The 576,716-nt window shown below is 39.6% G+C and overlaps 1 protein-coding gene and 4 long non-coding RNA genes across 5 annotated transcripts; 2 read left to right on the top strand and 3 right to left on the bottom strand.

Moving 5' to 3' along the window:
• Positions 1 to 23,240: 23,240 nt before the first annotated feature.
• LOC306802770 lies at positions 23,241 to 27,006 on the top strand. The gene is made up of 3 exons (XR_013774466.1): positions 23,241 to 23,380; positions 26,010 to 26,086; positions 26,981 to 27,006. It is a non-coding gene; the product is annotated as an uncharacterized lncRNA (long non-coding RNA).
• Positions 27,007 to 178,000: 150,994 nt separating this feature from the next.
• Positions 178,001 to 412,084, top strand: LOC306802201. The gene is made up of 2 exons (XR_013774304.1): positions 178,001 to 178,112; positions 412,009 to 412,084. It is a non-coding gene; the product is annotated as an uncharacterized lncRNA (long non-coding RNA).
• Positions 242,476 to 245,377, bottom strand: LOC306802565. The gene is made up of 3 exons (XR_013774403.1): positions 244,980 to 245,377; positions 244,162 to 244,226; positions 242,476 to 242,578 (listed from the first exon to the last, which is right to left on the bottom strand). It is a non-coding gene; the product is annotated as an uncharacterized lncRNA (long non-coding RNA).
• On the bottom strand, positions 287,563 to 293,692 carry LOC306802664. Its single transcript, XR_013774427.1, has 3 exons — positions 292,761 to 293,692; positions 289,405 to 289,498; positions 287,563 to 287,676 (listed from the first exon to the last, which is right to left on the bottom strand). It is a non-coding gene; the product is annotated as an uncharacterized lncRNA (long non-coding RNA).
• A 132,119-nt stretch (positions 412,085 to 544,203) lies between the features above and the next one.
• SUCLG1 (succinate-CoA ligase GDP/ADP-forming subunit alpha) lies at positions 544,204 to 560,144 on the bottom strand. The gene is made up of 9 exons (XM_079306071.1): positions 559,998 to 560,144; positions 551,704 to 551,807; positions 550,755 to 550,871; positions 549,447 to 549,659; positions 549,301 to 549,358; positions 546,886 to 546,972; positions 546,087 to 546,235; positions 545,396 to 545,584; positions 544,204 to 544,458 (listed from the first exon to the last, which is right to left on the bottom strand). The coding sequence occupies exons 1-9, from the start codon at positions 560,047 to 560,049 to the stop codon at positions 544,432 to 544,434; spliced, it is 996 nt and encodes a 331-aa protein (XP_079162197.1). The 5' UTR covers positions 560,050 to 560,144; the 3' UTR covers positions 544,204 to 544,431.
• Between the last annotated feature and the right edge of the window lie 16,572 nt (positions 560,145 to 576,716).

Consider the following 576,716-nt stretch of genomic DNA (forward strand, 5'->3'; position numbering starts at 1 on the left):
TAAAAGACATTCACAGTATAGGGCCAGGTGTGTTTAGAAAAGGGGTCAGCATTTTGTCCTAGATTGGTGTCTCAGTGACAGGAGCACATCACTCAACACCATTGTGCAGTAGGATGTTTCCCTAACCCTCTACAGGGTTTTTTTCTGGGCCTAGAACAATTTAGTTGACTCAAGGAAATTCATACATCAAATCAGCCATGGAATCCCTGTCTGGGAATCTCAACTCTCCATCACTGTGCCAAGAAACCTGGGTTCTCACACTATAAAAAGGTATTTTTTTGCAGAGACCTCTCTGGAGTGATCAGCTCCAGGTGGCAATGTATTCTCTATTTTATCAATAAAGGAATGGGAGGAAATACATTTTTAATTTATCTTTTTGGCTTTTTTTTTCCCCCATTTTTTCATTTACTGTAAAGAGATCTGCAAAATACAAGCTCTGACTGGATTTTGAAATGCCTCATGAATCCCCCCCACTTACCTCCCACCTCTGGTCTTTGATCTCTAAACATCATCTCTAGATGGTTTGCAACAAGCTAAATCCCGCAAGAACAGGGGAAAAAAGTAGGAATATAATGTCTGGTTGTGTTTATCACAGCCCATCAACAGATCAAGGACTTGATTTCAAGCTTTACATAGTGCCAGGGTAGTTTAGGGGCTTGGTAATGTTGACTCCTCAGTGCTCCATATGAAAAAGCTGTTTGGGATGCATTTCATTCACTACATCTTTCCACTGAGATGTTTAAATTTATGGTGATTTGCATTTAATCAGGTTTGCTGATATTTGAGTATATGAGTTTCTTGCTCTGCCATACTGTCTGAATAACATGAAGTTTACTACAGATTTAGAGAATCTGGTTAATTAAATCATTCATATTGCCAAAGAAAAACAACAACAAAGCAGTCTACTATAAAAAAAAAATATAGTGCTACAACAACAACCAAACCAGACAAAGATGATTTTCATGTATTAGTCATAGATAGATATGGTTGTAAATATATATATATATATACACACACATCAAAATCTCAAAAAAGAAAGTGGAAGTTACTCTCAAAGTCCTATTTTCAAAGAAAATAGTGCTTAAATTTTATTGAGAAATCACTTACAAATGTATGCAATACTTTTCACATTTTTTGCATAATCAGAGCTCTTAAAAGTTTAATCAAACCACCACCTTCCTCAAAAATTCATCATAAAAGTATTTAAATTTTAAAACACAATTATCTGTCAAAAGCACTTGAGCACTTCCAAATCCATAATAAGAAATTGTTCAAAAAGTTCTGAGGATGTTCCAATTAACACAATTATTCAGCAAGTGAATGAATAAGTAATACCCCATTTTAGGAAGCCAAAAGTAGTATCAGTACACCATTCCTGGAAATATATATATATTGCTATATGCCATATTTTGATAGTGTGTGTCCATCCCCATGTGCTTTAAGGTCCTTCATTGCAGCTAAGCTATATATATATTAAAGGATTTAAATTGTCTTCTCTTGGTCTAATTCCTGCAGCCATATATCAGTCCTGACTCTGCAAATTCAGTGCATTTCAACTAAAGCTAAATTTTACACGGGGCACTTGTTGTCAATAAAAATACAAGCAATGGTGGGTCCTGCTTAAAAGGCTCTAATATGTCAGCCAGCAGCTTCTGGGGATGACAGCCAATTTCACCCCTGTTTTAACCATTGCAGATAATCACTGAGGCACAAATGAGCCACACAGAGCTGTGATCCCACCCAATGCAGGGACTGTCAAAGAAAAAATGACTGATAGTCACTGCTGGGGAGAGCATTCAGCTCTCTGCACTCCCTGGGGATAATCACCTGTCTTGGGCTCAACACAGGATGTGCCAGCAATGTGTGTTCTGTCCCATCTGCTGACCCGGCTGGGGCAGTGCCCCTGATCTCCTGGCACATATTCTCTGCTAATGGGCCATCTTTAAACCAGCTGGGCAATCATCTTTATCTTCCCACAGCCCATCCTCCCTCCAGGAGATATCTCCTGCTCATGGCCACTGAGTCCCATTGCATGGCTGATAAAATTCCATCATCCCACTGGGAGATGCTCCAGCCAGGGGAGGAGCCAAGCCTTTCCTACCCAGAGAAAAACTGAGATTTGGAACACCAGAGCAGCCTTTCCACTGGATTCCAGAGGAAAGCCAGACCCTTCCACATCATCCCTGGAGCTTCAGAGGAAACTGCACCTTCTCCAGGAGCACTGCTCCAGCTGAGCCACATCTGCCCCTGCAGGAGGATGCAGCACCATGGAATGGGACTGTGCCACCACCCTGACTGACTGACTGTGCCAGCTTGGATTCTGACTCTGGCAGGGTTGGGATTGTTCTGTGTAATACTGCATTTCTATTTTAATTTTCTTAGTAAAGAACTGTTATTGTTAATTCCCATATCTTTGCCTGAGAGCCCCTTAATTTCAAAATTATAATGATAATTTTGAGGGAGGGGGTTTACATTCTCCATTTCAAAGAGAAGCTTCTGCCTTTACTGGCAGATATCTGTTCTTCAAACCAGGACACCAGGTTATGCCAGTGATGGTTTGATAGTTCTACAGTTTCACCTCACTGTGAAAACTCCTCAACAACAGGCAGCCTCACAGAGGAGCAAGTTTTTGTCACTGTTTTCAGGGTCTCCTTCAACAAAGACAGATACTGAAGGAGAATTTTCCTAGGGGACAAATCAGTTGTCCATTCTAAATTTTGCCTTTTATAATTTTTTTCTCTATCCAACAAAATCTGTGTGTTCTCTTTATCATTAAAGAATAATAGAAGGATGAGGGGCCATTGTTTCGCCTAATTCTTTAGCTTAATATTGGTTTGAGAGGCTTTTGTTTTTTTTTGCTTTTCATATGGCAAGGATATGGTATGTGATACTAAACATTTGCTTTTTTCTGACAGACTTTAAGTGAACTTGGATGTGTCACATATAAACTAGAATTAATTGATCAAAACTGTCAGATCCACATAAAAAGCGGTAAGAAATAAACTCAGTTACAGGGATATCATGAAAAATTACATACTATGACCTACATAATATATATTAGCTGCCAAGTAAATTATAACTAACATGAAGACATTTCTTGGGAAACTGGAAATCTGCCATCAAGGGTAAAACTGAAGGTACAAATATTTAATGGGCAAAGAAAATATTAAATACCCCCAAATATTCAATGGAAATATTTGTTTTAATCTTATTTTCTCTTTCCTTAAGAATGAGAGGTAAATCTCCTGCTCCAAGAGTAAGTGAAGGAAATGAACTGTAGAGAAATACTAAATAACCTGGAGGTACCTTATGGAAAAATCTGAATACTGAGTACTGGGATTTTGCCTCTGTCAACAGCAGGGAGCCACTTTACTTTCTAACATAGTATAAAAATGTTCTAATTGCCACAGTACATGGTTGCTGTGTCAACCTAGCAGTGTTATCAGAGCACCAGAGAAAAACTTTGGTGTGTCATGAGGCATTTGAACAAGATGAAAAATTCTATATATGTAAATAAAAGTGTGCTTGTTTAAAAAAAAATAAAAATCTAAAATAAATTTTTGTCTTAGGCCCATATTATTCTATATTTTTAAGCTTAAAACCACTGTATATGTATTCTATCTGATGATAATGTTAATTGAAATATTATTTTGTTAACAGTCATTGTATTAATGTGACAGCACATTACAAGAGTTACAGAATATAATGGACAAATATTGCCACCTTGTCAGCAGGTTTGAGGGTAGGATGTGATGTTAGTTACTCTGCTCTGGACCTGGCTGCATGCTTTGCCCTGATTTAAACTCTCCTGAACTGCTGCCCAGACTTGAGCCAGAATTTTGCACATTAAAATCTGCATCAATCTTACTAATGCAGACAGCACAGCAATACTTTTATTGTACTTTACACAAGTGGAATCATTCACACAGGTCCTGTGTGGCTTGAACAGGGGAGAAGTCCATTTAAAAATTAGCATGTTTAGTCTAGTTGTGTGTCCTTGATAGTCCTGCTGGGGTGGCACATAAAGGATTTGCTGTTAATTATCCAACTGCCTGCTAAAGGCTGCCTAATTCTGCAAAGGCAAAGTGTAATGGCTGCATCAGGAACAAGCTGAGTGAGCTCCCTGCTCCTCCTTGGAACTGGAACAGGGTTAAATTTGGGCACAGGCACAACAGCTCATGTTAGAACCCTCAGAGGGAGCAGCTCAGGAGCTGGGGATGGCCCAGGGTTTCATGTCTGGCAGTCCCCAGCTGGGAGCTCACCCTCTCTGTCCTACACAAAATGATTATTTCAGTGACTTATGAGTCAAATCCCAGCTCTGTGCTTCTCCAACTGCAGCAGCAATAACCAATTTTGTCTAAGAAAGTAGAATTCCAGGTCTTTTTGACTGTCACACTTGCTCCAGATTTAATGCTAGAAATCCTGGCTGCCACAGTTATCCCACTTCCCTCTTTTACATTATTAAAATTTAGCAGTATATCTCTCTGAATTCATCAGATCTATTCAGAACTCAACAAAGGCTCACCAGATTCTCAGCAAATGTATCCTTCCATGCCCAAAAGTGACATACTTGCTGTACATGTATCTACACCACTAGAACTTAAAATTTTACTTTCCTTCATATCACCTTGAATGTGAAATAAGCCTCCAGACCTTCAAAAAAGAGAGAGAAAACTCCATGGATTTATCAGACTGAAAACTAATCCAATCATGTATTATTTTCTCTCCATGCCATTTATTTAAATTAATTTAATTAATTTTTGCCTAATTTAAGGACTGAAAACAGAGATGAAAGGCAATAAGAATTAATCTCTTCCTAGAAATGGGTTTGTGTGCCTATACAAGCAGCAACGAGTATTCTTTCCTACCATGAATATTCATAAGCCCTGAATGTAAAGCAAATGTAAAATGGCTTTAGAAAACAGAGACTAAGATGTTAAATTTTAACATTTTGTGTCTAAATTATTTCCTTATTCCTGACAGCTGATCTGTCCACAAAGAGAAAGAATGGAAGAAAAAATTACTTTATTAACATAGAAGGCAATCACTGTCCCAGGAGGAAGATCTGACTTTAGTGAGGTACCAATGGAACCACCCTTGTCATCTGAAGTTTCCTTCTAGAAAATAAACCTTGTCAGCTCCAATTAGAGCTGAATTGTCACAAATGTTCAGTTTTGCTCACTGCTGAACATCATGTTTGCTGCCCAGCTTTCTACTGAACTCCCAGCCTTGAATGAGCCCCTGAGGAAGTCCAGTCAGTCACCCCAGTTAAAGAATCTTTGGACTATAATAATTATAGAAATAATAATAATAATAATAATAATAATAATAATAATAATAATAATAATAATAATTAGGTAAGTAATTAATTCTATGGGCTAGTCATGTGGAAAACACAAAGAAAGAGGTGAACTTGGCCATCTCAGCAGCTAAGAAGATCTCTTCCTCTTTTCTATCATTCTCTGATTTTTTCTTCTCAGGGAAGGTTCCTAGAGCTCTTTGGTTTTTTTTCTGCCTGTGAAAGAATCCACAGAAATTGAGGTGTGTGTTACATGCCTTTGAGGTGTGAGAGTCATCAGTGGAGCCACCCAGGTTTTGCAGAAAGAACTCTGCTGCCTGCATACCAAGGCATGGTTTAATCAAGCTAGATATTTTAGCAAGACAAAAATTAAAATTTTTCTACTGGAAAAAAAAGATGGATTAAATATTTCCTTGGGAAAGAAAAGGCAAATCCTGATGAATTCTTTAAGAGGCCAGGTACCTCACCTGAGCATCAAATAAGTTAGATGGCCTGAAGAGGAAAGAGTCTCCTATTCACAAGAACAAGTTTTTAACCACTATAATCTCTGCAAGTTACTGCTTTTTAAACACATCTTGATTAGTGGAAAAGGGGCTGTTTCCCTGGCAACAGCATTTATTAGCATGAAGTAAATATAATTGTTGTAGAAAATATTCTAGTGTGTGGAGACAGAGTAACTGGATTTCTTTTGAGGAAGGATATTTAGAGTCAAACTATCTCTCCTGTGATATCAATGTAGTATATTAGGTTCTATTGTAACTTTAATTTTTCCTAATGTATTCTCGGTTACACAGTGTCATGCTGAAACACAGTCACTACTCTACCAAACTGTTAAAAATATAAAAAAAAATGGGAAAAATAAGTATCCCAGTGAAGAATTGTTCAGTAAGGAAGTTAGGGAATCAGACATCATTTACAAAAGGAGAAAATAATAAATTTTAAAATGGCTAAACTGACTGAAATCTTATTTTTACATCCATGTCTGTGGTCTCGAATCTCATTTTTGTGCTGCACATGGGGCACAGGGATAGGAATCATTCACACTAAAGCCAAGGTTCAGCTACAAGATTCTCCATGCCTTTCACAAAATAAAGGGAGGTTTCTGTTTAAGCAAGTGGGGAAGGGAAAATTCCCATTTTTTATTTGCAAAGAAAGTTTAGGACACAGAAAGGCTACACACAGAGAAATTACAGCAACTGTAGAAGGTTAAAGGACACAGGTGGAAGGGGAGAATTAGGAAAATGAGGATAACTGAGCAGGTGGACATTGTGTTTTTTGCCAGGCAGAGTTGGGATCTCTGTGCAGCAGCTCTGCTTTCTGCTGCCCTGCAGTGCCCTGCAGTGCCCTCCTTCCACTGTGCAGAGCACACAGATGTTCTGGATTGAGCAGCTGGTGTTCAGCATCCATGGATCCCATCTGCTGGGAATGGCACTCTGTCTATGCACTGGGGACAAGCGACAGCTCTGCTTAGAATTATTATAACTAGAAAGGTAAAGGTTCTCTTTAACATACATTAAAGAGAAATACTGCTGCAAAAAAGGTATCTGGAGGATGGTTCTGAAACTTCAGAAGAAAGTGTTGGTTGAAGAGATGAGTGTGTTATCCCATCCTGTAATGATACACAATATATGGCAATGCCAGCTGAGCCAGACACAAGATCCAGCAAGAATTTCCAAATCCCTAATTCATCATTGCATTGAACAGCACTTGATCCCAAGAGAGCTGCTTTCCAAAGGGAGACAGGGGTGAACACAGAGGTGTAGCTGATACTAAATAATCCCTGTTTTTCCCCCAGTAGCTCACATTTGTGGAATGTGAAATTATTCCCTGAGGTGAGGGGGATCTCTCATAGCCTTGGATAACCTTGGAATCCAGCAGTGCAGGGCTCAGTGAAATAAAGAGATTTCAGCCAAAGCCCAGTGTGATACTCTGGCAGTGGGCATTAACTCTGGAGATAAACACAGGGAGAATTTAGCAAATCAAACCTGTTTGTAGGCATGGGCAAAACTGGCAGGGTAACAGGGGCTCAGAAGAGGAAAAAAAAAAGCAGAATAAAATTCACAAAAAAATGCTGGTTTTCTTCATGCTAAAAGTACTCAGGAGAAGGGGATGAATGAATTCTTAAATAATCTGGTATTCTGGGATGCAGGGAGAAGGATGGACGACAAAATCTTTTTCTGACTTTAAAGGTGATGCACGACCTGGTGAGGTAGCACATTGATTTTATAAGTCACGATGTTCTTTTGCATTTTTTCAGCTTTTCTTTATTTCATGCAGAAAGCTAAAGGAAATGGATGCACATAAGAGAATTATTTGTCTTGCCTTTTCATCTCTGCTTCCAGCTAAGACATATTAAAATGTACTTCTCTTTTCATTTGAATGAAACTATTAGAAGGATAAATAGGAAGATTTTAATTTCAAAGACAACTTTGCTGAATTAAAACAGTGATGCAGAGAAGCTTTGTTGAAAAATATTTTCATTTTAACACAAATTTTGATCTGAAACAGCCAGGAGTTCCATATTTTTCCATAAAATTACTCAAAAATTAACCTATTAATTGGGACTACTTTGCCAAAATATGTATTTGGGTATAAACATTTAACTCTGAACAAATGTACAGAATTAATTCTGCTTTAAAGGAATTAATTTATATTTTTTAACAATTTTTTTCATACTGTCCTTGTTTTTGAGGTTTCTGTCTTCTTTATTATTCAGTCAAAATGTTCAAAATGTTACTCCATAGTATCATTATCCAGAAAAGGTTGCAAGATGCCTTCATAAGAAATCTGTATTTTGGTAGTATATAATTAAGCTGATTGGAAGTATTGTTCTCAAACTCCAGCTCTTTGAGATGCAGCTTCATGGCTGTTAAATTTACTCCTGAAAAAAAATTGCTTTTAGCTAAAGTGAATTCTTGTCTCAAAAGTTTTATACTGTCTGTGATCTATAGCCTCCCCTGAGGAGGTCCTGGAAGGACCAGGTAAAAAGGGACTTTTATAAATGAAGTAGAAAACTAAGTTTTGATTTAACATAGTTTCTTGAAATAATAAGCATTAGAATAAAGCAGCATTCCAAAAATAAACAATGTTTTGAGCAGCCACATCATCTCAGCCCAAAGCACAGAGTCTGTCTGAGTTAATTAAACAACTGAGCTTCTGCCTAGCACAAGCAGGAGGGAGACATGATTCATCTCATCCCTTCCTGAAAGGCTGCTGGATTTTGGGCAGATGTTTGAAGCAAATCATAGCAGCCACTGTGTCTGAAGAACGCTCAGTCCCTCTCAGACAAGATTAAGCAGTGTTGTTTTGTGTCATTTACATATGTTACTGCTTCTTTCTCATTAAAAATGGATCTTCAAAGGAACTCAAGGTAAAAATATTCACTTTACTATATTCCGTGATCACATGAAACAGCTGAGATCCACAAAAAGGCAGCTCGTGGTGTTTCTGAGAGTTACTTGTGGTCACTGATACTTTCATTTCAGCAGGGAATTTTGTTCCCAGGTGACAGAGTGGTTCTCTGTGTCTGTGGACTTAGAAAGAGTCACAACATGCTCTCCAAAAGCTGACTGGTCTTTGCCACAGAGATGGAAGTTCAAAGAATCAAGTATTATGTACATAAATCATATTTAATGCCTTCATCCATGAGTTGATTACACAGTTGATTTACATCAGCAGTATTTCTGGTTAAATATTTGTTTTCTGTGGAGGAACTAGATACTCAGAGTTCTAAAGCTTTGAGCCTGGTCCACAAAAGACCATGAGAAGGATTTGTTAAATTGAAAAGCAAAACTCTTTCTACTACATCACTCCTGACAACTCCAATCCAAGGAGCCACAGGATGGTTTGGGTGGAAAGACACATCAAGATCATCTCATCCCATCCCATATTTTGGAATAGCAAAATCTGCCTCTTCCACTGAATTTTCCCTGATGATTTTACTGCACTCCAGCACATTTTCACTTCCACTGGCAAAAGTATGAAGCTGAGGATTATTAAACACTATTAATTTCCTCTGTGTAACCTAATGGCTGATGAATCTGTTATAAATAACTTTATCAATACCTAGAATTCAGAGGTTCATCTTCACTGACTGTGTTAGTAATATCTAGTGGGATTTTTTGTCACCATCTCTGGGAAAAATGTGGGATAGGGGAATAGATCTGTGATTGATCACTGCTTTCCTGTGGAATTAATCCCTTGTGAACATTTTATAATGCTTATTTAAAACATGCTCATCAACAGCACTTTTGAATTAACACGATGTAGGCTTTGAAGTGATGATCAGCTCTTCAAAGGAAGGATTGAGTAAAAGTGGTTCAGTTGTTTAGCATTAATCCAATGTCAAACATGGTCTCTGAAAATCATGTGGCAGCATTTGTTCTTTGATTAGATATTTAAACCACAAACATATTTTTTTGCCTCTAGATAACACATAGACATAAGAAGAGCTAAAAGTCATTAACAAACATGTTTTGTATTGGTGTGAGCATGGTTTTCCCTCTGACAGAAGCTGTCACTGAAGCTTCTGACATGAAAGCATCAATCAATAGTTTTCTTTGAAAGAGCATATGTGTGTATTCACTTTGGCTTTGCCTCCTCTGTACTGAAATTTAGGTACTTGGTTTTTGTTACAAGTGACTCATATCCCAACAGGATTAGTATATTCAGGAAAACTTAGAATCAGGCATGAAAACATAACGTAAAAAAGTTCTAAGATTGCTCTAAATGTTATGAAAATAAACTGCTAGGAGGGCATGTTCAGATTTCTTTATGTACATTTTCCATAAATATCATAGCAATTGGAGGCACATAACCTAAAACATATTTATCTACTTTAGTTACCAAAGAAAGTGTTCATAGTGCAATTGAGGCATTAGAAATAGTCACAAATTTTTATGACACTACAATATGTTGAATACTAACAGAATAAATTCACAAATACTCTTCTTAGATGTCTTGGGAGAATAATTCATTAAAATGCAGAAATTGATAGAGGGCTGGCCTTTGTGGTTTTTCCTCCTGTAATTTTTCCTGAGATCCATTAATCCATATTTTGCTATCAGCTCTTTTTGTACTGTTTTTGAGAGGTGCAATGTGCTCACCAGGCCATGGGAATCCAATGATGATGCTTTTCCTAGAAGGCAACTAAATCCTGGGCATCACTTGGAACGAGAGATGGGTCCATGATGCCACAGTTCTCTCTTGCAGGTGATTTTCTGTCTTGCTTCCTTCCCATTTTACCTCCTGCCCAAATGCAGTTTGGTTGGGCAATTCACCCTAACAATGTTTTTGTGGACCACTGAGTGATAGGTAAAATAATCCTCTGAGTAAGAGAGTAGAAAAAAATTCAGCAACTTGTGCTTTGACAAAAAAGAGAAAGAGGAAGAGGGAAAAAAGAAAAGGAAGAGGAAGAGGAAGAGGAAGAGGAAGAGGAAGAGGAAGAGGAAGAGGAAGAGGAAGAGGAAAAGGATTCCCTCATCTTTCTTTTTCTCATAACACAGATGAAAATATTTTGAGCACAAGTTTTGCATTGGGTTTTTTTTCCAATATGACAGGTTTGGTTTTGTACGTCAAAACAGTAGAAAAAATGGAAAAATAATTGTTTTCAAGAGCACAATATTAACAATTAAGAAATAATGCAAATATTTTCCCAGTGAGAAAATAAAGGAAGATGTGAAGAACAAAAACATAAAATTAAAATCCTGCAGCAACATAAACACCTATATTTTCTGTCCCAATACATATATGTATATACACAGAAGAATACACTATTATAATTTCTATTACATTACTGATGAGAGACTGCTTCAAGAAAAATGAGATGTAGGGAAGATTAAACTCTTCCAGTCAAGAATTTGTTCCTGCATTCCTCACTTTTTTCTGATATTGCTGGCAGGAAACTTGGTTTTCTTTGATGATAGGTGCTACATACAGTGGAATATCTACCAGTCCTGTGTAGGAAATCCAACTCATTCACAAGGTATTAAATGATTCCTCTGGAATAAGATCTGTTCCAAAAAAATCTTTTATCACATCAGAGAAACCTCTCAGCTCCATGGATCTTAGAAACTAAAAAACTTTCCATAATTTATTTTCCAGTACCATGAGTGCTAACTTTCTTCAATGTTTGGCTAACCACAGTGATTTACATCAAATTTAGCACTTATTACAATCACTTGGCAAGAAAGCAAAAATTCCAGCACAGCATGCTGATGATTGAAATACAAACAGTAGCTGGTTTGGAAAGCAAAAGCTCAGAAAATGGTGATTGCTTCCATCATGCTCTGATTTTTGCATTCACATGAACGACCATGAGCTGGGAGTTGCTCTGCATAACCCACCCCGAGCCAGCTCTGGCACAGCAAATAAAACATTGAACAATGGACACCCACTCTGCTTTCAGCAGCAGGCAGTTGTCTGCAGTGCACTTGGAAACTTTTCATCTCCCTCTTTAAGGTAAAGATGGCCTTTCCTTTGTTTAAAACGAGCTGGCATGTAATTTGTTGTTGTGCTCGTTAACCCAGGAGGCAGCCAATTCCTGTCATTTCAAATCCATCTCAAACCAAATAAAGCTCAGATGGGATTTTTGTCGTTTGCTGTTGGCAGTTCTGCCTTGCCCACTTATATTGGAGTTTACTTCTGAAATACTGATCCCACCCAATGGTAATTGCTACACCAATGGTAATTGCTACACATTTTTAAGTACATTTCTTATATTCAATATATTGTCAAACTATAATAATTGTATTAGTTACAAGTTAGTGGTTGGTTTATTTAATTTATGTACACTCTGTTTTTTTCTTTCCCTTTTACATCATATTGCAAAATAAATCACAGTGTTACACAGTGCACACTTTTGTCAGAGCAGCACTTGTTCTTATCTCAACATAATAGTTATTTACTAAATCCTTGAAACTGTGGATATGCCATTTGGGTCTACACTCTAAAATTATAGATAACACTTAAAAATAGAGAAATGTAGAAGATATAGAAAGGAAAGATCAGTGGAAGGTAGAGGAAGGTCTTCTGGCTAAGAAAAGGCATAAGTAAAAAGTCAACTCAAAGATTTACTAAAAATCATATTTTTATAGGACAAGGAATCCTTGGGTAGCTGAGAAAATCATATCAATGTTGGGAGACCAAACAAGATGCTGTGGTAATCATATCTGCAGTGGGATTAAACAAGATGATCTCTGATTAATTTCCTTTTTGGAAAAATTAATGTTGCTTGGTTTTTGTTGTTGGTTTGTTTGTTTGTTTGTTTGTTTGTTTTCCTATAATTCTACACAGTTGCAAATTTTCACCTTGAAAATTAATTTCATTGGGAAGATTACACTGTTCTTTCCATACCAAACTAGAAATGTTTGGAGATGGTCGAGTTTTGGGAAAAGAAAAACTCACTGATAAGTTTGTGACATAAACTCTGCTATCAAGTAAAACCAAAGTGGTTTGATCAGTTTGGCAGAAAGCATTCATCCACCACAGACACAACTCAATGAAATAGTTGAGGGTTATTTTATAATGTGATTACAGTGACATTTTCTGTAATGTTTTAGCTGTTGTCAACTATTTAAATGGAAGATTTCCTTCTCTAGTGCACATAATTCTAAGATAATTTCTGTCCAGTTTCAGAGGTAACCTTTTCTTTACAGGAATTGTGGCATATATAACCATGGTGAAAAAGAAATTACCTTCACAGTGATGCACACCACAGTTTCAAGAAGGCTGCATATTTCAGGATGTCAGTAATAAGTCCTGAAGCATCACAAAAGAGCCATTTGTGATGTACTTTGGGTCAGCAGTGATGAAAAGTTATTGCCATTGGATCGTGTTTGACTGCCTGTGTGAGCTGAGTTGATCTAACACAGAGTGGGCAGTGGCAAAATACAAGCCAAGCACCAAGAAATGCTCCTTAAAACAAGAGAAAGAATCCCAGGGGACAGAGGGAGAGGCTCAGGGGAATAAAAATGGATAGACCTTGTAAAATGTGTATTAGTGGGTTTTTTTTGTTTTTGTTGTTTTGTTTTTAGTTAGAGTTGGGATTGAAGAACAAGAGACAGGACTTTTGTGTTTAGACTCAGTTGTTTATTAATTCTTATTTATAATATAGTGAGTGTTACTAACTAAAAGTGAAAAAAATTAGTTGTATTTAGTTAGTAAGAAGGTATTTAAAGGCAAATAGTCCAATTAAAAGCTAACATTTATATTATTTATACTTTTGACATAGTGACTAAACACTTGTGACCCCCAGTGTGGTACTTTTTATTTAACTAAAATCTAAGAAGGAACAAGAAAGAAAAGGAGCCAGTACCTCAGACTTTCTTTCATACTTATTATTGTATTCTAAAACTCCTAATTCCAAACCCTTCACCATGTGATATTACACACTTCTACTCAAACTGCACACCAGTGATTCCAACTCTATTATTTAAATCTGGGAGCCTTCTCCAAGGCCTCAAGTCCAAAGCAGTGTTCCCTTGGGGGTCAGTGCCAGAAAGCAAAGAAAATTCAAAATTCCCAGGTTTCAGAGTTCTAACAGGTGTGGAAAAGTGACACACACTTGGAATAACCAGAGGAATAATTGATTACTTTGGGTCTCTGACTGTAACTCATGTATACCACACATATGTCCCACGAGCTAAGTGCCACAAACAGAGGTATGTGGCTGGGAGAGGAACTCTACAAGAAATTAAGACACTCCACTTTGGTGCTTGATGTAGGAAATTCCCATCTCAATGGATGATTTTGGATTTAAAGGCCTGCTCTAATATCCTGTGTGAAGCCAAATGCATGCAAACAGCAGTGACATGGAGATATGAAGAATGGCATCACAGCATTTATCACCAGGTGTCTAACAGGAAGGGAAGGTCCCCTTCATCCAGCTAAAAAAGGGAAGCAAAATGTCTGTCTGCATAATAAATAGTCTGACTGGAAATGTGACACATCTTTTCAATGAGGGGAGGGTGGCCTCAAAGGCTGTTATTGATGGCATTCTGCAGATTATTATATCACACTCGGGTCCTTACCACTGTGAGCTGTTATTTGCATATGTACAATTCAGAAAAAACATCCCTGAATCAATAATAATTTCAGAACTCTGAAATATATTCACTGATCTCATTCCAAAGCTTTCCTTGGAATACAGATTTATTGCATTATACCATGGACAATTAAACATAGGATGATAGACTTGTCCCCTCATCTATTCATATTATCTAACTGCAAATGTTTTCTTAGCAAATTGCATAAGGAAGATAAGCAACAATGGTTAATCTTACAAACTTTATGTCCTTTTTGTTTTCACACGTGAATAGATGTGCTGTGAGCTGCATTGTTTAGGCAACTGATTTCCTCCTTTCTATCTCTAATCTATAATCAACAGCTTGCAAGCATCAAATGCAGAGGATTTCAATTTGTATTCACTTCAGTGAAAAGTAAATGCAAAGCGCTTCAACAGCAGAATATTACACTTTGCCTAAAAGTAAATAATTACCCAGAGAATCAAATCTTTCAATCACATTTTTTGAAACTTGCATGGCTGGATCAAATATCAGAAAATAATATTTTGAAAAATCAAGAAACAACACATCCAAAGATTTTACTCCAAGTCCAGAAGAAGTTCACCTGATAGTCATAAGACCATGAAGGGTTTTTTTCTCTGGCTGCTGCTGGATTCAGCTGTGGCTGAGGATGTGAGATAACTGGAGAGGCAGCAACTTCATGTGGCTGTCCATTGAATCCCAGAGGTTAATCCAATGCAATTCTACCTGCATTGCTGGTAGACTGCCCTGTGGGTGTGATTTCAGGTTTTGAGACAGACCCATGAGCTGGCTGATCTGAGAAAGAGACTCAACTGAAACTGCATAAAATAAAAAATAATAAATAAGTAAGTAAATAAATAAATAAATATTTAAAAAAGGAAAAACAATCCTAAAAGGTATTGTGAATCTTCATTACTTAACACTAAACCAAGGCTTCATAAATTATGAGGGGCAGGACTAGTGTAATCCATATTATCTTTCCTTCAGAGATGTGCTGCTTGCTCTTCACAGTTCCCTCATCAGCCCTACAAGCTGCTCGAAATGCCTAAATTGGGACTCCTGGTGATTCCAGCTCTTCCCTTCTTCCCAAGAAACAGGCTGAGTGTTGTAGGTACTGGAGCAGGAACACCATTGTCCCTATCCTCTCCATCCAAAATTCCTGATCCTTCCTCGTTCTCCAGGCACCAGCCACAGCCACAAACTGAATTGTCTTCCATGAATTTCATGGAGACTTTCATTTTGCAGCTGCATGATGGAGGTGGCTGGGAGAAGATGGAGACAGACTGGAACTGGACAGAAATGGATCCAGTTCCAACCTGGATAACAAGCTCCTGCAGGCCCTCCTGTATTTCATGACATGCAACACATTTTATCCCAGGGCTCAAATGGGGACAGGAGGATATAGGTATTAACTTGTACAGGGTTTATATTCTGCAAGTGTGAGACTAATTTTATTTGAGAAAAAAAAAATTCATGCTATCACCTACACATCCTTCACTGCCATTGATCAACTTTACTTTTTATGACACAAATCACTTTGTAACCTGCCAACAGCACTTTTTGTAGTCTGTCAAAAGCATTTTTTACTACAATTTTGATGTACTTCCAGCTTTGTAATATTGTTTCCTTCACTTTTTCTATTATATATATTTTTTATAGGTTGCTTGTTTGGAAAAACTTTTGTGCTTGTAACCCTATGAAATGCTGGCCTTGTCAGATCTGTGAAGAAAAATTGTTCTATACCTTGTCTCCTTTCACAACAAGAGTTATGTTAGATATATATAAAGTACTGATTTTCAGCACACACAAACACCAAAAAAAAAGTGAAACCTGTCCTCTTTTATTGACAGGAATTTAGAAAGCAGAATACAGCAGAGAAATTCTGCCTGACTGTAACAAACATGTAGATCTGACCTTTGTCTTTTAAAATGAAAAGGTAGCATTGCACTGTCAGCAAGAGCAACCTATGATTTTTATGCATGTGTAGTTAGATGGGAAGAACTTTCAAAGGAAAAAATAGGATCTGGCAAATTCCTAGGCTGCTGTAACTTTTGAAAGCAAGCATTAAATTATTAAAGATAATGCACTGATACTCACAGATTAATATATATTTTCTCTAAGAAAAAAGGAATATTCCCCTTATTCTACCCTTTAAATAAGACTTCAGAAACATGGAGAGATTTTAATCTCCAGGAGCAGTTGATAACTTGGAAAACTCTTCCCTTATGATTGCAGCAATCAACAATGGCCATGCTGCACTTACCTGGTTGAGAAAAGTATCTTCTGGTGCTGTGTCCAGTCTGTTATTTAATGTGACATCTGCTCCTTTTCCCAGCAGTCAATTTCCTATAAATGGGTGATAAATCAAGGTAAAAAGTACATTTGACAAATGTAATAGTTCTGGGGTGGGGGAGGCAAAAATCAACTCTCCAACATCAAGGCTGTGTGTTTCCATACAAATAAGGATCCAGAAATGTAAATGTGACAATGCCTAAAGAAATATAGTTGTAATTTGTTATTTCAGTCAGCCAGTGCCCAGTTACTCACCAGAGACAAAAAGGGAAAAGCAAAACTAACTCCAGTATTTCTTGAATCCCTATGACCCTTTTGTTTTCCTAACATGAAGCAGTATGAAGATTTCCTTCATCTCTACTCATAAAGATTTCTTGGGGTCATTCTGATAGTCAGCATGAGCAAGATGCAAATGAATTTAGGTTGATAGATGAGTATTTTGGGTAATAACCTTAATTTGTGCTGGGCAATAACCTAACATGTGCTGAATGTGGGCCTTATTACTCAAATCCCAGAAATGACCAGCTCTAGTGATTCTAGTAATTATTCATATTGCAAGACACAGCAAAAAGTTTCTGAACTAAACTTTAGGACAGGTAAACGTTGAAACATTTCAATATTTTAGGACTGTAAGAGTAACTACTTGGAATTTCTTTGCCACACCCGAGAAATAAAAACTTTGTGTTGCCAGTGGTTTTCTACCAGCAATCCACTCATAAAAATCTCCTTTATTGATGTGTCATACTGCCCTCTGCCTACAGCTTTTCACAGCATCATGTTACATCTCTTGCAGCAATCAAAACAAACAGTACAGACTCAGATAAGAAATTAATTCTTTCATTCTCCTTGTATCTAAGATGACAACCAGTGGTGAAATGTTATTCTGTGCATATGGCTCTGAGCCATCCATATGCAAAGGCTAAATTGTTCGAAGGGGAAACGTCCTTGCAAGGTTCAAAGGTCTTTTATGATTTTGCTTTGCCAGCACTGATAGTTTTAAATGGGTTATTAAGTCCTGAAAAGCTCATCTGGATGACAGCTCATACACATTTACGTTTGCTGACAATTTCTGAAAGGAATATGAGAGAGAATAACTTTGTTTCATTAGCATATAACCTCCTTAAGAGAGAGCTCTCAGTGACTTTATAGCAGTAACTGTGATTAATTACAGCTATTGAGAAGATCAATCTGACAGTTAAAATAACATTTGTTTTTCATCCTTTAATATTTCCCTGTGAAGAATTCATCCCAGATATCAGAGCAATGCCATGTATGGGTGTTCTACTCTCCTCTGGGCAAATAGATGTGAAGGTCTGCCTCACAACACTTTGATGACTTTTACTGCCTTAGTCCTTAAGAAAATCCCCAGCAACATGAAAGGTCATGTTTCATTTTTCCTTGAAATATTTATCCTAGGTAGATTTATAATTAAACCTGGCAAATCATGGCTGGCTGTCGTGGGGTTTTTTGTGTGTTTTGTTTTTCTTTTGCTTTGTTTTTCAAGTATTACTAATTCCTTCAACACAAATGAGAACAGGGTAAAACCAAAGAAAAACAAATGATAATTAAAGAAGGATAATTAGATAAATTCCACTGCAGGATGAAAAGACTGAGCCTTCTGAGGAAAATGCAAAATGTGAGCACCCACAGGTCTGCAGATCTGCTATTCCTGGAAGCCCCTGGCACTGCTGTAGTTTGAGCTGCATCTTTAATGTCAGTTCATCACAAAGAATTTCTATCTTTGCCCTGTGACAAAGCCATATAACTATTTTACAAAGAGGAAAATGTCAGAAAACAATTCTGTGACAATTTCTTCTGGAATAGAAAAATGTCGATATATTCCATGGGAGATGTCCTTGTTTAGTTCATTCAGTTAGGCAGCAAATCTTTGCTGTCCTCTACATTGTCCTCCTGGTTTGTTTCTGCAGCTTTTCACTCAGCATGTTTATGAAGACTCACAATGCATCCAGATTTTGTCCTGTGCTTTGGATGAGAATTTTAAATGCACAACTAACACCTCATGTCACCAAAGGGGAGAGGAGGCTCCTGGTGTCCTCTTAGGACAAAGCAATGGGATGCTCTTTTCCACATTTTCCTCCTCCAGTGTAACTCAGAGCAAGAGAAAATTTGGCACAGTGTCAGTGCCCTGGCTAAAGGGGTCAGAATTTTGTTCATCTGCAGCCCAGTGATCCCCCTCTGCTGTGAAAGTTTTCCTGGAAGGTGAAGTATTTTCTAGACCTGAAAGTTGCCTTCTGCAAAGCTCAGAGGTGTTTGCAGATTCCAGGTTAAACAGGATGTAATTGCTGATCATTTGGCATCCACCTCAGCAGCAGGCAGAGTGCGACACGTTCAGGTGACAGACAGCTGGCAGAAAATGGATTTAGAAAGGAATTCCACAGCCCCAAATTGTGAAGGGTTTGTCATTTTCTCATCTGCCATTTCAAAGTTCTGAGGTCTGGCAAAATCTCCATTTGGGGTTCAGGTGAAAAGATTGGAATTCCTCTAATGAGTGGCATTAAAAAGAAATATTTTTCCTTTTTTTCTTCCCTCTTTTCCCAAGCTGAGTAAAAATATATTAGGTTTTATTTTTTGTTTTTTTTTTTTTTTTTTCACTTAATCCTTTAAAATCTTATTGAATAATCAAACAAACACTGTTTTGGTCTCAAAGACAGATTTCTAAATGAGTGGTGTTCTAAAGAGAATCTTTATCCAAAGTGAAGTAATTCCTTTTTTCCAGATCGAAAATACATTACATCCCTTCTCCTGCTAGATCTTCAGGCTGTGGGACATGATTCAGAAAAGCTCTGGAAAGCTCTGAGAGTTGGACTAAGCTTTAATGAGGCTTTAAATGAGTCTTAAGTTATTTGTGAGTGGAGTTCAGAAAACTAAAATCAAAGCATGATTTTCTGTGTCAGGATTTGTCTTTTCCTGCTATATCTTGTTATTTGATCCTTTTATGCCCAAAGCATCCTACATACTTTGGCTCATATGCACTAAATCTTTTAATTCAGACTTCAAGGATTTAATGGAAATTTAAGTGGAATTTAGCCAGACTGTTCAGAAATTTGAAGGATTAAGTCTTTTTCTTATAGCCTACTTCTCTGTATTAGAGCACTACACTTATTTCCTTTTCTTTCCTTTTTTTGTTTTTTTTATACTAATGTTTTTTAAGGATTATGTGGAAAATTGAATGCTTGATAGCCAAATTTCTGTTCCAACTGATGCCTGCATCTACAAAATTTTCTCTAATAATTTACAAAAAGCAGAATGTGGGATTTCAATGTTTTTTATTCTTCTGAATTTCCCAAACCACTTACCTGTGGTTTGACTTCAAACAATACCAGCTTTTCTTCCTTTGAGAGCTATAACCTCCAATGCTTTTAGAACCACCAAACCAGAAACTTGTTTTCCAGTAAATCATTCTTCCCCATCACAGTCTTAGAACCCTTAGCCAACATTTATACTTTCCTTATTTGCCAAATAACATACCATAAACATCAAGAAGATTTAGCAGGACATTGAGGATGACAAAAAAAAAAAATTTGATAAGGGTTTGGCAAATCCATGTTTTCATTTAGACAAATAAAGTCTGGTAGGCACGACTGTGAGGGGCAGGAGAACCAGGTGGCCAAGTAACTTTATGTACATGTGAGACACAAACTCTTGTACAACCCTTCTCACTTTCTTTGATATCTGTGCAGTGCAGGATGCTACATAAAACAGAGCTGAACTCAGAATATTTTGCCCCAGGAATTCAAGACAGAGACTCCACATCTCCAGTCTGCAGTAGGGCCAGAGTCATTGCTGTGAGAGCAGGGTGCTATCATCAACATGAAGGGTTTTGGCTGAAGATCAGTGAGAATTCTGCTTATAATGGACTTGACAGGATCTCAGCAATGTCAAAATGATAGAGCAAGACATCCAAAGATGTGTGAGTACCAATGTCTTCACAGACCTGGATGCTGAGTGCACACTCATAAATAAACAAGAGACTGGAAGTTACCAGCTTCAAGCTTCCTTGACATTTATACCATTTCCCCTCACCTGTGAAACCATTGACATTGCTCTTTTTGTGGTTTCTCTACAGCTCAGCAGTGAGAACACATATCTCAGAAGAGGTGTTCTGGGAGAACAGTTATTTTAATATAGGAACCAACAGGGAAAAAATACTCTCACATTGGAATAGCAGTCAAGGAAAACTTATCAATAACATTGATAATCCAAATAATCTGTGAGTGGAAGTTCTGAAAAAAAAGTTAAAATGAGTAGCTGGGAGAAAATGAAAGTGGATTGAAGTTACTTTAATGAAAGTTTCTAAAAGTTTCTAAGGGTAAATTGTAGTGATAAGGTACTGTTTTTTTTCTTTTCTCTTTTTTTTTTTTTTTTTTTTTTTTTGCTATTAGACAAAAACAGCACTATGATTCTTTTTAATAGGCTTTAGAAACATCTGTTATGATACCAAACAAAAAGGTACTTAATCTTAAATGACACAGTTTTTTTCCATTTAGAATGCAGTTTGCAAAATGAATACTAATCTCTTAGACAATAATAGGCCACCTTTACCTTATTTATTACAGACATATTGTCATTATCAGCTATGCTGAATCAAGGTGACATCATTTGGGGCATAATGATTGCTTGCTGTGTGAAGTAATCAAAGTATATTCCTTTGGAATATTATAAATTGAAGTAAACTCAGAGAAAAGCTCTCTCTCTTTCCTCCCTTCTCCTTTTCACTATGATTAAGTCATGAAGGTTGATGACTTCCAGGAGAGATGGTAGTTGAACAGGATACATTTCTTCCTAGTGTTTGTTATTTTTATTCCTAAAATAACCTATTTGGACCACAGGATTAAATAAAAGCTTTTAGCTAACTCTGTTTTGTTCATGGAAAATATCCATGAGATGTTTGTGATGTGTGGTAGATGTGGCTATCAAAAGAGATCAGGATCCTTTATCTTCTGAGGTCTGGGAAGATTCATTTCACTCAACCTGAGACATTTGCAGAAGCAGTTTGAAGTTATTGATCCCTCACTGCTGTCCAGTGGCTGCTCCAGTGATGTGAAACTCACTCCTCTCTCTCCATTTTCTTTCCCCAAGCAATAACATCTAAAGTTGAAAACAAGCCCAAGCCAGCAATATCTTTCCCTGCATCAAACCCTTTTGATTTTCAAGACTAATATAATTGCTTTCTGTCCACCCAGTAGCACCAGGATCTGCATAAAAAATATCAGTATTAATTAAAATGCTATTCTGAATGATGTAAGACATTTTATGATTTAAATTCCTTCTAAATTTCCCTAGTCTCTGCTCTGGACAGTCCATAAATAAAAATTTACTTTGATCCCTGAACCCCATTTGTATGGATTCATGGACATAGACTTGCTAATGAAATAAATACACAAACTGGCTTTTGGTGTTCAGGGGGTGATTGGTTTAGAGGCAGATTGTCTGTTTATTCAGTCACCCTCAATTGTGTAAGTTAAATCATGGCATAGAAAAGGTTAGGAGTCACTGATATTTTTGCAATGTTGTCTTTACTCTCCTTTCATTGTACTACCTTTTGAAATATCTGATATATAAACACTCCTGAAAGTATCTCCCTCTCAGAAAGAAAAGAAAACATGGTGTTTGAAAAGAATTCTAAAGGACAGGGAGAAAAAAGAAATAGCAAGAAGACCTTTCATATATAAGTATATTTTATAATATATGTGTCTCTGTGTATATATATTTCTCATTCCCTTTTTGCCTTGTTCATGGTAGTTTTATTGGTTTATTAACATATATATGTCAGTACATATGCATGGATGCATTTAGAAAGAGCAGAAGGCCTGCACTGTGCTGCATGTGTCTTTGCTATTACAAAGTGACTGGTACACTCTATTTATTAAAAATCAATATGTCTTTTACAGATACATACCCAAGCCATTGCTGTCTTAATGTTCTGCTTCTAAAGAACAAGACTCTCCCATTCAGACAAAATACAATTTTCTAGCTTGAACTCTTGGACTCTATTTGTTTTTAAAGAGAAGTCATCCATATCAGTAATGGATATGGTGGCAGTTTCTTTAAAATGGAAGAAAAAAAGTCTGTTCTATAGATTTAAGATAAAATTATTAGAGAAGTGCAGGAGTTGTGCACAGTGCACACAAGATTATTTTACTTGTTTAATTTCTAAGTAGGTGTATGTGTGATGATTTAATATAGCATAACTAACTGAAGTGCCCAGAACTGATATGATCCTGAACCTTGCACAGATTACATCATCACTTATAAAAAATAGGTGGATGGACATCGTGCAGGGATCTCCCTTGGGAGCATCTTTGATCAAATATTAGTGCTGCATAAAGGGAGCAGTGCTGCTTTCAGACCCTGCAGAGCTGGCCAGTGAGTCCAATTCACAACTCATTTTTGGATGAGATTTGACACCTTCTATCATGTCTTCTATCAGGGAATAGAAGGTTCAGGTTGGACATCAGGAAGAATTTCTTCATGGAGAGAGTTGCTAAGCATTGGAATGGGCTGCCCAGAGAGTGGTGAAGTCACAAATCCCTTGAGGTGTCCAAGAAATGACTGGGGAAGACATTCAGTGCCATGGTTCTGCTGACAGGGTGGTGTTTGCTCAAAGGTTGGACTTGATGGATTTGATTCTTTCCCAACCAAAATGATTCTGTGATTCTGTGATATGGCATTGGTCCATTAATAGAGTTTCATAAAATGGCCAGTAGCAGACACCTGAAGGCAAGTGTAAGAGCAAAGTAATTGTTCAGAGATACTTTCCTCAAACACTCCAGTTTTCAGCAGTCTGTGTTGCAAAGACATCTTCTAATACATTTTTCTTCCATTCATTTTTCTTTTTTTTTTTTTAATTTTATGAATGCCTTCAGCATCTAAATACTTTAGGCCAAAGAGTTTCTCAGCTTGCATGTATTTTAACATCTGTATATTAAATTAAGATAGCATTTAGCTAAACCTGTCAGGTTTTGAATGGCATTTCCATTATCAACTTGAAGCTCAGGCTGGCAAATTCTTAGGGTTCTGTCATAAAGACACCTTCTTAAAATATGAATTGCAATCTCTTAAAATGTGCAAACTGGATAGGTGGAATACCTCGTTAATTCTGGACTCAGCAATTCCACATGCAATTGGGTTAGTAGTTCACTCATCCCAGTTTACCCATCAACTTCAGTTTGTTATTCATAGGAAAAGTTTCCCAGCACAGCAGGAATCTGGTTGGCAAATGGGGCTGTTCCAGGCTGTCACAAGTTGAGTACTTAAAGGCTGACTGAGTAATTGTTCCCCAGCCTCTGTGCTAAAACCCCCAGCACGCCCTTTGTCAGATTGGAAATTGGGTTGAGGTCTTGGAATTAAAGTAGTTGAAAGAAGATAAATTTTAAGTATTATTTCCAATGCTCAAAGCTTTCCCTACTGCTCTATACCAACACAGCACTCCAACTTCTAAATTTCTGGTGGATTTCTGTCTATCAGGTCACAGAGTTACCTAAGTGGTCTAGAAAGGCAGGAGTGTTACAATACTTGTGCAAAATTATTGGATGTTGATGTGAAGACAATTGAGGAAAGATTCCATCAGTCCACACAACTCTTTGCAATTATATATACAAACTCTCAGGGAGTAATTTTATTTGTATTGCTATTATAAAAACGGGGAAAATACTGTATAGGGGCTTTACAGAGCCAAAATACTGAGATCTGTTTAGTTTTTTGTCCTGACTGAAAATTTTAATTGCCATGAAATAGAAATAGAAAGGCAGCAGGAAGTCATTAACCCTGTGACCAAATAAAGAAATACACCTTTGGGTCCATGAGTTGCTGACAAAGAAAAACACCAACAAAAATTATCCTCCAACCTACAGACTGCTAATAAAATGTACAGCAAAAATAAATTTTTATGCCAGAGGGCTCTTTCCAGTAGCCTAAGCAGCTACAGTAAATTCCCTACATGCTGTTCAGTTAAGTTCAAATCATCTGAATTATTGAATATGACAGAGAAAACCATCCTCATCTTGAAAAGAGCTGCATGCTCCTTGGGGCTGTTGAATTCAGGGAACAAAAGTAGTGCCAGGCCCTTCTGGTGCCATCCCACTGATGTCAGCAAGTTTCCATCAGCATATCTGACAGCAGAATTTAACTCCTCATTTCTATGTAAAAGATGCCTTCATGGTAGGATTAAGAAGCCAGGCCACTGCATGCTGAATTTAAATATGGCAGGCCCCTAAGAACTGACAGTAGACAAAAGAATAATATGTGTATACAAATGAAAGCCTACATTTCAACTTTAAAATTGTTCCTATATATTTAAAAAAATCAAATTAATACTTTAAGAAGATGTCTTTATGTGATCTAAAAAAACTTGAATTTAAGTAAAATTTTAGCAAATTCCTTAAGGCAAAAATAAAATTAAAAAAGATGTGTCAGGATGTAACTATCACACAAATGGAAAATGTGCTGAATAATCACAGAGTTCTGTTATTATGAAACCTTCACTGTACTGAGTGTTTCATGTGTAGCTTTATGTGAGTGATGCTGTATTCAGCCACAGACATGAGAATCAGCTGAGATCAGGGACCAAGGGCAATAATCACTGAATAGATGTTTATAGAGCACATGAATAGATATTTCATAATGGAAAACTCAAACACACCTGGTGACACTCTGCCCTCACATTCCCAGGATCTTGAATCAATCTTTTTACACAGAAAATTTTCAGGAATAATTCCCATTGGAGTTTGGCATGCAGGAAATTCCAGGGGTCACTCTGAGTATTCTGGTTGAGTGCAGCCACCCTGTTTTGAAGGAAAAAGCATTTGGCTGCAGGGGCAGTGAACAATTTTAAAAATTGGATCCTGATGCCAAGGAATGCTCGTGATGAAGTCTAATTGTTGAAATGTTTACATAAGTGCCTGGTTTCCATTTAATCCATCCCTACACTAAGAACCTGTGAGACAGCAATAAAATGCAGAATAAAGAAACATCACAGTTCCTGTTTGGGATCTCATCTGAAGATTGATCTTTGCAACCCTTAACAAGCACAATGCATCTTCACATGGCATACAAAATGCCTGGTTTTGTGACATTCAGGGCTATGCAATCAAAACATAAAAAGGTGGCTTTTTTATTTTTTTTTTTAAGAAAGTTGTTAAGTGGTGCTCCTGAGCCTGGAAATACTCATCAATTTAGCAATGATAATATAGATATATCAGTCACCTCCATAGAGAATACAGAAGAACTGGTCAGGTCAAGCAGTTTTTAACATTTTTATTACCAGAGATTCATGGAAAGACAGAATTTTGGTTTTTAGACCGTAAGAAAAGTGTTTTTATTGACATGCTTTCTCTTGTCTTTCCCTAAGGAAGGTGCCTAGGGCTGTGCTCCTGATGTAGATATTTAATGGAATGTGTGCACTGAGCTTTCTTACCCAAAGTTAAGAAAAGTGAGGAGCAACCTGGAACTGATTTCCATACTATAAATATAAAAGTTTTGATGCCATTAGACTGAAAATAGCTGGCTGACTTTTACATAAGTATAAGAACACTTTCTTGTGTGGTGCATTCAATTGTACCAGAGATGTAAAGTGTATTTGTAAATTACACCAAGTATTTGTTAATGGAGTATGAAAAAAAACTCAAAGTGCTCAAAAGCTTCATGTATACTAGGTGGAAACAATTATGATGACTATTTTATAATGAAAGATCTGAAAATATACTAGATCTAAGGATTTCTTTAAACAAAGCAAATTTTTCTTCAATATTTCATTGGTAATTCTATTTTTAATCTCAATGTCAGTGCAAGTTCTGTGTCAATTTTTTAAAAAAAATTGATATATAGGGTGATGAATTCTTTTGGAAAAGAGGCAATTAGTAATAAATAGCTTGCATTCCATAGTGTGATGCATCAATTTAATGCAGACATGGTTTCTGAGCACATCCTTCAACTGAGAAAAATTTCTATCTTCCACTTGTGCTTCTTAGATATGTTTCAAATACTAAATCATCTATTTTCAGAAACTCTCTGGAAATGTTTCTAATGTATTCCCAAAATTGATTGCAAAAAGGAAAGAGATAGTAATATTTCCAAGGGTATTATTTTGGGGGTTGATCCTTTTCTATGTTTTTCAGTCTTTTATATTGTACATGAATTAAAAATCTATTACTGTGCAATAATGAAGATCAGTGGTGTCACATTATATTTATTTTTAATCACTAAAGAACACTGTTATCTCTTACGTTTGGTGTGAAGGTTTTGATCATCCCAAAGTGCCCTCTCCTGACCCTGAGCATGTTCTTTCTCTGTGATGCCTCACACTCTGTTTGCTTTTTATTCTCAGATTGGCTTTGCCAGCCATTTTTCAAATCTGGGAGCACGTTCTGGAAATTTGGTAAGCAATCTACCTGAAGGAGAAATGCCACCAACAACATAAATTTTGGTTTTGGCAAAGAATCATAGACCCATGGTATAATTTATGATGGAGAGGACCCCAAGAGGTGCCTAATCCAACATTCTGCCCAAAGTCAGCTCAGATCTGAGGTCAGGCCAAGTTTCTTGGGTCTTCTTTTAGTCAGGATGAGGGTGGAGGTTGCAAAAGCTCTTTGGACAACCTGGACTTCTACATGTTCATAAAATAAAAGAAACTTTGCTTGTATCTAGTGTACACCTCTCTTGTTTCAGTTTATGCTGCTGTCTCTTGCCCACCCAGCAGACACTGTGATGGGTCTGACGTGTCTTCTCACTGACTCAGCCTCTACCAGATCCCCCCACACATTTCCTTTCTTCAGGTTTAACAATTCCAGTTTCTTCAGTTTCACTTCATAGGCCACACATTTCAGCCTCCTACCATAATATTATTAAAATATTTTTGAAATGAACACTCCAGAGAGATCTCTTCAGACTACATGCTCACTGTGATATTTTTTAAATAGAAAAATGCATTGTTCTACCCACAGGTGATGTTACTGTGAATAATTCAGAGATGATAACCATCTCTTCTTGTAGATGTTTGAGTGCATCTCATCTGTGCACTCTGAGATCAAGTCTAACTCTACATCCCTCTAGGATTTTCTGGGAGACTCCTTATTTAAGATTGTAAATTCAGTGCACAGAAAGTAAATTTACAATATTGCTGTTATGGGGAAAAGCATTCTCATGTTCACAGCAATTATAGTAATTGCCCTCACTTTACCCTCTTTTAGATTAGATAACCCTCACTCAGAGTCCATGACTTGTCCTTCTCTCATCACACTGAGAATGTGTCCAACTTCCCCTGAAGGGAGCCAAGCTCATCCTAAAGGTTTCCCTCACTGAGCTGAGCATTCTGCCACCCATGGAAAATTAATGTTTGTCTGATTGCTCATCTGCCCACTTTGGTTTGTTGGTAAAATATCACCAGTAAATATTGCTCTCTGTATGCCCCTTGAAAACACAAAAAGTACGTGGAAAAATTCACCCAGTGATCCAATGAATTGAATCTTTCATCCTTTGAGCAAATATAATTGAATTGGCTGTTATGGTGGTAGTGTTCAATTATTGCCTCAGAATTTATTGGCTTATCTTCTTACTAGAGACCTTGAGAGTTGGGCAAGGAGTTCTATCAGTGACTGCCTTTAAGAAAACTGTTGTAGTAACTAGTTTTGGTTAAATTTTAATATTTAATATAATTGTAGGATAAAGGGCATTTTGACCCATTGCCATTGCTGAGCAGCAGCTGAAGCAGCAGTCAGGATGCTCCACACAACCTAAAATGATGGTAGGTAACTACACTCAAGTTATTGACCTTCATCCCTGGTCAATAAATTGGGTCTAGAAAGTTGCTTGTCCCATCCCAAGGTGATATCTCAAGGTGTGACTTTCTTGCACTGGGTGGGTAGAGAGGAAAAAAAATAGAGAAAAACCTTGGCAGGGCAGCTTCAGGGAATTTGTGGTAAGCGTACACCAAAGTCCAGAGCTGGACTTTGCACAAATCTGGCCTCTGATTTTGGTACATCCATTTAAAAGCCCTGCTGGGTAAATGTTGGTGGTGATGGCTGTGGAACTGCAGGAGCTCAGCATGAGGCACCTGAATGCAGCTGGAGGGTGGCAAGAGAGTTTTGTAACCTCAGCTGCACAATCCACTCTCTGTAATATTAATTTAAAGGTAGTCTGGGCATCTTGCAAACCCCAGTCACACACCTGAGCACAAGACAGACAGTTTTCAGAAAGCACCTGCTCCATCCTGCTCTTGCTGCTGATGGCAAGAGTGAGGAGAAATCCAGCCTGTGCACCCAGAGCAGGCTGTGACCTTCACTGAGAAGAGGGAGGTTTCCCTGTGAGGGAAGCAGGGTGTGAAATTGGAGCTACCTGCTGTAATTTTGCAGAATTAAAATGAGATGAGCAGCCAGTGTTCCCAGCCAGCTTCTTGCAGATCAAAGCTGGGCTGCTCCAGCTGACAGGCACAGGGTACTGGAATAGACTCACAAGCTGACATTGCTTTCCTGAGAAATGCCATCCCCTTGCAAAGCTGCTGCCCTTGATAAAATGGATCAGAGGGTCACAGTCCTCTCCCTGCTGAAAGTTTATCACACAGGCAGATGCTCAAGCAAAAGTGTTCAGGGGATTTCGCTTCATCTGACATTCATCTCCTGCCAAATGTCCACTTTGATGTGCCACCTGAGTTGGCATGTGTTTGAAGTCAGAACTGTTTTCTTCTCTTTCTCTTTTTCTTACTTTTTCTCTTTTCTTTCCTTTTCTCTTTCTCTTCCTTTTTCTCTTTCTTTCCTTTCTTTCCTTTCTTCCTTTCCTTTCCTTCCTTTCCTTTCCTGTTCTTTCCTTTCCTTCCTTTCCTTCCTTCCTTTCCTTTCCTTTCCTTTCCTGTTCCTTTCCTTTCCTTTTCCTTTCCTTTCCTTTCCTTTCCTTTCCTTTTCCTTTCCTTTTCCTTTCCTTCTCCTTTCCTTTCCCTTTCCTTTCCTTTCCTTTTCCTTTCCTTTCCTTTCCTTTCCTTTCCTTTCCTTTCCTTCCTTTCCTTTCCTTTCCTTTCCTTTCCTTTCCTTTCCTTTCTTTCCTTTCCTTCCTTTCCTTCCTTTCCTTTCCTTTCCCTTCCTTTCCTTTTCCCTTTTCTTTCCTATCCTTTCCTTCCTTTCCTTTCCTTTCCTTTCCTTTCCTTTCCTTTCCTTTCCCTTTTTTCTTGCCTTTGCCTTTTTTTTTAATTCCTTTTTTTTTTTTTTTCTTTTTCCTTTTTTAAAGTGCACCATACTGTGCTCATTTGATTATTTCATAAGCTTTCTTTTAAACACATTTTGAATCTCTCTGGCTCTCTGGAATTCTCCCAGCCTACTCTTCAGTAGCTGCTGACAGCCAGAGCTGGTGTGACCTGCAGAGCAATGCCTTGTTCCTGTCTGATCCCTGCTCTGGACTCTGCCCAAACCACTGCACAGTGCTGTGTCCCCACATCAGTGCTAGAAGGACTAAAAAGGATAAGTGAAGTTAAACCAAACTTTGAAATCCTTTGTCCCTGTGAATTTGATTCCTGCTGTTGGCTGCACAAGAAGGTGGGAGGCAGGTCCAGGAGGGTTTGTGGCATTCACTGGGTCACTCTGTGCACTCCTCACTGACCTGCTGGTTTTGGCCTGTGCACTGTGTGAGGAAAGGGAGGATTCTTCAGAAGTGCTCAACAACAGGAATCAGTCATAAATGATAAATAATTTGTGATGGTGCAAATCCATGTGGTGTTAACTTTTTGTGTGACTAATGGGGTAAATATATGAGTTACCCAGGAGTCTCCCTCTGCCCTGCCAGCACTTTGTGATGAATTCTGTGCTAACAGGCTATGATGATTTCTCAGTTACCACATGAAGATATATCGCTAGATTATATATTATGTAGACATTAAATCTCACTCTGTTTTGCCCAAATACACACACCATTTGCAGCTATATCTCCATAGTCAAAAATGCTACTTCAATATATCATACAAGCATCACCTGTAATTAAAATTAAAATGGGTAATTTCTTTCTTTTTCTGTGAAGCAATAAATTGTCATTTCTGGTTTGCTTCTGGTGCAAACCCAATCTAAATCAGTGAAAAAATAATCATTAGTAGTCCACATATAATTAGAAATCAGTATTTGTACATTTATTATTTTATTGCTACAACAGTCCAGGAGTGGTCTTGGAGAAATGTGTGGGATCCTACAGCTGATGGGATTTTCCACAGCTCATCTAACTTAGGAATGTATATGAGGACAAGGGGAAATGGTTTTAAACTGCCAGAGGACAGGGTTAGATTGGACATAGGGAAGAAATCCTTCCCTGTGAGGGTGGGGAGGTCCTGACACAGGACCTGGCACAGCTGTGGCTGCCCCTGGATCCCTGGAAATGTCCAGGGACAGGCTGGATGGGGCTTGGAGCACCCTGGGATAGTGGAAAGTGTCCCTGCACAGGGGGTGGAACTGGGTGATCTTCAAGGTTCCTTCCAACCCAAACCTTCTCTTATTCACAAAAGAGTAAAATCATTTAACTTGGTTCATTCCAGCTACAGATAGGAGCCTGAAGTTACCCACCCCATGGCTGACAAGGGGTTTTGTTGCAGTGTGTTCATTTCCTCCTGATAAAGCCTGACAATTCCTCATCTTTGCAGGGTTTTTGAATCGTGCTGAAGTCCTGCCTACAATCCCAGGTCCCTGTCCCTCCTTTTTCCTTCCTGCAGAGTCTGATCCAGGAGGTTCAGCAGGATGCCCAACACTCAGAACTTTGGCCACTACCAGGGCTCTGCTTCAGCAATAATAGCTACATGAGAAAGTGTTACTAAAGTTAAAAAAATAATAATCTAGTTTCCTCCTCACCTGTAGGGACAAACCAGACATCACAGATGAATGCTGCAGCCAGCCAGGTATGAAAAGTATATGGTGAGAGCAGCTCCCATCACTTATCTTCTGAGCACTGATGCTTTCCAAGCAATTACAACTCACATCCTTCCAGCCAGGCATGTGCCCTAACCACTAGACAGAGTCATGATTCTTATTGCTCCTTCCCTGTAGCCTGATGAATCTTTAATTCTTTCATTAAAGCTGGAGCAGCTTCAGCAAGACTTGTCATGGCCTCCCATTTTTGGTGACTAAATTTATTTCCATTAATCTGTTGCTAGCAGCTTTTTTCTGCTTGTGGCTGGCTTGCTTGAAGAAGTTTTTGCTGACATGATTGTGTTGGCTGTTCATTTACCACTCTGTCCTTGGGTACTGGCATCTGATCTGTTGGCCCATTTCATCAAGCTTGAAAGGAGGACAGAAGTTTTGCAGATAATTGAGTACTGGAAAGCATTACAAAGATGGACAGGTGGATAGAGAGGGAAGGATGAATCAGTTTGGCAAAAAGGAGGCAGAGCTCAGCCTTTCCACTCAGCAGTGGGATTGTTTCTTGGTGCAGTCAGGCTGCTGCTGTGCCTTTGCTTCCCTTGTGCAATGATACGACACCCATGGGTGGGGAGAGTCACACTGTGAATTTCAAATTCCAGCAGTTCAGGCTCTGCTCCTTCTGGTGAAAGTAACTCTTTTCCTTCAGAATTGCATGCCCCAGGATCTTACATTATATTATATTGTTGGTTCTTGTTCATCTGCTACTTCTGTCCTGTTTTTACAATGTTTGCATAAAGTCATGGCAATTTAACTTTTTATGACTACTGATAACTATGGTGATTAAGTAAATGTTATTATCACTATGACCTGTAAATGGAAAAGAAAAATCCCAGTTGGATTCTCAGCTCTTGGTTTACCAGTACTTTCCTACTCCTTGGGAAAAATAAAGTCTAAAAATTATTTAAAAGGACATGGAGAACTTGGAAAATTTTGTATTTGTGGTGAGAAATACCCTAAGCAATATTTGGGGGAAAAAAAAACATGCAAGGTTCACATTTGATACCTGGAACTGGATTAAAGAGAAAGAGAGAAAGGAAGCATGCAGGTAGGAAAGCAAACATTGCTTTGAAAAAAGCTATTCAAATACCTCATCTTGGGACAAAATGTTAATAATGTCTGTCCAAATTTTTGTCATGATTTCCCAAATATTTTGAAATGCAAAATGATTTACTTTACTCTTCTCTGTATCTCCCTAAAACAAAAACCTACCTACTCGAGGGAATTAAAAAAAAAACGAACAAAAAAAACCCCAAACACAAAAAAAACCCCAAAAAAACAACAAAAAAAACCCATAAGGAATAAGAGAGATAGTATTACATCTCTTTCAAGATTAGAGGAAAAAAAAGCCCAATTTTCACAGTTGTCACTAAAGGAATCTGTGCAAGACTTGTGTTGCTTGAAATATTCATAAGCAATCCCAAAAAGGGAACAAGTAGAGAAGTGACAAAATTTGCAGATGACAGAAAATGATTCAGGACATTTTAAACTGAAAGACATGCAAGAAATTGCAGCAGGTTTTCCTGATGCTGGGTGATAAAGAGCTGCAATTGCTGATGGAAGACAGTTCTTGTTAACTGAGTAAACAGGACAGAAATTCTCACTGTACATAAAGAGAGACAACTGCTAAATTAACTTTTGCCATTCTGAAAAGGATCAAAGAGTCACTGTTTCTGGTCTCTTCAGAAATCCTGCTCAATAATAAAGAGCTTTTATGAAGGGAAATAGAGCACTGCTGTTAAAAATGATGGAGAATAAAACACAAAAAAACCATTATGGGAAATATTTAAGAGAAATATTTAAATTTGTGCCTGTTTACAAATTCTTTTCTTGACTTTGAAAGAGATAGAATAAAAAAAATAGACAGGTGAGAGCAAATTCATGAAAAAACTTCTCCATAAAGTATTTTGAACAATTTTGCAAATTTAAGCAAGTATTTTGAGACTTTTCAGATGAGAAAAGTGAAGGAGAGTATGACAGAGTCCAACAAAATCATGAGCTTGCTGGACAAAGAGAATGAGGAATGGTCAGCAGAAAATTCTTTCATTATTCACTTTTGAAAACAGAAAAAAACCCAAGTAAGCTGCTCTGAAACTGATAGAAATAATATATTTTTTTTTATCTGGTATGTGATTAAACAGTGGAATTCAATGGGGATTTCAGAAGGTCAGAAATTAAATTGGTTCAAAATCAGACACATTTGTGGGAGACACATTTTTGCTCTTGTGGCAGCTGCTATAAATCCATCCTGCAGCAGAAAAGTGAGGGGCACAGCACTCTGCACACTGCTTTGGTGTTTTGAGAGGTTTTATTTGTCTAACACCTTAGGACCACAAGGATAATTGCAGACCTCAGCTCCTTCACCATTTGTTGATTTAACCAACAGTGTCTAAATTCCTGAAATGCTGCCCCATGTCTTTAAAGGTATTGCTTTCTGCACAGCTATTCATTATTTGTTTTCTTATTTAATGTGTGTGAAAACAGATTTTAAGTGTCAAAGAGACACAGCAGATGCTTTCCAAATCCATTAAACTCCATGCACCAAATTCTGCTTCTCCTGTGATGTCAATGGCCTGGAACAGAAAGTAAACCAGTTTGGAGTAAGTTATTTTCTTTCTATTTCAATAACTTGATCAGGTATGTTGAACTATAAAAAGCTCCCCTGGAAAAAAAAATGTATTCTGGTTTCACTATCTGCTTCTATCCATTTTATCTATCCAAACATATCCTTATCTCATGGAGCCCTGAAAAGCTTTTAAAATGATAGTGATGAGTACTGCAGCTTTCCCTGGCCTGCCCTTTCTGACTGCTTGGGTAGACATTAATCCTGCATTTCAGGAAGTTATAATTCCTGTATTTTGCAAGCAGACCGAAAGTAAATTGACAAATTAAATTCTCCATGTATTTTACAATAGAAAAATGCAATGCCTAGTGAATCCTTGCAATGCCTTAAATCCCTCATAAGTACTTGTAAACTGTGATTTAATACCCTCTTCACTGCCTTTCACTGGTCTGAATGTGTTCAGCTCTTGAATCCCTTCCTACGAAGAGTCCTTCTATTTGGAGAAAGCTGGGAAATTGTTTAGATAAGCAAAGGAGTGCTCACAATGTTGTCTCAGAGAACTTTCTATTCATTTTTGGAAATATTCCAGATTCCAATTTAAAGTAAAGGGCACCAGACTGAGCTCAGAGGGGTAGAGATGGGAAGTAAAAAGACTGATTCAGCTGCAACAACAAATATAAGTTTACCCAAGATTTAGCTTTGGCAAGGTGCTCCAAGCACTTTCCTTAAGCAGTCTAAGGAGGAATGGTTTACTTGAACAAGTTCAAATTATGAAATATCTTAACACTGAGGTTAGTTATTGTATTTACCAGGCACAAACTGATTTAGTAGATGTGGCACATGTTGTGCATGTAATACACTCCAATCACACAGCTTAGTGCTTCCTGTACTGCAGTGAATTTTGCATACAAAAAATGTTCCCCATCACTCTCCTTTCTGTTCTTCCCCTCCATTTCAAACCCCTGCCCTTACAAGATAAATGTTCTGTTACTTCTGTAGTGAGTTAAAGAAGTCCTATCTCTTTTTTTTTTCCTTTTGCTAATGTAAGCAGGAATGCTACAAAATTCATCTTAAATCTGCTTTCTTAGTATTTGCAGTTGCAGCAAATCAACTCTTGGCTTCAAACTTCAAACTCCCTGATAAAGACACACACAGTTGGCTGTGTACAACCATAAACTCCATGTTTTCTAACAGCAGAGGTCTTGGCTAACCTCTTTTTCAACTTTACTCCAAAGGACCAATTAATTTAGATGATTCAGATCTGTGGCTTTCCATTCTCCTTGGATTTAGTAGAACTGTTTTCTAAATTGCAGCCAAACTGCTTTTGTCACTACCTGTGTTTGTCACCATCAGCACCAGGAGCTGGTGCTCCAAGAAAGAAATCCCAGACACCACTAAAATGAATGGATTTGCTTCTCTTCCAAGTAAAAGCAAAGGGAATTTTACTCCAGCACAGCACATCAGAAGTGCTCAGAAGATCATTGAGTTTTGGCCTCTAATTTGGTGTGACCTTCTCTCACTTCTTTCAGCTGTTCTCTAAATCAAATCTCAGCTGGTAATTATTGAATGGCTCAGTCCTTTTATGTTCATTTTTTTCCTCTGTCCTATTTCACAAATGGAATATATTGTTGCCAAATGATGCAGAGCTGTTTGGAGTAAGAGTCTTGGCATTAGCAGTCCTGGCAGTCCTCTTAGATTTGTTTAGTTTCTCTTCTAATTTCTACATCCAATCCCAACTTCACAATTTGCCAACCTAGAAGGCTTAAAAACACTCCAACAAAAAACCCACCTGAGACTGAAATGGTTTGATTTCCTTGATATAATTGTTTTCATTCTGATTTATTCTCCCATTTTGCCTTTTTTTCTCCTAAATTGTGCTGCCTCCACTGTCTCCATGTGCCACCCAGCACATGCTGAGCTAGCAGGGGTACTTTGGCACAACTGTCCTCTTTGCTGTGCCTGAAAATCTTTTCCAGGACAAGAAGGCCATGTTAAATCAGTGGGTCCAGAAGAGTTTAATTCCTCTGACACATTCCTTGAAAAATACATGGCATTGAGATTAAAACCCTGACATCCACCAGGGTCTGATGCTCCCCTGTGGAACTATTGTAGGAGAAAACACTGAGGATGAAAGACCAGGCTGGACAAATCACAGCTCCTGCAGATTTTACTGTACAAGCTGGAAAACCTTTGAAATTGGTCCTGCTTGCAGGGAGGTAGCCTGTTTTAATTGTGTCAAAAAGCACAGTCCAATTATTGCTTTATTAAACCATCTATTTTGAATAGATTGTATCTTACTGGCTGGATTCGGGATTTAAATGTGCATAGTTCTTCTCCAGAAAGCAGGCTATGTAAATAAATAAACAAATGAAGGATTTTGGATTAATACTTTAGAAAATTTGGGGCTAATTCTGAGAGATTTTGAAATGGCCATTTCTATTTATCTGGATGGATATTCAGCTCTGGCAATCCGTACAAGATCTCTGTCAATCTAGGATTTAGCAAGATTAACCTCCTTTCAAACCAAGTTTGTTTTGAGACTGACAGCTCCTTTTAATCTCTTTAAGCTATTACTGCCAGTTAGTAGGAGCTTTCTTGAACAGAAAATAACAGCTTATTTTAATTCTGATTCAGGAAAAGTTAACTCAAGTTCCAGAGAGATCTAACCAGAGTCCTAAAGGTCATTCTGAGCAGAAGTCCTTGGTCATGGCCTTCATACACATTTTATAAATAAATATAGTCTTCCATTTCAATAATGCACCAAAAAATATCAGCATTGAAATCTCAAAAAATGGCATAATACAGTTAAACATTCAAACAAGTCAAGAAATATAAGGAGTAGAATGTATATCAATTACATCCCCTTTTCTTGACATTAACAATTCTCATTGAATTTGGATTTGAATGATATGCATTTGTAAGCATTGGAGTAATTTTCTGAGCACATTTCTGAGCTAAAGGCTGTCCAACTCTTTCTGCTCCATCTGCTGACAAGCTCCTTTAATTTGACTGGTTTTCATTTAGCTTTTCCAAGCAGGAGCAGCCATGGTTAAAGCAAGCTGACATTCCACTGCTCCAGAGAGGACTCTTGAGTCAGGAGACAGGTCAGCAGCTACTGCAAAATCCGTGAATGTTGGACAGCCAGAAATCCAAACAGCAATTCTAATAGTCAGAGCAGATAGGACTTGGCTAAACTCATCTCCATATTTGATGTGTTGCTTTCATGGGAATTTTATTTATGAGTATAGATGTTTTCTATTCTGCTTATTGTTCTCATAGAGGAAGAAAGGAGAAATGAGCTCTCATGTTTGGGCAAGTTTGATTTCTGGTATAACTTCCATTGTCTTTGGTCCTTCATGTGCTTAAGCACAATCTCTGTCTTTAACTCATCTTGTGCCTGTTTCATGCATTTATAAAATTCTCTCATACTGAACTATTTCCTTAAAACCTCTTCCATTAGCTCTCTGAATTCTGACAGACAGCAGCTTTGAAATACAAAGAACAAAATAAGATTTTAAAAGCAGTTTACATGCCATTAATTTTTCCACACAATGAGCAAAAGCTTCTGGACATTTGTAACACCAAATTTCAGAAACCATAATTAAGTTACGCTCAGTGTAGGTTGATTTCTCTCATTCCATCTGACGTAGCAAAAGTTACATCAGATGAAGTCACAGCCTGCAATAGAGACAAAAGAAATGGGAACAGATAATTAAAGAAATAGTTTAAGAAAGACTTTTCTGGCTGACATATGAAGGCTGAGTAATTTCCTTTCTGAAAGAAACATTTTTCAATATTCACACAAATTTCATGTCCACATGTAAAGGTCTAGGTCTGATTGTCTTTCCATTTTTCCTTGCTCTGAACAGTGACTTGATGCTTGGACACTGCTTGGTCTGAACTTCACCTAAACGTTTTGTGAAATGAGTCTCCAGTTCTGCAATGATTGCTATTCTTTGATTCCTGTAAACAGCTGAGTAAGCTAATAAATATGTAAAGGTGATTCAATTAAAAATGGCATTGTAAAGCAGGAAAATCCAGAGTTATATGAATAATTTCACACCCCATGCAAAATTGTCAAATTTTATCAGCTAGCCTTGTGTAAAATGAAAACAGCATTTTTTGACAAGTCAAGAAGCATACATAGGCTAAGAGGCCAATTTGTCCATTCTGCTGTGTAAATACACTTGGGAAGCAGAATTATGGGGGAAAGAAAACAACAAAACAACTTGTAGGTAACTTATATAAATCTTTAATCCAGGATAGGACACATCTTTATGTTGTTTAAATGTTAGATGTGTGAGTCCATGCTAGGAATTGGTTTTCCCAATAAATGGCCCATCACACACTCCATGGATCTTTTACTCAGATTGGGTTTATCTCCCTCTGAGCATTCTCTATTTTGTTTTTTTTTTCTCAAATGGTTATAAAGGGAACACGTGCTAGGTAGCTCAGATGTACTCATCTAACTTTTAGATAAATCTGGGTTAGATTACTTTCTCCCTTCACTCTCTACAAACTGTTTCTGGGTAACTCAGAGTTCATATAGTTGTATTTGGACTGAACAGGAAGATGTTTATTGACAGGGGAAAATAAAAGCCATCACTAATCACATTGCTACTTGCTTTTTTTTGCTTTCTTAATGTGTTTGTGCTCCCCATTTCTGGAGCTTTTTTAATACAGCCCAGCAGTGACATACATATTTTGTGTGTTATTAAATATTATTGTTTCTTTCTTTTTTTCTTTTTTTTTTTTTATTTTTTTATTTTTTTTAAATTTAGATACACTGAGGGATTAAAGCATGAATGAACACTTTCTAAATGCTGGGGGTGTTATCCAAATGCATGTCAATCATACATTGGCAGATGAAAAGAAAAAAATATTGTACAGTTTGATAATGACTAAAATGAAGGAGAATCATTTTTCCTTGACCATACATTAAGCAAGAATAAAGCAGAGGCCTTATTATGAAATAGAAAGTATATGTCCAAGTGTATTAAATTAGAAAAAGGGCTTTTTAACCAAGAAAAAAGCAGAGAGTAAAAATCCATGTTCAAGAAGAAAGACTTGTTGAAGTATAAAAAGGCAATTTGCCAAAAGAATTATGCTTCTGAAGGAAGCAGTGCATGCCAATTTTTAATCCAAAGCAAAATGTCTGTAGCTGAGGTCTTAACTCCTGGAACAAAGGGATTGTATGCTACATAACACTTGTAAAACAAGTAATCTCTGCACATGCCTGTGCAAGAAATGAATGGAACATTCTCAATTTATAAATGAGTAACAGTGAATCCTGAACATTTTTAATTAGTTTGTTCAGTTCCACTACAAGGCAGCCAGAATAGCACAAGGATGGCATGGTAATAAGACCCTGTACTAAAATTAAACCCCAAACCCCAAAGAAACACTGTCTACATTCTTCAGCAGAGTAAACCTGGTATTCTGGACCTCCAAACTTTCACCTAGGTCCTTGGATGCAGCCCTTATTAACAGAGCTAAATATGAATTGGCTCATGTTCTTGAGTAAGAAAGGAGAGGGACAGACACCAGTCCATGGTGTGGATATTTGAAGACAGGTGAGAGAGTTGGGGTTGTTAAACCTCGAGAAAACGAAGCTCCAAGGAAGTGTTAGCACTTTCCAGCACCTAAAGGGGCTACAGGAGAGCTGGAGAGGGATTTTAGAAGGAAATGTAGTGATGGGACAAGGGATAATGGTTTTAAACTGGAAGAAGGCAGGTTTAGATTAAATCTTTAACTTGTGGGATTGGTTGTACATTCTTCAGCCCTGAACCTTCACTGCCTGAATAGACACCAGGTGAATTGTTCAGTGTGTGAGTGGCAGATCTGGTATGGCATGCTCAACACTGGGTGTGGTGTGAGCCTTTGACACTTTAAAAGGAGTCACTTGGTTCCCTACAGCATCACTTGGAGTATTTGGGATTACACAGAATTATCCAATTAGTTTTTAGAGACTGTGCTAAACTGGAAGTGTATCATGGAATCACAGAGTGGTCTGGGCTGGAAGAGACTTTAAGAATCACCTGGTTCCATCACCACCCACCAGATCAAGCTGCTCAGGGCTCCTTCCAACCCTACACACACTGGTTCATTCTGAATCTCAAGGCCAGAGCTTAGAGGATCACAAATCAAACCTTGAAGGTGCTCTGAAATTTGCTGAGTAAAGTGAGGGCACAAACCTCACACAACCAAAAACATTACTCCCTTGCCAAATCTGGAAGAATGTTGTCTCTTCTAAATGAAGTGGCTCAATGTTTTGCTTTGATGGGAGATGCAAAGGCCATTTTTGTACTTGTGAAGAAAACAGCTTAGAGTAAGCTGCCAACTGCAGCCCTTTGGGGTATTTGTTTTGCCAGTAGCAGCTCCATAAAGAGTCTTGGTTTGTCTCCTCTTCACCTCCACAGTGTGAGCTGTTATTGCCAGTCTGAAGATAAACTCAGCTCTGCCTCAGGAGGCTGGAGACTGCACGTGAGATTGGATAAAAGGGGAAGAAATCTCTTTTTGAGACCCATATGTGATTAATCACTGGCTCATATTCCCTCCACTTCTCTATAGATTTGTTGCATAAGACTCCTGACTAATCCCCCTGAAGGGCTGTAATTTGTAACAAAATTGAAGTGAACAATATTATTTAAAAACAAAACAAGTAGCATATAGGAACAGAAGCCAGTAAATTTACACAGGGCAGGTCTTGTGGAAGCAAATTGATAAAAAATTCAATTTGATTAGGTTAATTATACTCAGAAGGGCTTTTCCTGCCTTAAAGAAAATCTGTTTTGGTTCTCTGTAGATATGGATAGTGCTTTATGGAGACTTGTGGATATTGGAATATAGTCACTTTGTGGCTGGCTCTTCTTCTCAATGGCTCAGTCATAGGTGTGGGAAAGCCCTAAAATTAAGCAAAATTCAAAATTCTCTACTTCCAAGGCATAAGCACTTCCCAGTGCCTATTTCTTAGCTTTCAATAAAATAAGAAAATACCAATCTATCAAAACTATAGCATTGCATTCATGACATGCACAGCTGGCTCCCTACAAAGCAACAACATACAGATGAAAGTTCAGACAAAAGTTTTCCATCATTTTAGAATGTACTTCTTACCTAAAAGCTTCTTGTCAAGAAAAAATTCTTGATCACCTGCCTGAGGAAACCCAGGAATCTATTGTTTTAAGCTGACAATCTTTTAACTCTGTAACTCATGTACATGCTCTAGAGGTCACACCCCTGGGAGGGAACATGCCTTGCTCTAATTAGGATGTGTCTCAAGACACATCTCAGCCAAGAGCAGGTTTAAGCATCCCTGGTTCCTTGTAGCTGACATTGCAAAGGAATGTGCATTCAGAAAATAGTTCAGCTGCCTTTGTGACTTCTGATTATATAAAAGTCTTTTGATTAATTTTTTTTTTCCTAAGATTTATGAATAAACAGAAACATTTCTCATTCCTCATTCCCAATCTCTGTATTGTTCTCTTTCAAATGACACATCACACCACTGCATTGGCATTTCTAAAGGTGAAACTGCATTTTCTAGCCTGATTATTTTCTTCACAAGTCATATCCTTTCCAGAAATAAGTTGTTAAAAATGCAATTTACCCATTTATCACAAGTCTTGCATGTGCACCTAGGTCTGTGGTTAGTGATCAGTCCATTCACAGGTTCTGCCTTTACCAGTAGGAATAATACAGCACAAAACTCAGTCTAAATAGTTTTTCCTTCTGCTTGACATAGGTTTTGAATTTTTTTATAAAACATTTTACCCTTCCACAAGCACACAGAAGAATGGAGCAGTGGTGGTTCAGGATTTTTCTTGACAGAGATGACAGCAATTCCCAGACTTAAAACTATGAATTTTTAGAAGTTTATTGTTTTTGGTTTTTTTTCCTGTTTGAAGGATATGTGGGATCCCATCTGATCTCACCTAATGTCTATTTTAATCTCTTCACAGACACTACACAAGCTCATTCTATGTTCTCCTTTACAAGTTCCCCTCTCCCCAAAACTTACTAACAAAAAATGTATTCTATCTCAGTCTTTAATTATTTCATATTTATAAATCCAAATTAAGTTTCTGTGTCTTTGATTACAAGATTGCTCATTTTCCCATTCCTATTTATATTCTGCATTATTGAATGAAGGTAATTAGAACCATGTTATATTGCTAGCAGGATTGTACCAATGATTAGAATGAAGAGTGAGAGTGCATTCCTAATGCTGCTGAAAGTGTATCAACTAAAGGGCCTTCAAATTTTACAAAAGCAAAAACACTGGATATAATTTGTGTTTCATCTTGCTTGTCTAGCCCTAAAACAGGTACTGCCAAGCCAAGAATGGACCCAACCATTCCTCTTGGTTTGTAGCCTTGTTTTTCACAAAGCTTTGGATAATCACGGTGTCTCTTCTGTCAACCCTTTCTGAGCAACATGAATTGAGGAACTGATTTGTGACATCATTCCCCAATTCTTTCCCTAAACTTTTTATTACCCAGGTCCCTGGGACATTTCCAGAGATTACATGTCAGTACCTCTTTTTCCTTTTTCATTTGTAATATATTTTAGACATCAAAATGTACTGTGAGATAAACATAGATTTTTTTTTACCCCCAGAGGTTAATATGAGATACAAAGAAATTAAGGGACCTCTTTATGTCACAAGGGAAATCTGTGGTGCATCTGGGGATTCAGCTTTGAATTCTCAAATTCTAAATTACTGACTGAAAAATGCATCCAAAACTTCCTTACAGCTGGCAGTCTCTCTGTGTTAATGCAAGAGAAGATGAAATGTGGAAGGTGCCAAGGTGGCTTTTAACTCAAATGACTCTTTATCTGTTAAAATTAATCAAATTCTTCTTCAAGTATCCAGACATCAATCAAACTGAATCCAGAGAAAAAACAAAACGAAACAAAACAAAACAAAAAACAATCAATAGGAAAAGTCTTTTATTTTCTGGGGAATATAATAGGATCTAGAGTGGACTATCTGCTATCTTATTCAGAAATGCTTTAAAATATTTAAATTCTATTTGGCTGATTCTGCCAGAGTCTAGGAATTCATTAGTATATAAATATATTTGTGGTCTGCAGGGAATAATATAAAATGGATGGCCACTGCTACCTATGAATAACTTATTTGTCACATTTGAGTCATAACATTTCACAGCCTAATAAGGAAAGATGTGCAGTTTTATGTGTTTAATTTACATATGTAAAACTGAATTGAACATTTCTTTGCATATCCTAGCACGGTAAATAACAGTAGATTTGTGATAACAGCATTAGCTACAGCAGGTTCATGAATTACTGTGTAATGTGTCCCTGTACAATTTCAGTACAGCCCATTTTTCTTCTCCCTCTTTGCTGCTGCTCTAAATTCTTTATCTGGGAAGCTGGAAACTAAATATAGCATTCACTATGGCTTGAACTGGGATGGATAGACTGAAGATGGATTTGAAGATTATATATCTATGATTGCATGAATATTCATGTTTGGAAAAAAAAGAACAAAACAACATATATCTTTGGTTATTCCACCAGAACTGTACATTTTGTGAGCCCTGGGTCACTGCACAGGAAGGAAAGTTCTCATGGGGCAGAAGGAAAGCATCAGGATTAATCCTCTCTTCTCCTCTGCCCCTCAGTGTTTTCCTGGTTTTTGGGATCTTTTCCTAAGAATCCTTCAGAGGACACAGGGGTAGAAAGGAGATTTACCCTTGCAGGACCTTTCTCCACAGCCAGGTGCTCAGGAAGGTTAGGCAAGAGCTGGATGTGATGTTGCCTGCCCTGAGAGGTTCATTTATTTTTTGAGTCCTGTATAAAGTTTCCAAAGAGGTCAGGAAATGAAACATTAAATCCCTTTTCCTAGATCAGATCTCTAACCATTAGGCTAAGATTTTTCTGTATCCTTTATCCACTAGCAGTAGAAGGGCAGAAATTAGGAACTTTCCCTGGGATGGAAAAAATAGAAACTTTAATCTCTTTAATCCCCTCTCAGATCTTTTAAAATATACATGTTTAAATCCATAACAGAGGATGGAATCCAGACTAAGGAAGCAGAGAGTGAATGAATTTATGAACACTCACATTTAGAGTTTCTCAGTTGTTCTATATAAGATATTTTCCAGACCTCTGGACATTTCATGAGGTTTTTTCCCTTTTTTTTTTTTTCTTTTTGTTCTCCTGTTGAGGTACATTGCTCTCTCCTTTCTTATACTGGTCACTTGGGCTTTTACATTTTGGATCCTGTGCCAGAGGCTTCCAGCTTAAGGCTGAGAGTCTGACTCTATTCTGCTGTTGTACATATTCTATAGGTAGTAAAAATGACAGTGCATATGAATTTATCTTTCATTGTCAAGTGCTCACATTGCAGACAGCCTCATGCCACAGTGTGAGCATTTTTTTCAGGGAAATTTCTTGGAAAAATAGGAGAAAGCACATAAAAGTTGAGAATTGAGTGGAAACTTAGATATGATTATTCAGTGCACCCTGAGGTAGCTATGCCCCTTTCCCAGGAATCATACATTGAATTTAACATTTTCTGAGAACAAAATTGGTTGAGAATTTGCAGTCAAAACTTGCTTGCATTTCATAAAAGAATAACCAGATTGATGTGAGTTTTGGTGAACTGCTGGTGAGAAACAGGAAGGTTTTCAATCAACCTTCTGGAAAGAAACTTTGAGGAAGTTTTTACATGGGATTTAATCAGGACTCCCAGTCACACAGGTGAGCAGGGTCCCCACATTGCCATGAGGATTGGGAGCCACCCCCAGAGAATCTGTGCTGGCCAGGTAGAGCAGCAGGGTGAAATCTGTGATGTCCCTGGGACAGAGCTGCCCAAAGAGATCCTGCCATGTTTTTATTGAATTCTGTCACAAATCCTGCCAATTTTAGCCATTTTCTGCTGATTCCTAGGGAGCAGGTGTGACTTCTTTAGCACAAAGGATTGATATTTATTATGTGATTCTTTTTTTTTTTCAGTCTGTTTGTGGGTTTTTTTCGGGAATACTGAGGGATGGTAATTTTCTGAATTTCTTCTGTGAAATATTTACTTCCTTTCTCCCTAGTGTTCCTTTTCCTCATACAAAGAAATCTGGAGTTGAGACTAGCATTTGTAATTTCAGGGATGATTTTTGTTGGACTTTTTGCAAATACCTGTTTTTTGCCATTTTATAATGCACTCTGTCATCAATTACTGGTCTTCACGAAAGAAATAGTCAGAATTAGAGAAATTCTGATGGAAACTGTGGGTTTATATGGAGAAGACATGTTCAAACAGATCCTAGCTAAAACTACCAGAGATTTATAAAAGAAAATGAAATGAACTTGTACTTAATGTTTTAATCCAAATCCTTTGGGATTACAATGAGACCTCCATGGGGAGATATTGCACATCTGCTGAATGGGGATAGGAGGATTTATTCATTCTTCTGCAGCATCTGCTTCTTGCACACATCAGGGAAGATGAAAGTTCATGAGTTTGATCCATTATAGCAAATTCCACTGCTCCACAAAATCAGGACAATTGTATTAATTCCTTCTTTTCCAAAGCACTGTTTCTCAACTGAGATACTAAAACATGAAAGAACAGTGACTGCCACATTCTTAAATGTCAGCTGATAACAAGAACACCTATCAAACAGTAATATGAAGATCCATATCTAATTAATCTGGCAATTATGATGACAAAATAACATAAACAATTAAGTTTTAATTATGTCCATTAAAATATTTTAAATGTAATCTACTTGAATAAGATCATTAGGCTTTAACTGAGATTTTTTAAAGCAGCTGCAAGTTACTAACCCACCCAATTCCAAAGTGTCAATTAGCACAGTTTAGCTACTTTCTTACTGATATTCAAATGGTGTTTGAAATGCCAGCAAAACACTTTAACACTTCTAGATGCCTGATAGGTTAATAAAATGGTAACAGATTGCTTTCTAATGTATAATTTTGAATTAATGGCATTATATCTAAGCTTTCTTCAACAGAAGCAATCTAGTTTTTAATTACATTACAAACGAAAATTTGCAATATTAAGTCTATAATTAAAATCTTAATTGAGTCAGGAAGTCATGACAATAAAAAGGTCGTTGAATAGTGCATTTATTTTATTATTTGTGGTTCCCTATGTTCCCTTCAAAACAGAAATAATATTCATATTATTAATTAAATTCTAAATACATATTATTTGCAATTAATGTGACTCTCTACATTGAATTAAATTTAAGAAGGATCAGGCCATATCTCTACTAAACAAGCATTCAGTGAATCATTTTCCTGGCCCCATATTTCCTAATTTAAGGAACACAGAACATTAACATAGATCAAAATTGCCTGGGCTTGCAAATCCTGATTTTAGGATTCTGTGTCCAGGGAGATAAAGGCAGGAGATCCTCCTGCTCATGGCCTGAATAAGATTTTTGGAAAACAGTATTGATGAACTTGAGACATCATGGAGTTATCCCACCCTTCTTGTTATGGTGCTGGGAGAGGAATAAAATGTTTTCATCATATCACTATTGAATCATTTTTATTTATTGCATTGAGGGAGTGAATGATGCACTAATTTTAGCATGCTAATAAAAATATAGTGCATTACACTCAAATCACAATCCTACACAAATTTTGCTGCAGTAGCAATAGCAGTTATCTCTCTTATATGTTCTTTAAGCAAATAGTTAAGTAAACTTAGTTAAGCAAATAATTAAGTAAAATATTTTAGACATTAATCAGCCTCAATTCTATCTCAAAATTTCTATTTTCCTGTATATGCTGTTTTTAATAGGCTGTCTTTCTCAACAGAAGTTCACAAATTATATATTAAGATACAGCCTGGGAGAACCTCTGCTTGCTAAATTATTTACTTCATCATTTGCTGTTTTGATTTAGTGAGGAAAAACCCACCCTTAATTCCTGTAAGACAATTAGTAGTTTTAGGCTATTCTGTTAAAACATGCTGTAGATGGATAATGCTTGAATATTTGGATTTTAGCCTCAGTGTACATCAGCATGTAGCAACAGGATATTATTTTAATCAGACAGCATGTCCTCTCATCCAATTCATATTTTAATAATCTAGAATTCATCTATGGGACAAATGAATATGAGATTAACCAGAGAACAAAAAGATAAATAAAGCAATAATAAAACACAGAGGTAAGGACATTATGTAAATTGCACTGTTAAATTCATAAATCTGTAGATTTGATTCTTCTTTCATCCATCTTTTTCCCCTTTTGATTTCTTGCTGGTTATGTAATTTGTATAATTTTTCTCTCACTGGGATGCAAATCATGACTCAGCCAGCAAAACAAGAGAAAAGCAGTAGGATTCAACTCCCAGATTATAACAATGCAATTTAGGTGAGTGATAACAAAACTCTACATTTGTTTTGTGGCAGTGAACTTATTCTTCTGTGTAAAGGAAGTGAGAAAGAGGAGTTTAAGCAGCACCAGAAGCAGTTTGGGTTACACAGCAGGAAGAGCTTTTCTTCTGCAGAAAATCCATGGATTAGAACATTATGGGAATTTCTGCAGGCTGTAACTCCATGTTTCTAAGAATAACTTAGACAATTGTTCATCATGAACTTTTATGATTAATTAATCCCACCTCTGTGCCTGAGTGTAGTCAGCACAAAAGGCCTCTTGGAATTCCATCTTGACCCAATTTCTGTGATAAATCATTTTAGAAAGTTTACTTTTTGAAAAAATAATATTTTGCAAGATACTGATATGAGCAAAGACAGTAAAACCTGGTGAAAAAAAAAATGTATGTACTTAAAGTATCATTATCCAAGAATCTGCATCCAAAACAAAGGTGTTTCCAATGTAGAAGAGGAAAAATAATCAAGAAGGGAATCCTTTCTTTGTATCAGTGCCTCAGACAGGGAGCCAGGACAGACAGCTCTTAAAAAGGGGTCAAATGGGCTGAAAATAGTGATTCATCTTTCAGTTACTTATCCATCTATAAAAATTATTGTCAGAAGGATAGCAGGATGTGAAACTTAACCTAAAAAAGAATAATTATGAGAGATCTCAATCATAAAAGTGCTAATCATGAATTAATTATATGATCAGTGGAGACAGCATTTGTATGGGCAGAAAGACAATTTTGAGAAAATGTCTGAACAGTAAGTCATGCCTGTTTTCAATTTGAAAATTCAAGTGATGGAAGATATTAGTGGGGGGAAGGAGAAGTGGTGAAGCTGAATGGTGACATATATTTTTTTTTAATTATTTTTTTTATATATAATGTATATATGTATACACACACACATATTCACCATCTCTGCTGTCTGTGATACTACTCTCTCACAGTGCCACAGAAAATGCATTTTTCCAATTCCTCACCTTCCCAGCTCTGCTTGAATCTTCCCCACTCCATACCTTCTAGGCAGTGTTTTGAGCCTGCTTAGTACAATGACCAGCCAAATTTTGTTTAGGACATTAGAAATACTTTTTCCACCAGTCAAGCATGGCTGGCACCTCAGAATCAGTGAGACTTCTGCCTTTCTAAAGTCAGCTCATGATCTAACCACCACCCAAACTTCCAAAAATGGGCTGCTCAGAAAGCAGATGCTTTGTCTTATTACTTCTTATTATTTTCTCTTGGTGGATCACAAATAAGTGCAGTATACCTGCAGCTAGGGAAGAAGATAGGGAACAAATTATTGACACCAAAAAAAAGCAAAAAACAGGAGAAAAATGCAGAATCTCATTTACTCTTACAAGTAAAAAACAATGAGAAGCAAAATCTGTTTTTCTTTACTATTGAAAATGTAATTTTCTTCTGCTTTTGAAAGATATTAAATAGTTATTTGCCTTCCCTTTACTTTTTGGACCCTCAAACAATCATCTTATTATTTTCACTTCCCTTTCATTTTTACCAGTTTTAGAAACGGATTTAATGACGATTTCAAGATTTTAATCGACTTTCAACTTATTCCAGTTAAAAAAAAATGATTAAAATGCTTCATTAGTCTCTGTGCTGTTTTATAAACAGGAAGATTTGATTTGATAACTTCAGCTTCAACCCAAAATTCATATTGCCAGTGAGATGTAAATTCTCCATTGCACTCAGTCTCAGCTGAGCTGCAGTATGTGTAGTATCCTTACTGACTGTACCTCCAGAACAATGCAGAACAATGATGACAATCCAAATCTCGCACTTGAAATCAAATTGCCTTAATCTTTATTAAAGTGCTAATTATTTGATTCCTGAAGCTGGCAATTAAGTACAGCTTTGAGGATTTCTATGCCAGCTGCAGGTAAACATTCTTCAAAGACTCACCACAGCTCATCAGAAAAAAATCTCCTTAGTGATACTGAACTCTCTGTTGCAGATGTGTCTCAGCATTAGAAATCAATGTATGAAATGAAATGAAATGAAATAGGGTGTTTGTCTTTGAAAGGAATAAATTTTAAAAGAAAGCAAAAAAAAAAATCCTTGGTAGGTACAATCTAAAACTCAAAATATTCAAAGAAAAAAAAGGGATTGAATTGAGTGTTTTGAGATATTTTAATCAATACAAGTCTCTGCATTCCTCCTAATACATTGATTAACATTTACAGTTTTATGTAATGATCTGAATAATGACATTTCTTCATGCCAAATAATCCATCCAATAGTACTTTGAGAAGAAAATATCACATTCCACTTCATTATGACAGTTTTAAAATATTGATTAATTTCTTATTTTTTCTTCAGATGGTTGAGGAAGTTAAAGAAGGAAAACTAAAGTGCAGACAATTTATTAGGAAACTACAAAAAGAAATTTAAAGAATTTTACTATCTACTAGATAATATTATCTATAAAATGATGTAAGGAAAAAAATCCTTGGTGTCATGGTCTCTACTAGTATAAGCAAATCTCTGAATAATCCTGCAATGAAATTGTGCAAGAATACAAAATGAAGCCATGTTGTAAAACAATCTTGAGTGTGGTGCTAGAATGATTTGATGACAGAATTGTGTATTTATCTATCTATTAAACTTCAAGTTTTGAGGAAACAATGGCAATTAGAACTAAAATACACCTTAAGAAATCATCTAGCCTTTTGTCTTCCTCCAAGGACTTCACATCAAGGATTTCTGACTGGTGGCTTGCATTTGATGTCATTGTATATGTTATCATGGAACACCAAAGGATTATCATTCTTTCTCTCTTTCTCTCCACCCCTGCACTTTTATAGCAATAGATATTTTAGGGTATTAGGTGGTACAGGACATGTGGGAGAAATAAAACAGGAACAGAGTGGTGAAGGTACATAATAACCTAAATCAAGTTGTGTGTGTGACTCTGATCATGGAAGAGATTCTCAGAAAGGATCTATATTCCAACACCTACTGTGATTTCCACCTTCATTTCAGGCTGTTGGATGAAAATGAGAATCTTTAATCACATTTAGCAACTGGAAATTTAAGTATAAATCCACCAACATAAAAATTCCTTTTGAAATCTGAGCACCCAGCTTTTTACTGTCTCATATGAAAGTTTAATTTCAAGTACTTTGATTCAAATGCAATACTTTAAAAAAGAGAAAAGGAAAAAAAATTAACTGCATCTCCCCAGGCACATTCAGTAGTTAATTTGACAAGAAAGCCATCCATTATGAGTGATCAAGTGATGAGTTATCTCATCAAAACCCACAATACAAGATTATTCCAATGTTTAATTAGAACAGTAGTAAAGAAGTCAAGCCAACAAAATATTTAACTCATCCTATTGAATCAATTCCTTGGAATTAAACAAAAAAGTCTCACTTTCAGTCTGGCAGTTTAAGATACACAAAGGCATCAACTTTCCAAACAAAACACTCAAATATGTATATTTAATTTAGCAGTCAAGAAAGGTAGCAGTTTTATGAATCCTCATTTGTATTGTTTCATTTCATTTCTCCTGTCTGTGATCAAAATGTGGATATTTTCAAATAAAACCAGAAGGCAACACAATAGAGCTCTGAGACTGAGGCACCAGCCTGGATATACTGATAATAATAATAATGATATCACAGTGAAATTCCACATGCTATACAAATTTCTTGGAAAGATGTGCAGGGAGTTTGGAAGGATCTGTGATTGAGGCAGTTAAACCTCTCTGTGTTTTAAATCTGTGGGGATTTATCCTGGATTACACAGACTGTGTCCATACTTGCTCATAAAACAGTGTGAGGGTTTGGGATCAAGCTCAGATATGTGATAATCTAATTATAATTCATTTTCTAGCACAGTTCATAATCTGGGTTACACAAGGCACATGTGAGCATTTTCTGGGATAACAGGGAAGCATCAGCAGGCAGTGATCCCAAAAAAACCCGATGTGGTTACTGTCACCAAATATTTGAAGAAATACCTAAATCACTCTGAACATAAATTTGGTTTATGCCACACTCTTCAGGGGCAGAGGAGGCAGATTAATTTTCCAGTGCTCATTTTTAAAATGAGTTTATACTGAATTATCTGTATTGATCAGGAGACTTTTCTTACCTGATGATAAAAAGGCAGTAAATCGTCATGTTTGCATACTCTCCTTCCACTTTCCTCCACATTTTTTGCTAGGGATACTTGTGCTGTATTTCAAAACTGATCCTGAACCTCAAACCTGTCCCTGGAACTAACAGATCATAAATTGTTGTTAAACCTTGATTAACCTCCCATTTGGCAGGTTCTATATGAGAGCAAATCCTCACCACTGTGTTTTCCTTTTAATATGATGTGTTCTACCAAGATCTTTGATAGTATGATGGGTCAAACTCATCACTGAAGCTCCACAAATTTACACACCTACACTAAATTTGCTCCACCATATAATACTCTACTTTTAATACAGGAATGTGGTTCTCACTAGTGCTATGTTAAGTGAAACTGAACTGGATCAGCAAAAAAGTAGGTTGTGAATAATAGAAAAACTCTTCTTTAATAGTTGTTGGATGAAAAAAAAACCAGAACAATGTGAACAATATATGACCTGGTGACTTGCACTGGATTGGGAAGAATCATCTCTTTGAGAAATTGAAAAAGTTTAAAAAAATCTAACACAAAAGGATAGTTTTAAAAGAAAAAGTTGAGAAATTAGGAACTAGGACAGTCAGTGGCTCTGCTTCAGCTGAAGTATGGTCTCTAATGACTCCATGACACATAATCAATTATGAGCTTTGTTGTATTACATTTGCAGACAAAGCAAATGTCATCATTTCCATGTCCCCTGAGAATGGGAAGTATTATATTATACACACTCAAGAGTGCAAATGCCAGCAAAATTTGGCCATCCTAATTCACAGGAAATTAATTTCTGTATAGTTCTACTCAGAAACTTTGCCTATCCTATAGTTGTCTCTCATAATGTTTTGTTCTGCAATCTTTGAGAAGTCTGCTGAACTACTGATGTGATCAGAACAGCAAAATCAGATTTTGGAACCTCTCAAATTCTGTTTCTGCAGAATGACTTTCAGTGGCCTATGCCAGCTCTCAACTGACACTTCTTAATACTCTGAGAAATTACATGTTAAAGGGATTTGCAAGCAGGGATTTGCTTTTTCACAGCCCAAACCTACCTCCATAACAGAGATTCAGCTGTTTCATGTCTACCCCAATAATACCTCTGCTGATTTTAATTAAATTTTAACAGAATACACTGGAATGGGGGAGTGCACATTCTACTTTGCCATAGAGAAGCCTGGGCATAAATAAGTAATTAGAGAACTATTAAGGATTTACTCTGGTATCTTCATATTTAGTGAAAATCTGTATTTTTAAAGAATTCCAGAAAGCTGTAGGACTCAATTTTTTCATCAGCCAAGACAGCCAAGTACCATTTTCACAGATCATGTAGTGTGTCTAAATTCCTGATCAATACTCCCCTGTCACTCATTTCTATTCCTGATCAGTCACACGCTGTTAACTTCCTCTTTCCATAACAGAATTTATAGTAAGATATCAGGATTTATATGGTATTAAAGGATAAATAAACATTTGTCCAGAACACCTGGTGGCAAATAATGCACAACTCTGTTGATTCCTGAGACAGCAGAAGTTGTCTTCAGGTCTTCCAGATCTTCTATAAACATTAAGGTTGAGCTACACTGAGAGAGGAATAGGAAACTTTCAACCATGAAGAATGCAGCATTTATTATTTTGGCAATGATTTGTATAATACATAAAACACATATTAATTCTATTATCTAATACATCTAATATCTAATATATATCTAATTATACCCATAAAATGTATAACACTTCATATAAAATGTATAATACTTCATATGTATAATACTTCAGTATTTCATACTTCATAAAATGTATAATACTTTATAATTTGTATAATAATAACAACACTTAATAACACTATCAAACAGGATGGTGAAAAAAGTGACACATGCTTCAAAAGCAGACAGATTTGGATGGCTTGGACTTGAATATTTGTGCATTATTATTTGGGAAGCAGGGGTTGTGATTATCCTCAATTTATATAGAATTCTGATGAATGCAAAAAATCTAATTATGAATTATTAATATTCAAGCAGAAAGTAGCTCATGCTTCCCTGATAGAAAATTATTGACTTTTCTGTGGCAGAAGGCTAGAACATTGAAGAGGGAATTCTGAGTTTAATAACATCTTAAATATTACCATCATTTGCAAGTTATCACCTACCTGCAGAAAGTAATAAGCAGTACTGGAAAAGATGCTTGCATCCAAGCATTTTAAGCATATTGCTCTTCCATTCAAGCCAAAAAGTTTAATTTACAGACTCTTTAGAAATCTAGTAGAATTTCATGGTTCTGTTTCCTGTTCCCATTTAGGAAATTGAGTTACAAATTCTCAGTCTTAATGTAGAGTGCAAGAAAAACAGTCTCTTACTTTTTGAGCAGATGGGAACCTAAGACTGGCCTTTCTTTCTATTAAACTTACCAAATTCTCACACTTGCAAGAAATTTGCAGTACCACAAAATCAGTGTCTGGTTAAAACCACAGTTGAACAGAATAATTTAACTGAATTGAATGATTGAATTAAATGATTGAATTGAATAATTGAATTGAACAATTGAATTGAATAATTGAATTGAATTTGGCTGGTGTGTTTTGTGCAATGGCAATATGGCAGAGGTCTGGCTCAAGGGGCCAATTTTAAGTGCACAAAAGGCCCAGGGTTTGGGATTTCACAGTAGTAAATTGGGCAGCACTGGAATATGGTGGAATGGGCCTAATCTCACCATAAATGAAGTGCAGGAAGATTCATCTAGAAGACACATCCAACCATCAAGCACTGGTCTTGGCATTAATGAGATTTACTTATGCACAAATCAAAATTCCAGAGAAGGGCAAGACTATTGCACAGCTCAGTGCAAGAGTGGCTCCTGAGCTGGAACTGAGCATTCTGAAACTTTAAACCAGGTAGGCGTTTGACTTTCTGCCACCCCCAGAACAAAGCACCTCTTGGAAGAGGCTCTCTGAGCACTGGCCTGTGGCCACCATGAACCACAGGTGAGCCCAGGGCTCCCTTCTCTTCAGAGGAATCTCGTTGAACTCTGACTTGGCAAAGTCAAGAGGTGGCAGTCAGCCTCTTCGTTCTGAAAAATTGGCCCCATGGGTTTTCATCCGTATTTTAATGTCTACACAACTCTTTGAAGAAAGAAGAGGTGAGAAGGGCAGGAAACCTTCTTTTTTTCTAAAGGGTTCTTGTACTTATATCCAAGATTACAACAATAGAAAAGATGAGAGACAGGATGCCCCTGACTGATAAAGCTCTTCCTCTGCTTTAGATGTCTTCCAAGTCATGTAAAAACGAGGCCCACCAATTCTTAATTCTTTGGAACACCTTTTGAACTTATGGTTTTCAGATCATGAACTCTTAGACAAGAAGTGTTGCAACTAGGCTGAAAATTATATTTTGAGGATGTGTATCCTCCCTTTAGCATGACTTATAATGTGAATATATTTCTATTATCTTCTTCTTGAAACTATCTTTTCAGGCACTTTGTTGGCTTGTTGTGGTTTGAATTTTTTAATTGACATTGAATATTTGAATTTCTTGTTTTTCAAAGTTAGTTATACTGTTTTATGAAGCTGCTTATAAATGTTATACGATCTCTGGTCAACACTTAGGAACTTGTTGCAATTTTCTCTCAGCATCCTCCAATTATTGCTATAACATGAATGCAGTCCCGGTGACTGTCTCTGATATCTCTAATTACTCTTTTATTGAGAGCAAGCAGGAAAGCCCCATTTCTGTGATGGAGGAGCTCCATCACTCTCCTGTGATCTGAAGACACACCCTCAGTTGCCCTCTAAACCTGTCCACTGTGAGACTGCCTTTCTGAAAAGCATTCATATATCCATCTTTCTCTGGAACAGAAAATGTACATAAATCAGCTGGGAATCAATTTCCAATCACACTTTTTTCCTGCCTGTTTGTTCATTTTTATTAGAATGGACCTATGTGCTGAAGGAATCTCACAGGGCTTAGTACAAGATATGCCACCAAAAGGTTTTTTTATTGAAATCCATGGCAATGGATATTGATGCCTAGAAGGAAAAAGGAACTATTACATCAGACTTTTTTGGATGTGGTCTTTACCCTCATGCATTTTTGAAGGGACTTATATATCAGGATTTTAAATAACAGTGATTAGACTTTGTTGTTTGCAATCATATGGGCTTATTTTGAAAGACAGCAACTCTAAATTCTATTTTACAGATGTTGAGGACATGATTCCTTCCTCTAGAGACAAAATGTATGTTTAATGGGAGAAGAAAAGAGAGAAGGGTTAGGGAAAAGACAATAAAGTGACATGATCCATGGATGTAGAGAATGAAATGAGATTGTATTGAAACTTAACAAGTGGAAATGCCAAGTTGCATTTGACTTTCCAGAATGGTAAATTTCAATCTTAGAATCAGGTTTCTCAAGTTCCCAGTCTCCTACACAAGCTGGTTTCCTTTCATGGATTGTTCTCCCTGGATACTTCATGTCTGGGGCAGTGTGCTGTGAAAATACCAATTACAAGCTGTTGTTGGACTTGTCTGTTGGAAATACAACATTTTTAATGGAAAATGCTTACTTTAAGATAGTTGTATAAACCATCAGATTTCTTCTACATATGCAAACTGCCCAGCATAATATTGAAGGATTTCTGAATTTCATATGTCAGCCCCAATTTAGACAAGAGGTTTTATCCAGGCCACAGCCAAGGGAACATCTTCTCTATTCTACATTTTTATTATGACATTATCTTCATTATGCATCTAACTGCTGTTGTTGTTGCTCAATTTTATTTCACAAAACAGAGTATGAGTTATGCAAGAGCTTTTACCTTTATCCACATGTGGAAGAATTAATACACATTCCAGCCAAATTCTCCAGGCAACAATTGCAGGTTGCAATAATAACAGTGGGAAATGAGATTGCTTCCCATATCTGCAAATTAGCACATTTTGCAGTAGATACAAGGTTTTACATAATAATTTGTAAAAGCCTCTAGATATTAAGAAGCCTAAAGGGGTAAAATCCTGAACCAATGTTGTTGACATCTTGGAATAAGGATTTCACCTGTTCTGAATAAAACTGGTTTTAATTTAGCTGCAAAACAAGGTAGAGTTCTTGTCATTCTGAGATAACAAAGTGCCAATGACATTTAAGTCCTTCCATTTTTCTTGTTAGAGAGAATTTTATGTATGCTCCACTAATTAAACATTTCCTAAACTACTTAACAGATTTATTCATGCCATTCTTAGAAGTGAACATTGTTTTGGTTTCTTTTAAAATGTGTTGAAACTAAGAGCAATGCTCAGATAATCCTGCTATCTTCAAATCAGCATATTTAATACACATAATTGAGCATTCTCACAGTAAACTTAGTGCACAAAAGTCAACAATCAGAAGAAGAAATCCAAACTCCTCAAACATTCATTTAAGATGTGTTTATTTTGGCATTCCTACCAGGTCTTTTGAAATGAAAAATATTATAATTTTGAATAAGAAAATGTGGCTACATTGTTTTCTAAATGAAATGTTGCATTTGAAGCAGTGGTTCATCATGCAGCAAAATATCCTAAGGCTGGGAAGAAATGTGTATTTGAATTTACATTTCTGCTTAAAGCCTGAATAAGAAATATTTTCTCTGCTTTTGTAAAAAAGGTGGAATGAAGGTAATTACTTGCACTTGAATAAAAAGTATGTACAATAGCTAAAGAACTAGTTTAATATTGAACTTTCAATGCAATTAATTTACTTAAATTTGAATCTAGAGTTAAGATTTTGGTCCCTAAAAGCTGTGAATTGGAGCATCAAACTCTTGAGTGCCTGGCCCTCAAAATGAAACCAAGGATATTCTCTTAGGCATTCTGTTTTTTCACAGAATGTTTTAAAAGTCTTGAGCAAGGAGTTATGGAATGGCAACTTAGCCAACATAAGCTCATGGGGAGCTGAGCAACAGAGAGTACAAAGGGCAGGGAGGTGTGCAAATTCCCTTTTCCTTGCAAATGCAGATTATTATTATTATTATTATTATTATTATTATTATTATTATTATTATTATTATTATTTTCTGTCTTTCAAAAACTTTCCCTATCTCTCCTGCTTTAACAACAGCTGCCTGCTGCAGCCTGCCTTATACTAGCACTGCCTTTTTTTGGTGGACAGCTCACAGCTCAAGAACTGCAGGTGTCTTGAAAGCTTTCACTGTTTCTGCACCTACCAGGACATAAAAAGTGAATAAGATTTTTTGCCAGAACTTCCCAGCCATTTCTGGATTAGGTGTTTATTAATTACAGCAGATTCAATGCAATTTGTTCCTGAATTTTCATGATTCAGCTCTTTCAGTTGCAGATAGATTCATTTTTTGTAGTACTTGATGAAGAGTTTCTGATTCACACACTAAGGACTGAGAGAGTTTTAAGACTTCCACAGCTTTTCAATTAAGAAGAAAAAACATATAGTAACTATGGGTGCAATATATTCATGAAGACTTTTGGTTGTGCCCATATTAGAACAGAACTGAGTCATGTTGGATGACTCTGGAGATTCACAGTTGGCTTGTTTTGGGAGGGAGAAAGGGTACATTACTAGCAAAAGTCTGTAGGAGGCTGTTAACTCCAGACAAAAATCCCTGTGAATAACCATTAATTAGCACCTTGCAAGCAGAAGGGATACCTTAGCCAGCAGAGGCTAAAAAATGAAGGTTTGCTCATGGTTCACATCTGGAATTTTGAAGATTTCAGGTTAGTTCATGTTCCTGTCCCTGACTCCAAGATGGAAATTAAACCACATTTTTTTCCCCACGCTCCATTTCCTCTTTTTTTATAATAAACTTTTTGTTCACTGCTTGCTTGTTCTGTTGGTTTTTTTCTGTCTCTCACAAACTATTTTTCTAGCAAGCTATGGTTTCCTGTAACAATTACCTAATTGGTTCTGCTACAATTTGGTAAATAATCCTTGGACACTGGTTTTACATTCAAACACTGTCCTCATAAAAACATTGCTATTGTGTACCAGAGAGAAATCCATGCTGGACAGAAATTGGAGTGCTGAGTGTCATTAGAGTTCTTTTTGAAAGGAATTCTTTTTTTCCATGCTTTATAATATGATAATTGGTTCAACTGTGTGGAACCACTTTTGGGTCCTGCAAGGTCCACAGAGCCAGATGCCACAGCAAACACTAATCTCTATAATGGGCATAGTTCAGCACTGTATTACAGACAGGTTTACAGGGTTTTTTTCATGTTCATCATGACTGAGATATAAAAGATTAATAATTACAACTGCTGAAAAAAAAAAGGATCATTATGCAAATTTTAACATTGGGTTCCTGGAGGGAAAAACCTTTCCTAACTAAGCACTTCAGAGAAGATAAACAAGGCATTTTTAAAAAGTCCAACTAACAGCCTCATCAAATAATTCTGTGATACCTTCATTGCTGGTATCAGTCCCTGCAGGGAGACAATCTCCTCTGTTTTACATAGTACTGAGTCTTTATAGTTGAAACCTTCCCTTCCATATGATTGTTAATAAGGAGGGGTCATTAGCATATATTTTAATGAAATCAATAGATTATATTTTGTCTAAACAGCTTCATGGACTCTGACCTCCACTGCAGGATTTTTTTTTTTTTTTGATGGCTGTGGATAAAACCAGAATTCGTTATTGGAAGGACTGAGTCCAAAGCCTGCATTAATGTGTTTTCACATGGGGTCAGGCTTAGCAGTGAAAGCTAATGGAACTCTGAGAGCAGGAGATCATTTTCTATTAACTTTCACACTGTGGAAAAAAATCCATCTTTCAAAATATTCAGCAGACATCCAATGTTCCTACTCAGACTTACTCTTTTTGGACTTTTTTTTCCCCCCCACTGTGTGTGCTGCCCAGATGTGTTTTTGCTTAAATAGAAATTTTACAACCAAGAGGACAGAGTAAGATGACTTAATTGCATTTCTAAAATGGCAGGCTCTGTTCTACAGCAGCTCTATCAATCTTGCACAGATTCTTTTTAAAAATGAACCATATTTCAAATTCAAGTTCAGTACAGCCTCACAATTTATTCTTCTTTTACTATTCCTCTATAAAATGAGTTATTCTTAACTATTTTTAGCATATTTAATTCTTAGTTGGAGTGTCATTGAAGTTAACCCAAATCTATAGATGCTATTTCATGTCAAGACCTCACAATAATACCTCCACCTTCTTACAATCAAAGTCTGCACTACTTGCCTAAATACTAACTTTAAAAAGGAAGAATCACCTGTGGTCTGTGGTTCCACTTCAGAATTTCCTTTGGGGTGTTTTATTTAAATCTGCAGGAGAACAGCTCAGCATGCACAGGGTCAGGGTTGTGTTGACCTCCTGATTGAGGGCAGGAATAGTAGAGAAAATTCTCTGTAGGTCTGGCAAAAAGGGAGTTCTTCAGCAGAAAGATTAGTCTTTTGTCCTTACTCCTTTAGGTCTTTGGCTAGAAAGATTATGCTCTCCCTCCAGCTGGTTAAAAAAAAAAAAAAATGTGTGAGAGTAAGAATTTGATGTAGTGTGACAATAATGGCCATAGAAAGTCATTTTTGTACTGGTGGGCTGAGACAGACTAAACTCAGGATGAGCACAAGGCAGCTCTGAGCTGGAATTATTCACACCAGCCTGGTTGAGAGAAGGTTCTGGCTGTGTTTGCCTGCTGCTCCCTCTGCTCAGGGCAGGGTGGGACTTCCAGGGAACCAGCAGCAAGGAAAATCTCAGTTTGGAGCTGGATCCATCCTTGACATCCCTGGACTGAGATATGGTAATCCCTCTGTGCTTTTTCAGCTAAAACCTGGCATGACACAAATATCTCAGTGTGGAATCAAGTCCTGCATCTTTCCCCAAATCCTGAAAATATGGTTGAATCTTTTAAAAAATTTGCACTAAATACAGAGTATAAGTCTCAGAAAATATGCACTTGGCATATTTCATAACCTCACCAACCCAGGTTTTGGTCTCTTAAGCACCTCTTTTGATTTAAGACTTCATTTTGCCATTTTTTTCCTGATCACATCACTGTTTTTGAGCCTGTTTATTAAAAACAACAGAAAAGGTAGAAGCTTTTATATCTGATACGAATTAGAAGTAGGAGTAGTTTAGTTGTCCCTCTTTGTCCACAGTAATTCAGTTCTCCATTTCATTCACTTTTTTCATAATGTATGTACACATTATATCGAGCTTTGAAAGGCATTAGGAAGAAACCTTGTTATTATTCATCTATAACACTATATATATATTTATATATTTATATATATATATATGTGTGTATATATATATATATATCATTTTTCAGGCAAGAAAAACTAGAATTGAGAGCAACTTAGACAATTCATTTTGCACCACTGAGTACAGGCACATAGAGCCTGAGGTTTTCTTTCATTAATATCTCATTTTTTCATGTGTGCATTTGTCTTGACAGTGCAAATTAATGTTCTAACAGTGGTGGGTTCTGATGTATGGCAGGAAAAAATACAAGCAATCAATACAACTTATAAATATTGAAGTGGTACTGTATAGAACAACAGGAAGCACTGGAATAATAAGACCAAGAAGAAAGAGAAACTTATCAATACACAGTGCAAATCCTAATAGTTATCTACAGCATGGTCACCTCGATTTTCCTGTAAGGCTTTATTCCTAGAAAGGTGCCAAATACTCCCCTCCCATTATCTATTGACTTTGCCCATTTACTGATATAACTTCCCCTCTCACCACCTCCTGTCATCCCTCACAGCCCCTTCTGCAGCTTCTGTCAGCATCCTGTGTTACCCTGAGATAATTCTGCATGCCACATCCAACAATTTCTTTGTCATGTCCAGTAGCTTTCTGTGTCCATGTGCCATCCCTGACAGTATGAATAAATTAAGGGAAACAAACCAAGTTATTCCTGATGAGACAAGAGGTGCAGAGCAGCCTGGGAATGGGTCCAATGGCTGGCACAGGCACTTTTCTGCAGACACACACATGATGCATTCTGTGCCTCACAAACCTTGGAGCCATGAAACCTTCCACTCACTCATCCTGCCCTTCCTGGAAAAGCATCTCTCACACCCAAAGTCCAGCCCAGGCAGCCATTTCCAAGCTTCTTAGAAAACAATTTCCTGGTATGTGAATAGGGAAAACCTCTGCTCTGGGCTTAGAAGAAAAAGCAAAGCCTCATAATTCAAAGAGAAATGTCTGATGAGAAGGTCAGTGAACAAAGACAAAAAAAAAAAAAAAAAAAAAAAAAAAAAAAAAAAAAAAAAAAAAAAAAAAAAAAAGATGCAGTTATGTAGTTTTCAGTATTGAAATGAAGTAAGAAATATCTGCTTCCTGCCAGATGCTGACAACCCAGGCTTTAGCCACAAGTTTCTATTGAAGAATTCCTATTTTAAGTGATTTGCTATCAGATCAACTTCAGTCTTTATAACATTTTCTTTCTTTCTTTCTTTCTTTCTTTCTTTCTTTCTTTCTTTCTTTCTTTCTTTCTTTCTTTCTTTCTTTCTTTCTTTCTTTCTTTCTTCTTTCTTTCTTTTTCTTTCTTTCTTTCTTTCTTTCTTTCTTTCTTTCTTTCTTTCTTTCTTTCTTTCTTTCTTTCTTTCTTTCTTTCTTTCTTTTTTTTTTTTTTTTTTTTTTTTTTTTTTTTTTAATGGATATGAACTTGCAGCTCCCACATAAAATCCTTGGAAGCTGCAAACTTGACAACCAACTCCTCTTTCCTGTGTGTTTTAACGAAAACATGAAAAATGAAAAAGTCTTCAGGCTTTTTCAGCAGGAGGAAAATTTAATGACTGATCATTGGCTCTGCAAGGTGATTTCTGCATCACTGCTGAGGATTTCCAATCACATAACTGAAAAACTCACAGCAAAGTCTGACCTGCAGCTTTACAGAGCAGATGGTGTTCTGCCAGGAGATGTTGAGGCTTCTTTCTTTGAGATGCAGGTCTGCTGTCACTCAGAAGCACAGAGATGAGTTGGTGCAGAACATTTTTCCCTGAGACAGCTTCCCAAAAGGTCTCCAAGAGCTCCTTGTCACTCTCAGGGAATTCAGCCTCTTGCTGGAGAGGGTGAGCAAATGCAGCAGATGAGAATATTGCAGCTATAAACTAGAAAATACTATTTCTTTCTTTGCATACTGTAATTTTTATCCAGGAATAATTTGTTTATATTTATATTACATTGAAAAATATCAAATAATATATTTCCTAAAGTTATTCTATTCTACTCTCTTAGAAATAAGCAGTAATTGCATTACCAGCCAGCTTCCAAAGGATTGATGCCAATAATGTAAGCAGCTGTATTTTTACATTTTGTTTAATAAAATTGCTTTTATGTAAAGGTCTGCTATTAAACATTTGATAGCTTCACACAAAAAAAAAATCTGGTACAGAAAGGCAATTATAATTTGAAGAATTATTGCCATAAACTTTAATGTTTTTCAATTGCAATCTATTGTAAGGCAAGAATTTCTTAGAGCAGTTGCATTCAATGTTCCATCGTAAAAAAGAGTAATGGAATAAGAAATACTGTGGGATGTATGGAATTTTATGGCAAAAAGGCAAAACATCCTCAATTTTTTTCTCTCTGCAGTCATCTCTACCTTTAGTCTGATTAGTTGCCATGAAAAAATACCTCAAAAAGTGCCTGTAAGCCCAAACAATTATATACCTGGCTGGATAACTTGCTGATAGAAGCTGAGTATCTAAACATTCTTTATGCCTTGGCCTTGCAGCTAATTCATTTTGCCACTGCTGTCTCTAGGTTTATGTGTTTTAGCTAAACTCTTTTGCTGAAGTATCACAGGAGGTGATTTACCTTTTCCCCTCTTTTGGCATTAGATACTCAGGTAAAAGCAGTTGTGTTTCACTCCTGGGGCACTGAGATCAGGGAAAAACCTACTCTGGATAATTAATTTCATGGAGAACAACACCTTTAATGATCTTGACATCACCAGTATTGCTCAGGTCTTACACAGCACTGAGATAAGGCAGTGCATCAGTTAAATCATTGTGGAACTGGGTTTAGGTTGGTGCTGGGAAGAAATTCTGTAGGGATGCTGAGGTCCTGGCACAGGGTGCCCAGAGAAGATGCAGCTGCTCCTGGATCCCTGGCATTGTCCAGGGCCAGGCTGGATGGGACTTGGAGTGACCTGGGACAGTGGAAAGTGTCCCTAGCTATAGGAGGGGATGGAACAAAATGCTCTTTAAGGTCCCTTCCAACCCAAACTATTCCATGATTCTGTGATTTCCATGCTCTTGTGGCAGTGGGGTTGGACCTATGTGATCTCTGTGGTGTCCCCAACCCAAACCACTCCACAATTCTCTGATTTTAGGAAAGAGGGAGTGAACACCTTGCAGCTGTGCTCTGGGAAAGCAGACAGGTCTGGCTGCTCTGTTCTGTGTTTGAAAGCCCCAAACCACTCACCCTGCAAGCACTGAGGGACAAAGGGTGACTGGACAGGCAGGAAACTCCACAGATTGAGTGAAGTGTTGAGGCACTTTCCAAACCCAGCAATCCCCCAGGGATGCAGAATGGCTCTGTGCTCAGCCAGATTTAAAGCCTTGGTGGCAGGGGCTGACCCCAAGGTGTCACACCTCACCTATTTCTGACCTGCTGACAAAAAGAGCAGCTGGTGACTCCCTCAAAGCAGCTGCTGGGTTGGAAATCACCATCTCAGCCAGCCAAAGGGAGGACTGCTTGCAAAAATCTATTACTGTTATTTAAAAGCTCAAACTAAAAGATCAAACAATCTCCTGTTCTACATCCTTCCAGTGATGGATCACAGACCAAAACCTTCCAGTTATAAAACTTCACCTAAACAATGGCCTAAAAAAGAGGGAAGAAGTGACAAATTTGAAGACCTCTCCTGACTCCAGTGGTGATAAAACTTCAGATCTGCTGTAATTCATCAGCACATTCTTATGTTCAGGCTTGCAGGCTGGCACAGTGAGTCCAGTGCATTTTATTAAATGCAGCAAGTTAAGTGCTGTGCTGGCTCCCAGATTGACACAAATGCCTCTTGAAATGACTGTCATGGTGCTTCTGTTAAAGAAATCAGTGACTAAAGTCACATCAACTGGAGTCTCCAGCATGCAAAAATAAGATTTGGTGTGAGCATGAACATTCTTCTCTTGGGAATTCATTTTCAAATTAAAAAAAAAAAAAGTATATTAATTATAGTTAGAAGATGTTATATTGAAATCAATATCACTGCCTGTTGAAATAGAGACAAATAAAACAAAACCAAACAAATTTAAATTATTTAGGAATTTTGGTGCTGGTGCTGCTGCTGCTAGTTTTTTTTTTACATTTGGACCATCACAATAACTCTTCAAATACAAACCGAAGAGAAGAAATATTATTTTTCTCTTCAGCTGTGCCGAATTTGAGCAACTATTCATTTTAGTTACATACAGATGAGTAAATATTTTCAAGAGCTAATTTATCTGAAGAGGATAAGTTATTCCAACTACTCGCTAAAAAGTAAGGAGAAAATTTATATTAAAAACTTATAATAAATATTAAAAATGTCATGGTGGTTTATGTTGGTGCTGCAAAAATTGTTTAAAAATGAAATTCCATTTAAAACATAAAATAAATGAAAGGGTTAATGCAATATAGAATTTGAAAATAAATATTTGATTTTGAGATGAAAAGCAGTTTTGAGTTTATTTTAATTAACCTGAGGATATTGGTTGTAAGGAAGCCCATTCCACTTTTCTCTCTCTCAAACACACAAAAGAATCCCTTCCCTGTGTCCTGTATTTGGTTTTTACCTCAGGAAAACCTCACTCTGAGCTCTGTAACTGAACACAATGCAGAACAGCAAATGACACAAAAAACAGGGGAGTGATTTGTCTAATAATCCTAAAAGAAGATCTATTTTGAAGGTTCATATAGGTAAAACAGCCTCCAGAAAATCTGAGAATAGTAATTACTCTTGCTAACAGCCCAAAGGTGAATGAATCTGAAGGGATGCAGAGATTAGTGATTTTTCTGCCTCTGTCAAAGATTTTGGTTTAACCATCCTCTTTCCAATTTGAAACATCAGCATTTCCATTGGGATTGGCCACAATATTTGTGAGCTTTAAAAGGAATGGGCAAACAAAACATCAGGGCAGTGATTATCCACTCTTTCCAGATATATTTTCTAATATTTTCTAATACACTTTCCAGAGGGGAAGACTGAGCTGTTCTGTGTTCCCAAGCCTGGCAGAGGGTGATTATATTGCACAGAACATTCCAGGTCACTCAGGAGCTTCTGATCCCTCTTTCCCAGATTGTGTGCTGCTGCTCTAACAGGGGCAGAAGCATCAGCTGATGACTGGCAATGTCTTGTTTCTCTAAATAAATAACCAAATTGACCTTTTATTGGGGATAGCAATGGAAGCTCTCACACTTTACCATCACACTTGCCTGTTTTTCCCAGATGTAAAATCATAAACTTGGCACCACAAGCACCCAGTTTGGAACTCCCTTGAACTCAGTTAAGCTCAATGAACTTGAGCCAAGTTCATGGGTCTGTTTTCCACATATGGCAGATTTGTTTGTTAAATGAGGTTACCCAGCTGGGAGGAATTTCATGACTGACACCCCAATTTTTATATTCATTATATAAGTGATGAGTGTGGAAAGATTAATATGGAGGTATCTTGGCCAAGTCAGCTCAGGCAATGACATACAAGTGAAAAGCAAAGCAGTGTGATCCCTGATCCCTGATTTTCTTGGAACTAACAACTCATCACTGCAGTTCACCTGGGACTTCAAGCGTCAGCACTCTGCAAAACTCAGCATGATTTCAGAAAGGATTGTTTGACTGCAGTCCAAGCAATAATTAGAAGAGATCTGGCTGATTCTCAATCAAAAATGGAGTTTTGGTTCCAAATTGTTTGTCTCTAAGCAGAATAACAAATTTTGGGTTTCAACACACAGACACTTTTTCTTTTTTTTTTACCCTAAATAAATTTCAGCTCTAACAAGGAAGTAACATGAATATTTTTTTGAATGGCTGGAGTGATCTGATAATAATTCTCACAAACACCTCTATTTTCAAATATTGAAATAGTGAACTTTGGGGTTTTTATGAGCCCTATGATTCTGACCTAGCACTATGTGAGGCCTGGGGTGGTGGAGAACCCAGCAGCCAAGGTTAGCTCACCTTTATAAAAAGCTGTGGTAACATTTAAGAGCTTGTTTGCATGTCCCTGGTGTGGTGACCACTTGCAGGCTTTGAGCTGGGGGTCCTTGGCAGGTGATTCCCTTTGCACCTACTGTGCTAAACAACCTCAAGTTTTAGCTTTATTTTTTTTATTCTCCCTCTCTGCAGCTCTCCTGCACACCTGCATTTTAGCTGCTAGCAGCATACAGAACTGTTTTTCAAGATGCTGGACTGAGTTTAGATAATGATTTTAGGCCCAGACACAATTTAGGAATACAGAATATAACACAGAGCATCAGCTAAGAGAGTCTGCTCTGGACTGACCATTCAACCTGCTGTCACAGCAGCCCTTAAATACCTTTTATTTTTTAAATTAAAAATATTGCTGTTTATATGCAACTCTTGGCAGCTTTAATCTGAAGTGCCAGACTCAGCCATAGCATTTTGCAGCATTCAGTGGAATTGTGTGAAATTCAAATCAATAAAAACTGGCATGGTGTGATACATGTGGTGTTTAGTAAACAAAGCAGATGGGATTGACCTGAGTGAAAGCTGTGATCAGCACAAACACACTGAATACAAAATGTGGTGTTGATTTGTGGCACAGCTGAGCTGGATGTGCATTTACCCAGCTACTTTGGGAAGATCTGATAAGTTTTTAATAGTGATCCAGTCTCAGGTCTAAAGCCCAGTGCCCTGTTTGTAAAGTCTTCACATTTTTCCCCATGTCTAAAAAATGAAAATAAAAATGGGGTGCACAGAGATTACTGCTTTGCTCAAAACCTATTAGACTCCCTGCCCTGCTCTTGCCACTTATAAAGTCCCTAAACAGAAAAACAGGGTAGCAGAAACAAATTTTTTAAAGCTAATAAATTGAAGACAGGCTTTTAGCTGGTTTGGGGTAGAAAAGCATTACATCAAAAATTCTGTTTTTGTAACTTTGTCAGATATGGATATCACAGAGAAAACTCCATCAGGTTTATTTGGGTTTTCTCTCTCTGTTTCTCTTTAAAGTAAGCAAAAATATGGAATGTAGATATAGGAGGGAGCAAATCTTTGGCACAAAATTTACAACATTTGGCTAATTAAATGTCTGTCTGTTTTCCCTGATATTAAATTCTAATCCTTGTCATTTAGGAAAAAACAGCTATGGAAAAGGAAAACAGGATTCAGCTCCAGCTTATGGAGATTGGCAGCCTAACACATCTCATGCCTCACAGAGTCCATGGTAGTGTTTATTTCCTATGCAGAGCTGGGACCAAGGGACTTAATGAAGTCTCTGATGGAGGAAAAGTGTTAATTGATGTGCATGGTCAGAAAAGTGTCACTGTACCAGTTTTATAGGTGGGCACTGGTGGCAGAGTAGCCAGGTGTTATCAGCCTATGTTAGGTTAGTAGAAAACTGCTTCCTTCCTCCCAGCTCTAACTCTGAATTATTCAATTTCTGCTAATAAATGCATTATTAACTAAAATATAACCCCAGATGATTCTCCAGGACATTTGCTATGAAATGCTGCTTTAGTTCACATGTACTTGCTAAGCCTGTGAGATTGTCACCTGATGTAAAGATAACATTAAATGCTGCTATGAATTCTGAACAATATATTCCAGACTGTCCTTAAATTGAGGTGGCTAAATATAAGCCCAGTTTGCACATTTTTCTGCTGGGTTTTCTTCTGGATATATATTTTTCCTTTCTAAAAATCAGATTAGCCTTTTTTACATGCCCTCTCAAGCTCTTGCTTAGATAAATTTTTAAGTTCTTAGACTGGTCCAAAATAAGGCTCAGATGTCTTTGGGGGAGATCTAAGAAATGAACTTTAAAACATCTGTGATCTACCACCCCTAGAGCCTTTTAAACTCTGAATTTTACGAGTGATTTTTTTTAAATTTTATGTTCAAGCATAAATAACTTAATCTTGTAAAGATCAAATATCCCACGAATGACTTTAGTATAAAAAGATTTCAAATCATTTACAAACTCATAGGTTTTGATTTAATTAAAGTGTACTTAGCTATCCCAAGTGGAGGCAATATATATTTTTATTATTAGGATATCTGCACTATAAAAAAAGGTGATACTTTATTCTTAGCAATGAAAATTATCTTCCAGCACACAGCTCTCCAGGCTCCAGTGTACACAGAAAATGAAATTTGAATGATTATAATGTTGCCACAGCATGAAATTTAAGAATGGATGGTAAAATCTGAAAATTTTTAAAACTTCTGTCAAATTCTATTTAAATTTGCAAAAATTTACATAAATTCAGGTGAAGAATGTCAGAGATAAAAACAGAGCAGGAAGGAAGATGGAGAGCAGGGGATCTGATCTACCACTACTGTCAGTGAACATCAACAAGACCATGGATATTTCTCCTTATTTTCTTTTTTATCCATTTCTGCCTGATTTGATGAATTCTTCCAGTTCACATTTAGTTTTGTTCATCCATTTCTACCTCAGCCATGATTTTGTGTGGTTTTCCAGAATGGCAGCAGGGGATCACCCTGTGCAGCTGGGGAGATTCAGAAGGAACAGAATCCTCTTGACTGGATGTTATCTGTAAATCTGGGTGTCTCCTGCAGGTTGTTTCTACTCAATCCCCTGGAACAGGAACAAGGATTTGTCACCACTCAGGTCAGCAAAACAGAAGGGAGATTCATTAAAAGATAATGTGGCAGGATGGAGCTAACAGAAAACAAGGGCAAAATTGATGTTGTAAGATATTATCTTATGAGACACAGGAGGTTTTTACAAAACACTCTCTGTTAAGATATTTTACCATCACCTATTTTTGTCTCTGTGCTTTTGAAATCAAGCTCCATTAAGTTTTCATGAATCTTAGGACAAGTGCTGTGTTCTGCCAGGAACTGTTACCTGACAAATGGTGTGTGAAAAAAAATAGAAATCTGGATAGGGATAACTACTTACTACAGCATATCCCAGTTCCTTAATTTATGAGGGCTTTTGGTCCTCTATCCAGAGTTAGCTTCTGCCATCTTTCCAACTCAAATGACTTTTAAAAAATACTTTGAAATCTTAAATGAAGATTTCCCAATCAGGAATAAACTGTTTCTTTCTCAGTCCTACTGACTCTCACCTCACTGTTGTCTTTGGGCTCTTCATCTTGTGACTGGTTTGGACCAGGACCAGATGTCTCTCTGGAAGTTGCTAAACTAGCAAGCAGGTTAAAGGAAAAAAAGGAAAAAAAAAAAAAAAGGAAAAAAAAAAAATAGACACAGTGCTTTTCTAGATTGATTTTCTAACTACTGTATCATAGTAAAAGTCTGGATCTACATTAGCATGAATGAAATATCAGGCAAGGGAAAACAGACTGAATGATTTAATTTTCCAGTTTCTCAGGTGCCTATCCTTTTATTATTTGAAAAATTTGATTATTCTTTCCTCTCATGAGGAAATTGCATAGACAAGTTCACCTGTGCATCAGAGACCAACTCCAAGCCCTGTTGCCAACACAAAAAACTCATTATCCTCTGCCTAAAATCAATTCAGCTCATACAGCCAGGAAAGTTCTGCACTATGAGGAGACAAAAAATGAATTGAACCCTGAAAAAAAAAAAAAATAAAACCCACCATATTATTTTCTTGAAGAGAAGGAGGAATGAGCTGAGAACAGAGCAGGGCATTCAGTTTGGTTATTGTGATAGATGTTAGCTACAGCTGCACCTTCCACTGCTAAAAGACAAACCTGACAGTTCTCTGGCTTGGCTGTGACCTGTTCTCATTATTTCTCTTTAATCTACTATGGTTTTGATGCTATGAGGGTCTTTGCATGTTTCTCTCATGTTGCAATAAAGCAGATGGGATTCAGTTTCTTCATGAAGGAAAAGCTAATTCTTTACTCACATAACTCATTTTTATACAGTCTTTATAGACTTTGTGTTTAATTAGTTAGTATTAAATTCATTGGATAATAACTGGCATTTTGCATTTTCATCAAATCTTCCTATTTGTGGGTTGTTTACATATTTTGTTTCCTGATTCTCATAGGACAGACCTATTGTTTATGCAGGTGCAAACAGTTCTCTTACTAAAATAGGTTATTTTGTTGTTTTTTTCATTCTTCTAATTCCTCCTTATGGGGACTTACAAACTAGTTACTAGCTTAACTAGAGTAGCAGGGCTTAAACCATATTTTATAAGGGCTTTCTTTTATATCTTTACCTGTCTGCAACACTCTCATGACACTGGTTCTCTTTCAACAGCTTTTTCAAATACCCTTCACTCTTCTTCACAAGTTGCCACACTGACATCCTTCTTTACATGAACATCCCTCAGCTCTGCAGCTGCTGGTATCAGAAAGGGAAAAAATAACTCAAAAAAACCCCAAAGATAGGAAGTTCTCTTCATCCCCTTCCTGCTGTGAGAAATGTGATTCTCTTCCACTCTTCTGATGCTCACACAGGGCATCACTCACAGGATTTGCAAAAGGCTGTATGAATGGAAGGAACAATACTACAATAATGAGGCACTTTCTGTGGAAAAATAGGCATAGAAGGTGATATAGCAACTGTTTGTTCCAACAACACAGGGCATGTTTCTTTGGAGTGAAAAAATTAATCATTGGAACACATTACTTGAATCTTCCAGCAATGATCTTTGCTAAACTTAAAGCTGAAAAACTATAGAGACAAATGTGGAAATGTATGTGTATGAAATGCAAATCAGAGTATGGATTGGAAAGATAAATTATTCAGTGAAGAATTACACTTGGAAAGTCTTGGTCTTCTGATTGTTTTGCCCCTCCCTGCTGTATTCAACCTGTGCTTCATGGAGCTGGGAACTACTAGCTAGGAGTCAACAGCAGGTAAATTAGAAAATATGTTATTCATAGTCTTAAACTTGCTAAAAGAGGAACTTTTCTGTGCTGAAAAGTACACAAAGGTGTGCAATTCTCTGTGATTCCAAAACACTGGACATAACAGGCAGGAAATGGCTCCTTTTGCCATCTCAGTTGTTTTCTGAATAATTCCAGCTATTGAAAAAACAGCACAAGCCAACAGATAAACTAAACATTAATCTCAGCCTTTATTCAAAGCAAAAACCTGTCCCTTAGCTGCAGCAGAAAGATTTAAAATACCAAGAGTGGAATCCAGAAATCAAAGGACAGGTGGCATTTTTGCTTTCCACCTTAAGTCCCTTGAGTCTACTAACCCAAGTTAGATGCCATTAGTTCATTTTCCAGCACTAGACAAAAAGGTTTTCCAGCCAGCCAGTAATATGTACATATCTTATAATTTTTATTACTATATCATAGTTAGATTTAGTGGAGCAGCCAAATGCATAAGTCGATGTTTAACACCTCATTGTAGCCTATTTCTGCAGGAAATCTTTCCCCTTTTTTCTCCGCAACATGACAAAAGATTATACAGAAGTTCAAATTCCCCTCTTCCTCCTCTTCCCCCCACTTTATATCCTGAGCATGATGCCACAAGGTCTGGAATTTCCCTTTGCTCATGGGGTCACCTGTCCTGGCTGTGTCTGCTCCCAGCCCCTCCCAGCCTGAAGGGAAATGGGAATGGCTTTGGCTCTGTGTGATCCTGCTCAGCAATAACAAAAACATCTCTGCATCATCAACCCTGTGTTCAGCACAAACCCAAAACACAGCCCCACCTCAGATTAACCCCACCCCTGCCAAAACCAGCACGTGCAGTGAGATGGTTTGGTGGTTGATTTTATTCCCTTGATTTATTTTTTCTCCATGTCACAGTTTTTCAGAGAGATGAGAAAGGATCTCACTGTGCATTGCACACACAAACACAGCCAAGTATTTTGGTTCTTCTCCCAGAACTGAATCCCCAGCACTGCTGTGAAGCAGCTGGGAGCTGGAAGTGCAATCCTGGTACTGGTGCAGCAGGAAGCAGACAAAGCAGCCCATCTTGGGATTTCAGATTCCTGGAGCTGCTCTGAGTAACTCACAATCCAGGGCAGGTTTTTCCCTGCTGAGGGGCTCATTACTGCAGTCACCTTTTCTGTCTTACAAATCTGCAGCTCGTGTATTTCTCCCTGCTTGTCCTTTAGCTCACTCCTGTCTTAATCTCCCTCTTTGTCCCCAGTTTTTTTACATTATTTCTGCTTTATTTTCTTTTTCTCCTTTAAGCCTTCTGAAGAAAAAAAAAGACAATTTGCACTGAAAATAAGTGTTCAATAATTCTATAGGAGAGGGTGTAGCTTGGCACAGGCACTGGGAGGGTCAAGGATTGTAGATGAGTTATCTTCTGCTTAACTGCAGTTTAAGCTCTAAGTGTATTTATATTCATATCTGGTACAACTGGGGAAGGAATACCTCCCATCTCCAGTCAGATAAAATGATAGATGACAGAGATAATGAAATGGTAGTATTAAAATTCAGTTATGTCTATTTATATATTTTAACATAAACATAGACTGGTGCACATGCTGTTTCACAATCTTTATAAAACATCAAATATCTTACATTAAAAATTTAAGAAAAATTATCTTCCATCTGACCTTCATACTCCCACAATCTAGGATGTTACTATGTTTATTATTATTATTATTATTATTGTTATTATTATTATGTTATTTGTAAACTTTGCCTGAGTTTCAAGTGCAGACAATATCTAATTTCTCTTTTCTTGCTGACTTTTGAAAGTGCTTGTTGCTGCACAGATGTGGAAAGCTAACTCAGTATGAACATGTTTGTCAATACATTTCCACATGATCACATTCTCAGTGTCACAGTTGTAAATACACAGCTGTGACAACCTGCACATCCTCAGCCCACAGATGCTGATGGTCATGGCTGGAGAAAGTGGAATTGGAAGAGATGAATGGGACAGGAACGACCCCTGTGACCTCATGCCTTACATGAAGAATCTTTTAAGAATCTATTGTAGAGAAAGAGGAAAAAAAAACAACCCAGTGAGCTGGAACATCCAGAGCCTTTGTTTTCATTCCTGTATTGCAGCTGGCATTCCAGATGCAAATCTGCTGTTTTCATGCTAATATTTGAGATAGCCAACATGCCATCCAGGACAGTGCTTCTATGCCTTGCAATAATGAAAAAAAAACCAAAATATATATATGGCAAATAACATGTTCAAATCCAAATCTAGCAGCTAAAAAATCTGCTTTTCACTTAAAAGTAAAAATCTTCTCAAAGCCAGGAAGAGGCTTCCATGAGAGGTTTTACAATCTAAATAGAAATAAGAGATAGGAAAAAACCTTTTCCAGCCTCCCAAGCTGTTGAATCTCCATTATGTATTTTCTCTGACCTTGACAACTTGAGTCTGGTTTTGCTCAGCTCCCTTTTTTGCTTTGGCTTTTGCACACTGGTCTGTACATGTCCCATGTGTGCCTGCTGCATCTGATAAACCCTTTATCTCAAACCCTTTCATTATCACCATCCCACTGCTCTCTGTGATTAGGTATTCAGAAATTGATTCCCACTTTTGTCCTGCCCATTGCACAAACATCCATTTCCAGCCTATTCAGTTTGCAGTTATGTTTGTTCATGAATTTTCCATGGGGAAAATGCTGGGAAGAAACCACCTTTTTTTCCCACTGTCCCTGATTAAAACCTCCTTTGAGACTTCCCTTTGTCCTGACACTTCTGAGAAATCTTGGTGGAGGTCCTGATGCACAAGAAGTCCAGCCTCCCTTGCAGAACAACAAACCACCAATATTTCCCTATACTTCCCAATCTGTGTCACAGCCATTTGTTTCCTCCAGTCTCCTATAGAGATTAGAATCTGCTTTAGATCCACATTTTAAAAGTTCTTAAAGTCAGGTCCTGGCTGGTGTGAAAGGCCATAAGTGTCACCACAGAAATTATGAGGATGGATAAAAAGGTGTTGCTATCTCACTCTTGGAGGGAGTTAAATCAGGAAGACAGAAAGTAGCACATCAGTGACAGAGCTGCAACTTAGCCCCCATCTTCTGAATTCCAAAATGGGCTTTCTGTTTGAAAACAGCCTTTCCTGCTTACTAAATATGCATTGGAACTGTGCATTGCCTCTCTCTGTGTTATGTAGGGTGTGATTAGTCATGCTGTGGGACTTTCATTGCCATTCCTTTCTGTCAGTGCAGAGGTGTTTCTATTTAACCCATTGCCCATGCTGCCTTTAAGCAAATGGTATTGTTCTGCCACTTTTCAGAGTCCTACATTTATCATTCCAGGAGTCAAAGGCAAAAATAAACAACTTACTCCTTTAATCAATATGATGGTGAATTTTATTTATGCCACAGTTCCCTTCACTCCCCCTGAAGTTCTGTTCATGCTTTCAGAAATGCTGAACTTCTGGGGATTTTTTACACATTTAGCTCTTGACTTTGCAGTGCCCTCACTTCTTTGCTTGTAACAAAGACAGATGTGTGTTGACTTCTGTGAAGCTGCTCAAATTTAGGTGTATGGTCATATTTATGTGTTTATTTTATTTTATTCACAGCTACTAAAGTGTCAATGTGAGCAATGCCAGCAGCTAACTTTGGCTGTCTTGGTCTTACAGTATTTTAGAAAACTATACATAGTGGTAAACTTTAATATTTCCAATTTGCCAATAAGCTAAGCTCATCTGAAGAAGTTTGGATTTGAATTTTATATCATTATAATTGTTAATAGGCATACTATAGGCCTCAAATCATAGAAATCATTTTTTTAATAACAAAAATTTTCTCATTGTCAGTGATGAACTGCATCTGCACTGTGTTATTGTAAGTCCTGCTTAAGATTTATAACATCTGAATGGATGAATTTCATTATGTCTTTTTAATAACAGCACAGATTAGGCAGAAGGCAGCCAGCCAGCCCTTCCTGGTGTAGCTGCTTGGCCACTTCTGTGTGCTCTGAGACCTCACCACTTGATTTTATCTCTGGCAGTACCTATGCCCCATGGAGACTAATCCACACAGAGAGAACCATACCTCTGATTAAGAGGTCTGAAAACACATTTAGATATCTACCTTCAGGGGCTGAATTTATGGAGAACAACAAGTTCTTTGCAAGCTGTGTTTCAATGCCCAGGATGTCACATCCCACTGGCACTCAGCTGGTGCCAACTGGGAGGGTCCATTAAGCTCCCAATGGGGAGTTAAGCACTACCAAAGTGTGAGCTCTTGGAAATGATGCAGCTCAGGAGGGCTGTCCATGTGACAGTGAAAAGTGCACTTTTTTTGGTAATAGCAGGAGTGCTGGCAATTCAGCACTGTCAGTTTTAAACTTGGCTGGTGGTTTGCTGCCTGGTCTGCCTGACCAAGCTCTGACAGATTATAATCATCCTCAGCTGCCTTGGTACCAAACTGGCCATTTTATAGACATTCAGATGTGTCTGTTCTTCCTGAAGGGGTTTCTGCTGCCTGTGGTGATGCAGAGCATTTCTCTCTGGAGTCTGAAATCAGGTGGAAACACTGGGGGCTGAGTGCTTACCCAAACCCTCATAAATTAACTTTATTGCACTTGCTGTAGCTCACTAGTAATGGCTAGGTTGGCTTCCACATCAAACACTTATTCAGGGCATAAAGCAGCTGTAAAGAGAAACTTTGGTCAGCACTTCAGGTACAAACATCTACATCCATCTAATATTAAGTGTTAAGATTCCCACAACAGATATCTAGAAGTGTGGCATTTAATTTCCATTAAATGCAAAATTTCTTCAGTGATCTTAATGTTGCCTCAAATGAGGGAAAAAAAATAGATGAACTGGTTCTTTGATTAACTTTATTTTTAAAAAAATATTTAATCCCATACCAGCTGAGGCTGCTAAAATCTATTGCAAAATTTGTCCAATAGATGTTCAATGCAATATTTTCATTGTTTGGATTTCTGGGATTAATAACACCTATGAAAGGTAGTTGGTTCCACTATTCTCTTTTAAAATCCTGTTCTTACACTATAGTAAATAATCCCAGCTATGTCTTAAGGTATATAATTTTCATAATTTTAAACTGGGCAGTGCAACAGGAAAATCTTTCTTGTGGAGAGTCACCAGCAAAAAAATTTGCCAAAATTATGTAAGCAATTAATCCTATAAAAAAATTTTCAAAAATATGTTAAAGACACTAGAAACACAGATTAAAATCTCCACCCTCAAACTTTTAGACTTGGCTAGGTAAAATTACCAGTTTTATGGTTCATGGTTGCCCACAGTTCAAATTTGATCCAAAATTTGAAGGTTCTAGAGGTTCTTTCCAAACAATAAATAAATGATTCTCTATCTACACCAGGCTCTGCAGCTCTGAGTTGAAGATAGAATATTTCTCAGTCAATGCAAGTCCCCAAACCTGCTCATTTCAGGTCTGTGCACCAACCTCAGCTCATGTTCTGGGAGCAGAACAAGGCTGCCCTCATTGAAGCAGCAGTATTAGTTCAGGAACAGCATTATACTGACATGGCTGCTGCACTTCTACATCAAGAGCTATTTTTTTTTTAACAAGTAACAAACACACTGAAAGCAGCAATTCCAACACATAAACTCTGTAAAAGACTACACTAATTTTATAAAAGAACAAAAAGAACAAATTTTCTGCAACTCATTTTGGACACCACTGATATATATTTCATTGCAGAGATATTGAACTGCTTTATTATAGAATATAATAAAGTGTTTGAACTCTTTTGGTTTATATCAGTATGGGAGGTTTATACCAGCATTTCTCTTTGAGATCCTAATTATTGTTTTCAAAACAGAATTAATCACAGCATCACTAGGATTGGAAAAGACCTCTGAGGTCATAAAGTCCAACCTTCAACCTGGTCAGCCAGACCAGACCCTGAGTGCCACATTTAGTTTTTCCCTGGACATTTCCAGGGACAGTGACTCCACCACCTCCCTGGGCTACCCTTGACAATGCCTGACCACCCTTCTCATGGAGAAATTCTTCCTGATGTTCATGAAACCCTGGCAAGGGTGCCCAGAGCAGCTGTGGCTGCCCCTGGAAATGTCCAAGTTCAGTTTGGACAGGGCTCTGGACAACCTGGTTTAGTGGAAGGTGTCCCTGCCCATAGCAGGGGGTTGGAGCAAGATGGTCTTTAAGGTTCTTCCAACCCAAACCATTCTGTCATTCTGTGATTATATTTTCCAGACACCTTTTTGGACTTTCTTTATTTCAAGTAAATAAGTCCAGACTTATTATGGTTCATATGTTAATTTGAGAAGGGAAATCTGTTCCCCCCAGTCATTTAACCATTGTCATATTGTCATATTGCCTATTTGAGGCTTTGGGTTGGCTGCACATTAAACACTGTGGAGCACAGTTTCCAAGTTCTGAACTTGCCATAAGCAAGAGATGCAACTTCTGTTGCTGCCCCCAAGGGCTATTACAACATCCAGCAAGATGCTGTGGATAAATAATAAGTTTTGCACCACATATGTTAAATTCTACATTATCCTCAAAGGAACTTACTGAATACAAAGTTTATAAAGTCATTAGAGGCATAGCCTATCTAATTCTTTCTTTAAGATATGAAATCTCCTTGATTGACTGAGCATAGAAACTACTTACAGGAAACTCAGCTGTTTAGCCATGATCCTCTGAATGAGTTCTCAGTTTTCAGTATAACAAAGTTTTTAAGCATGTGAATGCCTCCTTAGCTTCAAAGTAATTACTCTTACTTTTCAAGTTATGCACAAAAGCTTAAAAGCTTAAAATCTTTTGTCAGTCACAGTTCATCTCAGAAAGAATAACCATTGTACTGTGCTTTACCTTTGAGACAGTTCTCACAGAAAGCAGAATAAGGTATTATTTCTTTCTCCTTTGCTGCTTGAGCAGATAGTGGAAAAGTTAAGCATATGGCTAACTGCTGTAGCAGAATATAAAGACTTGAAAATACTCCAGCTTAGGACAGAACTCCAACACAACCTTGTTTTCTGTAAGCCATCTGTATTCCTGTAATTGGCTCCTGTTGACCCCTCAGAATGTGTTTTCACACTCTTCTAAGATTTCTATTTGAGTCAGTGGCCATGCTGACCCACTCTGCAGTGAGCATGAGCACATCCCAGGATAGATCCTACAGAGACCCTTGTGGCAGCTCACAGCACTCTGCACACACTGCCAGGTCACTCACACCCCTCTCTGAAAATGTGTCTGAGGAAATGTGGCTGGTTGTGCCCTTGCCATGCTCCAGCTCCCTCCTGAGGGATGCATCTCTGAAATATCTCACGTGAGACTCAACCCTTTTTCATTTTTTTTCATTTTCATCACCCAGCTCTCTGGAAGCACCAGGGAATCTCATGACAAACTTCTCCAAGGGTGAGACTGATCACAGATGTGTTCACAACCAGGATGGGGATCTGCATCAGCCCCAGAGAAAGCTGTCTGGAAAATTCAGTACAGCAACAAAATCCAGAAGCTTTGCTCCTCCATTGACAGCTGTTTATTGAGTTTATAATCAAATGCTCCCTAGGGAGGAGCTCCATGAGCCAACAGTCTTGGCTGAATAAAGGTTTTGTTCACCAAAGAGCTCTGATTTGGTTGGCAAGAAGAAAAGTCAAAGCCAAAATTGGCACTTAGTCAATACTGATCAATAATCATGATCACAGGTCTCCTGAAGTTGGTGTAAGAAGTGAGAAGATGAAACTAAATTTACCCCATAGCAGGGTGTCAGCATTCAGATGGAAATTTTCAGCTATCCCCAAAATTTTGTCCAGCAGTTCCTGATGTGTTTACACCAGCTGATAGGCATGGCTTGTATGCTCATATGTGTTAATTAACATTAACATGGATGGAAAGTCTGACCATCCCAGAGATCTCTGAAGGAATTCCTGCGGCAAAATTGGCCATTATACATAGATAAAAAACTTGTAAATAATCCATAACAAGTATTGCTGCAGGTGCAGGAGGCCTTTAGAACATCACAAACCATTTCCAATGTGCTATGCCCTGGAAGACTACAACTTCCCACTATTGAATCTAAGAGGATAAAAGACTTTTCCAAGTAAAAATCTCACCTTAGGATTTCAGAAAACATTAAATACACACAAGTGTGTATATATTTGCTTTGACACACCAGAGACCATGATCCTAAATTTGGCCAAGCTTGTAAGATTCTTTTTATTCCTTTTAATAGATTTCTAATCTCGTGTGGCTCAGTCTGGCAGGACTTAAAACTGTTACCTTTGATGGTTGGCCTTTAAAATCAATTTTTATATTGTAGTCCATACAAGGCCAGCACTGTCCATGGTACATAAAGTGCCAACAAAGAGATAAATCAATCTAAATGAAGTTCCTTGGGACTAATGCTAATCAAGGTCAGTGAGTTAGAAGTGAAGATTCTATTCGAATATGTGTTAGGGGCTTGTGTACAACTATCAACTGGAAAGGTCCTGCAATGGGTGGAAATCATAGTATTTATTAGAATTATTGCCACATACATTCACAGAAAAAGAATACTTTAGTAAGAAGAGTTGTGGAATGAAGTCACTGGCTGGATAGCGGGTAATCTTGTTTTTTAAATTGAAAATAAAAGATAAAATTCCTGATAATAGGTGTTTAAGACATGTATCTTGCCTTGACTATGACCTGCAGTCATTGCTGGAAACATTAATAAAACACTGGACAAATGTTGAAATTATATATTTCCTCAGCAGAAAGAAAAATGATGAAGGAATGTTCTTGGAGTGAAGAACCAGCTGGACGAGATTAAAGTTTTTAAAGAGCATGAGATTTTAAAAAAGTCTTGCACGGTAAACAGATGAAGTAAAAATGGTTTACAGTAATCACACGAATGGACTCCCTGAAATGATGGAGGTTCTTCTTTTGTTGGAGAAATGCAGACAAATTAATAAGGGAAAACATGTATTGCACCAGAAAAACAATGGTAAAATCTGAAACGAGATCAAAGCACAATGTAAGATTTTCTAAAGTGACTGCTTGTCACTTCTGCAATTTGTTATCTTCCTGTTTCAGCTTCATTTCACCAGACAAAAGGATATTTAATGATTCAAAAAGGGGAAAGAGGCAGTTGCAGAACTGTTTTATACATATGACCTGAAGTTGTAGGGCCGGAATAAGGAAGAGGTTGAGTCTTTGAATAACTGTCTGAATATTTTTGAATATTTTAGAACAAGAAAATTCCAGAAGGATGGGGAGAAAGGTGACAGTCTATGAGACAATGCAGACAGTTGGACTCCTGTGTTTATTGTAAGGCTGGAGACAAAGGACTGAGTGCAAACAATGAGCTGATAAACATAAGGGTACAATTATAATTGCTAAAAGTATAATTACAGCAAAAAAAGAGACAAAACTTAACTGACTAGATCTTGGATCCAGTTACAAAAAGAGCAGTACATTTATTCTGAGAGTCATTTTTTAGATGGGTGTAAGCAAAAAATACATAAGCAGAAGAGATTAGATAAAATTTTTTTTTGAAAATGTGTCTTTGGGAAAGAAGTGGTTGGTTGTGTTTAAAATGTTCTTATGCAAGAAAAAGAGAATAACTAACTTTAAGTGAATTATTAAACAGCAGTAGAAAATGGAAAATGTTAACTTTATACTGCTAAACTTGAGATATTTACAAGTATAACTTCATTTAATCTTGTTGTATTTGCTCCATTTGCAGCCAGCAGAAGTGGACTTTTCTAGAACACAATTCCTTTGAAGACATCCAAATTAGGCAGATGAATTGCACTCAAGTAATGACTACATCATCCCAGGAGTACAAAGAAAATGTAAATGCCTCCCTCATGTGTAGATATCTACACTTTTAGGCATTTCCAGTCGTGTGATATGAATCTCATTGTAAGACTTTATTTAGGGTGGCACAGGAGGGCAGCAGCCACAAGAAACAAAAGCATTGGGTAAGAAAGGATCCTAAAATTACACAACCAGACCCAGATTCAAGCATTGCTATGAAATTGGCAGATAATAATATCAAACATCACCAAGTCGGAAGAGTTTCTCCCTAAGATATGAACCTCAAGCAGAAAAGAAATATTAAGTGTCAAAAAAACCCATAACAATTATGTACACAGAAAATATAAAAAAAACAAAAAGGAAAGTGTACTTCATCAAAAACTTTGTATATTGGTGGAAATGTTCATTTGACTGTTTTTGTTGAGACTAGCAAAATATATCAGTGTCTCCGACAGGAGCTGAGAAACAGCTGGGTAATTGAAAACAAAAAAACAGGTTTTTTTTGTATCTTTGGACCTAATGACTTCCACCATGGCAAAACTATTTAAGGTGGGGCTGGATCTACATTGCATTTTTTTTCTCAGTATCCTTCCCATAGCATCAGTAGATGAGTCACAGCTTCCTAATCAATATTTTGATTTCCAGGTATGTGTAATCTTTCTGTTCCATTCTCTCTCTTCTCCCAAGAAGAGAAGTAAAAGAAGTAAAAGAACCCTTCAGGAGAGAAAATCTGGGAAAAGTGTGTGTAACAGTCAGATCCACACAGTCACACTTTATTTGTATTGTTTTATTGGAAAAAAAAACAGAGATGTACTTAAAATCTTTATAATGGGAAAGTTTTCTTTTGTTTGGATTCCATTAGGCATTTGATGCAAACCAGATTTGGAGCAGAAAATGAATACAAGCAGGACTTAACACCTTGAAAATTGAAGTGTAAGAAACAAATTAATGGATGCCTGTGGAGTGAGTGGCCTTCCTCTGGCAATGAGAACAATTCTGTGCTGCAGTAAGTTAAACCAGATTATTTCTGTGAATAGAACTTTATTGCAAATGTCTTCTCTTGTTTTGTTAGTAAATAGCTTACAATTGGTTGTGATACCCTACAACTATGCTGTGTTTATTATTCATAAGAATTTGCCAAACAGATGCACTTTTAAGTAATTTCCAAGCTCTGAATCACTTGCTAGCTGCTTCTCAGAAGTTGTACTATATCTGGGATTAATGTAATTTATTATACACTGGACTTGGGGTCAAGTCATATTCACAAGTCTGTGTGCATTTTATTATATCGGTTGCTCACACATTTTCCTGAGACTTGATTAGGTGACAAATATTAAAAAAAGAGGAAAGAGGAGAAATGTATAATAAATAATGCAAGTTGCTTTTTAAAATGTCAACAAACCCACAACCTGTTGGATTTAATAGCCTCTCAAGATTCAAGAACCTTTTTGCAAGTGGAAAGCACATGTTCAGATACAGAAAAATAACTAGCAGCACTTTATGAATCAGGTAGACTGGATGTTTTCCTCTTTCCTGCAATGAACTCAGCAACCATGGGAAACTAGAGCCATGTTTGGCTTTGATCTGGGAAAGCATTAGATAGATAAATTTAAAAATCTGCTGTTCAAAAACAAAATGTGCACAAGGAAAGAGATACAAGACACAAGCGTAGAAAATGGAGTGAGGACATGTTCTATAATTTAATTTTGATTTACTACTTTTATTTTGAGGATAAGGTAGATTTTTTTATGGAGCAATAAATTATAGGTCACCCAGGAATGGGTATGGGAGCTGTGGAATCCAACCTGTTGATGACAGACAAGGTGTTCCTTGAAAACCAGAATCTTGACAGGTTTAGCTCTCCCTGGTTCAAAAACTTGCTTTTTCCTCTGTGATTATATTTGCAAAGCTTTGGTTTCCTGCTGCAGCTTCATTTCTACTTTGTTTCAGTAGATGAGGAACTGCCCAACTACAGTGAAGGTGGTGGTGAGGATGTGGAAATTCCAGGTGTTGGGAAAAGCAAATGGAACTGCAGAAACAATACTCTGCACTGTCTTTGGAATGACTCACTGCTCCTGGAGCCACAGCCTGCTCTTCATGTGTCCAGCCTGCACATTTTTAGGTGTTCAGCTTCCCACCTGTCTGCTGCTCCCTTCCCTGGGACAGTGGTCAGTGTGGTGGACAGGGAAAACCACTGCACATGACCCTAAGCAGGGTTTTAAAAATTACACAGAGCTCCTGCTTTCACTGCTTTCATTCTGCTGACTCACCAGACTGAAACAATTGTGTTTTTCTCATTATTCCTATCCTATATTAACTACTAAATAATTTCTGGTCAATTCAAAACCATTTTACTAATACATCAAAGAATTATAACTACATGGATTTGCTCATTCCTTGATCCCTCCAAAGGCAATACAAGCTCCAAATATTTCAGTAGATCACAACAAAGGCTTTTGTGATATGGGATGGTTGAACAATAAAAACTTGTGCTTGTGAAACTGTCATTACTTTCTTCCTCAAAGAAATGATTCAATGATTCAAAGTGCATGGATGGATGGGCCATCTGATTATATTGTCTTCATCAAATCCACCCCAAAGCAAAAAAAAGCTAATGGAGCATATAAAATGAAACTGTAAAGTCACATAAATATAGGCAACATTTCACATAAATGCAAGCAACGTTTCTTTCCCTTTTAAGCCATTAATGTTGAAAACCATAATGTATCAGTTCATAGTTTTCTTCACTACATTCAGAATCAAATCACCTCACTTATTTTGAATGAGGTAAAGTTGCTTTGCTTTTCAGGATGCTCATGGATTATCAAATAAGCTATAGAAGATAAAGTAGATTAGAATAAAAAGTATATCTTGAGTTATAAATACAGTATTTTGACCTAAATGCTGTGAATCTTTTTACAAGCTAAAATTTTAAAAGGTGTACACTTGTGCAAAAAGTATGTCAGAGCATGATAGCATATATAAATTATTTTATATTTTCTTGAAGTAGTAAAAGAAATGTAGTATATGTCTATGGATGGAAACAGCAAATGTTAATGTTAATACTCTTTCAAGAAGTTATTCCAGAAAAAGAGAAAAAAATTAAAGTGGTACACTGTGATTTTCCTATCAGGTTGCATTTTGTATGTGACATATGTGGGTGCCTGGGCATGCATATTAATATGGCACTATGTAGTGCAAGAGCTTTGGTGAACATTCTATTTTGAATGATGATATCCCTGTTTTTAAATCCATTGGAAACCAATCTCTAAATTTTGTTTAAAAGTTGTTGTTCAACTTGTAAATAAATATCTCTTGTTTCAGATTTTTCAGGAGATTGTGTCACTGTTGTAACTGTAAGCTAAGGCTGATCTTCAGATATTAATTTTTTAAATGTTTTTCTTTTTAGTCTTCCTCACCTTTTGTTAGTACAAAACCCATCTCTATAACTAATTTTACTGTAAGAGGGAAGCCATTAATGGGGCAGCTGATGTGTGATTCATTGGAAATATAGACAAGATCATATCCAGCCTTCACCAGGCAACCCCTTGGAAACTTTATATTCCTTTTAGCAGACTGGATGGTTTTAGATATTTTGAGTATCTAAAACAAGATATAAGGTTTCTAAACAAAAATCTTCCACAGGATGCCTCCCACTGTCCCAGGTTGATCCAAGCCCTGTCCAGCCTGGCCTTGGACACTGCCAGGGATCCAGGGGCAGCCACAGCTGCTCTGGCACCCTGTGCCAGGGCTCATCACCCTCACAGGGAACAATTTTCCCCCAAAATCTCATCTAAACCTGTCCTCATGTTTAAAACCATTTGTCCTGTGTCCTGTCCCTCCATCCTTGTCCCCAGTCCATCTCCAGCTCTCCTGGATCCCCTTTGGGCTCTGAGCTCTCCCTGGAGCCTTCTCCTCTCCAGGTGAGCACCAGCAGCTTTCTCAGCCTGACAGCTCTCAGGAATCATGGAAATGTGCATTTGATTCCTAGAAGAAAATAGGAAATAGAAAATGGGCAATATGATGGTGCACCAGGATAAAAGCACTCGGAGCACAGAGGATTATTATTGATTGGGCTTCTTCCATTTGCACGGCCCATGTGAAAGGGCACAATAAACAATGAACATTTCTAAAGACTCCTTGTCACCTTAGGGAAATTATTTGCTTCTTTTGAGTCTAAATTGGTGTACAGATACAGCTATCAGCTTTTCCCATTGAGTGCATTTCTCTTGTGTGTCTTTAGTGCATGACTGGCCCTTGTTAAGTGGTAGCTTAGTGTCATTTCCTAAACAATTCTCTGCTGACTATGAACATACAGAGAAGGAAAAACCCCTGAAATAATGCAAATAAATAGGTAGGGGTGTTTTTTATTCATGAATGTGGTAGATACATTTTGCACATACATTTTAAACTTGTCAGAGATTCCAGTTTCCGTGCTCAGATGTTGTATCAGTGTCCTCAGACATTGCTGTACTGCAGAAATAAGTCACACTCAGATGAATGACTGTGAGGGAGAATATTGCATGAAATAATTCCAAAGGAGGATGTTAAACTTTGCATTTCCTGATGCAAGCAAAGTGATTGTTTGATGAAATGGTATCAGTAGAGCAGGAACCTCCAAGGGCCCCCTCAGCAGCCACAAAAGGAGCTTTAAAAAGACTGCAGTAATTGCCTGCAAAGAACTGTGTGATCATTAACTGTTAACCTGAAACTTCAGTAATGTTTTATTTTACCCATGAGTGCTTTTTTCCTTTTTCAGAGTGAGCTCTGCTATACTGTAAATCTTCCAGAAAAATCCCCTCAACCTTGCTGGTGCTGTGGTATGAAACTCCACCTGCCTCTGAACAAACATGGCCTGGCTGGTTGCTGGCACCAGCAGAAAATATTATCATAAAATCATCACTTATGCAGTGTAATTGGAAGGATTGCCAATAATAATATGGGGGTTTTTTTGCTAAATCATGAGGAGAGAAAAAAAAAGAAGGATGCAATATAATAATTTGGTTTTTAACCTAAGGATGACAAGCATGGGCTTTGCTGTCTCCTTTGCAAAACTTGCAGCAGAAATTCAGATTCCTACACAAAAATGGCCACTAGCAATGCCATGTTATTGAAAATGGTTAAATAAAGTCATCTCCAGTTTGTCTTATTCACTAAAGAGAGGAGGAAGAGTGCTTAATAAAAAAGTTTGTGAGAAATGTAATTTAATTATTTGAACTTAGGTTTCATAGAAAGATGAAATATTAATCCGAATTTGGGGTTGAATTGATACCCAGGATGGCTATTCTGTGTTGTTTTTCTTATTTTGTTTTTTCAGAGAGCTTAAACCTAGGCAGTCATTTCATTCATCTTTTTCCTATAGGACAGAATATCTTTGTCCTCACCATTTCCTAGACCAAATAATCAAGATCCAGTGTTTTTTGATGCCTAAAATGTAACTAGAGCATAATTACACAAACAATTGAAATGCAACAGCTGAGCTAAGGTTCAAAGTCTTCTCTTGTTGCTTTGGGCTCTGAGTTCATGTGTTCTCATAGATGGATTAGGAAGGAGGAAAATAAGGAAAAAAAAGTGTAGGGAAAAAATAGACTACTAATACAATAGATTCAAACATGTACTAAGTGAGAAGGGTGCAGAAACATTTTTGATTGCTGCCATTATCAGAATTATGGAAATGCATCTGCTTATCTCATGCCAGTCTGGGGGTAGCCTGGAAGATGTTCTACTACAGGACAGCACAGAACACTAGTTAATGTAAACCTTTAACTTGCTTTTATTACATTTTTCCCATTGAAAATAAAGTGTTTCACACACACTGGAAGTATTTTATAGTCTGAATTTTCTGCTCTGAAAACCCTTGGTTTTAAGGTCAGAAAGAACTTCTTGGATTGCTGCTCTCCTACAATGTTCATATTAGTCACTCAGCATTTCTCAGAAAATGGATGAAAGAACAAACAGAAATAATCTCATGAATATGCATTTTATAATTAATAATGCATATTTTAAAATAGAAATAGGGCCTAAGCTCCAAAATCTCACCATCAGAACAGACTGAACAGGGGTGTGTTTATTATGTGTGTATATATATATGTTTATGTTTAAATAGAATTTTTATTAAATTTTTCAATATCAAAGAAAAATTATGTCTTCTAATTAAATTTACAAAACTGCACAAACCAATCTGTAGCATTCTGGTCCCTGTTTGCAACAATACTGTTGAAAAATCATTACAGTTAATATATAAAAAGAACCTACACAGCTTGCTAGGTGATAGGTTATAGAAAATCAAAAGCAATAAAATTAAGGTTTTAAAACTCCCTTTTTATTTCTTTTTAAACAATTCAGCTAGTTAGTGATGAAGCCTGTGGAGAAACAGAAAAATAATTTTGTGATTGAGTTACCCAAAATTAGGCTGAATAAAGGTTGTTAAACAATGCTATAGAGAACAATTCCACACTAATGGCAGTGAACTTAGATGATCTCAGATTATCTTTTCCAAAGCTGATTCTTATGGGGCTACTTTTTTAGCTGACATACCCATTAATGGCTTATAAAGGAGAAATAAAGAGAGGGAATACAAAAGGCTATTAATCAAAGAAGTTTCCCCTAATTGGTCAAGGGACCTTTTTACACTAAGAAATACATTAGAGTCTTTACCACCTTCATCATAGTGTTGTGTTACCTATTTTTTCGTTAATGTAAATAATTTATGTGTCTTTGCAGTAGAAAGAAATTTTGAAAAAAGCAATGTAGAAGGTGTTTAATTTGTCATATGCTTTAATGCAATGGGGTTTTTTCTGTTTTTTGGTTTTTGGTTTTGTTTTTTTTTTCTTAATTGTCATGCCTTTTAGGTCCAGTAGGTTTTATTGTGTGATCAGCAAAGTGAGTTAGACCCAAAGCACAGCCCTCACATACAGCCAAGGCACACTTGTGCAACTGGGACCTCACTTACGACTTTAATAGTGCCCAAATATTATCATCCACCACAGGCAAGGGGGTCTGGGCTTTATCTCTGCTGCTGCAGTTAAAGAGGAGACATCTCAGGTGTGAAAAGTAACTGCAGCTATAAAGTCCTAAATGTCTGCAGATGTGCTGCAATGTACAGCAGTTTCATGGCATGGTGGAAATTAAAAAGTGAGAATAAATCACAGTGTGAGCCCCCAAAAAAGAGCTCCTAAAAGCCATGCAGGGCTGGTGTCAGAAGCCCTGGCTCACCATGATATTGCCCTGTAGCCACAGAATATTGCTCCTGAAACATTGCTATTCCATTGGGGTCTGTTTAACACTGGTGCTGCTGTGGCTTCTCCAAACTCTTCTGTGCTGTCCCTGGGAAGCATTCTCTTGTCCTCATCAATAAATGAAGTCACAATGAGAGCTGACGAAGGCAGAGCCTTTGTTCAGTAAAATCCAAGTGCCACTTTGGGTGTGCACTCAGTGCCAGCATGGTTGGTTACCCACTGCAGATGATGGCTCAGGCAGGGACTGCCAGGGGGCCAAGTCATCCTCATCCCTGCCCTGTGGGATGCTCTCCAGCCCCTCTTGAGGCTGATAAATGGATCCCAAATTACTTGACTTGCTGTGAAGAAAGCGAGCTGCAAAATCAGAATGAAGACAAGGGATAAATGTGATCTCCAGTGTATCAAAGGGTTATAAAAATTGCAGACCAAGCTTTTCCACTGTGCTCAGAGCATGCTTCATTTAGATTAACACTGCATGGACTTCAGGTCTCATCTGTTTGCTAAAGGATTTGCAGAGTTCCTTCCCACTGCCATTGCCTTTATTCATACTAATTGCTTTTATTCCAAATACCAACCACTCCAGGGTTTGCTCTAATAACTGGGAATCCGAGACACCCAGCTGAGCATTCACAAATTGAACTAAAGAATAAAAGTCCAAACAGCAATTTTTTCACTGTATTACAGCTGACTCATAACAAACAGTTCATCATAGAATCATCAGAGAATGGTTTGGGCTGGAAGGTTCCTGAAGGACCATCCAGTTCCAGCCTCTCTGTCATGACCAGGGACACCTTCCACAATCCCAAGTTGTTCCAAACCCCATCCAGCCTGGCCTGGAAAACCTGCAGGGATAGGGCAGCTTCTCTGGGAGCCTGTGCCCCCCACCATCCTCACAGTAAGAATGTTCTTCAATCCTTACTCATATTCAGGTGTAAATGTCATAACAACTTGAGTCCTTACACGCTAAAAAACACAGAAATTTTTCCTGTTGACATTTTCCTGCCTTGTGTCTATCCAGAGCCTGTGTCTCCATCATAATGTCCAATCTGTCATTTTACAGAGAAAAAAAATCCCATTTGTGGGACCCTGCAGGAAACCTCTGCTGCAGAGCACACAGATCACTCAGTCCTGTGCAAAGCATTGCCTGCAAACTCTTTCTCATTTTCACAGTTATAAAACAAAAAACGTCTTGTAAAGAGATAATCAAATAAAATAAATGCCCATTGGGAAGAGAGAAAATCATATTTATGTTCTATTGTTTGTGACTTGTACAAATTTACACAAAGCTGTGTATTTTACAGCAAAGTGGTGTTTTCTGTTCTTTGTTCCTGCATACTTCATGTTGATGTTCTCACAAAAGAAACTTCACCACTGAAAGGACCTCAAAAACTTAAGAAAGAGTAGGCAGTAATTTCTATCTTTATTTCTGCCACAAAAGACAAAATAAATTTATGAGACAGCAGACAATAAATTCTCCTTTGGTCTTCTGATATGGGAGCCACATTTTCTGGGTACAGATTGCATTTAGTTATAGAAAATTGTTAAAAAAGACACCAGGTATAATTCACTCAAGAAGCTGAAAACTGCAAGGCAGCATGACACCTTATTCAAAGTGGCAAAAGTGAAGATTTGTGCTCTTTGACAAAACAAAATTGGACCTAAACCCTGAAGTGTGTATTGCCTGTTATTTGAAATTGCCAGTGAGAACCCCGTGATTCCAAAGGAGATTGGACATTGTCCATGGTTGTCTTCCATTGTCTATGGGAGATGATAAGAGGCAGACATTTAAAAGGAGCAGAAGCAGCTCATTTTAGCCATCCTGCCAAAATCAATAGTATTTTAGAGAGCTTCAGAGAGAAACAACTTGTCGTGCCAGCAACTGACACAGTGTGTGTCAAAGAAATTAAACTCTTCTTTTTTTTAGGCTTTGGTGTAATTTAAGGGAAACTGAAGGAGGTATTCTGTGAGCTTTGCAGCCCTAATAGGGATGGAAGTTACCTCTCTGCAGCCTCCTGTTCTGCAAAATTACCCTCAAGGTCAGCAAAACTTTTGCTTGAGTGAAGGGCTGGAATGAATAGTGTGCCTAAACCTGAGCAGAGTGGTTTGAGCACCTTCACCTGGAAAACTGCTCACAGGCACTCAGTGTGAGCTCAGCAGCCCCTTTGCTTTGAAGGCAAGAGAAGTCTCCACCCCACCACAGCCATCCTCAGGTGTGTGTGCTCCAAGGATGCTTGAAAATTGACATCTGTAAGCCCTCAAAACTTAACCATTTCCAGCTTGCATTAGAGTTGTGATTACTCTTGTACCTGTGCACTTTGTCTCACACCTTCCTCTGCCCAGCAGTGCTCCTCTCCACCAGCTGGAATGCAGGGGGGAGTTGGGTAGGATCCAGCATTATCACAAGGGGTCAAAAATTCCCTGCTGGAAAAAATAAAAGTACATAAAAATATGAACTCCCTTTAATCTCCCTTTCTAAGGCCATTACACTTTTGAAACAGCTTTATATTTCTATTAAATGGTCCCAGTGCCTAGAGGGGCTGGAGAGAGCTGGAGAAGGACTTGGGACAAGGGCCTGGAGTGACAACACAGGGGGCAGGGCAGGGTTAGAACAGATTTTAGGAGGAAACTCTTTACTGTGAGTGTTCAGACCCTGGCACAGGGTGCCCAGAGCTGTGGCTGCCCCATCCCTGGAAGTGCCCAAGGCCAGGCTCTGACAAACCTGTGATAGTGGAAGATGTCCCTATCCAAATCATTCTATGATTCCATTAAATCACCTGCAATTAATGAAGGGCTGTGTGATCAGCTTAGCTGCTGAGACCAATATTTGTCTTTCAGGACTAAGATTGAGCTGTTTTGCCTCAACTTGCTAAAAGGGTAAAATTACAGAAACCCTATCACATTCAAAAATGAAACATTAAAAAGTATAGGTTCTTATTTTTGCCCTGAGGGAAAATGATCCATAACAAAGCACAATCCTTAGATTTGGTGATTTCCAGCTGTAAACCTCCCTTGGAGACTTTACAAGGTCTCCCAGCCCAGTACCTGCAATACCCATGGCTCTAAAACATGAAACTGTGCATCCCATTATCCCCACACCTATTCTTCTGAGAAGAAGAGGAAGAAGAATTTATAATCAGCTTTTCCCATAATCAGAGGTTTTGTCACAGAAGGCACCTACTGTATGCAGTCTGATAAATTTCTTAAAAATCACCTATTTCCTTTGTTTCAGCATTCTCTGTTGACTGATGTATCCTGTATTGGTCTCCAGTTGCCCTTCCATTGTGACTCTAAGTAAAACAACAAAACAGAAATGTAAAAATACAGAGTTGACTAATTCTTCAGGTCTGGGATTGGAAAGAATAGCATCATGGCCTGATTTAGCACCCTAACATTAGTTTTTCCTCATAATTCTTCTGATGAAAACACTTCTGCTAAAATAAATATTCCTATGTTCTATTGTAATTTAATTTGTCACAGTAAGTGGGATTTGTTCTACATTCTCTTAATAATTTACCTGGGAAGATTATCTCTGAGTGTAAAGAAGTAAAAATGTTCAAAACCCACTTACCCTGTGAGTAGTTTTTTTTTCTGAGGCATTCATAAATGACAACTAACATGTTTACAAGCATTGCACCATGATAATAATAACAATAAAGCCTAATGCTGTGAGGCTTCTGAAAATGTCATTTTCTTAGAGAAAAGCAATGCTACACCTGGTTTGTCCAGTTATTTTGGAGGGAGGGGACTTTTAGCAGCTTTAATAATCGGATTTAAAGATTTCTAAAATAATCATGTACAATTTCTGGATATTAAATGATACAATGTAAAAAAATCTAATGAAATTCCATTTTTTATCTTATGGGATTTTATTATACAGCTTTTGAATTTACTTCTGCACCTTGCAGGAGGTGATAAATCAGTGTGTCCCAATAACAGCAGCTATTCAGTCACATACATTGTGGCTTCATGACTTCAGAATACTAATTTTGACCACTAGTTTTAAAGTGTCAGATCTCAGGTGATTACTTTCCCCATGTTTATTTTCAGGGTCCTTTATTAGACAGCACTGGATATAAATATAGATATGGCAACAGCTCAGCACAAACTGTGTTAGAAAACCATTTATCTTTGCTTGTTGAAATAGTTTTTGTAGATATCGATTCACATTCATTATTTTCCATACAGATTCCTTTTAATGCAGCTACTTCAACAGCACACAATGAAGTGTGTCCTTACTGGAATCATTTGCATATTTTTTTTAGATCAGTAGTGTATTTAAAATGGAGTTTGTCAGGCTTAGATCTCATTGCATATTTGTTCTTTCATAGTAAAAAGAAAGAAATAATAGGTAAATGAATACATACAATTTGTGAAGCTCCAGTTCTTTGCTCCACAAAAGAAAACCAAGATTCTTGCTGTCATTATGCCCTCACTGTATCTTGTTAGAAGACCACCTGAAGAAAATGCTGAATACACATTGGGCATTTAAAACAGACAAACCCTGATGTGAATGCAGCAGCTGCATTGATTTGGGTGTGATGTACAGAGCTGGTACTGCAGTGGATTTTGAAATGGAAGTTTAATGTTCCAAGCTCTCAGTCATGTCCCAGAAGGTTTTAAACTTCTGTTGGGACCTTCCACAGGCTGCTCAGGTGAGCAAGAAGTTACTTAATGCCTTCATATCATTGATTCTTATCCACTTTAGGGATGTAATTTCTTTTAAAAGGTGAGAATGGAATTGCAGTGAAACATTCATCTGATATCTGACAATTCTGATTAATAATTTTAAGGAAAGTAAATATCCCTTCCTAATTCCCAATGTTGCCTAATGCTAAACAGGGGAAAGTATCTTCTCTCTAATAAAGTCATAACCTCTGAGCACTGAAACACAAGGATTAACAGGTTGATTAACATTGTCCTATCTCATGGAACTGAAAAGCACGGTTTATCCAGGCATGTTTTTATTTCTTAAAAATAAAAATAAATTTTAAAAAAAGGAAAAGATAAGAAAAAATAAATAATTTCTTCCAAAAACAGTCTATCGTGGTGAAATCAAAGAATTAATGGCACGAAGTGTGGTAGCAGTTCTATGTGAAGCTTGTTTTATGCTCTCTTGTTTATTTTGGGATTAACTATTCCCTGAGAGTGTAGTAGAACATGTGTGTAATCTGGGCAAAGTGCAATATTTGGTTTACTGGTGCTCCAGAAGGCATTTCTTTTGTGCTGCTAAATGTTAGCACTGACTCTCCAGTAGGAATTGTGACCTTCCCTGGGGTTGCCTTAATACCTGTCCCAAGCACTGGCCACAACCCAGATCTGCTTTTCTCAGCTTTGTCTAAGGCAATACAGCAAAACAAAAAGGGGTTACTGAGCACCAGTAAAAAAAGTTGTGGAGTCCAGTTTTACTGGCAGTGCTATTCCAGCACAGAGTGCTCCCCTGCACTCCATAAAACATGAAAAACGTGTTTACATTATGCAAACATTTATGTAATTACATAAAACATTACAAATATTCCCACTTCAGGGGAATATGTATAAAATCACAGCAAGATCTCAATCCTAAAACTTTCTAAATGTTATAGTGCTTGCTTATACCTTGATAGCACATTCCTACACTTTTGCCATCAAAATCACATTTTCAAACCTTACTTTTTTTCTTGCATGAAACAGTGCATGTCACTTAGGCATAGTTGAAACTACAGAGGTTTTAAGGATTTGTGTGGTTTCTAGGCAACTAATTAATTTTAAAGAAGTATATTGTTTCTAGGCAACAAATTCCTATTAACTTTGAGGGCAATTGGTTTTGTTGCTGAAAATCAGAGACAGGCATACTTATCTGAAAAGGAAAATAATATCTTCAAGGTATTTAGAGGTATTTAAAATACAATGCTTTGTTGAAACTGAAACATTTCAAAATAGTGGATATTGCTAGAAGGATTGTTTTTATTCCGCTGAGGAGTAAAAGACAAAAATCCAAAACCTTGAAAAATGTTAAAAGCTTCAGCAAGTAAGAATCCCTTAAAACATCAGCTGTAGTTTTCTTGGAGGAAAAACGGCAGATAGCCTGTTACTGATTCACACAAATACTGTTTGCACACACTCTCATATTTGTCTCCAATAAAACTTGGTCACTCTTCCTTCTACACCCCTTCCAGAAGTGTGTGGGGAATGGTGAAAATATCTCCTAAACAATACAGCAAAGAGGGAGTTTTGTTATTGGGATGGATTAAAGGTTTTGACTGAATAAATTACATTGCTGAAAGGAGTTTTAAACTGTACATCACCAGAACAATTTCTTTGACAGTCTAAGTTACCATTTGTGTCAAGGGTAGGTCTGCAGGATAGATTTAGCTGTTCCCACAGAATCCCTTCCCTTTGCAGGAGGAACAGACTGTGCAGCACCAGGAACTTGCTCACAAGTGAGGGAATAAGGACATTTCCCAATACTCTGAGGAGAAAGTTTTCAGGCAGACATCTTTTCAGATTTTTGCAGACAAAGGATTTATTCCTTCAGTTCTGTAGTTACCCTGGCAGTCTGTATTATATTGGTTTGAATTAAGAGCAGTCATAGAATCACAGAACAATTTGGGCTGGAAGGGGCCTGGCTCATAACCATGTTTAAACAGAAGCATTCCTGGGTATGTCAAATGGGTGAGACAGGGAATGGAATTTCATCATGTATTCATAGTTCACATGGGAAAAGTGAGAGAAATGCTGTTCAGAAGGAAATGAGAGGAGCCTGCCAGAAGGCTGGAAAGGGACTTTTTATAAGGGCATGCAGTGATAGGAGAAAGGGGAATGGATACAAACTGAAGGAGGAGAGATCTGGATTAGATGTGTGGGTAATCTACAAGCAAACAAATGTAGCATTTCTTAAATATTGTTAGAACTTGAAAATTTTCAACAAGAAATAATTTAATAGAACTCAATTATTTCTTTAAATAGAGAAGCTCTGTCAAGATCCATCACTCTGGTATCAGTTATTTTTTATTATTAATTATATTTCTTATTTTTATTTATTATTATTCTACTAATAGTATTTTCTTCCAGCTTTCCAAAAATTCAGCTTCACCATTAGCCTCTGATGAGAAGTTTTGGCATTTTATTTGTAAGAAGAAGGAAAGAAAAGAGAACACAGCAAGTTGCATGAATAGAGAAGGAAGAAATAGATATGTTCTTCCAAGTCCAACATCCAGCACTAGGTGTTTACTATGTTAAGCATTAGCAGACAAAAATGTCTTTATTAACATTATTAACACCATGTGTAGAGTTCACAGGATATCTTCCAAATATCTGATCTAAATCTATCCAAGGATAATGTATGCATATCCTGTGCAAAGCCTGCTGGCTTTGAGATTTTTACAATTTAGGTGGAATCAGGCATTTCTGCTTAATTTTTAAGAATTTAGGAAAAGATCAAGCTACACTACACACAAAGCAATATAATTAACTCATAAACTGCAATTTTACTCAGCTAATTAAACCTTCATTAATGAAGCAATCAAATAAAGGTCATAATAAAGATTAAATCCATGAATCAATGTTTTTAAGCTTTTAATTAACCAGAATAATAAAGAAATTACTATATTAATTTTTCATTTAATACTAGAAAAATTGTTCCATTTTTAGCCTTTTCGTGGCATTATGTGGAGTGTCTGGCTTCTTTTTATCTGAGGCTCAGAGTTCATCCTTTCCTACTTGGTGTAGGGAAAAAAAAAAATAAATAAAGAGCCTGGCATCTGTGCAAAGTCAGGCCTAACAGCCTAAAATTTCCTGTCCTTTAACATTTATATAATCTAAAAAGATGTAGATAACTGGCTTTTATTTTTAAAGGAATTTAATAGTGGTGTCACATTTCCACAAAGCCTCTTGTTAAAAACCTCAGGCCAAAAAAATACACATAAGGTTATGACACTTTCGGTTTAAACCCCACACCTTTCATATGAATTCAGTCCTGGTCCAACTAATTGTTTTATTTAGGTGAAGAGACTATTATCTCTCTTTTAAAAGTAAGATAGTGTAGCAAAAGGATTGAGAAATTCAGAGGATGAAAAAACAGGTGAAGGAAGAAACATCTTGTTAAAATCTTCTTTGCAACTCAGGCACCTTTCATAATGTAGCCACCTATATTTGCCTTAAATTGGGAAAAATTGGGAAAGGAGGAGGGGGTGGGATCAGCCTGCTTCTGTTGTGTGAGTTCATCCATGATTTTTACTCTGTGTATGCTTATTAACTTTGATTTCATGTTCTACTGAAATCAAGCTTGCAGACCTGATATGCCTTTTTAAAAATGTTGGGAATAGATTTCTGGGGAAAAAAAAAAAAAAGGAAACATGAAAAGGATGGACTTTGCCTCTTATTTTCAACCAATTTTTTTTTGTACACAAACCAATCCTATCACCCAACAAAACACAAGAATGTTGAATTAGGTAATTAAGTCATTTTTTTTCTATTTAAACACAGTTATTTTGCACATTTGACCCTTTTTTTAGCAAGTATTTCTTATTAACTAAACATTCCATTCATTTCATTACAACATTTTCACAAGCCAAACAAAACTTATTTGCAGAATATATTATCTCATTAATTTCATTTTTTAATACATAGGAGAAATACCTGCAGCAATTAAGGAAATATCACATTTTCTGCAGTTTGGTGTTTGTGTATTGATGGCCTAATTGCATGAGGCTGCTACTTAATGTTTTAATTTTTCTTAAACCCTGGCAATGTGCTCCACGGATTGAAAACTCATTTGAATACAGGAAAGAATCCTTGCATAGAAATGAGTTGGTCAATCCCTTCCACAGCACCAGCTCACAAATATGTGTTGATAATAGAAAAGATCCTGCTTAAATGCTTAGTGCCAGCAGAAACAAAAAGCACCCAGCTTAAGCCATTATTAAGATATAAATAGGCTTGTAAACAATTTAATTGCATAAAAGAGTTGGTTTCCTTGGGACTAGAGCAATTTGCATAATGAACTGCAGCAGTAGCCCTTCAATATTCTCTGTTGATATCAAGTGAGGCTCTCAGCTCTTGCAAAGCTCAGCAATATTTGCTTTCAATCCCTCTGTTCAGTGCAGGAGCCCTGAAATGGGGAGTGTGTCTGAGGAGCAGGGCTTGTGGAATTGTTCTGCACATTTGGTTTCAGGATGGTAACTGGAAAAAACACGTGCTGCTTTCAAATAATATCTTGATAAGAATGATTATCTCTCTTACCAAAACTCAGATGTTGCAAAGAACTTCTCAGTCTACCAGGTCTATTTTTTTTTCCTGAAGCCATGGCTTAGACCTGAAGGTTTCCCTTTTTATGAGCATCATCTCCTAAAGAGCTCTTTACTTTACAGTTATAACTGTGGGTTTGTCCTGTTCAAGGGAATGGATATTATTCCATTATTTAGTTGTCTAAACATAAATGTTTATCTCCATGTTGGATAATCCAAGGAAAATCAAGACATTGGAATGAGACTCAGACAAAGAGTCACAGAATTGGAAGGAGGTCTCTGGCTCAGAACCAGGTCATGAATCCAGGTCAGGTTGTTTAAAGTTTTATCCATTCTGATCTTGAAAATCCCAAAGGGTTTTAATCCCACAACCTTCCTGGACAGCCTCTCACCCTGCTTATTGTGCCTCAGCTCTCTTGCTTGGAAGAAGTTGCAAGTCACAAAATTATATCCTAGAGATATGATAAAACCATGAGATGCACTAAAATATCTGAAATTGTTAATAAGGAAGTAACCATGGTGTTGCTGATGAAGATTTCACCTTATGACAAAGAGGGACTAAAGTTGCAAAGCTGTTCAACTCATCTTTTATCAGCACACTTACCTGCAAAACTTACATATTCCAGAAGCTAGAAAATTAAAAAAATATTAGTCTAACACTATGAAATGCTGGCAGAAAATGGGGAAAAATCCTCTTAAAATAAAAAAAGTCAATTTTTATAATAGATTAGTAAAACCACATATATATTGATATAACACGTATATATTGTTATAATACATTGTTACTTTAGTTCTCAAATAATGATCAAAAATAGTCTTGGAGTGTTCCTTAATTTGGGAGAGTGTTTATGATTGTTATGCTTTGTTGGTTTGGTTTAATTTGATTTTCTTGGGGTTTTTTTTAATCCCAGAACTAGTATGGGTTAAAAAAAATAAAACAAAAACCAAAACCTTATCAGGTTAGGATGTTTTGCAAATAAAAATGTTCCCAGAACTGTACAGCTCTTTTAGCTGGATTTCAGTGCCATCATTGTACCAAAGTCCCCATTTTGATAACCAGGATTCTCTCACCTGAGGTTCAGCATCAGCAATATAATTGCAGCAAATGAAAATATTTACTGAATACATTTTTTATTTGTACATCAGTGTAAACCTTGGACTCCTATATTCCTTTCTAACTATGTCTCTTGGAGGATGGCAGAAAGGGGATTTAGGGGTGGATTAAGGATAAGTCCTTTTCAAATATATTTTTACATGCAGCCTTGGGAAACTCATCCATGAAAAAAGACACCCAAGAGTTATGAGAGGCACCATTAGCTGCAACCCGCATTGCTTTGGTCTTGGCTACCTCTGTTCCATAATTTTCCTTTTGTTCAGAAATATTAATTCTGCTTTCATTTTCTTTTCATAAACTTGAATAGTGAAAAATGACTGATGTAAGGTTAGGTTGGTTTTTGTTTTTTGTTTTTTTTTTGGTTTTTTTTTTTTTTTTTTTTTTTCTTTGTTTGCCTTTTTTCTTTTAATTGCCCTTAATACTTAACCTGGAAAATATTTAGCAAGTGTGATAAATGTTAAACTGATGTTACCTGAATGTCAAGGGCCAGAATCTTTCCTAGGATATATAAAATATTTACTGAAGGTGCACATGGCCAACAATTTGCTGATGCAGCACAGACAATAGTTTTGGGATCTTTGAGCCCATAAGAAACTGGAAAGGACTTAAGGGTGATGACTGCATTAGCATTGCAGATTTCAATTTCACTGTTGTCCTGATACATTTTATTCAATTTCTCGGAATGAATGATGTCATTAACACTGAATTTCTTCCAAAGGAACAACACAAACATATCAACTAAATTCATTTTTAATCCATTTCCCTTCCTACTGTCAGCCAGTATTCTTGGTCAGACACTTTGGAAGATTATTTCCTGGACAGAAAAGGAATGAGAAATGCTATTCTGTCTAAAATTATGTTGCATATAATATTTCTGAAGGATTATAAAATTCATGCTCACAATAGCAGCTGATTGCTCCCTGTATTTTCATTACTTTTCCCTATTTTGATCTATTCATAGTGGCATTGGAGGGAGATTTAAGAATTTTATTTCTGTGTGGCTCTGGAAAGTTAGATAACTACTTTTTCAGCTTGCAAAAAAACCCTGTTATCTACTCCCATACTCTTCTTAAATGGGAAATGCCCATTTATACACAACTCATGGAAAAGATAGCAGCAATATTCATGTGATTAAAGGTTCACACTGCAGTCGTGTATCACTCTCTGTCTGGAAGCTGCTGCTTTATTCTGTCCCCAGCTGCTCCTCACTGTGTCAGGAATTCCTGCACCTTCCAGTTTCCAGCACACTGACTCCTGTGCTGTGTCCCTAGCCAGGTTCAAGCCCTATGATTAAAATTATTCATATGTTTTCAATGCAGGTGTTTTCTGAACCATCTTTCACTATCTGATAGCAGAGTTGCTGCGTGTGTGGCTGTGCTGGAGCACCTGAAGGAACCTCTTGGAGGAAGAAGGGAAAGGGGCTGAGGGTTCATGTGAAGCAGGGTAGAACAGAGCACAGGCATGCAGGACTTCCAGCTGAAACAGCAGCATCCCAAATCTTGGTTCCAGTTGTCCCAGCTTCCTACACAAGAAGAAATTTCAATCCCAGAGGGGAAAAATCTCTTTCTGTGAGAGGACCTTGGACCAACCCCAAGCAAACCCTGAGCCCTGTACATGAGTTTGAGAGGTGGAAGATAATGAACACCTTTTCTTTCATGTTCAAAGTTTCCCTTTATAGGTGGCAGGTTCCTTTTACTCCTATTCCTTTGAAAATTTAAGCTGATTCATTGTTTTCATGCAGACTTGTCCAGGATAATGACAGTGATGATGATGATGATGGAAGTCTTCTGTAGGAGATTAAAGGCATTCCCATTGGGTTGTTAAGAGACAGAGGTTGGGCTTTTCTAAAAGGGTAATATCATTTTGGAAGCAATTTTATCTTCTCACTTCTCAGTCTTGGCAGTGGAATCCACCTTTGGTGTGAGTCTGCTGCTTTACATAAGCAGTAAATCAAGACAACTTTTTAACAGTAGTTTTATTGATAATAAAATACTACATTCTATACTAAAAATAAAATACTGTCCTCACTAAAATATAAAAGAGATCATTTTGAATGAAAACAAAAGCATTTTCAGACTGGTTGAAAGCTAGTAAAACTGATTTTGTTAAATTTTATATTATTCCTTCTCAGCTTGCCTCCATTCAAATAGTGTTTCTGTAATTACAAGGTCGTAGCAATTGTTAAAAGAGGGGGAAATAAAATGGTTTAATTACATCTCTTTTTTCATAATATTAAAGCTATTTAATAAGAAAATGTATATTTTTTCCCCTGTGAGAAAAAAAAAGATTTAATAGAACTTACAAAATTATTGCAGAGATAACAATAGGATGCCATTATTAAATGTATCATTATATGAAAGCTGCATGCAGAACAAAATAAAATGAGATCAATATGACACCTTTTGATTTTTCTGTGTGGGAGTAAGAATTTGTGAGTGGGTTTTAACAGATGCCACATTCCACTGCTCACAGCCCTGCTCACCCCTTTGATATCTGATTGTCCTCTGTAGCACTGAGTGCAGCCTCAGCCCAAGGGGAATTGCAATGCTGGGGGTCTGGGGAGCCACAGGAAAAGCTCCCAAATCCCAAATCTAAATTTCTGTTGACTTAGCAGTCAGAGCTCACTGCTTCTGAAAGATTTTCTGGAAGCTTGGATGGACCTAACTCTTGTAAAATCTTGAATAGCATCTTTGGCTGTTGTGGGAAGATATTACCTAACTTTTTCTCTGAAGTTTTTTTCCTTAAAATCCTATCTTTGTATAAGCAGCCTCAACAAAGTTAGAACTTTTCAGAGGTACAGAACAACACAAAACTGACTGTTGTGTTGGGAGTGATGGAGATAAAGGGATGAGAATTCATAGCAAAAAGTGATTTTCCCTTTGACATTTACCAAATAAGTTTGATTTTTGCCTTTGTTGAATTTCTGAGAAAGAAAGTTTATAAAAATTGGTTTTCTTAGCTCTTTGTTTAACTGTGGCTGTCATTTTCTAGGTGGGTTATTTGACACATTTGGAGATTTTGGTATCTGGAATATTCACAATATACACTGAGGAAAAAGTGAGCATTGAAGAAGCTCAAAACCTCTGACAAGAGAGGCTGAAGAAACCCTAAATATTGAGCAAAGTTATAAAAATTACTTTAGTTCCAGCTCATGTGAGCTCCTGGTTTTGTCACTACAAATCTGGTACTGATGTCAACCATCAGTTTTTTGTGGATAACAATTGTGCTGCTACTGAAAATAGTGTGTGAATAAACTTTTAACTTAAAACTCTTCTGATGTAAAATCAGATGTATTTCTGTGACAGTGTTAAGAGTGATGGTGCTAATGAAAGAATAGAAAATATTAATATTATTTGCAATAATAACAAAGTTTTTTTTCTGTGAAGTTACAAGTCAAATGTTCTTAATTTGTAATCAAAATTATGAAAAGAACTAAGGGAAAAACTGTTCTCACACAGTATCAAAATCTTCAGAAATATAGTAACTTAGAGAAACTGATACATTCTTAAGGGTTATTTAATTAAAATGTTAAAGAAAATAGGAGGAAAAATTGAACTTTATAAGTGGGTTACCAAGGAAACCAGTTCAATATGAAGTTCACAATTTTAGCCTTTAGCATTTGAAGACACAAATGCAGACATACAGAGACATACACCCCTAATTTTAGAGGCTACAGTTATTTTTACATTCTGCCAAAAGCTAGAGTCTTCAAGGATTGATTTCATATGCAATAAAATCAATTTATATTGCTTGAAATGTACTTTTGACATTATATTAAACCACATCAATGCAAATTCATTAGATTGGATAAATGGATCATTTAGCTGTTCCACTAAAGTTTGTAATCTTTTATTTCTTTATAATAAATACAAACACTACAAGAAGTAATTTTCTTCATGGCTGTGTCTTCAATACACAAACAGACAGATAATGGAAATCCTGGTGTCTCTGCAGCAAAGTAGCACAACAGATATTTCATCCATAAGGTTCCCAAAACATTACCTGCATTCAAGGAATTTTAGTCAGGAATTGTTTGAAACACTTATTTTTGCTATTGTAGCCTTCTTTATAAGCCCAGGCAGCATTTAATTCTCATTTAAGCACAGTTTTATTTACCTACCAATTTCTGGAGATCCTTGATGTTAAAAAACACCTTGGAAAGAGCCCCCAGAACTTTGAAGGATATTTTAAAATGCTGAAAAACATCATGGCAAAACCAGCCAGAAACCTCAGTGTCCCCAAAGGTGAGGAGAAAACCACTTCTGTACTACTTAAAGCAAAAGAAAAATGAAATAAAAGAAAATAATCAGGCAGAGGGAGGAGGTGAAAGAAGGAGGAACCTCATGTCCTTACTTCCAGAAGGAAATGAAACAAAAACTGAAAGTAAATTGTGGACAGATGGACTGAGGATGCTGTGGGAGCAGAAACACCTGGGAACATTTTCCACAAAGTCATAAAATCACAGAACCACAGAATGGTTTGGGCTGGAAGGGGCATTAAAGATCACAGAATCCAACCTGCCCACCACAGGCACCCCTTTCCTTTTCTGTACATACTAGAAATAATCTCATCATTACTTATTTAACTCAATAAAACCTTAAAAAAAATTCATCACAGCCCTTGGGATGAGGTCAGCACCAGTCCCACCACCCTGGAGTGCCAAAAACCCCAAATCATTCCTTTTTACCACTGCCCATCTAGAAAGAAGCTCTATGTGCAGGTCCACCCCTCTAATGCTGGGCACAAACCTGGGAGTCAGAGCAGAAATTCTCTTTTCTAGGGCTTTATAGCACTTTTTACTCCCAGAAGTGTTTCAGAAATCTTTACTTTGATATAAAGTCTGATTTTTTTCCCCATATTTCCTGTGCAGTGTATCATCAAGTCTTGTTCTGTCTATCACCTTTTCACATCTTCTCTTCCAGTGCACTACTCTGTACTTGGCAAGTAGATGCACTTTTCACATCTTTTTTTTTTTTATTGCCTTAGAAAACCAGCTAAGACATTTCCACTGTCAGTTGCTTATTTGCTGTATTTTCCCCTTTGTAGTGTAGACAGAACTCTTCAGGTGAAGAGACACAATGTGAAAATCTAAGCAGCAAAAAGACAAGACAGACCTTCAGAGGCACTGCTTGATATTTGTGGCATAAAGAAAGATATGTGTAAAGTTTCTAGTAGGATAAATGGCTAAATTTTCATAAGTGCTGTGTGCTGCCCTGAAATTGTTTCAGTGTTTGGTTTAGATAATTAAATAGCATTGTCTCATTATTAAATTTTGAAATACAGTCCATTAAAAATTAATTTACTAGCCTTTAGCAATGAAATCCAGTTACGGTGCTGCACTGAATAATAGAGACTCTGGCAATAACTAATTAATTAACAGTAAAACAAGTTTCACCAGTTATGCTAAAAATTTATTAACATTTAAGGATGATCACATAGAAGTCACTAATCCAAGATGTCCTCATCCAAGAAGTAACAGTTATGAATTTAGACAGAGTTTTACCATGGTAAGGGCACTATTTTATTCTTTGATAAATGAAACCATCTTCTTATCTTTTGTTGGGTCAGAACATCAAACTGACTGACCCACAGATTTAGAAGCTGCATTCAAGTGAGATGTTCTTTATTTTATATTTATAGTTCTTAATACCATTTCAAGTGTCAGAAGAATATCTTGTGGATCTATTTATGACCTTAGGGCAGAATTCACAGAAATAGTTTAAGTGTACAGCTCCACACAATGACTACAAGTGTAGATTGTGGTTTTAATTCCTTTTCTACAGCAATCTGCTCTGATTTGTTAATTTTATTAGCTCAATAATTTGGTACATATGATTAATTAATTCTTATTTAGCCACTATTAAGTATTAGCAAATCACTAAGGGATTAAAACACCTTTCTGTATGAATGCAGCTCCATCTCCTTCGTTCCTGCTATACTTGCTTCTTTTTCATTTTCTTCAGATTTGTTGTCCACAATTAAAATCTCATGGATTCTCTAATTACTTGAAAAATAATCAGGAATTAATATGTATTAATCAATTGATCAATACATATTAATTTGCTTGGAATGAACTTTGTATCTGTGAATCTACAGCAAAAACAACCCCTTGAAAATTGTAGATTAAAGGTTGACAAAAAGGTAGTTACCACCTTATGCAGGACTGGAGGGAAAATGGAAGAGACAGCAGCATTCCATAAGAAAAAATGAAGGTTTCAAGATGAAAGATTGACAAATGCTTTCTCTATTTTAAACCTGTCTTTTCTTTTCTTTTTATCTAATTTGTTTTCAAATAATAATTCCTAATCAAATAACTCTTAATGTCTTTCTGGTGAGTCAGGAAGTCAATGGCAGACAGCAGAAAAACGTTTCTGTTCTTCTAGAAGAGAGCTGAAATTAGACTCTAATCCCACCATGTAGACTAATCTTACTGCAAAATTAAAGTATAGGAGAAAAATTTTTTAGTGAGAAACTGGATACAAGCAGCAATGAAGAGCTGCATCATCCAGGAATATGAAATGGATTTCTGCTAAATCAGAAATGTGTGTCTTTGCTTTAGTCTATGGAAATACAGGAACTTACAAATTGGAATTCAAGCTTGGATTCCAAGATCTTAATCCAAAATTAGTAATGATACATGCATGATAATAGGTAAAATGAAATAGGGTATTAAGTTAAAAAAATAATTCTATCACAAAATATATTGCTGTGCATCCTTTACCCCTATAAATTCAATTTACTAGTAACCACACTACTGTATTAACTTTAAAATTACTTAAAATATTTTACTGGATTGTTCTTATAATGGGAGGAAAATTAGGTTTGTGCCAGTGCCCAGACAAACACCCTTGCAGGGGGACACACCATGACCTATAGCAGCTGTTGAGTGGGGGAAGGTTTGAGAAATCCTGACACTGATAGAAAGCCAACATCATTACATCACAGGAGACTGACACTTTTAAATCTCTCAGATTAGGCATTCCTATTTCATTTATCTTTTAATCTTTATAATGCACAACAAAACCAAAAGCAAAAAGAAATTTTGGAATTTTAGTTTCTGTATTTGTACCAAAAACCATGCTACTTACTCCAGATTTCAGTGTGAATTCTTGAAGCCAGACACATGTAATACTCTTTTCTCCTAATAGCAATAATTCTAAAAAAATATATATATATCTTCATACTTTTATTCTGGTAAGCAAGGGAGTGCAAAAGTTCTGCTTCACCCTATCAGAAACGTATTTTTTTAACTGTGAAATCGAGAATTTACACTCTGTGCAAAGAAGACATGTTGGGTATTTGCTTAAAAGAGAAAACTCTGGAATAGTGGGGAGGCTGCCTGGCCCACAGGCAGCCAAACTGGCTGCATTCTGGACTCTGATATTTCATGAGAGGGGTCACTGGGGTGAATAAACTTCAAAACTACCAACGTGATTTGTTTTGTACTTTGCTGAATGACAAACCAGGAGAGAACTGATGTATGTGCAGTGTGAATGGTGTCAACAGCAGTACCCAGCTCTGAGAAATTCTTCACCTGGGCATGTAAATTATTTTGTTTTTACAGACCACTCTACCCATGAATGGTTTTGTTTGCAGCAGAGATCCTCATCCTGAAGAAAATAATTGCAGAAATCTGTTTTTTTTCAAAGGTTATTCAGGCAAACCTATTCCAGTGAAATCAAAAAGGACTGTGATGATGAAGGCTGTCAGGGACAGAGCCCCATCCCTGCATTTAATACCAAATGTCTTTCTGTTACTGGCTGGAGGCACTGACACCAGGACAGGCCCATTCCACAATTATTTTCAAAGCTTTTTTTTTATAATATTGCTTTGTCATGGAAAACAACAACCAGTTTCCATCTCATTGTTCTTGCAGTCCTTACTGGACAGTCACAAAGCAAATATTAATCATATTAATGACATTGTACATCACTGAAATGTTAACCTTCAAGCCAATAAATCTGATTCAATGGATTATTTTGGTCCAGGCCTCTGAATTTGAAATGACCTTTCCCTGTCTGAGAAAAATTGACACTGTCCCATTTAAGTCACAGTTTGTCAGCCTGGATGGTCACAGACAATCAGTCAATGCAATTTAGACTGGCATCTATGGAGGCAAAAAGAAAAATAAGTCCCAGAGGATTCAAAGGAAAGCACACAATATAGTCAGGGCAGTGTGGGCTAAGCCATAGCATCTTAAAGAGAAGCCAAAAAAATCACCCAAAATGGAGATGACCCACACAAACAGCCATCAATTTGCTGATGAAACATTTAATGTTTTTAAAAGGGACAAAGATTTTAAAAATTACCCCCATTTTCATTGGGACCCAGTTCATTAATCCAGAGATGGTGAATCTGGACACACATTAAACCATGTCTGAAAAAACTTTCAAATTCTCTTTAGAAAGGGGGAAAATAAAGCAAAGAGGAGGAAGTTTGCTGTTTGATTTCTTTTAGATATTTTTGTTGTCCCTTCTCTTAACAACTGTGAATTAGAAAGTCAGGGAAAGAGAGTTTCATTATGTGCATTGATGAATTCCTACTCTGTCAGTGTAAAAAAATATTTCCTAGAAACCACAAGTGAAATATACCTCTGAAAGAATATCATAAACCAGATTTTCACTTGGATATCTTTGTGATCCTCCTAAAGTTTGTTTCCAGGATTTGAAGTTGGAATCACAAAATCAGAAAATCATAAAAACGTTTTGTTGCATCTCTTAGTTGGATGGACACCTTGTTTTGCAGCTGTTCCCAGAGGCTGAAGCAAGAAACTAGTTTTGGTTTGTTTGGGTTTTTTTTTCCTTTGCATTGAGACTTTTTTTTCTGTTAAAAATGCACAGAAATTTTTGGGGTTTTTTTCAAATAAATTTTGCAATTTAACATTCTCATTAGATTGGGGGGAAAAAAACCCAAACCCAAACAAATGTAAAAACCCTACTCTCTACTGCCATTACACTGGAACCATTAATTGTTTTATAGTGCTTCTTGTATTCTCAGCCAGCATTTTAATTGTAGATTTAAAAATTAAAGAGCCTGAAACTTTTTTGAAGGTAATACTTACTTCTAATGCTCATTTTGCCTGAACAAATAATTCCTTTTGAAACAAAAAAGGCTTAAGCAATGCCTTAACTGGCTCTGTATCTCTGCAGACTGCTTTTCTCAAAGTTCCCAATTGTCATCCACCTTTTGTGAATTTTAACCACATCTTGCAGCAAGATTTGTAGAGAACACACCTATAGTACCTGCTTTTGTGACAAACAGACATCAAGGTTGTAAAAAAGTGAAGGGGAAAGTGAAAATATATCTTAGAGCAGTTATCAAAGTTAACAATTTCTTCTTTAAGCTGAGCAAAAACACCCTTGTTCTTGGCAGAGGGGGATGCTGGGCTCTGGGGCTGCTGGAGTGCAGAGTTCACATAAAGGAGATTTTGTTCTCTTTATTTCTCTACACCCCCAAAACTGCATTTGGGCTGCATGATGTACAGGTTTGAGGGAGGAAAACTGATGGCAGATAATGCAATGTTCCAGTAAATGCTGCAGAAAGCCACTCACCTTTGGATAATAAACTCCTAAAGAAAAGGGAGGATTAGATTACAGCTTCCATTAAAATAGATCAAAGGAGTTATTCTTCATTCACACTAGTAAGATGGAGAAGTCTCAGCACCTGTTTTTCACAAAACCTTCACTAAATCAAAACACTGCAATTTATCACCTTACACAGAAATATAATTTGCTGGTGGAGTTTTGATCTTTGAATTCCAGTGCTTTTTTTTTTCTTACACTCTCCTGCGAAATTCAGTTGTTCTGCAGCAACAGCAATATTGCATAATAAATATGGAACTAAGCAGAAATTCTGTATTGGGTTGTTTGTAACTTTTGTGGGGAGGCTGGAAAATATGTAAAAATTTAGATTAAGTTCCAGATACTGAGAACTCCAATAATCAATGTCTTTTGTTGGAATTTTAGGATCATCTAGAAAGATGAGTACTGGTCACAAAATTTTGATCCAAGATATGGAGATGCTGGACTCTAAATTTAAATCCAGCTCAGTTCTATCATCATTTACAGAAAAAAAACAAACAAACAAACAAACTGTTCCTTTGAGAGTTCTGACATAAATTCTGAAATTTAGGGGTGTTCCATTCTGCTTTAGCACATTCTCATCTTCTTGCTGGAGATAGCCTGGGGGATCCATGTACTGTAAGATCAGAGAATAAAGGAAAACAATCAAGGCCAAGGTATAAAATAGTAAAATAAAGGTTGTGTTGTGTTATTCAAAGGACAAAACAGATGCTCATTCAAACAAAAAGATAATCCACTGGTTGTTGCAGGGGGAAGGATCTTGAGAGCACGACTGAGGGAGTTGTTCTCTTCTGTGCCCATCCTGTGATGCCTTCACCCATTCTGAAAATTATTCCCAGACACATCTTGTTTGTGAGGAGCAAAGCTCAGACCACAGCACATGGCAGGGTACAGGACCAATGAGGCTTTTGAGATAAAAAGTAAATCTGACCTAATATCTGAAAAGTTTCCAGTGCTAATCTGCTCAGGTTTTTATCATTGTGGCAGTCATCTTTTTGTCTGCACTCATTAGTGCTGAGCCAGGATTGCAATCCTCAAAAGTCTTTAGATATTGGAATTTACAAAACAACAACCTCTACAATCTCTGTATGGAGCAGTTTAATGCAGTTTGCAGACCTGAAGAGTCTCTAAAGTCAGGAATTTAATGAGATATGGAGTCTCAGAGCCTGAAATTGCCTGGTGTATTTAAATACTTCAACTGAATAGATTTTAGCTAATCATTCCCACAACCAGAGAAGCCCCCTCTAATGACCATACTATGAATCCTTTCCAGACTTTTTTTCTCCCTCTGTTGTAGCAGAAGAAATAAAAAAACCACCCTGAAAAACCTTACAAAAAGGGAATTAAAAGGTTCTCTGACCTGAACTGCAAGCACAAGAGCAAAAAAGGAACTTTTCTTGAAATATGAATTGTAGATCCTGCTCCCTCAGGTTTCTAAAGGAATTTATATTTAATAGTTATTAGCAAAAGAACTAGAATTTAAAAATCAGAATTGCAGAACCTTGATCTGCAGCTAAATGCTGACACTGACACACCAGAAATTGAAATTCTTGTCTGCTTTTTTCCTGGATTCCTGAGTCTGAACACAGGACTGAGCAGTGACAACTCCTGCATTTTCCCAGCATTAGCAGGAGGAGGGTGGTTTCCATAAGGATTAACCCCTCAATTCCAGATGAAGGTGTTTTGGATTTACATTACACAAATAGGGCAGCATCAAGGCAGCCCAGCTGTAGGGCCAACATTATTGTCACTAGTTTTTCATGAGAGGAACTTCCAGCAGCAGTTTTTTTAAACTCAAGATTGTTTTGTGCAAGTGAATAAAGCATGGAGCAAAAATTGATGGCAGATTAGGCTTCCTTTGGATGCAGAGCAAACACTTTCCTGTGTTTTTCCATCATTAACAGACTTTGAAGGAGGAGGAGACTCAGACACCCAGTTAAGCAAAGGTGGCAATTTAGGAGGTCTGAGGAACACCACCCAAAACTGGAGGTGTTAATGGCTTCTTAGACATTAGGTAGGATTTTCCCAAATCATTCTTTTAGCTCAGGCTTCTGTTTTTCACCAAAAAGGGCATGTCAGGAGCTCGAGTGCTGTGCCAGGCACTGTTTCTGCAGATGAGGAGCCAGCACTCAGGGCCAGATGGTTCCCATGGCTCACAGCCCTCTAGGCAGCACATTCATTAATTCATTACCTTCTGCATCTGCTTTTCCACAAATCATCACTAACACAAAGGTGCTGCCACACTTCTCCAGAGGGAGGAGGCAGAAAACCACATCCATCAACTGGAGAACTTCCTTGGCTTACAAATTGACTAACGTGCCAACACTGAAATTGTGCAGGATGCTATCTACACAGCCAGGAAGGAATTTATAGTGCAAGTTTAGTCATGATAAGGCAGTCTCTTTTTTATTCAAGTAGATACAGCAGGAATGACTAATGACATCCAGAGTGTGGGTTAGATTGTAAAAAGAAAAGGTAATGTGGTAGAAGGCATCTCAGAGATACCTTTAGGTGTCTGTGGATTTTATTGCACTTTTCTAGACAATGATTTTAAACAAGGGGATTAAAATAGACATTATTAGTCAACAGAAGAAACAAATGCTGGACAGAAAAAACATTCAGAGCTGCTTTAGAAGTACAGTGCACTTTTCAGTCTCACTGAGCTTTAGCATGAAAATGATGAATAAATGTAAAGTATTGTTTAATTAATGTGCAACAAACAAAGCACATTACAGCTTTAGACCAATGAAATTTCAGAGCCTTTTCAGATTGGAGATTTGATTTTGGAGTCCCCACTTGGTCCCAAATTTAATCCACCAGGAGCATTCCCTAGGGATGAGACAGTGTTCAAGGGAAGGAAATATCAGCAATAACAGCAACAATTAGCAAGCTAATTCATTAAGAGACATTCTGAACTGGACTGCAAAGGCAATTACAGTGAATTACAGTGAATAACTGCCTTTGAGTCACCTTTACTCTCCAAATGTGCCATGGGGTCATGAGAGCTCATGGCAGAAAGATTAAATTACACTTCATTATAAACCAAGCAGCTGAAGTCTGAGAGCATTTCAGAAGTGAGAATTAGATGTTCACATCACCTGAATCCAGACCTTTTCATCTACTGAGCTGCTTTAGCTCCAATCAAACACAGATAATCAGAACAAGGTGCTCTTGAGGATTTTGATTTCATGTGAGACAAAGGATCTTTTTTATAAAATTGGTTAAACACAAGAAGAGGGATGAGCAATGGGGGTGGATCTCCATCCTTGCAGCTTTTCAGAACTTGTCTGGGAAAAATCCTGAGCAACCTGCTGTTCACAAATGTAATATCACACCTGTGCATTTAGGCAGAAACATACTCATGTAGGAAATAAATATAAACATCTCTAAAATTTCAAGTACATTTTGAAACTTTCTTATTTCATAGATACCTGCTATAAAGAATATAAGGTACCAGCCTTAGAAAGGAATGACACTATAAATTTTTATTAGATGGATCAGAAATATTTTCATGCTGTGGGCAGTGTGGGCTCATAAGAAGCACAGATAACTATCTGCTATAACAAGGAGCATTAACTATGATTAATGAGCTGACTTTGAAAGTCAGACCATCTCCACAATATAATCTTTTCTCCTCTAAGGCAATTTTAAAAGAAACTTTTAAATATTTAAATATTTCAGCAGTCTTCTGAAGTTGGTGCTGTCTGAATGTCTTCAGACATTTCTTTCTAGGCCTAAATTGAAAAAAAAAATATGATCTAATTGTCCCATTACATTATTTGAACAGAAATAGAGTATGTATGTTAATGTAATTACATATTGGGGAAAACTCAGGTGTGGTAAAAACATTGATGATTTTGTTAGCTATATTTAAGCTGATCTTTGGAGGGTTTTTGTTTCGTTTGGTTTTTTTTGTTTTTTGTTGGGTTTTTGGAGGTGTTTTTTTGGTTTGTTTTTTTGTGTGTGTGGTTTTTTCGTTTTGTTTTGTTTGGTTTTTTTGTTTTGTTTTGGTTTGGTTTTTTTGTGGTAAAAAAGGGAAAAGTGTCACTGACTCCTTTAAAGCAGGATTACTGATCTGGTGATTTGAGCACAGCCCAAAGATCAAACAAACCTGGAAGGAACTGCACTGCTCATGAGTGCAGAAAGAGCTGCTGCCCTGCCAGAGCAGGTTAAAATGTCAGGTTTCTTATGTCCCAAATTAATTCCAAAAATGGACTGATGAGAGGGGTCAATCACACCATTGGTGCAGGGCTTGTAGTGCCATTCTCAAATGTGACTTTTGCAACTTTGATCTAGCTCCTCAAAAGTATTCAAGCATTTAACTCTCCCTCAGAAATCTGAATTAAATGGTGTGTTAAACATTCTCTGGTTTATACTTTGCATTAAACTGTTGCTGGATAAAACACAGGAGTGATTAGAGCAGGATTGTCCTCGCCTGCAGTGTGGACATCCAAGAAAATCAGATCCCTCTCACACAAAATGTTCTCAGGGCAAGAGAAGAAATTAACCCACAGGTACTGCCAGTGAACACTCTAATGCTCTAATCATCATATAAAATTATAGACAGATGTGCACATATATGAAAGCTGCTTTTTAGCTGCATTAAAGGAGACATGTATTGCCTTTATAGATATGTGTTACTCAAGCTGTAATAATTTGGATTAATTTCCTCAGGGGATCCAATGAAAACTGCTCTGTGTTCTGTCCTGACAGCACAGTGACAGTTTTATGAGTTCATCCATTATTTATTTCCTTGTCTGATGGCTGTCTGGAAATCCTGCATGGGTGGAATGGCCTCTCTGACAGGGAGTGAGTGATGTGTATTTCAGACCTCCATGAGCTCTACTCAGTTCTGCAATCTGGGTCTTCTCAGGTAATCCCAAATATCTGAGTTACCACCTTGTTACCAGCACAAACAGTGAATATCCTGAGTGTGCCGTAACACACCAGAACCACAACAAAAACCCCACTCAGCATCAACCCCAAACAGTATCTTGCAAAATTATGTAAAAACTGGTTAAATTAAAATTCTTTCAATAAAGAGTTTGCTCACATAGAAAAAAATAATGACCCTGGATGTCCTTGAGGAAGTTTAATTAAAAAGTAAGCTATTTAGGTCATGACCCCCACAATCATCCATATTTGCAAAATGTTTGGGTTTATGCTTTAAATCTGGAAATTTAATGACTTTTTGCTAAGTGCTGATAAACAATAATTGCTGTTCACTCTCAGAGAAGCAGACATTTCAGGGGAGAGCCAAGGAACACAGCGGTATTAAGAATTAAAAGTTAAGAGTATGAGCTGGATCATAATTTTCAGAAAAATGTTCTCTTGTATTTCTTCCTAACATGCAATTTGTGTGTTTTCTGCAGTACTGTGGGACCTTTGCAAATGAAAGATGCCAAAGAAATGAGGGTGATAAAATAGTTACCATTTCACAGTTTCTTACATCTTTTACAGCTTCTTATGTCTATTTAGACAGTTTTGTCAGCCCTTACTGAAATATTCCAACTGGTAAATTCTTGTTCAACATTTTGATTTTGCAAAGAGAAGTTAAACAAAAGAAAAGATTATCAAACCTTTTTAATATTTCATATTGGTCACAGGAGCAGGAAAACAAGGGTGGCCCCAACTGCAAATGTGCAAATCCCTGTGTTTTATTTCCTCAAACTTTTATTTAGTTTTTAAATGAAAACCAGCACCTACAGCAAAGTGCAATACACTCCATGACTTATGCTGTCCATAAAGCCTGTGGGATTTACACTGCCATGGGAAGGAGGCTATTTACATGTTAAAAAGCCATTTATGATACTAATAAAAGTCCACAGGATTTACTTTACAATGTGTGAGAAGCCATTTATGATGTTAAAAGTCAATTTACAATGTCAACAATTGTGTTAGCAGTAAAAATGCAACACGGATAAACAGCATTGATTTTTTTTTTTAATTTGTATTGTTGATATTTCCCTGGCAGTGGTTCATGTCTCCACCACAGAGATTTTCTGGTTTATGCTTTAAATGAGAATGTTAAGACTTAAATGTTTGTTTTCCTTAAGTGAGTTATCTTAGAAAAAAACTGTTTATACAGATGTGTTTGGGATACCTCTGTAATATGGCAGAGATTTCTGACCTGTTAGGCAACTGCTTCTGGCTTTATCAATTTGCTACAGGAACAAAGATGTTCTCAGTCTTTACACACTCATTCACTTGGACATTGAGTCGTTTTGATCTACCAGCAAACTTTGAGTACTCCTTCCAATTTTGATTATCTTTTTTTTTTCTTTATTTCTTGGATGACATAAAATACAAAATACTTGTAGTATTAGTACACTGGCTAAAGAAAAAATAACATTTCTTAAATTTTACTTCAAGGCTCTGAAGACATTTAACCAAAATCTTTACTTATTTATGTTTCTATTACCCAACATCAAACCCACTTGGTAATCACATTAATAATTTCACTTAACTGAGCTGTCATCTATTAGTTCTTACTGTGGTACCAACAACAACTCATTTTTTATTTGTTTAATCAGAATTTTAAAGGATTCTTCTCTCCAGGCTGAGCAGCCTCAACTCTCTCTGCACAGGAGAGGTGTGGGAAATAGAAAAGGTAGAAAACCCTCAGAAAGCTGTGTGGAAGCAAATCTCAGAATGGAATAATGCTGAAAATACAAGGACAAAAAACAATAAGGCTATGAGGTGTGTAGAAATAGGCCTTAGGAAAATGTTAAGCAAGACAGTAGAAATATTTAAGTTAAATAGGTTTATTAGGTTTAATAATGAACTTTTCCCATTTTGTTTAACAATTACAAGCAAACATTGTTCAAAGCAAAATGTAGGTGCAGCTTTAGTAGTTGGCTTAAGCAAACACTTGTCAGCTTTTGGCTAGAAAGTTGTTAAAAGACTTTGTAACAAAGAGAACTTTGGCTGTTGCCATGACAAGGACTTTCACCATCTCCCATGTCTCACTCTGTAAAATCAGCCTGATGATGCTGATGAAATAAAAGCTCTGAAACCTCTGTACCTCTTTCCCATTGTTGCTGAATATATAATGTATATTATCATAATAACATAATAGAATAATAACATAATATCATAATAGAATTTTTTTTTCATAATAGAAAAAAAAATCCAGTTGAAATGGTGCCCCATGAAATGGTGCCCCCTGTGAGGACAGAACTCACCACCTTCAGATTATTCAAGTGATTATGGGTGTTGCAGCTTCTGATCCTTCCTGTGGCCCTGCTCTAAGAAGTTTTTAATTGTTAGTGTAATGAAGGTATTAACAGTCTAATTCAAGAATCCTTAATAGTCTATATCTAATTGCAACAGCAAAAGAAAATATGGAAATGCAGGTAAAGTATTTATTAAGAGAAAAAGTCACAGGAATAGCAGTAACACTGCTAAAATCTGAACATACCTAGTTGCTACTCCTACTTTGGAATTATTCCCACCTCATTTCCTGCTATAATTTGTGTTTCTTATTTTACAAAATGAGTTGTTTCAGCAAAACATCAGTAATATTCTAATTGCTGACATAAAGGACAAATCTGAAATCTTAAATACTGTAAAAGACATGTTTACCTTTTCTCTGAAATAAAGATCTTCACATTTTCTTTTTGGTTACATGTTCTTAGGTTTCTTTTTTAAAAAAAACTCCCCTAAGTTTGTGAAGGAGAAAAAACAGCAGTTTTTTTAATAGCTGTACTTAAGGAGTCTAAGAATTAATTAAGATTTTAAAAGTGCACCACAAGGCCTGAAAAGCTATAAAAAGAAAGGAGTTTTGGATTTAATTGAAACAGAATCCCAAATGTAGTGTCACTCAACAGATAATATATTATATTCAATTAAACACTTTAAATTTTTAAAAACAGAGGTTTCTTCTGCCATAAGAACATCAGCAATTAAAGTCTGCTGGATGTGTTTCAAGCAGAATACAAATCCATGAAATTGGGATGTTTTTTGGTGGTTATAACCAACTCCTAAACACAACAAGCCAGGGAAACAGGAACTAAACATTGTGAACTACACACATGGTTACAGCACATATATTTTTGTGTCCCAAAATAACCTATGAAAAACAACTTGCAAGTAAATTGAGAAAAAAATTAATGTCTAAATATCTGAACTTATCTGTTGGGTTTTCAAGGACAGGTAGGGAGAAGTTGCCAGAGTCAAAAATTAGAAAAATAGTCACCCCTTTTTCATGTGCTCCCATTTTCAATTTTACAATGTGTGTCATTTCCCATTCTGTTCAATTCCTCAAAAAATCAGAAGCCAACACTTGAGGGGAACATGGTGACAGCAGAGAACCTAAAAGAAAACAGCACTCCAGTGCAGGTGACAGCATGACTGGGAATTCAGAAATGTGTTGGCAAAATAAAGCTGGAAGTCATGGCAACTGATCAGATTTGTAGCTTTTATTATTGATTTTAGCAGGATAAAATGACGGTACTGAAATTCAACTTCTACTCTCTGCTTCAACAAAGCATCAAATTCACAGACATCTTGACTTAAATCAAAAGTGACAAGTGATTTTTTTGGGAAGTATGTTTTGGATTATCTCATGCAAGTTGCCTGTAGAGAGGTGCATGTCTACATGTCAGCCCTAGGAAATAATCAGAAGCCCAGCAAGCACAGCAAGCCCCAGATATGAATTTGTGCCTCTAAATAAGAGTAAGGAGAGCAGTAGATCTGTGTTGATCTGCCAAACAGAAGCTCTGAGGATAACAAATCCATCCAGCTCTGAGAAAGGATGGAGAGGATGCCTGACAGAGTGCCTGAGAGTGTTTAGCAAACTGATAAAGGCACATTTTTCTCCCTGGGGCCAACCTGGAACAGCAGCACTTATATCTTAACAGCTGAACTTGCTCCTTTCCCCAAAACACTGTGGTGATGGAAAAACTGCCCTGTAGGAATCTCTCCTGGCCTGTGCTGCCCCTGGGACGTGCTGGGAATGATGGGGTTACACCAGTGAGGAATAAAAACCACAGCAGTGACAAATGACAGGGGCTGGACACTTGCCAGTGAGTGCAGAGAGTTTCAAGAGTTTCATTCTTTGCTCAGTGCACACTGAGCACAGGCCAAGGGATGCTTGGGGAGCAGTGCACAGCACTGAGGAGAGTCCTCAAATATTAACAATATTCTGGAGGAATTGCCATGAGAACCTGCAGAATCTGATCTAGACAATTTCTTCTTCAAACCTCAAGGAATTCCTAAAACTTCAGATGGTTCACTGGGGATTTAAGGGAAAAATAAGACTTTCAGAGCTGCTGCTCATTCTCAATGCTCCATTTTCCCTCCACAGCAAGGGAGGCTCATTCCTCTTTTCCCTTCCTCCACCTCAGTCTTCCCCTTGTCTTATTCAGATCAGCAAAATTCATGTTTTCCTTCTCTGCTCAGAGACACAGAGTGCCTGTGTTCACCTCCCACAGAGCACAACATGAAGTTTACACTGAAGTAGGTATTGACTGTTTTTTTCTATTAAAAAAACACATTTTTCACATCTGTCACCCCTTTAAGACTGTGGTAATTATGTTTCTAATCTGAAAATGTAATTAATCTTTCTCATTTCTTGATCCTTTGGGTTTGATTCTGATTCTGATTTTGCTAGTAACACTTGAAATGCCATAGGAGATTCAAAATTCCAGAGAGAAATATCCACTTTTGTTCAAATAAGATAAGTATAGCATAATCAACCACGTCCTTCAAAGCCATTTCCTGGATTTATAGTAGACACTAAAGTAACTCCAATGATGTTACTGGGGTCATATCACCATCACTATAAAGAAATGAAGCTTCACTGAAGAACTGCATCAGTTTACATCACTGTAGGTTTGCACAGACTCTCAGACTTTATAGTGATGGGGTCATATATGAAAGATGAAGGAAGATAAAGAGGAGGGAAGTATTAATTCAGAATTATGTGCCCTGATCCCATTTTAATTTTTCCTCTACTGTGTTTTGGTAAGTAAAATGTCACTGCATTTGATGTCCCAGTCCCAGATGCTTGAGTACATTCAAAAAATTTATTTTTTTTTCACATTCCATTACTGTACATTCCTGTGATTCAAAAGATGACAGTCAGAATATTTCCATGTTTTTAAACTCAGTTGTGCAGCTTCCCCCACTATGATGAATCTCCCTACACACTCCTTGACTCATTCTGAAAATACAAAAATTATGTCCTAAAAATGGAAATTCGTGGCATTGGGATTTCCCAAAAAACAAAATCTCACATTTAGGTTCAGTTCCTTTCTATTTTTGAGTTCTCTTAATGCCATTTTGCCTCGCTTGAACTTATTTTCCCCCAGTGAATTCCCAGACAATTTCTGAAGGCAAATATCCCAGAAGGATATTTGTGATATTTGTTCACTTAGCCTTCATCCCTCCCTGCAGGGCATTGAGAAAAACCCCCATGGGCAGCAGCCCCAGGTGTTTATTGTGGTGTTACCATGACACACATCAGGAACTGTTCTCTGCAAAGTTCCAAAATTGTCCCTTTTGAAGTTACATCAAAGGCAAGTGAAGCATTACAGTCACAATTTCCCAGTAAATGAAGTTGCAGGGCACTGAGATTCTACTGGGCTGTGTCCTGTCCTAGAATATAAAGTTGCAAAATAATTAGGGAAGGAGTCAGACAATAACAAAAAGGAGACAAAAGTGTGCTGAAACCACGATCTTCTCCTCCCTGGCTCTGGGAAAGCTTCTAAATCTATTAAATTGTGCCATTCTCAGGCTATCCAAGCTGTGAGAGCATTTTCTTGTCTCACAGGGATAAAAACCATTAACTACAGCAAAGTGCTCTGCTTTATAATTAAGGGGATTGTGTGCAATGAGTACCAAGACCAGGGGCTTTGAAGCTGATATTGAAAGATATTTCAGTGTTCAAAAATGCTGAGCAATTTAATTGAAACCTGGGAATTAAGAGCTTTTGGAAATCCCAATATAGAAAAATCCCTAATTCTTCCTTTACAAGTTAATAAAACACAGCCAGAGTAGGAATCACACCATGGAATTTGCCATGACAAGCTTTCCATACCTGAGAATGCAATGTATAAATAGGAATCTAAAATTCCTTGGGCTCTTACTTTCTTCAACTGATTTTAATATCTCTCTTAAATGCTTATGAGTGACAGCAAAAAAATTAAATTTAAAACTTATTGGAAAATAAGATTCAAGGTTTAAGGTTCATTTTTACTGACAAACCTACACCAAACCTCAATGCTGTTGAAAGAGTCTGATCCATTCCTTACAGATTTAATCTATTTCCCATTTGAGGGGCACTAGATATATAAGTTATTTTTTGTATTTATTTAGAGAAAAAAGATCTGCATTAACTTATGGAAAGAATCAAAGTATAAAACTCTGAAAAAGCACATATTTGATTTATTTGTAGTAGAGGCAAAGACACACACAATCTTTGAGAATAACTACAGAGAATGACAAACACTGACCAGAAAAATCACAGCCAAGGATTTATTTTTATTGCTTTATTATAATGCACCAATGTAATGTACTTCTAAAGTGCACACATGTTTGGATTAAATAAGAATATTGTATTCTATGTACAGCAATCTTATTATAATGGATATTTTGTAATCTCAGTAATTTATTCATCCATCCATCATCCATCCATCCATCCATCCATCCATCCATCCATCCATCCATCCATCCATCCATCCATCCATTTCTATGACATCAAAGTAGATTTAATGATAAAAGGAAATAAGCAATGGACATAAATGTTATGAGTTCATTTTCTAGCAATATTCTAATATTATAGCCGTTTATACTGTTTTCCATAGCTTTTAAAATATTTTTTCTATATTTAATAATTAAATTATTTTGAGCATTTCTTGGTAGAAGGGTTGTTTCAGAGTGGCAAACAACACATGATCCACACATACTCTGAACTGTTTTCCTATTATTATATTTTAAGATTTGGGACTTAGACATTAAAAAGTGATGAAACAATCAGCCTATTCACCTCTAAAAAGTATTAACTCATTTCTCAGTGCTTGGCTGGTGCCTGTATATCTGCATTAGCTCATATGATAGCAAATTTAGTGCATAAAGAAGTCCAAACAATTTTATTTAATTTAGGTATGTATTGATGAAATGAAGAACTTAATTTAATCCTAAATTGAATGAAAAGAAACTCAATGTATTTGCCTAAATTATACTATTATGAAGTGCAAAATTGAGTCTAATTTTTTTATATAATTGCTCCTTTTCCTAGGAATCCTTCTTCAAACTGCTGAAGTGATAGCTCAATTGTTTTGCATAGGAAATTTCATTTTGGTTTTTGCTAACTGAAAATACTCAAATATTTCATTTCTACCTACACTTTTAACTTTTCTCAGAAAACTTCCTTATTAAGTTCATTCACAAATGGAAACAAATGAGAATGTTATTTTGATATGAGGAAATTTAAAAGAGAATTATTTACAATGCAAATATTTTCAGGTCTTAATTAAAATATATGGTTTACCATGAAAGAGAATATTTTAAAAAAAAAGAGAAGCATTTTAATTATTTGATGATACCTTTCTTGGAAAAACACAAGCAGAACAATGAGTTCTAAACAAAAAGAAAATTAAAAACATTTTAAAAGTGTTTAATGAGAAAATGCATTCTGTTTTCTTGATAAATCCAAGCATCTGACATTCTTCATAGTCTTATCTACAGCGTCAAATAGATGTAACAATTTTAATGATATCAGAATCTATTTTTTAGGTTTGTAAATCCTAAAATTTTGCAAACCAGACATAAGTTGCTTAAAAACAGTAATTGGAGATTTGTGTCATCTCATGGAAATAAAACATCAGATGGTGATATCCTTGCTGGGGAAAGTGGAGGGAAAGCTCAAATTTCTTTTCTCCATCAATCAGAAAGGAGCTGCTTTTAAATGCCAACTTTTTATTATTTTATTTTTTAAAAATAATCATCCTCATTTGAATGGAATATTTCCATAACGCACAAATGCTTTTGGGCTTTTCAGCTCCATCTGATCAATCTCCTTCTCACTGTTTGGCCCCAGAGTTCTATTATTCAAGCAATCTATCTGTGCACATTTCCCAGTGTGAAGAAGCAATTAATATCTGGTAAGAGCTGCCACCCTTCTTTATTAGAGTGATCCATGGTCCTTTATGAAACACTGGGGCTTAAAGAAACAGATCTCAAAAAACTCCACTGTGTATCCTGAAATATTTGCATCACTGGAAAACATGACCCACTACATTTATTTACCAAGCTTAGTGTCAAAATTGTATTTAAATTGAAGATTAGAAGACTAGGATGGTTTGGTTTGGTTTAGTTTGGTTTGGGTTTGGCTTGGTTTGGTTTGGTTTGGGATTTTTTTTTTTGTTTCATTTTGTTTTGTTTTAAACTGCATTAAATCTATTTATGTTCCTCATCTTAGAAAAAAAAATCTTAAAAGCCTTAAGTGCCAAATTCTTCAAGTCATTGAGAAAGCAGAGCTTTTAATAACTTCCTAATTTTTACTTTATTTCCACAAATATTCTCAGTGGAAATGCCCCACAGTCAGTAGAGCAAGTTCTTCACACATCCTGCTAATGCCTACAGCTCATTATTAATGCAGCTTGGACCCTTTGAGATTCACTGAACTAATCAAAATAATGTTAAAAACTGGCAGTAGGTATTGCCTCTGGACAAAGAACACTGCACACAAATTAGTGTTTACTTAACTTCTGAGACCATCAACAAACAGATTTTCCCATCTTCTTGACACCTCTCCTGGTTTGGGATTTTGGTTTGTTTGTTGTCAGATCACACTGGATAAAGTGAAACTCAGAAAGTCCATGAACAAATCTAGAGTTGGAAATGGCTTCAGAATCTCAAATGCTGGTGAGTGGAAACAACTGAGCCTTCTGCTGGTGGTGATTAATATTTTATTAATAAAACTTTTTAAATTCATATTATTATTTTTATATTAAAAATATTTGATGTGTTTGATGATAGCTCACTATTCCAGATCATATCAGAATATGGGAATCTGAGATTTTGCCTCAGGCAGGGCTGAGCATCCTGTTCCAGTGGGAGCTGTCCCTGCCCATGGGAGGGGAACTGCAGCTGAAGGATCTTTAAGGACTTTTCCAATACAAACCTTTCTGCAATTCTGTGATTTTGTGATTCTATATTTTGTGAAAAAGGCAGGAAAGAGCCTTGTATGTATTGCCTACATCTCTTCACCTGAACACACTGATGTTTCAATAATAGTTATACTCTGTTCTTAAACCTTCTCTTCACCTGAATCAATAATAATTATACTCGTCTTAAACTTTCTCTTCACCTGAACACACTAGTATCAATAGTAGCTATACCCCATTCCTCCTTACACATGCTACCTGCAAGACTATCCCAGCACCTTTTATTCAGAAAAACTGCTGTCCAAAATTTTATTAACAGTTGCAGTCACTGGGCACCTTGTCTGTCTCCTTTGTGCCTTGCAAACAAATGTGAATTTCTGCAATTCATAAAAGGGAATGGACTGTAAAATATGCAAAAATCTTTAATGTGGTGGTTTTTGTTCAATGCTGTGGTGTTTTGTTGCCCTAAGTGCCTGCTGTCCTTGGGAGGAGGCATTGTGGCCATACATTAGAGAGCTGGCTGGGGACTGGGAGAACCTGATTTCAATTCATGGCTTTTCTGGTGCTCTGTGGAGTGACCTTGAACAAATTAATTTCTGTCTTTACTCCCTGGTTTTGCCATCCATTAAAAAAGCCACAGGCACATTCATTGTGACCTATTTATAAAATGCTGTAAGCTGTAAAGTTTTTAAGTGATATTATTATTGATGATGTCATAATATTTTCAATTGCTATAACTGCTGTTGTTATTATTATTTTATTTATTTTATAATGATAACCTGTAACTGAACGGAAAACTAAGAGGCAAGACTAGAAAGATTGTCACTTATTTGAAAATAGCAAACCAACAATTTTTTCCTCTTTTTTTTCCCCCACCATGCTCCCTTGTAAAGTTTCAAACATCAGAGAATTTCAGACTGATGAACACAGAAAGACTAAGGCTGAGAAATTGATAACTTCTGTCTCCAAGGAGAATCATAGAATGATGGGGCTTGGAAGAGACCTTAATGATCATTTAATTCATATACAGCATAATATGTGACAAAACCAAATAAATTTACAAATATTATGTTCTTTGTCAATCACTGCTGCAGTATTAATGGTCTTAAAGGAAAATTGATAAATATAGTGGCTGAACTTGCTCTCTTCTACCAACACAAAATTTGAGTGAGTGAGTGAGTGAGTAGTGAACAGGAGGTGTGTTTTGCATCTAAATTCAGAAAAAACTGTTAGAGCAAGTCATACTTATGCATTTTTAAAACAACAGCTTGAAAGTTTCCCAAGAAGGCCTTTCAGTCATTACAAGCAACTATGAATATTTCAAATATGCAAGAGTAGAAAGCTTTAAAACTGTGTGAGAAATGCCTGCAATTGGTGAACAAGCACCACATTTCTCTGGAGTGGTATCCCAGAAGTTGTTGTAAAGACCCCACAGGGTTTAAAGGTTCTAATTGTGACCAGGTTTAATAAAACTAAACCCACTGAAACCCTTCTGAATCTGCTTTAACTTTTAGCATTCCAGAAAGGCTCAGTGTTTATCCACCATAAATTCACACACCTGAATTCCCCAGGTATATATATATATATATATATATATATATATATATATATATATATATACATGCATACATACATACATACATATATATATATATATATATTCTAGAGCACAAAGAAATCCAGAAGTTTGGGATTCCTGATTCAGTCATGGGATGCTCCAAAGATGCAAGAATCTAGGAGGCAATTCTAGTCAAACTTCCAGGATAGTTATCCAGCTGTCCCAGCTGTCCCAGGGTTAAAGTGAGCTGGGAGGCTTCTTAATATCTCTCAGATGCTGGTCTAGTAAAATGCTTAAATTATTGCAGTCCCGGATTACATTCCCATAGCCAGTGCTCCCCAGTTGTGATACCAGCCCATGGAAAAAATTCCAGCTAGTTCCAATAGTAACACATGGGCTCAGATTTGCACACACCCCCTGTGTCAGCATCACTGGCACCTCTGCACTCAGTGCTGAGTTTAAAAGGGAATGGATAAAAGAAGCTTTTACCATATATAGGTCGATGTAACCTAGTTTAAGTTTTTTTTGATTCCATGAGCTTTACTGGAGTTGCTCTGTGTTAGCTCAGGCAGGAACATGCTGCTCTCATCTTGACATAAAACTGCTTTGGGAAAAGGGATCTCTTTTGGTGACAGGCTGCATTTGCATCTGGCAGCTGTGATTGATATAGTGCTGGCCAGTACATAATATCACAGAGCTGCAAATGCCACATCCTTCAGAGTCACTAATCACCTGAGGTAGCACCACACAGAGGGGTGTATCAAAAATACAAAATACCTCTGCTGGGAATACCTGCTGCAGCCAGGAGCACCTGCTCATACTTTTTAAATCTCTTTCTACTTTTAAAGCCACGGCAAATAAATTTTGCTACTGGAAAAAAAAAAAAAAAAACAAACAAAAATACCCAAACACTGTGAAAGAGTTTTGGCTGTAAGGAGTGAGATCTGTCATGAAAATGGGACATTTGATGTGATGTGATGTGGTGGTTGGGTCAGTGTCCATGGAGATATTGAAAAGATGTGAAGATGGGATGCTTAGGGACATGATTTAGTGTTGGTGCTGGGTTAACTCTTGGACTTGACAACTTTAAAGTTCTTTACCAGCCTAAATGATTCTATGATTCCGTGATTCTATGAATGACAGCAAAAGCAAATATTTACAGGTAATTCTGACTGGTTTATATAAAAGTATTTCTTAATTTCTTGCTCCCTTTCCTGAATTACTGGCCAGGCAACTGGCCAAAGAGAAAAACATCTCTTTTAGCCCCTCTGTTTAGTCTAAGAAATCTCAATAGGCTTCATCCAAAAACTAGACAGGCATCATCTGAAAAGCAGTGTGGATGATGAGCTTGGAGGAATTAGCGCAAATCAGGTCAATTAATACTGTTGTGAACTGCAAAATCTATGGAGATCTGAAGTTCTGTGGGAGATACCCACTGCCTGGAGGCCATGGAGCCAGGCATGGCTCCTGTTACCAAACTCAGACATTTATTAAATATGCCCAGGTCATGTTCTGGGAGCTTTGACAGAGGTTTGGAAGGGAGTGATGCCTTGTGTTTAAATACAACCACAGCTAAATCCAGGAGACTTTTTCCCCTGCCTTGGTTCAGGCTCTAAAGGGGCAGATGCAAGATTTGGTGGGTGTGTGTGAACAGTGAGTATTGCTTTGGTTTGTTTTTTCTTACTTTTTACCCTCCAGCAAATGTGAAGGATAAGCAGTGTTAGAAAAGACATCAGAAATTTTGGCTCAGCACTGGTCCAGATGTCTGCATCCTTGCTCACAATGCAATCAATTGCATCTCTAAAAGACAAGAAACAATGCCCCATCCACTTTGGGGATACTCTAGATGAGAACAAAAAAAGTAAAAAAGAAAAATAAATCATTTGCTGGCAGAGGGTGATTCTATCATTGGGCCAAGTGTTTTTTAAAAGCCTCTGGGACTGTGAGTTTAATTTTGCTGTAAGGCTCCAAATCCAGCAAAGCTATCCCTGGAATCACATTTGTGAGGGCAATTGTCTCAGGATGGCTGGATAGACATTTTGCCTTTCAAGCATATGTCTCTGAAATGGTGGCTGCCACCTGGCAGGCTGTAAAATTTCAGCAAGGGATGGAAAATTTATGATTACTTTTCTTAGCCTGAGGAGGAGACTTTATGATTCACCCTAAGATGCTTTTACTGCTAATATGCAGATCTGGTATCATTTGTGCAGGTTCCATTTCAAAATCCACAAGAATGGGATAAAAATCAGGCCCCAAAAGACTTTTGCATCATAATCTTGCTGGTGGAAGAGAGATATACAACAAATCCCCCAAAGAGACATCTGCATTAATTGTCAGATCAGCTTTCATCACACTTAGTCTGTAAGATGATGAGCTGCTACCAGATGGTGCAGTTGAGGATGATCTTGGTGTCATACAGGTTCTTTCAATCAAATTCACAGGAATCAGCTTTCTGAAAATTAAGCTGGCAAGTTGTGTTAACTTCTGGATGATCAGCATAAAGTCAGTAGAATTCAATCTCCCTTTTCTCCTGTCTGGCCATTCAGGATGACAACTCTCCCCATAGCCAGACTGGGCACACACAGAGTGTGGATTTGAACAAGGAGGTCCTGAAGCTGGAAATTGTAACAACATTCTTTATAGAAGTGTCTCTAGAGTAAGGTGTGGAACTGTTTTTAACACATTTCAGGCTAGTGCAACACTTCTTCACTACTGCCAGGGTTATCTTCTTCCAGCTCTTTTCAGGAGAAGAGGAACACAAGTTTTCACAGATACTACTAGTTTCACAATGAATGTTTCTATTAATTTTTAATTTTGTCACCAAATGAATATTTTCTTCATTTTTTTTCCAGTTTGGTTTGTTTTGGAGACTTTAGGCTGTGAAAGAAGCCTCAATGTCACTAGAAGATCATTGAGCTTTCATAATACAAATATTTGCAGGATTTTTATTTATATATATATATATATATATATACATATATATATACACAGCTATACATATTTATGAACATGTACATATATATATATATGCAAACACATGTATACATGCATACCTGTATATATACACATATATATATATATATATATATATATATATATATATAGCATGGAAACAGCAACTAACATGAAAAAGAATCACATTAACATGTCACCATACATTATAGAATTTTTTCATGGGTTTCATTCCTTCAGATCCTGAGGAATCAATTTCATAAGGTGATTTAATGTACTTATCTGATTTTATTTTTTATTATGCTTCTGCCATTTGTTCTCATATGAATGCCAAGGACTCCAATAAAATTTATTATTATCTTTTTCTTTTAGAAGATCTAGCCCAATCTGATCAAACCAGCAATTGGTTTGACTACATCTGAAAGACAAGATCTGTGAAAAAAATCTCACCCACACTGAGGTGTCTCCAGCTTTTTTGTACAGCCAAGGTTCTGTGGAAGTGGAAGGAAATAAGGTTGTTAAGTGGATATTCCTCTAGAATATTTTAGACTGTGGTAATTTATATTATTTTAGTACTGCATGTAGATATCCACATTTTATCAAAGGAATCTCTTTTCTTCTTTCACCATATGCAAATAAGGCACATGGGCAGGTGGTTCATCTGACCTGTGTTAAACACCTTTTGGGGATGAAGTGACTTTGTCTCTGAAGGTTCCTCTTCCCACAAATATTAGAGGGATAATAAATTACTCCAGTGGTTTATATTTAATCTGATTCTTTCCAGTTTGTTCTGGTAGTCATGGTTATCACCAGGTAAATCCATTTCTAGAAAAAAAAATAGAGTGGCTGTTTAACAGATTGCTGTTTTTACCATATTTTTGTTTTGCATTTTTATTGTAAAACATGCTTTTCCTTCACTTGAAAAACCAGCGACCTTATTATTCCCTCCCCCAAAATTGTTTCCTTTCAAAAGATTTCTATCAAAACTGCTAAAGATTGTAACACTGCTGACAGCAAAGGTACAAGGGATCAGTCAAACACCTTCAAATGATGAAATCACTTTAACTATTCTTTGTTTGTGTGCTGGTTTCCAAAGTCCAGGTTATTCCCCTCCTTCTATTCAAGGACATTTTATGGAGTCAATCAATTTTACTTAAGCATCAGATTTTCCAATTCTGTTTCCACCTTCAAGATTAACTGGCATAATTAAAGTGTGGTTGCTAAGCAAAATGCTGATTACCTTTCTGATGGGTAGAAAGCTCCATCTGGATGTTTCATAGCTTTTATTCATTTTACACAACTGATTTATTTACCTTTAAATAGTACAGAAACACTTTATGTTTATACAGTGTAAAACAATAGCAAATCCTTGCAAACACCCAGATTTTTTTAATCCCTAGATCTAGGAGGAAGGGAAATGGAAATGAACCAGGATAAAACCAGCAAGTACAGATCAGTGAAATACTATGTTAAGAACTTCCAAATTTGCTTAGGGAATAAAGTAAAATCAAACTCAATGGTAGATTTTTTTAAAGTGTCAAACATTGATCTATATCTAAAAACACTGTCATAAATTTGAGTTTGCAAAAAATAAGACTGAAGATCGTCAGTTACGAAAGAAAACAAAGTATAAAAAAATATAAAAATATAATTATTGCATAAGAAAACTATTTTTATCGATATTTAATGTTTGGAATTTTACTGCTGAATTAAATTAAGTAAAATACTATTAAATTAAATTCAGTTTATATAAATCATCATATAGAGGGATGATAATTTAGTGGATATCTACCACAGTGATACCACAGTATCTAGACAGTTACCTCTGGCTGTCTCACAGGTCACTTCTGTAGATGGGATCAAGCTGGTTTCCTTCACATTGTCTTGGCTTCTCCTGCCAGCCAAGGCTAAAAAACTTTTCAAATTCAGATTTTGCTGCTTCCTTATGCTACAGTCTCACTGAATTCCTTGGACTTGCTCCCACTCCATAATTGCTTATGGAAGACAGTTTATGATGTGACTGAAAGGGATAAAACCCGAAGGAAAGGCAATGTAGTTCCCTAATGGAAAGGTATTCTACTGAACACTGGGGAAATCTTTGAAGAGGGACTCCTTCCTCCACAGCCTTAAAGCTCAGATTAATCAAGAATCATCAGGCCTCAAAGATCTGGATACTTGTTGGGTATTAATAAAAACTGAGCACACAAATAAATGGGGGGAAATGCTATTTTTTTTCAGCCATACTTTTGTAGTTGATATTATCATTTTTTTTCTAATATAAAATTGCTTTGTTTTCTTGGCCAATGTTTCCATACTACCTGGAAAGTTACCTGGAAAACTAATTAACACAATGTATTGCACTGCAGGCTTCCTATGCTGTGTAAATTAAGATGATGGTGAACTTCTCACTCCCATCACTGTTCTTACAGTTCTGTTACTAAACCTGCTGCCACTCTCCAAACAAAACATGAAATCTCTTATCTTTCACAGGCCACATTCAAAAGGGTGATGGTTTATTAAACATGTGATTAGAACTCAATTTTCCCAACAAAATCAGATCTTGGTTTAACTGGACACACTTTCCAGGAAAGGTATCTAACCTTATGGATATAAAAATATGGTAATATGAAGTAGTATCTTCACAAAGAGATTTCTCAAAGCCAGTAACAGGGATTGGATACTAAATTGTCCTTGAGTATAAAAGCAAATTTGTGCTTGATTGTCCTCTAGTTCTTTAAAACTCCTCCCTTAGTGATATGAGCAAACTTGAAGAGACTTGTCTCCTGCTTCAGGAGCAACATGAAGCTGGATCCCAAGCTGGCATAAATCAGCACAGCTCTGACAGGTCTCTGTTGATTTATCCCAGCTGAGAAATTGTGTCTCTGCACAGATATCTATTGCTGAGCTGTTGAATGATTAAAATTCACATCCTTATTTAGCTCTCCACCTTTGTCTTGGGTTTGTTTTTCTTCACATCAATCAGATGATTCCTGAAAAGGTATTTTGTACTAATTTATTTCCACCACATGCAGTTCTAAGATTGTCTAAAACTGCAGTAAATGTTTCCTGAGACTGAAAAGGTCTAGAGAGCAAAGCAAAAACATTTTCTTTGCTGGTTTGTTTTTTTCCAATTTGTGCACACAATATTTATTCATTTGAGAGCAGGGGAAAACGTTGCCTGCCAACAGAAAAAGAAAACATTTATTGTTAATGGAACCTGAACGTGCCCATATCACTATATTTCTCTAATTTAAATTAAAGGAACTATATTTGCACTCATCACAGAGGAAATTGTCCATTTTCCATGAAAAGAGATGGTTTAATTATCTTCATATTGGCACAAACCTGCAAAAAAAAGGGACAGAATAGGACTGAAGGACATAGTAGCATGTTTTAAATACTGCCCTTTGCCCCAGACCTAATTAAATTTTTTGTAAACCATCTTTGAACCAAAAGATGCAGATGTTTTCCCCTTGATGAGAATTTGATTGCAAAGTGTTTTTCCTGAACCACATGTGTAGGTCTCTATATAGGAACTCCTCAAAAATGCAGTGAGGCAAACTGTATCCCATTATTGCTATTAATTATTTTTATTATTATTAGTGAAATAATACAAGGAGTGCTTTCATTACAAATTATGAGCTCTTCCTCAATAAAAAATAAATAATTAATAAATAAAAAAATAATAATATTAAAAAAATCAAACCAGAAGATGAAGATAGAGATAGTGGCATTCAGAGCTGTTGTTTCTAAGAAGAAAAAAAAGAGGAAAAAAGTGATGAAATGGTGTCAAACCCGTAGGTCCACCCAGGAACATGGAGGAGCTGATATTTTACAATTAAGGCTCTAAGCCAGCTACAGTTCAATTAAGTTCCCTTCAATAAAACATCTGCCATTGTGGAATTTGCACAGGCATCCTGCTTCAAATAAATATACTTACTTAAATAGAAATTAGATCAATATAAGTATTTCTTCCTAGATCATGTGCAAGGTGCTGATGATTTTCTTGAATAATTTTCTTCAGTCTGTCTCCTGTGAGTGATTTATAAAGAAAAGTCTCAGAGAAGCTATAATAATTCCTTAGGGTATAAATACAATATCTGTACTCCAACCGGACTGATAGCATGGTGGCAGAAATTTAATGTTTATTTATGTATATGGGAGATTCAATTTAGTATTGGCTCAACTTTTTTATCAATATTTGTATTTTCTTGCCTACTGAAATGTGGGTGATATCAGGACATGCATAAATTCTTCCAAATGAGCTAAAGAAATCTGGTAACTTCCATTGCCTACACATGGAATTATTAAACTATTTTTAAATCCTACCATTCCAATTTTTTAAAACTTAATTGGTTGGAATACAAACAAATGAAAAGCTTGCATAAGGTGAAACTCATCCCTGTGCCTCTGCAGATATTTTAATTATTTACGTGTCATTTCAGAATTTGTGTTTGGGCATTATTCCAATCCCTTCCTTGGGGATTTTCAGGACACCTGTAAGCTGATTATAACCACTATGATTTATTTTTTTTTCCTGCACAACAGGTGATGAGCAGAACCAGGTATATCAGTTCATATAGAAGAGACATGGGTCTGGTTTTCCATCCCTGGAAGTGCCCAAGGTTGGAATGGGGCTTGGAGAAACTTGGGCTAGTGAAGGTGTCCTGTTCCCCAGGAGAGATGGAGCTGGATGGTCTTTAAGATCCTTCCAACCTAAACCCTTCTACACCTTTGTAATTTAATATTCTACCCCTCAAACTGCAGATAAACAGAGAAGAAAAAAAAGGAGGGGGAGGTTACCCCCCATATTATCTGAAACCTTTCAATGACTCTGAAAAATGAGAAGTTATTTTGAATATTTTCAGCATTACCACACATTCCAGTGGTTGATTGAATATGCACCTCTGTGGTTCTGCCCTGCTCTCCTTTTTCTGCAGCTATGAAAGATAAACCTGAAAAGTGTTCTGGCCTTCACTGCTTTTTAAGTTAACCTAGGAGATTGAAGATTTTGTAGTCCAAGCAAACTCAAAAATCTGATTTTTACTCTTTTTTTTTATTATTTTTTTTAATTAGGAGCTTCTCATTTATCTCAAATGACATTTTTGCTGCCTTTAGTATTCTCCTGCATTTTCTAAATGTTTTTCTGTTAGAAGCTTGCCAAGCTTGCTTGTGTCTGCATTAAACCAATCCATCAGCCCTGGCACTCAATCATAGTAAGTGAAACAGAACTTCTACCTGCAGTGTCTCCCTAGAAAGAGCTGCAAAGAAACCTCTTTTCTTTGACTTTTACCACTTCTTGACTGGCCACAGTATATTTGGAGTGAAAACTCTTTAATTTAACTGTTAGTAACAGGAAATAGCCCATCCCCAATGTTGACTTGCTCAAACAGGACTTCTGATGTCCCCATTTAGTTCTCACCTATAATATAAAAAGGCAGATTAAAAAAAAAATCAGACTTTTTCAAATTTGAAAGTGTGTATAAATCCTACTCAAATATTTACAAAAACATTTTTGAAGACCATTGATTAAATGCCCAAACATTGGCATTGCAAAGTTGCTCCATTTTTTGTTTTGATCATGCCTAATTTTGTTTGGTTTCACCTTATTCCATGAGCCCAGTTTTGAAAAACAGAGTTGTCCAGTGGTGTAGTCCTGCAACAGGTTTTTATCAATGGAAATATTAGGGATAATGACATAGAAATACCATAAATTAAGAAACAAGCCCTAGTTCTGGCCACATAACTGGTAAGTTTATTTTTAAAAATAAGAAAATAAACTTCTATAGACCCAACACCTGCTTCAGAAACAACTTCTGACTTAAATATAACTACTGGAAAATCAATTCTAATGATTTCTGAGGTTGTTGTGCTGTTTTTCCTTCTTTCACTCAAAACCAACTTGCATTTACATAAAAAGGCAATATAATTTCCTGGGTTATAAACCACTGTGAGATTGATTTTCACAGAATCAAGGACCAGCTGAGGCTGGAAGGGACCACTGGAGATCATCCAGCCCAGCTAAAATCCAGCCCTGATCCAGGCAGAGTTTTTGGGAGCAGGCTGCTGAGGATCTTATCCTGGTTTAGTTTTGGAGCTGGGACCTTGTCAGGTGTGGGTTGTCAGTATGAAAACCACTCAATACATGAGGTTTTTTTAAAAAGTTGAGGTGAGTGCCTTCAAGAACAGCATTTCTCATAAGCATTTGGAAATGTCAGTGAATACAACTTATCTGTCAAGTTTACAGATTGAGAGTTTTAAATCCAAATAATGCATTAACCACAAGATTTCATCAGTTGATTTGGCTTCTCTGTCACCTCTGCACACTGCTGTAATGTTGCTATTGGCCTAAAAACTCAATATTACTTGGTCACATATTTTTGAGCCCATTGCCTGGCAAGAGAGAACACTGAAAAACTGCCAAAATACAGTTTTCAAGGTGGGAAAAAATGCACTTTCACTGAGGTAATTTAGTTTCATGGGAAAGGATTGTATTAGAAACAAATGAAAATTCAGAGCTGGGGTATCAGCTCTAAATTTGGGTGAGGGAGGGATGTGGCAGATGTGTTCTGGAGGAGGGAGGAAGGCAGGTGGTGCTTTCAGAAAGGGCTGCAGCTGCCATCACATCACTTGTTCTGTCTCACAACACTCCCTTTTTCCTAGGAGCAAAACACACAGGCAATCCCTGCCCTTGTCCTGCTGCCACCCAGCTCTCTCTTCTGCCTCCTCAGGAGCTAAAAACCCTCTCAGCAATGAAAAAGACACAAATCACCTGCCAGTCAGTCCTGTCACCACTCTGGTACCCACAGGTGAATCCACTGTGACCACACTGTCACTGTCCTGGAGGTCACAGCTGATGCAAACCAAAGGGACCTACCTGGTTTATGCCTCCTGAAAATAACGCCCATTCCACCTGTCTATTTACAAACTGAAAGACATGAACAATTACAAACACTCCAAAGATGTCACTGTCCTACCTTGTAACAAGCCCCAGAGTTTATCTGTGTTGATAACAGACTTTTCTCTCTCTCCTGGCTGATTTGCTTGTTAGACCCACTTTTTCAACACTTTCCCTAAAGGTAACACAAAACCTTCCTGAGTTGCTCATGCAAGTTTTGATCATATTTAATAACCAGGATCTATTTTTGAAAGCTGTGTGAGACTATTAGAGAAATCCCAATGGCTTTTCATTGTCCAAGGCATTATTTGCATATTGGGTCAGGCAACAGATCTCAGCAGCTCCATCTCTCTCAGTGAAATATACAGAACTTGAACAAAAAGATGGGATTGGCTTTTTATGTGTGTGATTTTATTTTTCCATCATCAGTAAATGTCAGCTCTGCAAACAGGTGAGATTATGGATATCTGATAAACTGCAATGTGTCTAAAAGGTGCTGGAGGGGTTGGCAGACACAACAGGGGGTTCCTGGATTTTGTCCTCTTCTCCATGTTTGCACTTTCACATAGGGCTCCAATATTTCTATCCTGAAAACCCTGTAAATCACACAGCTCTCCTTTTTAGCTGACAGGTCACACTATTGACTCACATTCAACTTGCCATCAGCCCAAACCCACAGATCTCCTTCTGTGGAGCTGCTCTCCAGCCTCCTGCCTCCAGTTGCAATGTCAAACCAGGATTGCCCCAGCCCAGGTGCAGAATCCAGCCCTCTGGAGGTATCTGTGTTCCTCCCAAACTGTGAAAGGAATCTGTACATGACTAGTTCAAACTGTAATGCTATATAAGGATAGAAACAAAAATGGTTTGGGTTGGAAAGGTCCTTTAAAATTCACCTAGATGAACCCCCTGCAATGTGCAGGGACATCTTTAACTAGATCAGGTTGCACAGAGATCTGTCCTGACTTTGAATGTTTTCAGAGATGAGGATCTGCCACCTTTCTGGGCAACCTGTGCTGGCCTTTCACCACACCTGTTGTAGCAAAACACTCAAACTGAAAGAATGTTGATTCTGTCTAGATATAAAACCACCACCTCTTGTCCAATTTATCTTTTACACACATAAGCTGAAGCAGTCTTTGTGTACCAAATTGCATTCAAAGCCAGTGAGGCAAATGTTCATTAATATCTAGTAAATATTGGTAGTATCCTGTTACATTTTTTAAATGTTTATTTATTATGATTTTATCCTGACAGCTAAATGCCACATTGTCAAGATTTAGTTATGAAGTGGGGAATGATATGATAGTGATGGCAAAGCAAAGCAGAAAACAAGCAACAGGTTTTTTTAACATTTTTTTCTTTTCATTTGAGTTTGTGAGATGTTATTTGAAGTGTGGATTCAACACCAGTGATATATAAGGAGTTTTCTACACAGGAGGGAGTTTTCTAAACTCTTTGCTGATCAAGTCAATGCATTTAATGGAGTTTAGGAGGATTTCAGCTGACCTCAAAGCACAAGGAGTTTTAGCCCCTGAGATAAGATTTTAAATTCCAGTGTTAGCTGCTTGTATGGAGTGACAGAATCTCACCTGTAGAAAAAAAATCCTTTTTGTTTTCTGGAATAAGTCCTTGTATTTCTGCACTCAGGAGATGTTAGAAATCCTCTCTTGAGGAGGGTTGGGAGGTCAAGAACCCATGAGGGGGTAAGGGAGAAAGGGCTATAGCAGGTGACCTGCTCAGCAGCTCTGATATTCTCAGCTGGGAGCATCAGGACATATTTCCCTGCTGTCAACAAGTCAGTGGCAATTTCTGGGGCTAATTAGTGAAATCACTTTAATGGATGACTCTTTAAAATAAGAACCAACATTTCTGAGGCTAATGCAGAAGACAAACATTTCCTGAAAATGTCTTGTCGTGGCTTAAATAAGTTCTAAAATTCTTTATCTATATCTCCTCATACTGTGCACAGGGAATATCTGACTAAGGAAGATCTACAATCCTACGTTTTGGATTTTTGGGGTAAGGTGACATGAATCTCAACCACACTGGTCAGGTGACCAGGGATAAACCAGAGCTTTAGGGTTTAAAACTCAAGTGAAACATTCTAATTAATCATTATGGGACTGAAAGGAGCCCCATATTTTTAGTTTTAAATATTTAAATTTTCAATCCCTTTTCAATGAATTTGAGATGTCGTATTTGTTGACACTTTATCTCACTCCAGCTTCTTTACTTTATCTGTTCCTCATTATTATACTGAAAGGTATGAACCCAAAAAGATTTGACTTAATGTAAAACTTCGTGTCATTAAAACCTGAATGAAGAAAAATTGGGGAAAAAAAAAAAAAGAGTCCAAAGTGCCAGATGAAACTTGCACCAGGATATTCCACATTACCTTTAACTACTCAGGAAATGTAAATGAAAAAGAAGCCAATGAAGGTTGAGAAAACCATGTTTAGAACAGAGCCTAATAGTGCACTGCTGTCATTCATGCAAGTAGAAGTTAAATTTAACTATGCAGATGTAATTTTTGACTAGAGGAATCATTACCTGAACAACAGTGCTATTTCTTGGAGGGAACTTAAAGAATGAGTTTCACCTGAAGCAGCGACAGGAGGTTTTTCTTTCAAAAAGTAAAGCACAGTAAAGAATGCTGGAAGTCAGAGTTTTTACTAGGACTTAGCTGCAGGTGAAAAATGGAATGCAGCTATTGTATTATACAAGGAATCAGCTCCTCCTCTATCCCACTGACTTTCAGGTTTAACAGCAGAGGACAATTCAGAGCAAAAAGGCATTAACTTCATTTGCATTGTGAGTTAATAACAGATGAAGTTCTTGCCAGCCAGACTCTTTCAATGCACTGAGTGAAGCATAGAATTGATTTAGTACGCCCAGTAAAATTAAGTGGACATTTTGCAATGCCTGAATTAATTGCAGGATGTATTTTTGTTTATTACTTCCGAGGGAAACTTCGGTGGTTCTCATTAAATGCATGGATGGATGGATGGGTGGGGGAATGATTGATGATACAGGATCAAATATAGCCAATTATTTTTCCATTTCTTCTAGGCATATTGCTCTATTAAGAACCAGAATATAGCAATAACAATCAAACTTAGCAGAGCCATCCTTATTTGCTCTTTAAGGCTGAAATTCAGCCCTGTGAATGTGCACAGCAAGCAGCCTTTTGCATTTCTCCTTCCTCCCCACAAACACTTGTATTCATTAACAAGAAGCTGACATTTACAATGAGGACAGATTTTCAAAAGTGTTTGCTTTTAGAACTGCAGAATAAGCAATCATATTTTCCAGGGAGTTTGCTCATATTGGTCATTCACAGCAAATCCCACCCTGCTCCAAAGGACTCAGCCCAGCTGCCCACTCAGGCCAAGGAGGAGCTTCCTGCAATCAACAATAGGAGAAGAATTTCATTTCCCTGTTTCAAACCCTTCCTTAAAATTTGTGGTGTGAAAAGGAATAGATTAAAATGGTGGATAAATGTATCTGTTCAATAAGCAGGAAAGGGCTCAGTCAGTGCTTTTTTGTCCTGGTGGGGCTCAGCAGTGACAAGGGGATGGATTCCAGCCCTGAGTCAGGGCTACTCACCACTGTGTTCACCACTGGGCACAGCACTGTTTGGAAAGTTGTTTTGCCATCTAAACAAACAGAATACCTCAAAGGGGAGGAAATTGCTGTCTTGAGTCTGTATCCTCACCCTGGTTAATGTCTGTGGCCTTCCAGCCTCTCCCACTCTGTCTATACCCAACCTTTGATGAAGATCTAAAATGTCATTTTCAAACACCAAAGCCCATTTTTGGCCCTGTCTTTGTACTGTGGTTGAATCATGATCCAGTAATTAATTCTCTCCAGCCCAATTAAGAGCACCCAGAAATCTGTGACTGATTACACTTTGTTTTCCAGTCCTCATTCACCCAGACTAGAATTCAGTTCAAAATTTGGTAACTGGCAACTGCTGCAGCTGTCATTTGAAACTTCAACTTACTTTTGTGTGGATTTCTTTTTAAATTTCACCTTACACCTATATCTAGTTTTTAAAGTTTGCTTTAGCTTTGTGTTCACCTCCTCAGCAAAGGTAAGATTTCCTCTGAGTTGATATTCTTCTCCTGAAAAAAATTTTCCTTCCTCCCAGTAGGTTCCCACTTCCACCTTATAATCACTGTCAAGGATATAACAGTATATACATTCCCAGTGTCTTCATTCTGCCTGAATTTCTCACATTTATGGACTTTAAAAAAAACCACTAGATATTCTGTATTTCTCTCTCAGAACTGATAATCTTGCTTTATATGATTTTAACTTTTTAATTTTATTTTTTATATTCTCCAAGCTAAATCCAAATGGTCATGTACTTTGCATGCACTCACCTTATATATAGGTGTGTCAGAGCTTATAAATATTGTTGTTTTGACACCACCACCCCTAAATTATCTGTAGGATGCTCTGACCACATTTTAAATAGAGATTTCCAGGGCACTGCACATATGTGCAGCATCAACTCCAGCCATGCTCTTGTTTTAGTATCTCATTGTAAATAAGAAATAAATCTGCTTCATCATAGCAGGGTAAAAATGAAGCAACAGAAGGTTTAGTAACATTAGAAACATTTTCTCAGAAGCTAGACCTAGTAAGCTGCAACCCGTACACACTGAGCTGTTTAATCAATTCTGCATTGACTTCACTAGTCAAAACATTTATTTTGAATGTCATTTATGTTTCAATTGATTCATTTTGTTTGATCCTTTTCTAAACTGATCCCGAGTCTTTAAAGATATGAGTTGTTTATAAACATTTATTTAATAACTGGGATGATTAACTTGTAGAGTTTTTCATCTGTTGCATTAGGAGGTTTTATGTTTTCTTTAGCTGTTCATTGATGATTTCTAAGTCTACTGTCACTGATTTTTGCTGTCCAAAAGGAAATGGAAATGTTTTGGTTGAGAGTCTAGACATTCTCATGGGAATCCTTTTGAAGAACAGTGACTTTGAATATCTGTTTTATGAAATGGTGCTGAGAAATCTGTGAAACATTTAGAAGGGGTGAACACAAGTCAGGGGAGGAGTTCAGTGCCCACCTGCTCAGACCAATTACCATGAAACAACCCCAGCAGCAGGACTGTACCCATTGCCAAGCAAAGTGTGTTCCCAGTATAAATATCAGTGTTGGAATGGAAACACAGACAGAATAATGCACTGCAGCCCCTTTCCTGCACAGAGCAGGTGAGGAGGAGGAGCCCAGCCCTGCTAAATCCATCACTGCTGGTGCTGGGAGATGACAAAAGCCAAGTTTTAACTGCATCTGCCTGGGACAGCTGAGTTTGGGGTCTAGTGCCAGGAATTAATTGGAACAAAATGATCATCCAGCTTGTGTCTTGTTTTAAGTACAGCCACACAAAAGTGTGTTTGTGTTCCAGCTACTCCCACGTGCAACGTGAGCAGGTGATGAGGCTGAAACCTGTCAGCACAAAACCAGAATGTGTTTGACATTTGATGGTTGTTTAGCCATAACAGAAGTCCTAGAAGCTGTCGTGGTTTTTTGTGTCATGTATCCAGATAAAATACAACCAATTTCCTTTTCAAATATAACCAAAAACTCATTTTAATTAAAAGGTAATAAAGTTTCTTTGAGATTAAAAAGACAGCCAGTCTCCTGAGAAATATGAAAACTGCGAGGGGAAAAACTTATAACCTGAATATAAGAGAGTTAAAGTTGTGATGTTGAGGTCAGAGCGAAAGCAACTTTAAAATAAGATTCTTGAGACTCACACACATGCTCCATCTCAGGCACCATCTTTTGAACTAAGTCTGCTCTGTGGAATTTCCAGCCTGAATGTCACAATCCTGTGAGCCCCAGAAGTGGGCCTTGGTTTCCAGTTAACAAATCATTTTTTTGACAGCAGAAGGGAATGATCTGATCTCTGCTTTAGAGCTTCCAGTCTTTACAACTGGGAGGCCTCTTGCTCCCCTGAGGAGCTGCAGAGCTGCTGCTCTTTGTGCTCTCTGTGCAGGATCTCAACTTCTCTCTGTGCAGGCAGGAGCTGAACAGAATCTGATTTGGGATGAGTTATGCTCTGGCTCTGCCTACATTTCTGTGTTGTCCATATGACTGAGTCTAAAACAGAGAGCTTAGGTTGTGGCTCTCCAAAATTAGGTAAATAGGATAAATTTAGGGTTTTTTTCCAAAAAGTGAATAGACTGGAACAACCATGGTAATGTCGTCCAAAACTTCTGCTCTTGTTTTGTAGAGACTGAAAACAAACCCCACACAAAAACATTCATTATAACCAGATAGAAAGGAACTTCTTTTCAACTCTCTTATAACTCTCACAAAAACATCAACAGTGCATGAAAAGGTTGCAGAAGATATTGACTTGATCTACTGAGGTTTGTTTTCTAAAAACCTCCCCCAGCAATCAATGTCTGTGCTCTCTGGAAATGCAGCATCAATTCTGACCTTCAATCATGGAGCAAACAGCCTTGATTTTATCAGAAAACCAAGAAACAAATGGATTCAATATTATCTGCTAGAAATTTTCTCTTTGACATGAGAATATATTAGGCTAACACAGGGTTTGGTAGCTGCAACACTTCATCATTTTTTGTTTGGGAAGTAACAGAAGAGAAGGTAAAGTTGCATTATTACATGGCAGAAATTATTACATGGCTGTCATTTAGATGTGACAGGCTTCAGCCTGTGCCAGCTTCTTTCCCTTTCTCAAGCCAGATTTTCCCAGTGTCTGCAGCCTATTTAATATATTAGTGATGGAGCAAATATTGCTGCTGAAGAAATCACCCAACCATAGGAACATCTGCATGAAAAATTCATGTGCCTACACAAGTGCATGACAGTCTCTAATAGGAATCCATATCCCCTAATGCTGGAATCAGGTGCATTGCTAACAAGCTGCAGGTGGAGACATGAAGAAATTAATTACAAGGCCCTTGATAATTGTTCAGACTTCATCTTAAATACCTTGGTGAATCTGTCATTTTTTGGTAATTTACTTTTTGTTGGATACACTGATCACAATAAAGAGCCTCTTCTCTTATCTCCCTCCAAGGCATGTGATGGACACAAAGCTGTCCATGAAGAAAAGGAAAATGGAACACTGAAAAGAAAAATGCAGATTGAGGTTAGGAGATAAAAGCTGTGAGAAGAAGAAAAATATAAAAAAGAAAAGGCACAGAGATGTGATAGGGAGGGAAGAAGCAGGAATCTAATTTTGGGGGGATGGAAATCTGCCAGCAGGGATATGGTGGGACATACATGTCACACTAGAGATGTTACCCTGTGCAAAGAGTCAGTGCCACTAAGTTTAAGAAGGGGAGCAAGTAAACAAAGACTCAAGCTCCACCACACAGCAGAGCTTAGATTTTCTGATAGCCCAAAATCAAATCCCAGCTCTGAAATTTTTATTTTATTTTTTTTAATTCTCATACCACAACACAACATTGCTGTTTTACCTCCTGTGGGACAGATAAAAGGTGCATTGCCAGATCCAACCAGTGAAGTAGCTGCAGATCTCGCATTTCTCCCTCTTTGTCCCAGCCTGATGTCTGTGTCCTTGATTGCTTCTCTGCAGGGGAGTCTGATGATCCCCTTTCCTTGAAGGATGTGAAAGTGGAGTGGCACAGAGCACTGCACCCTGCAGAGCACAGCAGTGTGGAGAGGTCCCTGCTGCTTTAAAGGAGGCAGTGTCTGCCCCTGCTCCCTGCTCAGCCTGGCACAGCCCAGCCTGGGGCACAGCAGATCCTCCCCTGAGCTGTGTCCAAGCACAGCAAACACAGGCAGCCCCTCCCTGAATGTCTCTCACCTCCAGCAGATTTAAATTCGTGTGCCCCCTTTCCTGAAGCATCCCAGAGCCTCCACTGCTGTGCTCAGTGCATCTGCTTTGGGATCCAGCTGCTGGGAAAGCACAGATTTCCTGCACATCCCACAGTCTCAGGGATGCTGTTCTCTCCATTTGCTTGGGATTAGCCAGGATTCATCTCCTACCAGAGCTGAGATTCGTCTCAGCAAATCTGTGTGCCTGGCATCTCATTTTGGGTTCCCTCTGTGTTTAACAGAGCTATTCAGGACATGATTCAGCTCACCTATCTTGGATGTTGTTTGGGGTTTATGTGATTAGTCAACTTCTGCTGGTGTTCATCTGTTAACTGGTGCTTGATGTCTGGCATGGTCCAACCACTCAGCCAGGGGACACCAAAATTCAGCTGGGGTATTTGATATGAATGTGACAAATTATTCCTGCAGTTCACCTCCATAAAACCATGCTCGAGTCAATGGAGCTTAGAATTTCAGACAGGAACAGCAGCTCATGGGGTTTTTGAGCTTTCACTCTGCTGAGGGGTTCCTCTCTTGTCACATTCTTCTGCCAACAAGCTTTGACTTTATTGCACACTTCAAAAAAAACCCAAACAAAACCCCTTCAACATAATTTAACTGGACAAAAAATAGACAGATGGAACCCTGAGTTTTCTGCCCCTCTTGATGTGAAGAAAGAAGGAGTCCTCTTGCCCAGTCCAAATGATGTTTGCAAACTGCTGCATTGAACTAATGGATGATGACACAATTTCCTTGTTGTCTGATGAACCTTTATATCAATCATTTTCTGTGAACTGCCCTCAGATGTGGATTCTCCTTTGGTACAAAGCCCTGAGGAGAAGCAGAGCTGCTGAGCTGCAGCCCCTTGCACCAGCCAGCAGCTTCACCTGGGAAGTTTTCCTCTTAAACAAACTGGAAATGCCCATGGAAATCTTCCCGAACGCTGCTTTCTACAACTACCTTGAAAGTTTCTGTCTATTTGAGTTAGAGAAAACAGATTTAACATCCAGTATCTGATTTTGTTTGTTTTCTGGTGATTCGTTTTTTCCATAGTCATTTGGTTGTAGGGCCAATAAAAATATATTTCGCCTCAAAAAGTGTGACTGCAGAAACTGTTGCAGGTTCCTCTAAGTCAATATTCCATAAACCTCTTTGTAAAATGGATTATGAACACTGGCAGAGAAGAAAGTGGGCAACTGCTTTCTTTACTATTTATATATTAAATTTTACTATCTGATGACCATGTGAAGCCTTTGGGGATTACTGCAATAAAGCACTTTTATTTTACTTTGCTACAGTTAGTATTGGATTCAGTTTATGAACTGATATTACCTGCTTCAGATGCAATTGAGAGAATGCATGCAGAGAAAAAATATGTTTTTGCAAGGAAGATATTAGATAAATATTGTATCTTTGTCTTTGTAGTCTGGTTTCCGTAGCAACTTGAAGTTGCACTATCATTTGATCAGCTCTTGACTGGAAAGCAAAACATTACTTTGGTCCAGAAAAGAAAAATAAAGAGTTATTACCATCTTCAGTAAAACATAGCATGGTCTCCTTGGAAACAGCACCATCAAAACCAGAGAGCATGCACTTATGCTGAAAAATCAGCATGGATCCTGAAGTTCTGAAATATGTGAAAGGGGAGAGAAGGTGGGGAAGGACTAGGAAAAAAGAGCATTTTATAAAAACTTGGGGAAGGACTAGGAAAAAGAGCATTTTATAAAAACTAGCAGTGGACTGAGATGGGAGTGGGATGGCACAGAAATCAGATGTGCCCCAAGGGACAGCTCCCATTTCTTGTTTTCTGCTGGAGTAATTGCTCCCTTTTTTAACTGAAAGCTTTTGGGTCAGGATTATTGAAAATGAAGCTGCATATTCACATGTCTCAGTTTTCTACATACTGAGGGAATGGAGTTCTTTCATATGTAAATCTGATTTCAAGAAAGATGGTAAACTCAGTGAATATAGAGTTAAAATACATTGGAAAATATTCTTTTCTCCACTTAGTGCTTATCCATTTTTGATGAAGTCTTCAGAGCCAGATTAATAGATTAATTTGATAAAAAGGACTGTGTCAGAAAAACCTTTTCCTTGGAAATCTCTGTGCTAAGAGAGGTCCCAAAATATTCCTTATTTGATAATGTGCAAACTTTTGCAGTGAAAAGGACATTTCAAATTCAGAAAGCAGCTTCCACAGCCATTGGGTAATTGTGCAAAACATTTTGCGTGTTTCTGGTTTTCTGGCCTATGTTACTTGAAGCACACCAGTCCTACAACTCTTAGGAATATTTAAAATCAAACAAACTGGACAGAAAATCACGATCTTCCAAACATGCCAGGCAATGAACTTGTTTCTATGGCATCACAAATTATCACTAGACATGATCATAACTTCATTTATACTTCCCAGTCCTCTGCCAATGAAGGAAAATTCCTGGCAAATCAGTATTGCACTTGCTCACTCTCTTTCTCTTTTTGTCCATCTCATTTTCTCCTAAATGCTGACAAGGCCCAATTCATGGAACAGATAATGTTGAAGCTTTGCTAAATGCATGACAGTTGTAATGGTTATTTACAACATTTTACTTCTGAATTCAGATGAGCAGTTCTGGAGCTAATCTCTGATATTTTGCATTCATCATGAGCTGATGCTTCCTAGGTATTCAATCAGGATGTGATTTACATTCACAATGATTTTCTATAAATGTTGAACTTCTGTGACTGACACTGGAATACTTTCTCTGAACCTGAAAATAGACAATTCATGCTTAAAAACAGTGAATAGAAATTTAAAGTCAACAGCAACCATTAAAAATTATAATTTTTCCAATTTCCAGAGAAGAATATCTGCAAGTATATGAAATTTGGCTTGATTGTGCTATTACACACAGCACCAAGGAAGGGGGCTCTTGTGTACTTACAGAGAAGTATCAGATATTCAAACCTTAATTTCCCTCCAAGGCAGGCCAGTTCAGTGTCTTGATTTATTTCCTCCTTTCCCTTCCCCATCTCCTCCCCACCCTGCTATACAAACCCAGTGCATTATTCTCTTGTTACAAAGGAATTAACCCTGGACATAGAAGACAAGAACATGCTGTTTAAAAAATCAGCCAATGCCTACAGTGTTTCTTTCCCAGCAAATCTTTCTTTCTTTAGATGTGGCAAAAACACACTCATTTAGCCAAAACACCTTTCTTTACTCTCCTCTTTCCCTCAGCTTCTGGTAAACACTGAAACTTTGCTTTGGTGATAACAATCATCATCTTTAGCATCCCAGGGAGATAACACTGCCACTCAGACTCTAATAAATGGGTTAAAGCAATACTTTTTGTCAGTTTATAGGACCTGGATTCATTAAGAATAAATTACTTTTTTAATTAAAGATTTTTTTTTTTTATTACCTAATGAATGAATTTAAAATGTAAACTGCTGATTGAAAAAGGAAAATGGACATCAGCCAAGACTGTGAATTTCAGGATATAGGAAAAAAATTGATGAGACTCAGCCACACATTGCATTGACCTTCTCCAATTTGAGCAGGTAGTTAGCATGTTTAAAGAGAATGGTACATTAACATAATCTGAATTATCATTATTAAAATGCTGCTTCAGGTGTAATTAGTATTTTATTATCATTACAGTCATGACTTAATTTCTGTCCTAGACAGATTTCATCGAGTGTTACTTCTCTCCTGTCTTCATGAGCTGTGAGTTCAATAACAACTAACAGTGAAAGCTGGCACAGTTGTCTCACAAATGAAAAGATCTCTGAGTCAGATGGAGCTCTCCCAGGAATTTATTCCCCAATCCAATCTGCCTGCACTGCCCTGTGATTCTGAGATTCTTCCCTAAGTGCTCAGGACAGTCTCACCAAAGTGTTCCTGCATTTGGAAGAGCAGAAATTCTGAGAAATTCTCTGAAATTGCTGTGCTGGTGATCAGCCCCACGAGCCTCCTGCACCCCAGAGTCACCTGCAGCAAGGAACATTTCACTTAAATACAACAAACCTGTTCTTACAGATTGCCTTTGTTCATGGTTTTACACCCTCATGCCATTTTTACACTCCCCCTCTCTGGTGTTGCACTTTAATCTCACCCCAAGTTTTCACTCTCAAGTTTTTCTCTCAAGGTCAGAGATTCTCACCCAAACTGTGAGAGGCTCATCCTCACACTCCTCATGTGCTGTATCACTGCCAGATTTATTAGTGTTTCATATCATGAGCTTGGTGTTTTGGGTGATAATTAAAACCACAACTTCCCTGGGGATTTATTCTTGGCTTTGTTTTCATGTTTTCCCAGAGCTCTGCTTGTGCAAGTCCTCAGGAGCCACCACTGGGCACCCACCCAGAGCACCACTTATCTTGGTAAATCCATATTCTAGGCTTTTCTTTATCTTGCCTAAAAATCCCAACACATCTCTTCTAGAAAATCACCCTATTCTCACATAAAAAATCACCATACTAAAAGGTAAACTGTTACCCTGGCGAATTATCTCCTCCATTTAACTTTTGCCCATATTTTTAATATGTACCTGTTTAGCTTTTACTTCCAGTAACTTGATGTAATGATTGGTTTATTCTGTTTTATGTGCTGGGTGTTTTTTCTAGATAAAAAAATCACTTTGCCTGATGGAGCCAGTGATAGGCTGTGAATTGATCACTTCTTTATCTTCTCTTATATAAATGACTTTTATATTATATTTCATGATCTAGAAGGAAAAGAAGGAAAAAGTAAACAACATGTACATATATATATACACATATGCACACTTTCAATTTTTGCTGATTTTTTCAAAATTCTTTCCATTTACAGGTGGGTTGTTTGTTTGGTTTTTTTTTTATTATTAGTCTTTAAAGTATTTAACCAGTAGGATTTACCAAGATCAGTATGACAAAAGCTGAATGGCAATTCTTGTTGTTCCTAACCTGCTTTTATTTGCTTATCATTTGCTAAGGCATTTCAAGCAAGGTGTTACTTGATTGTCCTCTCTGAACTCAAGAGGATGGGTTTATCCTACTGAGGTTATAGGTTGTGATGTGCAATCATTAAGAATTTATGAAGGTTTCTAATAATATTCTTTAGGTTGGTATCCCAAGATCTTTCTGAAACTTTCACCTTTCTAAATTTTTCCAAGTTCCTTCTCTGCCTCAGGATCTTTTTCCTTTCTTAAAATTTTTGAGCAAACAGAATTATTTCTTTCTCCTTAAGCAAGAAGAAGTGAAAGAAGGGAATCTCTCCTGTTGAAAATTAAAGTGCCTAGAACTTGTTTGAAGAGCCCTGTATGCTTAACATTTGAGGATGAAAAACCAGTTTGTCAGAGAGAAAATTTAAAAGCTTCCTTCTTCCAGAACAGGCTGAATGACATTTGAGGCACTAGAATTTATAAAACTCCAAAATAAAACTTTTCCATTGCCTATTCTGAGTTTCTGCCTTCTTTTGATATATATCTGACTGTGAGCACTTTTAAATCAATCTGAAATTTCTTTTTTTCTTTCTTTCTTTTAAATCTTATTAAACTGCACAGAGAAGCATCATATTTGAGCTGCTGACTGTTAAAGCAGTCAGCTGCCATGATGAGTAGCTGACTGCTTTAAAAAGTCAGGATTTTCAAACCTCTCTGGTCTCTCTGGTGCTGCCATGTGGTGAGACCAGATGAGAGTAACAGCATTCAATGCACAAGGAAACATTCACAAGGTTTGTTGGGGTTTTTTTTGTTGTTTTTTTGGTGGGTTTTTTTTTTTTTTTTTTTTTTTTTTTTTTAATGAGTCTTTTCATCCATTCAGCCCTTGGCTCTGGAAGTTCCTTCACAGGATAGTTCCTAATCCAGAGGATCTTTGCTCTGCCTGGATCTAATGGAAGATGCTCCTGCTCATGGCAAGGGGCTGGATCTGGGTGATCTTTAAGGTCCCTTCCATCCTAACCTGTGGTTCTGTGATTCTACAGCTCCAGGGGAAGCACCAGAGATGGTACAGAGGAAAAACAATGGATCAGAGCAAAGTCTGCACATCCCAAAACCCTATTTCCATCAGCAACTTGTAGTTAATTCCTAGAGAAAAACCAATTATTGGGGCTGTGCCCAAAATTATTGCCCAAAACCCTCTCAGCTTCCAGCAACACTCTACATGGACACCTTGAGCAGCTTGTGTTGTTCTTTATAGCTGTAAACCACAAAACTACATTTTTTTATTATAAAATTATCCCTTAAGTATCTTCCTTCCACTAAATTGTCCCAGCATCTCTAGAATCCTGGGCACTATTATTGTGCATAGCACTTTGTGACAGATTTACACAGCTCAATCACAGACTATGTGGAGAAGCAGCTTCCCTCCGCTCCAGCTGAGTCTTCTCAACTCTCCCCTTTCTCTGGACACTCATCCCAAGCTCCCAGATTCCTGCCCAGGAGTTTATGAGGTGGCTGCAGAAAGCTGTGCCAGCAGCCCATGGCTCTCAGGCCACAGCAGCTCCAGTTTGTGCCTCTCCCTGGAGAAGCCAGAGTTCACCCTTTGAAGCCAACAGCCCCACCAAGCACTGATTAACAAAACCTGCACCCATGCCAGGAGCTGCAGGTGCCAGCCAGAAATGCAAAAGTGCCTTTGGACCTGTTCCTGACCCTCACTGCCACCCCTGGTCCAGCACAACCACCTAAACCTTAGTCCCTTCCTAAGACATTCTATAAAAGCCACCCATCAATACAATTTGCACTTTTCTCATGACCCTCTGCAACCTCAATTTTGCAATAGTCAGAGCAACCTGTGGAATATCTTATTTATTTCTGCATAATTGTGGGAGATAGTGAACATCCCAAGTGTATTTTATATAAACTGAGACACAGTAATCAAAGTTTCATGCAATTTTGGGTGTCTTTTTTTTTTTTTTACTTTTCTGGGAGGAGCAATAACTTGTCTATTTTTATGTGACTGTATTTCTAATTTACAGCAGAATTTCCTAGAGCTTGAAAAATGTACTTTCTTATAGAAGACTCATAAATCAAAACACTAATAAATAAATATTGCATATACCAGGCAAGCAGCAAGTCTGCAAATCATTTTTTTTTTTGTAAGTGCACAGTAAACCTTACCTTGACAAGGTTGTACAGGTGAAGTGTCACAGAGATTTGTAGGAAAAAAAGTATGCTGGCATATGCAGAATTTGAGATTGAAGTTTCATGTCCCAGTGCTCTCAGACAATTTTGCAGGGTGCTCTCATGGTAAATAAGGCAAATCTTCCCAAGGAGGAGTGGGGGATCAGATCAGGGGTATTTTTCATCCCTCTTAGTGCCAGGGAAGCTGCACCTGAGATACAGGTCTGGTTTTTGGGCTCATCACTTCCAAAGGGATGTGGAGGGAGAGGTTTGAGCAAGGGGTGAGGGAGCTGGGTCCTGTCCTCTGGGAGAGGAGACACCAAGGAGGTGATTTAAAGTCAACCTGAGCTACTGCAAGGGTATTGCAAAATAAAAAACAAAAGGCTGTTTTTTCCCATTACTTGCAATGGCAGTGAATCCTTGAATTTTGGGCAAACCCTTCCTATCAAGGGGGTGATGCAGCACTGATCAGGTTTCCCACAGGTGCTTTTGGAGATCTTTGGAGTCCCTTGGAGTCTCTTGGAGTCTCTTGGAGGTTTCTGGGCTGAGTCAGACAAAGGCAAGGCTGACCTGATCTGCTGATGGTGCTGCTTCAAGCAGGAGTGGACTGAGTGACCTGTGGAAGTTTCTTCCAACCAACATCTCTGTGAATCCCTGAGGAAATCCTTGATTTCTTAGCTGGGGCTGTTGCATGGTTCTGTATCTACAGTGAATTTAGCATGAGGCATTATGTTTTCATAGGGCTTTGCTGTAATGCACCAAAGCAGCAGGTAGTGAAATACCAGTGCAAAGAGTTTTTTTGTCACACTCTGCTTTTGTGGAGATATCAGCTGTAAAAATACTCTTTCCTCTGTCTCCACATTCCCACCTGCCTCTACCCAGCCTCTTTCAGTCCTTTGAAATTTTCTTCTTAGGATGAAGACACTTCCACAAGCAAATAATATTCAGTGCTCTCCTTTGGGGAATATAATTGTTATTGCTCACACTTACTTTACAAACAGCTGAGTGAAGAGCCACATAAAATCCAGGCAATTTACAAGGCAAAATAAATAGGATTTGCAGGTGCAGTTTAATTTACTGACTGAAAACAAAATATCACGTTGGAATAACTTGTTTGGGAGTAGGAAAAGGAAAGTTAGAAAATATGAACCCTGGTGCCACTGCAATTTGGGTGTTTCTGCAACATAGAACAGAGGGGAGTTTGTGCAATTTATTTTTTAATTAATGGGACAGGGCAACAGGAGAAAAATCACAACAACCTGATCTGTTTTGATAAGAAAATGGATAATTAATGACTGATGAAACTAAAGATATGGGACAAAATCTGACAAAGAAAAAAAAAAAAAAGAGCAACATCCACTGAAAGTTTTTTATTTTTTCTTACTCATAGCAGCAATTTGGTATCACTCCTCCTAAAACCACAACTACAGCTGATGGAAAAGTTCCTTTAATGACTTTTATTTAGCATTCCCCAGAACTGTCTCTCAAGCCAGCAGTATTTATGAGGGCACAGTTTCAAACCCTAATAAATTAATCAGGGAAGAACCTCTGGGTATGGCAGCTGTATTTTTCAAGGACTTGTATAATGAGTCCACCAACTCCTCTGGCCAGAAATCTGAACTGAATGGACAAATTCCAGGTGGTATGAAACTGCCTAAGTTAATACAAAAACTAAGGTGCCCCATTTGCATCCTAGACTTTTTATTCTTCTATAAAAAAAATCTACCAGAACATCTGCTTATCTTTGTAATATACTCTTAGGGCTATGAAACAGAGAATGCATGTGAATTAAATAAAGTGGAGAAGAACATTTATTTTATTAAATAAAAACACCTATGAGACTCTTTTTCTATGTCTCTCTCTCTTTTTAAATTTTCCTCTAGATCCACACTGTTTAGGTAATTCTAAAAAGAGGCACTGACAAATTGCTGGGATAAAAGTGCATGCATAGGTGAATTCAAGTCACTATTTACTAAGAAAGAAAACTACCTAATTTACCTTAATTTACCTTTAAATTAGGATAATATCCATCAATTCTATATCAATGCTTTCAGCAGATCTGCATATCTGTGCAAAGATGTATACAAAATTGCAAAGGTTTCCATCAATGTTGACTAATTTATTTTTTTTTTTTAAGCTCATTTTTCCATCTTTCTTTCAGCTGAGAAGCAAAAAGAAAATAATGGAACAGCACAAGACTGTATTACCCCAAAATCTGTACTGGAAGGCAGAACTAGTTCTCATGAGGGAAGGTTACAGAAATAGAATAATAAAGGCAGGGTGAACTTCCCAGTTTGCAGCCATCTGACCAGCTCCTGATCACTGAACAATCAATTTATTCACAAGATGCAATGGTTCCTGCAGACTTAGTGCAGCCTTCAGGCTGAGCTCAGATTGAGGTGCTTAGTCCAAAAAATGGATGTTGAGTCAGAGAGGCAGAGCTGGTTGATCTTTATTTATTCCAGGAGTGTGTAGGTGTCTCCTGCTGACCCATTGTCCTAACTCTGCACAAGGTGAGAGTCAGTGCCATGAGTTTAATTCCAGGCCTAAACTTGGGCCAATCCTCAGATCTGGCAGGTGGTGGGCTCAGAAGTGAGAGACATGGTTCTACAGTTTTTTATTTCTTCTCATGGAGACCAAGATGAGGCATTTCAGCAGCTTTTCCAACAGAAGAAAACTTTAAACAGACAAAGGAGCTGCAAAATGTTCCTGCTTCCCATAAATTATAAGTAATTATGGATTAAAAATATTTTTAGAGCAAAGATTTTTGTCTTTTTTTCTGAACCACTTGATGCATCTCTGGTGCTGTGCTGTAATGGAGTGAAATGAGCACTTCTGGAAAGAGCCAAACAAAGCTGCTGATGATTCTCAGGAGTAATTTAACAACCCAGTCTTCATTCTCTGAGATTCCTCTGTTCACTGATGAAAATCAACAAAATGACCTTTTCCAGCCAGCAGCCAATCTGAATTGCTACATTTCTGTTTGCTCCAAATGTTTCTGTCTCTCTGCATTGTGGTGACATTGTTTGCTGAGGATAAGCTAGTTCTTTCTAGATACAAAAGTGGCTTGTATTAAAAAAACTTGTGGATTATGTAGGATCAGAACTTTATTATATTGCCTACTTGCAGTGCAATGAAGACACTGAAATAAAGCAGTGCTGAACTGCATAAACAATTTCAACAATTTTAATAAAATCAGCTAATTATGTCGGTGTGCTATAAATAAATACTTAGCATTTAACAAGATGTAATAAGGAACAATTATGGAATGAGAAAAAGAACAGGATTTATTTTGAACTGATATTCTCCTTACAATAGGCAGTGTAAAAGATTTACAGATTTTTTTAGTTCTTTGTTTCTTTCTCACAAAACCAAAGGAAATTCCTTCTACCACCTTCAAAATAAACTTTTAGAGTGGAGTTGCAATTCTCGTTCAGCATCCATGAAGTTCTTCTCTCCAATTTAAACATAGGACTAAGGTATACAAATAAACAATATAAAACATATGAAAGCTTATTTAAAAACATAATAAAGCTTATAAAAACTAATATCCATTTCTCCCTCACTTCCAGAGGTGATCATGACATCGTCCCACAGAATGGACTCAGATTTGCTGTGGAAAAAAACCTGTACCATCTCTTCTTGTTGCCTTTTTTATTTTCTTTCCAAGTAATTTTTCAAGATTCTTTCCAACCAAATGCCTGGAAAATGATCTTCAGAAGTCAAAAACCCTCAGTGCAACTTTCAATTTCAAAACAATCCTTTTTTTTTCTTTTTTTTATCTGCCCATGGTGGTTTCCTTAACAGCACCAAGGAAGGAGGGAGATGCTCAGCTTGAGTTTGCACCTGGAAAATTCTGGTTGCCCCAGGATAAACTCAGAGCCCAGCTACCCTTCAGCAGAGTGCTGCTACTGGAACTGCAGGGAGGAGTTACTGGAATTTTCAATGCCATGAAAAATGCTCATGAGTGTGGGAACGGGGGGTTTCTGGACAGTCGCTGGACAGACTCAGGAGCTTATTATTTTCTGTTTTTCAGGGTTGTATTTTATTATAGGGCATGGGTACAAGAGAGCTTAGAGATTAGAGGTAAGAAGAGAGAGATAAGAGAGAAGAGGAGGAGAGGAGGAGTGGGAGGAGAAGAGAGAAGGAGAAGAGAGCGAGATTTGCCATTTGCAGTACAATAAATATTATTCCATAATGAATATTCTAAGTTCCAATAACCAATCTAATACAATATACTAATTTCCTAATATTTGCATGCAACCTCTAGGAACAACTTAATTGCCATGTTTTATGGCTTTACCCTTATCTTCAGATCTTTCCTGCCAGGCTTGGGACAGGATGTCTGCTGGTTCTTTGGCATGTATGGTATTTGGTATTATTTAAACAAAGGAAGAGGCCTCAAACCTTAACATAACTATTTTCAGCATGTATGTCAAATACTGCTAACATCTCTATTTCATCTATTGTTTCAGAACTACTTGCTAGGCATTCATAAGTCTTTGCTATTCCTTCACCAACACATGGGAGTGCCAAGAATTGCAGTGATGCTCCTACAAGGGGTCAGTGAGGTGTCAGAGCAGGTTGGGTTTGGGGAAATGTTCTCTGCTCTCACCATTTTCCAGCTCCCCAGCTGGTTTGGTCCTTCCAAGCAGACTTCAATGCCCTGGATAAAGCTCTATCATCAGGCAGCCCTGAGGTTACTCTTTCCTCTCACTCTCCCATCCAGCAGCACTGATTTAATCTCAGGGACACATCCCATCACACCTGCAGCAGGGTTCTGCCTCTGGCTGTGGATGGTGAGCACATTTCTGGCTGCAGCAAGGGGAGGGTGCCTGACCCAGCTGGGCTGAGATGACAAAATCCCCACAGCAAAGAAATCAAAGTGGTGGGAATCAGACTCCAGTGCCCCTGTGCCTCTCCTGTTTGTCACCTTGAGCTCTGTGTCACTGCTGGGCTGTCCCAGAGCTGCTCACAGGGGTTTGGGGGACAGGCTGAGCAAACTCTGGACAGCTCTGGAAACACCACTTGGCTTTCCCCTGAAGTGAGCCTTCCCTTAGTGGGGATGTGATGGATGCTGAGAACAGGACTGTCCCAGGCCAGCCTTTCCTGTCTGGGGGTGCCAGCATGCCCCCAGATGAGTCTCAGCAGTAACAGCACTGTTCAGTGATGCTTCACATCCACACAGGCTCCTCTTCCTCCCTAGAGCAGATTTGGCTTCCAAGTCTGCAAAATCTGATATGATTGAGTCAAAGAAAGCTCTGTAAACACCAGGGGGCTGTTCCAGGTCATTCAGACTTGGCCACATCATGAATCTCGTGTTTTGCTCCTCCAGAGAAGTCAGACTATTCATTTCATTAGTCACTTGTGTGCCACACTGGCTTGCTCTCACATTTTCTGTTTCAGCCATCTAAATATCCCTTTCCTACAGGACTAATGAAAGGCTGTGAAGGTTTTGTATTATCCAGTCATTCAGCAGTCTTGTCACTCTCCTGATGTCTCCCTTGCCAGAATGAAGGTAGTCCCTGCTGAAAGAGATGGGATTGTTTACTGTGGACTGCAGTTAATTGAGTGGCTCTGCTCTCCACTCTGCCTGAAAAAAACAACAGCATCTCACTTTGCTCTACCAGAATACAATCACTGAGAATTTCAGGCAGGAGGGAGGTGGACAAGTAGGAAAATGTGACCATGAACAAACAATTTCCAAGGGTAGAAATTCTTTCCTTCTGCCTCATTAAACCTCACCCATGATTTGCACCCCTTAAACACAAGAATTGCCATTTGAGGACAGAGCAATGGCCCATCCAAAGCATCCTCATAACCTGGCCAGAATGCTTCAAGGAGGAATGCAAAACCCCATCACACACTTAATTGGACAATAATGCACCACAGGGAGACTTCTGACTGACTTCAGCTGGGGATCAGGCCATTCTCTGAAATATGAGGACAGACACTCCTTGTATTTTTTCATTGCAGCCACTGTGTTACTGCAGCTGTTCCTTGCCATGGAAATAATTTTTATTGCTTTCAGTTGGACAAAACAGGTTTCCTCTTATGCACTCATGCTTTAAAAACAGCCACCTTGTGTCACATTAGGTTTCTCTCCTGGATCCTCTTATGCTTTTTTGCTGGTGCGTTTTGTTAGCATTTGAAATGTGGGGTTAAAAATTTGAGCCATTCATGCCCCAGGTTGTTTTTTGTCATCTGAATCCTTAAAAAAAAATCAGGAACAAACTGCCCTTGTTGAAATAAAAAGGAGAGTAAAAGCAAAAGAAACAGATAAATGAAAGCAAATCTAAAGAAATGCAGAATTAGTCACATATAGTGCTAAAAGAAAGGATAAAATTAAATACTGATATAGTATGTGGTCAAAAATTTGCAGGCTTTTGATGTGACTTCAGACTCAATTCTTGCAGCTACACTCTTGCAGATATCAGATATCAGTGATGCTGCAGCAACTAATCAGAAGAAATTACTACATGTCATATACAAATAAAGAGCCCTCCTGTGACATCATCCCCACCCTGAATCCAGCAGCTCTGAAAATGAACTTTAGTTCTCATATAATGTTTTGAACTTCCAGTGCTTTCCCTCACAGGCATTGTTTAAGCCTTCCAGTGTTTAAAAAAAAAAAAACTGTGGTGATAAAAAACCATGCAAACAGCCAAAACAGATCAGCCTGAGGTTGCAGCAACTGCACAAAACCACAGAGAGCAGGACAGTGGCTGCAGCACAGGGACCCTGATTTGTCTTGCCCTTCAAGGGCTAAAGATCTAATTGTCTCACCTGAAAACAAAACCTCAGTATTTTGGCAATAACTGTGTCCACATCTACACCTGTATTTGGATGTACAGGCATGGAGAGAGCCTGCAATAGCAGTTCTGTGAAAACATTTAGGGTATACATGAAATTCCATCGGTTAAAACATTAATAATATTTTGAACCCACTTTCTTTCAGGATCTACAAGGGACTAAGACTTCAAAATTATTTAAAAATAGTATTCAACTTTACTAGCATGCCTAGGTATCAGGCATCAACATTTTAGGCTTAATTCCTAAAATACAATGTTTAAACATCAAACTAAAGTAGAATTTTGGACCACAGATCTAATTGCATTCAGGAAGTCTTGCATTTATGTTTAGCAACTTCTCCTGTGTCATCCTCTTTGCAATCTGGGGTTCAAGAATGAAAAACTCTTTCTAAAGTGTGTCTGCTTAAAGGTTATACACTGGATTTGAGGCTGAAATAAATGCCATCATGCTTTGGGAGTCTTCAAAATGAATCGTTTTCCCTTTGGGAAATTATTTTAACTGCTTTTAACCTCCTCACTGTTTTATTGGCAACTACTTATAGATTAATCTCTTGCCTTGTCTTTGTATACAAAATTACAGGGAATCCACACACAAATATAATCTGGGATAACCCATCTCCTTGCTGTCTTTTTTTTTTTTTTTTTTTTTTTTTTTATTCATGGAACTTCACACATTTTTTCAGCTTCAGATTAGTCCAGGTGGAGCCTTGTCCCTCTGTAGCCCCCTGTGTCCTCCAAATGAGGCAAAAACTGGGGGCTAGAATGATCTTGACCTATTGTATTTATAAATGTACCTTCAAATCATACATTCAAATCAATTCACCAAGATTAAAAAAAAAATAATTGCACCCTTTGTATTTATGATTTCTTACACATCCTATCAACTTGGATCTATCAACACTTAGAATCCAAGCCACCTTTTAGCATTTTTCCCTGCCCTAAAAGCTGTATCAGGACCAAAAAGGCACAAAAGAAAGTTGTGGTGGGCTGCAGTTGCCTTCTATCAACACCAAACCCTCAGGAATGAGCATCATTTACACTTTTCCTCTCTGCCAGCTTCCCTGTTTATGCAACTGCTCAGCTGGAGCTGCAGCAGGAACTTGATGCCCCCAGTGAGAAACAAAAAAAACCAAAAAAACCAGATCACATGTCTGAGTGTCTGGTCAGGCAAATGTGTTATTTCTGAGGTGTGAGAGCTGGAAGGGACAGCAGCAATAATCTGTTCTGACATCCTTTATTACAGAGAAATAAAGATCAGGCAGACATCACCCTTTACTTAGACATTGCTGCCCTGAGCATCTTCTGCTTGAGCTAGAACAGACTGCCAGAAATTGCTTCTTTTTAAAGGCATGGCCAAAGCCTTTTGGTGGCAATTGGAGTTTGTGTAGTGGTGGCTGAGATTAACCAGAAGCATGTCAAGCTTTGCATTTACACATGTGAGAGTGCATTTGTGTATTTTTCTGACAAATGCTAATATTTCTTGAGGGGGATAGGAAATAATCTGAGCAGGCAAGTCTGCATTCCCTTTTTGGAGCTCAAAGAGGCTCTCCAGGGGCTTGGTGAATCCCCCACAGATTCCTTTGCTCTAAGGAACTTTTAAATAAAAGTGTTCTTTTGGAATCACTGGTCCATTTCCCATCACAACAACAGAAGAAAACATTTTAAAAACTGCTGTTCCTCGAGAGAATTTTGTTGTACAAGGCATTAGTATCTCAGTATAGTTGGTCAAATAAACATATCAATATGATCCTTTTTTTTTCTCTCAAATACCATTTCATACAATTTTTCCACTATTTTTACACATTAAAATACATAACAGCAGCAAAAATAATCACTTTTTCATTTTTCAAGACTAGCTAGAGACTAACTTTACAAATCAGTCTGAATGTGATAATGGTGGGATTATATTCAACATCACTACAAAATGGCAACAATGAAATATTTAGCTTGCAAGCAGGATTTTGTCAACCAAAGCTCCTGAGAGCTATGAAGGTACTACATCCCTCTTGATTTCAATGAGATTTGTCATCAGACTCATTTTTGGGCACTGAACATGAGCAACCCAGGAGATCCCATTACTTCTAGTAGGATTTGTTCCTCTCAATTAGGTATATTTAAAATAATTCCAACTCTCATCCTTCAGAATTGTGGCACATGTGACCTACTTCAATGCTGAGGAGCAAAGGAAGGTTTCAATTTTTGAAGTACAGGATTTGAGACACCAGACCTGAGGCAGGGCTGTGGTGCTGCCTTGCAGATAATCCAAAATTCACCCTCCTGGCACTGAATTTACCTGAAATGCCATTTCTAATCCATTTGTCACTGGGCAGTGGGAAGACAATTTTAATCTGCAACACCCTAATTACCTCCTGGCTGCTTTCACTCCCACCTCAGCTGCTTCTCATAGGACAGGAAAATTCTGAATAGCCATGAGGATCTACTGACTCTTCATTTTTAATGTTTCTTTATGAACTTTAAGATATTTTTGAAAATTTTTGAAGGCCTTAAAGCAAGCCCTCATGCACTTCCCAGCTCCCTGTTATGCTGTATTTCAGCAAAAATGCCCCAGCTCACTGTGCCTCCCACTGATGTTTCTGCAGATGAATTCTCTCAATTCTCCTTCACTTGTCCTTAGGCTCCTACCATGCACTTAAATAGTAAAATTCCCATTTTACTGGGAAGGATCTGAATCACAGAAAAGTGTAAGGATATTCTGAAAATCTGCACAAGGCAGCGGGTTCAGCTCCCTATTTCTGAGATCTAAGCAATGGGGCTGAATTAATCAAGATGAGGAGCAGGTCTGGGCACTGAGAGAAGCCAAAGCCTTTCTGAGTGATGGGGGCACAGGAGGATTAGCTTGGCTTGGCATCAGAGACTGTCAGGGAGCCATTAATCTCCTGGAGATCCCCTGAAAGGACATCCCACCCCACATTAGAACAGCAGATGGCTTTCAAAATACATTCCTGGGCTGCAGAAAAGAAAGAAATCAGGCAGAGGCTCCTGGTCTCATTAGCACCATTTTTAGTAGAAGAAGCCCCTGCTGTACCCCTAGAATTATTTTCATTAACTTCACAATGTGTGAAGCTGGATATTGGAAGGGAGAATGCTGATTTGTTTGGCTGACAAAAGGTCTGTCAGTGGAAGAAAAAAATAATAAAAAGAATACAAAATATTCCTGATAACTGAAAATATTTGATCATGGTCACTTCATAGGATGAATTCATGCTGAAACATTTAGACAATTGAACCAGTCTGTTTGGTTTTTTCATATGTAAAACAAGTATAAGACAAGGCCATATAACCCTATGTAAAAGAATTGATGAATTGATGAATAGGAAAAGAATTGATGCTGTCACCATCATAGTTTCAAACTAATACCTCAAATTTGTAGTTGCCTCTATGGATATCTATTTATCAGCATTTATTTTCAGAACCAAAATTAACTTGAAACACCATTAGTGTTACAGTATGTCTTATGTTTTTTTGTATTTCAGCCCACCATAACAACTCAGTCATTTCTTGCTGGATAAAAGCAGAGATTCCCTCTGGTATTTGTGCATTCTGCTGCAGCAGTTCTATTGCAGCCATGCTTTATTTATTTGATTAGCAGTTCTTCATGGCCCCATGGCACTGGGCATTGCACAAGGGACAGCAAACCACCCAAGAGGGCTTTCTAAAATAAAATCCATTATCAAATCTAACCCCTACCCTTTGTTTGTTCCTGTTTTTTTGGGTTTTTTTTTTTAAATAAGCCTGTCTTAGATTTCACAAAAACTGCTGAATACAGAAATTTTATTGAACTTTTTTTTTAATGTTTCATCTGATATCTTCAACAAAATGTCAGAAGATGCCTGGTCAGCTCTTCTTGACACATTCTGTTGGGTGGGTGAGGCAGACTGAAGTGCTGGCTTAGTAGGAAAGTTGGATTCTTAATTTGATTTTTGTATCCTTGTGCCCATAATAAAAGGCTCTGGATTTGACTAGGTACTGTCACTTATCTGAAATGGGCTCATCTCCACTCCACAGCAGCTCAGCCTAGAGAGAAATCTGCAGCTCACTGGAGGCAGCATGCAATCTGCTGTCAAGAAAAATGTAAGAAATAAACCCTTGGTATTAAATAATGCAATTTGCTGTCAAGAAAGATGTAAGAAATAAATCCTTGGTATTTAATAATTAAAATCTATTAATATTTTCAGAGAAACATATGAAAATAGCACTGATTCATAATGGCTATGTGAGATGTATATGTCTTTTTGGAATTTTCCTCAAGGGATTATCTTTAGCTCAACTTGGTCAAGTTGTGTACAGAATTTATTCTGCTGGTTGGCACAGTACACAGAACTTTAAGATTTATAGTGGAGCAGGAGGAAGTAGGGTCCCTTCCAATGCAAACTATTCCATGATTCTATGATTTGTATGTATGAGGAAAGACAAAATGATGCCTGGTGTGCATTTTCTGTCAAACTGAGGTGGAACTGGAAAGATTTGAAAACTCTGCAAAAAAACAGACACCCTTTTGCAGGATGTCACCTGTTGGAGTCAGTGAGTTGGGGGTCTCTGAATTCTTCAGAGAGAAATCAGAATGCAGGGAATTAATTAAAGCCTGTGGATGGGTTGAGGTATATTAAGCCACTCACACATAAAGTAGAAGTTTAAATTTATGGGTAAGATTTAGTGTAAGTTTAAGTTTTTGGAAAAGTAAGTCATTAAGTTTTAGTATGAGCTCTAATGCTTTTAGTGAGTAAAAGGTTTAAATACCAAAGTGGAAGTGTGAGTTCTAGTGAGGGTTGAAAAACATCCTGATGTTTTCAGTGGAGGCTGCAGGACTGTGGTTGTAGACAGTGCTTAGACACAACAGAGCTGTAGTAAGAATATTGCTCAAATTTTTCAGATAGAACAAGATAAGTTGTTTATGTAGTGGATACATAACCTGGCGTGCTAAGAAACTGGAATTCCAATAGATTAAGGAGTGGTTGTCTGAGTTTGTGTCTTAGCCTGTTGGGAAGAGTCTGTATAAGAGTTGGTATTGGGGAGAGTTAGTACTTTTCTGCTTTTCCTGTCATTGCTTTTTGCTTTTGTTTGCCCTCAACACACAAGGAGAAGACAGGAGCTGCCTCAGCAGCATCATCTTCCTGGGACCTTTTAAAAGAGCAGCTTCTGCTTCTGTCTGGGACTTTATACCAAAACTTAGCATGAACTTTAATGCCTGTGACTGTGCCTTTGAGACTGATGTGCTTCTTCAATAAACAACATTTTAGCAACTACTAGCTGCTTTGCTTATTTAAGATAACCTGATGAAATTGGTGCCTAGAGCACTGGAGGTGACTAACCTCACCTCACCAAAGGTTTTGTTGGGAGCATCCTGCAGAGGTTTGCACTGCTCTGGCTTGCTCTGTGATGGGCTAAGGACAGGCTGTGCAGATCCAGCCCAGCCTGGCAGGGTGACAGCAGGAGCAGTGGCACAGCCAAGCTCTGCATCATTCTGCTCATCCCAGAGCCTGGGGGCTCTGCTGCTGCACAGGAGCTGCAGAAAGCTGGGAAGGGTTTCCCTGAAGAGCTGCTCTCTAGGGAATTGGGAACTCTCTGCCTTCACCCCTCTGCCTCTGACAGCAGCAGGAGCACAAGCCTGACTGCCTGAGGGTTTTTCTCTTCCACTTCACTTTTCTGCTGTTTTCTCCCACTTTTCCCTTTTTGCATCAAGCCCACCAGGGTGCCTTCTCTTCTGCTGCACATCAATATTACTCTGCCTGAAATAGGCACTCTCAAGTCCAATTCTGTTGTTTCTATTTTAAGGAAAGAGGCTTTTATTTATTTATTTATTTTTTCTCCACTTAGGCTTTAATTTCAGTCCTTCATAAATTTTGGCTACTGGAAGAAATATTAACTTTCAGGTTCTGGAATGAGGAAAACTTTGAGGTTTTCCAGAAAAGCTGCATGCTATTTTTTTTTGCATTTCCAGCAGTAATTACACTATCTATGGCACACCTTTCCACCATGTGACTCTAACAGAGTATGAACGTGTATTTTACATCCTAAAAGACACCAAAACCATTTCTTTCCTGTTTCCTAGGATACAGCCACACAATCCTTTTCAGTTAAGCAGTGAGCAGTTTAGTTCCCATTATGCTAAAATGATAACCATAATTCAGAAAGTCCTCCCTGGAAGAATTACATCACTTTCAGAAAACAATGCATTGAAGAATATAATATATAATTACCTTTTTCAGAAAGAAAATGTTTTTTTATTGGTTTTTTTTTTTTTCTTCTTCTCTCCTTTTCCAACTCAGGAGAACTTCCAGAACATTTTCAGCAAAACATGTTGGTCTGTTGAAACTAACACATTTGACTGGGTTCTGTCAGCTTTTATGACATTTTTTAGACAAAGAAAAGAGACTTCCAAACCTTCCTGATCTTTTCATGACCACAGTTATTGTGCTGGGTACAAAGCACAATGGCTTTTTTACCCATTTTTTTTTTTTTTCCACTGGAAATCTGGCCTTAGCCTCAAATCACAGTCTGCACTTCCACAAAAAAAAAAAAAAAAAAAAAAAAAAGAGGTCAGGGAAAAGAAATCCTCAACCTAACCCATAGGTTTCAGTCAGAAAACAAATTTTCCAAAACCATTGAAGGCAGGGTGGAAATAAATCAGAATCCTTTATTTCTCGCTAAAGAAAACATTTGTACTCCAATAAACTTTGCCCAGGAACATTGCAATGATTAGGGCAATACATTACAGCAAGTAATAGAAACTGTTTTCTACTGGATTATCATGAAAGGCAGACAGTGCTAAATCTAAGATAACCATAATTTTCCAGAAAGGAAGAGTAATAGACGCTATGGAGGGAAAGAAATCACCTTTTTTTTTTTTTTTTCCCCTGAAATTCTTTGCCTGGTGATGTCTCCATGGTCTTGGAGCATCCTCTGCTGTCTCACAACTCTAAACCCCACTCATGGCACCAGGACTGTGTCTTTCTAATAAAGAGAAAAGCCTTTTGTGCTGCTACTAAAGTGCCTGCTCCCCACTGTAAAGGCACAAAGGTTCTATCAGCCCAGATTCAGAGTAGCCACAAACCAGTTCTTCATCCTGGAAAAAATCCAGTTTTCCATCTCCACAATCCAGCCAAGAAAAGGACTAACAGGATTTCAGGTTAGGATATTGAAAAAGGTCTTTTGAACTTGCAAAACTTAACTGGTTTTTCTCTACTTCCTCTTTTTTTTACTATTTTTCCTTCCTCCAGATTTACTTTCCAGCTCAGCACTTTTTTTTTCCCCTCTGACAAAAAATGTTCATCATGTTCCAGCATGAGTTGCCAATCATATGTACCATCAAAAAAGGAAGATTGGCAGGCACATTTCCTCACCTGATTCATGTCTGGCCACCTGGTTTTTTTTTAGGTTTCCAGGTGAGTTTTAAACCTATGCATTTCTGATGAGTCATCATCTCTTTGAAGAGGAGAATCTAAATCAGAATTGTCAATATTCCCAAATGCAGGAGACATAAAATTGCCAGTGTTCCATTAAAATGAAGGTAACACTGTATTTTACAGTGCCCAAACTTCCTCCCACTTCCAATCCAGGTTTACCAAGTATTCAGGAAAAATATTCTTGAACCAAATTAATGATGTGATATGTTTATCATGCAGGTATGAGAAAAGAATATGCAATTAGCTTTTCATTGTCTTTTTCAAGTCAATTCTGAAAGAACTGAAAGTTGCATATTCTTTTTGTCCATTTTTGTCCTTATTTTTTTATTTCTGTGTTCTTGGTCCCACAAATTGGTTTAGTTTGACTTTTTTTTTTTTTTTTTACCCACACTTCACTGTTGGCCCTGCTGTCTCCTGCCCACAAAAAGCTACTGTGTGTATCTACTTCTCTTCCTTTAGGATCCTTATCAAGTCTGACTTTTACAACATAAATAATTAGCCTGAAGGTAGCTGATTCTTTCAGGAGACATGTCATCCCACACACTTTATTGTTGCTAATTTCATTTGCATAGTGATCAGAGAATTGCCAAGGCTGTCACAGAACTGGCTGATGTCAAAACATCATGGCAAATACCAGTCTGGATAAATTGCTAGTGATAATTTAGGTGTTCTGGGAGGGGTTTCTGGATGAAGGAAAGGGTGTCCCCACTTGCTTCTGATGAGCTTCAAATGCTTAGGAGAATTCACAAAGTGGAAATCATGGCTAAGGGCTCAGAAAGAACAATTTATATGCTCAGAACTGATGCAGTGTGGAGGGTTAGGATTTAAGATTTTAGAAACAGAGATAGCTTAGCAGTGACAATTCTTTATAAGGGAATAACTTCACCCACATTTGGAAACATTCAACAGCTGACTCAAGAAACCTGTCAAAACAAAACAAAACAAAACAAAAAAAAAAAACAAAACAAAAAATAAAAGGGGGGGAAATACCATTATGTCTTTGCCTTATCACTGACTGATTTGTTCACTAGACCATGCCATCTTTTCCACATTAAGTCATTCCCTTTTCTTTCACAACAATCATTCAGCATTAATCATGATTAGACATCACTCTGGAAAGGTTAGAAACCAGCCTCACTGGGAATGCAAATGGAATTTCTCCTAAAAAATGGTATTTACTCCATAGGAGAGGGAGAGGGAGAAGAGGCTGTAAACTCCAAGAGTTTTTATTGATATTAAGTGAAACCACTTATGTGAGCAGTTTGTTGTGTTCCAGCTAAGAGTGAGAACCTGTCTAAAGCAAAGGAACCAAGTCCATCCTGAGACTTCATACATGGGTCAAACCACCAGGGGATGCTAAATTTATTGCAAGTAGCAAGAAGAAGAAATAGAAAGGAAAAAATAATTTTTAAAATTTTTTTTCCAGCCAATTATTTGCTCATTCTCTCACTGTGAGAGGCCAGGGCCCCCAATAACAAAGGTGAGAAATGATCCAGAGGCTGAGTGGTGTCTGAGTTGGCCAACACTGACAGGCTGAGTCTGCCAGCAAAGCTTTTAGGTTAAAAACCATCAGGAAAAGAAGTGACTGTCTCACTGGTTTTCTTTCTCATGCATACAAATCACCACTACTGCAGAATTTAGAGCTGTCAATCCAAGATCTTCCTTGTTCAACAAAGCCACAGCAATCAATAGGAGCGCTCACAAAGCAGAGGTGCAATCCTTTGGTGGGAGGGAATTAAGGAATGAAAGTAATTTATCCTGGAAACCAGCCAAGTGAAATGTGGGTGTTGTCAAAGGGTGGTTTAGGCTCTAACCCACTTTTCAGGGCCCTCAGGGGCTGCTTGGAAGAGCTTTTAGGACACTGAGCCTGGTATCACAGGGGACTGTTCCATCATCACTTTCTCAAATTCCATCTCCTCCTCAGGATTATTTTTTGCAGATCATTATTACCAATTGCAATTTTTGCAATATTCTCTTTTCATCTGACATTGGTAGACTTTCTTCTATTCACCAGCTTAAAGCTCTTCCTTGGTAAGCTTGTACCCATTTTGTAAAATTTCAGTGTTCTCCATTAATTTAAATAAGCTGTACTTTACTTTTCTTTATGACCTAATGTTTATTCACATCAAATAAAAAAACAAAACAAAAAAAAACAACCTGATCCAATTGACTGCTGTTTTGCTTACATCTCTCTCTGGCCAAAATTCAGGGTAACAAAGATTAGAACTTACCTAAAGCTGGGCTGGTGATAAAAGCTTTCAAAAATAAGGGCTTTTCTTAAGACAAATGAAAAACTCACCAGAATTTCTACTGACTGCTGTGTCTAGCATGTTCTTTTGTATCATAGCACTTCTGAGTTTTATTTCAGTGGCACAAGGGAAATGGCTTTGTAAGGAACCTGGCCCTTACATAAACAAAACCATCTTAAACCAATTAAAATAAATGTCATGAGTTTTCTGCTGCAATTATTTCAGGTGCTTTGTTTCCATATGCAAACTCAACTACTAATCAGCTACTCATTAATCTTAACTATCTTTGTATGTCATCTCCATGCATCTTAAACAGATGAATAAACAAGCTAAATTGAAATGCAATGGGTTTAGGTTATCTACTTCTTGGAAAAATTTAATGAAATTTAATTTAGTGCACTAGTTGCACATGTGGAAATAAATGAGTGTAGAGGGCAAGAAGTTCACATAAAACTGTTACACCTAAACTCACTCATTATCAGCCCGAATTTGCAAATGTAACTTTTGTTACTCAGCTCCAATAAATCTATCATTGTTGGTACAGCCATGACAGATGAAATTGTCCTCTGAGCAGAAGGATGTGAATATAAGAGGATTTCCATTATCTCCTGCAGCTCAACAATTGCTGCTCTGTTCACTGCTCCACTTCTAAATCAGCCAAGTCCATCCATAGAGGGGACTTTGCTTCCTCAGGTCTTTTTTTAACTCCTGAGATCAGACCTGCAGAGGAAGGGAAATCATAAATGAAAGTAAAAAATGTCCCTGTCTCTGCTCCCTCTTGTGGTATCAACTTTTCAGATCACAAGGGGAAAAAAGCAAAGTGCAACAGAAGAATTACAGCAGCAATCCAAGGGTTTCTTTAGATGTTCATTTTCCTGATCCTTTGTCTCTCTGATGTCTTAGGGTGGAACTGATGGGGTTTTTTTTCTTCTCTAGTTTCCTTTCTATTCACTTGCATGTGCCACAGGGTTAAAAGCTATGCACCTCTGCTTTTTGTGAAATTAGCTGTGAGTCATGGGGGCACGGCAGCCTTGGCAAACAGAGAGTGCATTCAGGACAAAAAGCAAATACAGCTGTAAAGGACAGCCAGTGGAGAAAATCAAGGAGAAATTACACTGCTTTAAAATCAGGAAAAATAAAGTGCATTTAAAATCAGGAATGCGAATTAGAAAATCCATCTGGACTCAAATCTCTGCAAGTTTAAGGTTGGAAAAGCCCTCTAAGGTGATGGAGCTCAACCATTAACCCAGCACTGAAACAAACATGTTGCTTTGTGCCACATCTCCATGATTTTCAAACACTTCCAGTCATAGTGATCCCACCACTTCCTTGGGCAGCATGTTCCCCAATTCCACTGTAGAATTTTTCCCTAATATTCAAAATAACCCTCTCCTGGCATAACTTGAGGCTGTGTATGTAAGTACAGAGGAAATATTTTCCCTCCACCACAGCCACAATGTCCTCACATTCCCTCCTCATGCACTGCAGGACTAACTGGCTCTGCACTTTATCCAGATTAAACCAGCACAGTGACACTGGTGCCACTGGGACCCAGAGGATCCAGCCCATCCATTCCCAAAGCCAGCAGGGCTTTCATGACCCTCCCATCCAGCCTCCTAATTGATCTTCACGTGCCTCACATTAGCAACAAACCACCTGGAAACTCCCTTGGAAAGCAAACCCAGACATTAAAATTCAGCTGCAATGTGCTTGAGTGGGGATATCAGAAGGATTTAGACTATATCCAGTTTAGATTGTAACTTTTGATACAGTGCCTTTGGGAAATATATGTAAAGCTGTTAATATTTTAAAGGTTAAATAAGGTACATTGTATTGCTTGAAAGTACTGAAATAAAAAAACCCAGCCAAACCCAAACTGCCTGTGGCTGCTGCATGTCTTATCAGTTACTTATTCCTTCCATAACATGCAAAAGGAATTGTTGAAAGCAGCTGACACTGCCAACCTCGTGCTAATTAAAAGAGATTTTAGAAAATAAATTGCAGCATGGTGGCTTGGTGAGTAAATTGGTTTGCAGTTTGAAAATAATAAAATAAATAAAATAAAATAAAGCAAAAAAAAAAAAAAATCCAGAAAATTGAGTAAAAGGAGGCAAAAGAGTTTATCTACCTAGAGGATAGGAAGAGAAAAAGTCACCATTAATAATCTGATTAGCTTGACCAGTCTGGCTGCTCTGACCTGTCCTCTGCAGAAGTGCTGCATCACTGAGGACAAATGCAGAGCTTTGGTGATTGAATTAAAGAAAATTGCATCACTATTATAGTGGCAAACCACTTAAGGCAAATGATTTTACAGTTTCCTAATGCATTTTATTTTCTCTGACAGGCAAGATAAGATTGCTTTTTCCATGATATATGGCACATGAAAGTGTTTTTAGCTGCAGCATTTACACATTTTGGGCAGCTTCTCTCTCTTTCACTTGAGCAGAGATGCTGTCACAGACTCTGATTATCCCAGGCCATGTTCTGAAGGAAATGGTCTGCAGGACAGAAAGTGTTTGAAATGCTTTGGTCCATAAATCCAAGGCATGAAACCTGGACTCTTGGATGTCAAGGGAAGGATTTTCTAAAAAAATCCTTTAATATTTAGAGCCTCAGATTAATGCTGCTGTCCTGGAGCCAGCAAGACTCCCACTGTTCACTTCAATGGGAGCAAGCAGCAGCGTTAGGTGTGACTGAAGCTTTGCTCACTCCAGATTATTTTTTATCATCATTGCTGGATGAGGAGCAAAGCTGCTGGGTGGGCACAGGGAATTCCATGGTGGATGCATCCTGGTGCTCAGTCCCTGTGCAGAGCAAGGACACAGCACAGGGCACAGCCAGCCCCAGGCTTGGTTTCCAAGCTGTCCTTGGTGGGGCAGAGTGGCAGGAGAACTGCAGAGCACACCCAGGGCATGTCCACAAGACTGTTTCTGCTGTTTTAATCAGCTAAAAATGAGCTTCAACAATTATCTTATAGATCTTTGTCTGGATTTGTAGGATGTTCCTCACCTGGGAATAGAGGGGGTTTGCCTGGTGATTTCTGATTCTAAAAAAAGTAGTTATATGTTCACTTTTTGCTACTGGGAAAAGTGATTGTTTTGTGCATATTTTTTAATGTAGTAATTTTTACTTGAAAAAAAAAAATCCATTTCCCCTTTTATTCCCTTCCCTTTTAATCTTCTGTGTTCTATAAATACTGATGAAAACTCTAAACTGTTCAAACAAATACATTGTCATTTGAGGAAAAGAGATTTACCATTGTCATAATGTATTATTTGCATGATAATTTATTTCTAATGATTATGTATTATTTTAGTAACAGCAATAACAATACTAGAAGACTTTCAGCCAAACTAAAAACACTCTTGATTACTCAAGTTTAACACTTGCACTTCTGCATTTCTGGTATTATGTGTTAAATATGATTCTGTGTTCTTTCTTTCCAGCTAAAGGAGGGGATTCTTGATGATTATACTGTGATTCTTGGTGAACCAAGAAAGAAAAAAAAAAATAAAAAAAACCAAACCAAGAGCTGATAGCCAGAGTGCTGAATGAGCTGAACTCCTGAAGGTCTTTGGGTTTTTTTTAAGTGAAGAAATGTTAAGGACTTGGGCATCATTATGGCCTTTTGGGTTTGAGCTTCCCTTTTTGCTGTTCTCAGTTCCACAGATCCAGTATGTGCACAACTCCTGAGCCTTCATTTACACTGTGACAACTGTGGTCAGGGTAAGGGGAAAAGAGAGAGAAGCCACCAAGGTGAAGTATGAAGAAATAATGACCTGAAAAGTCAGTGCAACATTACCTGTGTAATAAGAGAATTTAACAGAGAAGCATTTATAATTCTTTCCACATGATTTTACATCATTTCCATGTCCAAAACATTCTTTAAAACTATTTAGGAGTCCTGGAACAAGGTGTTTTCCACACCAAAGTCCGTGGGAAGTAAAGAGAACAATTCAGGGTCAATCCCAAACCAAGCTAGAGCCACTTTCTAAGTTGAATGGAAATGGCATAAGAAAAAAAGAGTTAGAGTAAAATAAATAAATAAATAAATAAATAAATTTGTACAAATTGGCTCCAGACCAATTTAAAAGGAGTCCAGCCTCATGCATCCTTAAACACCTGGAGAATAATGGGCACTTTTAGATTGAATTGGAGATGTGCACACTGCCAGTGCAAATCACAAGCTGGATGCCAAGTTTCCCACAGAATCTTATGTTAACTCGAATAATACTAAGAAAAAAAAAGTTGACTGAACTGCAAGAAATTGTCAGGAATAGTCAGAGCCTTCACCCCAGGTAAAGGATAAGTACAAATTCTCCTCTGTGGCACTTGTAAGTAATTAGAGACATTCTGGGGGTAGTCAAGCAGTGACATTTGCCGAGACCATTGGGATCCTGCACCTTTTCTGTTGAGCACTGAGAAACTTTATTTCTAAAAGCTCATTATTGCAGAGCATTCAGAACTATGGGGCAGCACTTAGATAACAGATTTCTTACCTGCTGTGCAGGCTCTGCAAACCAAAGTCTCAAAATCTGTATTTGGTCTAGTATTTGGTCTAGTAGTAAATACAGGGAGTGCAAGTAGAAAACAACCAAAGGAAGTGCATTGCAGATTAGTTTTTGCTTGATTTCTGGGAAAAAGAAATACTTCATAACATTGAAAATGTCCTGAAAGTTCCTTGGTGTTTGCAGAATTATAATTGACTTTTTAAAGTGGTGTTGTTAACTAAAGAAATAGCTTGGCAGGGGGAGATTTTATCTACATTAACATCAAAATAAAATCGTGCAATTCCATAATTCTTAAATATATATATATATATGTTCTTGAAAAAAAGCACAAAAGAAAAGAGTGAAAGGAAAAATATAAATAACTCAAGCTCTTTTTTTTTTTCTTTGGAATATTTCAGTAAGTTAAATATGTCTGAATTTCCTCTAGTTACCACAAGTTACTCTCACACTGCATCAGAATTTTCTTTTATTAAAATTCTGTTTATATCACCATTTTCTATTGGTAACAGCTCTAAGCAATGTTTCAAAAGGCAGGGTTTTTTCAATATAAAATCTTAAATTTATTTTTAAAACTTTCTCTTTTTTTTGGTAAAAAATATTTGGAAAGTAAGATAATAGTGTTTTGTGACCCAGAGACTCCTTGCATTTTGTTATGTGGTTCTGCTTTAAGCATGCTCAGCAGACAGAATCAACAGTGCTGGACTGTTCGCCTGTTTCAGGTGAATAAAAGCACCTTTTATTCAAACAATAGCAAACAGCTCCCTGGTGATAACATTGTTCTTCATCTTCTGCTCAATCCAGAGCTATTTGCCTGAAATGCGAAGTTTTCCTAATATTTAATTACATTTTAGCAAAATTCATCATTTTTATTCTAATATTTGGAAAATTTACTTTTAGAAACACAATTATTAAGTTATGAATAGACTTATTCTTTTTTCTGTAGAACATGAACTGATTATGGCAATGATATGAGTTACCATATTTCTCAAATAGTTTTTTTTTTGAGAGCTCTTACTGTAGGAGTTAAGGTTTTTCTATATTATTTCCCCCTTTTATGTTGGAATTTCTCCAGTGTATTTTGGGTGGCTTTCTCTGATACACAACAAAAAAAATGCAATGCAAAAAATGCAAGAAAATCTTTTTGTTGCTCCCCTAGATAACAACAATTGATAATTTCACCCTAAATTTTGATTTAAAAGCTGTATGTATTTTTAATTATTGCTATTTAACAAGTTCACTTCCCCTGCACTTTCAGTCTTGGAAAGTTTAGTGAAAGGAATCTTTCACTGGAAAACATAAATTTGAAATGTAACTTTATAGACTCCATATCAGGACTCTGTATCCTGAATAAAAGCCATTCCTGCTGCCAGCCCCTGGCAGTGCTCAGGCTGGAGGATTCATCCTCTGATTAAATCCTGTTTGATGGGATGTTTCACCATGTCACCAACAGCCCCTTTAGTTTAGGCAGGTAAAAAATCAGTGAATCAAGAACAGGGAAATCAAGGGAACAGAGCATTCCTAGGGGCAAATCCACCCTCCCAACCAACCAACAACAATAACCAAACCAATCAAACAAGCAAAAAACCAAAACAAATAAACAAACACAATAACAAAACTAAGCAAACAAGCAAAAACCTAATAAACAAACAAACAAAACAATGACAAAACCAAACGAGCCAAACCTACACAGATAAACAAATAAAACCAATAGCAAAGGCAATAAAACAAGCAAAAACAAAACAAATTTTTAGAAACCAAAGGAAGAAGCACAAAAACAAACAAACAAAAAAAAATCCAACCAACCAAAACCCCAAAAACAACCACCCAAAAAACAACCAACCAAACCACCCCTTCAAAAAAAAAAAAAAAAACAAAAACAAAAACAGAACAAAACAAAACAAAACAAACCCACCCCCCCCAAAAAAAAAACAAACAAAAAAAAACAAACAAAAAAAAAAAGAAAAAACCCAAAATTTACTCCTTGAAAGGTATTTCTTTCCAGAACTTGGGGTTTAATGCTGAGGAGTTAACAGTTTTGAGGACAAAATTTCAGCAGGTCAAAATATGCAGAGCATCACTGGAAGAATCTGTGTTAGAAGAGGGTTCAAACCTGTTTGCCTTCTCCTGAAGCAAAGCTGTCTTCTCCTAAAAAGAATGGTATCACTGAAATTAAAAAAAAAAAAAAAAAAAAAAAAAAAAAAAAAAAAAAGCTGAAACTTTTCAGGCTTATTTTTTAAATTATCCAATCCCTTCCTCTCTCATCCTCCCACCAGAAGCCTTTTCTCAAACTCCTTGCAGAGGTGATGCCCCTTAATGAGCCTCCTTTTCCTCTGCATGTACCTGGCCAGGTGAAGAGCCATTTCCTCACTAATAAATTCCATCCCAAGTGAGGTCTGTGGGCAATTGCTTTGTTACTTTGTGCCCTGGGCAGGTAATTTTGTACATTTCTGGGTATTACAGAGGAATATTGCACAATTTCTGCAGACTGAGCCTTGATGCAGGTTTTTCCTGCAGTTTTCCCTAGCACAGAGGTGCATAATGAAATCCCTGGTAAGCACAGTAATCCACAGCCCCAGCTATCACCACAGCCCCATTTATCACCACTGCTGCTGCTTTCAGGCTTCTTTTTTAATACCAGAAGTTGATGGCTTCCATATTTCTGAAATGTGTTTAAAGCTGAGAATAAATTCACCTGAAAGAAGAGAAGGAAGAAAAAACAGCACAAAGTTAAAGGAAAATAAAAGAAGGCAGCAACTCTGCCAAGGCTGTAAGTGGGCAGTGGTAATTATCCAGCTTTAATTTAGCCTCAAGCCTGTAATTCTCTGGAAAGATCCCTAGAAATCCATAGGAAATAGGACTGTTCCTGCTCATAGGTTAAGGAACACTGTGATTAGAAATGCAAATGCAGTTTGGATGGAAATCACCATCTCACCTTGCCTGACACTCTCAGCTCTTTCCAAAGGTTCCAAAGACCTGCAAAAAGAAGTTTTAGTCAAGGAACTACTCAGCTGGAAACAAGAATGGTTCCTTAACACTTCACTACTGATTATTGCCTGCTGGGATGCTGGTACTGAAGGAGCCTGAAGTGCCCTTAGTCTTTGGATATTAGCAGTTTCCTGAATTGTTTCTAGCATCTGCTAGAATTTAAAGTGTTCCCAAACCCATTCTTTATTGCCCTGGTGTGCTGGCTACCTAGAAGCCAAAAATGCAGCTATTGTGACTTAAACAAGTACCAGTCATCTTTGATCCTGAGCATTTCCAAAGTGCCAGAGTGCAAAACAGTTTTGTCCCCAGTATTTGCCTTTCTAAAAAAATTAAAAAAAAAAATAGCAGTGATAATGTATCCCTTTCAAAAATAATTAGCCATGTGGGAAATTGATGGTTTCTATATTTAAGTTTTTGAATCAAACCCGTTGTGATTTGCAGAGAGCAGAACATTACACGTTCTGGTAGCTGGATAATAGGATCTGTACACTGGGGACTTCTCTGCCTGTGCCTATGCACAGATGTTCTTGTGGAAGGAAACACAGGGGGGATAAAAATCATCTGTTTCACAGGAACACCACAAAATTAATGGGCACAAAGACCTCAAAAACAATGCTGCTAGCTCAAGATAATGACCCATTGACAAAACCACATTTTGGGAGATAAAAAGTGATAACTTATAGTATCTCTGTCCAGGATTAGAATGTCCTTGGTTCTGTTCCCAGGGATGACTCTGGCCTGCTGAATGATTGTCAGTCACTTTGCAGCTCTATGTCCCAGTTCCCAATTCTACAAATTATTCTAGTTCTTTGTAACACACTCATACAGATCTGCTGATAAAGTTCTTTTATTCTTGGTAATAATTGCAGAGTTTGCATTACCATCTTGTGCATGCACGAATTTGCACACACCTCCCTGAATGGCAAGTGTTTATCTAGCACTGAGTCTAGTAGCTTCCCCTGAATGTTTTGCCATGTCTCCCTGTTGATCTGCCTCTGTCATTATCTCACTTTTTTATTCATGAGGACCTAGTTCTGAAAACTGTTATTCTGGTTTTTAAGTGTTAGATAACGGACATCCAAAATTCTGGCTTTACTTTTAATTTCAGCATTAGGGATTGGAGCAGCTGTCACTGGGGAGAGGCTGAGAGAGCTGGGGCTGCTTGACCTGGAGGAATCAGGGCTCAGAGGGATCTTCTCAAAGCAATAAAGTAATTACCAGTGATGCTCAGAGATGGGGGGCAGGCACTGGTCATGTTGGTCACTGGGGGGACACTGCTCTGGAAATAGTGACAGCAAGAACTGTGAGATCTTGTGAAATGCAGCCCCTGACACGAGCAGAATGACACAAGTTCTGATTGCCTGGCTCCCACTGAAGTTTCTTTAAGTGGTTGAAAAGCAATAAATTGCTTTAGTGATGTGCAGAGAGGATCAGCATGGATCCAGCCCTTTTTATTGCACAGGAAGTCATTATAAGATCCCACACCTCTCATTTTCTTAAATCCAATGCCAATTTTGGTGTGTTTGTGTGGGGTTGTGTTGAATCAGTATGTACATTGACAGTGCAATTCCTTGCACCTCATGGAGTTGAAAACTGAGAAATTTAAAGAATATCGGTGTGTGCTTCTAATACATATTTTTTTACATTTGTATAATTATGTAATTTTTATCTTCCACACTCTAAACTTGAAAGAAGTATTTGGAGCAATATAAATCTTCTGGCCCTTTTTTCTTTCCTAGATTCTCTTTTAAATGAATGAGATTTTTTGATGGAAAATAAGCTGCATGTACAGAAAGTTAAGCTAAATGCTTGCTGTGTATAATGTGATTAGGAGAACACAATTCTACTATTTCTATATAAATTCACCTTAAATGGGAAGAAAAGCCTCTGGATTCTGTAATAACCTTCATGAACAAACTAAACCAGCCAGCACCTGTTGATCTGTCCTCAAAGACAGATTTGCTCCCTTATAATCCCCCTGTTTAATTCATTATAGTCAGAAATATGGCACACACAAAATTCAAGAGAACATCCACAAAACCAACATGCAAACCTTCCAAGAGTGTTTTATTTCCCTTTCCCTTGTTTAGCCTAAGCCTTTCCTGCCTCACTGCAGGGCTGACTTTTTCAGCCTGTCCTGTCAGGAGTAATTGCACAGCTTTAAAGGATTTGCAGAAGATTTGACACCACTATATTAGATCTGATGATAAACATCACACCCAGACCTTACTTCCATATAGCCAAATAAACAAGATCATAAAGACCATTTTGCATTCTTCCCACCTGGCTCACTTCCCCATGTTTGAGTTATTGCTGTGCTCTGTGTTTGCTTTAGTTTAGGCAGTCAGGCAAGGATTATATGCCTCAGTGCAAGACATTTGAATTTCTTTATATTTACCTGGGTGGGTGTCACTGTTACAAATAAGAGTTTTTCTGTCTGGAGAAAGCTGATCCCAGCCCTAATGAGGGAAGGGAAAGGCTGTGCAGGGATGGTTATCAGTGAATCAGAGCATCCTCACAGGGGTGATTATCAGTGTGTCCTCTGATGCTCCTTCTCCTATTTCTACTGGGCAGTTTTCACAGAGGTTATACAGTCAAATAAAGTTTTGGTTTTCCAGGAAGGGGATTAATTTATCCATCTTAGAAGACAAGTTCTCTGGCCTGTGTCCACAGCTGGTGGGCACACAGGAGCAGCAAGGGGGATCCCCACAGTCTGAATAATCAGATTTGGTTTTTGTGTTTTGTATTGATTCATGAATGTGTCCCAGTCTGAGATGAGGGGTGCAGGGAGGGTCTAATGACCACATCTACATTTGATTGCCCAAGACAGAACATTGAAGCTGATCCTTTTCTGTCTGGGTTGTGGAAGTGCTCATTAGCCAGAGCTGTAGCTGGAGGCATTGAGCATGGAATTCAGGAGGATAACCCCAATCAGCCAGGCAGGATTGTAAGAAAAAGCAATAAACATCTCATATAAACACTCATGTCTGGGCAACACAAGGCAAACCCTCCTGGGGATGTGTGGGCAAGCTGGGTTTGTTCTGCAGGTGTACCAATTCAAATCAGCTCTGATTTACCTTTCTGTGTTACAGGCTGCAAGTCATCACTGTTCCTGGCAAGCTGGGATCAGTTTCAGCTGGGTTGCTTTATCAGATGAGATCTGATAAGGACTCCTGGCCTTGGAAAGATGGAGTGCAGGGGAAAGATTAAACAAACATTCAGTGAAGAGGTGTGACCAAGACTGTAGTTTAAATCATGGCATAAATCAATTTTTGTGTTTGTCTTTGTGGCCTTAGATCATTGTGCTCCTACTGAATTTTTAAACCACAACCCCCCCCAAAAAAAAAAAAATTAAGAGAGAAAGTCTTTTGCAAGTGGTATACTGCAAAAAACAATGTGTAACAAGGGGAAGAGCCATAAGCAGCTGCTTGGAAGCTGGTTTAAAACTTAATCCACTAAATTTACCTTTTATTTCTATTGCCATAACTATCAAGCCCACACTGTGCTTCTGATAAAAATGCTCTAAACTTCCTTTAAAAAATTTTCCAGAGTGCCTGTTTTATTTTTTGCATGAATAGTTATAGCAGCATAAATCCTAAATAACAGGAGATGCTCAAAGCTACCATCTACCAAACTTAACAACCCATGCTAATTGTTACTTTGAAGCCACCTTCTTGACTTTCTGGAAAAATGGCACATAAAATGGGCAGGAAATAACTTTTATTGTCTTTCACACATCTGTAAAACATGCATGTGTGATGGAGACCAGCAATTAGATGTTCTTAAGAGGAGGGCAGTGTCACTCTTTGCTGGGGTGAAAATCTTCCAAGCATAACTCAACTTTGATCCATCACTGACAAAGAAAACTGCACATTCATGGGGGAATTTGGATGCCTGGATGTTGCTGCAGTGAGAAGAGGCACAACTGTGCTCAAGGTGTGGAATTTTGGAGCTGCAGTTCCAGTGTGGGCATCACATTGCAGCAGGCACCCATCCCTATGGCAGTCCCTCTTCCCTCTGCACTCAAGGATTAGCATCCAGGAATTCAGCACCAGTATCTTTGAAAAAAACAAAAAAAAACAAGGATAAAATGGATAAATATTTTACTTATTAGGCTCTTAACTGGTTGTGGTTTTTTGATTTCTTCCTGGTTTTATCTGCTTTATCTTAAATATAAGCAATGAAATGGATTAAAAGAAAATCAGCCATCCTCACCTCAGTTACATCTAGAAACCAGAGGCAGACTCTTTAAAGATCTTCACTTCTTTATTTATATTTTTTATCTGTTTTTGGTTAGTTTTGTTGGGTTTTTATTGGTTTTTTTTTTTTTTTCTTTTGACATCTGCAGTTGGAAAACCAGAGTGGATACACATTTGTGGAAAATGAGCTTCTTGTCATTTAAGCTGCAAATATGTATCTTCATTACAATTTTTAATAATTCTTTTTTTTTTTTTATTTCAAGCTTTTCATAAAAAAACAAACTAAAACAGCATTAAATTTCAAAACAGCAAATGAACCTGTTCAATTTTAGTTCCAAAAGGCCTTGTGGAGGTATTTCCAGTTTGACAAACACTTGTGGAGAATGAAACCTGTGACTCAGGAGTTTCTGCTTCTGGAGAAAAGCAGTATTTCATTGTGAACAGCTTTTGATGGTGAAATTTCTCCATGGGCCTCAATCCAGAGCTAAAAATTTCCAGATGTGATCCCTTACTCTGCAACAAACAAATTAAAATTTTTCATGCCTCAATCAAAACTAAGTTTTCAGGGTCCATTCCAATGAAAATGCAAATTGGGATATAGAACTTATTATTTATTCTTATTTCCTCCATCAGGAAAACCACTAAGGCAACTCAGCCTGATGTTTGTCCTGTCTCACAAACTTTTATCACAGCATTTCCTCTTTTTCTGTGTTTATCACATTCTGCTGGCCCATGGCTGTGTTTTGAGGAGCTGATTCACCCAGCCCTGAGCAGGCAGCTCAGCTCAGCCTTTCTGTTATCCACAGTCCCATGAAGGACTTCCATTTTCTTCTTCTGTACTTGATTTTTATTCTGTGATTCACGAAAAAAAAAAAAAACCAAACACAAAAAACCAAAAAAGCCAAACAAAAAAAAAAAAAAAAAAAAAAAAAAAAAAAAAAAAAAATAAAAAAAAAAAAAAAAAAAAAGAAAGAAAAAAAAAGTGGCATTTGAAACACATTTTAGAAGCTAAGGATTAGCAAAATGCCACATTCTCTCAAAGTGTAAAGGAATTTTCAAATGAGGTTTGAAAAATAATGAAGTGGATGAAGTGGGTTTTCTAATATTAATTTGGAAATGAATGAAACTATCCTTTAATTTGTGTTCTCCTGGGCTGGAAGTTGCCAGAAGAGATCAGGGCTCCTCTCTGCACACTACAACACTGGCACAGAATATGAAATTTTTTGTCTTAAAAGATTGGTTCACAGCTTTAACAGGAAAAGGCAACTGGTTAAGAACTCTTGAATCAGAATGCAATCAGCCAGGAAAGGTAATGAGGGAGAGAAAAGAAATATCAGTACCTCCACCTTGGATGGGGTGGAGGAAAAAGGAATAAATGCCTAAAATTTATCCACAAGGTCTCAAGTGGTTTTTAGACATCCTGTGGATCAGAGCAGCACTGCAATTAGAAAATAATCCTTTCTTTGACTGCAGTGGAAAGCTATAGAAAAAGCCATTTCTTTTATCAGACTTTCTGGAAAAAAGTCTCTAGAATTGAAGAAAAATAAAGCAGGAAATATTGGGATTATTGGGATAAGATCAGTTTTCTCTCATTTTTTTTCTTTTTTCTTAACCAATGCTAAGTTATTTTACTTCTTTCAACAGTTAAAAAGCAAAGACACTTTTAGAATTCTTTTTTTATCTTTTATGAAGATAACCATTAATTTAAAAATGTTAAAAAATGACCTCCCCAAAAGCTAGCTTCATTACATTAAGACTGATTAACTGAAGTATAAGAAATTTTTTATAACTTTTAGTCTGATTTTTTGTTTGACTTCATTTATCTCACAGCCCATACAATCTCAGCTTTGTTTTCTTTTCCCAATGCTTTATGCTTTTCTGAAAAAAGTAGTTGAGAAATGCACTCCCTCTTCATCTGAAGTAATCATGAGATGTAAAGGAAAACTTTGCTGATTTGTTTGGAGTATTTTTTCTTACTTTGTTACTTTGCTTGCTTTGTTGATTTTTGCACTCACAGAATTATAATTCTTGGTTATAATCTTATGGCATACTTATAATTTCAATATATAAACTCCAACTTGTGGCTGCTGATTCCTGTTATTTCTCTGTTTGGTACAATTGAAATATTTAAATGAAAAAAGGCAGGGGAAAGGCCCAGCAGAGTTAATTTGTTCTTTATTATGATATTTAATTATACACCAAAATCAATTCACTTCTTGATCTTAAATTAGAAGTGCTAGACTTCAACTAATTTAGCTTTATGTTTAAATTTTCCTCAGCTACACAAATTATCTCTAAGAACTCCCAACTGAAGAGTTTTTTCCCCAGTTTGAGATACTACTATTAGAATAATAATGATTAAGATAATAATAATAATTCGAATATTAATTATTCTCTTTTTTTCAAAACCTGTATGGATTTTTCAAATTTTCAGAACTATGACAGAAGTCCTGGTTCATGTCTGTGTTAGCAGCAGGAGAAACCAGCTGTAGTTATTGATTACTTTGGTAATAGAGTGTAGTCCCCAAAGGTAACAGCAAGAGAAGCCCTAAAAACATCCTCAACAGAGAATAAAAGCTGCTGGAGTTGTATTGGAAATGATAAAAATTGGTTTTCACAGACAAAGTGGGGTGTGCTCCAGGGTCTGTGCCCGATTATGGTTTATTAATTTAACAATTAATAATGGATATCCATCTTGCTAAATGGCTTATATATATCTCTATTATTGATTGTGAATCCATTAACAATGCCAAGAGCAGAGAGGTGTGGAGGCAAGCTAAAGTTTTCTCTTTGTCCTTTTAAATTCACTGCTTTGAAAGCTTTTCTGGGCACAGAGACAGATCTTTTTTAGATCAGAAGGAGCAGTTTTGTGCCTTTTTGGGCCAAAAAGAACATTTGTGTTTCTCTGGAGCAGGAGGAGAGGTTTGGTTCAGAGAGCAGCACAGGTTTTCAGGAATGCTCTCCACTGGAATGATCCTGTTCTGAGTCATCAGCTCTGCAGGAGCAGAGTAACTGGGCAAGCCCTGAGTCCTTCTGGAGGAGCAGTTATGGGACACAAGCAAAGAAAACCTTCAAAAGGCAGCAGGAGGAAGGCTGAGCCCAGCCCAGGGCTCTGCTTGTGCAAGCACCAGATGTCTGCAGGATAATTTTTGATCCACTATAGAGTCTAGTGATACTTTCCAACAATATTATTCCATCTCTGAAACTACTTACTTACTTCCCAGAGCTTCTCAAATCAAGATGTTTAAAGGTTCTAATTCTTCTGTTTGGAGGAGAAGAAATAGTCACTGGGGAACGTGTCAAAAATGGGATTGCACTGAGGTTAGTGCTGTCTTCTAAAGCAGCACTGGAATTCTGCCCTGTCTGGCAGTTCCTGAGACAAGTCTGGAAATAGTTTCATGCCAGGATCAGCAACAGCCCAGGGCAGAAGGGAGGGGAAATGCACCTATCCCAATCCAGCAGGTGACCCTTGGGTGGTGATAGCAAACATTTATTCACATAACATATTCCTGGTGTACTGACCTCACCAAATGACAGCCAGGGGGACAAGAAAGCTGGAAAAGTGAGCTCACAGGGATCTCAGGAGGAACAAAAGGTCCATTTAAAGGCTTGCTTCTGGAATGACTTGCAATAGTCCATAGGGATGAGAAAAGATCAGGAGACAATCTGAACAGCACTCAGGAGTGTGTCCTCAGCAAAGAGCAGCTGCACCCTGGCTGTGGATCCCAGCACAGAGTCACCCCAGGAGGAGCTGATCCTTCCCTTTGTATGGCAGCTGTGAGAGCAACACTGGAGTTTTGGGCTGGAAGAGAAGAGTTTGGGAGGTCACACTGAGAGAAAGTCCTTGACCTGTGGGACTGAGTGCAGCAAAGAGCTACTGAGCTTCTTGCTGAGGCTGGCTTGGGGTGCAGATGTCCAAACCCAGGGCTGGAGCTGCCAGGCCAGTGCAGACTGGCTTTGGAAGACAATTAGGAATGTGCCAGGGCTTAGAATTGATACCATGTGGCTGTGTAAGGTCTCCAAGGTCTGTTTTTCAAGTTCTGCACACAGACAGGCAGGTTCTACCCAGAAATGTGGAGGAATCCCAGAATGGTTTGAGATGGAAGGGACCTTAAAGTTCATCCAGTTCCAGCCCCTGCCAGCCCCCAGAGGAGAAAACACAGATGATGGCTCAAGGATCATTGTCCAGCACTGCATTCTAACAGCAGCCTTTGGAAGGGAAAATGCTTTCACCTCCCAGCAGTATTTGGAATATCCTTTGCTTCATTCCAAGCCTTCACACCAGAATCCATCAGCTGCTGCTTGTGGAGATGATTCCATGGATCCCTTCTAACCTTCATGATCAAACTTTTATAATGCTGCACACACTCAACACACATTCCCTTATCCTACCTTTGTCACTGAATCATCCTGGTTAAATGTAAAGTTTTTTAAGAGCTGAAATAGCAGCTTTGTGTGCAACATTATTGCTTAAAGATTTACCTCCCTCAGGAAGTCAAAGCACTAACATGTTCAAAGTTATAATTTTTCCTTTTTGACCATATTTTTTGAGGTGTTTTCTGATGTATTGAATGATTTGCAACTGCTTAGGTGGATTTCACCTAAGGTTTTTGAAGGGGAAAAAGCACTACATGAAACTCAGTAACAAAGTTTATCTTCAATTGATTTAATTACCTAGATATTGCCCTGCATGAAAATATCAACAAGAAAAGGCAAGAGTGAAGTGTCATCAGCCCCTGAGACAGCATGAGGTCACAAATTATCCTTGTTGTCCTTTGAATAAATGATATGACATTTTTCATGGATCACTAACTTTCCTATAGACTGAAAAGAGGATTTTATGAAGGGACTTGGGTTCTGCATGTCTAGAAGGCTGATTATGTAAAAATGGTGACAGATGTTATAAAAACAGTAGGAAATGTGATCAATGTGTCAAAGCCAAACCACAAAGGGCATGAAGTGTTTTTTTGGCTGTCACACCCTTTCAATATGTGATGGCAAGTGCTTGGATTTTTTTGCTGGTGTTGATAAACATCCCTCATGCTGAAATAAAACTGCTGTTAAAAAAAAAATATATGCAAGTTCACTCTTTGAACTGGAAATATTCAACAAATTCTGTTTTTATGAAGCACATTTTTACAAATATGCATTTTTTTTTCTAAAAGAAAAAAAGAAATGAATCCTAATAAAATTGAACACTCCTCACAGCCAACCTAAAATAAAAATAACTGAGAGCTGCCACAGTGAGTTTCCTGTTGCATCAACCTCCAACATATTTGTGCAGGAGGGGGAACCACTGAGACCAAACAAACTCACACTTCACACTGAGAAGTTTTGTGAGTCCTGCCAGTCTCTGTGGGCTGGGGCTCAGAGGATGCACAGACCAAGAGCAGATTCCAGCTGATGGCTGTGACAAAATGCACATTGCAAGGGTGTGCAAAGCAGGCAGTTCCCAGCATAAACTGCTAATCCCTCTGGAAGGAATGGCACTCTTTTGGCATTAGGCCTCATCCATTGTTAATGAAGAGGAGAAACAATTAAATGGGGAAAGGGGACTATTAGAATAACACTTAATTGTGACAAGTTGATGAAGTGTCCCACCAGCTAATCAATACAGCTTCTGGGAGCCTAACAGCCTTATCAATTTTACTGATGTCTGCATATCTGCTAATTTTAATTTCCTGGGCTACATTTACAGAGTACCAAGGGAGAACTTTTGATTTTGCAAATGAGCTGGGACAAAGGAGAACCCAGCTGACAAGAATAGCAAAAAATACTTGGTGATTATGAAAACCATTTGTATCATCCTGGTTCTTGCCCCAGAGGGTGTCTGGCACTGCCCAGGCTCCCAGGGCAGTGTCACAGCACAGGGACAGAGCTCCAGGAGGGTTTGGACAATGCTCTGGGACAGGTTTGGGGTTGTCTCATGCAGGGCAAAGACTTGGACTCAACCCTTGTGGGTCCCTTCCAACCCAGAACATTCTGTGACACTTCTGCTCCTGGTAAGGTTGTACCTTTCTTTGTTTCTTGTGAATCTAGATCAAAGCTGAGTGGGAGATTTGATCTGTGGTTTACTCTTTTAAAAATAGCCTGGTGCTATTTTATAACTACAAGTCAAGCTGTGTGTTGGCCACATCAATTATCAGAGGAAAAATAAGAAGCTGGAGACACACAACGAGAAACTTGATGCTCAGTTTCCTTCAGCACCACCTGTCTCCATGAAAAACCATCTTCCAATGCTACCTCTTGTTTCCACATTATCAGACACATGAGGTGTCATTTGGTAAAACTGCAAAGCATTTAATGAAGCTACATTTAGTTGTATTGTTAGATGTGGATCTTCATCAGTTCTGCTTCTCACTCAGTCTGGCTACAGCCCTGGACTGAAATTTAATAGTAAAATTGTTTTTTGTGTAGGTGAGCAGCAGATACAGTTAATAAAAATGTTATTGATGCAGGATCCATTTAAGCCAGAAAAAGAATCAAGTGGACATTACCTGAGAATTCATATTTGTTTGCCTGTGAGATGTTAGAGCAGGATAGGCATAATAAACAAACTTTTATTCTCTAGTCTTATTTTACCAAAGCTCTCTGAAAAACAAAACAGCAACTACCACAATGTGTTAGTGGTAACTATTGCAGATTTTTTTGGGAAAGCATAGGAATGATTATGAAAGTTTTTAGGCCAGATTGAATCACCCTGTATGTGGCAGACACCCAGGTCTAGCATTAGCTTTATGTGGTATTTGATAATTCTGTGATGAGACCACAAAAATCAACTTCATCATGTATTCTGAAAACTTTCCATAAGAAATCTTAAATCTACTTCAAGATCAGAATTTCCCATTTTCACAATTTCCCAGCCATGTTTTCTGCTGTATCTCTAAATGCACAAAATGTCCAGCTTGACAGTAGAACTGAAATAATCTGAGTCAGGTCCAAGAATGACAAATCATCCTTCAGTTTTCAGTAAAAGTGGTGTTGATGAAGGCAAAACTATTTTTATTGAACAACCTCTCCAAACTGTGATTTTATTTTATATTGATCACAGTTGTAGTTTTTCTTACATTTTCTGTGAGTTGAGGTTTGTTCCTCTGTGTTCCATGGGTATTAATAAATTCTGTCCTGTGGGATCTAACAGCATGAGCATCCACCACATTGGGAATATTTTCCTTGTTCCTCAATAGGGAAATTTTCTCAAATTGTCTAAGTTAATTAAGCTAAATCAGGGACTAAAAAGGTTGTTTCTCACCTGTGCTTAGGTTGACTTTTGCCTCTGTCTCAGAGCAGAAAAGAGGTTGATATGCTCAAAACACTTTTTTTTTTCCAGTTTTATGGAAAAACATGACTTCTCTTTACATATCTACACATTCTTGGGTTTAATTTAATTCATTGCAAGGCCTTTTGGAACAAATGGAAAAAATATTGAGGATATAGTCAAATAAAAATGTTAAAGAATGCAGCAATTCATCAAAAGTTGTTTCTGGATTAAAGTGGGGTATGTCTTGCTAAGGACTGATAGGTAAAGTTGTCATTACTTTTGCTTGTGCGAGGATTTCCAAAAGAAATTTCATACAATTGTCCAACAGTGTGAAGAAGAAAAAAAGTTTGTTAATTTATTTCAGTGCACAGCTCTAATATACCTGTTGATTGATTTTTACACTCACCAAGCAGAATAGGAATAGAGATGGAGAAACACTGTGAAAATAGGAGAAATCTGGTGATGCTTGAAGTGAAAGGAGGAAAATACATTTCTATAACCCACAAGAGAACTTGTTTCCATGGCCATCACTAAAATTACTTTCTAAAATCAGTCCTTTTACAAGAGGAATTATGAAATAATTTAATAAAAGGGAGAAATCTGGGAGGAAAATAATTTCCTAGGATTTAAAATACTCAGAGTTGCTACAACTTTGTAGTCTTGGCATATAAGCCAAATGAATGCCAGGAGTGATCTAAGAGATCCCTGCTGTGGTCCCATTTCCTGCCCTTTTCCCATTCCCTCCTTTTGACTTTATTCTCTTTCAACTTCCTCTGCAGCAGCTCTGGTACTCACCTGACCTTCAATGAGCCTTTTCTGTCCACTTGCTGGGCAGAAAACTAGGCCACCAAGGGAAAAAAAAAAAAAAAAGAGAGAGAAAGAGAAAAGGAAAAAAAAAATTAGGGGGAAAAAAACCAACCCAAAACAAACCCAGAAATAGTTTTCTGCTGGTTTAGTATATTCACTTTCTGAAGATTTTAGAAATTCAAGTCTTTGGTATCCTGCTCTAAAGCTTCCAGCACACAGGTAAGGTAACTGGTATTTTTACCCCTTGAGCATTATGATATCTGTTTTTTTTCATATGTCTTTTGGAGTCACCATAAAATTCTCAGCACACATTTGGAGAATGTGCAAATGGAAACACATACAAGCTAAAAAGGAAAAGTGGACAAAATGAAGAAAAGGAGTGAAATTGATGGGGGGGGTGGGGAAGAGCACTTGAAGACAAATACAGGGAGGGAAATGGAAATGACTTCTGAACATTCATTTTGTTTGGAAATATCAGAAAAGACATATGACATCTGTGAGCTTTAAACCTTTAAGCTTGGAAAGATGCCTGGGTTCACCTGGGGAGCAGCCTGAACAAATGTCATTGCAGCTGGGAGAGGTGAGAGAAGGAAAAACAAATGGGCTGGAGTCTGCAAAGGAACTTCTCACACAGCTCCTGCACTAAGATGTTAGAAATGGATGGGATTTTAAAGGGAAGGCAAGGACTGATTTGAAGCATTCAAAATGAAACACAAATGGAGAAAACCAGATATTTTTGTAGTAGTCTGGTAGTCTGGCAGCTTATTCCATCAGTGGTTATGTACTCTGTGATTCCCCTATATTTATGCAGAAAATAAATCACAGCCTGGGGTTGGGAAGAATGAGTTTTTCCTTAAGTGGCTGGTTAAAAGTCTACATTGCCAAACAATGAAAACTGTGTGACAATACCTACTTTTCATGATGCCCCACTGACAAGCACTGCATGTAAATCCCATTTTCTGACTGTGAAATCCAATCTTTTTCCCCTGGATTGACCTTGCTAGTTCCCTGATTTCCCTCCTTCCCAACACAATGGGGTTTCAGTGTAATGTACTTTTTAGGTTCTTGATTAAATTGAACCTGTTTTCTACAGGACCTGTGGGTTCATGTTCCCTCAAACAATTGATTCAGGAAATATCAAATTGTATTCTTTGCCATCTTACATTTTCTTCCCTTTGAAGAGAGAAATGTGTATTTAATTAATTTCATGGATTTAATATATCACCTGTGTTCAGTGCCTTGCTTTTCCTTTACCACTCCTTTCTGTGTCCTCTACCAAAGGTGGGTGTTAGGGCTGCTGATACAAACTTTTTCTTTGGCCAAATGATTCTTTCAAGTTTCCTCACTGATCATGAGTAAGGTGGCAATAAATGCAGATTTCATCAACTATGCCTTGTCTTTTCACATCAAATTCCACATATAAATGTATGCAATGAACTCTAGATGTTGACTCCATATTTTTGTTATTCCCTTCCTATCTTCATCAGCTTAGGTGGGATTTTTGCTTGGATTGTTTTTTTTTTGTTTTATTTTGGTTTTGGTTTGGTTTTTTTTTGTTTTTTTTTTTTTGGGGGGGGGTGGAAATTTCCTCTGAGGATTCACCTGACTGAAAGGCTTGCAGCACTCTCCCTCCTAACCTGTCAGTCTGGCAATTGTTTATGAGCTTTGGGAATGGCCTTTCTTTCAAATTCCTGGTGCACAAAAGTCTCTCAGGGATGCCAGAGCTTATTTACAATGACAAAATAAGTAGCACTATCTAGATAGATAAACAAACTCTTTTTTTCTTTTTCTTTTTCTTTTTCTTTTTTTGTTTTCTTTTTTTTTTTGCTAGGAACTCAAATCAGGACTTCCAAGAAATTATCCCCCAAAGGTAAAATAGAGTTTTATTGCCAATTAGGAAGGGAACTGTATCAATTCTCTACAGTTAACCACTTGCTCCAGATTGCTCCAGACCATCTGGAGGGTTTTTTGGTGAACATTTTGCAAAGGTTATTTGGCAAAACATTTCCCTTTGCTTGGTTTTCAGGGCACTCAGCTGTGCCCTTGTGCCACAGCAGCTCCCAGCAAGGAAACATTAAGTCACACACCAGTGCCCTACTGGGCATTAAAGCCTTTTTGATAATTTCTCTTCTGGAGTCCTGAGTCTGTGTGGCTACATCAAAACTTTTCATAGCCAAAGACACGGGTTTAATTACCATTTAATTAGTGCTCTTAGGAAATGCCTGACAAGGACAGGTGAAAGGGGCCAGAGATTATAGCTAATATGTGGTAAGAGCAAAGCTACCTCCTCCTGGGAGGAGAGGAATGAGCAGATGGGCCATGTCACTTGTCTTTAGGAAAGAGAGAAAGTCCTGGCCTGGTTTATTGACACATACAGAAAAAAAAAAAAAAATACACAAAATTCTGCAGCCATGCTTTATTTACTTCTTCCAATTTCCATTTTCCCAGACAGAAATTCATGTGGCAGTGATGCCATGAACTCAGGCTGGTCTGTGCAGTTTTCAGCCTTGCTTTCCAAACTCATGTCTGAGCTGAGCCCTGACAGAGCTTCCCAAGCACATTTCTCATAAAATCACCAACAGATCAGTTAGAAGTCTGTGATAAGCTGGGAGTCCCTGTAGTTTTCTTCTCTTCCCCCCATGGATGCTTTTTGTAAGCCCACATTGGGTATTTTGACTGAAAAATTAGTTGTCTATAAATAAAATAAAGGACTGTATCAAGTCAAGGAGCTCCCCTGATGCTACTTGCTTCATTAACACTCTTCCCTGGTCTCCAGTGGATGTTCAAGTTTTCCTTGGGGACAATAAACACCTCTCCAATCTGTTTTTCACCTCCCATTTTTTAATTTATTTACTGTTTTCTGGTGAGCCTAAAATGTGCTATCAAGCTTCACATTGCATTTAATTTCTTTCCAAGGTGCTTTTCTCTGTTGGATCCCCTGTAACACTGTCAGGGCTTTGTTTTGAGGTTAGTACTTTCTTAGCTGAACTGATTCCTTCTGGGGTAGAATAAATTGCACCACGAGCCTTTTTAGCAATGAGTACTGAAGTGTCTGTTGTGTTTGTCACTCCATACCTGCCCCCTCTGCAAGAAAACACAGGTTTTTTCCTGTTTTTGACTTTTTTAAGGGAGAGATTTTTATTTCAGTTTTGTTGGCAGCTCAAAGTAGGCAAGGGGCACAGACACAGTGGAAACTGGTTCTCTTAAAAGCTCAGGAAAAAGATGAAGCATGATAACAGTTTCAACTATGAACACATAGGTAAAAACAAAAAATAAATTAAAAAAAAAAATTAAAAACAAAAAGACTACAACAGATGCATCTGAAAAATCCAGCAAAGGTTCTGAGTTACTTTAGCAAAGTCTGGGTGTGTTGGCAACTCAGAAGCAGCAATAACCCAGCTCCTGTCCTGCTCTGTGGGTTTCAGATGACAATTTTCTTTGTGCATTATGACAGGGCTAATTTTAGAGGATGTGGAAGAGTCCTCTACAGAGAGAAGGTTTAAACTTGAAATTTTGGCAGCCTGGCCTTAAGAGGCACATACAAATCAAATTCCAGCTGGAGTCAAAGACAATGGGATCAAATGGAGAAGTGGATGGCACTCTGCTTGACTTAAAATTTCAAAAATGTATCAGCAATAGGATTAGGGATGAGTCACTGTCCGTGTTCTTCACAGTAATTACAAAACAGCCCAGCTAAACTCTGTTACTCCCATTGTGTTTCCCTATTCTTTATAGCATTGTAGGTGGATGATTTCCACAAATGAGTTGCTAAATGTATATTAGAATGGTGTTACAAACTTCATTTACAATTTCCTTCATTGGTCTCCATGTGTTTAATAAATATTTAGAGAGCAAAACCCTTCTGTGGTAGCAAACCTGTGGGACTTACTTCAAATATAAATAGTTTTCAAGGCTTGTAAATGCACATTTCCACACCATGCATCCACTTCCATAGGTGGCAGTGGTTTAGCCATGCAGTGTTTTGCCTTTTTTCTGAATTTGGGGAGCATCAGAGCTCTGCTTTCCATGTGCTGCAGGGACACAGATGATGTGACATTTTAATATCCACAGGCAAGGCTGGCTTAGTTGGTTATAGCCCAGCTGGTGACCCAGACTGGGGTTCAGTTGCCTAAAGCTGGATTTCTAATGCTCTCTGAGCTGCCCTCAGGTCCTACAGAAGAAAGTTGTCCTTAAGGTCACTTGAAAGTTTGAAAGATGCCCAAAGAATAAAAAAAGTGCAGTAGGTGTGGGCAACTAAAAGATGCAATAAGGAACTCAATGGAAATCTAATAAATGTTGGGAAATGGGATTTAGAGAATGATGAATATTTGAAATTCAGTTCTTTTTTGATCAATTGTTGAAATTCAGTTTTTTTCTTTAGAGGAGCCTGAATAATCTTCTGGCTGCATTGATTACAGTTTCTGTCTCATCCCCATGAGACAGAAGATACAGGAGACCTGTACTCTCCTGGAAAATAGAGGGAATATTTTGGGGAATAAAAAGTGTCACCAGCTACCATTAATTGGTACAGTTGGGAAAATAAACACATGCTTCCCTGGTTTGCTTAAAAAAAGTCTTCACTGTAACTTCAATTAGCACTTCAACACTCCTGAAAAAAGTGTACATGAAGTGTCCTGATTTTTTCATTACAGAATCAACAATATCTTCTTTCAGATCATTCCTTTCATCAAGGACTTCAAAGCCCTTAATGAAAACATATTTTGTTTGTTTACTTTGCATAATGGATCACAGCACAGTAATGCCTGAGCTGACTGATATGCATCCACAAAATTCAGCTTCTTGTTTTGGCCTTAGTAGCCCAAATACATTACATCTGGTTCTGGGTTAGCCTCAGTCAAAGGCTGACTGTACCCACATTTGGAATAAAAAAATGAGGAGATGGCAAAATGCTGAAAATATATTAAAAAAAAAAAAAAAAACAAAAAAAACCCAAAACCAAACCAACCAACAGAAAAAGCTTGCTAAATAGTTAATGCAAAATTATACATTTATTTATAGTGGAGAATAGCAGAGAAGCAAGCAGAAAGAATCCTGACATCTGTATCATTTTGACTTGCTTGCTACCATTTTACAGCAAGTTTTTCCCTTAAGAACATTTATTCAAGAGAGTTTATGATTAATTCATATACACTGGTTGCAGACAGCATGTGTCTGGAGGAAGATGCCATTGCATTTAATTATTATTATTTTTTTCTCAAGTCTTTTAGTCAGTTTAGTTGACTTGAGCTCACTGGCTGAAGACATATAAATATAGTTGTGCAGAGACAATCAGCTGGGAAGTCCCTCATGAAGATATAAAACACAATGAAGATTTGTTGGGAGTCAGTTTCTCAGGTCTAACCACATTCCCTGGAATATCTGGTGTGTCCACAAGCACCTCAACCATCAGCAATATTTATCTATACATGTTACAAAAGTCATTTTACATTTTTTAGTTCCCATGTTTTCAAATCCTCTCTCCATTGGGAAACTGAGGTGGGAAATGAAGGTGAGGAAGAGCCAGGACTTTTGTCTGTGATTATTTCCAGCCCCTTCTAAAGGAATACAGACCTGGGGGTGCAATGTCTGTGCCTGTGGTGGGGAGGGGTGAAAAGAGCATGCCATGAATGAAAATGCACTTTTCATTTTCAACTTACCCAAAACTCGAGTTTGTTTGGGTTCAAAGAACACAACCCCTGCTTACAATTTGGGCTGGTGCAGCTGAAATGTGACATTCCCTACTGGCAACAACAGCACTCCTTACAGGAGTGGAAATACCCAGTTATGCTTCTGACTTGGAAATTAGACCTCAGCACTCTGCTGGAATCATTTTAAGTGACCCAGGTCTCCAAAAATCCTCTGTACAAAATGTTGCTCTGCTGAAGGAATTTCTCTTTCAAGCTTGCCCACTCATATCCCTAAGCCAATAGGAAATGAAAACTGATTATTTTCCCTTGGAATCACATGTGCTCTGCTCATTTTCTGCAATAATATAATTCAGAATAAAATAAGGGGAGGGATATAAATTTTCATTGACCACATTAAATTGAACAATGTACATACTTCTGTGGTGTTAGTTTTCATTACAAAAGAAATTGAACTGCAGAAGATGGTTATTTGAAGCTCCATAGGTTTTTCTGCCCCATAAGCTGCAAAGGATGTGTTTGAATGTATTCATCCTTTATATGTTTATATGCTTATCTATTTTTTAATATATGTACATGTGCAAACATAGACACACAAATAAATGTGCTGCATTTATGAGAAACACAGACTCTTGATATTTCACTAGCTGGGAAGATGCACGTGTTTAGTTTTTGTGTATTTCCCCCCATGTTTTTAATTTGTTGCAATTTTTCACTATATTCTAGTCAGATCCTTGGGTGTGGGGAGAGGCAGAAAAGAGAGGAAGGGAAGCAATAAATAAAAATATACACTGAGTCTCCTAATTAAGATTTATTTAATCCAGCTACAAAACAGTATTTAGCATCCTGATGGGAGCAGATTGCTTTCACATTTGATGTGATTTCCCATTTTTAAATAAGAAAAGTGGCACTGTATTAGACCTGAACCATTGCTGCAGTGCTGGGATATTTGGGATTTCAGAGCATGCAGCTTCTTCAGGGGCTGGTGCCAGCCCCAGGGAAGGACCTGCAGCAGGCAGGGATGGGCTACCAAAAGCAGCTTTCACCTGCTGGGTGGATCTTTCTGAAGTATCATGACAGGCAATAAAATGTCAAATGGGATCTGCTGCTCTGGGTCTGAAAAAGTCAGCACCCAGAAATAAGAGCAAGATGGGTCACCTCCACCTGTTATAAGTCAGAGACCTTTTACCACCTGTAGATGTTTGGGATTCAGTTTCTTCTAATCACACTTAGCATTCCCTAGGGAATACTGGGAAGAAATTGGGAAGATATTGGAAAGAAATAAATATTGGGAAGAATATCCTAATATTTATTTAGATATTTGGAAGAAATTCTTTCCTGTGAGGGTGGTGAGGCACTGGCAGAGGTGGCCCAGAGAAGCTGTGGATGCCAAATCCCTGAGGTCAAGGCCAGGTTGGGTGGAGGAACCAGGTCTAGTGGAAACTGTCCCTGCCCATGGCAGGGGGGTGGGAATGGAGGGTATTTATTTCCCCTTCCAACACAGACCATTCAGCTGCACTTTTACATCATATTAAACCCATCCTTGCTAATACCTATCACAGTGATTCTTTAAGTGATCCAAATCACCCACTCACAACCACTAAGCACTTTTTGTTTTCTAAAACCTGTACCAAGAACCCCCCAAGCTCTCTGTATAGGTCAAGCAGAGGAAAAAGTGTTCTGCAAGTTCATAATCTCAAGGCAATCTCAATTAAAAATTTCTGCAGCCTTTCACTATTCCATTACCAGTGTTTTCCAAGGAAAGAATCCCTGTGACCAGGAAGCCTTGATGCAGAGGTATATTAACTGGGAGGTTTAATACATTTTTGACAAAGCTCAGCAGAATTAATTCCACCAGTACCAAGGAATGAAATAAGAAACATAATGATGCTGTTTAAAATGCCAAAGAGCTCTAGGTTAAAAATATGAACATAAGGCCTGATTCAAAGTCATGAATTTAATAGAAAGAGTCATGATGAATGCAGTGATTCTGGAAGAAAGCCCCAGAAGAACAAAGCTCCACCATACACTGAGCTACAGGCCAGCCCTCTGCACATCTCCAGCACATGAACCAATTTCCAGCCAGGCTGCCTGGGCCACTGCCAGGCTGCACATTGCCCTGAGAGCAGGATGAGTCACTTGGAGCATCTGTCTCTGTTTGACCTTTGGGACATAAAAACATCTGGAGGGCTTTGGGGCTGCACAGAGCCCAGGAGTTTTGGTGTGGAAAGGGCTTTTGAGGCTGAGTGAGGCAGAGCTGTGAGCTGTGTGTGCTGGTTGTGTCCTGCAGGCACAGGGCATGGGAAGAGCATCCTGCCCAGGCTGTGCCAAGCTGTCTCACAGGATGCCACAAGCTCCTTCCATGCTAACTCAGTGTGCTCCCATTTCAGGCCCAGACACTCCTGCTGAAATGTGAATCAAGTCCACTACCAAACCCTGTAAAAACTAGGAAATCCCTTGTTCTGAGATTTGTCATAAAGTTGGGATGCAATTAAAAAGTGAAATATTGAACTGTTTCATTGATAGGGAGCAATCTATAGCTGATAACTTATCCACAGAGTTATCACATCTATGAATCACATCTAAAATATTTAGAAACTTTTTTAGCTTTTCTAAACCACAGTCCTAAAAATATCCTCCCAATTCTGTTAATAGAATATGTGGGCTTATTAGAATAATGTAACCAGCAGGAATAGAAAGTAGTTTTGTGATCATATAATGGGTATTTCATATCTGTACCAAATTCCACACTCTCTCTATTTCCCTCCACCTCCTCCTCTGAGCAAAAGAAAAAAAATCAAAACAGAACAAAACAAAACAAAAAAAAAAGAAAAAAAGAAGAAAAAAAAAAACAAGCAAGAAAAAAAAAGACACAAATAAAAGGAATATATTTCCCTAACTGCTACTAATTTCAGTGATTAGGTCTTCAGCTGCTGCTTTTTCATTCAGTGAGCTTTCATGTGCTGAATTTTACCTTTTTTGTTTGTTTATCTGTTTTACCTTTCTACCAATTTTTACTGCCTTTTACATCTTCCAGGACTTTTAGGGGCACAGACTGTCCTATTTCTGCCTAGAAAAAAGTACTTCTTCTGCTTGAAAAAATACTAGATAGTTGTTTATTTTGGACCTCATCTCCTTCCCCCAAAATTGTGACAAAAACATCTGTCATGACCTGAAGTATTACCCAACATAGAGGTGTGTGGAAATCATGACCATGATTTCATAACACAGCATTTCAAAGCAGACATGGACAATGAGGATTCTGTGCACTGAATTTCTCTATTTTAATACAGATTACTGCAAATTTGTAGCCCAGAGAGGTATCTAACCATCCCAGAAGCAAGCAAAACCCAACAATGGGTCCAGAAGGAAATAAATCCATGGATAGAATCCCTCCAAAGAGAATCCATGGCACAGTCTGGAGTCACACAGGTGTCCCCAGTGATGTCCAAGATCCTAAAGAAAGCTCATGTGGAGAATTCAACTTGTTTAGGTAAAGAGTGCATACAGCACAGAGCCCTCACAGAGAGAAATTTCATTTTTGATAAAAATTGACCCCTTTTTATACCATAGAGACATCACAGGGTGAAGGACACCATCACTTCAAGCAACCACTATGCTCTGTAATTTCATATTTCACCTGTAATAGCCAACACATGATGCTTCCTTTTCTTTCAGATCCACTGGATTTTCTCAATTTCCACTTTTTCAGACAATAAGTTGTCACTACAGATTCTTGGGTTTGTGTTTATTGGCAATACTTCCAGATGTCCAGCTTCCAGATAGCCCAGCTGTGCTTCAAAGAGGCTCAGCAGCTCTTCCCAAGGATGTTTCTGGTTTCCAAACTGGGTTTCCAGACACTCAGCTCATTGGCTGCCAGACCTTTCTCTGATCAGGAATTGTCCCTTCTAAGCAGGCTACTCACATAAGAGTTGACCACACAAGAACAAAACAAAACAAAACAAAATAAAAAAAAAGGAAAAATATTATTGATCTGGTTTTTTTCTCTCTCTTACTTTCCAGCATTTTGAAAAATGTTTTTTTCAAAATGTCCTGTGAGAACCAAACTTACCTAAGAAGGCCTTTATCCTCTAAGGATTTGCCAGCCTCAAATGTGTGTTTTTTGAGTGATAAGAGCTAAAGATAGAGGAAAGAGAGTGACAGGAGAAATGCCAGTACCACAGGGAAGAGAGGACATGAGGATCCCCTTTGTGCTGCTCTCCATAAACCCTCACAAATGCAGCACATTTTGAGATTTCTGGGTACACTGAGGTCCATATTCCTCAAAGTCTGCCTGCTCTGCTGTTTGAGGATTTCCTGTCCCACACTTATCCAGATCCAGACTATGCAGCAGCACATCCTTCCTTATGCAAATCATTTAGGAGAGTCTGCACCAAAGGCCTTTATTTCAGAATAAATTTGGTGTCTGCCAAGATCATTTGTGCCATGCATGGCAAAACCCTCTGGGAATCTGATTATGGATTTTCTTTTCCCTTCTGGCAGAGTTCAAAAAGATGGGAACAGAAAATTTGGGGGTTTCAGTTAATTAATTCAATGTTTTCATCATCTGTGGGATGTCTTTCCAAACCTGACACTGCAGAGCATGGCTGAAGCTGGGAACCAGGCAGGGAGAACATGGATTCCATGGAAAATCAGAGTTTTCAAAGCAAGGATAAAACTGAATTCCGAGAAATGGAATTTCCAAGCAGGTGTTGGAAGCATGTTTTAAAGGCTGAATAGTTTGATTAATAGCAATCCAATCTAACCCTATTAACATTATAATTCAGGACTGTTAAGAATAGAGGATCTTGTTAGGAAGATTTTTTTTTTCCAAATGCTTTGTGTAAATTTGCAGATAATCAATTCAACAGCTGTCTTCAGGAACTTAAATACTTAAATAATTTTAAGAACTAGAAATAAAAATGCTAATGACAGAGATATTTGTTTTATTATCCTTAAGTAAAGATGTACTTATGTAATGCAACTTTATGGCTTGTTAGCAAATGTTAATGTATTTTTTAAATCTTGTACTTTTATCTCTATGTTTTTAATAGATTATTTTCAGTGTAACACAGGTAACAGATGATCACTCACAGTCATCTGCTTCCCTGCTTTCCAGTGCTAATAACTGAGAATTACTGAAGCAAAAACATAACTTCCTATTAGCAGACTGTGTTAATGAAGAAGGTCTAAAGCACACATACCACTTAGCTCTTAAATAAATTACAAGCCCTGGGTGTTAAGTGGCTAAATGAGTATTTTTAAACAATATTTGAATAACATCTTTTTTCTACAGCTGCAGGTGTTTACAAAATGCCTGTCTTTTACCTGCATTTTGCACTAATCTCTGAAATAGCATTTTTAAGCAGCTGTTAGTTTTTCTGTCGATAGCTCTTGCTTTGTAATCACCAGTAATGATTCCATGAGATTCCCACTGCATTCCCTCAAGCTATACTGTGCAAGGAGGCAGTTTCCCAACTTATTTTTATTTAAGCAGCATTTCAAGCACAAAGCTTGAGAAGATTTTTCAATGGCATTCATGTGAAGAAAAGGGAAGTTGTTGTTTGAAAGAGATGAAAATTTGTTCATCCCTCACCTACCAACAAAATGAAACAATTCCTGCAGGTGGGCTGAGATTCCCTCCTTTGTACCCAGAGATAAAGTATTAACAAGCTCCTAAAGAATCTGAAAATAGGAAGGAAGGGAAAAACCCCTTTTATGTATGATTGGGGATGTTTAACCTCATCACAATTTATTTAATCATTTCAATGCAACGTTTAGTGCCATGGAAAATTCAAGGATCTTGCACTTTTATTCCAGAATTGTGGCATTTTTCATGTAGCTCCTTGGAAATTAACAATAATGTTAAAGATGCACATTTATTTTCGATGTGAAAGTTGTAAAATTAAATATGAAAGGAATTAGTTGTAGCACTGCAGATTAGTGGAGAGATTTGCCATATCTGCTCACCTTACAAACCCTGAGTCCTCAGAGCTGAAGAGCATCAGAAAAAGCACAGAAATGTGACCCCAAGTGAGTGATACAAAGCACTTAAAAGCCTAGAAGACAGAATAGCTCTGAAGAGCTGAAAACTATTTTCACATGTGTTATTTTTGGTTCAGTGTTCCTGACAGCACCGAAATAAATGTGCCTTAAAAATGAACCTCAGTATAAAACTTTTCTCCTCAAGGAATCAAGCTGTGGGAATGATGGACAAACCTCAGAGAGTTTTGAGTTTTAACTCAGATGTCCAAAAACCAAAAGTATAAGCAAATCCTCCAAATGTCTTTGGAGGTGTAAGAGTATTTATTTATGTGGGTGAGTATCAGTTGCCACCCCTTCCCTGTTGTCTTATTTCCAGCACAGTTTAAGTGCTGAGTTGGTGGAATGAGTTTGGTACAACAGCAGCACACCCAAGTTGAGGAGTTTCTGGAACGTTTTCACACAGCTTGTGCCTGGCACTGGGGTGAAATCTCCTTTTCCAGCTCAGGGCTCTGGCTCTCACTGCATGCCACAAAACACCAGCACCACCCTGCAGGGCACAGACCACTGCTGGGGACACTCACTGAGAGCCAAGCTCCAGCCCACAGCCACCTTTCCATTTGGGATCTCCCAGTGGAGACTTCAGGCAAACTCATAGTTTTACTCACAAGGATCCTATTTTAGGCTTAGTATCATAAAATGAGATTGAAGACAATGCATAAAATGGACTGGAATTACTAGAGCTGCAAGGCCTGAGATACATTTTGTGCCTCCATAAAATTGCTTGGAAATAAACCCAAATTACCCATGGATATCTTCAGGTTTTTATGCTAGAATGAGCCTGACACTTACAGATCTTCTGCTGAAAATATGATTTTATTACCTGATTGAACTTGCCTGTTCTCAAGGAGAAGGATCTGGAAGATGAGATGTTGGCTGAATGAAAAATTGCTGACCTCAGAATAAATTATTCCCAGTTGTTTTCATTCCATCTGAATAAAGGGCAGCAGTATCAGTGTCTCTCTTCATAGTCCAATCACTTTAGTCTTGCTCCTAGTGACACTTGGATGCCTGCTGTCTACCAAAAAAAACCAAGTAGGGTTCCATTGAGTTACACTGGGGAGGAAAAAAATCTGTATTCTAAATCACAACCTCATGCTCAAAAATCTGAATTTACTGACTGCACAAATCTGAATTTATCTCAATATTTTAAAAGGCCATACAGAAAAAAGTCTGTTTTCCAAAGCCATAACCATTAACTATAAGCCAAAAAAGTAAATCTTATACCACTAAAAGAAGCTGAAAGTGAATCAAGGGGGAAGATGTGCAAGACTACATAGGATTTTTAAAAGGATTAGTATTTTACTTTTCATAATTATTATATTTATATTAGGGTGGGGTTTTTTCGCATGAAGTTACAGAACAGACCAAATTAAACATTAAAAATTATACTGAAGTACCAGGCTGTGTTTGTAGGAACAAGGGGATAATTTCTGTATATTTGTGTGACACTGAGAGGTGAAACAAAGAAAAATGTAATATGCAAATTTTTCTGGAGTTATATTATATTTGCATTAGAAGGCAGAGTCAGTGATATCACTGGGTCCATTAGTCATGGCCTGGATAGCAGTAGACATCAATATGAACACAAAACAATCTTTACTTGGTAGTAACACACTTTTTACAAACAAAAATTGTATAAAACAGTGAAAAAATGTCATTTAATTGAGGTGCTCCTTCCTGTGCTTTCTCAAGAGCTCCCTGAGGTGCCCACAGCAGGCAGGATGCTCCTAAATGGTTTTGATGAACAGTTCATGGAACTCCAAGGTGAACAAAATCATCTGAGAGCTGCATGGACGATGGGATGGATGTTCAGGGAAGCCAAGGATGGGCTCATCCCATGAGCTCCTGCCCAGGGAAAGAACTTCAGCCCTCAGGACTCACACCTCATCTTCCCTCTGTGCTGGGAGCAGCTTCCATGAAACAGGATTTAAACAGAACAGCCTGTGCTTCACAGCAGGGGAAAGAGGTGGTGTGACACTGGGGATAATTGTGTCTGATTCTCAGACAGAGGCAGGTGGGTTCAGGTGACTCCTTTTCCACACTGAGAGTGATTATTAAACCTTGAAAACTCTATCTTTGGGCCATTAATGTGTTCCACAATAAAGATTATTCTCCTTTTACATCCCTTTAAAAAAATATAACAGGGAGGAAAACTTTCCTTTTTCTTATCAGACCAAATTTTATAAATTACGGTTGGTTACATTGACATTTTTAAAGTGAATTTTTTGAGCATATACCTCTTATGATTCCTGATTGTGCCATGTGCATTCAAACTGTGACAATTTGGAAAAAAAATCAAATTTAAATGATTTAAGAATAAAAAAGTACACATCAAATTCAATGTTGAAAATGGCCTTTTCTCTACGTTGAGAACCTGCTCTAGAAACAACTACAAACTATTTTTCCTGAATGTTTAATTGATGTGATCCAACACATAAAAGAATCAGAGTAAGATTAATGACTAATTTGAATTTGAAAGGTTTTTTTTTCTTAGTCCAGTTAGTGGATCTGTGTTAAGCAGCTAAAAATATCTGCAAATGGAAACTCGTTAGAAAATTGACAAAAAAGCTCATGGAAGATATTTTAATCTCTCAACAACACCTTCCTCACAATGAACATCTGGAGAGTACTGTAACATATGCTGCATTTAATAGTGAATTATCCCACATGTTTCAAGAAAAGGAGGAATTGTTAAACCTTTCTATTTATTTTGCCAGGCTTTGCATATTTCAATAAAAGCAATTTTTAACATCCTCTCTAGTAAAGTGGCATTTCCTTCCTCCTTCCATCATGAGCATATGATGTTTGCATGTGCCATGTATTTTGTTGAGCCATTCCACACCTTGGATTTTTTCCATCATTATTTTGTTGGTTTAAAAAAGCCTTTTAGTTCCATATGAGGTCAGAGTTGAGCTCCCAGACATCTTTGCTTTCACTTTATTTTCATCTAACCTTCACTTTCATTTGAGGACAGTCATTGCTATGTCTACTCATCGAGAGTATTGTATGATGTAGGTGGGTTTCCCTATGCACAAAACACAAATTTGGATCTGTTCTGTAACATGATGATCCTTTGGCACAACTCTTAGAAATACATGTGTGCTCAACTCTTTTATAATTCTTGCTATTTGTCATTTTGTGGATTTCTACTGACCTGGGTATGATCTTCCTGAAGGAAAACACCCCAGAGAGCACAGCAGAGGGTGTTGGCATTCCTGGTGTTTTCTCTGGGTAGTTCAATCCCCAGCTGACATCAACTGCACCTGAACTCCTATTCAAAGGGAATTTGGGGTGATTGGAGACTTGTCTCTTTTCCAGGAGTAGAAAAAACCCTGCAGTTTGAATTTCAGCCTCCACTAAACCCATTCCTATTCAGAGTAATTTCATTTCCACTGGTGAAATCAAGAGCAGAATTATGCCCAGATTGTCTAGCAAAGAACAGGATGTAATGAAGGCTGGATTTACTTTCAGAAATCCTCTTAGGGTATTGCCATGGGAAAGATAAGGAAAATAATTTAATTTCATGAACGGTTCAGCAGTTGTAAAATCCCATGCTGTGAAACAGAAAGGAGACTTTTGGAGAGAGGTTTCCTTGGGGCAGCCAATGCTGAGGAGCATCTCCCACACCCAGGCACATCTCAGACCAGGGCTGCATCTCACACTGTGCTATTCTGAAATGAAACATGCTCTTCCTTTGACAAAAACATCACCTACACCTGAGAAATTACTCCTTTCTTTCCACAAAGCAATGAAATATTATTTTTGTTACAAAGAGAGGAAAGATTATTTTCTGTGTTTATTCATCATCTGAACCTATAAATTGCAGGTAAACTATATAATTCTGCTTTTTTTTTTCTCCCATATCTCTTGAAGTATATACTTAAATTGCCAGAACAAAATTTATTTCTATTTTAAGCCTGCTTTTGGATTCCATACCTACTCAATTAATTTCCTGCTTTAAGGTATTTTAAATGTATTTTAAAATTAGACAAAAGACAGTGACTATGAACCCTCAAACCAATTTGAGCTTGTATAATGAGCATAAATCATTCTAATAGAGCAATTTAAAATCAATTATGACACCATTATTTTTGAGCTCATTACTGATTTTATAAATAAACCAGTAACCTTTCATCATTATACCATGTAGATGGCTAGACTGCATTGTGTAATGGGTGTCATCTTGCATCCTCAAGGCTGTACAGTTATTTCCTAGGTTATTACAGTATTTGACAACCCTGTGAAGTACAATGCAGAGTAGCACCATGGAAAGTGTGTATCATTTCTCTCAAGTCACAGGGAACAAGGAAGATTTCCCACACTCTCTGTTAAGTCACATTCCTCCTTAGTTAATGAGACACTCATTTCTTTATATTACACTTTCCTGTCTTTCCAGTTAGATTTTTTCATATCATCTGAAGCTTAAGTCTGTGTAGGACATCCCAGCTGAAGACTCTGCTGTCTCATTTGAACTGTTTATTTTTAGGTATTAAATTTGTGCTTCATTCAATCAGCAATTTGCACTGTAAAATGAACATGAACCTAATAAATGTCAGAGCTTTCCCAAAGGTGTAGGTGAGGTGGATAAAGTGATGAAGGTCCAGATTAAAACTGAAGACTCCACTCCCAAGCCAGTACCCCACTAACCTGCATCCCCTCACAACTCTGCTTACAGAAAAAAAAAGGAAAAATTAGGTAAATTTTAATATAATTAGAGTTATATTCTTCAAACATCTTTGTATTTTGGTCTGAAAAAAAATCAAGTTTTCTACCTCTTTGGACCACCCCTATTCATGTAAAAGTGTTGACCTTGAAAACAGCTATTCAGATAGCCAGTTAATTATTGAAATAAGTTGCTTTAATAAACAACTACATGGGTTCAGGCTGCCAAAGGAAATGGGAATGTCATTGACACGAGGATGATGACACATTTCTGAGCAGACACCCAAGGGCAAGCACAGGTTAGAAATGAGGAGACAGAGAATGTGAAATGAGATCCTCCCTGCCAGAAAAGGAGTGAGGTGCTGTACAAGGGGAGGTTGACTCCAGAGGCCCCTCTTGAGATGTGGTGACCCTGCCATACTCTTCATTTTACCTGCCCAGCATGTAATCACAGAGCTCCTCAAAGCAGGTTATGGAAGAAATGCAGAAGCCAGGAGCTGCAAACATGACAGCACCACACCCTGACCTCTGCAAAGCCTGACTGAGGCTGTTCTATGCTGCTAAATAACAGAGTCTGTCCTCTGTCCTTGAAACCCAGTGGTGTCTCACGATGCCTGAACTGTCTTCTCTCCTTTGTGTTGCCTTGTATGGACTGAATACTGATAAATATCTGCAGCCACGCTGTTCTGCAATCATATTTGGGAGAGCACTGCAGACCCAGGCCAAAATCGTGCCAGGGAGCACACAGGTCATTAAGCATTAGGAGCCACCTTGGTCCTGAAGGCAGCTCCTTGGTCCTTGTTCCTTCACTGTGAGTGAGTGACTGCAAATCTTCAGGAGCTCCAGAGCACAAGCACAGCAAGTCAGGTGTGCACACTGGACCATAAATCACAAATGAGCTGGAATGTTCCATCTGTCCCTTTTCAGCAACTGACAGACAGCTACCAAAAAGAAGTGATGGTTTATAAAAATGACAGAGAGAAAGGAAAGCACAGAAGAAAGGAGTGTGGCTGGAGGCCCCTGGGAAGCTCTCAGCTCACCAACACATCCACTGAGGATTGCTGCTGGACTGCTGAAGAGCCAGGCTTTCAGCACCACCCCAACGTGGCATTGGTGGCACTGAAAGACAAGGAGGGGCTTCTTTTACACCTCTCTTTGCATTCCAGGTGGGCACAATGACAATAAATCAGGTGTGCATTTATCCTCACTGTGCCTTCAGAGAGCCAGGTGTGGTGCATCTCCTGGGGCTAGGGCACATCAACTCTGCCTGCCCTGTGCCCACCTATGGGCATTCTTCCTCTTCAGAGCAGTCTAAATCAGGCACAGAAACCCCAGTAACAGAGTGGCACTCATAAGTGCCAGGTGCTTGCAAAAGATACTGAATATCCTTGGGGAGGTCACTGAGATCAGTGGAAGGAATCAGGTGATGGAGCAGGTAGGAGACTTGAACTTTACAAAGGGAAGCTGATTGTTAAGAAAGTCTCAAACAGCAGAGATTGCTTTCAAACCTCAAGCCAAGGTTAGAAACCTTGACATTTCTGCTTGCCATGGCTACAATATAATATATTGCTTTAAATGCAATAAAAGGAGGAGGGTGTGCTACTTGAGCTGAACTACATCCGTGGTGGGGTTGAAGCAAAGATGACCCATCTGTAATGATTTGCAAGACTTGGCATAAGCCTGGTGTCCCATCTGCTCACTCTCCTGCCACTGAAGCTTTTCTAATACAAGGCCCAGTATCATGAGAGGTTGTTGTTAATCTCTAGGAAAATGAAGTGAAAAGTAGCCCTGGTGAAATTCTTGGTCAGCCTAGGACTGGCAGTGTGGGCTTGTGAGTGAGGGTAGAGTGAAATGGCTGGGCTATATGAGTATTTAAGAAAATGTGCTGGAATCAGTTAAATCCAACACATTAAAGATATAAAAAAATGCTGCATAAGCTGATCTGATCAAATGTCCAGGTGTGGAAGAGAGGGACTGCTGCTTAAGGAATAATTTAATAAGGAAGTGCCTGGAGACAATTAGTGGCTATTTGAGCACAGATTCGTTGTACTTCCACCTCCAAAGTAATTTACATCCACAAAACAGAATTCAAGAGAATTTAGGATTCCTGACTGTGTCTGCATCTATCCTGTTTACCAAATGATACACACTCAATGGGGACTTGAATTCCTGTGAATATTTCAAAAGATTTCTCTAAATAAATAAAAATACTATTGTTCCCATCTGTTCAACCATACGCCTACTAACTCCTATTGTATTTTATCTGAAGGATTTCTCTTCTATGACTGGTCAAGAGTGGAATGGAAAACTTCAAGCCAAAGATGTGCTGAAGGTCAGCCTTCATATCATTTTCACCTTCATATTTGTATCTTCATATCAGAATCTTTCATTACTGGCTTGGCTTTCTGTTTAGATTTAACTGGAATGTTTCAATTTGGTTTTAGAAGTGCATGAAATATTTGAAGCTTCAACACTTGAAAGATGCAGTGTGGAAGGGCAGAAGGGAACATGCAGAAAATGCAGGAGGTGTGTTTGAAGTGCCCCAGTGCTCTAACACCACACAACAGCCCTTTACAGCTTTTCTGTGCTTTGTGCTCAGCCTCGTGGTGAAGGAGAGAGCACAATTTATGCTGAGTGCTCCAGCTCTCTGCTGTGCCCTGCACTCTCAGAAATTTTCAGACAATTTCAGAAGAATTATGACACACAGGGCATGAAATTGGAAACAAAAAGCCACAGCTAAATTGTTTGTAAAGTTACTGCTACAGAGGTATAGATCCAAATCTTCTGAAGGCATAAACTGATGGAACTCTTTTCATCTTCAGTGGAGCAATAATCTCACTGGCTCACAGCAAATTATCCTCTCCCCATTTGAAAGGTAGTGCAGCAGCATAATCAAGGCAGCCAAAGCTGCCTAAAACCTGGGATCTTTCTTCAAAAGTGAAGTCAGAGAGTTTCTGAATGCAGCTGCATGTGGGGTATCCCAAACTCCCTCACAAAACTATTTGAGTCACTTACAGCTCAGCATGGGGTGTAAAGAAAGCAGCTAGAAGGACTGAATTCAGTAAGTGCAGGAAGGAAAATTTTAGTTTTAAAAAATATTATTCTCAGCTCCTTAGTGAGTTCCTAAGAGACAAAGTGCTTTGAAGTCTTACATTTCTTCATCTTTATCTCCTCCTCCTCCTCCTCCTCCTTCTCCTTTTATGTACATAGCAGGGTTTGGCTCTGAGCTACAATGTCAAATGAATTTTAGTGCTTTGCAACCAAAGACAGGAAAAGGAAGTTTTTCCTCAGCCTTCTGCAATGCTTTAAACCATCTCCAACTGCCCCATTTCTTTTTAAGACTTACTAATCAGAAAAAGAAGCATTTCTGTGTTTGAAGTACATTCAAAATGGGATGTAGCACAAAGGAACACCTCACTTCAAAAGGCACAGAGCCTTCTGTGAGTGCATCAGGCTCGATGGCCACATGGAGACATTCAGTGTGGTTTGCATTATAGATTTGACAGCTTATTTACTATAATTCCTTAAAACCACTTTTAATGAAGGGTTTTTTGGTATTTCATTAAGCATTATTTACACAGAATAATTGCTAGTTATTTGTTGGCTGTAGTAGTAAAATTTCCTTACCCAAAGATCAAGGATGGGATCATTGCTGTTCCCTGCAGCCAGCCTGAAGTAGGGATTGGTTTTAATGGTAACAGTTGGGGTTATTGGATCCCATCTCCTTCCCATTTTCTTCAGGAGTGAAATATCCAAAGAAAAAAGTTCATTTTTGAGGGAAAAAAAGCCCCATCTTGAATTAATCTATTTGATATCACTGCAATTTTAAACAAGCTCAGACACATGATAAGCTCTGACCTGGTGCTTCTTCCTCTGGCAATTTTCAGTAGTCCATCAGTCACAAGGCAGTGACATTTATTTCCATACCCTGGACATTCAGGGCTGATCCCTAACACATGAGCAGAGAAGAAAGCACCCAACCCAAGATCCTACTCTGTATGTGACACTGAATTTTCTCCTACATCTTCTAGACTTACCTGATCCACAGAAATTGGGGGGAGGATTTTATACAAGCAGGAGACACCCAACTTTTCTCGAGTCTTCAAGCACAGAAGAGTTGAAGCCTGTCTTGGCTTGCAAAGCAGGATATAACCAGCAGTATGTATTCTAACACCATGTGTTAAACCAGCTGGGCAATCATCTTTATCTTCCCACAGCCCATCCTCCCTCCAGGAGATATCTCCTGTTCATGGCCAGTGAGTCCCAGGGCATGACTGATAAAATTCCATCATCCCACTGGGAGATGCTCCAGCCAGGGCAGGAGCCAAGCCTTTCCTACCCAGAGAAAAACTGAGATTTTGGACACCAAGGAACCTTCTTTCCACTGGATTCCAGAGGAAAGCCAGACCCTTCCACATCATCCCTGACCTTCAGAGGAAACTGCACCTTCTCCAGGAGCACTGCTCCAGCTGAACCACATCTGCCCCTGCAGGAGGATGCAGCACCATGGAATGGGACTGTGCCACCACCCTGACTGACTGACTGTGCCAGCTTGGATTCTGACTCTGGCAGGGGTTGGGATTGTTCTGTGTAATACTGCATTTCTATTTTAATTTTCCTAGTAAAGAACTGCTATTCCTATTCCCATACCTTTTCCTGAGAGCCCCTTAATTTCAATATTATAATAATTTAGAGGGAGGGGGTTTACATTCTCCATTTCAGTAAAGGGTCCTGTCTTTCTTAACAAACACCTGTCTTTCAAACCAAGACCAGCCATATTTGTAAAGATTTAGAGGTAATCTTTTCAGAGATTTGCTTTGAGTCCTGAGAGGTTTGTACAGTTTGTACTGAATACTTTTTTGGGTTTTTTGCTTTTTTTTTTTTTTTTGCATTTAAACTGTGACAGCTATGTCAAAGCCAACATGAAGAACTCAGTGCAGATGGCCTTCACATCTGTGAGTGCAATGGAAAAAAATCCACCAAAGGCAGATATTTAATTAGGGCAAATGGTGGGATTATTATTTTGTTGCTCTACAGACTCCCAGTACAATTATTTTGGCACTGACTATGATCGTTGGGAGGAGAGTGATCTAAAGGAATTGTGGGGAAAGTGTCTGAACTCAAAATAACCCAAAAATAACATTAAAGTAGGGAAAAAGTGACAGCCTTCCCTATGGAGTTTTTTTATAACAAAATTTTAAAGTGTCAAAAAAATGAAGAAAAAACAGGTGTATCATTCCAAAATGTACTTCCCATTGTTCACATATTGTTCTCCTTTAATGAGATGTGTATAATATTCAATTCCAGGCACAGAGGCAGTCTATCAGCATAGCAGTAAAAAACAAAACAAAACAAAAAAACAAAAAACAAAAAACAAAAAACAAAAAACAAAACAAAACAACAACAAAAAAAAAAACAAAACAAAAAACCCTAAACTCTGAGTGAAATATATATTTAATATATATTTAATGTATTTTAAAAAAATAGAGTGGCAAATCTAGAAGAACTCAAATTTCACAAATGCTAGAGAAGAACTCACATTGCTCAGACACTATAAAACTTTGTTGTGTGTTTACCTTGCTAGAGGTTCTCTTAAAAATTCAGCTCACAAAGACAGTTATTCTCTTTTTTTAGTTGTCTCTTTATGTCTATCCCTTCATTAAGTGCTCCACACTTAATTCCATTATTTTTTCTATTTTCTTAAAAAACACTCTGATAATCTTTATATCCATTTAAGCTTTTGTGGAGGAGTAATGCATTCTGTCAATGCATCAGCTTCATGGGCAGCAGCATTTAAAAGATATTTATTAGCAACTTCTCTCTCTGGCTTCACCCTTCATTTGTTTCTTACTGCATGAAAAGCTGGATTATATTGAGCACTTCCTCAGTGTAAAGTCTCACATGCCAAGAATAATTTTAACACACCCATTAATGCAATTTATTCCTCATCATATCTTTTTTCTTTTCTTCTCTCTTCTCTTTGATTTTCTTCTTTGCTGCTGTTTGACCTCCCATAAAAGCATTACACTATGGCAGCCTGGATGTCAAATGAAAATAACTAAATTACAACAAAATCAAACTCCTGCCTTAAAGAGCTGATTGTGGAGGCAGAAGGAGGGGGAAAGAAAGTTTAACTGCTTAAGTTAATTACTCACATAGCTGTGCAAATCAAAGGAGTGATGGCTGGACAGCAGAGAGATAAAACTGCAGCTCAGTCACTCAGAACCTCAGATTAGAATTCAAACCAGTCTGGAAACAGGACTTGGCCTCTTTCTTACTGAATTTCCCATGGGCAAAATTTCCTATTAATTCTTTGAAAATAAAATGAGGGGAAGGGAGGGAAGCTGTGTGTGTTTCTTGAGGAGGGTTGGATGACAAAGAGTAAGAAGTGGGGGAAAAGAAAGTTGTGGACACCAAAATGGGGCAGGAACAGCAAAGACTGCTGCATTGCAGGCAATTTGGGAGCCTCTTGCTTTCTGAGTTCTGGCCTGGTGCAGGTTCATTATACAGTCATTCAAACTATTTCTGTGTCAGGTAGATTCAGTGCAGACAACTTTAAACCACAGTAATTTACATCAATTATTTTCTATAGGTTCACATGTACTTTTTTTTTAATGGATACATCCTGTTTCATTATTTTAAATGAAGGAAAATTAAATATTAAAATGGCAGGGCTAGATTTTCAGAAATTTGAAATTTCTTTAACAGTTTTAACAGGTTTGATAGATCTAGGGAGATTTACTGCAGCCCTAAATCTACTTCTATTCTGTATTATAATCTCCTGACAGATGTGCTTAGCAGTACATACACCAGAGTTTTAACAAGTGAGCATTGAAGATTTTACTACCAAAAAAAGAGAGCTTGAATTCAGTAGGATCAAAGTGAAAAGTTAAAATGAAAAGAATGAAATGGAAAAGAGGAAGGGAAATATGAGCTTGTCTGTATGGATTAGCTCCTTAGTCTTGCACCATCTGCTTTGTTGATTTCCTTATGTCTGTATTAGAGCCTGCAACTGTAACACGACAGTGACTGGCAATCCTGGTGCCAAATACCTTTCTAATTTTGAAGGTACGATTTCTATTGAGGTGTAAATTAAACAGCACAAACTTTGAATGTCATAAATTTTTTAAAATAATTTTAAGCAATTAAAAAAAGGTATATTTTGTAGCACCTCTTTCTGTAGCTGCCCTTTGCTTACTCAAATTGTGCTAATTTTTATTTTAACAGTCTCCATGATTCTTTAGCATTAGATTTAAGTCAAGCCTTAACTTTCCTGAGGTGGGGCCTAACACAGAATTAAAAGAGGATGTAGAGTGGCTAATTCTCTGCAGGAGTTTTTTGTCTCAACCAGAGATGGGAATGAGAACTGCAAAACCATCAAGAGCTGATATTCAATGAGAAATAAATAGCTTTAACTTTTATGGCTTCTTTGCTTTAACCCAATTTTATTCCATAATTTACAACACATAACTGATGTTCCCAGTAAGATTATTCAAGTGTTCTGTAGCTGCAGGCATTCAGTGATGCCTTCATGAGGACATATCTGAAAATTGCCCAGGAGCATTCACTTCCTCAAGGCTACTCAGGATAATTTGCTTTCAGGGGTGAATTTGGTGACAGTGACCTACTCATAAAGAAAATCAAGCTGGAAGTCACAGTGCAATTTCAAAGCCCAGCTGTCTCCATACAAAGCAGAAGATCAAAAAACATTCAGGTTGCCGTGTGAATTTATCAAGGCTAAGGAAAGGAGAGATTTGTGTTATGTCTTTATAATTCCTCACTTCTGTTCCTCTGGAACTGAAATGAAAGGAGGATCCTCCATTGTACTTGCCAGGCTCCCTGTGAGGCTCCCACTGGAATCCAGGAGTGTGAAGGGATTTTGAAGGGATTTCAGAGAGGAGTTTCCATGCAGGGTGCCATTCTGCTGAGCAAGAGCTGCCACACAGATCCCTGGCAGAGCCCTGCACTCCAGAAAGGGCAGGATGAGGAGCAGGAGGAAGAGAGAGGAGCCAGCACAGGAGGGACAGAGCTGTGCCAAAGCTGATGGCTTCTCCTTCACTTCTCAGGCTGTTGGTGGTGGAGTGACATCAGAGGATTCTTTAAATACACCCCAACAACACTTGGAATCAGATAGAGGATGTACATTTTATCTCACATCTTCTTGATCCCAAGGAAAGAAATTTTGTAGCTCATTTTTTATCAACAGAGAACTTTTCCTGTCATTTTTCCTCACCCTGTTACTGTGCATGGGAGAAGTTTTGGTAAATATCTCTAAATGCAGCTCCAGAGTGAATCCTGGGGTAGGAACAGTCCAGGCACTCCTCACTTGCACTCAGGATAGTTCTCTCACATAATCTCTAAAGCAACCACTGCCACAAAACACTGAAAAACCCTTGCATGAAGCTCATTTCATTTGTGTGGGTAAGAACCCCAACATCACTGAAAGAAATTCAGTTATTTTCATTGCAACTCATTGACTTTTCAGTGGAGGGAGAGACAAAGTTACATTGTCTTTTCTTAGACTGTAATTTTTTTGTCTTTTCTTTGCTGTAATGAAATGCCTGCAAACAAATGCTGGGTAACAAAAAGAATAAAAGAAAGGAAAGTAGTAAACTTTGGTGGCATAAATTCTAATACTAAAAACTCTGATATTTCCAGAGCTAGCAGACCAGGGTGATAATGTGAGTGGTATTCTTGGCTTGTTGACAGAAGTGTTCAAATGCACTTAGGAACATCAAGATCAGCATCAAAAGGAGAAAAAAATGCAGAAATGGCTTTAAACAACCAAGAGGGCATTGCAGCAATGAATGTTCTCCAATAAAGGACTGCTCTTTATTAAGAGCAGAAATCAGTGAGCAATGAACCAATAAATGAGACAATCCATGAAAAAAAATGAGGAAGTATCTCAAAGAGATGCTGGGCACTCCTGTCAGCTCAGGGAAAAACAGACTCATCACCCTCTTGGGAAGAGATTTCTGTTTCTTCATACTAATGCTCATCCCAGCATCACAGAGGAGCCCATGTGAAAAATCTGATTTCAGTCTCCCAGGGATCTTTGCATGGTATTCAATGGATGTTCAGAAAACTGGGAACAATTAATCTGCTAAGAAAAATTTAAGACACTTTCCTTCTTATTCTTGTGCTCATCCTCTCATATCAAAACACATTTTCAAAGTTTTCCAACAAAATCTTAGCACCAGGTATTGATTTAATGGAACAGTTCTTGAATTTAAAGTGCAGGTAGCTGACACAACAAATATGCCCAGGAAACCTTTAAAAAGAAGAAGAAATAAAAAAAGAAAAAAAAACTGAAATAAAGAAATTAGACCCTAAAGATCTGAAGATTTTGTTATTTTTTTGTTATTTTTGTTATATTCACCACTGCAATGTTCTTGGATTTTATGATTACTAACCACAGGAGTTGGCCAAAGAACCCATTGTATATTCATTTTGTGAAAGCTGGTAATTGAGAGTTATATCAACAAGCAAGGCAAGAAATTGCTATGGATTGTGTCTCAACTGCTGTATAAAGTAATGGAACAAATGCTTTTGTAAGATACTGCTTTTGGAGGAGGATTTAAAAAAAAAAAAAAAAAGAAAAGAAAAGAAAATAATCTATTTCAAATATTGTCCAAAGAAATATTTGTTTAGAGTGAGAAAGAAAGAAAGAAAGAAAGAAAGAAAGAAAGAAAGAAAGAAAGAAAGAAAGAAAGAAAGAAAGAAAGAAAGAAAGAAAGAAAGAAAGAAAGAAAGAAAGAAAGAAAGAAAGAAAGAAAGAAAGAAAGAAAGAAAGAAAGAAAGAAAGAAAGAAAGAAAGAAAGAAAGAAAGAAAGAAAGAAAGAAAGAAAGAATTCCATTTTCTTTTGCAAAATTTTTTATTGCAATCTTCCACGTGCTGTAAGTTCAACTGGAAAAAAGAAATTCCACAGACACATTTGACTCCTCAATATAAATCTTTGATGTGAGAACTGAGATCATCTGCATATATAACTACACATCTTTATTTATATGTCATTTAGTAAAAAGAATAAAAAAGTACTTTGGCTGATTTCTTGGACTAATGTAGTGAGTAGCAACTGCAGTGAGCAAGGCTGAATTGCAACAGTTTATAAATGAATGAGAGAAGTGGATGAACCCAATCAAAGCAAAATGAGGTTAATTGAGATAAATTTGGAGTATTTTGCTTGTGAGAGAAAATTTTTGAGTCATTAAGGAAACTATTTGCTATAAAATTATGAAGACTCTACAGCATTTTGACTACATTTATAATGACTAGCAAGGGCAGATGACTAAGGCTAGAATAAGAACCAGCTCTTTTGGAGTCCTTAAATGTCTTCCTGAAAGAATTATTCTATCTGTTTCAAGCATGGATGAACAAATCTCAGTGCACTGAAAAGGGGCTCTGCAAGAGAGCTGGTTCTCATTACTTAATCCTGGGAAAAACCTGAGTATTCTCAATGCTGTGCAGCACAGAGAATTTGTCATTGCTGAGATACACAAAATCCAGAGCAGCACATGCCCCAGAACGTGAGGGAGGGATTGTTCACCTGTGTGGATGCACCACAAATGGGATCTTTTCTGCTCAAATTCACCTGCAGCCAATTTTCCTTGCTACAATAAGGTATTGTTGTCCTCTGAGTGGTAATTTCCTGTCTGCCCTCTCAAACCCTCTGAAGAGGTGAGGTGCCAAGAAATGGCTGTAAATTTAATTTGTAATGAAAGATGGTTGGACTCAATCATGGGGCTTTGCCTCCTTTATCCTCATGAAAAGTCCATACTTATGCATTGGCTCAAATAAGCTAGAAGTAGAACAGTTTATCTTTGAGTGCATGAGAAATGTGTTTCTGATAAGAGCAGCAGCCCATCTGCTCCAGGGCCATGCAGTGTGACAGAATCTTTAAGGTGGTCTGGTCTCATCTCACTGTCCTTCTCCAGCTGATTGGTGATGTTAGAAACTAAATCCAGCTCCATTCCATTCAGCCTCTGCTGTTCACAAAGCTTTCCCAGACCTAAAACCACTGTTTTCACAACTTTCTGTAGCAAAAATTACATTTAGAAGTTCACTACCTGCTGAGTCAAGAAGTTCTAAAATTAATAGCCTGCTGATTTTACTGAGTCCATTTGTCTTCTTTGCACATTGCCCAGAAACAGGGACATTTGCTCGCACCCTAAATGCCTCCCCACTGCTGAAGTTGCCTTCATTTCTAACAGACATAGCAGCAGTTGTGAGTTTGAGTCCTGTCTCAAAATGCTGATGTTTAAGAAGGTACCAGGACAGCCTGGCAGTGTGTCCATTCCTCAGAGGCTGCAGGAAGACACATTTCACTGACACAACAGTCTGCCAAGATCCTTATTAAAGCCACATATGCATTCACAAAAACTGGGAACCAAGGTGGGACACCAGGGTGTCCTGCTCTGCCTGTCCTGGGGAAACATCACTTCTCATGAGGAACAGCAAGAGGAGGTCTGGGCAGGAAGTTTATTTTGACCAGCTGTGAAGATGTCAAAATACTTAAATTAAAATTTCACTGTGCTCTGAGCCTTATTTTCTGGTGTCTGATTTGGTAACTACTGATTTTCAGAAGAACCGTGCATTCTAAATCATGGTTTGAGATAAAATAAATGCTATGCTTTGTTTCCAAAGTACTAATAATTTCAAAATTGTTCCTTAAATATTCCTTAAATTAGATTTCCCAAATAATCAATTATGTTTTCATCTATTAGTACTTTAGATTTATGATAGAAAAATAGTCCATTACTTATTTCTTGGGGAAATCACAAAGGTTTCTTCATGTTTTTCATGAGAAACACAGATGTAAGTTGGCTGAAAAAACATGAAAAGTCTAATGAGTGATTGGTAGTTCTGCCTTCAATGCTGAGCAGGCAGAAAATGCACCTAATGAAGGAGAAGGCATCTGAAACAGCCACTTTCCACTTTGCATCTTCAAAGGAGCAGGGATTCTTCAGGAAAGAAAACAAACTCAGGAACCCAAGCAGAATTAGTGTGTGATCATACTGAAAGGCTCCTTCATAATGCAGTTTCTAATTTCAAATGATTGATTTAGCAATAGAGCCAGTGTGAAATCCATTGACAGGATCATTTGCTTTTTGAAGCCACAATTCCATCAAAATGGAAATTTTTAAAAAAGTTGATTTTCCTTTGACTTTTTTGGTTGGAGGTAAGGGAGAAATATACTTTATCCCATTTTTACTTTTTCAAAGTTGAACTTCTGTATCTTTTTTTTCTATCGTGTGATAATATACAAGACAAAGTACAAGTGACAAAACTGATGGAACAACAAATGTACTTCCACAACAGAATTTCAAAATTATAGAGCATATCATAATTGCATTTTAAAACCTCGTGCAGTTCCAATTTTATATCCTTTACACCATTTTTAAACTTCTCTACATAGATATGTTTCTATATATAAATGAAACAGGAAAAGGGGCTAATTAAAAAGCTCAAAATATTTTGTTGCTTGTTTTGTTTTTAATTCTGTCATGTGACACTGGAAATGCCAAATTATTGGGAGATGTCACCCAGGGCCTTCGTATTAATTTTTTTGTAACAATAATTGGTGGCAAACATTACTGTGGCCAGCCTAAATAAAAGGCCCTGGGCAGGGACACCTTCCACTTTCCCAGGCTGATCCAAGCCCCATCCAACCTGGCCTTGGACACTCCCAGGGATGGGGCAATCCCTCATTAGCTGCCAGCCAAAAAATTCAACCCTTTTGTTCAGTCAGATTATTCTTCTCCAGACTCTTTACATATATTCATTATATAAAGTTTTTTTTTTTTTTTTTTTTTTTTTTTTTTTTGTGTGTGTGTGTGTTTAAAATGGCAGAATATAGGAAATACATCACTTTTCATGCAGGGGGCAGGGGATTCCATACTTTCACTTTATTTATGTTCAACACTATTCTCACAGCAACTGCTGCTCTCTGCAAGACATGGGAATTGTCAGGATTGCAATAAAAGCAGCTTCACTGCTGCTAATGCTGCTGTTTTGGGCTGTTCACTGGTGTCAGTGCTAATCTTATTTCACAGAAAATCAGCCAAATCTTGTCTAGTGCTAAAGACTCAATCATATTTATCACCTACAAGACACAGCCCCAATATTTATCCCAAAAATGTGGGAGCACATTGTCACAAAGCTACAGGCACAGGGACAATGCAAGGTTTATATATATAAGAGTTTTTGGGGTTTTTTTCTCCTTCTTTACAGAACACTCAAAACAACAATACAAAACAATGACAAATCTCATCTATGTAAATATATTTATGCAAGTATATCTGTCTGTTCATTATTTCATTGCATCCAGCATTATCAAACTTCATCATTTCCTCTGTGTTGGCTGTAGACCTATATTATTTTGCAAGAGATTTTGCAAAATAAATATGCAAATATACTTCACTAAAAAGGAAGGCAGCAAACTTTAGCTACTTGGTTACAGCCTTTGACACTCTTTAGAAATGAGTGATACTAACTGCTCTAATATACGTAAATATATCCTTATCTCTTTCTTTAATATTCATAATATTTTATCTCATTCATCTGTCTCATCTCTATTCTGCATAGATCACACATTTTAATGATAATACACCATGAATCATCTGTGGTGGTCCCCCTTTTCTGCTCTCCCCCAGGACCCTTCACTGACCCCATTTCTGCCTCTGAGGAAACTGATTTACATCTGGAGCAACTGCTGACCCCACTGGAGTTCAGGCTTTTAGCACAACCCAAGTGCTGGTTTATCTTTATATCTGGGGCAGTAATTTCAAACAATGGCTTCACAAACAGCTGGCTCATCTCTGCAGGGCAGACAGCTGGAAATGGAAACCATTAGTGCTGAGGGGGGAAAGATAAGTTATTCACATGCAGATAAAGCCCTTGCAATTTCAGCTCCTTGACTGAGACTCTCACCTAGCCTTGACCTTTCCTCCTGGAGGATCAATTCCATTTGGATAACAAAGGAAGGAACAGAAACTCTTAATGCCAAATTTAACAATTCCAATGTTCTTGATTTATTTAAATTAGTGAACATTTCTTCAAAGACCCTACTTTGCCCTATGAATTTCACTAAGTTACAGCCAGCAGCCAGAATAAGAACCAAGTCCTTTGATTAGAGTTTTTTGTTTGCATTAAATCTCAGAGACCAGAAGAACATTTCATGACAACTGCAGAGGATGTTCAGAATCTAACAGAAGTAAACCAAATATTCCAGGGTTTTAATTGATAAGAATAAACATCTTAAAAAAGAAAAGGAGATAAATGCATGAAAAGATGTAGGTAGTCTATGGAATTTATATTCACTTTTATCATGGCATACACAAGTGGTATTGCACTTTTTTAGCTTACCAAGAGCACCTTAGCAGCAGACTGGTTTAGGCACCATACCCCATTCTGGGTCTCTTTTCTCAGTGTTTAATCTTTCTGCCTCTCAGGCAACACTTCAGATTCCTGGAAGAATCAATTTGCCAGGCTATAAATATGTGAGTGGTCTGCTAGGTAGGATGGCTCCCAGTTGAGAACACAAAGCCAAAGGAGTAAAGAGAGAAGGAAATGAGGGCAAGAGATGGACTGAACAATAAGGTACATTTTAGACTTGACATGAGTGGGAGAAGATATGCTTTTCTTTGCTCATAAATGAAAAGGAAATACTATTTTTATTTGCCTTGCATTGATGGTACAAAAATTACTCTTTTCTAATTTCTTCAGTATCCTCTCCTTCTTGTTTGCCAACACTTAATTACATTAACATCTTCTAATGAAAGCAGGCTGTCATCCACAAAGTAAAAATGGCCACTGAGTATCATAATTTGCACTATTTAAAAAAGAGATCCTGTGGGAATATCTTCTCTCAAATATGTTGCTCCTGAAAGTCTGAATAAAAGGTCCAGAACTGGATGTGTGCATGTGCATGAACACATATTAACTCACACACCCCAGCATACATGTACCCATTATCTAACCAATGCCTCTAATGTTTTTCTTCAGATGGTTTGCACAAAAGATTCTCAAGGAGGACTTGATGCCTCCAAAGGGTCTTGAATGGCTTAATGTCTTTAAAATTTCATTTTATTTCCCTTAGGACTGGTAAAGAAATAGCAAGATTGAAGAATATAGAAAGAAATAGCAAGATTAGGTGAAATAGCAAGAGCCCAAAGGTGGGCTCAAAACACCTGTAGGTGCTTAGGAACATGGTTCAGTGTTAGTTACTGGTTGGACTGGATGATCTTAGAGCTCTTTTCCTCAATCATTCAGTGCTTCTCTGGACAGAGATTTGAGTATAGGTGGTTTTGGAAATATCCATTCCTCCAACACCACCCCCATTTATACTGTGCCCTCAGAAACCACAGTTACTCCTTTCATGTGGCACTTTCCAACAGACCTGTAGGAGCTGGAGGAAAGACCTCACAAACCAGGGCAGCAAAGCAGCATCTCTGCTCCCATCCCACCAGGGAAGAGACAAGTGCTGGAGTAAATGGGAATACAGCCCCCAACAATTCCTTCTTCCCCTTCTTCACCCCCTTTAACTGCAGCGGCTGCAGGGCTGCTTTTTCTCAGGGTTCTTATTTCTCCTCTGCCTCTTAAAGCACAATTCTGGTTAATATAAAACCTCTCAGCACAGTCTCCAAGCTGGTGCTGCCCTTTGTAGTTCCATCTGCTGTGGTGCCTTTTTCCCCCCTGCTAATATTGGCTGGCCCAACTACAAAGGTCAATGAGCAAATAGAGGAGCTTTCCTCACCTCAGGCAGAAGAGCTCATGCATTAAAACCCAGAGCACTGGGGTTCAGTGTCTGCTGTCTGGCAGTTCAGCCACAAGCACATCAGAACACCTGAACCTCTTCCTCTGCAGAGATGGCTTTAAATAATGATATATTCCTCTCTTCAAAGTCTCAAGGCCAAAGTCTATTCCTCTTAAATTCGGTGTCAAGGATTCTATTGATTTAAAGGGATTGCTTTTCAGCCATCAAACTAGAAATATATGCCTTTACTGACAGGAAGAAATATAGGGTAGGATAGAAACAGGAAGGGGAAGGATCCAGGATTTTAGCCATTCAGTAATGTGTGCTGGATCCACCTTTGTTATTTGAATGTCAGAGAAATGTTGTTTATTCCTTAAAGTGCAAACCCCCTCAAGGTGAAGTCCAAGAATGTCTAAAATTATAATTTCGCTTGACTGTAGGAAGCTTCTTCCCATTTCATTTTTTCAATAATAAAGAAGCTGTAGTATTCAACTTAGGCACAAATTTATTGGTTTTGTTCTAAAACCTTGTCTAGGTGTTTTAAACAGAGAGAATAAACCAGAGGTGGAATTAAATAGAGATTGAATAAAATAATAGATTCAAGTGATACTTTTGAATACATATACAGAAGTTTTGTGTGTCTTAAATGTATACAAGAATTTTAACCCTGAGTTTAATGAGACTGCTTGATTCAATAAATTAGTGCGAAAAAGATTGTGCAGAATCAGATTCTCAGTCTGAATTCTGTGAGGCAAGGACTTGTCCTCACAATGCTTGTCTGCGTAAAGGCTAACAGTATTTGAGTATTATATAAATAATAATTCACCACAAAGATTAACTGACTCCCATTAAGGATCCCACTTGATATTCAACAGGCAACTGACATTTGGTGGTGGTGAATTTAAAACACTTGAGATAAAATCAATTTGCTACTTGCAAAACTTTAATTTCTATTGCCCCTAAAAAAGGTCCACCAAATTCTTGCAATGTGGTCAACTATGAGGATGAGGTTTGCTCATGGAGGGAATTTCCATAAAGACTGATTTTGGTCAGTAATGTAACTTATTAATTACCTCTGATTTCAGTATACTTTATTTGTCTAAGTGAGCATTGCATATTTGGTAAGAATGCTGAGGTGGAAACAAAAGGATGGAGCAGGTTAAAAAACTTTAACCACTAGAGATTAAGGAATAGTATGACCAATTTCCTATCTGTGCTGAAAATATCCTTCCTTTTTCTTATAATTCTTCTGTTTTATACTCCAAGATTGAAGGTCTGGAGGAATTGATCAGTCTGAGTTCAAATGCAGTTGGAACATTTTCCTTTGTGCTTATCTTAGTCACAAGCCAGTTGATAAATCACAAATTTAGAGACAACCCTAAAATCTGATGCAGAAGCTGGTGTGACAGAAAAAAAATGCATTGTGATTCTCTCTCAGGGCATAACTTTTTCTCTGGGTCAGTGTTTGAGCCACTCTCCAGCCTTACAGTGACAGTTCTGCTTTGTACAAGAAAAAAGGTTTCTTCATTTAGAGTGCCCTAAATTTAGCCTAAGTTAAGACTAAATTATGTTGAAACAGGGAACAAAAAGTGCTGAGTGACACATTGCTATAATATTTTGGTGACACAGAGCATAGATAACCTTTTTATACAGACAATAATGTCCACACCTTGAGGATTTCATGCTGAGGAGCTTTGGGCTACAATCCCACAGGGACAATTTTATAGAGGAGTTCATCTTTTGCATTGTCAAGGAGCTATCCCATTTAGTGAAATTTCTTTTCCTATTATAATTCACATTATTTGTTCCTAATTAAATTATTTCCTGTAAATATTTACTTCCTGTCCAGCTTGACTAAATGTGGACATCATCCATTCTCTCCCTTGAGTCTTCTAGTCCAACGTGCAGACACCTGAACCAAAAAACATCTCCTCAAATTAACTCAGCAGCACAATACAGGTGCTGAGAGGCCTAAAGATAGACCCAAACTGATCATGTGTGATTACAGGCAATGCTCTGACACAAACCTTTCAAGTGTTGTACCAAGAAAGACAGGCTGGAAATAGGAGGGTAATTAGGCTCTTTCTTTAGCATGAGCAGTTTTCTGCAGTGCTGGAGTAATTGCAGCCCTGCTGTGAAAAACAGAAACTTTCTCTGAAGGCAGAAAAAGGCTTTGGAAATTGTAGCCATTCAAGAGATCACTGGGTCTCTATTTCTGTTGAATTTTTAGGAATATAAGCAAATATAAGTTTTAGGCAAGCTTGCAAAAATTAATACAGTCTCTGAGATTTGCAAATATTGCTCAGATTTATTCCCCCATCGGGGTTTTTTACAAGCAGTTATATAGTGTTAAGACTTACAGTTTGCACAACAATTATGGCATGCTAAGAACCACTAGGAGGTTTCTCCCAGAAAGTTACACAGGAACAAAACCAATCCCAGAGTCTCTGAAATTCATGAGATTCAGCCAGACTGAAGTATTTCTACAATTCCATGAGTTTGGACAACACTGGTTTGCTTCATCTCACACAACTTTAGGGAGCTAAACATTAGCAATGAAAGTTACTCATTCAGAGATTGCTCAGATGACAAGATGTCTATTCCTACAAGAGCAACTGTCTCTCCTCATTGGTTACTGAGAGATTTAAGAATTCTTTGCCCAGAGAGGTTGTGGACACTCCATCCCTGGAAGTGTTCCAGGCCAGGCTGGATGGGGCTCTGAGCAACCTGGGATAGTGAAAGGTGTCCCTGCCCATGGCAGGGGTAGGAATCAAATGATCTTTAAGTTCCTTTCCAACACAAACCATTCTGTGATTCTATGATTTTAACTTTCTATTTTTAGTAAAAAAATATCCCACAAATAAAAGCCCACAGGGTATGTCCTAAAACACCACTGGTCAATATTGAAGAAAGCATCCTAAATGAAAGAAAAGAGGGGCAAAGTATAATATATTTAAACTCCAGTGTTTGCAGATGTCACAGGTAAAACTGAAGAATCCAGGTGTGTCTTAAAATCACATCTCTAGAGTTAATAACCTGAATTTAATTGATAAAATTGATTGCTTTGATAAAAGAAAAGCAATGGAAGCAGAGTGATCTGAATTTTTTCAGATCAAAATTAGGACTCCATATATTTACTAAATGATTAAAAAATATTCCCTTTGAAAAAAATACCTAGTATATAAAACAATAGTCTTGAAACAAGGCCCTGAAAATAAGCAAATGTGGCTTATGTGTATATATTAGTATAATTTTATGCTCCATTTCCAACATGGATATTACAATAATATTTCACACAAATTATAGGTCAATTTTCACAGAGATGCTGCCCTAAAGGTGCATGAAATTGCATTAGGAGGGGAAATTCACATCATACTTGGCAATCACAATTGAACAGAAAAGTAATGTTTTAGTAACATCACAGCTTTGAAAGTGATGGTGGGTTTCATGATGTAAAACTAATGTTCCACCAGAATGCACCAGCTGTAATTAAAATGGTTTGCATTGTTCCTCACTCTATGAAACCTGCTATGAATGACAACACAGGCATCTGCCTTACCAGGGCTTATGCAGTTTTGTTATATTCTAATTTTCCATGCCAAAACACTTCTTCCTATGCTATTCCCCATGACCTCGTAGCTTTTCTCATCAGTATAGAAACTTTAAAATAATTGTAGTTCATTCCTTTCTTGAGGTTTGGCTGTTGTAGCTGGGGGAAAAAAAAAATTAAAAAAGAGAGAGAAACAAAGACCAAAACAAGCCAAATTCCCAGATTGCTGGCCCATGGAATGGACAGTGAGTCCTTCCAAAGCCCAGATCCACCTGGCCAGAATCCCTGTGCTCCATGCTTCTTGTCCTCTGACTCCAGGATTCCAGATGGGCTTAATTAGTGAGAAACATTAGTCCCAAGGACTGAGATAGAATTAAGAGCAAATGACTTCTGGCTCAATTTCTTGATTTTTTTTTTTTTTTTAACCCAGAATACATATTTCTGGGCAGCTGATCTATACTGACACTTTTTATACTCCTTTTGTCAAGAAAATTTTCCTCCACAGTTTGTTATTGTTTGGTAGATGCCATAAAGAGCAGCTAGCACCTGATTTTTTCCCTGTAGTAGATTTATCCTTATATTTGTCTTCTTACTATTTTCCAACTGATCTCCAAAGGCCTGTTTAGTTAAAGTCTATATAATTAACAGGTCCAATGAATGAAGAAGGGGAAATTCCTGGGCTTTGTGGCTCAATAGCTGATAGAATTTTTATCACCTAGTTTTCTATGTGATTCAGTTTATCTAATAAAAATCTAATATTAAAAAAAAAAAAAAAAAATCCTTGAATTCCTTAGAGGGCAATTTGAACATAATTCAGAAAAAGAGCAATTATACTCACCTACATGGTCTCAGTGAAATGAGAGGTGTGATTTTGTTCAAAAAGTAATTGCCTGATGTAAATGGACTTCCCAGTAAATGCCACCCACACCCCCAATTCTGTGTTTCAGAAAGCTACTGGCATGCAAAGCACAGGAAGTCTGACTAAGAGATTTCATGTCCCCAGATAACATCCACATGAACATAGTTAATTATTATTTCAATACTCTCAGCCAGAACCTGGATTTTCAGATGGCACCATCTTCCCCTTCTATCCCAGGGGTGCTACTATTACAAATTTAGAAAACAGATAACTAATAAAATGTTGATATCAGTTTCAGGAGTGTGATTTATGCACAGCTGTATAGTCTTATCTCAACTGAAACCAATTTTTAATGCACTATGTAGGTCACCTCTGAATTGCCATTACCAGACTGACTTCTGTGAGATGTTGTGGATAGAAGGGGCTCTCCTTGGAATGGGACAATCTTTCCACTGGTGATAGACTGTTGCTTTGGCTCCCTAGGAAGAAATTATGTGAAAAAATTCTCTTCAGGTCTCTTTAAGAGGCAAGTGATGTTAATCTTTTTTTCTTCAGACATGGAAAATGATAGTTTTCTACTAAATGCTATGTAAAAGAACACAAATGAAGGAATTCATGCATCAATATTTGAAGTCTCATTAACATCTTCCCTCCTCCAGAAAAGAGGTGCAACTTTACATAGCAAAACGTGCAACAACCAGATGCAACACTACTAAAAAGTGTTATGTGCATTTTGTGTCCCTGGGTTTGGAGAAATCCTTGGAATACTGAAATAAATGTATTTTTCTTTCTCATTAATTTTATAAAAGGAGTCCCACTATGTTTCAGAATAGTCTTTATGCTCAGTGCTTTCCAAAACAGTGTCCTACTCCTCTACTCTATAATTTTTAAAAAATGGATTATTTCCTTGTTTCTTTTCTTATTTAAAGAACACCCTATAGACTATGAGAGCTACTTCACATAGGAAAAATTCCCATGCTTATAACTAAGACAAGCAGAAAGCAAACCCTTCATTACATGTTCTTCAATATGGTTTACTTTGATCTTTCATTTATGAGGGAACAGAACACAGCTTGGCAGGTCATCTATTCCTTCATCTGTACCATAGCTCAATCACATTTACTTTTTTTTTTTTTTTTTTTGACAGATTTTTACAGACATTTTGTTTGCCATAGCTCAATTAAAAACTTACTGGCAGATTCCACAGCCTGAGAGCTTCTGTCAGACCTGCTTCTTCACACCTAATAAAGATGCCAGGAAAGCCTCTGGGCAATATTGCTGTCCTAGTAGCTGAATGCCCTGAATCAAAGAAGAGGAAAACCTGCTCCTGGCTGGATCCACAGGACAGCCTGGAATCACCTTTCTTTGTATGGATCTGCATTTTGTCTCACAGCAGAAGTTGTTGTTGATCCCCTGTGGGCTGCAAAATGGGAATTTGGATCTCATAACAAGGGTTGAGTTGTTCATGCTGATGGACAAATAAGAGAACTATTCAATCTGACTTGTGACACATTTAAGAAGTGGAGCCTGTTACCTGTTTACTCTGACTGTGGTCACTGCATCAAGAATGTATTATTGTCTTTTTTTATTTGCCCAGAGAAGTTGTGGCTGTCCCATCCCTGGAGGTGTTCAAGGCCAGGTTGGATGGGGCTTGGAGCAACATGAACTAGTGGGGGAAGAAATGAGATAATCTTAAAAGTTCCCTTCTAACCCAGGCCATTCTGTGATTCTATGATTGTCAGTAAGGCTTTTTTTAAAATGCAGATCTTCATAAGTATCCCTGAACTTTTTATCCTTAGATTGACAACCCTCTTTTTTTTTCTTTTCATTTTCCTCTCATTTATATATCCATATCTATCTCTATCATCTATATCTATATCTATATCTATATCTATATCTATATCTATATCTATATCTATATCTATATCTATATCTATATCTATATCTTCTAACGTTTATGTGGATGATGTTCTCAGATATTCACAGAAAGGCACTGATACAGATCTCTAACAGACAAAGCATGCCACCATGTCCAGAAAAAGAATCACAGGTTTGAATTATCTAAGATCAAGAGCTGGTTTAAGTAAACTGGGGCAAACACAGACTTGAAAAAGACACTTCTTAGAAGCATAGAATGGTTTGGGTTGGAAGGGACCTTAGAGATCACCTAACTCCAGCTGCATATAGAAAATAACTGATGATTTCTTCCTATTAGTGTTTGCTAGTAATTTAGAACCCCAGAATCAGGGAATGACTCCTGGCACAGAACAGGACAACCCCAAGAATCCCACCATGTGCATGAGAGCCTTGTCCAAATGCTTCTTGAACTCTCTTAGGTTTGTGCTGTGACCTCTGCCCTGAGGAACCCAGGTTTCAGTGCCCAGCCACCTTCTGGGTGAAGAATTTTTCCTAATATCTAATCTAAACCACACAAGCAGTTCTCCTGTATGGTAATTTCCTGTTCTTCACCAAGCTTGGGACTCACATTGGCACTGATTTCACAATCTGAACTGCATTGCACTGGACACTACAGGAATACTGTGCTTGACAAATGATGAACTTAAACTTCACAACGATGCTATTTTGGTCCTGACCAGAGCAGTAGGTATTGAAAAACTGTCTGCTGTGATTTGTTTCAGGAGATATCCTGCCCAGTATTCTAAACCTGCACTGTGAGTTTTATTGTAGAATTTGTCCAGATGTTTATATCCCTTCAGACAGGCAGCTTGCTCCTCATGTAATGTAAGGACATTGCATAAATGTTCCACTCTGTACTCACCATGAAAATATAGATGTGCCAGCAGATGTAACCTCCTAACTCACTCTGCAAGGGCTGAGCTTTATTATTTTTTAGAATAAATGAAATTATACATTAATTCACTGAGAGAAAAAAAATAGTTGTTTTATGGACAAGACTTCAAGTGGGACAGTTGAGCCCCAGCTCAGCTGTATTATGGTGCAGTCCCAGCTGTATCAGGATGCCAGTGGCAAAAGTTCCTTTGCCCATCAGGACAAGGGAAGAAATGTAGTAATCTTTCAGCCTCCAGTCCTTCAGGCATGGATTATTCTGCTCACTGTTCAAGTATAGATAAATATGTGAAACAAGTATTCACTGATTATGTATTTTATTTGGGGTATTCCCTTATTCCCTGTGTATGGGCAATATCACCTGAAAGTTCTCATGAAGTTAGGAAGTCAATGAAACAGAAGCTGGCAATATCATGACACTATGAAGCAGAATTCAGTTTTTCTGCTGAACTGAAGGAAAATCTCAAACAGCACTTAACTGTTTGCTAATTAGTGGCTTATTTTAACAGTTAAAAACCAGTTTTGTGCAGCAGAAGTCACTGCATTTTAAATGTTCCATAAAAACGCTAAAATTCTTGCCTTATCAAAACGAAAAAAAGTCTTAAATTTTGCTCCTTTATTAAAGTTTAGGCAGACCAGACCCACAGCCTTTCCAGTGAGGCACCCTGTCACAGATCAGGGTGGCCAGCAGGACCTGTCTTTCCCAAGCGCACGCTGTGAAAGAGGCTTGTCCTGTGAGAGCTGCGTGATGACACTTGAGATGATCTGCTCCGTGGGGAAGCTGCTGCCTACTCTAGCACTACAAAGCTGTCTGTGCTGCTTTCATGCACTGCAAAGAACATCTCGGTGTAGCTGCACTCCTTGGAGGGGCTGCTCACCAGGAACTTGCAGGAGCGGGAGCAGGGCAGCATGGCCAGGCGCCGGCGCGGCCACTGCGGCAAGCGCAGCCAGGCGGAATACAGCAGGCTCTGCACCCAGCTGGAGATGTACTCCACGTTTAAGAAGAAGCCTGTGCAGAGGGTTTCTAGGACCGGTGATCCGTGATCCTGCACCGTCTCGTTGCCCCGGCGATGGACAAAGCACAGGGAATATCCCGTCTCACTCTCCATGGAGCACGTGCACTCCAGCACCACACGGATGTCGGAGCACCGCTCTGGATGCTGTCTCATGGTGTCCTGCTCCAGGATGAACGAGTGGCCGGGGGGTGGCCGCAGGAACACCAGCAGCTGGTAGAAGATTCTGTTCTCAAAGGCGCCCCAGAACTCATGGTTGCCATCCATTCCTCTGTCTGGGTAAATCGCTGGCATGAATGTCCTCCTGGAAAACTCTCGGCTGATATACAGGAGGTCACGCACCAGCTGCTTCAGATTCCTGCACGGCTCAGGCAGTTCCTGCACTGGGATTTGGTTGTATTCAGCCAAAAGCCTGGCACTTTTGCGTGCCCCGTTGAAGGCTTGCTCCCCCTTGTTATCCTTGCTGATGAAGGCAAGCTTCCTTTGCCAGGCCAGCCAGCAGGCCTCAGCGAGCATGGCTGCAGTGGCCCAAAACAGCCAGTTCTTAAACACATATTGGACGAGGGCTCCTTCCAGGGACCTGACCTGCTCAACCTCCTGCCACAGCTGTGTCATCTGCTGGTGAAGGAAGTCCTTGCGCTGCTCCATGCGCTGCGCCATGGCCGGCTCGGCCTGCAGGTCGTGCGTCAGCCTGGGCAGGGAGGCCAGCGTGGCCATGAGGAACCCGATGGCCACAGCCATGGCTGGGACAGCTGGGGAAAGGGGGCAGCAGGGACAAGGAGCATCAGGCAGGGGCAGCAGGACAGGAGCTGCCTGGTGCCGGCTCCCACTGTGAGCTGCTCTCTGCGATGTCACAGCCACCACAGCCGCATCGTGATGTTGACAAGCCCCAGACTCCATCGCCACCCCCGGCTCGGTGGGTTCTGGGCACACCAGCACTGGATGCCAGCAGACCCACAGAGGCTCCCAGGGGGTCCCGTGGCAAAGCAGACAAACCCCCAGTGCCACCAAGAGAGCCCTGAGCTCCTCTGACCCATCGCCTGTGACACAGCCCTGCCCGGCCCTGAGGGGATCAGATCTTTTGCTTTGTCTTTCCCCTCAGGCCCCAACCCTCACCCAGCCCAATCGAGGAACAGAGCAAACATCAGATAAAAATGATTTCACTGACTGACAGAATCAGACAGGAGCCTTGAGATCATATTAAACTTTGATTAAGATGAGCCTGGACTTATGGAAGATAAAATTTAGTGTGTGTTTCTGCAATATCTAATAAATATCGACAACCAGCAGAGACACTGACTTGCCTGTTATCTTTATTACTAAGGCCAAGTTTCCTAGATAAAGGACTTTGTGCAAGAGATAAGACAATGCATTAGTGATGCTGTGGGATGTGGAGATGTGATGTCCAGCTCTGCCTTGAGCTCAAAGGCTGAAGTTCATCTGGCACCTGAAGAGGCCGTGGCACACCCTGCCTGTGCAGAGGGGACAGAGCAGACACAAGGTCTTCCTTTGGTGAATATGGACTGTTCTGGCCAGGTGTACAACAGAGCTTACAAATAAATGTCAGAGGGTCCTGTGGTCCCACGGAGATGGGATTAGTAGTAGTTTCTATTTTTGCTGATGGTTTTGGGCCAGAAAGAAGTAGCTCACACAGACAGACACATGCAGGTGACTGTATCAGCCTGGAGATAACAATATTCACAGTATGTAGAGACATCACAGCTCAGGGACAGAGAATGTGACCTGAGTAAAATCAGTCCTGTGATTTACAGCTGAAAGGTCCTCTGCAGATACAAAATCTGGGGGTGGGAGCTGGGCTCTGCTCCCTGGCAGTCAGTGACAGGATGACAGGACAGAGCCTTAAGCTGCAGCAGGGGAGGTTTAGGTTGGACATCAGAAGGAATTTCACACTGGGATGGCCTGTCCAGGGAGGCGGTGGAGTCACCATTTGTGGAGAGATTTAAGGAAAGACTGGATGTGGCATTCAGTGGTGTTGGGTCATAGGTTGTACTCAAAGATCTCAGAGGTCTTTTCCAATCTGAATGTTTCTGGGATTCTGAGGGGATGATTTGAGTTACAGCATTTACATTAAGTGGAGGCATAGGGCGTTCCCTGTCCAGTTTCCCCTACTGAAGGATGCCTGAGGGCTGTTTCACTGTTTAACCCCTTAGACACAAAAACCTTACTATGATGGTGTTTCTAGCAGGTGCTATTATGTGTCCTGCAGCTCTCAGACTTGGCACCATTAAAAATCCCCTCCTTTCTTTCTTATTTTAATGCTTAATGCAGTTAAGTCTTTTCCCCAGTAGACTCAACAAAATGCAAAACTCATTCCCTTTTTTATTTCTATCTGGTAGATATATATGGATATACTAATATATTGGTATTCATGAAACTGAATTTTATCTGTTCTCACTCCACACCCCTGTCTCTCCTCTTTCCTCCCTCTATCCATATTTATTGCATTAATTTTATCAGTCAACCTGGAATTTTATTGTGTCACCAAAGGAAGAATATTTCATCAGGAGAAGGATGCACCAATCCTTCTTCAGGTTTTTTCCCCATTAAGAAAAAACATTTCCCTGGTAAATGCTTCCTTTTGGAGTGTTTCCAACAAAGGTGTTTCTAGATGCCTGATTTTCAGCTGTTGAGCACACAGTGTCAACACCAGTATTGATATTTACTGGGACATTTTATAGCTTCTGCAGGAAGGGGTTTGTATGTGTCTATTTAAAAAGATATCATTAACATATTTTTTTAATGTCTCAATAGAACTGTATTTATCCTTCTAGACTTGATATTAAGGTAACTGGCCAGTGGATCAAACTCATGAGATAAATTTATGAAATATATAAACATGAAGAAGCAATTTGCCTCACAGAAAATGTGTGTAAGCAGATAAAAGGGTAGGCAAGAGGAAACACCCTCTGCTCTGCCTGAAGCCCTCTGTTGCCATACTCCTTCTTTCCATTTTAAAGCAATATAAATTAGAATTAGGGATGCAGTAACATCTGGTTAGCTGCTATGAAAGTCAGCATTGACCCAACCTTAGAATCTCACCTACAGAATGTGGGAGACATGTCCCAGACTTAGATATCCCAATGTGGCAATAAATGAAGCTCTCCTGATTTTCACAAACTCCAAACCTAGATTGAAAATTGTAATTTTTACAAGTTCTTTTGCCTTTAGCCTTAGTTCACTAATGCTTTATAATTTTGAAACTGCCCTAATTATTATGAATTGCAAACATTTTTTCTCAAATGCACAGGCATTGTTGGTGGAAAATAAAATGCAGGCTAACCCTCAGTTGATTCATAAAGAAGAATCAGAGAAAATAAAGATACATTGCTAAGCCTGGGGAGAGTATCCTGTAAGAGAGATAAAAAAAGAGATCCCTAAAGGGTTTAAAAGAATGAATAAAAAAAGAGTGTTTATGTCACTGCCACAACATGATATGAATGGTGATTTCTTCATGCTCTCCCTCATCTCTCAGAACAGAGCATCTTGTTTGCTTGTTTTTTGGGGTAACTCTGTTCTTCTGGTGATTTTAACCTTATATATACCTGGTTTCAGAAAACCCTGTCAAGACTTTGTCTTGCATTCCTCCCCTTCAGTTTCATGTAAGGATTCATCTGTACAATTTCTTCATAAAAGCTTTTATTTAAGGGAACAGCTCCTACCCCACTGCACTTTTTTTCAAGCAGCAGCTGTGCAAGGCTGGCCTCCTAATTTTATTTAGTTATCTTTATTTTTATGTGAAACATTCACCTAAATAACTCTGTTGGATATTTTTGTGCATCCCTAGGCAACTATTTGCAAAAAAACCCCCAGAATGTAACACTACATCCATTTCTTCCCCTTTCCTGGATTCTAAATTCAGACTTTTCCATTTTAATCTACCTCAGGATATTTTATTACTGTATTTGTTCATGTCTAGGCCACAACTTTTTCTAAGGTATTTAATCACATATATCCTAATGAAATGTGCCAAACTAATGTTTGTTCTCTGGATGGTAGATGTCTAGGATAGATGAAACAAAGCTTCCTGATGGAAACTATCTTCCTGTAATTTGAACCTGTTTTATTAATGTATTCTTAGATATAACTTTAATCTGTCTGTCTGTCTGTCTATCTATCTATCTATCTATCTATCTATCTATCTATCTATCCACACACAAACACAAACTTTTTAATTGCTGTAATGTCCTTTCCCTTCATATTTCTCTTTTCTGATTTAAAAAAAAAATATTTTGCTGCTGGTGCCAGTACTTGAGGAGTTTCCTTCTCCTTCCTAAAAGAAGCTGATTTGCTTTTAAATATCATATTACATTCAGGGCTGGAGTTTAACTAACTTTTAAAGATTGTCTAAGAAATCTGTGTCAAACCGAACAAAAATTGTGGACAACCTATTCTGGCACAGCCACAGCAAGGAAAGAAAATTTACTAGTAAATAACATTTTTGCTCAATATCTTCCTTACAGGTTGTGAACAGCAACTCTCACAGCATTGATCAGTAGACTTTGAATTAATTCTCTTAGAGGAACACTTGTGCTGTCCATGGTCATGAAGGAATGGAAACAAACAGGCCCATTGTGGATGCAGGAAAAGGGAAACCCTCTCTTTCCCCTTGGAACAGTACAGAAATTATTTGGAAAAATATTACATCCTGAAGTTTGGAAGATGTTTTATTCCTATCAATGATAGATTCTTAAAATGTTTATATGCTTTCCTGTTTTCTGTTCACAGATATAGATAGCCATTATCTTCTCTTTCTCTCTCTGTACAATTGTCTCCAGAATATGTCTCTCAACTTTCAGCTTTCCAGAGGAGCTTAATTATGTCTGAGAACTTTTTACCTTTGTGTGTTTGGCTCCCCCAACTCTCTCCAGACTCTGCTTTCCCCATCACAGACACACAGTAATTGCATAATATTGATGTTATTCTGCCGTTTTTCAATTCTAATTTTGTGCTGTCATATTTCAAAATACCAATTTGTTTCTTAACACCTACAGTGTATATGGAATAAGACTGTCCTGTTAGCCAAGCTGTCCAAACTGATTTGCTCCTTTTCAGGCATTTTTGGTGTTTTAATTAGTTTAGTTCCTTACAGTAGATACAAACTTTCTCTCTCTCTTTTTTTTTTTTTTTTTTTTTTTTTTTAATTTACAGTCTCCCTATTTATCACATTCCCTTCTGCCCATTAAATTCTTCCTGGTTTTTTATAATTGAGTCATTAATAGTGTACCTGTTGGATCATGACAGCTTTCCTTTTTGTAGTTGTCATTGTCATTCTATCAGAGTTGACACAGAGTGTGGCTGAGAGTGACCCTGCTCTGAAATTAAAATTAAATGGGGCTGTCTGCTGGATATATAGTTTATTTGAGAATATATATGTTCAAAATAACTAGTGCTAACTCATGATGAATGAGAATGGAAAATAGAAAATCTTCCAAAAGGACATAGGTTGCTTTAACTGTGAATAATGGAAAAAAAAAAGCCATGTGTAGACACAGAAATAGAGAGAACTAAGTGATATTAGCAATGCTGTTATTAATAATTCAAATTGTTAGTCATAAGAACTGGTTATGCAGGATGGCACCATGAAGTACCATGTTGGACAGGCAGAAATGTTGCCCTGAAGAAATTCTAGTCTGGGTTTAATGATAATCTGTTGCCAAAGTTAAATACTGCAGCATGCAGAACAAAACTGTTTTGTGGAAAAAAAATTGTCAATGAAAAAAAAAGCTGAAAGGAAGATACAGGACATTGGAGACTGCCTGAGAGAAAGATGGAAGAAGGGAATGCCAAATGGAGGGAGTCCTAAGGGCTGGAAAAAGAACTAGGGACTGAAGTCCTGTTCTGGGAATATGTCCTGATATCCTTCCTAGCACAAGAAGGAGTATTTGGGAGGAAAATTTGTCCTTGATTTGAGTTATATTTTAATATATTTGATAGTCAAAGATGTATTTTTTCTGCATGCCTGGACTCTGTTTTCCCTGGAAGGAAACATTCCCTCTTCACATAGAGGAAAAATACACAGAAGCAATGGAAAGCTGCAAAATACTAAAAAAAAAAGACAAAACAACACAGGTCCAAGAAGGATAACAGTTCATCCAGACCTTTATAGAGAAGGTCAAGCACATGGAAAAAAAAAATCATAATTAGGTGCTCTGTGGAGGAAAGGAGGAAATGCTTTGGCATCTGAATCCCATAACCTGGAGCCCACACCACAGTCAGCATCAACACTGACCCAGGGAGCTGAAAGGTTTCTTTTTTCTCCCCCATTAACCCAGTTAACTCAGTGTTGATTTCAGAAAACAGTCCTTATTAAGATGAAAATCCAGCTCATTTAAAAATCTAAACTTAAAGATGAAGTTATTTTTTCAAATCCTGAAAATTTAAAAGAAAAAATCTCCTAATATAAAAAGAAAAAAATCACGTCAGTAACTTCATGGAAAGTCTTATTTTATTTTCTCTTTATTCAGATGGAAGTTTTTATGGTTTATGAATAAAAAGGTATAATTTATTGGAAGATACATACATGTGCAGATGTGTGCACACACTTTAACCATTAATTTTATCCTCTTGAGGGAGTTTTGTTGACAAGGGTATAAATTTTACTTTCATGAAACAACTCAACTGATAAGGATGGTTGTGGGGAAATATTAATTAAGTAAGATCAGGTCTTCACACAAACCTATTTTCAATGGAAGAATAGGAATGATTATCCAGTGAAGACTTTTTTCATCACTTATCTCTATGAAATATCTGAAAATTTGTTTAGCTTCAATGCACAAATATTTATTTTGATCTTAATAGTTTTTACACACAGTAGAAGTATGAGTGCTGCTGATTCCTATCCTGGCAATACAATTCACTTTATAGAATGTTATATTAACCAAATTTTGACTTTGAATCAGCATAGAGGGAGGGAATTGTTTGCAGCCATGACCAGGGATATCCTAATATCAAACTCAGTTTTTCATTATTAAAAGAAAATTCATCTAAGAAATCCTAACACACACTCAAGTTTTGCAGTAGGATTTCCTTGGTCTCATTTTCACTGCAAATGCTGAAGAAAAATGAATTGAAACTAAAGACCTACTTTTGTTTTCTGGGTTCCCTTTCGTCTCTATTCTTATTAATGAGATCATGTTTAGCAACAGAAGTTATTGTTAAGGGACAAGTATGATGTCACAGGACAGACACCTGACAAACCAGACTTCTGCTTAAGTAAACTAAAGACTAGGTGCACATAATCTTGATTCTCATATGCTGCTTAAATAAAAGCAGTGCTCCTTCCAGGAAAAAAGGTGAGCAAAGCACAGCTGTTCAGGAGAAAGCAAGAATACAAATTGTGCAAATCACTACAGTATGGCAAAAAGCACTGGGCTGCTACAGAGACATCACTGTGCACCAGCAGAGGATTTGATCTTTAATTCTGTCAGCAAAGTGAATGAATTCAAGAGAATTCTTATTTTCAGCATGTAAGTTCTGCTCTGCACAGACTTAACAAATAGTCTTTGTAACAAGTGTGCATTTCATCCTGATTTCATTTATTCCAGCCATCAGGGAGAACTTGCACATTTGTATCACAAACCTCATATGGAAAATTATATAGATATGTTCAGCAAGATCCATTTCTCCAAACCTGCAGCAGTTAAATTTTAAAAATATTGTCCCACTTTTTTTTTAACTTGCTTGGAAAATAAACTTAGGAGAAATGTGAAGTACTGGAATGTCAGCCTGGGGTCTGCAGAGATGACAGAGTGAATATTTTGGCTTTAGAATCTCCTCCACTAATCCAGCTCTAAAAACTTTGAGCTTCCTGCTTTCTAAGGTTATATCCTGAGCTGTTATTTTCTACCTATCAACCATGAGAGAGCAACAACTTACATTTCCATTATATTAAAAAAGCTGATTTTTTATTTATTTGTGTAATTTGTTTTTAAAAATTTTATTTTTTTTAACTTTTTCTTCACCCTTTTTTTTTTCTTTTTTACCAGAATCTGGAGTTTGACTTTTCACCCAAAACAAAGCAAAAGTCCTTGATCCTTTGCAGAAGTGGCACGTCATTTAACATGTCATTTAACATCTGCTCACTCTGCTCCTCTCTTGTGTATGATCCAGATGCACCCACAGCACTGACTCAGCACAGCCAGGTACATTTATATCAGGTGAGTTCTCCTCTGATCAAATATTGTGTAACCTGAGTCCATTTCAGTTCTGGAGGACACAGGTAAAACAAGCTGAACAATTCCATCACACACTGCTGCTCTCAAGGTAGTTCTGCATGTTGTCAGATGGATAAATAAATATATTTTTGTAACAACGTGGAAAGTGACTTTTCCTTTTAGAACAGAAGGTGCTCACAGAATGTCTACCACAGTTACTGTAAAAAGGTAAAGCTGATGCACATGTGGCACTGGACAGAATATTTCCAGTCTGAGTCCCCTTCCCACTCAGGAAACAATACCTCCCTTTGCAAGAGCAGTGATCTCCTTTGGCACCAGAGTGGCTCCCACTTTTCTCTCAAAGCCAGGCAGGGATGGTGCCACCACTAGTCTGTGCCAGCCCATAGTTAAAATCCCAGGACAGGGAGCTGTGGATTTCACTGAGGCAGTAAACAATTAAAAGCACAACTTCTCCCAGCAAGGACAATGCACCAATACCTGCACAGGCACCATGCTGGACCAAAGACATTTTTCATCCCTCCTGTACCACACTGCTACTAAAAAATTCAAAATTAAGGTAAAAAGATGAAGAATTTCCAGACAAAACCAGAGTAACTCTGGAACCTCACAGCCAGTGCTCCCTTTCTGGGGATGGCAGAGTCAAACTCTTTTACCAACACTGAATTAAATAGCCTTTGAATAAAACATGTGAACAACATCAGGCACAACAACTAAACCCCGTGGGAGTCACTGAATCACTGGGCTACAAAATCCAGCTGCTTTTCCCCTGTATCTCCCACTGTCCTGATGAATCCTGCACTGCTGAGCACAGCAGCCCAGCTCCTGTGTGTGCCTCCACACACAGCCAGACACTCCACAGGCAAGGCTGGGGACAGACACCAGCACTGAAGGAAATATTGATTCCTTATAGCAGTGCTGCTGATTTTCTGCTCTACAATAATCCCTCACACAGGACCCTGGTATGTGTCCAGACTTTCCTCTTATGCTGATTTACTTTTCACATTTCAGCTACAATAAGGGGATCAATGTTTTCCATGTATTTCTTCCCAGCTTCATCAGATTGAATATCTTTTTTTTAATTGGCATTTACAACTAATCTATTGCTCAGAAGCATCAGCCTCTCTCTATATGTGGCTTATTCAAGTGCTTCATACTGACAGAATATGCAAATAACTCATCTAATCTTGTGTCAATCTGGCAGAATTGGACTGCACTCAGTAGCTGATGTATTTAATAGTTGTTTTTGTTTCCTGCATTTCTTATAGGAAGAGATCACAGGACACTAATTGCTATCTGTAAATGTTTAAGAGAGTGACAGTGTATTTGAATAATTCCATTCCATATTGCATTGGTACATTGAATATCCAACCCAGGAAACAAGTCTTGGATCTATGTTCAATCTTTGTTTCCATATTGATGGGTTTTTAACTGTCTCATTCCTTTGTAACTTTAGATCAACCTGTTTACTTATTTATATTCTTTTATATATAAATAATCAAGAGCGAACTGATTATTTATTTCTTTTATAATGCCACTCAAAATATTACTCTCTTGTCCTTGATTTCATGGAACTTCAGGGAAATCTCTTGTTTCTAAAACTTAACTCCATTAATGCTGGTCAAAACTTGCATTTTCGAATAGTTTTTTTTTAAACAGGTAAATTATGTAGACATACTAAGTCATACACATAAATATTTCCATTATAATATTTTTTACATGCTCATTTTTACATGGTCATTGATTTAGAAATGTTGGATGAAAAATTAAAATAATCTACACAAACACACTGAAGACATCAAAATCTAGAAGCAATTTTTCAAAATGAATACTATTCTCAGCACCCATTCTAAATAAACATGCATTGCAATTTTCTGAGTAGAGCAGCATATTTCTCCTGTAATACATTTTTCTATGCTGGCCAATAGGTTTCTGCAAGATGATGTTTTGTAAATAAATTAGAACTTAAAATTATTTTTGACACAACTGTTTATTAAACAAAACTTATGTGCACACTGCAGTACTATAAATTATCTGTATGCTCTTAAATATTACAAGCACTAGCCCATGAGTTAGAATGTTCATTAAATATTTCTTTTGCTATTGTCTTTTGACCTCCTGCTTTCCTCCTGCCTTTTTAAATTACTGAGTGCTTTTAAAACTTGAACACTGTAAAATCCCCCAAGCAAAGATAAGGAAAGTGAATGTTTATTTGGAAGAAGGTGAATGTCAGTATTTATAATAAGGATATTAAAACACTTTAAAAGGGAAGTAATCTCTCACATTCCAGCTGGAAAACAAACTTCTCCCTAAGAAGTAGGTGTAGAAACATTTCCCCATGTTCATTGCCATGTTCATGTTGTTTCCACAGCTTTTATTATGTTTTCCTCACAAGCATCTGGGACTGGCATCAGGTAGTGCCAGAACCATCTACCAAGGAATGTCCTGCAGACCTCATAGTCTGAACCTGTCATATCACCTGCAAAGCAGCTAAATTTCTATGTATTCTTCACACTAATGACAGTAATTTTCAGCATAATATGTCCTTTGAGCTCTCATATATCTGATAAGACTCAAGACAGGTAATTTTGCATTGCAGGACTTTGTTATTCTCCAGTGACAGAGGGGATGGACAGGAAGGCACCAAGAAAAAAACAGGCAAAAATTAGAACTCTCCATTTTTGCTTTGCCATAAGCCTCAAGTGCAGAAGCACCAACTTAATCTCTGTAAGGATTCCTAGCCTTTAACCCATGTTTGGTTTACCCAAATTTATCACATTTATGTGGAAGGGTTTACAACTTTAAAGGGTTTTTTTAAATATAACTCTCATGCTTACATGAACCATTCATGCAATTTGACATCCATTCTTTCAAAAATGTGCTCCAAAGCCTTAATCCTACAAACATGTAAATAATTTATTTATTCCTGAGGGTACACTGCACACAGAGATAGACATTCTCTCCATCAGAAAAATACTAAGGGCCGGATTCCTGCTTTGAATAAATTTTCAATGATTAATTTGTTTTTAAAAATTAAGGGAATGTACTCCCCTGAAAGAGGGAGCCACAGCTATAATCCAGTAGGAGTGGGAAACTGTGGCTTAGTAAGTGATAGGTCCTCATCAGGTGAGCTGCAGTATCTCACTTTTCTGCATTTTTGTCTTTTCCCAAATGCAAAATAAGACCATCCCTAACCCTTAGGCTAATGCATTTTATTTGTGCATGCTGTATACAGGCACTCAAAGACCACAGTCCAGCTGATGAGTCCCAACTCATTAATTTGAGCTAACTTAGTTGAGTCCAAGTTGATGGTGATTTGTGAGGTTCACTGGCATTGAGTTTCTGCTTGGGACAGAAACTCCTGCATAATAGTAAACAGCAATAAATAAAATGTTCACATGTACATGGCTTCATCTGATCTGACCAGATGATTCTGTGGAGTCTCTATCTGAACTAGCTGCCTCAGATCCTCACTGCTATCAGGGAGGGTCCTGTCAGCTGAGTTAAGAGAGATCAGTGTCTCAGTTCCATTCCCACACACAGGCACCTGCAGTGTTTGATATCTGGATGGCTCCCATGTGCCTGTGCTTTCTGTAGCAGCAACCAAGCAGGAATCTTAAAAACCAAAATACCTCTATGTGGGGCAACTCAGTGAAGGCCTGTATGCACCTGTGTCACCAAGGGAAGGGGTCTGTTCCTCCTACACATCCAGTACTGTCTACTGCCAGAGACAGGGCAGTGGATGCAGTGGATCTTTGATCTGACTGGATGGAACCCTTTTTCATTTTCCTGTTAAAATGGCAATGGAATTTATTTTAAGGTTGAGTCGTTACACGTCCCATAATTTTCTATGAATTAATTCTCTGCTGCAATATGTTTATGGGCAGAGTGTCACAGGCAAGGATTTACTGTTCAGAAAAAGTTTACAGCAGGAGCACAGACAGCACAGCACCAGACTAGCAGGGTTTGGGTTGTGAACCAGGCTGCAGTGGAAGTGTCTGCACAGCCCTGCCAGCTGAGACCAATGGCCTGAACCTCCTTAAACATTCCTCCAGCCATTCTCCATCCTGTGCCTTCTGTCCCCACTTCTGGCACAGCACCCACCATGCTTCACTTGTCCCCAGAAATCTGCCACTCAGCCTTGACCACAGTCACAGTCCCTCTGTATCCCTGCTCCAGAGGCTGTGTCCACTGTGTATCCCAGCCCGGGTCCTTCCTGACAGTCTGGGACTTCCCAGAGCTCCTAACTCAGAAAGGGCTTCACATTGCTGGGTCAGGAAGAATCCCCTTCAGCTCTGCCAGTTACACAACATGCAACATTTTCTGATCCTCAGGTTTGTTTTGTCCCCTCTCCTGAGTGGAACAAGCCCTCTGCACAGTTAATTTATCCTGACTCTTTTCCTATCCTGAAAAACACCTTCTATACCCCCTTCTTATTTTGACCCTGTTCCTCTTTATTCTGGGGATGGTTTACTTTTGGGTTTTTTTCCCCAAATACAAGCACTCATATTTGCTCTGCTGATGTTTTTAGTTTATAATTGAAAACTGAGTGCTGTCTCGAGATTTTTCACCACATTTCCAATTGTTGTTTTCTAGTTCTCATTTTAATTTTGCTGCTGCTAGAGCTAAGGCCACATGCAGAGGGACTTTGTTGGAGAATTCAGCTAAGCTTTGTTTTCTCAGATGAGCAATGCTCTTGCTATAAGTGCCTGTCATCACAAGACTTTAGAAAATAGATCATGAAAACAGGGAGTGACTGGGGAAAACTAGAAACAAAATAAGAGTGTAAGTACATGTGCTTCTAGTTTTAGAATTAGAAACTGAGGAAAAGACCTTATATAATACATCAGAAGACTTTTATATAAGTGATTTATTAGGTTTAGTATAAGTGATTTATTTAGTCTATTTTTGTTCCAGTCTTTCAGTGTTATAAATAACAGCAAGATCTCTTTCGAACTGAAACACAACACACATCTTAGTAAGACAGAAACTTTCCCAATTCTCATGTAGGAGAGATGAGGTGCAGCTCAATGTAAGTCATAATTCTGGCACACTGTCAAGTATTCCTCCAAAAATAAGACTTGGAAAAAATAATTTACAGCTTTGGAAGTTAAAGGGTAGTTGCAAGTACAGAGAATGGTGACTTTCTTCCAAAACTCATCCAAATTCCTGGTGTAGTCTCATCACAAGCCCCACAATGCCAGACTCTCAGGTAACATGTCCATTATCATCCAAGCTGCTCCCTGCTTCCTCACCCAGGAGTGGAAGTGTGCTGGATCACCCACAGCCCAGGGACAGTGTGGGAGCACACACAGGAGGAAACAGCATCTCTGATGGAAGAACAACTCCCTGTGCCAGCTGCTCCCTGATGAATATTAGCATTAATGATGCCCCTGTGGGGTATGCAAGGCTGCTTTTTGCTTCCCTGTCTCTCACACGTGCCCACAGTGACAGCTGCTGGCACAGGATAACCTTGTTCAGAGAAGCCTCTTCTTAGAACCAGCACCTGCACTGGTTCTTGCATCTATTCAAAATTATTCCTGCCTGGAAATAGGCAGTTTTTTCCCCCTCATCTCAGGTTATTAACACAACACTTACAATCAATAATGCCCTATAGCCTTTTTTTTTCTATTTTATTTGAAAATTAAGGAATAAAAAAAGGTAATTTCAGAAGATGTTTCTCAGGCATCCCTGAAAGTGTTCAAGGCCAGGTTGGATGGGATTTGGAGCTACCTGGTCTAGTGAAAGTTGCCACTGACCATGGAAGGGGCTTGGAACAAGAAGCTTTTCACAGTCTCTACCAACCCAAACCAGTCTGTGATTCTATGGTTCTGTTCTCACTCTGGACAGTTGTCGGTGATTGATGAGACAGGGCTCATTGTGTGGATGGGAAAAGCCAATTTATTGATTCTACAAATCAGTTCTATATACTTTTCCAACTATAGCTAAAAATAGCAACAATCACACAATTGGTGTTTCTAAGTAACATTACTTAATCAGAACCCTGCAGACAGTTTTTGCACTGACCTACACAGACATATACAGTCTTGCATGGTTTATCTTAAACAAAGCATATCAAGCACACCCTTTGTTTCCTCATTCAGGGTTCTGCCTTGACATGCCAGCTTGTGGCCCACTAGACTTTCCACATCCACTTCAGTCATGAGTTGAGCAGTGCTCAGACCTGCTCTCCAGTTGTATTCCCATATTTCTCCCTTTCTGTTCCACCAGTAAAATTATCTTCATAGATAATTTGTTGATGACTTGTCTATCAATTTCTGAACACATTGTAAAATGCATGGCAAACAAATCATCAAAAGCAGCAATATGGCTAAAACATAAATTCCTCTTTTCACTAAATTCTTAAGTCAGACAGTAAACTAAACCTTCATCCCCTAAGTATGTGCCCAAGCCAGTCTGTATCATCTACAACTCTTAGTTTGGTGACACTATCTCAAAGAACCTGTATGCTAGCGTGGATAAATTGAGAAATGGTCTGACAAATTCATGTAGCAAAAGCTTTTAAAGTCTTTACAGCCATATCTTGGCAATCCTACTTCTGTTCTTGTCTTGGTCATGAGGGTTGGATGCAATTAGGTAAATATTTTTTTCTCTGGGCTTCATTTTCTTGGGAGAAAATTTATATTTGTCTAGACAATCAGGTAACTACTTTGGTCCTGTTGGTGATAAAACACATGCAAACCTTCTCCCTAGGTGAGTCAATTAGCCAGGCCTTGTCACTGTACACTCAATTAAAGATCTTAACATAGAAAATTTTAGAAATTGCCCCTGCACATGCAAATTTTTAAAGCAGTATCACTTTGGGGGAATCAAATTTTATTTGGTTGATTTACTTTTAAAATTTTAGTGTAAATATTAGTGCAAATGTTATTGAGGAGCCACACTCTCCCTTCTTTTGTTTTTTTAATATGTGTGTTTTTCATTATAAACATAAAGGCAACATATAAAGCAAAACAACTTGGGGCAACATAATAAACTCACACTAATCAGAAATAAATTAGAAAATACCTGTGATTAGTAGTAAACAAAGACAGAATGGTGATTTCAAACAATGCATTATCAACTCCCTAAATACTGTAGCATCACCCAGAGTCTGCAGTAACAGGAAAGCCTCATGTTAGAGTAAAGGCTTGGAGAACCATTCCCAAGTAAGATTTCTAAGTTCACTTCAAATGGAATTCTAGCTCTAAGTCCAAATTAGGCAAGTCAAAATAACCTGAGTACAGTTTTGGTGCAGAGAACACCTGGGTTTGTTCAAACACTTCTTGACCAGGTAAGGCCAGGACTTGGCCAGGGCCCAGGCCTAAACTGGAAGAGTCTCCATAATATGTTCCAAAACCTCTCAGTAATAGTAGTTGGGAAAGTTTTTTGAAATAATTCATGTCTTGTAAATAGCCATACAACAATATGTGAAGCTTTGTAAAGTAGCTAGATTTGTAATGTACCCTTAGCTAAGTAGTAACAAAGAAAAAAAGTATTAAATAGCTTACAATTAAACAAACACAAAAATATATAATGCCTTTTCTATGTTTTCACTTAAGAGAAGGAGGGGTTTTGGTTGTTCCTAAGAAAACCAAACTTATTTTGCCCTCGTGTTTCTGGATTATTTTGACATCAGAGGGAAAACCTGAAGCTCAGCCACATTGCTGGACACATGAAAATCTGTCAGGAGGAGCTTCACAGAAAGAATCACAAATACAACTTCTCACAAATCTGGTGGCTATTTTCTGCACTCCAAGCAATTTTTTCAAGCCTGAAACGTGATGGTTGCACTCTGGAAAAGTAATTTTTTTGTAGTTCATTAACAAAGTGAGTTGGCTCAAAAAGACTGTAAAGGTGTCTTGGTGAAAAAAAAAACCCAATGAGGTTGATGGTCTCAAAGAAGATTGTGTTAGCTAAAGAGGAGCAGGCTGAGCGAGTTTCTCATTTTCTCAAGCATATGACAAATGTGTAGAGATTTTTCTTTTTTACTAGTTGCCTTGAAAAAATAAACAAAATATTAGTTGAACTGATAGATTTTTTTCTTTGTTTTCTTAGCAAATTTAAAGTTTAAACACTTTTTTTCCCCAGAAAAAGTTAAATATTTTCTCTTCTTTGGATGTCTTTTGAAAATGAATGTCAATACATTTTCAGATAAAGCCATTTTGAAATACTAATGAAAACACTTCAGTTAAAAATGTCAAAATGAAGACATTTATTTTCCATTCTTTCTTTCTGTGATGATATTTGAAGACAAAAGTAAAATGGGAAATGAACTGTGCTTCCTCAGATTATTTTGTCATTGGCTGACACAAGTTTACACCTTTTTTCTGCCCTTGATTAGAAAGGCTTCTGAGAATGATTTTCCAAAGAGAAGATTATAGAGAAGAATCCAATCAATGTATCTAAGATAATACTTTTTGGTGGGAGCAGAATAGAGAAACTCAAGGAGAATAGAGACCTCTGCTTTGTAGAATGTTTCTAGATGATCACAAGCAAATACTATATAAATGTGATTGCTTAGAAATGGGTATGCTGTAAAAAATTTAACTTCATCTCTAAGCAAATGAAATCTCCTTAGCAGCTTTACCTGTTCAAATTACTTGTTGGTGAGTTAAAACTACAGATTAGGAGCATCAGCATGTACTTTCCAAACTCAAAGGCCATGCTGAGGTGAAATAAGTATCTTCATAACCTGATATTTAGATTTGAAGAGAGTGTGACAAGGAGAAAACAGAACCAAAAGCCTCAAAGGAACAATAGAGCTTGTTTCCAAAAATATTGATCGAAGCGTTGCTGTTTGAAGTCAGCTTGGCTCAGGCAGGTGGATGATGAGCTGAAGGATCGTGCACTGTTTTGACAGGAAGGCAAACATATCAGTTTAAATTTAACAATCCCTCTACTCAAGTTGTCATTTCAAATCTTTCTTATGCCATTGACCTGACGTTAGATCAATAAAATTATGACATTTTATGGCACATCAGTGACATAGCAAAATATTGATTGAAAATCCTAGAGGATGGAAAAATACCAGAAAGCGTATATTACATATCTGGGTTTATTTTTTTTTTTTTTTAATCTTTCTCTATAATAATGATCTCTTCTATACAAAACATGTTAACTGGTTTCATCTTTGCCGTATAACTTCATTTAGTAGTTACTGACATTTTTAGATCAGTTCTGACTGAAGAAACTTTGACTAGCCCTAAAGGAGGCCAGTTAGCTGAACTCATTACTTTTTGTCTGAATATACACATTGAAAAGTATTTGTTCTCCTTGATTGTTTTATTGCAATCTTATTTTCATCTATTATTTCTGTACATAGGAAAACATTATTACAATTTTTCTTGAAGCATAGCTCAATACTGCTCTATACATAAAACTAAATCTTTATGAATGATGCCAGAAGGTGTGTTAAAATGTTGTATTTTTAACAGTAGTCTCAAAATCCAAATGGGAAAAAATAACCTTATTTGAAGACTGACCATAAAACTTCATCTTCCCAAGACAATCTAAACTAGTACAAGTTTAGAAAAGTACACTAAAAAACCAACTTTGTAAGACATAATACCTGGCCCAATATAACTAAAAGTAGATTTTTTGTTTGTTTGTTTGTTTTTTTGGTGAGGTTAAGAAGGTGCTAACAGTAACAGAGATTATGTTTGGTGGAGTCTAAAATTTGGTTTCCATTATCCTGGCCTTTTTGGAATTTGAAAGACTGCAGCAGTGTCCAGATTTTGGACATTGGGGGGGGAGAGGGGGGGCTTTCTATGGCAGCAAGATTCATATTATCTGTGTAATTACCTCATAAGTTACTCTCCCAGGAGTTGGTGGGAAACAACGGGTGCTTAATGGTGTGATTTGCATAACCTATTGTGGACATATGCATTAGAAAAAATTAAACACATTTATAGACAGCACTGGCCACTTGGCCCAACCCATAATTACAGACCCTGGAGTGCCTAGCACAGCTCTAGCCATCTGGTACAATGAATCCCTGCTTGGATCATTGTCCAAATAAAGCAATCTTCCACTTCATGTTGTTTCTAGGAGAGATATTCCCTTAGAGTGCAACATTCCCATCTGCACACTAAGGATCTTCTGAGTGAGGGAATAGTCATTAAAGAACCAATTGTCAGATTGGATTGAGACTGAAATTATGGATTTTTTAATTTTCCTGCAGCTATGCAGAGCTTGACTTGAGCCACTCAAAGTTAACCATATTTCTCCATGGTAACTCTTCTGACCACAACAGCAGGTCATTTTCAGCATAAAAACATCAACTGTGACTCCACAAGAGGCTAAAGCCTAAAATGTGGCAGAGCAATAGAGTATTCCAGGGTATACCACCTTTTTCTCATGCCCAAACTCTTAGAGTTTGCTACTGGCTAGTGCCAGAGACAGAACACATAGATACTGGATCTCACTGACCACGGATGTTCTCAAGATGGATTCGTCCAAATGGCGCCATGGAGGTCAAAAAGTACAGATAACTGAAACTAAATTGAAGTCTTGATTTGAAAAAGCAAGAAGTGCTAATTCAAGGTGTTTCTGTGAGACGTGTGTGTGTTGAAGTGTCTCTGCATAGCTGCATACTCATCATATTCAGATTATTCTTACTATGATTGAATTGCCCTGTTCCTGGTGCAGAACGTTGAACTTGTTGAACCTCACTGGGTTCTTGCAGTCCCACTGCTCAAGCTTGGCCAAGTCCCTCTGGATGTTCCCTTCCTTCACGGGTGTCACCTGCCCAGCTCAGCTGTAAAGGTGCTGGGATGCACTCGATCCCATTCTCTTTGGCATTGATGACACTAAAGAGCTCCAGTCTCATGGCAGAGTCCTGACAGGATGCCCCTCATCCGTCTGCTCCACCCTTACATAGATGACTGATTGTTATGGTGTGTTTTTCCTTAATGGTTTGATCCTGTTCTCCCACGTTGTTGGTTCGATCTAAGTTGTGCCCTCCTACCCAGTTGCCAGTCATATCCTAGGATTCGCCTCTTGTTCAAGAATGTTCCCTGTCCCTCCTCCTACCACTTGTCAGTTCTCCCTTGTCCCAGCCCCCTGCCTGGAAGTCCCCTTTGGAAATCCCCTAACCTTGGACACCTCATTGGTCCATGTGACCTGCTCTCATCCCTTTGTTTTCTTCAGTGATCTGCAAGTTGTAAACCCCACCTTGTGCTCCTCCCCAGCTCTCTTGTTATAGGTCACTGACCCTAAACTCCACCCTCAGTCTGTCCCTTAAAACCCACCGGCTGGCCTGTGTTCTGAGTTCTTCTTTCTGGTCAGCATTTGAGTTAATAAATCCTGAGATTCTCAAGCGAGGCCTACCTTGTCTGTCATCTACACTGATTTGCAGTAACTGGCTGGGGATTCCAGGGTCCTGGGGAATGTTGCCCCTCGTTAATGTGTGCATCAGAGTGTGCATCTCAACAAATGACAGCAGCCCCCTGGCTGTGTCCATCTGGGCAGCTGCTCCTGCACCAAATCCCCTTTCCTTCACAGCCAGGGCTCTGCTGCGTGGAGATCAGGATGCCATGTGGGACTGTGTCGAGAGCCCTGCAGGAGCCTGAGCACAGCAGGGCCTACAGGTCTGGAAGTCCAGGGGGGCTGAGCCCTGTGGGTGTATCCATTTCCAGCCAAATCTGAGTTAGCTCCACTGTTCCAGACATGCTGGGTGTGCTCTTTGTGACAGAGGCACCTTCCAGGGGCCCTTGGTGCTGTGGGGCCACATCAGCAGTGAGGGGCCATTGTGAGTCTGCAGGGTGTCACTGCCCTGACCTGCAGGGATCTCCTCCCAGCAGAGTCACTCTGCTCCCTCACGAGGCAGCAGCTCCATGGAGAGCTGTGCTGCAGAGAGCAGAGATGGCAATGGAGGAGAAGGTGAACTCTTGGGGCAGCAGCCTTGAGCAGGGCACAGCCACAACAAGTTCTGAGAGCCTGAGGACTGCCCTGCGCCCCAGCACACCCAAGGAGACACACACACCATATACAGGAGCCACATTCCTGTACGAGTCTCCTGCTGGCCTCCACTGGGCTCCAGAGGCCCCAGCAGTGGCTGACAGAAGAGCAGGAGTGGGCACATGGCAGGCCTGTGTCAGCTCCCCTGGGCTGGCTGCCGGGGATGTGGTGCCACAGACAAGTGTCAGAGCAGAACCCAGCAGTGTCCTGTGTGCCAAGGGAGAGACAAAGGCTCCCCAGCACATCTGTGCCACTGCCTGCAAATCCTGCAGAGAGTCTGAGCACCCTGTCCCAGAGGGAGCCCCCACAGGAGCTGAACAGGAGCTGACAGGGGCCCATGCAGAGCACACACTGTCAGGGAAGCCAGCCCAATTCTCTAGCACCTGGAGAAAATCCACAGCAATCAGAGGGTGCTGGGCTGGCTGGAAGCAAACTTTCCAACCCAGTGAGGGGCCTTGGCCAAGGAGGAACAAGAGGGGTAAGGAAACTGTCCCCAAGGGCTTGGCCAAGGGAAAAAAATCAATGATAATAAGCAGTCTCAAGAGGAGGTCAAGAGACATCAAGAGCTGTTCTAAAGGGAATGTGGCAGCAATGGAGAGCTGTCCCAAGGAGAAGAGAACAAGAAAGGATTGTGCCAAGAGGAAGACAGCAATGACAAAGAGCTGTCCCAAGGGGGAAAGCACATCCGCTGCAGCCTCTGGGGCAGCCCCTTGGGCGCAATGCAGGAGCAGCACCCTGACCCTGCTGCCCAGGAGGTGCACGGTGTCTCAGCACTCTGGGCCCAAGGCAGCAGCACAGGCAGTCACTGATGTGCCCAGCTGGGCTCTGCCACAGCCGGTGCCACGGGCTCAGAGCAGCAGGTCCTGCCCTGGTCAGAGCTGCCGAGGCACAAGAGGCCATGGCAGCTTCTCCTGCCTTTGGTGAGCAGGTGAGAGCTGCAGGGACAGGCAGGGAACTGCCCCACACAGCCCCTGCAGCCAGCCCAGCCCTTGGCTATGGCCAGGAGCCCGTGGCCTCAGCGGGCAGCGGGTGGGGCAGTGACAGGGTCAGTGCTGCCAGCGCCAGAGACCGAGCATTGGCTAAGGAAGAGTGGAAAGAATCCCTCAACCAAGAGCAGGGCAAGGGCAAGGTGACAGTGAGGAAGAACTGTCCTGAAGGGGAGACAAGAGAGACCAAGACCAGGCCGGACATGGCAGCGTCCCTCTCGCTGCAGGCAGGGCTGGGCTCTGAGCGGGCTGTGCCTGTCCCTGCACGGGCTGTGCTCTGTCCCTGCACAGGCTGTGCCTTGTCCCTGCACGGGGCTCTGAGCGGTCTGTGCCCTGTCCCTGCACGGGCTGTGCCCTGTCCCTGCACAGGCTGTGCCCTGTCCCTGCAGGGGCTCTGAGCGGGCTGTGCCTTGTCCCTGCACGGGTTGTGCTCTGTCCCTGCACAGGCTGTGCCTTGTCCCTGCACGGGCTGTGCCCTGTCCCTGCACAGGCTGTGCCCTGTCCCTGCACGGGGCTCTCAGTGGTCTGTGCCCTGTCCCTGCACGGGGCTCTCAGTGGTCTGTGCCTGTCCCTGCACGGGGCACAGCCTGAGGATCAGTGCCCCGCTGCCAGCACCGGGCCGGGCCCCAGACAGCTCAGCATCCCACGGCAGCAGCACAGGGGGAGAGTCCCAGGGGATGGGAAGCCGGGGTGTGCCATGGATCCAAATCATTTCAGAGCAAAATATGAACAATGCAATACAACATCAGTGTGTGGCTCAAACAGCCACAGCTGGAGTCAGGCAAGCACTCTTGGTAAGTGCACAGAAGAGCTGCAGGGAGCAACCCCAAACTCCTGGTAAATATCAGGATAGACAAGGGAGATTGTGACTGGAGAAGGAGTCCATGTGGAGGGAGAACAGTGTTTCACAGGGACAAATTTCCTTCTAGTCCCTGGAAAGAAGCTAAGCACAGGACACCAAAAGGGCAGCAAAGAATCCAGGAGGAGAGCGTGGACTGCAGGGCAGAATCAAGACCACTCATGAGCCCTGACGCCTCTGACTCTGAAAGAGCAGACTCTGCATGACAACAAATTTGCATAGAAAGCAAGAAACCTGTCTTCAGGGCAGGGAAAACCTTCCATGCAAAGGACCCTCCTCAAGCCTGGGCAGTACTCCCAGCACTCCTCGTTTAAAGCAACACACAGGCCTCCCTGCTGCATCAGCAGAAGATCTAGACCTCGCCTGTTCTGCATTACCATTTCTGACAAAGAGAACAGGGATTCTTCTAGTCTTAAAATGTTCTTTTGGATTTCGAGCAGATCTTCGTCTATGGTCCTTTGCAGCTGCATTAGATTTTGCTTTTGCGACACTAGTGCTGAGACACCTGTCGCTGTACCCGTCGCTCCCAGGCTCAGGAGCACTGTGATGCTAATGGTGGTTATTGGTTCTCGTTTCTGTCGATGGAGGCTTTCTTCTAAGTGGAAGAGCACTTTGTCATCAGAGTGGTACAGGATCCTGGGAACAACAATAACTTTGACACAAAAATCATTAATTTCATCAAAATGTTTAACAGAGACACAAGGAGGGATGCCTGTGGTGTGACAAGCCCATGCACCTGGAACTGCTGGAATGGCCCATAGGTGCTGCTTGGCGAGGGTGACTGAGCCAAGCCATGGCTGTTAACCAATGTTGAATGGTGATTTTGGAGTTGGCTTTGGCATGTTGAGTCACGACGATCATGCTGCTGTACGTGTCGACTGTTAGAGCAAGCTATGCTTTAGGCTTTAGCAGCTGGCATAAGGTGAAGTCTGTTTGCCAGATCTCTGAGGCCTTTAGGCCTCTGGGATTGACACCACAGGACCATAGGGGTGACTTTTGACAGTGGGGACAAATGGCTACTATGTGCTTGGCATCCGATATAGAAATGCTGCACTGCTTAACAAGCGCCTTCACCCCTATGTGAAGTGATTCATGTAATTGATGTGCTTCTTGCAAAGTCCATAGGCCTTTTGCTGCCATGTCATCCTTATCATTGCCTGTTTGATAGAACCCTTTAACTGGGTTGTGGCTGTTGGCATGCACAACTGACACAGTGCCTTGATAAGAGTAGAGTGCTTCTTCAATCATTATAGTGGCGGGTGAGGTGGAAACGCCTGGATTGGACATTGCTTGGCAAAGCTTTGTGACAAACATAGAATCGGTGACAATGTTGAGATGTTCGGTTTGAAACAGGTTGCATGCCAGCACCACTGCTGAGGCTTCTAGTAGCTGAACTGATAAGGATTTGTGTCTCTACTTAATGTACTGCCATTGGTCTTGCTCTTGCCACACAACAGGTGCAGTGGAAGTTGTTGAGGACGCATCAGTGAATACAGTTGGGCCTGGCAGGGGTCGGTTCTTGACCTTCTGTGGGAGGTTGATGTCCACTATGGCTAGTAATTGAGTCCATGGGGGCTTTGCAGCGTGACAAAATTCTCTTGCAAAACCGAACAGGGCCAGGACAAGGCACTCTGAAACTGCCACGGATGATGACGGGATCTGCTTCCGGAAGGGTAAGTATATTTTTGCAGGCTCAAAACCTAGGTGACTTAGGGCAAGTTTTCTGCCTTTCATGATTAGGTTCCCAAGGCATTCCACCCCTGGGGTAAAGGCTCGCAACAGTCTTCCCAGGGCTACCCATTGTACCGGTTTGGCTAGATCAGGAGGTCCTTGCGCTAATACTCTGACTCCCCCTTCTTTTGTGAAGTGCACGTAAAAGTCCAGTGGCAGGCTTGGGTTCCACCTAGAAAGGATTGTGGTGGACAACTGCTGTTCGATGTAGTCGAGCGAGTGGGTAGCTTCTTCTGAGATGGTTTTTTGCTCCCATGGTTGTTTGCCTTTGAGGAGGTCATACAGCGGGGACATGACCTCTGGTAGAATAAGGACAATATTGCGCAACCATTGTAGTAACCCTACTACTTGCTGTGCATCGTGTAATGTCTTGATGTCGCGACGAATCTTGATTGTGGGAGATGACACGTATGAGCCGTTAATTTTCACGCCTAAAAATGTGACTGAAGGACCTTTCTTTATTTTAGCTTCAGCTATCTCGAAGCTGTTGGCTTTTAGGACCTCGGAAACTGCTGTCACAAAGCTGTCCTCTTAGTCGGGAAGAGGAGCAGCTATCAAAATGTTGTCCATGTATTGGATGATGGTAGCTTCGGGGTTTGCTGATCGGACTGGCGCTAGGGCTTGACTTACGACAATTTGGCAGATGGTGGGGGAGTTTACCATCCCTTGGGGAAGGACTTTCCACTGGAACCGAAGGTTGGGTTGCTGTCCATTAGGAAACACAATAGAGACGGCGAACTGTTCTTTGTCTTGCTCGTGCAGGGGTATTGAAAAGAAACAGTCTTTGATATCAATTACTGCACAGGGCTGATTTGCTGGAATAAAGGAGTTGCTGGGTAGTCTTGTCTACACGGGGCCCATTGGTTGAATCTTCTTGTTAACAGCTCGCAAATCATGAAGCAAACGAAAGCCTTCGCCACTGCGTTTAGGTATTACAAACACAAGTGTATTACACAGGGAAATGGATGGTTTGATGAGTCCCTTTTCTGGTACTCGTTGGACCAGTTGAAGGAGGGTGGACATTCGAGGCTCAGGTATGGGCCACTGCTCTACGTACACAGGATCTGATGAGTTCCAAGTTAATCGAATTGGGAGTGGTGGGTATGCTGCAGTGGCCCTCAGGGTAAATTTATCACCCTGCACCTTAGCTGAGATAGGGCATCTTGCCCTAGCAGAGGTGGGACATTTGACAGGACATAAACATAAAGTTCGATGGTCTTTTCAGGCCTTCTTTCTGTATGCAAAGTGATTGCTATTAGCTCCACGCTTTTTTGGGCGATGGAGATTCCTCCAACTCCTCCTACAGTTGAGGCATCTTCTAACTTCCATCTTGGAGGCCAATAAGTCTGTGGGATGACCGTTACGCCAGCACCTGTGTCGACTAGAAAGGGGATGCTGATGACGAGGCCGTCTGATTGGGGATGGTACAGGGAGTTTTTCCAGGGGCCTATCGTGGAATTGTAGAAGTACTATTGACAAATTCCCCATATTATTGGGGGGACGTTGCATTGCACTCCCAGGGCCACCCAGGGGTCTCGTTCCTCGCGTTGCCTTGCTGCACCATGGGCGTAGTTGACTCCTGCAGGGGCATTGGCTGAGCTATGGGATTGGGCATTGGCTTGGCCATGAAGTTGGTTGCTTCCCTGGTGGGCAGCGGGTTCGGAAGGTGCTCTGTCCCAGGATTCACGTAGCTGGGCCGCCGAATATCCCTACTGGGAGGGGGCTGCACATGGCCCATCTGCCACCTCCCCCGCCCGTTTCCCTGCTTCTTGCTTCGGCACTCTCAGGCGATGTGACCCTTCTTGCCACAGGCCCAGCAGGGTCCCCTTGGTCTTAGGTGTGGAGGACCTGTAGGCAATGGTTGACTGTGACCATGATGACTTTGGATGGCCATGACCTCAGCTATGGCAGCACTGACCGCGGCTGGGAGTGGAGCCAGTGCAGCGCTGACTATGGCTTGAACCGGAGCTAGGTTTTCTTCTCTTACGATGTGTTTGATCATTGCCATGAGGCTGGCACCAGGTGGCACTGAGCGTAAGAGTTCCTTGGTGGGCTGGTTGCATTGCTGTTGGAGGCATCCTTCAAGAACGGGGCCCTTCGCCTCTGGTGGGTCGGAGGCATCTACAGCTGCTTGGAGGCGGTTCATGAATTCGGTGAAGCGTTCGCTCTCACTTTGCCTGATGGTTGTCCATGGGGCCGGCTTGGCTACAATCCTGCAGGCAGTACGGATGGCTTCTCTGGCCATTCGGGTTGTGGCGGCAATCTCAGAGGCTCGTAAGCCTTGGGCTTGTGCCTGAGGGCTGACCATTTGTGGGTCACGACACATCAGCCGTAGCAGGCTGGAGTGATGCAGCGGGTGCTGATCCCCGCTAACCTTGGCGAGCATTTTTCCTAAGTTATCTTCCCAATCCTGTTTGAACACAATCATTCCCACCGCATCAAAAATCATGCGGCGCGTCTGTTTAATGTCAAAAGGAAGCATGTTGTCATTGCCGAAAAGGCCATCGATCATGGTGGAGACCATAGCAGAATTTTTTCCTTTTTCGGTAATGGCTTTAACAACGGTCTGTACATCCTTGGGGTTTACTGGGGTGTAGGCCAGTAAATTGTGGAATCGGAATCAGATTCTGTGTTGGATGGGTATTGCTTTGTGTCCTTTTGCTTGCCCCACCACTCGTCCCATGATAGCCTCCAGATCCACCCATACTCACTGTCCGACTCAGAGGAATTTGAAATGGTAAGAGTCTTCTGGGCAGCGGTACTTTTTGGTCAGACTCTGCCCTCTCCCTTTCCCGTGGGTGGGTTCTTTCCCTCCCTTTCTCCGCCTCCCTTCAGGGGAGCTTCTTGCCTTATAATGGCATGTTTTGGGGTGCACTCCCTGATTGGGCTTTGGGATCTCCTCCCTTTTTTCAGCCACACCATCCCCTTCATGATCGTGACTGCGCATGTCCACGGTGGGAAAAGACTCCTCATCCCGCCCCTCTCCCTCTAGCCCGGCGCCATTTTGTGGCACATAGGGTGGTGGCCTATCCCAAACCCTTTCGGGGCCCGCGCTAAGGACACCCTGAGGCTCGCAAATATCATCTCAATTTAGCCAGCACTCTAATTTAGTGGTTAGATCAGGGGTCGAGGTAAGGGACTGGGACCGTGACAGTGAGCGACTGTTAGTTTTAGATAACAAACACAAATCCGCAGAGCAATCACTGGTCTGAGTGGTAGCCCCCACCCCCACTTTTGGCGTGATTTTTAAACAATTTTGAGCTGCTTTCCATGTTTCTTGTTCAAGCAAAGCTTTTTCTAGTGCCTGGGTAACCCTCCCCCAGTTTTTAAGATATTTGCTAGTGCCAGAAACAATAACATTATTAGCAAGGATGTTAGTACATTTTTCCCAGCATCCTGGATGCAGGATGTCCACGGGACGGTCAATGGCACTTAATTTAACAACTGTGTGATCGCGCATTCAAAGTCTTTTAGCTTGCATTCGATTCCCCTCTGCCTATGCAGTTCAGCCACTACCTTGCCCAGCGCGTCCATCTTGGCGGTACGGGAGTGTCGTCCCTGCCAAAGTCTGTCCTGCTGCTCCGGCCGTCTCTCCTCCTCCAGTGGGAATCCCGTTGCCCGCACCCGTGGGTCAGGGGATGTTCCCGGGTTTTGGCACCATTATGTTGCCTGTCAGTAGGCAAGGCGACCTGGTTCAGAGGGAAACTACGGCAAACATACGAGCTGGCCGGACAAAACGCACACAGCACCAATGTGGTGGATGGCAAAATGCATTTATTTCCTGTGAGCACTGGTTTAAGTAACCACAGCTTGCTTACGTGACTTCCTTAAGGCTACAATATACAATATGATTGGTCAACGTCATGGAGAGGATGGGGCCCTGTCTCCTCGTACAGCGCGAGATCTTCCCATCGGCTTTCTGGCTAACCACATCCCACTGATTCCTCTCGATCACATTTTCTTCTCTGAACTTTACTGCTTTCTCCCAGTGGTATGATTGAGACAAAAAGACAGAATGTCAATGCCTGGTTTTATAACCTGACCAACTTTGGCTTCCATAGTAGCTACTTTTTACCTGGCCATCAAGCACAGGCAGATATAGGAGTCAGCAGATTCAGGGAAGTGACCTGGGTCTTATCCTTGTCCCCATTGGTGAGCAGATTCAGTGACCAGGCATGCTTCAGCTCACAACCTTTCTGTCCCTTTCTTCACAGTCTATATTAAACAAAATATGAGCCACACAGTAAAGCTGGAGTGGATTTGAAATTGGGCTGTACAAGTTCACCTAACACTTATAAATCATCTGAAAGGATGCCATTTTTCCTTAGTACTTGACTGTACATTTATCCACAAAATAAATGCACTAACCTCAGGTTGGTTAGAACAAAAATTGCCCTTTTAGAAGGCATATCTCACATTGAATCCTCATTCACAGTTCATGTTTAAAAGCAAGGAATCTTAGTTTTATGTGACTGGCTGGACAGAGAGTACCTTCAAATGGACCATGAGGATATTTTGTCCTGAAACATTTGACTGAAATACTAGTGGGGGGATTTTGAGCAATTGGATGCTGAGGCTGCTCCTGTGGCCATGCCAGAGAATTTTTTCTAATGTACTGAAACATTTAGCAGTGTGAGGACAACATCACATATTTCCCTGTTATACCTTTCCTTTGGCATCTGATTTGGACCACAGAGACACAATAGGGATATAAAGATGAAACTTGTGCCTGACTCATTAGCACAGCCATTTTCATGTTCTGAAAATATATTGTCTCCTGTTTCTTATGGCAGCTGGATGGCTGCCACTAACAAGCAGTTGCTTATGAAAATCGTTTCTCCACATGTTCTTAAAATAGAAAAAGCAAAGTATATGCTGGCAGAGTTTGAATTTCAGACATTCAAATCTCAGGGCAATACTGCAGCTTAGTGAGCAGGACAAGGTACATCTGTAATATACTATAGCCCACATTCTGTCCCACTGGCAATTCATTTTCTACCATGATGCCTTTTCCATTCCAGTTAGTGGTGTGAACAAATAGGAAAAGGGCATCAAGTTATTTACTGGTTGTGACTCAGAAAGCAGAATCAAATTTCACAGCCAGGGAAGGACAAATGGGAAGCTGATAAGGAACAATTTTCTTGGGACTTTGTGCTGAATGATGGTTTCTCCCAGACCCGTCTCTCCTCTGGTCTCACAGATCCATTTATTCCATCTGATTTACCTTACTCTTTTCTCTTCTTACCTTGTCTCTTCAATTTGCACTAAATTCAAGTCTGTGAGATACATTACAGCAGCTGATTCCTTTGTTATTTTTCACTTGAATGGAGAGACCAATGCTGAGCATAGAGGGGGCAAAAGGAGAGAGGTGCTGCTGTACACACACTGTCAGAGCCTGCTACAGCAGAGACAAATCATTTCCCAAGTTAATCAAAACCCTTTGTATTCCATCACCACCCAGAAAAGGTAAATTCAGGAATAATGTAGACCATCTATCCAGAATATTTAAGGATTTCCTGGCCCTCATCCTAGCACAGTCTCAGTAATTCAGTTTTTAACTTGTTGGACACCATGAGATTAGTTATTCTTGAGACACAAGAATAGTTAATATTAATAATAATAACTAATGTGTGTAAAGCTTTCTACAAAAAGATAGCTGCTGTAGAAACAGTACACTGCTCATATATATGCAATCATTATTGCAACTTATTTAATTTGGAAGTAAGAAAATCCATACATGGCAGAGGTTAATTTTACAAGTGTTTGTTGTTGTGGGTTTTTCATTGTTTGTTGTTGTTGTTATTTTGGTTTTGTTTTTTTAATAGAACAGACACCTGAATGTATTTTATCTACTTATTAACTCAGAGATTACAGGTTACATTTAGAATTGAATTATTTCAGTCTCATACAGCTATTAAATAAATCTGATTTGCAGCAGAATATGACTGGAACAGCACACAGTGAACCACATCCATAACTTACAGTGGAGTTCCTTAGGGAATCCTTGTTGCATTTCAAGGCCATTGGCAAAGCTTTGGTGCAGGGAGTATTAAATGCTTTACTTATCATTATTTCTATCTACCAGCCTGTTAACAGATAATTTTGGTGGGAAAATTCATTCTGTAAAATCTTCAGAAGAGGTTTATATATCTTTGCCTATGTTCTAGATATGGGTTTGCACTCTTAAGTACAGCAATATCTGAAAACAAAAGCACATATGGATGGGTACTTCATTCCTTCCTCCACCTCCATATTTGAAACAAGAGTGACACACCAGAAGAAAATAAATTTAAATTCTCTGGTGGAGTGGGCTGTTGCTTTTGGAGAGTGATGAATGTGGTGAGCTGTGACTGAAAATACTACACTGAAAGAAAATGTATCAAAGGCAAGATTTCTTCTCTTTCCCCTACCACTACTTCTAGGACAAGAAATCTTAGTGAAGTTCTTAGGTAATTCAAAATTCTAATATTTAATTTTGTTTTTCCTGTTGTATTTGGGATTTTAATACTAGATTTCAAATCACACACACAAAAAAAAATTATGTCTGAAGATAGCTAAACTTATCTCAAGGTCATCTCTAACACTGTTATCACAATTCACAGAGCCTTTGGAAAGGCTCCTTTTTGGGCTGAACAAACCATAATTTGTCATCTCAAGTTTTACAGCCATCTGTTTGAAGAAGCATTAAATCTACACTATTTTTATCCAGCAACTACAGCATCTATTTTTATTTTGTTATGTTTTACAGGAGCTCTATTGTTAGCTTTTTCAAAGCCTTCTCAAGAGGTTTAAACTTCGGATGACTTTTTATTTTTAACTTCCTGAATTGCTACCTGTTCCTGATTTACCTTCAGTTCTCTATTAGGAAGTGGCTCAATATGTTCAGACTGTTTGATTTCCTTAAATCTTAGAGATGACCTGTTTCCATTTGATACATATTTATGCTGTATTTACATAGAATGTTTGAAATGAAAATTTGGAGCCCAGAATTACATTCCTGTATCACATCACAGCATGCAGCATGGGCAACAATGGATTAGTACATATTCCAGTATATCCCAGTTTTGAGTCTGTGGGTTTGCACTAAGAAACACAGAATGCACATCAACCTTCCACAAAACCTTTATTTTTTCATGACATAAACATCAGAAGGGATAATTCCTTTTAAAGAAACAAATGTCTGCACCAAACACGAGAGCTCACTTGGTTTGTAGAACAGAAGGAGAAGGACAGTCTTCCCTGAAGAGAAGAAGGAGAAAAGGTAACAGGAAAATGAAGCAAATTAATAAATACCAAAATAATTTGCCAGGTGTTGGAAGAATTATGTCTGAAGTATATGAAATAGATAAGTACTTTTAAGTACTTAGTTATAAGTACTCCTTTCTATTCCTTTCCTATTTTAATTTGACTGGAAAAAAACTGTCTTAAGACTGATGATATTTCAGGAATGCTAAAATATACTGGCCCTGAAAAACAGAAAGCAGCTAAGTGTAAAACTCTGAGACTTCTGGTGCATGTCAGGTTTTTAAACAAAATCATAAATAAAATATATGGAATAGATCAACCAGTAAATTAGCATAGAGTGGGGCAGCTGGGTGTAGTGAAAACTACAGTGCCAATAAAGCAAATAACAGTCTTGACATTGATTTCACAGGCAACAATAACTCACCTTAGAGTATAGATACTTCAGACAGTATTTTTTAAAAAAAAAAATGGATGAATTTAAATGAAAAAACTTCTGGTTTGAATTCCCACTCAGCCAACATTGACTTACGATTTGATGAAATAATTCAGATTTGAATTCTAGCATTTTTCTGTCTGAACACTTATAGAGATATGCAAAAGGTGATATAAGCAGTGCAAGGGTTGCTGGCCTGGGCTTTTACTGATTAAACATTAGGTGTGGATTATTTTACTAGATTGATAATCTTAGGTCCTGTGCAGGAGTAACACTTGCACTCAACCCTTGTGGGTCTCTTCCAACTCAGGATACTCCATGATTCTGTGAAACACTGTCTAAAAAAAGCAATTATTTTTATTTAGTGCTAACATGAAAATAAGTAGAAAAGTATCCCCAAAAGGGATGGGCTGGGTGGTCATTTCATTTTGTAGGACATGGCTAAACTCCTGGTAAATAATTCTTCACAACAGGCATTGGTGACCTCGAGGCAGTTCAGCCTCAATTTCTGGAGACCAGCTTAGGCCAGTGTCTACTGAATGTGAAGTTCCAGCCACTCACCTGGCATAGGAAAATTACTGAGGATGCAAAAAGTGGCAGAAACTTTCTTCTGGTGTGATCCAGTGCTCCACTGGACTGTCTTTCTTGACCTGATACAAGCAGTGAGGAATAATCTATATGAGATTGGCTGGACAAGGATTAGAGTTTCAGGGTTAAAAAAAAGGACTGATTTATTTCTGAAAAATTGATTAGAGTCCTGATGTGTTATGTTGTGTTCTGTATTCAACCAACAGCCATGTTTTGGATGTACAATACATATTTATGAGAGTAGTACAAATCTAATAAACTCTTCCTTTCCTTCTCATTATTAGCCACTGCTTTCTCACCCTTTTTAATCAAGGCTCTCAAAACATGGAAGGAGCTCTGTTATGTTGTCTACATTTGTTTTATTTTTCCAATAAAAAGTAAATTACTGTTTTCCTTTTCTGGTCAAAGGTTTGCTTTTTGGTTTTTTTCTGGATTTAATTTGCCATTTCAGTGCTGTCAAATGTTTTGCTATTAAAATAAGTAAAAGAGAGAAAAAGATCAATAGATAGACACATCCTGTGTTGTCTGCCTTGATACCATTTGCCATCCACAAGAATAGAAACTAATTAAAATCTATAATTTGGCTTTGAAGGAAAAAAACCCAAACAAACACAAAACACTCAAAAATCTCACCTGAATTATTATTCTGTTCATAAAAACTCTACTGATAAAACCTACAGTTACCCAGAGCAAATGTTCTATCACCATCTCATTTGCAAATCTGAGCTGGATAATGTCTTAGAAAAGAAGAGAGAAGAAATAATGACAATTTCCACTTCAAGTAATGAAAAGAGGTTTGGGATTTTTTTTTACTCTTAGAGTTCAGACCCCCTTCACTTGCAAAGCAAATAATGCAAAAACCTCCAAGAAGCACAAGACTAGATCAGAGCTCTGCTCTTTTACATCCTGGGCAAACCCAAATTAAAGATTAGAAGTCTTAACTCTGCACTGCTGAATGGAGGCAAAACTAGAAGGTTAGAAATAAGAAAAGATCAAAAAGCAGATCAGGAATAAAGAGCTTATTTGTAGGAATAAGTCCATGTATGGGCTCAGACACAGCAATGCCACACCTCACATGCTGATGTGACAGTAACCCAGGACTAGACTTTAAGGAGCTTGAGGAAGGGTTTTGTGACAGCTGAGTTGCTCCAAGATGCCATGGAGGGAGTGTTAATCTTTATTTCTGGATTGAAGGATTGGCTCCTTTCCAGTGCTGTTTGCTGATCTTTCACTTCCTCCTGTGATTCTCACACTGTATATTAGAGGGTCTCATCCTAAGGACTGACTGGACTTTCCTTCCTTCCTGGCACCATCTTTTAAGTTGCAGTTTGGGGGAAAAATTAATGTTTCCCTCTTTAACTGTGAAAAAAATGGCTTTTTCATCACAAAGATGTCTTTCCAGCATTTAAGGCAGTAGGAGAAAACTTAACTGAAAAAGCCCCTGACTGTCAAATTCTAAAGTGCCAGTTACATAGCAGCTTTATTCATACAATTCTGTCATCCTGCTAAGCACTTTCCAATCTCTATTTCTTTTTTCTCACCTTCTGCAGGCCCATATTAAATCCATTCTGTGTCTCCTGGACTATTGAAAGCCTCTTGGGATGAATTGCAGCATCTCAAAGAGGATGGATGGCAAGTTTTTCCTCTTGGCTCAGCTCACTCTGAACACAAACATGGACACTGGCAAAGGAGGTACCCAGGCCATGGCTACCTTTGGCTGCCCTTTGACAGCCCTGTCTCCCAAACAGCTGCCACTGTCAGTGCCCAAAGCCTTTTGGAGGGGAAATTCTAATTTTAACTGCTCAGGAGTAGTTACATGCTGTCCCAGCATTTCTTGTTTGTGTAATGCCCTCTCTAACTTGGAATAGGAAACACTTGAGGTGTGTCCTTGTTACTGTATGGGACTGTGGAGCTGCAAAAGGACACAGTAACATGACCTCTCTTGCATGGTGCAAGAAAGAGTAATTTATTGAAGAAAGCCATGGCTTTAAATGAAAGAGATTGTGCAAAACAAAATAGAAAAGACTCATTGGTCAGAGAAACAGTACCCCTGGCTTTGTCACAGATCCAACAGGTGTTTATCTTTTGTTATAATTCTTTCTCTTATGTTTACATTAGAGAAAGATCTCTAGCTTGGGAAAAAACCCTGGCTGAGCTTGAGAAATTTAGACTGGGAAAATCCTCAAGATTTTTCCCTGGGCCTGTAACAGCCACATGTCCTAATGTCCCTTACAAGGCTGGATGTGGTGACAGGACACAGTGCAGTGGCACGTGGGATGTTGGTGGCAAAGTCAGATGTTAGGAGTGAACACAAAAGTCACCTTTTGGGCATCAGCCATCCCAAATCAGAGGCTCTGTGGATAGAGGAAAAACTTGAGCACAGCAAACCACTGCAGAGCTCTTTGCTCACATACTCACATGGAATTCAGCACTCTTGCATTCACGCTCCAGTGAGTATGGATAGAACAAACAGAAAGGTAAAGTCTGCAGGCTCAGGGAATAAAGTTCCAAGCTTTATGTTCTTCTCATTTTCTTACAATTTTGTCTTTCCCTGAACTGAGACAGAAAGCTTTCTTCTCTCCTGAGAGGGGGCGGCCCTGCAAGGGGCAGGACATGCAGGAGGTACATTTTGGGAAGAGATTAAAGAATCTACAGCAATTTCAACAATCTGAATCAGACCAAACCTCCCACTGAGTAGCTCTGGCTAGGGAATATAAAGGAGTTTTTGAAGGCAGAGTGGGTGCATGGCTATCAAATGAGATCATAAAGCCAGTGCAGAGAGCCAATATGAGCCAGGATTCAGGTTCAGAACTGGGTAAGAAACAAAGAGACTTCAGTCAATAAAGCACGAGTGCTGGAGTAGCAGGCACCCTCAGGGTTATATTTTGGGAAAAAGCAATTGCAGAGACTGAATAGAAAATAAACTCTGATTTCTGAACACTCACAGGTAGATGATAGCTCAGAGTTTTAGCAGTTGTTTCCATTACAGCCATCTCATGCAAATACAGCAGGTGAATCATTATCATAATCACCCAGTTTGGGATACAATCATCAGTGTGCTGTTCCACGTGAGAAATATTAATTCTCTTTGCCTCTCTCAGTGGTGCCAGATGAAAAACTCCACACTATTTTCTTTATGGGTGACAATAAAATCAATTGGATTCCACAATTGTTCAGAAATAAGGAACTTAAATATTTTAAGAGAAGTTGGTCTAAAATAAGGCCAGGAAAACAACTCTCTCCAACTGTAATTTCCTGCCTGACTGCACAACAATTTTCAACAAACTATCTTTCTCTGTAGATTCAGCTGGAATTCAGCCAGGATGGATGCTATTAGAAAAACACTTTCATCCATCTTTAAAACACTTGACATCAGCCCTATTCAATGACTCTGGTCCATTTGGGTCAGGCAGGTTGGATGAACTCTAGGGAGCATCTTGTGTTCCCCTAAATGAGGGAAACATGGAAGAAAAACTGACTGTGGTGGGTGTAGAACTGACAAAACAAACAGCCAAAACAAACCAGGAGGAATAAGCCTCCCCACTCAAATTCTTGCTTCAGCCCACAGGTTGGAATCTTTCATGGAAGTAGTTCATCTTAATTATTTTTCCCCCATGATAAATGTTAGTCTTGACTACTTTTCCAGTCTTCAATCTCTTTTTCTTGTGAAACCTTAAGGAATGAGGCTTTGAGCACTGCATTCTTCCTCCTTAAAAAAAAAAAAAGAAATAAATAAAAAAAATGAAAAGTATATTGACTTAGTAGCTCTTTTTTCTTTCTTTTCTTTTTCCCACTAGGAATCTTGACAGGACAGATCAATTGAGTCTACTTAAAACCTTTTTATTTCTAACCATATTATTTTCTGTTCAACGTGGTAGAGACAGGTCTCTGGGCTGCAATCTAAAAGCATCAATATACATTTCTGACCCACACAGGTGAAAAAAGCACCATTTTTCTTAAATGAGACATATTCTCTGTCACAGTGCCTAAAAAATTGCATAGTTTTCAAACTGCTTCTTCTAAATTATTGAATAGACACCAAAGAGTAAAGTTGTACAATGTGGAAGAGTTTCCAGCTGTGTTTGTCAAGTAGTTCATTGAATTTTACACAAATGTAACTTCTGCAAAAGGATATTGACAGGAAGATATAAAATAGTTTTGAACATAAACTTCCTCCATCTGGATGTATTGTGAACAAACAGAGGTGATAAACACTGAGGAAAATGTGTTTCCATGTGCAGTTGGTTAGAACTTGAGTTAAAGTTTACTAAATGATGAATATGTCAAACATTTATATAGTCTAAAGGGCAAATTCATAAACATACATAGTTTTGTCTTATAAAACAAATATATATATATAGAAAACAATTATGTTCATATATTTATATGCATAAAAAGAATAAAATATATTTATTTTTTCTTATAGACACTGACACAATCTGTCTGTTTTTTTATTAGTCATATTGTTTGTGGTTTGGGGTTTTGTTTTTGATGGGTTGGTGTTTTTTTATTTGGGTTTGGGGGTTTTTTTGGTTGGTTGGTTGGTTGGTTGGTTGGTATTTTGTTTACATTGGAAATGTTTTCCCATGCTTTCTAGGTGGAATTATAAGAATGCATTTTCTCCTATATTTCAATTAAGATTTTCTGCAGGGTGCAAGTAGACACCCTTTTATTCAGTAACTATTCAATAACTTCCCATGCAGTTCCTTCTTTGAATATGGAATTGAGCACCAAACAGTAAAAAAAACAATTGGAAATCAGTAAAAAATTGGAGGGAAAGCCAGGAAGGGCAAAGCAGGATGAAGTACAAGGAAAATGCAGTGCTGTGTTTAAAATGAAAGTGCAGGGAAATGTTGTTGTACTGATCTGAACAGCAACAACAAACAGGAGAGAACAGGTGACACGGAGTGTGTCATTATAGGACAGAGGCCAAAACAGCTGCATTTTATCATTTTTTTTATCATTGAATATATTTGTGAAAAATGAGTGACCATTTCAGGCAAGCTTTTTCCATACACAGGACTTCAAGAATTTAAATTAAGTGCACACTTTTTAATTAGGGAAACTGTTTTCTTCTTAGTGATAATAAGATTATCAAGCTAATAATTACTTGATCTACAATACAATCTTTGATTGACAGCCTAGTCCAAAGATTTCCTTGAAAAGTGTTCTTTGATGAGAATTCCCATAGGAAACTCTAATATGCCCTGCAGCATTTCCCTACCTGCAGCATAAGGAATAAATACAGTTATATCACTTCTGGAAATAAAATTGTCTACTCTAGTTTGGGAAGTAGTGAAGTTAGAAGGAGATTTAAAATTCTGTTTAGATAAACAGAGAACCAGCAAGAAACACAGGAAATATTAGTGGTGATGGCTATTCCTGAAAAGCCTCAATTAAAAGTATTTCAATCACTTCTTCTTTTAAATTGCAATTGCTTTAACTTTTTTGTCATGTTTTTAGGATGCTGTGAGCTCAAGCTAATTGGGAGGCTCCACAAAAAGAGGAAGATTTGGAAGGATACTCTTGAAAAGAGGCCACTTAATGAAGAGAAAATAAATGCTTTCAAAATTAATCTGGTATATGAAACACCAGACAAATGGATACTAATTTGTGTTTTTCCCACTCAGCCCTGTGCACTTGCTGGGTGTCTATCTTTAATGGACATGACATCCAGGAAAAAACAGCTCCTAATGTTATGAAAATAAGGGACCTTTCATGTGCCTTAATGCTGACAATCAAAATCAGCAATGCTGGAACCCTTAAAAAGCAAAGGATAGCCTGGATTTCTTTATCTAAAGGAAATTTTGGGTCCTTACATCTCTTTGAGACTCTTCTTTCTCACCTTTGGGTCCCAACTACCTCCCATATCATGGGGAAAATAACACACAACTTATCCCACAACTACTTTCTGGCAGTGATGCAGAGGAAGGCTGATTTGGGGAACTTCAAATGTGGTGTTTGTCTGTTTATTGCCATGTGACATTCTGCTAACACCATTCCATTCACATCATTCTAAAAATTAAAAGTTCTTCAAAAGTCAATAGCTAGATACTTTGGACTTCCTTTTCCTTTTCTTCTGTTTTGTTTTGTTTTATTTTATTTTATTTTGGGATTGTTACTCATTGAAACCAGCAGCAGATTAAAGGCAGAATGAGGACTGGTGCTCCTAAAACACAAAGCTAAAAAAGGCACAGAGCATCTGCTTGAGTCCAAACCTGAAGCTGTGCAATTTTTCTCACAAGGCAGAATGATGCCAAAACCACTCATATCAAAGCTATATTTTGGTCAAACAGAACAAGCATTCACCATTTATCAGGAGTTGAGACTAGTAAATTATTTGTCACTCTCTCCAGTGCTCCCTAAGCACTGTCAACTTTCCTTACTTTGCTGTAAAACCTTTCCTTTCTTAAATGATGTTTGAAAGGGCTATAAAGGCAACTTTTTCTTTTTGAAATATAATTGCATATTTTTAATATTTGGTGCATCATTCCAAGCAGTTAAAAAAGTACAGAATCCCAGTTGCTTGCAGGGCCAGTAAGGGGGAAAACAAAGGAAAAAAAAAAAGAGTTGTTAAGTGCTGTTGTGAACAGATAATTTATGTTCTACTTCAAGAACAGATGATAGTTGCATACAGCAGACACACACCTAAGCTGTAAAGAGTGTGAAAGTTAACATACTTACTCAGTTTCACCATAGGAATTGAAGTTACATCATCCATATTCCAGAAAGGTATTTGGGTTATTGAGTTATTTTTATATCACTCTATTTGATCTCATCCCAGCTTATGCTAGATCATTTCAGCCCAGTTTTGGTTAAATGAGTACATTCAAAAACATTTAGGCTTTTGTGACTGACATTTTCAGAGAAGAAAAAGTCTTTTTATCAAAAAGCTCCTCAGCTGGAGAGCAAGAAGAGCGAGAAGAGCTGTTGCTTTCAAGGTTCCAAACTGTATGATATAGAAAATCTCCTACTTCAGTCAAGTAAAATCTGTACCAACTCCAGCTGCAACACCTGCTATTAAAAGCCAGCCTCACTGAGGATGGAAAGTCGATTTTTGGGGAGAGTACACAAAATACAGGGTTCTCTGAGGTCGTTAAGAATGTTTCTCTGATGGCTGTTTCTTGCAACAGTTAGAACTTGGTTTTCTTCAAACCATTGCTGGAATATAGTTAACAGTGGATTTGGGGGAAATCTTCCAGCTATAGAACAATAAAACATGTATTGTGAATGGTCTCCCCTGTGATGGCACTGAAAGATCATTTTTATTGGAAATCACAGCAGCAATTTAAAATTGATTACTTTTTTTTTTGAGCAGAATGAATCATAGCAAATTTCACTGTTCCATCTACAACTCCTTGTGATTCATCCTGCCCAAATTTTAAAAGCTCTCTATGTCTGTTTCTGAGGCAGTCAGTCAGCCTTCCTTTGTGATCAAAAGGGAAATATGGATCTTTTCAGAGCAGAGTTTATCTGACCTATTTTGGATGTTCACTTCTGATTGAGATGAATCAAACCCCAGCTTCCATTAACCACCCTTGCCTGTAACAGGAACACGAGTGAATTGCTCTGATGTTGATACTCACCAAGAAGATTAAGCTAAATATATAACCAAAGTTTGGAGAAGAATCTCTATGAACTCCAAGTGATCTGCAGAGCAGGTCCTAAGGAATGCTAGTCCAAAATGATTCATCAATCCAACACACCAGGAGTTCTCTCCAAGGATTTTGGGTTCTTATGCACTGAACTGTAAAGAATTACTTGCAAAACTATAACACTCTGATTTAATGAGAAAGGAAATAAGGATATTTTTTACTCTCCTCAGTCTTCTATATCTAATGTCATGAAGATCAGGGGAATTGACAAGACTTTTTTCTTTTCCTTTACTCCTTCTCCCTGCATCACAATTCATAAAGGAAGGAAATGCCCAAAAGGGAGATGTGCTATGCTTTGATTAAGTTCACCATGCAAATAATTGAGGAATTAAATCTTTATTTTGTCACTGAGTCACCCAGTGACCTCTTGCAGGGGCAAGTGCTAACCAGAGTTGGTTTGGTGACATCAGAACCTGCCATTTGAAGCTCTGTAAAGAAATGTGCTAATGAGCTTTGGTCAGATGTAACACAAGTTTCAACCACAATATGTTTTTTGGCTGTGTTTATGCTGAATGAAAAATTAATTCAATAGCACAGTTTCTCTACACAAATGTAAGCTACAATGTACCTGGCTAATTGAGAAAATTTAATCACGTCTAAGGGTTAGGTCAATATTATTGAGAAAGTAAAAGATATTTTATTGTCCATATTTAAAAACTTCCTTGTTGCACGGTGTATATACACAGCTGGAAGGTGACAGGAATATTGTCCTAAGAAATAATTAGAGCAAAAAACCAAGCAATCTCTAAGGGCCTGTCAGCAATTAACTAGATGATCATATCACAGTGGCAACGCACCACTAATTTGGACTACTTCCATCCTAATAGGGCAACCAAGGGATTTAAGTGCCAGATAAAAAATCTAACTAGGGAGTATGATCAAGGAGGTTATTAAGTTTTTTTTGGTTTTTTTTCCAAGACACATAGTACAATTAAAAGTGCTAAAAACATTAGTTCTGCACAGGACCTGCATCTTCAAAGGAAAATCAGAGGAGAGTTAAAATGAAATTTCAATGAGGACAACTTCAGATATCAGGGCCCATAAGGGTGAGAAATAATGAGATGTTTATGAGGAGGAGAAAAGTACTGAAAACACTTGTAGACTTATGGGTAATCTAAAGACCTAAAGAATGCAAAGTGTGATGCTACATGAAATGACTGAGCCAGAGGCATGACTGTGACTGCAGCAAGCACAAAAAGGACTGAATCAGACTGTAAACATTCTCAGAGCAATAGAAAATCTTTTAATTAGGAAATCAAATGGATTATTTACTTAAATACTGAAGTCCCTCATGCAGTGATGCTGTTGCAATTTGAACCCATGATAGTCAAGAAATCAGAAAATTGTGGTAAATAAAGAGAAGAGCTGAGTGGAGGAGTTGCTTTGACAGCATTTGAAGCAGTGACTGAGGTTAATACTCACAATGGAGGAGTTGCCTCTCAGCTATGAATTTCTCTCCCAAAACCAGTAACTGGCTCATAGACATAAACAAATTTCATGCAGAGTTAACAGTGCTCACTCTTTGAGTAATAAAAATCTCTTGTTCAACCAAAGTAAATGTTTTCAATACCAAAACTTAACCTTGAGGGTTTGAGCCCACAGGAGGTGGGTATTGAGGCTTGATTTGTTTGTCATGGACAGTTCTCCTTTCCATGAGAGGTCACAGGCTGCATCTGCAAACACTGAACTGCTGCTGCTGCAGGGAACATAAGGACACTGCTGAAATCCCATCTCTGCCTTGTAGGTATTCATCTTGCTCATCACCAGCCTTCTCTTCCCTTTGCAGTCAGGATAAAAATACACATCTCCAGGGTGCACTTCCCCTGAGAAAATCCCTTTGTCTGGTACTAGCAGGGTCTGTTTCCTTCTGCTGAGAAACTGTGTGGGCAAGCCACATGGAGCCTTCCTATTGTGTAAAAACTGACTTTTCTTGTGGGAGTGACCAGTGACAGAAGGAACAGAACAGTGCATGGGGCACCCTGGAGTATCCCAGCCACAGGGGAGGGAGGATTTGCAGGCAGCCCAAACTCAAGGTGAAGTAATACTGCTCACAAAATATGCTGTGGATACCAGCTCTTCATAGGATATTCTGTCAGCCCTGGGAGCAGGGGAAGAAGAGAGGTTGGTCTTTGGTAATTCCCAATAAATTTGGATTTCTTTGCTGTACTAAGGAATTACATAGCCATTCTGAGATTTGTCTGATAAAACCACTATATGATGTTCACAAACAAAATTGACTTCATGGTTGGTTTTTTATACCACCTTCTTGTTGGGAATTGGTGTCTGCTGTCAATACACATCCTTGATATTTTATATGCTAGTGGCTGGGGGTAAAAAAGGAGCATATTTCTCTTTATCTTTGTTATTTTTGTTCTATCCAGTGAAGCTTTCAGCTTCATCAGATGATGTCCACATGCTCTCTCTGTTGTGCTTCCATTATTTACCTGAAGTCCAAACATTCTCTTGCAGTAGATCTTGCTTTTTCTCCCACCCATTTTGCTTCTAATTTGCTTATAATATGGCTTTTTTTTTCCAGCAGTAAAAATAGCTAATGAAAAAAAAATGAAGAGAAGAAACAGTAGAAGCCAAATGATCAGAAAACCCAAGTGTCTCCTGTCTTGCTGAAAGGGAGGGAGGAAGAGTATTCTTTAATCCAAACTTCATAATACTCTGTTACATTCAAGCTGTGAGGTAAATGTTCCCTGATGAGCAATTAGCAAAATATCTGAAACTTGAAATCTTAAATCATACTTGTCTCTGATCTACAGGGTTGAGAAGTGTGTCAGGGCATCAGAAGCTGCAGACATCACCACAATGAGATTTTCTGCTTAACTGTAAAACTTCTTTGAAGAGTTTGATCCCAGGGTTGTGCTGGGAGCCTCCTGAGGAAGCTCATTGCCATCAAGCCAGCACTCCTCAAGGATCTTCAACCCTCTTCACCACACAGAAACTGGCTGATGGAAAGGTCCAGGAGCAAATGCAGTGATGGCATTTTTGTCAGATTTCTGTCTAAAGTGTTCTCAAAAAATGAGAGTCTCTTGCTCATTCTGGGCAATCCACACTGGTGACCAACTGAATTTGTCATCAGCAAAAATTCCCTATTAACTTCATTGTTCCTTTGAGCAAGGAACTTGAGCAGATTGTTTTTCATCTAAGGTGCTCCCTGTGCTCTTTGCAATGATTTTTGTCCTGTGTAGGACAACACAACAAATAGTACAAAGACTCCTGGGGTTATGTTGAGAGTCGAATGAATGGGAAAAAAAATTTTGAAGAATATAACTACACTGCAGCATCCAAAACAACTACAGAACCTCGTTAAAAATTATAAAGAAAATAAGAATTGAGTTGGTTGGGTCACTACAAAGTGAAGCCATTAACCCAAGCAAGTATGAGTTAATTGTTTGAAATTAATGGACTAGTTTCTATCTAAGCATACCTTTCTGAACGAAAATAACCAAGCAATGAGAAAACCACCAAATTAAATAATCAAGCAAGATATAAAACAAGAAAATTAGAATTAGAATTAAGAGATTCTGAGAAAATTAAAGGAAGATTCAAAGCTGACCTAGGTGTATGCACTATCTTTATGCCAACACTAACGTGGTTTTAAAGAGCTGTAAACTCAATCATGTATTCAGAAAACAGAGCTTGTTGCTTGTGCAACAGCTGCTTTCCAAAATGTGTTCCAAGGACTTACAGAGCTAGAGCTAAATAAATTCACAGGCTGCACAAATGGATTGAATTTTGAACTCTAATTGATGCCTCATGGCATTTGGATCTCTTAGAGATAGAAAAAACCCAATATATATAGACCAAGTTGCCACAGCAGTGTTTCTACAAACTACTATTCAGGATGAGATCTCAAAGCAGCTCAGCCACTAGACAGCACCAGAAATTAGGCACAGAAAAAAGAAGTCAAATTATTCAGCTTCCCTTCTATGTAAACCTCACATCTGTTTTCTTTTTTAGGAAAAAAAAACCAATCCACGAATCAATGTTACCCTGATTTAAAAGTACAACTTCCATTGATTGCAGAATACAAATATCTGTATTGATTATTCTACCTCCCAATCCTCCTTACATTTCAAACCTTTTCTGGCTTTGTGTACCTTTCAAACCTGAATACATGTTGACTAATTAGTTGGTCAGAGAAGGAAGTTGCATCTGATCAAAATTTTGTCCTTCTTTTTCCATGCCATTTACCTTTGACCAGACACCTGAATTTTGTACCATTTTGATGAAGGGAACAGGAGAGAACTGCCAGGTTAGGGATCAGGAGAATTCTGACATTCCAAATCATCTTCAAGGAACTGCAATGCAGGTATAAATTTAGTGTTTCTTTCCTCCAAATTAAGTAGAAATCAGGGTGAAAAACTTACTGCCAATTTACAGGATAACTTTGAGATATTATAAAGTGGAATATAATATCTCTACAAACCAGAAATGTGGGAGACTGACATAGTTGTAGGCTGGACAAAAGTCATAGAATAGTCATAGAGTGATTTCAGTTGGAAGAGACCTCAAAGGTTGTCTAGTTCAAACTAGATGATGAGAGTGAGAAGGTACCTTTGAAAATTTGAACATTAAACAACAGTTAAAAGCCATTATTGCTTTTCCTGTCACTCCAAGACCTTGTCCAGAGTCAGTCTCCAGCCTCTTGGAGCATCTTTAGGCTCTGGAAGGAGTCAATGTCCCCTTGGAGCCTTTTCTTCTGCAGATGAGCACCCACAGCTCTCCCAGCCTGTCTCCACAGCAGAGATTCCCCAGCCCTCTGAGCATTTTTGTGGCCTCCTCTGGACTTGCTCCAACAGCCCCATGTCTTTCTTATTTTGGGGACCCCAGATCTGGACACAGCTGTGCAGGTGGGGTCTCACCTGAACAGAGCAGAGGGGCAGAATCCCCTCCCTTCACCTGCCTTGGTTGGTTCCTGGGCTGCCTGTGCACTTTTCTGGGTCCTGCTGAGCTTCTTGTCAGCCAATTTCCATCAAATTTCAATCATACTGATTTAAGTGGTACCTTGCAAGTTATTAATTATATTGTTTTGTTTATACTCGATAAATTATAGCAGCTAATTAAGTCATCAATTTCAGCACTGCTACCTGTCCCTTGTTGCCCTGGGGGTCCTTCTGTTATTTGGGGGAAGTGGAGAGTGCAGGGGGGAAGATGTAGAGAAACAGCACATCCAGGTTTTTGTTGAGCAGCAGTTTATGGGTGCCATAAAAGAAAACTGAATGCTGCATTCAATCTCTCCTCTATCTTTTCTCTTTAGCAGTTTGTCTCTTCTTTCATTATTTAAACTTAAAGCATTTTAAATATCACTGGAAATGGAAACTGTGAATAAAACTCTTCTTACAATTTTTTCATGAGGGAAAAATGCAGTCCTGTTGTACAGAGTTTTCATGGGCAAACCATTATTGCAGGAAGCAAATAGGACTTTAAAAAGACCCAGGTGAAGTGATTCCATCTGTATCAGCTCCACTCAGGACATGGGATCAGAATTAATGTCTATCTTAGATAAAAAAGGGGTTGAATCTGGGCACAAATATTGGGGGAATCCAAGTCCAAAACAGGGATTTTCACACAAGTGCCAACATGATGGAAAGTGTCCAACTGCTTAAACACAGCAAGTCACACAGGGACCTAAATACTGACACCAACATCTTCAATATATCCTCTTCCAGTGCTCCAGCCACCTAAACACCAAATGGGGAAGGAGGCACAGCCTCTGCCTGGCTGGAATGTGATTTATATAAAATATATACATAGAGTTTATGCCACATTATTCAGCCAAGCTGCTAAGTACAGGTTTATTCCTCAGTAGACATAATTTCATTTGCTGGACTTGGAGGCAAAGGAAGGCTTTTATTAGAAAATTATATTGTCTGTAATCCAACATTCTTGTATTGAGAGAAGACAACACACCATAAATCTAAATATATGTGTTTAAGTGTTTTAAAGTAGCAAAAAAATTACAGTCATTTTTCTATTTATCACAACCACGAAAATACATCAGCCAACTGACTCCCACCAAACAAGAATGAAATAGATTTTCCAATTTTTATGCATAAGAACCCTTTACATCCCTTCTTCCCACACTTGTGTAATGATCTGTTCTTTTTTTATTCTTATATTCATTTTTCTCTCCACATAGGCAGATATTCCATGCTTTGAAACATATACTTCTACTAATACTACTGGGCATATAGACCATTAATTAAATTTTATCTTTATGCTTTTTTTTTTTTTTTTTTTTTTTCAAACTGTTGGGCATCTCTCTATGCTCAATATGTAACTTATTTCTCCTCAGGAGAGTATGTGTCTTATTTGCAATGCAGGAAAATAATACAGTACATTCCATTCTTCTCACAGCTGTTCTAAGAGTACAAAACCATCTTCCAATTATTTTCCTGGGCTGAACTCAGTTTTATTTACTCTCCTTCTCTCCCAAAAGAGTTGCAACCACATTTTTATACTGTTTATCCTTTATTTGTTGTCTACCCTGCTGTAATGATGATTGTTTTTCAAGGCATGATGAGAAAAGGAGAAAATTCAGATTGAGATAACCCTGAAAGCTTGATTTGTCTGGAGGAGTTTGTTTTTGGATTCTTTTCCTCAGTCACCAACACTCATCACTCTAAGTTGGATCTACCTTTCCCTACTTTCCTCTAAAACAAAGAACTGAAAAGACTTTCATCTCATAAAGAAATATTTGTCTTTACTTCATGAGCTGTACAGGAAAAGAAATATCCCCAGGAGAGACCCTAAGAGGTGCTCAGTACAGGATGGACACAGCCTTGTGTCCCAGTCCAGCAAACAAACCAGACTGGGACCCATGGAAGTGATGTCAGATAAATCAGCAACATCACTGGGAAATGCAGAGAAGTTCCTGGAAAAGGCTTATTTAGAGTGTGCTGGGCATTTGGGTCTACCAGCTGTTTTATTCCTATTTCTTGAACCTACACTCCTGTGGAGATCATCTGTGCTCAGATTGTTGGTTTAAAAAAAAAGCATTCGAGATGGTTCAGTGCAATATACTGAGCAAATATTTTTCTTAATGAACAATCTGGCAAAAGAGAACGTATTTCTACTGGAAAGAAAGCTCAGTTTTAAAGAATATTTGCAGTAAAAAGTCAGTAAATTATTGTATGATTCTTTTGCAGAAATGTGACCCTTTAGAAAGCATTTTCATGTCTTAGCTTTGAAATATATTATTTATTTTGCTGCTGGAAATAGGATCAAAAGTTTTCAGCCTCGTGCAGACACAAACAAGAGGATTTTCTTTGTATGAGCTCTGTGAAGATTTCAGATTTCTGCATCCAGATTTGAAATGATCTAGGGTTACCCTTTGGTCATGAGAAATAAGCAGTGCATTAGTCAGCTCAGTGGAGGAGTTGACTGCCTTTATAACCCCCATTTCCTTTTTGCCATCCCAGAAAAGGTTATTTGTGCAGCCCCCACGGTAATGACTCTGCCTGACATTTCAAGGCACATCTAGCAAACACCAGCACAGAGACAGAACCCTCTCAGCACAGTTTCAGGCCATTGATTTGTCTCCATCCACAGTAACTAAATTCAATGTCACAAGGATTAATTAATCAATGTTGGTAAACTGGTTGTAGGGTGACATTTGGTTTAGAATGTTTTATTCTAATTGGTTTGTCTCTATACCCGGGTTTCTTTTGAGTTTGTTTGTTTGTTTGTTTGTTTGTTTTTTCTCTTTGTTAAAAGCATGATAGTTTCTGTGTTGTAGTTGAAAAGGAAATAAAAAAACAGGGTCTTAATGCAGTCCTAGTCCTACAAAATCAGTGAAACATTTGTCTTACCCAAAGGACAAGTTCTTATGGAAGTCATACTGAAGTAGAAATGTCCAGATCGTTTTGGGATGAAAAATGTGTGCTGGAAGAGACTATGAGCTATTATGACACAAAATAGAACTGTCCAGGCACTGGGCTCTGAAACACTGCTTGTACAGAGGAAAAAACAACCCCAAAACAACCTAAACTGGAAAATTATTCTTCCCATTGTAAATATACTATAACTGACAAAATTCTCACTGTTTTGATATCCCTTAAAGAAAAGTTTAGTGTCCCAAATTTACAGTGTACCATTAGATGATTTTTTTAAAGTTAGTTACTATCTCAACAGAATCAGAATCACTGGATCACAGTGAGATTTTTGTTTCTCCATTCAGACAAAAGTGTAATGATTTTTCCCTCTCTTGCCTCTGTAATTTAGCATATATCTGACAAAGGTATAAAGTGCTATCGAGGGAGAACAGAATTTTTCACCTATTTTGTTGTAGGTTGTAATGGGTCCACTAAGGACAGGACAATCAACTTTGAGTACAGTAGTAAAGAGAAAAAAGAAACTGAGAGAAATCAATGTTTTCAGGCTTTATTGTGAAAAACTGGAAAAAAATAAACACAGGAGATGATAAGCCCAGGCTGGATGAGGCTCTGAACAATCTGGTCTAGTGGAAGATGCCCCTGCCTTAATGTCTCTTCAGACTCAGACCATCATTCTGTGATAAAATTCCAGGCCAGAGAAGACCAGGGAGACTTTTACCATTCACTTCAGTGAGGTCAAGTACATTCCCAGTGTCCTCTAAAATCTGATGCTGAAGCATCTTACAAGACACATTCATGTAGGGGCTATAACAGAAAATAACCTTTGCAACAGAAAAAGCATCATGATCAAAAGTGCAAAGATATTATTTATTCCTGGAGAACTCTCCCATTCTCTCTTCTTTGTACCAAAGCCAACAAATAAAATCTTGAGAGAAAATAAGAAAAATAAAATTCAAAACCACAGCAGCAGAATACTCTTGAAGAGAAGGAAGCTGCATCACCTCTAGACCAAAACTCCAAGCAAACCTGCATTCCAAAGGGAATGACTGAGGGATTCAGCCATTTCCATAATTTCATAGGGACTGCTGTCCCACCTACCCCATGATCCTCACTTCAGTTGCTCCAGTATTTGTTCAAAAAGCCATGTGTGTAGCTCAGAACAAGACACTACTGAAATTTTTCTGTAAATGGATATTTTAAAGAGTGTGCTACAGACAGTGTGATGAGAGGAGGGTGACACCATTCCCAATGAATTTGACTTTATTTAATTGAGGATCAAATTTAGTCAGGTACTGTGAGGTAGCTCTTGTACAGCCACTGGATGTGGTGCAGCCAACATTTGGGCTAAATAAAAGTGAAACAGTGTCAAGCAACCAATTTAAAAGTTTTATTTATGGCAGCAATGATTAAAACCTTATGACATGTTGAACAGCAGAAAGGCTTTAAACATTTCTGAGCAGCCCATGGATTAAACTCCAAACAGCCCATAGCAGCAGATTCGAGTTCTAACCTCATTACAGACAGGCTGAAAGGTGATTTAAACTTTTAGAAAGAAAGGAAAAAGAGAAGATAGGAAAATAGAAATAAAGAGAACAGATCTGGGTCAGCCCCTTGGGGCCCAACACCATCCCAGTCTGGTTCCTGTGAGGACAGGAGCACTCCTAGCCCCTCAGTTCGGCTCTTTTTCCTCACACAAGCACATTTTTATATTCTCAGACTTCTCAGAAGGGATTGAGGGGCTCAGTATCCAACTTGTTGTTAGAGAAAGTTACCTGAGGTAAGGAAGCTGGTCTCAGAAAATCACTGTCCTGCCTCCCCAAGACCCTCTTTTCACACCACACCAGGTCTGGTTGGAGTGACACCATTCCTGTTCTCTCCTGCTGAGTGTTTGAGGCTTTGGCTCTTTCTAGTTTACATTAACTCTTCCAGCTTGTCACTATCCCACAACCATCATTCTCATTTAATGTTATTTTCATTAAGGGTAGTACAAAACACTCAACCTGAATTCTGTTCTCCTAATGCTGTTGGATCTTCCCATTAGATTTATGCTGAAAGAAGGATTTTTCTTCTTGAAGAAACATATAACATATACATAATAATAATCAAGTCTTGCTTTTTTAGTTCTGACTTATGTTTTTGGCTGTATAGACAAGAAAATAGCAGAAATGTCCTCATAAAACTTTTGTCACACAGTTTTGCTCCCATGTCAAATTGGTATAAAGACTTCACAGTGTATTTTCTGTCTTCTTCCTTTCTTTCCTCTGGAGATGTAATCAATATGAATCAATATAATCCTAGAAAGATTAGTTTAACTATCTTGTTCTTCTCAGCAGTAAAAGTTGGTACAGATTATTTAATCATCTATGACAGCATTTTCTGAGTTATGAGCAAGCAAAACACAAAAACTATTCAAACAGTGAAATGCTCATTGCCTTCCTCTAAGCTGATTGATTGACAACCTGAAATAAGAACTTCCCCAACTTTTCCAGCAGGGGTGGAAAAACTAATGGAAAGAGCCAAGTCAATGTTCTTACAAACTTCAACAATTCCATAGTATGGAGAAAGAAATGAAGGGAGGAGTTCTCCAGAAATTTTTATCTAGTTGTGAATTTCCATTCAACTCTTCATTTCAGCTTTTGGGGGCATTTTCTAACATTCTTAGTACTATCAAAATCTCAGCCAATGCCACTAACATTAATTCAAGGCTTCATAAATTTATTAAAGGGATTTCATGAAGATTTGGTACTTACAGAACTTGGAATTGGATGTGCCTTTCATACCCTTTTATTTTCACATCATTTTTTGTCAGTGAGCTGTGGCTACCATTGGTGCCTAACCTTCATCTAAAAAATGTAGTTCCTGGATCAAGTATTCAGTCTCAGCAGGAGGCACTTCATTAAACTGATTGGTTCTCTTCTCCTTCATCAAACCATGATTGATCCCACTGTAGACCTGGCTTTGTATCCCTAAGAATGGAAAAATTACATATTTTCTGGGGACTGGTGTGATTCAGATGCTCAGAAAGGAAATTCTGATTGAAAGCCACACTCAGACTTTCTGTCTGATGTTTGCTCAGACCAGTGACTTTCTACTACATTATTTGATGACAACACAAATTCCAAGGGATGAGACCCAGCACCCTGAGTGTGTCATTAAAGGGCCAAAGTCACAGACTTTTTTTGCTTACTTAATTATCATGCTAAAATTTGAATTCTTTCCTGTCTTTTTCAGGAAAAATGGTGAATTTTCCACCATAAAATCAGGTAATCTGATGGGCAGGGTAGAACAGCTTGAACCTGTTCACACCAATCCAGAAATCAATCCCAGGCCTTGTAATGAGGAATTGCAAAAACCCTGGGTGACAGCCCTGCCTTCATTTTAATAACTGTGAGTCCTCATTAGCTCAGTCCTCTGCTCCATCTGATCCTCTGCAGGCAGAAACTGCAGAGCTGGTCACAGAATCCAAGCTTGAGTGTAAATTAAGTGAACAGAAGTGACAGAGTCTGAATGCCTGGTATGAACTGACATGGAATTTGTCCATAAAATTAAAGCCTGGTTGCAAATTTCATTTTTTAATTAATTTTTTACTGCTTTTTTTTTTTTTTTTCAGTCCCTAACTGATCACAGTGGCTGGTTTCAGCTCAATTTTCAATAACAGTGAGTGTCTCAGAAATCACCAAAACCAAAGAAACCCAGTAAAGGGAAGGCTTAAGGTCAAGTACTGGTAAGTTTGTACTCTAAGATAACTTGGTGAACTAGTGGATCAAGGAAAAGCCAGAAATCCACAGTAAAGCAGATTACATTAGTTTTGGTGCCCACAGGACTACTGAGTTATTGTGATGCCTGAGTTAGAGTTCTCTAATCAGCTTCCTCTCTAATTGGGTTGCACAACTAATTGGGGAAGCAAGGGCAGGAGCTGAAGCCCAAATCACTCTTTAGGTACAGGGATCTGTCTCCCTGTGCATTAAGGTCTCAACTTCTGCCCCTTTTCTGATGACACCAGCCAGTGCTGCTGCCAATACTCAGGAAAATTAAGGAACAGCATCCCAGTCGTGATGCTCTTTTACTGAAGATATTCTGTGTATTAAGATCACTTGAAGTCTTTAGTGTCTTTTAGTTTTCAATCTGAAGTCCACAGGACTCAATGGAAAATAAAGAAAAAAAGAATTTAATCTTTCTCTCTGAAAAACCTTCTACTTTCAATTATTTTTTTATTTCAAACTGTGACCAGAAAAAAATTCTTCCTCTGAAAGCAGATGTTGAAAAATTCATTTCAGGATTTTTCTTCATATTTCAAGTAAAAAATTATATTCCTAGATGCTTGTTTTGAAGAATACTGACAGAGATTTTGGTGGGTTTTTTGTTTGTTTGTTTGTTTGTTTAGGGGTTTGTTTGTTTGGGGTTTTTGTGGTTTTAGGATTTTTGTGTGTGTTTAATTTGATTTGGTTTATTTGGGTTTTTGTTTGTTTGTTTGTTTGGGGTTTTGGCAACAAAATGAAGACAGAAGATCTTTTTGGACAGCTATCTATTTTGCTAACAGAGTATTTTCCATCAAAAACCAAATCCCATGCCAAATTCCCAACTGGATCTCAGAGAAATCTTTCTGTGGGTGTTGCAGCCATGCTAGCAATATATAAAAGGAGGCAGTGATGTTACACAGTTGGGCAAAGATTTATCACAGGAAAATGAGCCTGTAGGACATGGTTTTCTGTCTGGGTGATATCTGGGTGTGTCTGTAACTGGAATGAGCACTCAGGAGAGATCAGAGCAGAGAAGGTCTCACACAGTTTGTCCCCTTGGTTGTGTCCAGCAAAGTCCTGTCACATGTCTTCATTCTGCATCACTTCTTCCCATCAAAGACATTAAATTATTTCTCATTTTTAGTGAAAATGCTAACAATTGTTTCAGCATAGGCATGTTTGAGTGGACCAAAATGTGAGTCCTTTCCAAATTCCCATTTTAGAAGTCTAATATGCTATGGATAATGAAAGCTCTTGGACAATATAAGTGACTTCATGCTGTTAATTGTAAAATAGTTTTGATAGTGACATACAGCAGAAGGCATGGGTAAAAGGCTACTGAAAATAATATAACTGTAAGGGACTAAATTAAAAGGGTTTTTTTCTTGAAATTTAGTCTCTTGTTTGATTTATTTTGTTCAGTGATACAAAAATCGGCAGGAGAGCATTCAACACTTTAGAAGTAGAAGCTTTCTTCTGAAAACTCTGCAATTTGCATAGTACATTTGAAACCTCAAGCTAGCCAAAGTATAAAACACTGACTCTGAATTTCAATCTGATCACTGTCCTATGGGACATACTCCTTTCTAGAAAAATTTCCAGGGTTGGTTTAGAAATACTCCATTGCATAGGGACACACAAGAGAGGAAAGACCACACACAAATATACACGACTAAAATGACATGCATAAATGAGACCAAAACTCCATGTACACGTGGTTCTGTCAAATTAATGGCAAAGAGGGTGGGAGGATGGAATGTCTGATTTTTACCTGGGGGTTGAATGGACCTGCAAGACACCTCAGGGATTTGATAGCAGGTGTGTGACCAGCAAAACACTCAGAAATGTTGATACAAATCAGTGCCAGCAGCATGGGCAGTGTAGAGGGAAGACACATTACAAAGACATCAGGTAAATAAGGTACCTGTAGCTGCAAGCACTGCTCAGTCTTCTGGGACTGAAATCCCCTGACTAAACATGCACAGGATCATTTTTAGTATCAGCAGCAGGATTATGGCAGTGACTGTGACAGGTTTAGGGAGATTAGAAAGACAGAGCAGACAAAACCAGGTGCCTTGCTGACCCCTTCAGGTAACAGGTTGAAACCTTGAAATGAAATTTAGCTGAAACTGTTCTGTTAATGCTACTGCAGGAGCCATAAATATGCTGAAAGCAATTCAGAAGCTCCCAGTTTCCAAGCTCAGAACAGAGTGCTGTGTTAAAGAAGTCCAGCTCATTCTCTTCCTAAAAGCCAGAATGTCTTGCAAAAACAATCCAAAAGCACATATTGGACAATATGATCACACTTGAAGGGATCCCAGCAATTCTGAGTCTAGAATCTCAGTGAGCTTTTCTGGAGTTTATTTTCTTTTGATCTCCTACTTAAAAAAATGTCCAATTTATATCCCAAACTGGTGTTTTATTGTTATTTAAACTGTAAATCTGCCCCTATAAAATTTGTTCCCATCCTTACTCATCAGCAGACCCAAACTCAAACACATGCCAGCCTTCAAGGATAAAATAATTTATCAAGATAACTTTTCAGAGAGTTGATCTTTGGATTTATGATCAAAAGCTTCACTGACACCATCAGAATTTGTGGAACATCTTCTCCAGTGTATTCTGGGGCCTTTATGCAGCACTGCTTCCTGTAGTGACACACCTGATGGAAAGAACATTCCTTATCTGGATTTTGAGACCTTTTTTGTACACTTAAGGACTAGCTTAGCATTTCAGAATTTTTAAAAATTAATTTCAGTTCATACAGAGAGATTTTTTTTCACCACAGTCCACAGGTCTGTCTCTAAGTTAGCATTTTTCAGGTAGTTGATGGTAGTTAGTGCATAGCTGTTTTTATGGGGATCATGTGTATGGTTGTGATCAGGGCAGGACAATCAATGATTTCTTTTCCTGCACCTGTTCCAGGATCAGTGTTCTGTCAGAACAGAAGACAGGCCTGTGTCTTACTTTGTGGTGTTTATTTAAGTTGTATTTTTCCCTGGATTAATTTTTTTCTCCAAGGACAAAGGGATGCTGCTTAGACTTTCTTCTATTACAGCTTGTAAAAATAAAAATATATAAATCATAGTCTTCTTTCATCTTTAATTTCTGTTCTTTGGCCATTTACAGTTCTTGGTGACATGATGGAAAATGGCAAGGAAAACTTATGCTTGTGTTTAGCTACTTGAATATCTCATTAAACTCAAGAGAATTGTGACAAAACACTGATTTCATGACAAGGAAACTTCTTTATGCCCTGGTCTTGTTGAAACTTTCATTTATAAAATATCCATAAATCTGAGTAAAGCCAGGAGGAGTTTCTCCTGAGGTGTCACTGACTGAAAACTGCATTGTCAGGACACCCAGATTTGTACCTCTTCCATCTCTAATGTGTGTCCTGATCACAGCAGAGAGGAAAGAGTCTTTTGTTTGAGCCCTGGAACCTTTGATTTGAACCTTGGAAGGGGAAAGGTAGAAGGCAACTATTCATAAATGTCACATATCAAGAAGTCTTTTTCTCATTTTTATGCAAAGAAGTAAAAAAACAACAAACCAAAAACCCCAAACTGCTTGAACTGTGTTGGAAAACAATTGTGAGTGACCTTGACCTTGACTCAAGACCCAGGGAGCCCTCACAGACAATCTCTTGCTGTCTTCAGCCAGTCCTCCCCACATATTGACAGGGCTGCAAAAACTTTATTAAGCCTGTCTTGTGAATTCAGAATTACTCAATTAATTAATTTTATTCTAGCAAGATATGTTCTTCCTGAAGATGATTCTGGATGTACAAGTATATGAAGAAAAAAAGAAAGTAATCATGGCTCCCCCTGCTCCCAACTTTGAAAACACTGGAGTTTATAAAGAAAAAAAAAAAAAAAACTAAATATTTTTCCAGTAAGAATAAATATCCATGTGGCAATTTGCAGTCAATGCCTAATTCTCGAAAACCAGTAGAAGGAAAGATTGTTTGAGAAAAGTAATTTTCCAAGTTCACCAATATGAATAAGCAAGTTACTACTGCCTACTATCAGGGTGAATGTGAACCTGTCAAAATAACAAAGCCTTATAGCAGTGCAAATAATGAAGGGAAAACAATAAAATGGCTAAAGCTTGATGGCCTTCACCTGCTTCTTTTCCCTGAGAAAGTGAAAGGAATGGAAAAAATGCAAACAAAATGCAGTTCTGCTGTGATGGAGACATTAAAATCAGACCTTTATTTGCAGTCTGTCTGCACCAGAACTTGCCTTGATATCTGTGACACCTCCTGGTCTGATTCCTGTCACCAAGGCTGCAGGCAGACTGGATATGACATGGCAGAATTTGAATGGGAGATGTTCTCATTCCAGCAGTGAAAGTGAAGGTGTAAATGCCATGGTGGTGCTTTAATGCAGTTTAAACCAGCTCTGTAAAAACGCAGTGGTTAACGAGGAGCCTCGTTCTGTGCAGCACAAGGTGCTGCTGCTCAGCTTTGAAAGCTGCTGGGAGCACACAGCTCTGCCTGTGCTGCTTCATGGCTGGTGTTTGCATGTTATTTATTCCCTTGGCCTTGGGAGTAAGCTGTGCAAGACATAAATTTCACCGTGAAAATGAAAAAGACCCAGCTATTTTCACACTTTCATCGGCTGATCAGAGATCAGACATGCAGCTTGCTGCTGGTGCTGCATTCTGAGCACACAGCTGGCAGGGTCACTCCTGCTTTCTGCAACATGAACATTTGAATCTGTATTTTTTTCCCATTTTTGTCAGAGCACTGTCCCCCACAATCCAGGATTTTCAGTGTGCATGAAGGTGTTTGTGTTCATGTGGTTCAGTGTGTTTGCACCTGTTACATTCAAGGCTTTTGGTTTTTGGTTTTTTATCAGAAATCCTCATTATGATGTAAAGCAAAAGATTGATTAAATTATCCTGAGCTTTTCAAGGCACAAGACCTTTCATCATTGAGAAGTTGTGTGGGAGACCTTCAGGCCAGGTGGGATGTCCTAAAGCATCTCTAATATACTAAAAACTTTGTATTTACATGCAATTCTCAGAATCTTCTGTTTGTACCACACCAAAGCATTCAGAATTAAGGTAAAAACATGTACACAATTTAATAAATTTTCATCAGTAGAGTTGTCTGAACAAGGACAAAAGTTCTTTCTTTTTTGACACTGGAATTTGAAAGCTGATATTTTGACATTGCCACCAACTCCAGTAACATTTTAACTTAAATTGGCAAATTAATCCAAAATTGGAGGGATTAAATAATCTAAAAATGAAACAGTTGAAATAATATAGATCACTTTGGTGGCTGCAAATAATAATATTGTAATATTATTGATATTTTCACTTGTTGCAATACCCATTTTTTTCCTTCCTACTGCCAGCATTTATTCCAGTTATAGCAAGATCTTTTCTACATCTCTTCTCACTGTTGCTCATTTTTCAGCATGGTGAATGAGTGAGGAGCAGATTTTTCACCAGGGTCAAGAATTAATTATGACCATTGTTACATCTGAAAATTAGGAAGCTTCATGTGACATCAGAGACTGCCTGCAAGAAAACCAATGAGAAGCAAAAGCATATAAATTAAAAGTTTTCAGGCAAATTAATTAGCATGGTTCCATAAATTATACTAATGTTTGGGCTTTAGCTTTTTAAGGGCATTGTCTTTTACTGCTTTTTTTTAGATAAATGGTCAGTAGATAATTATCTTTATTTGTTATAAAAAGCTCTTTTGTGCTGGAGAAATTGTTCTACTCTAGGATGAATGGGCAATTCAGAATCACATTAATATTCTCACTCTTGTAAAGTTTCAGACTGGGTTAAGGAGGGTATTGGGGTGGAGATTCAGAAGTTTTTTTGAGTGAGAGAAACTAGATAAAATTTCAACCTACAGAAGTATGCCACAAAAATATGACTGATTTGCAATCTGATGCCAGAGCAAAGCACATAACTGCAGTTCCCTGAATTGAAAATACAAGCTGCTTCTCTTTTACTGGGCATTTATGATGTAGAAGGAACCATCAAGGATGCTACAAAATAGAGTCTGGAACATTTAAGTCATATAAGCCACAGACACAACTGCAAGGAAGTGATTTCTCTGGTGTTTTGGAAGATATATTTTATCTTTCATAACATACTGAAATTATAGTTTGTCCTTCCCTTCCCCTTTGGATGTGTTGCTACGTTTTATATTTCCATGGCTGGGACTTTAAAAGAAAAACAAGCAAATCTCTTAAGAAAATAAGATAATTTCATTACTGTTAAATACCTTTCAAGTTTTTCTATGTATTTTATTAAACAGAAACTTTTGCAAAATTATTACAGAACCCTAGTTCTTACAGGTTCACTGTCTTTGTGCAAATTTCATGCAAATTTCATGCAAATTTCTATTCAAAAACATGTATTTCATGATACCAGCTCACCTTTCAGTAAAGAAAAAAGGAAGTGGGATTAACATTTTTATCTTTGATTACTATCACTAGCAAATAATAGACCCAGTTCAGGCACACAGTTAGAGGCAAATTTTGCCCTGGAGAATTTGCCATCTGTTCAGGCAAGTCTGACAAAACATCAGAGGAATGGGGACTGATCTCCTCGTTTTGTTAGAAAAAAACATAAAAAGATAAAAGTTGCTCCCAAAAGAAATGAAGGGCAAAGAAAGAAATGCATTTCCTAAACTGTCCTCCAGTACCAAAATATAAAATATTCTCTCTACCTGTCTTAACATATGAGATGATAATACAGGGAATATTTCTGTTGATCATGATGATGATAATGTTGATGACAACACTTGGTTTTAAAAATACAATTACAAATTTTGACCTCTGGGGTTAAAGGTGGATTGGATGAGAAGAATATGACACTTTGGAACAGATTTTATCTAAAGATGTAAGTCAGTCTCAGCTAAGGAAGGCTGAGCTGACTAAATTTCAAAATGTGAAAGAATTAACAGCAATGGCTATTATATTTTCAAAAATCTAGGACACTGGCTATTGATCAGCAAGCACATACTGCTCCTTAGAAAATGGAAGAAAAAGGAATTCACCAAGTGTAGACCAATTAAGCTGACCTCAAAAATATGTTAGGGATGAAAAACACATTTTCAAGTGAAAAATTAGTGAAAGACACGAAGGTAAAAGGATTATGGGGTAAAATTGAACTTGAATTTATCAAGTTTAGACCAAGCCAAAAAAACTCTGGGTTTTTTTGTCTGTTTTTATTCTTGTAACAGAAATTATATTCTGCAGACAGGCAGTGCTCTGGCTCTCATCTCTTTGGACTTGAGGAAAGCATTTCATGTAATGAGCCACATGGAGAATTTTCACCAAGACAGAGTGAGATGGAATTGCTAAAAAGCTGTCAGGTGCAAAAGATGCCCTTAAATGCATTTGGGAATGGATCATATGACAGGAGGACCTTCCTGGCTGGAAGCACTCTTCAGATGCACTTTTTGAGGATCAGCACTGGGACCAATTTTACTTGATATTTTCATCAGTGACCCTGACACAAAAAAGTAGGAAATTGATCATTCGGTTTGGCAGTAAGTAAGAAAGTGCTGTCAATAAACTGAGGAGAAAAATGTCAGACAGGAAGAAACAGACCTGCTCAACTACTGGGATAATGGAAATTGAAGAAAATGTAGTCAGGAAAGTGCCAAGAAATGTACAACTACTGAGAAAAATTATTGAAGATCCTGAGAGGTTATTAATGGGACATGATAGAAGATGAGAACAGGAAGCTATAAAAACATTGATATAATATTTTTTTCTTTTTTCTTTTTTCTTTTTCTTTTTTTTTTTTTTAACTGTTGAGATAAGGAATTATTCATTCTGCTATGTGTGACTGTGGTGAAGTGCCAATAGGCATACAACACACAGTTCTGGTCAGGTTATTTGTGAAAAAAAGAGGCAGCATAACTGCAACAAAACCAGGAAAAGGATAATTGGGAAAGGAAGATTTACCACAGGGATTTTGAGAATTATGTGCTCCAGCACATAAAATGAAGATGAAGAGAAGACAGGATTGCCCTTTGTAAGTGACCCTACAAAAATCATCTTTCCTCAAGGGAGGGCAGGTAGGAAGAGACACATGAGAAAAAGTTGAAGTAAACTCTAGAATCATAGAATGTTAATGGGTTGGAATGGACCTTAAGGATCATTTAGTCCCAATTTCCCCTCCCAGCTGAAGAGACACTCTCCCCTTGGGCAGGTTGCCCAAGGCCTTATCCAACCTTGCTTTGACTGGGGCACCCACAACCTCCCTGGACAAGCTGTTCCAGTCTGTCACCACCCTCACAGGAGAGATCTTCTTCCAGATATCTAACCTAAATCTCCCCTCTTTCAATTTGTATCCCTTCCTCCTTGTCTTATGACCTAAATGACTGTGAGAAATTTAGAGAGGAGATTAGGAGAGCACTTCCAAGGATGTGAAGTGAGATGATGAGGTGGTTTCTCAGAAGCAGTGGAAGGATTTACACTGTGTCTGTGAGGGAAAGAGGGGGAATCTCTCTCTCTGTGACAGAGAACAGGATAAAGAATCCTACCCTGTGCCTGGGGTAGGACACCAGCAGGGAGGGACAGGGAAAGAAGGGAGCTGTGTCAGTGCAGGACAAGATCCCATTGTGTGTACCAGGGGAGATGCCAGCCCCTACTCCTGCTACAAAAACAGGCTGGGGAGGGAAAGTTGGAAAATGCAAGTGTAGCCTTGAGAAGCCCTGAGCCATCTCTGCTGGCTCTGAACACAGGGAATGCTTACAGGGAATAGCTCTGTGACTCCAGCATCCCATCAGATCCCTGCTCATCCAGCCAGCACCTCCCAGTGCTTACAGCTGTCCAAAACAGGACTTTTTGCACCAAATTCTCAGTTGTTTGGCTGGATTGGGCACATCTCACTCCAGTGAAGAACATGCCAGGCCAGGATTAAACCTTTGGTGATTCCTTCTGAAAACACAGGCACTGGTTTTCCTGAATGAGACCTGGGAACAGGATGTTTAAGTTGAATTCTCTCATAGGAAATCAGCTTATTACTATGGAGAAAATGTTTTTCTCAGAACTATTTTATTGTTTTTTTTAAAAAAAAACAATCACAAGAAAACAGCAATGCCCCAAAATAAAGAGCTCTGTGAAAATGGCTGTGCCAAATGCTTCTCTGACACATTTAACACCTCTCTAATAATGTTTTTTATAATTGTTTCAGAATGAAAATGTGCAGCATAACAACCTGAAAGTGGTTCATGCATATTCATACCTTCCATGTGTTAACTGCTGGGGAATGTTCTCAGATTGCTTCGCTTTATAAATTGTTACTTATTTACCACGCCAGTTGGCGACTCTGGGGTGGCATATGTGAAACAAATATGCAGTTTCTATTACAGCTAGTTGCAATTTTCCAATGAAACACTATTTAAATTAAGAGGAAAAACAACAACAACAAAAAAAAGGAATCACCGTCACCCATTAATCTGGAAGGCAATGCTTTGTGGAATATCATTTGTTCAGGTTATCCAGCAAAACATGGACAGGGTTTTGCAAGAAGCATTTTCCAAATATGCAGCAAGATGCCATGGGTGATTTCTGGGTGCTCCAGAACAGCTCCACCATGGAGCTGATCCCACATGGATCTAATCTGGAAAAATCCCTGCTGTGGACCAAGAAACTGAGTTAGGGAATTCCACATCTTGTCAAAAGTCACTCCTGGCTCCATAGCAGTACCCTCTTGTTTTACTCTCAAACCTCCCAAAATCTGAGCTGCTGGCTCAGCAACCAAGACCATGCAGCTCTGGCTTCCAACCCTGCTCACATAAAACACAATATGCAAAAGTGATAATATATATACACATCATTACAGAAAATAAAGTCTTTCTGGAAAGCCCACAGTCATTTCCTACCTCTAAAAGCAGATCTGGTTGGGAAAACCTTTCTTCTTTTTCATCCATGAATAAAAATATTTCACCTCAGCTTTACCACATTTATTTTGTCCTAAAATAATTAAAAACCATTAAAATTTCCCCAAAGAAGACTCTGAATTTGAAATACAATCATAAAACAAGCTGCTGCAAATGTTTTTAAGAGCCTGAAAATCTGAAATATGAAATCAGAAATATGAATCAGATTCCTTGGTTCCTTCCTTGGCCAGGTGGTGTAGAACTGATTTTATAGCAGGAAAGGCAAATTCTTTCAAGCATCCAAACCCCTTTGAAAGCAATGGGAAAGCTACCACGTTTCTAATAAGGCCCTCTATTAGCAGAGCTGGTTTTTTTATATATGTGTACACAGACACAGACCAAGAGCAAAACTGTGCACAGAATTTAATGGGATGGACTGTGGGGTAGGTGGTGTTTAAAGTGTCTCCTCTGCAGTCTCTAAATGTGCTGTATCTCTTGCTGTGCAGAATATTCAGCACATAAAAAATAAACTTTCTTCCCTTTTTTGTTCAGATGTTTGCAGGTCACCTTTCCACTCGCTGGGAGAACTGAAACTTTCTTTTTTTCTCCAGTCATGTTCCATCTATCACACTGTACATCGAGAGGGGAGGGAGCAGATGTGTCAGACACAGAAAATGAGAGACAGAACAAAGAGAAATAGGCCCCTGAAGGAAAGAATGAGAGAGGTTCTGAAAGCAGAAACAGAAGAAGTGAGAGAGATAAGGGACCCTAAAATAGACATAAATCAACAGAAAATCAAGTCCCTTGAAACAGAAGATAAAAAATCCCCCTAAAGAGAGAAAGGCAGAATGGGACATCTGTCCATCAGAAGGACATACATGTCTACAAGAATTTTAATATCATTCCAGCCACAATATGAAAATTCATCTGTATCATTAATGAACATCTCACTAATCAGCCATTTCAGGTGCGTAACACAGATTGCAGGATGAACAGACTCTGCTCCAGCTCATCAGCCCTATGGTTCTATGCCCACCTGGGAAAAGAGAAACAAATAATCAATATTAGATGCATGAAGACCTACTAAAGAGCTGATTGGAATAACAGGCTTTGGTTGCTAGATAATATTTGATTTACTGTCTGAAAACCATTTTATCACAGCTCTTCAGACATTCTGCAGTCCACTGCAATTTCATCTATGATAGAATGCACGATTTCCCATAAAGTGACAAGGAGCAACTGAATGAATCCAAACTCAGCTGAAAGGATCATCTAAGGCTGCTGGAAGTGTAAAGGGCACAGGGACAATGACAGTGCCCTGAAACATATGCCTTTTTAATTCAGCCAGATATCCAGGATCATCTGGTGTTTAACCACCTGCAGAGCTGAAACTCAAAAGTGGAGTAAATTTTGGGTGACTGCTGTTCCTTTATCCAGAACCCATTCCAGCTGAAGATTGTTACCAAATTGTGACAGGTCCCTGAGATAGGTGAAAGTGCTCCTCCCCCTCCTTTCACCTTGTTTTTTCATCCAGCCTTAACTTTCTCATAGTTATTTTGGAGTCGATTTTTTTTTTTTTTTTTTAGCTTGTTAAATGGCAGATGAGAGAAGAGACCTGAAGGATAAAGGTGTGTCATTAGGCAGGGCTGAGGAACAGCTGAGAGTAAAAACAGCAAACAGATATTTAAAAACAGAAGAAAAACTGGACCTTCATCTTTTGACATGTTTGTTTTAACTCAAGCTTCCTTCTTTGGTAGGTATCTTGTTATATTACAGAATATATTCTTGACAGAGGTTGGGACTTGGAGGCAGAAGCTGCAGAGTTGTTGAAATGATTGGAAGAATGGCTCAAGCACTGGTTGGCTGCATTGACAGGCAGCTCTAAGCAAATGTATAAATTACTAAATGTCAGTTATCAGTACATTGTAAACCAGGGAAATGATGAACAAATTAATCATGAAATTGAAGCCATTTATTTATTTATTTATTTATTTATTTATTTATTTATTTATTTATCAGTACTGGAAAATTCCTGAATGTCCTTGAAAGAATAGAAACTTGCACTTTATATTCTCTCAGATGTTACATGCCAGACTGTGGTAGAGGAAGGAGGAGGGAGAATAAAGGTCACTTTCAATCTGCTTCTTATTCATAACATTCAGCTTGAAGACCTGGCCGACCTGGCTCTGATGGGCTGTTAAATGGATTGGCCTAGGGCAAGAAAATGAAAGTAAGTGTACTCTAAAAGTTTTGGGAACTTGGATCAGGGATTATTCCATCTGTTTAATGGCAGGACAGACACAATGTGGTTGATGAATGGTGGAAGTGCTTTATATCACTGTGGTGTTAATGACATAATGAAGGTCTTTTAAGAGTGTAAATGTGGTGTTCTATAAATCTGCTCTATACATTTTCCTTCATTTATCAATTATTAAGGGGATTTTCGCCTTCTGTTCTAGAAATTGCTGCAGAGTTACTGCATTGATTTGGGAGGGCTTTTAGCTGCTTTGATGTCTATTATATTTTACCACATTGGTGAGCAGGGTTTATTTCATCACATATTCTGTTTAAAAGGTTTCAATATTGATAAAATCTGGGCAGAAAGGTATGTAATAAATTTTCTTATTTTAATAGGATTATTTCAGAGAACAAAGTGTGAAAAAAAGACTTGTACTAGACTTATACTTGATAATCAGTTTAACCCTTTTGAGGGTGTAACTCCTTGCAATCTGTTTAACAGACAAGAGTGAGAGAAGACACTTACCCCCACATCCTTCAAAAAAGTTTTGTGCTTGTTCCATCTTTCGGCTGCTAAAAGTAATTTGTTGAGAATCTTAATCCTTTGCAATTAATCCTTCCTAAAATAAAAATAAAGTAACAGAGATGGGTGATTTCCTAATCACTGAAGAGTTTTTCTTTTTCTTCATCTTGCCTTTTAATTTCCACCTTCATTTATACAATATTTCATTTTTTTCCTTGCTTCTTTCAGCATTTCCTAGGCAATACTTAATAACAGACGATGCACCAGTCTGAAATGTGCTATAAAGTAAAGATTATATTTGGAGGTTAAAACATGATATGAAAAATGCTGGTAATACTTTTTATAGGCAGACCAAAAGAATGTACAGCAAGCACGTTTAGATGAGTAGTTTAGATTTTGTTGAGTGCTCAACAAAAGTCTGCTCCAACTTAATAACACACAATCAATGCTTTAAAACAGTTTTGTTTTTTTCACAGTCTTTCAGAAGTACCTATTGCTGTGTACATGCAAAACAAATAGTGCAGAAAAAAAATGGAAGCAAGTAATCCTTACAAAAACCATTCTGTTTTAGTCTAGTTTTCTAGTGGAGCAAAGGCTGAGTTCAGTTCCCAGTTCTGACATTTTCTATAATGCCCCTTTTTAAGCCAAAATTCAGCAGCTGTATTTATGATTGAAAAATCAGAGTGTGGGTCAGGCACTGTAATCACACAGCTGAGCTAATGGTTTTGCTGCATAAAAAGGGTTGTGGGCAAACTATTAAAGAGTCACTATGGGTTTGGAATAAGAAGTCAGATGAGATCATTCAAATCAAATCATAGCAAAAAATCCCTTATGAACTAATTCAGAACTTTCCAGGCTTCAAATGTTTTCCTGTAGTTCATTTCTTTATTGAGCTCTTGAAGCTTTCACATCTCAATCAAATAGAAGCCATCTGATTTTCTCATTTCAGTCTCTTTGAGACCACTGTCAGGAAATCCCATGGCAAACAGGATTCAGGCCCCAAAATGGAGATACCACCATGATGGAAAAGTTATTTTTATAATATTACCAACAGACTGGCAGGAAGACAAACTGCAATACAGACAGAAGTTCCAATGTGATTTTCAGTTGGCATTTGCCATCGGGTTCATATGCTTTGGGTGAGTTTGATACAAACTATTCCATTTTTCAATGATTATCTGAAATGAGCCTGGAAATCTCTTGTTCCCTGTTGCTAATTGAGATGGCACAAGACCAATCATCCAGTCCTTGTGTCTAGAGCAATTCTGTACACAGGCCACAGCAGTGTGAGCCTCCATTAAATGTGTCCTGATTTGCTGATTTACCTCACTGATTTGGAAACCCAAAAATGGCACTACTGAGACTGAAAGCTTTCAAAGGGCTTAAGTGAACCAGCAAATCTGTTGCCCAGAGACATTTCATTCCTGCCCTGTTTATCACAGGTAAACACATCCTGCAGCACAAGAGGAGAAAGTCAATAAATCACTTGGAAAATCTCCGAGTGGGGTGTGTAACACAGCTCCCTCTTTACAAACACCAATGGGTACAACATTCATTTTGTCCAATCCCCCAATTTATTAATTGTTTTCTTAGTGAATACACTGGTGGCAATCCCATGTACAAATGCTGAAAGGTGGAAAAAAAGGTGACACATGAGAAGTGCCTAAGGAATCACTTTGCACAGTGAATGATTTATGAAAGGTGTGTCCTCTTGATTCTCAGGTGGGGTGAGAATCCTGGATTACACTTTCTGTGCTCCAACATAGATAAATAAGATACCTTGGTAAGGCTCTATCTACAGAAGGATGAGAGGATTTACTGTTCTGGGACAAGCAATTGAACTTGATTTTTCTCCCAAGGTTTTCCTGATAAACATTCAACCTTTATTATAAAGCCATAATTTTCCTTCAAACCCTTTTTCTAGGCTTTCCGGATTGAAAAGTCCAAAAACTACTGGATTATTCGACTCTTTAGAATATAGATTGTAATTATAAAAGACTCAGGTGTAAGAGGGTGAACATGGAAATTTTGGCTCATAGTATCAAGAAGATACTATGGGTAGGACAGAACATAAAGAGGTGACTGAGATAACCAAATGTCACTGTATAGAGAATAGTTTTTACAGAAACTTCCTGTAGTTACTATACTATAAGGTGATTGTGCAGCAAACATTAAAAAAAGTACTCCAGCTAAATAAAAATAAACAAAAAACAAGAACATGTGGTATCTTCTCAGTGAACCCAGATACCTACTGGGAGAAGCCAAGTGGAGTCATTAGAATTATTTGTTCATCATTATTACTTATAAGGAGGCTCATCATTGTGTCTGTATATTTAGGCCCTGTGGTTTTAGTGCTTGAAAACAGCTGCAAGATTCAGCTGAGTTTTGCAGCAGACCCTGAAAAAATCAGCCCCTGGCAGTAGAACTAGCTGTTTCTAAGAGAAGTTCAAAGAAGCAGTCATTAAGGAAAATGTCAGTTCTAAATTTATTTTCCCTGCTTCTCTCCTCTTTGTCATCTGCTATGAATTGGTCCCCAATGGCTTTGCCATTTTAATTTCATCTGGACACAGATGTGATCATCTTGGAACAAGTCTTTCAGAGCACTGCCTTGGCAAGAACTTCTGCCCATTCAGGACCAGGGAAGAAAAACTGTAATTCCATGATTTATGTGGTTTTCTATCAAGATGAGTGTTTTCTTTATAAAAAGATTTGCAGCACATTCAGTCAAGTATGATGACTTATAAACATCTGAGTAGGTTGCTGGTGTGGGAGAAACACTGGAATCCACAAATATCAGGAGGAAGAAGTCACGACCTGAGTTTAGATTGGGCTCAAGGTATCTCAGTTCATGCTCTTTAATTGCATGGACTTCTAGTTAATGATACCCAAACTAATTAAATTTATTCCTCTATTTATTCAGGCCTCTGAACAAATACAGACATATATTTACATGTCTTTATATTAATAAGTATTGATCAACACATTTGAATGTTGTATCTAAATTTGTTTATCCAAGCACTTCAGAAAATTAGCTCATCAGGGCTCATCTGTCCTGTACTGAGAAATATTTTCTTCAATTCTCAAGGAGCCTTGAACAACAATCTAGATCAGCAAAACCTCAAGAGCCCCTTTGTTTTGAGATGTTCCCACCTGAAGGTTCATTCAAATGTTCTCAGTGTTTAAGATTTACTACGTTAAAAATGCAGATTAGATCTAAGCATGCCTTAATTTAGATCTCTTCCATTCCTGCTTATAATTTGCATTTTAGAGAAAGGCAACAAAATAAGACATAGAGCAATCATAACAAATAACTACATGTCTAATTTTAGGTGACACTAATCTCAATTTTAGTAATATACCTTCTGATTTTGCTGTGATTTACATAGTGTCAATCATCAGGCTGGCTATTGATCCATCACATCCATAAAGATGTTGCAGATTCATTTCTTACTCACAGGATGAAGTTCCTGAGGGACTCACCTCAGATGTGTTTTGCCAAATGAACAGACAAAATAAGTCACTGAGCAGAACAGGACTGAGTTAAAATCCAGAAGTTTCAGGTGTTTGTTTCAGGCTACTGTAAGGATTGCTGCTTCCCACCAAGCTGAGCTTCCTCACACAACTAGAAGAGTTTAATACAGGGTTCAGGGCTTGCATCTTAATATTTTGCAGTCCTCCTAGTAAGGCTGAATATCGAAGTTCCTGTTTCAGAACAGTAACAGTTTGATGGGAACAGTCTGTTAAGATGCAAAAATGATTTGCAAATGTTGTCCTCTGCTCCTCATGCATTTCCAAAGCAACAAGCTGAAAAGGGCTGATAATCATGAAACCACATTAAATGTTCTATGAGATAAGTCAAATATCTTTCAAAAATTCTAATAAATTCTTTTCATAATTTATTAGCATATTCTACCCTGTGGATCTCATTTTTACCTATTAGAGAACTTGTCTAAGATCAGACAAAAGAACTTTTCTGTTCTACTGGCATGCTGAGTGGAATTCATTATTAAACACTCTCCTAGGTTAATCTGATTCAGGAAAAAAATAAAGATGTAAGAGATACTTTTATAAAGATAACTGAAATTAAATAAGTGGAAGAAGAAGCCTACTGGAAGAAAACAGAAGCTTATGAATTTTTATTTTCTTTTTCCCCAAAATTTTTCCTTTGAGGGCAGTGTAGAATTGGTTGATTAAAGTGTCCAGTTGTCAGACTTGAACTATGTAGCATGCAATGCCAGAGTTCTTCATTTTACTTAAGAAAATCAAAAAGTTGAATGGAGCTCATTTCAAAAAAGACCTTTGCATCACTCTAGCCCTTAAGGTTAAGAACATCATTCTAGATCCTGAAATTGTTCAGGCACACAATAAGAGCCCCAGAAATCCTTCCTAGAACCACCTGCACCTCCTACCAGAGTTGAGTAAATCCAAATCCGACTTCTGTATGAATCCAAATGCATCTATAGAATCCATTGAAATAACTGACCCAACCACAGCAAAGGTCAAAGTTTTAGAGATGTGGTCAGAGAGAGATTACATGTGATGTTTCTTTAGGTAGGGAAACCATCAGTGCAAAGGCCACAGCTCTGTCCATTGGGTTGGGATCATGGACTGGGTGTTTACCTGGTGCCCAGGGTCTGTCAGTCCATCCCAGGGTCTGTCAGTCCATCCCAAGGTCAGTCAGTGCCAGGACCACCCTTGGGGCTGGGACAGAGGGTCTCAGGGCTCCTTGGGGGTGTCAGGTGCCCAGAGAGGTTTGGGGATTGGGTGCCCAGGGTTTTATGGCACACTGTTCATGGCAGGGATGGGCTCTGCTCAGGTGTCTCCTGTCCTTCCATGGAGCACAGCCCAGCCAGGGCATCACCATCAGGGTGCCTTGGGCTGCCCCCTTTGTCAGGAGAGCCCCAGGAGCTCCTGGCAGTGGTGCTGCACTGGGGGTGATGATGCTGAGAGCTCCCTGAGAGGGATGCGGTGGGCTCTGGGCTTGTCAGCCTGGTGATGAAGCTCTGGTGGCTGTGACCTCACAGAGGATGGCACAGGGGATCTGGGTTTGTCAGCCTGGTGATGCTCTGGTGGCTGTGACCTCACAGAGGATGGCACAGGGGGTCTGGGTTTGTCAGCCTGGTGATGCTCTGGTGGCTGTGACCTCACAGAGGATGGCACAGGGGGTCTGTCCCAAGGACAGCACCAGGCAGCCCCACTGCAGCTGCACTTGGTGATCGGTGTGCAGGGGAAGGCTGGGGTGAGTGGGGCTCTGGACAGATGTCAGGGGGATTTCTAACCCAGGTGAGGGCTCAGCCCTTCAGAGCAGGGTGAGGTTCTGTCCCTGGGGCTGGGGACAGGGGGAGCTGGGGCTCTGTGCTGGCTCTTGGGCCTGTCCCTGCTTTGCCAAGAGACCCTGGAACCTCCTGCAGTGGGTTTGGATGTGTGCAGAGATGCCCAGACCCCTCTGAGCAGCGGGTAGGGCTGAAGTCTGGGGCTTTGTCAGCTCTGGTGACATTACAGAGAACAGGTGACAGTGGAGCCATCCCAGGGACAGCACCAGGCAACCCCTGCAGCTGGCCTGGGCAGCTGGTGAGGGCACAGGCACAGGGAGGGCTGGATGGAGCAGGACAGATGCCCAGGGGTGTTTCTAACCCTGAGTGAGGGCTGGGCCCCTCAGGGCAGGGCAGGTGCCACTCTGGGCTGGGGGACAGAAGGGCTCAGGGCTCCCAGTGGTGTCAGAGAGGTTTTGGGGATGTGCCAGGTGCCCCTGGCTCCATGGAATGCTCCAGCATGGCAGGGATGGGGCTCAGGAGGCTGCCCAGGTGTCTCTTGCACTTGGATGGCTCAGCCCAGCCAGGGGATGGCACCAGGGTGGCTTGGGCAGGACAGGCCCTGTGCTGTCTGCAGCCAGGGACTGCAGGCCCTTCACCTGCCCACCAGAGCTGCTCATCCCAGAAAGGACAAACCTTTCTGCCCCTCCTGCAGGCCATGGCTGCAGCAACCACGTTCCTGGTGCTGGTGCTGGCCCAGCTGCTGAAGCAGACACAGGACCTGCGGGCTGATGCGGCCGCAGTGCAGCGCCCTGAGCATCTGCTGTACCACGGGGTGAAGAAGCTGCTGCAGGACATCAGGTGGATCAGGTCCCCACAAGAAGCCCCACTCCTCTCTGGCTGGCAGCTCTGTCTCTTCTGGGCCGCTGCAGCACTCATGGTCCTGGAGATCTGCTGGCTGGCCTGGCAAATGAAGTCCACACTTTGCACCTGCCACGAGCAGGACAGCTCTGGCAGCGAGGAGGAGGAGGAGGATGAAGAGAAGGAGCTCAAGGAACACTCCAGAGTCAGGCTGTTCTCTGTGCCCACGCTGCTGCCCGTGCAGGGCCTGTCTGCCATGTGCAGGGATGTGAAGAAGATGACTCTGGACGTGCTCCGTGTGTGCCGAGCGCTCTCCAGGAACACGCTCATGCCCGAGCTGCACCCGGCCGCCGGCAGGAACAGCATCCACGAGTCCTGGAGCATCTCTGAGGACCGAGTCGTGTACCAGCTGCTGGTGCTGCTGCAGCCGCCCCCCAGGCACTCCTTCAGGCTGGAGCAGTTCTGTGGGACGCACCTGCCAGAGAGGAGCTCCGGCGTCCGAGTGGTGCTGGAGTGCCCCTGCCCCAGGGCCACGGGGGCCGCGCCGTGCTTGGCGCACCCCGCGCAGAGCGAGGACACAGCCCAGCCCTCGCCCCTGCTGCAGACCCTGTGCACGGGCTCCTACCTGGACGTGGAGGAAACGGCCTGCTGGGTGCAGAACTTGGTGCAGACAGCCTGGGAGCACCTGCCCCAGTGGCAGCGCTGGCAGCTGACGGTGCTGCCCAGCTCCTGCTCCTGCCGCCTGCTGCTCAGCGGCCCCTCCGAGCTGCAGCTCTGTGCTGTGCTGCTGTTTGCCGTGGAGCAGGGCAGCCCGGGCACCTTCCTGGTCCTGCAGTGACAGTGGCCAGAGCCCCCAGGGCTGCTCTGGGCTGGGGCAGTGGGGAACTGGGAGTAGGCACAGACAGAGAGCTGACCTCAACTGCCCAAAGGGATCTGCTGGACAATGGAACACTGAGCTCAGAACATTAACAGACAGGAGAAGGAAGAGGAATGGGACACATTTGGAGCAAAGGCATTTATCTTCCCAAGTCACCACCACAGGTGATGAAGCCCATCTTTCCTGGAGGTTGGTGAACACCTGCCAGCCCAGGTGAAGACATCTGAACATCTCAGAATCACAGAGTCAATCAAGTTGGAAAAGACCTCTGAGGTCCTTGAGTCCATCCTATGGTCCAACACCACCATGGCACTGTCATGTCCAGTCTTTCTTTAATACCTCCAGGGAGAGTGTTAAGTACCTCAGCCTTTTCCTCACCTTTGGTGACTGCATTTCATCCTGGGTCCAGTAAAGAATGGATGTTTTCCTTGGCCCTCCTATTGCCATCAATAAACTCATAAAACAACTTTATATAATCCTTGACAAATTGGCCAAATAAGTTCTGAGCTTTTGCCTCTCCAATTTCCTTTCTCCATGACCTAACAACCTCCATGAACACTTCCTGAGCTGCCTGCCCCCTTTTTCCTGAGGTGGTTCCGCTGGTGGGCTCACCAGCTATGCCAGAAAGTGAAGTTCTCATCCACACACTCCAGGGCTGCCCCTGCTGTGTTGAGTTTCCAGCAGACATCTGGCAGGTCCCTCCTTCTTCCTTCTTTCCCCCTCTTTATGAACAGATCCTGATGGGATATGGTACAGAATATCCCTTGGGGATGTCTCTGGGGTGCCCCAACCCCAGCCTTGGGGTCAGCTCTGCTGTCTGTGTCTACTCCCAAACACCCAAGAACCCTCTTGTGGTTCCAGCCCCAGCCAGAAATTAAGCACCATGCAGCCACTTGCTCAACACCCTTCTCCTCCCCTCTATCCTGGTGGAGTGGGGAGGAGAATCAAAAGTAAAACTTGCAGGTTTAGAGAATTTTCAAAACTCATCATTTAGAGAAGTATAGTAACTGAAAACGGAGTAAAATACTGGAATGATGTAAATTATAATAGTATTGATAATACAACTGAAAAGAGAAGAAACCCCAAATGTGATGCACAATACAAGTGCTCACTACCTACTGATCAACAGTGCCAGAGCTGCCTTTCTGAACCCAGATCAGGCCCTGTTCCAGATAATTCCCCCAGTTTATATATTGGGCATGCCAGTCTATGGTGTGCAATATTCCTTTGACCAGTTGGAGTAACCTGTCCTGGCTGTGCTTCCCTGCCATTTTGTTTATTTGCATTCTTATTGGTAGAGAATAAGACCAAAGAAAAATCCCAAAAAAACCAATCCCCCATCAAAAAAACCTTAAACTATCAAACAAATAATCCACAAAAAAAACCCCACCAAAAAAATCTCCCGACAAAACATCATTATTGCCATTCTGAATCCAAAACACAGCACTGTACCAGCTACTGAGAAGAAATTAACTCTACTTGAGCTAAAACCAATGCACTGAGCAACAGGTTTTGATTTTTTTTCTATGGTACAAAGAAAAATTCAGGCACCAAAGCCTGCTGGCTAGTTCTAGTAACAGTACAAAAGGTCATTTTTCCAAATGGCTAAACTGCACCCCCAAGCTTTCAGGATTATGTGCTGTGTCATTATTAAGAAAACTCTCATTGCATTAAGAAGCAGTCATTGCTTTTAAAAAGATGGAGACATTCTTTCATTAGAACAAAACAAACCCAAGAAAGTCTTATCACAAAGCAGCATGAATAACAGGTGAAAATAAAGTTTGCAGTTAAAACTGACATTTCTCTGACTTCTGTTTCCACCAGCATCCATCTCACTGAGGTCTGACAGGTGTTTGCATGGTTGCCAAGCCCTTGGGTTAATTCAGTGCATGAAGAACAGTGAGATTAAATTATTTCTGTAAGTGAAATTCTGAAAAATTAATTGGAAAGTTGAATCATTAAATTGTTAAGAACTCTTCCCTGTCCAGGACCTCCCAGGCTCCCTGACCATCCAGAGCCACCGTGGCATTCACACCCACAGTATCTACAGCAGCAGCAGGCAGCTGCAGCCTGGCTGGCTCCCTGCACACACCCCACATCCACAATTCAGGTTTCCTCAGCAGCTCGACCCCAGGCTTCTCACAGCAGAGTCACAAGGGCAGATTCAACAAATTTTTTGATCTGGGTGCAATAACAAAACAATTTGAGCTGGTTGCCTCCAGGGAGGGACCCTGAACTAAGGAAGCACTGGGCTTTTCTACCCTCTCAGACATGGCATGGGGAAAGCCTGGAGCCCTCAGGTGCCTTTCCTGGGCCACAGGTCCCTGTGCCCTTGTCATGCCAAGGGCCAGCAGTCCATGAGCCCTTGCCTGGGTCTCTGCCACCCAGAGCTCAGCCTGCAGCTGGAACTGCAGCTGCACCCTGAGCTGCCTGCACTGAATGTGCTCTGCAGCAGAATCACAGGCTGGTTTGGGTTGGAAGGTCCTTAAAGGTCATCTCATTCCAAATTTATTGCCATGGGCATGGACACTTTCTGCTAGACTCAGTTTTCTCAGAGTCCCACCCAGTTTGGCCTTGAACACTTGCACATATGGAGCATTCACAGCTGCCTGGGCAACCTGTGCCAGGCCTCAGTATAGAATTTTTTTCTAATATCCAATCGAAATCTGCTCTCTTTCAATTTGAACCCATTCCCCTTTATCCTGTCACTACAGGCTCTAGTAAATACTCTTTCCCCATCTTTCCTGTAAGTGCCCTTCAGAACACACTCCTGGACCAACCAGACACCTTCTGCACATTGTGACTCTCTTTCCACTTGCCCTGCTCTTCTCTTCCTCATCCCTAACTAACCTCAGCCCTCCCCTACTCCTAGCCACATAATTTTATCTTTCAACCATTTGTTCTGCCTCTAGCACCTGCCAGACCTTTTACTGAAGTAATGTAACTCACTGAAAAGGCAGAAAAATATCCAGTATTTTCACTTGTATGCCTCCCTTTCACTGAGGTATATTACCTCAGAAAAGTCTCTTCACAACATACAGGCTGAGCAGTGGGAGAGCAGATGAGGGGGGACAGCAAAGATGAGAGTGTGCAGGAAGAAATTGCCTTCTGGAAAAGAAAGGAGAGGTTATTAATTTGTCTCACCATGTCTGGGGAAGCCATGTCCTTAGACTCAATTTGTTCTTGACAATACAAGGAAGGCAGCAGCAGTGCAGAGCCAGGAACAGGGGAGGGGAGAACAGACTGACTCTCCATGCTGGTGTTTAATTTGGAAAACACCACTCTCAGAGGTAGGAAATGGATGGGCAGAGTGAAACATCTCTCATTTGTCATATCAAAGTTTGCTGTACAGTCTTTCTTCTTGCCCAAACTTCACAACAGTCTATGAACATGCTGTCACTCTTTTTTTGGTTGACTTCTTGACTGAACTTTGGCACAAATACCCCAGGAACTTCTTGCTTATAGCCAAGCAAGACTAATGACAACATTTTCCTGCTTAATTCCACCTACAGATGCAGGCTTCAGTCTATACATTTGATTTTAGCCCTGTCCTAGACAGTGAGCCCATTTACACCCCCCAAGCTAAATCTCCCCAGCAATCAGATGTTCAGCAGCTCTGTATGGGTCCCCAGTGGATTTTTATGTGTCACCTTGGCAGTTGGCATATTGTCTCAATCCAGATATCAGACTCAAATTTCTCTGGGATCCAGTTTCCAGAGGAACAGAGACCCACAATTAGTGAGCAGAGTTTATCTTTCTGTGACCTATGTGTAAATAAGAAGCTGTGCCATAGAATCACAGAACCCAGTGGACATCAAACCTCCCCTAACAATGGAGGCAGTTGTTTCAGAAAGTCACAGGATCACAGAAAATCATAAAATCTTAGAATCATAGAATGTTTTGGGCTGGAAGGGATCTCAAAATCATCTAGTTCCAGCCCCACTCCCATGGGTAGGAACACCTTCCCTTAGACCAGGTGGCTCGTATTTCTTGTATTTTTTCCTTCCACAGAAAATATTGTCTACCTTTTCCTGCTCAGTTTTCCTGGCACCCTGTTTTAGTTTCTGTTTTTGTTTTTTGGGGCTGGTTTTTGTTGTTGTTGGTTTGGGGTTTTTTTTGGTTTTTTGGTTTTTTTAGGGTGGGGGGTTGGTTTTTTTTTTTCCTCATGGCATTCTACTATAACTCTGTTCCCCCCGATGTGCTTCACAATAGGTTCTTAGAGCTCTTCACTGGAAAAGACCTCAGACTGCATCTTTTTTTTTTTCTTTAAAACTGACTAAAACCTTGCAGCTCAGTCCAAGGCAGGTAAATATTCTACAGGAGTGTAAGTTTCCCAGTATTTTGACTCACACAGAGATGATATAACAGGCTGTATTTTGAAGCAAGCCTTTTTTTCCCCTCCTGCTGTGATATAAGAAGCTGTTTTGTGAATCTTGTTGCTTACACTGGGAAGATCAGGGCAGAGACAAAAGTGAAGCAGCAAGTTCCCTGGCTGCAGCATCAGTCCTCTGGTAAAGAGCTTTCAACTAAAAATATCTGTGGTATTTTGAACTAGAAGGACTCTCTGTGAAGAAAGCTTGAAATTACTATTCTCACCTCTTCAGCTAAGTGTTTGCTGCTCAGTAGAGAGTTTTTCATATGAGATCATCACCATGGTAGTTATAACAGCCTGGTCAGCAGAGACTGTGAGGTTAATACTTTAAAAGAGCACATTCTTTCATTGTGGTACCTGCTGTGTAACTGTTTTTAAGTTTGCTCCTCTAAGAATGTGCACTGGCAGCCCAGAAAGCCAAATGTGTCCTGATCTGCATCCAAAGCAGGGTGAGCAGGTGGAGGGAGGGGATTCTGCCTCTCTGCTCTGCTCAGGTGAGACACCACCTGCAGAGCTGTTCCAGATCTGGACCTTATACTGGGCCTCCAATATAAGAATGGTGTGGAGCTGTTGGAGTGAGTCCAGAGGAGGCCACAGAGATGCTCTGGAGTCAGGCAAAGAGAGCTGGGGGTGCTCAGATGGAGAGGAGAAGCTCCAGGAGACCTTCCAGTGCCTCAAGAGAGCTGGAGAGGGATTTTGGACAAGGCATGGAGTGAGAGGACAAGGGGGAATGGCCTGAGAGTGACAGAGGGCAGGGCTAGATCAGAGATTGAGAGTAAACTCTTCACTGTGAGGGTGGTGAGGCACTGGGACAAATTTTCCAGAGAGGTTGTGGATGTGCCATTCCTGACAGTGTCCAAGGCAGGTTGGATGGGGTTCTGAGCAGCCTGGGGGAGTGGAAGTGTCCCTGCCCATGGCAGGAGGTTAGAATGAAATGAATTTTAAGCACAAACCAATCTGTGATTCTGTGAGGTTATCATTCTCTGTGTTTAGGATTCCATTATTTCATGATTCCATGATTCTCTGATATAGTTGCCAGCATTGTTTGGGGAAGTTTGATCTTTCTTGGAATCCCTTCCAGATCCGCAAATCTCTCATGAGAGTAAAAAATTGGTTATAATGCATTTTTTGTAAAAACTGAATTCTGGGAAAATTGTGCACTTCTGCCTTCACATAACAAGGAACAACAAAGGGCCTGATATTTTCTGTCTCACTTTGCACCAAAGTTTCTCTAAGTATCTTCTTTAAGTTTGATCTTGGCTTAGTCAGCTGTAAGCCCACAAAAAAAAAAAAAAATGGGGAGCAGAAGGGGTGAAGGAAAGCAAATCCTTATGCCAAACTAGTCTTCTCAAAATTTGCACAAGCATTAATCAGCACATTGCTGCAAAACAGAACAAATAAGAGCATCATGTTCTTTTGAAAGACCAGTTTAAAGGGTTTTGAACTGACTCAGACAAACACATCCCCCAGGGACATCTTTGATTTCCACATTGTTCTCCTGATCACTCAGTGTGTTCCCAGAATGAGAACTTTCACTGTTTGTCTTCTTTTTCTTACTGGGCATGGTACTTAGGCAGAAAATCTGTCAGAAAGAAATAGCTGCATATAAATGTTATTCTAAGTATGGTTTCTGATACTATAGCTCAGCATGTTTGGAATATTGATCACAGCACTTAAATTTGCAATTAAAATGATAATTTCTTTTTTCCACTGATTCTTTGACTAATGTTATGCAAAATGCAGCCTAGGATTGACATAAGGGCAATAAAAACTGCACAGAAAAATCTGTACTGAGCTAATTGTTAAACATATGGTCACATGCCATGGAAGGGGGCAGGCAATATGAACAAGGAGTGAACAGGGACATTGAGTATCTTCATAAAAACTGAGCTTCCATCACTGCTGCTACTTGCATTTTCATTCCTTTCTTCTCTCCTTAATTTCCCCAGAAACTTTTTATTCTTTGCCCAAGTTAGAGGGGCATTTACATTCTCTCACAGTGGTGCAGGGAGCTGCTGACTCCAACACAGAGAAAACTAAAGTTAAAGGAGTTAGAAGTTCAGTCCTTGAGATTTGAGAATATAATTTTTATGGTACACCAACAAAAATACAGATGTTAAATTCAGGGAGATGACATGCAATAACAGCAGGGTCAGTGCTGTGATATGATCATCATGAATTGTCTGCCCTCATAGCTGATTAAAACCTGGATTTATCCCTGGTTTCTTCAGCCTAGGAAGTTTAACTGAAGGTTTTCTGAGTTTGTTCTTTCTTTATATTCTTTCTCTAGAAATTTAGTCATTTCAGTCTCTTGCCAAGAGCAGCTGTGGCTGCCCCATCCCTGGAAGTGTTCCTGGCCAGGTTGGATGGGCTTGGAGCACCCTGGGCTAGTGAAGGGTGTCCCTGCCCATGGCAGGGGTGAGGAAGAAGATGGTCTTTCAGTCCCCTTCCAACCCCAACTGTTCTATCATTTCTGTGATTCTGTGATCTTGGGTGCACATGAAAAATTCTCCTATTTCTATTTAGCATACATGAAACTCACAGTCAGTGAAGCTTATTTTTTTACTTCTACATTTCCCATAATGTTCTTAGTCCTTGTTTGCCCTAATGTAAAAAATCTCCACTTTCTGATTTTAGTGCTTATTCAGAGTTGAAATGTATTGGTGATCAATGTGCTCCAGTCTTCTCCAGTCAATATCTGAGCTATGGGTCACTCTATCAGAACCTTTCATCATTCTTCACAAAATTAATTTTTCTCAGATTGCCTTCCCCATGATACTCCTCAGTTTCTTTATTGCATAATTCACCCAATCTTATTCATTTGCTGCACTGATTTCCCACACCAGTGTTTTAGTTCCCCTCACAACTGTTCTCTCTCTCCCATTATTTGGTCTCTTTAATAAATGATTTCAGAGCATGCATTAATTGTTTCTTTCCATAGCAAGTATAAAAGTATTTTTTAAATAGTCTTCACTGAAAAGATAGATAGGATTTTTTATTCTTGGTTTTCCTCCATTTTCTTTAAAAAAAAGGAAAACAAACCTTTACGGATAACAAATATGTACAATAATTTCCTTACCTAACAAAAAACTTTGAAATCACTTTTGAAAGCCTGTCACATTTTGCTAGTGATTAATATAGTACTATAAATACCTGAAAATGAATAGATACTGCTAATTTTTTAGACAATAAGGTATCTATAATGTTTTCCAATATTTTTTAGTAACTGGAGGCTTCATTATATTATTTAGGTTATTACACCAACACCGCAAATGCATTTAGTCATTATTGATGTTCCACTCATACCTGTCAAAGGACTAGAATTTCATTACTCCCCTCATTTTTCCTAACTACCTTAATCTTTTCTTTAGCTCCATTATTTCCCCAGGTGACCTCACTCTAGGAAACATCAAGGAACACGAGAACAATAGAGAATTGATCATCTACAATTTTTTGTTGATCCTCTGTTTTGTCAACACCATCTCTGCCCACTGAGAGAAATAATCATCAGCCTTGTGCAGTAGGAGGCCTGGGTGAAGCTGGAAATATGAATGAGTGGTAGAAGGAAGCACCAATAAAGTAAATAAGTGGCAAAACTTGAATCATTCCCTATTGACTAAGTTTTTATCTTGGACAAAAAACTACTGATGGAACCAACTCCAGGCTGCCAGGTCTGTCAGGATGATAACGTGGGATACACTGCAATAATTTAATGATTTAAATTTAGCTTGCTGAAGCCAAAACCATCTGGTGCAAAGGACACTTTGGCAGATTGAGTACAGTGAGAATACTGTTCTTCTTGCTGTTATGGTCTGATAACAAAGAAAAAATACACAACCAAAGCCATTAAAAAATCATTTGCAGTCAATCTCCCAACCAAGTTTGAATAATAAGAGGCAGAGCACTAATTATAATTGTATGGAGTTTCCCAGCAGAGACATTGCAAACCAATTGCCACTTGTCTGCTCTCAAGTATTTTCTGTAAATGCATTCATTTGTGGCATCTTTTCATTTATGTGACAATATTACTACATTTTGTTTTCCCTGGCAATTGTTTTATTGCCATCTGGGAGTCATTAGTGAAACACTTTAGAGAAAGTAAGGACATCTCTGAATATGCCCCTGATTTTAGGTCTGGGTTGAAATGGACTCTTAATAAAATAAAATTGTACATTTTGGGAAGATAGACAATCTTAAGATGCTCATCTCATAGGTAGGACTGGAACAGAAAATGAGACAAGACTGCACACACAATACAAAGATATTCAATTTTCATCCCCAACAGGAATATTTTCAAAAGCAAATTTGTTTATTATACAATTATCTCTTTATAGAACTGAGGATTTTTCATGGTTGTTTTTGTGGACACCTGGGTCAGGGCTGCTTGACCATATCCACCCCAAAGCCACTTTTCTGTCTGATTTCCCAAAAATGGTCCCTGACATGGGCAGAATGCTTTTCATTCCTTCTTCTGTAAGACATGACTTTGCACTGATATTAAAGCTAATTTTCTTTGGACAGGCTCCTCTTATAAATTGACTGCAGGCTACGTCACTTTGTCATCCACAAAACTCACATTTATTATCAAATCACTGATGAAAAAGCTTGAATTGTGTCACACTAATAATAATTTCTCATAAAAATACCAGATGAGCACTCCAAAAATGCTACTTTTTTTTCATTAATCAGTTGGCAAACATCAAGATTTTCAAATGCTAAGGAGGACATGGGAGGGCAGGGCCCAGATCACAGAATCACAGAATTGTTATGTTATGAATTGTTATTTCTATACTCTTAACCAGCACCACTGACCCACATCCCCAAGTGCCACATCCAGGTGTTTTTGAGCATCCCCAGGGATGGTGACTCCATCACCTCCCTGAGTAGGCTCTTCCCATTCTTTGCAACACTTTCAGTGAAGAAATGTTTTCTAATACCCAATTTAAACCCTGTCTGGTGTAACCTGAGGCCATTTTCTTAAATACTTGTTCTGATGCCTTCAGCTCTTCACTTTGCTGCATTCTTTCTCAACAACACTTTAGAGATGTGGTAGGTCTGGAAGCTGGAAAGATGCTGCCACCCAACAGCCCCAGAGATAACACAGATGTGAGAGCAGAGAATATGGAGGGAGTGAGAGAGAAAAAAGGGAAAAAAGTAGGATATGGTTAAAGGGAGAAACAAGGCGTAAAAAAAAAAAAAAAAAAAAAAAAAAACAGGAATAGAAAAAGTAAAATATAAAATATTTTACTGCCTCCACAGGAGAATTTAAATCAAAACAATAATGACCATAAAAATGGAAAACAAGAATAAACAATAAGCCAAATCCCTCCTGCTGCAAACTCTTTTACATTAATAATTTAATCTTATTTTTGTAATATATCTCAAGAAAGAATGAAAGAACAGAACTGCAAGGTAATGTCAGCCTGTTTAGCATTATGAAATTAATAACAGCATAAAGGAAGTAAAATAAACTGTACAATAATGAAGTTGAAAGGTCACCCATACTCCATATCCCACAGAACTTTGTGCATCCCATTAGCAGCACTGCTAAATATCTGTGTATGGATGGGTGAGAGATTAAGGCAAAAAACAAAATGTTATACTGCTTTGTCATTTTTTTAAGAAAAGTAGTTTACTTGAATATTGTCAGAAAAAAATAACAATCTGCATAAGGGCATCACAGAGAGCATATGGTTTGCAGATAAGATTTTCTTTTAGAATTACAATCAAGCATGTGTTACTTTATGGCCCAGTTGTACAGGGAGATAAATGAATGTATGTTCTGCATTTCTGTACAGATTTCTACAATAAGAATTAACTTTCCTGCACTCTTTACCTTTTTCTAAAAAAAGAAATTACTCAATTTCCAGGCAGGAATAAACAAACAACTTTTATATATTTGCAGGTAGTTAAAAAAAGGATAAATTAGGCCCTCCAATTATAGTGTTGCAAACATTTTCTTCATTTGATGAATTTGCAAGGATACAAAATACCTGTGTGAACAAATAAACATTGCCTGTATTCAATTAAACCATTGCTTTCTTCATGCTTTAATTACATAATTAATGTGATAAATTAAACTGTTTCTCAGTGAACCATCCAGTCTAAATTTAGAATTTATATTAGTGTACTTTGCTATATGTGCACAAAAAGTAATTTGGTTCATGACATTATCTCTGAATTACTTCCCTGTTTTCATTTCCACTTTAAATGAAAAAGTTAAAAAAAAAAAATAATAGACACTAAAACATAAGTTTTACCTTGCTGTACTTTGAAACAATGGAACATGCAGATGAGTAGAGATGTTTTTATCATGGGCCAATATATTTGCCCCATAAATCTTGGGCTAATGCCCAAAGGAGATCAGAATGAAATGTCCTGACAGTGCAGAATCCCATTTTTTTTCCATTCATGGCTCCATTTAGCAAAACTGAATGAAGTGTCCTTCAACAAGGGCACCAGAATGGCAACAAAATGGTTTTCCTGCAGGATTCTTTCCTGTACATCAGCACACAATGTGCTCTGGGACTTTTTAATGCTTATTTCCATGTCATTCACTTAAACTGCTCAACTCCCTCCTTCAGGAGGATTTAACTAAGAGAGTCAGATTCATGCAAGAAAGCTTCATTAAGAACCAAGCTGCAGATTGCTGAAAGCTGGGAGGGTGCACAAAGGAAATGCTGCTGTGTGCTCACTTTTGTGCTGTATCTGCCCAGGTTCTTGTGTCTAACACTGCCAGAGAGGTCACTGCTCCCAGGTGGGAGATGGGTACAGCACTTCCAGCTCCAGCAGAGAGAGAATTGCTGCCTGTCTCACAGGGCAGATGCATTATTTAACACAACAAGAACAGGCTTTGTGCAACAAAAATCAACCTCAAGTCTCCTCAGACAGAGAGATGCTCTCTCCTTGGGCTTCAGGACTTCAGCAAATGTAAAGCTGCTACTTTATTTAAGGACTTTATTGATGGTACAAACAGAAACTGTTAGACATCCTTCTGGAAACTTGCTCCCTGTAATTTTCCACTTCCCTGCTCAGCAATAAGATGCTATTTGTAGTATCTGCTAAATGCAGAGAATCATAAAATTGATTTGAAAGTGTTGGAAGAGACCTTAAAGATCTTTGGCCATATCTGGCTGAAAGCTGAGACCATCCAACCATTCAAGAGAGCTTGGGGTGAGAATGGACTGTGGAAAATCTCACAGGGTTCCAGAGCTGAAAATCAACACAAATCAACATCTCTGTTGATGTCTTTGTTTCTACAGGATCTCATAACCTCACACAGCAGGTGGCTTTGCCAATCTGCAGAGGTGATAAACTAAGACTAAGGATAAAGAACCACACACATCCATCTCCTTCTCAGAAATTGTGGATTAGTGGGAAACACTCAAAATAAAATTATAGCATAAACACCATTAAGATGAAAGATGTGCATTCCTTGTCACAATGATGTATCCCACTTGTCCACCCCACATTTCCTGACATTTAATAGCACAGAGGAGAATCCTGTGGAAGACAAGGCAGAGCTGGGTGGGGTGAAGGTTTGACAGCTGGATGCTGAAAGAGAAGGTGCAGCATCAAAAAAAGGGGCAGGGGGTGAATAAAGCTACACATGAGAAGGCTATGGGACCATTCACACTCCTGGAGCACCATCTGTTGATCCTACCTGCCCAATTAAATTGCCACTTTATGCCTTGTCTCTCAGGCATTAGATAAAAAGAAGTCACCACTCCTGGAATCTCAGAAGGAAATATCATCCCAGCTGTTCATTAAAACTAACCAAATTATCAGTTATTTTTAATTATATCTGAAAGAATCATTCATTTAAAGGATGAACATTGCATGTAATAATTGCAGGAGGTTTCTTTCTTCTCTCTTTGTCCCAGGAAGATGGGACAATACACGTGGTGTTTCTGTTAATAAAACTGAACCCATATGAAATCTGTAATGAGAAGCATGTGGTGAGGCTTTACAAGTTTTTACTGGCTCTTTGGTACATTTGATTAAATTAATTCAATCTGTACTAAAATTAAGAAGTTCTTGCCATACAGAACCGACTAAAACATCAGAGACAATGTTTCAACAACTTGAAATGAATTCTTACCTTTGTACAACAAAACGTGGAAAAGAAATACAGGGGAAGGAAGAATCAAACAACCTTTACCAAAACCAAAGCTGCAAGAATCTTTCGAGACACTGAAGTCTCATTTCCTCTGAAGCTGAGTGCACATTAAGGACATTTGGTGGATTACACATTGCACATTTGTTAGGGTAATGCCTCAGGAAAATAATTTCCTTTGGGAAGAAAAGTTAAGGTACAAAAGAGGTAGATAACAGCCTGCCCCTGTTTTCAGGAAAATTAGAAGCTAAAGGGCAGATTATGAATGTCCTCTAGAGAAACAGCATAAGAAGCAGATTATATAATCTTGGATGTTTTAGGAGCAGAAGTGCTGTTTCAGAGACTGAATGTTTGGCAAGCCAAACTGAAAACCTTTAGTCAAAAAGCCTGTGTTCACACTGAAATGTTTATGGGAATATCATAGGTCTACTTAAAGAAAGAAAATAGACAAAACACACATGCTCTGTGGCTAAAAATTTATATGAGAGAAATAACACTGTGAGAGTGAAAGAAGTGCTTCACTCTGTATTCAAACTTCAAATTTTCCCCAAAAAATTTAAAACAGTCTGACACTATTTTTCTCTACAGCTCAAGACCATTTATCTTCTGAGTCCCAGATATTTTCTTTCTTCATAATGTGGTGCACTGATGAGATCAAACTCCTGACAGCCTTATGACAGCACACCCTGCTCTCCCCTGATGCCTCAGGTGCCACCAAAGCCTTGTCTAAACAACCCCAAGTTAGGAGTTATAGCAACACCATGTTTTTAACTCTGCAGCAGCAGAAAAATATGAAAATATTTAAATAGTTACTTCAGGATTGTCGAGCCTAGATGAAATACCTGGTTTGGCCCAGTTTAAGCTGACTCACATCCTTAGGTTGCTGCAGTGCCTTTGGTGGCAGCTGGGTATGGGGAACCCTTGGTGCTTCCAGCATCTGATGGTGATTAGATGAGCCTGAACTGGATCCTGAAAGCTTCACTCCATGTGTCCAGGGCTCCTAACTCTGTGGCCAAGGGTATGTACCTGGAGTCAGTGAAAGCAAACCCTCTGTGATCCCCAGAGAGCCTCAGCTGCTCTCCAGCCTCTCTGCACATGGTGTCAGGGGTTCCTTCCTCTGTGTGTGGTTTGCATCCCTCAGTCAAGAGAATTTCTTTCATTTCCTTTCTACTCAGCTGTTACCAGGCAAGAAGAAATACTTGACACAGACTGAAAGCTTTTTATTTGAATTCTTGTGTAACCTTCTCTTTTATCAATTTGTCATTTTGCTGATAAGCCTCTCATGCACCAAGGCATTTATTAGACTCATTATCAGAGAGCTCTCAGATTACTTTGTTGTCATGACAAACCGAGTTGTGCTGTGCCCAGTTTGATGGATAGTTGGATATTTTTATACTCTTCTGGAAGACAGAGCCTAGTGTTTTTGACACTCATGGTCCTTCCTTGATCTGTAAAACAAAGGCCAAGCATGAGTGCAGTGCAGGAAACAGTAACTTCATTGGCATCAAAGAAAAGCACCCAGAACTGAACTGGGCACTACTGAACACAGGTCTAAACCTGAGGGGTTTTAAGTATCTCATCACTTTGTGGCAGGGTAAATTACCTTTAAATTCAGCTGCCCAACAGCTTGATATTCAATCCCTGCAGAGCTACATCTCAACATATGTCTAAGACTGTAAGGAGAACCCAAATGGCAACTTAAACTTTACACCAAAGCTTGGCTTCATCCTGATAAAGGCAAGATCAACACCTGAGCAAGTCCCCTAAACTCCCTTCATGGGAATTTAATAAAGGGTTTTTTAAACACACACTATAGAACTGAGCAGGAAATCTATGTCATCCTCAGTCAGAAACATGATTATTTCCTTATTTCTGCAGATGAATCTCTCCCAAACTCCACACTGATAGCTCAGCTATGCCAAATCTGGTGTGGAGTGATACAAGAGCCAAGGACATGTGAGAGCCAAGGATTTGTTCACTTCATTCTTTTCTTCATTCTCCTGCAATCAAGAACAGCCCTGAGTAGCCAGCTCAGCCTCCTGCTCTGCAAAGATCAGCCCATGGAGAGTGAGAAGTTATCTTTGTTCCTCCAGTTTTCAGGGAACCATAAAAAACATCTTTTATACACAAAGGGAAACATTTAATTCCCCTTCTTATTCATAATTAATTATTTTTTAGCTCAAAGGAAAAATTCATTGAGGGTTTCTATTTTTTCTTATCTTTGTGAGACTCTGTTAGGAATATCTGGGCAAGACCAGTCATTCCATATTTTTTCACATTATCTTAGTCTTTCTGAGGCTCATTTTATACCTCTGTAAAGCTGTGAACCAGTGGGTTTACACTGAATTTATGTCTTTGCCAACCTTTCATTGGTTTAGGAGCTATTCTGATCATAAGTCTATGCATTTAAATTACAAAGCATTTGGGCCAAATTCTATAAAAGACAGGTGATAAAATAAATTTTGTGCTTCAGGGTCATTATTGCTGTCTGTAAAGTTGCAGCCAGCATTGGACAGACAGCAGTGTCTGCTTTCAATTTCCACCCAAGGCCCTCTAATGCTGCTCTGCAGATGCTGTGGAAGCAGTCAGTGAGCACAGGCTGACTAGCAGCTGTCACTGCACCATGTTTCCTTTTTCCAGACATGATTTTGTCATGCTGGACTAAAAAATCCCCTCCTGATATACCCAGGAGTTCATCAGTGTTTGTTTTTGCTGGATCCAAATGCAGGATGAGAGTCTGGAAAAGCTAAGGAAGGAATTGTGGGGAGCAGTGATACAGAAACCTGTCCTAAAGAGTTTGTGTCTGCCAGCTGCAGAATAAGAGCTGGCACAAAAAAGAAATAACCCTAAAACTCATCATACCTTACTTATCTCAACTAACCCTCCCCATTTCTCACACACCTGTCCCTATTTTAAAAGTAAGGCTTCATAGGAATTCTTTTCCAAGCTAAAGTAGTCTTTAATTCAAAATTAAATATTCAGATGCTGCCACCAAACCTTGGCAAAATGTGCTCATGATTATGCCAAAATACTGACATAATAAATGTAGAGTGTCTCATCTCCCTTTCCTTCCTTGTTTCTTCTCTTTAGCTCCCCTGTGCTTTGGGACAAGGTTTTGATATTTAACATGTTCATGTGTGTGATACAGAGCAAATAAACCTAATAAGCACAAAATATATTGAATAGCTATCATTCAATGACTGCATCTGTTATATTATTTGATATAAATATGGAAACTTTCCCTGATGCACTGAAAATTACCCAAATTTCATCTCTTCTGTGTATTTTTATACATTAACTATGCATATAAGTTTTATGTGGTTTTTTTGCCATGTGATATGCACACTCTAGATTTAAACGTGAAAGTTGCTGTGCTTCTAAAACATAATTTCAAATAAACAAATAAATAAATGTGGACTTCACTGGGGGTTTTTGCTGTTGTTTTGGTTTTTTTCCAGTGTCATTAATATCTGTAAACAAAAAAAAATATGATATTACAAATGATCAATGAAGAATGCAGCATAGTTTATAATTAAAGATACACATAGTTTTTATAATTTTGGGGAGGGTATGCCAAAGAAAATAATCCCCCTGGTAGATAACTCCAGGCAATTCAAGTCTCCTTGAAATTGTGGCAAACTAAACAACAGGGTTTTTTACAGATATTATTGAGTGCAAACAATTTGAATAGCACAACATTTGACAAGCATCAGCCCATATTGATTTATTCTTACAGATAACCTTCAGTGCAGCTAATGGATTAGACATTCCTGAAATATGGAGGAACTCAGCATTCACTGATGAGCTGAGTCCATTAATACTAAATAAATTACAGTGTATCAAATGCATAGGGATAATTAATCATGGTATATTTATAGTGTATAAAAAGCTCATGGTGACACTCCGTGGTGACTATTCATAAATACATTTTTAATTTAAGTTAGAGAAGTTATGGGGGTCAAGCCACTATAAAGAAATTACTGCAAACTTTTTTATTATATATAATTTCCAGATAATATTATTTATAATTTGAGCACCAAGGGACTCTGACATGATTCACAATGCTGGGTCATAGATGAATATGTAAAATGCACTCTCAGTCCTAAAGAGTTTACCAATGAATATGGTAAAACATGAAAACATTTATTTTCAGTCCTCAATAGGTACAGGAAATCAGATTAACATGTAAAAAATGCTTTAATTAATCTAAATTACAGCCCATTTTCAGGGAGAAAAAGTGGTATTCATCACTAGAGTTGTTTCTGTTGTCAATAATGATAATACATGGCAGATTTGAGCCTCTAAGTGTTTTACCAACATTAGGTAATAAAGCTGCTATCATCATAAAAATCACTTTCAGGCAGGTGAATATTCATTTTACTCATTACTTAAGGAAAGAAAAAAAAATTGAGTTTGTGGAGGAGGAAATCATTAGAAGAAATGACAATTTAAAAAAAGGTGACTATTAACCCTGTATTAACTATTATGTCATACCTGACAACATCAGGACACAAATCTGATTTAGTGAGATTTAAATATGTGGGCCATCAACTACCCTTTAATATCAGATTCATGAGAAAGTGCCAGAACGCTTTTCTAGTTTAGTTTGGTCATGTTTCAGGGCTTCTTCTGCTGTGTGACTTGATCTAACAAATTATATTATCTCTTCTTGCAAAATTAATTTCTTCAATGGCTCCTTCCAGCCCTTTACAAGAGAGTTTGGTATTAGCTTGTCCCACTTAGAGAGGTGCCTCAACAGAAAAATAAAACAGCAATATGTGCAGGTTGAGGTAAGGGATTAAAACAGGGAGCAGAATAGAAATCATTCCATTCATTCTGTTTTCCAGCATACTATGGGGGAAAAAATAAAGAAACAAAAATAATTAAAAGAAGAAGTAAACATAAAAGGGTCAAATCACCAGATAAATTTTCTACTGATTACAACCTGTATGATTCAGAGAATCAGAGAAATATCAATTATATTTGCTCTTCTTTTGCAGTGATCCTCTCTGCCCTGACATCAGCTAACAAACCTTCTGTTCTTTTACAGTTTCCACAGTTATATGTCCATGTGCTCTTTGATTTGTAGTTTGGTATTTTGCAACAAAGATCAGGTTTGCCAAGCAAGTTTTTAAAAATAATTGTACTTATCCTAAATTTCAATTGCCCTGGACTGGATCAGCTCCATTGGTTTAAATCACATTTCAGGGTGAACTCCATCTATGGGTTAACACATCATTAATACAGGCAGAATTTTCTTAAGCTTTTTATGATTAAATAATTTGAATTAATATGAATGAAACTCAGCATGCCAAGGCCTTGAGGAGGATTCATTTTCCCTTTTTTTTCCCAAGACTTTAAAAGTTTGCCATCTATAAATCTAATAAACACCTCCCATGAAATTGTGATCTGTTTGTTCAGATTAAAAGGTTTTGAGGACAACCAGCTTGAAGAAAAAATTCATTCCTCTGCCTCTTATTTCAAGCCCAAGTGTTTTCCTTGGCTCCATGCAGTGGAACAAATTCAAGATATTCCTCTCTCTGACTGCAGAAAAGGCTTCTTCTACAAATCGGGATGAAAAATTTAATTTAAAAATATCACCAGAGATCATTTCCCTCTTCTCATCATTGTGTCTGCTCATGTAACTGAACTAAAACTCAGAAACATTTAAAGATTTTTACAGGTCATGAACCAAGTATTTGGCTGAGCCAACAAGTGAAACTATTTATATTTTAAATTTCTACTTTCAAAAACACCTACAGTTTTCATTTTTGGTTTGGTTTTTTTCCTATTTCTTCCTTATTCCATAAACAAGCAAAAAGTTAATTGTACTTCAGCTGTGAACCTTCTTCTTGATGCCTGTTTTTGGGAAATATTATCAGGCATCAGATTTCCGGAAAAATCTCAAAATATTCTGTTTTTCATAGTGCCTCAGAGTTAGCAAGGTGCAATTCTCCTTCAAAAAAATACTGTATTTTCTCAGTCTGATTTTATATGAAATTAATCTCTCTACTTCATGAAATTGTTAATGAGAAATGTTAAGTTTGAGTTAGATTTATGAAAATATTGAAATTATTTGAAAATGCAAAGTCAGTTGCTTGAGACATCAATAGGCTGCATTCTGCTGGCTAATTTAAGATAATTAATGTAGCTGTTCGGTAAAAATTCCTATAAAATTCCTATGAAGGTAAATAAGTGGTTTCAAGACATTAATTTCTCTGAGTTTTTCTTTTTTTTAAAGGGCCTTGCAAAATCTAGTAGAGTAGATATAGAAAAGTTATTATGTTTCATTTGGCACGTAAAAAAATAAATTCCTTTGGGTTCTCGAGTCCTTAACTTTCATTTATTCAAACTGTCTGCCACTGAGGAATGGTTTTGAAAGACCACATTGATCACCTCGAGGTTTGGCCAGGGATCTGTTTGTGGAAAAGCATGAGAAAGCAAGTAGTTAGCAAAAGCAATTTTTTCTTTTTCTGAGGCTCTATATTTCACAAGGAAAAGGCTTCAAGGGCTTTCACATCCTCACTTTGGTTGCATCTGAGCAGAGGATGAGTGCAGGAAACTTCTTGAGTGTTCAAAAAGGAAGGTACACCTAAAGGAAAAAGATATTCCCCTTTCTGTGTGGTGGTACAAGGGCAGGACTGCAAAGATGTGCAGGTTTAACACAGATTTCCTGTGTTACAATGGCACCATGTCCTGGTTTGGAGAGCAGGTGTCTTCCAATAAAGGCAGAAGCTTCTGTTTGAAATGGAGAATGTAAACCCCCTCCCTCCAAATTATTATTATTATAATTTTGAAATTAAGGGGCTCTCAGGCAAAGATATGGGAATTAGGAATAACAGTTCTTTACTAGGAAAATTAAAATAGAAATGCAGTATTACAAAGAACAATCCCAAACCCTGCCAGAGTCAGAATCCAAGCTGGCACAGTCAGTCAGTCAGGGTGGTGGCACAGTCCCATTCCATGGTGCTGCATCCTCCTGCAGTGGCAGATGTGGCTCAGCTGGAGCAGTGCTCCTGGAGAAGGTGCAGTTTCCTCTGAAGCTCCAGGGATGATGTGGAAGGGTCTGGCTTTCCTCTGGAATCCAGTGGAAAGGCTGCTCTGGTGTTCCAAATCTCAGTTATCTGGGTAGGAAAGGCTTGGCTCCTGCCCTGGCTGGAGCATCTCCCAGTGGGATGATGGAATTTTATCAGTCATACCCTGGGACTCAGTGGCCATGAACAGGAGATATCTGCTGGAGGGAGGATGGGCTGTGGGAAGATAAAGATGATTGCCCAGCTGGTTTAAAGATGGCCCATTAGCAGAGAATATGTGCCAGGAGATCAGGGGCACTGCCCCACCTGGGTCAGCAGATGGGACAGAACACACATTGTTGGACACATCAACCCAACACACACCAGCACAGCTTTCACTGTGTTAATTGGGAGAATTCAGCAAATCCACATCTCCTTTCTGCTCAGGAATTCTGCTGCTGACCCAGCAAGTCAAACCTGATTGCTGCAGGGTCAGCACAGATTAACCAAAAGATGTCTGGATTTAGCACAAACATTGAGGATTTACATTTTTAAAGGATGTTAAAGTACTTGTTGCTCTTAATAAGCTGCCTAGGCTGCCAGGTTTCCATATGCTCCCCATAAAGAGCTGAATATTCTCATTACCTTCCCTTTCCAGTAATGGACAAACTATAGCATCACTCCCTGGAAAGCCACACAGTTACTTGTTTTGGTGCTGGATTTATTTCAATAAATAAATACCTTCATCTGCTTGTCAGCTCAGGTGCCTTTAACTCTCAGGTCTTACTGCATCCTGGGGATTTTTGGATACATTTTGTGTATCTGATGATTTCAGGCTTCACAAGCAAATTGCAAGGAAGAAGGCAGAAGCAGTAATTCAGAAAGCGTAGCTGAGACGATGCTTTTTCTTCTGAGAAAAGTAAAATCACTTTAAAAAATTCAGTCTTATAAACAACAAAATTACTCATGGACATGTATTGGATCTGGTAAATTGATTTTACTGGGGAAAAATGTGTGAAAGCATTGAAGTTTTGAAAGTGGCAGTTAACTTTTTCTGGAATAAAACTCTCCACTTTAGAAATGCTGAAACAAAACCTTTCACATCAGAAAAGTTGACATTTCCAGAGCCTTCTGAATTCCCAGTTTGCCATGGAATATTTTCATTAAAAATTAATGCCTAATTTGATTTATTTAAGTTATAGAAATTCAACAAAGAGGCTAAAGAAGAATAAATCATGAAAATATGTAGATGATTTCAAGTCAAAAAGCTTAGATTAAGAGATCCATTAGTTGTTTAATGCAGTCACAGGGCTGTTTTACAGCATCAGACCCATAAAACAAGCTCTGCATCCTATGTGGGATAATAAAGCAACCTTCTCTGAGGGTCTTTTCTGAAAAAAAATACAAGTTTCCAGATCCAGTGCATCCTGGAATTTTCAAACATTGACAAGAAGAATGGAAATGTCCCAAACACAGTTAATTTATGTCCCCTCAAGTACCCCACTAGCATGAAAGGATAGGCACTGATATTTTTCAGAGAGCAAAATGCTGCTGAGCCCTTTTATTCAGCACAAGTTCCCCTGTTGAGCAGGAGGGCAGGAAGGGAGAGAGGTCACAGCAAATGAGCCAGCACAGCTTTCCTCTGGGCACTCTGGGCTGCTGAGCTCAGAGCAGCCTCTGTGTCCTCTGAGGAGGGTAAGGGCAGCATGGAAAAACACTGGCTTTTCCCTGGAAAATGCTTAATAATTGGAATAATGTGGAATTTTCTGTCCCAAGAAAAGGTGTGAAAGCTGCTGGAGGAGTAACAGCAATAGTAATTTTAATACCAATACTCAGACTGGTCCAGCATTACATTCACTATCAAGGAATAGTTTAGTTGGATATTACAGGTTGTTACAAATGAGAGGAGGAAGTGAGAACTGTAGTGCAAAGGATGTTTCAAAAGGGAGGCAAGCACATTGATTTTCAAACATTAGTTACTAGATAAACTCACTGTCTTTATTTAGGGTGTACAATATATTCAGTGCTCTGTCAGAAATCTCACAGTCCAGCTGTCAGAAGCATGAAAAAGAAAATATTGTAGAAAGGGAGAAGGAATATTAAATAAATAATTGCCTGCTTTTTGTATTTCAGCTTGTTTTAGGGTACAGTCACCAGCCTGCCCTAATGGGATGGGATGGGATGGGATGGGATGGGATGGGATGGGATGGGATGGGATGGGATGGGATGGGATGGGATGGGATGGGATGGGATGGGATGAATTGCTGCCCTCAATAATTTCCTCATTTCTGCCTTTTGCTATGAGAACATCCTCTCTTTTTCATTAATTATTTTCTAACCTGAATTTTGTACAACAAGTAAATCCTATTAGAATATCTCCTTATTCTCCCCACAATGCAGAATACAGCTATTTAAGCCTGTTCCAATGCCATTGTAATCATTGATCCAACAAGTTCAAAGTCTGACTTTTCTTTTTTCTTAAGCAGATATGCTCAATGTAATGAAATATCTTGTTCTGTAATAACCAGCTGTTATCTTAGTCTTCCTCCCAGTAGAGCTTGTTTCTAATACCAACAAGGGATTTTCCACTAGCTTAATTATTTGATCTCATGATTCTCAAAGTGTTTGGAAGAAAAGCAAAGGGGAAAGTAAGCTGGTGTGTTTATTTTAATGGAAGAAGGAATGTTTTGGAAAACCAAGCTCTGGTGATTTTCTAATTCATTTAATTTTCTGGATGATAGGGTCTCCTTAATTTGACCATCTGTTTATTAGTGTTTGAATATGGATGAAGATGGGAAGGATATGCCTTTTCACACAAGGAAATGGAAGTATGCAGAACCTCTGATGGAAACTTAAGTCACATCCTGAAAAAAAAAAGGAAAACAAACCCAAGAGCAAAAAAAAAACCAAAAAAACAAAACAAAAAAAAAACCATGGCACACTTAACTCTGTTTATTTTGTTTATTCTTTCCTTCAAGCTCTAGACTTTATTCAATCATGCATTTTATTCATGTCCACCCCCACAAAAAAAACCTCAGATTCTCTCTGGAATTAAAAAATTCCTCACTCATGAAGGAAAATGTGTCCCTTCTCTTAAATTCTATAGTTTTGTATCAAATTAGTTATCAGCAAGTGCCCATATCAATCTGAAAATGGGTTAAAAGAAAGCAGATCAATTTTATCTACACCTGGTACATGACCTTTAAATGCTTCATTCCTCCATTGATTACAGATGGGGCCTAGAAAAACTTCTTGCAATAAAATATCTCATTCAAGTCTTGGCTAAATTTAGGAGGAAAACTCAAACACATCTAACACACATCACACCAGTTGCATTGAAAGCTAAATCTGGTTTAGATGTATTAATTATAGCTTTTTTTTTTTTTTTTTCTTTCTATAATTTCATGTTATACCTCATCAACCAAACAGCCAATGTGAGTCTGTGAAGCCTCAAGGAAATTAGTCAGTCCTGCCAGTACATTCTAAATAAATGTCAGACCCAGTGTTTTGAATCAAGCACCATCAAATTCAAAGTAGTTCTTTCAGGTAAGAAGAACAGAAAAGTGCCTCAGTACATCCTGTCTCAGTGTCTCCCTCTTTTTTTCTGGCTCAATCAAGAAGGAAAAGCACAATTAAACACATAATTAGTGATGGACGTTCCATCTTCAACAGGAGCCACAAGCACAAAAGTTGTATTTTAGAATACAGTAAAAAAGACTTTCTGGAGACTATCCAAGATTATTTTAGACAGACATTTTTATAATTAATTTAAAACTGTTAAGGATTCAAAATATTCCAAGACATGGCACAAGAAATTTGCAAGCTTTGTTTTTTTATTAGGTTGTTTTACAGGGATCTGGTAGGCCTTTTTATAAAAATGAGCTCCCAAGACAAAATAGCTGAGCTATTCTTCCCTCCGTGCCTTTTTCATTTTGTGCTTGCATTGTTTATCTACATTGCTTCTCAAACAGCAGTAGCTCACCAATTGCAAATTTTCTGAGATCAGTTTTGAGGGCAATAAATCTTTCCCACTATGAAAACAGGTTTTTCAGTGTTAGCCACCTGCTCCACATAAAAGCAAACCTGTTACTGTGAGGCAGCAGGGTGAGTCTCAATTCCATGAAAACAGAAACATTTGATTTTCTGGTTAAGAATACGAACAAGAATGTGATTCTACTTGGTTTTACAGGTTGTACCTACTCAGTTATTTGGTGCACCTGGAGGATCAGCCTGTCACAAAGCTTTACTTAATACTAGAGATGTGGATTTGTCCTCTCTGAGCATCCCCCTGCACAGACATCACCAAAACATGCAATGAACTGTGCCAAACAGCACAGAAACACCCCCAAAAATGCAAAATAGCACAATATCTGAATTTCAGTCTGGTTTCCAAAGGCAGCTCAAACTGCAGCTCATCTGGTGAGCATCTGGCTTGATGCTCAACTCATGGAAGTTCACAATATTCTGAGCTCAAAGATGCATCAACCCCCCCAAAATGTATGCTGGAAACAATTAGCTTTTGCATTAAACTGGTTTTCTGAAGAGTGAGAGACAAGATAATATCACAGTGCTTTTAAATGAATCCCTTTCTCTAAGTAGCTATGGGCAAAGGTTACAAAATGAGCTGGATTATTAAATTGCAGAAATAGGCAGTTATGTTTTTCTCATTTTAATAAAAATAAAATGGTTGATAGAAACTATTCTTAGGAAAATTGAATAAAACAAATGTTAACCTAATAGAACAGATATATTAGATTATTATTTTAGCCATTTTAATGAATTTAGAAATGGTAATCACATAAGAAAATTCTTGCAGTTGGAGAAAAAAGGTCAAATAGGTAAAAATATTTTGTTTCCACATTTTGTTTAGTTTTACTCATAATTATAAAAGTGCTGTAAAGGGAAGAAAATGAAACACTTCTATAAAGTATTTTTTTTTCATAACTTAAACTATGTTTGTTAATTTACTTCAATTCTCAACATTATGAATACATGGGTCCCCCATAAAAAGGAAAAAGTGCTTAGTTCTAATCTCACTTCAGATATTGAACTACTCACAGTTGACTCAATTCTTAATGATTTAAGAGCAAATCTTCTTTGTATTTTCTCAGATTCAGCTAGTCTTAGGGGCTTAAATAAAAATGACAGAGGGAGAGGATAAAAAATAAAAGGGGAGGAGCACTTAAAAACTTTATTTAGAGCTCATTTAGCACTGAAAATTCAGAATATGAAGTGTTGAACCAGCTGCAGCCATTTATTATATTTCCAGCCATTTATTATATTTCCAGCCTTTTACTTTTCCAGGAGCTCTTCATTTCCTCTCTACCTTTCTGGAAATTTTGGCAATCCTGAAGAGAATGTTAATTTCCACGTTGTGTATTTGTAACATCTGATTTTCTTTTCAGAGCCTGTGAAAAGATGGCAATTCCTGCATGTCAGATATGAAGAGAAACTGTCACCAAATAGATATTTTCTGACATAAGGTCCTGTAAGATTTAATAAAATGGAAAGCACTCAGCAAAAGTGTCCTCTCATGTCCAGATTCCTTCCTGCAATCAGGGAGGGGACACTGTCCCAGGACAGCACACAAATGTTCATGCAGACAGGTAGAAAACAGAGCATGATAAAATCTAATATGAAATAAATTAACTTTTACCGGTCAAAACCAGTACAGTTATGTAAAGAGAATTTGGAATGGCAATGGAAAATTTTATAATAATGAGAAAATGTTCAGTATTTGTGGTTTGTTGTTTGTTTTGGGTTTAGTGGGGGGTTTTTTTTGTGGTTTTTTTTTTTTGTTGTTGTTGTTGGTTTTTTGGTTTTTTGGTTTTTTTTATGAATTTTAACTATGATACCCTTATTCTGTCACTTGCAGACCAAGAACAAACATCTGATCTCTGGGTAATGGCAGCTCTAGATCTGCTCTCTGGAATCCTGAGTGAATTTGTTCAGTAACCAGGCACTAATCTTTCTTGTGTTTTATATTTGGATTTGCCTTTTTAAAAAAAATCTGAATGAGCATTTAGAGGAGGGAAAGGAGGTGAGACTGACATTATTGGCTACATGGAATAAAATCATCCCTGTTCTCTACTGCCCAATTTCAATTTGCACCCTGGAAGCTGAAGGTATTCAGATGTTCTGCCTTTCAATTATGTTGATGAATGCAAAGGATGAGGTGCTACACAGAATTTTCTCTCCTGTTATTAAGATGATGATTTTGGAGTGTCTGCTCCCCAGAGACAGTGCTGCCTAGAGGATGGAGCACTCTCCAGGCTATAACTTACTTGGGCTCAGATTCCAAATTTTGCACTGGCTCACCTTAGATAAGAACATTGCATCTTTCATTTTTGCAATAATTTTATGTAAAATGAGACATCAAAATTTTTCCTACTTCATGGATTTGGACAACTGTACAAATTCCTGAATAAATTTTATTTCCTGATCACTGAGGACTGATCAGGTCTGCAGAGTATTATCCAGGGAAGGGCCATTGCCACCTGTCTTGCTCTCAGGTGTATTTATAACCATGTTTGCCATCAGAGAGATGAGTTTTCAGGATCATATGAAGGTGTGAGTGCTTTCCTTCTCTCACTCAAACACTGGATGATTCATTCTGCTATGTAAATTAACCATTGTGAGAATTCTTTAATCTTGAGCACTTGCCCTAGATTTTCATTTCTAAAACCAGCTCTACACTGACATGAAGAGACTCTTTCATCCAAATCCCTCTTCTGTGGGCGAAGTTTGTGTGCCCAATGTGCAGCAGAACTAGGGCAATCTGGAATAGCCTCTTTCTCCCAATAAACCAGTATTTTTAGTAAACCAATATTTTTATTAGCACAGCACCATGAGGGACAGACATTGATCCTTTTGTGTCTTAAAACACCTTCCCCCAACCTCTCCTCCTTCCTGGGCTCAGCTTCACTCCTGATTTCTCTCCCTCCTGCCCTCCAGCAGCTCAGGGAGGGTGGGAATGGGGCTGGGGTCAGTCCATCCCTCGTTGTTTTTGCTTTTTTCTCCTCAGGCTCTCTGCCTCAGCTCCCATTTTTCTTCCATTCTTCATCTGATAACACACCTCCCCTTGCTTGCCTCTTTAATCTTGACTTTTTGGTCTCATATTCTTCATTATTTATCTCTGGGGGAGGTTTTTTGACACTTCACTAGAAAATTATACTCAGCTAAATAAGAGAATGGAAAAAGGGTTTTTTCCTCTCTGAATGACCATGTAGCTTTCACCACATAGCTGACAAGTGCAATATGACAGCATAATGATCTAATAATATATCATAATTTAGAAAATTTAAATGGATGTAAAATTACTCTCCATAAAAGTAACCTCCTATTAGTAATTACAAAAAGTGTCATTCTCTTAAGAAAAATACACACTTCATTTGCAGAGACTGGCAACAGCTTTTGGAATGTGGATTATGCATGTATATCCTTAATTTAATCTCTTGGACATTTCCAATTTGATTTGTTATTATTATTACTAGTAGTAGTAGTACTACTGTTACTACTATTTATTTGGATATAAACTTTATTGGTGTCTTACTTTATATTTTTATTTTTATATCATGCTTAATTTAGACTCTATATTGTCTCTACTTGCATGAGTAAACAACATATTTCCCTTCCTTTTCTTAGTATCCAGTACCCTTGTTAGGTGTGGTGACTGCAACTACAAATTCCTGATGTCTCTCCTAAGTCCTTGTTAATATTTCAAATATGATCCAACTTCCATAGAAAGTTTTAAATTGGGTTTTATAAGGTGGACCTAAAAGAATTTCAAATAGGTGGACAATGTATTTTGATATACAATAATCATCCTGAATTTTGGCAGGATGCAATTTTGTTTTCTGACTTTTATAACCACTTCATGACACAGGATTCTTATGGACTGAAAAATCTTAATGCTCAGGTTTATCAATAAAAATATTCATATCTCCTATTAGTTTTCATATTCTCTGCCAAATGTTATACTGTCTGTGGTATATTTTCCATTAAGTTCCATTACTGATCTGGTAACAAATCTTCTGTTGCTTTTATAACATTGTTTTGTCCACAATTGATTTTGAGGGCTTGCTTAGAAATATAAAACTCAAATATATGAACCAAAAGACAACCTTCTGGAAATACAAGGCACTGGGCAGAATGAAAAATTAAATTTATTTCTGATCCATGCCTGGCCAAAGGCATGCAAAGGATTCTGCTGGAGACTGGAGACCATCCCCTGTTCTTCTGTCACTTTTCCAGGAATAAAGCTGGTCTGAACTAAGCAGATCTAAGGGAGAACATGCTGATTATGGAACTACTTTTGGTGCTGTGGGAGAAGTCAGTGCAGTGTAAATGCCACTCAAACTACACTAAACACTTCCATGTCTGATGGTACATGTGGTTATTAATTCCCAAGGGTCCTCATCATCTTTCCTGGGTTACTTCTAGGGAAATTAAATTACTTCCTGATACTCAAGGATCCTTTAAGTAAGAGAAGTAAGTTTTCTCCCCTTACATTCATGAAAATAAAAGGCAAGACAAGAAATGGATGGCTGTGACATAATTTTTCATAGAAGTAATATTTCTCATTTTAATTTGAAGTGAAATATGGCATCATCAGAATTACTGGAGCACTAACTCAGTGGTGCAAGCTCAGCACTGCAGTGCTATTTGAGATACCAGGCATCCTGTCCATCTGCAGCTGCTCTCCTGAGAAGCTCCTCTCATTGCTGTGTCCTCTCAGCCCAACACAAATCTGTCAATATTCCAGGGCTCCTGAAATGGCATAAAACACCTATACTGAAAAAAAATAATTGTTGTATATATAACTAGGTTACCTTGTTTAAATTATTTCTATTAAGATGTGTTCTTGTTAGGGCAGGGTGTGCTCCTTCTCTCTCACTCCAGAGTCTTCCTGCCTGGCAAATTCCCACTGCTCCCACCCTGAAGGTTTCTTACCTGTGCTACTAATAATCCTTAACTCTTTTTTAAAAGGTTTACTGTCAATCCCCAGAAGGAACTAAGGAGATATTCTGAACTAATCCCAGAGTGTCTTGTGTTTGTACTGCTCACAGTCTGGAGATGAGATCTCTGTGTAAGAAAAACACAAACCACACCTGTTCCTCCTGAAATCTCGTGCTGGTTTTCCCACAAAATCTGGGTAGTGAGTTTTTATTTTGCCTACTGTTTTCATCTCTTTCACAGTGATCTAATATCATTCTTATTACTACTGTATTTACTGAAATCACCAAGGTAAGCTGATTTATATCATCTGAGGATTTAGCCCATCAGTTCTCCCAAACCGTATATCCAACATACTTTGAAAACTTTAATCCTGCTAATCTGCTGAAAGGAGGATGAAAAAAGATTTCAATTTTAAAAAAAAACAACCCAAGTTCTTATTAATTCCTCAGTGAGGTTAAATGATTTCTGGATTATAGCAACACAAATGAGAGGAATATCTATAAATACTCTTTCAATCAAAAAAAATTATCACTGCAATTCTGAGACCACATTTCATAATTTCTGTGTTCTTGCTTTGTTTTTACTCCTCTCTGTAAACATACATTAAAACTTGAGAAGGAGAAAATTCAATACATACCTTAAAGTAATGATTTCTGAAGACTTTAACACTGTGAGGTCCTGCATGATGCACTGGACCAAAAGTTGTAGCAGGAGATGTGTAGCTCCATCTCCATCTGGTCACACAGTGTGTTTGTCTTCATTCCACTGTGCATTTTCTGGCTGAGTTTGACCCAGACAGGTTTTTTTCCAGGCTCTCCACATCTGTCTGAGCCCCTTCCAGAGCTGCATTAGGCAGCACAGTTGAGATCCATCAGCTTGGCTCTCTCATCCTTTCCCCAGGGTGAAAACTATTCAGCAATTAAGAATTTCAGATGGGAATATATCTATAAAATTAGACTTGCACTTGGCACTTAAAGCACAAAGGAGGGAATGCAATGTGATTTCTCCAAGAATTTATTCCATGTTCCTGTCAGCCTGCAGAGTGAGCCCAGTAAGGACAATGGTCCATGATCAAAGGAATTAATAAATACCTCCCTAGGCAGCTTCAAACCTGATAAAAGATGCTGCAATACATCTCTTGCCACCTGAAAACCTTGAGGGTCTCATTGCACAGCACAGTCTGACCACAGGCAGCCTCTCAGGAGCCAGGGAGCAGAATGAGGCTCAAAAAAAGACATTTTCATCACCCTGCAGTAGCACAGAGCCCATGGTGTGCTGCAGCTTCTCACACCAGTGCTGTCCACAGGAAAGTCCATTTGTATTTCACTCCAGATGAGCCCTTCAAATAGAGCCAGTCTGGACAGACACATCAAATTTGCATTTATTCACTTTATTTTCACATTAATTGTATGTATTTTTAACAGACCATGGTTGCAAATGTATCAAATTCATCTGAAGAAACAGGCCTTTTCTTTTTTCCTTCTTTTTTTTCCCCTCACTCTGAAAATTGAGTGGCAAGAGTGATTTCATGAACTCATTTTTCAGCATTGTCATGCAATTTTGAAAAACAATTTGGAAAATCAATATGAAAAATTACTATCAAAAGCTCAAACTAAGGATAACCAGCCATATCTTCATGGAAAGGAGGGAAAAAAGGTAAATTGGCATCTTAAAAATGCCTTAAAAAAAAAAAAAAAAAGAAAGAAAAAAAGAAGAAAAGCAGTAGGAAAGTTTTTTAGAAATGTATTTTTGCTGTTTTGTTTTGTCAGTAAAATAACAAGTTTTCCCTTCACATTCCCTGCAGTCTCTGCCAGTTCCACATCCCTGTATTTCATTCACAGCCAGTGATTATGTTTACATGGTCTTAAAATGTCGTGACTGAAATGGGAGCCAGTCATGCAGTTAATTTAAAAACTGACAGATTGTATAAACTTTATTAAACAAAAATAAGGTTTGCAACAGCATTGCAGAAGACTTTGTTGCTATGAGCAAGTTGTGCTGAAATACATGGGAATTTTATGTTCCATCAATCTAGTGTTTATTGCTTCAGAATTTTCTTCCTTTCCCTCTTTACCTTTTTTCTCATAAATGATTAACACTAAAACCCAACCAAAAAAAGAGTAATGGTTGCAAAACAAGAACAAAGAAGCCTGATTCAATCAAATTTTACTGCAAAATTTCTTTTGCTCCAAATGCTTTTTGCACTTGATGTGCAAAATTATTGTTTTGACACGCTGGATTTTAGAATTTGAAGCAGAATTTAGCACTTCTCTTTAACTTCTCTTGCTGTTTCTCAGTTCCAAGACAGAGGCTTGGAGGTTTTGGAAACCTGGTTTCTAATAATGGCCCAACCACTAAATTTTACATCACTTTGGGCAAATCACTTATTTGAGGCTGATTTTCCCTTCTCTTTCTTAATCTGCCTTATGCAATCCATTTTAGTGTTTTTCTGTTTAGCAGTGCCTGTTTTAGAGCCCAGGAGTGAATACACACATCTGTGCACTCCACTCCCTTTAGCAGAGACTCTCACAGAGTTTTCCTCCAATCTTTTGACTGCACCTTTGCTGTGCCAGTCCCAACACAGCCTTTTCTTTATGCCCATAAACATTTGGGTATTTTCAGGTATGTAAATATAACCACACTGATACAAACCAGCGTTTGAAACAGCATTTAGCATTTTTCTCACCTTACCCAATACTAATATTCAAAATTAATCATGAGTTTTAACATAAAAAATGTTAATATTAATCTCACTCCAATTTGGAGTGTAATGGGAAGGGGCATAAATGAAAATCAAGTGCAATGATATCCTGGTAGTGCTCTACATCATTTGGAGATATGCTAGAGGGATGTCACCAGAATTCTTTCATTATGAGCTGAGTTCAGTTTCATTAAGGGTTGAGGCAAAACATCTTGTTCAGGCTGAGAGTGGAGAGCATACAAATGGACATTTACCATGCAGAAGCAGTAGGTTATTATTAAATGACAAAGAATCAGCCCAAATAGAACAGGGAAGGGTTTTGAGATAGGCACTATCTGTACCCAGCTCACAGAGAGATGTCTTCCATGCCCCAAATTAGAAAACACATCATAAGGAGAAAAAAGAGGAATTAGATGGAAGAAGTTGCAAACAGCAAAATGGACACAAAGTTGTCTGGACACACATTAGAATGTGGGTGCAAGGTTCTCTGAGCAAACCACAACCTTCCTAAAGTGCTGCTGCAAACACAATCCCCCTCTTATTGTTGCATGTTTTCCAAGCAATACACCACCATAGTGCTCAGCATCATAAACATTTTTATTGCTCCAAGTCCTGGGGAAATCTATGATACCAAAGCCCTGTTTATTGCACTTGGACCTTGTGCATTATGGAATTGCTGCCTCTATTGGTCATAAAACAGCATTCTGGTCACAGAATATATCCCAGCAGCCATCTGATCCTCAGTCTGCTGCACCTTCTTAGGCAGGATTAACACAATTTATCCTTACTCTGCAGAATTCTATTAAAATCAATAATGCAAGCACCTCACTCACCAAGCAGAGTGTGCCTTGTAAAGATTGCCTGCAAAAGCCTTCCATATATTACTCAGTAAGTTGCCTTTATGAAATATACATGTGACCAAATTGCAGACTTAATGTTTTATGTCTCTTTTATCTTCTTGCTGTAAAAAGCAGAGAGAACTGAAGCGTACAAGCAGGCTTCCTGTTTACCTATCAAAAGCTGGAAATACAGGGTATTTATAGGGCTTAAAAGTAAAAAGGTAAATAGAAGTAAAACCTGATAAATCAGGTAAAAAGCCTATATGGATAGATTCAGCTTTTGCAATGTACTCTATTATTAAAAAACTTATTTGGAGAACTATGAAAAGCAGCTAATGGAATCTACCTTTGGTGAGCAAACCAGAATTTAGGATGGAGGAGATTTTGAGAACTCATCCAGATCACCTACACATGCATTCACACGTTCTTTAGAACAGAATATATTTTATTTGTGCTAAAATTGGCACCTTTTTTTCCCAGTCTTCGCTTAAAAATCACTGTTGATAGGGATATTCTCTCAAAAAACAAGTCCAGTGCTTCATTGCCCTTAAAGTTATAAATGCTTTTCTTAATGTTCAGACTAAATAGCCCCTGCTTTAATTTCAGCCTGTTAAAACTTGCACTCTGTGGAGCAGACATGGAGAATTTATGACCTCCTGCTTCTCAGCAACCTCTTCTGCACTGGAAGACAATTCCCATGCTTTCCTTCGGACTTCTGCACCTTAGACTAAGAGAATCCAAATCTTTCAGGCAGGCAATGAGGCAATTAAGAATTCAAGCTCTCAGCAGAGGTGCCTGGAGATTTGGTTATTTTAATTTTCAAAAAAGGAGAATTCCTTTGGAAAAAAATGAGCAACAGGAGGTGTGAGCATCATTCCCAGACAATGATCACTGGAACCAGGGCTCTGAAGGAGCTGGGTGAAGTGTAGACAGCAAAGCCTGAAGAGATTGCTCCTGCTGCCATCCTGCAAATGATGGAAATTTTAGGGTAATCCAGATCTCAAGAGGGAGAGGAGAAAATGGAAAACTGTGGCCTTTGGGTGAATTTTGTCCTTCTCCCTAAGCTTTCCTCCACACTGGGATTTTTCTCTCCAGAGCAGTGCTGTGATTTCTCCTGGCAGCATGAGCTCACAAGGACAGTTTACCCAACTCCCCATCCCTCAAATATTTTAAATGTTTCAGATGGGAGAGAAGCCAAAAACTAAGGGACTTACCTGCTGAGCATAGATACACATACAGACAAAAACTGACATTTGCAGGGCTTATAACCACACATTTTCCTCCTCCCTAAACCCCCAGAATTTGGCTTCACAACCTTGAGCACCATCTACTGGCTTCCCCTCTGCTGACTTTGTGCATCTAAACCTCCAGACATTGTGTTTGTCCCACCAGCACATTGCAGGAATTTGGGGTGGAGAATAAAAGAGCTTGAGACCAGCTCATAAGCTGGACTCTGTTTCTATAAAATGTTTGTCAAACAATTTTGAGTGATTAACAATTTCACAATAATCAAAGCCTCTGTCTGGACAATTTTCAGAGAGATAATAAGGCTTAACTGAGCCAGTGAATTATTTGCTGTGCACAGTTCAACCAGCTGTATGCTGTGCATTGCAGATTCCATCCTTTCTATTTCCTCAGCTCAAGAGACAGTTCTTATGTTAAAATGATTAAATAAAGCCCACATCCCTAAAAATAATAATTAAGCACTAGGGAGCAGTAAACAAGCATAATAAAGTTATTAGTAAACAGTTCATTTCTAGCTCTGTAAGGAAAGGGTGTAGCTCAATTTTCAAGTCTTTTTCAAAATTTACTTTCATTGGAGGGTTTCCAGATTCTCTGTGTTTTTCTTCCAGATAATCACTGACAAGCTAGAGATCATGTCTTGTTTTACTCATCCTGTTGTAGTGTTGGATCCTGCTGTACTGTGTGGATCCTGTTGAATCCACAATTAAAGCATCCTACAGGAATTCCATGGATGAAACCCACAATGGAAACACACAGAGTGAAATAATTCAAGGTGTTCTGAGAGTTTTACCCCAGAGTCTCTCTTCTTGTTGTGCCAAAATCACAGAGGTTTTTCCATGTCTGTTCTTCCATTTCCTTTTTTGACCCTGTAGAGCTCAGAATGGAACCCACTGCTGCAAGATTTCCAAATGAGATGGAAATGCAAGGCAGAAATAGCATCTTTGAATTTTGTCTGTAGTGACACTTCCATGTTCTTACTCTACAGCCTGGATTCAGATGTAAATTGTGTATTTTCTGTGCGGCAAAGCACTTTGAGTTATTCTTCAGCCCTCACTAATTTCTAGAGCTTAAATTCACTTCCAAATCAAAGATGTGAGGAAGGAAAAATTACCACAAAACACTCCTATCTGTCATTTTTATACCTTAGGAAAGGGAAATTACCATAAGATGTATGAATAAAGTTAAGCAATCTATCCATTTCAAAAACATGCTTTGGCAGATTGACTCATGAAACTTGCACAAAACTGATTATTTTTATTTTTACACAGCCCTGCTCAGGCAGACGCTTTGTCAAGCTACGTGCACGACGTAGAGAAACACTGAATTAATTTTTCTGTGATAAAATTATACACACAGCCATAATGGAAAGTTAGTGGGTTTAAGTGTTTGTCAGAGCTTGAGTGTTGGACAGTTCAACATGGAATTAATTAGAATGGAGATATGCAATACATAGATATATAGATATATAGATGATATATATAAATAATTAGATATCTACTTAGATATAGATAAATAGATAGATAAATAGATATAGATAGATAGATATCTATATAGAGATATAGATTAGATCTATAAACATATAGATGATATATAGATATATTGATATATAGATATATAGATTATATATAGATATATAGATATATAGATTATATAGGTATATATATATAGTCAAAACTCAAGATTTCACCCCATTTTAAGTGAAGAAAAAAGAGTAGAGGGAAGCAGACTGTTCATAAAGAATCATAAATAGAAAAAACCTCCAAGATCACCAAGTCTGAGCTTCTGGGATACCACATATTTTCTGTATTGGAATCTTGACTAAAGGTTTCTAAAGAGTAAATAAATTCTTTTCTGCTCCTGAAGAGCCTTAGCCCTTGAAATAGATGATGAATTTAATGTTCCATTAGTGTGATTTGGCATGGTCTCATCTGTGCCTCACAGACCTGGCAGTGGGGCACCAGGAGAAGCTGAACTGCCCCTCCTCTGTCTGACAGACCCCCAGGGACAGAATCTCACAGCTGATAGGGGTTGATGGAAGTCTCCCCACATTTCACCCCTCTTTCAACTTCATAAGCCTGAAAACTCAGTCAGAATTATCACTCACAGTACATTGCTCTTACTTTCACATATCAGACGTGTGTGAGACTTTTTAATCAAACAGCAAATGAAGCTTTGACATCACCCCTGACTCAGCAGTGGGGTGGGATGCAGTGAGGTGTCTGCCATCACCACTAATGGGGTCCCCCCACTGTCTCTAGTGTCTGTATCACCACTAATGGGGTTTGGTGTCTCCCCACTGTCCCTGGTGTCTGCCATCACCACTAATGGGGTTTGGTGTCTCCCCACTGTCCTTGGTGCCAGCTCAGCCCCTTCAATGTTGCTCATGAGTAGAAAGGGCTTGATAGAAAGGGGGAGAAGCAGGAGTGAGGGCAGTGGTTTGGTGCCAGAGGATCCAGCAGGGGATTGTGACACTCCAGGCTGCAGACTGTCCTGTAGCTGAAGCTGGTTCAGTGTCCCCAGCTGTGAGCTGATCCCTGGCAGAGAAGAACAAAAAGCCTTTCCTAGGGCAACCCAGTGTAAGGAAATGATGCAGCCTGAAATTCTTCCCATCACTTCACTTCACCAGCAGCCACGACTGCTCCTTTTCAGACAAATCAGTCTGCTTTGCTGTGCTTTGCTTTGCTTGCCAGCTGAATCTGGAGTGCACAGATCTGCAGCTCAAGCCCAGCAGGATTTACTGTTAGCTCAGTTCTGTTGAAGGGAGAATGTTGTGAATATATCAGGTGAGTTGTTTTTAAAGGTCACAGAAAAATTTGCAGAGTTAAGTTATCTACTCCTTCCTCTCCCTGACCCAAAGGAAAACTACACTTGCATTTGCCAACATCAAAAACATGAGCTGCAGAAATAAAGGTAAAATTGCTTAGCACCAGTTACTTCTCCCAGCACCAACCACCATTGGATGAAACTTGAATTCTCCCCCAGCCCAAAAACACACTGTGCAGTAAGAAATGCAGTTAGAATCATTAAAAGCTAAAAGTGTTTTTGTGTTTGATCCTTTTATTTTCAGAACTACATTCATACAAATCAAACACCTGAAGCAGAAGGCTGGGGTGCAAACATTGCTTTTACCAGAAAGGTTTTTCCCAATGTATCAAAAAAAAAATTCCCAAACCATCACATAATATTCTCAGGTTGGTATTTCCCATTGCAGCAATGTTTTCTCTCTTTCTTCCTCTGGTTTAGTCAGGTCCTTATTAAACACCTGACAATTTCTTGCTGAATCTTACATCTCCCATAAGTAAGAATGAGCATAATTTTTTCTTAGTGCTTGAGCCACTCAAAAGAGCACTTAAAAATGTGTACTTTGAGCTAAAAAGAAGTTTGGAGCTTTTTTTTTCAACTTCTCTAAAATTACTTTGGAAAATAACAAAGACCATTCTTTCAAACAATACAGCTCAGAACTGGTGCAGGAAATTAACTGTTTATTTGTCTCTATTTATAGGAAGCCTCTAAAAATAGGGGTGCATTCTTCCACATTCAGAAATAGGAGAATAGGATGATATCATTCTATCAGTCCTTCAAACAAATGACAGAATGAAAGACCAACCCCAAAATTCCTTTATTGAAATAAAGAGAATCATAAATAACAGGCTGGGAAGGAGGAGTCCAACAGAAAGAAAGGGAATGAAAAATTTTTGCTGTCTCACTGAAAACATGTATGACTCATATCCAAATCTTCCTTTTTTTCCCTGAGTGCCTAACTTCAGCTGGATGAATCCACCCATAAAAGCCACACAGAACAACCACAGAAATCATGGCAAATATCCATAAAGGATCTGTTCTCTGACCCAGAGAAGAGGATCCCTGCCTGTATCTCAGGCTGTGTTTAGTCAGAATGCCTGTGTCAGAGAATTCTCATATCTGTGAAGAGATAAATCATTTATGCATGTCTCTCCACAACTATAAAGAGAGTTTAAGATGATTAGCTCAGTTCTGGATGAATATGGCCAGAACAACTCTACCGGAGGGAGTTGTCACATCTCTGAACAAACCAAAATAAACCCCAGAAAATCACAGCATGTGCAGGGGAATCAGTCCTTGGAGTATGACCTGCTGTGCTGCTCCACAGACCAGTCTGAGCCCCCACACTGCATTTCATCACCCTGCCCTTACAATTCAATGTTCTTTTCTGTAACACCTCAACAGTTTTCTCTCTCCAACCAACATTCACATTCTGCTGGGGAGACCTTGGGGAGTTTTTCCTCCATGTGTGTTCACATCAGATCCACTTTTTGAGAAAGTGTTGGGGGTTTAAAAGACTTTTTTTTTTCTGTATTCAACACTCAAAAGGAGTAAAAAGTCACTGTGACATCCACCAGTTTGTCTTCAGGGCCAGGAAGAGACTGGGTAGGGCAGGGAGGAACCAACAATTTAACACCTCTGCTTCAGTATCTGCCTGTAATAGCCCATTTACAGAAAATGTTAACAGCACTTCCAGGAGGTTCAGGGAGAGGTAAACGAACAGAATAGTGAGGGCTGGGAGATGAAAGCAAAATGTTTTCCTTACAAGAGATATCTATCAGTTGTTCTCAGCCATTACTGCCCCTGTACTGCTTTTTTCTTTCCTTTCTCCACAAGTACCTCGACAAAAAGAGCTTTGTAACAATAAAACCTATCTTCCCAAAGGGGGGGGAAAAAAAAAAACTAACAACAAAACAAATTGATACTCTGGAGAAATATGTTCTCAAAATCCACAGCACAGCTTTAAGATGCCAGTGTGAAGGTGCATCCCTTTGTGCTCAGGAGTGTATCACTCCTTTGTTCTGTAAAGAGGTTGCATTTTTTAATCTCCAGAAGTCAGGAGAATAAAACTAAGCAGAGAAACAGGGCCAGGCTCTGCCATTAGATGCACTTGCCAGAGGTCCCAAGCAAGAGAGTTCTTTAAACTTCATTTTCTGAGACAAACAATGGTAACACTTGATAGTAAACCAAAAATTAACTGCTCTGCAAAAATACTCTGTGGCTTGTGATATCGTTTTAAAAATCATTTTTACTGAGATTCCCTGGAAATAAAAATTAAACTGGGAAATAGACACATTCTTCTCAGTTTAGGGTGAACAAAAATTCTAGAGTGGAACATCTTTCACTGATACTTTTCATACAAAATTATTTGACCAGATGCTGTTCCCCATGATGTCTGACAATCTCTCTTTCATGGCTTAGTTACTTCAGCACCTTGTAGGATTCTCTGGACATGAACATCACCTAGTGAGCAAACACCTGAAATGTAGGATGGAAAACAAAATCTGGCTTTTCACCAGTAATCAGCAAGCAGACAATGCTCCAAACTACAATGTAGGTTAATTATGAATTTAATATTAAGTCAATAAAAGGCTTTTAAGCACTTCTGAATGATAATTAATTCAAAGTTTTAATTTTTAAAAACTGATATTTTTTTACCTCTTTTTATTTAAGAAAAGAATATAATGAGAGCTATCAAGAAACATGAGTACTTTGCACTGAATGGAGATGATAGAAATTTTGAAAAATATGCCCAAATTGACATTGATTAAGTTGGTTGAATCAGGTGTAGAAAACTAAGGTTAGATGAAGAGTTCTTTTACCAAAAAGACACTTAACAAGATGGTCTAAGCATATTTTTGTCTTGGTCTGAGACTTGATATATGATTTACTCCAGCCTGCCTCCTTTTTTATGTTAATCAATGATACATAGCTTTGCACAGGGAATCTGGCATTAATGAAGTTCATTCTGTGTCCACACTAAGTAAGGCAGGATTTAGATTTGCTCATCATGGACTACCAGAAATTCATGTTTGCAATAATACAAAGACATCCAACTAAAAATAGAAGAAATCTGCCAGGCTTTTTACAAAGTGATTATATCTTTGATTTTCACAACCATTAACACATTCTGCTTTTTTCCCACCTAGAGAGAGGCATATGATAGGAAGGAAAATCACCTCTGGGAGGAGAACACATTGTATTTGGGTTAGCTGGTGTCTGTCAATTTGTGGCTTAATTTAGGCATGCAGGTAGTCTAAGTTTGGCTGGTGAATTCCTTGTCATATCTATTTAAAACAGAGTTCCAGGCAAAGATTTCCATCAAAATGTATTTCTTGCTTCATGAGAAGTAGAAAAAGTGCTTAAACTCTAACTGGGTGTTTCAGTTCATCTTCTGCAAATACAAAAGCAGTGGTCTTCAGTTAATAAAAAGGATTCAAAAAAGAAGAATTAAAAGTCAACTAGATTAATCAAAAAAATTTTTTTTCGGGTTTTCTTTTAATTTTCAGTGAACATTGGTGATAAAGTCACTTTATTTGCCCCAGTTTGTAGAAGAGAGCTGTTCTGTATCCTCCCCTTCCTTCCCTTTCACAGGTCCCTACTTGTGTCCCAGCTTTGCCAACACTTTCACACATCCTCAGCTTCTCATGGGTGTCAGACCCTTTTTACCTTCAAAATCAGGGCTAAGCCCAGGCACCAGAGCTCACAGGACAGGGACTCCTTGGGGCAAATTCTCCCTCTCCAAGAACAGCTTCCTGAAATAAAACCCATGCAGGCAAACATAAGCTGTTGAAAGACATTTTTGCTTTTCTTATTGATGTCTCCTCCTTTTTGTCCCCCTCTTTCAGTGCCTGTATTTAATGGTTGGATTTTTTTTTAAGCTAACTTGTTAGAAATAGAGAGTTGATAATCTCAAGACATGGTGATTAGCAAGTGTTCTGTAAATTCTTCCAAGATGTGGAATTAAAGCCTGTCTTTGGAAAAGACATTTAATCTTGTGCTGAAAAGTACACACACAACACTTGAGGACCTCCTTGCCTCCGGAGGGAAGTTGTTTCCATGTTTAATTTCCCTCAGCTCTAAGAAACCAAATCTTATTTCTGGCTGAACTCGCACCATCTGCCCCTGCACATCCACATTTCATCTCCTTTTGCAAGAGCAAGAAGCCTTCTACTATCAGATTTCTTTACTTTCTGTTAACACCTTAGCCTTAACCTTGGCTTCTCCACTAGGAAAGCAATTTAGAATAGAATTTGTATTCCTGAACACCCTGATTTACCATGCTGGGCTTAAGGAGGGTCGTGAGCACTATCTGGATATTTACATTATTTACATTTCCATATGCTTTCAAATATGATCAGCCTGATGGGGAGCTTATATTGATACCATGTGAATTCTGTATTCCTTACACTTGTAAAATCGAGGATATTTGAGTTCAAGACACTTTTCTGGTGGGGAAAAATTTCACCAACTTTATCCACACTCAGGAATTAGTTTTCAAAAAAGTTCTGAGGGACTCTCAGGGCAGGTGTGGCTGCAGGAATGAAAGACATGTAGGGACAGAAAACATCTTCACCAAGGAACTATCCCTCATTGGCTTGTTATGAAAACCATCTTCATGTGCATAAGAGACTACAAAAAAAAGTTATCCTGTAAATACCTAAGCATATTTTATAACCCATATGAGTGTATAAATATATACATATATTTATTAACATGCATTGTGGTCAGGCCTGTTTTGTGACTTCCACACATGAAAAAACAATCCCCTTCTGATTCTTCTCACTGGCATCTATTTGCTTCTCTAACACACTGTCTTTTCATAAAATCTAACACATTAGGATTAGATGACAGATTTGTACACCAGTTTTGGAGCTTGTAGTCATCACTTCCTGGAGAATCTCTGTACTGCCTTTACACCTCTAGGCCAGGTATAGAAAAGAGTCATTACCTGATGTAGAGTCAATGGAAAATGAGTGAATTTCAGCACATGGGTGATTTCTGTGTGAGCAAGGGGCCCAGCTCTGTCAGTCAGCAGCTCCACAGTACCAGCATTGCTATCACAATTTACCATTAACACCACACATCAAACAAGAGCAAATGGACTTGTCTGGCTGAAACAGCACTAGGGTTGTGTCTGCTTGGCTGCTTTAAGGACAGAAACACACCCAGAGTCTTTCTGTGCATTCAAATTTATTATAACTTGCATTGGTTGTTTTCATTTTCAGAGGTAGTGCTCAAGTCAGCCAGGATATTTTTGCCAAAGGCATCCCATTTGTCAGGCCTTCAGTGACCTTTATGTTTTCAAATTAAGTCTCCTTGTAGCTCCTTTCAAGTTTACAATGGCATTCAGCTTAAATAAAACAAAACAGTTTGCAAAATATCAGTTTCAATCTCCCAAGCCCCTGTGCCCTCCATGGTGACAAGTCAATTGATCTGGCAGCTCCAGTTCTCATGGAAGTGGAGATTTATATGGGTGATCAGGGGCACTTCTGGCCTTTAGGTTACTAATGGCCAATAGAAAGAGACATTTTCTTCAGAAGTAACAAAATTCGTGCTTGGTTTTGGATCCCAGAGGTAATGAAGGAAACAAGTTATTTCATTTACAAAGGCTACAGGAACTAAGTCTGTTAGTAAGGACAGATTTGAAGCCTTTATGGTTATCTGTACCAATCTTTCACAAGGTATATAAACATCAGCTGTGACATGGAATTTGATTTTTTCACCCACTGGCTGCAGTTTCTTAACATGTGAAGTAGTTGTTATCATAAGAACAATAAAGACACGTAGCAAAGTGGGGTTTTCTTTTTCTGCCTCATCTTTCAGTGGGAATTCACCAAACCCAATCTGGGAAATGTCACACAATATTACACTCACATTAGGACACAATGGCAAAGGAAAATGGTTTGAATTTCTTTCTATGCTCTTAATGCATTTTATGCACAGAGAGGATGCTTTTCATAAGGGAAAGAGATATGATTAAAAGATTTATTAATTGGTTTGGTTTTGTGCTCCATGTGTGGAGTAAAGGTTTCTTTTGTTAATGTGTCAGATGACAAGAGCATCTCTCTGCTCTCAGGGTGACACTCACACCAGATTCTGCTTGGTTCACCTCCCCAAATACACACAAAATACAAACCCTGATGGTTTGTACTGCCAGCATGACTGGCTGTCAGAGAAATGGGTGCCAAGGGGAAATCCTATATGATGAGATATTGCCACACTCCTCCCTTTGACAAGGACACTTTTCCAGGGATGAGGATGGATTGTCAGGCAGAAAGGAGGAGCAAGAACTGAAAGCCAGACTGTCCCACATCTCCCAGTTCCTGCATCTCCTCATTCAGTCTGAAGGTTTGATTTTCTCTGCAGTGAGGGGAGGTCTCTGCTGCAGATTCTGAGCAGACCAAGGCACTGTGAGCTCTTGGCTTCTGTCTTGAGGCTGCTTCTCCATGCCTGGAATAGCTCATTGAAAACAGCAGCTATTTATTCATTATATACAAACTCACCCACAAAATTTGTGGATTTATATCCTCATGTCAGTGTTAAACTATTATAGGATGGGTATAATCTGTTTATAATCTGATCAGTCCTTGAGAATCTGCCTAACTCCAAACACCCAGGCTCAGCTCTGAGAACCAAGAACAGGAATCTCAAGGCTTTTGTACTAAAACCCAGGATTCAATCCCCCCTGGCAGGAAGGACAAGGAAAAGCACAGAAGAACATGATGGTGCTGCTGAGTTTCCCTGTGGGTCCTGTGGCTGTCTCCAGCCATTCAACTCCTCCATTCATGCTTCACACCCCTATTTTAGAACCATAAATACAAATTAAACTACACTGCTCTCTTCAGTCATACATGGGTGGATGCCCTTCCCCTCAGGTAACATATAAATTGCCTGCTCTGAAGAAAGGTGTTTAAGGTGAACTGGTTTTATTGCTTCTAACCACCTGCCATTATTACACACCTCTTTTCATTTGAAAGCTATAAAAACATCCCGTTTTTCATGCATTCCAGACAAAACCTCTGGCTGGCCCAGCTGGCTGAAAGGAGCCATCTTTCAGTGTGACAGTGTAATAGTGTCTTTTCATCTCAAACAAACAGCTTCTGCCATAGAACTCTGGTGAATTCATAATAACTTCTCTGTGCAGGACTCGAGTCCTTTCAATTCTGCACATCACTGTGGCTAGAACAGTGGATTCTTCAATGTCAGGATTCACAAAGTAGCTCATAGATACTGTTGTCTAATAGATATGGTGCATTCATTCCTCCTGCACATTATTGCCCCGAGATTCTGACAATAATTTATCATTGTTTTAGAGCAGGCTGGCTGGCTGAGTTGGCAGAAACACATGTGCCAATTTTTATATTTGTTCACAAATAAGCACTGTCAGATATGGAGATCTCTGATAGTAAAAGTGCATGTTGGTGACAACTCACAACATGTCAAATGCCTGTTATAACAAAACAGCATTTGAAAAAAGGTTCTCCTCTAAAATTAATTTATAAATCCAGTGCCTATCAGATAGAGGGGTCCATTTCTTTTGACTTCAGAAGACGGTTTCTTTTAAAACACAAATTAGGAGGTCATACCCTTGTCTTCACTTGCAGAAACAGCTGAGATATTAAAGATCTGTCAACCATTAGGAGTGTAAAATATACTCTAAGAAGTGGATTTTATTACACTTCTAATATACAAGAGATGGTTTCATAATTATGCAGACCTGGAAATGGAAATTAAAGAAAATCCCTAAGAGATCACCCAGCATAGCAAATTCTGTCTGAGGCCAAGATTTTGTGTTTGTTAAATTAGTGAGAACATATATTATAATACATTCACCTGCTTTTATACCTATTACAAATCACAGAGATTGCAGAATGGTTGATGTTGGGAGAGATCTCTGGAGACCATCTGGTTCAATTCCCTGCTCAAGCTTTTGAGTATTTCCAGGATGGAGACTCCACAGTCTCCTTTAAACATAAAAAAAATTAGTTTAGCCTGATGGCCAAAATCTTTCATCAGCAAAAAAACAACTTCTGAACATGTTGCTTTAAAGACTGTCATTTCCTGTCTGTGCAGGGGTAAAAAGAGGGTCTCTATGCAGCTGAGAAAGAAAAGTTTCGGAGTTTTTTAATGGTATACAGCACTCTCCCCTGACTCTACCAAGCCTTAATCCAAAGGGATATTTTTTCTGCAGGAATTATGTGGAGGATTCCAATTTCTTGGGATTTTATTGTCCTCATTATGTTGATTCTGTGCAATAAATATTGATTATGTAGAATTTAGAGATAATTCTTTGCAAAGTCCATAATTCCTTCCTAATGTACAGATCATTAGTTATTACAGTGAAATCAGTAAATTTCTATTTGTTTTCTTCCATCCATTGGGTCAGCAAACTCAAAACCTGAGCATGAATGTGAAATATGCATTTTGGGTTGAGTTAGAATGGTTTCTGTTATGAAGAAACAGATTCTCAGATTCTTATTTTGCCTGGGGCAATGATCTTTATTTAACTATACTCTTCAGCTTGGCAAGATGTTACTGCTAAAGAGGAGATGGAGAAGATTCAGAAATAATAAAAAAAAATTGCAAGAATTTTGAGTACCCTTTAATTAAAGAGAGAATGATAAGGATGGCATACTTAAAACAACTGAAGAGCTGATTTCCCTAAGATTTTTATATGATCTAAGCATTATTTTTACTCACTTGTAGCTCTGAACTCTCCCCTAGCACACAAATCCCAAAGTCCAGCCTCTGTTCTCTGCTCCACTGACTCCATTTCCTCATTTCCATGATGGGAATGTGCTTTACAAATAGCTCTGTTTAGCCTTCAGCTAAGACAGCTCCAGCTCACCACAACAGATGCTTTCCTGAGCCAGTGAGGTGAGCTCCCAGCACATTTTTCAGCTGAAGGCATTGTGTTTCAGCTTCATTAAATGAAGTTTAAGTAGCAGGAGAAAAGCCATTCCTGGGCTATTTCATGCTCCATCTAATCTTCAGTGGGCTGATTTTCACCAGCATTGAGGGACAAGGTGAGGAGGAAAGAGGCTGCTGTCACCACAGGCAGCAGGGAATGGGGGTGCAGTCTACCAAAATTACATGGAGTTATCCTAATAAGCCTGCAGGGAAAGCCAAGCCCAAATAAATAAATGAATGGTGTGGAACAGTGACTTAAAACAGCAAAAGTGACTGTGTGTGGCAGAGAGGTTCTGGTACAGTGGCAGCTAATATAAACAGGGAGAGTAAATGCAAATAATATTTAGAGAAAAAGATTTGTGAGTGAAAGAAAGACAAAAAAGGCTGCAAGAACTCTTCTAGCACTGTTGATGCTGATGCTGCTTTAATTATCCTTCTTCTACATGGGATGTTGAACTTTCTAGATGTTCCAAGCAATTTTAATACCAACTTATTCTGAGACAAAATGAGGCAGACACACACTAGCAGGTATCAAACAAGACTGTTTCAAAAAAGAGAATATCACCAAAGAGCACATAAAAGTGAACAAAACCTCCCTTTTCCCCTCTGGGAACTCTGCCTCCTTCAGGATTTTATCTGGGGCCTTTCTGAGCTGAAGGGGTTTGGCAGCATCCAGTGACTGCCCAATGTAACATCTTGAACTTGCTTGGACAACATGCTCTGCTCAAAGAAGAATTTTCATTATTTCCCCTAAAGACTGCCTAGCACAGAGCATCTCCAAGCATATGGGGTGCTAAGAGCAACTAAAACTGAGTGAAAAACAAAAAAAAAAACCAAACAAAAAAATCCACCAAAAAACAAAAATAAAAAATCTACAGTTTTACTCTCCATAGCACCCCTCTCATTTTGAGAGTTAAGTAGCTGATGCTTAAATTTTCAATTTTTTTTCTTCATAACAGAAATAATAGAGGGGTTCTTGAGTGTTGATGCAAAAAATAATTACCTGTGACTATTTAGCCTGATGTTAACAGAGGAGAAAAATTCTCCCAATATGGTCTATGCCAACATTTTCATTTATCATCAAAAAAGACTCCCAGTTTTCATGACTTATCAGCTGATGAGTTTTCCCTCAGGTTTAGTTAAAGCTGACATTTGGGAATAGATCAGCTTGATTAAATTAAAATAATTTTCTTTGTAAATCAGAGGCACTACAACCCTCAAATTTTAGAAAAGTTCAGCAAAAATTTCATTAGCATTTAAGTCAGTGTTGTTTTCAACTGTTTTAACGCCATCAAAAGTCAGGAAAACCACTGGAAAACTAGACTAGGCCACTCTAATATATCTGATGTCCCATTAAAAGAGTAAAGAAATAAATTTCTTTCAGACATAAATTCTGCTCTAGGAGAAGTTTGAATTTGTATAATAGAAATCAGTAATCCTAATATCTGATGTCCCATTAAAAGAGTAAAGAAATAAATTTCTTTCAGACATAAATTCTGCTCTAGGAGAAGTTTGAATTTGTATAATAGAAATCAGTAATCCTAACCAATGTTTCTCCTTAAAGACTCCCTCTATTTTCTAGTAAATCTTGCTGAGTTGATGGAAAGCAAGAACATTTCTGCAATTAGGGCACAAGTGATAATTACATATTTGCAAACATATTTACCTGGAACAATTAACATTAAGAAAGGAATGTGATAAAGCCCTTTAAAAATCAAGAGCACATTGTGGAAGATGAGCAGGAGGTGACACCTCAGTTTCTCACAATACAAAAAAATGTGAAGGATCAAAATGCAATAGAGGAAATGGAATTCAGCTGTGGGATTCACTGGAATAAAGTGCTCTGGAGGTCAATGGATTCATAAAAGGAGTTACATGTGTTCATGAAGGATAATTCATTAGGGTTATTAGGGTGATAAAGGAAAAAAGAAAATATGCAAAAGCTCCTTTTCCTCTGACTTTTTTTCCATGTGAAGTCATATATGCAAAGTGCTAGAATTTTATTACAAGGTTAAATTAGGAAAAGTGGGAACAGGCAGAAATATGGGTTGTGTGGAAAGAGCAATGTGAATTCAAAGGGAAATAAAATGAGGTTCTTAGAGAAGAAGCCTTGGGGAGAAGACTGAAAGACTTGCCATGAAATTGTGACAGGACTCTGAATTTTAACCACTGCTCAACACACACTTGACGTTTTCCTGGCTCTTTGTGTGCTTTGACCTAACAGAACAGTGAGCAAGCTGTGTCAGTCTCTTGTCCCTGAAAGAATCTGCCCCGGGCAATTTTCTGAATATCTGTTAAATTGGCTAGAGGCTTCACATAAAATTCAGAAAACAATACCCTAAATTTAACCTCAAGTTTCTCCTGAAGCTTGTCTCATCCCTGCATATCACAAATTCCCCAATGTAAAAACATCTATTCAGGACACTTACCAAATCTCCTTCCCCCTTTTTCCTAAATCACCGTTAACAATGGGGAACATTCTATGGTGGGGTTTTTTGTTGTTTTGGGGCTTTTTTATGAGAAAAAATAATAACTATTAGCATTTAAAAACAAATTGAAACACATAGCAAGCTTTGGATTTCTGCTTTTCCCAAGGAAAGTGATAACAGTTCTTAACCTGTGACTTGCCTCAGGAAACAAAAACTTATCTGGTTCTGTGATTTCAAACACCAGGACATGATATACAGCTCATAAAACCCAAAGGACACATTTCTGAGAGCTGGAGAATAGAGAAATTGGAGTATGGGGAACACTCTGTCCAGTTCTGGGCTCCCTGGTACAAAAAAAAAATATATATGGGTATTATTATTAAATTACATTAATAGAAAATTTACCTATTTTACAGAATTCTGCTCTAGGAAATAAAATGATCCATTGGCCTATACAAAGTAAATATCAGTTTCTCATGAGATTTTAATTAATAATCCTTCTTTGAGCCTTCTTCTAGGGCCTCTACAGCATGAACAAAGCTGCCAGGCCAGGTGGCAAGAATTGTGAACATTGAGCCCAGAAATCTCCAAGGAGAATATTCTGCCTGCTGAATGAATTAATGGGATCCACAATGTCTTCCCTGCCCTGGATCACCTTTTGCTTTGGTACAGAAACTGAGAGCTGCACAAACTCCTGTCCTGCCCATGTTTGTAGCACCACCTGTGACCTACAAGAGGAACATCGCACATCCTTCCAAATGTACAATAAGGTTTCTGTTTCAGAGCTAGTTCATATCTGTCTGGGACAGGCTGGAATGTTGTAGCTGCATTTGTTAGTTTCTGTCCATTAATAACTTCAACTTTATTTATTTATTTTCTTGAGCTTAGATTTTCCTTTCCAATTTGTTTTAAATTACACAGATTTTGCTTTTACCTCCTTGTCAGTCCATTCACTCATTCTTTGCTGTCTGCTCTGTAATCATCTGTCTCACCAAAACCACATCTAATGCATCAGAACTCACATAAATTACCACAATCCAAACAAAAGGAATGCTGACAGATAAATAATATATTAAACACAGCCAGGACCATTCCTAGAATGCTCATGACCTATAATGACATAAATCAACAATAAAAAACAATTACCAGCCTGCTAGGACCCTTCAACACAAAAGTCTGGCATATTTCTGTCCCTAGACTTTCCACCCAAGGGGAAACAAGACAGAAGCAACACTCCCCACACTTTCTCTTTTCCCAGCACAATGAGTGTGAATCCAAAGTGATTTCTCTGCATCCTTGGGCACTCAGATATTGTTAATGAGACCTCCTTCCTCCAAGCAAACATAAACATCTCCACAGCTTGTGTGTGCCATGAAGGCAAATCTTCCTCAGCTTTCCCTCTCCTTCTGCAGGAGCACTGCTAAAATAAGAAATGACACAGGGAGCTCTCCCTGCAGCCAGGGATTCCTCCTCTCCTGCTATGTTCAGTTTAGATACCACCCTCCCATTTCTGTGTGCATCACAGAACTCAAATGGACAAGCACACAGCCCAAAGCAGTGAAGCTGCCTCTAATCTCAGCAAAGATTTGGCAAAGGGATCACATGCAGAGGCTTACTGGTACATCCTGAACAGGCTTAGGTGACAGAATCCCAGGATAGAGTGCTTGTGAAGGAAAAGACAAAGCAACAACAGAACCTTCATTCCCCTCAGCAATGACTAGTCCTAGAAAGTGAAATAAATCCCTTTGAATAGACTGCATAGAATTCAGAGTAACTCAGAAAATAAAAAAAAGTTCCTCCACTCAAATAAATAAATAGCGTCCCCACATTTCCCAGAGACTGCAACAGATGTTTTCAAAGAGTAGCTAATTTTCTTTGGCCAGGACTTAATTCAATAATGTTGGAAGCCTGAGGGGAATTCCTGGTGCTAGCAAATTAAGATCTTGGTAATTAGCAATGACTGGGCTAAACCACCCTCTGTGATCACTGAAAATGCCTCCTGTAAGAGCCCAGTCCTCCCAACCAGCAGCACCAGGAGGAAATATGGTTGAACAGCAGCTTTGTCATGGAATTGCTTTGTTGCATAAAGTCTAAGGCCTTGAGCAGTCCCCAAACATATGTTGTGGAGAACCTTGCTTGGAGTCTCATTTCCCCCACATCCCATCCCTGAGAGCTGCAGCTGCCAGGCTGGCCAGGCTCCAGCACACCCAGGGCAGAATTCCCCAGGATGAGTTCATGGCAAGGCTCACAGTGAATCCCAGCTCTGGATGGGGTCTCCAGACCATGTTCCCCTTGGTTCTGGAATTTTCTCAGGTGCCTCTTGCAGCTGTGGAAGCAGATGGGAACAACTGGACTGCCCAAACTTTTCAGCCTGTAGTCAAGGCTGGTGATGAAGCAGCTCATAAAAACCTGCCAGGTGGATCTGGCTCGGTGATAAAGTTGCCAATACACCACTGAATAAATAAGACTGAAGCTCCTGCTTTGCTGAGCAGAACGCAGGGATAATGGCATTAAGACTTAAAGGATCCATCTGTTTTGTGGAGAGAAAATTTCAAAGTGTTTCCTGTCCATCCCCCAGTAAAATTCATAATAATTAATGGAGTAGACTCTGAACCATGCAAAAATCTTTATCAGACAAATGGAACTTCAAAGCCGCAGAACATTAGTAAATAAGTCAATTTAATTAAAAATCTGTCTCCAAAATACAATCCCTTTTGATAATAACAGATCACATTTCAACCCATCACATCCAAGTAACTGCAGAAAACTGATTTACAATCAGAAAACTTTTCCTTTCTGTATTACTTCCTCCTTTGCCCAAAGAGATATTTTATATATGAATATATTTTATTTATAATTTCTAAATATATTTTTGAATATAGAAATATGTGATTTATTTTTTACTGGGCATATCCAGATGCCTGCTGATAAAAGTATCCAGTTTCACTTAAATTATTATCTTCAGGAAGCCTGTTTTTTGTCCTATATCCAGGAAAACTGTGCAACATCCCAGTTTCACTTTCTTTTTCAGGAATTACACAGTTCTCCCTTTGACAAGCTAAGTTGTGGTTTTGGTTCTGGCCTATAACTTGAACTCAGGAAGAGTACATGCCATTCTTTGCATTGTAACTTTCAATCACCCTCTGTAAATCCCTAAGGGTTTCTATTTTGGGGGGAATTCTCATGTTCTTTTCAATACACACAAGGGTTTCTGTATCAGAAGGTTGCAGACCATATTGTGGTATCACATGGAATAAAATGCTGGGTTTATTTTGTAGCCAAACCACAAACATTTCTTTATGGTAAAGACTGGGGACAGGTTCTCCAGAAGATTCAAAAGGGAGAATATTTCATTCTCTACTTGATGCCTCATGAAGTGACTTATCCAAAGTCACATAAAAGGTTTGCAGTGGGTCAACCCTCCCATTCCCATTACAATTATGATCCAGGGGTTCTCTGTTCCTGGTGTTTATTTGTGTAGTGTGCCTTTCAGCCCTAATCTGTAAAGCACTATTGCAATATATTGCATCACAGACCATGACTGTACTGTGAACAACAAACTATTGTCAGTAACACCATCTTGTTATTCATTTTTAATCTCCTTAGGCACACCTGGTTTGAGCTTCCTGTTGAATGTCCTGATTTGCTTGAATGCATCAAAAGCAAAAAGACTTTTAAGAAATCTTATGTAAAGTTCAGGAGCAGAACTGGAAACAGCCTGTTAAAATGAATGACTTGTGATAAACAGAAGAATGGGATAAATGAACCTTTTTATCAGCTCCCAGTGTGGCCAAATCTACTCCAGTCTTCAAAGGCATTCAGCATAATTGCTCAGTGTTGTGTGAAATCTCTCCAATGAAACAACTCCTGATACAGGGTGTTATCCCACAGACAGGACATCAAAATGTGTGAGCCCTGGAAATGAGCAAGAAGAGATCCCTGTGGGCTTGTAAGTCATGTCAGGGCTGTCCTGATCAGTGTAGAGCAGAAGAGAGCACAAAACCAGCCACAACTCCTGAGTGGGTTTGTCAGCAGAGGCAGAAGGTGGTGATGCAGACATCCAGCATCATTAATGCCTCTCTCTCCATCAGTCTCATCACTGCTCTGAACTAAAGATGTTCTCAAAGATTGCAAATCCAATGAGGCAATTAATACCTTGCACTGGAGTTTGATTCCTCCTGAATAATTTCTGTCTGAACATATAAATGTAGCAACATTTGAACTTTGGGAATACAAAGTGAATTCTGCTGAAGAGAATGGCAGCAACACCACTGACTTCAGCCAGTAAATACACAAAGAATTCTGATTTCCCTGTTTGGCTGATGCACAGTCCAAATTCCAGTAAAGAACCAAGCAGTGGGGAGTTAAAGCACAACAGCAGACATGAAATCCATGAACCTGTTTGCATTTATAACATTATTAATGTTGCTGTTATGTTGTGTTGGGCCTGGCTGGGACAGAGTTAATTCTTTTCCTAATATCCCATATGGTGCTGTGCTTTGGATTTGTGGCTGGTATCCCACCTGTGGCTCAGCTATTGCCAAACAGAGCTCACAGCTTCCAGACCTTCTCTGTTCTCAGTCTGTCCCCTCAGCAGGTGGGCTGGGCTGGCAGGAGGCTGGGAGGACACAGCTGACCCACACTGATCCCTGGATAAAACATCATGCTCAGCAACAGCACTGGGGAAATCCCTCCAAAAGAGCCACTGTTCAGAGACCTGCTGGTGGGAAGTACTGAGTGTCTGTCTTTGCATCACCTCTTTTTGTCTTTATCTCAACTACCAAGTTGTTTTGGTTTTTTTTCCCTCTTCTGGTTCTCTCCCCCACCTGCTGCAGAGGGCAATGAGCAAAGAGCCAGTGAGTGCTTGGTTGTGTGACAGAGCCCACCACAGCTCTGTAATCCCCTATAACCCAAATCTCAGCTCCTCTAATAATATTTCAAGAATAATAAAAACAGAAAAATCCATCCCAGGCAATTCTGTACCAAACTGGCCACTGACAGAAGCAAGTAACAAAGCTTGAGTGATTACAGAAAGCACATTTTAGGGCAGAACTGGAGCTCTGTAAGATCAGTGACCCAGTCTTCAACATTACATCTCAGTAGGTGCAGATAACAGGATGGAAGAAATCCATACATGGATGGGAGAGTCCCCAAAAATATCCTCCCTTTAAAATGTCTCGGCATAAAGAACAGAAAGTCAATACAGGGAACAATGTGGTTTTGTTCCCTTCCTGGCAGAAGCTAAAACACAATCTTCAAAGTACAGAAATGCCAACACAATCTTTATGCTTGTACACAATTATTTTGGAGAGTGATTTTTAAAAGCATGTAGTGGATGCAGGTGTGCAGCTCCTGACAGATTTTTGCCCCTTAATGCTCCAAATAGCAGCACTCAGAAGAAGCACTCAATAAACATCACAAAATACCTGTTACTGTGCCTTATAGAAGTGTGCTCTCTCCTGACCTGCCTGTTCATTGTGGCAGCTGGATGAGACAGAGGGGAAATAATTTTGCATTTCAAAGCTTTTCTTGCTTCATGTCAGAAATACACACACAGAAAAATATCTCCTCTGGGTACTACAGAAGCTAAGCAGAACTTGAAAGTTGGGAATACAGCAGTCAGCTCTCTTCCCTGGGCCAGAGGATGGGAAGATTCCCACCACTGCTGTGCCCCAAACACCACAGCACTCTGGGCTGGGGCTCTCTGTGAGCAGCAGTGTTGGATCCCAGAAACCTGGGAGTTTTGAGCTTTCTGTGCTTTCTGGCACTCTACCCCCTGCTTTTGATTTGAGACATTGGAGAAGGCTTCCAAATTTGAGTGATGGAGTTAAAATCACGGGTGTGCAGTTAAATAGAAGTGTGTGATTTCACATGGTGAAGGGGTATTATAATATAGTAATAGGGATGAGACAAGATGGAGGATTTTGTCTCTTTCTGTCTTCTTCTTCATGGTTTCAGGCAATAGTTTCTGGTTGCACAGTTAGTTCTGCACTGCAGGTCATAGGTGTTTGCTTATTGGTCTAAAGTATAAATAATATAGGTGCTATTTCTCTATTGGACTGTTTAGCTTTAAGAGTCCTTGTAACTAGCTGGATTTCTCTCCATTTTACTCACTTTTAGCTGGTAGCTGGAAGTGTTGCAGAACACTCTGCACTTTTGGTAAGATTTAATAAACAACCAAACCCAAATATGAGAAAATTCATCTCCTTCATGTTTTCAATCCTGACTCTGAGTGAAGACAGAAGAAAATCAAGACAATCACTAATGAGGTGGTGCAGTTCCCACATTTACACAGATCTGCTGCCCTGGGCTGGTGCAGGTGCTGCAGAGCCCAGCCCATGTTGGAGCCCTCACTGCTGCCTCAGCATCTCCTCTGCACACTCTGCTTTTGGGAATTTGCCTCTCACTGACCAACACACCTTTTAAAGGACCTGGTTCAAGCCAGAGGTCACTGGGACCTCTGAGGGCAGTGGCACCAGAGTCACCCCTGGCACTGGCACCTGCCACCCACAGACTCTGCACACAGAAATAATGCCAAAGATCATCCTTCCCTCCATCATACAAATATCAGGCAGGAAAAGCCAGCAGGAAAATGTGATGGCTTTTGGTGAGTAGTACAAACCTGAGAGACCATCAAAATGAGTTAGCTAAGGTGGTACCTTACACTTTTCATCACAATCACAAAATGATTTCTTTTTAAAATTTATTTGTTTTTCAGCAGCAAATCCTGAGTTGCTGAACTGTGGTTGGTTCCACAACTCTCTTTTCCATCTCTCATCCTGAGTTCCTGCCTAGCAACTTTCTTGGCATTTAGCTACACAGTGAAATCAGATGCCATATGAAAAAATGCTTCATTTTGCCAGTTTTAAACATGTTGTTTTTCAGTTTCATTCAATATAATCTCTCTCACGTTGTGAATCATGGAGGACTTAAATTCCAAATTTCTTTCCTGGATTATTCATTATTTTATACTCTGTTATCAGGGCCTTTCTTTTTCAATCTTAAGAACAAACAAATCCCATCTGTTCTGTTTCTGTCTATGTTCATCATTTCAGAGTTTGTGCTGTTAAATTTTATAGGAAGAAAAGTCTTTTTTTCTATCTCCTGTCTGGAAGAGTGGGAAGCAACACACACTCAGGATGTTCAGCTCTAGAGAATGATCCAAAAAAATATTTTAGGACTGTCTCTACCTGTTGAAATGGATGGCATTAACCTTTTGTGATATGGCAGACTGTGAAATGCAAACTGCATCTGTCAGAATTCTCACAGACCTTAAAAAAATACATCTTCTGAGTGGGGTTTTTGCTTCTATTATGTTTGGGCAGTTTTTTGTTGTGGTATGTTTAGTGGTTTTTACTCTTTCTCAACTCTCCCAAACTCTCTTCCTTAAGTGTTTTATTTACCTTCTATAAAAATGAATCAGCTGATAAGCACAAGGCAACATGAAATATCTTATTCTGCATCATCTGTGGATTGTGTCATTCCCTGAGCCCAAATTCAGAATGACATTTAGAAGATAGTGGCTCTTGAATCCAGATCAGACCAAATTTTGGGGGCCCTGCTGAAATTCTGGGGTAAAAATTATTCAAATTAAGGCTTCAAAGTACTTTTTCAATATCCAACCAAGATTCTAATTAATTTTTAAGTCAAAACACTTAGACCAAAAGCAGCTTCTGAAACCAAGGCAATACATGTTTCTCCCTTCATATCCTGATCCTGGCAAGTTAAGGAACACACTCACTGGGTTTGGAAATTGGCAGTCTGCACCAAAATTCAGGAGCCCTGCCCAGCTGATGCTGCATGAATGTCACAGATTTTGGGATTCTGAAGCAGGACTCTGCCTCTGGATGCCTAAATCCAGTTAAACAAGAAATCTCAGTATCTCTTCATCCCTGATATGTGACAGTTTATCCTGGGACTGGAAGATCATTCCTTTACCACCCCTCCAGAGGCACCATCTGAAGGGTCATGGGCAGCACTGGCAGCAGAGAGCTGAGACTGGAATCCCTGGGAACTGCTTTGGTTTGGGGATGAGTGTGGCATCCCAAAATCCCTTTGGAGGGGGGATAGGGCAGGTATGGAATGAGATTCCTCAGGAATTTCAGTCCCAGAGCTGGCAGGATCAGCTCTGGCAGTTTGCCTGCTGGAGAATCCTGCTTTGTGTTTAAGGAGAGGCTCAGCTCTCACAGGCTGACTGCTCCATTCGGCAAGAGTGAGGGACTAATTACACTGATACCTGCAAACTGGAGGGTGATTCAGAGTGAAGAACAGCAAAAGAGCTGATACAAAGCCTTTGTGAATTAAAACCTGGGCATTTTCCTAACAAATTCTCTGAACAGAGATGGAATATCCAATACAACAGATAAAACCTTCTTCTTCTAAGTGTGTGAGCTTGTTCCCCTCTGGAGTGACATGCCCTGTATGAATTATTCCAGCTGAAAGCCTAAAACACAACTTTCATTTTTGAGGAGATGCTTTTGTAAACTCCATTTAGATCAAAGAGGATTTTCATGCTGGGTTTTTTCCTTTAATTGAGCAGACAAAGCATGTACTAATTAGCTGATTTTACACAACAGAAATTATCCTAATCTTCTGATATTTTGCACAGCTGAATGTCTTTGAGCAAACCCAACAGAACAGAAGAGTGATATAGAGGAGATTAGAATGGGATAAGTCATTGGTATGTACAGATATATAAGACAAAATAAAACTGCATGTAAACTTCATGTACCTGTGCCTTTAGAGTTTCAAATGCATCATTATATGCGGAGAGAATATGGCTTTTTCTGAACAATTCAGAGAAGAAAAAAGTATGCTATTCCTGTAGAATCTTTACCACCTATTCAGAAGATTTCTCCACTCCAAGAAGCAGTGTGAAAATAGCATTTACTATTTAATGTGTCCATTTATTGGTTATATTTGTACATACAGAATTTTAGCTAATAAATTTGATGTACCTGTGAGTGTAAAGTACAACCACTTCAAATTAGTTTGATCGAAGATCAGACATTAGGCTGATAAAAATCCTCTGGCTGCTGGAAGAGGCTGGAGAAGCAAAGATAATAATGACCAGCACCTTACAGCCTTTTTTAGGGCCATTTACATGTAAATAAGGTATTTATAAGCTCACATAGATGTTAGCAGAATCTGAATTTGGAATATTGCTCTCAAATAAACAGTGGGATTTGTGTTTCTGCCTCAGCTTTTTCAAACTGTTTATCTAATATTGTTTGCATTGCACCTCCTGCTGAGATCAATATCTTGTTGTGCTGAGACCCTGTAAAAGTGCTCAGACCAAGGAGTCTGATTATACAGAGTCTATAATCTAAATTGCAAACATCCACGCCACTATTGGGTAGTGTGGAAAAGGCAAAAACTATTTTTGCTCCCTGGTGACACACTGCAGGAATCAGATTTATCCCTTTGCCAGGTTTTAAAAGGAAAGGAATGGTTTGCATTCCTGGATTGGTTCTACTCAAAACTTGCTAGCACAGGTAGTTTGCTTAGTTTGCTTAACTATAAACTTTTTTATTGATAAAAATAGAAATGTCTTTAATCTGACAGACATCCCCCTCCAATCCACCCCAGCATCTCTGACCTGTGCTGGGATAATTCTCTGGTCTCAAACACCCAGGGAGCAGAGTGAGAGCAACAATTGCAGGGATGCATTTGATTTCACCCTGCATTTAGTTTTATTTTTGTTTTCTGAACAATGATTTCATAATCATTTCAACTGCATCCAACTCCAAAGAGCTGAGTTGGATTCTTGTCTCTGATCCATCTTTGGACAAGTTAGTGGAGCATAGGTTTTTAAAACTCTTTTGAAAGATGTTTAATTTCCTAAATTCAGCTGGAGTGAGAAGAAATAAATATGTTTTAAGGTTCTAAGTCCAAACAACACACACAATACAAGGGGTTTGGAGGGCACTCAGGAACTCTGAGTTTCCTTTGAAAAAGCAAGTTATTAGTCTTTCTGACAAACGTGTATCCTTTTCAAGTTATTCAGGATGAAATAAAGCCTTATGAAACTTCAATTCTTAATTAATTATTGCACAAATAATTTTTTCAGCTCAGAAATCAAATTTGCCAGTATCAATGCTAACCACACTCTTCAAAAATTCGAGAGACACTGCTCTTTTAGTAAATGAGTTAAGAGAAAAGTTTTTTGTTTACAGCAAAGTCAAGAGGAACAGGGAGAAAGGGAGGCTTTCCACAACTCTGTTTCTGCCAGGTATAATCACCTGGAGTGAAAGGCTGCTTCTCTGCACATTAATGGGTACCTGAGGAACAAAACCTTTTTTTTTTTTTTTATGTTCCTACTCTTCTGAATCCTACTTTGTTTCATCTACAGCAAAGATATCTTTGAGGAAAGTTGGAGTTTTTGGCAGAAAAGGGAAAAGTTAGATGATTTTGGATTTTTTTTTGGGGGGGGAGGGGGATGCTTTGGGGTTTAGTAGTGTTTGTTTTGGTTTTTTTGTTTTGTTTTGGGGTTTGTTTTGTTCTGTTTTGTTATTTCAAAGTCCCACACTGGAACATGACTGAACAGTGTATCAAATCACAAATGAGATGTGGGAATTGGCTGCAAACCTCAGTGCCTGCCAATGTAAAGGAATAGAGATGGGCACAGAGAATTTATCAATACTGCAGCCCTGTGCCCACACAGCAGCTCCATCCAGAGAGGGACCAAGTTCCCAGTTCTTTCTGCTCCATGTTTTTTAAACACTTAACTCAGAATGTTGAAATAACAATGAGTGAGGAAACTTCAGTCGAGCAAATAATTTGAGCCACTGACTTCCAGTTGGTGTTTCAGCTGAGTTTTGGCAACTTATCCTTTGGCAGAGCTTCCAAATTCAGCAACAGCCAGGCACAGGCACCCTTGGGACTAACTCTAAGCATCAGTTTAGCATTGTTTTTTTGTTGTTCGAGCTATTTTTCTGCTTTATACTTTGCCTTTAACCTGTTTATTTCCCAAGCTGTTTAGAAGCAAATTAGCAGGATATAAACCCTCTCCCACAAGCACAAAGGAATACCCAGACAGAAGCACCCAGGAAAGTGCTTCAAACAATGCAGCAGTAGTGAAACATCTCATAATTTCAGCTGCATTATTATTTTCAGAACAGTGTCTGCACACATCTCTTTTCATCATGCATTCATCAAGTACTGTGTGTAAAATGATCAGATTTCCTCAGGTGAGGTAAGGTGAGGCAGCCAGGCTGAAATCCCAAAAGTGATTTCACTCAGAATTTCACTCAGTTCACTCAGCACCAGTAACATTTCTGTCAGGAAAGTGTTCCCAGCCATTTCACACCCTGCTTGCAGAGCTGTCACTTGTCCCATCTGCACCTTTCCAAGGGAAAGCCAGGATGTTGTGCACCCAGTCTGATACACGAGCCTGCTGAAGTGTGTGATGAAAAGACTTAGCCCTCACTCTAAAAAATCTTCATTTACAGACCTGAAAAATTAATTAATTGACATGCAATTGCATATCAAGGTGGCTGAAGTTAGCATATCATATCATATCATATCATATCATATCATATCATATCATATCATATCATATATATTATATAACCATATAATATATTGCTTATAATATATCTTAATTATTATAATATCTAATTTAAATAATTAATGTATGAGAAATCTAACAAGAGAATAACTTATATCAATACTTTTTTACATATTCTCTGGTAAAATTTCTTTTCTGTACTATACCCCCAGTATATGACAGTGACTGCTTAGTGGAAAGGCCCATCTATGCCAGCAACTTGTCTCTAAGAGTTTTTTATCATTAGTCACTGAGAAAAAAAAAATAATATATATATATATATATATATATACATGCCAAGTAGACATTATATTTTCCCAATCACTACTACTGTCTCAGGCCACAAATATCTGTAGCTCAGAGCCAGGACTGTATTTTATACATGTAACAGGTCTCAATGTTTTTCCTTTAACTAGTTTGTCTACTTTCTGCTTGAACATTTTCCTTTTTAAACCTGATTATCTACATTTTCTGATAAGGAGGTCTCCAGTTTATCATCACAATATACGTTAATAATTCCTTCCTTACCTAAATCTCATTTCTAGATAGCTTTCCATCAGCTTCAGCCCCCCAGATTAGGTTGGAGGCAGGTGCCATGTTCTCCAGTTGAACATAAACCATTGCCTGCTCACAAAGGAGGAAGATATTATTTCTACTTGAAAGGTTTTGATTTGTGGAAATGAATAGTTGCTCTACAAGGGAGGAATAGCTAATTTTCAGAAATTACCTGAGCCTTTACAGATCCAACAGTGCAGGAATTTAACTTCAGTTAAGCCTGCTCTCCTGTCTCACAGGAGGATTTACCTCTGTCAGGAGATTTCCTTTATCCTTCTCTCCACTCTCCATTGGAGAGCTCCCACTCCCTCCTCAGCTATCCCAGTATCTCTGGGCTTCTCCCTCCTCACAGCTACAAAAATCCCCTTAACTTTGGCTGTTCTTGCAATTCTGCAATGGGTGAAAGAAAGCTCAAGTCTTTGAGCTTGAAGGCATCAATGGAGGAGGAGCTTGGGCAAAATAATTGGATGAAATGGCCACTATGGGCTGCACCCATCACCTCTTCAAAACAAAGAATTGAAAGTGGGAGTTGAGCTGTGAGAGGAGGTTACATATTTTATCACATGGAATGGGTAAAGTGTGAATAAACTTTACCAAAGGAGCATCTGCAAGCTCCCAGTGCAAGCTGCTGGTGTTTGCCACTGGTCCCAAGTGCCTGAACTGGGTGGAGCCAGGGGGACCTGGGAGACAGAAACAACCACCTGAGGGACCCCACTGTGCATTTCAAGAAAACTAGATCCCTCATTCTACAGCAACAAAAGAAAGGCTTATAAATTCAGAGTTAAGTCAGGATTCTCATACACCAGAAACAAGTCTGAAAGACCATTAAAGAAAACAGTTATTTCACCAGATCCATCCCTGTGGAAACAGACATGTTTCTGAAAATGTGTGCTCTGAGTCCAAATCAGAAAGATGGTGTTGGTCACTGTGACTGCAAAAATCTACCATCCTCCCTGTGAACACCTGGCAGTTTGTTTTTTGGGAAGGATCACACAGTTTTGGAATTGAGTGTACAACCTCTAGATTAAGGAGAGCCTTGAGAAGAGTGACAGATTTGACCAGAACCACCAGGAAAACACCTGCTAGCACTTCAGGAGATCTGCTGGACCTGTCAGAGGGAACTCTGGGGGAAGCAAATAGAGAGAACACATGCTTGTGATGACAACAGAGTAGAGGGTGAAATATATGAAAATTATCTATTTTCAAATAAAGGGTAAGTGACAGAATAGATAGAGTCACACAGGGTAAACAAGAGTGACATCTCACTCAGGTGGCAAGAAGGGAATCAGGGTAGATCCTCAGGGTAGATATTGCAACAGGAAAACTGGAGGAATAAGGAATAGAAGGGAGCTGCAGGGGAGCCTCATTTGCTTTCATTTAATTTTTTCCCTAAAATAATTTCAATATCCTAGGCATGCTGGAAATTTGGGAGCAGAAAGGCATTCCAATGCCAGGCTACAGATTTCAGAAAGCAGACTTTGCCAGGGTTGGAGTGAGAGAATAAAGCCTTATGTTAAAGCAAACCTTGGATCTAAACCAACATTACCTACACAAGAAGCATCCAGCCAGGATGATAACACTTAACAAAATGTGTTCTGTGAGAAATCACACAGAAAATATCAGCTGGAAATGCATCTGGGACTCTAATAACCCATCTTCAAGTGAGGAAAAAACATCAGGACACAACCTAAGAAATCCCTGATTAACACAAAGGGATGGCTAGGGAACCCAAAAGAGAAGATGGAACCCTTTAAAGGGTTTTAAAATTGTACAGGATTATCCCAAGAGCATTCAGCTGAAGGACTGTACCACAGTTTGGTCTCAGTAAATTCTTGTGTTAGAGCAGCACACTCCCAGGGGAGCACACAAAGTACAAGGAGTGCACAGGACTTACACTCATCTTCAAAAACAGAAAGAAACAGAAAGCCTTAAAAAGCAGTTCAGGCTATATAAGAGAACAAAAACCTTAGAGATGACACTCAACAGAGTTGGCACAGGTCTGAACACAGGGTCTGGGCTAGAAACAAAGCAAAAAATGTTATATGTGAGAGATTATCTGTAAAAAGAAAAGATATCCAAAGAAGAAAGAAAGAGCAGTGAAATTCTGGCAGATAAAATGTGAAAATACAAGTATGGAGGGCTCCCAGAAGGAGTCAATGTAACAAATAAAAGGAGTATTAAAAAAATAAAAATATATATTTTTAAAATAGCAAATTTCCTCAAATACATCAGAAAGTGCACTACTGCCACATCAGATGATTAAAGGACTTTTCATGGTATAAGGCCAGCTGGCAACTAAGAACCAGAGAGCTGCTCATTCACCCTCCCTCCCAGCAGGATGGGGGAAAGGAAAAATGAGAAAACTCCGAAGAAAATATAGTTTAATAATAAAATAAAAAAAAATAAAAAAAAATAAAATAAAATAAAATAAAATAAAATAAAATAAAATAAAATTAAATTAAATTAAATTAAATTAAATTAAATTAAATTAAATTAAATTAAATTAAATTAAATTAAACCATCATAATTAGCAGGAAAATAACATAAAGAGAGAAAAATAAATGAAAAAACAAAAAAATCTCAGTGTTACCAACAGTGTCTTCAGAACAAATCCAAAGCACAGCCCCTAAGATAAAGTAAATTAATTTTATACCAGCACAGGAACAAAAATGCAAAATTCAGGAAAGGATATGAAAATAAAGAAAATATTTTTATTAGTATTCACAGTAGGACAAGATGCACAGATTTCAATGTTCTCACTCTTAACTTTTTGAAACTTTTGAAGTGCCTTCAAAAGATGTAATAATGGAATGGCAACGTGAATGGTAACACATCTCTAGAATTGTTAAAGGTAACCATCATGAAATGCACAAAAATTATAGCTATTCACCAATAATTCCTTCAAAATCTCAAGGATGAGCAAGATATTTTGCTGCAATTACCAGAGTGAAGTTTCTTTTTTTTTTTTTTTTCGCTAGAAGACTGAAAAAAAATAGAGAAAAAACAACACCAAAAAAAAGAAAACAATTCTGAAAAAGTTTTGAAGAGACACTTAAGGAATAAGTGAAATTACTGGAAACTGTAGGAAGGAATAGGTCAAGTGGACCTTTGTTTAAATGTGATACACTTTGAAACAGTCACTGTGGCATTTGCAAATTGAAGCTCTGCCCTACAAACCTTTAGGAATTTCTTAAATGGGATCAACAAATTTGTGCATAACAAAAGGTATTTTTGGATTATGAAAAGCTCTTTGGGAAAGTCACTCATCAAATGCCTCTAATGAAGCAGCAAACAGAACTGAGAGAAAAGGTTAAATTATAAAATAAAAACATAGTGAGCAGGTGTAAGTTGTGGTCACAAGTGGAGTTCTGCAATGTTTAAACTTGTGCTATTTAGCTTATTCCTAAAGAACAGAGAAGGAGGAAGTGATGACATGATGAAATTTCCAACCAGTGTCATTTAAAATAATGAGGATGGGGACAGTGACAGAATTCTAGAACCTTTTAAGACAACTCAATAATAGAATGGCAGGTGAAAACCAATTCAGATAAAATTGAAGTGATGCTCATGGAGGAAAACCAGACTTGGCTTTCCAAAAATAACCAGATTTCCTTGCAAGCATCATCTGAGTCCTTAGCAGGATTTAAGAAATTGAGTTTATTGAAGGAGTGGGACTTGAGGGGAAAGTCAGAGGCTGTTTTATGGACAGTCTGAAAACTTTATACTGCTCCAGTTTTGTCAGCTTGGGAAGGATATAACAGAACTGTACTGGCTCAGAAAAGAAGTATGATCATAGGCCTGAAGTGGTTTTCAGTTAAGGAATCAATATTTGAAAAGAATAATCCAGGACCCCTCCGTGACACAAAAATAAAATGAAAAATAAAACAAAAATATTCAAGTTTGGCAGAATTATCTGATTTCTCATCTTGCCTTAGTTTACCAATCTCCAAGGACCGTGCCAGGGCTGCTGGGCTAGCTGAGCCTTCTGCCTGACCTCAACAGTTCTGACATAATGCACCAACTCCCAAATTAAACCCACTACTTCACATTGCCACCAGCCCCAGCAGATTACCAGCATCTCATGATAAGATATTTGCTACTAAAACAAAAAAAAGATTGAGATCAGATTGTTGGAAAGGAAAAGAAACAGCAACCCATGCAATGTGTGGTGCTGTTGGAGCACAGTTAGCAGGCAGCAGCATTTGTAGGCTCAGCTGCAAGCAGGGCACTGTCAGAGCAGAGCTGCTGGGGTAGTAACAAGATTTGTATTTGCTAGCCCTCAGCCAGACTTTAAACTGCTTTGTAAGGCCTGCCTAAGGTGTTGGAACACACACTGCCAAAATAAAAAAAAAAATAGGTAAGAAAAAAAAAGTTCTTTCTACAAGAGCGGCAGCTTGTAGCAAAAACTCTGGTGTCTAAATTGCATTCAGAGCTGTATTACAGCTCATCTTACTGATTTCATCCTGATTGCAGCCCTTTGTTTTAAACAGCAGAAATGGGTTTGGTTGTCATTAAGTACAAGTCAGGCTTTCCACATTCCCAGATGTCTTTTCATTGCTGGACGGAGGGGGAACAAGTAACATCGTGTGACTTCTACAGTCAATCCTTCAAAAGCCAGGCTGCCTGTTGTACCTGCACAGCAAAGCACCTCCCACCCCAAGCATTCTGAAGATTTTCAAGGATGGCAAGCACTGGCATTTCCTTCTCATGGTGGAAATATTGGGATCCAGGATAAAGCAGGGACTAATAATAATCATCATCATCATAGTAATTAAACCACTTTACATGGCTTTGGGATCCTTCACAGACAGTACAGCCACAACTTGGCTCCCTATCAAGGATCAGTTTAGCCCATGTGACATCATGTGTCACAAAACATGAGCTCCATACCTGTTTTCCATCTTCCCCTTACCACCCATCTCCACAGTCTCTGGGTTTTCATGTGATTTTAAGCTCCCACAGGTTTGCTCCAGGTTTTGCAGATCTCACACACCTTGCAGGTACCTCGAGTGCAGACAGAGCCCCTTCTCCAGGACACTTCTGCAGTTCTGGTACAGGAGGAGAGCAACAAAAACTATTTCCATTTCAATTAAAGTGCTGTGAAACTTCTCCTTCCTTTCAAAATACTTCTCTCTTCCTTTTTTAAAGCCCTCCAGTGTATGGAGGTCTTTAAAACTTCTCATTTGTGTTAGCAAAGCAGAACAGTACCAGGGAGCCTTTGAAAAAGTTACAAAACCCCTTTACCCTTAAAACATTCTTTGCTGATGACACTGCTGTTTTTATTAATACATCACAGTGCTGGCTGTACTGAGGCCCCATTAATGACTAGTCATAAAAGTGCTGTCCAGTGAGTGGAAAGAACACAGCTAGAGGAAACTGCAGTCAAATCAACAAAGTCAGCCTGACCCATTACAAGGAGACTTTCACAGAATAAACCCCAGGCATGCAGAACAGATTGTTCTTCAAGGTCAACATCACACACACAGTGGCAAATACAGATCTTCAAAATGCTTTCAGAAGTCCTTCAGTGCCTAAGAAAAAACAAACTACATCAACTAGACTGTCATCTAAGCAAACTGTGCACACTGGTGAAGGAAGGAAGGAAAATTTTTAGGAGTTCCTTCCTTAGCCAGGTGTGCATCTGCAAGAACAAGGCACAGCCCTCTGTGTGATCCAGGTTCAGCTCAAGATAGCTCGAGAGATCCTGGGGGAAAAAATGTACAGACAGATCAGATAATTAATAACTGTTCCCTGGCAGCAGACAGGTCACAAGGAATTAATTTCAATTCTATCCCTTCCGTGACTAGGCACTAATAGCCTGTCTCACACACTCTTGGCAGCCTTTATTTAGTGTTGCCTCTGATAAGTAAGCCTCCATCTCCTCACCTTTAGCCAGGCTGAGTAGAATCCAACTCTGTAAATCATCTTGTGAACAACTCACAGAAGAAAGGGGTCACAAATCATTCTGCTGAGGTTTTTCTGTGAGCATCTTCGTGGCTTGGTCCATGAATAATGAGAAGCAGCAGAGCCACAGGTGGGCTGGTTGGATGAAAATGCTTCAGATGAGGAGAGGTCACTGTGTCTAAATCCTCACAGTGCTGCTGCCCAGATTTTGGATGGAGCAGGGAAGAAGACAGGCTTTAATATTCATGAAAGAAATCAGAATCATGGAATGATTTGTGTTGGAAGAGGCTTTATTGATCATCTCATTCCACTGGAGGGACACTTTCCTCCAGATCAGGGTGCTCCAAACCCATCCAACCCAGCCTTGGACACCTCCAGGGATGGAGCAGCAACAGCTGCTCTGGATAATCTCTTCCAGTTCCCCATCACCACAAAGAAATGGTGCTAAAAGTTTCTTTACAGCCTTGGGAAGAGACACATAAAATCAAGGAGTATGGATTTTCTCAGGACTTGAGCCTTCTGAAGAAGCTGACACTGCCTCAGTGCAGCACTTTCAGAAACCACAAAGGTTTCCTGGGATTTAAACATGGGACCTTTACCCAAAGCTCAATGAAAAGTTAAAATCAGGGAGAACACAAAGGAAAAAACAAAACAAAACCCTGAAATTCCTGTCATGAAACCCATTTCTGGGACTGGGGCTGCTGAAAGTTCTACTGTGGAAACCCTGCTCCTCCTAAAGGCTTCATTCCTGCTGCCACATGAATGGACACACAGAAACACTGTCTTAAGAGTTTCAGAGGTTAATTAACAGCATTTATTTTGTGTTTGCATAAACAAATCACCACTTCCACTTTCTGATCAAAATAAGGAAATGCTAAATAAAAAAATTCCTCTAAGTAATACATCCTGTTTGGCTCAGGAACAGAGCTGTCTCCAAAAAACCAAGACATGAAGGCATTGCTTTAGTATGGAAGTTACACAGTGAAAGAGGCTGAAAAGACTTTTAGACAAAGAAAAAAATAGGAAGAGAAGAAAGTTAATCAGGAAATTCTAAATTTGTCCATGACATTCCTCAGCTGTAAATAATATACACCTGGAGTAGGAAGTATAAAAGCTCTTACAAATGGCTTAATATGCTTGTCATAGAAGTCATTGAAATCAGTGAGGAAAATAGATGAAATCTTATTCTTAGTTCATCTCAAATAAAGGATTTATCCTTCAGTTTCTCCCTGTCAAAATACAGTTCCTATAGTAGTGCTAAAGCTTTGCCCTTCTGCTTTTAAGGATCAGTTAATGGCTTAGGAGTAGTAAAAACCATTAAAAACAGCATTTTACATCTGGTTGATATTCATTGCTGTAGTTTTACTCCAGCTCAGATCTGCTTTGTGGCTGGAATGAAAACACCAAGGAACTCTGACCAGGAGACATTATCCTTCAGCATTTATGTTTGTGTTTATTGATGAACACAAAGTCATCAGGTCTTGCATTCAAATATACTATTTCAACATTTGTAACTTAATAACTGGATCTATTGTCCTTCTCTACCTGGAGTTCCAGATATTTAGTGTAATTTTCCTTTTGAGATGGTAGTAATGCTTATATTTCAAAATAATAAATAATTTACAGTAATTTAAGTAGTTGTTTGTGAGACTGTGAAGAGCCCAACTGGGTTTTTTGACTTAATCTTTTAGTTTGTTTGATTTCTTCTTTTAAGGAATCAGCTGTTTTCAGTCACTGGCACCACCAGACAGTCCCAGATACTTCTAGGGTAAGGTTAAGGAGTAACAGAGATCCCAATATTTTATTCTTCCTTGTATTAACTTTACAGCCCATATTTGCATCAGACTTAAGTCACTGGACTAAATTAGGTGAGGAACTAACCTTTGAAAAATTACCACCTCAAAGCATCAGGAAGTAATGACATGGAAATAGATTTTGTTTCTGGAGAAATAAATTTGACAAAACACCACCATTCTATATGACCTACAGGAAAAATTTGGAATGGCAAAATTGACTTTAGTTGCTTGTTTCCCAAACACATCATTTTTTCAAAAATAAAGACTAGGATTTATATTTTTTCTTCATTAATAATTTAAATGATGGCTTTCTCCCTAGAAGCTTCATCACTGAAATGGGAAAGAATGAGAGAAAAATCAAAGGCAATGGGTCATCTTGGAGGTTATCATCAATAATTCATTAGGCTCTGTGGTGGTGTTCTGGCCTCTTATGAATACCATTTATTTCATCTTGTAATTATAATAAACCTAGCTGGGCAGTTCTCAATGTACCTCAGGACCTTTATCTTTGGTGAATATTAGTGTTGCATGTATAATGTATATTATTTGCAGTATAATTATGCAGGTGAGCCATTAAAAGCCAATGTGCTCTTTCTTGGAATTTTATTATACATTTCTCTTTTTGCCTATTTTTCTTTAACATTGCAAATGATAGGAGAGTAAAGTTGGCATCATCCACCCTGCTGGCAGTCATGGCTGGGTCCTAGAAACATGGATTTGGCTAAGCTGGAAGAGCAGGGCTCTTCTATGCCTGATTGTACTTAAATTATGGTCACCTGTACTTTTATAATTGAATTTTTTTATCATAGAAATTCAGATGTAATTCCCCAAAACAGATTGAGAACACTGGAGACCTTTGTGCAAGAGCAAACACCAATCCCTGGTATTACTGTAACTGGCTGTAAAAATGGAAACTTACAGGTTCTTAGTCTGCAGGCACAGAATTCCCCCCATAATAATTAAACCTTGCTGCAACCATGACTGAAGAGCATCAACACACCAGTGCTGCAACACTGGAAATGTACAAAATCAAATAATGGCCAATTTCACCCATTCCAGGCATTAACAGCATGGTATGAGAGAGTACAGATGTTCACAGGCTTCAAACTTCAGACAAACACATCATGATCTCTGCATGCACAGCTTATCTTCAAACTGAATCCTGCCTTGATTCTCACTTTAAAACAAAACAAAAAAACAATAAAAACAAACAAACCCCCAAACCAAATCAAACCAAAACAATACAGCAACAACACTCACAAAAAATAAAACAAAACACTCACAAAAAAAAGCCCCCAAACAAATAAAAACCCCCAAAACAAAACAAAAACAACAAAAAACCAACCAAACAAAAATATAAATGCAGCTCATGGCAAATTTGCTTCTACTGATCACTTTCCATGACATGATAACTCACATGTCACAGATGCCCCACTGGGTAAATTAAGGTAACAGTTGTATTTTAGAAACACAATCAAAGCATCCTTACAACTGGCTTCTCTTCTAATAAAAGTTTTTTATTTATATAATAAGTTCGATTTCTACTGTAAAAAGTTATCAGGCCACTCTCTATTAAGGTCTAAATGAATCATGAGATCTAAAGATCTCTAAAGATGTCTAAAAGAACTGTGTTCTTTGGACCTGATACTTTTTTTTGGGTTTAGTGTCGGATATTGGCAACCAAGAAGATTTTGTTGCAAGGTGTTTGCTCAGTGAAAATTTAAGATCAGCCAAAACTATTTCATTTTATTGAAACCAGCCCCAAGGATTTCCCTGTCCAGCCAGAGCTAATCAGGGGGGAAAAAAGTTTATCCTCAAAGGAAAAACAATCAGCAAAACAGTGCAGGCAGTTTTAATGAAAACCTGAGTCACTAATGAGGCAGCAATAATACTAAAAAACAATGAGCAAAGTCATCTGCCCTTGGGTCACAGCCTTCCCCCAATGAAAGATTTCTTTGCACTTTTCAAACATAGATCTAAGAAAGACAAAAGTCAAAATCCACAGCAGAGAAGTGTTACAAAACACATGTGAAAAACACCAATATGCATCAGTAGGTGTTTGAATAAAGTCCTGTAATCAGAAATGAAATCAAAACCTAAAAGTCAGTGATTTTAAATTCCTATACATTGTTCTCTCTATTAATGAGACTATGATTTAAAATAATTTAATTGCCTTGATTTCCAGAGGAGGGAAATGCATTATGTGTCAGATTTTCAGGACATTTTATTCCTATTTTGATTAATGTCCATAGGATAAAACTTATCTGGTCAAATACACTTCAGAAAATCTGCTTACATATACAATATATATATAAAATATGACACACAAGCACAACATCATTACAACCAAATACTTTTTTTTCACCCTTATTTATTAGTTTTTCTATGGATTTCTTTTGGGCTTGTTAAGTAGCTGACCAACTGACTTTGAGAGGATTTTACCCTGCACCAGGAGCAGTCATTCCCAACTGCATAGACTGAAAACTCTCCTTTACTGCCAGTACTTCTGTATCATTTTAGAACCTGATTAAAAGGTGTTTCTGACACAAAATTCCCAAGTCAGCAAGAGCAGATTGGAGAAAAACTCTCTTTACCAGCCTCTGCAAAATGAAAACAATTGATCTGATTCACTTACTTCAAATACCATTTGCCTTATGTCTTTTCTTCCTCCAGCATCACAAGTTAAATCAATAATGCTCCAGACTTCCTGATTATTTTACAGAGGTAAAAAGTTCCCTAGTTTTGTTAGAAAAGTTTTATTTTGCAAACAACCATTCTTTATAGAATGTTCTTTGAAAAGAGCAAGGAGGCAGCTCCAGAAATTAAGTGCTCATCTCTATCATGTTAATTGCAAGCTGACTATACTTTCTTCAGTTATTAAATCGAATAAATTAAGAAATAAAAATTATTTAAAAATCTCAAAATAATCAACAAAAGATACCCAAAACCCCAATCAAACAACAACAACAAAAAAAATTAGATGGCAATTCTACTACCTAAACAAGAGATAATTTCTTTCCAATTTTGGGCCACTTCTAATCAGGCAAAGCTCCCAGTGATCTGGCAGATAATTAAATTTCACCACAGAAGAAAACAAACTGACTCAATAGCCTGGGGTGAAATTTCTGCTCTCCAAAACTCAAGTGACAACTCTGATTCCTACCTGCTGTTCTCCATCAATCTCAACATGACACTCCAGGGAAAAAGGGATGGAGAGCTTTAGAGGGATTAGTGGAGGGACAATGAAGAGCTCAGAAAACAAAAAAATAAAAATTAATAAGCATTAACTGGGTGGGCTGGGGTGCACAGATTTGGGAGGGGACACAGCTTGGACTGCTGATCCCAGGTGGACAATGGGATATTCCAAACATTGTGGCATCCTCAGCACAGAAACAACTGGAGAGGCTCTTGGGAGTGGGTGCTGCCATCTCTCAGCTGGTGATGAACATTTGGTTTTATTTGCTGTAATTGTCTTTCTTGGGTTTTATGTCTCTCTCTGTTATTTTTTTATTTTATTATTGTGAAACTATTTTTAGCTCAGCTCATGAGTTTTTCTCACTTTTACCCTCCCAGTTCCCACCCTCACCCCACTGGAGGGAATGAGCAGCTGTGTGGGGTTGAGTTTGAACCACAACACAGAGCCATGCTGAAAAACAATGCAATAATCAATTGTTGGGTTCCCTTTTCCTGGGGCTAATCCTGTTCAAAAACTTGCATTTTGTGTTAATTCCCAGCTTGGTTAATTACAAATCCCATCCAGGCATATTCCACTCAAATATGTGTAGATACAAAGAAAAATTTGAGCATCTTCTCCCAGGTTTAGTGATTAACATGGAGTTGTTTGAAGTCAATGATTTTGGTGGTCTCTAACTTTAGTGATGCTGTGATTCTGTGAGGTCTAAACCAGAATACTGGGGCAGAAACAGCCTGGGGAGAAAAATTAGGCTCAGGTGAATGTTTGAGGGACCTTTTCATTAAGGCCTTGGGTGAAAATCAGAAATAATGGGGTTCATAGACCTTCAGTCTCTGGCCTTTGAGAGTGACTGGCAGTAAGTTACAGTGATTTCAAGAGCTATAACAAAAAAAAAAAAAATCATTAAACAAAAATATTATTGCTTTTCATAATCCATGATATGTCCTTGCTGTATTTTAGATCCATGAGCTAAGTGGTTAACTTCTTTATGTAAAAACTGATTACTGGAGGTCAGATCTCACTGTTGAAGCTCTTTACATTGTTCTGTTAGTGAATTAGACACATTCAATCCTTGAGCAGTTTATTTGGGGTTTTTGTATTATCATTCTGACACTTCACTCAGTCAGAGAATGAACTCGACTCAGTGTGCTTAGATGAGAATTAACTTGTTCACATGCTCCCTACAGCACCAAGGATTTGAGGGAGTTGTTTGAACATCTCTGGCTCCTGCCAACACAGAAATACAGCCCTGAATACAGACATCTGCTTCTGCTGGAGGTTTGTGCAACAGAAAACAAACACACCTGGAGGCAGGGGAGAGCTAAACCACTCCAAATGCTCTGCAAATTCCCCAATGTGGCATCTTTATTCCACCTCTTAAAATGTGATTCTCCCTAGCACCACGAAATTGGTGCCCTAAGTCTTAGTTCTGAGGCTCTCAGCAGGATTTTGTAATGTCTGTTTGTGTGGAGGTGGAGACTCAAAACTTTGACTGAGTAAACTTGGACTAAAAGGAGGGGAAAGCCTGAGGGAGACTGGGTCATTTTTGGAGTTGTGATGGATCTTTGGAAAGCCTGACTGCACCTTTCCTCCTGCACTCAGTGCAGTGTCTCACTGAAGGTGATTCTTTCACTTTTGGGTTCTTACACAGATTGATTCTGATTCCAGCAATTATTACCCAATTTCCTTCCTGAGGAACATTATCATCCATTTCCTTCTCTTTCACATGCTGCCAACATTCTAATAGCCAGCAACTCCTTTTCTCAACACATGACTTAGAAAAACTGCAGATAAGCTTTCCTGAAAGATGATTTTGAAGCAACTTGGTAGTTTTGTGGAACCATTTCAATGGAATGTTGACATTAAGCTGCATTTCACTGCCTCAGAACAGCACATCAGTTTGGAAAGGCATCCCAGGTATGGAAATAACAAAGTGGTGATATTGCCCTATAAAGAAGTGAAGCAAGAACTATTTATGCCCCAAACTGCAAGAATTTGGCTTTATTCTTTCCCCCACAGATCAAACTTGTTTGCTAAATCCATAGTTTTCTCACCAAATTTTACATTTTCAGAGCTCATGACTTTCTTGGTCCTGTCTCAACAAATGCTCCATCCTTTGAACCAGCTCATTTTCTTATCAGAGCAATTGACTTCTCCAATGTCAATTAAAATGCTGTTTAATTGCTCCAGCACAGCTTTTGCCTCTGTGCATTGTGTTATTTTAGACAGCATTTCAATTTGCTTATATTTATTTTGTGTGTCTAGACTTTTTAAATGTTTTCCTTCAGAAAACAGGAAGTGTTTTACAAGTCATTGAAATCACCCACAATAATTTTGGAGTTGGTAAAGCCAACAAAAGGTCTTTAAGTGATTTGTCCAAGATGAGTCAGTAAGTACAGCCATAGACAAACCCTGGAGATTTAACACTTGCTTTTTTCTCTAACCAGGATGAAAACACTGCTGTCTCACCAGGCTGTCCTTGCTGCTTGAAGTGGAATTTATTCCACCCCTACATGGCCTCTGAAGTCCCATTCTGTGATAACACATAGATTTTTCATTACCTCTTGACAAAATGCTTAGTACTTGCGTTTATTTTATCCCACTCCAGGCAAAATAACTGGAAAGGGATAATAACCAACATCTATGGATCTTTGGCATAATTTTCTTCTAGAACAATATCAGATAAACAATATTTAGACCAAGATTTTTTTTTAAAGGCTTCTAAAACTTCCAGAAATTAAAATGTCACATAAGAGAAAACTAAATTTTGGAGGTTCCTTTTCTCTGGAAAGGATGACTACTTCTATAATTATCTTCCTTGCTGATCCTCAGTCTTACGAAAATGTCTCCAGATCAATATCAAATAATAAAATAAGTCTAACCCTTTATTCTAGGTGCAGAGCAGTGTTTTGGGATTCTTTTATCAGTACAGCTGAATAAGTTTGTTTCCCTGCACATGCATCACATTGCATCTTTCACTCATCACTTCTTCACTCACAATCACATTTTGCACCCTGTTTAGATTCTTGCCTTGAAAGAAGGATCTGTCTGAGCAGTCAAGATGAGTGTTTCCAATATTAAAATATCAAAAATTCTTTTGATTCCGAGATATGAAAATTAGAACCCTCATTAAAATTAGAATTTCTGCATAGATTTCTAACCCACATCAATCTGTGTTTTAATTTCAAATCTTTGAAATGGCCAGTTCCACTTTGTTTCTGCCAGATGAAGAACAAAGTCTGACTACCAGCAGCATGCAAATGAAACCCTTGTTTTATGTAAAAGTTTTATTGGTTCTGTGCTGTGCTGAGTTAATATGACATATTATATTATAGCTGAAATATTATAATGAATTGTCTGAGGTTCACATTAGTTTGAAAGCATTCTTTACCAAGTTTGTGCTACCATCATTTGCAAGTCAATACCAAAAGGAACATAGCAGGAAAGCTAATCTAGTGTGCATTGTATTGGTCTCTTTCTCATTAGTGTCAGAAATTAATTGCAGCATGCACAAATAACTCAGGAGAGCTCTGCTTCTCTCCTATAGTTAGTGACTAAGGGAATATTCAACAGAAGGCCTCTAAGGGACTTTCTGCCTTGCAGAAAGCTCTCAACCACAGAGAAGATACATTTCTAAGTAAAGCATAAATATAAATATAAATATAAATATAAATATAAATATAAATATAAATATAAATATAAATATAAATATAAATATAAATATAAATAGAAATAGAAATAGAAATAGAAATAGAAATAGAAATAGAAATAGAAATAGAAATAGAAATAGAAATTATATATTGAGAGATATAGATTAGATATAGATATAGATATAGATAGACATAAATATAAATATAAATATATATATATACATTCATCTGTATACATATACATATACATATACATATACATATACTTGAATAATATATTTAAGTATGGCCCTAGGAACTCTCTAACTTCAGAGCTTTGGTAGTTGGGAACAGAGTGACACTGTGGACTGACACTTGGATGTCCTCCCTTGGGTCTGATTGCTCAACATGGAGGAAAAGCTCTCAATTTTCTCTAATGTGTGTATTTCCTTACTATTGGGTGGGAAGTAGTAGATAACAGTAATAATATGAAATACATATAATAGATATGATAGATACATACAAATATAATGATGATAAAAATGGCAACCTTTGCCTCTTTAACAGTTAGAATTTTCTGTCTTCACAAATAATATCATTAGATATGACCAGCTTCAACCCACTTCTTCCCTTCCAATTCCTCAGCACCTCAAAAAGTTTTCATTATGTTCAATTAATCAGAGTGATTTCCAAAGCTTGTTTTCTTTATTGTTTTAAAGACTTTCTGCCAGGATACCCTCTGGCATTGGTTGTCTTGGCAGTGGCCATTGCTGGTGGATGAATCTCTTTAATCATTGCAGTTTAGCATCTCACAGTGATCAGCATTATCCTCCTGTCAACCCCCTGACACTGGACAAGATTGATGCTCCTTCCCTGCTGCCCTCTGCTCCTGGATTGCTCTTGATTTATTGTGTCTGGAGCTTGGCAAGGGGGTGCAGGTGGCTTTTAATCAATCAGAGGGTGGGGGTGGATTTGCTGGTCTATAAAACCACCTGTGTATAGAACCATGTGTGTATAAAACCAAGCCAAAGTTACCAAAGGCAGAATCAAGGAAAGATTCCTGGGTCAAAAATCCAGAATATGTTATTTACAGTTAAACTGCAGAACTCCACAGAAGGGGGTGGCTGCTGGTGAAGCAGAGTTTGGTCTTTGATTTTGCAGCTCATAAAATGCCAAGACACAGCAGAAGTGTGGATTACAAGCACAATATGGTTTGTGTCTCAGGTTTTATAAAGTGACCCCATTTCCAATGTTTTCCAAGCCCACAATATGGCAGCAACTCCAGAAGGAGGCATGTAAAGGTGACATAAGAATGAGAAGGTCTAATATATTTTTAAATGATAATCAATGTTAATTATAGTGTAGTTCTGGTTATATAATGTAATAATGTCAATTCTGGTTGTTTTATAATCCAGTATATAAAATATCTGAGCTGCTTCTTATACTTTTCTTACTTTTGAAACGGAACAAATTTTTCCACAGGAATGTGGAATACCTTGGTAAATTCATATATACTTTGGAGCATTTAACACTTTCTTTCTGTTGAGTTTTTGATTCTTACAGACCAGGTTGGAGTTTTGTTGTGACTTTTGTTGTGTCTCTTACATTGACTTCTAAAATATGAGAAGCTAAATCCATATTGAAAACTGGATCTGTAGATGATAATTACCAAAGAGAAGCACTCACACTTGAGAGTCAATCTTTATTATTACAATATGACTTTGTTGGAGTTTCTAAAGAGTTCTCAACACCTTACTAGATTTCTTCAACTATACAGCTTGACTCCACTCACTTTTTATATCCTTCAGGGTGCTGCCTATTGATGTGTCTAGGCCCTGTTCTTCATTTGATATGCAACAGAGTCCAAACACCAGAAAAACCATGAGATGTGACTCATTTTGAGTCATCCCTTCTTCCTCCCATCCTTAAGACATTGGCTGCATCTAAAAACTCAGCAAGGTACACAAGAATCAAAGTTAAACTTGACAAGCCAGCTTCATCTCAGATGTTTAATGATACCTCTCTGCTCCCTGCCCACATTGTCATCTTTAACACAAATTATTTTTATGTTAATGAATTGTAAATTATCTTAAAAGAAGATTCCAGACTAAACTTTTGCATCAGTATGGTGTGCAAAATGAAGCTTAATGTTACAGCCATTACAGATGTTCAGGGGAAAAGGAACTTCCTTAAATAAATCAATTTTTTCTGAAGTTTTTTTTAGAAGTGGATGAAAAAAACAAACCTTGTAAAAAACCACATCTGTGTACAGGACAATATACAAGGGAAACAATCAAAACAAAGAACCCACTTATAAGGGAGAAAATATTTTATCCACTTCAGTTTGCTTGTGTGCTGGTTCAGCCATAAATGCCAGGGGTTCTCATGGAACTCACAGACTGAGCTGGGATTCTCTAAGCATAGAAATCAGAGGATTTCTGCAACTGAGCTTGATCCCTGAACTCTCTTTCTAATCAGTAGAGACAAACAGGAGTTTCTTGGATGCCATTTAGATCACCCATCTTAAACAGCTGAATCCTGGAATTGCCTGTTTCTCTGTCCATTAGGAAAAAAAAAAAAAAAAACAAAAAAAACCAAAAAACCAAGAAAAAAACAAACAAAAAAAGCCTGACCGAGTAGACTGCAGGATCTTGTCTGATGCTAAACAAATACATGAGGGGAATTTTCATGAGAAATTGAAAACATTTTGAGAATACAAGGATAACTCAAATTCCACTCCAGCTTTTCTCCAGACAGGCTGGATTTTTTAGAAAAGTTTTATTCTCTCCTGTTTTCTCAACAGAAAAATGTTTACTGTCATCAAAATCTCTTTTCAAAAAGGTTGGTCATCATATTGCATTTCTGCATGAAAAGTAGATCCATCCATAAATTGAAAAAATGCAAAAGCAACTGGAAACACTAGATTAAAAGAGGAGAGATTTTGGCTAGATATTAGGGAGAAATTCTTCCCTGTGAGGGTGGGAGGCCCTGGCACAGGGTGCCCAGAGAAGCTGTGGCTGACCCTGGATCCCTGGCACTGCCCAAGGCCAGGCTGGATAAACCAAAATACTTAGGTCTGAAATAAAGCATGACACTAAAGAAAGGAAAATATATGATTAAATAATTCTGTTTAAAATCCCCCTGTTATGAGTATTATCTTTTCTAAATAAGTTGTATCTACTACCAGTTTGCAAACTACAGCTTTCCCACAGCTCGATAGATTTTGCAAAATCAGATTTCCTGCCTTTGTGTAATCAATTTCAGCCTATCTGCTGAGACCAGACTTCCCAGCTTCTGCCATTCCTTATCTACCAAGATGGTTATCTATGAGACTTGACAAATTGTCTAGAGACTTCATGTTGTTCAGAGGTCCCACGGATGTTTCTGACCACCACTGTTTACCTGGCAAACTTATGACAACAAAAAAATAACAATTATTGATTACTACAAGGAAGTCATACTATAAAAAGGAGCTGCAAAGTGAAGTTCAATGGAGTGTGGAGTGGGCATTGACCCCCCATGTATCCCTATTGCTCTGACTATATGAAATTAAGCAATATAAATTTTGCTGAATATTGAGACTTTTGTTTCTCATTTATAACAAATGTGTCTGTCCATTGCTCGACCCAGCAATCCTCTGGGGGACTTCTAAGATGCCGTCTGCAAGTGACAATGATGAATTTTTTAAAATCAGGAAATCTAATGTAAGCATTTAAATCAAATGAAATCAGGCTTAATGTGATGAGATAAACTGGAAGCAGAAAGGTGGAGTCAATGAACAATGCCAACATGCCCACTGTTGGATTTGATCACACAGGCAAAGAGAAAGCTCTGTTTGACCTTTTTATTGTGTTCCTTCAGGAGAAGCTTTAGGTTTTTTACAGATTGCAATGTAGAATAAAAAATAAAATAAAATAGAATCATGGAATGGTTTGTGTTGGAAGGAACCCTAAAGAGCATCTAATTCCACCTCCCTGCCATGGTTATTCAGAGCCCCAATGTCCAGCCTGGCCTTGGACAATTCCAGGGGTTCAGGGGCAGCCCCAGCTGCTCTGGGCACCTGTGCCAGGGCCCCACAACCATCACAGCAAAGAGCTTCCTCCTAAGGTATAATTCCCTAATAAAAGAAACACAGCTTGTTCATATTTAATACTCCTTAAGTTCAGTGAAATTGAATCATTTTGGGTGCCAGGAGAACTCTGTTGCTATGGGCTCCGTAAAAACAGACCATCAAAAATGTTTATGTGGGCTTAAATAAGGAAAATCTTTGGAGGAAGTGATAATATAACAAATTCACAGTGTGATAAGAACACAATATCTCTGTGCCACCTCTGAAATAACCTTGTTTCACTGCTGACAGAAGAGAAGATTTGGCAAAAAACTAGTGACAGAGGAGTAAGTTTCATTGGCAGTAATCTAGGAAAGATACTGAGGAAGTCAGATGCCTGCTGAAATACATTCTTGATAGTGTGGAAATTATTCCTCAGTGTAAAGTTTTTCCTATGTACTATGTAGTATCTCTATCTGTCACAGAGGTAAAAATTAATATTAAATACAGCTCTACTTGTCAGACACAGTTAGTTTTACATATCAGCTGCATTCACAATATGAATCTGGTGTCCAGAATACTGATCAAGGGCATTTCTGGATCTGTACTTCTGCTAAGTAGAAAGCTGATTTTTCTGAAAGCACTGCCAACCACCAGCCAAAAGCAGTTTTCCTTAATGAATGACATAAAAGATAAATTAATTGAACCCGCAAATCTTATTTCTTCCACACTTCTTTCTCAGGAGCAATAAAAATTACACTCAGCACTAAGTAGCTCTAGACCAGCACCACTGTGTTTAGGGCAGTGGGGAAATATTTTATATGAAAAATTTACCAGTGCAACTCTTCTGACAGCAATTTCACTGGAGTCCAGGATGTTCATCTTTGATCTGTTACAGTGCTCTTCTGGCCTGGCTGTAATTTGGGTGCAAAATATCAGAACCACTACATTGCTACAAATTTATAAAACAAAATTAAAAATCTCTATTAAGTATATTTAGCTACATGTGCTGCTAACAATTCATTCACATGATTGCTCTGTAAAATGCTAAGGGATTTCTATCAGCCAATTTGATTTAAACAGGGGATTCCCTTGCTCTACCTCTTCATATATTTTTGAACAAGAACTAACATCACATAAGTCATGTTCTGAAGAAATAAACTCTTTTCTATTTATATTTCTATATTTATTTCTATTTCTAAGTGCTTAATGGCGGTGTAAGCTACCACTTGTGCTGGTTACACAACTGTTAAAATAAAAATTGGTCTTTTTCCTAATATCCCAGTTATTTTTTTTATATAGGGAAGAGGAAATCTAATTCTTAATTGTAAATATTTAAATGAAAGATTTAATTATTTCTTGATGCCCCTTCCATTTGTAGGGAATATCACTTCTCCACATAGTTTTGGTTGCTCCATTGCATAAATTGTTCCTCAAGGCTTCTTTCTTTTTTCAGAGCTTTTTTTCCTTCTGCCAGATGATCTGGCTTAATTCAGATTTCCACAGGAACTGTGCTGTTTTCCCTCCATTGATCCAGCATACATGAGCAACAGTTGGTTCCTTCCATGAGCAGGGCAGTAGATTCACAGGTTTTAAGGACAAAAGAAGCCATTTTGCCAAACAAATCTTTTTTATTGCAGAGTGCTTTATCTTTTGTACTTGTCTTGGTATTTAACTGTGCTGCTCTCTGTGTTCTACAAGCTCCTACTTCAGGCTTTTAATTCCAATCCTGGTTTCCCCACTCATTTTATGGGAACCAGAGGCTCTTAAATTCAGTTGGGCAATAAAAACAAATAGTCAGACAGCTTTACAATGATACCAGCAGCACATACCAGTTTCAAAAGTGAATACTTTAGGAATTTTGAGCTCTATGGTCATTTCTTTCCCATTCTGCATTCAGAAAGCTTCTTTGGCCATACAGTAAACTCTTACCACCCTTCCCTTAGTACATCTAGGGACCAGGGCAAGTGCCTCTAATTTCCAAATGTTTATTTCTACATCCCAGCATTTTTAATACATATATTAATCTGTAAAAGTAGAGAATAAGAAAATGCCTTTGAAAACCCTCAGGATTTTCTGTCATTCATGCTCTTTGCCATTGACAACAATCAAATTTTTTTGATATTTACTCAAAAAGAAATGTGTGTGTTGTTTTGTGATGTGTTATGTGTGGTTTGTAGTTTTTGTTGTTTTGTTGCTTTTCTACAAACGAGATATGGGAATTCTTGATTCAACTGTGTATAGAATAAAACATCAAACAGTAAGTTTAAAAACTTGTAGACAAAAAAGAATAAAAGTAGAGGAAAACAGATTATGGGGTAGATAATGGATAGACAAAGAGTGGAGGAAAGCAGGAACAAGAACTTGAAATATTAAGAATAAACCAGGGGAAAGGGTATCATATAAGAAACACAAATTATAGAGGAAATTGAGAATGTATGTAAGGAATAAGGAATGACTCAATCAAATCTCGAAATACAGGACCTATAAAAATACAAAGAAAAAAAAAATTATTTCCCCCATATTTCACATTCAGAGCATTCCCAGCTTGAGCCACAGTGGCCAAAAATATGCCAAGGTTTGTGAAGTGGTTATTGAAAATAATGAAGGTTAAATAAGTATTATGTAGCCTCTGGCCAAAAAGATCCTAAAACTGCAATTACAAAATAACTGAGAAGGTATCAAGAACACATTCTCTGTTTCTAATATTAATTCCATAGACATCTGAGGCTATATCTGTAACTAGATCCAAAAATTGTTTCCGACACCTTTGGTCATAAATACAATATTTTGGAAAACTTCATGAATCACTGAACACAGACATTCCAATGCATTTCCTGAATGCATTTCCAACCACTCCTGACACTGGGTCTAAAGTGCCAGAATTACAAAAATTGGCATGTTAATTTAATGAAAATAGCTTGAGAATAAAGTGGCACCAAGATCTGTCAGAGGCACATTTTATGGATTCAGTTATGACTAAGGCAAATTTTATTTCCATGTGGCTTCCTGGAGCAGCATCCAGCCAGCCCTTTATAGAATTAATTAAATCAGAACTCAGTATCAAACTAACATCTTAACCACTGGACCTTTCCTCCTTTATAGATAGAGCTTTTGGGAAAGTAGAATAAATAGCCTCCTGGAGAGACCAGAGCTCTCTCCAGCATGAAAGTGATGTACAGCTGCAAACCAATTAGGCTGAAAAGTTCCCATATGTTTAGCCAGAAAGAACTCACTCCAGTAGCTAAACAAATCCATTGACTTAAAAACTCCCAGGATCTCAACTTCAAAGCATCCACACCTAGGGATCTCTTAAAACATATTGAATCTGTGATCTTTAAACACTGCACATCCCTTCCAAATGCCAGCCATTTCTCTGCAAGCTGTAAATCTTCAGCTCAACTTCAGCTGCCCAAATGCTCCACAGCTGCCTCCAGTTAGCCACGTCCCAAATGAGGCTCAAATCTCAGTTATTCTGCACAGATACCACCCAAGCAGGTGAAAACAACCCAATAGATTTATTCCAGATATTCCAAGTAACTTAATGCCTCATTGTCATGACCCATGGACAAGGAGCACAGTGTTAGTTATAAATTATCCTAAGAGTGAGCAAAGACTCCAGCCCAGTGCCAGGAACCCTCAAGCTTTTATTATAAAGTTACCTTAACTCCAGCAATCAGCCCACTGTCCATTCTCAAGGAGGTTGGCCAACATCACATTAATTTTACAAGGAGCTCATCAAGTTGTCACTCCTCCTACAAACTTCTCAACAATTCTTGCTAACAAACCCCTAATATTTTACAACACACTTCCACAAGTTTAAAGTTACTTCTAACCACAGTTTTCTTGGTGCAACAGTCAGGATGTTTGAGACAAAACATCCCAATGCCTGATCCTCCACACTGAGCAGCTTTTCATTGCCTTGCAGCAGCAGCAGAGGCACAAGCAAAGGGGTACAATTTATAAACTAATTTTTTTTACAAACTCATTGGTCTGACTGTGAGGAATGAGATTCAGTTCTTGAGATCTCTCAGAGAATTATTTATTTATTAAAAAAAAAAAATAAATCCTCCCTTCAGCTGTCTTTAGAAAGTGCTGGTGGAGGAAATTATTCCTGTCATGGAGTGAATTCCACAATCATGCCATGGGGATTTCAGGAAAGTATTGCTTGTTTTGATCCACAACTCCTTGAGCCAAGGGAGAGTGAAGTTAAGTCATGCTGGTGCTTTATAAGTGGAAATAGTAGAGCTTCTTGTCCTTTAATCACCCAAAACATCTGGGGAAAAAAATGTGATCTTGTTCAAAGCTCAACTTCGAAATGAACATATATATGAAGACATTACTTTGAACAATTTAAATGGCTTAGCTTTCAAATATCCTTTCAAAATCAAAATTTTTGTCTAAATTAAACTCATTTTTTATTGAATCCCTCAAGTGCTAAATCAGTTCTGATGTAAAACTCGAAGACAAAAGAGTGTAGGATATGTGGGGTTTGCTTCTTTCCCTTCAGTCTTTAGTTTCTGCATTTTTTTTCATGAGGGTGGGCCTGGAGGAGTCAGTAAATTCTGTGGCTTCTAAATAGAATAAAATGGAAAACTAAGGAAATGTAAAAGATTCAGGAGGATGGGTACCAACAGGGAGGAAATTAATATAGTAAAAATTCATGAAATTATAGGTCCAAGGGCCATAAAGAAAAAAGTACCTGATTCCTCAGAGCATAGCAGCTGGAAAAACAGAGGCATAGTGTTGCTTCCTTTGGCTAAAGGTGCTGTTCCAGAGACTCTGATTGATGGTTTTAGGAGTTCCCACCCCTGCTGGATTCATTCAGGACACACAGGTCCTTCCTCCACAGAGGTGGGGGACACACAGCTCCAGTGACTCTCAATTTCTCTGTATGGAGCACAACTAACTCAGCCTCATTCACAAAGCCTTAGTCTCATTTTCAGTCTTTAGCAAACAGGTGGAGGCAGGAACCAGCCCACCAACACACCCAGGCAGAAAACAGTAATGAGTCTCCTTCCTCTCTCATTATTGCTCACACAGGAAAACATTCCTTTTGTTCTCCCTTGCCCTTGGAGTGATGGGGAACGTGCTGAAGCAGTCCTACAGTAGCTTAATTACTTATCACAAATCTTTTAAATGAGTTTATTCTCATTAATGTGGCATCTGGGAAATGGGCATTAAACCATCAATGACCTTTTTGCTAATAAAAGGCTTCAAAGCTTGTTATTTGGAGGGCACTTCTCTAACAGAGCTTTATCTCCACATCAGGCTAATCAGACCAGTTCTTCTTGCTGAATTTGAAACTGCTAGAAATGAACATGCTGAGGCTTTATTCAGAAGATGGTCAGGCACACAGGCAGTGCTGCTGCTCCATTCTGCTGGTATGTTTTTCCATAGGTGACCCCTCTCTACAAAATTTGGGTGTGTCTGTGCTGCTATTGAGGAAGTAACTGCAACAGGCAGGTGACAGGAATGGTGACATTGAGGAGGAACTGGGCAGAAAATTCAGTTCAGTGCAGCTGCTGAGGTGTGCAGGGAGGGTTGGAAATGTGCTGAGCCCCTGGGTTATCAGTCCCAGCTCTGTCCCAGCCAGCTCAGGTGTGCCTGAATCCACCACTGCACCCTGAACCCCACTGCACCCTGAACCTCACTGCATCCTAAACCTCACTGCATCCTAAACCCCACTGCATCCTAAACCTCACTGCACCCTAAACTTCACTGCACCCTGAATCTCACTGCATCCTAAACTTCACTGCACCCTAAACCTCACTGCATCCTAAACCTCACTGCACCCTAACCTCACTGCATCCTAAACCCCACTGCATCCTAAACCCCACTGCACCCTAAACCTCACTGCATCATAAACCCCTCTTCATCCTAAACCCCACTGCATCCTAAACCCCACTGCATCCTAAACCTCACTGCATCCTAAACCTCACTGCACCCTAACCTCACTGCATCCTAAACCCCTCTTCATCCTAAACCCCACTGCATCCTAAACCCCACTGCATCCTAAACCTCAGCTGTGCTGCTCTGCCTTGGGTCACAGTCTATTTAAACAATCACAACCCCTCGGATTCTAAAGTTATCCATTTTTAGCTTGTCAAGGTAACTAGCACACTTCTGGCCCACTTCCTCTCTAGTAGGAAACTAAAAGGCATTTACTGCAGGAATCTCTCCTGTGACAAAATGAATGTATCTCATTTTAGTTTTCTAATAAATAAGAAGGAGACTAGAGCAGCCTGCAGCAACCTCTGGAGGGCACTGCTTAAAACAGAAGGAAATGAGTTCCTGGACTGTCAATCCATTCTTATATCCAAGTTTTCTGTGATTCCTTTAAAGCCTCCTTTCAGATCCTTCAGCAAATTAAGTAAGTAACCAGTCTCTTTTTATAACAATTTCCACACTGTCAGGACAAGGACTCACAGATATGTAGGATCTGTGTTAGGACATTCAGCTTCTTCTTCCCTTACAGTCACAAATTTACACAAATTCAGTGCAAATTCAGTGGCAATGTCAAGAAATAAACTGGGGGGTTTCTCTGTGTCGATATAAAAATAGAAAGGGAAATTGTGCTGAAATCTCCTTTCTAACCATTCATCACCAGGTTAAACCTGTCTTTGTTCACTGAAAGAAATCACCTTTAAAATTCAGCAAGGATGCTAATGGCAATGGCACAGGATTTATGGCCTGGTGTCTTTCTCTAAGGTGGCCCAGGCACAGGTGAGCCCTCACCAGCTCAGCCTTCAGCTGCAAGCACAAATCTCCTGATTCATTTCAGGATATTGAGACACAATATCCATCATTTGTGTTGGCCTTAGGCCTGATTTTATGCTTCATGGCACTGTGGTGTCAGCTTGAAAAGTATGTTGGTGACTTGAAACCGAGGTACCAGAAATGGGATTAATCTGAGCCAAGCAGACACTCCTGGTGTAGAAAACTGCACTGCAGCTTGTCCTGCACTCCCTGAACAGGCATCAGAGAGCAGGAGGAGACACTGACAGTGCTGCTCATCTTGTGCTGAAATAGGCATATAAACCTGGCAGATAAATCACACTTTAAAATGTTTCTTTTCACACTGGAGGATAAAAAAGCTCAGCTGGACAGGTGAAAATATCTAGAGAGGGGATAAGGAGCTCATGCCTGGAGTGCACTTGGTGTTTCTTGCAGAACAGCATGTTGTCCATTCCTTCAAACATCCTGCCTTCCTTGCTGTGTACCAAGGGCTGTGGAAAAGGCAATAAAACTGTTCAGGGACAGCAGTGTGACCAACTGTGACCATTCCAGGTCACTTCTTCAAAGACAGAGCTGGATAAATGAAGTTTATGATAAACACAAGGTATGTCATTGCCACAGCACTTCTTTATGTTATATAGAACAAAAGCTTGGTACAAAACTGCAGGTAAAATTATTAATTGTAAGTCAAAGCTGCCTTCAGGCAGTGCATTCTTGTCTAGCTGTACAGTGATTTCATCTTTCCCATTACCTGTGACTGACAAGCTACAGTGAAGAAATGAGTAGATGTCCTAAAATGTCTAGCAAATTCCTTTCAAGAATTCTGTTTCTGATGACAGCAAAGTTCAGAGGGGAAAGGAAATAAAAATCAAGATTGAAGTGTGTGTTCCTGTTGTGACAGCCATTAAAGGTACCTTTATCAAATGCATCAACTGCCATCAAAAATCAGACTTCCAATTTAAACTTGTAGCTCCTTCTGCTAAAGAAGCTTTGTCTAGGAATCCCAGTAGGCTCAGACTAACTAAAGCTGTGTACCAGACACATTTAGATAGCTAAACTGATGGAAGATGTTGTGAAATGGGAGTTTAAAAAAAAATACTCACACTTTGTTGTTTGTTTGGTTTTTTTTATTTCCTGGCAGAATCTGCTACTTTAATGGCATTGGACAATCCTGATAGTCTTGGAAATAAAGCATCAACATGCAGAGGGAGGAAAGGACTTTTAATGAATACCAAAATATTCAAATGTGTGTTTGCTATTCCTGGTGCAAGTAATAACAAGTATTTCAGTGCAAGGAAAATGCCAGCCAGATAGGAAGCAGTCTTAATGAAGTGTTGACAGTGTCCTAACTAACCCCCAAACATTCATCCCTTGCCATGAATGCACAAAAATCCAGAGACATTCTGAAGGAACTGACTTCCCCTGGCTCAGATTTGCAGCATTGCAATTCTCACCCTGAGGTTCTCCAAGGGTTTCTTTTTTTTTTTCTTTTCTTGTGTGAGGTCTGCATCTCAAGCTAAACCCACCCAATCAGTGAACACACTAAACAGTGCTTACATTAACACATGGCATCAGTAATGGCTTTATTTTGACAATATTTAATTAGGTATCAAGCTGGAAGTAAACATCAAACCCAGGGAATGAACATAGAGATTAATGTGAGCAATAACTGGAGATGGGACTTATTTATAACAACAGACTATAACAAATCCACAACTGGCACATTGCTGCACACCTGTTATTTTGCTGCAGGTCATAATATTTGAGAATTTCCTGGGCCTATGCTAAAAGAGAATTACTACTAGTTGTTCCCAGCCTAAAGCCCTTGAAGCACATCTAAGCCATTCCAATAGTTCCTGCAGGGAACAGGGAGATGCCCCAGGTTATTTCCTTTGTTGACCCTCTGTGTCTGCAGGGGCTTTATAACAGATATTTGCAGATATTGAGCCTTGTGCCTGCCAGGTTGAGACAGATCCTTCTCATTCCTTCTGAAGGGTAGAACAAGGTGTTTGCTGCTCATGGTATCTCCTCACCTCTGCATCATCTTGGAGCTGGAGCATGAAAAGCTCTTAACCCAGCACTCAATCCTGGACAAAGGCAAAGAACTGGGCATTGCAGATTCACATGTTAGAAAATGAGAGACATGAAACATGAGAGAAAATACAGCACTGTGCTGAGATTTGCAGCCAGATTTGGGATGTGTGTGCTTGGAGGGACAGGAACAAAGGATTTTGTCCTCCCCTGCTCTCCTGAGGGGGCAATGCCCAGGGAGCTGCAGGTTCACACACCCCACAAATAGACAAGCTGGAATTGTTGAGGTTAAATACATTTTTCTGTCTCACCTCTGTACAAGTTTTGGTACTGGAGGGGTCTGGCAGCCTGGGACTGGTGGTAGGACAGATTCCAGGCTGTAATTAATGCAGATCAGCACTGATTTCAGTGTGCACTGCTGGCAGGAAGCCTGATTCTATCTCAGGGTTTTCCTCCACTCATCTTCCTTCTTCTTGTCAGATGAATGAAAAAATGGAGAGGGGTATTGCTTCAGATGAACCACTGGGAAATTATTGGGTTGTGGGCCTGTGCTGAGTAAAAATACAGGTGAACAAATGCTGTGTGTCCCACAGAGGAGCAGCCAGAGCAAATTGTGATACTGTGATATCTCACTGAATATGGCACTACTGAGAGACCATTTCCTTCTCTTCCTTGCCATTAGACATTTGATTTCTCAAAACACAGTGGCCACATTGACTGTGGGTGGCACATTATTCCTCTACACCCATAAGTAGAATTTTTTTTTACTCTATAATCTACCCCAGCCCTCAAAATCCATGGAGTTCCTGCACACAGAACACAGATTCACAGTGGGATTGCATGACCCTGTCTGTGTTCAAAATGCAGAGGTTTTTGTCTCTTTTTTTAGAGCTGGATTTCAATTTCAATTGATTTCAATAATTAATGGGTGTCTCACATCTGTCCCAGACCCATATACCTGTGTTCTTTCCTGTCAGCTTAAGGGTTTATTTTTGACTGGGTACTTTAATATGTGTGCCCTGATTAAACAGAATTTTCTTATTTGATTTGATTGCCTTACACAGAAATCTCTCTAACTTCAGATTTTTAATAATTTTTCTTATGCTTTTCCCTATGTCTATCTGTTGTATTTTGTTGATTGTGTTGTGTAGGAGCTGTAGGATTTCCCCACTCTCTAACACATCTTCCTAAGCATGGATTATTCTGACAGACTGCAAGTAACCATCCCAAAAATGAGAAGAAATGAAAGAAAGTTGCACTGCATATCCATTTGGATATAGAAATGTGGATATATCAGCAGCACATACAGATGAGTATATATTTGTATTATTTTATAACATTAAATAGGCTTTGAAGAGTTGTTGCACCCACTCTGGTTGCCTGCAGTTCCAGGGTGAATTAGCATCCCTGTATGCAGTTTATGCATTTGTTTTATATTACACATCAATAAAAGCACATCAAATTCAAAACCATTCTCATTTATGGATGGAAACTTCGAGGGAAAACAGTGCAGCAGCTGCTTTGTTATGAGTTATAGGGCAGGGATTTGTTCAAGTCAAAGAAAACACTGCTGCACTTCCAGCAAAGCAAGTGCAAAATGTGACCCCACACTGCACCAAACTCCTGGCTGGAAAATTGATGAAATTATCTGTTCTTTCAGGAGCAATCTGAAAAGAGAGCAGCTCATTACATCTGCTGTGGCTCTTCAGCCCTTCTTCAAAGGGAGAACTGGTAATGGGGACTGGAAATCCAAAGCACAATCACATTTTATTGTCTGGACAGGACAGATGTGGTGTGAGAGATATGGAAAAACAAACCTCAGATGTCCTCAGTATAACATCCTTCACAGTGGGGGAGAAAGGAGAGCATTGTCTCTCCTCTCCTTTGCTCTCCTCAAATCATAAAATTGATCTTCTCCTGACAGAAAAAAGGATTTTAGCCTGTTGAGCTCAGCCCCCTGGAATTCTGCACATGCCTGCTGTGATTGTGGCAAACATTTAGGGAGGAGCAGCTCCTGCTGGAGCACAGTGCAGACACTCAGAAAATGAAAATGTTTTGTGAAACTCTCTGCCCGTCTCTGATCCTGGAGCTGTGGAATGGAGGCTTCTGTGGGATGTCTCACTGAGAGGCAGGCAACAGGCTGCAGTTCTGCCTTCCCTGGGCAGACAGGGTGACCACCAGAATATTTGTCACACAGAAGGTGTGTGGAAAATGTGGCATTGGAAAATAAAATAAAAAAAAAGAATATTAATAAAATAAAAATAAAAATAAAAATAAAAATATAAAAATAAAAATTAGAATTAAAATTAAAATTAAAATTAAAATTAAAATTAAAATAAAATTAAAATTGAAATTAAAATACAATTAAAATTAAAATTAAAATTAAAATTAAAATTTAAATTTAAATTTAAATTTAAATTAAAAATTAAATGGCTTTAAACTGAAGGAGAATAGATTTAGATTAGATATTAGTTAGAAATTGTTCCCTGTGAAGGTGGTGAGGCTCTGGCACAGGGTGCTCAGAAAACTGTGGTTGTTCCAACCCTGGCAGTGTCCAAGGTCAGGTTTGATGGGGCTTGGAGCAACCTGGGACAGTGGAAGGTGTCCTTGCCCATGGCAGGGTGCTGGAATTGGATTATCTTTAAGATTTTTCCCAACCCAAACAATTCCCTGAATCTGATTTAAATAAATAAACTTTTTATTAAAAGAAAAAAAAAGTGAATAAAAGAAATGTTGCCCTTCAAGGTTTCAGAACACTTTGCAAGTGTTATCTCATTAACATTAAGTAAGGTAAATGCACAGTGTTCTTAGGCTCATTTAATCCATTTGGAAGGGGTGTCTTTTTCCTCCTGTGTCTTGCAATTAGCATGATTTTACAAATGCACTTTAATTACACATAAAAATAGAATAAATATTTTTGCAGCATTTTGATTTAAACAAGCACTTAATTAAGCCTTATTTCCACCTGCCATATGCTTTGCATACCATAGGTTATTCTCAGTGCACCTCCTCTGGAAGTTTTCAGCTTTGGAGGAATTTACATTATTTGACATGGGCAGCCTGGAATGCAATTGATTCAAAATTACAGATTAAATAAATAATTATGATCAGAAGCACATGAACACTGCAATAACTGGGTGGTTTTGATGGCTCCTAATGTGCCACTGAAAGGGCAGCAAGCAGCACTTGTGAAGTTCACTGCAAGTTCAGTGGGAGTTAAAAAGTGGATTATTCATGTTACTGCCAAGGTGTGAGACCAGGATGTGCTTCCTTGCTCTGTGCCAGCTGTCACAATGAAATCTTCTGGATTTGTTTGCTTCAATCCTAAAAGTTTCTAAGTTATAGGGCCCAAAAGACCAGTAGCTCAAAAAGATGATTTTCCTTCCCTTTAATTTCACCCAGTTCCTCTGAGTTTTAACCTAGTACTTCATGCTTGACTTTGTGCTTGACTAAAGCATAGATTGTTTTTGACAGAGCAGATAGAAGGAAATCTAGAGGTTTTTTTCCTAGAGGAGAAATGGGGATGCTGCTCTTCCTAAGAGGGAATGAATTAAGTCCAAGCTTGGCATTATTTAAATAATCAATTAGTATTACTTTTCCATTCATCTATTATTTTTTCTTTTCCTTCTCTGAATGTTCTTTTAGTTTATTTTTATTCCTTTTTTCTCTCTATCCATTGAAAGAATTTTTTTTTTTAACTGAAAAAAATTAAAGTCTTGTATCACACCTTTTTTCGGGGGGCCAACATTATGAGTTTCTTGAATCAGTATAGATCATATATTCTTTCTTATCAACATTTTTATAACATTTTTGTGAGGTAGGGTTACTTTTTTTAATTATTATTTTTATTATTGAGTGTGGGTTTGTGAGAGCACTGCTATTCTAAAACCTACCCAGGGCCTTTATGGAGAGGAGGAGCTTGGTTTGGACTTTTTAACTCATTGAAAGGGAATCACATCAGTCCATGCTGCAGAAGACATCCATCTCACAAAGAAGAGTGGAAAAGGATTAATTCAACAGATGAATGTTCACCTAAATACTTTCCTTCTTTCCATAGAGCAAAGTCTTGCACATGCATTTGCCAGAATTCACCTCTGGAAAATCCTTGGCTTACCAGAGGCTGCAAGTCTCTCAACACCTTTCAAGCCCTCAAGCTCATAATGGAACCTGATAAATTACCCTCAGGGTCACAGGCTTTGGACTGGCATCTCACTGATGGAAATCTGTTCACCTCTCCAGAAAAAACACTACAGACAGACTGTGGACAGACACATGGGAGAAGATTGATGTTAGGGACAGATATGGAACATTTTCAAGGTCTTATAAAGATAAAATCATTGGCCTGTTTGCTTTTATATTAATTTATTTAAAGGATTTTTAGTCCCATGTTGCTCTTGCCCAGTGAATATTTTACTTTTATATGTTAACCTAGAGACTGCAGTTCTTTGGAGTCATATCAGCAATGGGGAAAGAGAAAACCATTTTCTTTCAAGTGATCAAGACAGTTTGCTGAACAAGGTTTGTATCACATAGAATAGCTCAGCCTTGTTAAAAGCATCTCAATTCCCACAAGCAGCAAGAAATGTCTTGCTTTTGGGGACAGCCAGTCTGTGGTGTGACTTTTGAAAGAGAATCAGTTCAGTGCAGAGGGTCTCTGGGATTTGACAAAATAATGATTCACTTCAGCTAACTAGTGTGCAATTGTTCTGAGCATAACTAAAAAAAAACAAACATAGAGCTGATCACAGGTTTCAATTCCTAAATGTGTGTAACCATGAGCTTCCCAGAACTGAAAGCATCACCAAAATGAGTAACTCATTACTGCTTTAAAAAAAAAAAAAAAAAAAAAAAAGCAGCAGCTTTTTGCTGGAGGCAATTTCATTAAAAGCAAAGAAACTTTTTCTCTGTAAACCTAGCTGATGTTCTACAACTTCACAAATGCCACTGAGTGCAGCATGGAGTGGAACAGGAAGGAAATTCTACTGTCACTGCACCAGCATAAATCAAGGAAGACTTCATTTAAGTAAGAGAAGTCTCAGCTGTTTATGTGACAAGGAAGCTGTAGATAAAATTCCCTCACTGCCCTGTAATGCTTGGCTGGTGTAAATCAGTGCAGCAGGAGTTCTCCCAGTTTGTACCAGGAGATAAATGGAGAGTGGGAGAGGTTAAAGCACTCAGACTTTGAACCTGGCTCTAATCGTGCTCATATTTCCAGCATTTTTAACTCCTGCTGGCTGTGGTGTGTGCACTGGGAATGTCTGAGTGTTTCTAGGGACAGGTGTCACAGCAGCCACCCAGAGAAATCCAGGTCAGAACAGAAATCAAGAGAAACAGACTCAAAATAACCAATGAACAGTGATCAAATTCCTGCATAAAAGGGCTGTGGAGGTGTTTTATCCTAAATCCTTCTGTCTGTGCTGAGAGCAGATGCATTTCTGTGCAGCACCAGAAAAGTTCACTCTGTTGAAGCTTTTGTTTTTTCAAAAGTCAGTGGAACAGATCTTAGACTGAGAATATGACTCCAAACCCCACGTTTCTCAAACAAAAACACTTTTCAAGGGCCCTCTTGGAACTACAAAAAGTTGATTTGTACAGTAATATCTTTATTTGCTCACGAAACTGCAAAGATCTTCTAAATGAAGGCTCATGCCTAGAGGAAGATACACAGCTCAGGTATTTCCTACCTGGATCCCAGGGGTATTCTGGCACAGGAAACTCACACCAACACTGACTGAGCACTTCTACCCCACACTGTGAAATACTTGAGGTGTTCCTTCTATTGCAGTTATCAACATGACTCAAGAACAGATTATTTGACCTGTGTTAATTTAAAAGTTGTGTGCCACTGTATTCTGTTTTGACAGTGTTGTACCACTGAATCTTCAGTGAGAATCATGGGTACACCACTATGAGAGGATACATTTTATCTTCCATGTGCTTTCATGTACAGAATTCCCATTTTTCCTAAATAATGTCTTTTCCAGAGCTTTCATATTCATGAACAAGTGCAGAAAAGACAATGTCACAGGTTTAAAAACCATAATGTTGTTTGTGTGTTATTCTGAATAAGTGGTTTTGTTTTTTTTTTTTAACTGCACATAGTATGTGTTTACCCAGAAAAATATGAGGAAGACATTCTCCATAGTTTTATTTTTTAAATGCAATTAATTTTTTTTTCCGTTGAGGAGAGAAAAATTAAAATGAAGTCCTGCATTTTTGTAGTGCTGAAAGGAAAGGCTCTGTGAATACCTTGCTAATTGCCTCACAAACAAGTCACACAGAAGAGTCATTTTTGAAGAACACTCTCAGAGGTTTCTGATATCAGGTCTGCAGAAGTGCCAGCAGATTATTCATCATTCATCCAGCAGATAAAATTGATTTTTGCAGAAAACCTTTACATCTAAAGGAAGGAAAAAGGAAAAAGGACTGTCTGAGCTTGTTGATGTACAAGAAAAGCAGGTAGAAAACAAATTCAGAATTTAACAGATCATGGTGTGGAACTATCTGATTAGCAACAGTGGGGATTCATGTTGCATATGTGGTCAATGTAAGATAAAGAGATTATATTGCAGGAGTTAATTCTTCAAGCCATACTTTTTTTCCCCTTTTTTTTAAATTCAAATAAATTTTTTCAAATTGGTCATGGATTGACACATCCTCTAATCTCCTGTGATACCTGAAAGGTCATCAATGTACCTGGTGTGTGGAGAGTCTGCCCATAACTGAGATGCATCCAAGCACCTGAGAGCTTCCTCCAGGGGACATTTAATGGCATCATTTCATTGTGTACCTCACAGAAGCAACAAACAGGGCTTTCAATTCACAGGAAAATTTTTAAGTGTTGCTTGTCAACAGCAAAGTTACTCCAGCAACTCTATCAGTTTAAATCCTGTCAGATTTAATTAGATTCTGGTTTTATTAATTTGCCATTAGGCTTGGTACTTCTTGTTAAAACATTCAGAGGCCTGGCTCCCATATAATGTTCTTTGGGTTTGTTTTTGTTTTTTTTTTTAAATAGACCAATCCTTACCACATTTCCTTTTAGTTCCAATGTAGTCAGTGTTGCTACTTTGAATTGGCCCCTGACTCTAAGACTCCTGTGCATAGACTGTCAATAGTTCATTCAGGTGCACACTGGAAAAGTGGTATTTGAAATTTTCCAGGGTATCTTTTTGGTCCTTCAACTGTCCTGCCACAATTTGAGTTGGTCCTTGCTCTCACTCTGCCCTGGTGTGGGTGCTCACATCCACAGGGGCTGCAGCTCCTTCAGGGATATCTGTCCCACCCTGAAGAGTTTCCTCTTCTTCTGACCTTGGTGTTCCCTCTGTTATTTCTCTGTGAATCGCTCCCACTCTCCCAGTATTTTCTGCTCTTATTCAAATTCTTTTCCAGAGAGCCACCACAAAGTTCCCTGATGGGCTTAGCTTTGTCCTGCAGTGAGTCCATGGGCTGTAGTTTTTTGCCACAGGACAGCCCTTGAAATATTCTCTGAAATTTGTCTGTAAAAATTTCCATCCTCTACAATAGAGACTTTGCTCTCCCTGGGACATGATGCAGGATGTGTTAGAACTCCATGAAAATTTTCTTTTTTCTGGTATCATCTCCTGACTTTCAGCATGTCCCAAAATAAAGTAAGTTAACATTTCTAAATGCCTGTAAAAATGACCTTGCATAGCTCAGCTACCTTCAGCCCACTAATGATTGAGACATAAGGGTGAGATTCAGCTTGAAATCAAACCTGCTCAGAGATTTCCCCATGTGAGATTGGGGAGTTGATTTGTCTGCCCTGTGTCTCCACAGGAAATCAATATTATAACGCTTCTGTGGATCTCAGCAACTACCTCAAGTTCACAGGAGATGCTGTTTAAAGAGATGCCCTGTGGACAGTAGAAGTGAGAGATTTTCACAGGGCACTCCAACATGCCCAAAAATGAATGCCTGAGACAGCTGGAATGAGTCACCTACACTAAGTGAATCCCTTCTCAATGACTGTGGAGATGAGCAGCTTTAAAACCACTTCCAAATTTCTTCTGGCTCAAGTTCAGATGGACCTGAGCCCTTGAGCTGACACAGAGAGGTGCTCACTACATGACAATTCCTGGCATTCTGAGGCAAGTGAACTGGCAGAAGACATGACAGTGTGACTAAATTAAGAGACAGAAGCTCCTTAATTAAAACAGACTGGCAGTACACATCTCCATGCTCAGGAACAAAGAGAGAAAGAGAAACAAAAAAATCAAAAAGATTCAAAACACAGAAATGGGTCCATGGTATAGTGTAAAGAACCTTTTTTCATTGCATGGCTTGAAAGCCAAAATCAGAGGAAGAGATTTCCTTGGTGGCAGTGGTGGAACAGAACCAAATGTGCCTCCTTTGCATCATTTCATGTCAGGAGTTAAAGGGAAGAGCTGCCCATTCCTTGGGATCATGGGGTGATTTGCTCTGCATCTTTGGTATATGAAATAGAATTGCTGAGGAGATCCTGAACCAGATATGGGTGAAACCAGGAGCCACGAAGACACTGGAAACCTCCAACATCTGCTGAAGTCCTCTTGTCTCTGGTAAATCACAGAATCACTGAAATGCTTAGACTGGAATGGGCCTTAAAGATCATCCAGTTCTGCTGTGGGCAGAAATGCCACCTGCTTGATCAGATTGTTCAGACCTGGTTTTGAGCAGGTTCCAGGGATGGGGCAAGCTCAGCTTGGGGCAACCTGTGCCAGGGCCTCACCTCTGTCTGAGCAAAGAACTCCCTCCCAACATCTGATCTGCATCTCTCCTCTCAGATTCAAAACCATTCCCCCTTGCCCTGTCACTATCTGCCTGTGTGAATCTACTTCACCCACTAAGGGCATTTTAAGTGCAGACACTTAGGAAACACACACAGAAATTTACAATTTACACCGAGTTCTTTCTGCTACAAAAAGCTCTTTCCGAGCCATTAAAAGCTTTACAACAATGGTCTGTGACTGTAGATCCAACAGATGAGCAATAGCCAGCTATCAGAACCTCTTAATAACATCCCTGAGTTAGGAGAGAGTCCCAAGAACATTATGACACTGAACTGAACAAAAAAGGTGAGGATATTGCTTGTATAAAATTAATATTCTGTGTAAAAGTCTACTTTATTGTTATTAATTGAAAAGCTCCATTAACTTAAAAGCCAAAAACAATGGGTGGTAAATTATTTTTTTTCCAGGGTTAATCTTCCATTGAATGGAAAGTGCACATTATTTGGCTTCCATTAAAGCAATATTAAAGTTATATTTCTAAATGTTTGCACAAAAGTGATGTGGCATGAAAAATGAGGTAGGACTTGATATCCTGTAACTGGGAATTTATTTTGCACAGCTTGATATGATGTGGATCACCAGGGTTCCCTCCCCAGCATGGGCAATATTTTGAGGTAATTCAAAATTGACACCCTATGAATGAAAACATCATGTGCTGCAAACTTCATTTCTCTTGAATATTCATGCAGCTGTTCTTGCTACAAAATCCTGGTATTTCGTGGAGTTTCCCCCATAGAGGTTTAGCAATGAAAACCAGAACCACAGGTAAATTTGTAATTTACTCAAGGTCACTCAAGAAATGATCAGTAATCAAACTCAAGCTTCTAAATTCCCTATCTGAGCTATTGACTATTTAATTCCTAGCAGCAGTTTTAGATAAAGTGTAAAAGCTAACTGGACCATGTTTTCACAAAATTTGCACAGAATGTGAGACTACCAGAGTGTCACAAGCTGCCATGTGCCAATGGATTTTTCCAAATTATTTTCCTGAATCCTTGTTACCTTCACCAAATCTGATATTTGTTTTAGTTTGTTACAAAAGAAGATTACACTCAATTATTGTCATCAAGTAAGAGTGTGTCTACAGGAAACATTACACTCCCTCACCTAATATGTGCTGACTTCTTTACAAGTCTCCTGGAAACCTGTGGTCCCTGTAGCTGGAACAAAAGTTCCTAAAGATTTTTATAAATGTGGCAGTTGAGAGCAAAGAGGCTTCAAGTCCCAGTTGTACAAATAATGCAACAAGGCCTGGATTTCTTCACAGCAGACAAACCACACTGAGGACAGAGCTATTTTGCAAGTCAAGCTGCCAGGGGCAGGGATTTCAAATCATAAGTGTGCTACAGTGGTATCAGGAATAAAAATATATCTCTTTAATTTCAGTATTTATGTGTTATTTGTGTTTATTTAATGCATAACTGCAAAACTTGCTTTGAAATGCAGAGAGGAGGTGAGGAGCAGGAGAGGATGTGAAGAGAAGGATAGAGATTGTGTTTGGTGAGGAAGAGTGTGGAGAAGAACACAGCTGGGGAGAGAGTAGAGGGCATTGAGAGTGAGAATAACAGGACAAAGAACAGAGCAGAACTCTTTCACAAGAGTCAGAAGGTGCTTGATGTCACTGGTGATCAGTGCCATGGTCACTGTGATGCCTGGCCCATCTCAGGTGTTCCTTTGTGAAAGGTATCTCTGTTGGAAAGGTGGAAAAGGAAGATGTAACAAATTAATAATTACTCTAGAATTTAAAATGTTGAGACCTTGTCATCACTGGGATCTGAAGATCTGAGATCCATCACTGTGGTGGATGCAGACAAGCACAAGACCTGAACACAAAAGTTCATCTGGTGAAACATTCCTTCATGCACTGACTCCAGTGGGAAAAGAGCAGTTCAGTTTCTAAGGCACAAAAATGCCTTGTGCAATTGCTGACTTCAGTTTTCTTGATGTTCACTTATCTCATCATATCAGATAAAGGTATTTTTAAAAGTTCACTTTATTTTTCTCCTCAAGAATTGTTCTTCCAAGTGGTATGGGTGAGAATTGTCAGCTGGTGAAGTTTATATTGCCACCTGCTGAGTTTGATGTACCCTAAGGAGAAGGAATGAAAATCCACTTTAAGAATTTCCTTTTAAACTGTCACTAAAAATAGAAAAGAAAGAGATGCCAGGTTACCCAAGCTTTTGTTCCACACAAACCCCTGGAGTCAAATTTGACAGCGACTCTTTTCTCTACAAAGAGGAGAAGTGAAGGTTTGCATTTACTAGCTAAAATCAAAGGGATTTTTCCCCCTTCTTTTTAAAATGTTGAACAAACACCTCAAAATGTGAACTCGTGTCTTTTTTTATGTGAGAGACACAAGGCAGAACAAGATAAAGCAAGGTGAGAGTGTTCACTAGTGCTGTAATAGCTACTCTGTCTCAGGTGTGAAGGATGCCACCTTCACATCCTTCCTGGACACCACTCAGTTACAGCCTGTGCAGGGGCAGTAGATTAAATCTGCTGCTTTCTTCATCATCAGTGTGGAAGGTCAACATCCCTAATGCTCTCATCCCAACAAAACTTGGAGAGCAAAATGAGAAACTCAGCAGAACAAAAAAGAAAACAGCTGACAAGAAATTGAAGTCACTAAAAGAAGACTTTCCAATGTGCTGAAATGCATAAATGAAAGGGCAGAAATTTTGTTTACAAGCCAAATGCCAGACCTTTCTCCTGGCAACAAATTATTTTGTTTGCCTACTTTGTAAAATACACGTAATTTTCAAGAATAAAATCACTCCAGTGATGAACAGAAATAAACAAAAGGAAAACATTAGAGACAGAAATGGTACCTCAAATACAACATGATAATCAGTACCAATTTTTCCTGATCTGTTCCCAGGGTATAGGAACTATACCTGTCTCACATTATCTAAAGCATCTCATCTATTTCATTCTGGTTTATTTGCTACACAAATCAGAGGTGTTTCAGTAATTAACAACAAACCATGTTCCTCTCCCCTGCCTCACAAATTCCTTTCATATTTTAAATCAATGTGTTTTACAAAAAGTTGGCTTTCTTTTCTGTCTGCTTTAAATTGTATTATGGAACTTAATAATATTATAATAATGTTTTACATTAAAAGATTAATATTTCTTTTTCAGAGAGCAGGAAGAAAAAACAGCACTTTTTCAATTATCTTGACATGGTACATTTTCGCAGTGGAGAGACTGGGAGAAAAGATTCTGTTCTCAGTTCAGTTCACTCCTTCCTTCACACACTCAGTTTAAAACCTGCCATGTGCTGACTTATTCTGTCAGCACTCACTGTCAGCTTTGCCATCTCTGTCACTCAGGGCTGATCAAAGGCAGTGATTTGCCATTTGGCTCCCACTGGACTAACAAGAGCTGTGGAGCTGCCTGCTTCTTCCAGCTCCTACTACAAGCTGCAAACGTGGAGATTTTGGGAAGGACAAGTCAATTATTCATTGAAAGTGCAGTTTTGGGACAGCCTAAAACAGTTATGATTTGGGGTTGAACCATGCATGGAGTTTTGAATGGAATAAAACTGGCAGTGTATTTCAGAAGTGCCAAATCAGTTGACTCACCAAATCAAAAATGCCATGCAGCTCAGATCTGTAACCCCTCAAGAGTTTGGTGCTCTCAGTCAGCAAATTCCAACTCTGTAATGTGCATAGAGATCACTGCACAACTGGATTTATCACCGTGCCAGATGTGACAAAACAGAGTGCAACCTTTTATTATCCCCTTCTCTTAATATTACCAAGCTGAAAAAAAAAAAAAAAATAAAAAATTAAAAAAAAAAAAAAAAAAAAAAAAGAGAGAGAAAAAAAGAAAAGGCAAATTATTAGAGCAAGATTTTTCAAAAGCACTCAGCGTTTTTCTGAGTCATCACCCACAGAACTTGATGATTAAACTCTTGCTGATTTCCATGGCAGCAGTTATGTTAATTCCTACTACTCCTGGACATGCCACACTTAAATGCATCTGTGATGTGCTTTCCTTTCAGCTGGGGTTATTTAGCACCCATTGATTCCTTTCTGCTTTTTCTTTCCTTCCCTGCATTCTGGTTTCTGAGCTAGTCAGCTGGATGCCTCAGTATAACAATTCCTGATCAGAGTGCTTTAGGAAATAACAGCAATTCACCCATTCATTAAAAAAATTCAAAATTGGGAAGTAGTACACTGTAAAAAAGTGTTATATAGCTTGCTAACAGCATGCTTATTTTTAAACAAGTTTCATACAAATAACAGCTTCTACCTTGCCATTCATTACCCTGTAAAACTCCTTACTTTTATTTTTCAGCTGGCTTGTTTGTTGCTTCTTGAGCTGAAATAAATCTGAATTCTTTATTTTACTTACAAAAATGCACTTCAGGGGTTGTTTGTTTTTTTAATGCCACCAATTTATAAACTGAGATAAAAATGTACCCAAAGGAGCATTTTTACTAATTTATCATTTTTTCTAAGTTCTCTGAGTCTATTGGAAAAATGGTGCAATTTTTTTTTTTTTTTAAAGACAGAAATTTTTTTTACATTTTGAGGATGTGGGAATGGCTAATTGTAATTATTAGAGCTTTGAATCACATCAGAATTAAGTGCAGGGGGAAAAAAATTAGATTTTTAGGTATGTAGCATATGAAATTTAGGGTAAATGGATACTTATGAGTCTGCAGAGATTGACTAGAAGAATCCCAAGGCATTTTGTGATTTCCCAAGTGCACTATAGCAGTCAGTGTTTTCCATCAAATCCTAGAGCTAAAGCATTTTGCACTATTTTGTGGTAATATGGGGCTGTAAGGGGTTGGGATTCCCTTGTCTCACCAGAGCTCCTGGAGCACCAAGTGACCCCCTGAGCTTCTTTTCCACATCTCCAGAGCAAGAGACACACAGAGCCAGGCTGGCTCTGCCTCAGAAGAGTTACTGCATGGCAGAGAAAAGGGCTGGGACCAAGACCCAGGAAGGTGAATTGACCTGTTTGCAGTCAGAGAGAAAGGCAGTGACAGAGACCAGGCTCCAAAACACAGGGCATGGCACCAGTGCTGAAGCCAGTTCCCACAGCTCAGATGGTTGCCTAAAATTCAGGGTTTCCTCAGCATCCTTGAGAGCTCCCAAGTGCCTGAAGAGCATAATTGTGCCCAGGGAATCTCCTCTCTCAGGAATCTGTAGCCTGGGGTGAACACATGGAAGTTCTTAGGTGTCCATCCCAAAATGTGAGCAGGATCAGGAGCCTCCCCTGCCCAGGGGCCTCCTGCACTGCCTGGTGCTGGGCTGACCTCTCCTTCTGTGTGCTCTCACAGCTGAGAGGCTCTGCAAGGACCAACCACCCAGGAATTCTCCCACTTTCACTCCCCAGGTGTAAATACCTTCACACCAGCAGCTGAGTTCACCAAAGGCTGCACCACTTTGTTCCCTGGGACTGGAGAGAGGAGTGGGACCCACCTGCAAATGGGAACCCAGAACAGCAGCAAGGGACCAAATTCAGGTGTCCTCATCCCTGGCAGGCACCATTCCATGTATCCCAGCCCTGGACACCAGATCTGGCCACCAAGTGACCTCTTGCCACACTTCCAGCTCGAAATGCTTGTGGAGCTCCTGCACCAGGAACCTGCTTCAGCTTCACTCCCCCTGCACAGCAGACCAACATCTGTACATCTTCAAAAACTTGGATCTAAATCACCTCACAGGATGTCTGCCTTCCTCTTAGGATTACCTTGCACACATCAGATAAATTTCCAAACCTGCTGGAAATTTTTGTGGCTCTATTTTTCTTTTTTGTCAAGCCTGCTGAGGCAAGGGGACAATATTTCTGTCTACATTGTATTTCACAGGAACAGTGCAATGAAACATGTACGTGTGAATTGTCATATCTCTGGAATATATGAATTCTCATAAACTCACCAGATGTTTTGAAGCAAGCACCAGGTTTTAATTGGGACATTTAAACTCAAAAAGGCCAATCTCCAAAGACACTCTGATTCTTATTTATTTCTGCCTATTTATATTTCATAAAGGAAGGAATAGAATTTTTTTGCCCAGTTTTAGAGGAAAAAAAAAAAAAAGAACAAAGTTGTCATTCCATTAATGCTTCTTAATAGAAAGATGGAAGTAATAGAAAAATGAAACTGAAATATTTCAAAGAACTTTAGCCCTACAAAAACAAAATTCCTAAGGGAAGTCCTCCATAAGCTTAACCACAAAATAGTTATGGCCACAAAGAACATAATTTCTTTTCTGAATAGGGGAACAAAATATTTGTAAATTAGAAGCATTAGAATAAAAATCTCTCCTGAATGGGCTGGGTTGATTATAGTCATATCAGCACAGCAGGATTAAAACACTTAAAACTGCATTTTCAAAATTGCAACAGCAAAGTGACACCTGTACATCTACTGGACTTCAAAACAAGTCACTGGCTATGTCAGGATATCTAAAACAGCACCAGGTACTTATCTTCAGTCATCTGCATCCATCTCCTGGGGTCTGGCAATCATAATGAGAGCTGAGGCAAGCTGTTGATCTGCAAACATCTCTCAGTGTCTTAATTCTGACATAATTCCGTGCAAGGAATCCCATCCACTCTGTAAAACCACAGCCCACAGCACCAAGCAGCAAGTAAATTCAATGTAAACTCAATGTAAATTCAATGTAAATTCAATGTCAGTGCTGGTCACTGAACCTCAAAATTCCAAGGAACAGAGCTCAAAGAGTTCTTGGAAGATGAATGACTCTGTCCTTTTCCCTGGGCTCAAACCTACCTGAGAGATTTTTCACCAAAGTTTAGCCAGTCTCCCATCACAAAAAATTCAAAATAACTCCCCAAAATCTTCTTTCACACCGAAGTCTGATGACCAGCTTAAGATGTTTTTTTTCCCAGGCCTGTCAGAGGTTCAGGTTCATGGCACCACTGCAGAAGCAGATTAAGCACCAGTTGCAGGAGGCAAAGCAGGAAAACTGAAATTCTTTAGCATCACTGGGCCCAGTGAGTGGTACAAGGTCCATTTAAATAGAAATCAGAGAGCACAAGCATCCATCTGATCTGACTCTATCCACACTGCTGCCATCCCAGTGTAATGGCCTTGGCAAAAGGAATTTGGAAAATCCCACAGAGACATTGGCCATCCCTGGATATACAATTTGGGCTTGGCAGAAAAACAAAATATTTCATGAAGATCAAACTGACACTATATTGCTGCACAGATAAAGGTAAAAACACCAGAAACTGGCTGGGAACAGGGGATACTTCATGTCCTTCATGGATGGGTGGATGGATTGATGGATGGACAGATACTGTACAACACATTCCCATAACGGGATTTAAGAAAATCCACAACAGGAAAAACAACCTCCAAGTAATAAGAAATACCAGAATTACAGCAAGTCCAATTTTCTGTGCACTAAACTGGAGAATTACAATTCCTAAACCACAGCAATGATCCTCCTGGGCCTCGGTGTATTGTCAGAACCAAGTCCTGCTTGACTCAAAATTAATCTAGGACTAAAATTTCAGGGTGTTATTTCCTTGTCAACAGCAGCTCTCAGCAGGAACGTGCTCTGTGCGGGTATTTTGGTAGTGGGTTTTTTGTAAGTCCATCCCAAACTGTGACTTTAAAAGGGCACAATAACCATTTTAAGTGGTTGATCACAAAACATTGATAAACAGAAAAGACCTCTCAACAAAGTTTGAGTAATTCTTCTGCAAGATGGATGTGTTTCTGCTTAAGAGTTTAAAAAAAATTGTTCCTATTTTCACTAAGAATACAACGCAGTATTTTTTCCTTGCCTTATACTTGAAAAAACATTAAACTTTCCTTGACATAATTTCCTCACAGAATTAATTCTGAGGCAGACACCTGGCATGAGATATTTCAGTCCAAACCATTCACATTTGTCAAAGGTATGAGTGTCTGAAAACAGGTCCTTGTAATGGGAAGTGTCAGACAACGTTAAATACACAGAGCTCTGGGCCATGCAGCTTCCACAGGAAACAATCATTTCATGGCAGAGATTTAAAAACCCAGCCTGTGCTCACTGTAAAACTTCCTCCCACTCCTTCAGACAGGCAGCTTCTGTGCTTCAGCCATAGGTCAAACCTCTTTTATAAACACAGTTTTTTCTCCAACTTTCTATATCAAAATTACTGGATTGTGAAGTTTTAGTGGGCAGCAATACACAGACCTGGAATGTTCTTTGGTAATAACGTTGTTCAAAGCAGGACAAATCCTGAAGATGGCTCTTCCACTGGCTAAAATTATACACTGAGATTATTTAAAACAGCTTTTTCTCAAATTCTGCCTCCTTGCTTGCTTTTCTCTCCTGCTGTTGAAGATGACCTACCATAAGGACTGAAAGTGAATTCTCATGCTACTTAAATGCTGGGTAATGTCTGCATTTAATGCTTGCTCCCTGTTTTTGGAATTAAATAATAAGATTTTTTCGAAGGCTCTTACCCTGATTGGGACATTTTTCATCTTCTGGAAATTAAATAATTTTAACATCTAGAATCACATTCTAAATTAAAACCAAGGATACAAAAACTTATTCCTTCACTTGCAGATATTGCTTTAATGATTCATCTCCATCTAGCCCAGTAAATATGACAGAGGTAAAAACCTCAGTGCTCTGTGCAGGGCAGCATTTATAGGTTCTGCTCTCCAGAACAGGTTTATGGAGCTGAACTTTCTGTAAGCACATAAACCTGTGCCCTGCCATAAGTCTGTAAAGCAACAGCTGAGTCCTAGCGCTAGAAGGAGGAGAAAAAGCAAAGCAAGAAATTTTAAAAAGAAAATAAAAAAAAAACATAGCTACAATGGTTTTCACATTAGTGGAATCTTTAAAGCAGAAATGATGCACAGCAGTTGTTGGAGAAGATCAGTCAATGTTATCACGAGTTTGAAAAAAGTTCTCTGTTAATTTATGCAAAAACTTAATCCTGCTGTGCAAACTATGTGGGAACTCACTTGAAATATTGATGTTTAAAATGACACTCTCAGTCCTTAATTTTCTTCCTTTCTTCCTTTCTTTTTTTTTTTTTTCAAAAACACTTACTGAAATTTATGTTGACAAGCTGCAGACAGAATGATGGAGTGGCCCTTTTCTGATCTGCAGTTAGAAGTCATTTGCATCCCTCCACCTCACTCTCTTTTTTCCACAAAAGGAAGTTTCTTTAACTCAGTTATCAATCAACAGAAGCTCTGAAGGGCTATTTCATACAACAATTTGTTAAAGTGACGCCAGTGGTATCAAACACACAGCTCTTCAGTAATAGCCTGAAAAGATCCATGTCACTGGGTTATTAATTGTAGAAGGAAAAGATTTTAAAGCCATTAGCATTGATTGTGTTCCCTTCCAAAGAGAATATTTTTTTCTCTGAAATTACTATTCCTTCTTCTATTTTCATTGCTCTTCCAAAAGCTGGAAAGCTTAGTCATCTATATTACCAAAACTCATTTTTTGCAAATGATGCCTATCAATACAAATTTTTGAAACAAAACATCAAACAGCAATAAACAAGCTAAAGAAAGAAATAAATTAACAAACAGTGCGCCCATTGACCAGGGACTATGGCTTTGTATTTATTTTATGACAAATATAAGCAGTAGAATATGGGTTGTAAGCTCTATGAGTTAGATGCACAGATGAATTTAGAGCTGCATTTTTTAGGCAGTGTGAAAATGTATTAAGTGCTGGTTTGTTTTTAAGTTTTCTTAAGTACTGGCTGAGGCAGACCAGGTAGGTGTTCTTTCTGTGAGATTTTCTCCCAGAGACAGGTTAGTTGTTCACTTGCCTTGTTTGTGACAGGGACAGAGGTTTTGAGCAGGCAGAGTGGCCTCTGGACTAAAACCCTTCCCCATGCCAGTAAATCCAAGCATGCACTGACCCATGTTGTACAAGGAGAATCAAAGAATCAGAGGCTGGTTTGGGTTGGAATGGATCTTGAAAACCATGTCATCCATTCCATGGGCAGGGACACCTTCCACTATCCCAGGGTGCCCCAAGCCCATCCAACCTGCCCTTGGGCACTGCCAGGGATGAGACATCCACAGCTGCTCTGGGCACCCTGTGCCAGGGCCTCAGCACCCTCACAGAGAACATTTTTTTTCCCTAATATCTAATCTAAACCTGCCTTCTTTCAGTTTGAAGCTTTTCCCTTTGTCCTGTCACTCTTGCAAATTCTCTTTTGCCACCTCTCTTGTGGATTCCCTTCAGGCACTGGCAGATCACAATGAGGTCACCCCAGAGCCTTCTGTTTTCCAGGCTGAACAATCCCAATTGTCCCAGCCTCTCCTCACAGCAGAGGGGCTCCATCCCTCTGATCACCTTGGTGTCTCCTCTGGACTCTCTCCAGCAGCTCCCTGTATGGTACCACCTGTACCATATATTTCAACTATATTTGAAAACTTGGAATTGTATCCCCCTAGTTTAGCAGCCCTAATAAAGCTCAGTAAGTGCTCTGACATGACAAAATAACCAGACAATCTTTAGCCAGTGTTCTCTGATTCTCCAAGGGCTCATAACTTGGATTATTTCTTCAAACATCACTTTCATCCCAATGCCTAGAGTGGGGTCATCCCCCCATACTGAGTTATTCACCAATATGTTTGCAGAACTGGGACAAAGGTGGTGCATTTTTACCCTGTGGAGGAGTTAGTCTTGGCATTGTCCCATTATTCCAGTGATAAATTTTCCTAAAGGTCTTTTTCTCTCTGTCTGAACTCCATAGTGTATACCCTTATTAAAGGAAATTTCTTTAGAGGTCCTTTGACCACAAAAAAATAGATATGTCTTTGTTGTAGGAGTGAAAGCACATTCTTTGAAAGTGTGTTGCATCACAGTGGGACTGAAGTGCAAACTTCCCCAAACTTTAAAGTAATGTTTGGGTGCACCTCCTTTTATAGCTAAAAAATCATAAACGTAAAGGTGAGAACAGCAGATTAAGAGGAAGAAATATAGAGGCAGACACGCTATTTTACAAGGAGTTTAAGCTATTTAAATAACAAATGGCTCTTCACCTGATGTTAAGATGACTAATAGCTGAGATAAAAAGCAGTATTTGGGTTCATAAACCAGATTTAAATGGATTTCAGCTGCTTATTTCCAGAATTCTAGTCAAAGCAGCAGAGTGCCTCTAACTCTTCAGAGCTGTTTAGGATAGGAATAACCCATATGGGTCAATTATCACGTCAGCTCAGGGGACAATTGCTTCTCCTCATTGCATTTATTTCTGCACAGAGCCAGTGAGGTGACCTTTCCCTATGGCATCATGAAGAGATTTCTCTTAAACTTATGTGTCCTCTCTTTTCTATCGTTTTTTCATTTCCCTCTGCGGTTTTCCCTCATCCCATCCAGTAGCAGAACCTCTGTGGTGAAGTTTGGGATGCAGTTCTTTTGAATCATTGCACAGCACAGCTTTTCTGTGGGTCAGACAAAATTGGCTGTAAGAAGCTTCAAACTGAAGATACATCAGACATGAAAATGGTCCCATTTCAAAGCTCTAAATTAATATTTGCACACAAACATGCTGAGCTTATTACTGCAACAATGTACGAGACAGTAAATAAAGTCTGACATAAAACTTTATGCAGTTTATTCCTCCAGTTGGAAGAAAAATAATACAAATCAAGACCTGGTGTTTTAAAGACTGGTGAAGTGACAGCAGGTAAGAACTGAATAATTATGTGTCAAATTCCCCCAGCTGGAATATTGTGATCTGAAGAGTAAGAATTAATTGTAGATTTGCACAGAGGGCAAAGGGGCAGGAAAGGGAAGGACTTGGGACTGTCTCCACTGTGCTGCTTTGCTGCGGGTGCTCCAGAAGCACTGGGATGTGCAGGGGCTATGGAGCTGGGGGTTGCCATCAAGGATGAGCAGACAACCATCTGCCATCAGCTGGATAGAGTTATCTATCCTACCACCATCAAACCCTGATGCAACAATTCAATCCACTCTCTTCTTCAAGTAGATGAAAGTGCTATCTTTTGCTATTGGGCCCCCTAAATGAAATAAAGCATTGCTGGTTGGAACTAGGCTAATCAGTCCTTTTATGAATTTTGATTGGTTTCTCTGGAAAAACTGGCAAGCTCCATTTAGCACCAGGGTCCATGCCTGAACAAAGGATCTGCTGAATGCAGTCTCAGCATCTTCCTACAGTGTTCATGGCAGAGAGATGCATTTTCAAGGAGCCCTGGTAATGAAGTGTTTGTATGAACACTCACAGCGATGTGAGCGCACTGGAGAGCCGAGAAATTGGGCAAGAAGCACCCGTCAGTCCCAATTAAGAGAGAAAAGATGATTTCATTAAGTGAAATGTTTGGATGGCTGTTGGGAATAGAGCTGTACTCTTCTTTAACTTGCAGATCTGACGTGGTGCTGGGATCACCCACTGGCTCCCGACAATGTGCTGTTCAGACACGATGGATCCGAGGGACAGCAGAGCAGGGCTGGCTCCTGTGGCACTGTGCTGTGCTGAAGGGCCCAGGGCAGGCACAAGAATGAGGAAGAGATCTTCACACAGACTCCAAGGTGGTTTATTGCTGTGGTTCCCTGCCCACTCTCCAACTCATCCCAGTTAGCTCTGGGTCAGAGATGGAGGGAGTTTTGGCATGGACAAAGCAAAGACCAAGGAGGCTCCTCGTCCTGGGATAATCCAAGCTTTATTCCTGAGGGGTTCCAGGGGAAAAGGAGGGAAAGCAAAGGAGTGGCAGGGAATTTCAAACCTAGGGTGAGGCCAAGGTGGATGCTTGCCCAGGACTGTTTGCAGCTGTGCCTGGTGCTGCCATGGCACGCTGCTCTCAAGCAGGGTGCTGGTTATAGGGCCCTGTTCCAGCACCTGCTTCTTGGAGTAATGATCTCCACATACAATAGTCCATACATCTCCCCACCTTTTAGCCAGAGGCCACTCACTTTGGAAAAGGACTATAAAAAGTGACTTTCTTAAAGAGACTTTGAGATCTCTTTGTCTCCAACGGATTGAAGATGCGTCTATCGTCGGACGACCACGAGGATGCGTCCCTTCTGTTGGTTGCTATAACCCATCCTTTCTCTCTCTCTCTCCCCTTTTACTTCATTTCCTTTACCTCTTTGTCTCTCTCTGCTTTCTGCTGAATAAAACCTGAGTCTCTTGCTTTTTGTCTTTTGCACCCTGGGGTCGAACGAACCATCACAACTCCCGAGCGGATCGTGACAACAGTCCTAACCATTTTTCTCAGTGCAATATAAAACAATAACAATACACAGTCATAACAGAGCAATACTTTATCACCAAGGTGGGTCTAGGAATGACAGACAAGGAACACTGGTGTGCAGGGATTTTATACAGGGGAGGATCTAGGGGAGGGTACCAATTTTCAACTAATAGGAAAAGGAGAGGGGAGTATCACAAAGAGGGGTTTGCAATACTTAAACCAAGGAGGAGGCACAGGGGGAAAGAAGCAATTTGAACAAACCAATGGGGCTTTGAAGAACAGGGGATTTCCAGGAGCAAGGGGCTGGTACAAGTCGGGATTTATGACTCAGGAGGAGGAGGGGCAAGAAACAGTCTGTATAAAGGGGCTGCATAAACTAGGTGGGGAGATACGATTTGGACTCAGCCAACAATAAAGGGGAAGATGTAGCAAACTATTCTGAACAAAACACACTCCAACAGAGACTTAGAAACTAGGTTGATTTGTAAGACAAAGAAGAAGTCTGAAAAAACTGAGCCTTTCCAAGGAAGCTGAGAAGCTCAGTGTCTCTGAATTGCCTGTGTTTTATCACTGGCCAAGGTGATAACGATAGCTTTCATCCTATGGCCTGGAGCTGTGCCAGGGCAGGTTCAGCTTGGATATCAGGAAAAGGTTCTTCCCCCAGAGGGTGTCTGGCACTGCCCAGGCTCCCCAGGGCAGTGTCACAGCACAGGGACAGAGCTCCAGGAGGGTTTGGACAATGCTCTGGGACAGGCTGGGACTCTGGGGATGGGGCAGGGCCAGGAGCTGGACTGGATGATCCTTGTGGGTCCCTCCCAACTCAGCTTATTCTGGGATTCTGTGACTTGTCTTGGTACTTCTTCTCCAAGCTATTGTGGCTCCACTCCCCTCTTCAGAAGCATCAACTCTTCTCTTGTTCTCATTCGTGTTTATTTGGAACAACACCAGGAAATTGATGGAGTTCCACTGCTATAAAATAACTTAAAGAGGAAAGTAAAGCATGTTTTCTCTCCAAGGCTTGTTTCACAGCCTAGTGGGTTAATATATCAGAACTAATTAACAGTCTGATGAGAACCCCATGCAAGAGCATGGAGTACTTGTGTGCTGAATGCAGGAGACAAGTTATTGCATCCAGATGAAGGTGGGAGAAGAGCTGGTATATGGGGCTTTTTGAATTTTAAGGATCCATTATTAAATATCTTGAAATCACACATCAATCTTGTTGTATAATAATAATTACAGAGACCAGGAATGAAAACAACAATGCCTGAAAAATGCTGAGACTTTACAGAAGTGAATTTTTAAAAACTTTTTTCCCCACTGTTGGGTGTTGCCAACTTCTTGAGAATTGAACTTAATTTTATCTTTCTGGATTCATTGTCCTAATCAGAGTCAGTGCTGGCAGTACTTATTATCAGCTGTCATGAGCAATATGGGGGGAGGTGAAAATATGCAAGGCTTGCCCTGTCTGTGCTGAAATTAAAGCCATGGAGTGGTTTAGGTGTTACATTTTGGTTAGTTGGTTGGTTTGGTGGGTTAGAAATAGGAAACGTGAAGTCAAATAATGACTAAATATTTTATGTAATATAAAACAAAGTGGTTACTCAAAGCTTTTCCATGAAATATTTTACAAACTTTTGCCCTTTCTGCAAGTGTCTCTTACAGGTGTTTGACTGGCAGAGTAAATCAGCTGCATAAGTGATTTTTTCGTGATGGATTTGTGAGGTAACCCACAGAGTGCTCATTTAATGACTTGTATGTTGTTTATTTGGAAAAGTTCCTTAAACACAGTGAAGGTTTCAGACCAGAATCAAAATGGCCCAGAGGTGACTGATTCCTGCACAGAGGTGAGTAAGACTGGGACAGAAAAGAAATTCCTAACACAGGTTTTTATTTTTTTTTTTTCCCCTGGAGATTCCTCTTCTCATTATCATAATGGATTTTAGGATTTCTGTCAGAAACCTGAATTTTCACAGTCAGCATCTGAAGAACAAATGCTGTATGTTCATCCCTACATTCAATGATTTCTCATGGCTTTTTTATGTTTTAACAGTCCTGCCTTCCTTCAGGTTGCAGGAGAAGGGAAGAGTTTAAGTTGATAAAAAGGGAGAGGGGATAATTCTCTCTTTAAATATTGTATGTATTACTGACAATATTGTTTTTCCCATGACAATAACTGCTGAGTGATCACCCCCTGCCTTTATTTGACCCAGGAGCTTTTCCTTATTTTTCCTCACCCCTGTCCATGTGGGGAGGGAAGTGATGGAGCAGCTTTGGTGGGCACCTGGTGTCCAGCCAAATTCAACCCACAGCCACACAAGGCTCTCAGGATTTGTTGTATTTAATGACAACACAAGATAAATTACAGTTAAGTGCTCCACAGATCACAGCTCTTTAGAGGAAGGATGCAAACAAAATGCTCACTAACAGAATGATCTCATAATTTATTAAATAACTATGGGAATCTTCTTCAGAAATGCCTTCCCAACATTTTAAGGACAGTCACTTAACAACTGTTGTTTTTAAGAAAGAAAATTGAGTTCTCATTTGATCTTAACACTGGTTACATTTCAAAGCAAAAGGGAATGTATAAAGAAAAATAGTTTTTATCTGAGTTTTTTTTTTAAATATATATACGGGGTAATACCATATCATTTATTCACAGGTTTAATTTAACATTTCCAAAGGCTTTTTGGGGTATTTTTTAGCGACATTTGTGTTAAATTTTATCACTTACTAATTTATATTATTTTTTTAGTAATCTTGAGTCAGAAAATGAAGTGTCAAAGCATTTTCTTTCAAATGGGAGTGGTTTGTTCATCTCACAAACTTCGTTGAAGAAAATAATTATATGGATAAATGTCTCCACCTAGAGCTTACCTAGAAAAAAAATTGCTTAATAAATCACATTTTTGCATATAGTGTATTTAAAAGCCCACACTACAATGTTTTATCAATAAAAGCTTCCCTTTTTAAGATCCTTCATCATTCTTCTTATGAAATGTCATTTTCACAATCCATTCTATACATCAGCTGAGGCATTTAGAGATATGAGGATTTTATGTTATAAAAGGCATGTAAAAAAGCTATTTTTACAGTTTGATAATAATAATAATAGAAGAATAAGGAGGTTTTTTAATTCATCCTGAAACTATCTCAGGTTTCTCATTTCCTTTCCTTTAAAGTTCTACTCTCAGTTTCAAAGCCAACGGGTAATTAACCATGGTTCCCAATTAATAACTCCACTGGCTGCAGCTCTTTAGTGCTGCCATTGGTTTATACAATGAGAAATCCCTGTGAGCAGGAGGTTTGTTCTTGGCTGTAACCCCTGAGGAGAGAGAGCAGCAGCCCCTGGGAGGGGCTGGAGGCAAGAGCAGAGCTGGAAACCCAGAAAATGCCTTAGTTAGGAAAGACCCTTTGGGTGAGGCTGTTAGGCAAGAGTGCAAGACTAATTAATTCAACAATTCTGCATTAATTAATAGAATTGTGCAAAGAAACGTGAGGTAAATTAGGAACAGCTGGATTTCACAACCAGAGGCAGAGAAATTCCTCAAAACTCGTCAATAGTTTGCACTATAAATAGTCAGAAATTGTAAGTTCTTTAAAACAGTCAATAAATCAAAATTGTGTGCTATCACCTGGTCGTGTCAAAGACTGGTTTTGCTTTCTGGAATAATAGCTCAGAGTGTTCTTTTTCTTTTTTTAAATGAACAGTTGTGAGAAGTATTGCCCTAAGCTCTGTGCTCAGTTCTCAGACAGCTCATTTGCAGAGTGCCCTTACAAAGTTGGTGCTTTGGTTTTTAACAAAGAGTATACTCTATATTTTAGTAGCCAAATTATTAAAACTTCTAGACAGGGCAGTTAAATTGACTCAGAATGAGAGTATGAAAAGGTGCAACTGCAGTGACATTAAAAATATCAAATAATTTCCTTTAGTTGACAGGCACAGTGGTTATTGCATCAAAAAAACAACTCAGAAAAGGCACCTGCTGCTGGGGTCTGACCCTGGAACCCTCTCTGACCTCCACTGGAGACTCAGTTCTTCCAAATCTTGTTTACTGGGGTTTAATAAGTGATTTTTAACTGGAGACAGATGAGACTCACACATAAATATGGCTTGGCTTTGCCCATGTAGACCCCTTATTTAACTCCTTATTTAACTCCATTCCTTCTACACTGTGGCCACTTCTTGGGTTAGTGATATTCATGTCACATTAAACAAAAATACATTTGTTTTCACCAACTGCCTGTTTAGCTAACTCAGGTCTGTGAATGGGAGTGTCTATCAGACAATGTGAAATTATCTGTGTATTCTCCACAAAGCATTTAGAGTGGCCTTTTTATCTGACCTGAATTTTCAAGACATTCATCCTCTACTAACATTCTTGATGTTACAGTTTTTGCTCTGGACTTCACTGCACTTTGTCAGATGCTCTGGAGAATCTGAATAAAACCAGCAACCCAAGTTTGCATTCAATTGTCAAGGCACACACTTGTAGCTGGGTAGGACACACAGTTTTTGTGTTTTCAGGTGTGGGTTGGTGTTTGCCAATCTTGCCCATTCACAGTAATAAATGGCTATTTCAGATTAACAATATTATTTCCTAATTTAGCCCCAAAAATATTAAATCCTTGGAATAAAATAAACAGTTATTTTATTGTGTACTGGATTTTTTTTTTTTTTAATCTGTGGAGGAAGATGTGCATGTACAGCAAGAAATTGACCATTTTCTAAAACAGATGTAAAGATTGGGGGAAAAAATTGTCTTGAACCAAATCAGGAGTTATTATATTACCCTGAGCTGAACTGACTTGAGAAGACACAGCACTTTCAGCAGGTAAAGCTGTTAAAGTGGAATCACACCAGGAGTTCTTTAGGATGAGGTGAGGATTTCTAGAATTTACTTTTGCCAGGCTTTCAAACTCCCATTAAGATTTATACCTCACTCCCATTAGGTCTCCTAGCACTGCAGGGCTCTCAGATCACTCCTTTGAGCAGATGAGTTAGGCACACATACCTTAATTCCAAGGCATCTTTATTTTTTCTCTTCTGGCATAAACACAGTGTGGGTGTCAGCACACTCACTGTGATCAACCTGTTTGATTTCAGCTGATGGGAGCTGGCCAGGGCCAGGAGCAGCAGGACACAGGTGTGACAGTGCTGGTTTGATGATCTTAAAGGTCTTTCCCACCTAAACTATCCCATGATCTGTTTGCTGTTAGCTTTTTTGCTGTGTTACACACAGCCTTCATTACCAGCTACTTATTTCAGCCCATTAGCTCTGATTCTTCCCAAATCCCATAACAGGCTGTGGATGCACTTCTACTGTCCTTTCCCAAATCAAAAATCCATTTATTAGCTGTCTTAAAGCTGCTTACAATATTCCCTTTCATTACCTGCTCTGCAGTGGTGATATCTATGGCTGGAACACTTTGGTACAAATCACAACCTCTCCAGCAAACTGTGAAAATGACAATTTTTAAAGCAGATCATTGCTTGAGCACAATCACAGCCATCTTCCCCAGTGCTGAGGACATCACAGTGTTATTCCCTAGATACCTGCTGAGTTGCTCAGGGATTATTCTGGAGTTAAAACTTGAGCCTGTTTTGGTTTGCCTGCTGGTACCAATGGAAAAAATAAATTTATTCCCTTTATTTTTCTATTTAGACTTTGAAAGAATTAGTACCCATTTTGTTCTTTACATGTCTGTCTTTTTGGGAGAGGCTGTTCTGATGTTCTCTGTCTAGCACACACTCCATTTGTTTGCAGACAGGATGAGCACTCCAGCCCTGCTCAAATATTTTGTCCAACCCCACTCTGCTGAGTGCATTCTTCTGATGCCATCAAGAACATCACAGCACATCTCCAACACAATGATGTTTGCCCTTTGTTCAAACACTTTCATTAATGTCTCTTTTCAGGCTGTACACTTCTCATGTATTTGCCTCACATTTTCTATTGCTGGCGAAGGGTTTGTCACCCACCTTGGAGCTCAAAATTCATCCCCCAGTACCTGTGCCCTTTCTTTTTTGAATCATGTCTTTGTTTCTGTCAGATCCCTGGCTTCTGTCCCAGAGTTCAATTAAAAATTAACAAACATCCCATTTGCTTTGAGTTTCTCTGCCACTCTGCTGCTCCTGCCGTGCTCTCCATGGCTCCTGTAAAAAATTGAACATAACTTGAAGCCTTTTATCATCTCCATCCTCCTGATCTTCTGCCAGCCCACCTGCTCTGCACCTTCTCTGCTGGCTGGCAGGCAAACCCCAAGGTTTCCCAATGTTCTGGCTTTCTTCACACACCTTGCTCCAGGATTGTTGGAACCCTTGAAACTGAGAATTTTGGGCTTGCTGTGGTGTCAGGCACTGACCCCCAAAAGAATACTGCTTTTGCCCTGAGGCCATGGAGAAGGCTTCCAAAATTGAGTGATAGGACTAGAATCACTGGTGTGTAGTTTGAATAGAAGTGTGGTATCACATAGTAGAAAATTTAGAATTTAAGATTTTAGAGTATAGTAGTATATGGAAAGCAAGATGGAGGTTATGGGGCAGAGGTTTCTTCACCTTCTTCTTCATGGGTCTAGGTGGGATCTTGTTTAATTGGGTAGAAAATGCACTGTGGGTCACAGGTGTTTGGTTATTGGGTTAAAACTAAAAATAATTTAGGTGTCCATTCTTAATTGGACAGATTGGCCCTTAAAAGGCCTTGCAGAGAGAGATCCAAGCATTTTTAACTTGTTAGTTAGAAGTGCTGCAGTACTCATTGTAATATCTGAGTCCAAACACGAAATTCCAACTCTTGAGCATTTAATCCCAGTTCTGGCAGAAAAAAAAAAAAAAAAAAAAAAAAAAAAAAAAAAAAAAAAAAAAAAAAAAAAAAAAAAAAGATAAAACGTGATACAGGATGTCCCTGCACTTTGGCTTTTGGTTTGCATCTCAGCTGCTCAGCTGGGGCCCCAAGGGGCTGGGTCAGCCTTTGCCAGGCTCCACAAACCCTGCTGAGGCTGGCTCACAAGCCTGCATTTCCCTTCTCAGTGAGAATTCTGATACTGATTCCCCTTCTTCCCACATGGAGAGTGGGCAGCAGGCTCTTGGGAAGCAACCCAAAAACCACATTGTGCTTCTGTCCAGTAGGATTCACCAGTTTTACCTCCCTTGAAAAAAAAAAAAAAAATCTATTTCAGAGAATAAACTTCCTTTCCCTCCTCACCTGTTGAGTCCCACATCCCACCCAATATTTGAGTGCTGCCTTCTGGAGTGATCTGCCAAAATTATTCCCACAGCAGGAACCTCTTAGCTTGCATTTCCTAAAGGATAAAGATGAATTCCTAAATCTTCTGGAAGCAGGATAGATGGATTCCCACGGTATCACTGAATTAAAGCCATAAAAGTAGCAATTTTATGAGGGAAGGAGCCCAACAGCCATCTCTGCTAGTGTGGACTCAGAGAAGTGGGATTGCTTTGCCTGAGACAGCCCATTTTCTGTGGTGCATACAGGATGTTTGTCTCCAGAGCTGCTAAGCTGAGGCATTTCAGCTGCACTAAATGAATTTTTTAAAAGTGCAGGTGAGCAATGAAAAGGTATTTGGTTCCCAAGGAATATATTACAGGAGAATGTGCTGTTCTGAATTCTGTCTCCTGGCAAGCTCCATGTAAATCAGAAACTACAAATTTTTCTTCTCATTTTGTCTGTTTAGGGGAATATTTGCCACAAATAAGAGGTGAATTGAACTGAACAAAGTTTAAAAAAACAGCCTTTTAAAATAAAATTTTTACATGCAACATAGAATAACACAACTCTGCATCTGTTTTATGGAGCAAAGGATTCTGTGCTAAGCTTCAATAACAGCTTATTAAATGAGACAGCCAGGTATCCAAGGAGATGGAATTGAAAATAAAGGCCTTTTGGAGAAATTTTTCAAGCAGCACAAGTGGGTACCTGCAGTAAAACTTCAGCTTTCAGAGGAATCATTAGTGCAGCATAGGCTGCCTGGCAGCTCACAGCCAGGAAATATGGCCATGCACCAGTGAATGTTTTAATAAGGTTAATGAGATTATTATTATTTTTTAAAGTAACTGTGATAACATAATAATGATAAAGCATTTTTAATTACACCTGTTAAGTGTGGCTGCCAGCACCACGTGAGACACACCTCACCTGTGCTCGAAGGAGAAAACAATTCATCTATAATGAAAAACTGTCCCAGTGGTGCATTAGCACAGGCTCAATGTAAAAGACAAATTACTCAGTTAATGGGCATGATGTTCATTTAGCCATGATGGACCAGCACATGTGATGCTGCTCTCAAAGAACAGCTTGGCATAAAAGGAACTTGTGTAGACTCAGTTAAAAAGTGATGTCTGCACGTGATGCCAGAGGTTCCTTTCATATCATCATTTCTCATCCCATCTCTCCAGGCACAGTTTGAGTGTGAAGAATTAAGGCATGCTAGTGTTAGGAGGGATTACTAATTAGGTCATTTGTAGCTCTTCACAGATTGCATCTCTAAGGGACAATTTCTTTCATCACAGGTGTGTGATTTTTTTTGATTTTGAGCAGCCAGAGGTCATCCCTACAATGAACACCTCTGATTCAATGCATTTTTCTGCATAGATCTGAAATCAGAATTTCAATTAGAGACATGAAAAGCACATCAGTGGATGTGCATGCTGGACCCTAAACATCTCTGCTCTGCCACTTTATCTTTGCTAAGACTTCTCCATAGCTCAGAGCTGCCTGTGTGGAGAGCTAAGGAGGAGACAATTCAGCCAAAGACACGGAAATATTCAAAGGAAATACCAAGATCCACAGAAAAATTAATTCTGAGAGTATTAAGTGGTTCAAACAGGCTGTAATTCTAAAATAGTCATTAAAATAGAGGGGATTAAAAAGATGGTTCTGTAAATCCATGTTACCATGTGGATTCTGAACCTTTAAGAGGGTTCTAATCTCCCCAGAATTGTGGGGAAGGAGGCAGAGGCTGGGTTCTGTGTCTCCCAAATCCTAGGCTAAAACCAGGGTAAACTTTGCCTATCCCTAAGCAAACAGCAGCTCAGGGAATATTGAATTACTGAAGCAAAAGAACAGCTCTACTTCTTATGCTGCTTCAGGATAGTTCTCAGAGATCTCCAAAATCCTTTGGAAGAAGAACTAGATCAATCACAAGGACTCTTTTGAAGTAGATTGGTGTAGACAAATAACACCAGGTGTAAGGGCTGTAAAATTTAGAGATCACCAGTTTTGCTAAATGTGTTCATATTCTGGATATTTATATGTAGTTCATAATTGCACCTCAAACTCAGCAATAAATGTCCACCAACCCCTGAAAAAACAAGCAAGTTTTTATCAGGCAGAATTACTGGCTTTTATTTTCTCCTTTCTTTTTGTAAATTAATTAACATGTTAAAAATTATAAGAAGGGAAAGTTAAGCAGGTGAACTGCAGACAACTCTTGAAATTGCTCAGAACCTTTGGTGAATAGGCAGTTGAGCAGCTATTGCTTGAAAAACATAAGACAATTGTTATAAAATTAGTGATTGCTCTCTGAGAATCCTGATTTCTAGGGCCATTCCAGAAAAAAAAAAAAAAAAAAAAAGGCTGGTAATATATGTCTGAAATTCCTGATACATTTCTGGTACAAGCAAGAGCTCTGTTAATTCCATGACAAAGACATTCCTGACTTTGATGGGAGCCTACAAGGTGCTGATGTGATGGTGAAAAGTGAGATGATGCCCCAGGCAAAGCACTGCAGTATTTCATAGTGTTATTATGCCCAGAAAATGCCAACTTTGCCTTAAAAGCTATATAAATACCTTTAATTTATAATTCTACTTTCCACCACAAGTCATGTTAAAATTAAAAATAAAAAATAAAAATGAGGAAAAGTTTAGCATTTGCCTAGGGGAAGTTGGTTTGAGAAATTATGTTAATAATTCTGCATTACTTTGTGGGATTGTGTTTCTGTCATGAGCTGCCCATCAGGTACCCAGGGTGTGAAAGAATCCACCAGTATAATTTCCTTCATAAACAAAAATAAACTGCAGTAATTGTTCCACCCCATTGTAATTTTCTGCTGAGTGACATAAACGGTGCTGTCATTTCTCTCAGTGGGTCATAATTGCACTGTATTTCATGTGAAATTAAAATGCTGACTGCAATGCCAAGGGTGCTGCATTCATGAGCTAAATAATTGAAATTATCTGGATTAAAGTCTCCAGATGAGAAGGAGACACATTCCTGCCTCTGCAGCCCTTTGACTGACTGCATTCCCTGGACTATTTCACTTCATCCTTTAGCATTTAAAGGAGACATTTTCACATGAGTTTTAATTTCTAAAATAAATAAGGATAAGTTCGTTGTTGATCCCAAAGCTGTCTGGGACAGATGGACACAGAGCCAGGACTTTTGAACAGTAAATTAATGTGATTTTGCAGAAGCTGACTTATTGTTTACTTTTTTAGCTTTAATTATACATTTTAAGACTGCTGTTTACACGATTATGCATCTTTTGATTGGTGTTTTTATGCTGTACAAGCTCTTTAGGTGTAATGTTTGGTGGTTGTTTAGAACTTTACTGCTTACTTTTATTTTGGGGTTTTTTTAATTTTCGTTTGGTTTTTTTTCAGCTTATTTATTTATTTATTTAGTACACTTTATGTTTCAGTGGTCTTGAAGGGTTTTAACAAGTTGTAGAAAAACACTTAAAAAACAGCTTAATTTGTGCACTTGTTATAAACATTGGTTTAAACTAAGAAATATACAGAAAAACAGCTAAGTGTGTGAAGAAACAGTAAAATATGTAGAAAAATAGCTCAATAGAGTTTATTACTATACCAAACCCACTGGTTCATGTGGTTATTGTTCATCAGCTGGGCTTGACTGAAGAGATCACTTCTCTAATTCCTGTGATTTCCAGTGTGAGGAGCCAGACAAACCAGAGTGAGGAAAGACCCACAATTTGTACCATAGCAAAATCAGAAGCAAGCTCAGAGTGCTGTGCTCAACTCAGAGCTGCACCCAGCTCCAATTGTTTTGTTTTATTGGAAGGGACATATTTGCAGTGTTTGACTTTTTCCTCAAGTAAAGCACTCAGCCAACTTCTTGTTTCTTTATTACTTGTGGAATTGTTTATGTATTAGCGAAAGTATAAGTTACAGTGAGAAGAAAACCACAGAGCTAGTAGATAAATTTCTGGGGGGAAAAGTCCATGAATAATTCAAGCAATGGGACTCACATTTTCTTAAAACTTGTTTCTTTTTTCATAAAGGGAGGATAATGAGTTTCATATGAACAAAATCCAGCTAACAGCAGTAGTGGGCAGTTTTGGATGTGAGAAATGACAAATGTTGAGACTGACAGGTAACACTGGGAAAAAAGGCTCTGAATTAAAATGCTTTGCTGAAGAAAGATGAATGTTAACATCATGAGAAAAACAGAATAATTACTGCATAGCAAATACTCATCTTGGCTTAATCCAGTGCATCCAATAAATATGACAAAGAGTTCACAGGTAAAATAACTCTACAGTGAGCTCTTGTTAGTTAGATGATTAGTGATTCAGAATATATTTCCTGTAAGAAGATCCTCACATCATCAGTCTGCAGATGAGGAGTTAAATGTGGTAAGTTTGGAGCCATATGAATTTATTTTTCAACAAGCATCTGCTGGAGTTGGGATGAAAATCCTGTGGGGACTCAGAGCATCACCACAGTGATAGCTCAGACTGAAAGCTGATGACAAAACTTCCTCATGTAAGAGTCTCATTTGATGATTTTCCCCTGTGTTGTGCCAGTATTTTACTTTATGGTAATAATTTATTTCACCTAATAATTATAAAAACTGCAGTTTCTGCACCTGCTCTGTGTTTTAGGGATCTGGTAAAAGTTATGCTGGAAAAATTTCTACTTTAACAGGGCAACAGTCACATTCCAATAGCCAGGAGAGCTTCTTGTGCAGGTCAGCACCACCATGCTAAATGTCATATGCCAGGAGTGGAAAGAGATCCCTACTCCCATAAATTTTATGGCTGTAGCATTTGGCTGCAAAATAACTGGTATAAAAGTAGATGACTTTTCTTCCAGCTCCCTAGGCCTATCTCCCTTTTATTAATGTCCAGTGTTTAGAGCTTTACATGCCTCCCTCTATCCTTCACTGATTACACAGTTCATGATCCCTACATAGAAAGGTGTTAAGAATAAAAGAAGGTTTAATCTGAAATTAATTGCATTTCAGAAAAAAAGGCTTTCTCAATATGTTTTATTTAATTGAGAGGAGATTAAACCATGTATAATAAAGGACCAGAATACTTTGTAGGCTACAAGAAACATAATTCCTTTTTAAAAACATTTTTTTTTCTTTATACTTTCATGAACAGTTAATGAATTGAAGAGCTTATCATGTTATTATTATTCAAATCTTCTTGAGAAAGATACTGAGATTAGAAAAGATGGACGAGACAGAAACGTCTGCCTTTTTTGGTCACCCAAAGTTAATTACAATAAACCTGACCTGCTATCTGCCACCCAAATTGTGCTGTGGAAACAAGACTAATGCTAACACAGACAAATTGGCTCATCTTGTTAAACTCCTTAGGGTTAATTAAAAAGCATCTTATTCTTTGATGAGAGCTCCAGCAGAGATGGGTGCTTTCCCCCTCATTCCTATTATACATTTTCTGATGATTTATGATAAGATTTCAGAAACAGGAAAGCTGAGATTTGTATCAAAGAGGGGACAGCTTTTCCTGAGCAAAGGGAAGGAGCAGGACAGAACCCAAGGTGCTCAGAGAAGAGAAGAGACAAAGCTACAGCAGCTTGAGGCAAAAACTTGTGGAAATGTGAACCTGCCAGATTCAAACCAGCTGGGTTTGTGCTGGAGCAGCCTGGATCTCAGGGGGAGAGGATCCACAGCAGGGGGATCTAGATGATGCTCCAACTCAAGCTGTTCTGTAATTCTAGAGGTGTTTTCCATTCCCTTTGGATCTCCATGGCAGTGTAGTAGTGCATGTGGCACACCACAGAGAAAGGGGGTGGGTGATTCCGGCTCTCCTTAGGCAAAGTGCAGTTGCTGCCACATCATTTTGGAAATGTTTTCAACCACAAAGGTGGTGGGAAAGTGGCCTCACTGCCCAATTAGACATCCATGGTAGGAGCCAGGACTGCTCAGCCAAAAAACTGTTGAATCTGGAAGCATCTCCATGTGTCCATCTAAATCATCATCTGTTCTGGACAGGATAATGATGTTTCGATTACCCCTGACAGGTGTCTGTTTGAAGTGATAGAAAGGGCTCAGTGAAGGCACCACCTGAGATGCCTGGTTTTGTGTTGCATCATCACAATATTTGGGAAGGGTCCCTGAATATTCAGAAAACCTCACACCTTTTTTTTTTCTGCAATCTAAAACAAGTATTTCTCTTCCTACCTTGCACAGGATATAGCAAAACCTCTTCTGCTTTGTATTTAGAGCTGTACACGTTGGAGATTGTTATTCTACCAACTGAGGAAGGTAGAACCAAAGTCTTCCCCAATTTATGGTAAATGAGAAGCTCAAGAATCCCTTCTTCTAGGTGATACCTGCTCAAGTTCTTGTTCCAGTTCTTAAGTAGCACCAAAAACCCTGAGGACACAAGAGTCTGACTGCAGGGACTTTAGTGCTGTGTGAAAGGGGAGCTCACATCCAAAGGTAACATCCAGCACCTGACATGAGGCTCTCCTATGAGCACATTGCAGAATAAAATTTGCCTTTGTCATACTCATATTGTTAACCAGATATATTGCACAACATTTCATAAACCAGCTGTCTTTCCCTTACACTATTGGCCAATCCAGTCATGTAACCCACCACTGCAGAAGATCTTAAGCACTATTTCATGTGTAATATCTGATAAGAATGCATGTTTATATGACTATTAATAATATTACTATTGTTATATCTCAGGTTAACATGGTTCTTGAAGAAAGTCAAAATTCAGTCTTCAGGCCTTATAAAAAGCTGTGGTACTGAGGATGAATGTAGAGCTTCCTAATGAACAGTGTTTTTTCTCATTTGCTGCATAGACACTGAATTAATTGAAAGACAGGATAGTTTGCTCATCAAGGCTGCTGCCACAAATATTAGTAAAAACTCTTGACACTAATTTTTTCTCTACAGTGGCCTTAGAAAACTGTTTAGCCAATCTCATTGAACAATGTTCCTAGTGAAAAATGCTTCAAATTTTAAGGCTAGATCACTTCAGATTGATCAGGGGTCTCTTCATCTTACAGACAGCACAACAAAATATGTGGATGTGTTTATTGATTCGAGTGTTCAGTGTTGTGCCTTTTAAAGTGTTTGTTCCTTGAGAGACTCAGGTTATCCAGGTTCCTCTCTTGAATCTGATCCTCAAAATGTGTGTCACTATGGCTGCTTTTTGGAAAGCCTCATTATCTTTCCAAACAAACGTGCTTAAGCTCTGTCTACATGTGATTGATGGCACTTGAGTGAAGCTGTATCCACCACCTCCAGAAAACTTCACAAATCAATCTTGCTGTAATTTTAGCATACTGCTTCCTCATTGAATTTTAGAAATCTGTTAGTCTGAATGAAGGAGACTTCATTATCACTGTGAAGAGTAAGTCAATGATACACATGAACTTCATTCATAACAAAGCCAATTGCTGATGAAGAGAAACTGAACTAGAGATGATTAATTCTTTTCCAGCGGCTACTTTCAGCAGACATGACAATTATTCATACCAAAGAGCTACCATTTTTGCCTTATTTAATTAATCTTAAGACATGTACAGGGAAAATTCAGAGTCCAGTGAAACCAGCTAGAGGATGCTGTTTATAATGGTCCTGCCTGTGGGCACAGCTATTCATCTCTGCAGTTATGCAACTCATGTGTCATTTTTCATACTTGGCATTGCAATTTATTTTCCTTTTGTTGTTTAATCAATTTTCAGTTAAACAGACCCTTTTTACAATCCAGAAACAAAACTCCTTTGAGATGGAACAAACTCTAAAAATATACAATAAGGTGTGATCAGCCTCCTGAGGTGAGCAGCTTATATTTTAAATCAAGAAGTCTTTGTTAATCTCACTTCCTAAAGGAGGTAAATTCAGAATTACAATCTTTTAGTGTACTGTGGGGTTTTCTATACATATTACATCTAACCCTATGGCAACAGGTCAAATTGGTCAGCAGATTTAAATCACCCCAACGTAATCACTCCATGCTGATAGTGCCTTGAGTTGAAGTTGCAATTGCAGGCAAAATAAAGCAGTTTCTCCTTTCCCTGCTGGTCATTGCTTGTGAAATTCATTTATTCCTTTCTACACCCTTAGTCCCTGCTAACAGATTTCCCCCTTAGCTCTCCTTCTGTTGCCAGCAAGTATTTGACAAGCAGAAGTCAGTCTCCTTATTATATACAGATCTGGATTTATCTTTGGCTCTGATAAAAATTTCCTCCATAAGGTCAGATTGTTTAAAATCCTCCATTTTTGAGAGTCGTTGGATTTAATCTAAATTCTTCTGTGTGTTCTCTATATATGATATTTTTTTAAAAGTGTTAAAATGATGCTGAGTACGAATTAAAAAAAATAATCACAAAACCTTGGAACCATATTTTTGATCCTTGATTGTCAATCTCCATTCACTATTAAAAATTCCATTGGAAATCCAAAGAGATGTCTTCATATGTATTAAATCACCAGTTTTATGCTGAAAGCTGGCATAGAAATTGGAGAGAACAGGCAGACCCCAAGTTAACCTCTCAAATTGCTTTTTTTTATTATTTTGTGGATTTTTTTAACACTTTTAAAAATAGAAATGATAAAATATATCATGAAGGACTGTAGGTTGAGGAAATTCAGCACCAGGGAAAGAAAATCAACTGTAGAAAGTCCTGAGGGCATTTTGTTATAAAGCACTTGGTTTTTGCAAGGGTGAATAACACACAAGGGGTGCAATTAGAAGAACTGGCAAGCAGCCCTTCCTATTTGCAGGTTTTACACTCTCAACTTGCTGATGAATTCCATGGATGGTTCCAAGTGAAGATGAGTATTTCCTTCATGGACTGTGTCCCACAATTTCTGTGCCATTTCTGCCAGGCCTGCTGTCATCTCAGGTATCACATTTGATCCTCTGAAGAGAAGCTCTGTAGGATAATAGCCCAACAGGGAGACTTTTAATCAATTTAATAAGCAAGGATAGAAATTGAAAGCCAAATCTCTACCTCAGTTGCTTTTATTTTATTTTTTTTTAATTCTGCTTTAATAGAATAAAGATGACCCAATATATTTAACATAAAGTGCATTAACTGCCTCTTGATTGGCTCTTTGTGTGAGGAAAGATTTGCCACTCCCTCTCTGTGTTGCCCATTAAGACCTTTTAGGTTTAGAAATGGGGCAAAAACAGATTGGAAGTGAAAAATGGGAGTGTGAGAGAATGCATTCCCCATTTGTTATGATCCAGCAGAGTAACCACAAAATCTCATCCAGACAGCAAGAGCCATCCATGGCAGCTTGAGCTGAATAGGAAGGGACAATCATTTTGTCATTTTCCTTGCCAGGAAACCACCCTCTCTCCTTTTCAGGACACTCTAAATTCTTTCCTGTCCCAAAAAATCCCATAAGGACAAAATTTGTTCCTTTGCATTGTTAATGCTGATGCTTTGGGCAATGTCAGGCAGAAGGTCAGTGAGGCTGAAATGTCAAAGAGCCAAAGTAGGGGAACAACCAAGTGCCAGGGAACCTGCACCTAAAAAACCACTCCTCTCTATATTTTATCTCCATTCCAGCTGGAATGGAAACAAAGGACAAAGAAATAGGAGGGGAAATACAAATGAAAACTGGAGAGTTTTTTTGTTTGTTGGGGTTTCTTTGAAAAGGAGGGTGGGAGAAACCAACTGTTGAAAATCTAAAACATTGTTTCAACTAATTTTTCATTCCCATAAAGAACGTGCATTGTACTTTAAGCAGCCCAGCTCTGTATTTTAAAAAGTCTTTATTAGCTTAAGATTCTTAGAAGAAGTAGAAAAAACATCCAAGCATATGAGAAAGACTGAGTTGAGAAGCAGATGGTTTCTGCAGGAGTGAATAGAGTGAAAAATGTGCTGGGAGAGAACAGCTCCACAGATGAGGCAAGAAGTTTGTGAGATCTTCTGAAAGAACACAACAGCCATAATTCAAAACACTTACAGGGTTTTTATTACAACATGTAATTGACTGAAACACATCGTGATTTATTTCACCATGCCTTATAGTTAGTATATTTTCTGAAATTACAAGTGAATGAAAATAAAACAAAACATTCTCTTAGATTGAAATGTGGTATTTATTTCAAGAACCAATTAAAGCTCACATTTAAAATATTTTCAGCTTAAAAGTGTACTTTCCTAAAGGGAAATTTCTCCTCTAGAATGTCATTATTATACTAATGGAGTTTCACATTTAAATAAAAAACAAAATAGGTTTTTAGCATTTTGTTTTTCCCTCCAGCATCTACAGGTTTAATACTATTTATTTTCATCTCCTTATTTTGCTTTTGAGAAAGAAGAGAAGATGGGTGAAAATAGAGGCAAAATAGAAAATGTAAAATATAAAACTGAATCTGGGGAATTAAAATGCTTCCATGAGTCAAAACTCCATAAAAGAGAGCAGTAAAATACTAAAGAACATTAAATTAAAAAAAAAAAAAAAAAAGAAAAAAGGCTAATTTTAACATTGTCAACCAATAGTTATGAAAACAAATATAAAAGCTTGCAAAATCTGAAAGGGTGTGGGTAATAAAAGCTCAGTATTGTCACTGGGTTGGAATGTGGCTTTCCCCTTCTGTACAGCTAGAAGGACAGTCATGTGAAGAACAGCAAAAATAAGAAAATCCAGGAGACCTCCTTGTTTATGTGCCCTGTTGGGGGGATGTGTGATTTTTATCCATTTATCTTTTTACTTTTTCCATGGGAAGTTCAGTCTTTAAAGATTTGTTTATGCTTAATTACTGCTGCACCCACACTGTATTTGCTGGAATGGTCATTTCTGGACTGCACTCTGCATTTCTACCTGTAATTCTTGAAGACAATTGTCAAAGATGTTCTCATTTGAAGCCTAAGAACAAGTGCAGCATGTCTTAAATGAAAAGAGAATTTTACCATCAAAGAGAAACAAAGAGAATTTCATATCTGCCCTGCCTCTAAAGCTGAATCATGTCTTTTATGAGACCAGGGAAAATTTAACATCAGCTTTTGAGCGTTTCAAGGACAAAAAGACATTGATATGGCCCCTTATCCGGGGGTGAATTTTGTTCTTAGCTCAGCACTGTCTGTAAAAATAAACAAAACTGAAACATTAAGCAGAAAAGCAATGAGGAAGAAAATTGTTACTTTTGAACAACAAGTAAGTAAGCACACACTATTACACCTAATAAATTAGCACCAGTGTCAATGAAAAATAAAAATAACATTTTCAAAGGACAGCTTGTCATGTTCTCATGACTCAGAGATTGTTTGTTTTTCCCCTTTCTACTCCCCCCTTTAATTAATACATTTGCTTCCAAATAGGATCCGAGCATTAGGAAAATGTCACACCATATGTGTGTTTATTTTTTGCTCAAGTAATTATCATGGTGTAAGATCTCTCTTTTGCTTTCTCTGCTTGCTGAGACAGAATGTTCCTTCAGAGGATAGAACAGCCTCAAAGCAGCTGCTCCAGCATCTGAGGCAGAGAAAAAGTCAAATCTTCATCCTCTTATCCTTGTGCATGCAAGGACCTCGGTGGGGAAATGAGAGGGGCTTCCTTCAGGTGGTTTCTTCATAAGATTTGGAGGCTCTGCCTGTGTTGGGTTGATGTGCCCAGCAATGTGTGTTCTGTCCCATCTGCTGACCCGGCTGGGGCAGTGCCCCTGATCTCCTGGCACACATTATCTGCTAATGGGCCATCTTTAAACCAGCTGGGCAATCATCTTTATCTTCCCACAGCCCATCCTCCCTCCAGCAGATATCTCCTGTTCATGGCCAGTGAGTCCCAGGGCATGGCTGATAAAATTCCATCATCCCACTGGGAGATGCTCCAGCCAGGGGAGGAGCCAAGCCTTTCCTACCCTGAGAAAAACTGAGATTTGGAACACGAAGGTACCTTCTTTCCACTGGATTCCAGAGGAAAGCCAGACCCTTCCACATCATCCCTGCACCTTCAGAGGAAACTGCACCTTCTCCAGGAGCACTGCTCCAGCTGAACCACATCTGCCCCTGCAGGAGGATGCAGCACCATGGAATGGGACTGTGCCACCACCCTGACTGACTGACTGTGCCAGCTTGGATTCTGACTCTGGCAGGGTTTGGGATTGTTCTGTGTAATACTGCATTTCTAGTGAAGAACTGTTATTCCTAATTCCCCTATCTTTGCCTGAGAGCCCCTTAATTTCAAAATTATAATAATAATTTGTAGGGAGGGTGTTTACATTCTCCATTTCAAAGAGAAGCTTCTGTCTTTATTGGAAGACACCTGTCCTTCAAACCTGGCAGAGGTGAAAAGCAGGGCCCCAACAAGATAAGCAGCATCTCTGAGAGTTTCTTTTGCAAAGAATTGCCTGGCAGCCCAGGCACATGAGCATGATGAGCTTTGGCACTGGCTGCTCTTTTGGAGAAAAAGCCGCTGGAATTTTGTCACTAATTGTGTCCAAGCAACCTGGGTTACTTGGAGCCAAAGCACTGCACTAGCCCAAAACTGCCCTCTGGCACTCAGACGGTTTCTTAATGCTTCCACCTGGGGTGGAATTTTCATGGGTGAATATCCCTTTTTCATCATACCAGTGAGTTCTGATGTTTTCTGAGTGGTCCAGCATTTTTCTGTTATTATTTCTGTCATTGTAATCTTACTTCAGTTATTAACACCATATCACACCCTGGAATTGCATCCACAAAACAGAAATCTCTGATTTTCTAGGATTTTCTTACTGCTGTTAGTTTCTACCTGATCACTTCAAGATGGTGCCAAACATGGAAAATATTTTGTGTAGAAGGATATTATGTGACCCTTTTGTGATTCTACACATAAAGGGAAATACTTTGAATATCAAGTTGGACATGCAGATGCTGGATGATTTCAGAATATCTGCAATACTTTCAAATTTTATTCTGTCATACCTACAATTCTTCCAATTTCATTTTCAACAAATTTACATTTTCAGAGCTCAGAAAGCAGCAAGAGACACCAGAAATAAAAGTCAAAATCTTCAATCAGAGCCACTTATTTTATGAATAAGAAGAATAATACAGGGGCAGGGAAAAAAGGACCAAAGAACATCCTTTTCCCTTTAAGACATAGATAAAGTGTTCTTATAACCAAAACAAAACTGCAGAGAGGATGTAGTCCTATGGTTATTGATTAAAATATGATCTTGTTCTTTCTGTATCTAGAATTAAACTTTCATCCCTCCCTTCCATGACACCTGAGTTTAAATCAAGCACAAAACTATAAGCAATAGCACTTCCCTTATGTAGCAGCACATAAACAAAAGCAGAGTTTCCCAGATAATTTCAACTCTCTCTGACTGATCAGCAGTTGGAAAAATCAAATTTTGTGCATATTTTGAACCATCACAGATGCTTTTCATATTTAACAAAGAAAGAAAACTGTTCTCAGACTGTTTCATTGACCTCTCCATCTGGGGCACTAATCATCTTTGAACATTCCATGTAGTTTGAATAAATCTGGATGTTCTGCAATAATTCAAGATCAGTCACTGTAAATAAAGCATTTCATCCCAGACCTGTCCTGGAAGACATTTTCTTGAGGAATGTAGAACATTTGGGATTCAAACTGCAATGTTTTCCAGGGTTCTTTAACTTGAGAATTTAAACCAAGAATTACCTGCACCCTAATGTAACTTGAAGTAATTAAAAAGTCTATGGAAGGCAATATAAATAATCCCATATACTCACTCAAGCACTCTGTTATTTTATAGTGGGCTTACCAGCATGGCATAAAATGTAAGCAAAACAAAAAGTAGGTGAAATTAGTTACTTTTTTTTTCACTTTAACATAAATTCAAAGACTTCAATTTTGCTAGAATTTATGCATGCACTTATCTGTAAGCACACGAATAATCCTCTTTATTTCTGCAGCAATACTCATCTGCTTAAACTAAGCCTTGGAGACTTCCCACAGAAGCCATTTCCAAGCACATTTTGGAAGTTGTGTCATGAGCAGTGTAACTTACATTTAATTATAAGGGAATTGTATTGGTGCTCTCAGAGATGAAGCTGGTGCTCTGCACTCCAAAGAAAACAACCAATGTACATATTGATTTATTTATTTTTGAGTTCTCTTCTGACACCCATCAAATCACTGGAAATGTCAGAGTTGGCAGATGGGACCTGAAATCCACAAGGAAAAGATGTGGGGGCATTCCCCAACAAACATGGAGTGCCAGATAGAGGTGTTTTGGACCAGGAATAATTAGACAGTGTATCAGCTTGAGCTGGATTTAAAACAGGTCTCTCTCTCTCTATTTCTGTAGTTTTACCAACAAATTAAATCTATGCCCACAGTGGTAAGAATGAGGTTTGCCCCAGTTATGAGCAGTGAACTTATGAACAGAACCAGGCTCTGTATGAATGTGACTGTCCTTCCTCATCTGTGTAAAGAAGGCAGCCTCAAAGTATTAAGCTATGAAAAGATTTATAGCATCCTGCCAATTTAATTGAGATGGGGATTTGACTCTTAAAACCATTCTAGCTTGCATGCAATAAAATCACACAGTACATCCAAAGTTCAGCACAGTGCATCCAAAGTGTCTGCTTGATCTGTAGGATGAGCTAAGCCCAGCCATGGGCTGGGGCTGTAAGCCTGGCCTGAATTAATTAGATTGAGAGCACCTCACTTAGTCTTTTGCATGTGCTTTTACTCACAGAGCCACAGCTTTGCTCTGCACAACAGTGGGGTCAGTCATGCACAACAAGAAATCCCTGTAAAAATGGCTTTGCACACACAGCCACCAGAGGAGGTCCTCAGGAGAATCACACAATCACAAAATTGCTTAAAGATCTGCCAGTTCCACCCCCCTGCCATGGCAGTGACACCTTCCACCATCCCAGGTTGCTCCAACCCCTGTCAAACCTGGGACACTTCCAGGGATGGGGTGGGAAAGGGACATATTGTCTGGTTGACACCCACAACACTGCAGATTCCCAACCATGAACAAAAGCCAACAAAATTAAAAACTAGTGAACCAACCAGAGCATTTTGCCCATTTCTCTTTCCTCATATCCAGAGACCTGCAAGTGTTTTTCCCAAGAAGTGCTTCTATCACAGGCAGGTGTCACACTTGGCAGCAAAGCAATTTGGTTGAAGGTGCCACATGCTCCTCACAAAGATCCTTTCAAGGCAGTGTTTCCCAAACCCACCTTCCTCTGGGATGTGGTCATACAATAAGGAGAAAATGCTTTGAGCAATTGTTCTTCCCCATTTTTTCACCTATTTTTTTACTGGTTTGCAGATCAGTATATTCATTTTCATGCAGGTCAATATATGGTAATTCCAAGGTGACTGAGAGGGCACTGGCTTTTCTGACTACTTGCCAATGGTCCTGCAGCTGTCAGCTAAAAAGTTTGACCCAGGAGGAATAAATATTGAAAATTTTACCTGTGGAGGTTTATCCAGTGACAGAAGCCTTCTTCACATCATTCTTCAATACACAGGTCTATAAAGTCACCCCTATTTCCAAAGTTTATTTTCCTAGCTTATTAGGGCAAGATTCATATTTCAGTTGCTTTTCTTTGTTAAAAAATGAATAATTCCTAAATGCATATTAGTGTGACGATAGGAGCATATGGAATTTCATGTGAAATATTTATAACTTCCTCTCTTTCTCTTATTCTTGTTACTAACAGAATAGAGAGAAATGGAAATCTGGGGAGAAAAAAATTGTATCCTCAAAAATGGCATGTGCTTAACATCAAAACATTTTAATTGAACTTCACATTACAAAAATCCAGATGGTCCATGTTCTGTTCAAGCCTCAGGGGGACTGCAACATGTTACCATGTGTAAGATGCATCATCCCCTTCCTCCTCCTGGTTTGTACAGAGGACTTTCAGACAAGATACCACAGGCTGGCAAAATCTGAATTTCACAGTCTCTTAGGGATTCAGGGAGATTTCAGGGAATGCTTGAGGGATTTGGGACTGTCATCCCCTCTTTTTTGAAGACTGAATCCATGCAATCTAAAAATCACTCTCTGTCTGGGCTGAGGCAAGGAATCTAGATTTCAGTGGAAGCAGAGCTGCCCTGTCTGACCTTTAGCTGGAGGAAATCAGTTCCATAAACACACCACATCTGCCTCTGGCCCAATGTGCAGCCACCCAGGGTCTCACCAAGCACAGACAAGTACTTGTCCCACTCCTTCTGGTTCAGACTTTTGCCTTTGAAATGTGATTTTATTGTCCTCTTGCAGGCTGGTACCACCCTGCCCATGGTACAATGCCTTGATGCCCCAAAAAGTGAAGGTTTCTTTGATCCCCAGTTGTGATAAACCCCAACACCAGTGCACCTGGTTCACACTGAGACATTTCTCAGTGAATGAACCTATTGAGACCTTCCAGGACATATAGGGACTTAACCCACTGTTCTTGAAGCTCTTAATGTAAAACTGGTGTTAATTCAGTTACACTGCATAGTAGTGCCACTTACATAAACATTTCCATCTTTGTTTTTGAGATTGATCTCAAATTAAATCAGATCTGGAATGTATTGAAATTTCAAGCAGCCCTCACCACTCCTCAGGAGACCATCACCTCCCACAGATTTTCTTATCTTCTCCTTAAAAACAAATTATTATGCCTTGAATCACAAGGCAGGTCATAAAGTGCAAGTTCCTGACTCGTTCTGAGGAGCAGAAGGAAGGTAGGCATAAGGTTGGTGACCCAAATCAGAACAATATTCAGTGTCTTCTGGTCTTTGCCTATGATGCTTTAGGTCTACAAATAAGATAAATTGCAAATGCAAGGTTTGGTTCTCATGAACACTGACATCAGACACACCAAGCTCTTGTAGCTGCCAGCTTCCATAAGAAATGACAGAACATTTTAACAAGTGACTGAGAAAGCTGCAAAGGGATCTGGATTGGCAGGTTGATGTGTGGAGAGTGATGGCTGGGGAAGATTTTGAATTGAAAATACACTAAGCTCACTGGTGCAGGAGGAAATCTTATGCTATCAGGCACATCAGGAAGGAAGGAAGAAAATAAAGAGAAAGAAAGAAAGAAAGAAAGAAAGAAAGAAAGAAAGAAAGAAAGAAAGAAAGAAAGAAAGAAAGAAAGAAAGAAAGAAAGAAAGAAAGAAAGAAAGAAAGAAAGAAAGAAAGAAAGAAAGAAAGAAAGAAAGAAAGAAAGAAAGAAAGAAAGAAAGAAAAGAAAGAAAGAAAGAAAGAAAGAAAGAAAGAAAGAAAGAAAGAGAAGAAAGAAAGAAAGAAAGAAAGAAAGAAAGAAAGAAAGAAAGAAAGAAAAGAAAGAAAGAAAGAAAGAAAGAAAGAAAGAAGAAAGAAAGAAAGAAAGGAAAGAAAGAAAGAAAGAAAGAAAGAAAGAAAGAAGAAAGAAAAGAAAGAAAGAAAGAAAGAAAGAAAGAAAGAAAGAAAGAAAGAAAAAAAGAAAGAAAGAAAGAAAGAAAGAAAGAAAGAAAAAGAAAGAAAGAAAGAAAGAAAGAAAGAAAGAAGGAAAGAAAGGAAAGAAAGGAAAGGAAGAAAGGAAGAAAGGAAGAAAGGAAGAAAGGAAGAAAGGAAGAAAGGAAGAAAGGAAGAAAGGAAGAAAGGAAGAAAGGAAGAAAGGAAGAAAGGAAGAAAGGAAGAAAGGAAGAAAGGAAGAAAGGAAGAAAGGAAGAAAGGAAGAAAGGAAGAAAGGAAGAAAGGAAGAAAGGAAGAAAGGAAGAAAGGAAGAAAGGAAGAAAGGAAGAGAAGGAAGAAAGGAAGAAAGGAAGAAAGGAAGAAAGGAAAGAAAGAAAGAAAGAAAGAAAGAAAGAAAGAAAGAAAGAAAGAAAGAAAGAAAGAAAGAAAGAAAGAAAGAAAGAAAGAAAGAAAGAAAAGAAAAGAAAGAAATTAGGTAGACTGAAAATAACCTGAATCCAACACCATTTGTGTTTGAACATCATCAGGGTAAAATTACAGCAAATAGCTACCAAGAAAAAAAATTCATGATTCTTGTTTTTCACTTCAATGATATGAAAAGGAAAATTCTAAACAAAGCATCAAATAAAATTTAGTGATATTGTCCTAGCTGGAGCAAAACAAAAGATAAGCAGATTCTTAGGCTGTACTTTACTCCTGCAGGCTGCCCTTTCCATCAAGACTTTAAGGACATTTCCCCTTTGTCTCCTCAATATTTACATTTCTTACAGCACTTGCTGGATGTTGCTAATGGAGCAGAACAGTGGGCTGGGGCAGGGACCTTCTGTGGTGCTGGGATAAGGAGATAAAGGATAAAACAAATTAAAGAGGGGATCATTCCAGGGAAGGGAGTGAGAAGAACGACTTGAGGAGAAGGGAAATATCTTCTCTGCCATCTTTTAGGAAAGGAAGGAGAGGATGGTGGCCAGAGAGGGAGCCAAGCCCTCAGAGGGGCTCTGAAGACAAAGTTTGTTGTCAAAAGGGATTGGTTTTGGTGCCAGCAATCCCATATGGGGGATGTGTGGATAAAAAGAACTTGATATTTACCTTTTTTTAATGTCAGAAGGTGGATTAGATAACTGATCTTAAATTTTAAAAATACACATCAAATGACATTTAATGACATTATGTTACATTTTAAAATCGTGCCATGACCATAATAATTATAAGGTGACAGAACTGTCATGGCTTAACAAAGTGGCACACTTCACCCAAATCCTGGTCCTCTGCACACCCTGAGCCCAAGGCACACCTACAGAAAACTGATTTATCTTTGCTCACAGTCTTTTCTATTCTGTTTTGCACATGCTATCCCATATAAAGTGTTGTGTTTCTTTAAATAAATCTCTCTCTTGTTTCTCCATTACACGAGGAATAAATAAGTAAATAAATAAATACACTCTAAAACCCAGCCCACCCCAAGCATGCCCCCATGGATACCATGGATATTGTAAATTAAGCCACCATGGCAGAATTTGAGACAAGATAAAGGTGGTACCACTGTCCAAGTGTGATCTCAGACCCGGGGGAGGGTAACAAAGCTGGAGGAGACCAATATGCCTCTGATAGTGCCCACAAAGAATGCAGAATTTATGGGCCATGAGGGAAACAACTGAGCTGAAACCAGTTTGGATTGGGTAAAAGGTAATTCTGTCAGGGGGAGACACAACCCACCAGCTCCTGCTCAAGCCAAAAAACACACCAACTCAAAAAAAGAGGAATGAGCAAGGGGAAAAATAGTATTCGAAGTGAGGGAATCATTTAACCAAAAGAATAAGAGAACTGTGTGATTAATAAGCATCAATTCATCAATTCCTTTATTTTCTAAAATGTACAAATAGTGAAAAGTTTTAAACTTCTTTGAGACCCTCCAAACCAAGAAGTCCAGGGTGAAAAAGGACCAGCAGGACACCACTGCATCCACAGGTGGTGACTATCTTCAGCTTAATATGTCTCTTTTCTATTTCTTCTATCTCTCTACCTCACATTTGCTGTTAAATAAAATCTATATTACTGACTTCCAGACACAGTCTTATCTGCACCTTCCAGCAGAGGCATCTCTCTATAATTAGCAATACCCCTCAAAGTTAATTTAAAAAAAAAAGGACAATAAAGAAACTGAATGGTTTGTTTTGGAAGGGACATTTCGAGGTCAATAAATCCAAGCCCCAGCAAGATGCAGGGACATCTTCAACCAGGCCAAGCTCCTCAGAGTCTCATTCAACCTGCTTTGAATGTTTCCAGGGATAGGGAACATATCAGCTCTCCTGGAAAGTTGTGCCAGTGTTCTGCCACCCTCTTTGTCAAAAACTTCTTCCTTCTACCTAATCTAAATCAATCCTATATCAGCTTGAAGCCTCCTGTCCTATTGCAACAGGCCCTGCTAAAAAAAAAAATGTGCCCCATAACTTCTTTATAAGGTTAACATGTTTGTTTTCCTCTCTCTGTCTGCTTTTCCCATCTGGTTTGATACCACTATTTATGTCATTTTAACAGCCACTCTCCTCCCCCTCTGCACTGCATAGATTTTCAGGCTGGGAAGGAAAACAAACCCTCTGTGAAGCACAGTGAGCACTGCCACAGCACCACAGGTCTCCCCAGGCTGAGGAGAACTTCCTCACAAGGCAGGTGCCATATGGAGAATATTTATCTCCTGGTGCTGCAGTTTTGCTGTGCCTCCAGAACACAGGGGCTTGGAAAACACGAGCTGCTGTCACACCTGTTTTCCTGCTCCATACACACACATGTGAATATATTCAAGTGTAAGCTTTAGGGCACTGCTGAGGAGCCCTAACAGCACGAGGCATTCTGCTCCCATGAGCAGAATGAAAGGCTTGACTGAAAGGAAGGCTGCTGATTTGGTGCAAAAGCCAAAAATATCCCAGTTATTAATAATTATGAATCACAGGGAGAAGAGTGAGAGGGCACAGGCTCCTCGACTGCTTGCACAAGTTGCACTCAGTACCAGTAGGGGAAAATGAGCAGAAAGTCAAGAGCAAACAAGGGAAAAGCAGAAGGGAGAGGTAAACATGGTGACTGGATTTTAAGGGCTTTAACTGAGGAAGTGTTGTCCCAAGGTTTGTTTTCCTGGACCTGACCTGGCCATACCAGAGCATATCTGTGCAGTAATTAGCTGGATTACCCTCCTTTCCTTCCCAGCTGGTTGCCAGAAGGCTGCAGAGTCCTGAGGCCAGGAATTCTTAATCAGACTGTTGGATTTGCTGCACGGTCTGAGCTGCACACGTTTCAGTGCAGCTGCCCCTCTGCCTTCCCAGGGCTGAAGGAACTGCTCAAGGGACCCAGGGGACCCAGTTCAGCCCTGAAAGAGGGAGGGATGCAGCTGGGATGGAACTGTGCTTTAGCAGAAGAAGCTGGAAGATGCACAGACACTCAGGGGTTGGCAGACACTCAAGTCCCTGGCAAAGGGACAAGTGAGGAGTCTGGGTTTGCTGTGGATCTGTTTGTCACACAGAAGATGATGGGTGTCTCTGATCCCTCATTTATTGGCTTCAGGACCCTGTGAAAGCCATTTAAACATAAGAAGGTTCATCTAGTTGTCCTCCACAGGGCTGTCCTGAGGATAAATCCATCAGAGAGGTCAAGGCACTCAGTGCCAGGGCTGTTTGACTGGAAGTGATGGGAAAGAGGAGCCCCACATAAACTCTATAACCACACACACAGAGAAATGCAAAAAGCAATAATCCTGAGTCACAAGTGATGGTGAATATTCCACTAGCCAGGCTTTTTCCTGCTGAATAATGTCAGAACCACCTGCAAAGTGGCTGCTTTCCCAGAAAGTTCTCCTGGCAACTCTGGCTCTTTCCTAAGCTCAACCCCTTCCTGAGATAATACACAGAGATGCTCAGCTCTCTGAAATCTGCCTTCATGGGCATGATCTTAATGGATGCAATAAGAAATGCTGTCCTGAATGCAACACATGCACAGAGAGAGAGTTTCCAAGGCATTTGGGAAGTACCATCCATAAAGTGATTTGCCAGGTCAAGCTATTCCACTGTGCCACAAAGCCATGGTTTAGATGGAAATTGTCATCTAGAGTATGTGTGGTGACTTCTAGGCAGTAGCAATAAAGCTTGAATCAGAGATATTCCCACTATTTGCATATTCAGCTTCTGTGCAGAGTGGAAGGTTGCAGACTTTAACATCCAGTTCTTAAAATTCTGTACTTTGACCTGCAGTGCTTGAGCTGATGAAGACCAGTGACAGGTAACATTTGAGCAATTAATGTTGAAAAGAACAAAAAGAGAGTCTTTGAACAGGCAGTTTCCTCAGCATTAGCCTTTTGAAAATGGCCCAGCAAGCCCTTAAGGGCACAGGCTTGAAAGGACAAAAGTGTCATCATGATCAAAAGTGACTGTGATCTCTTCCTTTTTCACATTTCAGCCAATAAAGAGAAAAAGGGAGCACACACACCAGTCTTGAGAGGCTTTTCCAGGCTTTGAGCTGAAGACTGAGTGAAATCCCTTTTGCTGCCTTAGTAGAGCAGATGGGATCTTGTCTGTACCTTGGGTTTCATGGAACACAGCAAAACACAATGTCCTTCTCTGGCTGAGCCATCCCCTAAGCTGGGTCTTCATATTTCCAGGGATCCTACACCTCTATCAAAGCCAGTTTTTGCCCCTACCTGACTCTGCATATTTCAGTGTAATAAAAAGAACTAATGGTCCCACTCATCTAGCACTGAAGTAGAGGGAGAACAAGGAAAAAATTGGATAAAAGACATGAGATAATCCATCTTCAGAGTGGTGTTTTATTACCCTTTGCTCTCCTGATGAATCTAAATCCTCATGCATGAGGCCCATGATTACACCCAGTGGGGAAATTCAGATTTATGTTAGCATAGAGAAAGAAGACCAAGTTATAATTTGTATCATGTGGCACAACTATATTCAATAAATGCAAAGGACTGCAGGATCTGACCCCTTGTTAAACAGAGTCTATACTTCTGTCTTTTAAAACCAAGGAGAGATCCATTATTAATGAAGAACAAAGACAAAAATCTGAGCAGCTGGTGCATGCACAAGCTGTCCTAAAATAGATTCCTAACACAGGTAAGATGAATTATCTTCTGGAAGCTGATTTGAGGAACCTTTTTAGTCCCAAATGCATCAATGCAAGCACTCAGTCCACCCACATTTGTTCCTGGAAGATCAGTGTTTGTATTTTTGTGAGCATTTACAAGTTGGACAGGAGTCTGAGTGAGTGTGATTGAATGGGGATATCAAATATGCAGCATTGCAAACCCACAGCTGCAGGCAGTCACGATGTAATTGGAGTTAGCATCCAATTAGCAGCCCCATCCAGCTAGAAGAGGAGCAGCAGCATTTCCCTGAGTGTCAGCTGCCTGTCTGCAGCCTGTTGTGCCCACTGAAGGCAGTAATGCTCTCTTCAAAAGAAGGGTCAATCTTAGCAGAGCACACAGGAGAAGATCTTATCCAGCTCTCTCTCTGTTGGAAATCAGCACTAATTTGGGGAGAATAAGGTTTATCTCACCTGCCAATTTGTAATTACAACATTATGGCTTGCTGACAGTCTGCTCTACCACTAAAGATGTTATCCTGGAGTCTTTACAGGGGAGGCAATTTCCAAAAGGAAACTCATCCCAGCAGCCTGAAGCATCTGTATCAGGACAGTTTCTCTTTCATCAGCCTAAAAGGGCAGCTGAGCTGCAAGACCTACTTTCAGAAGAGGGTAAAGTGGGGTAAGATGCAACTTCAAAACAGAAACTCCTTGTTAAAGAAACACTTAGCATTTGTTAGTGCAAAAATGCTCCTGATTAAGCATTGCCAAAAAATGAACTTTTGCAAGTGTGACTTAGCTCTGATGGCTGGATCTAAAGGACACTGCATCCCAAGGCACTGGAGTTGATGTTTATGTATTATATTGCAAGACCTCTGTTGTAGTGGAATTATCATTTTCTAGGTCTTCAGCCACCTAAGAATTCCCCTAATCCTGAATTAATCCATTCTGCTGAAACCAGTAGTATTATTCAGGGGGAAAAAAATGCCTGAAGTTTTTATTTATGAATAACCAGCTAACTAAATAAACATACAAATAACTGAGGTGTGCATATGTGTCTCAACACTCAAAGACAGGTTTGATAAAGAAAGGTCATGTCCCTGTGAAAATGATATTACTGACTTGGAAGCACTGACACATTTCTGAATGTCTCTGGTGCAGGAACTAATGAAAATAAAATTCACAATGCTGGAGAAAAAAGAACATTTTCACCTAACAAGCATAGATAAATACTTGCTTTTCTACACCAGAGTTCACCTATGACATCTCATAATTGGAACAGGAAGCCCTGCAATGGCAGCAAAAATTACAGCAAAATCTGTCAGGTCTTGCTGGTCTGATATCTTTGGTCTCCTAAATAACATTCCCCTTAAAAGTGACCAACTGAGTTGTTATGTGCCCTAACCACTACAACTATTGCTTAATTGGTCTTCTAACTGTATTTTTGATAGACCAGTAATTGTCTCCAATGCTGAGATAATGCAGAGAAGTAATGCAGTCACTCCTGTAGTGTTATGCCATTGTTCTTCATCACAAACATGTTTAATTTGCCATACAGCATGTCTTTATGGATTTTTTTTTTAATTGGTTTTTCATATGGTTCTCTGAGCCTTAGTAACAGCAACCTTCACACACTGCTTCCAGTGCAAAGTGCTAATGAAGAGCCAGTGACTGAGTGCATAAAGCAGACAAGGCTTCATTTGTCTCATGTGCTACAGGAGATCAGGTTCAGGAGGGACAGGAACATCTCTGGAAACTCTACATCACCCAAGCATCTATAAATTCACCCACAAGCACAGAGAGAGTTGTCTGATTCTTGGCTGAGGAATTTCTTGCTTTCCCTGCTTTGTGATTAAACTCTCAAGGTCCTGCACATCACACCTTGGGTCTATCAGAGCTGATAACTCCAATTCTGGATATTCTCTCTGCCTCAGCTGGATCTCTTGATGGGACATCCAGCCAGGTGGCTTTTGGGGACAGGTGAGTGTCTGTGCAGCTCTTCCTGGTGCTGCACAGAGGCTTTCATTCCCCTTTTATTTTTGTCAATAAATGAGCTCCTTCTCCTGCTCAGTGTTCCCCATCTTAAATGCCATGGAGGTGCCACAGAAGGTCAGGGTAACAGATTCTTCTTAATAGATCTCTCAGTGTGGATTAGAGTGAAATTCACTGAAAAATGTGTGTTTGTAAAGATACATTTGGGTTCATTGTAGAAAAATCTGGTTACACAGGAAAACAGGTATGAGGCAATTTGGTGGCCATTTCAGCAGCCATTTCTCACAGGACAGGTGGGAGAGCATTCTTATCTTTTGGCTGATAAATCAGTATATTGGACACTTTGCTGAGGTGTGGAAGACCCAGCTTCACATTCTCCAAAACCAGTCAGCAAATCTGCCTGGAAATAAGAACACTCACTGAGCTGTGATTTCAAACCACTGAAAGCCAGGCTGGGACTGCAAAACCAAACATGACTCATTGGGAAAAAACAGGTGAAAATCCCATGCCAATTCCATTTCCTTAGATTCCACAGGATGGAGTTCTGCTGAAATAGGAGTCAGGTTAAGCAGCTACCCCAAAGCACCTGAGTAAAATTCCCTCTCCAGAAGAATAAAGGAGTTTATGAAGGAAAAAAAGGAAAGGATGAGAATAGATCAATTTAGCTGGGAGCCCTACAGAATAAAAGACCTTCAAGTTCTTCATTTCTGATACAAGACTTGGGTAAAATAATGGAGCCTGTGTCATTCTGGTTTTAGTATTGTGCACCCTTTAAAATGTAGATGAGAATCTACCTATTCAGAAAGGTCAGCTGTGACTCAACCACTATTTTTATGTTGTTCTGCAAATTGTTGCAGTGAATCACTGTGTACTTTCCCTCACTTCCACAGACATTTTATGTTTCTTCATCCCTTGTCCCCCAAAGTAAAAGCAGTCTAGACTGGGAAATGCAGTGGGTAATTTGTTCATTTTATGTGGGAGGAAAGCAAAAATACCTTAGTATTGTGAAGAGCATCTGTTTTCCTTAAGCCAAGGTTTCCTATGGAGCATAAAGGTCAAATCAATTTGATTCAAGGAAATTTCTACCACCATTAATTTCATCTGCCTTTTGCTGCAAACACTTGAGTGAGTCAGAAGAAAATCTGACTAAAATGAGCTCACCAGAAAGTCTGTGGGCTGCTGCTGAGGTGAATGTGAAACATCCTGGGCCCAGCTGAGCCTTAGGAAGGAAGTTCTTCACAAATATAAAGTATAACAACACATTACAATATTTGAGTAACACATTATGAGTCAATGTGCTGTTCATGTATTCTGAGATTACCACATTAAAATGATATTTTCAGGCTCAACAGAACCAGTTTGTGGGCACCATCAGTCATTCCTGATGATTTCATGGAGAAAAAAATTATTTTACTTTTTTTTCCTTTCTTCAGCTCTTGGTTTTCAACAGATATGTGCCAGATAGGAAGGTGCAAGAAGGAATATTAGAGTGGGTAAAACAGAACTGATTGTTGAGAAGTCAGTTCTACTCTATTATAATCTATATATATATACATATATATATATGGATATATTTTTTTTGATCGATATATTTTTATCTTGACTGCAATCATTCTAGTTCTCTTTTTAAATTCTGTTTATTATTTTAAATTGTGTTTATCATCTTGAGAAGATTTCCTCTCAGGCTACTGCAAATATAAAATCATTAATATGTGGGAGTTTTAGGTATGCCCAGTGTTTGGGCTTGTGTATTTACCCAAAGAAAATATTTACTTTTCTTGAGTATTTACACCAATAAAATTGGAACCCACAATGATCTTATGCAGTTTCTTTAAACACTAAGAGGCAGACAGCCAGAAAGAAAGGATTGATAGAGTGCAGTAATTGCTGTGATTTAAAACTCTGGAATAAAACACATGGCCTAAGCAAAGCTTTCCTTCTCCTGAAAAGAAATATTTTTATTATTATTTTATTGAGTAGAAAACCCTCAAAGTTCAAGGATGCATGGGTAGGTTACCTGTATTTGATTTATACTTCCTAAAATAGCCCAGATGTAAAGCTTGCAGATTTTGTACCTCCTAGACAAGCACTCACTAATTTTTATTAAATTCACCCTGTGTTTACAAAACCTGCATAGGAACTCAGGAGAAGTTTGTGATTTAGATGACTGTATTAACTGCATTAAGGAGAGTTAAAAATGCCATTTCATGTGCTTGCAGACAGGATGGAAAGGAGGGGCAGTAAGATAGATAAAGATTAAATCTTTAGCATCTCGAGAAAAACATCCTGTGCCTGTTTTCAAGACCAGAAATGCTGGATTTGCTAAAGGTGTGAGGGACTGAGCAAAGTCTCAGAAGACAAAAAGGTTCATGGATGAGACTAATTCTGATGCTGTGTGAAGATTTGTGGTTCTGCTGTTGATATTTTACATTATTCTGGTAACAATCTGAAGGATGAACCAAGTAAACCTCCCCCAAATTCCTTCACAGGTTGTGGCAAATATGACACCTAGAGAAACATTTGTAGTCAGAAGCTCATTTTCTTACTAGAGCAACATATTTTGACAAGTTTTAATGCATAAAAACTGGTTTTGGGGTCTTTAGCTGATTTTAGTAGTCAACCCTTAAACCTCTGCTATTACTTTTTGTGATTCCATTAACATATGTTTGCCAGTGCTGACTACAGAGAATACATGGGTAATACTAATTAGGAGAGAGAGGAAACTGAAGATTTTCTCCTGTTAAACTATTCATATTATTTATTCTGTGCATTACAATAGCAGAGATGGAGGCACCCTTGAGCCAAGCACTGAGCAAACAACAAACATTAGAAAGTCCTTGCCACACAGGACCATAGCAGTTAATTGAACAAGGCTGACAAGGAATTGGACAAGCAGCTGATGTGAAAGCCAAGCCTCAGGTCACATCAGAATAGAGCCATGTATAGAGCCTAAATGCCATATTTTTGTTATCAGCTGCAGCCACTGAGCCAAAGGAATTCCTGCAATGGGGGCATGGAAAGCAGGATAAATCATTAAAGGGTTTTGTGGTGTTGGGAGCAATTTTCACCAGGAACAAGATGGGCATCTGCAGTGCTGAAATGATCTGTTGTAGAACATAAAGCACTGTAATGACAGAAGGACACTTTCATTGCTGGGCAAAAAAAAAAATTAAATCATAAAAGTGAAATTGAGGGCATGTTTATATTCAGAGGAGCAGGGCTTGATCAAAAGTAATTAAGATCAATTCTTCAGGTATTGTCACTAAACTGTTAGCAACAAGAGAAAGGAAACACGTTTTAAATGATGCCATAATTCATAACATTTGGTGGAGGTTGTTCTCTTCTAACCTAAGCCATTCAGTTAAGAGAGGCTTACAATAAAATGGAACAGATTCATCCATCATTAATCAGATCAATCCCAAAGAGAGTGCCATCATTTGGAGTATGCTGTACAGCAATAAAGCACAGTGACATACCAGAATTGACAAATATTATTAATCATTTGAAATGGAACATAAGGTGGTGGCAGCTGCATCTATGATCACTGCACTTAAAATGCAGCATTCCCCTTCCAAATGCAAACCAAATTTTTTGTCTTTGACAAAGAGGTCTCCTCAGATGCCAGCAGCATCCTTTCAGCTCTGTAGGTGACCATGTATTCACTGGGGATCCATTTCCAGAGTCACCCTGCAGGTTGTGGGTGGATGCAGTGTGTACCCACAGAATGAACTGGGGAGGGAAAGCTGAGGTGAGAAACCAGTGGGGACAAGTGTAATCTCACAAAAGTAGGGCTGGTGTAAAATCAGACTGAAAATATTATCTCTAGCCTTGAAATTAGGCACCTTCATGCCTGCTCACCTGCTGAACCCAAGTCTATGAGTGCCTTGTCTCTGGACTCTGATGTTCCACATGACCAAAGGATTTCTGCTTCAGTCTAACCAGGAGCTTGGATTGGAATTCCTTAGGTGTGAAAAGCACTGACTGTATGTGTCTCTTCTGCTCAGAAATTAAACACCTGCTTGGCTGAGGGGGAGCTCTACAGATAGGGAACTGCAAAGAATGTGAAGGGAGAAAAGCTGCCCATGGTTCCTCAAAAAACAGGAGTGGGGAGGCAGGTTTGAACTTCAAACAGGGAACTGTCATGCTTTCCACACAGTGCATAGTTAAATTGTGGAACCTCCCCTGCTGCAGGTCAGGATTGGGGTAAAAACAGGAAAAAGTGTATAGGAAGCCAAACAGGAGAAGTAAAAGTGATAGTCCAATGTCCACACCAGAAAAACCATGGTACCAGTAACTGAGAACTGAAAGAGCATATGAAGAACAATCTTTTATATTCTTTTCTGACAGAGTTGATGGTGTCAAGGGCAGGTTATGGGACTGGGTAGCTCAGAAAAACTCTTAATCTGCTCTGGTCTCATTTTACTCCCACAGGACCAGAGATGTCTTTTCCTCACAAACCATTTTAATACAATGGAATTGGCCGGCACCACTCCTGCTGCTGACTTTTGGTCCAGAGCTTTTGCCTGAGTCTCAGAAACTCTTCAAATCACTCTGAAAATAATGGGGAAAGTCCACATTTAACTTGGATGATGCAGTTTATGGCTCACTTCCCTTGGGAAGAAAATGTTCAGAGAATAGGAGCTATGGTAGTGTACATCATTAAAAGTGATAATATTGGGCAGGAGCTGGAGTGCTTCCAGTCCATACAAGTAGAAGAAATTCAGAACATTGAGTCTCAGGTCACTGACTCGAACCAAAAGTAATGACAACTGCAGTGAGGGTAGGAAATAATCACTGAGACTTAATAAAACCAGATGCAGTGTTATCTTTTTCTTCTTTTATCTGCTCAGTTTATCAAAAAAATAAATGGTGTAGGGACTTGCAGCTGAATCTGAAAATGCCAGTCAGCAAAGAGTTGTCTAATCCAGCAGAGAAAAACTTCAGAGGAACTTCAGGGTGGTGGAAAGTTTCTCACCAATACCTCTCAGCAGTAAGGCACAAACTTGGAACAGTGAGGGTGATTAATTCCTGAAGCAAATTTCCAGGGAGAGAGGCAGAATGTCCCTCAGCTGAAGGATGGAGCCATTTCTAGAAGATTTTCTTCAGTGCTCAAGAGATGAGTAACTGGGTGAACTTTATGGCCTGAGTGTGTAAGTTACAGGAGGTCAGACCAGATGATATAATGGCTCTAAAATCTATGAGTGTATTAAAAATTTATTAGGAGATGGAAGTGGCAGGAGCATAATCCTGAGCCACTGCTGTGAGCAAGATCTAAATACTGAGTTCACTGCAGCAAAGCTGATAGTGAAGCAGCATCTTCTGAGGGCACTGGCATTGCCTCTTGCTGTAGAAGTTTTCAGGTCTGGTCTTGGCTGAGATCCTCAGGCTTTACTGCAATGTGTGTGATCATAATAACAGGATGGCTCTGCCTGTCCCCTCTGCACCCCTCCTGTGCCCCTGCTTTGAGCCTTGATGGAAGACACCCAAGCAGAATGATAGAGAGAATTCTTGTGATTTCCAGAATAGAAAAATGACCTCTGTAAAACACAGCCTTCTGCCCAAGCAGCCCACCCTTGGGGTCACCAGGGCAGGAGAGAGGATGCTTTTAGGATAAACAGCTCTTCCCTCCTCTTCATCTGCCTGGTGGAGGTCTCCTAGTGCATGGAAGGTTGTGATCCTTGTGGAGGGGGAGGAAAGCAAAAGGGATTGCCCTGAGCTAGGGAGATCCTGTTCCCCACAGAGGAAAGGACAGAGACCCAAACCCCACACTCAGCACAATCAGGAACTGCAAGAAACCAGGAAAGGATCCCAGTTTTCCTGAAGGTGTGGACCACAGCCTGCCCAGAGAGGGGGTGGCTGCCCCATCCCTGGAAGTGTTCAAGGCCAGGTTGGAGATGGGATTTTGAGTAACCTGGTGGAGTTGAAGATGTCCCTGCTCAGAAAGCAGAGTAGGACTAAACAGCCTTTAAAAGTCCATTCCAACCCCAAACTATTCTGTGACCCTGTGATGGCCTGGGCACATACTGGAGACAGTAAAGTTAACAGTGGCAGATTTGTAAGTATACTTCTTTGATGAGGCACTTATAAAGCAGACTAAAAGACTGTTTTCTTGTCTTTCACATGCCTAATCTTTTAGCAATCTGCCTCTGAAGAGATCCTGAGTGTCCCAATGCAAAGACCTTCTCTGTTGGGCTTGAAATCCTGCACTGGGGAACCATGGTGAGAGGCAAAATAAACAAGTTTCTCATAATGACAACAGCAATTTAAAGCAGGCACTCAAAAACCAGCTTGCACAACAGAAAGCCACTTTTTTAGCAATTTTAAAATGTCAAATTCCTTCTGACATTACAGCAAAAATACAAAAGATTGGACCAAATTCTTCAATTTCTTTCTCTTTGAAAAGCAGGGAAAAACAAATTCCCTGTTTATGTCTCTAGTGCTGAGAGAATTACATTTGTATATTTTTAAGACCTAGTATCTGACCTGTTATTCTTACATGTAAATGTCACAAAATACCAGCACACAAACTGAAAAAATAATTTTGTCTCATTCTGCATCTTTTATCAATAAAGAACAATGGGTTTTTTCCTCTCTCTTTAATTACACTCACAGCCATCTGCCTTACACTGTGGATAAATATGAGATGAGCACTACTGAATGGCAAGCAATAATACTTCTTTACAAATTATGATGAATAAAGAGGAAGATGAATGTGTACAGATAGTGTATCAGCCTAATGGACTCCTTTCCAGCAGACATTTTTGTGTTCTTTGCTCTGCTGCATGTAAAATTAAATCTCCAGTTCTGTGCCACAGACATTTTTGCATGAGAATAAATTCATTTTTTTCACTGAGGAAGAGACTAGTTCAATTAAAGGACAAGCTGTCCCCTTGAGCCTAAGTATTTATAAACTGTGAACTCTTTGGAGTTTTTATCAAGATGATCCAGTAAGCTTGTGGTGCTTTGTAAAGTTTTGACAATGATTTGAATATTACAGTTCTGACTGCAAATCTCATCTATCCTCAACAAAACAGAACCACCAATATGACAAGAAGAGAACTCCTGGTCAGTGAAACCTGAATTAGTACATCTTATAATAAAATCCTCTTTTTGGACATAGCAGATTCCAAGTTAGAAGTAATTAGATTTTTTTTTTTTTTTTTTAATCTCTTGTTCTGTGACTTATTTTTTTTTTTCATTCTTACAGGAACATTCTGCTAATCCCTCCCAAGCTTTTACTTTCACAGTGAGGACACCAAGGAAAACACACACAAGAACTTGATATGTATTCAAATAGAGGGGTGTATTCAAAGTCACGATAAAAGTTTCATAAAATAACCACTGTCTTAAAGAAAGAAGGGAAATCTTAGCTTTGATCTCAGATTCTGGAGGGATGTGCCAAATATGAAATATGGAAATCCAATCCTGCTCCAATCCTTTATACCCCAGATTTACCTGACTCCATTTCAGGCTGTTAAGTGAGAGCACTTTGGGGAAGCTGTCCTAAGTTCTTTCCAGTGAAAAAACAGAAAATATGAACAAAACAGGCTTCAGAGGGTGAGTCAGATATTTAGGACAGAGATGCAGCCCTGTAGCAGGGCTCATTTTCATATTCACTACAGAGGAAGCTCAGAGTTATCTTTCTTCTCATGGAGGGGATACATTTCTAAATATTGGTGGATATCAGGGTTTTCTGAGTATGCTTGCCTTTTTACTTTTCTATATGACCAGATTACCCAAGGTCTTGCTTCTAAAATATACCACAGACCTGAATATACCACAATATATATTGGTGGTAAAAAGAACCTGGGGTGGGCTCTTTTTACCCAAACTGGGATGTAGGCACTCGTTCTCACCCTCACAGAACATATCACAAATTCAAATTCAAATTTTGAACAAATTCAAACAAATTTGAACATCATTCAAAGCATTGAATTTTGAACAAATTCACAACATTCCTGCATGCCTCCTGTCAGTTACTCCATATCTAGTTCTTATTTTATCATTTTATAAGTCATGAGCCCATTTCTCACTTTGTGTAAGTCCCTCTTTTTCCATTATGTGGAAAAAACCAATTCACACTGGGTGAGTGTTCTCATGTAGGCAGATGACCTGCATTCTGTCACCTTCTAGGGATCTGTGCTGTTGCTGAGCTTTGGGAGGAAGAAGGGAGCACTCAAAACCCAGTTCTTGAGGAACAGGGGCAGGGTCTGTCCCACCCTGCAGTGTGCATCCCTTGGGATGGGCAGGACTCACTGTGGATAACTGGAAAGGCCAAGGGAAACCACACAGGACTCCTCTGGGAGCACTGGGAGCAGCTTGGAGAAGGATTCCAAATTTGAGTGATGGAGTTAAAATCATGGGTGTGCAGTTAAATAGAAGTGTGTGCTTTCACATGGTAAAGGGTTTTTAATTTCAGGTTTTTATAATGTAGTAATAAGTATGGGACAAGATGGAGGGGTTTGAGTGTTGTTTCCTTTCTGTGTTCTTCCTTCTTCTTCATGGTTTCAGGTAGTAGTTTTTGGTTGGAGAATTAGTGCTGCACTGAGGGTCATGGGAGTTAAGTTATTGGGTCAAAAGTATAAATAATATAGGTGTTATTTCTCTATTGGACTGTTTAGCTTTAAGAGACCTTATAGCTTGCTAGATTCACCTCCATTTGGCTCACTTTTAGCTGGTAGCCAGAAGTGTTGCAGAACTCTCTGTACTCTTGGCAAGATTTAATAAACCACTGTCCTGGTTTGAAGGACAGGTGTCTTCCAATAAAGACAGAAGCTTCTCTTTGAAATGGGGAATGTAAACCTCTCCCTCAAAATTATTATAATTGTGAAATTAAGGGGTTCTCAGGCAAAGATATGGGAATTAGGAATAACAGCTCTTTACTAGGAAAATTAAAATAGAAATGCAGTATTACAAAGAACAATCCCCAAACCCTGCCAGAGTCAGAATCCAAGCTGGCACAGTCAGTCAGTCAGGGTGGTGGCACAGTCCCATTCCATGGTGCTGCATCCTCCTGCAGGGGCAGATGTGGCTCAGCTGGATCAGTGCTCCTGGAGAAGGTGCAGTTTCCTCTGAAGCTCCAGGGATGATGTGGAAGGGTCTGGCTTTCCTCTGGAATCCAGTGGAAAGAAGGTAACTTGGTGTTCCAAATCTCAGTTTTTCTCTGGGTAGGAAAGGCTTGGCTCCTGCCCTGGCTGGAGCATCTCCCAGTGGGATAATGGAATTTTATCAGTCATGCCCTGGGACTCAGTGGCCATGAACAGGAGATATCTGCTGGAGGGAGGATGGGCTGTGGGAAGATAAAGATGATTGCCCAGCTGGTTTAAAGATGGCCCATTAGCAGAGAATATGTGCCAGGAGATCAGGGGCACTGCCCCAGCCGGGTCAGCAGATGGGACAGAACACACATTGCTGGCACATCCTGAATTGCAACCCAAGACAACAATTCACCCCATTCCTCTCCAGGACAGCCCCAGAGGATTCTCCCTCCCTTGGGGTGCCAGACACCCCAGCTGTCTCTGGAGCAGTCAGTGGCACAGGCTCAGGTGTGTAGGAAATGTCACTCCTTGTTTTCTCCCATCAGGAAATCCTGAACTCTCCTGCTGGATATCAGCCTGCAACAAGCTCTGGTTTGGTTCTGTCACTCACTGTGCTTTTCACACAGCATTTAATTTTGAGAAATTGAATCTCCTCTTATTTCAAACACTTGTAATTTGATTTAAAAGACCCTCTACCGGTATCCTAAGCACAGTTTATATCACTAAAGCACATTATTGGTTTACCAGAGCAACTTTACTCTCATTTCCCTTTTCCTGTGAACTCTCATATCAATGGTTCCAAAATACCACAGCTATGAGTATTGATTTCTCTCAGCTCTGTGCAAGAAAGCCAAGACCATGTCTGTGAATCCAAAAAACTCCTTCATTTGGGAAGATCTTTTGCAAAGAATAGGTTGCCTTAACTATAATTTCAGAATTAGCTTTGACTTACTGTAGATTTGTTTTATTTTTTGGTTTAATTTTTTTGTGTTTGTACTGAAGGAAAAGTAGAAAAAACCCTCAATATTGATTTCAAGTCTGGGAGCTTTTGGCTGTGGTGAATCTGCTTTGTTGGTTGTGCACATATGAAGTGGAAGCATCTTCAGAACCAATTTTTAAGCCTGTCTTTTGTGCTTTTTTTTCTTAATATCATAAGAAAAGAAAATGAAAAATGGAGATAGGCCTCAAACTACAAAGAGGGATTTTAAATTACTCTCTGTTCTCTCTCTCATACATCTCATGCACCAGCATCTGAGGAGCCAAGCACAAACAATAACAGCAATGCTGGTGCTTTCTCCAGGGACAAGGCATTTTGCAATATTAATCTAGAGAGTAAAGGAAACAACATAAGCAACTATTATTAAAGGGAAGGAGAGAAATGACTGCAATCATATGTATAGGAAAGTTAAGTCATTTTACAGGGACATTAGAAAAGAAGTCTTAAGGAACATCCTGTATCAGGAAACACATTCTCTAGTTCCTCATCATAATTTTTCTACATGAATTTATACAGATTTTCCTTAAAAACAAACAGGCACTGGGACAGTTTGCTCAGAGAAGCTGTGGCTGCCCCTGGATCCCTGGAAATGCTCCAGGCCAGGTTGGATGGGACTTGGAGCAGCCTGGGACAGTGGAAGGGGGTGGAACAAGATATTTAAGGTTCCTTCCCTAAACCCAAACTGTTCTGTGATGCTATGATTCTACATGGAAATAAAATCATGACATCAGTGAGGGAAAGAGGGACATTTACTCATCGAAAAATTGAGGGTTGCACAGAAATGTAGAAGTACTTAATCATCTCAGTATTTGGAGAATTTCACATTGGGTATTTGGATCATCTGATTAATTGTTTCTCTATTACAAAAGGGAGAAAACCAATAAAGTGTAAAATTCACCTGTTTTCTGCTCAGCTAAATTTTAATAAAATCAAGATTAGTAGAGACCTGGGATTCCTTAGTATCCCAAACACTCAGAGAGTTCTTGCATTTTCCTCCCAATAGACTGAAATGTATACTGAAAATCAAGGTAATTCAAAAAGTATCCAAACATTTTTCACTGTATTTAACAAAAAGGTAGCTTCAAGGAAAAGCTTTGGGTCTGGTCTTTAAGATGCTAAAAATATTTTTTTTAAATGTCACATATTAAAATAATTTTGGTTTGAATATATCCAGAGAAGGTTGACATAAATTACCAAATCCAGACTTAGTCAGCTAGCCTGCTCTCAAATCTTCACCTTGCTGGTCTTTTACTCTACTAGGTCAGTTTAATCATGTTTTAGGTGAGTTTAATAAAGCACTTGAATAAAAAGCTCTACTAGCAAGTCCTTTTGCAAATGTTATTTGTTTCTGACAACTCTTGAATCAGAATTCTATACAGAATATATTTAATCTGATTATACTGGAACAGGTCAAAGGAGAGAGAAGTGAAGAAGCATTAACTTTTTTAAACATAATAAAACTCCATCCTCTAAAGCTTTTCTTATTTGTAATGAGTTTTAAGTTTTCCATTCCTAGGAGATTATTCTCACAAGGTCATCTAGAATTTGTGGACACAGTCAGAAACAAAAACAACAACATTTTTTGGTAACTGATTTGACCATCTTGCTTACAGGCATTTACTCCCCAGATTTTGTTATGGGCTAAATTCTGTTCACAATTTTGAAACCAGCAAAGGTCCAAGGGCCTTAAACTGAAGGAGGGCAGATTTAGATTAGATATTAAGAATAAACTCTTTGCTGTGAGGGTGGTGAGGCAGTGGAATAGATTGCCCAGAGAGGTTGTGGGCTCACAATCCCTGGAAGTGTTCAAAGGATGAGTTGGAAGGATCTTGGAGCACCTGGGATAGTGGAAGGTGTCCCTGCCTGTAGCAGAGTTGGAACAAGATCATCTTTAAGCTCCCTTCAACCCAAAGCACTGCTCTGTTTTCTGTGATTCTGTGCATTGATGCAAAGCTCAGCTTGTCTGAGCAGCTGAGCAATTTCCTGATTTCATTATCCTGTGATTTGCACCATGACCAGGACTGAAAGGAGAGAAATATGGCAAGGGGAACAAGCAAGGGAAAGCCACACAGAATTTCAGAAAGGTTCTTAGATGCTGGTTCCTGGCTCAATGCTGTTGTAATGAGCCTATCAAAAGGTCTCTGCAATCATTTACTCCACAGCTCCAATTTTCAGTGAGGCTTCATGGCTGGGACAGAAGTGTTGCCACAGATGTAATTTTGGGAGTCATTAATGTTGGAAAATGGTCACACTCATCCCTCCCCCCAGATGGAGCCTGGGCACCACAACTGTGTCACCAGCTTCATGCATTCTCACACATAATGTGCTTTTATCATAAAAACAAATGTAGCGTCCAAAAAAATAAAATAGTGTTTCATTCACATCCTGTTGGGAATTTAATGCACCAGAGGCATGAAAATGGAGCTGTAAAGTGGCACTAGAAAGGCACAAGTGTGCAAGGCAGCCACTGCAGCCTGTGCCATTGGGATGTGGAGCACCCTGGTCTGGCACTCAGGGAGCACCAGGGGGAGGAGAGGCTGACACAGGATGGGAGAGGCTGCTCTGAGAACTTCCACAAATCCTCTGTGTGCAGGGAAAGGAATTTCATCAGAATAATGGGACTGTGAAGCTGAAAAATCACATGGGAAAAAAAAGAATAAAAGTGCTTTGGGGACAAATGTGTGACATAGGTAGGAAAGCTGGAGCATCCTAAAAGTCCTTAGGATGAAGGAATTATTGATTATTCCATTTCTGGCTGCATTAGTATATAGCTTAGGAGCTCTGAAAATCAAATCTTTTTTTGACTGTTTTAATTTGATTCCCAAAATAAAAATTCCTATTCTTAGGAAGTTGTGTGAGCTGAAAAAGGAAAGTACTTCAGTAAGAGGCAATCTCTGCATACAGCCAAGATACTTTTCCAATGGCAAAAACATTTCACTTTTTATCTTCCTACAGTTAAAATCACTGAATGATCTGGGGAAAAAAATAAAAAGCAGCCACTTTGCTATTATAACACCTGAAAAGTGACTGACTGTGAACATCTAATACAGTAGTACAAGAGAGAAAGTTTAAACTCTTTTTTGGTTATTGACACACACACTCAAATAGCTTTTCTTACATGGACATTTTAATTGTATCAATAATATACAAATATCTGATTTCCTCTATCAAGACAATGCCTGTAATGTACAGGAATGTACAGAATGGAACACATTTAATAGTGTTTAATACATTTAGTACACTTAAAAGCATAACTCTTTCATGTTAGGAATATCACTATGATTTAATTGCTGTAAGAATAGGTAATGAATTATTTCTTTATTTCCTTCCTGCACATTCTCATTCCTGAATTCCCCTTCAATGCTTTGCAAAAAAAAAAAGAAGGTGCTTTCAAAAAAACCATTCACCATGAGAGTTAAGAGTAAAGAAGACAGAAGGAAAAAATATCTGGTGGCAAAGAGAAGAAAATAAACGTCTGTGTGGGGAAGGAGCTTCAATTTCAGTCTCTGGTGGAGGCTGTTTTAGCACTTTGTAAAGTATTGGCAAAAGACCTTGTGGCTAGCTAGATTCAGCTCCATTCTGCTCCCTTTTAGCTGGTAGCTAGAAGTGTTGCAGAACTCTCTGTACTTCAAATAAGATTTAATAAACAAACAAGCCCAAACATGAGAAAATTCATCTCCTTTGTGCTTTTAATCCTGACTTGAGTGAAGACAGAAGCAAACTTGAGACAGGCCACTAATGAGGTGGTGCAGACATCACATTTACAGTAGGGATCAGAGGGAGAAGGGAGATGTGTTGTATTCCTACCTTTGTGTCTGGCTTCAGACAAATCCTTTCCCCCATCCCTGCCTTTCTTCCCCATCTCTGACCACTTGTTATGGGAATAAACTCCTGGAGCCAGGTCTGACCCTCTCAGTTCAGCAGGAGCTCAGCACAGCTGAGGTGCCTCATTAGGAACCAATTTTCCAAAGGCTGTTGAGAGTCTCTGGAGAGGTCACAAAAATTCCTATCTGCTTGAGGGGACTTCAGTGACTGTCTGTCCCCTCCTTTCCAGGCTCTCCAGGGCAGAGTAATCATGTCCCAAAAGTGCATTTTGCAGACCAGGGGAGCTGCAGGTGCTCCAGGGTGTTGTGTTGGTGCTCAGTCTCCCAACTCACAGCAAGTTTCTAATGTGAAACACAAGTTTTCAAAGATTTATAATGCACACAAATCCACTGTGCTTCCCCATTCATCCAAAACTGACAGGCATTGTGCTCCTCTGGATTTAATAACCATTAGCACTAGCACTGAGAGGTTTTTTTTAATTTCCTCATGTTTTGTTAAAGCAGATTAAAAATTATTTTTTACTATTTGCATTTGTGGAAAAGGCTTAGCCATTTTTCCTATGTCCAAATAAAAAAACAGCTTGAATCAAACCATTTGGCCACTGTGTCTCAAGTCTGGCCAAGCTTAAAAAGGCAAATTTTATGAACTTCAGTAAGGGAAGCATGAATTTTATACCATCACCTGAATTAAGCAACAGGGCCAACAGATGTGGAAAATCCACTCACTTTGCCTGCAACCCCCTTTGCTCCCTCTCACCCTTTAATTTTTAGTGCTTATTAATTTTTCATGTCATGTTAACATTCCTAAGCAATACAATCTGCTGGAGCTGAGATTTGCTGGAAATTGCTCTGCTGCCTTCTCTTTCCCATTTGTATGGCCAGATGAATCAGATACTATCAATTGATTAATCAACATGTTCACTTTCTCTCCTCCATAACTGGGAACACGAGAATGAATATTTATGAGACTGTGTAATTAGGCACTTGATTTTGTAAATCATCTGGTGGTGCTGTCAGTGAGCTTCAGTTTGCAGTTAGGCTTCAAGCCTTACGTATCTTCATGAAAGAAATTATTAATTTCCACAACAAGGAATTGGAAGAAAATATAGTTCTGTTATCACACATAATTTACAAAATTATAATTATGGTGTTGTTTGCTACATACTTCAGCAAAGATCTTATAGAAATGGGCTAATGAGCTAAAGAAGGAGAAAAATCAGGACATGGCAGCATCAAGATTTAGTCTGAGCTCTCTAGATGAAAATGCTTCAGTTTTATTGTCCCCCTGAATTAGAAGTTTCTTTTAATGAATTAATCTCTTCTTTTTCTTTTTTCTTTTTTTTTTTTCCTGTTTAGTATGGCTTTGACCTAAATCTTAAAATGCTTGATGAGCCTTGAGCTGTAGAAATCCCTTTGCTTGTACTCAGATTTTTAATTAAAACTTCATATTTTACTTTGCTTTGTTTTTGACAGTGATGAGAAAAATGACAGAGTTGTGATCAGAGTGGGGCAGATCTTGCAGGGATTTCTGATGGCAAAACTGGTTTGTGAGTTGTTCTCTTTAATGTTCTAGAGCAGTGCCAAGGCCATTTTTCATTGCTATTAATTTAGGATTGATTTACCTACATCTCATTATTAGGTGAAATTACAAACAGGCTTTTCTAGTTATTAGCTTTGAAAGCTTAAGTACATGAAAACACTACTATTATCAATAATAAAAATAAAAACAATTATTAAATATGCAGCAAATTTTAAAACATCTTCCAATTTCCTCCAGTATCTTCAGGTTGTACTCTGTATTAATAAAAAAAAAAAAAAAAAACAAAACAAAAAACAAACTAGTATATTTTCTGCTGAGAAATTTCCAAAGTTTTACGCTGTTTTGTTTTTTATTCTTTATATTCAAAATATTCGGCATGCGTATCTAGAGTATTACTGATTTTTTTTTAATTAAGTAATTTTTAATTTTTTTTTTTTTTTTTAAATATACTGCAAGATTCTTCCCTTTGAAGGTGGTGAGCCCTGGCACAGGTGCCCAGAGCAGCTGTGGCTGCCCCTGGATCCCTGGAATTGCCCAAGTCCAGACTTGGAAAAACCTGGGACAGTGAAAAATGTCCCTGCCTATGGACAGAGACAGATTTCTTCCTGCATGAATAAAGTGTTGAGTTTGATCATTCAGATGATCTCTCTTTGACCTGCAGTTCTGTTTTTTATATATTTTTAGTATTTTAAAATATACCAAGTTAAATTATTTCAGTTTTAGGGGAAAAAAATAACAGTGGGAAAATTTCACCCAAGCAAAAACACCTTTCCCAGCCAAATCTGTGGCAGGTTGACTCTAATCCCTGTTCTTTGTGCCACATGGGGAGTAAAGGCTTGCATAATGCTAAAAAATGAAGATTATTCTGTACTTCATCCTCTGAAGTCAATGGTGTTCCCTTTTTTTTCCCTTCAGAAACTGTTTAATAAAAATCACTGAAATAATCCCAAATGGGATACTAATGTTCAAAATTTGACATAGGAAAAGGGAAAGAATTTGGGGAATGTTGGCTTTCAGGTTTTCAAGGAAAACCTGAGTACTTCTGTGAGGAAAGAAAAAAAAAAATTCAATCCAAACTCAAAATTATGTTAAAGAGGGGTCTAATTTCAAATTTTTAAAAAAATACTATCAGTCACTAATTTTACTGAGAGGTTTTATTGGACATCTTATTCACATTTAAGTGTTTTTTGAACATTCCTGAGCTGTTTTCCCTAATTTACCCAGAAACAGTGAATTTCACTGATGATGTCTTGTTTCCAAAATCATTCTATTACACTTGTCAACTTTTTCTGAAAGAAAATGAGTTGCATATCCATCACATCCTTGCTCTTTATTCTCAACTATAAGAGTCTAATTAATTTTTTCACTACCTATCTTTTTGCTTTCATTCATCTGCTCCCTCTCCATTCCCTTTTGCTCTCTTAATCTTCCTGCATTTCTACTCTTTTCTGCTTCTTTTCCTAATCTTGGTTTTGTACCAAGTTGTTTCCAAAGTCCAAGAGTGACCAAGTAAACAACATTCCTGTCTCTCTTTAAACCATCTTTTCAAATATCCCTGTTCTCTTCCTCACTGATGCCAGCAGCATCTTTTTGATTTTTGTGGTATAAATTACATTTATAAGGCTCATAGATTTTTTTATTAGACCTGAAGTAAACCACAAGAAACCCGAAAAAATATTGAAATAGATAATTAATCAAACAAATTGAGGGGAAATATTCTAATTAATATATATGTATATATATTCTTACATTAATGTTTAAATATTATGTATAAATATTGATATATTAATATTCACACATTTAAATTATATATGTACTCCACATATATATATTTCTAGTGAATCATAATTGCTCAGGGAAAGTATCCATCCTGTGGAATCTTTCCCTATCTTCATGAAACTGAATATACTCACTCTCTAATACATCTTCATTGTCTAATTTGATTTTTATTTGATGACATTTCATAAATGAGTAAGCAGCAATAGTCAATCTGAATCAAGAACAATCATCCTTGAGATGTGAAAAATTCAGAAAACTCCTGAAAATTTTTCAACTGGAGAATAAGTCAGACACGAATGCATGAATTTTAGTGTTCACCTGTGCTGACAAAGTGGAATATAGAACCTAAATCCCCTGAAGTGTGTGAGCTCCCTAATGAGGAGCAGGAGTAAAATTTCCTTTCTATAAGGACCCCTTGCACATCTGAATGGAGTCTCAAAGCCACAAACTTGATTACTCCTTGACAAGTGCTCCAAACCACAGCAGAGCTGCACTTCTATACGACCTTGCAGAAGGCTGATGAGATCTGACAAGTATCATATTTATGGAAATGCAAAGTCTTTGCTGCATTGACATCCCTGTCACCCAAGACAGATCAAACATAGAAGACAATTGGCCTCCAGCACCTAAATTGAATGTTTAATAACTATTAGAAGGAACTAAGCAGGCAGGACTTGCACTGCTGACAGCTGCAGGAGTCCCACCCATTTATTATGAACTTATCTAGTCTGGACAAGAAGCCAAAAGGCTCCTAAATATTTTTCTTTCCATAACTAAATTGGGTAATGCACCATTTCGTTTCCAGGGGCATATGAACAGATTGACAAATCCACTGATGATTGTGACCTGCAATAATTATGGAAAAGAGAAATTCCACAATTGAAATATGGAAAAACTGTGATGAGCTCAGTCATAATTCCAATTATTTAAGTTTTAGCTTTCATATTTTCCAGATTCTCTACTGTATTAGTATATAACTCTGAACTTCATATAAAGTGTTAGCAAGCTCTCCTCACGGCTCAGTCAGATAAAACAATCCTTTTCCAGACCCAGAACCAAGGACACTGCTGAGCTTCAGGGCCAAAAAGTGCAAACAGTGAATTGAGGAGAGAATCTGGGAGGATGGGACTGCAGAACCTGGGCTGGAATTGGACAATTGACCCCAATATGAAAATGGACCAAAACTTATAAAAGTGTGAAAACTCAGGGTCCATCTTGGGTGTAGCCGTGGCTAGGCTCTTGCACTGGCTAAGATAAATCCTTAGAAGGCCTTTTAATAAATACCTGCTTTATCCTTTAACTCTCTCTAGTCTCTATTCTAGGTAGCCTCTCTAGGCATCATTTCCACTGTATTATATTTAGCAAAGTGTAGGGATTTTTCCATCATTATGTTTTCCCCTCCATGTGAGAGCAGCAGAGAGGGTAAGTCATTAATGCTGATGAGACCCACTGCTCACATTACAGCCCCAAGCAGTTGGGTTCTCTGGGTATTAGCTACCAGTGTCTCAGTCTTTTAGCAGCTTATTGCCCACTAAAGCAATCCCCCTGGTGTGCACAACAGCACACACACAGAGCAGTAAACCATGTCTCGTTCTGCAGCTCTCTGTGCATTCTTGTAAATACAAAAGCATTCAGCAGACATCCAGCAGCAGGAATAATGTGGCTGACACTCTGCTGCAGGAGGCTGTAAATCGTGTGTTTGCACAGTGATCTCAGTGAGACAAGCTGATTTAGTGCTTTGCAGCTGCTGGATAGTCAGGTCTCATATCATAGGTCCTGGAAGTGCCTCTAACATTGCTCATCATAGAACCATGGAGCCACAGAATGGTTTGGGGTGGGAGGGACCCTAAATGTCACCTTGTTCTGAGTCCCAGCCATGGGCAGGGACACCTTCCACTAAGCAGGTTGTTCCAACCCCTATGCAGCCTTTCCTTCAACACTCCCAGGGATGGGGCATCCACAATTCCTTCCTAAAGAATATCATTTTTTAAAGTGTTGGGCAGTGTTTAAATCCAGCAATAATAAGTAACCACAGGAGCTGATTTTTCCATCATCTCATTTCTCCTCGTGCAACCATTAATCTCCTGTCTCAAAGCAGACACTGGCTGCTCAAGGATGAACCAGGAGCAAATTAACACACACAGTGCAGCCACACTCTCAGAATGAGCCCAGCTGGACATGCTCCAGCACAGAGCAAAACACCTGCTGGATTCACAAGGGATTAGCTGAGCTGCTGTGCTGACATTTGCACATTTTCCCTGCCATGCTCATTCACTGCCTGGCCTTCCTGAGCTCAGCTAAACCCTGCCATGCCCCAGCTCTGAGCAGGATGAGCTGCTGATGTGTCTGCCAGGCTGCCAGGATCTGCCAGCCAGGTCAGTGTGGCCATCATCCCACCCTGAGGGGCTCCAACCTCCTCCTAACTCACTCTGATATTTCTCCTGGGTGTTTCTGAGACAAATTCAAATGTGAGGGAGCTGTATCTGTTATCATACAAAAGTGATGGCATCTGTGGAAAGGACAGAGCCAGGCTTTTCAAAAGGTGGTATTTTATTTGTTTGCTCATCTGCCTGTTTTTAAAATGTTAATGTTTTTTAAATGTTGCTCATTGAAGTGAGGAGAGGGGAGGGAGCACTGGAGAAGGGCATGAAGTGATACTGAATGCAGATAAATAGGAAGGCTCAGGCTGGATATTGGGGAAAAAAATCACAGAGATGTTTCCAAGGGAGCAGGGCAGATCCAAGGTTGGGCAAAGGAATGTACAATCCTTAGAGATGGGGGCCCTGGAGAGGAGGCAGAGCTGGGGAGGGACAGTGGAATGCCACCACTGCTGGCACTCAGACTGCTGAGATGCCAATGGGAAACACCCAAAGGAGAAGGTGAAAGTCCCTGTGTCTCCTTTACAAGCTGAAAAGAAGGAACATTCCAGCACTTGAAATGGATTCAGGCTTTGAACCTCATTCCTTCACCTAGGGGTCGGGTAGCTCAGCTCCCTGGGGACTTTCAGGATGTTGGGGAGGGACTGGTCTCCATTTCAGCTTTCTAGGAGGTACACACATAATTAAAGCAAATTTTGCTGTGTGCTATGTCTTTCCACTGGAGAAAAATTCAGTGACTCACTTGAACAAGAGCCTAGGTGAATGCCACTGTGTTTTCTGAAAGAGTTTTTATCTGTGGAGGCACTTTAGCTGTGTTTTCTTCCAGTTATGTTCAGTAATAACTCAGTCTGCCTTGGAATCTTCTGAGGAAGCCTTTGGATACTGCACCCACCCAAACACTGATTGGATTATTTGGGGTTTTTTTCCTTCTAAACTCTGAGAAAATCATCCTGTACATATTAACTTAATTTCAATTTTTTGCCTTTTTAAAGGTTTCTAAACACAGGGTGCCAAAATTCCCTACCACATTATGCCTGGTCATCAGCCAGGAGTGTCCATAGGTGCTTGTGCTGTATCTGCCAGCTCTGGCCCATCTCAGCCACCACAGGGCATATCAAAGCCTCCCAAACCTAATCTATATATTTGATTCATGACCAGTTTTTTCATTAGCTGGCCATATGAATTGTTGTCAGGTTTTATTCTTATTTTGTGCTCTGACAAATAAGCTTTACAGAATGTTTCTCTAAATCTTTGGTAATGCTAGCTAAATATTCAGAAAGAGGAAGGGGGGATACAGTATGAAGGGGAGAATTACCATCTTAATGAGGTTTGTCTCATTAAAGAGTTTCACTCAATTAGTTTCACAGATTTTACTTCAAGAATAGGAGCACAGAGCTCTACATATCTGTAGCTAATTTTGGCTTATTTAAAACTTAGACACCAACCTGCCAAAAATTATTTAAGTGGAAGGATGGTAATGAATTTGGTCTTGGATCTTTCAAAAATGTGTGGTTTTGAATCAGGAAATTAGATGAAAATGCATTGTCGATTTTATTTAAATAAGAAATGTGTCGGCAATTCCCCCAGGCAAAATGTGATCACTTCAGCATAAAACACTGTTTGTTATACAAAGACCTTTGGTGTTCAGACATTTCAGAATTGCATTATTTCCCAAAAACTCCGCGTGCACATTCTGCTCTCTGCCTTTGCTGACCCATGATAAAAGCTTGTCAAAGGTCTTAGGCTGCAGTGCTGTCATCTGCTGATAATATGGAGGTGTCACCTGCTCACAGAGTGACATTTTATCTGTCTGAACAGGGCTGATTTTCCTCATCTGTCACTTCTTGCTGTGTGGGTCTTGTCAGATTTTCCCCCAAACTGCACTCTGCTCTCTTTACCCCTTGGATGGCACAGGACCCACAGAGTTCAGCAAAGCTGCATTAGGGACCAGTTGAGAACAAAAAACATCTTCAACCACATCCAGCAGTGCCTGGCTAGGAAAAGGCTGCCAAAACCAAATAAGTGTGCAGATAAGCTCTTCTCAACACACTCTGGCAGTCTGAGATGTAGGGATTTCAAAAGCTGAGGAAGCACAGTGTTAGAAGACATCTCCAGATGCAGTTAATTTTTTAACCCATGTGCAATGTTTGCAGCTAAATGAACTTCACCGAGGGGTTCCTCAAGAGCACAAAGAGATGAGGCTGGTGTGCTGTGCACAAGAACACAGTCAGGGGATGTGATCCACTGCAGTGGCAGAAAGTGAGATGTGCTGGAGTGGTCCACCCAGCCAAGGTGAATTTGAGGTGCAGCTTTTCTGCAGCTGATGTGTGAGCTGAGCAGTGCCCAGCTGTGTGCCAGCTCACCCTGCAGTGTGCAATGCTCTGAAAATTCACAGGGACTGATTGACCTCACCAGGCTCAACACCTGCTCTGAAACTGCCTGCAAAGGAGCTGGGCACCTGCCTGGAGAGTGATGGGCACCTTTAGGAAATGGCACAACTCACTCTCTCTGCATGGGGTCACCCACACCTCCAAAATCCTTGCTCCACCAGGGAGCCTGTGGCATCTGTTCCCACAGCACATAACTCACCTTCCTGGTGAGCAGGGCAGCAGATCAGCTTCGTGCTGACCCACAAACCAGCACCAGGAACTCCCCCACTGGCTGCCTGCCTCAGCTCAGGCTCCCTAAACCACTTTCCCACAACAGTTTTCAGTAATTTATACCCTTGTGGAAAAATTCCCTCTCCTTCCCCAAGACATCTGAGATACTGGTATGCTCCAAGTTTTATACTAATCTTAATTTTAAGGAGTTCTGGGGCTTAAATGGCTGGTTTAGATATTTTTCAGTATCAACAGCTTTCAGGAAAATGCTTTGCCTTTAAATCTCTTGGGATTGTTGGTTTTAGTTTCTTGAAAGAAATATTTGAAGGAGAGAAATAAAGAGTGTTAAATTTTTTTCCCCCTTCCATTTAATTAGTTTTAAAATGAATCTTTTTGAAATAGATTTAGAATGAGAGAGCCACAGAGTGGTTTGGGTTGGAAGGGACCCCACAAACAACCCTGTCCCACCCCTGCCATGGGCAGGGACACCTCCCACTGTCGCAAGCCCTGTCCAGCCTGGCCTTGGACACTTCCAGGGATCCAGGGATTTTATTATTAAAATAATAAAGATTTTTTTTCCTAATATCTAAGCTTAAGTCCACTTGAAGCCATTCTCCCTTATCCTATGTATACATGCCTTTTATAGATAAAGAAATCAGATTTTTTTTCTAAAATAAAAAGGAAAAAAAACCCTTAAAAAAAAAAAAAGTTTGTTTGGGTACAATTTTTGCATTTTTGGTGTCCCTAAACAAAACATAAACTAACAAAATAATGGCTTTTTTTTCAAACAGATAGCATGTTTTATATTCCTTAATGGAAAAACAGCTTGCTTGTCACAATGCAATTTTTAATCCACCATGTTTTTCAATAAAAATCAGCATTGATACAGAAAGTTCAGCTATTTTTAGTGGAACAGTTCACAGCCTTTCCCGTGCATCACAAAAAATGTTGTGCAGTTTAGCTTTAGTCATATTTTAAATTATACATATTTGAAATTCTGGGGTGAAACCAAACTGCTGTTTTTCATATTCAAGGTATTCAAGGTAAACTATGAAAAACACACACAGCTTCTCAGTCAAACACAAAGAGATTTTTTTTTTTTTTTTTTTTTTTTTTTTTTTTCTTTTTTTTTTTTTTTTTTTTTTTTTTTTGCATGAAAAGGATGAAGACACATTCCTGGGGGAAAGCAAAAACAACCATTGTAACCATTGCAATGAAAGCAGAAGGTATCAGTAAAAGAGGTGGGAAAAAGTAGCCCATAATCCCCATTATTAACCACAGATTGTAAAGACCACCAGATCACACCCATGTTTAAAAATCCCTCCACAAACAGCAGGGGACTTGTGAATAAGGCAAATTATCCCATGGCACTGGCAGGTCTGTGGGGTTTTCTCTGAGCTGGAGTCAGTTCATTAACCCAAACGACCCAGGGTGCTGCAAAATCAGATTATTGTTGGCTCTGCCATTCATCAGCTCCTCTCTGCCTTCAACTCTTGCTCCCACACAGGAAATAATTGCAGAAAAATTACTGAGAATAAAGGGATCTGGGGGGACTCTTGCTCTTGCTAACATCAGCATGTCCCATCTGGTTCTCTGCTGAGAACATTTTTAATTACTGGCCTTTTTAATTACTCAGGGCCCACCTGTGTTCTGCCAAGGACCTGATTCCTCATAAAACATTTCTGAGAAGATCTTCCTTCTGGAAAAATAACTCACAAATGGATCTCCCAGACACCATCCCAGTGGGTGAACTGGGCAGTAGATGTTTTTGGGATGGAAATAAACAGCAGGTTCCTAAGAATGAGGGCTTGGGACAGCATCCCAGAATCGTGCATGTGGATTAAAGAGTCAAGAAATTTGCCAATTTGAAGATAAATCATGCTAGGTTTTGACTGTGACTACTGGTGGCACCTCAGGGTTTGACACTGTGATCATGAAAATCCCTTTGAATCTGATGCTTTATGTTTCTATTTTTTTTTTCCTTCAGAATGAGGAAAATTATAACATATATTATCTTCTCTCTTCACCACCTCACAAAAATTGTCATCATTTCCCAGTGTGATTTTAAAACTTTAAAGAAGCAAATTAAATAAAGCTGATTTTTATCAGTTCTTCTTTCTTTCTTTCTTTCTTAAAATTTATTTATTTGCTGTTTACTTACCTGTTTTGATCAACTACAAAAACAGATGCACAGGCAGACAGTAAAGCACTGATCTGGTGGCTGGTTAACAGGACTTACACTGTCATCTCACTGGGCTGGACAATGATCCAATCTTTCTCTTCTATTAACAGTGAAGTAGATATATTGCTCATGAGAGCCTGGAACAATGTGGAGTGAGCCCAAAAAACCAGGAACTCTGTCATTCCAGGGTAACACATGATCTGAAGTCTAATTTAATATCAGAAACTCAGAAAATAAGGATGGCAGTAATATTGGGCTGAGCTCTGTAGTATTCATTAACATTTGGCATGCTTGGTCCAAAATCCTCTGTTCATCCTCTGTGAATCCCAGGCTAAATGTTGATTTTTGGGGGTTCCAGTTTCTCCTGAACCCAGAGAGGGAACTTTATTCAGCAAGGCTTGGCAGTGCATCCCCAAATTCACCTTGCTCCCCTGGATGGAGCAAAATTTCAACTCACACAAGCCAGATCCTTAAGCAGGATCTGGAATTAAATTAATAGGAATTAAAAAATTCTCAAAATTCTGAATAAAAGGGGGTGAAATGTAGGCAGTTTCTGGAGGCAGCTGTGCTGACTTTGCACTGTGAATCCTGAGGAGAATCCACGAGGTTCCTTCACACAACCTGAGAATTGTGGAAGAGCCACCACAGGAATCCACCTTTAAAACATGACAGACATTTCTGTCATTGTTTGACTACAGCCCTCACTGTGTTTCCTCAATATACCTGAAAACAGAATATTATAGACAGAACACCAGGGCAGAATGTGTTGTTTTAACATTTAACAGTCTTGATAATTTGCTTTTAAAATTGTGGTGGAGTGTGTGGCAAAGCAGAGTTTCTGCTTTCTCCAGAAATTAGGCAGGTTTGTCATGTTCCATCACAAAAAGGGCCCCAGGAATGCAGGTACATCATGCTATGTAAAAAAACAATTTGTGTTTCTGGGCCAGAGCTGTTCCAGCCCACCTGAACCTCTGGTCAGGCAACCTCTGTCTCTCAAGGAGTCATTAATTTATTTATGAGCTCCATGGGTGGTCAGTAACCATTGTCAGCTTCCAAATCTCCACCTGCATCTACTCTTACTGGGCACATCTCTTGAACCTCATAAGGTTTTTGTGGCTGTCTGTATTTTTTTCCCAGCAAGTGCTTAGTCATGCCTTACAGTGTCTTATACACTACATGTTTATTTAATAGTTTGAATTATCTCCCTTTAATGTAATTCTTTGTCCCCAGAAATGCATTATTTTACTGGAAAATCACTGTGTTGTGAGGAGAAATGAAAATATGAGTATTGCATGAATTTTATTATTAATATTTTAAACACAAAACATGATCTTGGAAAACTTAATTTGGTTTTCCTTGTGACAGCAAAACAATTAGCTCAGAAGGACAATACAGAAAAACTATCTGTGCATTCATTTGAAGCTGAGAAGCCAATCTGGCCCCCAGATTTAGGGTCCTGCTCCTGCAGGGAGGATGGGATTGGAATTTAGGATAGGAATTTAAATGTGCTCCTGGCACTGTCCCCAGTGTCCTTGTGCAGGGAGAGGCAGTTTCAGCCAGGGCAGGCTCCCAGCAGGAGCTTGTCTCTGCTTCAGAATCCCATGGCACAGACAGAGGCTGGAAACACAGGAGCTGCCCTTTGCTGCTGCTACAGGACTTTACAGCACAGGCAGCACTTGGGTAATCTCTCTGTACATTAATTTTCATTCCTTCTCCTGGCCTTAGCCAGGAATCCAGATTGTTTTCTAGTTGTTTATTTTAGCTGAACTCATCTGCAAAGGCCCATTTCCATTGTATTTCCATTAGACACAGATGCTATCACTATATGCCAGTGCATATTACCAAGCAATTAATCTCCAGAATTATTATTGCCCCGTTTTTGGTTTGTTTTTTTTGTTTTGTTTTGTTTTTTAAATCAAATATTCTTGAGTTCAGAAAACTATGTAAAGGCTTGGAGCAGCTTAGCTAAATTCCATTCTAAAGCCACAATCCTCTTTGGAAAGAAATTATCTCTAAAACTACAAGTCTATGCTCCTATCTTGTATAATTTCACCCCAAAATAAAACATCACCTCCCACAGTTATTGTCTTTGCAAGCTGCCCTGGCATTATCCCTCAGAACTCTCACTCCTTTGTTACCCACTGTTAAACTGAAAAGTTCTTTTTTGTGACATACACACAAGCCAGGGGAGACACAATTAAATAAATATGTTTGTCATAAAAAATTAAGATCAGTAAGAATTAAATGGCAGATGAATTAGGATTGGCAGCCTTTTCCCTAGGGACAAAAATCTAAACTTCCTAAATTCAGTGAAGAGTTCTCCCCTCAGCCTTTGATCTTCAATCTTCAATCAATATTTCCATCTTTAAAGACAGCCAGTCCAGAGTTACACTCATATTTGTGAACATTGCTCTCACCAGGAGAGCAAAAGCATTTATATCTACTGCCACCTGCTTCAGACACCTGCTCCACATCTCTGTCCTTCCTCCACCCCTGTGCCACCCAAAGGTGGCAACTCAGCACTAAAGAATTCATTTCCTCATTTCCTGGACCTGCTCTGCTGTCCCATGGAAAGTTGTCCCCACCTCAGCTTCTCTGCCTGTGCCTCCTGGATTGCAGCATCACAATCAATCATACTAAATAATACACAATCAAATAAACATCCCCAGATTGCTTCCAGGCTTTACTCAGTTCTCAATCTACCTCCTGCTCCTCTGTCCCCAAAGCCCATCAGATGTTCTCACCTCCCTTCCCACCAACAATGAAAACAAAAAGCAAATATCAGAGGAAATCTTTCTCTTATGGAAAAAAAAAAAAAATTAGTCAAGTCTTGAGGTCTCTCAGGATTCCCCTCAAAGACAACAGGATTGAAACAGCTTGACTTTGAACTCTGAACAACCTGGGCCTTTCATTATTTTTAGTACTACTCATGTAATTCCTTGTCATTGCTATTAATTATGCACCCTGAAAGCACTCAGAGTGTCTCATTGCTCTGCAAGCACACAGGGTGAGCCACAACATGTCCCTTTGTGCTTGTAGTGTGGCTGCTGAGGAGGTTTAGCTTCAATTTGTCAGTTCAAACACGTTAATATTCAGACACTGCCATGGACATTATTTGTCTTTCTAGTTGATACCTGTTCCTGAACCAGCAGCAGAAAAGACAAGCTATAAAAAATATATGTAAAAATGTCACCTTTTTTATTATGTCACCATTCTGATATAAAAGAAATATTTGACTAAAAGAACATGCATTTTTTTCATCTCTAATTAAAACAGGATGGCCACAGGATGTACTGTAACTGCACTGTCACCAAACAGCAGACTGTATTTGGAAAAGGTTTCTGAGGAAAACACAGTACTATCAAGAAGTAGAATAGAATAGAATAGAATAGAATAGAATAGAATAGAATAGAATAGAATAGAATAGAATAGAATAGAATAGAATAGAATAGAATAGAATAGAATAGAATAGAATAGAATAGAATAGAATAGAATAGAATAGAATAGAATAGAATAGAATAGAATAGGTCAAAAAAAGTAAATGGGTAACTAGGCTGAAATAAGCCAACAAAATACACTGCTGTTGATTAATTGTTGCTGTGCTTGAGGATCCAGCCTGGATCAGACCCCTCTGCACCAGGCTGGGGATTGTCCCTGTCCCTGCACACCACCAATGTCCTGGCCTGACCTGCTGAGTGGCAGGGCTCTTCCAAATGAAGTGAGAAGTGCATTCCATAAATCATGGCTTTGGCAAGAGCTGACAGAAAGGGCACTGAAGGGCTCTGTCAGCCCACTGGTGCCATGGCCAGGGAAGAAAACTTTATTTCTGGTGCTGAAAAGTGACCAGTGAAATAAACCTGGACACAGAGCAAAGGAAGGCTTCAGTGTGTGCCTGGTGCCACTTGAGATACCTTGGAGTGACCCACCTGGCTTTGGATGCTCTTTGGACATTCCTGGCTCCTGCCAGCATGAAGATATCTCAGATGGCCTGGAGCACCTGGACAAGCACCAACCTATGCCTGTTTAAGGAAATCAAGCCCACAATCACATGTTTAAGCAAATCTGAGTCTTCAGCTTCCCCTCCCTCCTCTTTTCAAATGGTCTAAAGGACATTGCTTTTTATCTCAAGGAGTATATTCAGTTATAAATCACATATACCAAAGGTCCTGGATGTAGTCACTCAAACTCAGGCTGAGCCAAGGCTTACTTATCACCCTTGCCTTAACAAGGAAAAGGGAGCACAGCTGCTTTTAGTGCCAACAAGCCCTGGGAGCACCCCACAGAACAGGCAGCTCACAGGCTGCAGGGCAGAGACCCCAAGGGCAAGACCTGACAAGGTGCCACCAGCCAAAATCCAACTGGCAGCAGGAAATGGAGCTTCCCAGCCCAGCCCAGTGCTCAGGGGGATGAACAAATGAGAAAGTAAAAGAGAGGCAAGGACACATGGGAACCACTGCAAGTGCATTATAGATGAAGGATATCTGCACTAATGATAGCTGGGGACTTTGTAAAAAAGCAGTCCTACACCAGAACATTAATGATACAAGAGTCTATCTAAAGAAATCTTCCCAAACAAGAAGCTGGGGGATTAGATTTGAAAAGGGAACTCATTAAGAGAAGCTTCCCTTACAAAATAAAGTAAAAATAGTTACAGGCTTTCTTTAGAACTTGGCTCTCTCTCTATTATAGGCACTGAGGAGGTGATTTTTCAGACTGACTGTAGACTTTTGCAATGTAGATTTGTACATTTGGGTGAGGCCCCATAGGTTCCCACAAACCCACCAGAGACAACTAAGCACTTCATCTCACTTTAAAGCACGTTGCAAAATATGGCAAATTAACTATGCCCTAAAAATGTCTCTTTTTCTTCCCATTCACTGTGAAGAGATCCTTGGCTTATTAGCTGAGATGTGAGATGATCAGCACACATCCACACTGTGAATATCTAATGTTTGTGTTGTATAAATGTCACATGAAGTGTTTGGTTCTCTCAGCTGTATATGACACTGTTTCACACTGTAGAGCCAATGCTTTATGTTCCAGGAGTGCATTTGGCTTTTGAGATTCTCTGCAGAAGTGGGCAGCAGTGGGACTTTCATCAAAGAGGGATTTTCTTCAGCTCACACATTGTTTGAGATGTGAAAACTTTTTCCCCTCATGTATTGAGACAACATAAGCCTCAAGGAAAGTTAATGTGAGGTACCTTTGGTTTGCCATTTCAGGATCTTATTAAAAATTTTGGTGATCTACATTTAAGTTTCATTTTCACCCCATTTATCCTAAAAGGGATAATGCTTTCTTAGCTGGGGTGGGCATCTCTGCCTTCAAGGAATTTGTAGTTCGTTGGGACAGAGATTTTTACATGGATTTCTCTTTATCTCAGAGGAATTATCTGTCTTCCTGTTGGAGTGTGTCCCACTGACACAGGAGGGTAAGACATTCCAGTGTAGTTAAGTCATCATTTACATGGGAATAATCTCATTTAACTGGACATGGAATAGCACTGAGGTCCTTGTCTAGTGAACACTGAAGGAGCAAAACCACCCCTTAATTCACCTGATGTTTGAATTGTTAAACTGAAGCATCTCACCCTTGTGAATGAAATAACCTCAAAAAGTCCCAACCGGTTTTTATCTAAAAACCAAACAAACCCCAACACAAAGAGGAAAAAAAACAAACAAAAAAAAAACCCAAATAACCAACCAAAATATCAAAAAAGAAATTAAAAACCACCAGAGAGAGACAACAGTGCACAAACTGAGGAATGTACAAAATGTGATTGGTTTGTCAGTTCCTTCAGTCTCCTCTTTTCTTGGGACATTAAATGCAGATCATTCTTCTCAATGAGATGCTGTCACTAAAGCAAACCCTCAAATTATTATGTTTCAGTCATTTATTGAAGAAGGAGAAGAAACCAATATTTAGCCTTCAGCAAGTCTTCTGGAACATATTTAATAACTGCTGATTAAATAGCAATGGAGACTTTCAAAGACAGAATTATAGAAGGTACAAATCTTTCAAAAAGACATTAAATTGCTGCTCCCTTTCAATCTACAGAAGCAGTTTTGATTCCTCTATGACCCAAAGAATCATCAAAAATCATTCCAATCATCTAGAATCATCCCCAAGATTCCAACCCAAAGCCTCATCAGGCTCTGAACTGCCAGCCTGTGTCCTGTCACAATTGCTCCTCAAAGCCCTTAATGACAAATTTCCTAATCTCATGCTGTGTGTTGTACAGACCTGACTTTAAAGGGCTGCTTTAACCAAGCCCTTAAATCCTCAGCCAGAGGAAAGATGAGATCAGCAAACAGTTGGCCACGTCCTGATATCTCCAAACACCATTATCCTTGTCCAGGTAGACTTGAACAGAAATTTGAGTTTTGTCCATTTTCTCATTCCCATGTTCTCATTGCCCATCAACAACACAGCAGCATCTCAGGGGATCAAACCACGTGCCTTGAAGTGGAATTCTTTTAGGATCTAATTAAAAAGGTCTAAAATTTAAGGACTTTTCTTTCCACTAACAAAACAGATTATTCAATATTATTTGATTACTGCTAAAAGAGTAATTTTCCTTCTCAGGTTCTCCCCCTTATTCTAGATTCAAAACTAGGAATATTTAAGATGTGTAGCTCAAGCCACTGTAATTTCCTTACTATCCTTTAATTTTAACAGTAAACAAAAAAATCTCACATTTTAAAGAAAAAATAAGGTAAGAACCTGCTTTTTCAGTTTCACACATGGGAATTAATCAGGGAAGACAAGAAAATTAGAAGAGAATGGAGTTATTACAGGTCTCAGGTCAAGGGGAGTAAGGGAAATTGCCAATGTAGAAAAGCCATGTGGCAGTTCAAAGAGTGAATGACATTTATTAGGTTTTTCTTGGGGGAAGATCCAAGAAGTTCCATGAAAAATTGCATTTTATTCCTCCAGTCTGTTAGACAGGAAACTGTTGCCTTTCCAGCAATTTCTGAAATATTTTGAGCTCCATGGGTTTAGAAGATGTCCTGTGGGTGCCATGGAACTGGGAGAAAGAGGAAATTCTGGAATCAGGACAGAGGAAAATGAAGTTGGGGGGGAGGCTGGGGTGATGCCTACAACAGGACCAGACATGCTGAGAGGTCCACTAATTTCTCTCACTTTTTTGAATAAAATTTCACACATTATGAAAAGGCTGAATTACAAATCCCATCTGTTCCCTCTCACCTTCATCCTCTCCCAGTCACACATCCCACATCACATCTAACCTCAGTCAATGAAAAAAAAAAAATAAATTCAGCAATTAACCCTCTGTCTCATCTGAGATGCCTCCTGAAGAAGGGATTAAGTCATGCCCCTGGATTCCTCTGTTCCTCTCCATTTCTGGAGCACTACCAGCACAACACAGAAGCCAAGGAGATGCAGCACATTGAATATCAAGTGCAATCTGCTCCTGGCAGATTGTTGTAGTAGCTCTTGAGTACCCCTTACAATGCTTTCTCCATTCTCCTTTCTCAGCTGAGAATACCCACAGCAAAACCAAAAATTATGAGAATTAAAGATTGTAGGCAAGAAGTATTAGAAACAAAGAAATTGGCAACTCTACAATTAAAAAAATAACCAGATGACATGATAATGTTGGCTGCAAAACCTTGGAGGACAAAGATCTGGTGAGCAATTCTGCACAGCTGTTTGTTTTATTTATAAACAATGAGTCTCCTTTCAGCTGGAGCCATGTGAATGCTCTGGTTCCAGTCTGCAGATGCAGAGAGACTTTCACATCATCACAGTTTAATCTCTAAAGCTCAGAGAAGATTCATCCCTTACAGACTGGCCTAATAGCTTTTATACTGCCTTCTATCTTCTTAAAACTTTTTGAAAACTCAGTATTCTTTCTTCTACATTTTATAAATCAAAATGCATATATATATGTATATATGTTTGAACTATTTTGCTGTATTTCTCCATAATTGTGTTAAATTTTTCAAAAATGAGTTTTTTCTGCTTCTATTTCTTTCCTTCTGCTGATGGCTCCCAGAATTATCCCAGTTTCCAGGTCCTGGCTGAGGGCCAGCACCATGAATAATGATTCAGGGACTGGTTCATGCACCTTGACATTACAAATGAGTTCATTCAGAGATATTCCAACATATTCTGCAAGGATAACTCCAAATCAAAGAAGGTTCAAGGAATTCAAAGCTGTTAAATATAATTAAAAATCACTTGAATGTGTTTTCCTGTGTTTTTCTCATCTGAGTGGATTTGTTTGGGAATAGCAATCTGAACATGGCTGGGCAATACCAAGGATGAACAGGGTTTCAAATAATTTTCTTTTCTATAATTACTGCCTTGAATAAATTTGCCTGTTGGCACAGGGAAGACATTAACCTTAAAAATATTTTTAGTATGGTTCTTTGTCTTTCTTCTAGAACTTCAGAGACTTTTTGTGGTGTGTGCCAAGAAAAACTGATAAAGAGTTTATTTCATTAAGCAGTTGTAGAATCACAATTTGGAATAAAAGAGGAGAGAATAAAAATGGGAAGGCAACTAATTCCAGGAATCAGAGTGAATTTTGAAAAGATGGAACAGCCTTAATATAGAGCATAGCTGATACATGTCAAAGTTTGTAATAATTTCCAGACTTGATGTCACTAGACTAGCAAAAGTTCCAAAAATTTATTTAGTGCAAAGTCCACTAACTAAGCATTGAAAAGCTGCTGCTCTGAGCACCTGGGCAAGAGGAAAATGTAAATCAAGATTGATTTCTGTTCTGATGCTGATGCAGTCACATAGCAATGAACAAGACTATGGAGATTGGAGTATCCTCCCAAGAATTTCAAGTGCTGGGATGGAAAAGGTCTGAATTGATTCTGAGCCTAAAAGGGCTATTCATCATGGCAAAAGAACACTCCTTTGAAGTATGGAAATACAGAGGACATTTATCAATAAGAAGCAGCAAAGACTAAAAGACCAAAGCTTTGCCTCCTGTTTCCCTTCCAAGGCAAAAGAAAAAAGTCAGGAGATGTTAACCCCAAGGCACTTCCAGTGGAATGTGACCTCTGAGAAATGGAATGAATACACCTGAACAGAGTGTCTTCATCTATATTAATGTGTGCTCATCACACAAGTATCAGCTTTTTATCCTGATAAGAATTTAATCAGGGTGGCTTTGAAGCTACTGAACATGCCAGAATAACAATTTCATTGAAGGAGGGATAATACAGAAATAATAATCTGATTATTAGATCTGACTGGTCTCCAACTGCAGCTTTGGGGACTCAGTGAAGATCAGGAAATTTCTGCTCTGGAAGATGCACAAATGCATCTTAACAGGTGACAAACAAATACAAGGGGCACAAATTAAATACCTGAATGCAATGCAAAATAAAACCTGGTTTAAGACTTTGAAACAAACCCTGTGATCACCACCTCAATTAAGTGATATGGATGAGCTACTAAGCCAATTCAGTAAACAAGGCAAAATATTGGTGGAAATCTAAAACTTGGGCGTGACTTTTGTCATTATTGTTTCTTCCATTTCTGAAGTGAAGGAGAGAGGGAGAACTTCCTTTGAACTACAGAAATTTTGGAAAGAGAATGTGGGTGGAGAGATCACTGTCCTTTGAGAAAAGCACAGTTTTAATTTCAGTTCTGAGAGAAGCACAGAGATTCCACCTTTACCTCTGTTTCCTCTCCCCTCGTGGTTGTTTTTCAGCTGCCAAGGAGGAAAACTTGTCTGAGAGAAGGGCTGGCAGTGACTCATGCATCAGCTGAATGCACAGCAGCAATGTCAGAGCCACTGTGCACTTACTGTGGCTCCAGGGCAGCATGACACAACTTCATTTCCCAGCAGAAAGCTAAAGTAAATTCTAATTCACCAATAAGAGCAAACACAGTTCAAATGCCCATGTGCTTCACCTCTGTGCACACGGGGAGATAATTTCATTATAGAATTGCAGAATGGTTTGAGCTGGAAGGGAATTTAAAGATCATCCAGCTCCCTGCCATGGGCAGGGACATCTCCCACTGTCCCAGGTCACTCCAAGCCCTGTCCAGCCTGGCCTTGGACACTGCCAGGGATCCAGGGGCAGCCACAGCTGCTCTGAGCACCCTGTGCCAGGACATCCCTCATAGGGAATATTTTTTTTCCTAATATCTAACCCAGATCTCTCCTCTTTTAGTTTAAAACTGCTGCCCTTGTCTCCTCTGTGATGGGAAAGGGCAGGAAAGGGGGTCTGAGTGTCAGAGGTGTAAAGTGGCAGCTTCTGCAGGTGTGTTCTTTTATCCTGTGACCTTTGCTGCTGACAGCTGAGAAAATAAAAGAGTGAATCAAAAAAACACTGCCCAGACACACACACACACACACACACACACACAACTTCAGCATGTGCCTGCAGCTTGCATTGCTTCTACCCACACAATGAGATTTTTCCTAGGGATTAAACCTGTTCCCGTGTAGACCCAAAATGTGGCATTGCAGACAATTTAATCTGCAGAAACTGCTGATCCCTGCATATCCACAGTGCTGGAATCTTCCCATTTCCATGCTTCAGGAATTTAACAGGTCAGGAACTAGACAAACACAACAAAGTTCTTTCCAGTGAGCAAACTCCTAAAAAATACCCAGAAAAAACAACAAAAAGGAGATCAGCTCTCTACAAGTCTGAGCTGGAGCATTTATAAGCAGATCTCCTTTAACATACAGAGGTTTTTCTAGATTTTTTTTCTTTCTTTCCTGACTACACAGTTCACAGGGGTACAGGTTGCAGGACACAAACCTGTGACCAGGTCCCACTGCTGCCCTGAAGGACCATGGGCTGAGAAAGGCTGGAAGCATCATCTCTGTCTCTGAGGAAGCTGTTCCTGGATGGAGGAGAGAGGAGATAATCTCAGCAGAAAATGGGAAACCACTGTCCTGTGACAGGAAGGATTTCTCAGACTGTGTTATTCTGGACTATTCCTGTTCCTCAGTACATACATGCTATTTTCAAGTCTCTTATAGAAGCTCAAGGGGTAAAAATTGCTTTGTAAGATAAAACAAGCAGTCTTGTTTCTCTAATAGCCTTTCTCTGTGCTCAGGCCATTATGATATTGCCGCTGTGGCATAAAAATTCAACCCCTGTTTGCAAGACGTTCATGCATCTTTTTAATGGCCTCATTGACCAAACTGAGGAGGGATGGGAGGGCTTGGTGGGTTTGTTCCTTCAAGTTCTCTTCGACTCCTTATGATCAGAAGGAAATGTAAATGCAGCTGGAATTAGGAGGAGATTACTGTGCACACGTGGAGCAGAGCAGTCACCCACATGTTCTGCTGTCCCTCTCAGCCCTCCCTCTGGCACTGACACTTACAAATGTCAAGCTATTATTTTTCCATGGCTCAGGAGGAATATCTCTGGTTGGATAAGCTCAGGCTCCTTCCTCTGCTCTTGCAGCCCTAACATCAGACTGTCAACCCCCCAAATTAACCATGATTGCTGCCTGCCTCCGCACCAGTGCCTGCTGCCACCCCACACCTGTGCTGCTGGGATGTTTTAGGGATGCCTGAAGAGTTTCTGTCAGTGAGGGTATTGTATTTTTAGGTATTTTTTAAACCCTGAGGTGATAGCAGCAGCTGGGAGAGAGAGCTGCAGGGTGCCAGGTGTGTGAGCATCCTGTCCCTAACAAACTCAGCCAGCCTTGGCAGACTCAGAGCCTGAGCATCCTGAGCCAGCTGCCTCAAGGCTGGAGCTGGGGCTGCATCTCCAGGCACTGTGCTGGAGATGCAGCTGCTGAAACTCTCCCATCTGGGAGTGGGGTTCTGCCTGCATCACCTGTCACAACAACATATCAGCACATGCTAAATAGGTCTCTCTTTCTTCTCCCTAAACTACTTGAAGATTAGTAGCCAGATATTCATGTAAAGCTATCCAAAATTGTTTGATACATTGGATTAGTTTTGATATACTTTATTTCTTGGTTATAAAATATTTGGGAAAAGCCTTAGCTCCTGCAGATGGGATTTGCAAGCAGGAAGAAGTTGCTCCCAGTGCGTGACACCAGTTGGGTATTTTTCATTCTGGCAATGAGGCAGAGAGAACACAGTTAAATCCCAGTTAACTCAGCAGCTGCTCTGCTGCCTGACACAGGTGCAAATTGCAAAGGTGACTCTGAACCATGCCTGCAGCAGCACTGATGGCAGGAATTGCATTTAGGATGTCTCAGTATGATATTTTGTGTCATATTTTATAATGTAAACTGATATGGTTTTGCTGATTGTGTCAGAGATGGGCCAGTCTGGACTGATGGAGGATCTGACCCAAATATACATGTTTTAATTCATCCTGAGCTGAAACTCCTTAGGACTTTGGGAAGATTCATTGGGGTGTTTTCACTTGCATTGTGTGAAGTATGTGTCAATGTAGACAGGCCAGAGCTATTCATCAAAAAAACCTAAATAAAATATTACTTCCCCACTGGAAAACAGAATTTCATCTCAACCACATGCACAGAAAAAAAATGTCAATTTCTGACAGGATTTTTCAGCAGAAAAAAGAAGTGCAGAAATGTTTGTCTGCTTTCATCAGCTCAGTTATTCTCAGGAGCTATGGTTCCAGGTTTCTTGTGATCTCCTGAGTACCCAGCCAAGCTGCATCTTTCATGATGTCTCATTGCAATGCCCCAGGAATAGGCACACCTCAGATCTAGATCTTTCAAGCTTTTATTTCTATTATGGTGATGTGTGAAAGTGCCAGTGCTGCCCCCCTGAGATAGTGAAAATGTCAAAAAAGACAAGAGGCAGAAAGTGAATATATGACAAACAGCAAGATGAAAGGGAGAAGCAGAGCAACAGCCAGAGCAAAGAGTTTGCAAACTTACTTCAATCACATGTAGGCAGGAGCTCACTGTTGTGAATCACAGAAACATATTTAATAGAAATAGCAAAACACATCTGCTGTCCCTTCTCTCCCACCTCTATCCTCTGCCTCGTGGGGATTTTTCTGTGGGGATTTTAGCAGAGCTATCTCTCTGGAGTTTCAAAGGAAACTGAAGAGCAGTCAGTAAATAAGGATCTTTGTAAAAGAAGCCTCTTCATTGCTGGATGGCTCATGGTTAGTGACTATAATGTGTAGGCAGCCAGGAAAGGATGAAAAAGCTCTCAAAAATCTTTTGGAAAAACATTGAAAATTATATGGAGGAGGCAGAGAGTTTGTCTGGTGATATGGATGAAAGGAGCAAGCAAACTCCCACCTTGCAACCTGAATTTGGGGCAGGAGCTGCTTCACCCTGGGAATGCAGACTCCTGCCAAGTTCTTCACAGAATTTGGGATTTGGGAATGGGCACAGGGTGAGCGTGGAGCAGGGCTGGGCTGGGCTGTGTTCCTGACTCCAGGGCTCTGCCAGCTGAATTCCCTGGCACTCAGCTCCCAGGGATCCCCAAGGAGCACTGGGGTGTGCAGCCAGGGAAGGACAAGTGCACACTCAGACAAGGCTGATTAAAGCACCTAAGCACAGTCTTGTACATTCACTGCATGTCTGAATTTCCATCACAGCCACCAGAGATGGAGGACACAATTTAGCAGCTGGAACAAGATTCTGATGTGATTTAAGAGGCCCCAGTCCATGATATGTGGTCTCCACCACCTGCTTTAGAAGGGCACAGCTCTCTCATTAATCCCATATCATATTTATTAGTCTGCACAGATGTCTCACATGTGCTGGGCATCTCAGGTTACACCAGGCAACACCTCTGAACCTGAATGGAGCTTGCAAGGCTTTCACTTAGCCAGACCCTACCTGCATTAACCATCCAAAAGTGAACTCATTTCTGGTGATCTGTGAACATCAGAGGCTCAGGTACATTCTAAACATCCATCAATAAACACTACAATTCTACAATCTGATGGTTTAGGTGTACAAAAAGCAAGTTCCAGCCCTGCAGAGATACAAAAGCTGGGAAAGAATTAGAGTGGAAAAGGGCAATTCATTTCTAATAGGCAGGACTAGTTGAAATTTCCTTGCCTTGGGTACCCAGCTAACAGTTCAGGACATTTCTAGCAGGAATGAATAGAAATATTTCACACATAGACAGCCCTTGTGATTAAGCACAGCAATAACTCTGGAGGGTGTCAGGGTCATTTCTCACATGAAGAGAGACATGTAAATGTATCTAACCATGACAAGTTGAAAATGTGTTGGTGTTTTGGGTAGGGTTTTTGGTTTGGTGGTTTGGTTTGGGGTTTGTTTGTTTTATTTGTTTTTTTTTTTTTTTTTTTACGAGGTTTTGGGGGTCTTTTTCTTTTTCTTTTGTTTTTTAATACCTTATAGCTAAGTTTTTTCCTCTTACATATTTCCAAGGGCTTTTTAAAAAAAGAATTATTTGTTTCCATAAGATCAGTCACAGTGAATATGTAGGGACTAATTCCAAAGGCCATTTCAGTCAGTGACTCTGTCCATTACCTTCTGAGCATCAGGACCAGAGACAGTGAGCAAAATTCCTAAGTGCAGTGTCAGAAGAACAAACATCTCCAATTCCTCATAGTTTGCATTAGAGTTCCCAAATTCATCACTTTTTAAAATTCCTCCAATCACCTCTTCAGAAATTGTTTGTAAGAAAAAGCCCAACCCTGGTTTTCAGCAACATCTTTGGTGTCATAGGGAGATCTCTGTTAGAAAATGAAGTGCTGATAATTCTACAAAGCCATTTCCTTTAACACATCCTCCCACCTCCTCCTCCCCACTCCATGTGTCTGCTCCATCCATCTGTTTCATCTCATGAAATTCATGGATCATGAGCTCCCTGGAGCACGTCCAATTTTCTCTGCCTCTGTAGTTCAACATTCACATTTTCCCATCCTGTAGACAGGCATAAATATTGTGTAGTGAGCAGTTTGCCTTGTTTCCAATTTCAGCATGTCATACCCTGAAAACTATCCCTTGTTCAGGATGGCTCGTGGGTTTATTTATCAATTAATACATGGCCAAATGAACTTTGAATCCCCCACTGGGTGAATTCTCAATGCACACTTTTATTGCTGGTGCTGGGCTGTTTCTGTGTAAAGACTGAGCTGTTCAATAATCCATGGGTGAATTTGAATCTGTGTGGCACTGAGCTCAGCCCCTGCATTCACAGGGGTGGGGGATTTTGCATTGCTGGGACCTCAGCCTGAATCTTCAGATGCATCTTCAGCAGCCTCTGCAGGGACATTCCCTCATGCTGAGGTGGCAGCACTGTTAATTTGCCTTTGAAATTTGCCCTTCAGCTTAAAATCCATCACTTGGAGGTAATTACTCTGCTACACGAGAGTATTCATATAAAGCAAGCAGAATATGGCAAACAGACATATTTTTTTCTATTAAAAATGGAAGCAAGTGTAAGTGGGAGGTGTTGGCCCTGTCTGGCCAAGGATGTTACAACCTGCAATAATTAAAAGCATTCCTTTGACCTTTTTGGAAGAAATGTACCAGTCATTCCTATTGATTTTACAAGCAGAAGAAGTCTTGGTCTAAAGTGCAATTTTAATTTAAAGAGGCTCCCCCATTGCAAACAGCCTTGGTAGTGGTGGGAGGATGTGTGCAAGAACTTCAGCAATAAATTTCTCAGGCTTTTACCCTGGAATTTTATTTCTCTTGTTTGTGTTGGAGTCACTGCCAGGGTGTACACCCACTGAGAGAGCAGGGCAGAGTCAGCTGAAAAACATGAATATGGAGATTTTGATCTGTGACACTACTTTAAAAGAAAATCAGAGAGGGTATTTAGCTTGAATCTGGCCTTATGGGTGTAGTGAACTGAAGCTATCATGGTTTATTCTGAATTTTTTTGGCTGTTTTATTTCTGTTTCCCTTCCTTTGTGCTAAGGGGATCCCAGGAGCTCCCATGTTGCTAATGCCATGGATGCTGTAAGACAAGCACTGTGCTTTGCAGCTGGTGGAAGGGCAGAGACAGGAACAATCCTGTCTCCAGACAATCCACACCTCACCCTGCTCAGGCTGAGCTCCAGCCTGAAGGAGCTGCCAAGTTCATCCCATGCTCTCACTTCCTCTCTCCCTCAAAAGCAAAGGGAAAACCAGGAAGGATTTTGGAAACACATGGGTTGTTCCAGCTGTGATGACCTGATCCAGGTAAAAAATGCTGAAAGTTGCCAAGCAAAGATCAAAAGAACCTCTTGCTGTTCAACATGCAGCTGCTCACTGGAAGAGGAGCCAGGCAGGGAACGTGCTGCCACTCCACCCTGCTCTTTGTCTTTCTGCATTAATCTGTAATTATCTCTTTCACTGGATCTTCATGCATTTCCATGTATCTAAATCACACTCACTGCAACACATAAAGGAAAACATCCTGGGGCATCTAGTCTTTTTTACTATTATCATTGATGAAATCTGTCACTCAAGAACATTTACTTCTCCAGGAGTTCAATTAAAGCTGAGCAGGGTGCACTCTGCTGTGAGCAAATACTTGCACAAATGAGAAATTCACCATGAACTACACAAATGTGATGTGTGTCAAACAGCAATCAGTAGAAACCTAAGCACAAGAAAATAAACCCTGGGAAATGTAAATATATAGAAAAGAAAATAAACAGCTCTTTTTTAAGACCTTGAGCCTGAAGACCATATTCTCATAACAAATTGCTGTTAACCTCAGAAATAAGGTCATGATCTACTTGATTCTCTTTTAGCTATCACATATGAGTAAATTAATATTGACTGTTTATTTTTTCCCTATGCAAGTTTTCAAGCATCTCTTTACAGGACATGTTGCATTCTAGCCTTAGAAAAACCTGTAAGGTGAACCCAAAAAGAGAAAAAAAAAATTTTTATGTGTACTCCTTTATATTATTAACATGGGGACTGGGGAAAGCAGAAACCTGAGGAAAACATCCTGGCAACTAATTTATAGTCTTCTGGGTCAACCATGGAGTGAGATCTACTAGATTAAACACCTACACACTTCTTCTTTCCTTTGGTCCTGGAAAACACTCAGAGCAAGCAATCAGGGGAAAAATGACTGGAAGAAAACTGCAGAAGAGGAGTTTGAATATACCAAGACAATCATGGGAAGTGCAAATCACAGATTAAACTACTGCTAAAGGAGGCTTCTTGGAAGTCATGGTCCAGAGATAGGATTGTGATTAGCTGCAGTTTGAACAGCCAAGAAAATCTGACAGTGTAAATAAATAATCTCAGAGCTCCACAATTGTCCCTGGCCATCACTGAAAGCTCTTCCTCACAAGAGCAATCACCTCGTGGTGCTCCAAGCACAGGACATTTTAGTCTTCAAAGTTGCAAAAGCACCACGGGAGTGAACAGAAATAATATAATAATAGAATCAAAAAATTGTTTGGGTTGGAAACAAACCTTTAGAGATCACCTAATCCAACTCCAGTGCAGTGAGCAGGGACATCTAACCCAACCTAAATCTCTCCTCTTTTAGTTTAAAATCGTTCCCCCTTGTCCTATCGCTATCTGTCTGTGTAAAAAACTCACTTTTCCTTTTTTTTATATCCCCTTTTAGGTGCTGGAAGGCTGCAATAAGATAACTCTGGAGCCTTCCCTTCTCCAGGCTGTAAAACCCTGACTCTCTCAATCTTTCCTCACAGGATCCTGACAGTGACCTCTCCCCAGAGAGGGGAAGGGATTTATATTCAAACACATAAAATCCCCCCTCACCCTGCAATTTACAGCCCTTTGCTGTGCTCTGGGCACTGACCCTTTATTTACACCCATTAGCCCAATTCAGTGCCTGAATCACCAATGTGTGTGTCAGCAGCAGCAGGAATCAGCATTTCTGTGTGGGGCCGTGTTCCACTGATGCCTTGGCTGAGCTGCTGAGGAGAAGAGGATCCAAAGCATCTCCCTGTGCTCCTCAGCAGCTCCATGCAGTGTTGCACTCACACATCTCAGGGATAAAGCCCTCTGGGAGCAGGGCAGTGCAGGATGCCTCCAGCTAGCGACAAAAAGTACACAACTTTGAATTAAGAAAATGTTCCCATACTAATGCTAAATGCAGGAATTCTGCTCTTCCCTAGGCTGGAGCTCTGGCAGGAATTCATCTGCAGAATCCAAGTGAGGTTGGAAAGTTGACAGTGGTATGAAAATTGAATTTATAATGAAATGAGGACTGTGAAAGATTCCAGATCATGGAACAAAGAAACAGGATTTAAAAGTTTGGGGGAAGATTACATAGGTTGGGCTTATTGAGGCAATGTAAAGGGGCACAGAGTGTGGCAACATGAAATAAAGATGGTAATAATGTTGTGATGAGTCATTTTATTTGGCCTCTCATGTCATCTAACCCAATTCATGCCCAACAGCAATCACATAAACTGGGTGAGAGGAAAAACCCTCTGCAGATCTCTGCTAGCACACTGCAGTCACTGACTCCTTTCCCAGCAGGTTATTAAGAGCAGATCAGACAAGTCAGCTGCTCCTTCCACATCATCTTTTGAGAGGCAATATGGACCATTTTGGGGATTCTGCCCTCCAAGTAATCACTCCAGGCTTTCTTTAGTAGTCAGTGGAGAGATTTGCAGTAAAGCAATGAACATTATCTATGTGAAAGGCTGGCAGCAGGGCTCCCTGGGGAACTCATTTATTCCCTTCAGCTGCAAGAGCCATGAAGACACCCACCTGGAGACCCACCCATCTTTTGGGCACTGAAATTGGAGCAGCTGCTCCCACCCAGCATGCCTGGTATCCTTCCCTCACCTTCCTGCTCAACAGCAGGTTGATCTTTATCCTCTTTTTCCCTGCTTTATGACCCTGCCAGCTGCAGTTCAGAGCCCTGCCCCACTTCTGGGGCCCCTTTAGCCTGCACAGCATGGATCCTTCCAGCCCTCCCCAAATCCCATCACACCAGTGAGAATTACACTCATTAGTGACTCATCTGCTTCATAAAACATTTGGTTGAAAAGCAAGATGAATCTGGGGATTCCTGATGGGATTATACACATCTCAATGAAGGTTAACATTTCAATGAGAATGTTATGCTTTTTTTTTTCAAGCTCATCTACATTCATTTAATTATTTTTTCCCTCTCTCTGATTCTTTGGTACAAATCAAAGTGGGCACATGGAACGCAAATAATACTCACTTTATTTCATTTATATATGAATTTCTCACCTTAGGTTCTCTTTTTAGTTAATGAAAAGAGGCCAGAAAAATTGTGCCCTCTTTATCTCTGACATTTTTATTATCTCTATATCATCTCTCTGTGTAAGGGTCTATTTCCCAAATCACAGAATGATTTGGGTTGGCAGGGACCTTAAAGATAATCTCATTTCATCCCTCTGCCATGGGCAGAGACACCTTCCACCAGACCAGGCTGCTCAGAGGTTCTCACACATTGGAGGCATTTCTGTGCATTTTGGGCAAATCAGCAAGAAAACAAAGAAATTGGTATTCTGGGGTAAAGCCATGCCAGGAAATGAACTCTACCCCAGCCAAAACCAGGAGAGGATTCTTTGAGATTTCCTTCCTGAGCATATTCTAAAACTGGAGGACCACTGCTGAACAACTTGGCTGTTGATTTTTCAGCTGAAGTTTAATTCTTGGATTTTTGCATTTGTATAATTGATTGTAAAACTTTGTAATTCATGCTAAGTTGGTTATTTAAAGATGTCATCCAATCAGAGGATAAAAAAAAAATAAAGAGCATTGCATTTAACTAGCTAAGATAGAGCAAATTACAATCAAATATACAATTAATATATGAGTAAACCTCATGCAAGATGAAAATAAGATGTACATATTTAAGGCATGATAATTAACCACTGGAACAAATTACTGAGGCTCATGGTAAATTCTTTTTCATTTGGGAGTTTCTAAATCAAGACTAAATGTCTTTCCAAAAAGATATGTTCAGTTTGCAGTCATTAGGTGAGAAGCAGAATTAATGATGAAATTTTATATTCAATATATTTCAGAAAGCCCAATTAAATGTTCATTGCAATCTTCCCATCTTAATAAGGATTAGTTTATTTGGATGTCCCTTTTCAATAGCAATGAAAATAACTATGAATATCATAAAAATGTTAGTATTTTAATATAGTATGCAGTGATCTGATCAAAGTACCATTCTGCTGTTCACATGCACTTGGAGTGACACATCCTAAAATTACTGGAAAGAAATATGCTATTAAGGTTCTTTTTATATGCTCAAAAAGAAAATCAGAATTTCTTCTTCCAAAGTATTTTGAGATCATTTTCATACCAATTTCAACATAAAATACCAAACATTCAATTGAGGTGGATATTCCATGTTCATTTTCTATGACTAAGCTTCAAATTCATTGAAGCACTCAATGATAATAATAAAATAGATAACACAAACACTGAATTCTGAGCATTTGAGAACCTGACCTTGGCTATAATTAAGGCATTTATACTTATTTGAGCTACATATTCCTATCAGGTATTGATGTCATATTGATTTCTACTTTACATACCAGCTTTAAAATAATAGAAACAAGATGTTGGTCCTATTTTGCCTTATCCCTTTCTCAGCTGTCAAACTATTAAAGAACAAGACAAGATCATAAATAAGAGAGCTAAAAGACTGCAAATACAATGAAACAGTGAAGGAACATGATGGCAGAGTAAAGATGTTTGACAAAAGGGGTAGAGAAAGAGTATGGGAAGCATAAATATTCCCCAAGAGCAGCAATAATGTGGCCAAGCTCTGTGAAGGTCAGGAGGAGATAACGTTTCCCCAGAGAGGTTTTGACTTTTCACTGGACATGCTGGGATAGCCAGGGCTGTGGGGAGAGAGGAATGGTGAGAGGCAAATTCCCACAGAAACCAAAAGTTTTGCTTCATCTAATAAATAACTCATCTCTCTCAGGTAGTTCCTCCATTCCACAGCTCTCTCCAGCCAAGTCAGGTTTATCCCTGATTTTCAGCTGAGGCTGGGGGAGCCAGGCTGGATGGCAGGTGCCCACCAAAGCCACTCCTGCACTCCTCTCCTTGCCTGGAAAAGGGAGAAAAACTCAATCTGAAGCTTGGAAAGGGCAGGGAGATCCTTCGCCAGTTACTGGGAAAAACAGACACTACTGGGGGACAACAATTTGTTACCAATCAAAACAGAGGAGGGTAAGGAGAAATTAAAATAAATCTTAAAAATACCTTCTTCCTTCTTCATGGGCCCCAAATTCATTCCCAAATTTCCTCCTTTCTTGCCTTGGTGGCACAGGGGGATGGGGAATGGGGAGTGTGGATAATCCATCACAGATTGTCTCTGCCACTTCTCCCTCCTCAGAAGAGGATTTCCTCACTCCTCACTTGCTCCAGCATGGAATCTCTCACAGGGAGACAATCCTTCATGAACTTCTCTCTTGGAATCTTGAATACTGGGCATTTTAAACTTTTTGTGTTGTCAGGCACTGACCCCCAAAAGAACACTGCTTTTGACCTGAAGCCTTAGACAAGGCTCCCAAAATTAAACTATAAAACTAGAATCACTAGTGTGTAGTTTAAATAAAAGTGTGTAATATCACATGGTAGAAGATTTGGAATTTGAGGTTTTAGACTATAGCAATAGGTATGGGACAAAATGGAAGTTTTAGGGCAAAAGCTTTCCTTCTTCTTGTCACTCTTCTTCTTAGGAATAAGTGGTACTTTTATAATTGAATTAAAAAATGCCACACTGAGTGTCACAGGTGTTCAGTCACTAGTGAAAAGTAAAAATAATTTAAGTGTTAGTTTCTAATTGGACTGTTTCACTTTAAAAGAACTTGTAACAGAAAAAATACATCACCATTTCTTCATTTTTAGCTCGCTAGTTAGAAGTGCTATAGATAAAAATTAATAAACATCTGAGTCCAAACACAAAATTCCATCCCTTGTGCTTTTAATCCCAACTCAGACTGAAAAAATAAATAAATAAAAAGTAATACTTCTCCAGTGTGGGTCCCCCATGGGGTCTCAGCCTCCTTTGGGCACCCCCTGCTGTGGTGTGGGGACCCCCAGGCTGCCCCATGGGAGAAGCCCACACATTTTTGGGATTTTTCCAGCTCCTGGTGCAGCTCCTGCCCCTCCTTCTGCACTTCTGCACTGGCCTGTTCCTCCCACAAATTCTGCAGCTGATGGGGTTTTTCCCTTTCTTACACACATTACCCCAGAGGTAGCATCACCCCCACTCAGCCTTGGCCAGGGCTGGGTCTGTCTCAGAGCCAGCTGGCATTGGCCCCATGGGCCACTATCAGCAAATCCTGACAGAAGCCATCCCTGCATCCTCCCCTCCCAAAATCCCAAAATCTGGCTGTGGAAACCCAACACCCCTGCCCCAATTGCTCAGCAGTCTGGAGTTTCCACTACACAAACACCAATTAGTGAGATGCCACAGTGGGCTTAAAATGGCATGGCTTGCTTGTGATACAATTTTACTTGATGGGGGGAGAGAGAAAAAAATTTAATTCCACTGTTTAATTGTGCCCAGAACAAACAGATGTAGGAGCACTCCCAGAGCATATGGGTTAAATTAGTGCCTGCTGTGTCCCAGCACCAGCATTTGTCTGATTTAGTGACACTTGTTTTAAACAGTTGGAAGAGGATCCAGGCAGCTCTGGAGGTGGTTTTCAGCTGGATTCATCCTTAAACAGCAGCCTAATAAAATTCCAGTTTTATATTCAGTCTGTGCTAAGCTGCCACCAACTTTGGGTCACCAGAGGAGGCATTCCCTGAGATGAATTGTGCAAGTCACATAATAGCTGCACAATGTCCTTTTGATGATAAAATACTAAGCAGAGCTGACATTTAAATTAGCAGCCCTGCATGTTTTCCAGCTAGATAATGATATGGGTAAGACAGCCAACACCTGTGGCACCAGGAAGGATCCAGTTCCCAGGGAGCCATGGCCAAAGGTTTGTCATCATCCCAAACCATTTATGTTGCAACTGATTGAAAATAGGCTCAGGCTGTCAGAACCTGGCTGTCCTGGGAGGTGTTTTGGGTTAACAAGCCTGGGTTTAATTCTTTGAGCCTCATCTCTCCTGAGACTTCACAGAGCTGATGTCTTTGGTTGGCCCTAAAGCCTGGGGAGAAGAGGGCTGAAAAGAAAAGGGGGTAAATAAGTAGATAAGCAAAACCACAAAATCTCTTTGCTTCTAGAGAATAGGAGAATAACTAAAGGGCTAAAATAACTAAAAGGTCGTTACAAGGACACAGAGTGATAATTTCTCAGCATTGACTTTTAGCAGTGCCTTCCTGAGCCAACAGCTCCCCTTGCCCTCTGCAGCAGCAGCAGCTCCAGGGTCTATTCAACAGCTGAAAGGCAGGGTGGTTTTCTGCCAGAAATGGTAAAATCCCAGCATTTTCTGATGGATTTCAGCTCAGCAGTGAGGAAGTGGCTGTGTCTAATTACAGACAGGTCCTGCACAGCCCCAGTGCCTGCCTGACCCTTCCAAGGGCAGGGGGTGGAATTCCTCCCACAGGGTGAGACACCAGGCAGGGCTGTGGAGCTTCACACTGCATCCATTTAACCTCCCTGCTGTGAGGTGCAGGAGCTGTCTCCCCTTCTGTCAGCACTGGGGGGCTCATAAATATTATTGGGTATCAAATGGGACTAAATGAATCAGCACAAATCAGCCAAGTTCCCCCTGCTCCAGCATCTATCCTGAAACAGGAGCCTGACCCTTCACCACTGCCTGATTTGATTTGGATATTTGAGGATATTTATGGCCCAGTGGCTTTAACCCTCATCAGACACTAAAGCAAGAATGCCCACACAGAGAGTTTCACTTCTCAGCCCCCACTGGCTGTAAATCAGCTTGTTCAGTGAGTCAAGAAATCTCCCAGAGATTGTTTCTGGCTGCAGGAATCACCTTGCACAGCCCTTCCCCATAAACAGGGGTGCCATTTGGAAATGATCCTTTCAGGGCCATCCCAAAAATCCCCCCCAAAAAAGGGATTTTTTTGTTGTTCTTTTTAAATTCAGACCTACCCTTTGTATCTTTCTGGCTGCCCTGTCACTGAACCTGCCCTGAGGAAAACCTGCTTAGCCTTTTTCTGCAACATGCAGGGAGATGGCAATAGCTATCCAGTTTAAGAGAAAAGGCAGATTTCAGTCAACTCAAAACAAGGATGAAAGTGGAAAATTCTGTCACCAGTGAGTGCAGCCTGGCACTGGGGAAAGTACATGAACATCAAAGTCAGATGGGTGAAAGCACTCAGCTCTGAGTCAATTATCATGTATTCTTAGATATATAAATCACACTTCAGACAGCCTAATCCCCTCCCAAAGTAATGGCACCTGGAAGTGTGTCCTGGGATAACCCTGCCAGGGGGAGGCAGGGCAGGGTTTGGCTCTGGGGAGCTGTGTCACCCACTGCTGGCTGTGCACTCAGCCCCTGCTGCTGCTGCTGCTGAGCCAGCCTTTTCATTTGGGCAGAGGAGACATGCAAAAATATGTGAATTTCTCTACAGCAGCACAGTGTTTGAAAATCATTATGCTGATTTAGCATCCTGACCCTAAGCTGCTCCACGGCAGATTTAGTAAATATAGCCAAACTAAAAGAAGACTGTAATAAACCATTAAGTGCAAATCAAATAGCTTGGTTAATCACTGTGTAACTGCAGTTTTATACAGCTGTCTGCTTCCCTGAATTGCACTGGGATAAATCTGCAGTGGCAGATTTGACCCTTTACTTCTGTGCTTCAGTTCCCTCCCTGTAAAAAAAGCAGGGTAATATACTCCCCAAGGCACAGGGCTGTTGCAAAGATACCTAAACTTCAAATGGTGATTCTCACTTATTAATTTGATAATGCACTACTCAAAAATAGAAGGGTGCAAAGAGCTATCAAAGAAAAGGCAAACTAAAACAAAACAAAGCAAAACAAAACCAAGAAAGAAACTCACCCCACAAGTCAGGCTGCAAGAAATGCTGGTGTGAAACTTGGGCTGAATGTGTGTGGGAGTGAGGGCCAAAGCATGACACCTTCTTTAAATTCAATGAAAGAAATCAGCTCTCTCTGCTCAGGAGAGATAATGGAGAGCTGTACGGCTTGCTGTGGGATGCTAATCCTAAATAAGAAGCTGCTGTAGGATCCAACGCTGTGCCTAGAATTGCATTAACACAGCAAAGAGGAGTCTGGATCAGCCCTGGTCTTACCCAGGGTGCTTCTTGACTCTGTTTCACAAGATATGATGTAAGAAGTGAAGCACATGTCCCTTTTCTTTTTGTATTTCAGGACTGATGTCATGGTAGAAGTTTCCAAACAAGGCAGACAGAGCTGGAAGGTACTGGTAGGGAAGGGGCAAGAGAAACAGGGAATTTGTAAAGGAAACAGGGATTCTTCTTCCAAAACTTCTCAGGAGAGTGATCTCAATACAGTAGTTCTGTGAGTAATTTCTTGCATTGAAAGTTGGAGTTAAGTCATGAACTGTGCTGGTGATACAAAGCTGGAAAGCAGCATGAATGCAAAGAGCACTGGAAGAATCACACAGGAATAAACACATGCTTTTGAAGCTTGTCAAAACAATAAAAAAGGGATTATGCTCTGTAGCACAAAATGATCTCATGCATTTTGGGATGAAACAGGGGGATTTCTGTTCTAGGGTGTTTAAAAAGGTGTGAGTCACTCCTGGACTGAGACACCAGCCAGATGCAGCCATGGAAGAGGCAGAGGTGACCTGCAGCTACATCACCATCAGGGACTCACCTGGGGCTCTTGGGACAAGCCAGGTCATCTGTGCTGAAGAAAGAGGAAATCCAACAGTCAAAGCTGCAGAAAATTTGTTTGTGGAATTAATAGGGTATTCTAGTTTATACAAGAAAAAAAATACTAAAATAAAATAGGTGAACCACTGCTTCTGTTTACTCAAGGAAAATGAAGTCTGAAAGGAATGAAATTGCAAAGCTGTCTTTGGGGATAATCACCAAGGGGGAGAAAAGAACTGCTTAAGTCAAAGGACAGATCTAGCAAAAGAGAAAGTAGGTGTAAGCTGCCCAGAAATAAATAAACCCAGTCTGAAAATCAAAGGGAAATGCTTCTTCCAGCCAGAGCAGTGAGGTGCAGAAGAAGCATTCAGGCAAACAGGGAGAAAAACTCAGCTCCTTTTAACATAGAGCTTGTGGATAACAAAGTGTAGCAGAATGGGTAGACAAACATTTTTACAGGGTGAGGAAAGGGGGGAAGGAAAGGGAAGGATGTTGGGGTAACTTCAGCACTCAGAAGACTGTAAAAGTATAAACACTCTCCTCCTAAAATAAATAGCTGAGCAGTTGGTAAACAATACACAAATAATCTTACTGGCAAAAAAGGAATAAATGGATGTCAGCTAATACAGATTTATTAAGAAAAAATTATGTAAAGGAAATATAATCTCTCTCTCTGACAGGATAAAGGCCAGTGGAGAGAGGAATAACAAGAAATGCCTCTTTCACTTAAGACTTTTGGTAATACCTCATATGATGTCCTCACAAACAAGTGGCAGAAGCCAACTCAGCAAGAAAAAAATCACAGAATTGGTGCAAAACTGGTGGAATAATCAGACCCAGAGAGAAGTTGTCACAAGTTTGCTGTTACAGTGATGTATTGAGTATTTTGTCACAGGGTTTGCAGTGGGTCTCGCACTCTTCAGTGTTTTCATCAGTGAATTCCTGTTCCATTTTGTTGCTACTACAAGACAGAAAAAGCTGCTCTGTGAAATGAGCAAGTATGAGAGAATTGGTGTGGACAAGTGCAAAATAATAGCCCTGAGTAAAAATTAAGTAAGAAAGAGAGAGGATGGGATCCAGCTGCTTACTCCATTTCTCCTCTACACAGTACCTGGGAGACTTTGCAGATCCAACCAGGATCAAATTAAATATGCTGGTCCTGCTAAAAACTCCAAACACACCATATAGGTCCATATGGGACACAAATACCTTGGCTCTTAACTATTGGAAATGCTTTGATTCTCTGAGTGGCACATGTGAATATGCAGACTATACACAGACAAGAAGAACTACAAGAACATATAGATATTTACAGATAATGTCCCCTGGGAGGGAAGTTGGCAGATGTGGGGCTGTTCATACTGGAAAGGAGATGAGAGAAGGAGAGATAAACAGCAAACAGACTCTGCTGCAAAGAGAATAATGTATTCTTTCTGCCTCAGACAGAGCAGTGAGAATGAATCTTGAATTATATCAAAAATTACAGGCTAGGTATTTATGATAAATAATCAAATGAATAGTGAAGCATTTGAATTCATTACCTGGATGATCTGTCTTCTGCATCAGAGTTATTTGAATATAGATCAGGAAGGAAGAACATGAGTGATGATCCTGGTGAAAGATTGTGTGACAATATGAACAGCTACTCAAATTCCTCTTTTTCTCTGTTTTCCAGGTTCTGGTGAAATGATCTGTGCAACAAAATTGCTTGAGAATACAGACAACAAGACTGGAGGTCCCAAGACCAAAGTTCACTTTGATATATTTATCACCCTTACATATGTTGCCCTGAACTCCTGTGGTCTCTTATTCTTGCAGGGGTTTGCAAGTGGAGTTCTGAAAGCTCAGGTGTGAAGGTTTTATGCATTTTGGCAGGATTAATAAAAACCAGCTATTCTTCAGCACTTAATTGTGAAAATTATGCATCAGAAGGAAGTAGTGGTCAAAGGATTATGGTATAAGAGAAAAATAATTAGTATATCTCTTAGCTTATCAAATTTGCACTAAGAAACATTTACACTGTTTAGGACTAAGAGGATAATTATTTCCTAGGCAAAACTTTGTTTCCAGGTCAAAGGGTAGCTTCTGAACACTAAGTTCAGAAAATCAGAAGTTTTGGGTTTGGGTTTGGTTTTTTCCCTCCCAAAAAAACCCTCAACCATCTTACAAATGGAAATACACAGATAAATGAGTGGTCGTGCATAATTTATAACATTTGCTTTAACACTGATGAATCCCAGGCTCATTTTTTCTCTCCTTCTGACTGAATGCTGATTATCTGACCTTCCTCACGTGAGCAGAGTGTGGCAGTGTGTGACCTGCTGCAGGAGGAGCTGGTGCAGCCTCGTAGCTGTGCCTCACCACCCCTCTCATCATATCAGAGGCTCATCCTGAGCAGATTTGGGCACCAGCCCTCTTATGACTGTGGGGCTGGTTTTGCAATAATCCAGTGAATCTCTGATTATCAAGCTTATAGAGAGGTGGCAGATGCCAGTTCTGACTCCCTGCTGTCTCCAAATCCTGTACCAGCAGGAGAAAGGTGATGTCTTTTCAGAGCCTGCCATGGGAAGGGAAGGATTTGGAGCATCTTCTACCTATTTATCTAATTCTCTTTCATCACCTCCCCCCCAAATTTGGTATAATCTAAACCAGGGAACTGAAACAAACAGCTTCACAGCATGTCTATAATCTATTTAAGTCATCTTAAAGCCAGCAGATGTTTTACAGCCCAAGATTTTCAGTGCTATTTCTTTACAAACTTCTGCTACTCTGCAGGTGGCTCAAACTAGGCCAGTGACTGCAGACAATTAAAACTTGAAGCCTTTCATTAGCAGTCACCAGGTCTCCAGGTCACTGTGGTGCTCAAATGCACCTTCTGTCACAATTCACTCCAGGCAGGTCAAACTGTGATGGACCCTGCTCAAAGCCAGCAGAGCCAGCCAGCCATGAGCTGCTGCCTGTGGTCACAAGGAGACAGAAATAAACTCCCTCATCCCTTCTGTGACCTCTGGGTCTGGCAAAACTTAGCAAAGCCTGTCCTCTGTACCAGATTTGAGAGATGCTCCAGAAATTTGCTTCTCTTCAATGCCTGCTGGGACTCACCTGTGAGCATTGCACTGTAATACTGTCTCAGCAGCAATCTGGGCCACAGGATCCTCCTCATTTCACAGATTTCACATCCCTTCACGCTGCCTTCCTACCACTTCACCTCCTACAAGCTGCAATACCAATTTTCAGGGTCGCTCCTGGCATTCCATGATGTGTTGGCCCCTCTTACATGGGAATTCTCAGGCTCAGTGAAGGATCACTTGCTGAGGGCATGCATGAGGCTCAGGTCAAGCATTACTGCAGGAAGAACTGATTTCCTGATCTAGTGGCCTCTGGCTTTAGGAATTTTAACAGGGGCAGGGACATGCCATGAGTCAGATTCAAATAAGAACTCAGCCAGATCATGGCATCCCACAACAATCTGCAAAATAGTTCCTGGAGTATAAGGACACACAAAATAATAATTGAATTTAACACATGCTTCAAAAAGTAGAAAGAGCAGCGTAAGTCTGGTTTAAATCTTACTAGCTTCAGTATGCTGCCCACATGCAGAAAACACCGAAGCAAACCATTTTGTTTGCCATGTCATATTTAATGTAAACACCAGATCCTACTTGTTTCAATATTTCATTGTACTCTGCAGCTGTCTGAATCAGTAATTTTGTGTTCTAAACCAACTGAGTTGGAATTTATGAGTAGGTTTTTAGTAATGATCTGCCAAATGTGAAATGATTGCACTGTTGTTTAAATGAAAAAGGGGTGACCCTTTTCTCTGTGCTTTAACTCAGCCTCCTGTGCTGCCTTACCAGTGGAGAACTGGAGCATGGAACAACGATGCTGTCTGTAATTTCTCCCCCAGGCACCCCCCTGGTATTTAGATTTCAGCTCCTTGATTTTAAAAGGTCACTTAGCAAAAAGAGAATGCCACATTATTCATTCCTCCCCACCTCCCTGGCTCATACTGTCTCTCTACTTTTTGTGGAGATAGAAAGAAATTAGCAGCCTGTGCTTGTTTAAAAACAGTGCCTGAACCTGAAGAACTGTTGACTCTTGTTTTTCATTCACTGTGTTCTTGTATTGTGTCAGAGAGATCTTTCCTAAAATGCAGCTGTTCTTACCCTGCCCCTCCCATCTCTTTCCCAGGCATCTTCTGCACATTGCACTGAGCTCTGTGTGCCACAGCTCTTGCCCAGAGTCCAGAGCCACTGGAAGCCCCTGTCACTGCCAGCTGAACTTCCCATGGCCCACTGGCAAAACAGTTCCTTGCCTGGAGTCTTTGGCTTCCAGTCACTGTAGGGAAAATGTCCAGGTTATTGTAAACCTTCCCAACATGGAAGGGATGCAGCCAAGTTATGGAGAGATAATTAAATATGCTCAGAAAGATGCTGGGTCTACTAGAGAAGCCCTTCATCTTCCTGTAGTGGAGAGATCAAACCTGACAGCATGAGTGGGTTCATCCTTGTTGCCTTTGAATGCCAGCAGGGAATGGACCCAGCTCCTGACCCAGCTGGAGGTGTTGGATCCATTTCCACCCTGCTCACAGCAGCACCACCCAGAGCAGGCTGGCCTCGTCCCTGCTCCATCTCAGATCTCTGTGCCCTGTGTGGCATCCCTGCTGACCCATAATTGCTGATTGCCTTTCTCCTCAGGGGGCTGGGTTCATAGCAGGGTGCTCAGCCAGGGCTGAGGTCCCTGGGGCAGGGTCATGGGCAGGGGACAGTGTGTGACCTGCTGGGACTGTGCCCAGGGCACAGGGAGCCCCCCTGACCCGAGCTGTGCCTGCACCCAGGATGTCATGCTCATTCTTAAATGCTGTCTCAGTTAATATCCTGCTGCCAGGAGAGACAGGGGAGAGAAAACAGTATGGTCCTGCTATCACTCCTGCTCAGTACTAACTGTAGAATTAGGGTATGTGTGTTACTGAGCCAGCTTATCTGCAGCAGCACTTCAAAACAATTTCCTTCATCTGGTCATCTTGTGCTTCAAGGCTATTCACTTATTTAAGTATCTTTTAGCAACCAGTATCACTCAGTGAGGCAGTGAGGATGCCTGTATTTTAAGCAAGTTTCATTATTTCTTTGCTATGTGGTGTAAGCTCTAATATGCTCACTCAGAGAGACTCTGGTTGGAGATAAATCAGGAAATGCTTCCAGAAAAAACTGTCATTTCTGCTTTCTTGTCACTGGTTCTTTATTGTAATTCTTACTGTTGCAGTTCCCTGCAGCAATTTCTTTACAGGGATTGCTTTCTGGTGAACTTCAGCTACCACAGAAATCGCTCATCACATCTGCATTCCTGTGTCATCTGCACCCTGCTGTGCTAAAGCTGATGGGAGGCTGAGGGCTCTAAATGTTGCTGGTTTTCTTCAATCCCTGTTCTCTTGCTTTTACAGTGCAGGGAAACACAAAAATTGTATGTTCTTCACAAATAATGTGGCGCCCAGTACAAAACCTGCTAGCCTAATGGAAAACTCCATCAGTTTTAATGGACCTCATTTTTAATTTACTCCAGCAAGAAACAAATCTGATCTTCACTGATGCTGACTTCAGTGGGAATAAGTCTGTGTGTAAATTTTAAAGAAAAGGGTTTGTGAATGGGCTGCTGTGTCTGTGTGGCCACCACTCATCTCTGCAGCACAATGCTGGCAGTGCCATGTGCCTGCTGTCCCCAAAGCAGGAGAGCTGCAGCACCAAGGACACCTGCAAGGGGAGGCAGTGAAGAGAGTGAATGTGCCAGGACAGGCCAGGGGACACAACTCCAGCACAGCAGTTATTCTGTTCTTCTGAGGACTGTACAGCCAAAGGGAAGGGGGATAATAGGGCTGCTTATTTTCTACACCAGCTGAGTGATGTACTATGGAGACTGTAAAACAGAATCCTAGAGCAGATGAAATAAATCCCTCTCTGGAAAACACTTTAACAGCAGCAGAGGAAGTTCACACCAACTCTTTCAGCATGAACAATTAGATCTTCAGTGTCTATAATGAGGTGAAATGGATCCCACATAGGAGAAAGGAGATTTCCAAGGCATAAAGGCACATTCACATCAGAGCTGTGCAAAGCCTCCACTGCAGATTGAGGATAACCCAGAAAATTCAACCAGCTGATCCCCTTATTTTTGTTTCATAATTCTGGGGTTTGGACCAGCAGAGCCAGCAAGCTCCTGAACATAAAATAACTCTCTTAATTGCACCAGCTCCAGTTGGGAGTGATGGAGGGAGAGCCCAGGATGTCACTGCTCAGATTCATGGCAAAACTGGTGTGAAAGGATAGGCTGTTTTGGTGTGGCAGGAAATCCAACAGAAACAGGACCATTATTACTTAAAAAATAAAGTAAAAAATGCTCTTTCCTCCGGACTTTGTCTAAGGAGCTGCTCACTCTGAACCAGAGGCAAAACTCAAGCTGTCAGAGACCTTCTGCCTGGTAGGTCCAGGGAGACATAGGAGAGACACCACCAGAATAGCAATGATGGTGCTGGAAAGGCTTTCAGCTTTCTCCTCTAAAACAAAAGCCTGCCTGCTTCTTGAAACCAGCAAAAAAAAAAAAAGTGCAGACGTGTTTTAAGGGTCTTGTGTGAACAATCAGCAGCCAGGAAGTTCAGTATCAGCAAAGAGGGCTCTTAAGAGATCTGAGAGGTGCTCAGAGCCCAGAGATGCAGCTCCTTCTCCTCATCCCCCAGACTGGAAGTCACCTGGGTGTGAACTTGGGAATACAGCTGGTGCAGCACTCTATTAGATATCTAGATATATATCTATTAGATGTATACAGAGGAGTAAATTGGCCAAAAATTCAGTGATATGGGTCAGGGACAAGGGAAGCAGAAGGAGGAGAATGAAATATGGATCCCAAATTCAGGCTGAACCCAGCACTTGGACTACAGCAGTTTGTATTTTGCAGGTGACATTGTCCAGACACCAGTTCAGAGTTTGCTCCATTATCCATTAAACCTTGATGCCCCTCCAGGCTTCAACACCCTAATTATGAATCTCAGTCCACAGACACAGCACTAGTTCACAGGGACCAGAGCAAATGCAAAATACACAGAACAAGAGAAAAACCTTCAGCAATTTTCTTGTCCTTTCCTTTTTGTCAGACCCTAAGTTCTTTCCCTCTTAAAAACACTCTAAGTGTTGTGCCTTACCCTGATACAAACTTGTCTGTCAGCTTCAATCCTCCTGAGATGTGCATGATGCCCTTTCATTCCAAAATTAAAACTGGTTTATTTTCTGGGAAATCTAGTTTAATACAAGCATGACAAAAAATAAATTAAAATAAGGAGAAAACAAGCCAACTATTTAGCATTTTTCCTGGAAAATTGACACTTCTATAGCCATTTTTAGGGGGAAAGGCATGGAAAGAGTATACTGAAAATCATAAAAGAAGCCTGGACCCTGAAATAGGCACTATTAATCTCAGGATTTGCAATTTAAGATTGATTTAGAGGTACCAGACTAATAAAGGACCTCACTGCTGCACTAACAAGCCCATGTGCTCAAGGCTGAGGCAGCATAAAGAATTTCTTACTGAGTTGGGGTTATTTTAGGACAGCTTGAGGACATTCAGACAGTCTGGTCAGGGCTGTGGATACCCCAAGGGCAGTGAGTTTGCTCCATCCTAACAGAGGCAATGCTGCAAATGAGCTGGAGAGGAAGATGGTAACATAAAGAAAAGGGGCTGGAGCAAGGAGTGGTGACCAATTTTGGGGGGGAGGGAGTGGAGGAATTTAGTTTAACCCCAAATTTCAGTGTTGAAAATGAAAGCAAAGTGGAATTGATGGAGAAGGGTGACTGACACCAGCTTGGAACATTAGCCCTCTCTTTGGGAAGAAAACAGGATGAAGGGAGCAGTTAATTTTTTTTTTTCTCCATGGAAGACATCAGAAGAAATTAGTAGTTTAACAATATTGTCCTCAGCAGAGACAGCTGGAGGGTTCCTGTCAGGCTTGCTTTGTGCAGACACCAAGAGTATTTGCAATGGCAGAGGAAAGAAATCAGTCCCAAGCCTGAGTCCTCCCCAGAAATGCTGCTGATGGCAAATGGAGCAGGGGAGGATCCTCAGAGAAACATGAGCTTGACAGAGCAAAAATTATTTCAGGAAGCATCTAAACAAAGGAGGCACCTCTGTGAAAGGTGAAAAATCAGACCAGCTCAGTAATATTTTAAATACATTCAGTAGAGCCTGTGCTCAGTGCAGGGAGGTCACTGCCCTTCTGCAGGGGCTGGAACCAGCAGAGTCATCTGTAAAACAGTGTTTGTAGAGCTTGGCTCCCACAGCCTGCAGGGGTTTGAAGCACATCACAGGAGAGCATTTCCTGAGGACAAACATAATTCATTACCCAGATACCTCTCCCTAATATTTATTGGTCTAATTCCATTTCAGTGAAGATCTGAGTCCAGTGGAATTACATTGGCACAGGAAAGGAACTTCAGGCTAACAGTTTTCTTACTGCTAAATGATAAAGAGGAAAAAATATTTTGCCTTTTCCATCTTTTTTGAAAGTGCTTGATCCAGAACTGGCAGAAGTCAACAGGGAGTATTTCCATGGACTTAGCAGATGTTGGATCATAACATGCCTGGGAACTGGAGCACTTCATTCATTTACCAACCACTTCCTTATGACAGATAAAGGAATTGCAAATGTCTGAATTTATGGTGAAAGTTCTCACCAGTTGTAAAATGCAGAAAACTGAAAATCTGCAGCAGCTCCTATAAAATTACTGTAGCTGAAGTTGGATTGTTGCTTTAGGGTAAATAATCTCTGTGTTGTCTTTAGCAATTTCAAGTTTTAAAATTATGGAGTAGTTTTTCCTCTTTTCCTTTCATAAACAAAAAAGCTGTTGTTCTGTAACAAGCTTTCTAGCAAGTAATGAGATGAAGGTAAAAAGAAAGTTAAATATTGCTCCATTCCCCTGGCAGCATTATTTGAACCTTCCCAACATTATTAATGTCAAAATACCTTGGAGTGAAACAACAGCAGTTTTTCTGGTGTCAAGAGGGGTTGTTTTCCTTTGCTTGCCTTGCTCAGCAGTGGATTGAGCAGAGGGATGGGGAATCATCAAGGACAGGTCTTGCTGAGTGGGGATTGCTTGGAGAGGCAGAACAAGGTGCTCAGAGCAAGGACAGGGCTCAGGGAGAAGCTCTGAGTGGGTGCTGGGGTGGGAATGCTCTCTGTCCCCTGCATGGACTCCTGTCCTCGAGGGAAAGGGCTCAGGGTTAGCTCTGTAAAGTCCAGCCAGAATCCTTTTCAGGGTTAGGCTCAGGGTTGGGTCTGTAAGATCCAGCCAAAACATTTTTCAGGATAAGAGATCAGGGTTAGGTCTGTAAAGTCCAGCCAGAACACTTTTCAGGGTAAGGCTCAGAGTTAGGACTGTAAAATCCAGCCAATGTCCTTTTCAGGGTAAGGACAATGGGTGGTGCTGCCCAGCAAGGACAGACAAACCACCAGAGTCCCTTCTCTCTGAGTTGTGCAGGTGGGGGAAAGAAAACAAAACCCTAGATCTATTTATGCATGAGAACTGCCTGTGACAGGAGATATTTTCAAGTCCATCTCTGCCTGATTGGAAAGGGATAAATGACTGTGTGTCTTGCACCTCCCCAGGCAGCTGCCAACACAGCTGGAACAAGATTTCCCTCATCTCCCCAGTTCAGGTTGCCCAGTGAGTGTAAGAATTAAATATTAATTGAAGCAGAGACCTGTGTGAGAGAGAGAGAGGGGATAAGGAATTCTGCCTGGAAAAGCCTCACAGGGAAAGGGGAGGAAGGGGCTGTTCTGCCCTGCCTGCAGCACCAGACCTGGGTCTGCATCCCTCCTGCAGGTGATGCACTCAGGTGCTCCTGCAAAAATACCCCTGGGAGGGCAAACAGAGCAAAAACTTTGCTACCCAGCAGCAGGAGGAAAAGCTGAAATGGTTGTGCCTGGGGCAGATGCTCAGAGGCAGGAGGGGATGTCTGTGAGCACAGCTCCTGGACTGCAGAGAGGATACAGAGCAATGAATGCTGCCTGCACTCTGCAGCAATGCTCTGCTCCCATCAGGCACAGATATCTGCAGTGGAGTGCCCTCCACAGTGAAATATTGCAGCTGTGCTACTGCCAGATACTTGGGAAAAACTTTTTAGATCTGGAAGTTTAGAAAAAGGGGGAAAAATAACTTGGTCTGACGTCAAAGTAGGGTAAAATATGAGCCAGGGGTGATCAGCACTGGGATGGGAGGTGTTTTTCCTCTAGAAGGCACTGTCAGGTTTGTGCAAGATTTGGAGCTCATGAAATTGTACACTCATAACTCCAGGCAAGGAAATATTTTGGAGCTTGCAGAGCATCCAGGCAGCAAAATAAAGGCTTGGTTCTGGCAAGGCAGACTCTGGATTCATTGCCACAGGTAATGGAGCCACTAACAGATGCCAGTCACTTGGGGAAAAAAGACAAGCAAGGCAAAGAGCTCCTATTTATAGCTCAGAGTTTGGTTAGCACTGCTGCATGGTGCAGCATTAAACACAGCCTGGTGGGCTGCAGGTTTGTCCCTGGGAATGGAGCCAGGCTTTTGTTATATCAGGATTAAAAGCATACCATGCTGTACCTTCCAGGGTGACACAGAAAGGGTGACATGGGGACAGCCTCGATTTTATGAAGACTATTTTCATCTGGATTGTAGGAACGCTGATGCAAAGAGACATTTGTTAGTTGTATAGCAAAGCCTTATTATTTTTCAGGGATTTATCTGAGTTTCAGGTAATGAGAGCTGGGAGTAACTTGATATCAGTATTTTGCATTTAACATGTGTATTTTGACTGTAAAAGAGCAAGCACCAGCACTGCCAGTAGTGTGAAACCACAGGCTCAGAACTACAAGGCTGCTGCCTTCACCAGCATTACCTAGCACTAACAACAGAAAGCAAATTAAGTGCACTGAAGTTAAAACTGAAAGAAGAAAGTTGATTTTATTATGCAGAGTTTGGAGTTACAGCTGCAGGAATTTAGGGGCTGTTTGGTTGCACCAACTGTTATTTATGATGACTGTGAATGAATGAAATATCCTCTGCATTAATCCCTTCTGAAAATACAAAGCTTTCCTATGCCTTATATCTTTTCAAACTTTTAATGCAAAACAGATCCTTAGAAAAATACATAGACAAACATAAATATGAGGTTTTTTTTTTCTTTGATGAATCCATGCAGCATCAGTATCTATAAATTTACATTATAGCTCTACTGCCATCAAGTGATGAAAAGATATTTTAGGGAAGATATCAAAGAGGGGGGGAAAAAATGAATTTGTGTAAGTTACAGAGCTCTTACACAGAAATGAGACATATTTAATATTCACCCCTGCCTCTTCTCCATCTATGGTATCAATGGTTACCCATGGGAAACCAAAATACTTTGTGAACTGCAACCTGACTAGAGGCAAAGAGCTTAATTAAAGTGCATGTCAAAATTTGATTACTGTTTGTGAGTAACATAGATGAAAAAAATCCACATGCATGCCCTCCCTTACCTCTTGGTCATGTAGCATGGTGGGGAGCAATAAAAGCAGCTTCCTGGTGCTGCCAGCAGAGCTGTCACAGCTCAGTACCATTTCCCTGCCCTTTCCCTTCCCTTGGCTGCTGTCAGTGCCTCCCTGCTGGAAATAGGGGCTGTTTCAGCACAGGAGAGGGGGAGGCTGAAGAAATATCAGATGTGGCCTTTCAGCACTTACAGGGAGCTTAAAGAAAGATGGGAGCTGACTTTTACTGGGGCATATAGTGATAGGATGGGGGTTATGGTTTTGAATTAAAGAAGATGGATTAAGACTACACAGTGAGGGTGGTAAAAGAGCTCAGGCTCATGTGTCCATGGATGGGGCGTCCATCACCTCTCTGATGTAGTTGAGGGTGTCCCTGCCCCCAACAGGAGATTGGACCTGATGGTCTTGGAAGGTCCTTTCCAACCCAAACCCTTCTGTGCTTCTCTGACTGGGTCAGAGTAGGATGTGTCTAGAGTATAACTTACCAAGTGAGGGACAGTGGGATGGAAAGAACAAAGAGTCACATCTGGAGGGGTTTTCTGGCACACTGCTACAGAATTTGGGGGTTTGCATTGAGAGAGAGCAGCTCAGCACAGCCAGCTCCCTGGGGTTTCCACACACAGGTGGTGATGCTGCAGCCCCTTCCTCTGCTCTCCAGTGAATCTCCATGGTGGCTTTGGCTGCTGCCACCTGACAGGGACTCTCCAACCTCCACCATGATTTTGGCAGCAGTGACAGGGAAGGGAAATTGCTGACTGCTAACAAAACACCTCGCTGCACACACATGGATAAAATCAGATTTTGTGGGGCACCAAAGGCATCTTTGCCTTCTCACAGAAACATTAAGGCTGGAAAAACCTTTAAGACCATCAAGTCCAATCATTAACCCAGCACCACTCAAGGGGTGGTGGGTTACCATGTCCCCAAGTGCCACATCCACACATTTAAAACATTTCCAGGGATGGTAATTCCACCACTTCCCTGAGCAGAAAGTCTCAGGGGTCCTCCTTTTATTCCTAAACCTGATAAACAGCAGATCTTCAGCCAGTGTTTTGCTACACCTCCAGCTGTTGTACATCCTTAGGATCTGAACTGGAAATACTATGGGCTCATGCAACAGAATTGTTTCTGGAAACTGCAAATATCTCTGCTCAATAAAAATAAAATACAAATCAGAGACTGCTTGAACAAACCAGACTTTTTACAGACATAAACTCAGTCTTGAATAGGACAAAGATGTATTTCACAAGTTTTTTATGCTTGATTGTGAAGGTATTGCACACTATTGAAAATGAGCTCACCACAGGTTGCATTGTGTGAAAGATAAAGGGAGGCCATTCAAGGAGACAAAAATAAACCCTTGGGTTCAGGGCTCAGCTCCTAAGTGGTCAGGATTAGGTTATTTCTTTGTAAGACATTTTGAATTCCTATGCAATGAAAGACAAAATACAGAAGCACAGAGTCTGGACAGTGAGTCAGGCTGCATGGAAGAAATAAATCAGAAGAGGCTCTAATGGCTCAAGCCCTTTGGGGAAATAGTGGCAAAAACAGCATTTACCATCCAGGAGAATGCAGTAGACTACTGAAGCCAAAGCAGATGTGACAAGAGCTGAGCTAACCATTTTGAGAGATATAAAGGGGAAAAAATGCCCTAATAAAGGCAGAAGGACTAATAATGGACTCAGGATATTTGTTCCAATTGCCCAGAACTTTGTTTGGAGCACAGCATCATCCAAAGAGACATTTATGGACTTAGGCAGCTGAATATCAGTTCTGCCTGTCATGCCTTGATCGACATAAATGGAGAAGGGAAACAATGTGAACAAAGGATAAAAAAGAAGGATGGAGACAGCACAAGGCAGCAAACAGGACTGTTATTTCACACTTTCTCCTCCCATATTTTTTATTTATTTTCTGTGGGCTGTCACAAGGCAAGAGTATATTTTATGAGCTAGGAGATGCTATATACCTGAGTGAAGTTGCAAGGGGAAGAGTGTATTCAAACATTTAGACCTGTAATTTATTATTATATATGTATGAAAACACAAAGTGATACTAAGAACACACAAAAATCTGCATGCTTATTTGTACATGTATATATATCAATGAAATCAAAGAAAAGGCTGAAAGGGAATAAATACATATACACATATATCTCAATTTTAGATAATTTACTTTCAACAGTCAGTGATTTCCAAAAGGCCATTTCCATGCTAGCAATGTAGCCTTTTCTTTGGAGTGCACAAGTTAGACAGGAGTATAAAAGTTCAATTAAGAGCCTGCTTGCCTTGTGACTGATAATGGTTTTGACATTTGCAGAGTCTCCTGACAACAACGTCAGAGCAAAGTGGGGAAAAGGAAATCAAAGAACAAGTTCTTTGCAGATGGAGATGAGAGGGTTCAAACATCTGAGGCTTTGCACTCGTGGCCTCAGAAAGAACCTTTCCCACCACACAAGGCTCTGTCAAACATTTCAGCTTTTCAAGGAGAGGAGTTGAACTTTCTGAATAAACCCAGCAGCTTTGAGGGGGCCTGGCTGGAAGGTGTTAAAGAAAGAGAAATGCTGATTTTACTAAGTGCCCTGATCACTATCACTGCCTCACACAGGGAGGGAGAGGAAGGAAATGAACCAGCTCATCACCAACCTGAGGTTTGCTTTTGATCTTGTCAATTAAAGTGGTGTCCTTCTCATCTAAGATCCAGAAGGGGAATTTCCACAGGTCAGGCTGGGTTCCCAGCACTCTGGGCATCAAAGCTGCCTCAACTCAAGCTCTTGGCTGGGGCATGTGGGTCTGATGCCATCTGCTCTCCTCTTGACAGTAAATACAGCTGCAGTTTCAGGAATAGTTAAGATTAAATAAAGTTCAGTGGCTCTGCCTGCCTGGGATAAAACCAGTGCTGTCTCTTTGAATCTGGCTGCCCTGTTTGCTTCTATAAATGCCTTTACTGAATTAGTTCATGTTTGCCAGAGAATGTCCAAACCTCAGCCACCAGCTTTTGAGAAAATCTGAAGTTTTAGTGTCTCCTTTGCACACCTATACATAGAGTTGACATGAAATGCATTTCAATTTGCAGTAATTTTAGGAAGAGGAGAGTTAAGAAAAATTATTTTAAAACTCACCTTAATGAATCAGAAGCAACCAGAATTAGAGCCCCTTCCTTACTCAGATTCCTGAGCCAACAGGAGCCAACTGTTCCAGCTGATGGCTGAGGTTGGCACAGAGCAGCAATGAGTGAACAGTGTGTGGGAAGAGTGATCAAATTACCTTCTAGAGCACAGAAAAGTGTCCTAATGCACCATGTCAGCTGCTTTCACCTGACCACTGTAGTAGGATCAAGTCCAGGCTGCTTTAGAGGTGAGGCCACCACACACACTGGGCACTTTCCACTGCCTGGGCACACATCACCCCTCCTGGCAGTGCTTGGAGTCAGTGAGCTGGGGAATTCTCTGAATTCTTCAGAGAGAAATCAGAGTGCAGGGGTTGAATTAAAGTCTGTGGAAGGATTGAAGTATATTAAGCCACTCACATATAATATAGACATTTAAGTAGAAGTAAGTTAGTAAGTTTTAGGATGAGTTCTAGTGCTTTTAGTAAGTGAAAGGTTTCAAATGCCAGAGTAGCAGAGTGAGTTCTAATGAAGGTTGAAACATACTGATATCTTCAGTAGAGGCTCAGGCCCACAGCTGTATACAGTGCTTAGACATAACAGAGCTATAGTAAGAATATTGCTGGTATTTTTCAAAGAGAACAAGATAGGTCATGTGTGTAGTCCATGTAACCTGGTGTGCTAAGAAGCTAGAATTCTAATAGGTTAAGGAGTGGTGGTCTGAGTTTGCATCTTAGCTTGTTGGAAAAATCCTGTGTAAGAGTTTGTATTGGGGAGAGTTGGTTCTTTTAACCTTTGGCTTTTGCCAGGCTTTTAGCCATCTGCACTTTGCCAGGCTTTTGCTTTGCCTCTCCATTTGCCAGTGCTTTTTGCCATTGCCTTTTGAGCTGATGTGCTTTGTAATAAATAACCTTTTTAACTATTTGCTTATTTAGAAGATTACCTGACAAAGTAGGAGCCAAGAGCTCAGAGGAGGAGCCTAAGAGCTCCAGAGTTGGTGCCTTAGAGCACCCAGAGGTCTGAGAACCCCACACTGGAGGATCACTGTCAGCTCATTGATGAGTCCCTGCAGCCCCCTGGGCCATGCCCTCGATGCCTCTGCTGCCCCTCTGCTCCCCAAAAACTGTGGGGTGCACGAGCTCAGCCCTTCCCACAGCAGCAGCTGAAGCAGACTCTGCCACAGCTCATGCTCTCCCAAGCCATATTTCAGCAGGGTGTGTCCTCACATCCAGGGTTTATTCCACCTCTGAAACTTCATGAGAGCTCCTGCCTTCTAGCTGTGATGTTTCCCTGGAGTGTGACGTGGCTGACAAGCAAGGAGAGGAGACCTGCTGCTGCTGCAACATGTCAGAGAGATTTACCATTAGCTCAAGAGCTCCAGGCCAGTGGGTTTGGATGTGAAGAGCCAGGCTTCCAGTCTCAGAGACACAGGGCATGGTTATTTTGCTGTTTATAGCTCATTAATTTATTACTCTAGGCCTGTATGGAGGGTACTTTTCCCTGTCTGTCTTTCACATGACATTTTACAACGTGGCACAACAGGGCAGTTTCAGGCAGAGAAAGTGGAGCCATCAACTTTTCAGGTCCTTTTTAGCCAGTGGGTGGATTTTTCATCAACAAAATGTGAGTGTCTGTAGGAGCAGGCAGTACATGCATCAACCACACACACATGCACCATTCACACACCAATGTGCTTCACCCCCTGCTCTCAAACCACAAGGATCATCCAAATCTCTGCTCAGCACTCCACTGCAATAATTCAAATTGCCAGCACAGAGGACAAAGGAGGGTTTTGAACAAAACCCCAGCTCCTCCAGCTGACAAAACCACGCTGTGCTGACCTCTCCTATTTGCTTCCCAGCCTTTGTCATTCAAGGCTGTCTAAAAAACACTTGAAGAGCAAAAAGAGAGAGTGAAAATGGAAGTCCTTCAACATAAGATTGGTATTCCTCTGCTGTCATGAAAAATTGTATTCAGGAGTATTAACAAGAGTGTCTAGTAGAGTGTCTAGTAGGGTGAAGTGTTGCCTTTGTGGAGAGGAGCTCTACTACCCTAAAGTGTTGAAAAAAGAAGGGAAAACACTTGAATTTCAGTGGTAGCTCTATCCATGCTTATAGATCTTACTTTCTAGGATTTTTCAAAGCAAGGCTTTTCTAGGGCAACTAAAAAACCATCCACAACACAGACACTCAGACAAGGTCTGTGCTGGAAAGAAAACATTCCCAAACCAACATAGGCAGTCCAGATTCCTATACAAGCAGAAACACAACTTCAGCCTGTTCAAAGCCTGCCCACAGACCTCCTTCTTTCAAAAGAAAATAAACTTATAAACAACAAAACAAAACACAATAATTTGAGTAGAGCCAAGGTATTTTGAGGATGTGCCTGTAGGTGCTTATGGCTTATTTTTATTCTTCTTGTCATGGGCTGTTACCAAAGTAAAAATCTACATCTTGGTCAACAGCAGGTGGAATTTCTATTTTAGCACAATTTAACCTCATTAGAGAAAAGAAAGTCCAGCTTGAAGTTTTGCAGAGCCATTCAAGAGGCAAAAAGAGAGGAGAGCAGCTGAAGTGGATCAGGCTATGGGCCTCTCATTGCCAATGAATATAAACTACAAAGGGAATGACAGTGAACACTGATAAAGTCCCACAGTTGTGCCTGTTAATTGTTCACAGATGTGCCACCTTTGTGCACATTTTTGCTGTGGTCAGTTTAAAGTGACTCCTGTAGCACAGGTTTCCTGTGGATTCCTGTGCTGAGTTACTGTCTGTTTCTACCCCTCCCACAGCCTGACCAGAGTGACAAGAACTCTATTCTTGACTCTCATATTGAGCTGCTAAAAAGGATGTGCATTTCAAAAGGTTTCATATTCTTCTGGGAAGTGGATAAACAAACACACTGACTTGTTACAGCAAATACTTTGAACCTATTGGGATGTTCATCTTGCACAAGATATTGGCAAAACGACAAAGCAAGATGAGATCATTTTCTGAAGTTGTATCTGTCCTGGGGAATTAAAAGGAGAGAGAGAAAGAAGAAAGTTTTGTTTTCTTGAAGTTTATCTTAGTATGAAAAATGAAATTTCATGGGCAAAGCAAAGGTTTGCTTTGAGACAGTTGCAAGGGGACTACAGCTCCAAAAGACTTCAGACAAATGTGTAGATTTAAAAATAATCACAAATTATTCATTCCTGTCAGAGAAATACCACTAGACAAGAAGTAATAGGGGCCAAGTCTTTGTCAGATTGCATCTTCTCACTAGTGCATCAAGGTAGGACTGATTTGAGAAGAGAGCACCTGGTGCTGCAAAACAAAGGAGGAAAAAAAGAAAATACCACACACCTGTGGATATTGAAAAGCCTTAACTGGAAAGAAAACTACACAGGAGTGTGTAGGCTTTGTCATGACTGACACAGAGAGAGAAAAATTAAAAACAAAAACAACCAGAAACCCTGCTCAGATCCAATTCATTGAGTTGGAAGGGGAAATGGTTGTTGAAGGCAGGGTTTAATTTATACATTTAAAAGCCTATTGGTGTATCTGGTAACCCCCCTGCTGCACTGCCTGAGTCCCTTTGCTGTGAACACATCACACCAAGCTGGGAAGGGCTTTCCAGCTTTCCAGAGATGCAGCTCACTAAAACTTTGGTGTTTTCACTTGCAGTACACGAGGTTGGGAAGAAACACCCACTGGGCTCCACCAGCAGCTGGTGCAGCCATGGACCAAACACCTGCTGTGCTTGGGCTCCCAGCACCAGACCCAAATTCTGCATTTCCTTTGGTCTTTCCATTAGTTTCAGGCTCCAGCTTGCACATTCCTTGGCCCTGGATGTCTGCATCCTCCTTCCACACCCCTGGAAAGCCAGGATGGGTCCATATCTCCAGACCACAGCTTTGCATGGGACAGCTCAGGGCAAGGCCAGGATAATCAGCTAAACACAGCATCTGGCACACCCAATAAAGCATCACTGTACTTTATGTGAGGTTAGAGACTTCTCCTATTACTCCTCTATAAATGTTTCATACAAACCCAGATGTAATCCTGTCCCAAAAATGAGGGATGGAGGGCAGGGGGACAGGAAAACAGAAGGTGGCCCTGTCACCCCAGACCAGCACATAAACACTGTGCCAGGCAGAGACAATTGGGGCTACAATCACCTTGTTTGTCCCTCTTCATCTAAACCTTCTCCTTTTTCGACTTGCCAAATCTTCTCAAACAAAATGAAAAGCAGAATTTCCCTGGATGGGTTTACAAAGCCAGTTAGTGATACTCTGCAGATTTCCTCCTGGGTTCATACCCATAGGCAGGAATGCTCAAGGAAAAGAAAACCAAATCATAAATAACAAATTCAGAACAGCAAATCTTGAAAGTCATTTCAACAGTAAATGTCTGTGCATGTCAGAGAATATTCTCACAGGAAACATCACTGAATAATTTTGCATGATGAGCAAAATATGGGGTATTTTTATCAAACAAGGAAAATCTGCTTACAAATAAATGCATGAAACTTGAGATAAATTCCTGCAAATAGGTTTTCAAGGTTGGTTGAAGTTGCTAATGGCTACGTTTGTCCAGCCTTTAAAATTTTGCTCAGGCATCATTCATATTAGATGACCTCTTGCAGTGAGAATGCAGAAAACTCCTGAAATCCTTGTCAAATCACTTTCATCCATTCATGATATTAACCATTTGAGGCATTTCCCCTTCCCTGCTCTGCCTCCTACCACCTTGGAGAAATTGTTTTGATTCTTCTTCCTTTTCCTCAGAAATTATTTCACAGCACAGGAAATAAAAAATGACAACAAATCCCACAACTTAGTGCCCACTAGAACATGCTCTTCCAACTGCAGCAACAACCTCACTCTTGGGCATTTCCTGGGAGACTGATGGCCAGCTGCCTCAACACCCTGCAGTCTTGCTCCAAGCCATCAGCTCTCCCAGGCAATCAATCCTCAGAAAAAGGAAGAATAAAAAAGAAGAAAGAATAAAAAAGCTCTGGGCTTTGGTTTAAATTAAAAAAAAAAAAAAAAAAAAAAAAAATGTGTTATTGTAACCCCTTATGGTGTGGTATGGATAAAAATTATGGATTGCTCTTCTGGTCTCTCCCTCATGTTCATCATGTTGCACAGCCCTGGCCAGCCCAGCTCCCTCCCAGCACACCCTGGATGGATGATGGCCCTTCATTTGATCTTCCCCATGTCCCTCTCCTCCTGTGGGCACCCTAAGCAGTGCCAGCCATGGGGAATAAATTTCTCCTGCTGGGTGTTGTGCAGGACATGACCCATCACAGCAAGATCCATCTTTTACAGATGAGGTTTTACCTGGCACCTCCCATCACCCTCAGCTCACAGAACCACAGAAAGGTTTGGGTTGGGCCTTATACACACCTATTCCCCCCCTGCCTTGGGCAGGGCCAACTTCCACCAGCCCAGGTCACTCCAAGCCCATCCAGCCCAGCCTTGGACATTTCCAGGGATCCAGGAGCATCCACAGCTCCTGTGCCAGGGCCTCCCCACCCTCACAGCTCCTCTCCAGGGCTGCTGTTCAGGCACTCAGCTCCCTTTCTCCACCCCAAGAGCAGAGTTTTGTGCTTTCTTTGCCAAACCTCACAGAGTTTAATTTAATCTTTTCTTCAAATTAATCCGAGTCCCCTGGGCAGCCACTCTATCATTTGTCACATCAGACTCTCCCCCCAGTTTAGTGTCATCCACAAATTACTTGTTTTGGTAGCACAGCTAGAGTGAAGAGACTTTTTAAATGCCACCCCTGGTGTGTTTGCTCGTGGTGGAGAGTTTGTGTAAATTAGAATTCCCTGGGCTCCTTGCTGTGCTGCCTGCTGACCCCAACCTGCAGCTGCCCTAACAGATTCCCCCTGAGTATTTCAATGCTGCAATATAAAAAACCTCATTCCATGGTGATTCCTGGAATGAAGGAGCCTCAGCATGTTCAGTGTGAATCATCTGTGGGACTGAGCTTCCCTGCAAGCTCAGGGCCATAAAACACTCGCTGCCCCAGCTGAGAGCAGCCACTGTCCTGTGGAGAGGTTTCTCCTGGGAAGATGAACCAGCCCACTGACCTTCCAGTGCAGGAGTTTAATAAAAAGTTTAGCTTTGGGTTCCTTTGCCTGTGAATAGCAAGAGTTTGCCTGATTTTTTTTTCTCCTTTGCAGAATGAGGGGGTTTTTTCCATAAATATATGAGAACAATTCAGCTGCCTTTTTTTTCCCCCTGCCAGGTCTCTTTGCCAATGAAATGCTCTCCCTCCCAGGCATAGATCACTGGCCTGACTAGACTGCTGTTATGTTAGAAACAGGAAAATTATAATGCTGCCCTTTACTTTTTCTCATGAATTCAGGTGCAACTCATCCCTCTCCTTCCCTTTCTGCCCCTTGAAATTCACCTGTAAGTGCCTCAAAGGAAGAGCTGTTCTAATCCAAACCCAGCAGAGAGGATGCTCTCTAAAAGCAACCAAACTACCAAAAATCAGAAATAATTTCAAAGAGCATTACTGTTTTGGGAGAGCTGCCAAAACCATGTGAATGATACACATAAAAGATAAAATGTCTAACAAAATCCTCCAGTGCTGCAGCAAACAGTTCAAAGGAAAAGGCATCAATGTCCAATTACCTGCCCAGGCTGCTGGACTGCAGGGAAACATCAACTTTTGGGCAACCAAAGCTCCACACAGGTATAATTGTGGTGGGCTTGCTGTGGTAAGAGGCAGCTTCCCTTGCTTTGTCCTGCTCCCCTGTGGTCACTTTGGGACCATTAACAGCAACTGAGAGAGCAGGTGGTGCCAGCTCTCAGAGCAAATCTGGCAAAAGTTAATTTATCCCATCTTTACCTCAGCATCTGCTCAAGTTCACACCCTTTTCTACCTGAGGCACCATTTTGTTTCTGATCTGCACCAGAACATGCCTGCCCTGAATTCTGTTGCCTGAAAGACAGGGGAAACATCTCCCTGCTTCAAACCAAGTTACAGATTAATATTTTTTACTGCTGCTCTCAATCAGTGCTGTTTGCCTGGGGATCTCCCTTCTCACTGTCCCCTCCTCACACCACACTGAAAAAGCACTTCCAGACAGGCTCTTCTCTCATTTGCATCTCCCTCTTCTCTCCTACACTACATGGAGCCAAGCATGGGCAGAAATAAGAGCTGGATGAGTCCAAAGCAAACCCTCATTTGAGCATTTAATTGCAAATTCACATCCAATGGGAGGCTTCCTGTTCCCTACTTGCATATTGAGCAAGTTGCATCTCTGGTGGACTTCTGCTATTCCCTATCCTACTTCCTACAAATCTGGCAAAATATATATTCCAGAATTCAATAAATTATGGGTTTTCAAGCAATGATTAAAATAATATATTTCTCTGCTGTTTTGAGTTCAGCTTGACCATCACTTTCTGAACAGCCTGAGTGACTCAGAGGGGCCAGTGATCTGAACTCTCTGCTGACATTTCTTAATGTCAGTAAATAACAGCAACTTTTAAGTACATATTACTTTTCTTTCTGGGCAATTTGATGCCTTTATTCTTTTTGGGTCTCATCCCAGGCTGAGATTAAAAATGGGTCCAGTTTAGGCAGGTGATTTGTTTTGTGTACGTCCTTTTGCTGTTCTTGAAGTCAGATGTGCATAAAATTTGGTGATTTGGGGCCATGGGGCTCAAAGTGCTTCCTCTGACTTGCCCAGTTTCCCTCACCACAGATCTGACACAACTACCCATCTCATCTTCACTTTATCTCTGATCATCAAACTTCTGTAAGGAAAGGTCAGTGACATTTCACAGTGTTTCTAAATGATAACGTCCCAGACCTGGTCAAGCTTGCATTAAAATGCTCTTTTAATGACAAATAGGCCATCTGTACCCTGTCTTTGAGTAAATCCAGCAGCCCACATAAACCATTTCTATTGACAGCTATAAAAATGAGCAGAGGCCAAAATCTTTCACATCTCTGCCTTTGTCCTCCCTCGGAATTACTGATTGAATGTCCCCTATTTTGAGTGAAAACTGAAATATGGATTTTCTTTTCATCATCACCACTTGCACAGCTGCATCAGTCATTAAGCTGTCCTAAAGATCTGTTACCCAGGAACTGCATGCCAGGTATATATCGTGTCCTGAGGTGAATTGTGGCAAGGCATAAATTGATCATGAGGTTCATGCCTTTGAAACCCAAGTGAAAGAACATCAATTGCCATCAACTACAAGAATATAAATAGAAAAGATCAAATCAGTTCTGCCCTAAATGTGTTGTGCAATGGAAATATATTAAAAAAAAAAAAAAAAAAAAAAAAAAGCCTAACAAACTAAAAAAAAACAAAACACAAGTTAGTTCTATCAGGGACGAAAAGTTATACTTTTCAATGTAGGACATAAAATGAACAGAAATTTCTTTACTCAACCTGTGTCTTCTCCATCTGTTTTATACAACTGTGGGCTACAACTGAAATGAAACCTCAGGCTCCTCCTCTGTTGTCCCTGTAGAAAAGTCACTGCAGAACTACAACCTTTTGGAGCTTAACTTCCCTCAGATATCCAGGTGAAATGTAGCCACAGTCCTTTTAAAGCTTTTTGCACTGCTGTCAAGTGTTTATTTAAAACTTCTTCTGCCAAAGATTCTGATACAGTTGCAAAGTCTCTCATATCATTATATCAATATACTCTCATTCCCCTTAAATTGCAGTTCTCTAGGTTAAATAAGCAAAGCTATCACTTTTTTTTTTTAAACAAAGCTATATTCTCCATCACCTATTTCAATTTTCGTTAATCCTTCTTGAATATGTGTGACTAGAACTATATGTTACCATTCTAAATGAGATTTTATAGCACCACATAATTTCCTGATTCTGCTGGAAATTCCTTCTGTGAGATATGTTAACATTCAGTTTTCTCTTCTCACTGTTTTCTTGAAGGTCTATAACCATCTTAAGATCAACAAATGCAACTAGGACTTCTTTCTTCTCTGTTGATGATTTCCAATCCTACAGTAGGAATTACTCTTTTCCTCAGAAAAAATTGAAATCTTCCTCACTATTGCAGCCACACTAGAAAATCTGTTTGTGACTGATGCCAATTTTTTTCCTTTTTAATATATAAATGTTTATATTTGACAAGTAAATAATGCCAACTTCATTAGACTTACATTAGACCCACAAGTCCACCTGTGAGTTTTGTCTGAACTCTGGAATAGAGACTAATTAGTCTCAGAATTTAATTCTTTTAATCCTTTATGCCTGCACTTAAATCTCTAATTAATTTGTTATTTATTTAAAAAATCCAGTACTAGGTTCATGTTAGCTGTAATTAGTTATAAAAACTGGAAAACTCAAGCTATTTACACATGATAACACATATAATGTGGGTCTTGCAGTATGAGCTGAGAGCAGGTACAGTTGTCTAATTAATTCCCTAAAACAGGAATCCAAGATGCTTTGGGGTGTCTCAGGGAGCTCAGACCTGGCAGGTGTCACACAAACCTACAGGAGACCTTGGCTGTGCTGCAGGGCAAGTGGGCAACCCTAAAACTGGCACAATTGTTGGGTACCTGACTGAAACTCACCCTTAATTTTGGCTTGGAGAGGTGAAATGAAAATTGGAGCTGGTGAAATCCTACATTAGATTAATTCAGGCGAGAAACAGTGCTGTTGTTTCCTGCAGAGACACTAACAAGGCAAGGTGGTGTCACCATGCTGAGGAAGGAGATCTTTGCAGGTGGCTGCCTTCAAAATCAGCTCTGGGCAGCCTGACCTGTGCTGATTTCAGCACACTTAGGCTTTCCTGCTTTCTCAAACCATTGTGATCAGCAGAGCTCAGGAATCACAGCTCACCCAAGAGCTTCAGCCTGAGGGAAAACTCTCCCCTTGGTTCTGCTACCCTGGGTTCCCAGAGCTGCTCACCTGGAGAAACAACTTAGGACTTACCTGGTCACACACAGCATTGTGAGTTAGTTTTTTGCCATCACAGGAGCCTAAGCTCTCAGTTTATGTCCATTTCTCCAATTTCCCAGAGGTTTGGCTTCCTGTGGGGATGAGTGCTCGAGTTCAAAGTCACCTGGGAGGATCTAAGAAGTAAGCAGTAACTTGCAATTCACAGCAAGACAAATTAAATTATCTAATCACCCCTTCTGGTCTCAAACCCTGTGAAATCATATGAAAATAATAAAAAAGGACTTGCCTGTGTGACTGTGAACAAAAGGAAATGCTTCTCCTTCAGTTGCAGATAATGATTTTGACATCATCTCTGAACTCTTGGCTTTGCAGATGTCAGAAGCTGAACAGCCTGAGGGAGTTCTGATCTCTGATTCCAGCTTTTATCTGTGGAGGTGGGAGACAAGGAAGCACAAAGTGCAAAGCTGACAGGAAGGGCTGCTTGAGTCAGCAGCTTTCAGCTCTTCCACTGTGATTGTAATTGATTTCAAGTCACAGTTTATTGGGGGAAAGCCACACCATGGCCAAGATGCACCTAACCCTGGACTCTGCAGGAACCTGGGAGGAATGTGCCTCCAGGTTTCCTGGGACTGGGATCTTTGATAGAGGAAAAAACAGCATAAGAAACCACTTGGTTTAATAACAATTGTGAAAAAAATGGGATTCTGAATTGCAGTGGACATTATAAATCTGCTATCTCAACAGAACATGTAAAAATAAATGAAATGGTAACATAATTGCTCTATATTTTCTATTCTTTCAATTTATTTTGCTTTCATGTTCACTGACATTTTTGCCATGCTGTAGCATTGTGCTTTGAAATGTTCCTGCCCTGCTCCAGGAGGGCTGCTGGGGTGATGTCTCTAACACAGAAGTCAAAACTCTCTAAATTAATTGCTCCTTTCATCCCCTAATTAGAACCATGCTAATTTCCTTCAACATCATTATTCTATAAAAAGCCACTCTTTCAGCTCCACGTTGTTGATGTGGGAGATGAGGACCAGTAAAGAGGACAACCACAGGCAGAAAAGTGATTTTACTACTCTGCATCATTTTCTAGGAAGTAAAGCAACCAGATTCTTCTGATAATTCTACAAATTCTTGTAAAATTCCCCCTTTCCTGGTGGGAGTCCAGAGCAGCACTTGGCAAACCCCAGTAGTGGAAAGTTCCTCCTCAGCTGGCCTATGCCACTGGGTGCTGTAACAAATTTCAGCCTAAAGGGAAATAAAAGTAATCAAAGCCACATGTAGGATATGACATTGAGTCTTGAGCAGTTAATTTCTGGTTCCTTATACTAAAGCAAGAAGAGATTTAACAGTAGATTTTCAAAGCTCAGGTTCATTTCTGGGATTTCTGGAATTGTTCTGCTCATTGTTGTGTTGACCATGCAGGTATTTTGCAATACATGTTTGTTTTTTTCTGTATGTTCTGAAATTGAAATCGTCATTTTAAGAAAAGAACCACCTTTAAAGTTGGGATGTGGAAGGTCAAACATAGAAGAGAGTATTCAATTCAGGAAACAAAGATGCTTATTTAGAAATTAAGGACCAAACATGCTTTAAGGCAAATGACTTTTTGAGACAAAGAGCAATTCAGTCTTTATTTATTTTCTTATTTCTTTATAGTTGCCATGAGAATATTTTAATAACCTCTGTAGAATTTAAAATGATGCAGGTAATTGCTTAAAGTAATTTTAGTGCTATTAAAGATAACAAACCTCTTGTGTGAAATACTTTGCTAAGCAACAATCAGCAGAAAAGGGGTAAAGATCTTTTTATTGCAAATTTGAGTTCTTTTTATAGGTGAGCTGAAGTGAGAATATAATTACATTATCTATAAAATAAAAGGTGTGCAGGTATTCAAACACCCACCATCTCAGTCGTGAGCTGGCTCAGGCAGAATTTTAAGCAGATCCCTTTCTCCCATTCAGCAGCCTGTGAGTGATCTCTGAATCCACCTCCAGTTTGCACTGATAATGTTTAAATTACAATTTTATTCATCACAGCACATTCATAATACCTGAAACAGGATTCCTCCCAGATTACTTGGGAGACACTCAGGGGAAGGAGTGAGTATAAATCCTGCACATTATGCTTCCATTTCTTTTCCTTGATTGTGGCTATAAAATAATTTCTTCCTTTTTGTCTCTACTTCATGAAAAATGTGTCAGAAAAGTTGGTCTAGGAGAAGTTTGAGACTTTGAAAAAAACAAGTCACACAAAAGCTGGAAGGCCCCAAATGAGCCATAATAAAACTTGTTTCTCTAAGTTATTATGTCCTGCTAATGAGCTGTAAGAATCCTTACAACCTGAATAAACAAACAGAACTTGCATTTTTTGTCTCTTTCAGGCTTGTTCAAGGGATGCAAGTGACACAAACAAAGAATAATTTCAGCAAATTTTAACCACCTGACAGTCATGTTAGGCAGGCATTGAAGTTGTTCTGCTTTCCCACAAGAAATCCCAGTTTAAACAGATCCTGGATTTTTTGGGGTGTTGGATTTAAAGCCTGATGGGAACTGGTGGCTGGTTTGGTTTTTTTTTTCCCCTGCCTTTGTTGTGTTCTTCAGCTCTGGGATCTGTTGCTCCTAAATTATGAGGGGATTTCAGTGCTAATTGCTCCAAGGAATATGTGAAACAAGCTGGGCAGCAGTTGCCAAAATAGCTTGGAAAAGGAAAAGAAAACATGAAAATATCAGTTTATCTAGAAAACACATCACATTTCTGTGACTGTCAAAGCTCTGCCACCACCTGGGACATGCTTTAGGAGAGTATTGGCCCAGTCACTCTACATTAACTTCTTGCCAAAATTAAGGAAGGCTTCTTCCACTTTTTTTTTTTTTTTTTTTTTTTTGTTATGAGCCATTTCTCTCTCCTAAAACCAACCAGAAAAGCATTTCAGAGCCTGCTGTTCACAACAGGAATTTACTTAATTTCTCTTCTTTTTCTTTTCCCTCCCCTATTTATTTTTTCACCCCCCTGAACAATGTTTCAAGGTGGAAACAGCTATCTTCCAAACTGCTTGAAGGGAGGAAAAAATTCTTTCTTTCCCATTCTCCCCAATGAGCAGGATTGATTTTTTAGCCATTAGCTTCTGTGAGCTGCATGCTAATAATGAGCCTGCAGAGAATAAGTAATAATAATGGATCTTTCCACGTGCACATATGGGTGGCCAAGCATTATTTCCTTCCACAGGATCCCTGCAATGGCTCCTGCCTACAGGGATCTGCCATTTGGGACATATCCATCCCTTCCTGTGCCATCATTTCACCAGAGCTCAATGGAGGAGGTGACATCAATTTACAGAGTTAATGCCTAATCACCATGATTTGGGGAATTTCCCTTTGTTTTGTTTATTTTTGACATAGGAAGAACTGTGTTCTTGTAGTTTTCCCTCCTGATCTGGTCTCAAGCAACCAAAAGGGTAAAAATTCTTTTTTGGTTGCTTTTTTTTTTTTTTTTTTTTTTTGCTCTAAAGCTTTATCTCTGAATATTTGCCACATGCAGATGTTCCTGACTAGGGCAAGCAGCCCCTAGGAAAGTCACGGAGACTTTTGTATTAAGTAATGGGGAAAAAAATTATAATTTAATTTTTTCAAGATACTCCTTCATTACCCTCTCCAGAAAAAAAAAAAAAATTAACAGCCCTGAAGAAGAACTGAATAATATGTGCAAGTAATGACTCAACAGTTCATAATTTTACAGATTGGTATTTCTGCCAAAGTAAGGAGTCAGTGAGGAATTGCTGGGTGCTCTTCCTCTTCTCATTCACACCTAAACCAGTAAATGTGCACTGGTGGATCAAGCTAAGCATCCTCCTAACTCACTGCTCAGCCTCATTTGAGAATGACTCAAATTACTCAACTGCTGCACAGCATTGTCCTGGACAGCAGAGGCTGGGGAGGGAGCTGACCCTGCACTGGTGCACAGCTCCAGAATCAGACATGCTTCCCCAAGGAACAGCTTCTCTCAGAAGGGTTTCACTTGCTCCTGTCACAAGTGTTTCCCAGGGAGAGATCTGAGGCATAAGTTCCCAGAAATAAGGCAAAGGATTTGTTAGAGGAATTTGATGTCAGTGACAAGGACTAATGGGAATGTGCCTTCCCCATTGTCTCTGCTCTTGGAGAGACTCAAAAGGCTTTTCAGCCCCCAAAAGCTAAGTTTTAATAAAATACAAGTTAAAATAGTTAACTTTTCTAACAGAGAAAGCCCAAAGAGAGTAGGTTAATCATCACTGAAAGGAATCAAGCAATGCAATACTTCCTCCCTGCTCACCATGCAGGTGAGTGCTGAGGCTGCAGGTGGAGGACAAAGCTCTGGCTGAGGTCTGGATAACTGTGGCTATAACTGATGGATGTGGAAAACTGCTAAGGATGACACAAGGAAGTGCTGGATGTATTAAACAACATGAGAAGCCAATAAATCTGCAGATAGTGCTGTGGGGAGTGGCCAGATTGGTTGGGTACCTGGATGGGAACACCAGGGACTTTTTGGGGATCCAAGTGTGGCAAGGGAACAGCAGCACCTGGGGAGCTAAATCAGCTCTGCTGCAAAAAATGAGGTTGCAAATATCAGATATGGCAAATACCATATCAGAAACAGCAAGTTTGGGGGTGGACACAGCAGAATTGTGAGCACAGGGGGGGAAAATATGAGTGGGTGTGGGTTGGTTACTGGGGAAGGAATGAGGGTGAAAAGGAGGGAAGTGGGGGATCCATTGTATCCACACCTTACTTCCATAATCAGGAGGGACTTGGGATGTCTATGGGAACATGGGGAGGAGCATGGGGATGCTCCCACCTAACACCAACACCCCTTCACCACCTTTAATGGGCTAGAGAAAGCAAACATTGCTTTGCATATCTTTGCCAGATGAAAATCTCTACAAAATTGAAATATTCTGGCAACTTTTATTTTTCCACCTGTCTACCCATGCTCAGACCTCTCCACTCTCCTCTTCCCAAAAGGATAAATTTGAAACCTACTGCCAAAACGCAGTGGAACTCTGGTTTTTTGAATGGGGTGATGGTGTTTGTGAGGCTGTAGCCACAAGGGGAAGATCTTGTGAATAAAGTCAAGGCAGGAGCTGGATTTGGAGATCACCAGGATGTCCCACTCTGTACACCAGGCATCCACACACAGACCCCACCAAAACAAAATTCTCAGTCTTGCTAAATCATTTTTAATAAGAGATTTCTGTTCTCCTGGTTCATTTTGGAGTGGAATTTTCTTCAATGCAATACAGGTACAATATTCAAATATTCCTTCATTCTTTTGGCCCTAATACACTCCCTGCTTTGTAGTGACTGACACAACCTCAAGTACAGCAAAAACAGCAGCACTTCCAGCTTTTTGCCAGCTATAATTTACTTTACAAAGGAGCAGCTCCATGGCCATTTTGAGAGACCTCCTGACTCTATGAGGTGACTTTGCCAGGGGAAAAATGTCAGTGTAGGACAGAGAACCCATCCTACCCAAACAGGTCATGTTTTAAAGTTTGTCTTTTGTGTGTGTGTGTGGCTTTTTGTGGCTTTATTTTTCCCTGTTATTTTTCTTCCTAATTTTCAAATGAAGAAGAATAACCAAGTTACTAAGCAATGGGTAATAACTCTCACTTTATATCCCCATCAAAGTGCTGGTAATTGTCCCCTCCTTCCTCTGAAAATAAGACACAGAAGCAATAAGGTCTGGAGGTAAGATTGTAAGTACCAATAATTATTTTTTTCTGTCCACTGAGAGATTGGACCTGACAGTCACCATTGACTTATGTGCCACTTGAGCAGGATTCTGGTGTCATTTGCAGGGACATGTGGCTTGATGAGGCTTTTATGAACAATTACACAATGGTGTCATTTACAGCACTAATCTGCAGCGTGCAGCAGGACACACACAGCAGAGAGGCACAGGAAAAAACCAGGGGAAATCAGGAAAGCACAGCACTGCCCAGGCAGGCTCCCTGAAAACCAGCAGCTGAGAGGCTGGGCAGGCAAACCACGAGATCCACTCTGAGTGCTGAGGAAGGCTGGCCTCACCTTGGAGCTCATTCTAATGCTGAGAGCCAAATTAACACTGGCCACTCCACCTTTGGAAGGCAGAACTTGAGCATTTATGAAGCCACAGTAAGTTTATCGACCTTTAAGTTCTTCAACTCACTCCCCATTAAATCTTTCCACCAAAAGCCACAATGATGATGGCTGTCATTATTATTATTTGTCATCACAGTAGCAGCATTTTGTGAGCAGCCAGGGGCTCAGTTGTATTGTAAAATTTAGCCCTAACTTGTATTGATCCAGTTCTCAAACCAAAAGCCGTTTCTGAGATTTTTAGGTTTTTATTTTGTATGGATCAAAGAACTGTGGGCAGCACTTGAGTCACCCCTCTGCAGGGAAGTTGTCATGGGTTGTTTTAAACCTACAGTTCATGGACTGAGACATCTTCCAGAGCTTGTGCTGTCAGGTCAGAGACTCCTTTTCTCTCAAGAAACTCCACCTGAAGAGCCCCCAAAGCCAGAAAAAGTCTCACAGCGACTCCCAGTGCACATCAGCCATGAACCAGACCCAGGCTCCAGGATATGAAGAAGAAAAACTCAGATGACCTGAAATCTGACCCACCCATATCTCACCCTCCAGGGCTCAGATGACACAACCACACCACAACTATGGGTCAAACTCCCTCTTCCAGGGGCTTGGGGAGCAAAGCAAACCAAGTTTCAGCCCCTGAGGCTTGAAAGAAAATGACCACAAAACAATATACTACTTCTGGACCAAAAGTCTTATTAGGCTCTCATGCACAGGCAAATATCACTGATACCTGCTGTCTTTTTTAATGAAAAAATGGCCAGTTTTCTATGGTTAGAAAAAATAAAATAAAATATGAAAAGCATGGGTTTTGTCCAGAAAATCTTGTTATAAAGAGGAAGCCAGCAAGCAGCTGCAGGTGGATACCAAGGTCAAGGAGATCCTTATGGGCTCAGACTGGACTTGCAATTTCCCATTGCTTGTCAGCCTGAAGGTGTTTATGGACACCATTTCCAGCTGCTGCACAGTCATGTCTGATTGTTCTGTATTAAATTTCACCACATTTCTGTGGCACGGGATTTAATGGGAGCCACTTCAGAAGAGACTGAAGTGTTGTCTCCACATTATTCCTGTTTTATACATATCAATTCTAACACATTACTGAATTTCCATTATGTTCTCCTTTCACAAATGAGGGAAGTGGCTCAGAGCTGTGAAACTGCCCAAGGGTGTAATGGAACACTACAAGATCTGAGTTTCTCTGTTTCTAGTCCCATAGTTAACAGCAGTTCACAAACAAAAGTTATTGAGCACCCAGCACCTCTCTTCCCAGCACCAAAAAGAGATGCTGAGGAATACCCTCCAGTCGAGTTGGTTTGAAAGCTGTGGCATAAACTGTAAGTAGGTGATCACAAAAAAATTAATTAAATCCCCTTGGGACCCACTGAAAAAAATAATCAGTGTTCTTTTTGTAGCAGACTTGACAGGTTTATAATAAGAAATGTTTCATTAAAGCAATAAAGCTCATTGTCTGCAAGTGTTGTAAAGTAAAATAAATGAGAATTAAAACTAAATCTTTATTAAGTTTTGATGAAGATTCTGTCCTTGAGTTGTAAATCCAGGGCATTCCTCTCCTAGAAAACCACTAGGAATGATGTATATGATGTACCACAGATGGAACATTTTCCTAGATAATGAAATCACTGAAAGCTGTGGGTGAGAGTTAGATCTGAATTTGTTCTACCTCTTCCCAAACTGGAAGCCCATGGATGACTTTGCATGTGCAGGGATGAAACCCAAGTTCCTCATGGCCAATAAAATAGGCAGGTCCTTCCACAATGAACTTCATTTGTTCAGGAAACCTGAGATGGAGGCACAGCTGCTACACAGAGCTGAAGTCAGCTGAGCTGTACCCTGCCCCAAAATCCACCTGCCAGCCTTGGTAAGACTTCTCTTTACTCAAGAGGGGAACCTATGTATTTCCAGGCACAGGTAAAGAGATGGCAAAGCATTTTAGAAAGAAATAAAATTATTCTATATCTAGAAAAGGGCAAGACTAAAATGGGAAATGTGGTGGAAAACTGGTGAGAGGATGAGATATGGATGAAAAATGATTCTTCTGAAATGAGGCTTCCCCTGCCTGGCAAAGGGAGCTGAAGGGATCTAATTCCTCTTGGTTCATAACAAGAGACAGAGAAAAGGACCCTGAAGCTGAAGGAAAACGCTGACAAAAAGAGAAATTGCTGGGAAATTGATCATTAATATATTTAAACTGGCAATTAGAAACAGCTTCCACTAAGTCAAATCCCAGCTGGAGATTAAAGAAGAGAGAAAAAAATAAAAAACCTCTTTAATGACAGAGCTTCACACTCTCTGAGAGGAGGGTATGAGGTGCTGGTTTTTATTACAGACAACTCGACACATGAGAGCAATTCCAACCCCATTCTGCTGTGTTCCCCAGCACTGTCAATGCTGTCATCATCACAACTGAAAACTGAGGACACTCAGCACCCCCAGTCCCAGATTCCAGGGCAGCAGAGAACTCCAAGTCTCAAATTTGCTTTTTTCAGTTGCTGAAAGTATTTCCTCAGCAGAACCTGAGAAGAGCCAGCTGGGCAGGGCATCCCTGGCCCTGTTCATTTCCTTCAGAAATAATTTCTCAGAAAACATGTTTCAATTTTGCAGTGGTGTCCCAGGAAAGTCCTGTTTTACTTTTCTCACCTGCCCATGCAAACAGAATTTAGCTGCTGCTAACTGGGGCTGCAGTGGCTCCCTCTGGAAGGATTACAATGACAGCAGAAGAGGCTGATGAAAACTGTGACAATTCCCTCTTCCCCCAGCTGATTTGGAGCAGCAAACGTTAATGTTAAAATGTACAAATGGCTCTGCATGCAATTTTAATATGATTATCATATGAGAAAAAGAAAGACCATCTGTGGAAGTAGGAGATCTTAATGGGAGATTTAATTGGCTTCATTTATCTAAGGGGAGATACACGTGTTTCAGGAGCTCCAAACCAGTTAGGTTGACACCTTTGCTGTGCTAGAATTAATGGTTTGCTTGATGGAGGGTGCAGCACACCTGAGGGATTGTAGCTGTCATATCCCCCTCTAAACAGGGAAAAGCAAAGATATAAATCACCTTTATCCCCAAGATGATGATTAAGGACAGAAAGTAGCATTTTAGCACAAGAAAGGGATGAATGACTGTTGCAAGACCCAAAGGCCTCAGACCATAAAACAAATAACTGTGATTAAGCAGATCAAAAGTCTTTAAATTATCCAGGGCCATAAGGACCAAATTAAACCCCAAACCATTTAGGAAATGGGCTCCATAACATTTCTTGTTATGAGCATCTTGGCGGGTGTTCAAGAACCTCATTAAGAAATGGGAGAGACAAATCCACTTTATTAAGACCAAAAGATCAGGTTATTTTGCATTTCTGTGTCAGAGAGAAATTCAGCAGCAGAGAGAACCATGGTTCTGACTGAGCACAACCCATCCAGGCACAGGTGGTGCCCAGAAGGGGCTCCAGGGCTTGTACATCCCATCTTCCACATCCACCTTAAAATCACTTACCTTCTTTTGCCTTCCCTTTCCTTTTGCCTTCCTTTTCCTTTTGCCTTCCTTTTCCTTTTGCCTTCCTTTTCCTTTTGCCTTTCTTTTCCTTTTGTCTTCCTTTTCCTTTTGACATCCTTTTCCTTTTGCCTTTCTTTTCATTTTGCCTTTCTTTTCCTTTTGCCTTCCTTTTCCTTTTTACTTCCTTTTTCTTTTGCCTTTCTTTTCCTTTTGCCTTTCTTTCCCTTTTGCCTTTCTTTTCCTTTTGCCTTCCTTTTCCTTCTGCCTTCCTTTTCCTTTTGCCTTCCTTTTCCTTTTACCTTTCTTTTTCTTTTGCCTTTCTTTTCCTTTTGACATCCTTTTCCTTTTGACATCCTTTTCCTTTTGACATCCTTTTTCTTTTGCCTTTCTTTTCCTTTTGACTTCCTTTCCATTGTCACTGCCAGCAGAAATTAGCAAGGGTTTTCTAATTAAACTGTTTTAAAATTTTGTCCATATTCAAGCCTATGTAAGGGGGATAGAGCTAATTCCTAAGATCATCTTTTTTTTTCCTGAAGATTTTAAATTAACATTCAAATCTTCCAGAGGAAACCAGAAGGGTCAAGAACAGCTTGTTTATTGAGCTATTTCATACAAAAAGAGATGCAAGAAAGACCATCCTGCCTAGGGATGTCTCCCAGTGGGATATTTACTGTGATGCATCAATGAAAAAGAGAAAGCAGGTGATGACAGTCCTTGCCAGCATCCCTAAAAAATTCTCTGTGCTCTTGCCTACACTCCATTTAGTGTTTGTTACACAAGGACTTCCTTGCAAAAAAAAAAAAAAAAAAAGCAAAAGTAAAACTCTTACATATATCTGTAAATACTAATGTTCAAATATATGTGTATTATCTCAAAGAGCACAGCTGTTCTCCAGCAGCTTCCCTCAGCACCAGTTACCAAATTTCCTTCTCTTAAGTTACAAGAAAGGCAGAGAAATTTTACAGCCACTGACCCTGTCTGGAGCTCTCCTTTCCAGAGGCATTGAGATGACAAGGTGAGATGTTCTTCACTGGCACTGCTGCAATTTATCCTGAGCCTTGAGAGGTGTAGAGGTGAAACAGCAACTCAACGAGGCTTGTACACCACTTTAATCCTTCAAGTGCTCTTGGAAAAGCAGGAGCAGCTTAAGAAGGCACAGATTTGCTCTCCAGAGCCAGAGCAAGTCATGTCAGTGCAGATGGAAGGAGGAGAGAGAGGGGAACATGGATATTTCTCACAGCATTTAACCCAGACTACACCCAGACAGATATTTTCTGAACCCCTATAGGGCAGGACTCTTTAAAGATGCTTTTACACTGGATGTTTTCATGTCCAGAGAAGAGAAGATAGCTTGTGGAGGAAGCACAAGTCTGATGAGCAGCAGCTGAAGACACTGGGGATGTTTAGCCTGGAGGAACAGGCTCAAGGGGAAGCACATTGATCTCTGCAATTCCCTGACTGGAGACTGCAGCCAGGTCAGTTTGTTTTCCCAGGTGACAAAGGACAGGATGAGAGAAATGGCCCCAAATTGTTCCAGGGGAGGTTTAGATTGGATGGAAGAAAAATTTCTTCACTGAAAAAGCTGTCAGGCACTGCAACAGGTGCCCAGGGCAGTGGTTGGAATCACCAACCCTGCAAGTGTTGAAAACATGTTTAGCTATGGCACTTGGGGACATGGCTTAGTGGTGAACACTGAGGTGCTGGCCTAATGGTTGGGGCTCAGTATTAGAGATCTTTTCCAACTTTGCTGATCCTGTGATTCTGTGTGAGCTCTACAGTCCTGGTGAGACAGGCTGAGTGACCTTGGTGACTTTGGGCTGTGGCACCCCTGAAGGTAAATTGTGTGAGAGGAGCACAGGGCAGGTGTCTTGGGTTGCCATACAGGATGTGTCCAGCAATGTGTGTTCTGTCCCATCTGCTGACCCGGCTGGGGCAGTGCCCCTGATCTCCTGGCACATATTCTCTGCTAATGGGCCATCTTTAAACCAGCTGGGCAATCATCTTTATCTTCCCACAGCCCATCCTCCCTCCAGGAGATATCTCCTGTTCATGGCCACTGAGTCCCAGGGCATGACTGATAAAATTCCATCATCCCACTGAGAGATGCTCCAGCCAGGGCAGGAGCTAAGCCTTTCCTACCCAGAGAAAAACTGAGATTTGGAACAGCAGAGCAACCTTTCCACTGGATTCCAGAGGAAAGCCAGACCCTTCCACATCATCCCTGGAGCTTCAGAGGAAACTGCACCTTCTCCAGGAGCACTGCTCCAGCTGAGCCACATCTGCCCCTGCAGGAGGATGCAGCACCATGGAATGGGACTGTGCCACCACCCTGACTGACTGACTGTGTCAGCTTGGATTCTGACTCTGGCAGGGTTTGGGGATTGTTCTTTGTAATACTGTATTTCTATTTTAATTTTCCTAGTAAAGAACTGTTATTGTTAATTCCCATATCTTTGCCTGAGAGCCCCTTAATTTCAAAATTATAATGATAATTTTGAGGGAGGGGGTTTACATTCTCTATTTCAAAGAGAAGCTTCTGCCTTTATTGGCAGACACCTGTCCTTCAAACCAGGACAGCATGTTCCAGCCTCCCCCAGGGTCAAGGGGACACAGCTGAGATGCAATCCTGCAAAACCTCAAATCAAACTTCACATCCAGCATCAGACCATGATGCAGCACAGAAGTTTGAAGCATTTAACCACAGACAAACCTCCTGCACTGAAATAAATAAATAGTGCAGCAGCCAAGGCTGGCACACAGAGCCCTTCCATGCAGGACTGCAGCAGAGAGGGACTGTCCTGCTCTCACTTTAAATACCTCCCAGCAATCTGCTTTTCTGAAAAACACTCCAAAACAGCCTCTGGTAGCCAGATGGAATTTTTTCTCTGTAATACACTACCCTCTGCTGCTCACACTGCTAATTGCACTGCAGCAAGGAAATTCCTGTGCTCTGAGCTCTGTAGGGCAGAGCTGGTGTTAGGTGGCATTCCTGTCATTCATCCTAAATCACAAAGGCTGTGAGCTGTTAATTGCTGCAATCAAAAGGAAGTAATAGCTTGTCTGCTCATGATAACTGGATTTATTTAGAAGACATATCTACATTCTATCTGAACTTTCAGGTGTTTTTTTTCCTTAAATCTACACTGAACCAGAATTTGTTCTGTGCAGAAATTAAGGGCAAAGACTTTCTGCAGCAGATTGTACTGGGAGGTTTGTGGAGCCACAAACATCAATACATGCAAAATGTGTTTCCAAAGTGGATTATCTGTCAGTCCAGTCCTTCTGATTCAGCACAGGACATGAAGCTCATCACATCAATTACCAAAAAACAGCTTTCTCTCAGAAAATAATAAAGTGAGTATAATTGAAGGACAGCTGGTGATTGGCAGTTTTGGATCACACCCTCATATATTTATTTGATGTAAAATGTCCACAGAGAGGCACACAGTCCCATTTATCCCAGGTCCCTTCCTTCTTCCTCTCAGTGCCTGGCACAGGTTGCTCTGCTGCCTGCACCTTCCCATGGGGATGAGCCAAAGGAAAGGGAAATGTGGGATCACTGCTGCTTCTCAGGGAGGAAGGAGAGCTCACTCTCACATCTCCTCTGTGTGAGGGCCTGCAGAGCATCCCACCTCAGCCCCTCTCACTTGAAAACCACCCAGTCAGAGCAGCTGCCTGTAAATGGGTGCTCCTGGGGAAGTTGCTGCAGGAATTGCTTCTCCATTTTTGCTGCAAAACTAAATGGTACCAAACTGTCCTGCCTCTCAAGAGTCACCCAGGGGCTTCTGACAGGGATGAGAGGAGTAAAAATAAACCCCAAGGCTGAGTCTAATCTACCTGCAAGGCCTGGGCTGATAATACAGAGCAGGAAATCAGTGTATCAAGATCTTTTGGCTGCTGAGTGCCTCTGCTCCCAAATATTCTGATATGGATCATACACAGACACCAAGGCAACTTGCTGGGTTCAGTACCCTGAGCAACTCTTCAGAAGATGTTTCTGGTTTTCAGACTCACAGAAACTCAATGACTTTCTTGTTGTTTTACCTCCCACCACCGATCCAGAATCCATTCCCAATGAAGCATTTTACTGGCATGTCTTTACTGGAAGGAGAAAGATGACTCTGGATGGGCTGAACAGCCATGCCAGAAGCAGAGATGCATACACCTCCTCTAGTGATGCTCAGAAGTTTCCCTAGAAGCTCAGATTCTGCAGAAGAAGGAGTTGAAGCAGGGAGACTTTCAGCACACCTCACTAAGGGTGTTGCAGCCACCCTTAGTCCCATTTCTGAAGATTTCAGTGACAAGTGATTAACTCAATGCTTGGGCAGAGTCCCCTTGAAGGCTAATGAGTTTTAAATGCACAGGCAGTGGGGATTCATTCTGATTGCTAAGCCAGGTGCAATCATAATTCTTTGTTGATTCAGGACCATGTTCACAAGAATAAAACCAACTAAACCCACTACACTTTGTGTGACCCTGCTCAGAAGAACTTGTGAGGATTTTCCTTCTAATTGAAGAATTGAATTGGCTATAATCAACTTTCATTCCATCCAATTCTTTCATCCAGTTCCTGCAGGACAGCCCAACACCTTCCATATAACAATGGGAATAGAAACAAACTCTAAAGGCCCTGGTGAGCTGAGTGTCTGGTATTTATTATTTGTGGGAATTGATTTCTTCTTAGCTCAATATTGACCATTTTAGGAGGATTTTTTTTGTTGCAAGAGGTAGGAAAAATTGCAGGTAGGTGTGTCATTGGTTCTAGTGCCATTCTTGTACATAACTATCTCTTTGTCTCACAAGATACCATTGCCTAATGCATGCAAAAAAATCAGGGGAAAATATTTATTTTAATTGAGTGAACAGGAAGATGGTCTGATCCCTCAGCCCTGACATGAGAGGCATGAGATATTTGCCATGACAAGGATCAAAAGCATTCGGCCTGCAACTGAAATAGCTCATGAAAAGTCTTAAAATGCAACAGGACACAGTGCAAGGCCAGGTTCTCTTGTAGATTGGACTCTCTGGCAATGCAATTCTCTGTGGATTTACCCAGGAATACTCAAAGCCCTCACACTGCCTTTTTTCTCCTATTCTGGAGACTAGGAATGAATTCTCATGTCTAACTGGACACTTATGCCTTTTGGATATCATTCCTACCAATTTTTGTTTTAAATTTAATGACAATACACATGCAAACAGTCAGCAAGCCTTGCCTCCTTAGGAAGTCAGGCTAAATATTCAATTAACAAACCAAACAGCATGAAACTCTGCCTTGAAACTTCAGTAACTTATTAGCTTTTCCTTTGCAGGTGCTGAAGACAATTAAATTCCCAGTGTTGAAGCCCTAGTCAGATACTGAAAAGCAGCCAAGCTCCTAAGGCTGGGGCACTGGAAATAATCTGTTTTCCTGCCACATCCAGAAGAAAGTTAGCAACCAATTTAAGTTTCAAGGCAAGCTGCTTTCATGTGCATTGTTCATTTATCTGTCTTTGCTAGATAGGTTTCTGCTTCCTCTCAGTCCTTAGCTCATACAAGGCTGCCAAGGAGGAGAATGATGTGGTGTGGGGAGGAATTGGAAGGAGTCTCACACTGCATAAAAGTGTTTGTTTTGGAGGCAGAGAGGCTGAATCAGGTCCATGCTGCCAGATTACAGCAAACACACTCTAAAATGACACTATAAAGAAAACCACCAGCCCACCTAACCCAGGGACAAGCCACAGCATAAACCAGGCTGTCGATGCTGTATGGGCTGTGTCTTGTGGTTGCACTGCCTGAGAAGAAACTCAGATTTAGCTGTGCCAGCTCTGCCACCCTTGGCCATCTGAGCCTCAGGCTCATGTGCTTGAAAATCTGTCTGTAAAGAGGAAAACAAGATGCCAGCTCTCAGCAGAGCACCCTACAAAGGGCCAAGGAACCAGCCTGCCATAATTATTGCCCTTCTAATAACCTCCTGTTTAAGGAAAAACTCAGGCTGTTGCAGCCATTTACCCTGGTGAGAGTCCTGGAAGGTTGACAACCCTTTCCCTTCCCTGTGAAACCCTTTAGCTCAGCCCAGTGTGTGGTTACTCAAGTCTTTCTGTAAGTCCCTATAATTCAGGGGCTGCTGCTTCTCCCCCTTGGTGGGCTGTGACCCTCTGCTGGCTGATTCTGTTCCTCATCCATCTGTGCAGGCTTCAGCTACTTCAGCAGAGCTCTTTGGAACAAAGTAGATGTTAGAGTGATTAAAATATAAACCATTAGTCAGTTACTAATGATTCTAACTCCAGCTCCCAGAATATTTTTGGGTGTTTGACTAATGATTGAATTTCAGTTGGAGGATTAATTCTAGATATATGTCCACTCATTTCCCCCTCCCTTCCAGCAGAGGTTTTGAATCCTCACAGATCTCAAAACATAGATGATGATTTCCTTCCCATCATAGTACAGAATGTCTGTGGTGACAGTGACAGGAGTGGCCTGAGCTGTATTAGGGGAGATTTAGGTTGGATATCAGGAAAAGGTTCTTCCCCCAGGGGGTGTTTGGGCACTGAACAGGCTCCTGTTCCCCTGCCAGGAGATGGGGTGCACAGACAGAAACAGCAACTCCTGAGACATCTCCTCTAGGACACAGATCTCACTTGTTGGTCACACACTCTCATCAGGTCAAGAAACTGTTTGAATGTCTGACCAACTTCTGCAGATCAGTTTCTATCCATGGAAATTTGACACCTCAGGGTTTTTATTTGGTTTTGGGATTTTGGGAGTGATGATGTTTTGTTGGGGTATTTTTTCTCCCACAGAGAATTCTAGCTGGGATGGTATATCTTAAAAATTCACCATTATTTCCAGCTGTGCAATCTGTGAACGTGTCATGGTGCTTCAGTATTAGCATATGCCTATGTAAGATTTCTAATTAATATTGAATGTTTGGGTGTTGTTTATTTACAGAGCTCAGGAGCATGATGACAGACCCATTTAACCACAGAACCAACAGTCAGCAAGAATATTCTTCATAATTACAGCCTTTTCCCAATCTAAACACCTGTTTCTCATCCTTTCATTTGTATCTGCATGCCAAACACTGTCACACTGAAATTCAGAAGAACAGCACTAAACAAACCCCTCTTCACTGGTCCTGTGCAAGCAGCTCCCAGTCTCAAAGGTCACCTTGGAGAAATAAAGAAAGGTTGTGTGTCGTGGAGGGAGAAGCAGGTGAGCTGCAAGATGTGGTGGCAGGGAAAGGCCACTGCAGTGAGAGTTTGAGAGTTCCACAGAGTGTTTTCTCACTCTGTTAAGACCCCTTTAAAGCACAAAGCCATGTGCCTGCCCCTGAGAGCAGCATGCAGCTTTCCAAGACCCCAAGGACAGCCAGTAGTTCACAGATCTTAGTTCAGGTCCTGATGCTTTGTGTGTCTCCAACCAACTGCATTTGGGAGAAAAACCTTCCCCTTGCTGCAGCACTGACTGCAACATCCTCATCCACAACAACTGACCTCCTGGTGTTCCTTCATCCCTCTCTGCATCACTGCAGTGACAACTTCAGAAGGTGACTTAAACTTGAAGGGAACAGGGCTGGTGATGCCTCCAAATACTTGCTTGAGCAGCAGCTGTGGGTGCAAAGCTTTAGACACTGACTTCCTAGACCCATATGCATATAAGTTTCAGATTTTTTATGCATTCAGTTAGGCCATGAAAGTATTTAGATCTCAAAGTAGAATCACCACAGCCACCAGAAGTACTTGAGCATTGTTAAATAGCAGGGAATTTCCAAATTCTGTTGTAGCTGAAGTCTTGGGTAAGTCTACAGGAGCTGTCTGGAATTTTCCACACATATTTAGAAGATATATTATCAAAGATTTGCCCTTTCATACAGCAGCTTTAGCCACCACTCCTCACTGTGATCTGCAGCTACCACAGGAGCCACTTTGCCCTAGTTCACACTCTGTCATATTTCCATCATGCTGCAATCAGAGTTATTATAAACACAATGGGACTCTCAGGGTGTAAAGGATGTTTCTAACTCCTGTTTGCAAGATGAAGAGGCAACACTCAGCAAACAGAGTTAAGGTGCAAAGGTCAAGTCATACCCATTTCTTCCTGAACAGATTTGTACTGGAAATGAGGCGTGTCCAGATAACAGAGCACTGATCTAGCAGAGCCAGTGAAGAAAAAAATCTGAGTTTGATTTTAGACCTTGGTGTGTGGACTCCTCTACTCAGCTTGGCTGTGTGGCATAAAAGCACCTTGAAGTGACAGGGGTAACAACATTTCTGCCAAGGGAAGATGCTGTTTGTGAATTTTTTTCCTGACTCCTTCAGATTTTACAACATTTTTCAGAGGCTGAAAACAGCTGAAGTGCTGTCGTTAGCAGTAAGCAGCCAAAGAAAAGGAAGGAGAAAAAAATGGAGCCATTCTTCTAACCATATGTCTGTTCCCCAGGTCTGTCTAGAGAGTGCAATTACCAATAGATAATCACTCAATTTAGAAATGTTAGACCCTGTAGGCAGCTTTCATGACTGAGCACAAGGGATGTGCAGTATTAAACAGTTACTCTGCCTCAAGAGATAATTCTCAGTTAACAGTGGGTCAGAAATCGTGGCTGCAATCGAATCCAGGTTTTACATCTTGGTCCAATAAAAGTATATCAGGTGCAGTTTAGAAGAGGAAAAAGAAACTTGCATATGAGCAGACATAAACCAGGAATTTTCCTTTCACATCTCCCTACCCATCTTTTTTTATGTTTGCTCTGCATTAGAGAAACAGGAGGCTGGGACCTTTTGTCTCTTTGCTGTGATGAATTTATTGCAAGGTGGGTCCTCCTCAGAGCTCTACCAGCTCTATGGGCAGAGGAGAGGGGGAAAGAAATTCAACCTCCCCCCTTGGAAGCTTTCCCTATGCAGAGATATGTCCTCCTTCTTCCCAGGTACCTCATTCCTGCTGATGCCTTAAGTTTCAGCTTTTATATATTTCAGATCCTGCACTGCATTAGTGTATAAATCTGAACTTCATATGGAGTGTAGTAAGTTCTCATCACAGTTTGGTCAGACAAAAAAAACCTTTCCCAGATGGGAGCCAAGATCATTATCTCAGCCTCAGGCCCAAAAAGTACAAACAAAAGGGAATTTGGGGGAGCAAACTGAGGGATTGTGACTTTATTACCTGAAGCTGTAATTGGAATTGGCATTTCAACAAATACCTCCCTTATTTTCTGCCTAGCCTCTGTTCTAGGCAGCCCCTCCAAGGCACCACTGCCTCTTGGAAGGGGTTGCTGCATCTGGATGGAGCTGAGGGACTCTGCTGGGAGCCCTGGCAGCAGATGCAGAAGGGAGGGAAGGTCCAAGGCTGAGCCCAAAATTCTCATGGCACAGGTGCATTTCTGCTGAGACATTCCTCTGCTGAGACAGAGCAGAGCAGGACCAAGAGCAAATCTTCTCTTTCTTGTCCCTTTGGTCCATGCCTTTGTATCCCAGGATTTTGGAGCAGGGTGTCTGAGCCTTGGTCCCTGTGAGGAGACCTTACCATCAGTTTAATCTTTAAGCTCCACTCAACATCAGCCCAGTAACCCTCTCCAGGTAAGAGCCAGCAGGATGGACCTTTCCAAAGTGCTGAAAGACATTTCTGCAATTTAATCTCCTGAGATAGAAAGATACAAGGCAGAGCAGTTCCCTTGCCCCCATCCAGGCAGCTTTATTTGTGCTCTGGGCAGATCTGTCACAGTGATCCTGGCTAATGCCCAAAGCACTCAGTGCCCAGAGAGGGAGGCACCAGGCTACAAACTAAAACCCCAGTGTCAATTTTAACATCCCACATCCATCATTACTGCTGCTTCTGAGAAGAAAAGTGGGCTGGCTACAAGCAGCAAAAAGAGAGCAAGGTCCTGCTCCCCAAAACCATAAAAATAATCCCCTCTCAGTCTCCCATCAAGAGCCCTGTGATGTTCAGGTGAAAGCTCTTAGGCTCAGAAAGCACAGCTGGGTAAATTTTGGGAATACCAAGGAGTTCTGGGATAATCCCACCTTGATCTTACAGAAATCCAATTGTTTTGGCCCAGATAAATCCCACTGAAGCTCTCACACTGCATGCTGAGAGTGCACAATCTGAGCAGCATTCCCAGCCCCACGCTGGTCCAGCAGCACCAGCACTGCACCCACATTTCTCCTGCCCTGTGCCCTCCTTCTCCTTCCAAAGGCACAGCAGATGACCAATTTCAACACTGATGTAATAAAATACATCTAAAGATTGGTGAGTTCCTGCCGGGAAGAGCTTTCCTTTGAGGAATTTTATCAGGAGTTACATGAGAAGCAAGCTTGGGTGATCAGGACGGATGGACTCACCTTCAACAAATGTCATTTGGGCTCCTCTTGCTAAGGCAGTAGGGCAAAAAGCCTTGAGATGTATTCATTGGTCAAGCTGGGAATAAGTTTTTGTCTCAGGAGCTATTTGACATCTACAATTCTTAGTTTGTTCACAAGCTAACAACTTTCAACTTGACATAGTTAGAAATCAATGCGCAAGGTTAAAATGATCTTGTAACTCAATGTTTTTGTGCCATAAATGTGACTGTAGTTATGCTAAATCCCTGGAATATGGTAGCCTGAATTTACTGTTGAGTCACAGCAGTTAATTCATGGATATTGCTCTGCCTAGTTTAGAGGTAAAAGGGTTTTTAAGAACAACACCCTGGAGCAGTTCCCCCACTGTCATTCATCCTCCATCCAGCCTGCCAGGCTCTGAGTGTGCTGAAAGCTACTTTGATTTCAGCAATAAAAATAGGTAGCTGGAATTTTGCTTATTTTGTTGCTGTGTAAGCACAGCTCCCCTGAAATGATGTTGTGTGTTTCAAAGCCATCAGCTTGGAAAACGTGTTTTTAGCTTCATGGAGGAAGTGGAACTGACTTGCTTCTTAAAACAAAAAACAGCACTGACTTCATTTTTTAACCTTTTATTACTGTTTATACAAAATTCATTCATGATAATTAACATTAATATACACGCAACCAGCTTTGCAAGCACTTTATATCTACAGCTGCCCAGCCTCTTGTTCCTTGGTAAAAATACCCCCCACAGGTCCCTATGAATTTGGAAATCATCTGTAATTTGTGTCACTGGATGAAGAGACCTGAGGAAAAGCAGGAAGTCTGACACCACATGAGCTCATCAACATCATGTGCCTTGAATGTGTTTTCATTATGATATAAAACCCACCTCAAAGAGAGATCATTATGACAAATTGTTTTGATTTTTTTTTTTTTTTTTTTTACTCAAACCTAAGTTGAAATAGCTCATTTGAGTTACACTGGAAAAATTAACTCTCTTTTCACAACTACCATCACTGTGGTTTTTGGAAGGGAGATTTTCCAGCTTGCTTGTGCACATCACTGAGGTTTGTATGCACCTGGATGTTAAAAGAGGAAAGGGTTTATGCTTATCTGATGGCTTCCATTAAAATCTTGCTTGGGGATTTTGTGAAGACCTTGCCATGTTGATTTTTCCAGAATGGCTGAGAAAATTTCTCTCTGAAACTAACTGCATATGAAAGATTACATGGCTCCACTGCAGTGTGAAGTGAGGGTGACTGGATTATGCATTGGTTTGTTTCTGCTGGAAAACAGGTTTTTGTCAAAAGGAATTAACATTCTACAATGAAATCTTTTTTGGCTGTCACCTTAAAATCATTTTCCAGCAGGAAAATTTCAAATAAAGCAAATATTTTAATCTACTTTGCTTTTCAAAAAAACAGATTGCAGAGTGAAAGCAGAAGTGGAATGGAAACCAACTTTTTTAACATAAAAGTACAGGTACATGTTCTTTTACTTTATTTTCCTCAGAGGGTTAGAAAATAAATAGATGTATAATAAAATGAATTAAAGCAACATCAGTAGAGTTCCCAGTGTGTTTCTTGAAAGAAAAATGAAATATTGTTGTGTGTAGAGCCGCATTTATAGATTATTCTTCTTTTTTTTTTTTTTTTTTTTTTGTTATGGTCATTTATTTTCAGAGTGAGGGGGGTTATTTGTATGGTTATGGCTTCTAACCAGGATTATGGCTCTGCATAAGATGGTACTGCTCCATCATACAGGGCTCTGAATTATTTCAATAGGTTTGATATAACTTTGAATTTCCCAGGAAGAGGCAGGGGAAGTGGGAATAGAAAACTTCAGCTGACTTTTTTTTTTCCCCTTTCAGCCCTCAGCTCCTGCTCACACATGTTTATAGCCACTTCCAAGGATGATAACTTCTTTGAAAGGGTTGCAATTTGAGCATTTTTATACACCCCAGGTGTATTGCATCTATATAACTCTTATTACCATATAACTCTTTCTAACTATAAAACTCCTTTAGGGACCATAATGCTGTTTGCATTAACTCAGGAGCTGAGAGCCAGGCAGCAGGATCTGGGGCAGGGCACTGCACATGTCCACATCCTTCACTCCAGGATGAAACAGGCCCACGAGCCCCTTTTATTCCTCATAATGGCCAAATAGATTATAAAAACATTTCTCTGCAGGAGTGACTCTGGAGATAAGAAACGTTCATCAGGATTCAACGGGAGGGAATTTAATTTCAGCCATCTCTAACTTTGCTATCATGCACCTGGTGCCTTCTCACGCTCAGCTTTGAGGGGAATAAAACAACTAAATTCCTGGCAATGGAAAAACCAATAGCAGGAGACAAGGGACCAAAATCTCCTTGTGCAGAGGAATATTTATAGCTGCCACATGAACATCTATTTTTCTCAGATTACACCAGAAATGTGATAACAACACTGAAGGAAATTACTTTATGAATTTAATCCTCATATATTTCCTGCAGTGATTTCATTCATCTAGGTTTGGTGACATTTTATGTGGGTGGTAAGCTCTGTTCTATCCCTGTTCTTATTGCAGCTAATAATCATCACCATTGTTATTGTAATTAATCGCCAATTTCCTCCTAAAAAAATCCTCTGTGAAAACAAGATGGGAAAGATGCAATAACAACAGAAATACAGAGGATTTTAGGAATTGCTTAAGTGGTCAAACTGTCTAAGATCTCATGCTAAGGAACTTCCTACAGCTAAAATATCTCTGACACACTTAATGGCTTTCTGCTGAGCACCAAGGGGATGAGATCACACTCAAATGAGGAATTTGTGTCCTTCTCCAAAGGGCACACAGCAGGAGAGGCTGTCTCAAGTGCCTTGAAAGCCTCTCAAAGCTGCCCTGGAAGGGAGAGAGGACCTGGCTGTGATGAAACAGCTGATTTTGTGAGCACTGGACACAGATTTTGGTAGGTCTGTCCCCTCACCAGACTACTAAAGGTGAAGCAAGGTGCAGATCCCTCCATCTGGGGTACCAAAGATGAAGAGACACAAAGGCACAATTTAATGACCCAGATTAATACCTTGGGCTGTCTGGGATGCACTGGGATGTGAGAGAACCTCCACAGACCACTCAGGACTCTGGAACTCCATGTCCTTCTGTCTAATTTGGGAATTTGGGATGTCTCAGGCAGCACCTGCTCTCTCCTTTAAAGTCTCTGTGCCCTCCAGTGAGTTTTCTCTGGTTAGTGTATCCTCAATCCATGCCACAGCCAGACTCATCTCTCTCCCATCTGGACAAAACCAGTATCTGTAATCCCCATGCTCAGCACAAGCCAGAAACACAGCACAGAACATTTACCAGGGTCATCTCCCATATTGGTCCCTGTTATTTTCATCACTAGATAAACAAAATGAGTGATATCAACTAGAAATTATCTCTTTAAAAAATGTTTGGAGTCCATGGGCTGTCTCAAAATTTGGTAAAATCAATGAGCTCTTCAAATGAGTTCTCCTCTTACTTAAAAAAGGCAATTAAGCCCCTTTCCCACCTAAAGACACTGTGGAACTTGGGTTGTGTTTGACCTGGTCCATCCCATAACACAGCAGGAAATGCAGCACCACAGGGGAGCACACTCCTGGAGCAGGTGTCTCACTGCCAGGAAAAGAAAAGATCTTGAAAGAATGACACACAGGGTCCCAAGGAAGGGATTTTGAGTTTAATACATGAAGAAGCAGCAGGAGTGGGCTCTGATTATTGTCAGGCTGCCAGCAGGTCAGGCTGGCCAGCCCAAATTAGATATCAGAAAGAAATCATGGACTTGGGAGCTCCCCCAAAGTCTGCACTGAGCTCACCATGAAACTGCCAGGTGTCCTTGTGTTTTCAGACACAAGAAAAGCACTGGTCACTTCAGCACTTGGGAGAGTTGTCCCTGCCTAGGACAGGCCCCACTGTGCCAGTGTTTTCCCTTTTCCAGTCCTTCAGAACTGTCTGCCTGGCTCCCAGTTTCCTCCTCAGCTGCTTTTCCTCCCTTTCCTTCCTCACTGTGAGCTCTGTGACAGGAGCACATGTCAGACATGCTTGTGGGGGGGCTGAATTGCCAGGACTCTACTCCAGGAACATGCAGACACACTGCAGGATTTACAGCCCCATTCCTCCAGGCACCACACATGGGTTTGGAGATATACTCCCTTTCCTGAGCTGGGTATAAATGAAGCAAAAAAAAAAAAAAAATCTAGGAAATTTATTATAGTTACTCAGGAGCAAAGTAAGGAAAAAGAAATGCCAGTCCCAAGCTTGGTGTTCTGCCCAGACCCTTTTACCATTCCTGCCTTTTAATACATTCAACTTTAGCTTTTGCTGGAGTTTTGTTGAAACAAACTTTATGGTCCATAGCATCAATGGCACTAAAATATGACAATTAATAACAGTCAGCCACCAAGCTTGCACTGGGTTCAAGCATTTAAGTCACAATTAGCTGACAGGATGTTTCAGGATCTCAGTTTAGTCAGAACATGGAAACCTGAACCAAAGTTGATCTATGACATTGGCAGAGATGCAGCCCATTATTGTACAGCTGTGTTCATCATAATTTGTCTGCTCTCTATCAAACTCTGCTGTGCTCACCAGGCCATGAAGGCAAGGGCTATAAGTAATCCTTGAATCTGCAGAGATGATGGTTAAAGCTGGGCTTGCCCAGCAAATTTTACTGTCCTGTTTCTCACATGCACAGCCAGTGAAGTTCCTGAGAATGAGCACTTTAGCAGCAAAAGGAACAATTTTTGCAGTAACAGGCTCCAGTAGTGCCAGACCAGCTGCACATTCAGCTCCCAAAGATGCTGCCACAGCAAGAGCAAGCAGCTCCAGGGCAAGGAGGGGCTTACAGAGGAGATGCTCTGGTATTTACACTGCTCTTCACCAGCAGAGCAAACAGCCACTAAACACCAAAAAAAAAAAAAAGACAAGGAAAAAAAAACCCCTTTAGCTGCCAGGGAGAACTCTTCTCTTACCTCACTGCAAGGCCAGTGTAGCATTTCAGAGAGGGGTGCCAGGGGCCAGAGAGGATATTTGGGAGATGCCACTGGGTGGTGCAGTAACTGGGAGGGTTGAGAATCAAATCAGATCTCCAGAGCTCCTTCAAAAGTAGATGCAGGAGCAGCTGAAAGGCTGGCACAGGTGAAGCAGACAGGGCTGAAACTGCCCATTCAGATGCACATCCTGCTTGAGCTTCCAGCCTGAAGGATACTACAGGAATTATAGAAATTACACACTGGACATGGCAACAGAACAAGGGATCTATGAACTGGCTAGTCTCACAAAGTACAAGTCATGAAAAGAAGCATTTCTCCTCTCCCTCAAAAAAAAAAAAAAATCCGAAGAAATTAAAAAAAAAAAAAAATTAATGGTTGAAAGGAAAGAATCTGAAAGGTAAATTAAAAAAAAAAAAAAAAAAAAAAAGATTGGTTCATTGTATGGTAGCCAAGCAGTTTTGAATTTAACACCTCAGCTCTTTTGCCATGATCATGGTTGTAATCCTTCACAATTATCTCCAAGTGACACTTGTTCCCATTCAAATAAATAATCTCCTGCAGGGACTGCCAGGAACATGTGGAGGGAGAGGAGAAAAGGAGGGATAAAAGAAGAATATAACTAAAAGGAAAGACAATGCAACAGAACTTCTTTGGCATCTCCATGTGGAAAGCTGAATCCCCCTTTTACATTTGTCAAAAGCTGAATTTGAATTTAGGTGCCTGAACTTGGAGCTGAACAAAAGTATTCTCTTCCCCTTCTGTGCCAGCTCTTCACAATCATTTGCTAGTTTGTGAAGTTTCTAAAGAGCTTTTAGGGTGTTTAGGGGGAAAAATCAATTATTTAATAAGTCATTAATAACCAGGATATCACTATCCTTATTCCTTATTATGAGCAGGATTTAAACTGTCCCATCTGTGGAAGCAGTGATTCAATTACAGGTGTGCTTCTTTAATATTTTGCATGAGAGGGCCTTGCCAGGCCATAGGAAAGAGAGCAGGGATGGTTTGATGCAGACAGGAGATGCACCAGAGGTCATTGGTGGCACAAATAAATCATCAAATTTTGTGGCCTCCTGACACTGCAGGACACTCTGGTACCTGGGATAACTGGCATTTATTAGCTGATCTTTAGTGCTGCATCTGTGAAGAACATAATTTTCAAATCCTCAGGCTGGAATTCACTTGTCCAATGAGAAAAAAATACACATAAAGCAAACAAGTGAATAGGATAGAAATATTTCCAAATGGAATGCCACCAAGCTGCTACTTTCACCCTGTGTTTAATCACCTGGTTCATTTAGTGACATCAGTCTCCCTGGAAAGAGTTCAGGCTGTGTAGTCCTTGAAAAATCTCCACAAACCTGAATTCTTGGGAATTTCAATTTGAATTCTTGAGATACTCAGAGCTGGATATTTGTTCAGCCACATGGGAGCTGGGTGTTTTACCATAGAATCATGGTTTGGGTTGGATGAGACCTTAAGGATCACCTGATTCCAAACCTCCCTCTACACCAGGTGACTTTGGGTAAGTGTTGGACACCCAGCTGATCTTTAAGGTCCCTTCCAGTCCAAACCACTCTCTGGTTCCATCTCCTGCCACCCTGTAACCCCCAGACCAGAGGCAGCTCACTCACTTCCATGGCAGAGGTGTGGTCAGGAACAAAATCTCTTCCATTTCTTCCTTGCTCAGAACCTCCCTGGAAACTTTGGCCACGCTGCTTAACAGCTTCAAAGATGGGAATCTGCTGCAAGGTAGGAAGGGTCCTCAACACTCCAGCTCTTGAACCTTCTAAAGAATTGTCTGCTATTGCAAAGGAAACCCTTCAAAAGGCCTTTATGGCTGTTCTGTCTCCAGAGGATGCAGAGTTCCCCCCATTTCAGTCTCTGAGCTCTCAGGGTGCAGGCAGGTCAGGTTTTCAGGCTTTTCTCCACAGCCTTGGGGTACAAGCTGCCAAAGTGTCCCTCCAGAGGGAGGCACAGCCCCTGCCATGGGCTGGCAGCATCACAGGGATCCTCTGGATCCCAGCCCTGCAGCTGGGCACTTCAGGAGCAGAATTAAGTTACAAGGCATGCAACAAGAACTTGGGAGTCGGCAGCAGGACTTTTGGTCCAAACTTTGAATTCCTCTAATCCAAACCATCTTCAGGCTTCTGCAGGACTGGCATTCAGGAGATCCTTACAGCCAAGAGGAATGAAACAAACCCCAGCTCATTACAACTATTCTCTGACAAAAAGAAACATAGTTTGAAGCTGTAAATCCCAGCACTCAGACTCTAACAACATAAAAACAATCTATCCAGCAGAAGATGTTCTCCCCATCCTGCAAGCATTATTCACACATTAAATCAGAACTGACAAGGCAATCTTTTCAGCTGAGCTGTTCTCATCCTTCTTTTTTTATCATGATGAAATAATTCCCCTTTTTAACGACTTCCAAATGTTCCTACGGATGCATTATTGAAGTGACACTGCAGACTCCAAGAGGATGTGTTTGGGGTTCTTTCAAAGCATCAAACAGACAGGATGTTAATGAATTGGGAAAGTATTAAAAATTTGTTTTGCAAGAAGAAATGTTTTTAACTCTATAAACTGCTGCAACAGCTATTGATTGTATTTCCACCCCAACAAGGCAGGCAGGCAGGGGCTGATTTATGACAGCAGCCCACCCTAACTATCTAACCAGATTTAATATAGTTGCCATCCCATGACACAATGATGGATACTTTGGTGGCAATCTAGAAAATAATTTGCAGGGAGTAAGGGCTTGTTCTTCAGCCATAAAGCTGCCACGGGAGGGTCCCCAGCCCTGTCTGTGGGACAGTGATGTAGTGAGGAGATTGCAAAGCCTCATGAGCTGGGGAGAGAATGCAGGATCTCAAATTTATGGAGAGGAGCATTTTCAAGAGACTGTGTTGTTACTGAGTTTATTTAACTATAAACCAAAGGTAACAACGTCTCCTTTAGAATATGCAGCGGTTGCCAAAACCTCACTTTTCCCTGTCTGACAAAAAATTCAAATGGGGCCTCGCTGTGTGAGCTCACATATGGTGTTTGGTCTGTAAGGAGCTGGAAGCAGCATTCCATCTGGGAAACCAGAGACAAGGTTAAGGAGATATGAGCAGGGTGGAGCTCCCCAAGCCAGAACACCCACGGCCACAGGCTGCTGGGACACAAAACTTTGTGCAGGAGATGCCCTGAGGCATCCACAGCTTTGCAGCTCCAGCCACCACCCTCACTCTTGGGCTGGCAGGGCTAGAAAGAAGCACCAAATAGATTGGAAATTAGGAAGAATTTCTTCCCAGAAAGGGTGGTCAGGGCAGTGGTGGAATCAGCACCCCTGGAAGTGTTCAAAAGCCACGGGAATGTGATGCTCAGGGCCATGGTTTGGTGGGGACCTGGCAGGGATGGGTTAACAGTTGGAACTGATGATCTTGGAGATCTTTTCCAACTTTAATGATTCTGTGATTCTCACTGGAGGAAAAGCCTTTTTCTACCCGGTCCTAATTAAGTGCTTCCCACAAGATAATTTCTACCATTAATCATAAGCAGAGCTAATAAATACCTTGACAAGCAATTTCTTTTCAGTGCAGGTTAAATGGTTAAGCAGTAAATACATACAAGCCACTTCCCCTCCACCATTCCCCTGCTGCCTGCTCTCTTCTGCCTCTAACACTCTCCAACACTCCCATTTTTGGGGTTTGAGGTATTTTCTTTTATTATTGCTATATCACCCCCATTTGGGGTACACTGGCTTCTCCACCAAATCTCAAAATCTGATCCACAGGACCACTGATACCCCCAGAGGTGCTCCAAGCAAACTCCAAGGTGAAAATACAGAGGACAGGAGGGCTGCAGGTGCTTCAGGGTGAGTGATTAACACCACAGCAGGATTTTCCAGGAAAAAAAAGCCATGTTTGAAGCCTCTAAGGACACCTTATTTGCCAGCAGCAAATAAAACAATGAACAAACAATAACCCCTAAAGTTAACCACAGAAGACAGCCCCTGCTGGAAACAAGCTGAGCATACTTTCTTTAGATGACTAATTCTTGTTTATTCTTTGAAGGCTGATGCTATAAAACTGACAATCCAATTACAATTTCCAGGCTGAAAGAATGGCTTCTAATTATATTGTTTTCCATCACTGCACGAAGGGGTGGATTAATGCTGTATGATTTCATTCCCTGTACAAAATCAGATCTCAGCGTTCTCCAGTGCTTTATAAAAGACACATTAAATAAATTATTAACTGTGTTTTTGCAACAGTAATGGGCTGTACCATAAATAGGAAAAATTGAAAAATACAGATCTGCTGCTGTGTTTCAATGCATCAGAAATGAGGATGACACTGTGCATACTGAGTAAAATGGAGCTGATTTAAAATTGGAGGGAAAGCTCAGGTGACTTTTTGAAGTGTGGGAGTGACTACTTGACTTCCAGCATGACTTTGGGTAGGTCACTTGGCCAGGGGGAGGGAGATTGCAGCTCCAGGCAGAGCCATCCAGGCTGTGCTGCAGCTGTAGCTGCCACCCCAGGTGAGGGTGTCTAAGTTTCTGCTCTAACCAGGACAGTCAGTGATGAAGCACCCCTGAAACGTGCCCATTTCAGAGGTTCTGCTCCCTTTGCCTTGTTTCTTGTGTTCTCCAAGAACTGCATTCCACCACGTCTAAACTTTGGGATATGGATCTTGCCTCAAATTCCATGTTTCAGGACAGGGCTGGGTCTCTGTCTAGTCTGGCATCTCTGAGCTTTGGTTGGATTTACATCCAAGTCATCTACAGTCTGGGGGAAAAAAAAATTTAGTGCCTGTCTTGAGCAAACATAACAGAAAGATAAATAAAATACACTCAGTTAAAAGACTGAAATGATTGGAGGCTAAATCAACTGCCTATTGCTTCTCCTCCTTGTAGTCAATAATTAGACTTGCAGTCTGAGAGCAGAACACGGGAGGAGAGGATGACCTTGAGTTGCCCCTCAAGGTACAAATCCTCCAGAGCCACTTTTACATGCACACATCTGGCTCCCCACACAGCTCCTGGCCCACAAGAGCCCTGGCAGCCTCTTCCATGCAAGGGCTGGCACTTCAGACCTCAAACTGTGGGATCACAGAATGGTTTGGGTTGGGAGGGACCTCAGATCATCCAGCTCCAACCCCCCTGCCATGGGCAGGAACATTTCTCACTGGGTTGGTCCCACTAAACTAACTTGGTCTCATGCCCAGCTGGCACTGAGAGGAGCAGGACTGGTCCAGCCCCAGGGGCACAGCTCATCCACTGCCCTGGAGCTCACAGAGCCTGGAGGACACAGCAGCACAGAGGGGGCTTCTCTTCCAAGGAGCAAACAACTGAGCAAAAGAGGAAAAAAAAAGTGGAGTCAGAGTTGCTAAGCTGTTGAAGGAACAGTCTGAGCCATTTCTTACCTGTTTCAAAATAAAGACAGGTAATTTCTCTGAAGCAGGTCCCATTTGACTGTCAAACCCACACAATTCAGACAACACAGAGCAAGAAAAACAAGGAGACATTTCAACATCAGGAGTGTAGTAAGAACACCATGAGAAAACCAGGCAGGTTCTTTAACACCTCTCTCCAATTCATATAAAAGGATATGATCATAAATCAATTGAACACACAGAAAGAATAAAGTAGCAGTGGTTTGCTTCCATCTTTTATTTCTCCAGCACACTTTGAGTTCAGAGCAGGAAGCAAACCCACATTTTAGAGTCAAAACCTGCCACCTAGAGAGCAAAACAGCAAATGGAAAGGAACAGGCTTGGAGGCTGGAGGGGCTTTTTAAAGCAACTACCTCGTAATGTTACAGATGTGCTGGTAACTGTAAATTTGCTCTGCTGTCTTTTACAGCAACAAAACAGGTTTTAAGAGACCCTCAATTATGTATCTGCACAGCACAGACACCAACACAGGATATTGCTCCTACTCCCAGCACCAGCACTGCTCTGTGTGGTTACAGCACAGAACCACGAGTTTACTCCCAGTACTAGAAATTTATGTGGTTGCTGTAAACAGAAAGGCATCTCTTGCCTTTTCTTTTGAACTCATGTACCTGCTGCAGAAATAAAATCAGACTTAATGAGTCTTTGGATGCTCTGAGGAGCAAAGAATTTCCTGGGTCTGAGTCCCATGAGTGAGCTACAGATGGTCAGCAGGTCAACAAATATTGGGGGGACCTGAAACCACCAAAAAAACCCCAAAACACACACACATACAAAAAAAAACAAAAACAAAAACTCCAAACAAACAACAAAAACAAAAACCACAATCTTGGTGCAACTCTGAGCAAGTTCCCTGAGGTTTTTAACTTGAGCAAAACTCCCAGATTTCCACTTCTAGGAAAATATCCTGTTTGCACCTCAAGTTCAAATGGGATGAGCTTGCAAATTCCTTTATAAAACTGAAAGTTTCAGCATTTCTGAGCCAAGAAATTTTCCAAAATTGCTGATGTTGATTCAGGTCAATTCAACAATAAACCAAACTCACAGAGATACAAGGAGAGGGGACATCCTGAAGTAACCTCTCCCTAACAGGTTTTAATTCCTGTATCATAGAATCACCTGCACCACACATTTCAGTCACAGGGCTCAATGGTTCATTACACAGCCCAGGCAGGAAAGGAGGAAGAGGCAGATAATTTCAGGATTGTGCATTATTTACCCCACATTGTGAAACACCTTACCCCCACAACTCACCTCAACCAGCCCTCTGTGAAGGGTCCTCAGAGCCTTGGGCTGCACAGAGCAAAGGCTGGGCTGGATCCAAATCAAACAGCAGATCTAGTAAAAAAACCTTATGTGTTATCATGTTGTCAAATGATTTAGTGCTCAGTGCTGCTTCCAGCCATCCAGTGACAGGGTGGCAGGTCCATTTCAGTAAACGATGCCAAGGTGAACATGCAGCACCTGTGTCCCATTGATGCCAGATCACACATCAAGTGCATGAATACACCCTCAGTGTGCAGACACAGGACCTGTCCTTGTGCACCTCATCACAGCTTAGCTCTAGGGGTGCAACTGTCACTACTGACACACCTGCTTGCTTCACAAAGAGAACTTCCACAGGGATTCATTTGAGTAGGAAAATAAGAACAGTTTTAAATAAATAACAACACAAGTTTTTGTAACAGCACCTTTATGGAATACAAGGTTAGCTTTAAACAAGTGCCAGGTTACATGAACTTTCAGTCCTCTATATAAAGTAATCTGGGGTTTAATCCATCCTGATGAAACTTGCAACAGTAGAGGCAGGATACTTGGGCTATATCCACAGTAAAAAAAGGGAGTTTCCATTGCAGTGCTGGGAGTGGTTAACAAGAAGGTTACCTTATGTTCTTTTCTGGAGAATAATAATTCTCCTCCACTATGTCCCACTGTTACCTGGATTTCAGAACACAAGCAGTGCAATGCTAGTTAAGATAAAGTGGAAATCAGGGTAACATCAGCTAAAGACCAAATAATCTTCATAGTTACAGACAATTTTGAATATATATTTTGCATGTGAAATTATATTAATTTTTATCAATAACCATACCATCTCTATACACAACAAACAGAATTCCTTGCCAGTAGAGGACTGCACTGTACATGGCTAATCAGCCTTGAAGAGTAAGTCTGGACCTCAGGCATATCCAGCTATGTGGATCAGCACCAGCCCCTTCAGATGCTGCAGCTTTGGTTTAATGGACAGAAGCTCTGGCTGTTGTTCAAAGGTACTGGCCAGCAATGAACCAGCAGCACTGCACTTCTTAAAAACAGCAAAGTGTGATATGTGCATGAAATCAGTGCCTTGATCCTTAAAAGCAACTTTACCTTAAAAAGGGGCAGTGCTTAAGTTAAAAAAAATTTGTTTATGATGACCAAAGGAACAGCTCTGCTTCAGGAATTCAAAAGATGGATCAGATTTAGTAATAGATTTATTAATTTGCTGTGATTTACAATAGGGTGACAATGTCTGGAAACAAGGAGACACCAAAACAGGTTTAGCCAGGAGGTTTATGGCTTCCAAGTCCAATTCATTGACCAATGGCAAGTCATTGGGGCAACTGAAGATTAGCAGACAAAAAATAAGCAGAGGCCTGGTGCTGCACTGGTGTTTTGGAGAAAGTATTCCAAAGTGTCTTCTCTCACAGCAATTTCCTTTTCTCAAACTCCTGCAAAGAGCACACAGATGTTACCAGCAGGGAAAACAGAAAATGTTTCTATTATTCTTCTATTTCAAATTACTTTGTATGTATCTTAGGAAATCTGATGTTAAGAATTAAAAAATTTGTATTAAAAATTAAAATATAAAAAACATAAAGTGTGCAAGTAAGGGGAAAGGAAACTGAGCATTCTCCCACCTCACATTAACAAGCCAGCTCTGGAAAGCCAGACTGCAATGTTGTCAAGGAACCATTTGCTCCCAGACAGAGCATAACAGGCTTGAAAAACACCAATTCTGCATTAGAACTGCAGTAGAATCCTTACAGTAAAGGACTCAAACCAGGGAAGCAATAAAATCACAATTTTCATTTCACTATGAAAAGTAAAAGCACAACAGAAGAAAGGAAGAATCCCACAGCAGCCTGTGGAGATGCTGTGCTATACAGTCACCACAGGAAACAAAAAATACCTAACAGAGCTGAATTATGCATCTCCTCTAGCTGTGAAGCAATCCCTTTTTAGGATATGAATTAAGTAAAATGCAAATAATCCCATTCTACACCTTATTTTTTCAGCTGCATATATTCAACCATAACTCTGAATTATATGCCAAGGTTCTCCTTCCTCAAATAACCTACTTAGAAATAATGTTCTCATACTTTACATTAATTCAGGCTCTTTGCATCCAGAAAACAATTTCAACAACTAGCAACGCTTGAAAGTAGAATGTAATCTCTTCTCTATTTAACTACATTTACTTTTCTATAAAACAACAGTAAATACAACTGTGTGCATATATCTTTTATGTAGTAATTTCAGCTTGTCCAGCCAACAGAGTTCTTATGTTTAAGTTCAGAGTAGCTCTGGCTAAGAGATGCACTCCCAGCTGATATTCCCTCCAAAGCGGCCTCTCGCTCTGGATGAGGCAATGCCTGAGGAACCAACCTTGTAGATGGTGCTGCCCAGCTGGGCAGGGGACATGCTGACCACCACCCCTGCACTCTGGAGGGCTGCAATCTTCTCCTTGGCTCCCCCCTTTCCCCCAGCGATGATGGCTCCGGCGTGGCCCATCCGCCGGCCCGGAGGAGCCGTCAGCCCGGCGATGAAGGACACCACGGGCTTGGCGTTGGGGCCCTGCAACACAGAAAGGGGCACCTGCAGGAGGCTGAGAGGAAAGGCAGCTCCAGCTGGCAAATTGTTCATTTGGGGGTTTTTATTGAAGTATCAGCTCGTCAGGCAAAGTTATTAAACAGCTCACAGAGCATAAAGGAGTGTGGAGTACCTGCTCTGCTGATAATCGTCATAAACCAGAAACAAACAAACTTTGAATCTTTCTACAGACCTGTACATACTACAAAAAACAAAACAAAAAAAAATCACTACAAACTACAGGAATAAAATTCTAAAATTGACACTGATCACCAGTTCACAGAATCACAGAATATTGCTGGAAAAACCTCTAAGATCACTGAGTCCAACCTCGACAACACCCTTAATTTCAATTCTTTCTCTCAAAAAACTCATGACTGTGTTTTTTTGTAAATAGAGAAGAGAGACTGAACTGAGTTCTCCTTGATGTGCAAAAGAAGCTGGCTAACTATCAAAGTGTCTGGAAGCAAGGTGTTTTAAGACTTACAGAATTATTTTCCTTTAAAAATGCTGCTGCATCTTCTTCAGCATTTCCTCCAATCTCCCCAATCAATATGATCCCCTCAGTATTAGGATCCTTCAGGAAGACATCAAGGCAGTCAATAAAATTAGTTCCATTGAAGGGATCACCTCCAATACCAAAAAAAAAAAAAAAAAAAAAAAAGAAAAGAAAAAAAGAAGAGAAAAAAAAAAAGAAAAAACCCCCCAAAAAAAAAAAGAGTAACTCAAGAGAAAAATACTGCACTTACAATAGAAGTTAAAAAGTAAATTTCAGCATGAGGGGTATTCCCAAAGGCTCATATGACAGGCAACTCTGAAGGCTCTACCCAATTCAGAGTGTGTCAAGTTCCTGCTCCAAATAGCTCCCCCACATTTTACAGAAAGCTTTCATCTCTGAATGTTCACCTTTCAAACCATAAACAAAATATTATGAACACAGCAGGACCAAGACTCCAGCTCCACAATTTTGGTGTAAGAAAACTGAATTTACTTAACACATCCAAGTAAATGCCAAAGAATGCCCTAATCCTTTATAATACTAAAGTTCTTGGGACAGTCTCTTCCCAAACTGACATCATATCTGCTGGCAGTTCTCTGCTCAAAGCTGGTTTTAAGGCTTTTATTAACTTGATGTGCAAATGTACTCTTCACAGCACATAGGGATCCCACCTCTCAACACAACTGCCATTCAGCAAACTCTACTTGCAAAAAGGAATTATTTTGGATTAGGCTTGTGAAGAAAAAGCAGATTAGTCTAGGTCCAACAGCCTGATTCTGGGAGAACCTACCTACACAAATAGACTGCCCCAGCCCAACTTGTGTTGTCTGATGAACAGCTTCATATGTCAGGGTTCCAGATCTTGATACAATACCTGGAGGAGAGAAAAGAAGATAAACTTACCACTAACACAGCACATAACTAGAGGCAGCTGTTCTTACAGTAATGAAAATCACCTCAATAAACAAGATGAGATTCCAGGTTTTCCAGCTGTCCTTGCCAAAACACTCTGTAAGATTCTTTCTGTACTGTTTCTTGGTTTTCACCTTTTGACACTTAACTGTCAATGGACTAAAGCTGCCCAGAAAGTCAATAATATTTTTAGCACACTAAAGCCTTACCAGGAAAGAAAACTGAAAAACAAATAAAAGAAAATACTTCTTATCTTGCATGTGAGTTGCTGATGCACTGGACTTGAAACAGAGTTGCAGCTCAACAGTTAACAAAAGAATTCTGTATTAATCACATCCCCTGCACGGCCAGGCACACAAGAAATCTTCCAGAACAGAAAAAATGCTGCACAAGTGCAAGTTTATCACTATAAAGGTATTTGTTGCTGCTCTACAGAATACATCTGGCATTTACATTACATCATCACAAGAGACCACAACCCCAGTTTTAAATTCAGGATGGGAGGTAGCACAGAGCTCAGAGCAGGGGCAAAATATTTGCATGGCTTTTGGTTCTTTTTTTTTTCAAGTCAAAGCTTCTGTTAACACTATAAAAGGAAAGATTTTCAGGAAAAACAGACACTATCTTCCATCAGCTTCAAGCCATATAACAAGGAATATAACAACACATACATTGCATGAACAGAGGAGAAAATACACCTCTAGACTAATAATCTTAATTTTATCAACTATTTATACTGTTGGCCAGCTCAGACATGTTCTAACACAGGGTTTTCCTCTTGATATGTTTGAAAAGGCCTCCCTGTTTACCACTAAGATCAGATTGCCTCAGAGAAGTTACAGATGAAAGTCCAAAGACTGTGGCTATTTTTATACCTTGAATCACAGTATATTCAGATGATTATTGGATGCCTCACAGTAACAGAAAGCTGGAGAGCACATCACCAAAGGTCACACGTCAGATGAAACCAGCAGGGTGGCAAATCTACATTTGTATTCCTTGATTCTTGGATCACCATTGAAGAGATTTCCAGCAATGGCAGAGCTACTGGACTCAAGATTTTAAATATTCTTTTATACTTGATGTGCCTTGCATTCAGATTCTGATACAACACATTTCTTGTATATATTTAGAAAATCCGAACAGAACTTTGATTCAGAAGAGAGCTCAAGGCAACATTGGTTGATGTTACTTTTTACAGTCACAGAGCAATGTCTCAGTGGTTTTTATAAAGGGCATTAACTGCAGTCATTTAATTTTTCAATTCCAGGTTTATGGGAATTGTGAAAGCTGGAGGTGGAACACATCTTGGAGCAGATGAGTGTTAACACATCTTCCAGCATTCCCTAGGTGCAGTCTATTCTCAAGTCAGAAGAGATTTTGCAGCAGAGATAGTTCCTCATGCAAGCAAAACTGCACTGAGTCCCTGTAGCATCACAGGATTGAACAGGCTTTCCTACAACAAACACACTTTCCATCAAAATGGAAATGCTGTGAAGGACACTGTGATCAAGTGAAACTGGTTTCCTTGCTGACAGGCAACAGCAGCATGTGCTGTTTACAACCATATTTCTGACATATTTATTGCCTAAGTACAAAAGTACATTTCAGAAGAATTTTCTCTACAGCTCCTGAACTGCATTATTTGGAAAAAGAAATCAGGTTGTTATTTCTCTAGATTACAACAAGGAGCTGACAGAAGTCAGAAGAGACTTGCATGTAACAGGTAACTCATTACACACAGGGGTGTGACCAACACTGATTGTGAACAAGTCACTGCTCTCCTGCCCTTTACCACACTGCCTGAAAATTTGGTATATTTGTCACTTCCACTTGTGATGGTTTCATAGTTGCCTAAACTATGTTATAAACTTATCCACAGTCTCTTCTCTTTGCTGTAGTTCTGAGATCACTAGAAGAGTAGAATCTCAGTCCCAAGCAGCCAAGCTGTTGGAAAAAACAGTGTTGGAGAGCTTAGTGTTCTCAAATCCCAAAAAAATTCAAGTTTCCTCAAGGCTCTCCTTTGAGGATACCAAGACAATCACATTTCCTGCAGGAATTCCCAATTGCTTCACCTCTACCATCAGCACCCAGAGCCTAGTACGGAAGAATTCCCATTCTGGGCCTTCAGTATTGATAATGCTAAAATTCACATACAAACTGAGAACAGACAAGCTGTCCCAAAGTGTTATCAACCCTCTCCAAAGCAGCACGTGCCTTGCCTCACCAGGAAGAACACTAGAGCACCAAACTTGCATTTTAGACGACGCATAAATATTCAAAAACTCACCAATTCTTCCTTTCTTGTGAATGTGACCAGGCATGATACCAATTTTACATTCTCCAGGCTAAGGAAAGAGTGGGAGAAGTCAGATGGAACATTCCAAGCAGCACTGGGAACAGCTGAGCCTGGGAGCAAAGGCAGAGGTCACTTACATTGATGACGCCGGGGCAGTTGGGGCCCACCAGGCGGGTCTTGCTCTGGCGCAGCAGCCGGTGCTTGACGCGCACCATGTCCTGCTGGGGGATGCCCTCGGTGATGCAAACCACCAGGGGCATCTCTGCATCGATGGCCTCGGTGATGGCAGCAGCAGCAAACGGGGGAGGCACGTAGATGACAGTGGCTGAAGCACCTGTTTTTTCTCTGGCCTGCAAGGGACGCAGCAAAAAGCACATGGCGTGTTCAGTGACAAGTCATTTAATGATAAGTCATTTAAAAAACATCCATTCTCAGGCATGAATTCAGGATATGGATCCATTCGTTGTAATCTAAGCTGTTGGATTCCAGAAACCTGGGTGTTTTGAGCTTTCTGTGTTTTCTGGCACTGTACCCCCTTGCTTGTGACCTGAGGCCTTGGTGAAGGCTTCCAAATTTGAGTGATGCGAGTTAAAATCAGTTAAATAGAAGTGTGTGATTTCACATGGTGAAGGGTTTGGAATTTGAGATTTTTGTAATATAGTAATATAGGTATGGGACAAGATAGGGGATTTTGGGTGGTATCTCTTTTGGTGTTCATCTTCCTTCTTCTTCATGGTTTCAGGTTGTTTCTGGTGAGACTATTAGGGCCACACTGAAGATCATGGGAAGTTAGTTATTGGATAAAAAGTATAAATAATATAGGAGTTATTTTTCTATTAGACTGTCCAGCTCTAAGAGACCTTTGTAGTAGCTGGATCTGGGTCCATTTTGCTCACTTCTAGCTGGTGGCTAGAAGTGTTGCTAAACTTTGTTACTTTTGATAAGATTTAATAAACAACCAAGCCCAAACATGAGAAAATCCATTTTGTTCGTGTATTTTTCAGTCCTGGCTCTGAGTGAAGGCAGAAGAAACTCCAGACAAACCACTAATTAAGTGGTTATACTAAGAAAGTGTTAAATTCTCTAAAGATGGGACACAACCAGGAAACTGAGAATTGACCACTGTCTGGAAAGGATCTACCCCATGATCATCATCATAAATACTCTTACATAACGATTTGCAAAAAATTAATCATGCAGAGCAGAATCAATCAGAAACTATCTGCATTCATAAAGCAAGTGTACCCAGACTCTGTGAATTTCACAGTGGATGCCAAACTCGTGCCTGACCACCCTGAATGCTCCCTTTTTTACAAGACTTCTATTTCACTCTTTGCCCAGTGACATCCACAGCTCAAGTATTTCTCTCTCCAGTGTGAGCAATGAAATAAGGAGCCCTTCAGCACCATTAAACTCTGTGCCCTCCAGTCACTGCTAAAAATTACCTCCTTCACAGAATTAAACACAGGCAGACCTAGATGAGTTTTTCCCCCTTTCCCTGGAGAAATTCCTCCAACTAGATTGGTGCCATAGTCCAATGCCTGCTGGCTGTGAAAGGTGCCCTGTGAGAGAGAAAATAAGTGAAGTTAGAAGGCACATTATAGCAAATAAAGCTAACCAAAAAGTTTGATGCTATCTATAATTCTGAAGGCAATTTACATCACTAAAATTTGCAATAAGAAGGAAAGTTTCCACTACACACATATATATAAAATCAGATATTTTGGAGAGTGCATCCACATGTTTTAAATGCATTTGGAACATGCTAATATGCTCTTTTTTATTTTTCAATCAGAGCACTGTAGTTCCATGCTAAAGGGTATTCTGTTGTGTGTTGCTAACACACCTGCAGACACAGCAGCCACAGTTTCTTTTCCACAAGTGTGGAAGATGACAAACACTACAGTGAAATAGAAGAAATTAGCATGCTCATCCATGCTGATAGTTTTACAAAAGCAGCCTTCTGTCTGCAAGCGTCTAAAAGTGAATCTCAGAAAATTATTACATATCCTGAAATAAAAACAGAAATTTCATTCATAGGCATTGATATTGAAATGCATTTGTGAAAGAAGCACTTTGAAAATGGGCGAGTTTTTGCACTTTTTTAAAAAGAGCCTTTTACAAAGGAACCCTTTCAGCTGTATAAAATATGAAAAACAAAAATGAAAAGCACTATAATAGATGACTCAAAACCAACTTTCAAGCTTGTGCTTGAACACAAGTATTTGGGCCAAAGAATGTAAACTACAGTGCTGAAGGGATCCTCCTAATGGTGAAGTCTGGATTCCTATCAACACAAAGGCAGTACATAATCCATTTCATATATAATTATGTTGTCTGAGCAACTAACTTTCTGACTGAAAGACTGATAGAAGGAATGATTAATAAACATACCTGTTTGCCTGTAAAACCCTGACAGATAACCTTTGTGTTTTTGTTAACATACAGGTTTTTTCTGGATGCTGTGTAGGAGCAGTGTCGGACTCCATTCTGTTGAACTGGAGAGAAAAGAGAAGAAAGCACAAACCATTAATCCACTCCTTTGGTAAAATCTGAGTCAAAAAATGTCCAATCAAATAATTGCATATAAATCAATGCTTTTGTCAAAAAATCATGAGCAGCTCATGTTTTCAAAAGCAGCTCTGGACCCTCATTCAGTGCTTGTCATTCTAAGACATTAAACACCTGTATTATAATAGCTCACCCTATTTTGTCAATTACTCAATTTACTAGAAATTAGGAGAGGTTTCTCAGATTGAGGACTCGTTACAAGGATTCCTCCTGGCACACAGAAACATTCCTAAGCACTGCTCTTGTCAGGTTTTTATCTTCTCAGATATTCTGCAAAGTGACAGAGCAGAACTAAAATCCCCATATCCAGAGGCTGTTACAACACTGATACTATGCAACACCTCCTGTGAACAGAGCACAGACAGTAAGAGACACTGAGCCCTCAAGGGTCCCTCAGCCCAAGAAAAACCTGATGCCAAGTAAGACAGACAGCAGGAGATCTTTTTCCAACAGATTCCTAGCCATGGCATCACTGCTGGACACACATTTGGGCTCGTGAGGAACCACAGCTCTTCCAATACTCCACTAGAGTGATTTTCAATTAGTTCTCAAACTCTGCTGCTGAGAGAAGAAAACAACACAATACAATTGTAGAAAAAGAGCATAATGTGTGTTGGCAACAAAAAGCCAAAGATGACTCCATCTGTGCTGAAGGGAAAGGAATGATGACAGCAAATGCACAGAATGCTACCACAGAAGAAAGCCTGAGATGAGAAGGGAGAAGGCTTCTGGTATAAGAGAATGCACATCTAAGTTTATTACCATATGCTTTTTCAAACACCAGAGTTTTGAGGGCATCAAAACCAATTTACTCCCTGCAAGTGTTTGACATAAAAATCTTAATTTATACATGGAGTGAATTTGGGAAGGGACAATCCTAATCCACAATCTCCAGTACATACACCAATATGTTATTATCTACCCATTTAGGTCTTTTAAAACTTTAGCAACTAAGACTTAAGGAAGCAAATAGTGAAACTGAAATCAAAGTAACAGATCCTGAATCATGGTCTCCAGACTATTCTATATGCATACTCAGGCACGTCTGAACAAGGGAATACTTTTTTCTTTTTAAGAAAGGAGTAAAAGCTTTTAAGGAGAAAGAAGTGAAAAAGTATTCTTATGATAATGCACAGAATTTCTTAAGATATATTATTATAATAACAGAATTTCTATGGGTTAGTAAACATGCAGAAACTTTTTAAGATCCACATACACATTTCCTTCACAGAGCTACACAGTTCTCTCTTGCCAACTAAAGTTTAGTGCTACACTGCTTTAATGCTTCAGTTATATTCAATGGAGTGAAGAGAAAAACCAAACCATGCTAGAAACAGCCTACACACACCTAGTCTTTGTTCTTAGAAAGTGCTGGCAAAATCCAGGGTCTAACTCCAGCCACCTCCTGCTGTTCTCTAGAAGCTGCAGCAAATCCTCAGCTCCACATGGACACAGAGTAAAGCTCCATACAGAAAGGCACAGACTAGGATGCAGTAAACTTGTAAGGGAAGTGGCAAAGTGCACTTCAGTTTAATGACCTGCAGAGATTTAACCCAAATCTCAAAAACACTGTTGAAGAACTTGTTATGCCAGAGAATCCAAGACAGTAACAGCCAAAATCCATGTGAAATCCTTAAGAAAAGTCATAAAATGCCAACTGTATCTTGGGCTGCATCCAAAGCAGGGTGGGCAGGTCAAGAGAGGGGTTTCTGCCCCTCTGCCCCTCTCAGGTGAGACCCACCTGCAGAGCTGTGGCCAGATCTGGGGCACAGCACAGGAAGGACATGGAGGTGGTGGAGAGTCCAGAGGAGGGCAGGAAGCTGATGAGAGGAATGGAGCTATGGGGATGCTATGAGGAAAGGATGAGAGAACTGGGATTGTTCAGCCTAAAAAAAAGAAACCTTTGGGGTGACTCAATTCCCTTCAGTACCTGAATGGACTTACAGGAAAGAGGCAGCAAGACTATTGACAAGAGCCTGTAATGACAGGACAAGGGGGAATGGCTTCAAAGTGAAAAAGAGCACATTCAAATTGGTTATTAGGAAAAAAAAAATGTACTGTGAGAGTGGTGAGGCCCTGGCACAGGTTGTCCAGAGCTGTGGCTGCCCCATCCCTGGAGTGTTCCAGCCAAGCTGGATGGGGCTTGGAGCAACCTGGGCCAGTGGAAGGTCCTTGCCCATAGAATGGGGTTGGAGCAAGATGATACTCAAGGTCACCTTCCAAGCCAAATCATATTGTGATTCTATGATTTTATGAAAATATGTCTGAGATTTAATGAATAGGGTTACCAAGGTGGCTGTGGGAGGGGAGAGAGAAGCCACTGCTACAGAAAACAGCACAGGATGATCTTTGTCCTCAGTTGAGGACTTGGCCTTCCTAGGCAGGGCTGCAAGGCCCTGCACCTGCATCAGCTCAAAGGCACATCTGGTGAAGAACAGCCTGCCTCCAGCAAAAGAGAGAGAAAACAGAAACAGGAGCAGCTGGAATCTGGTCAGGAGAGCAGGGAATGGATCTATCTGAGCCCAGCCACTCAGGCAATCCCTGAGATGAGCAGAGGATGATCCCCCTTGGGAAGGAGCTGTTCCAGCCCTCACCACCAGTGAGGCCTTGGAGAACACTCCTGGCTTCCAGAATGGGAATACATGACTGGAAAGGGGCCTGCAAGGGGAAAGAACAAACAGGCAACATAAACTGATTCAGACCTAAGTTTTACAGAGTCTGTGCCCAACCATTGACAAATCCACCTGCAAAGTAAGAGAGGGATGCTTGCTAGCCAGGTTATCTGTCACTGAGCAATTTCAGTGCTTCAAAAAAGTAAGAATAAAAATGACAGAATGGTTCAGGTTGGAAGGGATTACAGTGGGTCAGCTGCTCCAACCTCCCTGCTCAAGCAGGGTCATCCCACAGCACATTGCACAGGATTGTGTCCAGATGGCTCCTGAATATCTCCAGTGAGGGAGACTGTGGAGTCTCTTTGCTGTTGACAAATTGACAAATATTCACAATTCTCTACACCTTACAGCAATTCTACACTCCCAGTTCAACTGTTCATTCCAGATCTATTTTCAGATATTTATAATATTGCAGAAAAATGTTTTTGAAAGCTTAAGTTTGTGAATCCTCCATTTTCAGAAGACTGTATAAATGTATTTTTCAAGGATAAAAAGCTTCTGAGTATTTTCTAAACTATAAAAAAAAAAAAAAATAGGCACTGATATCTAAACCACAGCTTAGAATTGAAGCTTTGGATGGATTTACCCTTGAAAACCATATGTGCTTCTTACACTATTGTATGGCCTTCCTTCAGAGAAAATACAGCTAGTTCCAAAATCCTGGCTATAGATTAGAGCCATTTGTAGTCTCCATAGACAGACAGTTTAGCATGGGCAAATGTCTGGAGAGCAATATATTTTTGAAGTAATTTATGGGAAAAAAAACCTAAAAATCACCTTGCAATCTCTGGGCTGGATGAGTCTGAGTTTCAGGGGTTTTTAATCTGGTTTGATACAGTTCTGTACTTGTGTTCCTGGCCCCACCTGCAGCAGCAATGTTTGCCCCAGTTATCAGCAGAGGCCATGGGTCAGGATGAGGTTCTGCTCCACCTGGCACAAACAGCAAGTCCTGGGTGCAAGCAGCTGGCAATTCCAATAGTTAAGACAGATACAAGATGAGAAGGAAACAGGTGGAAAGTGGAAATGGCATGCCCAAATTCTCAGCAGGTATGAGTCAGAAATAGAAGCCAAGTCTCAACTTCCACCCAGGACCTGCTTTGCAACTTCCAAACCCATCCAGACAATTGATTTTACTACCAAAAAAATAATTCTGGGTGCTAAGGTGTAAATGCATGCTGTTTCATGAAGACTGGAGGGAAAAAAAATGGAAAAAAAAAATACTCTTCAGCAAGGCCAAGCCCATTGGTGATGTTATTTTAATGCTCACAGGGCAAGTTTAAAACATGAAGGCTCCAGATGAAGTCAGAGAATAAGGACAAATCTTATCAAATTCCCAAAAGCACGGGGGAAATGTTGTATTTTGTCAAGTCACAGTTCTAAGTTAACATTACCATCTCTAGCAAAGGCCTGTAAGAGACTTTTAGTAAAGTGTATTAAAAAAATGAGAGACTAGACAATCTTTCCCAGGCACAAGATTAATTTCTGCTCCACCCCTGTCCAGTCTGTGGTTTCAAATAACAAGATGCATTTGTTTTGGCTTTTCAGTACTTTAATTTACATAGCTAAAAAGTGAGTTGTACTGTGGCAAGAGCCTACTTTGGTCCATTGTACAGGAAAACCAAGCAGTTATGAAAACTGCTCAAGTACCCAACCCCTGCTGTCTCAGAGGAGATTTGAAAAGCAGTATCTAAATTTAGCAAGGGGCATAAGCCTGTATATGGAACACAAGCTGTTTAACAGTCAAGAAACCTTATTAGAAACTAAGGGACAGAGCTGCTCCAACACCACACAGTGCTGCTGGTTACTCTGGCATTTCCAGGCAACAAGGCCCCAGCCAAGAGCTGAACTCACTGCAGTGCAAATACCTGGAAAATCCACCTCATTTACCTCTTGGGAAAAAAACTCCCAATCCCTAGGCTCATGCAGGACTTAAAACTCACTTGTGTATTACAGTTTACAAGCCTTTCTAGAAAAATACCCTATATTTATCATGGAGTCCAAAGAGGAATTGACATGTTAAAAAGAAAACTGATCCATTTACAAGGTATGTTAAAGCACACAGGGTATTTAAATACCATTTACACTGAGTTTTCAGGCTCTCCTTGAGTAGCAACACCTCTCAGGTACAAATCTCATTTAAAGCAATGCAACTCAAGCTGCATTTCATGCAACCATAGAATGTTTTGGGTTGGAAGGGACCTTTAGAGGTCATCTAGTCCAAGCCTTTCCCTATTTGGGTTGTGCAAACTAGGTGACAGCACAGATACTAAAGGCTGAATCCTTCATCCAAACTATACAAAGCTCAAAACTCACTATTTTCAGGGCTTCTTGGAAGATTTCCTATGGACACAAATCCAATCAAAGTGTCTCCTTCTTACCCATATTTACCCCAAACCAAAAGAATAAGGAAATTTGAAAGCTGAGGTAGCATCTGAGGCTGCTCATAAAACAAGGCCAGTACAAAAGCAAGGTGAAACAGCAGATTCCTCTCCACAACAACCTGAGCTGGCACCTACATTGCCAGAAGACTGAAATTCTTTCTCTATTGCTCCTTGAAATAGCCACAGACCTTGGAGATGATGGAAGATACTCTTTTTTTTTTTTTTTTCTATAACCTATGCAAGGAGAGAAGAAAGCCTTAGAAATCATAGGAGCTCCAATGTAAGTGGGGAAAATGGAGGCCAATGCAGGGGAAACTCAGGGAAGGACTGAGGTATGAGGAGTGCTACTTAAAATGCTGTGTCTTTTTACCCTCCACACACATCCCAACCCCTTTATTTCTCATCAGTTATGGGCCTTCAGCTTGCTCATCAGAATTCCTCTCAATATTTTCTACGTGTTTACTTTACATTTTTATGACCATCTCCTTTCTCCTTCCTCTGCTAACAAATGCAAGGTCTGAGGAAACACAAGAGGAACAGTTCTGGGGAGCTCCTGACAGTGCAGAAGAGTATAAACACATCCCCAGAACTCAAGTTATCAGTTACACTAGCAGAGAATGCTCCTTGATGAACAAAGAATTCTTCATGCTATTGAGGGATTGTCCAAAATACCTTACTCCTTTGTTTAAGGGGATTATGCACTCTGAGGATTCCTGTTTATCAATCCCCAGGTTCTCTTCTCTCACCCTTCTCTTGCCAAATTCTTGTTAATTATGGAAACTTAGATCTGTGGCCATGAAATAGGAGTTGAGGAATTAAGTAAATTAATCAAGCTCTGAAGGGCAGATGTAATGCCTACACTACACCCATCACATTAAAACAAATCCAGGACTAATGGGAAATTACATTCAAAAAATATTCAGTTCTTTGAACACATCTCTCTTTCCTAATCAAAGTCTCTCCTCAGTACAAATCCCCTGGTTTTTTGTAAGTCAACAAGCTGCTTTTCCCCAGGTATCCTCCACCAAGAATGTGAGAAGGGAAAGGTTTGTGAGCTTTCCTCCCTCCATACTGTTGACATAAAAACAATTAAGGAATTCTTCACTGGGTTGTTATTCCTGCAGCAATCCTTTGCCAGGGTTACTCACATAATTACTGTAATCTTTTAATCTAAGAGCTCTCCAAAGCCTTCTAACACATCCAGGAGGTGGAACCCCTAATCCTGACTCTCCAGTCAGTTCAGATGCCCACAAAAACTCTTCAAGGGTAAATGGACAAGCAGGGGTCTCTCCTGAGCCTGTCCATGCACCAGCAGTGCTCTGAGCTGACCTTTGAGCAGCACTCACCACTCACTGACAGATTTTATACTCCATTTCCACAACTTCCTGATCCCAGCCTTAGGGATACACACCCTGCATGTTTCCTTCAGCAATGCACAAACAAAAACAAGGTTTGCATCTCTTTTGCAACAGAACACACTGGATACTCATTACAAATCACTAAGAGAAGCAGATGCTAACTGTTAGTGAAAATATATGTACAAATTTAAGGTTTCAGCAGTCTTTAAGGGATAGAGAGTATCAAACCAAAGATTTCCATTGAAGGACTATTTCATTTTGCAGGAGTTTCTGCAAGAGACTTCATGAACAGCTGCAAAAAGACACTTCTTGAGCTACTTAGATTTCTTCCTCCTTTCTACCCCTCAAACTAATTTTAATAACTATTCCCCGAATCTCTTACTGCTATTTGTAACGGGAAAAATGTGGGGTTTTAACACATAAAACTGCACCCAAGAGTAGCTTTGCTGGGAGTATAAATTAAACTAAATTGGAAGGTGCTACATTCCCATCTGTTCCCTCCATCAGAACCAATTCTTATTGAGCCCAGGGGAGCCAATTCAAAAAGCTGAAGTGGCAGAAATTAACAGCATAAACAGTTTTCTGATATTGCTTGTGGAGAACAAGAGGCAGGAATGGACACCCACCTGGACAGTGGTGCCACAGGAACTGCTCAGACCAGCCTGTGCTTGTGAGATCACATTACCTGACCTGCAAGTCACCATCCCACCCAGATAAAACACTTTGTATGCAGACAAATGAGGTAGGTTTAAGTTTGTTCGTTCATTTTCAGCTACAAGAACCACATTAATGCACAAATTCCTCTGTTAAGAGTCCTAGTAACTGCTCTTGTGCCTGGGCATACCCACACTGATCTCACAGAATGGTTTGGGTTGGAATGCTCAGAGTTTGGTTTGCTTGCTCAATGGTTTGGCTGCTCAGAGCTCAATCCAATCTGGCATTTAATGTGTCCAGGGATGGGGCAGCCACAGCTTCTCTGGGAAATTCATTCCAGTTATCTCACCATAAAGAATTTCCTCCTAATATCCAATCTAAACCTACTCTCTTTCACCTTGAGGCCACCACCCTTGTTCTCTCACTACAAGTCACCTCTTCAAGAGGATGCAACCAAAAAAAAAAAAAACAATAAAAAAAACAAAACAAAACAAAAAAAAAAAACAAAACAACGTACACTGGAAAGAAAGCACATAATTTTTCATTGTGATGTTTGGAACAATACACATTAAATGTTTCGAGCTGCTCGTGTTCTCCACAAAGGGAAGCCTATAACCTTATTCTCGGCAATAAAAAGAACTTTAGCACGCTGTGCTAAAACCACAGGGAATTCCAGCCCTGCCGAGGCCTCCAGCCCTCGCAGTGACCAGCCCCAGCCCCAGCCCCTGCCCTTTGGAGCCTTTCCGGGGCTACAACACCGAGAACCTCTCCGTGCCGCCACCCTCCACGGCAAAGCTTCCATTTACAGACGGCTCGCAGGCAGCCAGGCGTGCCCTGCCCCGCTCCGAACGCCCAGCAGGGCCGGGAGCGGCGCCGGGAGCGGGCGGGGATCCCCGGGACACCCCGAGTCCCGCCCGCTGCCCGCGGGCCGAGCGCGCCCGGCCGCGCTCCGCCGTGACCTTGCCCGGCCCCCGCCCTGCCCGGCCCGGCCCGGCCCCGGCGCTGCCCGCGGCCCCCGCGGCGGGGCCGGCAGGGCCCGGCCCGGTACTCACGGCGGAGGAAGCGGCCGAGCAGGCGGGCGGCGGCGGGGCTGCAGCGAGACATCGTCCCGTCCGCAATGACGGCGGCGGCCCCGAGCTCGGCCCGCCCCGGCGGCGGAAGCGGCTCCGCGGGGCATTCTGGGAGTTGTAGGCACGGGGGCCGTGAGGGCGGGGAAGGGACCGGGATCAGCGGGTGCGAGCCGCGACCCGGCAGAGTACGGACACTTCAATCTGTCCTTAAACACCGCCAGCGACGGGGGCTGTGAGGAGCTGTTGACTCCCTCAAAGGCAGGGAGGCCCTGCAGAAAGACTTCAACAAATGCGAGGGCTGGGCAATCTCCAGCCATGTGGGGCTCAGCGAGGGAAAGTGCCGGATTCTGCACTGGGATGGGGCAGCCCTGGATGGACAGACTGGGAATGAGGGGCTGAGAGCAGGGCCATGGAAAGGGACCTGGGGGTCCTGTCAGGGCCAAGTGAACATGAGGCAGCAGTGCCCTGGCAGCCAGGAGGGACATCCCTGTGCTGGGGACATCAGGCACAGCAGCACAGCCGTGCAAGGGAGGGATTGTCCCGCTCTGCTCTGGGCCGGGGCGGCCTCACCTCAGTGCTGGGGCAGCTTTGGGCACCACAGCACAAAAATGACATTAAACACTTAGAGAGTGTCCAAAGGAGGCAACAGAGATGGGGAAGGGCTTGAGGAGAAGCTGTGTGAGGAGAGGCTGAGGGCACTGGGCCTGTTCAGCCTGGAGGAGACTGAGGGGAGAGCTCAGTGCAGTTCCAAATCCCTGAGAGGGGAAGAGGAGGGACAGACACTGATCTCTGCTCTGTGGGACAGTGACAGGCTGAGGGAATGGCCTGGAGCTGTGCCAGGGCAGGTTCAGCTTGGATATCAGGAAAAGGTTCTTCCCCAGAGGGTGTCTGGCACTGCCCAGGCTCCCCAGGGCAGTGTCACAGCACAGGGACAGAGCTCCAGAGGGTTTGGACAATGCTCTGGGACAGGCTGGGACTCTGGGGATGGGGCTGGGCCAGGAGCTGGGCTGGATGATCCTTGTGGGTCCCTCCCAACTCAGTTTATTCTGGGATTCTGTGACTCCACCACCTCACAGAATCACAGGATGGGTCAGGTTGGGAAGAACCACAGTGTGTTAGTTACCTGGTTCAATCCCTGCCATCAACTGCCTCTAGAAACATGTTCTGTAGATATAACCAGTACATATATTCTGTATTTGTGGGCATAGATGGGGTAGGTTGGGCTGTGGGAGTGGGTTGAAAAGAGACAAGAGTATTGCTTCGGAACAAAAATAAACAAGAAAAGTCATGCTCTGATTTCTTCTTGATTTATTCATTAATTGTGTCCCTAAAACTGAGGCCCGAAGGAGACTGTAATGAATGAAGCACCCAAATGTTAAACTTCTTATGAGGTATATATGATCTCCTTAGGAGGACACACACACACACACACACACACACACACACACACACACACACACACAGATTTTACAAGGAACCCCCACACTACTAAAATGTTTATACCTGGATCCATTTCCAAATCAGTTTTTTCCTTAATCTTTCACTAAGACTCTTGTGGAAATTACAGAATTTGAGTTAGATGCCAATGCATCATCATTCTGTATACAGAAATATTTTGCTTTTATCGTGCTTTTAATAGGATCATGTAAGATGAGGATAGGGGTTGTTGATTTGATGGTTTAGGTTTTTTTAAACCTCAGTAGCAGAAACATCTCTTCAGTCCTTTATATTCAAAACCTTACTTTGTATAGAGTCTTTTCTTTCTGAAATTAAGATCAATGCAAGGCATCATCACTCTAATTGTTGAAGTTTCAAGGTATGGAAATGAGCTGTAACTATGTAATTGACCAGACATACATGGAATTGAGGAAAAGAAAACTTATTTTCTATTGTTTTAATGCAGTAGTTTGGTTCCTGTCAGAGAACACTCTGTCCCACCAACATTAATTTTGCTGATTTATTCAACTGCCTAGAAAGAAACCATTCAGAAACAATGCAGCAATTGCAACACTCAGGTGGCAGTGGCAGGGGCTGCCTCACAAAGCTCAGGTCAGTCCCAGTTCTAGTGGGGTGGCTAAAGGACTGCTCCCTGCAGCCCCTTATGTCACAAACATTGTGGTGAGCTTCCCACCAGGCAGAAATCCTTTGGGATTATCCTGTTACCCAGAAAAGCTGTGAATTCCCCATCCCTGGAAGTGTGTGAGACCAGACTTGATGGGGCTCTGAGTAGTCTGGTCTAGAGGGAGGGTTGTACCTAGATGGTTTTTAATGTCCCTTCCAACCCAAACCATTCTCTAATTCTGTGGCAGGAGTCACATACTTGATCCATACAATAAACTCAGACATATTAAAAAATTTAAGATTGTTTTCAGCCTGGCATCTGTACAAACTGCACAGTTGGTTCAGCCACAAAATGGACTTTGTGGGCAGGTATTTAACAGTATCAAATATACCCCTGGTTTCCCATTCAGAATCTGAAGCAGATTTGTCTCCTGGTGCTGACCAGAGCTAAAAGACATGCCATTGACAAGTGCAGGTTCCAATAGGGAGGGTTTAGCAGGAAGGCAATCCTTGGAGGGAAAGCCTGTATTTAGGGAATTTCTAAACCAGAGACAAGTTATTGAGCTGGTTTAGCCCTTGCTCACCTCAGTGGTGACTCTGGACCTACATTTGTGGCATCAGCTGATGTCTGATTGCTGTCTCTCAATCTTGCTCTGAATAAAACAACCCAGCAGCTTGAAATCCTCATGACTCTTGTTAGCTGTAGTAGCATCATCACCTCCTATCACTGGAACTTAAGGATGTGCAAAAAAATTGGTCATTCCCCACCATCTCCCTGGAATCAAGGCAGGAACCCAAGAATTGAGCTAAACCTTGGCCTCAAGTCTATCCAGCTTCCAGCAGCTAAGGGGAGCTGACCCTTCTAAAAACAGACAAGTTTGTGGGTTTCTATACTTTAATTTATAGATTGCAAGTAAAAATACTCCCAGCATCTCAGCTCTGGGAGGTGACTGGGGGAGCTGGACCGCTGCTCTCCTTTCTTTTGAAAAGAGCACAGAGAAATGCAGAGCTGAGGATTCCCTCTGGAAGGATTAGCCACACTTGTGCTTTAACCTGCTTTATTTTTAACCTGCAGCCTGTGGTTTTCAGTAACAGAGCTATGGCTGAGAGCATCTGCTAAGGAATTAGTTAAAATGGACTTGCTGGGACTTCTGTAACTCCCAAGAGCAGAGATAAGGAGCAGTGGAGAGTTATGGCAGGGAGGGTGTAGGTGGAGCAAGAGAAGGATGATCCAGCTTGCTCTTTTTCTGTGCAGTCCCCATTATGCTTTCAGCAAATAAATTCTATATTTTGCTTCTGAAAAATCCTGCAAACTTTTTTGGTAGTGTTATTAGTATAGTTATTTGAGGGGATGGTTTCAGTATTATTAATGCCAAATGAAAATAAAGGAGCACACAAACACTACCCCTCATCTCTAAGCTGTGCCATGGCTTGGTATTTATTTCTAAGCAGGTTGACATTTCTAGGGTGTTTCACAAACAGGAGATCAGATTTCACCTTGGCACCAACTGTGGTCACAACATCAACATCGGAAGCGCTTCAGTGGGAAGTCCCAAGGTTGGATACCTGCAGCCTGCCAGCCCCAAAACAATCCTTTCAGGTCCATCATGGCTTGGATTTCTCCTGGAAGGAAGATGCTGCCAAAGACCTGTGGTGATCTTCATCTAAATAGTGGTTTTTTCCTTTGCTCTGTGATTTGATGCAAGTCTGGCTTTGTCACATATCAGGGGCTTATCGGAGCTTACTCATTTTAGTCAGTAAATCTTGCCAGAAATGCTTCAGCAGCTCCAGGTCTTAGGGAAAATCTTGACATTTGATGGGTTTTTGTAGCAGTTCACTGGGCTGCAGCCATACACCTCCCACTGCCTTTCTCCCTCCTGGAGACAGGGCAGCCAAGCACAGCGATCTGGTTTATTAAAAACACAGGTGTCAAACCTGAGGCTGCCCCACAGAGCTGGGAAAGGCCACGTCCTGCAGACCTGCTCTTCCAGATCATCAGGTTGCACTGCTGGTCATGAGGAGTGGAGAAGACCTGAAGATGGGAGGGGTTCACAATGGGAAAACAGCAGATTGGGACAAATTCTGTTCTCAGAGAACCTGCACAGGGTTTTCCTGGAGCAGGATACAGGATCCTGCAAAAGCTCTGCCACCCAGGAAGAAGCAGGAGCAAAATGGGATGTAAATTCCTTGAAATGCACATGCCAGAAAAGCCTCTGGCCATGGCTTGTCCCCTGGCAGTCAGGAACTGAGTTTGGCTGTTGATTATTTCCTAGAGTTGATGTCTTAAATTTTAGCTTCTATATTTTTCAGATTCTGTACTGCCTTAGTGTGTGACTCTGAACTTCATATAAAGTAGTAGCAAGCTCTCCTCAATCCTTTTCCAGCCTGAGAACAAAGGACACTGCTGCAGCTTCAGGGTCAAAAAGTGCAAACAGCAACAAATTGAGGAGAGCAAACTGGGAGGATGGGACTTCCTTCCTGACCTGAAGCTGTAATTGGACAATTAACTGCAATACGTAAATGGACCAAAACTTATAAAAGTGTGACAACTCATGACCCAGGGTCCATCTTGGGTGTAGCCATGACTGGGCTCTTGTACTGCCCCAGGTGAATCCTTTAAAGGCCTTTTAATAAATACTTGCTTTATTCCTTTAACACTGTCTAGCCTCTCTTCTAGGCAGTCTCTCTAGGCATCAGAATCATGGAATGGTTTGAGTTGGAAGGGACCTTAAAGATCATTTCATTCCAACACTAATTCTTGCCCTGAAAAAGACTCCACTGAAACCAGTGAATCTCTGTGTGATAAATAAAATCAAGTCTTCTTGCTTGGAGGCCACATTGGTTTTTAAGGTTTCAGAATTGTGGGGTGCATCTCAGCAGGAGTTAAATTGAAAGCTGATAAAACTCTGACATCTAAGGGCCAGAACTGCAGCATGGAAATAGGCAGATTCCTTTTGACCTCAGCATCCCTGAAATGCTGTGGTTCATGTGTCTCTGCAAAACCAGTTGTGGAGCAATGATTTATTTTTTTATCCCTGTGAAGGTTTAAGAAAGCCATAATTCTGAAATTCAGCATCAGAAAATAAGGGAGTGGTAAGGACTGGGAGTAGAAGTTCTCTGGAGGTTTAACAGCCCCAGAATAAAATATGAATATAAGTTTATTCCATGGCAGTCTTGCACCTAAAGAAAAAAAAATAATTTTGTTATATTTAGGCCAGCTTTGTCCTTGCAAAAGTAACTGACAACATTAAAAGTGCCCAGATTATTTCTAAAGCGAAGAGTTTTATTTGAGGTTTTTAATTTAGCAGAAATCTTACTGACACAGCAATGTCAGTGTGCAAAGTTCTGCAGGACCAAGTTAATGTTCTACTGAAATAATTTGCTTCAGGGCTAGTCCTTGAATGTCTACAAAATGTATACAAATGTCTAAACTAAATCCACAAGGGCTAATCCTTATTTCACATCCTTGCAGGTAAAGTTGCAGCAGCAGCAGTGGAGGCACTGCAATGTCTTAAAATACTTAAAAGTATAAAATCAGCTTTCACTAACTATACCCATTTCTCATTTTTAGTATTATTTAGTATATATTTTTCAGTGGCCAGAGAAGATGTGGCTGCCCCATCCCTGGAATTGTTCAAGGACGAGGCTCTGACTGACCTGGTCTAGCAGAAGGTGCTGCACATGGCAGGGTTAGAACAAGGTGGTTTTTGAGGTCCCTTCCAGCCCAAACCATTCCACAATTCTCCGATTTTCCCGTGCATTGTAACAGCCACAAACACCACTAGATGTCACAACTGTTTCACTGTTCAACTGCTCACTCCTTAACAGCCTTGCCTGAAGAACAACTTTTGCAGGTTTAACTGAGGAGCAAAACACAAAGAGAACTAAGCAAAACCAAGGTTTTATCCTCAGGAAGTGCAGGGTGCTTTAGGACACGCTTTTCTTGAGGAAAAAAAACAAAACAAAACAAAACAAAACGTGTTTCTCAAATCCTCTGGTTTTGGGCACAAAAAAGACTCTGCAATTTGCTCAAGATGAAGAAAATTCATGTGCAGGACCACTCTGACCCTTGGAAACTACAGCAAAAAACTGGTGGGAAGAAGTTTGGTGTGGGACACAAACAACTGTGCTGGATGCAGGAAAGCAAAGTGACCACAGGACATTAATTTTGCTTTTATTCTGAAAATTTCACTGCTGGAAGTGGCTTTCCTGCCCTTTCCCTAGTAATAGCATATGGCATTTGTGTTGTCACTGTGGTTGTTGTTGATGCTTGATGGTCCTGGAACACACAAGCACCCACCCACCTCCTCCTACTGAAATAGTGAAGAAATAGCAATAGCATCAACTGAACTTAATTAGGCCAAACTCGAGGTGTTTTCTGTTGCAGGAGCTAATTTTAGATGCCAAACTGCCACAGAGGCTGGCTGTATCTCTGCCCTATTTTAGCAGCTCGTGGCAGAGAGGCAAATGATTGGAAGGTGAAGGAGTGAGCACAGTTGCTTCAGCCCATGTGAAGGTCAGGGAAGAATATTCTTCCCTTGTTCCCAAGGCAATCTGATTTCTGTCTCTGCTGGTGTCATCCATAGGAACCTGTTCATCCTCAGGACCTGGCACTGAGGTTGCCATAAAAGAAAAATATACTATTTTTCAGGGGAAGGTTCAAACTAATCATCTCCCACAGGCTTTTAGAGAGTTTTTCTCCCTCCCCTAAACACAATGTAGTCAGTGCACCAGCCTGTGCCATCATTATGTGCATGAAAACAATAGCAAAACTGAAGATAATTAATTCATTTATTCACTCTCTCATGACCAGTAATTGCTCCTGTGGATTCCTTTTTCACTCCAGTGACAGCAATTATTACAAACAAAACCAAAACTGAATTCCTGTGAAATTGCTGTTAAAGCATTCCCTGAAGGTGAAACCTCCCCCCCCCGCCAAAAAAAAACCCAAACAAAAAAAAACCCCAAACCTACAACCAATAAATAAGTACAAAGAAAAAGAAAGCAAAGGTGATTGTCAGCACCTTACAAGAAGCAGTGTACATCTTGGTGGGGTTGTTCTCAGTGTGCTGACTTGTGGAAGAGCTTCCTTGTGAAGGGAAGAGAAAGGGCAGACATTGATCTCTGCTCTGTGCCTGGGGACAGGACCCGAGGGAATGGCCTGGAGCTGTGCCAGGGCAGGTTCAGCTTGGATATCAGGAAAAGGTTCTTCCCCCAGAGGGTGTCTGGCACTGCCCAGGCTCCCCAGGGCAGTGTCACAGCACAAGGACAGAGCTCCAGGAGGGTTTGGACAATGCTCTGGGACAGGCTGGGACTCTGGGGATGGGGCTGGGCCAGGAGCTGGACTGACTTCCAACTCAGCTTATTCTGGGATTCTGTGAAGAACTTGGTTTAACTTCATCCCTAAAATGGACATGAAATGGGAAAGTCCAGGAACTTCAGCTAAATTAGTCCATATCCCAACTGTCCTTCTCTAAAAGCTGAGTTTGTTTAATGGGGAAACAGATTTAAAATCCCATAGAAAATAAATGGCACTTATACCTTGAATGAGCTTTGAATCAGACCTGCAGTGGATTCCAGAGGAAACCCACTGGAGGTGCCCCCATCTCTCTGGGAGATGTCCCATCACAGGACATTGGAAGCTCAGGTAGGAGCCTGCTTTTCCTGAGCAAGGGGCATTTTACATCACTTCAGTGGGTACCACAGAGGAATGTTAGCTGCCTGCTCTCACACTCCACTGGAACACCCAGGCACATTTCCCCTCAAACTGAAATATTTGCAGTGTTTAAATTTGCTGGGATTATTGACAGGTTTAGAATGAGACAAGCCCAGGTCCTGTAGGAGACCACAGTGAAGCACTCCTCATCATACACCTGTGTGTGACAAAGTACAATTTTGATTGGATTTACTTGTGCAGGGCAAGAAATATCTGAAAGGTGAGGTTATAAATGGCTGATTTTGGCTGTGCTTCCTCCACATTGGGGTGGATTGCAGAGAAGGAGGTGGACCATGAGTTAGCACCCACATGTCCACTGTGACAGGAACCCAGAGTGGCACAAAGGTGTCTGAACTGCCTCAGGCTTGGGCAGAGGGTTCCCAGCCTGTCTGTGTTCACCTAATTTGCATGACTTGCCTGTCACAAGATTATTTATTACAGTGGCTTTAGTTAAATCCCTCTTCCTCACTTTAAAGCCATGTCTGACTTCAGGTGCAGCCTAAAACCAGCTGAGGCCAATGAGTCTGTTCAAGCTGACAGGCTTTGCTAAATGAGCATCTCTGTTGGACTCTGTGGTGGTTTTTTTTGAGATAACACCAAAATCACAGCTCACCTAAGCCTGATGCCAACTCCCTTCATGACTGGAGGGAAGAGAAACTTGGCCCATAATTTGCTCAGGAACAAAAAAACTGAAGAAAAGGGAGAAGATAAATATTTTCACCCTCCCACCACCTCCCATTCTCAATATGTAGCCCAGCTTTTTCTAAATCAATCTAACCAATCCTACATGAAAATATGAATTATAGCTATGGATATAACCTCTCCTCTGTCCCACATCAGCCTGGGAAGCGCCCTGTGAGACCCAGGGAGGCTTCCTCCCTTTGGTGAGCTTCCCAAGCTGTGCCAATTGGACCAGCCCATCCTCAGGGCTTGGAGCTGTATCAGAGGTGCCCCAGGTGATCATCCTCAAGACACCAAAGGTTCCTTGTGTATTTTGCCTTGACTGTTTGGACTGACCTCCCCCAGCATTGCATATGTTTGTCTGGAGAAGCCTTGCCTGTTTCTAGAAAAACAGGATGGTTTCAAGCCATCTGTTTATCAGCAGGGTTGATAACTCCTATTGCCACGTGAAAACTGAGAGCCCTCATCTCTTTTGTCTTCTTGGAACTGCATTGCAAAACAAACAGCCCCACGGCTGGTCAGGTTTGGTCACAACCCAGAAATTCTCTTTATCAACTTGGCTGCTAGCACATAAGTGCATTAAATCAGACCTTTGTGGGTGATGAAGGCAAGGACAGGGCTGATACTGGATTTGGGGCTGCCTGGCAAGCAGCCCCATCCCCAGCACAGCCACTGTCACCATCCCTGTGATGGGGAAGTAAACAACACAAATTTGAATGTGTTGGCTTCGTCTCACTCTCCAAAAATCACCTGTTGTGTTTCTGTAGTGACATTGCTGGTTCCCAGAAAGCATCCCCTGCTCCCACACAGGTTCCATGGAATTTTTCAGCACATGACTCTCCATGTCCTCCCCCAATCACACCTCTGCATAGAACAAGCCAGTGAATGTGTGCCATCAGGGATCTTTCTGTGGAACACCTTGATTTTTAAAACTGCATTTCACTCAATCTTTCAAAACATCTTTCCTCTCCATCTGTGAACCTATCTGCAGCTGACAGTGATTTCTGGTTCATCAGCTCCCCCCACTTCACCAGAGCTGTTCCTGCTTGGTGTGGGGGTGAGGAGTCCTCACTGTGGGCTGTCACCCTCTGATCAGTGGAAGCCTTTTACTAATCTCATTTTTCTAGCAAGTAAGCAACAGCTTGGGCCAAATGAGGTACTCTGTATACTTGAGTAGATCTGAAAAAAACTCTCTGCATCCTCCATTGAATATTCTGAATTCAGGAAAATGTGGTAGCCATCCTTTCCTCTTCCACACATCCCTCCTAGAATCACATTTTCTGCTCTAAGCAATGCAACACTTTCCTGAAGTGTTATTGTAGTTCTCTGGTGTTGAGAGACCTGTAGGTAGGAGGGGATGTGGGTTGCCTTTGTCTGGGATGGGCACTCCCAGGAATGAGGCTCCTGCCTAAAATAGATGGGGTGAACTCATTTGGCTCTTTCCATAGGGCTCCAGATTTGTCCAAGCTCGTGTAGCTTTGGAATGAGAAGTTATGTGAAATAAATCCTACTACTGATATGGGCAAACTAGGAGTAAGTTGTTCCTGGTCCTGCTCTATCCATCTGTTTGATCAGCAAAATGGCTTCAGAGATGGATCAATATACAAATAAATTAATTATAGCAGACAACATTTATCTGTGCTTGGCTAGCCATCTGGCTAAATACCAATATTGATCCTGTAAATAATGATAACCCTGAACACCTCAAGCAATAAATACAGGGCGTGAATTTCTCCACTGAATTTTTCTTGGGGAAGGCAGCCATGCACTACAGAGTAACAGCAACATGTGGATTCTCTGTCTCATATTGATTTTATCTATTTCTCTTAAATTAGACAAATGAAGACTAAGAAGGCATCAGGCTTTTTTTTTTTTTTCTGTCTCATTTACAGAATATTCAGTTTGGAACTCTGAGTAATATTTACACTAAGTATTATTTAATTGAGAAATGTTTGAGTTTTCCAAGCAGTCTTGAAATTTGAGTTTCAAGAGTTTCAATTCAATGAACTAAGTTTCTAAGCACTGACCAAACAAAACTGAGTTTCCTCTTTATAACCAAACTGGATAACTGAAACAAGCTTCAAGAGCTCACATTAACCACTTGGTGACTGCACCACTTTTAGGCAGCTGAGTGTAAGAGCTGAGTTAAAACACAGAATACCTCTTTTAGAATGATCTGCCCCATGTGAGATGTCCCCATCAAGGCTTGGAGAGGAGTAAAGGCCCGAGGCCAAGTCAGTCCTGATGCAGAGGGATGCAGAGGGATGGAGAGGGATGGAGAGGGTTGCAGAGGGATGCAGAGGGATGGAGAGGGATGGAGAGGGTTGCAGAGGGATGCAGAAGGATGCAGAGGGATGCAGAGGGATGGAGAGGGTTGCAGAGGGATGCAGAGGGATGGAGAGGGTTGCAGAGGGATGCAGAGGGATGGAGAGGGATGGAGAGGGTTGCAGAGGGATGCAGAGGGATGCAGAAGTCTGGGGCAAGGGTCTCAGGGGGGCTGTGTGAGAGGGGTGGGCTCAGACCCTGGGGCTCAGAGGGGACAGCAGGGCTGTCCTGTGCTGGGCACAGCCAGTTCCAGGTGGTTCTGTGGTTGCTGCAAGTGCTGGGGTGTTCCTTTGGGACAGAGGCTCTTTGTGACATGGGGGCCATGCTGTGCCCAGAGGCCACTGTGACCTCAGGGGTTTTTCAGGCACAGAGGCCGGGGTGCCACTGCCCAAGAGAACCTTTCTCAGGAGGCAGCAGCTGCCTGAGAACCTCTGCAGGAAAGCATGGCAGAGACACCCAAGGGGGAGAAGGTGAATCCCAGATCCATGCCTAGCCAGGGGCTGCAGAGCCTGAGGAGGAGAAGGATGAGCGATGGGGCAGGAAGGAGAGGCTGGTGATGGGACAAGGCCGTGCCAAGGCTGCAGCTCCAGCCTTGGCCTCCTCTGTCCCACAGATGGAGTTGAAGCAGCTGCTGGTGGATCACGGGCAGCCACAGAGCCAGCACCGCCCCAAGGCTGCTCCTGAGGCACCAGAGGCAGCGCAGGCAGCAGCCCTGGGCAAACAGGTGCCCTCAGCAGGGGCACAGAGCCACGTCCCAGCCCTGCAGAGCCCCTGCTGTGCCCCAGGCCCCTCGTGTGCCCAGGGGACAGCCCAGACCCCCAGCGGGCAGCGGGCAGCGCCAGGCGGGGCCTGGGCCGGCGAGGAGGAAGAGTGGAGAGTGTGCCATCCCCTCGAGCCCTGCCTTGGGGAAAACCACACGGAACAAGAGCTTTCCCAAAGGGAACTCAACACAATCCTGAAGCTGTCCCAAGGGGAAAGCAACAGCGACATGCTGCCTGAAAGCTGGAGGCGCATCACAATCCGGACTGTCTGGGTGAATCCCAAGTTCCCCGAGCTCCTGCGGGGTTCCCTGCAGGAGCAGGTGGTGGCAGTGACTCCTTGTGCCTCAAACAAGGAGCTGCCACCAGCAGGGGCACAGAGCCCTGTCCCAGACAGCCCCTGCTGCTCCTCCTGCTCCTCTGGGAGCCAGCTGGCAGCCCCGGCCCTCGGTGGCCCGGGGGGTGTCCCCAGGCAGCTCTCCAGCCCCAGGCGGGCTCTGCGGGCGCTCTGCACCCTGCTCTGGTGCTCCTGCACGGAGGTGCAGCTGGAGGATTAGCACCCCCTGCCAGACCAATGCAAATCAGCTCTTGAGGCAGGTCACTTGTCAATAAATGTTTTTATATTTCCAAAGAGCTCTGGAGAATCGTCATTGTCCCTGGTTACTGCACGGAGACTCGAAGCAATCAACGCCTTTCCTGCAGGAGGACATGCCAGTAAAAGATGCTGGTTTGCCAGCAGTGCTCAGCGAGCCACCTTGGGACCCAGATGGGTTCCAGCAGCAGCAGAGATTTGAAAATCAGTGGTTTCATGGTCGTTGTGGCCAGGACAGCCACCAATCACCACCTCACCCACGAGAGCCTCCCTGGGAACAAATAGCAAAGCACACTGGGCACCTCTCCACATCAGCTCCCCGAGGCCCTCTGGCAAGAAGTTGTCATCCAGGTGTCTTGGGAAGCTCCTGGACCTGTCTTTTCCCAGTGGAATCACCCCACAAGGACAAGAGTAGTTGGGTTGGCAGTGTCCTTAAAGAATAACTCCAATATGCCTTGTCCTGGCTGGACAATAGCATAGTGAGTGAACATAAGTGAACAATATCCTCTGACTGGTGTCCAGGGTTCTGGGCACTTGAGGTGAAGAAATGTCACTTGGAGATAAAGGAGCTTGGATGAAATATTCCCTGCTGACCTGGCACATGGGAGATGTAATCAACTTTGCTTTCTGTTCACTGTCTCTAGAACATTCATGATTTTTAAGAGTCAGGTAGTAGATTTACTCCAGGGATAAAAATCCCAGCTAAGTAACCAGATGGGTTTTCCTTTTCACAACTCAACACAAGCCAAGCTCATCTGTGGAAAGGGAGCATGGAACTGTGCTTGCCTGCCTGGGAGCTTAAAAACATGTCCATCTGATTTTCAAGAAAAAAAAAACCCTACCTTTTTTATCTTTTATACACGACCTAAAACTGATTTAGTTAAAAAACAGAAAAGCCAAGAAATTTCCCAGGCAGGATGGATTAGATGATACTGAACCTCTGTGTAATATTTTGATGTGATTGTGACTGTCACATGTGGCAAAACCTCCAGCTGTACAATCCAGTGAGCAGAGAAGATTTTTCTAATGATTCTACAGCTGAGCATGTTCAATCTGGTAAAGAGATTATTGATGACTTGCTTTAAAAGTGACTAAAAGCTCTTGGCCAGCCTCTGGTGCTAAGGCAATGGTGTTGGTGAGGCAGAGCACCCCAGGAACTAGAAATTAAGGCTTTTGGGCATTTGTGAGCATCAGAGATATGAATTACAGCAAAGCAACTCCTTGAGCAGCTTCCAAGGGACAGATGGGGAGCAATAATGGCCTTGGACTGCTGGGGACCTCTGGAAGGAGGGTGGAAAAGGCTGCTGGTAGCCAGGGCAGCAAATCCACAGGAAAAAACATCAGAGCCTGAGCAAAAACACTCAGTGCAGCCCCCAAAACCCCAGCTAAGGTCAGATGAGCTCTCAAATAAGGATGAAAGAAACATTTCATAAATGATAAACCACAGCCCACAGCTGACCTGTCCTGTAAGTTCCCTGTCCAAAATGTGCTAATCTGTGGCAAAGAGGCTAAATTTTCCCAAGGTGCTCATTTGCAGTGGATCATACCCTGAAATCCCTCTCAGTACAAAGTGAGATTATCTGCTCACTCTTCAATTAGACAAGATTTTGGTACATTACTTAGGAGCTGCTGGATTTGACTCCTCGCTGATCTGGTCCAGCCCTCACTAAGTTTTATATAAAAGTGAAGGAAAGAATTACAATATCCTCTTCAAAAAATAATACTCATTTAAGGGTTAGTGGAAGGCAGGACTGTCTTTTTTTTTTTCTTTTTTTTTTTTTTTTCAGCAATAAATTAAGTTAATAAGAAGAGCATCCCAGTGTACCATCTAGATTTACAACAGGGCTTTTCAATTTCATTTGTCATTGCCAAATACATTACATTGGGATTAAGCTGTACAGGTTATTAAATACTGATTACAAGAAGACAGCGTGCTGTGGCAGGCAAATAAAACTTGCAAGTTACTGAAATAAAGGCTTTGAAAATGTTTTAAGGGAATTAATGTTTAATTAGAGATTTTGATCTATAAGGTATTCTAGTAATAGCTTCACTAGGAGATTACACAAACCTGTGAGACATTTATAAGTAGAAAGGATACTTGATGTAGTATTTTCTTTAATTAATCCTGCACTGGAAGACCACCACAAGGGAATTTAGAGTTTGGTGCACATTAAAAAAGACCATTAGCACAGTTAGCAGGCACTTCAGCTCCCGTGGGGTTTGTTTTTTTGCACTATCAAATTCATGTGCACGTATTTTTAACAATATGGCATGACATAAACTTTAAATTTAGTGTTAATATTTCTAACTCAACATCCCCAAGTGAATTTGGATATTGAAGTGTTGGGAGGTTTACAGATCTGAGGTGTTTGGCTTAATAGTCACTTTTTTCCTTTTGCTGAATTTCATCCTTCTGTTACTGACTTCCAGAAACAACATAAATCATCAAAAGCATTTTGCTTTCCAACATGATTGATAGTTTTATCTTTCACTCAGACATTCTTGTACAAAGTCTTCTGTTTTCAGTTTAAAAAAAAATGGTTTATGTAATTTCCTGTAGTCAAACCAAGTGACTGATCCTTTACTGTTTTGCTCACTACATTTAATGTTGATGGTCTGACACGATTTTCACAAGGCTAGAAGTGTCATTAAGGAAGTGTAAGAGAAGTTTGTGTTGGTAGGTGTAAAAATACACACAGAAAAGCCTCTGAAAAAAAACTCCTGGTCCCTGCTACCAAGGTTATGGAGTTAAGGGATGATAAAACTCCCATTAAAGCTACTGGAAGGGGAAATGAATAAACTTGACGAGTTTTCAGTACAAAAATCTGGCAGTTTTAGATCTTTAAGTTCATCTTTAATCTGATATGCATCACCTTTCTGCTGATGTACTAAGTGAAATAAAACTGCAAAGACATTTTTGAGAATGCAAATGTCTTGATAAGTTTGAAAAATCAGGACATCTTTCCTTTCCCTCCTCCTTTCCTGGTGCAGCTGGACCACAGTGTCATTACACAACTTTTTTGTTAAATCCACACAGTTAAAAAATGGATCTGGCTTTATGTTTGAAAGATATTAATACATATTACAGCTTACTAATATTGCTCACAGCTAATTTTTATCACTAGCTATGCTATGCTGATTTTCTCCTCATCACTTTAGCTCTAATTGTTTGGTTTAATACCCACTGCACACATCCTCTATGCTGGCTGCTTAATTATTTTCAATTCATTTTATGTCACATTTCTCAGATCAGTAATTATGTCAGATCATAAACACTACACTGACTATAATAACTTGACAAATAGTAATACTTTATAATATGGAACAAGGTGAGTTGGTTTAACAAAACACATAATTTCTTTCTAGTTAATTTAATTAATCTTAATTATTTAACCTATTAACCACAGGTTAGTTAAATTGAATCTGATGCACTCTGTTACTATATTTATATTCCTTTTTTTTTTTTTTTGCTCCTGAATGGGACTTGTATTTCATTACCTCTGTTGCTCATTAATTTTAGTGCTGTTGCTGTTTCTTGAAACGTTTGTTTCCTCCAGGGCCAAGTTAATCCATAATTCAGTGCTAATGGTAAATCTCTGTGCATTACCCACCACACACAACCCAAAAGGCAACAGGGGTCAGGGTTGGATCACATCAGGTAACAGAACCCACTGAGGAATGCACCCCAAATAGCCACAGCCTTGGGTGTAAAAAGACACCTCCTTCCACCTGCTTTTGACAGCATTTTTTTCCCCAATGCCATCTTCTAAAAATATATCCCTGTTTTTCCCAGGGTGCAAGGGAGCAGGGTGGGACAGAAGTGGCGACCCCTTTCTGAAGGCTTCTGAAGGCTCTATTGAAAAGCACCTCAAAAAATCAAAGCCCAGAGTAAATGCCACAGTGAAACCAGCCAAGGTGGTAAAATAAATTTAACAAACTCAGGCTCAGGAGCAGCTGCACTGCTTCCACCCAAGGAAGTGACAGGGAGCTGCAGTGTCTGCCCTTAGCTGGGGATCTACCACAGCATGCTCATCTATAAACTCTCCAAAAACATCTGTCATAATGGTGACAGCCTAGAAAAGCAAGGACGAGGGACTGGAAATGCTGCCTCTCTTCAAACACGCTTGTGGCAAGGCAGCTGAGCAATCAGTGTGAGTGGGCTGTGCTGGGACAGGGCAGAGCCAGGGCACAAAGCACCCCAGGAGGGGATGGACTGCCTGCACCACACCTGAACGTGCTGGCAGATGAAGATGAGGGTGGTCATGACAAATGAGGGAGCCTGGCAGCCTCCAAGGGAAAGGACATGACCATTGCTTAAGTCAAACTCCATCTACTGACTCTGCAAATGTGAGCTGGGGGAGCTTGCACAAGGATTCACTCAATTTTCTCTAGGGAATTTAAGCCCACAAAGACATTTTAATTCCAGCTGTGTGGTACAGTGCACACCATGCCCATAATCCACAGCCCAAGACCCAAAGTCCCACCTGAGCAGGGCAATCTGCTGCAAGACCCCCCCAGGATCTCCCCCAGCTCAGGAATCAGACCTGCCCCTCTTCAGGCTAAGGAGC

Source organism: Erithacus rubecula, assembly GCF_903797595.1.
Source record: "Erithacus rubecula genome assembly, chromosome: 5".
NCBI classification, from domain to species: Eukaryota; Metazoa; Chordata; class Aves; order Passeriformes; family Muscicapidae; genus Erithacus; species Erithacus rubecula.

Excerpts from the sequence above, each read along its gene's own strand:
- SUCLG1 (XM_079306071.1), bottom strand. The coding sequence starts at position 560,049 with ATGTCTCGCTGCAGCCCCGCCGCCGCCCGCCTGCTCGGCCGCTTCCTC. Across the intron at positions 549,660-550,754 it reads TGTTTAATTCTGTGAAGGAG|GCCAGAGAAAAAACAGGTGC; the intron begins GTAATTTTTAGC and ends CGTCCCTTGCAG. Across the intron at positions 545,585-546,086 it reads TTTTAAAGGAAAATAATTCT|GGCCCCAACGCCAAGCCCGT; the intron begins GTAAGTCTTAAA and ends TCTGTGTTGCAG.